This window comes from Megascapheus bottae, chromosome 5 (genome assembly GCF_031878675.1).
Source record: "Megascapheus bottae isolate mThoBot1 chromosome 5, mThoBot2.hap1, whole genome shotgun sequence".
NCBI lineage: Eukaryota > Metazoa > Chordata > Mammalia > Rodentia > Geomyidae > Megascapheus > Megascapheus bottae.
Window position 1 is genome coordinate 7,742,366 of NC_143513.1, and position 521,846 is coordinate 8,264,211.

The following is a 521,846-nucleotide window of genomic DNA, read 5'->3' on the forward strand; positions in this document are numbered from 1 at the left end:
AAAAAGCTGGAAATGGTGCTGTAGCTCAAATGGTAAAGCTCTAGTCTTGACAAAGCCCAAAGACAGTGCTCAGGCTCTGAGTTTGAGCCTCAGACCTTGAAAGATAAAAAAAAAAGACTTTATAGTTTATAAAAGCCTTGTGGATTGTATGGGAAATAGTAAGTTTGCTTGCTTGACCTTGTACATCTTTAATAAATAAGAACTTTGAATGCACTCATTAACTAAAGCTCCCATTAGACCATTCTTTTACAAAGTCTTCTTCATCTCCAGAGAGTATTTTATTTTGCCTATTTTTAATTTTTTTAATTTTTTTCATTTTGCCTGTCCTGGGGCTAGAACTCAGGGACTGGGTACTGTCTCTGAGCCTCTTTGTGCTCAAAGCTTGTGCTCAATTACCTGGGCCACAGAGTCACTTCTGTCTTTTTCTAAGTAGTTTATTGGAGATAAGGGTTGCATGGACTTTTCTGCCTAGGATGGCTTTGAATTGGGACCCTCAGATCTGAGCCTCCTGATTGTCTAGGATTATAGGCATGAGCCAATGTTACCCAGCTTTTATTATGTTTTTAAAGAGTGAGGATAAGGATTTTCTCATGGTACATGGCTCGTGGTCATTAAACTATAGAGAGAATTCCATGAAGAGTTTCTATTAAGAAAGAGGCTTCCGGGCATGGTGGCTCATACCTGTAATCTCAGGAGGCTGAGATCTGAGGATCGTGGTTCAAAGCCATCTTGGACACTAAAGACAGTGAGACTCTTATCTGCAAGTAACCACTAGAAAATGGGAAATGGGGCAGTGGTTCAAGGGGTAGGGCGGTAGCCTTGAACTGAAGAGCTCAGGAACAGTGCCCAGGCCTAGAGTTCAAACCCACAACCAACCAAAAAAAAAAAGAGGTTATAAGATAGTCAAGCATTAGAGCATTAGGGGCTCATACCTGTAATCTTACCTACTCACTCTGAGGACTGAGAATTGTAGCTAACCTAAACAAGAAAGCATACAGGAGTCTTGTCTCTGATCACCAAAAAGTCAGAAGTGTGGCTCAAGTGGTAGAGCACTAGACTTGAGCACAGGGACAGCCCAGGGACAGCACCCAAACTTGAGTTCAAACTCCAGTACTGGCATACAAAAAAACATTAACTTAAACTAAAATGTGGAGGGGGAAGAAAGGACCATAATTGAGGCTTCCCCTGAGCTAGCTGGCATCTTGCACCTAGAAAAGTATTTGGGACTGTGAGTGAAAGCACTAAAAGATGGTTGAAATGAGCAAAGATCAATGAGACTGAAATGGAATGTAGGTACTCGGAGCAGGCCTGGAGAATGTGACAAAGACAACCATCTCATGCCTGCCACAGCTGTCAAGGAACTTTTTCTTCTCACTTCTACCAGTGTACTATTTTCTCAGGTCACAAACAGCACACATGCACTGCCTTTTCCCTGTCTTGGACCAATCAAGTCTAGTGGCAATTTTTACTTTTACATTTATGTGAGAAAGGTATTTCCATCAGACTTGAGTCAAATTATGTTTAGGTATATTATGGCTCTGGAAGTTTTATGATTCAGAATGGATTTTTTTATAATGAGTACCTGTTCTCAAATTATCTTTAAAAACAAAGTGTATCTTCACAAAACTAACCCGGTAGCTAGATAAATTCCTTTGGCATACATAGAAGTGTTCAGTCACAAGTGGTCCTGACTTCAAAGATGAACCAAATGAAACGACAGCCAGGCAAAACATTTCATGGGCAAAATGACATTTTATAATAATGGAATAATAAATGCAGATGGGGAAAAATGAAACAAGACTGAAAAACCACTTCAGATTGCTTGGATACAAAAAAGGGAGTGAATTTCAGCTAGTTGTTTCCTGGTTTTGTTACACTAGAAAAGAAGTCTAGGACTGCAGCAGGCTTCGTATTGGATAGTCCCTGGGTTTGAAAGCCAATTGTCACAAATCTCCAATCACCTGTCTCTGTGGGATGCAAGTGATGCCTTAGCAACACATTGCTATGGATGGAAGCAGGATAAGCATGGTACTTAATCAAGCACTTCAATTGGGAACAGAAAGAAGCAATGTTTAAACACTGCTGCTGACCGCAAGCTGCCCACAACGCATCTACATCTTGGCACTCAGAATACAGATGGGATTCATAAAGAGTCCATAAGTGAATGTGCTGCTGTACCTTCCTCTTTTTCCTCACTCCACTCGGCAACTCCATTTTTTTGTCCACTGTGAGGAAACCAGCAAAAATCTAGCCATCATTTTTCTGTTCCATCATAAAGAGAGTAGGGCATTTCTGCTTAACCCCTGAAAAAAGAAACAGCAAAGACTGTTTTTTGTTTGTTTGTTTGTTTGTTTTTTGCCAGTCTTGGGCTTGAGCTCAGGGCCTGAGCACTGTCCTTGGACTTTCTCAAGGCTAGAGCTCTACCACTTGAGCCTCAGCACCACTTCCGGCTTTTTTTTCTATGTATGTGATACCAAGGAATTGAACCCGGGTCTTCGTGTATGCTAGGCAAGCACTTTAACCACTAGGCCAAACTCCCAGCCCTAAGATTGGGTTTTAATAAAGTCTTGCAGAGAGAATAAAGGAGAGCCAGGTGTGTCAGGAGATTATAGCTGGTAAATGCACCCTTCCTTGTGCCCACGATAGGTGGGTCTTCCTGTAAATCCAGGCAAATGATCTTTGAGCCAAAGAAAAAAAGAAATAACCCAACCCAACAAAGACCTCACAAACATAGAACAAAAAGGATTTAGTTCCTATCTTTATTGTTTGCCTAGGTATGGTGCTGAGTTTAGGGACGATAAGAAGTGACCTAAGTAAACATTTCACCTCTGGATCTTCTGTAATATTTTGTTTTTGTTTTTGTTTTCTAGGGGTTTTAGTGGTGGTGTGAATGTGTGTGCCAATCCTGGGTCCTGAACTCAGGGCCTAGATGCTGTCCTGAGCTTCTTAGGCTCTAGACTACCACATGGGCCTCTCCAGCTCCCTCCCTCCCTCTCTCTCCCTCTCTTTCTCTGTCTCTCTATCTCTGTCTGTCTGTCTGTCTCTCTCCCTCTCTCTTTCTCTCTCCCTCTCTCTCTCTCTCTCCCTCTCTCTCTCTCTGTTGTTGTTTTTAAATTGGAGTTAAGAATCTCATAGACTTTCCTGCCTGGACTAGCTTTGAGCCTCCTGCGTAGCAAAGACTACATGCATGATCCACCAATACCCAGCAAGGCCCCTCAATTTTATTAGTGGTATGGAGACTAGGAAAACATAAGTGTGTTTCAACTCTGAGATAATACATCATAAGTTTGGAGCCCACTGATTTGAAACAGTGATTCTCAATCTCAGACCCGCCTGGTAGGTCAGGCAGGAACATGTGGCTGTGTTCAGAGCTGGAGGGTAAATTAATAATAAGTCAGGTGCTAGTGGCTCACAGCTAGATTCCAGCTACTCAGGAGGCTAAGATCTGAGGATTGTAGTTCAAACCCAGGCAGGAAAGTTTGTGAGACTCTTATCTCCACTAAATAAGTCAGAAAAAGCCAGATGTGTCTTAAGTGGTAGAATGCCAGCCTTGAGCCAGAAAAGCTGAGGGACAGCACCTAGGCCCTGAGTTCAAGTCCCAAGACTGACAAAATTAAATAATTAATTAATTAATTAATTAATCATCATATTCGTAGTCCAGTATCTATAGTATACAGTGGGAAAGACTCACAACTTTGGATCAGAACATGAGGCTGCTATTTGGGATCTCCAAGTCCATAAAGAGCTCAAACTCCCCAAGAATGACCACACCACCTCTCAGAAAACCGTATCACCCTTTGCCCAGTGACTGTCCATCCTAGCTACAATATTAGACTCAGTTCCACCCTTTCTCCCCTTCTCCCGTTTTCTTTTCCATTTAAAATTGTTTTCATTCTCCACAATCCAGTTCCAACCCACATTGGGGCAGGGGCAGGCTTCTCAGCACTTTTATCCACCTTACCTCAGATGCTCAGGCCTCCCTCCTCTGTGTCCTTAATGCCTTTAGGTTCTGTGTCACACAAACTGATACTTAAGTGTTGATCATTTATTATATAACGATTGAATCAGTATCATTGTAGGAGTAAAAAATAATTCGCCAAATACCATTTTCTTCTGTTGAGGTGCAATGGATAATCCAAATTACCTGTTGGGCTGCTGCTGACAAAGGCATCCAAGGAATGAGAAGAAAGCTTCTCTTCGGCACAACCAGAGGAGACTGTTCCAAGCAAAGCTGCCACCGCCTCTGGTAGGCATTAGTATTCTGAAATAATCATCCGCATGCCAGACTCCTTTCCTTCCCACTCAATGACTTTGCTGGGGGGGGGGGGGGGCATGCAAAACCTGCATTTTGAGTGAACCAGACCTCTTTCTATGCAGAGAAAATGCATGTCTGTGTTCAGCATCCCAATGTGATGATTATGCATTATGCTTACTGTGTGGCTAAATCTTACATTCTTCTATGCAAACACAAAGGACCAACTACACAGTGTGCCTCGCCCTTCCTTTCCCGTTTCACTTTTTTTTTCCCCTCTCATCCAGATTGCCTTCATGCTGAAATGTGTTCATAACCAAGAAAATTTGAAATGTTGTCATTTGAAAGGTGGAGAAAGAATGAATTGTAAGCATGTGTGGGGGGGGGGTCCACGTGCCTATGGAGGAAGCAGAATTTATTAAAAAATAAAAAACAAAAGCTGGGTTATGTAAGCAACACTGAATGGGCTTGTATAGCAAGAATGGAAACAAGGTATGAATATTCATAAGTAACATAGAAGAGTTCATTTGCCAGGGTAAAGAAGAAGGCAGAGATGGAATTTTTCCAAATATTGTTTGACCACAATATTATCCAGGAGACATTATGTACTTCATATAAGATGTCATAAAAATACAAAGCTTACTGGATTTATTGTCCAAATTTTTCCATTCTTTGACACATTATGAGCCTGTTAATTAATATTTCTATGTGACATAGTCACAATTAGTTCAGTAAATGATTTGATTCCATCTTTTTTTCCCTTTCTTTTTCTTTTTGCCAATAGTGGGGCTAAGTCAGGGCCTGGGCCCTGTCTTTGAGCTCTTTTGCTAAAGGCTAGTGCTCTACCATTGGAGACAAGAATCTCATGGACTTACTTGCTCAGGCTGGCTTTGAACCATGATTCTCAGCTCTCAGCCTTGTGAGTAGCTAGGATGACAGATGTGAGCCACCAGCACCCAATTTTGAATTTATCTTTTAAAACCTAAAAGTAAAAAGAAAAACAAGCAGCTAATCTTAAAAACTCTATCCAACAATTAACTCCAAGCAATTCAAAAGTCTAAATGTAAGAAAACATGGAGGTAAAACTCCGTGACCTTGAATTTTGCAATGGATTCCTATTAAATAATACTAAACACTCAAACAACAAATGAAACATGTAAGTAAGTTGGACTTTATCAAAATGAAAACTTTTAGGCTCAAAACACATTGTGAAGAGGGTAAAAAACAGCCACAGAATGGGAGAAAAATATTTGCAATAGAGACATCATAGCCAGCATATATAAAGAACCCTTATAACTCAGTAATAGTAAGATACAAATTAAACAACAACAACAACAAAAGCTAAAAAATGACCAAAGGAGAGCTGAGTAGCAGAAGCTCGCTCCTGTAATCCCAGCTACAAAAGAGGCTGAGATCCAAGGATCATGGTTCAAAGCCAGCCTGAGTTGGAAAAATCTATGAGACTCTTATCTCCAATAAATTTACCAAAAATCCAGAAGCAAAGCTGTAGCTCAAGTGTTGGAATGCTAGCATTGAGCAGAAGAAGCTCAGGGACAGCCTCTAGGCCCTGAGTTCAAGTCCCAGGACCATCCCATCAATCCCCAGGGGGGGGGGAAGCAAGGGGAGAGGGGCAAAGGGGAGGCAAATCTAGTCATAAAGGTCAATGTATGTAGGTAAAAATAGATACAGGTGGGTTGGGATGGGTTGGGACAGGAAAAGTAGAAGCGAGCAATAGGAATGACATTCATCAAGATGAATGCACTCATAATTTGATATGTTGAATTGAATAACCATTTAAAGATAAAAATGATTTTTGTGTGTGTGTCAGTCACGGGGCTTGAACTCTGGATGTGGGTGCGTCCCTGAGCTCTTCAGGGACTAGCTCCTGACGAGGGCTCTACCATTTGAGTCCCAGAGCCACTTCTAATAAAAATGACTTTAAATAAATAAATAGGATTTGCATAAACTTAGTGAAGTAGTATCTCAAAAATAAAAGACAGGGCTGGAGGCTGGGAGTTTGGCCTAGTAGTAGAGCTCTAGCCTTGAGAAAAGCCCAAGGACAGTGTTTGGGCCCTGAGTTCAAGCCCCACAACAGGCAAAAAAAAAAAAAAGCAAAAACTGTTATCTTACAATTAATTTGTAGAGCTAAGCACCAGAGACTCACACCTGTAATACTAGCTATTCAAAAGGCTGAGATCTGATCATGGTTCAAAGCAGTTCCAGCCAAGGTTGAAATGTCTATGAAACTCCAGCTCTACTTAACCACAAAAAAGCCAGAAACTGACCGCTTGCTCAAATGGTAGAGCACTATTCTTAAGCAAAATAAGATGAAGGATAAAACCCTGGTCCTGAATTCAAACCCCAATATAAGTACTCATAGAAAAATTTAAATTATAATAAAAGGAATTCTATATGATATAAAAATCAATGTTAATAAATTCTTTAATTAAAAAAATGACAGGAATTCTGAGCTGGGTGTGGTGGCTCACGCCTGTAATCCTAGCTACTTAGGAGGCTGAGATCTGAGGATCACATTTCAAAGCCAGCCTGGGCACTAAAGACTGAGAGACTCTTATCTCCAATTAACCATTAGAATACCAGAAGTGGTTCTGTGGCTCAAGGTGTAGGGCTGTAGCCTTGAGCTCTAGCTCAGGGACAACACCCAGGCCCAGGGGTAGCCTTGAACTGAAGAGCTCAGGGACAGAGCCTAGGCCCAGAGTCCAAGCCCCAGGACTGACCAAAATAAATAAATAAATGAAAGGAATTCTGTTTTGTTTACTAATAATATACTGGCTCCTAGAGTAGTACTTGAACATTCAATTAATATTCATTATTTGGTACATAATTAGTTTTTGAAATCAGTATAACCATAACTACTTGTCTTCTAATCACACATGCGCTTGAATTTTTCAAGAGAATTTAGGGACAGATTTTTTACATAATTATTACATCAATTTCATACAAAATGTTATCATGAACTTCATCAAAAGATTAAAGGAATGAAAGCAAGAGCTGATTGAAAGGGCATCTATTCTATTTAACAGTGAATTAGCCCTTGTTTATTCAGGGTCTCTGGCTCTGTCTCTCTGTCTTACTGCCTAACCCAAGTAAGTGCTACCCATCCAGCCCGCTCATTTGTCAGGCTGATGCAGGGTTTTATTCTTTATGCAAGAAGAAATAATTACTGTTTAAAAGTCTTCCCTTAATTTTACATACCTGGGAAAATTCAATCTGTATGGAAAAAAAAACAAAACAAAAAAACAGAAGGCACTAGTGGTTCATTCCTATAATCCTAGCTAGTCAGGTAGCTGTGATCTGAGGATCATGGTTCTAAGCCAACTCGAGCAAGAAAGTCTGTGAGACTCATTAATTTTCTTTTTTCTTTCTTTCTTTCTTTCTTTCTTTCTTTCTTTCTTTCTTTCTTTCTTTCTTTCTTTCTTTCTTTCTTCTTTTACCAGTCCTGGGCACTGAGTCTGATTATTGTCCCTGAGTTTCTTTTGTTCAAGGCTAGCATTCTACACTTGAGCCACAGAGTCACTTCCAGCTTTTTCTGTGTATGTGGTACTGAGGAATCGAGCCCAAGGCTTCATGCATGCTAAGCAAACACTCTACCACTAAGCCACATTCCCAGCCCATCTCTGGTTAACTAATACAAGACCAGAAGTGGGGCTGTGACTCAAGTTGTAGAGTGCCAGTCTTGAGAGAAATAGTATCTAGTCTCTATGTAAAAGCCTCAAGTACCAGTACAGAGAGAGAGGTAGGAGGAGGAGGAAGAGGAGGAGGAGGAGGAAGAAGAAGAAGAAGAAGAAGAAGAAGAAGAAGAAGAAGAAGAAGAAGAAGAAGAGGAGGAGGAGGAGGAGGAGGAGGAGGAGGAGGAGGAGGAGGAGGAGGAGGAGGAGGAGGAGGAGGAGGAGAAGCAGAAGCAGAAGAAGAAGAAGAAGAGGAGAAGGAGGAGGAGGAAGAAGAGGAGGAGGAAGAGGAGGAGAAAAGAAGAAGAGAGCAGAGTAGGAACAAAAACAGTAAGACTGGATGCCAGGAAAAAGGCTCAGAGATGGAAATGTGGAGAACAGAACACAGTGTACAGAAGAGGGATAGCCAAGAGGAAGGTCAAGCCAGCTGCATCTGAGAAGGGAGTGAACCATCCCCACACCTGTACAGTCTAGATGAAGGATGCTAGTCAAACTCCAGGTATTGATTCCAGAGTAGTGCCTTTCCTGTCTCAGGAAAGGGCATTAAAAGAGTGAGCTTTGGGGGCCAAGAGTTTGGCCTAGTGGTTAAAGTGCTTGCCTAGCATGCATGAAGACCCGGGTTCGATTCCTCGGTACCACATACATAGAAAAAAGCTGGAAGTGGTGCTGAGGCTCAAGTGGTAGAGCTCTAGCCTTGAGAAAGTCCAAGGACAGTGCTCAGGCCCTGAGCTCAAGCCCAGGACTGGCCAAAAAAAAAAAAAAAAGAGTGAGCTTTGTCTCTCTTTCCTCTCTGTACTGATCTGCTAGGATTCCTGGACCTAAGTTGCTTCCTTCTTCCCTTTTCCAGTTCTGAAAGGCAACCATGACATAGAAGACCATGACCATGCACAGGTTTGGCTTCCCACATCACCTCTCTCAGTGCCATGTATCACAGTGTAGAATCTTTGCATAGAACTCCATCATTGGAAGTCCAGGCTACCTGTAAACTCAACACCTGGGAAAGGTTTCCAAACTGAAGGTGTGTCAAGTTCATTTTGCCTAGGGTGGGTGGAGGTGCTTCTCTGAATTTATAAGAATGCTTCTGGGGTAGAATTAAGCATTATGTTCAACTCTTGACATGTCAGAAGTTGGCTTAGGTCTGCTGATGACAGCGGGGGATCTTTATCTATCCGCTGGTGGAAATTCAGCATGGTGGATCACAGATGCTCCTATTGCTTCATGAAAGCATGGAGCCTTAGAGAGATGGGTGTGCAGGAAGTTACTTTTATGGTTGATGTTACTGCTTTGAATCTGAAATCTTTCCTCAAAAGGTTCAAGTATGAAGTAGGTCACTGAGGGGACTTGGTCATGGGGAAGGGTTGTCTTGGGGGAAGAGGGGAGAGAGAGTTGTCTTTGAGGGGGTCTGGTCCTGGGTATTGTTCTCAAGGGGGGGGGAATCCTCAGTCCTTGTCTCCATCTCTTTCTCTACTTCCTGCTCACTGTGAGCAAACCAGTTTTGCTCCTTTCTCCCATGATGCACTGTTGTGGTGGAGGTCCAATAGAGACAGCTAGCTGACCACAGACGACAGCCTCTGAAACCGAGAGTCCAAATCTCTCCTCCTTTAACTTAGATACCTGTCATAGCATTGGTTAGTCCAGTAAACAAAACTACCATCAGGTTTTGGGTTCCCAAAGCAGCAATTCCAAGCTTAGGAAAATTCAATACAGATGAAAATGTGAGAGAAAGAGAGAATGTTTGGCTTCATAAATGCCAAGCTTTGTTATTGTCCTACTGATACTGAAAACTTGGATCTAGATCTTCATCTCTGTGGTTTCAAAGACTGACACATGGACAGAAGTAAAACCAGTGAAGATTTGTTGAATAAAAAGATAAGCAGAGCTCCTGCTGGACAAGAAGTTCTCAAGAGTGGGCACCACCTGGGATGCGTTGTGGTGAGAGTGAATGAGATACAGTTAGGAGAGAGCTATGTGACTCTTGAGGTCATTGGACAGCCTGTGGGCCACTCAGCCCCCAGACCCAATCAGAGGCTCCACACCGCCTACATGAACTCTCTCTGCATCCTTCATCCTTCTGAGTGGGTGCCCGGTCCAGGATACCCCTGAGGTCAGTCAGCTGTTCATGTGTGAGGACAGTGGGCCAAGATGTGATGCCTTGTGGCCTGAATGGGCCACTGCTCAGGGCCACGGTGCTATGCAGCTCAGAGGCCTGCACACAGGACCGCTGGGGGCCATGATCATCCTGGTTGGCCTGGAATCCCCTTTTGCTGCTCTCACTGTGATTGCTTTTACAAAACATCTTCTCTCAACTCTGAAGTTAATGGGATTGGATGGGAAAACACCATTGTATCTCATCCAGAAAATTCTGGTTTGCTGTGAGATGAAAAGAGATTTCTTATTTGCATCCCTTTCTTTCCTAGTTGCCCAAACTCCAAGGTTAGGAGTTATGCACATCTCTCTTTTTTTCTCTCTCCTTTATTTATTTATGTGTTTTTCAATTTTTTTTGCCAGTCCTATGTCTTGAACTCAGGGCCTGAGCATTGTCTTTGAGCTTTTTCTGCTCAAGGCTAGCACTCTACCAATTAATATAATATGATATTGTATAATACAATTATAGTATATAAACACTTATTGACAGATTGACAACTATTAACAGATGTTAGCGATTGGCAACTAGAACAGGACAGAAAAAGTCGAAGGTAAAGCAGGGAATAGAAGAATCTGAGATGCTAAAGGGGAAAGGTGCATTGAGGAAAATAGTCAAGAAAATATAGAACTGTGGTTGTAGAACTCCAAATCATTTATGAGAAAGAAAACTTAACAGTTCAGAAAATCAAATCAGTGCCCCCAGAGGGTAGGAGTAAGAAATGCTCAAGAACACAGACAAGAATAACCAAATGGGAAATGTTAGCAATAGAGAGGAAAGAGAATTGAGAATCCACTGCAGAATTTTCTGTCTACCTGGTGAAGATTTTTTTATTTATTTATGTATTTATTTATTTAATTTTCAATCGTGGGACTTCAACTCTAGGACTGGGCATTGTCCTTGAGTTCTTTAGCTCAAGGCTACAGCCTTACCTTTGGGCCTGGGCTTTGTCCCTGAGCTCTTCAGCTCAAGGCTACCACCCTACCCCTTGAGCCACAGCACCACTTTCCAGTTTTCTGGTGGTTAATTGGAGATAAGAGTCTCACGAACTTAAGGGCCCAGGCTGGTTTTGAATCACAATCCTCGGATCTCAGCCTCCTGAGTCGCTAGGACTGCAGGCACAAGCCAAGGTGCCCGGCTTCTGGTGAAGATTCTTGCAAGAGCAAGAATGTAACAATCACACACAAATGTACAATTCTTTTTTGGAAGGGGGGATGTCATGGGGCTTGAACTCCAGGCCAGGGCTCTATCCCTGAGCTCTTCGGCTTTACTTCACTTCCAGTGTTTTAGTTTAAATTTGAGATGAGTCTCAGGGACTTTCATGTCCAGCAGGCTTTGAATCACAATCCTCAAATCTCAGCCTCCTGAGTAGCTAGGATTATGATTACAAATGTAGAATTCTTTCTCTAACTAAAAGAATAAAAATCACTGGTAAATGAATCACGATAAGTTTTGCCACATTCCTACAGAATTAGATTACATCCTGACAAATAATTAACTTATAAAAATTCCAAAGAGAGGGCTGGGAGTTTGGTCTAGTGGTTAAAGTGCTTGCCTTGCGTGCATGAAGACCTGGGTTCGATTCCTTGGTACCACATACATAGGGGAAAAAAAAGCTGGAAGTGGTGCTCAAGCCCAGGACTGGCAAAAAAAAAAAAGAAGAATAAACATTGAATATATTTTTAAAAAAATTCCAAAGAGATTTTTTTTTCCAGATTTGGGCTTGAGCTCAGGGCCTGAGCACTGTTGTTGGGCTTTCTCAAGGCTAGAGTTCTACTACTTCTGGCTTCCTGCATGCTAGGCATGCACTCTACTGCTAGGCCAAACTCCTGGCCAAGAGATTTTTTTAAAAGCCTGTGAATGGTAAGTGGGTTATGTGGTATAGAAATAAAAAAAAAAATCACACAGGTCTCTGTGACACTAAATGCCAAAGACACATCATTGACAGATGTGGGAGAAAACTGTACTATAATTTTACCATATGCAAGATAATCTTCTGGTGTGAAATCAACAGAAAAATAATCTCTAATTTGCAGTTATTCTAAAAGTATATTAGCCCAGACTCGGCATGTGACCCAGTGATAGGGTGCTTGACTAGCATACATGAAGCCCTGGGTTCAATTCCTCAGTACCACAAAAACAGAAAAAGCCAGAAGTGGTGCTGTGGCTCAAGAGGTAGAGTACTAGCTCAGAGACAGGGTCCAGTTTCTGAGTACAATCACCAGGACTGGCAAATAAAATAGCCATTTAGCCTTATTTTAAAAGATGTATTTGAGGGCTGGGAGTTTAGCCTAGTGGGGGAGTGCTTACCTAGCATGCAGGAAGACCCAGGTTTGATTCCTCAGTACCACATACATAGAAAAAAGCCGGAAGTGGTGCTGAGGCTCAAGTGGTAGAGCTCTAGCCTTGAGAAAGTCCAAGGACAGTGCTCAGGCCCTGAGCTCAAGGCCCAGGACTGGCAAAAAATAAATGTATTTGAGCTATATTGTGGCTCAAGTGGTATGATATCTGCCTAGCAAGTTCAAAGTTCTGTGTTCAAATCTTAGGACAGCCAATTCTTTTTTCTGTTTTCTCTTAAAAATATCATGTATTCCATTTAAATGAAAGAGAAAGTGAAAAGCCAAGAATATATTTATAAACCAGGGACCAGTGGCTTATGCCTTTAATCCTAGCTATTCAGGAGGCTGAGATCTGCAGATCATGGTTCAAAGCCAGCCCTGGCATGAAAGTCCATGAGACTTCATTTAACCACCAGAAATGGGAAGTTGAGGTGTGGCTCAAAGTGGTAGGGCTCTAGTTTTGAGCTGAAGAGGTCCAGGGTTCAAGCCCCACAATCAACCAAAAAACAACAAAAGAAGAATGTGATTATACTCACTGCCTTACATGTAACTGCAGCCCTTCTATATCACACTGACGTCAAATTTTAAAAATAGAATATGTTCCTTTATTCATTTATTTATTTATCTCTTTATTTATGTTGTTCCTAGGGCTTAGATTCTGAGTACTGTCTCTGAGCTTTTTTTACTCAAGGATGGAGTTCTACCACTCAAGTCATAGTTCTACTTCTGGACTTCTGGTGATTAATTGAAGATGAGTCTCATGTACTTTCCTGCCCTGGCTGGCTTTGAACCAGAATCCTGAGATCTCAGCCTCCTGAGTAGCCACAATTATGCATATGAATCACCTGTATCCAGCAAGAATGTAATTTTTTTGTTACAGAGATGGGTTGCAATAGCAGGTACTACTTAATTCGAGCAACTGTTGAAAATTTATTTTAAACATTAAAAGAAAATATTTTTTAATTGACAGGACAATGTATAGAAGGGTTGCAGTGACATTTGCCAGGTAATAGGCGCATTACTTCTCACACATTGATACACCTTCTCATGTTTTGTCCCCATTTTCTTCCCTCCACTCCCTCCCCATCATTGTTTCCCCCCATTACCTTTCCAATTTCAAATAAACATATATACAATATACCAGGTAACAAAGTCAGATACAGTAACAATATGAGATTAGCCATAAGGGAAAAAAAAGAGAAGAGAAATAGCATAGTACATTAAGAACAATCACACAAGATAAAGCTCTTGTTTTCATATCCTAGAGTTCATTTCATTTAGTCTCATCCTATATGACTTTATGTACCTAAATTCTGAGATTTTGTAATCCTCTGCTGGGAGAATCCTAGATGTGTACTAATTATTACAAATGAAGGGAACCATTATTACAGATGAAGGAGACTATGTTCCTTTGGGTCTGGCTTACTTCACTTAATATGAATTTTTTCCACGCCTTTCCATTTCCTTACGAATGGGGTGATGTCATTCTTTCTGATGGCTGCATAGAATTCCACTGTGTATAAGTACCACACCTTCTTGATCCATTCATCTACTGAGGGGTAGGTGGGTTGTGCTAGTGGTTTTAATATGTCCTTGTTTCAGACGTTTGGGTAAATGCCTAGTAGTGGAATTGCTGGGTCATAGGGGAGCTCTATGTTTAGTCTTTTGAGGAATCGCCATACTGCTTTCCAGAGTGGATGAATGAGTTTGCACTCCCACCAACAGTGTAATAGTGGTCCTCTCCTGGCCACATCCCCACCAGCATCTGTTGTTATTAGGTTTCTTGATAATGGTCATTCTAACTGGAGTGAGGTGGAATCTCAAAGTTGTTTTGATTTGTAATTCTTTTATGGCCAGAGATGTCTAGCATTTCTTCATGTGTCTATAGGCCATTCTTATTTCTTCTTCAGAGAAATCTCTAAGTCTTTGGCCCACCTTTTAATGGGATGGTTGTTTCTTTGAAGATTTGTTTTGGAGTGATTCAATTTTTTTAGCTGTAGATATATTTTAGATATGAAGTCCTTATCTGTTGTATGGCTAGTGAAGATCTTCTCCCACTCTGTGGCCTTTCTATTTAACTTGCTAACTATGTCCTTTGCCATACAGACTAAAAGCAAATCTTAATAAAAAAATAAAAGTAATATTTTTTGCTAAGAAGATATATATACTCCAAAAATATTTCGTTATCGAAATCTTAGTCACAAACAGAATTATGTTACAAAAGCCAGGAATTAGAGAGATTATGACAGAAAGGAAAAGTTTATAAATTCCGCCTTTCATGTAAAGATGATTCAAATAGTTGTTTATATTCTGGACTTTCAATTTTTTTATTTATTTATTTTTGGTCAGTCATGGGGCTTAAACTCTGAGCTCTTCAGCTTAAGGCTATCATTCTACCACGTTGAGCCACAGAATCTCTTCTGGTTTTCTGGTGGTTAATTGGAGATAAGAGTCTCACAGACTTTTGTGCCTATGCTGGCTTTGAATTGCCATCCTCAGATCTCAGTGTCCTGTGTAGCTAGGACTACAGGCATGAACCACTGGAACTTGGCTTCATTCTGTCTTGGTAGAAGATGATTCTGTTGTTTTATTTTTAAAACATAAAAATAGCAACTCTGTAACAAGATAAAAACACAGTAAGCAACCCTTAGGTTCATGGTGTCATTCTACTTTTGCTTTTCAAAATGCCTGCTAAAGATATTTATTTATTTATGCATGTATTCATTCTTTTTTTTTCTTTTCTCTTCTCCCTCCTTCCTCCTCCTCCTCCTCCTCCTCCTCCTCCTCCTTCTTCTTCTTTTCCTGGGGCTTGAACTCAGGTCCTAAGCACTATCCTTGGGCTTTCTCAAAGCTAGAGCTCTACCACTTGAGCCACAGCACCACTTCAGGCTTTTTCTTTGTATGTGGTACCAAGGAATCTAATCCAAGGCTTTGTTCAAGCTAGGCAAACACTGTACCACTAAACCACATTCTTGGCCTGATTTTTAGTGTTTTCTAAATTAAGCATATATGTATTCATTTAAAACACAAAATAAAATTTAAATGGATACCTACATAATTTTTTTTTTTAAAGCTCAGCACGGTGGCTCACGCCTGTAAGTCTAGCTATTCAGGAGGCTGAGATCTGAGGATCAAGGTTCAAAGCCAGCCCAGACCATGAGATTCTTATCTCCAATTAATCACTAGAAAACTGAAAGTGGTGCTGGGACTCAAGGGGTAGTGCAATAGCCTTGAACTGAAGAGCTCAGAGTCAGTGCCCAGGCCTAGAGTTCAAAGTCCCACCACTGAAAAAAAAAAAAAGAAATAAAAAAAGAAAGAAGAAAGAAAGAAAGAAAGAAAGAAAGAAAGAAAGAAAGAAAGAAGCCAATGCCTAAGGAGCCACATTACTTTTCCCTGTGAAATTCAGCAACAGAAATCTTTCTTATTACACACAGACTCAAACATGGACCAGAAATGAGTTAAAAGCAAACTTTCAGTTAAAGCTTTAGGGCAGAAGAAAAAGTATCAAATTTTGCCTTGAACAGGTAGTCATGTGTTTGCTAAAATGTAGCGGTCCTTTCTCTTATTTTTTTGTTTTGGCCAGTCATGGGACTTGAACTCAGGGCCTGGGTTTGTCCCTAAGCTCATTTACTCAAGGCTAGTTCTCAGACACTTTCAGCTCTACTTTCAGTTTTCTACTGGTTAATTGGAGATAAGAGTCTTATGGATATTCCTGCCCAGACTAGCCTCCAGAATAGGTAGAAGTTACCAGCACCTAGGCACTCCACGCCCCCCTTTTTTTATTTAAGTCTTAGGATGACAATTTTTCTAAATCCTAAAATGGCTACTGTTTGCATACTTTGTCTTCAGTTAGATGATGGTTTCTTGGAGACCTAAGGCTGTTTCTTTGTTATTCTCACTCCTTAACACAGAGGCAATGTGTATGTTGGTCAAATGGAACTGCTATAAATAAGATTATTTTTCCAAGATGCTTATATGACTGTCTATTGTCACTATTGGCTAAAAAGCATTAAACTCACTGGGTGCTGATGGCTTATACATGTAATATTAGCTTACCCAGGAAGCTGAGATCTGAAGATCTTGCTTAACCACCAAAAAGCTGGAAGAGGAGGTGTGGAACCAGTGCTAAAGAGATATTCTTGATCAATAAAAGCTCAGGGAACATACCCAGGCCCTAGTTCAAGGCTTAGGATAGGAACAACTTAAAATAAAAGCATTGAATTCAGGTTTATTTCATCTTGAGTGGAGCCCTTTCAGAGCATACTTTCCTCCATATATTTAAAGTTGACTCCCACCTGCAAAACCCTGGTTAGTATTTATTTTAAAATTTTCCATAGCTTCAGTAAGCCATAGTTATGAAATTGCATTTTCTGATTAAATTTTAAATTCTCTCCATCAACTGACATTATTTAGGTCTTGATTCTCTGTTCCCTCAAGTTTCATAGATTTTCATTCATTTTATTTTTGTTGGAAAAGGTATTCAAGCTAATAATTGAAACACAGCATGCTTGCTTGCTTGCGTTTTTTCCTTTTTTCTTTCTTTCGTTTCTTTCTTTCTTTTCTTTCTTTCTTTCTTTCTTTCTTTCTTTCTTTCTTTCTTTCTTTCTTTCTTTCTTTCTTTCTTTCTTTCTTTCTTTCGTACACCAGTCCTGGGGCTTGAACTTGGGGCCTGGTAATGCTTTTGAAGCTTAGATCTTGCTCCCCATTCTTTATTTCTCTCTGTGTTGTCTCTCTCTGTATCTCTGTCTATCTCTGTCCCTCTGGCTCTGGCACTCTGTCTCTGTCTGTCTGTTTGTTTGTCTGTCTCTCAGTATCTCTATTTTTCTCTCCCTCCCTCCCTCCCTTCCTCCCTCCCTTTCTCTCTTCCCTCTCTGTCTCTGTCTGTCTCTGTCTGTCTCTGTCTGTCTCTGTCTGTCTCTCTGTCTCTCTCTCTCTGTGTCTCTGTGTCTCTGTTTCTCTCTCTCTCTCTCTCTCTCTCTCTCTCTCTCTCTCTCTCTCTCTCTCTCTCTCTCTCTCTCTCTCTCTCTCTCTCTCTCTCTCTCTCTCTCTCTCCCTTGTCCCCCTCCCTCTGCCAGCTAGGAGTTAAACAGCCTCCTGCCCACATGTGACTAGCCATGATGCTTACATTCACCCCAGACCCAAAGAAATGAAGCTAGCCAACCAGTACAGGCTAAGGCTTTGAGAGAAAAGTATCAGTCTCCCCTCCACCTTCCCTTTAGTTGTTTGTGTTACGTATTTTGACACAATAAGAAGAACTTCATCTGGCCAAGAAGTGATAGCTCTTAAGTAATAAATGAGTCGTAATGGCTCATGGTGGAGTGTGGGAGAGGACGTCTGCTCATTATTTTCTTGTTACCTTCTGGACTATCCTACACAACTGAGCTAAGAATAGCTGACATTTTGTGAGAATTTACCTTTACTATTTAAAAGACACTGTTTCATTCAACATTTAGAGCTATGCTGAGAGATTACTATTCTGAGGATTCTAGTTTATCGGATGATTAGGGATTAGCAGGGAGCCAGTGACTCACACCTGTAATCCTTACTATCAGGAAGCTGGGACCTGAAGATCATAGTTTATACTCAGCCCTGGCAGGAAGGTCTGTAGGACTCTTATGTGTGGCTGTAGCTCAAGTGGTAGAGCACCAGCCTTGGGAGAAAAAGCTAAGCAAGAGTTCAAGGCCCGGGGCCGGGAGTTTGGCCTAGTGGTTAAAGTGCTTGCCTAGCATGCATGAAGACCCGGGTTCGATTCCTTGGTACCACATACATAGAAAAATGCCGGAAGTGGTGCTGAGGCTCAAGTGGTAGAGCTCTAGCCTTGAGAAAGTCCAAGGACAGTGCTCAGGCCCTGAGCTCAAGCCCAGGACTGGCAAAAAAAAAAAAAAAAAGAGTTCAAGGCCCTTGCTGTGTGCATGTCTATAATCCTAGCTACTCAGGAGGCTGAGATCTGAGGATTAAGGTTCAAAGCCAGCCAAGGCACAAAAGTCTGTGAGACTTTTATCTCCAATTACCCACCACAAAACTACAAGTGGCTCTGTGGCTCAAGTGGTAGAGAACTAGCCTTGACCTTAGGGACAGCACCCAGGCTCAGAGTTCAAGCCCCACAAAAATATATATAAGTAAATATTTTTAAAAAAAAAAAGAGTAAAAGGCCCTGAGTATAAGCAAAGCAGCAATTTCCACCTCCATCCCACAAAGAGAAAGATTAGGAATCACAATCTTGAAGAATTAAGATTGCATCAGGATCTGACTACCAGTGGCTCGTGCTTTTGATCCTAGCTACTTGAGGGGATAAGAATGAGAGGATTATGTCTCATAGCCTGTTCTGGCAGGAAAGCTTGGGAGACCCATTAAACCCATGCCTGTTGCCACATGCTATATGAGAGGCTGAGACTGGATATATCTCTGTACCTTACCTGCCTAGGCAAAGCAGATCCCCAAGAATCCCATCTCCATGAAGGGAAGCCAGCTGCAGAGTGGTGCATGCCTGTGATCCAAGATGGGAAACCTATAATAGGTGGGTCATACTCCTCTATTAGAGATGCATCTGGGTGGGAAGCAAGACCCCCATCCTGAGGTGGACGGCCTCTGAGTTCAAGCCAGAGAGACAGAGACAGAGACAGAGACAGAGGCAGAGGCAGAGAGATACAGAGAGAGAGGTAAAGGAGAGAGATTGGACTAAGCACATAGCTAGTCCAATGGCAGAGGGAGGATTAGGATATTAAGTTCTGACTCGAATCCGGAGTCCACATTCTCATTCTTTGTGAAATAAGAACTAAAGAGACCATACAAAATTATAATCGTAATCATGTACATTTAAAGATATATGGTCATTTTCATTTTGCTAATAATTTGGTAACAAAATTAATGTCTGTGCAATTTAGCATTATTTATTTAGAGTTAGCAGTGTTATTTATCAATAATTTAGATTATCTTGCTGATAGCTGAGAACAAATCACTTACATGTGATTTTTTTTAATGCAAGTGGGAAGGGGACTGAAGAAATGTAATCAACAACCTCTACTAAATCTGGAATATTTAAGACTAAATGTTCTAAATAAGGTCTCTGACGCAATGCTCAAGATATTCAAAAAGGAAGTGTCTAAGTGAAAGTCATTTATTCCTGCGTACTGGGTTTATGAAAATGTGCATACCGGAATAGCTTATAGGAATGTTTAAAAAAGAAGACAAAACACACCAAAAAAAGTACAAGTGGGCTCCTTGAACATTTTACTAACCTTTGAGCAATCCATTGCATTAGCACTGGAGGCAAATTCTAAAAGGAAAAGCTGAAATCCATCCTCTGCCTCAGAGATCACTCTATGTGTACTTAACAGGAAAGGAGAAAGAAAGTTGGGAGATGAGGCCTGCCCAGAATGGACGCCTCCTCGAGGCAGACACCATTCAGTTCTGTAGTGTACTGTTCTATTCTGGGAGCAAAGGGAAACAACTCAGTCATGCAGAATGTTTAAGGTAGGTAGGCAGACAGACACGCAACTATCCACGCATAGAGGCTTTTTTTTGTAAGTGATTTTGTATTTTTATGAATCACACAGCATTACAAAAGAAGTTCTCTGGATGAATTTATGGTTTTCACCAGAGAGATGGTTGCAGTGGCACATTTTCCAAGTGCCACTTGGAGGGACCAGCACTCAAACAGGAAGTGAAGAGACAGAGAAGATAGATGACATGGCCAGAAAAGTTCATGGCCAATGTGTTATAGACAATTGGTTCAGTTTTCAAATAAAATATGTGCCCACTGTTTCTGTTATGAAGGAAAAAAGTAAAGCAAACACAATTCATGTGGAAAGATTTGATGCTCTTGAGTATTTTCATTTCACAGGTAATATCCGTGTAGACTTCTGTTCATAACTTTAATATATTCATTATATGGGGGCACTGAGAATGATAATACATGTGTGGAAAACCAATGTAATCAAAACAAGGGATAAATCCATAAGAGGCAGGCTGGCCTAGGTTTGGAGGGCAAAGTATGTTACCCAGTGCTTGGAAGAATTTGTGAAGAGGGGGTATCTTTTAAAGTTTTAGACATTAATAAAATAACTGACAGGAAATATTGGCTTAGAAATATGCAGTGGCAATTGAAAGAGACAAATGTAAATAGGAAGTTTACTTATTAACTCATTGCTCCCAGAGGTCCAGAAGGAAATTTAGCGACATATCCAACACATCCACTTTTTGGTGTTTTTTTTTTTTTTATTGCCAGTCCTGGGGCTTGAACTCAAGGCCTGGGTACTGTCCTTGGGCTTTCTCAAGGCTAGCACTTTAACACTTCTGCCACTGTGCCACTTCCAGCTTTTTCTGTGTATGTGATATGAAGGAATCAAACTCAGGGCATCATGCATGCCACACTCTACACTCTACCACTCTACCACTAAGCCATGCTTCCAGCCCCTGAAAGGTTTTTTGTTGTTGTTGTTGTTGTTGTTATTGCTGTTTTTGCCAGTCCTCGGCCTTGAACTCAGGGCTTGAGCACTGTTCTTGGGCTTTCTCGGGGCTAGAGATCTACCACTTGAGCCATAGCACCATTTCTGGCTTTTTTCTGTGTGTATCGAACCTGGGTCTTCGTGCATGCCGGGCAAGCACCCTACCACTGAGCCAAACTCCTGGCCCTGCTGAAGTTTTTTTTTTAAATAACATTTTGATATTTTGATACTGGGTACTGAATCTGGGGCTTCTCGATTCTACACAAGTTCTCTATCACTGAGCTACAGCCCAGATCAAATATAGAATTATTTTTGCAAAGAAATAATTGAAAAAATTAGAGAATATGTAAATAAAATAATAGAAAAATATTAAGCTATATATGCAAAGATGTCCATTGGAACATTATTGATAATAAAGAAATTTTAAACTAGTTCATGATAAAGTAATTTATGATATAAAATCCTGTTGAGTAGTATATTCAGATGAAATTTTATTAACTCTGAGATGGCATTAAAAGTAGTATGATCAGAGATCTTTAGCCTTTACATCCATCCATATCTAACATCTTTTCCAGCTTCTTTGACTGTGACAGGGTACCTGAGATGAATGAGGGAGAGCAAGTTTATTTTGACTCATGGGTTCAAAGGCATCTGTCCATGGTGCTTGGCTTCCACTGTTTCAGGGATTGTAGAAAGGCATGTGGAGTAGAGGAGCAAATCCATTCACCTTATGGAAGCTGAGGACAAGAAAGGATTGAGAGAGAGAGGCATACACACAGAGAGGACAAGAGATCCCCAGAGCTCATCCCCAATTACCTAACTTCCTTCCATGTGGCCACACCTCCTAGAGGCTCTCAGTAGCGGTACAGACTGATGATGGAACCTTCAGAACACGGGCTTTTGAGGGACACATCACATTCAAACACTTGCCCCATCCCATCCCAGTGATGCTTATAAAACTGTCACCACAGTGTGACAGGTAGCAGGGCACCAGCAGATCATCCTGAAATCTTAGCTACTTAGGAGGCTGAGATCTGAGGATTGTAGTTTGAAGTTAGCCTGAGCAGGGAAGTCCATGAGACTTTTACCTCCAATTGAGCACAAATAAACAACAAACAAAAAACACCCCTAGAAGTGGAGCTCTGACTGAAGTGGTAGAATATTAGTCTTGAGCCCAAAAGTAGAGGCTTTGAGTTCAAGCCTTAGGATTCTCTCTCTCTCCCTCCCTTTCCCTCTCCCCCCCCTCATATAATCTTTCTTTCTCTTTCTCTCTGCCCCTGTGTTTTCTCTCTTGTCCTCTCTCAATCTCGCTTTCTCTGTCCCCCTCTATCATTCCCTCTATATTTCTTTTCAGTCTCTGTCTCTCTGTTTCTGTCTCTCTGCCTCCCCCCCCCCCTCTCTCTCTCTCTCTCTCAAACACACACACACACACACACACACATAAAAGGTAAGGTGACAAGGCTCACTCAGAGGAAGTTTCAGTAAATAAAAACATGCAATTCTCCATATTTCCTTCCTATATAGAATATACTAAAATAGAGCAGGGGTCAGGTGTTGCTGAAGCACGGCCCCTGCTCCTAAATAACACTAAGTATAAGCCTAGTGATATCAAGTTAGGTCATATTTAACATCTACCATCACTTGCCAATTCTTTCATTCCTATGACAGCAAAGACTCTTGCCTCAGGTCCAGTTAGCTATGTGACAGCCTCTGATGGGAAAACCTCTACAGTCCCCAGGAGACCAGAGGTGCTGGGTGGATTTCTGTATGACATCCATGCAACATCATGGTCACTGAGAAATTCCACTTCATTTCCGTTCTGGCACTTGATAATAGCAGGAGTTGGGCAAGCCACTTAACCTTGTTATAAAATGAAGATAATGAAAGATCTTTCTTTGGGTTCCTGTGAAATTGAGTTTCACTTAAAAAAAAAAAAACTTTCTTAACTTCATTTTTGCTTCTTCAGATTTAAATTTTCAGACAAGGAATATTAATGTCTACAGTGGTTCATTATTGTTTATCTTGATTAAAAAGAAACATATGGGGTGGGAGGAGGGAAACGGGGACAAAAACACGAGAGGGGGTATCAATGTATCACCTACTACCTAGCAAATGTAACATTACCCTGCCAATAAAAAAATAAAATAAAAAATAACTTATTTTTTAAAAACAAATAAACAAAAAATAAAAAGCAACATAGCCACTGTCTGGATTGTTGTCTGCCTGGATGCTGAACTCCATTTCCTTTATAATTAGTCTCTTTGGAATGAGCTGCAGAATTATCTTTCCCAGATACCACAAAACTTTCCTATTTTCCATGAATGAATATACAAATGAAAGAGATTCTTACCTCATTGTGAGTATTTAAGGTGATGATAACTATGCTGTTCATTTAACTCACCTTGTACATCTATTCAAATCCATAGTCCATTTTTCTGAAAGAAGGCTTTCCCGTGTGTGTGTGTGTGTGTGTGTGTGTGTGTGTGTGTGTGTACAAAATGCTATTTAAGAATGCTGCTTTCTGTAGCTGGGCGCCGTGGTTACTCAGGAGGCTGAGATCAGAAGATCAAGGTTCAAAGCCAGTCGGGTCACAAAAGGACCTGAGACTCTTATCTCCAATGAACCTCTAGAAAATGGGAAGTTGCCCAGGCCCAAAAGTAGGGCAGTAGCCTTGCGCTGAAGAGCTCATGGACAGCCCCCAGGCCAAGTACAAACCTTATGATTCACAAAATAAACAAACAAAAACTAGGGGCCAGGAGTTTGGCCTAGTGGTAGAGTGCTTGCCTAGCATGCACAAAGACCCAGGTTCGATTCCTCGGTACCACATACATAGAAAAAAGCCAGAAGTGGTGCTGAGGCTCAAGTGGTAGAGCTCTAGCCTTGAGAAAGTCCAAGGACAGTGCTCAGGCCCTGAGCTCAAGCCCAGGACTGGCAAAACAAACAAACAAAAACCATAGTGATTTCTTTTTTCCCTTACTCTTGACTTTCCTCACACATGCCCCAAATTCTAGACTCATTAAAGAACAGATTCCCATGCTTAGAACAAGTAACTACAAGATACAAGTCTTTCGGAAAACATTTCCAGGTGGCTGCAAGTGAAGCAGCTGACGTTTCCTCCCTCTGTCATGACAAAACCAAGGACTAGGAGATTTCTTTGAGGGTCACCAATAAACACGAACAAGGGAATGAATCCATAAATGCCACTGACATTGGGCAGACAGTGAACTCAGCAAGTAGAGGATGCCTTCTGTTGAAGAGATTCAGAAAATAAAGAAAGCTTGGAGTGGAAAATGGCGCCTTAAGTACTTGAGGTCTTTCTTTTTTTTTCATCTTCTTCCAAAATCCCATTGAAGAAAGAGAGGAGACGCTTGAGTTCGGGCAAGCAGTGGTCTCGGTGCTTCTGAGGCTCCTGGAGGTGGAGGGTTCGAGTGTGGTACTTGGCGTGTGATGGCAGAGCTGCCACGGGGTGTTCTACTTCACCAAGAGCAGCGTTCACTATTTACATGGCAGAGGATAAATATGAAAATGAAGATCTGATAAAGTATGGCTGGACAGAAGATATTTGGTTACAGGTGGACCCAAATCTCTTCGGCTCATGTATACCTTCCATGACATAAGGGAGTGAAGACAAAAGACATTCCGAAGGAGGTGCTAATGGACTGTGCCCATCTTGTAAAGGCCAACAGCGTTCAAGGCTGCAAGATGAACAATGTTAATGTGGTATACACTCTATAGTCTAACCTGAGAAAACATCTGACATGGATGTGGGACAGATAGGCTTTCACAGGCAGAAGGATGTAAAAATTGTGAATAGAGAAGAAAATGAATGAGATCCAGAACCAATTAGAAAAGACTAAATCAGAGCGGTTCCCTGACCTGGCAGCAGAGAAAGAAGGCCAAGACAAGACCGTGAAGAGGGGAATGAGAAAAAAAGCCCAGATTCAGGAAATGTAAAGGAGAAAGAGGAGATGAAGAAGAAGAGGGAAATGGACAAATTTAGGAGCTATTCATCCCTTATGAAAGTTGAGAATATGTCTTCAAATCAGGATGGCAATGATTCCCATGAATTCATGTGAAAAGAGGAAAGGACCTTTGAAAGATGTGAATGGAAGGACAGTGGCAGAGCTTTTGATTTCATCTATGTTATAGTGATAAAAAAAAACAGCCAATCAAAAATCTACCTTCATTCTACATTGATATTATCCATTTTGGAATTCAAAAGAAATGGCTCATTTTGCTGAAAGCCAAGGAACAGATATTATATATAATGCAGTTGAACTTGAAGACAGTATACAACTCTAGGGAAATAATGAGTTTTTGGCAGGACACATCTCAGTACTTGGTGGAAGCTGGCTGCCGTGTTTGTGAGGTAGACTTTAGAGCAAACCCACTCTGAAAAGTGGCCTAGCCTGGAAAACAAATGTTTTGAAGTGCTTTTCATATTCATAAAATACCTGCCCCCTCCCATCTTTTTAGGAAAAATTGGTTGGTGGGTAGTAGCAGCCAGTGTTCTCCCATCACTGTTTTTTTTTTTTTTATTAGATAAAAGAATGCTCAGGTGTTGAAGATGTTAAGATTTCAGTATCGACATTTCCTCTCGTCTGAGTCTGATGGCTGGTGACCCTCAGCTCTCGTGCCCTTGCTTTCAGGGAGTGAGGCCTCCATCTTAGCCCTATCATGTTTAAAGAAATAGTTGATATTAATCAGGTTTGGATCTGGGGGCAGTTGCTTCCTGAACATGAAGTAACCCACGCCATGAATATGACAATTTCCCTACTCCAGTCATTTTGGGGGTCCGAGATAAATAGAGGAAGGGGTGTTCTCCGCAATGGGTGAGAGAGATGAGTTACCAGATACAGTATGAAACAAAATCCATGATAAATTGTGATTTTAGAAAAGAAAGTTGAGCATTCCCTGGCCACCCAAGTAACTTGTTTTGTTACCTTGAAATAATAAGTACTTTGAGTTGTAACTCCAGAGTTGAGATTTCTCCTTCATAAACTTCATGCCATATTTCCTCCATTGCTATCCATGGGCACCAATGTGAGCCAGTGTGGTGCTGACTGGAAGACCCAGAAAGCAGCCCCTGTAAGAAGAAGGAAAACAGCAAAAGGAGAACAGAGCCTACAGAACAGCAAGCATGTCGATTCACATGAATACAGCCCATAATCACCTTACAACAGCCAGAGGTGAAAGGTGACTAAACCACCCAGTCCCTAGGTACTCAGGGATGTGGTACCAACGTAGTACCCCATAGAGGTAATTCGAAAGAAATAATTAGATAATTGAAAATTTAAATGATAATCATCAAAATAAAAGTCCATTGAAGTATGTGGCGAGAATGAATGGAGAAAGCTGAAGACTTTCTCAGTGAGCTAAAAGAAGAATTTGTACTCTTGTAAAGGTGGGGAGTCTTTTATTTGGACAATTACAACATCACTAAGGTGACATGCAGACAAACAAGCTTCTGACAGCCTAAGAAAGCCCAGGAGGACCGAATATGTCCATCCTGTCATGTTCTGTGGACCGGATGTTCCTTGTGCCTGAGGAATACTTAAACAAAAACAAAAACCAGTTGGACGCGGTGACTCATGCCTATTCAGGAGGCTGAGATGTGAAGATTGAGGTTCAAAGCCAGCCCAGGCACTAAAGACCCAGAGACTCTTATCTCTAATTGACCACTAGAAAACCGGAAGTAGTGCCCAGTCTCAGGGGGTAGGGCAGTAGCCTTGAGCTGAAGAGCTCAGGGACAACACCCAGGCCTCAGGGTAGGTAGGGTGGTCGCCTTCAGATGAAGAGCCCTGGGACAGCGCCCAGGACCAGCGTTTAAGCCCCTTGACCAACAAAACAAATAAAATAATAATAATAATAATAATAATAATAATAATAATAAAAACCCTACAGGTCAGAGAAATGCTTGTATCCAAAAAATCAGGTAACTGAAAATCCAGCAATAAACATCATTCAAAGATGTGACCAAACAGAATTGAGAAAGATGGAGTAATAGATAAAATTAATAAAAATGAGAATGTATAAACAGAGCCATGACATTCAATCATCAAATGAATTCACAACAGTAATGATTAAGTGCATTGACTACAAGGAACTAGAGCTGAGAATGGGCATGGGATATGTTTTTCCTTCTCTTTTACTATTTTCTACAGTTGAAAAAAATACAATATTATTATTAATATTATTATTATTAAGGTGTTTGTTGTACAGTAGCATGATCATTTCATAAGTCTGATAATGAGTACATTTTCTTTTCTTTTCTTTTTTTTTTTTTTGCCAGTTGGGGCTTGGACTCAGGGCCTGAGCACTGTCCTTGGGCTTTCTCAAGGCTAGAGCTCTACCACTTGAGCCTCAGCACCACTTCTGGCTTTTTTTTTTCTATGTATGTAGTACCGAGGAATCGAACCCGGGTCTTCGTGCATGCTAGGCAAGCACTCTACCACTAGGCCAAACTCCCGGCTCCATTTTCTTTTTTGGACAATGTCACGGTTTCCTTTACTTTCCTCCAGGTTCCTCCTCCTGTCCCTGCCCACAGGTTATTTCTATACTTTTTTCCAAAAGACATATTGAATAAGGAGTACTGAGGTTTGCCCCATTTATCCTACAATATATTAATATCCATTATAAACACATTTTCCCATTGGCTCCATCTGTTGGGCATTTAGTATGTGCTGGGCACCATCTAAGAGAAGCATTCTCCTCCCAACATCCCTCATCTTAGATCTCAGAGGAAAAGACAGAGATCAAAAAGTCCAAGGTCACATGGCTAGAAGTACAGCTGGGATCTCCAACCTGTCCCCTACAATATATTGGCCTTGAAATTTTCTGCATAATTTCTCTGGTATGACTGAATGGTCAGTATATTTGTTGGCATTCACTGTAATGTTGGAAGGAGTCTTATATTTTGTATTTCCTTTTATAATTATGTTATTATACTTTTTAGACTCTAGTGTTACTTTTTGAGAGAGGTCAGTTGTGGGGCTTGAACCCTAGGTGCTGTCACTGAGCTCTTCAACTCAAGACTAGTACTCTACCACTTGAGCCACAGCATCACTTCTGGTTTTCTGGTGATTAATTGCAAATAAGTGTCTCACAGGCTGGCTTTGAACCTTGGTCTTTAGATCTCAGCCTCCTGAGTAGCTAGGATTACAGGCATGAGCCACCAGTGCCTAGCTTCTAGTATTACTTTCAAGTAGTTGCCCAAAAGGATTTGAATTCAACATAGGAGTTTATGAATACAATATATCTTGATCAATGCTACCCTTTCCATCAAATCACTCATGCAATTTTCTTGGTCACTGGCTTTTAAACAGGTGGGTTATGAAATGGGTGTAGGGCTGGGTCAAAGTAGAGTTCAAAAGTGGAGTGGAAGAACAAGAGAAAAGGGGTGAAGCTAGTACACAGAATAAATTGCTATTTGGAAGCCAATGATGGGCTAATGTTGGAGATGAGTTCAGGATAATGGTGCCACAGAGAGAAGCAGGAGTCAAACAAGAATGGTGACATCCTTTTCTTTCTTTCTTTCTTTCTTTTTTTTTTTTTTTTTTTGCCAGTCCTGGGCTTGAGTTCAGGGCCTGAGCACTGTCCTTGGGCTTTGTCAAGGCTAGAGCTCTACCACTTCAGCCTTAGCATCACTTCCGGCTTTTTTCTATGTGTGTGGTACTGAGGAATTGAACCCGGGCCTTTATGCATTCTACCACTAGGCCAAACTCCCGGCCCAATCCTTTTCATTTTCTTTGCAGGTCCCTGACTTGATATTGTAGGGGTAACTATGTTGGCCTCCAGTCTCCAAGAAAACAGACCAAGTTCTGTGTTCCTGTGAGCTAACCCAGAAAGAGAAAAATTTGCTCAACTGTTCATCTCTCCCACCCAAATGGCTTTCTCTAGTTGGCCCAGCCCTTTGTTTAGTTGAGGCAGGACACCTTTTCATTATTTCCAGCCTCACTGTATTACAGTAACTTTCTGTGACTTACGGATTTATGTTGTTTAAGCTACCCAGTCTATGGGCTGTTGCTAGGCAGACCCAGCTGAATAAGGTACTGTTCTTCCCACATGCGATTTTGTCTCCACTTCAATACATTCTGTGTCCAGTAGGAAACAAAACTGACCAGGAGATTCCCTTGCTTAGAACACTGCCTTTATATTAATATGCTTAGATTTTGTGAAATGACTTTCTAGGATTTCTAAATTATGGGATTTTGTGTACTCCTCTTATTTATCTAGTGTTGGTACTCTCATACTTCAGCCCCATTAGCCTGCCTTCCTTCCTTCCTTTCTTCCTTCCTTCCTTCCTTCTTTCTTTTTGTCAGTTGTGAGACTTGAACTCAGGGCCTGGGCACTGTCCCTGAGCTATTTTACTCAAGGCTAGCATGTTAACTTTGCACAACCGCTCCATTTCTGGTTTATTTTTGTTTTTGTTTTTGGCCAGTCCTAGGGCTTGAACATAGGGCCTGGGCACTGTCCTTGGACACTTTTTGCTCAAGGTAGTTTTCTGCCACTTGAGCCACAGCACCACTTTTGGCTTTTTCTGAGTATGTGGTACCAAGGAGTTGAACCCAGGGCTTCATGCATGGTATGCAAACAATCTATCACTAGGCTATGCTCCTGGCACCAAAAGTGAACCTTTCTTTCTTTTTTTCTTTTTTGCCAGTCCTGGGACTTGAACTCAGGGCCTGAGTATTTTCCTTAGGCTTTCTCAAGGCCTACTGGTCTACCACTTGAGCCACAGCACCATTTCTAGCTTTTTCTATGTATGTGGTACAGAGGAATTGAACTTGCGTCTTCATTCATGCTAGGCAAGCAGTCTTACCACTAGGCCAATCTCTTGGCCTTCCATTTGTGGTTTTTAGATGGTAAATTGGAAATAAGAGTTTCATGGGCTTTCCTGCCTGGGCTGGCTTCCAGCAAACTATGATTGTCAGACGTCAGCCTTTTGAATAGTTTAAGATTATAAGCATGAGTCACCAGCACCCTGCCACATTGACTTTCAAGATGCCTATAAGCTGTGATTTCTATGGACTTCCTACAAAGGCATGTTTTTTACTGAGAACCCTCCCTTATCACCAACTCACTTCCTTTCCTAGCCTGAGACTCACATTGCTTCACTCACCCTTCAGGCCTCATCTCAGGTGGAGCAGATGGAGGTCAGGCTGTGTAATGCAATCTCCAATCCTTCCCCAGACAGTCTGATCTTTAGTTATCTTTGTATCCATTTAAATCTATTGTCTTAGAAAGAAGGAATAAGAAGGGGGTACACCATGTTTCCCTTGTCAGCACTGGGTCCTCCTTCCGCCCCGCTGGCAGTCATATTTAAGGCATTTTCTGCATGTTGAAGTAGTGAATTACCAGTGAAGGAAAGCTTGCTTGCAGCAAAACTTTCTGCCTCCCTGCTTGTTCAAGGACTGACCTGGTGGCTCAGGATTGCAAATGTGTGCCTGCTGCCCAAACTTCATCATCTCTGGTGCATCTCTGGTGCAATAGCTTCCTGAAACCAATTTTCTCCCCCAACTCCCCAAGTCATTGACAACTGGGACAGATCTGGAGAAGCCTGATTTCCAACACAGGGGGAAGGAACAGACTCATGATTGAACTTGATTGGGAGATGGGACAGAATTCCGAAGCTATTTACAGCATGTATTATTAAATACACAGGTCTTGTTTGGAGCCTGATAAGTGTTTTTACTTAATGGATTGAGGATGAGTGTGAGTGCTTGATCAATACTGGCCATCATCATTGATTAAAAATATAGTAGGCCAGTCGTATACTTATGGAGTTTTATAGTGACATTCTGTTAAGGCCCCTCTACTCTTATTTTAAATTTCTAAACTCCCAGAAGGATAAAGGAAATACATGATAAATGTGTTTAATTCTGAACACCTCTCCACTCATCAACAATGTACAAATTACAAGACATGTGTGTTTCGGGGGGAGTGTTGATTCTGGGGCTTGAACTCCAGCCCTGGGTGCTGTCCCTGAGCTTTGCTGCTAAGGCTAGCCCTCTACCACTTGAGCCACAGCTCCACTTTGAGCTTCTCTGATGCTAATTGGAGACATGAGTCTCGTGGATATTCCTGTCCAGGCGGCCCTCAAACTGTGATCCTCAGATCTTTCTCTAGTCATCTGTCCATACCCTGCTCCTTTTTCTCCTCCTCTCAACAGGAGGAGCTCCTAGGTAAACTTTCCTACACATTCAGGAGTCTATGAAAATGGGCCATTTGTTCTATTTGTCTGACTAAAGGTACAGATCATCTCTTCTACTTGGCGTCTGTTCCCTCACCAACAGTGCTAATGAATGACCCCATAGCCAAATGTCCCAGGCTCTCCCCAGGACTGAGACAGGATTGCTCCATCTACAGTGGGCAGAGGCTGACACAGTAAGCCCTTCTTACTTGTGGATTTATCATGCAGGGGTTGGACCCAAAGCAATTAAAAGAAAAGGAAAAGTCCAACACCAATGTATACACTCCGAGTGCACATTCTGAAGCTCGATGGAGGCAGACACTCAAGACCATGCTGCCCCGTGGTCGGATAGGTCTAAATTCTTGTATCAGTTGCAGAGTATCTGTTTCCCTGGCCTTCATTTTAATGAAAAATCAAGTGGGGCCCGTAAAAGCAAGGTAACAGTGAATGTGTTTCACTGAACTGATCAAGTGGAAATTTTACATTTGCTGGGAGGCGGCATGTCTTTATAGAAAAACGAATGATGCCTCCAGTCCAAGACTGAATCCTAGGCACCCTGGCATGTGCGGTGATCCTCACTGCCAGGCTCCTTGGAGCCTAGAGACAGCAAGGTGTAGAAGGTGAGCACATGTTGCCCTTTATTGGGATTCTGTTGATGTGACTTGTCTATTAGCCGACTGGTATGGACACTAGTAATAGCTCAGCCCACATTCACCTAGTGCTTTCATGTGTGGCCCTGTTGTAGGACTCTACAGAGTTAAATCATTTACTCTTTGCACAGTGTTTCTAGTTGGGAGTCATTTTTGTCCCATGAGCTCACTGATTTGCATAGAATGACAACCTATGGAAACCCAAGGATTTGTATTCAACAGCCAGGTTGCAAATAGAGCTCTTATCCATGACATGACATTGTCTACTGTACAGTAACATTCTTGGCCACCAGTGAATTCCTTCAGGATAAACAGCAGGTCTAAATGTCTTTGTCAGGATAATGAGGTTTGGCGATTGTACTGTTAAGAGCATTATTAATACCTAAATGAACCAGAGGATTGGAGAATGCTGTTTTTCCCTCTTGGCAGCAGGAACCCCAGAACCCTCTACTGGGATATCACATGGTATCTACCTTTTTGTTTGTTTTAACCTACTCTTTGGTTACAGGGAGACACTGAATGGCTGTATTTTACCCAAAGAGACCGACCTCAGAGAAGGTGAATGAAAGAAAAATGCAACTTAAGCCATCTTGATCGCTTGAGGGCGAGTGTACCTCAAAATAACAGGCACAAGGACTGTCCAGTCTCCTGACTGATCACAGGTGGCTGCATTGAAGATGAGGTCTCTGCAAGCCTTAGCTAGACAGTTGTCAATCAGATTTTTATTTCTTACTTCGTGATTCTCATTGTACCACTAGCAAACTCATCACTGACTTTTTTTTTTTTTTGCCAGTCATGGGCTTGAGCTCAGGGCCTGAGCACTGTCTCCTTGGACTTTCTCAAGGTTAGAGCTCTACCACTTGAGCCTCAGCACCATTTCTGGCTTTTTTTTTTTCTCTATGTATGTGGTACCGAGGAATCGAACCCGGATCTTCATGCATGCTAGGCAAGCACTCTACCACTAGGCCAAACTCCTGGCCACCACTGACTTTTTAAAATGCTCTCTTGTCATTGTTAGCTGCTCTGTTGACAGTTATTGTTACAGCATTACTATTTAGTTTTTTGCCTTTCCTGGAAACGTCCTGCTTGGTGCACAACTACCTGTGGACTCAGGTGTTCTCACTTCTAAAGTTCTAAACCTACCTCCCTATAGTTAGGACCTAGATGGGGCCTGTTGATTAGAACTTTTATGTCAGCTACTAAGGAGAGCCTGATCGGTCACTGACATTTCCTAGTAGTTTATTAGAATGTGTAGAAAGAAACCGAGGAAATTGATTTAAATTCTATATATTTATATCTTAAGCGGATATATTGCCTCATTTGACCTTTTAGTTCCAAATTATAAGCATTTTCAGTTTTAAAATGATAGAGTCAACATAAAAATAATTGAGCCTTTGCATCCCATTTTTTTAAATGCTAAATCTTGGGCTTGTTTTACACCTACAAAACATTTCAGGACTCTCCTCATTCCAGGTATTCAATAGTGGCTAGCAAAGAGGGTTACAATTTAAACTCTGTGTGTGTGTGTGTGTGTGTGTGTGTGTGTGTGAGAGAGAGAGAGAGAGAGAGAGAGAGAGAGAGAGACAGACAGACAGACAGACAGAGACAGAGAGAGAGAGAGAGAAATTGATTAGAAGAGAGTTGCCTTCTACTCTAGATTCTGATACCTCCAAGGCCTTTACTTACTTACCACCTTACTTACCCTTAGAAGAGGATGCCTATCAAGTACCTCTGACTTTTCCAGAGGAGCAGACATCTCGGCATTTGTACAGAACAGGTGTTTCTCCGGAACGTTCCTCTCCTGCCAGCTAGACTGGGAGTCGGTGCTTTGAAAATAGGTTGTATGAATTAAATATTTCATCCTAAATACCAATTTCAGGGGACACATTGCTTTATATGAAATGATGCCAATTTCAGGAATCCCCTGGCTTCATGAAAGGGCATGTTGGTAGTTCCAGTGACTTGAAAACACATAGGCGACAAATAGCATTGTGTTATTTCTGTCCCAACGGCCATCCTCCCTGCCCTCCCCCTCGCTCCCCCTTCCCGGCTTAAGGGAAAAAGCACGGAGTTAACCTACACACTTTTTCCCCTTAAAAGATCCCGAATGCGTGGGGGGAGCGGGCGCCCAGACGCCCTGCCCGCGGGCGTTCCGGAGGTGGCCCTACGGGTGGCGGAGGTAATTGGCGCGGGCCCCCAGCCGTATCCCTGGGTGCGTGGCGGCAGGTCTGGGGCGCGCGGGCTGGGATGCTCCCCTCTTTTTTAAGTAGGGGAAATGGGAAAGTCGTGCCCACCCCGTGCCCCCCGCCCCAGGCTCGGGGGGCGGGCCGCAGGCGGGGGCGCGGGCGCCGGGCGCGCGTCCCGGCGCAGGTGCCGGGGGCGGCGGCGGCCCCGGGGCAGCGTCGCCCGGCGGCGGGCGGGAGTTCGCGGCAGAGCCCGCGATGCCTTTCGCAGATGCAGACGGAGCCTGCGGCCAGCAGGCGGGAGGAAGAGGAAGTGAGAGCAGCGGCGGCCGCCGGACCCGGAGAGTAAGTGCGTGCGCCGGGCGAGCGGAGCGCCGGGGACCGGCGGGGTGCAGTGCCCCGCCGCCCGCACAGCCGGGCCGCAGAGCCGCGGGGACCCGATTCACAGCGTGCGGGGTTTCCGGGGCTCCGGATGCCGGGAATCCCCGCCGCCGCCGCCGCCGCTGTCCGGAGACCCCGGGCAGGTTCGTAAAGTTTCCTGGCCCGCGCCGCGCGGGGTCGCTGACCTCGGGCAGGCGGGCAGGGGAGAAGACTCCCGGGGCCGGCGGGGAGGGGGCCGGGACCGGGGGTCCGCTTGGAGAGGCTCCGGAGAGGGGACCTCCAGGGCCGGCGCGGTGGGGATCGGCGGGGAGGAGACCCCCCGCGGGCCGGCGGAGAGGGAGGGCAGGGGGCTCCAGGGCGGACAGTGAGGGGATCGGAGCCCGGTAGGGACCGGGGGACCGGCGGGGAGGGGACCGGAGCCGGCCTGGACCCTCCCGCCTCCCCGCCGCCTCCCCCTCCGCCGCCCTGGGCCAGCGGTCTCTGACCGGGGCGCGCCCGCCGAGCTCCGGACTTGGGGAAGTCTGGGCGCCGAGAGCCGGAGTGGGGTGCGGCGTCCCGGGACGGGGCTCAGGGCCAGGGACCCCGGGGAGACGTGGACCGGAACCGGCTCGCGGGACGCGGAGGCTGCGCCACGGCGCGGGGGCGTCGGACGGCGGAGTCCGGAGCCCGGGACAGCTGCTCCGGGACGCGGCTGGCGGGGGCCGGGGGGCCGGGCTCGGGGTTGTGTGGAGCCGAGAAGCGCCCCGCGAGCGTGCTCCGGGCCGGCCCCTGGGGACGGGGTCCTGGGGCGCGCTGTGGACAGCTGCGATCCCCGCAAACTCTCGCCTCCTGGGGACGCGCTGCGGGCCCCGCTGGGGTCCGGACGGGCGACGGGAGTCGCGGTGACCCGGGGCGGGGGGGCGTGGATCCGCCAGGCGCGCCCCGCCGGAGGAGGCAGTGGTGCCGGGGAGTCCGGGAGCCGGAGCGGAGAGCCCAGCCCCGGTAGCCCCGCGGCGGCTTCGAGGGGGAGGAAATAACTCCGCGGGTTCGAGGCTGACGGGGAAGTCCGTGCTGAGCCGCGGGCGGGCACGCGCGAGCAGGCGAGTGGGGGAGCGCGCCGCCGTGACGGAGCGCGCGCCCGCGGGGGACTCTGCCGCCAGGGTCTCCCCTCCCGCTGATCCTGCCCGGCCCGGGGTCCTTTGAAGTTGGTCAGCAGGGTCAGGGGCCTTTGGCTTCGGGACCTGCCCTGGCTTAAAGCCGCAGGACCGTCGTCTCGCAGGGCCGGGCCCCGCAGGGCTAGCCCAGGGCCCTGGACAGCTCCCCAAGACACAGCCTGGACCAGGCCCTCCCACCTCTGCCCCGGACTCGTGGATCTGACTGTCAGGGTTAGGATGTCTGGGCTGTGGCCCCAGAGGCAAAGGCGTCTGCCTGTGACTTGAGGATAGGGACAGTGGAAAAATTTGAGATTTAAAAAAAAAATTATTATTAAAACGACTGCTAGAAAACAAGAGTAATTGAGACTCTGCATTTAAATAGCCAATCTCTGAGAGCAGTTTAGGTCCTGGTCCAGTCCTCTGTACTTGGAGATTGCAATGGCTGCCAGCAGCTGCTGTGAGGTCTCTGCTCCAGGTTTGCAGGTCTGCAAGTCCACCCTTCCATCCCCACTTCCAAGGTTATCTCAAGGATTTTTGTCCCCTCATTTGCAGAGCTGGGGAGCCTGCTAAATGAGTAGGTCAGATCTTCAGCAGACGTACTACAGACTCAGCTCTTTACGGTAATATCTCTCCTAGACGTCTATTGATGATTAGGGTTGAAAAGTTCATGTGGCTTGCCATATTTTCTAATGCATGCGTACTCCATTTCTTGTGCCTGTTGTTATTAAATTAGAGGAAGTGGTAATCTGTGAAAGAATGAGGGTGGGGACTCCAGCTGGGGCCAGGGCTGAGATTGTGGGGAAAGGTAGAAACCAGATTGCAGGCCCATGCTGCAGTCTCGGGAAACTGAAGACCTGCAATAGACCACAGGATGGTGGGTTTCAATGCTGGATGACATACATCCTACAATACATATAACTCTTATTCAATACAACCCTGCTGAACACATCCCATTTTTCTTGTTCACTGAGTTCTCAGCCCAGGGCCTTTGCACATTCTGTTTTCATGCATGAGTTGCTTTCTCCAAGGCCAGATGGCTCATCCCCTTATTTCTTTCACTTTAGTCTGCTCAATTGTTAGTGTTCAGGGCCTTCTCTGACTATTCCATCTACACAGATCCCAGAAGCCAGGTGTCTGTGACTCATGCTTGTAACCGTTGCTGATCAGGAGGCTGAGATTGGAGGATCTCAGCTCCAAATTAGCCTGAGAAAGAAGTCCTTGAGACTCTTACCTCCAGTTAACCACCAAATAGCCTGAAGTGGACGTGTGGTTCAAGTGGTAGAACACTAGCTTTAAGCAAAAAAGTGCCCAGGTCCTGAGCTCAAGCTTTTGTAGTGTCACTAAATCATCAGTGGGATAAATAATAAATAAATAAGCTGCTTTGCATAGGTCTCTGCGGTTTTCACTTTTATTCTCTTAGTATTTTCTCCCCTCAGCATGGTAACGTTTACTTGTTTGTTTATTGTCTTTCTCCCATTAGAATGGAAGTTTCTAGAGAAAAATACCTTGGCATGCTGACATACTAGAACCTGGATGAATTCCTAGCCCTGAGTAGGTGCTCCTTAAATGTCTGTTGACTGACTGAAAGATTCTTGTGTAGGGAGGGGCTTATCAGGGAAAAAGACAAAGAAAAGTCTGTAGCATCTGTAACTAGAAAGAAGCTGGCCCTTGTCTGGCTGTGGCCACCTTCTTTCAGAGCCTCTCCTGCCTTCCCCTCTCTTCCCTTAGTGTCTTAGACAAGAAAGGGGGCTTAGGTAATTTCCTTGGAGAGTTAAAAAAAAAAAAGTATAACTGATCATGATCTGTTATTGCATCCTTTATTTTGGGAACAAGACTTCAAAGCCAAAACATGTCATTATTGTTAAGAGCTTTATATCAGGGCCATTCACCCACTGTGTCACGTGGTCTTGGAAATAAAGCCTGGAGGAGGTTGCCAGGAAGGCCTGAGAAGGAGACAGGAGAGGGAGACAGGAGGCCAGGCGCAGTGCAGACAACTCCAGGACAGAAGACAGGAGAGATGCCCCAAGGAGAAGAAAATGAAAAGGAGAATGCAGATAAAGAACTTTGACAAGTGCTGCAAAGTCATAATCTTTATGAAATTACAGGATTGAAGATAAGGCTGAGTTGGAGTGTTTTTACTTAATTGACCCCCTTTGAGTGTGATGGGTGAGTGTGTGGGGTGGGAGGAGCAGGAAGGGAGGGGGAGGGCTTTGAAGCCCCTGCCTAGTGGATGTGGCTGAGGGGAAGGCCGGGAGCTTCCTGGAGCAGACACCACTAACTACTTGTCTTAACACTGAAGTTAAGAGGGGGGCATCCTTATGGAGAGAACTTTCCCCTGCCTCAGCTGAGACAGTTGGTCCATTAAGCTTTGTTACCAAAGCCCGAAGCCTGCAACCACATTTTAGTGCCCCCAGCCATCCAAGCCAATAGCTTGGCATAGCAGACATCCTGTTGGATTTGGAAAAGGTTGGGAATTGTTAAACCTGGCTGCCTTGCAAAGCAGGATATGCTCATGACAGCTGGGCACATTCAGTTTGGCTTCTGTCTAGTCTACCAGGCTAGGGCTTACATGCTTAAGGAGCACGTGATATGATGATACTAAATTTTGTTGGTTCAGACCAGCCATTGAAACATGAAATAGGCTGGGCGTGGGGGCTCATGCCTGTAATTCTGACTATTCAGGCAGCTGAGGTCTTAGGACCAAGGTTTGAGGCCAGCTCAGGCAGAAAAGTCCTGGAGACCCTTACCTCCATTTGACTATCAAAAAGCCTGAAGTAGAGGTGTGGCTCAAGTGGTAGAGCACCGACCTTGAACAGAAAAATTTAAGGATAGGGCCTTAGCCCTGAATTTATGCCCCAGTATTGACACAATAAACAAACTAAGTAAGTAATAAATATTCAGTAGAGGTGAACAGAGGAGAAATTGTTTCACAAAATATACACTGGATTTAAAAAAAGATTGTTTTGTACAGATGATGTACAGAGGGTTAGTTATATAAGTCAGGTAACAAGTACAATCGTTTTTGGACAGTGTCACCCCTTCCTTGCGTTCTCCCTACTTTTTGCTTCCAGTCCCCACCCATAAGTTGTTCATTTTCAAGTAGTATCTAGTGAGTACCACTGCTGTATTTGTTCAAACTCTGTCCCTCCATTTCTGTTTCCCCCCGCCCCCTCCCAAAGATAGATAAATGAATAAGAAAACACAAACAGCAACAAAGAAAACACAAACAGTAACAAAGAAAAAAACAAACCTCTTGTTTCCATTTCCTGCAGTTTTTTTTGATAAATATTATTTTCTACGATCAGATGCACATAGTTGTTGAGCTTTCATGATACTCTTCTAAGGCTATATTCCTGGTCTTACTCTGTGCACTGAAGAATATACTCCTGATCTCACTCTGTGATTTTAATGATCAATATATGGCTTGATATGTTATTTTTTAATCCCATGCTGGGATTTAAACTCAGCTTTGTGGTCTTGCTGGGATTTGTCTGCTTCTGCTGGCTGGACTTAGACTCTCAGATCGTAGACTCCTTAGCACTGGTATTATAGGTGTGACCAACAGTGTCTTGTCTTTTCTTTCTTCCTTTTCTTTCTTTTTTTTTGATGGGTTATGGGGATTGAACTCAGCCTGGGCCGAGTTCAGCTCAAGGCTACTGCCCTACCCTTGAGCCTAGCCCCACTTCCCATTTTTTAGATGTTAATTGGAGATAAGAGTCTCAGGTCATTTTGAGCTTGGATTGGCTTTGAACCTTGATCTTCAGATCTCAGCCTCCTGAGTAGCTAGGATTACAGGCATGAGCGTCTGTGCTCAGCTTCCCTTTTTTTTTAACTCTTAAAAAAATTCTGGGAAGTTCTAGGAGTCTATACTTTTTTTTTTTTTACTAACTTTGCAGTGACTTTGTGAGAATACTGAAATAAGAAGGATGTAGCTGTTTTGCATGGACTGCACGTTCTTGGTTTAATCTGTAAAAGTTGCTATTGTAAATGTTGAAGCAGTATTGGTAAATGTTAATCATTGGCTTAACTTTAAAAAAAATGCTTCTTTTTAAAAAAAGCATTGCTGTACTGGAGTTTGAACTCAGGGCTTTGTGTTGCAAGGCAGGTGCCCTACCATTTGCCCCAGACCCCCAAGGTTCTTTATTTTCTGTATTTTATTTATTTATCTGCCAGTCCTGGGCTGGAACTTGGGGCCTGGGCTCTGTCCCTGAGCTTCTTTTGCTTAAGGCTATCACTGTAGCTTTTGAGCCACAGCTCCACTTCAGGCTTTTTCTGTTTATGTGGTACTGAGGAATCGAACCCAGGGCTTCATGCATGATAGGTAAACACGTTACCACTAGGCCACATTCCCAGCCCCTGTAGTTGTTTTTTGACGTAGGGTCTCAGTTTTCATCCCTGCTGGCCTGCCTGCACTGGGCTGGAGGTGCACACTGCGGCTCCCTGTTTCATTTTCTTTTGAGATGGGATCTCAACATCTTTTTGACCTGGGCCGACTTGAAACCAAAATCCTCCTGATTCCTGTCTGTTTAAGGAATAGGAAAGTGTGCTAGGCTCATACACCACCCTCCTGGAAGTAGCAGAAACCCAATGACATGGTTTCCAGTGTGGTAATATGGAATTACTTAGTTACTGCACGTAGAAGTAAATCTGGACGCTAGTTTAGAACGTTGGAGATCTTTGGAAAGGTACTCTGCCATGCCTTCCTTTTCCTATTTTACGCTGACCAGTTACCATATATATAATTTTAATTAAGACATTTGCAGACACCCTGGCAGATCTCTTTTGCTAGCAGCTGCAGTGCTGTGGTATGCGATTCAATTAGGCATTTCAGTCAGTGGGGACTTGAGAACCCTTTATCTAAAGAAGAAAGCCAAGGTCTCTTAACTTCAGCCGGGTCCAAAACCTAAGTATGTGAAAGGCAGCCTTCTATTCGGAGTTCCAAAGTGTAGTCCCTGAGACATTCCCCCGCCCCCACCTCCTAGCCTTCCAGTATGTCAGCATTGTGTTTGCAGACGAAGCAAAGCCACTGCTGTGCAGCATGCACATAATTCCGAGTGTAAATTAGCTGTGTTAGCCATCACCAGCTACCTGTTCTAACCACAAGTGAAGCCTGCCAGTCCTCACAATGTATGATTAAATTAACGACCTGTGTCTTTGCAGTATATCTTCTGATGGTTCACAAAGTACATGCACGGATAATTTGAGCTGAGTTTTGTCACTGTCCTCAAGGGGCGGAGCGCGGAGGGAGGAGAAGGAGATGGAAGTACATGTGGGCGCAGGAACACTAGCTCACCAAATGGAATTAACCACAGGCACAACCTGGCGTAGTGGTGAGTGGAGAAATTAGTCATATGTATAAATAGAAGGAGATGCTGCTCAAGGTTTCTGAGGCCCCCACTCTCCACCCCCCCACACACTCCACCTAACACTGACTTCCAGAAATGGAGCAAGATTATTATTGGAACCACAATTTTAAGAATTGAGGCTATAGTTTGGGCTATTTTAGGTCCAAGAGTTAATAGTGTAGGAACAAAACTTTTCCTCAGTAGAAAAGCCTGGAAACTTGGTACTTAATCTGCTTCAGGGAGAACTATTTTCTTCTGATCCGTAGTCAGACACATTACCCATTGCGCGACTGGCCCCCGGGAGAACTATTTTCTGCACAAAAAGCAGTACTTGGAGGGACAGCCCATCAGGGAAGCATTAGCATATGGGTTGGAGACCCAGCGTGGATGCAAACTTTTCCCCCTGGGTTCAAACCCAGGGACCTTCCCCATGCAATTTGGAAGCCACACAACGCAATCTCGTTATACTTCTGGTTTGGAGGGGTGAAATGTTACAGGGTTATTTGGAGAGAAATTCTTTCTTTCTTTCTTTTTTTTGGCTTGTCCCGGACCTTGAACTCAGGGCCTGGGCACTGTCCTTGGGTTTTCTCAAGGCTAGAGCTCTACCACTTGAGCCACAGCACCACTTCTGGTGGCGTTGGCTTCTCCTCCTCCTCCTCCTCCTCCTCCTCCTCCTCCTCCTCCTCCTCCTCCTCCTCCTCCTCCTCCTCCTCCTCCTCCTCCTCCTCCTCCTCCTCCTCTTCTTCTTCTTCTTCTTCTTCTTCTTCTTCTTCTTCTTCTTCTTCTTCTTCTTCTTCTTCTTCTTTTAAATGTATGTTCTATGGAGGAATCTAACCCGGGTCTTTGTGCATGCTAAGCAAGCATTCTACCACTCCCTGCCTGGAGAGAAAGTCTTTTGATTCTTTTTCTGCTACTTTCTTTTCCCCATCTCTACATCCTGATGTCTGCACCCACTGGTTGATTACTTCTTCTGTTGGTTTTTTTGGACTTGACAGCCTTTAAGGCTAGGTGTGTGTGTGTGTGTGTGTGTGTGTGTGTGTGTCTGTGTGTTCATTCCTGCATGCCGATAGAAATGCTCGTGGTTTAGCTGGGCACTGTCTGTTGTTAGCACCTACAATCCTGGCTACTCAGGAAGCTGAAGCAGGAGGATCAAGAGGATGACATTGGCCTCGTTCAGCTGACCATGTTACTCAAGTTGCATGCTCCCTTGGCTTCACTCCCCAGCTCCATAGAAAATAAAAACTACCCCAACAAAAGAAATGAATGCTCTTGATTGTAAGGGATGTGCCTGTGGTTGCCATGGAAACCAGGGCTACCTGCTGCCACTGAGGCAGAGCTCTGCAGAGCTGACTGTTCTTTAGATGTGCTGTCATGCACAGCCTTGGCTTCACCTTTCCCCTGGGGACAGTGTGTCCATCATCCAAACTCAGGTTAGAGAAGCAGCCCAGAGTACAATTTAATTCAACAAAAGGAGAACTGTTTGCCAAAAAGAATCAATGTGCATTCTTTTTTAAATTTTCTTTTGTGTCAGTAGTGGGGCTTGAACTCTCTTAGCTTTTTCACTTAAGTCTGATGCTCTACCAGTTGTGTCACACCTTCCCTTCTGGCTTTTTTGGTCGTTAATTGGACATAAGAGTCTTAGGGACTTTCTTGTCTAGGCTGGCTTTGAATAGGGACCCTCAGATTTTACTTAGGCTCCTGCAGCTGAGTCATGGTGAAAGCAGGAGCATGGGCCCAGGGGGAGGGAATTCCCAGTGGATTCCCATGTTTAGTCCCGCCTCTGCTGTTTCCCACCTTAGATAGATGAATGCAGAGTCTGTTAAAGCAGGATGGCTTCCGGTGGGGGATGCTCAGGTTTCTGGTTTTCTCTTTCTCCCCCTCCTGCCTAGCTGAGAACCTCTGCTTTGTTTTCCCTAAGACGTGAGAGCAGTTATATGATATCAGAACATCTAGACTTTCCACAGCAGGTGTAAGCTCTCTTTTCTGTGTACTGATATTCTTTGGAGTCTAGAAGGAGGGTCCCCAGATGGTGGCTTCACCCTTCACTTAATTTTCCTTGGGTTCTTTGCCCATTGTGTTCTTTTATTTTTTTGGGATTCTTCCAATTCCCTCTCCAGTTTCCGTCACTCCCTAAGAGTCATTGTCTTCCTAACACTTCCTAAGTGCTTTTCATATGTCCACCTTCCTGTTTCTTTCTCTTGTCCTACATGTTGGCGGAAGAGAAGTGGTGACGGGCAATTTTGTGTCTTAGTTTCCTAACAAGGTTTAGATTCTGAGTGCTGGTGACTGAGTTGACAGCTGCTTTTAGAGGATAAGAATAAGATGGAGGGGCTGAGAGTTTGGCCTAGTGGTAGTGTGCTTGCCTAGCATGCAGGAAGACCCGGGTTCGATTCCTTGGTACCACATAACAGACATAGAAAAACCAGAAGTGGTGCTGTGACTCAAGTGGTAGAGCTCTAGCCTTGAGGAAAGCCCAAGGACAGTGCTCAATCCTTGAGTTCAGTCCCCAGGCCTGGCAATAAATAAATAAATAAATAAATAAATAAATAAATAAGAAAGATGGAGGAGGGTGGGTAACTGGCCCAGAGTGGCTTGATTAGCAGTTTGAGTCACAAGATACAGACATATATAATAGGTATATATACATTTTATATATATATATATAGTATGTATATATGCACTATGTGTATGTGGCGGGGGAAACAGTGAGTCAAGGGCCAAGTAACTCCTCCTTTGTCTTTCAAATCCCCTTGGCTAGTAATGGATATTGGTACTTGGTTGGTATCCCCAAAATATTACAGCAGAAGGCTAGAGATATTTTTCTACTCTATTAAATTAGTTAATTAATTATTGTGGGTTGTTGCTGGGGCTTGAGCTCCAGGCCTTGAGCTCTCCCTTGGTTTTTTCTTTCAAGCCTGTTGCTCTACCACTTGAGGCATCCCTTTACTTGGGGATTTTTGTTGGTTAATCTGGAGATCAAGAGTCTTAGGGACTTTTCCTGTCGAGGCTGGCTTTGAACTGTGATTCTCAAACCTCAGCTTCCTAAATAGTTAGGATTCTGTGGGTAAGCTGCCAGCACCTGGCATCTGTGTGACATCTTTACCCAGTTGGCCTATGACATTTGTGTCCTAACCCAGCTGCATTTTTTTTTCTTCTGTGAAGACATGCTGGGCCTTTTGTTTACCTTCCCTCCTTTGGCTGTTACTTCTGGTGGCTGAAGCTGCAGCCCTGGGCTGTTGATTAGTTGTGACCTCCCCAACCCCCCTCCAAGTAGCCTTCTCAAAAGTCACAGTTCAGTACCAGCCCTCCACCCTTTCTTCCTTCCTCCTCTGAACCTTTTCATTTTCAGTTTGAAATTGCCAGGGTTTAGGGCTCAGGGGTTCAGTGGCTCTGAAGTCCTGTGTGAGCTATTTTTTTCCAGGCGGCTACACACAATTACCCTTGATTTTGAAGTGTAATGCATTTCTAAATAATATGTGTGTGTGTGTGTGTGTGTGTGTGTGTGTGTGTGTGTGTGTGTGTGTTTGGTCTCTTTAACCTAAATGTATAACCACAGGCGGTTTTGCCATGGTCCCTTCAGCAATCCTGTGGCTTGGAAGGTAGAATCAGTTGAAGGGTTTTGGGCAGATTGCACATTTTTTAGCTGAGGGAAAAGTGAATTCCAATAAGACTTAGTAAGGATGGTTTCTACATGACTCCTTTCCACTCTGATCCAGGCTGCTTCACTGTAGCCTGGACTCTTCTAGTGGTCTTGTGTCCTAGTTCTTTCTATGGCCACTATGGAAGTAACCACTTACTCATTATTAATTTTTTTTTTTTTTTGCCAGTCCTGGGTCTTGAATTCAAGGCCTGGTAACTTTTGTTCAAGGCTAGCCTTCTACCACTTGAGCCACAGAGCCACTTCTGGCTTTTTCTGGGTATGTGATACTGAGGAATGGAACCCAGGACCTAGATGCATGCTGAGCAAGCACTCTACCACTAAGCCACATTCCTGGCCTAAATATTTTTGCGTTGTGGAAATGAGACTCTTCCATATGCTAGGTAATAAATATGTGACGAGTGTATCAAATGCATATATCTATACACATTCAAGCAGCTATACTTACAATGGAAGGTTGTCAGCAGCAGAGAAACAATTCTGTCAGCCACTGAATCCCATTTTCTTCACTGTTATTTCCACAGCGGTTGGTTCAAACCTCAGTGAAGCAAAGCTTTTGCCAAGGGTTATTGTTACCACATCTGGCCTTCACTTATGGCCAGTGACTGACTTGTTAGAAGTGCTTTCTCAGTTCCATTCCTTACCTAACATGTTCTAAAAACTAAAAACCTTCCCTCCATTCTGATGGGAGAAACACAATAATGCTTCATGTCTTAATTGTGTTAATATTTTAATAGGGAGTCTAGGGGTTGGGGGTGTGTGTGATGATGTGCAAGCCCAGCATGCAGAAGGCCTTGCTATTTCAGGTCCTCCAAGATGGGGATAGGGATGAAGGAAAAAGCAAGAAAAAGAGTCGAGATGCACATACTGTATTTTGGCAATAACTGGGCTTGGAGTTCAGTGTTTTTTTTGTTTTTTTTTTGTGGATCATGGGGCTTGAACTCAGCCTGGGCACTATCCCTGAGCTCTTCAACTCAACCCTTGAGCCAAGTCCCACCTCCTATTTTCTAGAGGTTGATTGGAGATAAGAGTCTTTTGTGCCTAGGCTGGCATTGAACCTTGATCCTCAGATCTCAGCCTCCTGAGTAGCTAGGATGACAGGCGTGAGCCACCGAGACCAGCAAGGAGCTCATTGTTAACAGGTTGATGCTCCACAACTTGAGTCATGCTTTTGTCCCAGCTTTTTGCTGGATATTTTAGGAGAAGGCATCTCCGAGATTTTCTGTCCAGGCTTGCTTTGAACTGGATTTTCGAGACTGAGCCTTCTAAGTAGCAGGAATTTAGAAGTGTGAGCTACCTCTGGGTCTGGCCATTTTAGCCACATCTCCACTTTTATCTTTTTGCTAGTTTTATATTTTTAATTGACCTATTGCTCTTTATAATACTCCTTCCATCAACCCATCATCTTCTCTTCATCATCTAGCCATCCATCCATCCATCCATCCATCCAGTCAGTCATGTAACAGTTGCTCTGATTACATTGTATATTCTGGGGTCAGGAATCCTTGTGTGGAGCATGGGATTGAGTGCTGAATTTGGAAGAAGACCTGATAAGACACAACAGTGATTAAATATACTAAATGTATGTTTATAGTGTTTATTTATAGATTATAAAAGAAGGAGTTCACAACTGATCTGAGTAGTAAGGAAGATGACATGCCCATGGAATTCTGCAAGCAGTGTAGGGAGGTTGGGAAGGGCCTGTGCCAGCTCTGCTGGGCGCTGGACACCTGAACTGAGTGGGAAACAAAGCTAATGGATCTTAGGCAAGGGAAAGAGGCAATCAGATTTCCCTGAGAAGTCCTAACTCCCAAAGGGACCTGGCGGATGATAGATTAGATAATACAGCCTGCAGGAAGAGGCCAGGACTGGTGTGAGCTGTGAATTTCTGTCTTCTAGGCCTACCCAAGTAATCACCATGGTCTCTGCCAGATCGATAAATAAATAAATCCAGCAGTGTGCTTGCTGTGTAAATGTGATTTGGAGACAGCTTGGCCCTCCCCCACTTCCCATCTGACACCCCATGTGTTGATGTCGGATGGGTCAGGAAGGGAGGACATGCACTGCTCACGTTCACAGCCAAGCTTTGAGAAAAACCACTAAAGGCTTTAGCCATTGATTGGATTTGGGGAGGTGGGAAAGAAGTCTTTGAAGTCAAAGCTAAATAAGGGTTCAAGCCTCTTTCCGAGTCTACCAGCTGGGTGATTGGGGTAAGTCAGTTATCTCCTTCCACCTTACCTCTCTCAGCAGACAGAGGTGGTCTGACCCCTTTACCTTGTGGCGCTGAGATGGAGAAATGTAATCAAGTGGAGTGCCCAAAATGCATCAGATTTGCCAGTTCATCTGATGTTATTGTTAATCATTCTGTAATTTCTACTCAGGATTTTAATTCAGATTTCTTGCTAAAATCACATAATGATCTACATTGGTTATTTCATAATTTCTCCTAAAATCTTACCTTTTAATATATATATCTATATATATATATATAAATTCTTTAAGAACACCAAAGTACCCTATTGATACATAGACCAGGATAAATTATGGTCAGTTGTAAATGAAAAGAACTGGTGTAATGAATCCTGTTACCAGTTGGTTAGTACTCACCTAAAAGCCTTGGTAAACTGAGACCTTCCTCTACTTCCATTTGAATCAACCTGGGATTTTGCTGTTCTATTTTATTTTATTTTATTTTATTTTTTTACTTTGGAAGGAGAGAATGGATGTTGCTAAGATTCTCTCCCTGTCCATTCCAGCTTTTTGGGCAGTTTATGAAGGATTTAATTCATTCAAACTGGATTTCCTGTGATTTTTGTGTGGTGTGTCCAGGAATATCAGGTGTGTGTGTACGTGTGTACAGGGTTAGTACTGGGGCTTGAACCCAGGACCTCATGTTCTTGCTTAATTTTTCACTCAAGGCTGGTGCCCTGCCATTTTAGCCACATCTCCACTTTTATCTTTTTGCTAGTTTATTGGAGATAAAAGAGTCTTGTAGACTTTTCTACCTGTGCTGACTTGGAACTGTGAGATCTGAGGATCTCAGCCTGCAGAGAAGCTAGGACTACAGGCATAAGCCACCTAGACCCGATGTACAATTGTACTTTGAACCATTTGGAACTTTCTAGTGGGTAGCAGATTATTAAAATTGACTGTGGGCAACAATAAAGTGTTCATCTTTCTTCCTCCATTTTAGCTAGTTAATCAGATTGTCAGCCAGATTAGAGATCATTCTCAGCATAAAAAAAAAATAGAGAAATAAAAAGAGGATGACGGGCTCTAAATATGTAGACCTTGTCTAGCTCGATTGTCCCAGAATAATGAATTATGCAAACTTGTATTTACAAAAGGTCCTGTACTCTAGAGGCTGACCTCTTGACCTTTCTGGTCATTGTTTCTGGTTATTGGTGGTTTGTTGGGGTCCTTTTCCACCTTCCCTTCTTCTCTTATAGGCTCATCAGCTCCTGACACAGCAATTCATGTACCTATGCACTAGTTTCTTAGGATTGGCTTTTATGATGGAGTAGTTGGGGGCAAAAGCTTCATTGTAGACTCTAAGATGCCACAGAGAGAAAGAAATGTGTAAATGGAAGGTTGTTCTCTGGGGTGTATTTGGAGAGTAGAACAGTTGGATTTCCATTTCTTTCCCTCAGTTGTCTTGAAAAGCTAGTTATCTGAGCCCTGGTTGCAAATCTCCATGGAACCAACATTTACACACCATGTCCAGTGCACACATTTCTAGTCCTCCCTTCTATTTTTTTTTTTGGTCAGTACTGGTGCTTGAACTCAGGGTTTTGGCACTGTTCTTGAGTTTTCTCTCAAGGCTAGTGCTCTACCATTTTGAGCCACAGTGGTACTTTTGGCCTTTTCTGTGATTAATGGGAGGTAAGAGTCTCATGGACTTTCCTGCCTGGCTTTGAACCACGATCCTCAGATCTCAGCCTCCTGAGGAGCCAGGATTCCAGGCCCTCCTTCTGCTTATTAATAAAACACCATATCAGGACTGGGGACTTTGGGGAAAAGGACCTGATGAGATAGAGGTCTCTAGAGGGGAGAAATGTGTGCTCAGGATGTCTGGGCAGAGGGCAGATGTGCTTCGTGGGCAGTGACATCCAGATGGATGACTGGCTTCTGAGGGGGAAGGGGGGCAGGCCTTGGCCTTTTCCGGATTGTTGAGGGCCCTGCCAGGAAACTTAATCCCTAAGTTAGCTTGGGCAGGAGGGGCTGATCAGACCCTGGGCTGAGGTCTCTGTCCAGGTCTGGTGATTCTTCCTTGGGGTGATGGTGGGGTTGAAGTGCCAGATCACATCTCCGCTTTGACCAGGTCTTCCATCAATTCAAATTGGTTACAGCATGACTGAAGACTTTCTATTCTGAGAGCCTTAATAATTTTCATTTTAGCCATTCCTGTGTCTTTCAGATTTTAAGTAGCCATTTAAAAGAGGGACATTTAACAGGGGGCAGCCATCACCCAAGAGTGACCCAAGGACCTGGTTCCTGGGTCTCAGATTTCCAACAACTCAGTATCAATGGGACCAAGATTTTAACCAGTCTCTGGGTGGTCCTGGCTTCTACTTTGAGAAGCATCACCCAGAAAGGGGCCCAAGGGGTTGTGACTCTCCAGGGAACACCTTGGCAGGTGGCCTGGACTGGGTACAACCTTGAACCGCCTAGGTTTGAAGCTGGACCTGTGTATTCAATTCTGGGTAGGATTTTCTTCCATTGCACTTGGGATCGATTCTAAATCCTTTTGAGTTTCTTCTAATTTATTTTCTAATCCTTTTCTTCTACGACTTTCCCAACTCCTTGGTTCACTCTGGCTGTGTCTCAGATATTTTACTTCTTCGTTTGCCACCTCTGAGTGAGAACTGGTTCTCTGTGAGTCTGGGGTGAGATTGGCAGGCAGGCAGGCATGAGGAGGAGGGGTCTGATGAGGAGTGGGTAGGAGAGGCCCCGCTCTGTTTCACTGTTTGGAGCAGAAGGCTGAGCTCAGCTTGTAATCACTGCAATAGGGAATTGCTTGCAGAGATCTGAAGGACGCAGGACGTTGCGAGTACATTTCTGGGGGAGGGGAGCCTCATTTTTAACTTCTCTGTTCCCTGTGACTGTCTCCAGATTTGATCTGGACCTGTGGTAAGGCTCAGATTCAGGCTGTTCCCTCGCAAGTCAATATGGGGAGCCCAGAATTTCTACTCGGGTGAAACCAGGGTGAAATGGATATTAATGGAAAAAATACAGCAAGGGCAGAAAAGTCATGCAGTTGGACATGGCAGCTTATGTCTGGAAGCTTAATGCCATGGGAGGCACGGTGGGAATCCTAGTATGGGGGACTGAGCCTATGTGTACACCTGTGAAGGAAGCAAGACCTTATTTTAAAATTAACCAGCACAAAACGGTTTAGAAGCATGGCTCAACAGTAGAGCACCTGTGTAGCAAGCACAGGGCTCTGAGTTCAAACACTCATACTTAGAAAAGTACATGAAGGCAGCAGGTAGTTTAACAGGCTAGTAGAAGATAACCAGTTTCCTTTTTAAGTGAAGGGCCAGGAACCACAGCTCTTCTAGTGTCTGGGGTGCTACTCAGTGGTCTCCTCCTGGAAGCCCTCTGGGATTTCCCAGTGTTGCCCTGTGGCTTATGGCTGATGACCCCCAGTGGCCTGGAGGACAGGCAGGCATGCCAGGTTTAGAAGGAAGCACTGATGCCTGGGTAGGAGGCCCTGTGACTGTTATTCAGAGCCTTTCCATGAGAGCCAGGTGGGGGACCCAGGCACACTCCTCTGCTCTCAGGCAGGCCTGAGAGCATGTGACTGCCCTTCTTCCCCATTTGTTTTTTTTCCTGAAGACCGGCCCTGCCCCAGGTCATGTGACAGGCCAGAACTTCAAGCTGTGTGCTCAGGTCCCATAGGCCCCATCACTGTCTGGTGTCGCCCTGCTATGTCCCAGTGTCATGGACATCAGGAAGCCCCAGAAGAGGAGAGCAGAGGTCTTCCTGACAGCCCTGCCTCCTGTTCACAGAAGCCTGGGACACCAGAGCTTTAGAGGTCAGGGGCCTTTCTGGGTCAAGCCCCATCCCCTGTATCCCCACCCTTGTGGCAGCCCACATTGAACTTGACAAGCCTGCGTCTTTCTCCCTCTCCCGCCCCCACTTCTGTGGGTTATGCATGCGGAGAGAGCACCCCCACTTCTGTGGGTTATGCATGCGGAGAGAGCACCGTGGCTTCGATCATTTCTGTCTCTAGGCTATAATTGCATATTATTTTCCTGGTAGCTATCAAGGGCTTCAGCGAGCTGTGGAAACTTGAGCTGTGGAAACTTGACCGTGTCTTGGCACTTCCAGGCCGCCATGGTTTATCCTGATGCTGGAGTGGCCAAGCTGTGCCCACCTCTTTGAAACCAAGCAGCAGACTCAGCCAACCCCAAAGTCGAGTCTTCTGAGTTCCTGCTGGAAAAGGAGCGGGTCTGGGTCCTTGGGTCCCCTCCTCCACAACTCCCTGCACGGCCCTTTCCCAGGGTCAGGATTCTACTGGTGCCAAGTGTGAATCTGTGTTCATTATCCATACTGTAGCTCAGAGGCCACCGGGGACCACCTCCGTTCTAATGACGTGTCCTCAGTCAAACCCCACCCATCTCCAGGCCCCCTCAAGCCCTTCTTTCTCTGCGGCCACAGTAATGCTTTGAGTCCTCTGGAACTTTCCAGAGGACCCTAGAAAGCCTGACTGGATATCTTTGGATCTCTTAGGAAATCACCAATAGTCTTACCTTGATAATTTTATCTAATTTAAGTGCACTTTTCCTCCAACGACCCCACTTCTAAATACAGTAGTCAAGTTAAGCACCTTTCTCCAGGTGCACAGCTGCTCTGGGAAGAGGCTGTGTGTGTGTGTGTGTGTGTGTGTGTGTGCGCCTCTTAAATGCCTGCTGCAGAAAGGAAATGCTTCAAAGAGTCTCATGGACTTACCTTCCTGAGTTGCAGTCCTCAGATTTCAGCTTCCTGAGTAGCTAGGATTACCGATGGGAGACACCGTGCCTGGCTTAGGCTACATTTTTGGCAGGATAGTAAGGTTTCTTTTGCAAGGGGTCCAACCTCTCCATTTTGTGAGTGTGGATGGGTTCAAGTCTGAGTATTGATTAAGAAGCCATAGCCATAGGTTATTCTTGTGAATCAGATTCAGTTCTTAATCACTTGTCCTGGAACTTTTCCATTTATGGTCTAGTGTGAATTATGATGGTTCAGCATGAGCCTGCTTTTGTGCTACTGTAACAAAATACTTGAAGCTGGACAACTTTATAAAGAAAAGAGATTTATTGGGGCTTAGAGCTCTGGAGTGCAGAGCTGACACCCTGTATGTGGTGAGTGTCCTGCTTGTTGGCCACTCAGATGCCTCCTGCAGAAAGGCCTCCTGGCCTCTTAGAGTGCAGCCTCCTCTAGCAAAATGGTCTATGTGAAAACAGATATGGAACTCAGGTGCTTGTTGACTGCCTGTCTCTCCTGCTGGCTGGTTCTGTGTCATTATGATGAATCACTTAGGGCTGAGTTCCTTTAAAGGAAGTTTGTTTATCTCACAGTATTTGCCACTGATGTGGGTTTGGTGGCGACCCAATATGGATGGCTCTGCAGTGCAGAAAGGAGAGAGTGGGAGAGAGTGGGGGGAGGTTGGGGGAGACTGGAAGCCAAAGCACAGGTGGGTCCCATGGGAACTGTATTAGTCCCATCCTAGTCACTGATCCCATGACTTTACCCCCTCCCACTAGGCCTCACTTCTCTTTGTGTTTTAGGCAGTGCGGGGGTTTGAACTCAGGGTCTCACAGTAGCCATTCAGTTACTCTACCACTTAAGTCTGTAGCCTATTTTGCTTTTAAGTATGTTTCAGGCAGAGTTTTCCATCTCCTCCACCCTTGACCCCCCCCTCTCCCCACAGGGGTTGGCTTCAGACAACAATCCATCAACTTCTACCTCACGTAGGGGATTGTTGATTGAGATGGAGTCTTATTTTTTGCTGGGACTGGCAGCCAACTGTATGTTCTAAATGAATATCTCAGGCCCTGTTTCTTAAAGACCTCAGTCCTTCCTAACATTGCCATGGTAGCAGTAGCAGGGGTCGGGGAGGCGGGGAGGCTTGGGGGACACATTAAAGCCTACTCCAAACTCTAGAAGCAGTTCTAGGAAAGACTTAAAGCATGTCAGCCAGGGCTGTTGAGGTTAGAGCACTTCCCAGGTAGACCTCAAAATAATAAGCTAAAAAAGCATCTCACACGATCCCCTCCCTTGTACTTGGGAATTGCCATCGGGGCGGTTCATCTGGGCCAGTCTCTTTCTCTCTGCTCTGTGGTTGGTACCAAGGTAATGCTTGGAAAGGCAAGTTGGCCAGTGACAGTTTAAAGCCAGGCACTGTGCAAGTCCATCCAATCTGCACTGCCCTCTCTGTGCCTCCTCTCACTGAAAGAGCTCCTGCCTCCATGTGGAGCTCTGATTTCTCTTCCGGAGGGGAAGGAGTGGGGTGTCTGGCTGTGGGCCTGAAACCTGACTTCCTATACCCCCCCCCCCCCGCCCCACCCTCCCATGCTGGTGCAGTGCTGGATGGTACCAAAGCTGTTTGCATCACAGAGCTACTAGGCTTTCCAGGCCCACTCTTCGATTTAAACACTGCCAGGAGGAGACAGAAAGCTGGGGAAAGGAGAGAGGTAGCAGGATGCTGTACATCTTGTGTTTTGCTTCTGCTTTTGGATTAAGGACAGACTTTGTTAATTAAATAGAAAGGAAAAGAAAAAGAAAACGCTCATCTTGCGAGCAGCGATGGACTGGTGAATTGTGCTTCTCTTGTCTGTGGAGTCTTTGAGTTGGTAAACACGTGAAAGCGTGGCAAGTATTTGGTTGGAGGTGTTGGTAATGTGCTTTTCCTTTGCATGTGGTAGGACTGGGAGCATCGTGTGTGGGCAGGGTTCTGGTGGTTGTGCGTGGGACAGGGGAGCCCTGGCTTTGCAGCATGTCCCCGTTTGTTCACTGTGTGTGTTCACTCTCCACGTGGAGTGGGCATCCCCTTCCTTGGGGCTGCTGAGTCGCTGCAAGCCGCATTCATTGACTTGAGTGTGGACAGTTCCTCTGAAGTTTTACTTTCGCCTTCACACAATTTTAGTATCCAGGGACAGGTGCCAAAAATCATCACTCACTTTTGTTTCTCCTTTTATGAGTGTAAATTTTAGCTTTAGAATCTTTTATTTTTTTTATGGACTGTTTCGTGCTTTCGACCTGCTTCTCTCTTCCCCAGGATGTGTCCTCAGAGGAAGAAGCTTATAGGATTAATAATATCCAAGATATTATCTCCTCCCTTCCTAAGGAAACTGTGGACCCTGTTTCCTTAAACATATGTACATGTGTGTGCAGACATGCACACACAAATATGAATATGATGCATGCACACATGTGCATATGCACATGCATCTACTGAGATGCATGGATACACAGGTTCATATACACATGCATGCCTACCCAGGTGTGTGCCCACACACACATGTACACAATGCACACGGACACATGCATACAAAGATGCACGCACACACACTTATAATGCCCACACAAATGCGCACCCCCAAAGATATGTGTGTGTGTGTACATAGATACACATACATGCACCAATGCACACGCACACACAGATGCGTTCACACACATGTGTGTAACACAATCCTTTTTGCTCATGATAGGGCTGAACCTTTAGAGTTCATAAATAGTTGCCAAATTTTGCCTTGGGTCATTTTAATTATGATTGCTTCTCCCTTGTCAGCGATGTCTTTCTGTGTGCTGTGGAGGAAGGAAGGTCTCTGTGGGCGTTAGCTGTGATTCACCTTCCGTGTAGGTCTCTGCTACGCCACGGTATGGTGGCTGCTGCTCTTTCATTCAGATGTGACCAGGATCAGAGCTTTTCCTGGAGGGAGGCCAGACTCCTTGTTCTTGGTCAGGACCATCCTATCTAGACCTTGGGAAAGTCAATACCCAGCCTATATCTTTTTTTTTTTTTTTTTTTTTTTTTTGCCAGTCCTGGGCTTGAGCTCAGGGCCTGAGCACTGTCCTTGGACTTTCTCAAGGCTAGAGCTCTACCACATGAGCCTCAGCACCACTTCTGGCTTTTTTCAATGTATTTGGTACCGAGGAATCGAACCTGGGTCTTCATGCATGCTAGGCAAGCACTTTTAACCACTAGGCCAAACTCCCGGCCCCGCAGCCTATATCTTTACAAAGTGTTCCTCAGCCAGATGTCATGGTTCAAGCCTGTAATCCTAGCTACTCAGGAGGTGCAGGTTGGGGGATCATAGTCTGAGGCCAGCCTGGACGTAAGAGTTCTTGAGACCCATTCAATCACTGGGCATATGGAGGCCCGAGCCTCTCACCCCCAAAGGAAACACCAATAGGAGGAGCAAAGTCTAAGTCTAAGTTGATTGGTGCATAAATCGAGACTTCACCTTGAAAATAACCCCAGCATAAAGGAACAGCTGGAGCGACTCAAGTGGCTGAGCACTTGTTTAAATGCGGGGCCCTGAGTTCAAATTTTTTTTCTTCTTCTTTATCAGTGAATACAACTCATTACAGAGATTTCTTAGTATTGTATCAACTGAACTGCAAAAAAAAAAAAAAAAAAAAAGAAATTGTCCATTGAGGCAAATCATTTCATTCCACTTTGGTACATAAGTTAATGTGCTTGACAGGAAGAGGACTAAGCTATCTTAAGCAGTCTGGATGTCACTGTGACTTAGGAAAGCCATACAGTTGGCTCCATACCTGTGTCAGCTTTTTGTCACTGTGACAAAATAGCCATACCTAAGGAAGAAAGATTTATTTGGATTTCAGATATTTTGGTCATGGTGTCTTGACCCCTGGCCTTTGGGCCTTGTGGCCAAGCAGCTCCTTGTGGCAGAAGCACAGAAAGATGCTCACTCTATGGTGAGTGGGAGGCCAAAAGAGAGGAACAGGATGGGGTGGGGTCTCACCATCCCTCAGCAAGACAAGTCTCTGGTGACCTGACTTCCTTCCACCAATCCCTTCTTGTTAAGGTTCTAGAACCTTCCAGACTGCAATCAGAGCTGCCGCCTAGGCCTAGGGGCGGGGAGCTGTCAAGGTTCACACTATGGCAGCCTTCTTTGTCTCTGTGGTTCTCCTCATCTGTGGTTTGTGTTTCTAAAGAGAACTCCAGGGGGTTGAGAACCTCCTAGCACCATAGGAAGCTCAGGGGAGTGTTTGCAGAGGTTGACCTGTGGGTCTTCCAAAAGAAGACCCACAGGTCTTTTATTAGGAATATCCTGGATGAGGTTGCTGAGTGCACAGTTCCCAGAAGGTGGAGGAAATGAGTTAGACCTTCCTGCTGGCTTTTAAGGAATATTCAAATGATTCCTTATTTGTTTTAATGTGTATTTGATGAAGCATGATGAGCACAGCAGTCCTGGGATGGAGCTGACGTTCTTGCTTCAGAGGAGACTGATCTGCAGTAATTTTAAGAGTCATAGGAAGCATAATCGAGCCAAGAAAAGGCCTGGGCAGCACCGAGGCACTGTGGAGCCTGTGTGATGCCTGAGCTGGCGTGGAGAGGCTAGAGAGAACGTGGCTTGAAGCCTAGTGTTGGTGATGGTGACACTGGCATTTGGAGCGCTCGCTGCTCAATAATGTATTCAGCCCACTTCATTTAATTCTCACTGCAGCCCTTTAACTATTAGTACTCCTATCTATTTTACAGAAGAAAGTGCCCAGTTTAGAGTTGAGACAACTCATGGAAGGTAGTAGAACCCAGCAGAGGCAGGCATAGTTCTCTGGTTTGTGCTTCAAAGAAGAGGTCCTTTGGCTAGGAGATTAGAAAAGCTTTTAGGATAGATGCTAACTGTGGGTCATGCCTGCAATCCTAGCTACTTAGGAGATCTGACAGCCTGGTAAGGAGAGCTCATCAGACTCTTTTCTCCTATTCACAAAGAAAATGCCAAAAATGGATCTGTGGTAGAGTGCCATCCTTCAGTGAAAAAGCTTTAAGGGAGAGTGTAAAATCCTGAGTTCAAGTCCCAGTACTAGCACAAAAGCCAAAACGCAGAATGACACATGAATGACTTCAGATAATAACGGCAATGGATTTTGTTTCTATTTGCACTTTGTGTTTCTCTTTCTTCTTCTTCCTCCTCCTCCTCCTCCTCCTCTTCTCTTCTTCTTCTTTTTTTTTTTTCTTCTTCTTCTTTTCAAATTTATTTTTTTTTCATGCTGGTCCTGGGGCTTGCACTCAGACTCAGAGTGCTGTCTTTGAGGTTCTTATTTTTGTTGTTGTTCCTTGTTTGTTTTTTGTCAAGACTTTCATGGGCTTTCCTACCTGAGCTGGCTTTGAACACAGCACCACTTTTGGATTCTTGGAACCTGGCTGGTCCCCAGGGCTGGCCTTTGGCAGTATGTGCTGTTTCTCTTCTACATTGTCCTTAGGGATTCCCTGCTCCATGGGTCTCTCTTGAGGCTCCTAGATCACTACCCCTCAGTGCTCTTAGAGCATTATCCCCCAAGGCTTCAGGGAAGGCTAGGGGTCTAGTTTGGGCTGCAGGTATGCCCAACATAAGCTGGTGGAGTTTCAGTGAATATGATTGCAGCTGCTCTCTGGTACAGGTGCTTACAACTTTGAGAAGAGAAAGGGAGGCAAAACTGACCCCCCATCTGTCAGCTTCATTTGCCAGATTCTTAGGGGAAATCCCCAAGAGGGCACTCCAGGAAAGAATGATTTCCACTGTACATGGCTTTATAAAGCAAAAGCAGACAATGAAAAAAGCAACAATGAAATACATTGGAAGATTAAGAACAGAGGTTTGAAGACTAAATTGATAGCTATGAGTTTCTTGAGTTTCAGAAGGGAAAGTGAGCCTTTGCAGGTTAGGTGAGACCTAGGTCAGTCCAGATGTGTAGTTTGCTAGAGGTGGTAAGAGGAATGTCTTTTTGTGTGTCTGTGTGCCAGTACTGGGGTTTGAACTCAGGGTCTCCTGCTCTTGCTTAGCTTTTTTGCTCAAGACTAGTGCTCTACCACTTGAACCACAGCTGCATTTCTGGCTTTTTTGGTGGCTAAGTGGAGGTGAGAGTCTCATGAACCTTTTGGCTCAGCCTGGCTTTGAACCATGATTGTCCTATCTCAGGATCCTGAGTGGCTAGGGTCGCCAGTGTGAACTGCTGGTACCTGACTTAGAGGGATGGCAGTGTGTGTTACTGAAGGTCAGTGATCAGGGTTCTCTTCTTAGGTATTCTTAGGAAATGGCCTGACACGGGGGAAGACTATCAGTGTGGGGGAGAGAGCTTAGAGTGTGGAAGAGCCAGAGCTGGATTCTTCCTCAGTGTCAAGTAGGGAATGCTTGTGAATCTCTCCTCTTCTTCCTCTGCAAGTCTATACATACCTGTAGTCTTTGCTTTTCCTAGAAATTAAACTAGAAAAGTCTCCAGTGTCTGCAGCCAGCCCACAAAGGATTTCCGAGGCATCTTTGGATTTGGTGAATCCTTTCAATGGGACACCTTGCTTGTGTAGGTTGTGTAGATTTTTGTTTGTTTATTTCTGGAGAAGTTGGGACACATTAGTACTGGACCACACTACGTGATAATTAGTGAATGTGTTCTAAAACCCTCTTCTGAGGACGATGACCGTCGCCTGCCTCTTTTGCTTATGCACCTGTTCAAATGTTAGAATAGCCACAGAAATGTGGCAAGCCAGTGAAAACCAACTGCTTCCTGACTAAACCAAATTCCCTAAAAGTGTTGTCTGTTCTTGCCAACAGCCAAATCCTCCAGAAGAAGCAGGAAAACCACACAGACTTCCCCATTAATGCCACGCATGTGTTCTGACTTGTATTAGACCCCTGAGGCCCAAAGCAAAGCACATTTTTTGGGGGGAGGGGGTGGAAAATTAAAAAAAAAAACACACAGAAAACAGATAAATTAAGCCAATTGTGTCCAGACTCTTGGATAAATTCCCTGTGGAGATTCAGAAACAAGATTCTTTCAGGGATGAACAAGACTTGGATGAATAAGGAAGCTGTGTTTCATCATTGCATTTGTTTCTGTGAACGTTCAGAGTGTCATCCGTAGTCAATGAATCCTGTCTGCTTGTCAGGTTGGGGCTGAAGATGTGTCTGACATTGGCATCGAGGTGGGCTGGTGTACTCTGGCTGTGCCTGGCTTTCAGCTCGTCGGCCAGATAGTCTAAGCATCGGAGCTTACCAGTCTGATGAGGCCACAAATATCTCAGTTGCACAATGCACTAGGGCTATAAACTGCATATTTTAAAGGTCACCACTTGGATAGAGACAGAGGCACCCCTTGTCTGTATTTCAGGAGGGTAGATTGGCTGATTGGTCTCACTCAGGTCTGATCCACCCACCCATCCTTTCTGTTAGTTAAGCTCTTTGTAGTTAAACCCCACTTGCAAACTCCAAGCTCCAGGCCAGTGAAAGTGATTTAATCCTCTGGCTAGTTCTCTTCTGCTGAAGTTTGTGATGCCTGGCATTTTCCATTACTGCCTGTTGGGAGATTATTCAGAAAGATCCATCACAGTGTCCAGTTTGGAGATAGACTTTCTTTAATTTTATCCTCCTACCTTTGATGCTTCATTCATTGGATGCAGATTCAAATCCCGAGGAAGCCAGGGGGTGAATTGAGGTGTCAGCTTCAAATTAGCCTGGAGTTCAGAAGTCTTGATTCTGTTCGAGTCTCTCCAGGTTCAAATGTTCTCTGCTTTGATATCTGGAGGCAGTCCTCACAGGGAAAGATTAATGGCATCTGGAGGGTGACCCAGATGAACCATGATATTTTGATAAGGTTGTTGGCTGGAGTACAGAGGTTTCTGAAGGGTGCTAGCAACATTGAGCCTTCCTGGCTGATAATCACTAACTGTGTGAGTCCTGGGAGATCACAGAGTAGGTCCTGGGTCAGGCAGAAAGGGAGTCACTTTAGGTAGAGTAAGAAAATAGGGGGTGGGGAGCTCTTTGAGAGAAAACTTGGCAAAGATCTGATATTTTCTGTTTTTCTCTTGCAATGGGCTGATGTGTCGGCAGCAAATTCTGGCTGTTGTCAGAGATCGGAACATCTGTGCTCCTTTACAGAAAACTCAGGATTTTAAACTGTTTGGTGGAAATTGTTCAACTCAGCCTCTCACTGTGCCTCCTCAGTAGACAGCTAAGCCTGGTGCCGAATGCATAGTTAGGCCTAAAGAAGACATAGCTAGGAATTTGGGGTTGTGCTTATACCCTGCTATTAGGAGTTTTCAGCACTGAAATGTTGAGACTGTCACAGCCAAGTGGGCATACTTGGATGGCTTGGTTGGAAACAGGAACAAAAGATGCCAAGTTAGCTAGGTAATTTGGACTCAGACATGCCAAGAGAGCCATAAAGACGCAAAGGACTTGAGTAGTTCATTCTTGGAAGACATTGCTTTCTTTAGTTATCTAGTTAATGCTAAACCCTGTTTCAGACAGTGAAGAGGGGGGGAAAATACCCTCTTAGACTAATTAAATTCAGCAGAGTATACTACAGAGCAATTAAAAACAAAACAAAAGCAAAACAAACAAACAAACCACAACAAAAAATGATTATTAGCCCTGAGACACAAAACAAGTTAGGAGAACTTGGGCCCACCTGATTAGAAGTCAAAATTAGATTTAGACAGGTTCTAATTGGTGATAGCATAATTGTCTAATTAGTTATGTTTTGCATTATTCTAATGAGCTGTCTGTCCTTGTGCAATTAACTGAAGCTGAGCTGCCAGGACTGACCAAGAGTTTCTTCTTGGGTTTATTAGCTTATTTATTAGCATGAGTGAATTCATTACTGGCGTGATCTGTTCCAATCAGTGCCCTCATGAATTTTATCCAATACAAATGACCCCAAAATATTGATGTAGTGTGATAATGGTGTGGGTTTTGATCAGGGCTGCTCAGGGGAATTGCCAGCCTGGGGCCTACATTGTCTTTGTGTTCCTTTAGTTGTTGCAAGCGCAGAGGCACCTGGGAAGTATTTCTCCACAGTGTGGCTGTAGAAAGTACCATTGGCATACTGAACTTAGGGTGATCTTTGCTACAGCCCCCGGTGCTCTTCCTATGTAATGGACCTAGGTTGTAGGGCTTGCTTTTAGAAAATGACCCCCAGACAGTGACAAAAGGAAACCATTTAATTTGCAATGAAAATGGAGAGGGCTCAATCAGCTGGATGGTAAATGCAACCCTATGCCTAAGCGATCAGATATAAAATGTGCTGGTCCCCAGCTCAACACCCAATAAAATGGCTGGCCTGCTGTTGGACAGTCCTGTGGGGGTAAAATTGCTCTTGCTTTTCTGGGAGGTAGTTTATCCATCTTGTGCCTGTGAACTTGGCCTCTGTGGCCGCACCTGTGATCTGAGTAACCGGCGGGGGAATAGGGATATGGGGAGGGGAGTTGATGACAGATCCCAGCCTGGTGGGGACCCCAGCCAATGTGCCAGTCTATATGTTTCACCCTTTCTGAGCTGAGCACTCTCCTTCCTTGTATAAAATGGGCAAAACTAGAGCACATGCCTCAGGGTTGCTGTCAAGATCGCTGGGAACAATGTATAGAAAGTTGTAGGGCATAATGTGGTGCCTAGAACTTGGTAAAAGTTTCAAGGTCTTTATGTTCCACTCTAGACAAGGATTTTTGCTTCAAGAGGTTTACTCTGCATTAGATATGTAGAAGGAAATGAAAACAGCCTGGTTGTTCAGCGAGAGGTAGGTGGAAGCATGGCTGTCTTCCTGCATTTGGGTTTCAAACAATGACCGAAATTTTGTGCAAGGGACGATATGCCTATGTGGAAAATCCACATGGTGTGAAAGACTATGGTCTTGGTTCCATACGAAAATAGTAGCAGAGTCATGTGTGGATGACAGACCGTCTTCTCATCTTTTCTGCATCCAGCCAACAGTGTGCAATTAAGTAAGGAGATGAAGTAATGATGCTGACCCCTATAGTTAAATAGACAAGGAGACCTGACCTTTGCTGAAGTATTTCTCAGTGTTGTCATATAGTATCAGATTTCTTCCTTGCAACAACCAGGAAAGGATAAAAACAGCAACAACCCACTTTACCTTTTAGTAGGAAACAAAACAAAACGAATCCACTCCAACAGTGGGATTAAAGCCCTGGGAATCACCAATACCCTGCATAGCACAGTTACAGCACTCTGATCTTGTGACCTTTCCCTGATTTGGAAGTGCTGCCCACAAGTACTCAGTACTTCTCGCTTTTCCATTAATGTGGTTTTCTTTTCACATTTGGATTTTGTGCCAATATTGGGACGCAGAGCCTGGGTACTGTCCCTTAGCTTTTTTTGTTCATGGCTGTTTCTCTACTCCTGAATCATGCCTCCACTTCCAGCTTTTTGCTGGTTGATTGAAGGTAAGACTCGTGGATTTTCCTGCCTGGACTCCTCAGATCTCAACCTCTTTAATAGCTAGAATTACAGGGGTGAGGCCACTGATGCTTGGTTCTTTTTCTGTTTTTTAAACAGCACCAATACAGGGTGGTTTTGTTGTTGTTGTTGTTGTTATTTTTGCATCTGACTAGAAGTAGGGATCCACTATGACTTGAATCTAGTTTATCCCCCTGAATTCCTGCAGGAGTTTATCATCCCCAAAGTCATATGCTAATTGTATTAAAAGGGCAATGACTCACTTCCACACTGGTGTTCAGAGGTGAGGCCTTTCAGAAGTGATTATATTTGATGAGATCTTTAAGGTACAGTCACCATGACTGTGTTTTGGTGGCTTTATAAGAAGAGGGATAGGGACTATAGAGACAGATAGATACCTTACTGCCCCTGTGTTGGCTATTGTCATGGGTACTGGAGGCTCACAACGAAGAAGAGCAGCAGACTGTGAACCTCCAAAACTGTGACCCAAGGTAACCTCTCTTCTCTATTATCTAGCCTGCCAGTCATTTTCTATGGAAATGAAAAGCCAACTCATACAGAACCCTAGCTTTCTGATATCAGAACTTGCTTTGCAAGTACATAATCACATAAATAAATCTGTCATGGAAGTGGTAACCCTGAGGCCAGTCCTTCTGTAGGGACCAAGGGCCCATCTGTCTGTGTTCTGAGAAATGCACAGTGAGTTAACAGCAAAGTCCCGAACATCTGTCTGCTCTCCACCACACCTTCCTCTGTCCTGGGGATAAGGAATAGAGCTTTTGCTGTTGTTGTTTTTGAGGGGTAGGGGAAGGGTTGCGAGAGATAATGGTTACCAACACCAGGGATATCTCAGTTGCCCTGGGTATTTTTCTCCCTAGATTGATTTTCTGTGACTAGCTTAGTCTTGGTCTAGAATCCCGGTCTCACCCACCCAGAGAGCTGCCCCTTGGTTCGTTCTGGTCCTGCTCCCTACCTTACCAGCCCTTCACTGCAGAAACTGAACTTTGCCTTTCACTTCCGGCCTGGTGAAGGACACAGATACTCCCTTGATTCTGCCTGCCTGTCTGCACCTGAGCTTCAGGAAGCTCCTGGATTTGCCATTCCTCACTTGGCCCATCCGTCCCTTCTTATTCCAAGTCTGCAGATGCTGGTTAGGTCACTTGAGATCACTGACGCATCCCAGGGGTTGCTGTTCACCAGCTAGAGTTGCGCTGGAACAGCATACTGGCTCCCAGCTACTGAAAGCTGTCTCTCCTTGCAAGCCTGGCTCACTCCAGAGGAGGGGACGGATCCAATGCCAGGCCCTGAAATCTCCCTAGGGGCCTTACCTCATTGCTGTGAACTGGGTCAGGCCATCAGATACTGCAGTTTCAAAAGACGATCTGTTCTGTGGTTGTTAACTTGCTTGGAGCACAAATGGAGGGGCAGGGGTGACCAAACTGCTCCAAATGTATATATACATAGGTGTCTATTGGACTTATTTCAACTTTAAGAAGCAAGTACTGCTAATGACGCCTCAGAATAGAGTCTACTTTTTGCCCACTATGTGATGTCCCGGAAAAAAGCAGGAGGCGGAGGCTTCTGTTTCTCCACCTTGGTAGCAGATAGGTCAAGCTTAACAGAGTGGTTTGGAGAGGGAGGGAGTGGCTGAGCCCAGCCTCCCTGGAGCTGCCTTAGGCAAGTTGTGATCACCCCAAGGGCTCACAACAGGGTGAAAAACCTCTCAGGGTTTGGGGAGTGAGAAGTCGAGGTGTGACAAGGACCAGCTCTGGTGGGAACCTCCAGCAGGGCTTTTTCCCACCACTTCCTTCCAGTTCCTGGTGGCCCCTGGTGTTTCTTAGCTCCTGTAACATCCTTCCAGTTTCTGCTCCCATCTTCTTAAGGCCCATTCTCCTGGTGTGTCCTTATGTTTTTATACCGTGCTTTTCTCCTTTTATAAGGACAGTAATTACAATGGGATCAGACCTCACAAGCTCATTCTAACTCTTTTTATATCTGTAAAGACTTTATTTCCAAGTAGGATCCCATTCAGGGATAGTGAGCTCACATTTCAACAGATCTTTTTTGGGGGGATGCAGCTTTTAACTCTGGATGGCTGCCTGTGATCTAGTCTTTCTCCCCTCTCTGCAGTGAGGCAGTCACTAACAAGGCTGCTTGCTGCTCCCCTCTTCCTTGGCCAAACGATAGAGGTGTTTAATGGCACGCTCTCAAATGACCTGTTAGGGAAATTAACTAGATGGGGCTTGGTGCCTTGGCTTGCTTGTGGGAAGTGTTCAGTAGGGCCTTCCTCTTATGGCTGTTCACTCTCCATCCTTCGGTTTCACAAGTGAGTTCACGCAGAAATTGCGGAAGGATGTTAGCCACACATAAAACAGAAAGCTGACATAGATCAGAAAGTTAGTGCATTTGGTGCTAACATTTTTCTCTTATCTGCACCTATCTTTGGCGAAGAAGTTTGTTGTTAGTCTAATTTGGCCCATGTGTTTGCCTGTTTGAACTCTCTTAGACTGTTGGTGGGGAAGTCCCAGAATAATGTAGACATTGAATGGAACTGAGCAAATGTTTCTCTATTGGGTAGAGGTTTGAAGATGCACTACTTAATTTTAGGGTGCATTCAAATTGTGGCCTGGATGTGGGAGCCCTCCTCTGCTGGTAGAAGTGGGCTGTGAGTCTCCTCCAGGCTCAGTGAGCTTGAGGAGTAGCGTTGTCACAATGGGACACTTGAATGATGATGCATATTCACTTTGCTCCATTATTCAGTGAGAATCAAGTTCCAAGGATTCTAACGTACATAACTTTATGGAGTGGATTTAGAATTCAAACCTAGGACCTTTTGGGCACTGGGAGTAACCATCTGTCATCCAAGCTACTCAGAAGGCTGAGATGTGAGGATCATAGAAGCCAGCCTGGGCTGACAAAGCCAAGAGACTCTTATTTCCAATTAATTAGCAGAAAGATGGGAAGTGGGGCTGTGGTTCAAGTAGTAGAGTCCTGAGTGAAAAAAGCAAAGTGAGAGCATGAGGCTCTGAGTTTAAGCCCTATAACCAGCACAAACACCAAACCAAACCATACCTAGGAATTGGCCTCAAGCTAACTTCCTTTCTTCACTTTCATTCATATGGTCAGATTGATTGACAGTTGACAAAATGAGCATGGTTTGCAGCATATCTGATTTAGCAGGGGCCACAGTGAGAGGCCTAAAGTTTCCCTTTAGATTGTAAAGCCCAGTTATGGAATTATCTCTAGCGAATTTACTTATCCCTCAAATCAGTTGCAAATCTTAAAAACACAGTCTTGAATTTACATGTGCTCATTTAGTGGTGCTGATAATCTGAAGTACTGATTGGGGAGTTCACTAGGAAAGATTTAAGGGTTGCAGATTTCAGTATGGTTTCAGTTCATGGTCAGTTCATGCCCCTGTTGTTTTTGCACCTGTGGCAGAGTATCCTGGTGGGGAGTGTGTGGCAAAGCTAAGCTGCTCAGCTCTTGGTCTCTGGGAAGCAAAGTTAGAGAGAAAGAGAAGGGGTCTGGCTTCCAGTGTCCTTTTCAGGAGCTTGCTTCCATGGAGCTAATGTCCTTCTAGATTTTTGCATCACCTCCTCCAGTGCCATAGGCTGGCTGCTGAACCTTTGTTGAATGGGTTTCTTGTGGAACATTTACGATACCAACTATATCAGTTGAGAAGATGAGTCCTTGAGAGAAAGGATTAAGACCCACATTTTAATGCAAGAAGTGTCTTAAGAATGTGGACATACGTTGTAAAGCTAAGGCCTCTTTGAGAAGGAGACATAGGCAAAGCCCAAAGAATGCATCGCCTTTTCAAGTGGTTGTTACTGTTCATGCTTGCTTATATATTTTTAAATTGGTTCTCTATGGTATAAATAGTGTCTTCATCTGCTAACCTAGTTATTTCCAATAAAAATTGGTAATTAATTCAGAGAGTATTTGATATGGTTTGAACATAACCCCACCCCCCCCACCCCTGCTTGTGCTTTGAATGCTTGGCATCCAGCGTGGAAGTTCTGGTTTAGGTAGTGGGATCTAGCTGGAGGAAGTTGGTCACTGAGGGCCAGTCCGACAGTTACCCTTGGCAACTTCCTGTCTGTCTTGCTTCTGCTTCCTGTCTGCTGTGAACTGAAGAATAGCTTTTGTCACAAGCTCTTTTCACAGTGATGCTCTTCTGTCCAGATACTTGGATCCACCTATGTTAAAACTACCAAAATAAAATCTTTCCTTTAGTTGTTTAGGTCAGGTCTTTTGGTCATAGTCACGAAGGACTAAACATACAATATCCCACAGCAGAAGCCTCCCATAGAAGACAGGCAAAGCAAGTAGCAGGAAGTTGCAGAGGTAGAGGGAGGCCTGTGGTCCTGGGAATGGGGCTGTGTGGAAGCATATCCACAGATCTCTGTTTTCCTTCTTGAGGCTTTTCTTTGGGGGAAATCCCTTTGTTCTTTTGAGGATGTGTTATCTGTGTTTTAAATAGTTGACCCTTGAGTTTGAGTGATGGTTAATGGGGTTCCTTAAGAGTGGTTGGTAGTGGAGAACTGTGAAGAGGACATTATTTAGGTCTGAATCTCCTCCTCTCTAGAGCACAAATTATATACATAGTTGTACATCACTTAACCAGCCCATTATTCATCAGTCATCCATCATTCAGCAGGGAATGAAAGCGTCCTTAGGTGTGGACGCCATCTCTGTACTTGTATACACCTAGTTGGTTCAGGCCAGGCATTCCATGTGATCTCTGGGTAGAATAAATAGAGTAAGGTGACACACTGCTGAAACCCCTTAGGTAACAGAGAGCTTGAAGCCAGCCTGAGCTACATTACAAAGTGTTGTTAAAGAAAAAAAAAAATACCCGCAGAAAAATGTAACAGTAAACACAGATATGAGGCTGTGGCCCATATAAAGGGTGTTGTCTCACAGGAAACTGCTTTTGTTTTTAAATAGAAGAAGAACACACTCTAAAGGAAAGTGCCTGGTAGTAAACGCATAAAGGGGCATAGTCACTCAAGGTCACTGTGAGGGGTCCTGTGCTTACAGAATGGAGGGTGCTGGCCTTCTACACCACCTGCAGGTGCCTGGCTTCTCACATGTCACAGACACGGAGGCTTGCTTTGCTCTTTGACACTGCGACATCCCTGGAGGGTGGTAATTTCCCAGCTTTATTACAGTCTTAACATATCCTTTTTTTACCTCTTAACTGAGGTGTTGCCAGGCAGCTGATAGTGATGCCTGGACTAGAATCCTCAGGCAGTGGGTCACAGTGAAGGAAGACCCAAACTTCCCTCTCAGTATTCACATAGCTGCAGCCCTGCAGGCCATGGCCTGGGTCCTCACTTTGTACCATGCTGAGAATCGCACACTGTGCAGGTGCTTGTTGAAATGCCTTTGACAATTACCAGAAAGCACAGCAAATCATTATGGGCCAGACAAGGTAAAAATATACTTTATTCAAGGCTGGCAGAGTGCTACCATTTGAACCACACCTCTACCTCTGGCCTTTTGATGGTTAGTTGGGGAGAAGAGTGCAATGGACTTTTCTGCCCTGGCTGGCTTCAAATCAGATGCCTCAGATCTCAGCCTCCTGAATAGCTAGGATTATACATATGAGTCATCACTAGCATCCAATATTTTGGTAGAATGTATTTATGAAAAGACACCTTTCAACATAATAGAGAAATTAGACATAGAATTCATTACCTCTGTCTAATTTATTTATTCATTTATGTAATACATGTTTTATATATATATATATATATATATATATATATATATATATATATATATATATACACACACTTAGGTATTTGTACAGAGGGATTTCAACTCGGCTTGCCAGTTTATGACCTCTCTCTAAAACCCTAGGGAGGCAAGAGCCAGAAAAATTAATTTTTATTGAATGAACTCTGAGAAGGAAAAGCAGAAAGATAGAAATTTTTCTTCATGATTGCTCCTTGCTTTAGTCACAGTTAAAATTCATTGTGCCCACTCATTTTGGGAAGAGAATGAGTGTGTACCTTCCTGCAGAGATTTGTCTTCAAACCAAGAAAGTATGGTAGATGGGAAAAGCCTGGGAGAAACCAACTTTAGATTGGCATGGTAAATGAAGGCCAGGGGATTTTATTTAATTACAAGAATGTGTGGTGATGTGAAGGAGAATGTACCTTTTTGAATTAATCCATTAACAGTTCAGGATACCTGTGGGATTTCCAATGTAGAAAACTGGTGAAATGAAATTAGTTGCAGCATCTCCATAATTATGTCTTACAACCATTTTTTTCCGAAAGCTAGCAAAATTCTGATCTACTTCTTGTCTCTTCTTCCTGTTTCAGTCTACCTCATCCCGCTCCAATTCATTATGAAAATTTCTAACTAGGAATAAACGCCCAGGCTTCTACTCAGTTGAGATCATGAGATATAGAAGGCCTTGGGGAACAGTGACTCCTTCCTCCTCTTGAATCTTTTGCACTTGACCCCAGTATCCAAGTAGGGAGGGTGTTAGAGCCTGTTAGAGAAGAGGAGAAGGCTTAAAAATGGCAGCTTTATATTCAGCTGCCAGTGTTTCACTCCTGAAATGCTATGAGGATCACAGTTCAAAGCCATCCAGGTCCGGAAAGTTCATGAGACTTTTATCTCCAAATAAGCACTAAAATGGTAGAAGTGGGGATGCGGTTCAAGTAGTAAAGCACCAGTTTTGACTGAAAAAGCTAAGCGACAGTGTCCACATCTTGTGTTCAATCCCCAGTACCAGCACGAAACCACTACTACAACAGCAATTTCATCTTTTCCTTCACTCAGCTAAAAACTCTGCACTACCATCCTTGGTGTGATGCATCTTTATCAGTTTCTTTCCAACATGAGACCCACTGGGTTTAATTTTCCACCCAAATATATCAGATTGCATTCTCTTAGGCTGGCTTGGAGGTCTCACTGAAGGCATTATCTATCTCTTATGTTAGATTTTGTTTGTTTGGATCAAGAAAGTGATGATAAGCCTGAAACACTATCTATGCCACTTAAAGTCACCATTCATGAATGAATGCATGCATTCATTACGTTCTTTATGGGATATAACTTGAGGAACTGTGTGAGGGGATTAAGGGATGAGAAGCTGGAGGAGCTTGGAACCAGGCCTCTAGCCTTTACCCCTGTGCCTTTTACAGAATCACAGTGCAGTAGAGAATCAGACACAGACTGGAAATAAGTAGCTACCTCTCAAATAGGCATTCATTGAACTCCTCTTGTGCCCATAGAACTGGACCAGTCGAAGTGGATACTGAGCTGCTTCAGACTTTAGTTGAGGAGAAAGAACAGGTATTTCATTTAGTAAAATCTCTTACAATGGGCAGTTCGCCTTCATCTTCCTCTTAGTGACACAAAACATACCCTTGCTAGACAAGGAAAGGAGAGACCATCCATGCCAGAATAAGTACAGGAAGAAATTTTAGAAGAAGTAGGAAGCTGGATAGTTGCTGGTAAGGACTCTGCCTTTTGAACTATGTGCCAATAAAGCACTATCTGAATCTCTCTAGGACTCAGTTTCCCCATCTCCCAAATAGAGATGATATGGAGAACTCTGTAGCAGATTGAATTTTCCAAAGATAGCCATACAATCATCTCTGGGCACACATTCCCCACACTGCTCTCTTTTTACTCTTCTCACCCCGTGGTAGGGTTTAATGTCACTTCTCTTCCATCTCCAGGAATATGTTGTGACAGCCTTAACTGACAGATTGTAGTGGAAATGATTACTATATTCCTTGCAAAGCTATGTGATCAAAATGCTAAGCACCTACATGTCACCAGAGAATCCAGCCACCATGCTGTGAGGAAGCCCAAGCAACCTCTCAGAGGCCCACATGGGTGTCATTGAAGCCTGGGGCCCACCGGCCTGGCTGAGCTCCCAGCAGATGCCTGGGACCAGTCCTGACTATGTGAGTGACAGTTTTGCATGTAGACCATCCAGTAAGCCCCAGTTTAGTTGACTTCACTTGAACACAGACCAACCTCAGTTCTCTCATAAGTTGACTAAAACTTCTGCTATTGTGTGAAACCACTGGGGTTTTAGGATTGTTTTCATGCAGCAATAAATAATCGAGATGCTTGTCATATAAAGTCTCTAAGAAGAGTCCATGAAATAATGCCCACAAACCAGCATGAACAGTAGCATTCTGATAATGGTAGCCTAAGGGAAAAAAAAATGACTGTTACTAATTCAGATTTTAAATAGAAATTGGCAGTAGTATCCAGTAGGTGTTAAGGAACTTTCTTTTTGCATTTCTATAACCCTTTCCTGCCCTGGCTGGCTTTGAACCATGATCCTCAGATCTCAGCTTCCTGAGTTGGGAGGATTACAGGAATGAACCACCAGTGCCTGGCATCCGGCTGGGTGCAATATTTTTAATTTAATGATGCTTTACTGCATGTGTAGATTCTTATAATCCCACTTGCAGTTGACACAACTGGTTCCTCTGCCCCATTTCCTGCCCTCCCCTTACTCTCTGGTGACTACTGGCCTAATATTTGTTTTTAAAACACCATCTCTAGAGTTCTGATCCCATTCTGTTTCAGCAGCAGTTGTGTCTGAGAATTATTGATCATTCTTCCTTGAGACCTTTGATCTGTTAGGTCTAGTCTCAGGTTGGCTAGAACAAGCAACCTGCATTTTGTAGAATGAGGACCTTAAAACTTCTTGGAAATTATGAAGGAAGAAATTTTAATTCAAGTGTCTCCACAGTCAACTCCTGTTACTGGAGCACATTGATTAGGGCTGAGGCGATTGTGTGAGAGAAAGCTTTCTACATACAAGGTTTGTTAGCAAATTCCTTTAAGCAATGACCTACTTTAGTTCATTAAAAACATGATTCAATTTTTGTTTTTACCAACACAGAATGTACAAATAATTTGTCAGGAAGATTAGCAATTTGCAGTCACTAACCAGCAAATTAAACTATGCTTCACACCTAGAAGAAGGATGAGGAGAGACAGAGGAGGTTGGAACCGGGAAGGGGCCATAGAGCATGTGAAAATCTTCTTAGACTATTAGATGGCCTAGGGCTATGTTTGATGATGCTGTCCACACATGAGATGATAAGCGTGCCAGGAACATTTTGAACTCTCCGCTCTCAAAGGAGATAGAGGTGTAAGAGGTCATTATGTCATGTTTGTTTTGAGAGCCTCCAAGAAGCCTGGCTTCTTGAGTTTTGAGGATAGCCCACTCATACATCATCCAATGGTTATTCCCATGGTGTGTACCTCCCAGGGGGTAAACTTTGTGTCAGGAGAGAGTTTAGTGAAAATAATTAGAGTGTAAAATTGACTTGATTCTGGAAGTCTCCTATAGAGGGATTTTTTTTTTTTTTTGCATCAGTGCTTTTGATACTTGTGGCCAGATCATTCTTTGTTCGTGAGTGTGTTAGTCAATCTTTGATTTCTGTGACAAATCCACTTGAGGGTGGAAAGATTTATTTTGGCACATAATGAGCTGGCGCCATTGCTCTTAGGCCTGTGACAAGACAGAAGCATTGTGGTAACCAGGGTGTGGCAGATGGCATCCAATACTAACTGGCATCTGTCCTCTCCACTTCTGTTCATCCAAGCATTTACTCTATTGGATGGTGGCATCCAAATCCAGGATGGTTCTTCCCATCTCATTTGTTATCAATATATGCCAGTTATCTCTGGAAATGCCCTCACAGACATACGTAAAAGTCTGTTTCAATTTCCTGCATGAGAGGATCTTCATAATCCAGTCCAGCTGACAATTAAGATGAATTTTATCACATTTTAGGAAAGAAGAGGTGACTATTGTGTATATGCTTGGCCAATAGTCACTGGTCTCCATTAGCACCCTATATCTGAGCTGTGACAGAGAAAAACTGTCTGTATGTGTTATTGAATGTATGCCAGTGGGGAAGAAAAATCACTTCTGTTTGGGAAGTACTTATGTTATAGATGCACAGATGCATTGAATGTATGTATGTATGTTTGTATGTATAATAGCCCATTCACGTACATGTCCAGGAAGACTGTTCTGGTTCTCAGGAATAATCTACCTATTGATCAACAATGTATTTTGTTGGTTCTTCACAAAAATGTAACTGGGAACTACATAAGTGTAACTTACCCTTTAACTGCTGTATATTGGATACTAGAGTTTAGATCTAGAATGTCTTCTAAAGGTCCATGTATGAAAGGTCTAGTCCCAAGTCACAGGCATTAGGAGAGAAGATGGAACATTTAGAAGGTGGGGCCTGATGGAAGGAAGTTGGGTCACTGAGGGATATGTCCTTGAAGTAGTCCTGGAATTCTAGTCCCCCTTCTTGCTCCCTCTTTGGCTGTTATATATATACTCCCACTACGATGGTACCACCTTGTCACAGACTGAAAGCAACAGGGCTCGTGCTTATGCTCCATCACTTGAGCCACACTTCCACTTCTGGCTTTTGACCCGTTAATTAGACATTCAAAGCTCATTAATCTTCCTGCTTAGGCTGGCTGGGTACTGCCACTATCTTCAGCTGAGCTTCCTCAGTAGCTTGGATTAGAGGCATGAGCCACCTGCATCTGGCTTACTCCATATTTTTGTTGATGATATTGTTTAGTTCTTTGCTCATTGCCCAGGTGAAGGGTGAACCTGTCATTTTATTGTATTATGACTTCCATTTTGCTGATGACGAGTAAGTCATAATTTTAACTTGGGAGGACCTTTTGAAACCATCCAGTCAACAGTATCTTTTAGAGATGCGAGCAACTAGACTGAGAATGTTTCCTTATTTCCTTATTACTTTTCTTTTTCTTTCCTAAGGAGGTTACTTTTTTGCTCTATCGTACCAAATTCAGCATCTCATCAAGTAGAAGCATTTGGTACTTGTAGTGAAGGTGGAAAATTACAAGGAGAGAAAGCAGCGACACTTTGACAGCACAGATTTCCTACAGCCATCGGTGTTTTTTTTGCCCAAGAACATGATTGTTTACTATATTTGTAGGCTTGATTGTGCTTGACATGGGATCCAGATCTCAGAGGGGGCTGTCAAATGTCTGCAAAAATGATGGAAAGGACTCTTAATGCAGTATGTGGCAGACGGTCCTCATCGAAGTGTGCAAATACTTCTAAAGCCAAGATGTATCTCATCTCTGCAGCTTGAGCTTCGTTTCCTGTGTCTGCCTGTAGCTGCAGTCGACTGGGAACGACTGATAAGGAACAGGAAGTATTGGCTCTGTCCTTATAAGGATGGGTTCCCTAGCACATTTTGACTGACACTCTGGAGGTCAGCCCTTTTGTGTCCAGCCTCCTGGAGGCCAGCTGTTGAGACCAGCTGGGTCATGATGTTCTAGGATGGAGCAGCATGTGTGCTGTCCCTGGAGGCCTGTGGGACACTTGTTTGTCCTTCATAAAGCTTCTGGTATTGTAAGACATTGTTGGGCTGTGATTCAGCTGGTCTTGAGAATTAACTACTCCAACACCAATAACATAGCTTCCTAACTCCCTAATACTGGTTCAGGAGCATGCCACTGAGTCCCAGAAGGCCTGTCCCATGTGAGTCCAATGTCTCCAACACACAGGCAAGTTTGTTTGCGTGGTGCTTACCAAAGATGTGAAATAAAAGGGTAGCATTGTGTTCCTGTAATTTCTTTTTTATTTTTGTGCCATTCTTGAGGCTTGAACCTAGAGCCTGGGCATTACCTTTGAGCTTCTTTTGCTCAAGGCTAGCTATGCCATTTGAAGTACAGCTCCATTTCTTGCCCTTGTAAACATCTCGTGGATTTTCCTACAGGGACTGGCTTTGAACCTCCAACCTCAGATCTCGGCTTCCTGAGTAGCTGGAATTATGAATATGAGCCACCGTTGCCTGGTTCTATTTTATTGTAGATATTTGTCTAAGTCCAAGCAACCTGTGAGTCTGTTTGTTTTGCGTAAAAGGTCTGTTCTTTAGTGAGTTTCTGTCTTTTGGAATAGTTACTGCAGATAAAGAGGCCTTCCCCACACTTGAACTTGGTGGGAGTGTATAGGATGCCCGTTAAGGTTTTTATCGAGTTGAGAAATGCTTCTGGCTTGGAAAAAGGCTTCTCTCACAGGCATTTGAAAGCAGTGACACACAGAGTCCAGTTGTAGGCTCATTTCTTCTGTGGTTCATCTATTGAGCAGACATCTGTGGATGGCCTCGTCTGTGCCACAGACTGTGACAGAGGGGCCCTGTCCTCCTGAGTCCCTGCAAACAGATACTGCAGTCACCAGGGAGGCGAGAGGTACCAGGCAGTCTGGGGCAGAGAGGAAGAACTGAATAACCAGTCTGGGGGAATTTAGGAGTATTCTCAGAGGATGAACTTGCTGTTCTCGCCTCAATAATACCCGGGGGATGTGACAGCCAGAGACAGGGGTAGGGTGAGGCTGAGGCCCTGGCGGGTAGGAGTGAGACTGGGAGGGAAGGCTGCTCCCTGCAGAGGGAGCAGTATGTGCAAAGCTGGGGTGTCTTATTTATTTCTGTAGCTGTTTTTGGTCTAGAAATATTAAAACCATCTATGCCCTACTCTTGGGAAAGAAAAATTCAGATAAAATCTCATCACTGAGAATTATGCTGTCCCAAATCCATTTCAGTGACCCAGCTGGTGGTTCCATTACCAATGCTTCATTGAGCTAGCGACAGCAAATCCTCTCCAGGGAATGCTTGCTCAGCAGATTTCAGAGCCCATATTGCCAGAGAAGACTCCATCCTGCTTATGTGCTCTTTACATTTTATTCAGAATGTTTATGAAATAAAGAAACAACAATAAAAAAAGGCTGTTGTTTCATAGTCAAACAATAGTTCCATTAAAAGAAAAGAAATTGGTGGTCCTGGGGTTTGAACTCAGGGCCTTGAGATGTCTAGACAGGTGTTCTTACTGTTAAACTATGTCTTTAGCCCTGGCTTTTGCTGATTAGTTTTCATATAAAGTCTACAGATACACCAGGCAGAATGTCCTTGTACCCTTAGCACAACCATCCACAAAATGTAGCTCCAGTGTGTTGAAGGCATGGCTCACGTGGTAGGGCACTTGCCAATGAGCATAAACATCAGAAACAGAGTTCCAGTTCTGGTCTAGAACAGGAAAAGAAGAAATCTAGCTCTGTGCATCAAGGAAGAATCTGCTGGGCGATGGTGACTTTCCCCTCCAACCTGTTTTTTTTTTTTAAACTCTGTCCTGGGACTTGAGCTCTGGGCGTGGGCACTGTCCCTGAGCTCTTCAGCTCAAGGCTACTGCCCTACCACTTGAGCCACAGAGCCATTTTTAATTTTCTGGTGGCTAATTGGAGATAAGAGTCTCACAGACTTTAGTGCCCAAACTGGCTTTGAACCTGGATCCTTAGATCTCAGCCTCCTGAGTAGCTAGGATTACAGGTGTTGAACCACTGTGCCCGGCTCCACTCCAACCTTTTTAAGAACTATTCTGGTGATATGGGTTGGCTCTCCAGATTTCCTTGATGCAGTATTGAATAAGCATATAGAGTGCCAGGCAAGGGGCTTTGGAAATAAGAGAACAATGTAGTGCTATGCTAAACTTGTGTCATATTAGGACTGGAACTTAAAAGCCTCCCAGACCTGCACAGCTGTCACTAAATCTGTACCTTTAGCTCTGTGGATGAGTTGGCATTCGTCATGTAAATGCAAGGGGAAGGAAATAGGCAACTTTGGGAACCTTGTGGGCTCCAAACCTTGCAGGATCCGCAGTGGGAAGGGGAATGGAAAGGGCTACATTATCCCTCCCCCCAAAGCTAAGTGAGGATTAAGGATTATAGAGTGCATACTTCTTCATGCATAATAACTCTCCTCAGCACATGGTGGGGAGGGGATGCAGGTGAGTCCAGATGACAAGGCTTCTGGCCTCCTAGTGTGTTTGTAGAATTCCCACTTGCACAGACTCAATCTGATTCTGTTTCAGCTGACACAATGCCATGTCTTACCCAGGAGGGTGGCAATTCTTTGTCTGCCAGAGAACAGAGAAGAGAGTCCATCTGGCTTCCTTCTCATGCATGTGCAGGGTGCCTGATAGGCATGTGCAAGTGTTCCCTAGTGTCTGGGCATGGGTTCCAGGAGACCTCTTGGGTAGCAGAATCCTCAAGGTGCTCAAGAGTCTCAATGAAATGGGCCAGAAATTTACATATATTTATATATCCCCATGTACATCCTCTGGGATACTCTATAAATGAGATGTAAATGCCATGCAAATACTTGTTGAGCTGTATTATTCAGGGAATAATGGCAAGAAAAATAATGTCTGTACATGTTTAGAATAGGGACATTCTCCCCGCCCCCAACAGGTATTTTGGATTCACAGTTGGTTCTAACCCTAGGAGTAGAACCTGGGAGTCAGGGAGGCTGGGTAGGCCTGGCCTCTTTCTGGGTCTGCACTAGGCATACGTGGAGGGAGATTCTGGGTCAGGACCAGGGTGTCTCTGCACACAGTACCTGACTTGGAGTTTCAGCCTGAGCACAATGCATATGGTTGTTTTTTGTTTTTTTGTTTTTGTTTTTTTTTTTTTTTTTTTTAGCAGAAGTTCACTGGCTGGAATTCTTTACACACTTCTTTGATTGATAGACAAGAAAATTTCTTGCCCCCTCACCTCAATCCTTTGGAGAGAATTGGTCCTACTTTCTCTTTTTCCTCACAAAGCTGGTAGAGGGAGTCGAAGAAGGCATCTGATGCCAGCTCTCCCTGTCAGTCTTGGGCAAGCCTGGGGAAGGGAGGACAGGAAGACAGGCCTGATCACGGAAGTCTCTGAACCTGGAACATCATCTTGGACTTAAGTAGTTCCTGATGGGAAGATAGCAACTTGGCTTCATACTGAGTCAGGACAAGGGACAGGCAGTGCAACCTGCCATGGGGCCAGCACTGGGCCTGCTAGCCCATGAGGAATACTTGGTGGACATGCAAGCTCTGCTCCTTGGACCACTAGATTGTTGAGTCCAGGCCACTGGGTTTGGCCTGCTGGGCTAAGGCGTTTGGAAGAAAGCTTCCCTGTGGTAATGGAGGGCCTCATATGCAAGGTGCAGACCTGTTCATTAGGTTAGGTTAGCAGAGGACCCGATGTGGAGGTGCAGACTGTTACGCCCCTTGTAAGGACAGCCTATGTAGATCATGCAGCTAAAGAGTTCCTATAGATCACGCCATTGAGCATTCCTTAATAATGTGAATCCCGCCTGCCTTGGCATTCATCAATAGCAGTAAACTCTATAGCTGATGTGTGTTGCTCCACAAGGGTTTCACATTTAAGGGATTGGGAATTGCTTGGGTTTTGTTTGCTTGTTTGTTTGATTTCAGGCACTGAGCTTATGGCACAGAGTATCAGGGCTCTGGCAGGCATGTGAACAGGACAGGGCTGTGGTTAGCACAGAATGACATTGATTAAAATTCTGTTTCTGCCTTCCTTAATGTCTCCTGCAATGATAAACATGTTCTAACAGGAATGGGACCTGCCCAAGTAAAATGATAATTGTGCTTAAAATCTTCCTTCCTTCAAGAAAATAACTCCTGGCTGGCTAGGCAGATGCAGATGTCAATATTTGAAAAATACAGTACCCACTTCCTCCTACTTCCCTATCTTGGCTTGAACCTCCATCTTTGGCGTTGGCCCCATTTTCATAGCCATGTTATCAGATGGATAATGACTTGAGACATTTCTTTGTATCTAGGGAAATACTATTGGGGCAAATAAGAGATTGGGGGGCTAGGAGTTTGGATTGGTGGTAGAGTGTTTGCCTAGCATGCATGAAAGCTCAAGTTTGATTCCTTGGTACCACATACATAGAAAAGGCCAGAAGTGGTGCTGTGGCTCAAGTGGTAGAGCTCTAGCCTTGAGAAAGTCCAAGGACAGTGCTCAGGCCCTGACTGAGCCCCAGGACTGGCAAAGAAAGAAAGAAAGAAAGAAAGAAAGAAAGAAAGAAAGAAAGAAAGAAAGAAAGAAGAAAAGAAAGAGTGGGAAATGGTTTTTATGTCTTCAAATTTTATTTATCTTTTTGTGTGTGTTCACATAGTTCTGAAATTTAAACTCAGGATCTCATGCTTGCTAGCTAGCTCTAACTCTTGAGTTCTGCCCTAGCCCATTACACACACACACACACACACACACACACACACACATGTGCGCACATGCATGTACGGATATATACATATACACATACATACATACACACATGCACACACACATGGTCCACATTTATGCATAGGCTGGCCTGGATCCTTCTAGTTCTACTTCCCAAGTAGCTGGTATGAAAAGTACACATGACCATGCTCAGGTTTTGTTGGTGTAAAGGAAGTCTTGTGAAATATTTGCTTGGGCTTACTTCCTTCAGACTGCAATCCTCCAGATCTCACCTCTCAGGTAACTGAGATTTCAGGTTCAACTGTCCAGACATTCTAAAGGATCAACCTCTATTCTCATCACTTCCCCTCTGCACTTAATCTGGGAGTCCTCTGGGCCCTCAGCTTGGTCCCATGGGTCCTGTGTTGTGGAATCTGCCTCTGTTTCCTCCACAGCATTCCTCCCTTCTCTCCTGTCAGCCTCAGGTTTGGTAATCACTGAAGTTGTCTCCTTGTGTATATCCCTGGGTGCCTTGCTTTTTTTCTCTCCTCCCCTTCTCCCCCTCGCAGCATTCTTCTGGTTGTTCCAAATGCCTGCTGATCTGCCCATGTGGCTTTCCAACCCTCAGTGATTCCCGTGGCTTCTATGATAAGACATAGGCAATGCTGGGCGTCCAACCTCCAGCCCCTGTCTCTTCCTCCTCCACGCTTTGCTTACCCTTTGGCCTAGCTTTCTATTTCTCTGTACTTTCTGGTTCCTGCTCGATTGGGTTTAACTCTTTGCTGCTGGAATGCTTCCCTCTCAATCTGGTCCACGCCAGTGTCTCCCTCCCACTGCTGGCCCACAGCAGTTTAGGCACTCAAGTCTGCAGGAGGTCATGTCTGTGATGTGAATGAATGAATGAATCAAAGGGGCTTTTCTTACATGGACAAGTGTCTTGCCTTTGCTTTGTGGATAAAGCATGGTCCCCGAGTTCTTTCCTGCTCACCCTGTATAGCGTCGAGAGGCATTGTACCAAAGAGCCATGTTGACAGATTCATAAAGTGGGAGTGGGAGCCGGCTGGGAAAGCATGACACTGGTCTTTTTGGTAAAATGCAATGGAATTGAGATACAAATGAAACATGCATTCACTGTCCATTCCTCCAATTGCAGGATGAAATAGATGTATTCGAACATATGGTGGGAACTGGGTGTCAGGCTTTTGTCATGGCCTGAAAGAGAGTGCTCCATGTGCTGTAGTTTTCATCTTTCTCTTTTTGTGATTTTTAGATTACTTCCAAATAATTTAAGACAGAAACTGAAAGAAGAAGAGTCAGAGGACCAGCTTGGCCTTTCGGCCTTTCCCCAGGGACCAGTCCTACGCTAGGTAAGTTGTCTCTGCTTCTGGACTGATGTTTGGTAGACCCTGGGGTGCACTGAGGGTGGGGAGAGGTGAAATGAGAGAGTCAGAGCCCGGAGGAGCCCTTCTTTCTGTCTCATGCCCTCCGCAGGTGGTTTCACATGCAGGTAGGCTCAGAGGAGAGTCCCAGGATGGCATAGGTAGCCCTGCCAAGGACAGGGCACTTAGCAGATTTGTTTAGGGATTGGGGACCGAGATGCCAGATTGAAGCTTGATTCCCAGCAGGACGTGCAGTCAGGGCACTGGCTGTCTTTAGTACATTTCCTCCCCATTGACAAGGTTCAAGGGAAGCCGAGCTGGCAAACTTGGAGTCTCAAGAACAGGTGGTAAGTTGAGACATGTCCAGGTGGGGCATACAGAGGCTTTCATCTTGTACCTGAGGCCTTGAACTTGACTGTCCGTGCCAATTAGGGGCAGGTGGCCCTCTTCCTTCCTTGGTGAAGCTGGTGGTGTAGCTGTCTCTAGAGGTCACCTCTCTGCTTCAGATGGAAGTGTTCTTTATGTATGCTAATCATCTCCGCCAGACTGCAGATTCTCGTTTTGCTGACTTTGGAGGCCCAGGGGTCTTGGGTGTCTTTGCAGCCTTGTTATCTTGCATTGAATTTTTCTAGGTTGATTTTGGAGTTACTTCTTAAAGGCAAACAACAAACCACTTCATTTGGCTGCCTGAGAGATCCTTCTTGCCCCCAGTTTACGAGGGGACTTTGGTTAGAGAGAGGTTTGGCTCTTTTCTGTATATATGTAGTTTTACAATCTAAGAGCCATAGAAGCCGGTGGAAAGTTATATATATTTTTAAAATTTACAGTCCTAGAATATTTTGTTTTCTCTAGAGATTTTTAATTTTGTTGTATTACACTTTCTTTTAGAGATTTAGTCAAAATAGAAAAAAAATAAAAATGTGTATTTTCTTTTTGGAGAACCTGTCTCTGTCTTCCTGTTGTGACTAGTAGTTCTGCAGAATCCAGACAGGGTGCTGTGTGTGTGTGTGTGTGTGTGTGTGTGTGTGTGTGTGTGTGTATTACAATACTCTTTTTCCAGTGCTCTGACAGAGAGGTACCTTTTGGCAGCTCACCTCCCCACCACCACCGGAGCGGGAGGGGTTGTAATTCCAGCTTCATTTGCTCAGGTGGCCATATATCCTTCAGGCCCATGGGCTCTGGAACCTGGGTTCCCATGTGGCTTTTGCATAAAGGCCATTTGTTCCCTGAGGCTTGAGGGCTGGTGCCTGTTTTTGAGGAGATCCCTTAAGTTGGAAAGAGGGTGAGAGGAGCCATGTCTGATCACTCTGTGACCGTGACAAAGGACATGGAGCCTCTGGTATAATGACTCTGGATTCTTTTAAAGATTTGCATAAAAATATACATACATGGACTAGCTTGCACGGGTCCAAATACAAAGAGTACTCAACTGAGTATAAGTTTATATTTGGTTTTATTTTCTGTGGTACATGTCAAACCTTTCACAGAAATACTTCTATCAATAATAGTGACTCCTATTCTCGAATGTGCCAGATGGGCATGTCCATACTGTGAACTTTGAGCCAAATGGGAAGGTCACATTCCTCTTCTGGGTATGTAGTTGAGGACAGGGGATAAGGGTTTCTGGGATCACTAAGCTGGTTTGGCCATGTGGGCTAAAGCTAGATGGTGCCCATTAGGTCATTGTCTTCTAAAAAGGGCTCCTTGATGTGGGGCTCATGGTTCTTTGCATGTGAACACAGAAATTGTAGTTTGAGGGTGGGGTGGGCATTAAGAACAGAGATCCGGTTTCCCTTTGCCAAGGAAACAGAACAGTGAGCCCTACGTGCATGGAGGCAACCACTTACTGATGTCTGCTCCATCTCTGAATGATTTGGGAACCCAGATGAGACCCAACTCCAAGGAACAGAGAAAAACAGAAATAGGATCACCTGTAATACACGCTCTTACCTGTAGGTTCTGTAGTCTGAAGGACCTGTAACTTTCATTTTCTTCTGTCCCTGGGCCTCTGTACAGGCTGGGTGATAGAGTGGGCAGGCTTTGACCCTTGAGCATGAAGAACTGGGAATCCTCTCTGAATTCCAAGAGGTGGCAATGGCCCAGGGGAAGTTGGCGGAGGGGGATTTATGAGACATTAGAATTTGGTTGATGACTGCCTAGATGAATTAATCTTTAAGTTGTAATAGTGGATCTCCACGAAGAGGGTGTCACAGACCAGGGAGACAGGACAATAAAAATGTCCTGACAATAAAAATAAGAGATGAACTTATAGCTGGGTGTGGGGAGTCATGCCTGCCATCCTAGCTACTCTGGAGGTAGAGATCAGGAGGATTGAAGTTTGAGTGCATCCAGGACAATGAGTTCATGAGACCCCCATCTCAACTTAGAAAAAACTGATCTTCAGGATATAAGTCTGTTTTCCCAGTTCTGTGGGAAGTGTAAATAGAAGGGTCACAGTTGAAGCAACATGAATTACACACTAGTTGAGAAATAGGGTCAAGCAGTAGAGTGCTTATCTTGCAAGTGAGAGGCCCTGAATTCAAACCCCAGTACTGCCAGGGAAAAGAGATGTGGCTCTTGAGTGTACAATCTGCTTGGTCTTGCTTGCCTTGAGATGGATGGAAAGGCTTCGGTTGCCCTAAGCTCTGCCAGGCGGCTCCTTTTCCAAGGGCATGCAGACTTGCTGGGCCATGGATAGCTTTGCTCGCAGGTGGCACAAAGCTGACAGCTGTTGTGAGCAAACACTGTGTGTGGCAGGATGCCATCCCAGCTCGGTGACCAGGGCTCCGTGACAGCTGTGAAGTGTAGCTTTGTGGTGGAGGCACCAGCTCTGAGCTCCTCTTACCTTTTGCATTTTTCAAAAGCCAACATTTCAATGTCTGAGGCATTGATACAGCTTGCTGTGGAGATAGCCTGTTCACTGCACAGTCATCTTCTGGTGACAAGAGTACAGGCAAATACTACGCTGAAAGAGAGCCTGGGTGACAGAGACAGAAGACTTTGATCCTTGAGAGCATGAAGAAGAGTCTGGACTGTGCTCTGAATGCTAAGAGATGTGAATGCCCCAAAGGAGGGCTGGGAGATGTTGGAAGTTGGTCGTTTTCTGCTCAGACTGATTAATTTTAAGTGGCACATGCCGGAAAGTTAGTCATTGTGGGGTCACACCCTCAAAGACACAAGTGAGAGTATTTGGTTCTAGATATCCATAGCCGTGTGTGTGTGTGTGTGTGTGTGTGTGTGTGTGTGTGTGTGTGTGTGTGTGTGTGTGGTGATGGAGGGACTGGACTGAGACGGAATTTAGGGCGTGGCTGCTTTCCCTTAGCCTCTCCCTCAACACCCTCCCCCCCACTCACCATCCCCTTGCCCCCCCCTCCAAGACTCAGTTTCTACCACTTCTGGCTTGGTATTGGTTAATTGGACATAAGATTCTCATAGACTTTTCTGCCCCATTTGGTTTTGAATTGTGATCCTTAGATCCTCTGGTGGCTCCCATCCCACCAGCCTATTACAGATGTAGGCTAGTCCATTCCTATTACAAAACTGGATACTGGGATAAGGAGAGCACCACTCTTGTTCACGAGGCTGGAGCTCCAGGTGTCACCCATGATCTAAATGACAGCAAGAAGGGCAGTTTGAATTCCAATTTGACAATTCATGTTTTAGAGACTCTGGAATAGCTGAAGTCCCTTAGCAGGTTATAGAGTGTGTAGATTTCAAGCAACTTAACCTTAGTGATCTGTTAAAAGAAATATAAACACAAATATCAATGACAGGAGAGAAGAAATCTCAACATTAACAGGACTATGTGATGTTCAAAAAAAAAGTTAAAAAAAAAAAAAGAAGTCTTCTCTTTGAACTTTCAAAGTCTTTTTCTCCATCCATAAATGAAAGGTTTGATGTGGCTGTTTTGCTTAATGTGGGCTTGTTTTATTTTGGATTCTTTGAAACCCAGTGTGACAGCTAAAATGCTGCAATGCAGAGATGTAAAAAAAAAAATAATAACAAAACGAATGGAATTGTGGAGTTTGGGTTGTCCAAATTAAAAGAGACAAGGTGCGGATAACAGGGCACAGTTGTGCCCACAAAATTAGTTCTCTTTAATTTGCTGCTGTGGAAAAACGGAACTTTGAGGAGGCGGCATTGTAATTTCTTTCCTTGAATTAAAGTTTAAAAAAGGAAAAGTGGACTTTGCTTAAAAAATAAAAGAAAAGGAAAAGAAAAAAAAGAAAGAAAAAGAAAACACCAGAACATAAGCCATGTGTCACTGAAATTGCCCAGGGTTTCCTGACCAGGATGCTGTTTGAGGCAGCCCTGCTGGAACGAAATGTTAATTACATGGTATTACTTTAAAAACTGCACTTCTAAGATGTATTGGGCTATTTTTCTGTGCTCAAGAGTCCTTCTCCAAAGCTTGTGTTGGAATTCAGGGCAGGCAGGTGTTGGCAGTATGGCTTGGGGTCCTTGGTGAACATGGCATTTCCTGGCATATTCTGCCAATAGGTGAGAGGTAGAGATGCCAAAGGTGCCTTTTCTGGTTGGTGTTTCATTGTAAGCAATAGTTTGATACTACTGAGGAGCTGGGTTTTCATTTGGTTTCTCTACCCACAAGAAGCCCTGCCCAGTGTATGGTCTTTTCTGTCTCATATTCTCAAATGGCAGCATGTTGTTTGTTGGGATGTAGTGGTCTATGAGGTGTGTGATATTAAAAAATAAATCAGCTACTTAAACGATGTATCAAAAGTTAGGATCTAGGGGACGGGAGTTTGGCCTAGTGGTAGAATGCTTGCGTAGCATGCACGAAGACCAAGGTTCAATTCCTTGGTACCATATACATAGAAAAAAAATCTTGAAAGAGATGTAATGGCTCAAGTGGTAAAGCTGGAGCCTTGAGAAAGCCCAAGGACAGTGCTCAGGCCCTAAATTCAAGCCCTGGACTGGCAAAAAAAAAATGTAGGATTTATCCAGGCACTAATAGCTCAGGCCTAGTATTCAGGAGGATCTGTGGATCGCATTCAAAGCCAGTCCTAGGAGGAAAGCCCATAAGGCTAAGACTACAGTTAACTACAAAAAAACCCAGAAATGGAGTAGTGGCCCAAAGTGGCAGAGCATTAGCCTTGAGCACAAAGGTTCAGGGACAGCACCCAGTGCCTGAGTTCAAGCCCCAGGACTTGCACAAAAAAAAAAGAAAGGAAAGAAAAAAGAAAGAGGGGGGGAGGGAAGGGAAGGGATAGAGGGAGGGTCAGGAGCTGGGCTGGGAGCGTAGCTCAATGGTAGCATCATGTGTAGCATGCACTGGACAAACCCACAATAGCAACAGCACTGAAGAGTAGTCATTTTGTGGTCATGAGCTTCTGTTTTCGTGAGCAAGGAGTGTGTTTCAGGAGAGGCACACTGCTTGTCGGAGAGCCCAGAAGAGGAAAAATGAGGCCTTGTCTGTCATTATGCCAGGGAAACAGGTGCAGTGAAGGACTGTATCAGTCAAACTGGGTCCTGTGTCACCCAGTCATCAAGGTGAGAGGGACTCAAGCACTTCCTCGCAGTGCCATTCAGCAAGGAGGGACAGGTTGGGAGTTTGGTCTAGTGGTAGAGTGCTTGCCTAGCATGCATGAAGACCCAGCTTCGATTCCTTGGTACCACATATATAGAAAAAGGTGGAAGTGTTGCTGTGTCTCAAGTGGTAGAACTGTAGCATTGAGAAAGCTCAAGGACAGTGCTCAAGCCCCAGGACTGGCAAAAAACAAAGCAAAAGAAAACAAAGTAACAAGAAAAAAAAAATTCAGGGACAGAGCTCAGTCCTTGAGTTCAAGTCCTAGGACTGACAACAACAACAAAAGTGCATAGGCCTGCTTGGTTTCCAAGGAGAGGAGATATTAGAGGAGTTAGAGAAGTGAGAAGAATACCCCGCAGTTAGGTGATATTTTTTTAAATTGTTTTTATGTAGCCATTGATAAATAATTCTTCGCCTGTGATATATTAATCTTTCATGAGAACTTCTAGAAATTTATTAATTAATGGGAAAGGGGGGTAGACACAAATGATGACATACTTCTTTCTTTTCTGGGGCTGCTTAGGCACCCTGTGAGCTGGAACTCAGCCAGAACTGGCTGCCATACCATCTGGGTACTGGCCAGCATCCATTCGGATCGAATGTTGTACACCCCATGCCATGCTCCAAATTTTCAGTATGATCTCAGGGTGTAAGAAACCAGAGCTCTTGGAAAAAGCAGACTGAATTTGAACTGCGTGGCTGGATTAGTTCTTTGGGACTGTCATACGCTGTGTCCACAACTCATGCATAATTAAAAATGGAAAACACTCAGTGAACGAGTATTCACACAGTGTATATTTTCCCACTATGATGATTTCAGTATGTTTTTAGAGCTATGAAAGAATCAGTTATGTTTAATTTGCTCGCTGATTGGACACTTTGGCTGTTCTGTGTCTTATCCACGAGCTCATCCTCACTGCAAAGGCAGTGAGGAAAATGAGAGAACTGGAAATTATGACTTTGTTCTATTTACACTTGGCGCTTCCGTTGGTTCTTCTGCTGGCTTACAGTGAATAAAAATGGTTTGCACAGCCATTAAGTATTTATGATAATGTGTGGAGCTTCTTAAAAAGAAAGCTCTGCGGAAATCAAAATAGCACCATGAACAAATAAGCCTTGTGCTTCTTTTAATGGGGAAGAGCTGGGGGTGAGGGGAAGCACAAAATATTCAACAGAGGGATTTGCCACACATGTCTAAATTTGTTACACAATCACTTTTGCCTGTTGGATTAGGGAAATGGTTTGCTCTTGGCTTTAGGGTAAGTAAATGGTTTCCCTAGAAAAGATTTCACTAGTGCCTTTTTGAGGGTATAGTTTGATTTAATCAGGGGGAACCATCTGAAGGTTATGCCTGGTTCAGTCAGATGAGGTGGGATTTCTGGGGGAACCATTTACCTTCTCTGGGTGGTGTTTCCCTCAGGCAGGTGCTTTATTCATGTGGCACTGCCTCTCCATTCTAGGACTCTGGATCTTCCCTTTATAAGCCTCTGGACATAAGACTGGTTCTAGCTTCATGTGCCATAATTAAGAGCCCATCTGAGTGGAAAAGATGTTGTGCCATGATAATCATTCCTGTCTGCTCAGTGCCAGGTTGGAAAGAAAAATAATTATGAAGAAAGAGCTCTACAGAGAAATGCCAATTGCCAGATCCCCTAATGAGTGCGGGGATTTACAGTGTATCTAGGAACACAATGGAAAATTCCATTATTTATTAAGCCAGACCAAAGGGATCAACAGACAAAAGAGTGACAGTTTCCTATTGGATGACTGTGATTTTATTGCTTAGAAATACACTTGCATATGTTTCTCCTGACTTGGGGAGGGGAAATGTGAGAAGGAGGTAGAAGTTTAGGAGCACAATTCAAACATCAGAAAGGCTAATTATCAAATTGCTATCCCTTTTAAGATGAAGCCAGGCCCTAGGGCACACACTTGCAATCTTAGTTACTCAGGAGGCTGAGGTCAGGAGCATCATGGCAGAAAGTAGGCCCAGGCAAAAAAATTTCAAGACCAGTAATTGGTGTAGTGATATACCTGTCATCCAGCTTTGTGAGACACTGAGATTAGGAGGATCAAAGTTCTAAGGCAGCCAGAACACAACAGACAGAATGAACAACTTGATGAGACTTACTGGGTGCTCATCTCACCTATACCAGAAAGCCTAAAATTGGAGAATCAATTAAAGTCCAGGTGTGTGCCTACTCTGTTTAAAAATAACCAGTGCAAAGGGGGAAGGAGACATGGCTCTGTGATACAGAACAGCAAAGCACTGAGTTCGAGTCCTCGTACCATTTTTCAAGAAAGAATGTGTCGAGGAATGAATAAAAAAGATACATTCATGAACAATTTTACTTTGGACCTGCTTGGTTTGGTGGCCTTTGAAAATAATAGTTATTGATCAATCATACTGATTATTTGCTATGTACAGAAGACTCACTTCAGTCTCTTAAGCCATCACAACACACCGATAATCATCGCAGCACAAATTTACACAACTGAGAATCCAGAGAGGTTAAAGGTTATTAACGTCATGGTTTCAGCCACAGAGCAACCTTCCATCTGAGGCCCTCTTCCCTAGAGGTTATATAGACTTAACTCTTCTGGTTAGATTCTGTATTTTTTACCTGTGGGGTTGAGGACAGATTCCTTATAATAAATCAGAGAGTTTTGGGACTGGCACATTGCTTCCCCACCCCCTCTCCTCCCTCCACTGAAACTGAGCCAAGCCAGTGTTCATCACCTATTCTTTGCAAAAGGTCATTCGAATGACTAAATGGTAATTACCACTAATATTTGTAGCAATTGAAGTCATGTCAGGATTTCATCTCTTGACAGCTGTTTTTATTAGTTTAGGTAATAGGACTCGAGAAGAGGCATTACTGGGCCTGCATTTTTGTTTTGTTGTTTGCTCTCTGAAAAAACTTTCTTCCCCAACTCTGTCACAGAAGTCAGGGGAAGTGCCTGCTCCCAGTCACTCCTGGGGGCAGAATGATTGCATGTAGAAGGTAAGGAAGAGGAGGAGTTGAAGCAGCCCGTGGGACCACAACCACTTGAGGTACTGGAGAGAGAATGCTGTCCTCTCAGGCTCTTCCATCTGGACAGTGCCAATCTCAATCCAGACAGAAAATGAGCACCTTCCTGCAGTCAGAGAAAAGATTCACTCCCGGCACACCTTAGAGTTCCATAACACATAGCTAGATAAATACGCACTGAACAGTCTGGAGGATTTCTGTATTTATCAGTGTAAGAACCCTTAAGCTTAAGGTGCTATTTAAGTATTTATTGATTATACACTATAGGCAAATGAGAATCTTAGCTATTAGACATATTACTTACTGAAGAATAATAAAATGAATATCCATTACTGATCACCTGGCCTAAGAAATAACATTCTCAGTAACTCTGAAGCCTGGAGTTCATTCCCTTTCTCCCTTTAGGAAAGCTTGCTTGGAATACTATTGGCATCTTCTTTGACATACATTCAACTAATACAAATTGCAGATTTATAACAATGTGATTATACTTTATACATTATGTTTCTGAGATTTACCCGCATTGAAGCACAGAGCATTCCACTTCTGTAAATGCAGCCCACTTCTTTTCTCCTGGGCTAGACACTGAGATATTTCCAGTGTCTTCTGTTAGGAAGATGAAAACTGTTGTGTCTATCTTCTAGAGCTGATGAGCAAGATACTTCAGGCTTGTATAGCCAGGAGAGGAGGTGCTGGGTGTCAGCCTATGTGGAAAAGGCATGCCTTCCACTTGACCTAGAAACCCTGGTTTGTTTCCAAGATCCTTAAGCCGATTTTAAGTTCTCACCAGAACTCTGAAAATACCCATCACTCCACAGACTTGCCAACCCTGGGCACTGGCAGATTGTGTATGTCTTCAAGTTTTCTGGGCTTTGAATTGCCTGATTACCAGTGAGTTCATCCATCTTTTCATAAGTTTATTGACCTTCATGTTTCCTTTGATCTTCGCGGATGCTTTTTTCTATGAAATGCCTTGTTGTACCCTCTGGGTAGATAGTTCTTTTCAAATTGGCTCATTAGAATTCTTTATGCATTCATGTAATAAATTTTACAAATATTCAAAGTATCTTTTCTTGATGAGTGCTGGTGGCTCACGCCTGTAATCCTAGCTACGCAGGGAGGCTGAGATCTGAGGATAGCGATTTGAAGTCAGCCTATGCAAAAAATGTCTGTGAGATTCTTATCACCAATAAATTACTCAGGAAAAAGCAAACAAAACAAACACAAACAACAACAAAAAACAGATGGGGTGCTGTGGCTCAAATGGTAGAAAGCTAGCTTTGAACACAGAAAGGCTCAGGGACAGCTCCCAGGCTCTGAGTTGAAGCCCCAGGATCAGAAAAAAAAATCTTTTCTCTTAATACATACTATATTATTCTTACATATTTATCATCTTTATATGTTTTCCTTATTCTTTTTCTTTTTCTTTGCTTTTTTTCTTTTTCTTTTTCTTTTTTTTTTTTTTTTCTTTTTTTGGCTCATCCTGCAGCTTGAATTCTGGGCCTGGGCACTATCCCTGGGCTTTTTTTTGCATAAGACAAGTGCTCTATCACTTGTGCTACAAACCCACTTCTGGCTTTTAAAATAGTTCATTGGAGATAAGAATCTCAGGGACTTTCCTGTTTGGACTGCCTTCTAGCTGTGATCCTCAGATTTCAGCCTCCTGAGTAGTTAGATTACAGGTGTGAGCCACTGGCACCTGACCTTCTTAATCTTTTCATAAACAGAAGTTTCTAATTATAGGTAAAATATTTACCCTCGTTCTTTACATTTCAGACTATTTCTTTTTTGCTTAAGAAATATTTCTTGCCGGGTAGGGTGGCTCACGCCTGTAATCCTAGCTACTCAGAAGGCTGAGATCTGAGGATCAAGGTTCAAAGCCAGCCTGGGCACAAAAGGACCTGAGACCCTTATCTCCAGTTAATCTCTAGAAAACAGGAAGTGGGGCTTGGCTCAAGACTAGGGCTGTAGGGCCGGGAGTTTGGCCTAGTGGTTAAAGTGCTTGCCTAGCATGCACGAAGACCTGGGTTCGATTCCTTGGTACCACATACATAGAAAAAAGCTGGAAGTGGTGCTGAGGCTCAGGTGGTAGAGCTCTAGCCTTGAGAAAGTCCAAGGACAGTGCTCAGGCCCTGAGCTCAGGCCCAGGACTGGCAAAAAAAAAAAAAAAAAAAAGAGTAGGGCTGTAGCCTTGAGCTGAAGAGCTCAGGGACAGTGTCCAGGCCAAGTTCAAGCCCCATGACCCACCAAAAAAAAAAAAAAGAAAAGAAAAAAAAAAGAAATAAGCCTTGCTGTATGGAGATTAAAATTTTCTTGTATCCTAAGATTTCTTAGACTAAGGTTTCTCTTTCTTTTTGTCACACAGATATTCTGCCTTAGAAATTGTTAAACTACATTTTGAAGTAGCAGTCGAATCTTAGTTTTCTTCTGTAAGGTCTACATTTGGTAAGCAGACCTTATCCTAACCCCAATCCAAAGTCTCATCTTCAAATGGATAGGGCTTCTTATGGGAAGATTTCCTTCTCCAGGTACCAATTTTCTTGTAGCACCTCTGTGACCTTACAGTCCCGGGTCTTCTCATTCATAAACATGATGCATCTTTTTCTGGTGTTCTGTACCAGTTTTGAATACATTTTAGGGTTTTTCTGTTTTATACACAAAGACTATCACATTTTGTCTCACATACAATCATTCCTCAGTGTCTCTGGGCATTGCTTCCAAGACCCGTAGCAAAATTGGTCTCCGATCATGTCTCTTTTACATTTACATACACCTGTGACCTTCCAAATACACATCTCCAACCTTGGCATTCTCTTTCATGACAGGGGTTCTTTAGTATGAGGGTTGGAGATAGTTTGACTTCCTCACTTCGAGGACAAAAGTAAAAACATCATCACCAATGAATTACCATTTCAGCCAGGTCTTGGCTGCTATGCCTCAGTGCTCTATTTGTAAAATGAATTTTTAGGGCAATAGCTACTTCACAGAGAGACTCCACAAGAGATGAGACATTGCAAACACTGAAAAGAATAACAGGGGGAAGGAGTCTGGTCAAAGCAAATTTTATACATGTATGGAAATGTCACAAATGAGAACCCCTTGTATAGTTAGGCTCTAAGAAAAGTAAGTAGTTTGTCTGAGAAATTTTGGAAAGGGTTGTGGCTTTTCCTCTTCCTCATAAGAATCGTCATGGCTAAGCACATCCATAACAAAAGACATGTTAAACCAGAAGAGAACATGAATTTATTTAATCAAAGTTTGCCTGACAGCAGAACCATCTGAAGACACGGAGAGTATGCTGAGATTTGATGAAGAATGGAAGGCCATGAAGAAATGTGATTGGACGAAAAGGGCTGGACTTAATGATAATTGATGGACAGGGGAGCTCAGCAAAGCCTGTCAGTCTACCTTCTTCTAGACCTTCCCAAGTGACACTCCTTCCTCTCAGGCAGAGGGCAAGACAACTTGACCAATAGGATGAGGAGTTCCTAATCTGACACCAAAGGTCAAAGGTTTCTTCATGACCAACTCCTGCACAGAAAGGCAGGATGAGGTTTTTTAGTATTTTTTGGAGAAAAAAAATTCTAGTTTCTGTGATTTGTTCTGTGACTTAGCTTGGGGACTAGAGGACAGGAAAGGAAAGGCAGGAGAAGGTTAGAATTATCTAGCTTTAAAAACCTTTTCATTTAGATAGGATGGTGGCATTGGTGCCTAGGTACCATACTGGCGGGTTTCTGATATCTCCATATAGATTCTTTATTATTTTTTTTAATCAATGAAATATAGTTAAAAGGTAAGGTCTAATCTGAAGTAGTTTTGACTAATAGTATTTGTCACTTTAGGAAAGTGCTTCTTCTGAAGCAGTTATTCAATAGCTCAAATGTGATTTTCTGCTGAGAATTTGGAAATAACTTCTTTTGGGTCATTGTCTGTACCTTGGCAGTCTCCTTGATTGAGAGGTAAAGGAAGAGGCATCTTAGCTTGGTGATGCATCTACCAGGAGGCTTGATGACTTTAGTGGTTATGATCTTTAGTAGGTTCTACAAGGAATAGTAGCCCTTTAATGTTTTTACCCATTCTTGGTATGGTTGTGACCATGGAGAAGGGAGAATTGTACTTCTGGTGGCAGTTGATTATGCCTCTGTCCCAAGAGAGGGCAAAGATGAGTTCCCCAGTAACTAAGCAACAGAGGCTGCCCTTGAGGATGGGAGGGACTTTGAGAGCATCTGGGGTGATAGATACCTTGGTGTATGCTTGAGCTCTCTACTTCATCTCAAAAGCCACATTTCCCCCCCTTGGGTTTTCACCCGTGTTTGAACTTTTATGATGGCTGAGATCAGAGTTTAGGCCATCAGAAAGGATGACTGAGATGCGAAGTTTGTGGCGCTCTGGCAGTTCCAAGTTGGAAGTGAGCCTTTCTTCCTCTCTGACTGAGACAGAGCCGCCTGTCGAGCTAGTGGCTGGCTGCCCCTTTCCTTCCTGACTGCTTTGATATTGCCTAATATTCACTGGGATGCTGGTCATGCCTGGCAAGCTCCAAAGCTTTGCTCTGGTCCCTGCCACACAGCAGCACCTTTGGCCATTGGTCAGTGCTCACGTAAACAATTTTATATTTCAGGTGTCCTTTGAAAGACTCACTATTCTGTGAAGTTTCCCAGGTCCCTGTCATAAAATTTGCAATACAGTGTAGCCTGCTGTGAGAAGTTACTCAGCCAAAAGGGTGTTTTTCCCTCATGGGAACAGATAGGAAAATCTGTAATCATTCCCCAATTCAATCCTAGACTTGGAGGTAAGCAGGAGGACTAAGAGCTTTCTCTTTGGTAAAAACCTGCCCAGCATTTGTCACCTTCAAGTGATGGTTGTCATTCACAGCTTTCAAGGATCAAGATATTTGGGTAACACCAGGAGATAATCTTTAACAAGTTCCAGATGCCTTCACCCAGAGTTTACAGAAGCATCCAGCCCTTTGATAAGATGCTTTATCGTCCACTGGCCACCTTTAATATGCCACCTTCAAGAATTGAATAGGATTCACTTCTTGTGTTATTTTTCTATCAGTGTGAGAGAAAAGCAAATATCCTGAGCTGTCTGGCACCTGAAAAACAGGATGGAAACACAAAAGGGCCCTGGCGTGCTCTTCTTCCTCCAGCAAAACTTGGCCAAATCTTGAGATGAGTGAAATGACAAGAAGAAATTTGCTTTGACTTGGATTTTTTTCCATATATTTTTATTGTAATTAATAGAAGGGTTACATTATATTCACCAGATAGAAGGTGCATTACTTCACAAACATGGATATTCTTTCTCATGTCATGGTCCCCATTTCCCTCCCCCCTTGGATTTGTTTTTCTCATGATCACCAAACCTAGTTATTCTGGGAACAAAAAGAAAGTATGAGGGCAGCATTAAAGCATTGCCTTGCAGAACCTCCTGGGTTATTTTCTGTAAACAGTTTAAGGCTTCAAAAAGAAACAACAGAAGGCTCTTGGCTTAATTGGATCACCATTGAGGAGAAGGCAAATGGTCCTGTGTGAAGAAAATCAATCATAAGATCCCTGACTTCTCGGGCTGGGAGTTTGGCCTAGTGGTTAAAGTGCTTGCCTAGCATGCATGAAGACCCGGGTTCGATTCCTTGGTACCACATACATAGAAAAAAAGTCGGAAGTGGTGCTGAGGCTCAAGTGGTAGAGCTCTAGCCTTGAGAAAGTCCAAGGACAGTGCTCAGGCCCTGAGCTCAAGCCCAGGACTGGCAAAAAAAAAAAAAAAAAAAAAGATCCCTGACTTCTGAGTCCAAATGCTTCCACACTGCAGCTATGTATCTGAACTAAAACCCCTTTTCATCATATATTTGATATTTATCAGAATAAACACTAGATGCAATCATATGAGGATTCCTTGAATATCAATGAGATTTTGCCTTTTATTACAATAGGCAAAGATGATTGGATTTAAGGCCATAAAAGGGGACCCTCATCCCTTTGTCATGCTGCAAAGGGCACTGGCTCTTGTCATTTTAATAGCCCAGACATGGGTTTGTGTGGGGTGTTCTATAGCCTGCGGTGGAGTGGGCTTTGCTTCTTGTCTGAGTGCCAGGACCAAGTCTAGGTATTGAACTTACTGAAAGATTCCAGTGGGATTTGCATGAGCCTGGGCAGAAGTATTGGATAGTGAGGATGTCCCAGGGGCCAGAGCCCTTCCTGAGTGTGCTGTTCCATAGACACTTTCCCTGGTTTCTTTGGGTTTCCCAGCACTTTTGTTTCTGATTCCTAGACCCTGGGGCTCTCTTCCTTCTCCTTCCATTCTCCCAACTGGTTAGATTATATGGTACTATATAAACCATCTTAGATTTTTAAAGTTTGTGACTTAACCTCTTGTGTTCTGAGTCAAAGCCAGTGGTCTGATCTTAGACATTTACCTCTTCTCCTAAAAGGAAGGGAAGGTCAGGTGAGTTTTAGAGTGTGTCTATGCATTTGGGGTAGAAAAAAAAAATGAGAGGAGAGTGGTCACTGCTAATAGGCTTTCTGTCAATATGTTTTTTTCCTATTTAGGACGTTTTAGAAATGAAATTATATAGTTAATCGTATTTTAAAATTCGGCCTTTCTTATTCCGCATAGAAAAAAACAAGTTTTCCCCCTCCCCCAAGTCAGGTGGCAGATGCACAGTTTGCAGGCCCTGTGGTCTTTGTTAGAACTATTCAACTGCTGTTTGTAGAATTAAGAGAAAAGTTGGGCAGAAAGTACTTAGGAGCAGGAGATCTAAGGATTATGATTCAAAGACAGCCTGGGCAGGAAAGTCCAGGAGACTCATATCTCATTAAGCACCAAAAATGCAGGAAGAGGCTCAAGTGGTAGATCACTAGCCTTGGACAAAAAGCTCAGTGCCCATTCTCTGAGTTCAAGCCCTAGGAGTAGAGCGTGCGCGCGCGCGCGCGCGCACACACACACACACACACACACACACACACACACACACACACACACAGAGTCTTGCTCAGTGCTGTGGGTCACAAAGATATGGTGACTTTTCCTTATTTATCATAAGACTCAGAGCCCAAATTCTTATCAAATGAAAGAACTGCTAACCAGAGGAAAGCATTACAAATTCATTTAATCAGAGATTCATGTGGCACCGGTGCCTACCGAAATGAAGATGGGAAACCCAAGGGAGAGCTATCTGTTCCTATGCTTAGGTTTGCTGAAGCAGGAATGCGATTGAACCTCAGGTCTGTGATGTTAGGTGGAACTCAGAGATCCAGCAGGGCCAGTTTGTTCAGATTCTTTGTGACCTATCTGTGCTGTATTCCTTCCTCTGGGGGTGTGGGACAGGACCCTCTACCAAGAGGGTCTTCCTAAGGGCGGGGGGAAAGCAGAGTGGCCTTCATAGATTTTATCACTGACTTTGGGGAAGAGAAGTTCATGTTTCTAACCCAGCGCTGGGGAAAAACAATTCTGGTTTCTGTTACTTGCTTCAGGGAAATAGAAGAGGCAGAGACAGGAAGGTGGGAAGAGATCAGAGAGACTTTGCCTCTGAGTCTGCTTCAAGGCCTTCCAGTCTCCAGTGGTTCATATTACTCAGCATGCTAAGTGCCTCTCTTTGGGGTGTGAGCTTCAGAGGCTACAGTACATGAATGAGTATTGCTCTGTTCCAGTGAAATTCTGATTACCAAAGTAAACAGAAATATCACTCCTAGTCCCAGTATATCAGCACTTGACTTAGTATAACTGACTTATTTGCAATTTTTGGCTGTACTGGGGTTTGGACTCAGGGCTTCATATTTTCTAGGAAGGTGCTATATTGCTTGAGCCATCCTCCAGCCCCTTTTGCTCTAGTTATTGTATCTATTTATTTTGTGCTGGTCCTAGGGCTTGAACTCAAGGCTTGGGTGCTGGCCCTGAGGTTTTTTGTTTTTTGTTTTTTTTTTTTTTTGCTCAAGGCTAGTGCTCTATTACTTGAGCCACAGCTCCCCTTTTAGTTCCTTTCTCCTTTTCTTTTAGTAGTTTATTGGACAAATGAGTCTCACAGACTTTCTTGCTCAGTTTGGCTTCCAACAGAGATCTTCAAATCTTAGTAGCTAGGATCCTCAAATCTGAGTAGCTAGGATTACAGGCATGAGTCACCAGCACTGGGCTGTTGTAGTTAATTTTGAGCTGGGTTCATGCTTTATTGCCTAGGCAGATCCAGGACTGTGATTTTTCTGTGTATGCTTCCTTCTTAGTAGGGATGCCAATCTTGTGCCACTACACTCAGCTTCTTTAGAAATGAGTCTCATGAGGTGTTTTTTTTCTCCCCAGTGCTTGATCCATGATGCCTCTGACCACTGACTCTTTGGTAGCTGTTGCAGAAGTGATTTCTAATGGTATCATTTTTTAAAATTGCTGACTAGCCTTCCATTGTACAGACATTCCATCATTTGTATAGTCTTTACTACTTGAGGGAAAGTAATAGTGTTTGGCTTTTAAAAATGAAATTATTAAAATCATTCCCATACAACTCCCACAGTTCAATACCCAGCAACAGAATTGCTGGTTCACAGGGCAAAATATATTCATATTATTAGAAACTGATCATTCTTTCCTTAAAAGAATTCTACATTCTTAAAGTAATACATGACAATTCTGGAGCTCTTCACACTGAAGTATGCATTCATTGAATATTTACTCATACTGATACTTAAATATTAACAAGCATAAATGATCAGTAGACATATGCTGTGATTCTGTCATGTCACTGATTTTTTTCTGATGTTATTTTATTTTCTAATGTTATTTATTTTACTGTATGATTTTTACCATAAATTACTCAGCAAGTTTCCTGTTCTTGAACCTTAAGGTTATTTATAAAATGTTCCTATTGAAGATAGAAATAAATTTTGTTTATAAATCTTTGTAGATGGCAGTGAATTAATCATTATACTTAAGGGTTCAGTATGCAATTACTTCTAACTCTTTGTAGCTACTTAAAACCACGTAAGCTGTATTAGTGAGTTCAATGAAGGGTTGAGTTTGAATTCTTTTGAAATTTTCATGGCCAAATTTGAATAGAAGACTTATCCTAATATCTTTCTAAGTGGGGCCAGTAAATACCTACGTGCATGCTTTTTTTTTTTTTTCCTTAAAAAGCCATTTGCAGTTGGATGCTAGTGGCTCATAATCCTAGCTACTCAGAAGGCTGAGTTGTGAGTATCATGGTTCAAAGCCAGCAGGAGAGTCTAGGAGATATGTATCTCCAGTGAATTACCCAAAAGCAGGACGTGGAGCTGTGGCTAGCCTTGAGCAAAAGTCCTAAGGACAGTGCCAAGGTTCAATCCCCAAGGTGCATGCATGCATACACACAAGCATGCATGCACACATGCACACATATTACTTGAGTCTACGAGTCTCTCAGTTTTGTGCTATGTGTGTGTGTGTGTGTGTGTGTGTGTGTGTGTGTGTTTGAATTAATTTTTGCTTGGAAAAATTTAAAGTAGATATTTGAAAAGTCAGCCATGTCTGCCTGATTATTATTTTTTTTTCCAATTTCAGTCAGGTTTCCTAAACTTTCACTTTAAGCTGTGTAACTTCCCAATGAACTCTCTTATACCTGAGCGAATTGATTTGCTATTTAGGTTCTTTGTCATAATAAGCTCATTAAATGCTGGGACCTGCTCCCAAAAAATGTGATTATGGCAGTTTTGATTCCTTGTTCTAAGGCTGTGCTCTGAGGAGCTAGATGTCAATTAAGATTATTCTTTGTTAGTGGAAATAAAGTCATGTTATCTGCTTCTGAAAGAATCTCTCTGTTCCTTCCCTGGGGTGAGGGGGGGAAATCAACTCACATAAAAGGTCAGCTATTCATTAAGTAGCAAGGTGTAAAGATGGGTCATGGAAAGATTCCTGTTGGGCCACACCAGACATTTTGATCTGAGTGCTGGCTACTTTTCCTGTAGAGTTAGCTCTGTGGTAGTATTAGATTCCACCATAGCATCAAGAATGGAGTCTTTTATTCCGCATGAAAATCCCTCATCAGGACTGATTTTTGTCAACATCAAAAGCAAGATCAAGAATTACAGTAGATCTGGTGTTAAGTAAGGAGTGGGAAGTGCAGCCAGGGTGGCAGAGGACACCTGTGTCACATCCTGAGCAATTCCTTCTTCTCTGACAACCATATTGACTGTCAGGACTCGGTGCTCCCGTCTGAGCTAGAGGTGGCTTCTCTCTTACTCTCTCTGGCTCCGTGTGCCAAAGTGAGAAGAAGTTCAGTGTCAGTGTTCAGCATGTAGATGTGGAATGGAGCTTGATACCTCAGGCAGGTCATGGTGGGTTTGCACTTCCTCCTTTTTTTTTTCTTTTTATAGAAAAATTTCATTAAATTTAGAGAAAGTTGCATTTCCTCCTTTTTAAGAGGAAAAGGAAGACAGAAAACCTGGGTTGAGGCTATGGGGACGCCCGAATCAATTCACATGTGTGCATTGAAGGGCTTCACAGTTTCGCTTATTGTCTTCTTCACCCATGAAATATAGGTGCTGTGATTTTTCTCTGTTTTGTAGGGGTGACAGTAGAACTCAGGTTAGAAAACAGATCATCTGAATCCAGTCTGTGACTGAGGCTGCATTACTGCTTGTTAAGAAGGAAATGGCTTCGGATTTTGAAAAAAAATATTTTTAATTAAAAAAAAATGTTTGCCAGTCCTGGGGCTTGACCTCAGGGCCTGAGCACTGTCCTTGGGTTTTCTCAAGGCTAGAGTTCTACCACTTGAGCCACAGCACCACTTCTGGCTTTTTCTTTGTGTGTGGTACTGAGAAATAGAACTGGGTTTTGGTGAATGCTGGGTGAGCACTCTTACCACTAGGCCAAACTCCTGGCCCTGTCATGTGGATATTTCTGTCATCTGGATCTTGGTCAAAGGATAGGCCTATGTCACTGTTGATCACTTGTATCCAAAAGGGTTTGTCTTAAGACAAATTGCACCAGACTTTTGAGAGGATTCAGATTAAAAAAAAACAAGAAGGACCAGATTTATGTTACAGAGTTAGGGGGTGGGGCTTTATTGACCCAGTCTCAGGAGAGAAAAGAGATACGCCTAGGGTGTTTTTGCTTGATCGCTGGTAGGTATATGGTTGTACACAGACACTAGAGGAACAAAACACTGTTGTCCTGACAGGTCCTTGAAGGATTGGTCACCCAGATCTGCAGAGGATGACACCCTCATGTAACGGGGCGTTCTAGTTGCTTATAACCCAGGCATATCCTCTAGATCACTTGCAATACTTAATGCCATGCAGCTTTTATGTAATTAGCTGATATATGTAAATTTGTAGGTTAAAATAATTTGTGTGTGTGTGTATGTGTGTCTGTTTGTGTGTGTGTGATGAGTGATGGGACTTGAACTCTGGGCGTGGGCATTGTCTCTAAACTCTTCAGTTCAAGGCTACTGTTCTACCACTTTGAGCCACAGTGACACTTTCTGGTGGTCAACTGGAGATAAGAGTCCCTGGGACTTTTGTGCCTGGGGCTGACTTTGAACTGTGATCCTCAGATCTCAGCCTCCTGGGTAGCTAGGATTACAGGGTGAGCCCCTGGGCCTGGCCATTTTTTTTTTTTATTTGTTGTCCACAGTTAGTTGAACTAATAGATATGGAGGTATTACCAGCAATTTAGGGCAGGTAGGTTGACCTTCAGTGCTTCTCTCTGGCGAGACTGAAATTGTAAAAAACTTAGGAAGTTTATTACAGAAGAAATATGGCTTAGAAAGAGCACATGACACAGATGTGGTACAGGAAGACAGAACTTGAGTATGTCCCAGACATCTTGTGCCATCCTCAGGGTTACAGAGCTAGGCCTCCAGTTAAATAAGGAGAATTGGGGTCTTTGAAGAAGGCTTTCTAGTTGATGTATCTCTCTCTGTCACAGTGCCAAAGATTTATTTCTTTATTCTTTTGTCCTTCCTCATTCTCTGGTAGTCCCCACCCTCATTTCAAGATTGGGTTATCAGCTTATCTTACCGCATGCAGGTGGGCCACAATTGTCTGACTGCCTTTTCTGTTTTTAATTGGTCTTGGGCTTGAACTCTGGGCCTGGGCTCTGTCCTTAAGCTCTTTTTGCTCAAGGCTAATGCTCTACTATTTGGAGCCACAGCTCCATTTCCTGTTTTCTGGAGTCTAATTGGAGATAAGAGTCTCACAGCCTTTCCTGCATGGGCTGACTTTTGAACTTCAGTCCTCAGATCTCATCCTCCTGAGTAGCAGGGATTACAGGTGTGAGCCACCAGCACTGGGTCTAACTGCCCTGGGCTTCTGGTAGGGTACATCTAGAGTCAGCCCTGACGTTTGTTTGTTTCAGGTTATCATTAGACCACCCTAAGAGTTAGATGCCTGAAACCCTCAGGCTACTGGTCTGCCTGAGCTGGACAGCCTGGAGGCTGAGGGAGGTGGGTGGGGACAGTAAGGCCTCCCTTGAGTCTGCTGGGAGGAGCTCAGATAAGAGAGGCCAGGTGTTTCAGTGTCTGACTGGAAGCTCACCAGAGGATGCTCAGCAACACAGGTAGGAGTTCTGATGCTAGACATACCCCATCTCCTTGAGGAGGAAGAATCTAGAACAGAGTCCAGGTTAACTCCTTGTAGCAGTTGCTACAGGACCTCCCTCCCTGAGCATGCAGGATCCAAGTTAGAAAGACATTGAATCTCTAAAATTCCTAGCCCACCCTCCCAGGATCTTATACCTTACCTTCACCCCATTTTTGCCAGCACCACATCTCCAGAACTTTTTACACAACCCTTACATCTCAGACAAAAATCAGTGCTGTGGTGCTGTTGTGTCCCACTAATCTGGTATGATCCTTAAGGTAGTATGGATTCCTGGGTAGGTAAGACATAGAACTATTTTTCTTTGCTTTTGTTCTTCCAGGTTTCCTTTTTTTTTTTTTCTTTTGTCAGTCATGGAGGCTCGAACTCTGGACCTGGGCACTGTCCCTGAGCTCTTCAGCTCAAGGCTACCACCCTACCCCTGGAACCACAGCACCACTTCCAGGTTCCTAGTGATTAATTGGAGAAGAGTCTCCTGGACTTTAGTGCCCTGGCTGGTTCTGAACCGGTATCCTCAGATCTCAGCCTCCTGAGTAGCTAGGATTACAGGTGTGTGCCACAGAGCCCAGGCTCTGCTCTAATTACATCTTAACAGTTTCATTTTCATTACGGTCCCATGAGAATATTCTATAAGGGTGGTAGGTTTGTGGGATACTTTGTCCTACCCATTATGTAATTCACAACAGGCACTCCTGTTAAAGACAAAAGAAATGCTTGCAACACAAAAGACTAATTTACATAGTCCATTTTCTTTTTCTACTATCAGGATTTGGCACTGAAGGCCTCACACTTGCTAGGCAGGGGTTCTACCCCTGAAGCCACTCTGCCAGCCTCTTCTAGTTTTGGAGGGAGGGTCTTCCTCTATGCCTGGCTCTATCTGGCCTGTGATCCTCTTGTTTATGTTTTCTGTGTTACTGGAATGACAGGTGCTACCACTGTAACTAATTATTGATTGAGATGGAATCTTGGAAAAAATATAAACATACATACATATATGAAATACATAAACACACACATATATATGTATGTATATATATATATATTTGGCCTAGATTGTCTCAAATTGCTATGTCAAGCTCTCTGCTTCTGTTTAAATTTTATTGTATTTATATAATAATATACTGAGGGGTGCAGTTGCATGAATCATGTACAGTCAGGACAGTTCTTGAGCCAGGTCTCCTTTCCCTGCTCTCTCCCAATCTTTCCCTCCAATCCTCACCCATAAGCTATCTAGTTCATTTTCCACAGTGTCTAGTGAGTTGTATTTGTTCATCTGTGTTTCACCTTTGATGTTCCCTCACTTACTCTCCCAAGTACAAACCAATTAAAAAGCAAGTCAAAAGAGAAAGAAGACAAAATCAGTAACAATGGCAACCAAAGAATGTCTCTTAGGGCCAGGAATATGGCCTAGTGGCAGAGTGCTTGCCTACTGTACATGAAGCCCTGCATTTGATTCCTTGGTACCACACACATAGAAGAAGCCAAAAGCTGTGCTGTGCCTCAAGTGGTAGAGTGTTAGCCTTGAGAAAGCTCCAGGACAGTGCCCAGGACCTGAGTTCAAACCCCAGGATTGAAAAAAAAAAAAAAAGGTGAGGAGGGGGATTGTCTCTTGTTTTCTTTTCTTGGAGTTTATTTTGTAGAATATAATTCTGTGTGGTCATCTATCCGTGGCTATTAAGTAGCTAAGATGACAGGTTTGAGCTACTGTGTTCTTCTGGAATGAACGTTTTTAAGGAAGCAAGAAGGCAAAGAATGACCTTTCTAGAATTTCCTAGGTTTTATAACAAGCTTCAGAGGACAGGAATTCCGATGTTAGCAGAGAGAAGGACTCTCATGTCTGCAGCTGGCCTCCAAGGAGAGAGACATAAGGGAGAGCGGCAGGGGAAGGTGAAAGAGACTTGGCTTCTGAGCCAGTTTCTGAGGCCTTTATGGTGACCTTCAGTTCAGAGGTCTCAGCAGGGCCAAGCGCTGCGCCCACAGGACTGCCTTTGCTCCACTTCTGCAGGTGAGGACAGAGGTCAGATGCGTTATGCAACTTGTTGATGGTCTCAGAGCTCTGGCTCTAGATGTGGCAGGACCAACCTCTGCCTCTGAGAAAAGCCTGGGACCAGTCAATCATCTAGGGAATGAGGCCCCAGGGACCTAAAGGAGGGAACAGATGGCTGAGGTCAATGCCATGGTGGGCCACGTGGTGTAGTTGACTGTTGCCATCTGCTAGGGAGACTCTGTGTGCCTGGCCTGTCAGGTGGAAGCTGCTGATCCTCACACCTGCACTCTTCCTGGTAATCTGATGCAATCAAATTTTCTAGGGCAGCCATTAGAGCGCTGGGTCTGCAGAAGGAGAAGGGAGGAAGAAAGGTTCACATACTGTTTTTTGATCAGCAGGTTTGGAAACTTTGAGAGTGCTTGGCTGTGAGGAGGTGGAAAGACTCTCCGGGGTTTCCTGTGGCTGTGTGTCTGGGTTTTGAGATAGGGAGTTGGGCCCCAGCACTGCCTCTGTGCAGTGGTGATGTGTGCACATAAACCCCAGGGCACTGGTCCTGCTGGCAGGAGGGGACAAGTCACCCACCACTTCAGCAGTCAAAGGGAAATTTGAAAAGCAAATCTCCAAAAAGCAGAATGAAGGAGGAAGTCTGTGCATTAGTTTTCAAAAATAATGAATTTTGCAGTTGCAATGCTGATTCCTGGCTTAGAGAAGGCTCCAACGAAGGGAGGGGCCCAGCCCCTGAGCTTGGCCTGGCTGCTGTGGGCAGAATTTCTCCAGGAGGCAAAGGAATCTGGACTAGGCCCCATTTTACCTCTGATCCACCGCACCCTGTTTCTATTTCTGTCCAGTGAGCTAACTCCATTGCTTGCAGAAAGGCCTAAAGGTTTCCTGGGCAAAGAATCCTGATTTTTTTATTTTTTAAATGTATCACTGGCTTGAATATTCCTTCACCTTAATTAAAAAAATATTTTGTGCCAATATAGGGACTTGAACTTAGGGCTAGGGTGTGGTCCCTTAGCTTTTTTGCTCAATGCTGGTGCTCTTGGGCCATAGCTCCACTTTTGGCTTTTTGCTAGTTAATCAGAGATGAATCTGTGAAGAGTTTTCTATACCAGCTGGCTTCAAACCACGATCCTCAGCTCTCAGCTTCCTGAGACACTAGGATTATAGGCCTGAGCCACCAGCATCCTTTGGTTGAAGGAGTAATTGATTGATTCATTCATTTATTCACCCCCTCTTTGATTCATTCATTTATTCTCACCCCTGTCTGAAAAATACTGATCTGTTCTCCATACCATCTGTGTAAATGAATGAGATAGGGTTTCTTGCCTCAGGAAACTCATAGAAACCAGTAGGCCAGAGATGGAAAAGAGCTTTGGTGGGCCAGGATCAGGACTCAGGAAGATGGCCTAGATCAGCTGTTTCTAGTTTCAGAGGTGAGAGGTCAGAAGTCCCTTCGGTTTGTAGACTAGCATCTACCACTGGAGCCACAGCTTCACTTTCAGCTCTTTGGTGGTTAGAGATAAGAGTTTCACAGACTTTGCTGCTTGGACTGGTTTTGAACCAGGCTCCTCAGATCTCAGCCTCCTGAGAAGCTCAGGCATGGCAACTTGTGCTCAGCATAGATGGTACTTTCTGAAACAGAGCCAGAGGAGAGGAGAGGGCCTGTGGGGTTATGAGCCAGGGCTTGCTCAGGAAGTGATAACTTTTGAGAAAGAGATAGCCAGTATTGGTCACAAATTCTTAGTGGTGTTTCAGCCCCAGCTGTCCTGGGAGACAGTCCTGTTTACCTGGAAGTCAGGGGGCGGGGTTTGGCAGGGGCATGGCTCTAGCTGCCATGACCAACAGCAGTATAAATGGAATGTTGGTGATCTTGAGAACTCCTCCACTATTTGTGACTCTGGCTCAGAGCTGGCTCAGAGCTGGTTCAGTGTGCTGTGAAGATGGCTAGCGGCTGGTTTCTTTGAGACCAGCTACAGACTTCTGTGAATCCCAGGTCATTATCTATGCATTTAAGGCAGCAAGTCTCCGATTCCAATGACCCCAAATGTGAATATACTGTTTTTTTTTTTTTCTTTCATCATTTCTTTTTCTGTTCATCTGCTCAGTAGAAGCTGTAGATCATTGAGTTTTTACTGTCTTCTCAGATGTGGAAAGTTACTCAGAAGTCTTGGGCTGATTTCCTGGAAATGCAGGTGATGAGAATTCCATGCAGGACTGAGGAAAATTTCTTCTCTGCCATGTTCCAGAGCCAAGACTCCTTTATAGCTGTCTTTTTGAGATGTGAGGAAACCAATAGTCACTTCCTAAAGTATATCCTGCAAGAAACCAGTGCCCTAGAGGTTCTCAGAGAGAAAGGAGAACACATTCATTTTTGTACACATCATTACTTTATAGACCCCAAGAACCTTCCCTTCCCCATCTCCCTGCTCCCCTCACCCCTTTCTGGTGCTGGCCCTGGGGCCTGAACTGAGAGCCTACGTGCTGTCCTTGAGCCAGAGCACCGCTTTTGACCTTCTCTGAGTTGTTTATTGGTGATGAGTCATATGGACTTTCCTGCTCGGTCTGGCTTTGAACCATGATCCTCAGATCTCAGCTTCCTGAGTAACTGGGATTATAGATGTGAGCCATCAGCACCTAGCTCCCCATCTCTTTTTTGTGCTGGTACTGGTACTTGACCTCAGGGTCAGGGTGTTCTTCTCTTAGATTTTCCACTCAAGGCTGGCACTTTACCACTTGAACCATACCTCCACTTATGGCTTGAACTCAGCCTGGGTGCTGTCCCTGAGCTCTTCAACTCAAGGCTGCCACCCTACCCCTGGGTCAGGGCATTGTCCCCGAGCTCTTCAGCTCAAGGCTGCCACCCTACCCCTGGATCAGGGCATTGTCCCTGAGCTCTTAAGCTCAAGGCTACCATCATACCCTTGAGCCAAGCCCCACTTCCCATTTTCTAGAGGTTAATTAGAGATAAGAGTCTCAGGTTTTTTTGTGCCTAGGCTGGCTTTGAACCATGATCCTCAGATCTCAGCCTCCTGAGTAGCTAGGATTACAGGCGTGAACCACCACGCCCAGCTTTTTTTTTTTTTATGATCAATTGGAGATGAAGAGTCTCATGGACTTTCCTGCTTGGCCTGGCTTTGAACTACAATCCTCAGATAATCAGTCTCCCGAGTAGCAAGGATTAGAAGCACGAGCCACCAGTGCAAGCATCTCTCATTGCGGCCCCTCCTCTCTGAAGGTGTAGAGCGCTCTCCTGGGTCTTCCTCTGTTCTCACAATGGCCACCCAGTACCTGATAGAGACAGAGTCAGAGCCCAGCCCCATGTTGATCTCTCCAACTCGCTCAGTTACTTTAGAAACCAACTGTTCTGTGAGAAGATTCTACTATACTTCATTTACTCAACTCTAAACAAATAACTTAATATGTAAAGTAAATTTATACACTGTGTTTGTGTGTGCACACGTGTGTGTGTGTGTGTGTGTGTGTGTGTGTGTGTGTGTTGAACACTAAGCCTCATGCTTTCTAGGCAGGCGCCATTCCCCAACTTTTTTTTTTCCTCTATTTTATTTTTTTTTTTTGCCAGTCCTGGGCTTGAGCTCAGGGCCTGAGCACTGTCCTTGGACTTTCTCAAGGCTAGAACTCTACCACTCGAGCCTCAGCACTACTTCCAGCTTTTTCTATATATGTGGTACCAAGGAATGGAACCCGGGTCTTCGTGCATGCTAGGCAAGCACTTTAACCACTAGGCCAAGTTCCTGGCCCCTTCCTCTATTATTTTTGAGATAGGGTCCTGCTTATTGTCTGGCTTAGCCTGGAGCCACGATCTTCCTAACGTACTTCCCACTTAGAAGGGGTAGTGGTTGCAGTGTCTAGCTGATTGAGAATAGCCTTTTCCCCTCCATCTTTAGCAACACTTGCTCTTTCATTTGTATAAGAACTGAAAAGCCAGCGTGCTGCCCACTTAGATCCCTGTAGCTTATGTTCACTAGGCAACTGAAGTCAGCCAGGGCCATTGAAATGGACTTGGTTTCCCCTGTGACAGTGATTCTTGGGAGACGTCAGTCATGAAGCAGATGCATGCCTGGCTCTGGATACTCAACAGTGGACAGATTCTGGAAGTTTCTTTAGATGGTCCCAGGACAAGAGTCAAGTGCCACCTGACATGGCTTGGCAGGGGAAAGCTAAGGACGCCTGGAGACGGACACTCTGGCTACAGATTTCCAAGGACACGTCCATTGCTTACAGCAACTGACCAAGAACCGGGCCAGTGCTGGTGTTTATTGCCGGGCCTTTTGAGACCATTGGCCTGATGGCAGTTCCAAGGAGGGAGGTCCTGACCCTTGTGCTGTGTCTTGTGGGGATGGGGTGTGGGACCCTTTGCTACCAGGGATCATTTTGATATTTAAAACATTTTTCAGGGGCCACACAAAATGATGACTGCAGATAGAGGGCCCTGAGGCAGTCTGAAAAGTGTAGGAAAAGCTTATGTGTCTGTCATGTTGTATACCAAATGATTTCTTTGGGGGCCTCCAACAGAGGCCCTGCTGTCTCCCAGCCTAGCATCTGGGATGACGGATGACGGTGCCTTTGGAGACCACTGGGAAGCAGTCAAAATGGGTGGCAGTGATGAGGGAGTGATGCCCATTCTTCCTTGCATGGACTGTGATTCTGCCAGCCCTTGCAGGGCGTGTGCCCTCCTTTTCCTCCTGAATTACATTCCCAGCTTCCCATTGTGCCAAAGGTGATGTGTAGCAGCAACGACTTAGGACTGGACCAAGAGTGAAATGGAGCTTCCTGTGTGTGATTTGTGTGTGATTTGTGCCTACGCCTTACCCCTGGCAGTGCCAGCCTTGCCTTTGTGATTGTTCTGCTGGCAGAGCTCTGTGCTCTGCCCTAAGGAGGTGTGGCTAAAGAAATCCCAAGGGGGTAGGGCTGGCTTCCTGATTCTCTCAATGGTGGCTTTGTGCATTCCTAGCCTCTTAATCTCCTTGGAGACCCAGACACCAGCACCACACCGGTTCAGCAAGTTTCCTTACCTGTCTAGGTGAAATGAATACCAGTTAAGAGTAGAGGAACAGTTGTGGGCTTTGATTCCTGGAAAGTTAGATGACCTATTTTGGTGTAATTTTAATCTTTTCTGCCCATGTGGGGGAGGATGATCCAAGTATATTTTGTCTTCTGTTATCTCTTGTCCACTCTCAGGATCACGTGGCGTGGCCTTCACACAGTTTGTGTCCACATTACATCCCATTTCTTGGCGTAGGGGCTGTAAGTGAATTAGAATCAGTGGTCCAGACCTGGGCGTAGTGGCTCATGCCTGTAATCCTAGCTACTCAGGAGACTGAGATCTGAGGACCAAGGTTCAAAGCCAGCCCAAGCACAAAAGTACCCCAGACTCTTATGTCCGAGAATTAACCTCTAGAAAATAGGAAACGGGGCTTGGCTCAAGCGTAGGGTGGTAGCCTTGAGCTGAAGAGCTCAGGGACAATGCCCAGGCCATGTTCAAGCCCCCCCCCCCCCCCAAAAAAAAAAGAATCAGTGGTCCAACTAAAATCCATTTTAGAATCCATTTTTCTTTTTTCCTGAAAGTGCTCAGGCTTTTAAGCAGCATGCTGACTCTGCAGTGGCAGCCTGATTGTTTGCTTGTGAGATTCAGGGAAGATAAAATAGTTCCTATTTTGCTGGATACTCAGGTGTGGGGGATTATGAACAAAGCAGCAGTTAGTGTTGCCATGACAAATCATTATTTCCTGAGAATACTATCCTGGAAAATAAAAGTTACTAAACAGAATGCAAACCTAGAAATCATTCGGTACAGTTTGTCAGGCAAATGTGAATAGCTGTGTGCAGGCATGAGCTTCCTTTTGCAGAGGTCACTAGAAGTCACCAGTGTATGGTGGTATTCTAGGGGTTCAGGAATCTGTGGCCCAGCTGCTCCCTGAATGTATTATTGTATTATTCTTGTCCTGCCTTACTTGGACTCTGCATATACCTGTTTCAGAGACGTGCCAGGTATGTTCCTGCCTGAGGGCCTTTGCATATGCTCTTCCATTGTCCAGAGACATGATTTTTCCAGATCTCCACAGGCCCCACTTCCTTGCCTTATCTAGGTCTTTACTCAAACATTGCCTTCTCTGTGGAACTGTCCCCAAGTTTTCTGTTCACAACTGCATTCTTCTTGTCTGCTGCCTCCCCACATCTTCTCTGCCAATCCAGCCACTGATACAGGGCTAGTCTTTAGTCTTCTTCCACACTATGTTCTCCATACCCCTTCTTGCCATGAAATACTTTGATCTCTTGCTCTGTTGTCCACACAGAGAACAGACCTGGCACCTAGGGGAAGCAAGCTCCGTAATTATTTGTGGAATGAGTGATGACTGCTGCTCTCTGGACCAGCCCTTACTGGTTGGTGATCATGGATTGGGCAAAGCAACTTTGTTTTGGTTCTTTTCCTTGTCAGCTCAGCTGAGGTTGATTATTTATACCTCTGTGTTCAAGCCCCAGGACTGGCCAAAAAAAAAAAAAAAAAAAAAAAGAGAGAGAGAGAGATCAGTTTCCAAAAAGTAGCTTTAAGATCCCCATACAAAAAGCAAAAGATAGCCCGGGGGGTGTAATCCTAGCTACTCAGAAGACTGAGATCTGGGGATCAAGGTTCAAAGCCAGCCTGGGCACAAAAGAATCTGAGACTCTTAACTCCAATTAACCCATAGAAAATGGGAAGTGAGACTTGCCTATAGGGTAGAGCGGTAGCCTTGAGCTGAAGAGCTCAGGGACGGCGCTCAGGCCAAGTTCAAGCCCCATGACTCACTAAAAAAAAAAAAAAAGGCAAAAGATGGGGCCAGAAGTTTGGCCTAGTGGTAGAGTGTTTGCCTAGCATGCATGAAGACCCAGGTTCAATACCTTGGTACCATGTACATAGAAAAAAGCCAGAAGTGGATCTGTGGCTCAAGTGGTAGATCTCTAGCCTTGAGAAAGCCCAAGGACAGTGCTCAGACCCTGAGTACAAGTCCCAAGACTGGTTAAAAAAAAAAAAGAAATAGAAAAGTGAAAATATTTGGAGAGTTTATATGGAAGAATACTTGAGGCTATTCTCCACATGTTCAGTCTCTCACACAGTAAGAAAAACTTGAGGTGAAAGAACAAGAGATTACATGATCTTCAGCCTGACATCTGCTGGTTGGTGAGGTTGTAGGCAGCAACCCTATTCATTGTTGGAAGGAGTATAAACTACTAGAAACATGCTTAGAGGGACATTGGGAAATGATGACCAGAAGTTAGAAATGGTTAAGTGTGGTAGTTCACACTGTAACCCTAGCTATGTAGGAGTTTGAGATCAGGAGAATTGAGGTTCTGTACCAGCCTAGGAAGATTAAAAAAAAAAAAATCACAGGACCCATTTAAAGGGAAGAAGTTGGGTGTAGTAGTATGGGCCTGTCATCCCAACTACAATGGGAAGCCTAAAATGGGAGGATTGCTGAAAAACACAACAGCAAAACTACCAGTGCAAAACAAAACATGAGGAAGGACTGGAAGGACTAGTGGTAGAGTAGATTGCTAACATTTGCAGTCCCTGAGTTCAAACACTAGTTCTATTTAAAAATACTACTACTACTAACAATAATAATCATAATCATAAAAGTTATCCATATTTTCGGGGGGTGGTGAGGGGCAGGGTGGTCATGGGGCTGCAACTTGGCCTGGGTGCTGTCCCTGAGCTCTCCAGCTCAGGGCTACCGACCTACCCCTAGGCCTGGGTGTTGCCACTGTGCTGTCCAGCTCAAGGCTACTTGCCCTACCCTTGAGCCAAGCCCCACTTCCTGTTTTCTTGGGGCTAGTTGGAGATAAGAGTCTCAGGTCCTTTTGTGTCTGGGCTGGCTTTGAACCTTGATCCTCCGATCTCAGCCTTCTGAGTAGGTAGGATTACAGGTGTGAGCCACCACGCCCAGCAAATTATACATATTCTTTCCACTCAGTGGTTTTACTTCCGGGACTACATTACATGGATATGCTTTTGCATGTGCCAAATTACATATGCACGAATTTGTATACTGCTGTCTTGTTTAAAATGTCCATAGGAAAGAAGAGGAGGGAAGCTCAGAACCACCCCCAGGAAAGCCAACCTCCATGCTTGAACTCCCTGTGGTGGTGAAGGGAGCCAAGATTTTCCCTCTGAAGTGGTGCGCAAATATGTAGACTCTGTACTGAAAATACCAAGTAGAGAGTAAAGGAAGGGGAAATGTACTAATGTTTTTCGGGCCTTTCTAGAAGGCTGCAGAAAGAATGAGCCTCTTTGAATAGCTGCAGAGCAAGAGGCTGGGGAATGAAGTGGCTGGTGGCTAGGAATGTCACACAGAGGGAAAAGGCACTCTGCTCTGCATCAGCACACTCATGGTCATATGATGTTCAGCAGTTTAAAAACTCCAGAAGTTGGTGAGGCAAATGGAGGATGAGGCCAGCTAATTTGTGCAAGCAATGCTACATAGTGAAAATCCAAGGTCTCTGCTGAATGCTGTTCCAGCCACATGTGTGCTTTCCCCCTCCCTAGAAGCTGCCATTGTGCGACAATCCATTGGAGCCTCTGTGTGTGTGTGTGTGTGTGTGTGTGTGTGTGTGAACTCCTGGGTATTTTTCCTTTTCCTTCCTCCTGACATCCTGGTTGCTATAGTTTAAAGATCTATGTGTAATACACAGAAAATGCTTTAAATAACAGTGGCTTCCTGGCCATGATTTCCGGGGCAGTCTGTCAGTCTGGAGAGCATGGGGTAGGGATTCTTGTATATGGACAGACAAAGCAGGCTGTGCACATCTGGACAGAGTAGGGGGCTCAAAGCCAGGACCCACTCCTAAGAGGTCACTTGGTATACAACAAGCCGGATCCTCCGAGCAGCATGTCCGGGAGACCTAGACTCCAGACAGTACCCCACCCCTGGCTTCGGGTGGTGCTATGGGTTGTGCCCCTGTAGGCGGAAAGAGGAGCCGTTTCTCTCATGCCAAAACCAGGGGTGAAAACAGGAAGTGACGAAGCAGAACCCGCTCTGCCTTTACACCCAGCAACTTCTCTTTCTCTTTGTCATCCTCATTAGGTGTGGACACGTGGGGCCCTGGCCGGAGGATCTCCTGCACTGTGGGCTGTGGATATTTTAGGGTCTGACCATGCCGCCACCGGCAGACATCGTCAAGGTGGCCATAGAGTGGCCCAACGCCTACCCCAAACTCATGGAAATCGATCAGGTTAGTGATCCAGGCACAGTTGGGGCGTCAGCTTCCTTCCTGTGAGGAAATGTTTCCCCTTTCTCTTTCGGGCTATGCTGACAGGGCTGTGTGATAGGTAACAGCTACAGTGTGGCGTCCCTTCTAGGTGCCGTTTGCAGTGGGCCGTGGATGGGCTCATCTATTCTTCACACTTCTTCTGGGTGGTGGCTCTGTTAGGGCTGTGTCTGCCGCTGTGAGCTGGCACAGGGATTCGTGGATGCGGCCCCCAAGCTACTGACTGTGAAGCTCCACTTGCTGTGATTCGGGAAGATGTGCATTATTTTAACTATCAACAATGTAAACATTCATCGTCTGAATCTTTAGAAAGATTTTGTTTTATGTGTCCCAGTAGTGTGACTTGAACTCAGGGCCTTGCATTTTGAATCAGTCCCTCCCAACTCTACCATTTGAGTCATACTCCTAGCTTTTTGCAGGTTGACTGGAGCTACAAGTCTCATGGACTTTCCTATCTGGGCTGGCTTTGAACCATAATTGTCCGATCTCAGCCTCCTGAGTAGCTAGAATTTATAGGCGTGAACCACTAGTCCAGTCCAGGTTCATCATTCTTCACTTGTTGGAGAAGTAGTTGAATGAGTGCATTGCTACTTGTTTATATTAACAGCTTTCAAATGACATTAACATTGAGGGACTCCAGTCTTGGATCCTAGCCAGCTGTAATTTTATTACTAGTGTAAGATTTACTATGTATTTGTCTAGCGGGTTGTTCTGTGTGTACAAGATACTCAGGAAATATTTACTGAATGAAAAATATCCTAAAGGTTTGTGAGAGAGGGTTGTGTTGTGAGAGATCCTTTGGCTTGAATGGTGTGGGAGGGTCACGTGATCTGGTTCTGCTGGGTAACAGATGGTCTCTGAAGCTTAGTTTTGCCTTCCCTGTCTGTGTACATGATGGAAGGAAAGAGAGGTTGAGACTTAATATCCACTTACAGGTTTGAAAAAGCCTCTAATGTAGGATTCTGGGTGGTTTCCTCCATTTTTTTCAATTTGAATACCATGGCAACTCTAGTTTTTATGGTCACAATGCTGCTTCAAAATTACATGATATTTGTTCCTGGGTATATTAACTCGTTGAAGGTCACTGAATGCAGGAGTGATAAAGCAATGTGAAAATTCAAAGGAATCATTAAACACTATAGGGCAATTTCTGAAGCTTACGCTTGAATGTAAAGAGAGGTGTAACTGGGATTTGTTGGCAAAGAGATGTTATCAGCAGACCAACATCATTTATTTTTTAAATTAAATTAAATCTAATTTTTTGTTGTTGTTGTTTGTGGGGCTGGGACTCGGGGTTTGGGCGCCACTTCTCGTTTTCTGGTGTTTAATTGGAGATGAGAGTATCACAGACTTTTGTGCCTGGGCTGGCTTTGAACCTCGATTCTCACATGTCAACCTCCTGAGATGCTAGGATTACAGGCATGAGCCACTGACACTGAGCCTCCCCAGGAGTTTCTTACCAATAAAATTTGTGGTGCACTGTCAAAGTCTGTCCAAGGTACTGTGCCAGACATATCTGATAGCTCCTTCTTGGCCTCTGCCTTGGCTTTTATTGCCTTTTGTTGGATTTCCACCTCAAGGGGCCATGTGAAGCTAAATTGGGTGCTTTTCTGGGTACACAGAAGCTACAAACCTCAAATGCCCTTGTATTTCTCAGTCAAGGCCCCAGAACTCCATGCAGGGAGGCAACCATGACTAAAAGGCTGTTAGGACTCAACAGCATAGTATGTGCTACAGCGATGTTGGTGAATCTATGTCTTTCTTCTTCTGGTTCGTATAACAAAGTGCTTTAGGCTCGATAATTGGAAGCAACAAGCATCCAGGCTTCCCTGTGCCTATTTAGTAAGACTCTACTTTGTAACACGCCCGCCTTCTAAATATAGGAACCCAAAGGTCCATTCCATGGCTATGGAGGTTAGTTTCCACCCATCTCCTTCTGTGACATCTTCCTAGATTTTTCTCTCTCCCTCTCCTTATCTGTCCAGTCAGGTGTTACCCGATCCCATCAATGAGGTCTCGCTTTATGATACCTATTGATGTTCTAATTGGCCCAGGTGGAGGAACACAGAAAGAACTTACAAAATTAAGATAAAGCTTCCTCAAGGGGAGAACTTTGAAGGACAGGGAATCATACCGAGAGAAGTGGGAGATGGTCACCAGGTGTGATGGCTCACGCCTGTAACCCTAGTTACTCAGGAGAATGAGATCTGAGGCTCTCGGTTCAAAGCCAGCCCAGGCACTAAAGTCCATGAGACTCTTATCCCCAATTAACCACTAAAAGAAAACCAGAAGTGATGCTGTGGTTCAGGGGGTAGGGCAGTAGCCTTGAGCTGAAGAGTTCAGGGACAGCATCCAGGCTCAGGGTTCAAGCCCCATGACTAACCACCCCCCTCCAAAAAAAATCCACCAGAAAACAAACAAACAATAAAAACAAACAAAGTGGGAGATGATGAACACAAACTACTCCAGTGTAAACAGCGAATGTTTGAACCTGAAAAGAGCCAATTAGAAATCTCAAAGAGAAAACCTCCGCGGGAGAAGTAAAATGTAATGAAAATAATAAAAATTGTTTAAAATCAATAAGGCCAGCCTGGAGTATGGCTTAGAGGTAGAATGCTTGCCTAGCATGCACAAAGCCCTGGGTTCTATTCCTCAGTACTAAAAGTGGTGCTGTGGCTCAAGTGGTAAAGAACTGGCCTTGAAAAATTACGAGGACATTGCCCAGTCTCTTAGTTCAAACCCCAGGACTGGCAAAAAGAAAAAAATAATCAGTAAGGCACTTCATCATGAAATGGATTAGGCCAAAGAGAAAACTGGCATTTTGGAGAATATGAGTAAGAAACTGATCCAGAATATAACTGAAGAAATAAAGGAATAAAACATGTGAATCCCCAGATTGGGTTGAAAAGGAGCAATTGAGAAATCAGAGTCAACCCACTTTCCATTGGAAGTTCTGCTAAGTTAAGAATTGAATCCATGAAAGAAAGTCAGTATTTAGTCAATATTTAAATGTTTAAATGGCATGGGGTGGTGGGGAGAATTTCGAGATTTCTGTATGATCAGCCATGTTGATAGTGGCAATATCCACCAAAATAGGGCAATCTCACTCCTGGTGGGAATGAGGATAGTCGATTGGCTTGTTTGTTTATACAGTCAGAGCTCCTTTCAAAATCTTGTAACAATTTGGCCCTCCTGCCAGTCTGTCCTGGTAAATGGACAGTCAGCTACCAATGAAGTCACCAATCCTTTGAGAAAACACATCCAGCTTCCTTGTCACTCTTTCCCATCAAAAAGTCTGCAATGATTTGGAGGCATAGCTCAGCAGTAGAGTATCTGATCAGCAAACAACCGAGACCGCAGGTTCAGATCTCAGTCCCAATAGATTAATGAATGGATGAAGTACCAGTTTGCTTTTTTAGCCACTCATTTCTATGACATTGTTAGCTCCTCTGTATCCCAAGTGACCATCAATTCAGTTAGGCCTTTGTGTGTGATGCTTAAGAATATTCCACGCAGTCCAATTATCATCTGCTTTCCTCCTTAGCCACAGGCAGAATAAGGAGGAAAGTTCAGAGCAGGGCCTCAGATTGAAGCAACAGGACTGGAAATGAATAAAACAGGAAGGATGAGGAAGATGTAATGTTCATTCCAAGTTGAAGTTCTGGCAGAGTAGACAATGAGCACAAGTTGAGAAGTCAGAGAGATTGGGGTGAGATTTGAGATGGCATTTAGGTTCGAATATGCACTTACCTTGAAGTGGCCTTGGGCCCAAAGGAACCACAGAGAAGTGGCATGGGTGGGGATATTGGCATTAGAAGTAAGACAGGAAGAAGTAAGAGAGGAAGGAAGATGTTCCCTTTCACGAGTAGATGATGTGGAAAGTTTCAGTGTTCACTTAGGATTTCAGCATGATCTATGTAAATCATGGGTGTGGAAAGGTCATCTACTGTTTACTGTAGTCATGCACATTGAACTTTGGATAGTGTTTGTCAGGAGATTTCAAGGCCTGGACCAGTGGCTACCCCTGGAATCTCAGCTACGCTGGAATTTCTAGCTACTCAGGTGTAGAGAGGATTACAGTTGAGTCTGGACTTCAGTTAATGAGGCCCCATCTCAGTAAACAGCCCAGGATTCTTGTTGTGCACTTGTGATCTTAGCAACATGCATACATGGTAGGGTTGTGATCAGAGGTCATCCCCAGGCAAAAATGGGAGATCTGAAAAATAATTAAAATGTAAAACAGAGGCCTGGGGGTGTGGTTTAAATGGTAGAGAGCCTGCCAAGAAAGCACAAAGGCCTGAGTTAAAACTTTTGTGCTGCAAAAACAAACCAGTGTACTTTGTGCTGGAGACTAGAACAGCAGCGTTCTTCCTCTCGAGTGTGACCTCTGGGCACCTGGGCTTTGTGCCCTCAGTTGCAATAACTAAATTTGGCTGGAGTTCAAGAACCAGGATTGTAGAAACACACGAGTCTTGGTTCAAATTCTCTGCTATCTAGGCAGTGAATCATCGACCACATCATGAAATGCTCAGGAACCTACTACAATCTTCTCAGTAGCACTTAATAGTACTCAGCACTCACAGTGTTCTAGGGATATGGTGTAGTATTCTCGAGAATAGTAGCTACCAGACCTGGGAGTGTGGCCTAGTGGCAGAGTGCTTGTGTAGCATACATAAAGCCCTGGGTTCAATTCCTTGGTGCTACATGTGCGGAAAAAGCCAGAAGGGCACTGTGGCTCAAATATTAGAACACTAGCCTTGAGCAAAAGAAGGTCAGGGACAGTGCCCAGGCCCTGACTTCAAGCCCCAGGACTGGCAAAGAGAAAAAGGAAAAAAAAAAAAAAAAGAATTGTGTTGGTATTTTCTTTAGGAGAGTCAGCTGAGTGGTAGTAGGCCATGCAAATGAAACTGAACTGGAAGTGGTACTGTGGCTCAAGTGGTAAAATGCTGGCCTTGAGCAAAATGAAACTTAAAAACAGTGCCTGTGTCCTGAGTTCAAGGCCCAGGAATGATGTGCTTGCCTCACCTCCCTTCCTCTCTCTCTCTCTCTCTCTCTCTCTCTCTCTCTCTCTCTCTCTCTCTCTCTCTCTTCTGTTTCTCTGTTTCTCTCTCTGTCTCTGTCTCTCCCTGTCTCTCCTTGTCTCTCTCTGTCTCTGTCTCTCTATCTCTGTCTTTCTGTATCTCTCTCTCTATCTCTGTCTCTCTCTTTGTCTGTCTCTGTCTCTCTGTCTGTGTCTGTCTCTGTCTCTCTGTCTCTCTGTCTCTCTGTCTCTCTCTCTCTCTCTCTCTCTCTCTCTCTCTCTCTCTCTCTCTCTCTCTCATAAACACCCATGTGTGATTGAAGCTAGGTGAGCTTTGGGGGGAAGGGTGAGGTTGTGCCATTGTTAGAATAGATCCTTCCTATAAACCTCCCTGGTTTTATTCTTTAGGGCTGGGGCTCTGGTTCAGCTTGACATGCTACTCTCTCCTTAAAGGGGCATTTGTTTGAGGCCTCTGTTCCTTCCCACCCTGTCAATGAGCTGAATTTAGTGCCTCCATTTATAAACCTTGTCTGCTAGGTAGTAAAAAAGAGATGAGCGTAATGGGGGAAAGTTGACTGAGAAATGAACACTCACTTATTTTCCAAATATTATTATTGTTGTTTTTTGTTGTTATTGCTGTAGTGGAGTTTGAAATGAAAGCTCTCTAGCACTTGAGTCATGCCTCTAACCCCCTTTTTGCTATGGTTAATTTTGAGGTAAGATCTTGTTTGTTCTTTAGCTGGACTCTGGACTGTGATCCTCCTATTTATACTTTCTTCCGTAGCTTAGATGAGAGGTATGCATCACTATACTTAGCTTTTTCTTTTCTGTGGAGTTGGAATCTTTGGGGCTTTTTACATAGGCTGCTCTGGAAATGCAGTGTCTAGATCCTTCCAACATCCTGGATTATAGAGATACAGCACTGTTTCCAGCTTGAATTCACTTCTTAATTTGCTCTATTCACCTGTTCATCTCAGTATTTTTTTCACTACTGTCTTCTTTCCAGCGTCAGCTTCTTGGTAGTTGACAAGACTTTCTAACCCTGTATGGAAGTTTAACTTGGACCCCACTCTGCCTTGAAAACTTAATTGAATTCCTCATATCTACTCAGCTGGATGGCCTGTTAGAGTGGACAGTCATTTCTGTGAACCCTGCTTTGTCTCATATGGCATTTATAAACAAAGCCAAGCTTCCTTGTAGGACCTTGATGAAGATAATTAGGTTGCTTGGTGTGGATGAAGGCAAGCCGACCAAGACCAGGACTGACTCCATGTGAACCCTGGATTACCCAGGGCATGGAGTAAGACAGTAAGACCTATCTGCAAGTACTTTCTAGAGAAGACTGAGATTCAAAGATTCAGAAAGAGGAAGACAGAAATTAGGAAACTGGTGCAATTTTAGGGAAAACAATGATTCCTGTAGCAATATTGCGGTGGGATAAATAGGAATGAGGCAGGGGCACATTGAAAATCATCATTGATGCAGATAGTGCTTCAGTTTTGTATTGTTCATCTCTCTATGTCTGTCTTTGACAGCTGGAGTTTCTCTTCCAAATGAAGAGAAATATAGTTTCTATAAAAGAGTGTGTGTGGGGTTCATGTTTATAATCCTAGCTATTCAGGAGGGTGAGATTTGGAACATCATGGTTCAAAGTCAGCATGGGCAGAAAAGTCTCTAAGACTCTTTACTCCAAAATAGCCAGCGAAACATTGGGCTGCAAGCATGGCTCAATGGGTAGGTAGAATGCCAGCTGAGTAAGCAAGCTGAGCAAGTACAAGGCCTTGAATTCAGACCCTAGTACTGTCAAAAGTAAAAAGAAAGGAAAAGGCCTATCTGCTGATTATCTTTAGCATACTCATTTAGTGATGTCTCATAACTCATAATCAGTTATACCTCTGTCCCTCTTCACAGTCCAGTAGTTTTGTGACACAAAGATTGAATTTATCTTGTTGCAAATCTCCTGTGTAATTAGTTTCATGAAGCTTGAAACAAGTCTTTTTTTCATAAATCATTTTTTAAATAAATCAGCATTCTTCAAGGGGAAAAAAAGTGGCCTGTCCTGTCATCTTTCAGTTTTCAAAGTTAATCTGATAACATGGTCTTCCTGCCTTGGGGAGGTAGCTATGAGCCCTTCCTGTCATTTCTGATGATTACTGGAGTCTTCAGTTTGTGATTCACATCACAGCTGGTGTCAAAATGCTCGATTTCTAAACAACCAGCTACCATTGCCTCAGGAAAGCGTGGTTTTTCCATCATCGTTCATATTAGTGAAGTTGCTATTAAGACACTCCACCCAACTCAGCAGACCTCTCCAGACCAGTGTGATGTGGCTCAGAGCGTGGTCACCAGCTCATTCATTGGAAGAGAATAAGTCAGGACTGAGTAAGAACTGGATGGGTTCTCAAGACCTATACTGTATTTTAAAGTTTCTGTAAGCAGCCGTCAGTCTAAGCATCCTTTCTCAGTGTTTTGGTAATTGTGTTTTTTTTCTTCCTGGGCCAACAATACTCATAACTGCTGTGCAAAATATGTTTCACAAATTTCCATCTATGAAAGTAAAGGAAAACCCAAGTGCTTTGCTGTGCCCTATTGCCTCAACGTGACAGAATAAAGCATCTGTCAAATTCTTTTAAAGCACGAGAGAAAAGCTTTTTGTTAACAGTCTAGGACCCAAACCTTTCAAACTTGTGTTTAAAAGAGTTTTGCAATTAAAAGGGCGGAGGAGGATGTGAATGGGGGTGAGATTTTGCAGCTTCCACCTCCAGCAGCCTGTCTGAGCCTCAGGAAAGAGGTCAGAAAGAGATTAGGGGAAAAAAGGGGGAAAGTAGCTAAAAATCTGATAACAGATATGTTCCTAACCTATGTGTATTAGCTACACCCAGGAGAAGTGAGTGTATCTTAGCGAGCACTCCTTCTTCCAAGTAGGTAGAATCTAGTTATCGAAACACAAGAAAATGTCATTAAGAATAAAAGCAGGATGAGTGAAGGACAAAAGGTAGTTTTTAAAGGCCAGTCACATTAAGGAAGAAGGTGGAAATAGATACTCAATTTTTTTTTTTCTTTTCTTCTTTTGGCAGTATTGAGGTTTGAACTCAGGGCTTCCTGCTTGCTAGGAAGGTGCTGCTCTCTTGCTAAGTCCCTCCTCTAATCAATGCTTGCACTGGCTGTTAGTTTGACATGTCCATAACACACAGTACACCTGATCATACTCACTCTCTCCACCACTGGCCTTCATCCTCTCTCCTCCTTCCCAAATCAGTCTCAACATGCTTCATTGCTCATATTCACACATGCATTATAAAACATTTTGACTCCATTCACCCTCTCCATTTTCCCCACCCCTCACACTGGTTCCTACACCAAACACAGGACGTGTTTAACCTTCCTGATGTTTATTTTGGTTCAAGTTCATGGTACTTGTTGAGGAGCTTCACCACGGTGCTTCACACATGCAGCAGTGGTATTACTTTAATAGGGTAGGGTCTCACTTCCTGACTGTGATCTGCCTGATTTCAGCTTCTAGTTGTTGATAACACAGGTGTACCAGTTTACCCAATTCTCATTGTGAAGGTAACTTGAAAACGTCCTGCCCAGACTGTTCCTGAACTGTTATCTGCCCAATGTCTGCCTCCTAAGTAGCTAGGGTTATGGGTATGAGCAACCTTGGTTGGTCATTTTTTTTTTTTTTGGATGTGGGACTTGAACTCTGGGCCTGGGTGTTGTCCCTGAGCTCTTCAGCTCAAGGCTATTGCCCTACCGATGGAGCCACGGCGCCACTTCCAAGTTTCTGGTGGTTAATTGGAGATAAGAGTCTCACAAAATTTAGTGCCTGGACTAGCTTTGAATGGCAGCCCTCAGATCTCAGCCTCCTGAGTAGCTAGGATTACACGTGTGAGCCACCGTGCCCAGCTAACCAATCATTTTTTAAGGGGCCCGTGAGGTGTCCAGACAGATCATGTAAGAAGTCAGTGGATGTCTTTGGAGGTACCATTATATAATACCTTAGTACATATCAGGTCTAAGGAGCAGAACTCATTTGTGACCCTCATTTGTTTGTGCCATTGTGTTTACTTCTAGGGATAGAAGAGAAAACAGGAGTGTTGAGAAGGCAAGTTAAAGGTCTAATGTTACAAAGGCAGAGACTGAAGAAGCTGGGATTCAATCTCAAGAGACTTAAATATTTTTTTTTAATTTTAGCAGGATTTTATTTTAGGATTTCATGCTTGCTAGGCAGGTGCTTAATCTACATCTTGAGCCCTTTTTGGTTTGTTGTTATTTATTATTATCATAATACTGTAATAGAATAATGTAAAATATTTACAAGATAACACTATTATGTTATGAATAAATATTACAATATTATAATATAAAATAATATAAAATACTGGGTCTTAAACTCAGACCCTAGAACTTTCCCTTGACTTTTCACTCAAAGTTGTTGCATGACCACATGAACTACAGCTCTACTTCTGGCTTTTTGCTAGTTAACTGGAGATAGTGTCTTTTGGATTTGTCTGCTTGGGCTAGCTCTGAACCATGATCCTTAGATCTCAGCCTTCTGAGTAACTTGGAGTATAGGCATGAGCCACCAATGCTTTGCTATACTTTTTTGAATAAGGTCTCACCTTCATGCTTAGACTGGATGGGATCAAAAGCTTTTATTCTAAAGTCACTCAAAAGAAAGGGAAGCATCTCAAATGGCTCTTTGGTACCTGTTTGCTTTCTAGCGTCGCTGGAGCATTTCATCTGCTAATTTAGACACATTGGCAAGGCCTAACCCAGACTTTTTTCCTGGTGTGGCACATTGGGTATTGGTGGTTATCAATGCAGAGAACTGAACCAGCACTGTGCAGACTAACAGGCATATGGCCTATCAGCAGGGTGCCACCAGCTTTAGCACACAGGTATAAAGGGAGAGATATGGGCAGCTACAGCCTGCAAAGCCCTGAGGTGTACCTGGGGGCTGAGTGAAGTCCTGGGGGCACTGTCAAGGTGGACTGGCCGGAGCAGGTGGTTCAGTGGCCAGGAGCTGCCTTCATGGTGAGATGAGATTGGGGGGTAGGTGTGTGTGGGGGGGTGGGGATTGATGCTGATGAAGGACAGTAGAGCAAGTCTCCTGGGAAGGAGCCTCCTGCTAGGCTGGCCTGATCACCTCCTAAATTAACAGCCAGGGGATCACCAGGAGACTCTGTGCCTGAGTGGGGAGTGGTCATGATGGCTAAGACACAGAAGGGAAGTGAAAGGAGAATGTGGCTTATAGCAAGGAAGAAACACAGAGGTTGAAAGGGGCTTAGCTAGGTGGGCACTAGTGGCTCACGCCTGTAATCCTAGCTACTCAGGAGGCTGAGATCTGAGGATCAAGGTTCAAAGACAGCTTGGCCAGGAAAGTCCATGAGATTCCTATCTCCAGTTAACCCCCAGAAAATGGGAAGTTGAACTGTGGCTCTAAGTGGTAGAGTGCTAGCTCTGAGCAAAACAGAGTTCAGAGATAGCTCCCAGGCCCTGAGTTCAAGCCTCACAACAGACAGAAAAAAAGAAAAGAAAAACGACAACAAAAACAAGAAAGAGAAAAGACAAAGGGCTGGGTGTGACTATGATCAGAATGGGAGATGTCTGGAATTTATGACAGAAAATTTTATTAAAGGTGAAAGAGAAGGAAAGAGGGAGAGAAAAAAAGCAGGAGGATGAAGAAGAGAAAAAGAAAAGAGGAGGAAGAGGAGGAGGAGACTCACTCTTTTATAAGGAAGAGAGTTATGCCAGCAAATGGCATGTAAACTAAACATGTGATTTAGAAACAAACTGCAAAAAAAAAACCAAAAACCAAAAAACCACACACACCCCCACCCCCAAAACCCAAATGTGGCCATTCTCAGCAATCTCTTTGTTTTATGAAAAGCTTTTGCTTAGGAAATTTGGTGTCTTGACTTACTGTCTTCTGTTAGTTAAATCAAGAACTCTTGGGGAATAGAGCTAAGATAGAAACAAAGGCCCTTTTAACAAAAGCTAAATTCTTGAAAACGATGATCATTACATTGCCAATCAGATTCACATAGAAATGCAGGCTTTAACAAATAAATGGTTTTGCAGACATGAATTTTTTTTTTTCCAGTCAGGTACTAGTATTTCATGCCTGTACTCTTAACTATTGATGAGGCGGAGTGGTGAAGGTTTGTTTGAAGCCAGCCTGAATAGAAAAGTCCATGAGACTGTCTCCAATTAATTAACCAAAAGCTGGAAGTAAAGGTGTGGCTCAAGTGGCAGAATGTCAAGCATGACTGAAAAAGCTTAAGTGAGATTTCAAGGCCCAGTAGTGGTACACACACACACACAGAAAGAGAGAGACAGAGACAGAAAGATTCCCAAAATAATATAAAATGAAGAATAAAGACTTGCTATAAGGTGGTCTTCTGTGATAACAGGAAAGCCAATTGTGATTTGGGAACGACTACTTAGTAGCATGGCCACTTGCAAACTAGTTCTGCAAAACAAGCTCTTTTGAAGCCGAAAAGGTGGCTTTGTAAAAAGTAGGCTTACGGATTAGCTATAGATTACATGCGTTATGGAAACTTAAATACTTTTGCTCCAATATGCTAAATCAAGATACTTTCCAGTAGAGTCAAGGAATTCATTTTTTCGTTCCCTTGCAGGTTTGTGGAATACATGCAAGAAGGACCAGTGTGCTCAAGTTTTTTTTTTTTTTTTCCTTTTAGGCCTTCCCCACCCCGCCCCCAGGGAAAAGGCAGATTTCTCAGTAAGGCTACAGAAAACTATCCATGTATAATGCAGGGTGTGCCAGGCCTTGAAGAATTGGCAAGATAGCAGTTTTTTTGTGTGTAAGCTTCTAGGCATATGTTCATAAATACAACCACTGGGAAATACCTTGACTTGGAATTTATTGATCAAATAATGAGTTCCTGTCATACTGAGGGGTTGATGCAGGCAGAGACAAAGCAGTGGAACTAGACTAGTATGGTCTCCGAGGGAGCATTGCTCAGTGTTGGCTCCTGGAGAGAGTCCACGACAGCTCACCTATTTGGCACAATTGTCATGATCATGGCTGTGGTATTGATCTGTTTTATCATTCGCTGGCTATACAGTGTTCTTCCAAGTCGAGCCTCCTGTGATTCCCAAGAGACTGATTCTTCAAGGAGTGGAGTGACAGTTTTCCTGTGTCTGCCAGCTTGTGGCTGGGAGCTGCTTAGGACCTGCCTAGCCGTGTCACATGTGGTAGGAAACAGGGAACATACTGATGGATTCAAGCTCTCCTTAAAAATAGTTTGCTTTCTGTGGAGTGCTGGTGGCTCACACCTGTAATCCTAGTTGCTCAGGAAGCTGACATCAAGGATCATGGTTCAAAGCCAGCAAGGGCTGTACAGTCCCTGACACTCTTCTCTCCAATTAACCACCAGAAAACTGGAAGTGGTAGATTGCTAACCTGGAGTAACAAAAGCTCAGGGACAGTGCCTACGTCCCGAGTTCCAGCCCTAGGACCAGCATACACATACAATTATCAATAGACAAATAGCCTTAGAAAAACATATAAGAAGCACATGTACAATAAAAAAATATATGAAAAGGAAAAAAAAAAAGAAGCACATGTAACCCTCTTATTAGGAACCATGGTTTCTCTGCCTGGACAACCAGCACACCTCTGAAATTTACCTTATGCCACTACATAAACGCAAAGACATAGATAGGCACCAGTGGCCTCCACCTGTAATCCTAGGTATTCTGGAGCCTGAAATCTGACAGTGGCTATTCAGAGTCAGCCCAAGAAGAAAGTCCTTCAGATTCTTACCTCCACTTAAACCAAAACGCTAGAAGTAGAATTGTAGCTCAAATGATAGAGTGCTAGCCTTGAGTAATAAAAGCTCAAGGAGCCAGGCGCGGTGGCTCATACCTGTAATCCTCACTACTAAGGAGGCTGAAATCTGAGGATCTCGCTTCAAAGCCAGCCCGGGCACTAAAGAATGGAGTCTTTTTTTTTTTTTTGGCCTGTCCTGGGCCTTGAACTTAGGGCCTGGGCACTGTCCTTGGACACTTTTTGTTCAAGGCTAGCACTCTGCTACTTGAGCCACAGCACCACATCTGGCTTTTTCTAGATATGTGGTTGCAGGGAATCGAACCCAGAGCTTCATGCAGGCTAGGTGAGCTCACAACCACTAGGCCACACTTCTGGCCCTGAACAGAGACTCATCTCCAATTAACCACTAGAAAATGGGGAGTGTGGCTGAGGCTCAGTAGCCTTGAGCTGAAGAGCTCAGGAACAGCACCCAGGCCCAGAGTTCAAGCCCTATGACCCACAATAAAATAAAATAAGCTCAAGGATAACACCCAGGCCCTAAGTTTAGGACCCAGAACATCCCTCCCCCCCCCCCCCGCGTGCCCCACACATGAGCAAATCTGGGCATTTTTCATTTAGCTTCTACATCATGTGGTAGTCAGGACCAAAGGGTAGAGGATTAGGGAGTTATGGAGATGCATCAAGATACTCTGTTCTAAGGGACAAAAAGAAAAGAGAGAGAGAGGCATAAAGCCCACAGTGGTGAGTCAGTTTCTGTGCTAAGTACAGTTGGGACAATTCCATCTCTCTGGGGAAGGCTGGGAGGAGGAAGCTCTGCCATGGACAATATTTCACTGGTATAAGGTGGGCAGAAAGAAGGACAGAGACATTTCAACCAAGCACATGGCAGAGATGGAATTTTTATCTGATTTTTCTTTTTCCTATGCAGAAGTATGGTGAATTTGTATAGAACAGTATTTTCTGATACCAGATGATGGAAGGCCCTGGATGTCATACTTAGAGATTTCAGCTTTCTGATCATCATTGAGAATCTATGGAGGATGTTACAACAAAGAGGCATGAACAAAACTGGGGAGGCGGAGGGAGCAATTTTGTCCAATTATAGTTGGCATGGCGATGGGAGAGAATGAGCAATGAGTTAAGGGTTGTTTTCAGGAATCTGCTGATGGTATTCTGAGAACAAAGGTGGTAGGAAGAGTCTGGAAATGAACATGGAAGACAAGGCTATGGAAGGAGTCATAAGGAGACTTGGTGTCTTGTAAATGTCTGTGTCACAAGAAAAGAAAAACAAAATTAGATGACAAGTTTTCTGGAAATGTGCCTGGAAGAACCGTCATTCGTAGGCAAGTAGAGTTGAGAAACCCATGGAAGCTTGTGTTGATTTAACAACAAGTTATGGAAGTCAGTACTGGAGAAGGGCTGGTACTCTGGAAGGCCTTGTAGAATTAAAAGCTCCAGGATGTATTTGTGTGTGTGTGTGTGTGTGTGTGTGTGTGTGTGTGTGTGTGTGTGTGTGTTATAACTACCATCCCATTTGAGATGAGACAGTCAAGAGATCAGGTGAGAGGGGATGAGAAGTTATAGCAAGGATGACATACAGGAAGCCTAAATAACCTGGAAACAACCAGATTGAAGATGAAAGTCAAAGTCCATACGTTTCCTGGGCTGCAGTGTAGTCACAGTGAGAGCCAGGGAAGATATTGGGGTGGGGTGAGGTGGGGTGGGGAGGTAGGAGGGCCTCCTATACTGGTGGGGTACATGGAAGCCCAGGGAACGATGATGACTTAGGCTTGTATATTTCATCAGTTAATCAAGGAGAGTTAAAATGCTTCGACAATGAAATATTTAAGAGTGTTTGGAACCAGAACCATGGACTTAGAATAGTTAAGTCAATGAGGGCCATGAACTCATTGCCCTCATTGATGAAAGAAGACAATGGAAATCCAGGGTCAGATCTGCAAACACTATTAGCATGAGGGTCTGGGTGATTGAGGTGCTCACATTTGATTGGAGCCAAAGAACCAGAAAATGGATCCTAAGGCCAGCCCTGTCTCTACATTCATTTTAATTGGCTAAGCTGCATGGTCCTTAGGTAATAGTCATTTTAATTGGCTAGACTGCATGGTTCTTATGTAACGATCATTTTAATTGGCTTAGCTCCATTGTGGGTATTCAGGTAGTTGCCATTCCTTAGGGCTTTCCTTTTTTTTTTTTTTTTTTTTTTTGCCAGTCCTGGGCTTGAGCTCAGGGCCTGAGCACTGTCCTTGGACTTTCTCAAGGCTAGAGCTCTACCACTTGAGCCTCAGCATCACATCTGGCTTTTTTCTATGTATGTGGTACCAAGGAATCGAACCCGGTCTTCGTGCATGCTATGCAAAGCACTCTACCACTAGGCCAAACTCCCGGCCCTCCCTTTTTTTTTTTTTTAATCTTTCTGCATTGAGTCTCTAAGCTTTGTACTTCAGTGGTTTTTATTCATGCCATGTATCCAAGTTCAGAATATTCTAGATACAATAGAATCCCAGAGACATCTGTCTTTTCAAACTTGATTCTATATCTATGAATCAGACTTTAAACTCACAGTACACCCTGGGAAGCCTTACCTAAGAAGCTGAATTAGAGGGAACAATAGTGTTCAAAGTCTTGTCCTACCTCAGCAACAATCCCCTTCTCTTCTGCTTCCATGTAATCTAAGATCAAATCCCAGCCTGGTTATTGATGCTTTATTTTTCAGGGTACAAGAAGTCAGATTTGACAATGGGAGAGTCTCTGATAGACCTTACTTACCTTATGTACTGACATTTTGGAGGGATCTATGGCAACTAGGTACAAAGTTGTTGTTTCCTGAGAAAGGTTTTGTTCCTAAAGCTCCTCTGCCATTTGGATGTGAGCACATGTCTGCCAGTTTGCTCACAGTGAGAGTGGTAACCCGCTGACAGCTCCTCCCTAAGAACCAATATTGTGTACACCCCTGTAGGCCTCTGGCACCACTTCCATTCTTGTGCTAATGGAAACCAAATCAGGATGTCAAGGAACCCCTCCTTGCCCCCACTCCTGAATCTTCTCACTTAAAATTATTAGCTTTTTACTTACCTGTGAAAGCTAAAAGGCTAGTCTTTAAGTGCTAGCACTTAAAGCTAAGTGTGGGAGGGGAGTGAAGGGAAGATGGTTATTGGGTCCAAGAGTACAGCTTGAAAGAGGAGGTAACTTTTTTTGGTGCTGGATTTTGAACACAGGACCTCATGCATACTGAGTATATCTTGTATCACTGAACAATACCCCCAATTTAGAAGGAATAAATAAATGTTAAGCCATTGTGGTCAAAGGTGATTGGTTGTGGGGCAGGGATGTAAATAGGGACAGTAGAGTAATGTGTAAGATAAAGAATAGATAGATAGATGTAGACAGATACATACATACCTTTACATATGTAGGTATAGATACATTCTGCATACACACACACACACACACATATACACTATATATGAAGATAGCATAGTGAAACTCACTCAACACTGTTTTGAGCAGAAGGTTAAGGGAATGTGATAATAAAACAGAGGGGTGACCTTGTTCAAAGTATACTTTGTCCATCTATGAAATATAATAATGAATTCCCCTATATTATATAAATGTCCTAATAAGAAGTAGCAAAAAATGAATAAGTAAATTTTCTCAAACAGCTAGCAGAGAAGACTTTAGCATAAACAGACTAGTGGACAGGCCAGTTTCCTGAGTGGCTCATTGAACTTTACCTACGCATGTACCTCTGGTCTGTACCATGTCCATATCTTACCCCATGAAGGAACAAAGCCTAGGCGACCATTAAAAACAAACACAGACTAAAATACTTAAATAAACTAAAAATGTGAAAACACAGATGTTCTTGGTTTCTCTTCTGTCAGGAGCTATGTTTAGCCTTCTGGGCTGAGGCAGACACTGTCTTGAATGCATGGAGGTGGTGAAGCGTGGGTTGTCTGCTGCACAATGAGTTGAGGTGTTGCCCAGGGGCTGTCGTGGCTCTTGGGAAAGATTCTATGGGCAATGCTCAGAATTCCCCAGTAGAGTAGTAATGACATTGTGCCCAACACAATTATATTCTGGAGGAGTAAAATCTCTTTCAGTAACAGGAGAGGGAAAAGGAGGCCTCTCCTCTTCTGAAGTCTTTCACCTTTTAAATTAATTTCTATTTAATTTACAGTGATTTACATTGCTAAGAGCCCTGGGAGAGTCAGAACTTTGGTCTGCATGGTGGAGACTTCCAGTGGGGCAAACTAAGGAAGCGGAAGATGACGATGCAGACAAGTTGACAGAACTAGGAAGTGAATTAACCCGACCATGTCAGAGAGGCAGGCATAGACCTTGCTTCTATGTTGATATACACATAAATACACAGACACACACATATATGTATACGTCGGTGCATATATATGTATGTGTGTGTGTGTGTGTGTGTGTATGTATGTATATGTAATTTTTTATTGGGTGTATCTGAAAATCCAGAGCCACGCATTGCATTTCTCAGTTTTTTTCTGCCTGTCCTGGCCATCCGTTTCTCATCTGTGATTCGATCTCTACGTGGACACAGTCCCTGTGATGGGGACTTGGAGACAGTGTCAGTTCATGTCCAACACAGAAAGAGTTTCAACATTTCTGGGCAAATGGACATACCCTCGCTGCATTCCTTCACTCCCGGGGACAGGCAGAGCACAAGTGTGGCTGTGAGGATGGAAGCACAGCTGTGAGCAGCTCCAGTTGACACGGTGGCACATGGAATTGTGCTCACATTACTCCAGTGTGTTAGCCTGGGTGATTGGCATTTACTGGGACCACGCTGGGGGAAGGATTCTGTGCACTCTGCAGGAACTATTTTGCAATGCCTCATGTCCTATTTGCCACACTCTTCATAAAACTTGCATGAATCCAAATTTATCATCATAGAACCAGTTGGCTGCCTGCTTGATTCTGGTTATACCATGAACTTGGAGATTTCTGCTCACCTAGGAGGTGTATTTTTGTCTCTGTTTTAACAAGGCAGAATTAAATACGTTACATACTTTGCTAATAATAATGCTAAGTAATAATGCTAAGTAGAGGAAAGGAAAGGGCCACAAGGGTAATAAATCATTAATTAGGTAGTGACTTGCTGGCAGATTGTTAACCCTGAGAATGTAAGAGTTCACTCATAACTAAGAATAGTCTATGTAAATTCTCCTTGCCAAGAGTTTTTTTTTTTTAAGTGGCTTATTTTATTTAAAATGCTGAAATGAAACTTAACAGTATTTCCTTTTTTTGTTGTTATTTTGCAGAAAAAACCACTGTCTGCAATAATCAAGGAAGTGTGTGATGGGTAAGTATTCTGAGGATTCTTCTGAAGAACCCAGTCCATATGTTGGCAGCAATATAGAATATTTCCACTGGAGGGGTAAAATACTATCGATAAGCCGATCAATCAGTGATAAGCATATATCTTATTCATAACTCTGTCACATGACCTGCCTAGTCACAAAGAATTACCTTGCAAGAGTCACCCATCCTTTTCCAACAAAACCTTTCCTATATTCCTCAAAGAATAGAAGGCATCAAATGCCTTGGTCCATATGCACAGTGGGGTTGGTATTGTTTCTTTTGAACAATTGCGTTCCTTTTGTCCCTCAAAGCAGGGAACAGTCTAAAAGTTCCTGAGGTTTTAAATATACACACCCTCTGACATAGACTGAAAGCATCCCACAGGCCCCTGTAGAAGATGAAAGAATTAGCAGACAGGTCTTTGGGTAGTTGTGTGCTTTGTGAAATTTTCCCACTGATGGACATGACTTTCTGCCTTCTTCTGAGCTGTTCTAATAATCCTGGGAAAGGATTTTTTGACTTGTAAAGCAGAGCTATAAATAGAATATTATCGGGGGCTGGGAGCTTGGCCTAGTGATAGAGTGCTTGCCTTTCATGCACAAAGACCTGGGTTCAATTCCTCAGTACCACATATTTAATAGAAGAAAGCCAGAAGTGGTACTATGGCTCAAGTGGTAGAGCTCTAACCTTGAGAAAACCCAAGGCCAGTGCTTAGACCCTGAGCCCAAGCCCAGGTCGGACAAAAAAAAAAATATATATATTATGGGGAAGTTAGAGGAAACTTACCATGCCATACTTAATTGGTGTGTTCCAATCTGTGTGGACCGGACTGATTGTGAGAGAATTCAGTGACAGTTGGCAATGTGCCAATTATCAAATGTTTAAATGCTGCCATTTCCCTTGGCTATCATCTCTTTGCCTCAGTCCTTCAAGACAAAGAATTCTTCACTCACAATTTAAGTCTTCCCACCCAATGTTTAAAGGTGAGCAGTAGTCTTGGTCTAGGAACTTTAGAGAGGAAAGGGTTGTTGGTCTCAGGGTAATAGGTGAGGTAAAGCCATTTTGTTTAAGGACTCCATTGTGCCCATTTGACACTGGCTCTGTTCAGATCAGCCCCCTAAAATTAATAAAAATGAAGATGACCACTTTTGTTTTGCTGATCATTTATGCTGTGTTTTATAGGTGGTCTCTTGCCAACCATGAATGCTTTGCACTGCAACATGCTGATAGTTCAAACTTCTATATCACGGAAAAGGTAGGTCAGCCACATTGTTTAATTTGGGTCACTTATACTGAAGGATGGTACACAGAGACTGAGATTTCTTCTGTGCAAGGCCTAGCAAAAAAAAAAAAAAAAAAAAACAGAAACAGCCAAGAAAAAAAACAAACTATTTCTTACTTCTTACTTTACTTTTCAAAAGTAAAGACTTAAATATGTTTTTGAATCCTGCTAGTAAATTGCATTTTTCTTTTAAACAATTAAATATTGCTGGGTTAGAGAATTTGCTTGATGTTGGACTACTTTGTTCAGTTCTCTTGTCTCAGATTTTTATCTTCTTCTACATTCTCCCCCTCCCAACCCCCGCCCCGTCCTGTCCCAGGTGCTATCTTTGAGCTTCTTTTACTCAAGGCTAGTGCTCTACCACTTGAGACATAGCTCGCCTTCTGGCTTTTTGATAGTTTATTGGAGGTAAGAATCTCACTGACTTCTCTGCTCACTTGGCTTTGAAATGTGATCCTCAGATCTCAGCTTCCTGAGTAACTAGGATTACAGATGTGAGCTACCAGCATTCAGTTTCTTCTATTTTATTATTATTATTATTATTATTTTATGTGTTAGAACAATAATAGGAAGTCTTTTTTCCACATGTGGCTTATGCAGTCATTTGTCCTTTGACTTGAAAACCAACTTTCCTGGTGATCTTCACACTCTTTAGAAAGCTTGAGTGAGGCATGATTTGTGAGGACTATAAATGGACCTAGAAGCAAGGAAATTTCTGATCTCTGATAGGAGAAGGGGAATCTAGCATTTACAGAGCACCTATTGGCTCTGAGCCAAGCAAATTACATCTATTTGTTGATTTTTTTTTCCTCTCACGAGTAATATATATAGTATACAAATGCTGGCTTTGTTTAATGGATGTGAGGATGGATCATTGAGATCACACAGCCACAGTTACTTCACACAGTGTCACACAGTGATTGGTGTCACTTACTTGACTCCCCAGACAAGAAGTGAGATTTCGATTTTTGTGCTTCAAGGATTTTATGGGAATATCTGGAATGGATTAGCATTCAGCTCACATTTGGGGCAAACTCACTGAAATGCAAAGGAGCCAGGACTCTATTTGTAAGTGACAACTGTGGAGAGAAGGAGTGGTCGTCTCTACAGTGTGGTAGCCTTCACTGGGATGGAAATGAGTGCAAAGCCCTCTGGGTAGAGGACGAATCAGGTGACCCCAGGCTTGAAAACAGCAGGAAAAGATGTGACTCCTATTTGCCTTTTAGTGTCCTTACCCTGTGAAGAGAGTGGGGGACATTTGGTTTGCTGGCGGAAGGCTGGCCAGAGGCCTGGAAACGTTTCATAGCCATCACTTTTTTCTTTCCTGATAAACATCGGAAATGTTATAATTGATCCTGTTTTTCTCTTTACCCTGATGGCTGGAAATCTGAGAGTTACTGACAGGACCAGAATTTCCTGGTTGCAGTTAGGTTTGCTGTAGATTCATTCCATCAGCATTTAGTTTCCTGGCTTTAGTTTTCGTTTACACTGCTTTCTTACTGGTTTTCAGTACTTTTATACTACATCCATATCATTTGCATGCTGTTATTTGTGTGAGAGAGACTATAAATAAATAGGAAATGTTTGCAATTAAATCTCTACTTTGAGATGAATTCACTTGGTGACAGAAATTTTTTTAAAAATAGGATTAGAATAATAGAATAAATAGTTCAGAGAATGTATCACCTGTGTTTGTGAAATACTTATTTCACACACACACACACACACATACACACACACACACACACACACACACACACACACACACACACACACACACACACACACACTGCGTAGCTTGTCCTAGGTTTTACCTTGAGTTATGGTCAGAGCAATTTTACTTTTGACCAATGTATCCTGTCTTATCCTTCCTTCCTGCTTCCTCCTCCTCTCCCCCCACCCTATATCTTCTGTTGTAGGGAACTTAGTCTTTTCTTGATTGCTAATTATGGGGTCCCCAGACATAAGAACATAAGCATCACAATCTAGGTTTTCAAATTTTAGCCCCAGAGATTCTGAGTGGGCAGGAGACCTTGGCTGTGCTCTAGGATTTGGGGTAGACATTGGCTCTGTCCTAGGATTTTTTTTTTGGGGGGGGGGGGGGCTTGTACTCTGGCCTTAGACACTGTCCCTGAGCTCTTCAGCTCAAGGCTACCACCCTACTCTACTCTATGGCTCAGCCCCACTTTCTGTTTTTTAGTGATTAATTGGAGATAAGAGTCTCTCATTTTTTAGTACCTGGAGTGGCTTTGAACAGGGATCCTCAGATCTCAGCCTCCCGAGCAGCTAGGATTATAGGCGTAAGATACTGCGCCCAGCATGTCCTAGGATATTTATATTAGGGAATCTTCCAGGGAATTCTGTTGAAGGCTATCCAAACACTACTCAAAAATAGTGCCTTGCTCTGCAGTCTTTTCTATGCACAACAGGGCCCCTGGGTTCAAGGGATGGTGTACATTCATCAGAAGTTACCACACAGTTTAATTCTGGAACATACATGGTATTCCCATTTCATGATATCATTAAAGATTATTCAGTCTTTAATATTGCTATCCTGAATAAAATTCATACCTTTTTAGAAAATCCAAATTACTGAGAACAGGAGAAAACATCCTTTTAAGGGATATCATAGTAGTTTTTTTGTGGAATCTTTTTTTGTTTGTTTGTCTTGCTTTGTTTTTTGGGGGATCAGGAGACTTGAACTCGACCTGGGCACTGTCCCTGAACTCTTCAGCTCAAAGCTACCTACTGCCCTACCGCCCTACCTTTGAGCCAGGCCCACTTCCCATTTTCTGGAGGTTAATTGGAGATAAGAGTCTGAGGTACTTTTGTGCCTGAGCTGGCTTTGAACCTTGATCCTCAGATCTCAGCCTCCTGAGTAGCTAGGATTATAGGTGTGAACCACCGCCCAGCTGTGGAATTTCCTCCTCCTCCTCCTCTCCTCCCACCTCCCACCCCCGAGAAATTATCTCAAGGCATTACTGGGATTTGAACCTAGAGCTTGACATCCTCTTAGGAAGGTGCTATACCACTTGAGCCATGTGCTCTGATCCATGCCTCAACAATTCTTCCTGTTGAGTTTCAAAGGGACAGTCCATCTAAATCTCCCATCAGGTCTTTAGTGAAAATAACAGAGATTGTTCTTTTATTAAGAGTTAAGTGAGTGAAGATTTTCGTGTTCCTAATTGTAACCCTGTGTTTATAAATAAAATGTCATCACTTCCTTTGCAGCTGTTCCTGGTCCCAGCTCTCTCTCTGTGTGTGTGTGTGTGTGTGTGTGTGTGTGTGTGTGTGTGTTGTGTGTGTACACATACGTGTGTGCATGTGAGGTAGAACTAGGCAGGAGAGGCTGGTAAATCCTGCCTCTGTGCAGTGGAACCTGGGATATCCTTGGAGTATTGTGTAGATTCATATAGGGTCTTGCAAATATTCATGAAAAGAGAGACCTTGTTCTGGTTTCTTAGTTACTTACTGACCAGTGAGTTGTTAGGCAATATTTGCATCACCATGGAAACCAGTGACTCATGTTTGAAACTTGTGTGTGCCATGAGTTACTGATTTTTGATGCATGCATGAGATAGTTTCCCTTCTGGCTGGAGAAAAAAATGTTCTAGAACTTCAGAGAGGTGATATTCTCCCATCTCATAGTTAACACACAGTTAATGGCTCAGGGATGCTTCAGTTCTCTTCTAAGATGTCCAGGAAGGCACTTCTCCTTTTGTTTTTTTCTTTCTTGCCAGTCCTGGGCTTGAGCTCAGGGCCTGAGCACTGTCCTTGGACCTTTCCCTCAAAACTGGAGCACTACCACTTGAGCCTCAGCACAGCTTCCAGCTTTTTTCTATGTATGTGGTACCAAGGAATCGAACCCCAGTCTTCCTGTATACTAGGCAAGCACTCTAACACTAGGCCAAACTCCTGGCCCCATCCTTTTTTTTTTGTCAGGTTTGGGGCTTGAACTTAGGGCCTGAGCACTGTCTTTGGACTCTTTCCTCAAGGCCACAGCTCTGCCACCTGAGCCTTAGTCCCACTTTCAGCTTTTATTTTCCTTTATATGTGGTACCAAGGAATGGAACCCAGGCCTTTGTGCATGTTAGGCAAGCACTCTACCACTAGGCCAAACTCCTGGCCCATCCTTTTTCTCACATTATCCAAGATTCCTTTTCAAAAGTCTTTGTTCACTGGGCCATGAACTGGTGCTTTCAGTCCAATGAGGAAAATGGCATGTGCATAACAGTCTGCATAAGTATAGATTGCAATTAAGAGCTTCAGAGACCAGAAGCTAGTTGCTCATGTCTGTAATCCTACTCTGAAGGGTGGGATCTGGGGATTGCAATTCAAAGCCCACCCAGACAGGAAACTCCATGAGACTCTTTTTTTTTTTTTTTTTTTTTTTGCCAGTCCTGGGCTTGAGCTCAGGGCCTGAGCACTGTCCTTGGACTTTCTCAAGGCTAGAGCTCTACCACTTGAGCCTCAGTACCACTTCCAGCTTTTTTCTATGTATGTGGTACCGGGGAATCGAACCTGGGTCTTCATGCATGCTAGCCAAGCACTTTAACCACTAGGCCAAACTCCCAGCCTCCATGAGACTCTTATCTCCAATTAACCATCAAAAAAGTCGGAAGTGGAACTGTCACTCAAGTGGTAGAGCAAGATTTGAGCATAGAAGCTCAGGGACACTTCCCAAGTTTAAGCTTCAGTACTGGTGAGTATGCCTGTGCTCTCGTGTGTGCATGCGCACATACACACACACACACACACACACACACACACACACACAATTCACTTATATGGAAATTCAAGTTCTGTCTCTAAAAGTTACATATTTGGGAGGGAGAGGGAGAAAGGGAGAAAAGGGGAGGGGGAGTGCGAGGGAGGAAGAGTAAGGGTGGAGGAGAAAAGTGACACGTTTTGGTAAAATTTGCCTTTTGAGTAGGAATCATAAGGCATGTAGGCTTGCTACCGTGTGTTATGGCAGGGCGACGAGATGATGAGGTTACAGGGTATGCAGGTCAGAAGTGGGTGTGCCCTGCTGGTCTCTCCTGGAGATACTCTGTACCACCATCTGGGCTCCATTTGTTTCCATGGACTCTGCTTCAAGATAGCAATTGTCTCAGGAGATTAAATACAGAATTTAGAGGCAGAGAGCCCTGGTTACTAGTTTCAGGGTATGACTTCCTTATGTGGAGGCATTGTGTGCGTGTGGAGGTCCACACTCAACAGGGATTCACAGAGCCTTTCACTTCCCTTTGCCATACTTTATCTGTCTGGCTGTGTGTGTGTGTGTGTGTGTGTGTGTGTGTGTGTGTGTGTGAGTGTGTGTGTGAGTGTGTGTGCGCGCGCGCACGAGTGCATACGTGTACTCGCATGCATGCCAATGCCATTTTTTTCAAGCACATAAGAAACTGCCTTGTTCTCTTCACCCTATATGTGCAGAGTCCTGGGCTCCCAACACTCAGGTTCAGGTCTCAGTGCAGGAAGCACCCGGAGGTTGTGTATTTACCTATAAAGGAGGCTTTGTGAATGGCTGCAGAACGGTCCTTGCCTCCTCCCTTCTGAGATGCCCAAAGCACTCTTCATCTTACTGCTGCATCCCTTCTTTTGTCATGGTAGACATCCGCTGAGGCTCATTGGGTGCTCTGGGGAACACTGACCTAGGAGCCTGTGGGAAGAAATGGGGTCCTTTAGGGCACACCCTTGTGTCATTCCTGACTCCTTTGATCCTCAGGCAGCCCTGGACCTTCCCAGAATCTTGGGGAGGGCATGACTGGGTGATCCCTAGGGATGTGTGTACACTCCGCCTCTCCCTCCCCAGGCATCACGGGAATTGGGTGGGGCTTAGTTCAGTGCTTTGGTAGATTAAGCCTTAAATTAGCAGAGTAAAACCAACCTCCAGAAAGGACTGAGGTTTATAGATGAGGAAGGCAGAAGACTGATGCAGGAATTGGGAAACTTCCTGTCTCTGTGCCTCCCTGGGAGAGGAGCTCTGTGATTTTGTCAGTTCTGTCTCTTGACTAAAATTACTGTGTAGAGGTCTTTAATCACAGAGCCGTTCCTAGGATGGGCATTTTTTGTTTTTTGTCAGTCCTGTGGCTTGAACTCAGGGCCTGGACATGGTCTTGGAGCTTCTTTTGCTTAAGGCTAGCATTCTACCACTGAGCCACCTTCCCAGCCCTAGGACAGGCATTTTAGTTTGAGCAAGCTAACCGAAGTCCAGGAAGTTCATAGATTTTCCCAGCTCTGAAGTAGTTACTCTTTTTGCTGCCACTTGTAATATTCTGGATCCTCTGGAAAAGAAGTCACTGTTGCTTCTTCTGGGAGCCAAACACCTCAGCCAGGTGTGACCATGTAGAGTCGGACCTGCAGACTGGGCCAACCCCTTCAGGCCTGTCTGCAAACAGGAGTGGAGTCAATGCACTGCAATCCTGGTCCTTCAGCTCTTCTGGGATTCCTGACTCTTAAGAATTTCTATCATTCTTTCCCTTTGGTCCTCCATCCCCTTCTGACACTTCTGTGACTGTGTTCTCTGAAACACTTGCCTTTCTGCTGAATCTATTCTCTCATACTAGACTAAGGCTGTCTTCTATTACTAATGCTTTAAGGTCTTCCTGTTGCTTGCTTGTGCCAGCCTTTGTCAAATGTGGGACTGTCTTAGTCAGCCTGCTTATCTCAAACTTGGTGAGCTCCAGATGCAAAGCTGCTAGAAGGAAACGGCCAGGCTGGGAAGAAAACCCATGCACAAACACATTCAGTTGATGGTGTGTGCCAGGCTCTGGGCTGAGCATGGGGAAGAGTTCCAACTTTGCAATTCTCAGAGACATTTGCCCTGTATTGCTGTATTATAGTGACAGTAAGTGGCACAAAAGGACACATGTGAGTATCCGCACTTAACTACATCTGGAGGCTTAGTTGAGAATTGGGGAGGGAGGATAAATAGAGGCCTTTAAAGTCATCACTTGATCAAGGCTGGCACTGCCACTTGAGTAATATCTCTACTTCTGGCATTTCGTTAATTGGAGATAAAAGTCTCGAGCTTGGAACCTGAGTCCTTACACCTTAGGCTCTTGATTTGTTAGGATTATAGACACGTGTTACCAGAGTTCCACTAGGTAGTAGTTTTGATTCCAAGGAAAAATGGGCCAAAGTGGGGCCAGGAGTTTGGCTTAGTGGTAGAGTGCTTGCCTAGGATGTACCAAGACCTGGGTTTGATTTCATGGTCCAACATGCATAGAAAAAGCAGGAAGTAGTACTATAGCTCAAGTAGTAGAGCTCTAGCCTTGAGAAAGCCCAAGTGCAGTGCTCAGGCCCTGAACTCAAGCCAGGGACTGGCAAAAAAAAAAAAAAAAAAAAAAGAGGTGGGCACAAAGTGAGAGTACTGAACTGTCTGCCTTCAAAAAGCCTTTGCCTTAGTTCCTTGACAGCTTGGTGTAGGGCTCTGGTAATATATTACAGTGAGGAAAAGTGTTTATTTTTTCCCACAGAGATACCTTCTTGACGAAGTATTTTGCCCAAATGGATAAAATATGAATATATAGTTATCTAACATATCTAGTTATAGCTTCCTCTTTACTTCTAGCTTAGGATATAGTTATCCCTGATTTTAAATGCAAAATATTTCTGATTTATTCATGGGAAAATAAGTTGAAAATGTCTGTCATGCTTTCCTATAGATTGGGACAGGGTAGTAAAGGAGGAACAAATTATTTGTCTAGATTTGACAAGTTCATATGTGCTGGGATGCGAAAGAGAATTAGGAAACAATTCTCATCACCTAGTGTTTTGAGTCTGGGGTTGAATCATTGGTTCTATTGATGACTGAAGGCATCAGAACTGAAGAGCTTATTGGAAGTATAATTTGACTGGTCTGATTCTACATGCATTGAAAACTCTTTTGAATAGGCTCTGAACTCTCTTAAAGCATGGTTGTTGAGATATAATTCAACCATCTTTTAATCTAGCTGTGTAAAGTGAGTGTACACTGGTCATTATTTATACTTTTTCATTTTTTTGTCAGTCCTGGACCCTGAATTCAGGGCCTGGACCCTGTCCTTGGGCTTTCCTCAAGACTAGAGCTCTACCACTTAAGCCTGTCACCACTTTTGGCTTTTTCCTATGTATGTGGTACTGAGGAATTGAACCCGGGTCTTTGTGCATGCTAGGCAAGCACTCTACCACTAGTCCATACTCTCAGCCTCTAATTTTTCATATTTTAAAATCTCTTTTGGAATCTGAATGCAATGTGGTGTTTTCCTACCTGAGTCATACTCCCAGCCCTTTTTCCTTTATTATTTTTCTGAGTGGAATCTCGTGCTTTGGCAAGAGTTTGCCTCGATTATGTATCCTATGTAGCTGGGATAATGGGCACATACTAACCACCCAGAACAGCTTTTTATTGGTGGACATGGGAGTAGGTTTTACAAACCCTTTGCCCAGTGTGGCCTTGAACTTTGATTCTCCCAGTTAGCCTTCCAAGTAGAGTAGCTAGAATTACAGATGACAAATGTTACCTGTGGTTCTTAGTTTATTTTCAGTTTCTACAGTACTTTATTAAATGGAGAATATAATGGTATTTTTTACCCGGTAAATTTATTTATTTTCCAAACACTAGCTCTTAGATTGAAAAGTAGAACAAGACCCCATTCAGGTGTCTAAGCCCCCAGTGATCAAATGTTTTATGTACAAGGGCCTGGTGTTTGAAGCCTTCTGGCAAGTGTTGTGACCAGCATGTGGTTCTTTCCAGTTCCCACAAGAGGTGAGCAATCAAATTGTGCTTCCTTATTGGATTCCAGGCACACATCCTGAGCTGAGGGGCTCATTCTGTTGTTGAGAAACTAGAGTCCATCCCTCTTATTTAAGGTGGACTGTGAAGTCCAACCCCAGTCTAACTCCAGTCACCCTCTTCAGTGTTATTCTTTGGTTACCTCAGCTTTTGCCAACCACATTAGTATACCCACTTTTATCTCCCTGGTGTAGGTTTCCTAACTTGGAATTCAGTTCCACCTCCTTTCCTCCTTTCTCTTCTGTTCCATTTCATACTGGTTTGTGATGATAGAGACAACAGATAGGAAAATAATCACATTTTAGGACAGTCATCTTCCTCTCCTGTCCTAGTCTGTTTTCTCTTGTTTAAAGCAGGAGACTACAACTTGGAGGTCAGGGGACTAGGAGGTTCAGGTTCAAGGGACCACATATTTTGAGGGTTTTCTCCTTGCCGCAGTCTGGAATCAGATGGCCTTGCAGGAAAGCACATGCAAGAAAAGGCAACCAAAGGGTGAACCGACTTTCACTTTGCAGGAAGCCCATTCACCCAGTCCCTATTTGTAAACCCACTCCTGTTGTACCAATTTTCAGCACCCCACAGATCAGGCTTCTGCACCTTATCACCCCATTTTGGATCCAACCTCCCTGCCCCAGACTGATGTGTGAAGATTACACGTAGAAACACATAGTTCCCAGATAGGAGCTTCAGGGAACGCATTCAAACCACAGCGGCTCCCTTCTGATCATAGCTTCGCTAGATTACCAGAAACCTTGCCTTTTGGTCTTGAATTATCTTTGCTCCAATTGTGGCAATTGGTTTTCAAATTCAGCATCTGCTAGGTCTGTACCACTTTTCTCTACTTCTGTGGGAATCATTGTCTTTTTTAGTCTTTCATCTCTGGGTTCCCTGGTTAACTCAGCAGGACTCACACATCTTCTTTGTTGTGCTGAATTCCTGTGTAACTGTGTGATTTATATTTTGTCCTCAATAAGAGTCTGCCTGATGAGTAAAAATTAAAACAAAGTAAGAAGTAAAGATATGACTTCAGTGGTAGAGTGGTAGCCTTGAGCAAAAAAAGTTCAGAGAGAGTGCCTGGGGCCTGGGCTCTTATTTCAAGCCTAGGACCAACACACACACACACACACACACACACACACACACACACACACACACACACACACACAGCACAATAACAATAATAACAACAAAATAAAACAATAACCTCAACAAAAAAGAACCTTATGTGTTCTTCCCTAAAATCTTGCTTGAGTCCTTGGACATGCTATGTAGGTATCTAAAGATTATTGATTGTATGCCTTGCCATTTCTTTGTAAGATAAAAGGCACAATTAATTGTTTCATTAATTTTGTGTGATGGTTAATTCAGTTATCATTCTCATTTGCATAGTGGAGGGGTTGGGGAGCAAGCAAATCCATCTTATTCATCCTCTTACATCCTAACAGCGTTGGGGAGTTTAGTTTGCCTTTTAGTTCTCACAACTGACAAGGAAAACAAAATTAACAAAAAAGAAATATGTTAGGACTCAGGAACATATCAAATCTGTGCTGTGCTGCTGTTGACCACTTGTTTTTCAAGGGACTAAATGAGCTATCATAACATGATAAGCAAATCTTTTCACATGGATAAAAATCTTTTATTTGGAGTAAATGACATATTTCAGGAAATGTGGTCACTTCTGGGAACTTATCTCCTATGCCAATAATGGTCAGGAGGGAAAGAAATAGAGTTTACCTGGTGCCTTAGAGTGTACATCTAACCCATCACCAAACAAAACAAGCAAGAACAACAGTTTCCCAAGGTCAAATTGAGTGAAGAATATCTAATAATGCCTACTTTTAATATATGGTTTCTTAGTTTTCATTGTTCATTAATCAGGGCTAACCTTTATCGACCATGTCTGGGTCTTCTGTGAATGCCAGGGGACAAACTCACATAGTCTGTGCTTGCAGAATTCTGTGAAAGTGAATTTTTCTTCCTTTTCACCCTAGGCTAGGATCCATTAGTATTCGTGTGGCTCACCCACCTTTAGTTCTTGATTTCACACAGTGGGCTCTGCGAATCAGCAGGCACAGAAAAGCAGAGAGATTTGTGAGCTTACAAACGTACTTCAGACTTTCCGTCAACGAAAACACAGGCGCTGGCTCAGAAACTTTGATTGTATTCCCCTCACCCCTTAACACAGTTTGAAAAGTCACACCTTTGTACATCACAAATTTTTTTTAATTGTTTAAAAGATAGTTATTCGCCTGACACATTTGCCAGCAACTAAGAAACAACTGGACTTGGCCATGGGCTTAAAAGGGTACAAATTAGCAGCCATTTTACAAACAGAAAGGACACTTTGAGATAAGTCACTACAACCTATATTGGCATTTTTCTTATCAAGAAATTCAAAAGATTTTAGTAGGATGTAATATTTAAGAGCATATTGGATTTTCTGTAGTTGAGGATAAAAAGACCTCAGGGGTTCAGCTGAGGGCAGGATAATGAGTAGTTGGCTTTGGTTCTCAGGGCATGCTTAGGATAGAATGGTAGATATTTCTCTTAGGTTCCCTTTACTCAGCCTTAAATCCATCAACCACACTCTGAAAATTGAACACATGCAGGCACAAGCGCATGTGCATGCGTGCGTGCGCGCGCGCACACACACACACACACACACACACACACACACACACACACACACACACACACGACAGACCCTTCATTTGTCCTGACTTCCCCAGGTGCTCTGCAGCCCTCACACTGGCCTTTAGCCAGCTATTCCTTATTCCATCAACGCCACCCCATCATTATCCTGCTGAAGCCGCTTGAAGTGATTCAAATTAAACTAGCAGTGGACTTTCTGAAGTCGCTGAAAACATTTCCAGAATTTCCTAATTAGAGCTTGAGGAAGGGATGGAGGCTATCATTTTCCTTGGGTGTTTTTCCTTCCGGGAGGAGTTGGAAGCCTCTGTGCTTATTTCAGAACGAAGCTAAAAGACAGAGCAGGGGAGTGACTGCCACCAGCCTTACTCAGATGTCGGTGGGTTTTATGACATGTTATTTAATGTTGACCACTGACTGTTGGGTACAAGCTATAACAGGATGATTACACAGGCAAGCTGACTTTTTTTGGTTGGGCTCCTTTGCTAGTGTTTGGTAAGATAGGGCTGCTTCTAGAATTGCAGGCAAAGATAAATGCCAGAGGTCATGATAATTCCATGTTCTCCAGTTCAGCTATTAAACCAATGAATACATTGACTCAACTACTAAAACATTTAACTGTATGAGGCACAGGGTGCATAAAGACTGACATACAGGCTGCTCTCAAAGACAGGCCCTAATTTCCCTAAAATGACCCCAGCAACTAACAGTGGAGGGGGGTGGGAAACCAACTCAGAAAGTCACTATCAGTACACAAGGCTAGTTCCAAGCCTGGTTCTGCTACTCCTCACAAATGTTTAGAAACTTATTTGCAAATCTTCAAAGTACAATACTAGCTACTTTTATGCTTTTAAAATTTTTAAATTATTTTAGTAGCTATTAGACTCTGCATCTCAAGGTTTTGGGCTGTTGACACAATGTTTGCACTGTGAGTGTGTGCTTATGTACCCAAGCATATGCAGGTGTGTGATAAATTAAAGATTGATGAAACAATAGACATTGAACATTAAGAATGGCCTCTTGTGTTATGTTAACGATATGTGCTAGAATCTACCATGGTTTGATGAAGGGTGCAGGATAGTCTTCCTAATTTGAAAAGCATTTCAATCTACTCTTCTCTCCTCAAGGTCAAAAACAAATGTAGATCTTCTCTCCGTTGTCCTTTAGTTGTTCTACAAAGAGTCATTTAATGACCTTGTATCATACCCCTGGATCAGACACACAAGAGATATGAGAAAGAAAACAAAAAACAAAAGGAAGAGAAAGGCTGAAAGAAAGATAGACAGTGAGTGAGACAGCCGGAGTAAGGAGAGCCCAGGAAGGAGATCTTGCTCCACCTTGAAAAGAGATACTCTATGTCAGTGACTGTGGAAGCAGTTACTCTACTGCTTGAGTCATGCTTCTCACTCCTTTTGCTCTGGTTATTTCTTGGATAAGGTCTCTCTTTTGGCTTGGACCAGCCTGGACCATGATCCTCCCATTTATGCTTCCCATAATAGCTGGGGTGACAAGCATGCACCAACATACTAGATTTTTCTGTTGAGATAGAATCTTGGTAACACATTTTTCCCAGGCTATGGGAAATGCTGTCCTTAGGCCTGGAGTGTGGCCTATTGGTACAGTGATTGACTAGCATGCACGAAGTCCTGGGTTTGATTTGCCGGTACCACATACACAAAACAGCTGGAAGTGGTGCTGTGGCTTAAATGGTAGAGTGCTAACCTTGAGAAAGCTCAAGGACAAAGCCCAGGCCCTGAGTTCAAGCCCCAGACTGGCACACACAAAAAAAGAAAGAGAACAAAAATGCTATCCACTGATTTATGTTTCCATTTCCAGAGTAGCTAGGATTATATGAGTGAGATGCCAGTACCCGGCTTGATGTTGTGATTCTCATGAATGTTTGGCACGTACATACCTACATATAATTGATACATACCTACATATACCTACATATAGTTGATAATGGATGATATGTAGAATTATTTTGTGCTTTCAAATTTACATCATTGGCTTTGCGCTGGTGCTGTAATCCTAACTACTCAAGAGGCTGAGATCTGAGGCTCCTACATTGAAAGGAGACAGGATAGGAAAGTCTGTGCAACTCATCTCTAGTTAACAACCATAAAACCAGAAGTAGAGAGCTATGGTTCAAAAGTGATAGAGTAGTGGCTTTGAGCACAAATGTTCAGAAGCAGTGCCTAAGCTCTGAGTTCAAGCCCCACAACAGACTGAAAAAAATTTACATAATCATTATCCTAATGTAGGAAACTTTTTGTTAGGTGATTTTTCTCCTCTGAGAACTATTTTGGAGACGGACTTTGTATGGTTTCCCCGTGGTATGATTTATTCATTTTCTTACAGATAATCCCTTGTTTTCTTAACTTTGTGATTACAATAATGCTGTGCTGTGTATGTGCCTGTGTTTATTGTAGAATGTGATCTAGAATGCACATGGAAAACTACGCACATCGCCTTCTTCAGTGGGTACTGCCCCTCCCTGCCAGCTTCAGAGCAGCCCACAGCGGGGAGGTTGTCCTAGGACCTGCCCAACACCCAGTACATGTTGTGTGGGTCTGGCTGTGGCTCCCATGGGGCTTCTCCTAGCTTCAGTCTATCATTTTGCAGACACAGAGGTAGAGCATCTTTTCTTGTGCTTGCTTCTTCAGCTTTTCTTTCTGTAACTGGTTGCCTGTGCAGTCTCAGTCTAGCAGAGGCCTCCTCTGTGCTCCTGTATTTACAGGACAATTCATGGCAAGTGAACATAGATATGTTGTTGTATGTATTGCTCACAGGCCATAGCTGTTTCATTAAAAAGTATTTTTCTATGGTGTCTTTTATAGAGGCATTTTAATATGATCAGGCTTATCCTAATTGAACTAGCTAATTTCTTTCTCCCCTTCCCTTCCCTTCCCTCCCCTCTCCTCCTATTCTCTCCTCTCCTGAATTCTTACTTCTTGTGTCTAGATTACTCTTTCTCTGGATCCTTACCAGAATTTATTGTTGTTGTTTTTGGTGGTGACTGGTGAGATATTATTTCATCATGATCTTGATTTGTACATGACTTCTGACTTCTCAATCTTCTCACTACCTTTTTTTTTTTTTTTTTCCCTGTGAGTCATGGGGCTTGAATTCGGCCTGGGCACTGTCTCTGAGCCCTTGAGCTCAAGGCTGCCACCCTACCCTTGAGCCAAGCCCCACTTCCCGTTTTCTGGAGGTTAATTGGCGATAAGAGTCTCAGCCTCTGAATAGCCAGGACTGTAGGCATGTGAGCCACTGTGCCCAACTTAATACCTTTTTTTTTTTTTTGGCTAGTCTTGGGGCTTGAATTCAGGCCCCTGGGCACTGTCCCTGAGCTTCTTTTGCTCAAGGCTAGCTCTCTAGCACTTGAATCACAGTGTTACTTCAGGCCTTTTCTGTTTATGTGGTACTGAGGAAACGAACCCAGGGCTTCATGCATGCTAAGCAAGCACTGAGCCACATTCCCAGCCCTTCTCAATATTTTTGGAAGTATTGATTGTTTATCTCTCTTCTCACACATAGTATGCTACTTACTTATTTAGGAAAATCTCCTTAGATTGTGTTTTCTCTTCTGGCAAAAGAAAGGAAAAGAGAAAAGGTTAGAAGAGTGGGATTTAAGTGGCATTTACTGCCATGTACTGTTGAGTTGGTTTCCATTCTGGTAGAGAGAGTCCAGAACTTGTTTTCTCAAAGCCCCTGTCCAGCCTCTCATATAGGGACCATGAAGGCTGAATTTCTGAGAGTAGTTCTGGTCTCTGAGCCTCAGATGTCAGGAACTGTCTCCACAGGATGCAGACGATGGCTTATTACACTTGAGATTCATTTCACTCACATGGCCTGATGGTGGAACTTGAGCAATATTCTCACTTCTCTTTCTTAAAAGATGTGTAATGACATATGTATCTTGGAATAGTCATGAAGTAGACAGGGAGGGAAAGGGAAGATAGTTTGAGTTTTGTTTGCAAATGGGAACAGAGGAACAATTATTTTTGCTCTTTTTAAAAAATATTTTTATTTTAGAATGCAAAAAATGGAGGGTAACAGTTACATAAGTCAGGCAAAGAGTACATTTCTTTTTGGACAATGTTAGCCTTTTTCTTGCTGTCTCTGCTTTTCCCTCCCACCCCCCCCCCAGTTATATAGTTCATTTTCCACATAGTGTCTAGTGAGTATCTTTGCTTCATTTGTTCACCCTTTGTCCCACCATTTCTGTGCTTTCTCTTATACTCCCAGAGATATATACAGCAACTAACAGAACAAAAAGGAAAAAAAAAAAGCACAGCAAGAAACCCCAAACTTCTTGTTTCCATATCCTGAAGTTAATCGATAAATATTATTTTATATGATAAAATGCACATAGACATTTTGTCTTTCTGTTCCTCCTAAGAGTCTTCTTTTGTCTCACTGTGTGTGAATACCTAGAGACCTATATAATTTATTATGTCCCAATGTATTTTAGATCTAGCTTCTGAATGTGAGAGAAAACATGCACTGTTTGTCTCTGAGTTTGGCTTACTTCACTTAACATGATTTGCTGTAGGTTCATCCACTTCTCTGCAAATGACATAATACTGTAGGTGTCTATGGTATCCTGGCTTATGATGTTCAGGGTAGATACTCAGGAGTGGTATGGCTGGGTTGTAGGGAAGATTTGTATTTAGTTTTTTGATTACTGTCCAGAGTGAGTACATTCCCACCAACAATGGAATAGGGTTTCATTATCCCCACATCTCCTCTAATATTTGCTGTTGTTTGAATTCACAATGTTGGCCAATCTAACTGGAGTGAGATGAAATTTCAGAGTTGTTTGATTTGCATTTCTTTCATGGCTAGTGGTGTTGAGCATTTCCTTATGTGTTTCTTTGTCATTCTTAGCTCTTCTTCTCAGAAGTCTCTCCTTTGCTCCTTTGCCCATTTAGTGCCTGGTTTACTAGCTTTGGGAGGGGTCAGTTTCTTGAGCTCCTTGTATATATTGGATATTAGGCCTTCGTCTGATGTATTGCTGGTAAAGCTCTTCTTCTAGTCCATTGGCTGTCCTTCTAGTTTAGTAAGGATGTCCTTTGCTGTGCAGAAACTTAGCTGTTTGTCGAGTCTCTCTCCTATATACTTTGACCTTGGGACTCTTTCAAAAAAATTGTTTCTGCCTGTCTGAGTTCCAGTGTTTCTCCTTCTCCCTCATGCAGTAATTTCAAAGTTTAAATTGATCCACTTTGAGTTGATATTTGTATGTGATGACAAACAGGGACTCACTTTTAATTTTCTGCATATGGATTCCTAATTTTTCCCAACACCAATTATTGAAGTCTATCATTTTTCACTGTACATCTTTGGCTCCCTTATCAAATATCAGATAACTAAGTATATGGTTTTATTTCTAGTTCTTTTCTTGAAGATGTAAATAGCCTCTTAGCTTCAATATGTAACATATTTTGATTCTTTTTCCAGGACCTACTAGGATTAAAACACCTATTATATTCATTCAAAAGCATTCGTTGATTTCAGCTTATATGCCTGGCACTACTTTAGGTACTGGCACAGAAGATGATGTTGCTACTGTGTGTGTGTGTGTGTCTGTGTGTCTGTCCGTCCGTCCGTCTGTCTGTCTGTCTGTCTGTCTGTTTGTCTGTTTGTGCATACCGGCATTTGAACTCAGGGCCTCACACTCTCATTTGATTTTTCCCACAAAGCTGGCACTTTACCACTTGAGCCACACCTTCACTTTTGGCATTTTGCTATTTAGTTGGAGATAAGATTTGTATTTGTCTGCCCTAGTTGGCTTTGAAACTCAGTCCTCAGATCTCAGCCTCTTGAGTAACAAGGATTAGGGCATGAGAAACTCTTGCTTGGCTAATGTCCACTCTTCTTGGGTGCATGTTCTTGTGAGTGTGGAAAGAGATGCGACATTTTTAGAAAATGAACAAGGTATTTATTTATTTACTGGGCACTAGTGCTTGTCCTGAGACTTGAACTCAGGCCTGGTCACTGCCCCTGAGCTTTTTTGCTCAGGGCTAGTACTCTCCTACTTGAGCCCCAAGGGCTCCACTTCAGTTTTTGGTGGTTGATTGAAGAGAAGAATCTCTTTTCTCCCTGGATTGGTTTTGAGCCAAGGTTCTCAGATCTTAGCTTCTTGAGTAGCTAGGATTATAGGCATGAGCCACAGGCACCTGGCAAGGTATTAATTAATTAATTAATTAATTTATTTATTTATTTATTTACTTGGCCAGTTGAACTCAGGGACTGAGTGCTGTCCTTGGGCTTTCCCAAGGCTAGAGCTCTGCTACTTGAGCCACAATACCACTTCTGGCTTTTTTTTTTTTTTTTTTTTTTTTTTTTTTTGCCAGTCGTGGGCTTGAGCTCAGGGCCTGAGCACTGTCCTTGGACTTTCTCAAGGCTAGAGCTCTACCACTTGAGCCTCAGCACCACTTCCGGCTTTTTTTCTATGTATGTGGTACCGAGGAATCGAACCCGGGTCTTCATGCATGGTAGGCAAGCACTCTACCACTAGGCCAAACTCCCAGCCCCGACCACTTCTGGCTTTTTCTATGTATGTGGTACTAGGGAATTGAACTCGGGTCTTTATGCATGCTAGGCAAGCACTCCACCACTAGACCAAACTCCTAGCCCCAAGGTATTTATATATTTATTTATTTATTTACTTACAGCAAGTAGCATGATAAACCTATAGAATCTTATTTTATTCTGAAAGGTTGGTCCTGGAATATAGATTTAAGAATGGACTCGAAATATGACTTGGCTGGGGTCAGACTTATAATCTGCCAGATAGAAACAAAGCCATTGGCAGAGGGATCTGGCTGCCAGAACAAGAGAAGCAAGGGGCTTAGTCTTCCATCCATCGGAATCCCCACAAACTTCTACCCAACTAGGCAGTGTTAAGGGCAAGGTTGTGCATCCATCCACACTTTGTCTTCTCTTTTCTCTTTGGGACTATCTGCATTTCCATGCAAGGCCCTGGCTATCCATCCTGGCCATGGTAGTTACTGTAAGTAAGTCTCTGTAAAATTGGCCTGCAGCCAGATCCTAACATTGTCCAGAAAGGGACAGCCTGTGCCATCCCTGAAGCATGACAAAGCACCCTGTGTGATTAGAACAAAGGACAGGACAGGCAGCAGAGTGGGGTGAGACTCCAGAGAGATCTTGGCCAGAGCCACACCAGTCTTGGTCTTCTAAATGAGGAGAGGAATTTGGATTTTCTTGTAACTATGATGAAAGGCCATTGTTTTAACCTCTTGTCCTTGAACTTGTAAGAGAATAAAGTTGCAATTGTATGAAAATGTCAATCTTGCCTTACCATGGCAGGAAGCCACAAACAATGTAAGTAGAATGTATGCCTCTCTGTCACTGAGAGAGATGGGAGATATTTGCTGCTTTCATTGCAGTTATCTTAAAATGTTACTTGTTTCTTGAAAGTATCTTTCCGTAGTCTACAGAACTTTCTAGTTAGCATGACAGCTTATGAGTATAATCCATCTTGATCAGATGAACCCCTTCTATTGGTTTCCGCTTTCTCCCATCTTCCCTACTCTTGCTCATCCCTTCAAGGTACCTGGTTCTATTTTCACATCTGCAAATGTCATTTATGACATTACATGTGATGAAGAATCACGATAGTTACTGGAATTCCTAATAAACCATGCTATTTAATCTTATTTATTAATAAGGAAGTCAGGAACAACACTGGAGAGGTGCCACCTGTTTCTGCACATCAAGCACCCGGGAATGCAGCCATATCATTCATCCACATGTCACTGTCCCAGTACACTTAAAAATACTGTCTGGCTTACACAGAAGATGTTGGCTCAGTCCTGCATTGATTATTCTGATTATCTATCCCTATGAAACTGATTGAAATATTTGGATGGCTGTTTAGTTTCTTAGCAAGTTTCCACATTTATTTATTTTATACACTTACAAACATTTTGAGACAAGAACCAGAGATTTCAACAGATTCCCTAATGACCCAAGACCAGAAAGGGAAAGGCAAAGACAACCCTAAAAGCCCAGTGTCTCAGGCCTGGGCATCGTTAGGTATGCCTCCCTGGGCCTTCTTTCTTGGTCTGAGATTCTCTTCCTCATCCTGGGGCAGATTTTCCTCAGGTCTGGTGGCAGAATCTGCTTCTTCTTATGAGTGATAATTGGGCCTTTGCATATTTTATGAGCGTGCTAAGCTGAGGTCTTATGTGCACTGTCTAGTTTAATCCCCACAGTGACACAGTGCGGGAACTGTCTTCAGGTAGTGGTGAGGGAAGGGAGGCCCTGACACACCGTGGGCAGGGGCAGTCGCAGTTGCCCTTAGGCATCTGTGGTCTCTGCTTAGATGAATGCAGTTCAACCCACCATGGGTGGAAAATGATAAAATAGCCTCCATATTTAGTATGCACAGATTTAATAACATTTTTCTCCTTGTTATTACCCACAATCCGGTCTAACAACATAGCCTTGACACTGTGTTAATTAGGGATTGTAAGGAATGTAGAGATAAGTTGAAGGACATGAGGAGATCACACGGTTCTGTTCAAGCACTACACTGTTTTTGAACAATGGACTTGAACATCTGTGGGCTTTGGCACAGAGGGACAATTATATTCATTTACTATATGCAAGGTACTCAGATTAGGAGTTGTCTGTTATGTCTCAGGAATGCCAGATGCCCACCCAACCAAGTGTCATTGAAACTTTGGGGTTTGCCCCAGGCCCACCTGCCTCTTACTGTTGCTAGGTTACTTATGTTCTGCAGGCCATGTGGCCTCATCCTGGCCACATCCCTGGGTGCTTTACACATTTCATCCTGTAGCTCTCAGCTGGAAGCTCTCTCTCTGTCGGTACTATTGTTGTGTTGCTGTTTTGGTGTTACCTGAGACTGGCCATGGAGGTGACATTTTCCTAGCTGAAGTAAATATCCTTGGCAATCCCTGCCAATGGCCCTTTACAACTTTTTAATTAATTTATTTTTTCAAGCACAGACTTCTTTCCTGTCAGTGCAGCTTTCTTGCTTTCTTCCTTTCTTTTTCTTTTTGTTTTGTCCTAGGACTTGTACTCTGGGTCTGGGCGTTGTCCCTGAGCTCTTCAGCTAAAGGCTACCACCCTACCTGTGGAGCCACAATGCCACTTCTGATTTACTGGTGATTAATTGGTGGTGATTAATTGGAGATAACAGTCTCATGGACTTTTTAGTGCCTGGGATGGCTTTGAATTGCTATCCTCACATCTTAGCCTCCTGAATAGCTAGGATTACAGGTGTGAGCCACTGCACCCAGCAACTTTTGTCTCCAGAGAGACTTGGTGGCTGTCTTAGACTATAGGCATTACCTTATCTATCGCAACCTAAAGTTAACTATTTGCACATCACCCTTTGATTGGTGACTAGATTAAAGCTGACCATAGTAGGAGGGGATGGTAAGCAGGGCTCCATCCCAAAGAATAAAAGGAAGCAACTCAGTGAGATTCACTTCGCTTGGGCAGGTTCTGTCCAGAACCGGAGAAGTTACTTTCTGTGTTAATCTTGTAGGTCATCTTTTGGGTTTGGGTAGTACCTGGAATATCAGGCATTTTTCCTGCCTCCCTGCCTCCCTGCCTCCCTCCCTTATAACAAATCATGAGCATTATACAGGGATACCTGGGGTGCTGCTATCTCCCAGAGTACACACTCACTGTATTCTGGACTCTTCCTTCCTTGTAGTTTTGTAACCTGCCTCTGTGACTTTGCAATGTGATGACCTATGTTTCCATAATACAAAGCATTCTTTCATAGCAGTATTTTAATAGCTCTAGTATGTATCAGTAGCCTGCTTTAGGACAATTGCTTTACGTTTTCCTCGGTAGTAGGGATCATTTATAAGACTCAATATGCCAGGCAGGGTCCAATCAGAAACTATATCTACACCTGTTTAAACAGGATGTTCAGCTTAGAGCTGGCCTCTAGTCGAAGCTGGTTAACAGAGTGGAGGGGCTAAGGTGGCTCTAGTGGGTCTAGATGGAACAAGTGCATGAAAGAGCCTGTGTGGGCTTGTCTGGGGACAGGCATCATTGATCTTAAAATCCCTGACAATCTTACCTCCAGTTAACCATCAAAAAGCAGAAGTAGAGCTAGCTTAGACAAAGAAGCTCAATCACTGAGTTCAACACCTAGGACCAAAACAACAACGACAACAACAACAACAACAACTACAACAACAACAAAAACTGGGCGGAGTAGACCCACAGGGGTCCTCCCACCTCTCTGTGATGCCAGAGCTGGTCTGAGGACATACACTTGGCCAGATGACCTGTGCTGGTGAGTTGGGCAGGCAGTCACAACCTCAGAAGTGACTCCTAGAAAGGGGGGCAGGGTCTCATGGAGCAGGTTTCTGTGGGGATTCTAGTAGGGTGGAAGCTTTCTTCTTGTCCCTTATTCTCAGTGCACATTCCTGTCCAGCTGGAAAGTGGGATGAGCCTCAGATCCAGCTTCTGTGGGATCAAAGAGAGCTGGGTTTTGGGTTGAGAGGCAGCAAGCGCATAAGTTGAATCCCCCCCTTCAGATGTGAACACTGCTGCACATCTTTTATAAAGTGTACATGCAATTACAGTGTTTTCACAAGATGAAAAAGTTCAAATGTTCATCCTAATCCTGTTAAGATACTCATAGTAGTTATAACCTGACTTAGGGTTTATAACTCACTTCTTTATACAAGTACTTAATAATAAAATTTTATAAGATGTGCAGAATTACAAAAATTGTGAAGGCAGTTTGAATTTAGACTTTGTTTTTTTAAAAGACCTATCTTGATTATACAAGACAAAATCATTAGCCACAGTGAGTCTCTGTACTTAGCCTATGCTTCTGCATGGGAGGAAAGGTGGGCTTCTTGTGTCTGGCTTTCCTTTCTGGATTGTTTAATTTGAGACTGGATGGTGCCCAGAGCCAATACTTGCAAGGTCAGAACCCGTACAGCTGCTCCAAGCCTCTCTCCCCTGGCTCAGTTTCCTCAAGTTATTTTTTATGACAGATTTATTTCCCTAACACGCTTTTATTCTATCAGCAATACTGCTCGAGAGCCTCAAATGTTTCCTCTTTCCTTATTGTACTGAAAATGCAATAAAATAGAAAAGAATTGACCTTTAGCCAGGGCTTCTCTAGCCTCCATTCTGTTGATAAGAAAACTGAAGTTCATGGACATACATGTTTAAGATCATACGAGAAGGCAGTTGGCTCAGGCCCAGCCTGCAGCTTCCTTCCTCCTACTCTGGCAGTCTTTCCAGGACACCCTGGGCCCAACATCCTTACCCCGTCAACCGAATCCAGCATAGCACTTGGTTGGAAATCTAGTTACACTTGACCTCCTCCTCTGTTGTGTACGAATGCCCAGTAGCCACTGGCTGGATCCAAGGCCAAGACTCAGATTGAAATAATTACCTCATATCACTTTTAAAAAATGGAGTCAATAGCATCTTTTCTCAGGGTGTTAGTGGGATTTGGCTATCAGTCAGGTTGTCTTGGCCTTTAGATCTTGGACCTGAGCACCAAGCACAAGGGGAGATAGCTCTTGTGTCCAGTCCTGTATTGTTGACTAAGGAAGTAAGCCACTTCTGTGCCTTTTAATTACCAGGTAGTTCTGTCTTTTAGCCATAAAAGTCAGGGAATAGTACATGCTCCCTTAAGGGAAACTGGTTTGTCTCCAGAAAAACATATTTATCTCTGCCTTAAGGTATGTGTGATTAAAACCATGAAGGAGACAGTCTCCTTATGGTCTTTGGACCAGCCTTCTGAAGTGCCGGTACATTCATGGATTCCTGGTAGCTGCTTTACCCCTTCTCCCCCTCATTCTAAACTTGATCTTGTTACAGACTGAAAGAGTTCAGCCATCTATTGGGGAGTAAGCATATTCATATACTAGGTTTACAGACCATAGTGGGTAGTTAACAGATAAGTCTTTTTTTTTTTTTTTTTTGCCAGTCCTGGGCTTGGGCTTGGGCTCAGGGCTTGAGCACTGTCCTTGGACTTTCTCAAGGCTAGCACTCTACCACTTGAGCCTCAGCACCACTTTCGGCTTTTTGCTATATATGTGGGGTACCGAGGAATTGAACCCGGGTCTTCATGCATGCTAGGCAAGCACTCTACCACTAGGCCAAACTCCTGGCCCCCGGATAACTCTTAATACCTGTCTTGTTCTTTTCCTTCTTTTTTTAATCTTCAGTTTTGAGTATTGAGCACAGGATTTTTGAGGGCTCTATATAGTAAAATGACTAAATGAGATGGACAACTAAGAACAGAAACTAGTGGGGAGGGCAAAAGAAAAATTAGGAAAGAAGTCAAACCACACTTCCACTGATGGATAGACCCTGATGTGAAGATCTTGCCCCAGAAAAAGTTCAGCGTTAGTTACAGAAAAAGGATTGACCTCATTTCTTTCTTCTTTCTTCCACACTCACCTCTCTGCCTTTCCCCCCTTCCTGGTTCTCTGGGGGAATCAGATTTTATTTTAGGGTATTTTTTAACATTCCTCCTTAAATGTCAGCCCTATGGTCCTCTGTCTTGAGGCTTTGCTCTGTATCCTAGCAACTGGTAATCCTACAAGGCCCTCAACTGCTTCATTAGCCTGAAGGGTGAAGATCAAGCAAATGGGAAGCCAAAGGGGCGAACAGGAGTCGATTCACATGCAAACCAGTCTCGGATGATTAAGTAATGTGGCTGAAGAAGAGTTACTTGGTAGCAGTGCCTCTAAACTAAGAGGATCCTCTCAGCCCAGAGACAGAGAGAGGCCAGGATGGTAGGAGGTGGGCAGGGGAGGAGAAGTAGGAAGTTGTACCCTTCAAATCATACACATTTTTCTTTACCTGGGAAATTTCTGCTGTGTTTGGCAAATCACAGTAAAGGGAATAGAAATTGAATTTTGGACCAGGTCACCATTCTTAATGTGTCTGATGATGTAGGAAGTTGGCATGTAAAAAGAACACACTTCAATTTTGATTAAGTTCTAAAGACTAAGTCCCAGAGAATGTAATTAGAGATTCCCTCCTTGAACAATTGTTTGTTAAACTTGTCATTTAAAATATGATGTAAACATAAGCCATAGAATTAATGATTGTTGTTCTTAAGGTACTATGCTATCTCTCATCACTTCTACTGTCCCTTGGTTATCTCATATTGTTACACTGTCTCACTTTGCTACCTGATATATCGGATATAATTGTATTTGGTTATCTGAAATTGGATAGGGAACGGGGGAAAAACAAGATGAGGGGTGGGGAAGGGGGGAAGGGAAATAGGGACCATGACATGTGAAAGGGTATCAATGTGTGGGAATTAAGGCACCATTTATCTGGCAAATATCATGTAACCCTTCTATTAATTACAATAAAAATATATTTAAAAAAAAGAACACACTTCAAAGGGGGAGAAATTGGACAGAGATGACTTTTTTTTCTACAGGACCTTGTCATATACTGTCTACATGGAGGCTGAGTGGATGGGCTGCCTCTGTACAGAAACGCAGAGCCATTACAGGGAGGCACCTGTGGATGGGGGGGTAGGCTGGGATATGGCGGGTAGGCCGGGGTACAGCAGGTAGGCCTGGCAGTGTGAGGCAAAAGACAGCAGGCCCTAGGTGCCTTTCCCTGGTTTATCATCCTTCTGCATTGTGTGCAGGGGGACAGTTCTCTGCAGAACAGCTTCTTTCTGCTGCTTCTCTTCTTTGTTTTTGAAGAGCTAAAATTAGTTTTGTTCATTGCAGACATTATCACCTCGACATTTAGAATAGTCTATGTATGGTGGGAAAATCTTAGGACAGTTTTTTTTTTCTTTTTTCTTTTTGTGGATTATGGGACTTGAACTCTAGGCCAGGATGTTGTCACTGAGCTCTTCAGCTCAAGACTACCTCCCTATCCCTTGAGCCGCAGTGCTGCTTCTGGTTTTCTGGTGGTTAATTGGAGATAAGAGTCACAGACTTTAGTGCCTGGGTTGGCTTTGAACTGTGATCCTCAGATCTCAAACTCCTGAGTGATAGGATTACAGGTGTGAGCCACCATGCCTGGCCTTTGAGCCACCATGCCTGGCCTTTTTTTTTTTTTTTGTGTGCCAGTCCTGGGCTTGAACTCAGAGCCTGCGCACTGTCCTTGGACACTTTTTGCTTAAGGCTAGCGCTCTAATATTTGAACCATAGCACCGCTTCTGACTTCTTCTATGTGTGTGATAACAAAGAATTGAAACTAGGACTTCGTGCATGCTAGGCAAGCACTCTACTATAGGCTATGTTCCCGGCCCCAAGGCGTAGCCCAGGCTAGTCTGGAACTCTTGATCTTCCTGCCCCATCGTCCTTGTTCAGTGAACATAATGACGTCCAATTCTATCAATGTTGTACCACATGCAGGGTTTCTTTCTTTGGCTGTATAGTATCCCCCTGATGCATAATGATGACTTTGACTTTGGCCTTTCCTGTGATTCCTTCTCTCTTTGGGAAGTGTTGTATATGGCATGCACTAAAAGCATTTGTTCTTTGGTTTTTTTCTCCTACAGGTATCCTCCTTTCACACCTAGGCTGGTGTATTTCGATCGCCCTCTCGTTTATTCTGAATGCCTTTATGGCACAGATACAATGATTACCCTACAGTCTTTCTTACCTTATTGAATGTCCAGAAGATAAAGATTAGTCCTGTCAGTCTATAGCCTGATATGGAGACTTTGCCATTTATCCACTGATGCTTTTACTTCATGCTGACTGGGTCATACAAGTTCACCACTCCCTGTAAATACAACTAGTAGAGCAGGAGTAGGCTATTAGATCACAGAGGGTGACATTCCGAGGGTGGCGGGGATGGGGGCAAGATGGCCAAAAGCAAAATAAATAAATGAAATCATATATACACAGGTGCACATGTGGGGATATGAGTGCAAGTGTGTGCATGTACACACACAGAACACAGTGCTTGGAGGACTAAGTCAGCTAGTGCACCTCTAGAAAAGACACACAGGACAGGGTAGAATTCATAGGGAATGACAGGCTCTGATGTGAAGCAGCAGAATGTGGTCCTAGCCATACTGTTCTGCATACAGAAGAGGGGTGTGTGTGTGTGTGTGTGTGTGTGTGTGTGTGTGTGTGTGTGTAGGTGTGCATGTGTGTGGCGCTTTGTAGGGTAGCATAGGTGATATCCTCTTATTTACCACATGCAGGGTACAGCGATGAGCTTTTCTAATGGATATTAGTTTGTGCTTAGTAATAAAGTTACTTTCATTTGCAGTGTGCCAGGTGCTGTTGTGAACTTGTCTCCTCACATGGAGTTGGGGAAGCCCCAGCTGTCCCCACTGCCTGTAGGAGAGGGCTGGGCCAGAGGCCACTCCCTGTGCAGGTCACAGCAGTGTTTCCCTGCTAGGATATGACCTGTGCTTTGTCCCCCAGCATCTCTGCCATAGAATTTACAAAAACAGAGCTGCCACTCCTTTTCCTTTCCTTTTTCTTTTTACCAGTGCTAGGCTTGGAACTCAAGGCCTTGTGCTTACTAGGCAGCATGATACTTTGGATATGCTCCAGCCCAGTTTTCACTGGTTAATTTTAGGCGAGGGTCTCGCTATTCTAAACAGTCCAAGTTGTAAAACAAGACCCTGTTTTGGAAATAAGCAGTGCAGAAAGGGTCTGACAGCATAGCTTACATGATAAAGCATCTGCTTAGCAATCATGAGGCCCTGGGCACCTCCGATAAAGACATAAAAATTATAGCTTTATTGAGATATGTCTCACAGGCCTCCAGAATACATTTTTTAAATGTTTTTTTTTTTTTTTGGTAGGAAAAGTTATTTATGGACTTGAGCAAGCATCAACACAATTAATTTCAGAACATTCTCATCACCCCATAAAAAATAACAACTTTGTACCCATTAGCAATGACTCTTCATCCCCCGCAGCCTCCCCTGCCAATCATGAATCTGCTTCCTGTTGTTATGTATTTATTTGGTCATTCTGGACATTTCCTGTATGTAGGTCCACACAATATGTGCTCTTTCATGTCTGGCTTTTTCACTGAGTGTTGCCCATTCAGAGGATATCTGTGCTATAGCACACACCAATGCTTTGTGCTTTGCAGGACCAAGACATTTTCTAGTGAATGGATGGACGGACCTCATTTTGTGTAGCCCCTTATCCCTAGATGGGCATGGTCCATTTGTTAATTGTTAAGGAACAATGTTTCTGTGGAAATTAATGTATACCTTCTTTATATGGGCATATGTTTTCAGTTCTGTGGGCATATGTTTTCAGTTCTGTAGGCTGTAAACATAGAAATGGAACTTCTGGGTCCCATTCCCTGAGTTTAATGTTTAAATTGACTTAATTTTGCTTTGCAAGTGAAAATAAATTCACTTCCTTGGTGCTGAGTGTTGTCAACAGCTTATTGTAATGCGAACACATCTGGGGCCCAGGTTAAGACTCTGTGAGTGACTCAAGTAATCATAAGCACACTTATTGTGTAGAAATGATGCTTGACTATATTTGTTTTTAGTCTCTTCTTTTCCTAGCTGCTTCTTTCTTGAATATTCACCCAGACTTTTTTTTTCTTTTCCAGAATCGCAATGAAATAAAAAATGGCACTATCCTTCGATTAACCACATCTCCAGTAAGTTGATCTTGGTTGATTATTTCTTTGTAAGCTGTTGGCCCTCTGGTTCTGCTGTGGTGCTTATGAAATGTTGTTTTTTGAGAGTGACTTTCGTACAAAACCAGAAGTCCCAGGGATGTCCTCATATACACAGTCTAACTTAGTAGGAAAGCCTCTCTTCCAGTTTATTTTCTGTAGCAGAAGAGGAAGGAGACTGTTGCATTATGAAAGGCAGGAGAATGGATTGGGAATCATGGAACTATAGAGTTTGGCCATCTCAACAGCTCTTACATTACAGATAGAATAACTTAGTTTTACATATTTTTTTAAAAATCAACTTGCTGGGGCCGGGAGTTTAGCCTAGTGGTAGAGTGCTTGCCTAGCATGCATGAAGACCAGGGTTCGATTCCTTGGAACCACATGCATAGAAAAAAGCTGGAAGTGGTGCTGAGGCTCAAGTGGTAGAGCTCTAGCCTTGAGAAAGTCCAAGGACAGAGTTCAGTCCCTGAGCTAAAATCCCAGGACTTGCCCCCCCCCCCAAAAAAAAAAAATCAACTTGCCTGAGCAAATTCAGAGAAACAAAGCAAGCCAAACAAAAGATAAGCTGTTTTACTTCCTTTAAAATCTCTGTGTGTGAGAGAGAGAAAGGGAGAGAGAAAGAGACAAAGAGAAAGAGAAATGAAATTTAAATATTTCCTAGTGTCAATCAGTGATGGTGAAAATTAATTTAAGAAAATTAAAGTGAATAAGCGTTGGGCCACTAAAGCTGTTTCACGAATGACTGATCTTAGAACAAATGCAGATCTCTGTGAGTGAAAGCTGCTGAGCAAAGTGCCTGTGGCACTTGCAGTGAATGGGTGGCATCCTGGTCTTTCTTGTTTCTTGGTCAGGTCTGTGGGTAGTAGTATTAGCATATTTGAGTTGTATTCTTCCACACTACATTTCTTTGCTTTCCTAAAAAATATAAGCGGCACAAAATACACAAAGTGTTACTATTTCCACCCGCACAGTTGAGGAAAACTGAGTCTATCTATCATTTCCAGTTGTCACTGAAGCCATGTGGTAGGCTAAAAATAAATTTCAAAATTGGAGAAGAAAGCATCTGGCTAGAATTAAACTGTGGGCAGTGTAACTACCACAGATCCATCTTGTTGAAAATTACATTAAAGAGGTTTAAAAACTGCTAAGTATTTTGTTTTCATTTAAATTGGTCTGTTTTTTTTAAATTTTTTTTTAACTTTTATTTTTATTGTAAGGTGATGTACAAAGGGGTTAGCGTTCCATGAGTCAGATATTGAGGACATTCCTATTTAAACAGCATCACCCCCTTCCCTCATTTTTTTTCCCCTCCCGACCTCCTCCCCCCAAGTTGTATAGTTCATTTCCAACCTTCGTGTGTAGTGAGTATCACTGCTGAATTAGTTCATTCTTTTTCCTACAGTGTCTGTGCTTCCCCTTCCCCTCCCCAAATCACATAAACTTACATAGAAGACCTAAGTATTTTATCCTAAAATCAGTGGACAGAATGGCCGAGTCTTTGTAGCCATTGCCCTGTGCCAACTTTACTGCCTCACGCAAATGGTAGTTTGCTGTCCTTTCTCAATGACCATGCAGTGGGTTGAGCCATTTTTGTCTGACTTCCTGGAATCAATGTGAATTAATGCGAACTTGACCCCTGGAAGTGAGCATTTGATTTGTGCTTTGCATTCCTATTTATCATGTTCAAACTCTCCCATCTGCTTGCCAGGCTGGAAGTGTACACCGTGTCTTTGTTTCCTCTTAGAAAGGCTCAGCTTTTTCTCTTGGCCATCTCCAAACCAAAGAAAGAGGTGGTTCCCCTCCCTGGGGATTCATGGACAAAATATCCACAAGCTCAGTCCCTCTCAGAAAGGAGGTTGGGGATTGGTGAAGAGAGGGTGGTGTTTGCCAGTATTCCCAGATAACATATTTATTTGTTTGTTTGTTTATTACATTTGTTGCCTTTTTTCAATACAGTTTTCCACCTTGTTCCCATTTCCAGTCTAGTTATATTGCAGTTATTCTGCTTAGTAGGAAAAAGTTCCGGAATAAATACATCAAAGAAGGAAAACAAAGCTGTGAAACTAAGTTGCATGCAGCAATTCCCAGAGCAACATTTTAACTCTGTGGACACCTGTCATCTCAGAGGAGGGGTTTTGGAAAATATCCTCCACATTTCCAGCTCTGTTAATGGAAACAGTAGCAAACAGGATGCTACTACAAGATGAGACTGGCTGATATTTACAAACTTGGGTCAGTTGTGCACTTTAACCCGCAGGTATGCAGGCTTTGGTTTATAGTGTCTGGAGACAGCACACTCCTAGACTCCGCTCTGTAGATGGACACAGGAACTGGGAATCATGTCACTGCAAAATATTTGGGATCTGAAAATGGAATTAATTGCTAGGTTACTTTCTGCAATTTTGTTTAACTGAAAAATATGGGTCACACATGGTAACTCATGTGTGTGTGTGTGTGTGTGAGAGAGAGAGAGAGAGAGAGAGAGAGAGAGAGAGAGAGAGAGAGAGAGAGAGAGAGAGAGAGAGAGAGAGAGAGAGAGAGAGAGAGAGAGAGAGAGAGAGAGAGAGAGAGAGAGAGAGAGAGAGAGAGAGAGAGAGAGAGAGAGAGATATTCTGGGGCTTGAATTCAGGGCCTGGGACTCTGTCCCTTATCTTGTTCACTCAATGCGAGTGCTCTATCACTTGAGCCATATCTCAACTTCCAGCTGGGTAATTGGAGGTAAGAGTGTCATGGACTTTCCTGCCCAGGCTGGCTTTAAACTGAGATTCTCCAATCCCAGCCTCCTGAATAGTTAGGATAAGAGGCATACACAGCTGATGCCTGGCTCCCTCCCTCCCTCCTTCCCTCTTTTCTCCTCCTTTACCTCCTCCTCCTCCTTTTTTGTGCTGACTTCAGGGCCTGGGTACTATCCCTAAACCTTCTATTTTTGCTTAAGACTAGTGCTCTACCATTTGAGCCAGAGCTCCACTGTTGGATATGTCTCATGAATTTTTCTGTCCAAGCTGGCTTAGAACTGTAATCTACAGATTGCAGTCTTTTGTTGTTGTTGGTGGTGGTGATGGGACTTGAACTCTGGGCCTGGGCACTATCCTTGAGCTCTTCAGCTCAGGGCTATTGCCCTACCCCTTGAGTCACAGTGCCACTTCCAATTTTCTGGTGATTAACTGGAGATAAGAGTCTCATGGACTTTTTAGTGCCTAGGCTGGCTTTGAACCATGATCCTCAGATCTCAGCCTCCTGAATAGCTAGGATTACAGGCATGAGCCACCATGCCTGGCTCCTTCAATCTTTTCATAGGCAATAAAAATGGATCTAAAAGTGAATTTATTATAGATGTGAGCCAGCAGTGCTCAGCTATGCTAGCATTTAAAGTTCCTTCATCTAATGAGTTGAGTACCTCTCTGCTGGGAGATAAAACACTAACATGCACATACAGCTCCACACACACACACACACACACACACACACACACACACACACACACACAGACACGCACATGCACAGTCTTAGGTAACATGTAGCCATGTTGAGTTGTGCCTCTACTCTGTAAAGATATTTCCATCTAAGTGTTTTTTCCCCTTTATAAAGTATGTGTTTCCTTTCAAGTAAGCATTTCTGCTGATTTATCTCCAGCTGAAGTAGAATGAATTAGGTATAAATTCTGTCTACCCAGCTTCCTCTTCGTTCATTGACATTTTTCTTAGCAAAAGTTCTTCTGGAAAAGTGCACATATAGAAAGGCCAATAGAATGTCCTTTGGGCACAGTAGAACTGACAGGGCTCATTGTACCCCAGCCAGGAAGTCTAGGGGTGATTAGGGGACAGAACTGGAATTCTTCCCACCTTCCCTGGGAGAGGCTATATTCAGAGTGATTTAGAAGCTGGGTGCTGGTGGGTTACACCTGTAATCCTAGCTACTCAGGAGGCTGAGATCTGAGGATCACAGTTTGAAGCCAGCCCTGCATGAGAGTCCATGAAATTTCCTCCCCCCGCCCCCCTCCCCCAAGGCTAGTGTTCTACCACTTTGAGCCACAGCTCTACTTCTAGTTTTTTGGTGGTTAATTGGAGATATGACTCAAGGACTTTCCTGCCTGGAATGGCTTTGAACCACTGTCCTCAGATTTCAGTCTTTGGAGAAGTTAGGATTACAGGTGTGAGCCACTAGCTCCTAGCCTCCAGAAATGGAGCTATGACTCAAGTGGTAGAGAGCTAGCCTTGAGCCAAAGCATCTCAGGGACAGCACTCAAGCTCTGGGTTCATGCCCCAGGACTGGCACCAAAACAAAGGAACAAAACAAAACCAAAAAACCAAAACGATTTAGAGCCCTGAGCCTCTGCATATAATTAGGGGGCGAGCTTCAGGGGCATGTTTTCTGGGTCCCCACCCAGGCTTTGGACACAAGAAACCCTTGACATGGCTTGGGCTTATGTTTTAAAGAACCACATAGGATTATGGTGCGTGCCTTTGTGTGTGTGTGTGTGTGTGTGTGTGTGTGTGTGTGTGTGTGTGTGTGTGTGCATGTGCAGCCATTGAGATCACAGTGAGTTATATAATAAAATAATTTTGAGTATTTGTTGTCTTACTCAGAGTAAATATGTATTTCAAGCTTGGAAAAAATGGGAGTGAAGCTTTCAGACGTAATGTGTAAGCTGTTATTACTCAAGGGTATTGACTGAAGAGACGGGTGTGAGGGCTGCACTTAGGCCATTGTTTAATGAAGCAAGTATCTTTTAGTTACTTCTAGATAGATGATTATGCTTCAGAAGTAGACATCTGCCCCACCCTTGTTTCTATTCCCTCCCTCGCCTCAGCCCTGCTCAGTTTCTGGGACTCCAGTGTCCTCCTGACCTCACTTTGCTTTTCTTTGAAATGGAAGGTGTGTGCTACACAGACCCTGTACTTTAGCACCTGCCCTTGAGAGGCCCGGCTTTCAGTCAGGTATCTGCTGCAGGTCTTTATTTCTCAGGGACACTGTCATTTCTGTGACATCATAATTTTCTTTTTGAACTCTTTCATCTCCCTTCCCCTCTCCCCTCAAGGCTCAGAATGCCCAGCATCTCCATGAGCGCATCCAGTCGTCAAGTATGGACGCCAAGCTAGAGGCCCTGAAGGACTTGGCCAGCCTGTCCCGGGACATCACGTTTGCCCAGGAATTCATCAACCTGGATGGCATCTCCCTCCTCACCCAGATGGTGGAGAGTGGCACTGAGTAAGTAGCTGGCGTCCATACTGGCATTCACACTGGCATCTACAATGACATGTGCACTCATGTCCACACTGGCATTTACACTGACATCCACGATGGTGTACACATTGTCATGCACAACTGGCTTTTACACTGGTACCCATAACTCCTACCTTTTCTTTCTATCCCAGATCTAGCCGTTTCTTACATTCTTTATCCCTTCATTCCCCAGTTTTCAAGAACAGAGTCTTGGCTAGATCAAAAACCTGGAATAATTTTTGGAAAAAGAAAACGGGCCAGGCCCCAGTGGCTCATGCATATAGCCATAGCCTAGCTAATTAGGAGCCTGAGATTTGAGATGTAACATTGTACCAGTCTCAGGAAAGTCCTTCAGACTCCTAACTTCAATTAACCACCAAAACCCAAAAAAAGTGGAGCTGTAAAAGTGATAGAACACTAGCCTTGAGCAAAAAGTCCAGGAGCAGCACTCAGACCCTTAGTTCAAGTCCCAGGAAGAGCACACACACATAAATAAGGCAATAAACACTTTAAGGATCAAAATATATAGTATGGTTTATAATTACAGTAAGCATTTATAGAGTACCAACTTTATATAAGGAGTAGGAAAGTGGAAAAATTGTCAAAGAAGAGTGTTTTGCCTTGCAAATGGGGTGGAGACTGTTTTATGGGCAGAACCCAGTTGGCTAGAGTCTCTGTTGAGGAAAGTGGAGGCAAATGACTGGGATACTTGGTCCTCACTAGTACTTAGAGCCTGTGACAATGGCTGGGGAGGGAGCTAGTTCCATCAAGGAAGGGACTGACATTTGTGGTGGAGTAAGGAGCCAGGTGGGCTGGAGGATGCAGCTCTGGCTTGGGTAGGGGTCAATGCCCTGTCCATAGAAGGCTGGGGTGGTGTGGAGAGCACTTGGCTACACATTCTGAGACCAGACTAGCAGGTAAGCAGGTGCTGAATCAGCTAACTTTCCAACAATGAAGTAATAATATAAAGGTTCTCCGTAGATATGTATTGGAAAGGGGTGAATCTCATTGGGAATTGTGGGTTCGGTGTGGGTCCTTTATGAGTAACTTACACAATACATTTCTCTCATGTCCCTTCCTCCCCATCCTACCACTGGCCAGATTTAAACTGCAGTTCTCTTTTGATCATTCAAAGCCAGTACATTTTACAATAGGATTCTTACCCATCTGAGAATTTTTGTGGAATTTGGAATCCAAGGTCTTACTTTACAGACAAGTAGAGAAAAATCTCTAAAATGAGATCCAAGACCAGTGACAGGCTGGGGCTATCTGGAGAAGGCCAGTGGTAAACACTACCATTGCAATTTGTGTGTGTCAGTCCTGAGACTTGAACTCAGAGCCTGGATGTTTTGCTCAAGGTTCACACTCGACTATTTGAGCCACAACTCTACTTCTGGTTTTTTTAGGGTTAATTGGAGATAAGAGTCTTGGGGATCTTTGTGGCTGGGCTGACTTTAAATCCCCATCTTCAGATCTCAGCCTCTTGGGTAGCTAGGATTACAGGATGTGCCACTGGCATCATCTGGAGTTCTAATGAATGATGACTAAAACTCTAATTGTAGCAGTTTACCGGTACATTATCTGAGGATGGGACAGAGCAACTCAATGTTTGGATGTTACTAGGAGTGAGAACAGCCAGAAGTAAGTCTAAGAATGAATTTAGAGAAAGGAGAGAATGTTTCCTGCCTGAGACAGACGTGGGGTCACTCACTGAGCATCATCACACCCTGTGGTGTGCTACCTAAGGGACAGGGAGATGTGGGGCTTGCCACCTCAGTGACACTATTAGTGAAAACATGCAGTGGGAGTGTACATTCACCTGAGTGCCGACTGTCCACTCACCCAGGGCTGTGCAGTGCCAGCTGCTGATTGGAGGGTTTGTGCCATGAACACTCCCTGCCCAGGACCACCCACAGTGATCTTGTGTAGGTACTTTTCTTATTTTAAACTTTTGGCAGGACTGGGGTTAGAACTCAGAGCCCCATGCTTGCTAGGCAGGTGCTCTGCCACTTAAGCCATACTCGCAGCTTTTTTTTTTTTTCTTTAATGTTATTTTTCAGAGAGGTACTTGTGCTTTTGGGCCTATGGCTGGCCTTGGACTTTGGTACCTATGTTTTCCACATAGCCAGGATAACAGATATGTACCAGGCCTGGCTTATTTGTTGAGTTGGAATCTTGCTCATGTCTTTTTTTTTCCCCCCAGGATGCCCTACTAAGCTCCACCTTCCCCTTAGCTAAGATTACAGCCATGGTACTACTGAACCAGGCTATCGTGAAAATACTCTGGATTTATCAGGCTGACTATAGGAACTGCTGTGATAATGTGAAGATGCAGAAAGCAGGATGTCTGTTTGTGATAGGATGCAAGGCTGTGGCTGAGCCTGGCAGGTGTCATGAGGAAGACAATGTGCTGAGACCTTTTCTTTTTCTTCATTTCCCCATTCCCTTAGTCTGTTAGGGCTGTCCTAACACTTTACTATTTGAAGGTGGGAAGATCAAGTTCAAGGTCGAAGGCTCATCAGGCTTGGTCTCTTCCAAGGCCTCTCTTCATGGCCTTGGAAGATGGCCACTTTCTCACATGTTTTCTCCTGTGTGCTCTCCTGAGTAGTGGGAGGGGGGGAGGGGCAGAGGGAGAGAAGTGGGCAATTCAATCCATTACCATCATTAAAGGGACACTTCTACTTTTGTTTTAAGAGCAAAAACAATTATGGATATGTGCATGGATGGGCCTTTGGGGTCTGCATGCTGCCTTCAAGTGCAGTGTTAACATCCAACACTCTAGCTATGGAATACCTTTTCTTCTGACAAAGGTATAGCAGGCATTAACATTTTAACTATTCATCCTAATTAGTGAGCATTGCAAGTGGCTGCATGCAGCCTTGGTTTGCAGACACAGGCAGACAGACACAAGGCCAGATCTTAGAAGCGTTCTGTTCCACAGTGTTCTCTTAGATTTTTCCATCACACCAGGTTCCTGGTTCCTGGTTCCTTCAGTTCTTCTTTCACTGTTTTACATAAGTTTAAAGCCAAGCTGCTTTGGAGATGGGGGCAGGAGGAGCTGAGCCTCAGGTTCCCTTCCTGTCTTTTGCAGTCCTCAGAGATGGCTCATTTGATCCAAAGCAATTTGTCAGAACCGTTGCTCAGATCTAAAGAAAATAAAAGAGAGAGACCAAATGGAAGATTTTTTTTTTTCTTACAAGGCAACCTGGCTTCTCAGTTAAATTAAATAGCAAGACTTTAATTAATTGCCAGGAAACCTTTGGAACAGAAACTACACAGACTAAATCTCTCTTGCCATTGGAAATGTCTTCAGTGAGGACTCCTGGCCCTGGGCAGGCAGCTTTCCAGCCGGGAAGGAAGAGAATCTCTCTGGTGCTGGATCTGTGGAAAGTTTTTGGAACCAAAGAGAAAACAGAGCTGGGATTTCCTTCCTTAACTTTAGTAATAACAAGGCAGAGAGATTGCTTGCCTGCTTGCCTGTCTTCAGTGTAGGTATGCTTCAGGATCTTTCTTCAGCTACCCAGAGAGGCCACAAGGCGTAAAGCAATTACGGAGGAACTTGGAAATGTTCATCCCTGTGACATTGGCAAGTTTAATTCCTAAGCTTTAATTTTTTTTTCCCTTTTGATATTAAGGCTTGAACCCATGGCCTGGACTCTGTCCTTGAGCTTTTTTTGCCCAAGGCTAGTTCTCTACCACTCGAGCCGCAGCTCCACTACACCAACTTTACTGTTGTTAATTGGAGATGAGAGTCACAGAGACTTTCCTGTCCAGGCTGGCTTTGAACCGTGATCCTCAGATCTCAGTCTCCTGCTTAGCTACCTAGGTTACAGGAGCCTAGTCATTCCTAGTTTGTGATTGGTACTGAGGTTTGTAAAACAAAGAGAGTTTGGGGGAAGGCCATTGCTCCAACCTTAGCACAGTTAGGGATGCTGAGAGGGGAGCGAAGATAATCATATAAAGATGATTAACAAGTGACTGATTTGATCTGATTTGATTTGAATGGCAAAAAAAAAAAAGGGCCCTGCAACTCCATATGTTCTTGTGTGGATTTTAGCCCACCCTGTGCTTGGTTTCCATGTTCCCACACACAGACAATGACGACTGAGCTGCTTCCTCTGAATCCTCCTGCTGTTGAATTTCCGGGGGTAGGGGGCAGGGGACAAGGGATGACCAAGAGCAGGGAGGTCCCCTAAAACAAAAGACAGGCACTTAGTTCCCTTTCCAGTTGGCTCTGTGTCAGGAAAATGACACCACTGGAAAATGAGTCAGCCCTGTAGCCAAACTGGCAAAAGCGAAGTCCTTGTTTCCAAAGAGCTCGAAATCCTTTGAAATCAACCATCATTCCTTCAGGAAAATAGACAGGAATCATCAAGCATAGGAATTCATTGTCAGCTATGCTGACCACAGCCACCTGTAAGGTCTTGGGGGTGTGTGTGTGTGTGTGTGTGTGTGTGTGTGTGTGTGTATTTGCTATTTTATTTTTACTTTTTGTACTAGTAATGGAGCTTAAACTTAGGGCCTAAGCTCTTGTTTGCTTGTTATTTATTTATTTATTTTTCTAATGCTAACATTTTCTAGTTAGTTAAGTCATACCGCCACTTGGAACTGAGATAATCAGATATCAACCTCCTGGCTAGCTAGGATTATTATAGACATGAGAACCCGATTTTATGCTATTTTAAATATACACACAAGATTTATAAACATACAGTTATAATATTCATTCTCCTTATAACTTGCTTTTTTGTACCTATTAAAAGTTCATGTCATTAAATATTCCTCATTGTTTTTTTATTAACTGTGCATGATTTCATCTTTACAGCTTTTCTGACATACAAGTGAGTCACAATATAATATAATATAATAATTTGAGGGATGTAGACACTGTAATTAATCCATACCTTATTATAGGAAATTTTACATTGTTATTTTTTGAAATGTTTTCTAATCTGCTTTAACTAAAAAGCTAGAGACTATTAGAATTGTTTTGTAAAAATCAAATTCCTACTCAGAAGGCTATACATTTTAAAACTTAAAAAAAGATGGAGCTGGGAGTTTGGCCTAGTGGTAGAGTGCTTGCCTAGCATACCCAAAGACCTGGGTTCAATTCCTTGGAACCATATACATAGAAAAAACCAGAAGTGGTGCTGTAGCTCAAGTGGTAGAGCTCTAGCCTTGAGAAAATCCAAGGACAGTGTTCAGGCCTTGAGTTCAAGCCCCAGGACTGGCAAAAACAGAAACACCAGTAAAGTAGCCAGGTGCTAGTGGCACAGGGCACATGACTATAATCCTAGTAGCTCAGGAAGCTGAAATCTGAGGATCCTGGTTCATAGTAGCTAGCTGGGACAGGAAAGTCCCTGAAACTCTTATCTCCAATTTACCATCAAAAAAGCTGGAAGTGGAGCTGTGCCTCCAAGTACAAAAGGTCAGGGATGGTACCCAAGCCCTGAATTCACTTCAAAGGACTCTCTCTTTCTCCCTCTCCCTCTCCCTCCCCCCCCCCTCTCTCTCACACACACACAGACACACACACACACACACACACACGCGCGCGGGCGCGCTCGCACGCACACTTACTCACGCATGCACAATGAAGAATACAAGACAGTATATATTACTGCTTATTGCTATTGCTACTGATTTTCTTAAAAAGAGTCTCAGATTAAACTTTCATTATTCCAGTTGTCTTTTTCCTACCTGAACCAGGCAGGTGTAAAATAACCTTCATTCCCATGCATTGAACTTTGGTGTGCCTTGAAATGTCTTGGCCCTCACCTTTGAGAAAGGGGTGGGAGGCTGTTTTTAGACAAAGTGTATGCTCTTTGAGTACCAAACTTGATCCCTAACCCTGACCTAGGCCTGACATGGGAGAAAACTCCTAGATGTGACAGTAGGCATTTTTTTGCAAGCCATTGTCAACTTTCATGGAAATTGCTGTTTCTCAGGGGACACATCTGTTCTGGGCGGTTCAGGATGAGCTAAGTGGCTCTGTCTAGGACTTAGCAGCAAAGCCTGGCTCACCAAGCAGGTTTTTCATTTTGTTTTTAGAGAGGCCATGACCAGAAGTAGCAGTAAACCCCAGCCTGAGCCAGACAGATGGTTCCTTGGTCCTGTGTACGGCCCCAGCTGTGTCATTACAGCATCTTCCTAATTCCCTCTGCTGGGTGCTAGTATGCTGGTGGGGGCAGAGCTTGGGGAAGCCCAGACTTCCAGAGCTGCCCCTCCATTCCCCTCTGGGGCCCAGCCAGGAATTTCCAACACAAAGGCCCAAGAGGCCAGCGTAGGCAGGCTTTGTCCAAGTCCCCAGAAAATCCCTTTACAGGCCCACCCCCCTCTCCCTTGCGAACCTTTGCTGTTTAAAGAGGAACACTGCCATTCATTCCTGGGGCTGAGAGAGACACGTTTGACCTCTAGGAAACTCGAGCCTTTCTATCAGTCACAACGTTCTCCTCTGCTCATATTTCTTTCTTTTCTTCAAAACATGAACTGTACTTGGAAAGAGGGAGAGGGCAAGGGAATAGAAAGGGTTTTATTTAAGGGAACACATACCACAACAGAAGCTTTTCTGAAGCCACAGAGAGAACACAGAGGTTGGGATGTGGGAAAACATGTTATTGGGGGAGGGGGAGAGGAGAAGATCCCAGAAAAGATTCTTGTTGTCTCCAACAAAGAAGCAAAAGATACCTGTGTGTGGGCACAAGTAAAAGTTTCAGAAGAAGGAAGAATGTAACGCAGAGAGAAAATTCAGCATTGAGGGAAATAGCAGGCTTGTATTCCGTGCTCCTTTAAGAACAAACATGTGCTTAGCTTTCCAGGGTTTGGAGTATGTCTGGGAGTTCTTGGTAAGGGCAGTGGACTCATCTTAGGGAAATGAGCAACAGTGAATAGCCGTACTTGCTGATGAGATCTGCTCACGTGCACAGCTGTCAGCCATGGTTTTAAGCATATGTATAAGATGCAGTGTGTGCAGGAAGCTCTGAGTGGGAGTTTGTTGGGCAGAGGTCAGGTTAAGGATGCACAAGGATCCACTGTGCGGGTGCCTTCCACTGAGTTGTAACTGGCCTAGGAATTCCATACCACTAGGAAGAATCCCAGCTATCAACTGAACATTAATTGCTCTCAAGTTGAAAGGCCATGGTAGGTACTAAAGAAGGTAGGAGTGGGGCATGCCTAGAAGAGAGGGTTGGTTTCAGCGTTTTTTTTTTTTCCCTAGGATCCCTGTCCCCAATCAGGCAGGTTTCTCTCTACACTGGTCCCTAGAGGACATGAACATATGGAACCCCAGAAGCCAGCAAATAACTTTGCAATCCTGGCATGATATTTATTATGTGTGGAAGAGTGAATGTGCACAAAGCTTTGTATACACTCATTTTAATAAGGAAGTTTCAAACTGGGGGGAAAATTCACAGGGAACAGAATGAGGAACTTCAAGATATACCCACAGACCCCATTCAAATTTTCACTCACAAAGTGGTGTTCTACCACTTGAGATATACCTCTAGTTCCCACTCAAGTTTTATAAGTTGTTCTAGTCATATCTTTGGGTCTAACTCCATCCTAATAGTTCAGTCTTCCAGTCTAGAACTCTTTCATAATTGCTTCATTCTTACATGACTTTGGACATTTTTTTATTTTATTTTATTTTTTTTTGCCAGTCCTGGGCTTGAGCTTAGGGCCTGAGCACTGTCCTTGGACTTTCTCAAGGCTAGAGCTCTACCATTTGAGCCTCAGCACCACTTCCGGCTTTTTTCTATGTATGTGGTACTGAGGAATCGAACCCGGGTCTTCATGCATGCTAGGCAAGCACTTCAACCACTAGGCCAAACTCCCGGCCCCTAACTTTGGACATTTTCTTAAGGCCCCAAATTAGTAATTTAGTGCAAGATATCTGTCTGTCTGTCTATCTATCTATATGCTTGTACTCAGTGCCAGTTGTGGGGTTTGAACTCAGGCCTGGGGCGCTATCCTTAAGATTTATTTATTTATGTTCAAGGATAGCTCTCTTCCACTTTAGTCACAGCTTCATTTCTGGCTTTTTTATTTTTTGAAAGTGGAAGATGTTAATTGAAGATAAGAGTCTTATGGATTTTTCTGCTCAGGGTAACTTTGGCCTATATTCTTCATATCTCAGCTTCTTGAGTAGCTAGGATTATAGGCATAAGCATTGGTGCCTGGCAAGTAGAATAACTGGTTTATTAAAAGGTAGGCGAAAAGTATTATGACTCTAATACAGATACACATGTGAACATGTCTTGAAAGAATTTATTTATTTGAAATAAGAAAACTAGGCAAATGCTATAGTCATTTCAAAGAAAAAGTCAGAAGACTACAATTTATATATGTAGAAAAGAAAGATGGAGATGAATGCCATAGGAGGCCTAACTGGTTTTCTACCATCAAGCAGAAGCAATTAAATCACTTATGGAGGGGGTGAATAAAGCCAGGGATTACTTTATTTCCTTTCTTTCTTTCCTTCTTCCTTTCCTCCCTCCCCCCTCCCTCCCTGTAAACTATCTCTGTCCATCCATTCCCTCTTTCTCTTCCCCCCTTCCTCCTACCTCCTCTCTCCTGTCTACTACCTATCTATACATTGTGAGACAACTCAGACAGTGGGACTCCAGGTTTGTATAGTTTTCTCATAACTAGACCCATATTATGTGTTTGGCTAGATTTTCACCAATACCTGTGGGTCCAAACTCTTTTTCTCCCACTACGTCCTGTTTGTGGTGCATGAGTATAACTGGTGTTTTAGCAAACTGCAAGGCCTTCTCTTATAGGACCAAGACATGGTACAGGAGGAAGCTACTCAGTCATTGCTTTAAGTCCTGTTCCTTTTGACTTCTTTCTCCTGTGGGGGTTTTTCCTTATCAACCATGAACCCATTTTTGTTCAGATGGAACTACCTGTTAGTAAATGTGATGACTGGTGTAAGTAGTCTGATCTTTTTTTGCTTCCTCCCATTATTAAAGCCATTTGTCCCCTGAGTGGTGTTGAAATGCACTGAGTAGGTGCACTGAGTGTTAGGCTGTTTGAACCCTTAGACGGAGGAGCAGTGTACCCTACCTGGTTCGATTACTGAATTTTCTTCCAGATATGTTGTTTTTGTGAATTGCCTGTCTCTGCTTTCAAACATGTTCCTTCCTCATGGTTGTCTTTAAATTTTACAGACGATACCAGAAATTGCAGAAGATTATGAAGCCTTGGTAAGACTCTATGATCAAATTATGTTATACTTTAATACTTTTTTTCTGTCTGCCTAACTTAAACCTATCCTCTGGTTTATTTTATAACTATGCATCTACATATTCTAAATACATTTATTTTTTCCCTTTCTTTTATATGTTCTTATAAACACTTTAAAAAATGAATCTACTTCCTTCCCCCCCCCCCCACGTTGTGGCCAAAAAGTATTTATTACTCGTTACCACTACATGATTGCACAAGCTTTTTCCTCCCTCCCCCTTCCCTTATAGTAACTCTGAAGGGAGTTTTGTGTATGACTTTAAGCAGAATGTTCTTTTGTGGCTTATGTGATGTTCAGAGATTAAAGGCTTTGATTTTCCTCAGTGACTCAGAAAGAAGGAAAAGCACTGCATCTAAAAAGTATTTGGGACTGATATAGATTGAAAACCATTTGTTCTGGGCCTGCTGAATTGTTCATGGAGATCTGGACTATCTCAGAATGTGCTTCCTCCTCTTCCATCTACTCTTCTTCCTTCTTTTGTGCTGTTACTGGAGTTTGAACTTAGGACCTTATGCTGTTGATTAGCTTCCTTGCTCATAGCTGGTGCTTTACCAGGAGATATACTTTCACTTCTAGCCTTTTGCCATTTAACTGGGGATAAGAGTCTCACATATGTGTCTTCCCCGGGCTGGCTTTGAACAATGATTCTCATATATCAGTCTAGTGCTTAGCTACAGGAGTGAGCCTGTATGGATAACTTTAAAAGTCGCCTTTCCTTTTCTTTGGTCTGTCATGGGGCTTGAACTCTGGGCCTGGGTGTTTCCCCTGAGCTCTTCAAGGCTAGCACTTGAGCCACCGCACCACTTCCATCACTTTTCCTTTTTTTTCTCTAGTCTGTAGTGGATATGTCATTCCATGGAAGCATTGGGATGCACTTCCCAATGGGAGCATAAATTTAGATGCTTGCTTTGAGATTGACTGGATTTTTCTGGAAGGAAGATGATCCCTTATAAGTTGAGAAACATTTCTTTGAGTTATTCTAGCACACAGGGTGTACAGCTGGGTGTGACAGTGGCTGTGGTCCAGTATGTAAAGTTTGCAGACGCTTCCCTTTGTAGCAGTTACTACTGAAAAGTCTTTAGCCTGGCACATAATAAAAACAAATAAATCCAGTAAATAGAAATGTTCCAGAATGTGCCATGCACTTGCTTTTCTTTTACAGTGCTTTCCAGGCATGGTGTCCTGTACAGATGTCCTGTACAGAGTCGGGAGGTTAGAACCTGACTTCTGCCTTTTCTCCTGAGGGTCTGAATCTCTCCTCTCCAGAAGTGGAGATAAACACCCATGTGGGGGTTACAGGACAGCTCCTCCAGCCACCTTGTTTGAAAGAGAGCCTTTCATTTGAAGTGTTAGCAGTATTCCAACACGACATCCTTCTCTTGTTGCTGAAGGTTGGAAGTTGAAGTATGAAAAAGTTCTTCCTTGGGAAAAACTTAGAACTTATTCCAGGGAAATATTTGTTATCTAGAGACTGTAAACAGTCTATTATATTATGTTCTATCACACACACACACACACACACACACACACACACACACAAAATATGTTTTATTATGTAGTATACATTATCTCAGTATTAACATTTTACCTATGTTTGTATTAAGTGTATCTTGTATATGTTATATGCATATGTATGTATTATATAATAGATTATATAATTTTATTTATCATTTCATTTGTGTATACCTATCTTCTATGTATTTATAATTATCCTGTATCATCTATAGATCTATTTTCCATCTTTCTTTCTTTCTTTTTTTCTTTGTTTGTTTGTTTGTTTGTCTGGGTCTGGGCACTGTCCCTGAGCTCCTCAGCTCAAGGCTACTGCCCTACCCCTGGAGCCACAGCCCCATTTCCATTTTCTAGTGATTAATTGGAGATAAGAGTCTCACGGGCATGCTGCCCGGGCTGGCTTTGAACCTTGCTCCTCAGATCTCAGCCTCCGGAGTAGCTAGGATTATAGGCGTGAGCCACAGCAGCCAGCTACAGATCCATTTTCTGTCATCTCTTTCTTGTATCATTTCTCTCTCTCTTTGTCTTCTGTCATCTGTCTGTCTCTGTCTCTCATATTTCTAAGTGGACCCGGAGAACCATACTTCATGTGACTACCTCAGTGGGTGAGTGACATGAAATGCTCTTTCTCCCACTTGTCAGTCACTCAACAGTAATGCACCACTGTAAGGATGGAGAGCTTTGTCTGCCATTTTCGAAATGGTATTTCGTTTCCTTGATCCGCGTAGAGAGGGAAATAGTGATCCTCAATACTATTTGGAGATCTGGAAACCATCTGACATTCTTCCTCCTGACCATATTTTTCCCTTATTAAGGTCCTTGAAACCTGCTTGAAAAGTCTGTAGACAAACTGGATTTCTTTAGGGCAGATTGATTGTCCTCAAGCCATTTAGAGTTACATTCATCAGGTAGGTAGGAAGTAGAGATATTTGTTTCCAGGTAACTAGAGGGAAAACACAGGATTTATCTTTTACTATTCAAGCAGCTACTTAAGACTAATATCAGGCCAGGTGGCTAACTGGGAATGTCAAGAAGAATTTGAGCCAGGCACAGTAGCTCATGCCTGTAATCTGAGCTACTCAAGAGTATGAAATTGGGAGGAGGCTACTCTGGTCAAAAGTTCTCTCTATTCCCTCTCAGCCAATGAGCAGCTGGGTATGGTGATATGCATATGTCATCCCAGCTATGATGGGAAACATGAACAGAAAGTTTATCATCCAAGCCAGCCTGGGCATAACTATAAGACCCTGTTTGAAAAATGACTACAGCATGAAGGACTAGGGGTATGGTTCAGATGGCAAAGCACCTGCTGAACAAGTGAAAGGCCCTGAGCTCAAACTCCAGTACTGCCATGAAGCAGAACAGAAGACCAGCTTGAGCCCAGTTGTGGGCTCATCTCTTTTCTGTATATTCTCTACTGGTTATCTTAACTGCTGCAACCAGGGCAAAGATGTTTGCCTGAGTGGAGGCTTTGGTAGGTATGTGAAGATCCTGTTCTAATCCTTTATTATGTCAGATAGGAACAAATGGAAACCATTTGTTATTATGTACTTGTTTTTGTCTTCCTGCATAAGTACACAAAATAGCTACTATTTCTTGCTACTAATGTTATTATGTAATAATCTTCCTATAGTGCTATAATGCTGAAGCCTTTTCCTAAGGCAATTTGTTATTTTTTTCATTCCGATACTTAGATTCTCTTATAACTCATCCTCTGTAGAGTGGATTATCCAGGAACTTGCATTTAACCTTTTTTGCTACTGTTTTGAGCCATCATTCACCTAGCTTTCTAGTTATTTATTCCCTGGGTCATTTCAGTTTCCTGCTGGGAGCTTGTCTTTGAGGCCTGGACCTCTGGTGCCATCTAGGGCCCCCTGTGGGATGGGGACTGCCTGTGTGTGCAGGAAGCCAGAGACAGAGGCTGTTTTTCCATTTGGGTTTTCCTTCACTTTTCTCCCTTGGTTCTGAGAACAGAGAATTCTTTGCACATTGAAGGCAAAATGTTTTAAAACCACAAGCTTCCTGCATCCACAAGGTCTCAGGTAACAGGCACCCAGCTGCTTACTTAGCACTTACTTAGCCACACACTGTTCCTGATCAAAGGACTAGGTTAGCTTGTTTTCTTCTGTAGTACTCTCAGAATGAGGGTCACCTTTGTCCTCTCCGCCTCACCATCATCCTCATGAATGGGAGACTGTAGTGTCGGAGAATTCCCTTAGAGTCTGACATAGGGGTCTCTGTACGTGGCTCTAGAGATCCCCACTTGGCTGTGTCTGTTCAGTGTGTATCCTCCCCTCTGGGCTCTGAATCACTGTTCTCCATTGAGAGTCTCCTCCTCTTGCATGGGCTCGTGCTAGCATCACAATATTTGAAATATAGCAGAATTTCAAATATCATTTTATTTGGAGACTGGGCTGAGCAGAAGAGTAGCAGGAAGAGATACCACGAATTTATTTTTAAAAGAATGTAAACCTAAATCCAGATCTGAATCTGTCAGCAGACTTTGCAAATTTGCACAAATGGGATGCTTGATCCTCTAATTATAAATGGAATGACCAACTTCACTAAAAACTATAACTGAGTATAGGAATTGGTATTATTGTTTAATGAGGCATAGACATCCTATAATTCTATCTGTCTGTCTGTCTATCTATCTATCTATCTATTTATCTATCTATCATAATTCTATCTGCCTGTAGAGAGATTCTTAATGGCTTGGAGTTATTATATGATGATGATGATGGTTATGATAATGATGGAGAAGAAAATTTATGGTAGAAGGTTGAGCATATCCAATTTTCTGAAATGTGTGAATGCCTAAGATTGCTTTTGAAAGCATAAGAACCTAGAATATTATCTGATGAAACTCTTCTAAAGATGGTTCTTTAACCTCCCACCCCACTCTAGTCATAGACAACTTTCCATCACTATGACCAATACCTTACCTTTAGAGGTGGTTCATATTTTAGAGGTGTTAATCTATAATGGGCTGGCCCTATTGCTTTAGGGGAGGCAGCTCATTATGATGGAGCAAAAGCCATTACTGCATGGCCAGAAAGACTTCCCGCTAGGCTCTGTCTCCTTACAGTTTCCACTGCCTCTCAGCTGCACTGGGGAATCACACCTTTAACATGTGGGCCTTTGTGATTCATTTACACAAACCATTGCAACCGTAATCTCTTAGAATCTCTAGACTACATATCAGACCCCCCTAATGCATGGGGTCAGCAAACTCAGTACTTAGTGTCATAAGTCATTGTCGAGAGTCCCTGAAATTCATTAACTCAAGACAGGATAGTCCCTGAAACTATCATAGATAGTCCCTGAAACCCGGTGTAACATCAAGATAAATATGCTTATTTACATGCTTATGCTATTTTTGTTAAGGGGACTTTGAATCCTTACCTAAGGGCTACTATGCTAATTGAATAATTTTGGATTATCTCCCTTAATTTTTCTGGCTTATAAAGGTAGCACTTAGTAACTTTCACTGGCTCAGATGCTCCTTTGTAAACTTACCATTTACTGAATACTGGTATGCTACCAACTTTATTCAGTGTGTGACCATGACACCATGACTTAAATAGCCATTATTTACTTCCTAGCTGAGAATACGGAGGCTCACAGAGGCCAAGCGAATCACTCCATGTTGCTCAACTCCCTGGCTGGCTACAGGCACCCATCCTTTCCTGACTTGTTTGTTGCCAACCTGGCGCTTGAGCAGCTCACTCTGCCAGCTGCTTATCCAGCGGTCTTGTTCTGCTTCCTAAAGCCAGCTCACTTGTGCACCTTCCCTACTGCCCACCATTGACTCTGTGTCCCTCCCATGTTTTACAGCTTCGGGGACATGCTGTCCTTCACGCTGACCGCCTTTGTAGAACTCATGGATCATGGCATCGTGTCTTGGGACACATTTTCAGTGGCATTCATTAAGAAGGTAAATGCAAACTGTGCCTTCCTAGGCCTGCATCACTCCCTCCTTTCACGGGTACCTTTCTCTTTCCTTGGGTTATATTAAAAAGTAGGTGTGGTGTGTGTGTGTGTGTGTGTGTGTGTGTGTGTGTGTGTGTGTGTGTGTGTGTGACTCTGGACATTTGGGGTGAAAATGACCTTTTGTCCTTGCAGAGATCCTAAGATGTTGTATGACAATAGCCCAGAGTTAAGGGAAATTGTGTCATTGCTAAGGACCCCGTGTCTGCGAGTGCTCTACAGCACTCAAGAACCAGGCCGAGCTGCCCTCTTCACTCAGCATCCCCAGCCAGGTGATCAGTGATAGGGAAAGAGGCAAAGGGAGCTGAATTCCCACACTCATAGGTTTGTTGAGGAAGTGAGGAGGCGAAGGGTCTGGTTCCAGGTGTCTTAGGTAGGGTCCTCCCTGCTGACTCGTGGTCTTGGTGTAAGAAAGGTCTCAAGTGTTCACCACATTGACTGGTTCCTCCTTCTGAAGGAATGGAAATGCATCAAGCCAAACACCTCGCTTGAGAGCTACATTTCTTTAAATGGTGAAAGAGCATGACAGTTATTCTGTTTCCTAATGAAAATGGTTTGCCTTTACTGAAGTGAAATTTAAAAAAAAAACCCACATTAAATCTCAGGAAGCAAACTCCGTGGCAAATTAAATTGAAAAACTGATTTTCCCCCCCCCCCTTTTTTTTAAAAGGCAACCTGTTCCCATTTCCTCATTTCTTTTGCTTGTCCACTTAAAAAAAAAAAAAGGCCCTTATATGATTTTGAAAATGAGTCACTAGAAAATGGCTTAAGGTTTTTGGGAAAGGTTTCCTTTTTATTCATTAGCTGGACCATATTCAGCATCCGGACAACCCCGGATTTGTGCTGGCCCTGCCTTTTAAATGGAGCTTTATCTTGACAAAAATAATTAGGAGAAGCACTGACAAAAGATGCTTCTCTCTGTGATCTCGAATTGGCTTCTGATGGATGCCAAGTTCAGAGCATTTTGGAGAAATAATGTTCTCCCTGCCAGTCCATGTCTATTCTCTTCATTATGTGTGTATTTAGGTTCGATTTTACAAATGGTAGCTACAAGAAATAACATTTATTTCCCAAATGCCATGGAACATGGAAGCCCTTGATGCCAATACATTGTAGCGTTTCTGTTGTTGTTTTCTACACTGGTCCTTGGGCCTAAAAGGATCTGGGTACTGTCCCTGAGCTTCTTTTGCTCAAGGCCACCATTCTGTCACTTGTGCTACAGCACCACTTCTGGCCTTTTCTGTTTATATGGTACTGAGGAATTAAAAGTAGGGCCTCATGCATGCTAGATAAGCACTCTACCACTAAGCCACATTCTCAGCCCATGCACTTTTTCCTCGAGGCTAGCACTCTGCCATTTGAGCCACAGCTCCAGGTGTAGCCTTTTTTGGGTAGTTCAGGGTCTCATGGACTATTCCTGCCAGGGCTGGCTCTAAACAGTGATCCCCAGATCTCAGCCTCCTGAGTAGTTAGGATTACAGATGTGAGCAATGGAGTTGCTTTTTAATGACTTGGTTACTTAGAAGAAGGATAGGAAGGCATGGAGAGAAAAGCAGGAGAGCATCCTGTGGTCTGAGTTGAGTTTCCTCTAGCCAGGCATGGCTCTAGTACCTTCTCTTGGAAGGGAATTTTCCTACGTGTTCCCCAGAGGCCTTGGCTCTGGGAGGTTCTGGCTTGCTGGACAGATCAGATGATTTCATTGCCTAGATAAGCATACAGCCACTGGGCTTCAGAGAGCCAGTCATTTTGGCTTCTAAAACTTGGAGAGATTTATGAACCCCTTTAAAATCAGCTGTACAGCTCCATGGTTCTTTTTCTGCCTGATATATTAGAATTTTGAGATCTACTTCCTTAACTTCTGAAAAATGACCTAAGTAATACTCTGTTTAATTCAGGGATCACTTAGTTTTGCTTGTGGTTGGTGGTGCTGGTTTTGAACTCAGGGTCAGTCTTGCATTTGCTAGGTAGGTGCATTACCACTGGAACCATGCCCTCAGCATCCTTCCATGTTCACTGTGTTGTAGACAGGGTCTGGCACCTTCCAGGCTGGTCATTCTACCAGTTAGCTACTCTACTAGCCAATGTCTTCCATTTTTGCCTAGGGCTCACCTTGGCTCACAATGCTTTTGAGACCCTGCTACCTTTGCAGTCTTTGTAGCTGGGATCACAGAGGTACATCACCCTACACTGCTCTTTTTGGTGAGATGAAAACTTGAGCAGAGAAGAAACTGAAAATGGTATCTTAGGAATCCAAGGATGAGATGGACCAGAGGGCCTGTGTCATGTGCATCCACCATTAGAAACGTCTCAGGATATCAGGGTGCCACACAGGAATCAGGATGCCAGGTCAAAGGGAATTCAGAAAGTTTTTTTTCTTCCACAGAAAATCATCAGGCCGACAGGAAGCAAAGTAAGCAAGTGGCCAAAAATCCACGCAGGTGTTTTATCCTTGCTCTTATTCCATTTGGTCCGCTTAGGTTCACAATCATACATGATTGGTTAGTTTGAAAAGGGTTAAAAGTTTATTTGAGCCCATCCACTGAGATCAGGATTCCTGGCATAAGCCAGGAAAACAAGGGAAGTGGCATAGCTACAATAGCTTCTTGGGAGATGGTGGAGGCTCCTCTTAAAATGATGGTCCAGCAATCACACTGAATTTGTGTCCTAAAGAGAAATAGCTCAAATGGGCAGGGAGGTCTTTGAGACTCTTCATCTCAATTAACCATTAAAAGCTGAAATGGGCTGTAACTCAAGTGGTAGAGCACCAGCCATGAGAGAAAAAGTGAAGGATAGCATCCAGACCTTGAGTTCAAGCCCCAGTATGAGCACAAAAATGTATTTTAAAAATACAAAAGAATATGTTTCTATGACATACAAACCCTTAGCCTAATTTTGATTAATTTCTAAATACTAAGTCCCAGTGATTGTAGAGATTCCCTCCTTGAACACTTGTTTGTTAAACTTGTCATTTAAAATATGATGTAAAAATCAACATTAATAAATTCTTTAAAAAATTACAAAAGAATTACATTGAGGGCTGGAAGTTTGGCCTAGTGGTAGAGTGCCTGCCGAGCATGCACTAAGACCTGGGTTCGATTCCTTAGTACCACATACATAGAAAAAGCCAGAAGTGGTGTGATGGCTCAGGGTAGAACACTAGCCTTGAGGAAAGCCCACGACTGACAAAAAAAAAAAAAAAGAATTGCATTGGAACAATGAAAATGAATGAAGGGAGAGGGGGACCCAGGAATTTATACTCTACTTAGAAAGGCATACGTTCTCTCCCACCCCTCCCCCCGAAGTGGCCTTCCCTGGGTAGGCCCTATAAAGAAGCTTGTGAAATCACAGCAGGTGTGAAGAACAGAGCTGACACCTGTAGGGGACAATAAACACGTTCTTAGGAACAGAGCCTAAACAGTCTTTTAAGGATTGTTAACACCCCTATGCTTTTCCTGTAGTTCTGCCTGTAAAATAATTGCCTTTCGGAATGTGAGACCAGGTACATCCCTGTGCATCTTCACCTCGGGCGGGTGGAGTGTGGAGATGTGAGGTAGGCTAGTGTTGGGATCTGTTCCCCCTCTGGCTCCCATGTGGAGGCTGTGAACTGGGGGCAGGGGGAGGATAACTAGAAATGGAGTGTGGACACTTCCTGTTAGGAAGGGAGGGAGTCTGGGGGGAGAGGCGGAGCAGACCACAGAAGGGGATGATTTTGTGTTGACCAAGGGACTGGAGGCATGGTTATTTTTCACACAATGGTTATTTTAGCTCTTGAGAAAGCAATCATGTTGATACAATAATGGCCTTTGAGTGTGGGCTGTCAACAGATAGCAGCAAATCTTAAGGAGGTGTTTAAAATGAAACGTAACCATGTGTCTGGATTGCCTTGATCCATTATTGTAACCCTTCCTTTATTTTCCTTCCCTCTTGTATTGTGTTTGATGGTAGTTAGGGATTTTGGGATTGATTTCTCCTTAGGGAATGCACTTGAGAACTTGAAATTATTTTATATATATATATATCTTAGCACTGCTAATCTAAAGGGTTTTTTTCGTTACTTGTGTGAGAGATGATAATTATTTATTTATTGCCAGTCCTGGGCTTGAGCTCAGGGCCTGAGCACTACCTGTGGGCTTTTCAAGTTTAGAGCTCTATCACTTGAGCCTTAGCACCACTTCCGGCTTTTTTCTATGTGTGTGGTACCAAGGAATTGAACCTGGGTCTTTGTGCATGCTAGGCAAGCACTCTACCACTAGGCCAAACTCTAGGCCTGAGATGATAATTTTTTAACCCTAAAAATTAGAACAGGGGAGAGGTTTTCTTCCCTCTTTCTTTTTTCCTCCTCCTCCTCTTCCTGCTCCTCCTCCTCCTCCTCCTCCTTTCCCTCCCTCCCTCCCTCCCTCCCTCCCTTTTGCAATTTGGAAGAGTCAGCTGCTGAAAACTTGCCATTTGAATTGCGTTGATAAGTGCGATTTGTTATGTGAGGAGTATATCAGAACGTAAGAGTTGTGGGTGGAATGAATGAGTGAATGGAGGAGAAGCTTGGGGAGGGGAGAGGAGTGGCTGTGATTCATACTGAACTGTCACCGCGCCTCAGAGAAATGCATCAGTCCGTGTAATGTACATGGTATCTTTGGACAGCTGAACTCAGCAATAGTCCTGGGGAAGCCAGGCAGAATAATTCTTTGAAGACACTCAGTAAAGAGATGTCGAGTGTTCAGTGATTATAAGAGGATTCTTTGTCAAGATTTCACCAGCATCAATGCTGACTGGGTGTATTTCTTGCTACATGGAATTATGTCCCATCCTTAGGATTGGATATCCTTGCTGGGTGGATGATTTGCTTAGTCCTCCCCCACCCCCTTCCCTGTTGACTCTGAGCCATCTGTGATGCACTGCTTGGGTTTTCAGATAGCAAGTTTTGTGAACAAGTCGGCCATCGACATCTCAATCCTGCAGCGATCCTTGGCCATTTTGGAGTCCATGGTGCTCAACAGCCATGACCTCTACCAGAAGGTGGCGCAAGAGATTACCATTGGCCAACTCATTCCCCATCTTCAAGGGTGAGCGTGCTATTCTCCCTGGGGAGGGGACTGCTCTACCTAGGGAGGGGTTGTTCTCTTTGGGGAGGGGCTTCCACAAGATGCCTACAGATTGTTTTGCACTATTGTACTCAGTGTACAAACAAATATTCTCCACCCTGCAGCCCTCCTCCTTCTCCCATTGTACTTACTATACCACTTGAGCCATACCCCCAGCCCTCTGGTACTTTAGCTTTCTTTTTTTTCCTTTTTTCTGTATAGAGTTTTGCATTTTTGCTCAGGCTGATCTTGGACAGTGATCCTCTTTCCTGAGGGCCTCTTTAGCTGGAGTTTTAGGTATGATCCACTGTACCTATTGAGATATTAGTAGTTTGCCAACTTTCTGTCTGTGTTGGCCACAGACTCCCCCTGATCTCTACCTCCAGGTGTGCCACCACACCTGGCAGCCCCGGGAATCTTGGTGTGGCTGGTGGTGAGTCATGTGGCCCTCTGTTCCCTCACCCTGGCATAGTTAGCTGACTTCTTCTCCAGGATTGCTTTGTCCATCCTTGGCATTGCTCTGTGCCCAGTCCCTTGTCCTGGGAAAACCCTCAGCTTCTCATACATCTTGACGGCTGTCCATAGAGATTTTCTTTTTCTTTTTTTGAAGGCATAGAAAATTTGTTCCCCTAAGTTCTTAACGGAGGGTGACCCAAACTAGATCATACTTTCTATAATATCATAAACACCTGCAGAATGCATTAGAAATGTTATGCTACCTATTTTCAAGCAGCATTTCCTCCTCTCTTAATAGAACTGGGATTTGAACACAAGGCCTCATGCTTGTTTGCTAAATAGGCTCTCTACCACTGAGCTATACTGTAGCTCTTCACGAGCAATCTTTCACTGTAGTCGTAGGAAGGAGTTTCAACATTCCAATTTATGAGTGCATGCCATCTTGATTCATGTCACCCCTCTGCCTCTCACTCATTCCTTCATGTTTTCTGGTTCCATCTTCCCAAGTGTACACTGAATATTGTGCCTATATTTACTTACTTACCCTCCCCATTTCCACTTGGCTTCCTTGTATTCTTGAAATGAAAATGTCTGTTAATTGCTCAAAAGAGTCACACCGCTGCATATACACTGTGCTCAGGACTGAGTGGCCACTCGTAACAGTTGTGCATCCCTTGTTCCCAGCTCGGGGGTGCTCAGCCTCTGCTCTCAGTGCTCACTACAGGTCTGTGAAGGGTTCTCCCTTTTCCTCTCACCTGTGGGAAGACCCGTGTTCCTGTGTGACGTCGAGATTTATCATGGCACTGACCTGACTCACTTCTCCTGACTTCCTGTCCCCCTTTATCTTTGCAGGACCGATCAGGAAATTCAAACCTACACCATCGCTGTCATCAACGCGCTCTTCCTGAAAGCTCCCGATGAGCGCAGGCAGGTGAGCTGTAGAGCTTCTGTCCTTGTGTCCAGGATTGGAGAGGACATCTCTGTGGGTTTTGGAGGGCTGTTCTGTGGCTCTAGATCCTGCCATTCCACTAGGGACTGTGTGGTAGAGGGAGGAGGTGGAGATGGGAAGCCCTTGATGGAAATGTGTTCAGCCGTAAGAACCCTTCCCTGGAATCTCAGAGCACACAAAGATGGGAGCCTAGCTGATGTGATGTCCTCTGAGGTAGAAGGTCCCTGGGGTCTTCTGCTATCCAGTCATTCACCAAGGCCAGGGAGGTGTTGTGCCCATTTTTCAGAGATGTTCTGTCTGCTCAGAAGATGAGGAGATGGGAAGGCGAGAGGATGGGCGCAGGTACCTGAATATGATGCTTATATATGAAAGGTGCTTGTTGCTATGTCCTAGGTCTCCTGACCCTTGCGGCTATTACTAGGGGAGCCCCTTAAAGGCTCAGAGGAAACTCACTCTCTGGGCCATGCTGGTCTGTAAATTCTTAGGCTCTCAAGTAGGGAGAAGGAACAGAATCAAGAGGGATGAGAAAGCAGAGTTTGGGAATGTTTTGGAATTTAGCTTCATCCTCAAAGACCATTAACTTTTTAAAGAAAATTCTATTTGTATAACATAGAATGTGTTACCCTGGCCACAGTTCCTGCCATAGGAGAGTCCCCTGGGGAGATCATGGCGGCTTCCAGAGAATTTTTCACAAGAAAGTAGAAAGCTAACCTGCTGCTCAATGCGGTGTATAGAATCTGATTTGATTTATCCTGTTTATCTTATCTTTATGCTTCCAAGGATTTTGTCAGTTATTAAATGTGAGGGATTCTGATTTGTTTTCCATTCGGTATTGTTGGCACATTCCTAGGAATGATACTTCCATGGTTTTATTATTGTTTTGTTTTTATTCCCCCCCTTCCCTTCCACCCCCCTGCCCCCCGGGGCCTGTCTAAACTCTACCACTTGAGCCACACCTCTACTGCTAGCATTTTGCCATTCAATAACAATGAGAGTCTCTGCTATTTTTCTGCTCAGCCTGGCTTTATACTGTGATTCTCAGATCTCAGCCTCCTGAGAAGCTTGGATTATAGGCATGAGCTACCAGCATCTGGTTGTATTTGTGGTTCCTAAAATAAACATTATTTAATTACATCTTTTTTTGTTTTGTTTGGTCCAAGGCCAAGACTTGAACTTGGTATATAATGTTTCTGCTCATTGGTGTTAGCTTCCCACCAACCCCAGAGTTTTGTTTATATTTTTACCAAAGCTGGGCGTACTACATACACTGTCCTTATAGAAAAACTCTGTTACGACTAAAACTGTGTTATAGACACCATTCGATATTGGTGTATCTATCTATATATTTATACATTGATAGAAATGCTATGAAATTCTCCCCAATGACTTATATATTTACTCAAACTATTTCCTAAGAAAAGACAGACCTCTCTCATGTACACAGTGCTATTTCTGTTTTCTCTTGGCTCTGGCTTCTGCTTCTTAAGAAGATCCTATCCAATATTTAGTTGTTCCTTAAACATTTATTGTCATCTTCTCCTTGCTGAGTAGTGTTCCTGGATCTTAGGCTACAAAAAGCACAGGGTATCTGATATGCCTCCAGGAACCTATGGTGTAATGCAGCATATTTTACTTTTATATAAGCAGATAATCAGTGATTAGTAAATGTTGGGCAGGAAGTATCCTTCTAACTAATGGCAACTATTTTTTTATTTTTTTGCATTTTTTTATTGTAATTAGTAAAAGGGTTACATGATATTTGCCAGATAGAAGGTGCATTAATTCACGTACATTGATACCCTTTCACATGTCTTGGTACCCATTTCCCTCCCCCCCCACACCCCACACCCGTCTTTGTTTTCCCCCCTTCCCTATCAAATTTCAAATAACCAAATACAAATAAATTCAATATATCAGATAACAAAGTGAGATACTATAACAATATGAGATGACCAAGTGACAGCAAAGGAGATGAGAGACAACATAGTACATTAAGGACAACAATCATTCTAATGGCAACTATTTTATGTCTATCTTTCCATGTTGGTCTATGTATATCTATAGTTATATCTACATTTCTATCCTTTCAATATTATAAAAATCATATTAATCCATAAATGAAAACAGAAGCACAAAACATATTTTCTTTTTTTCCCTTTATTGGTAACTTCTGGGTTGCACTTTTTTTTGGAAAAGGAATATGATATTTATAAAAAGCAATATTGGAGATGTATGTATAGGGGTCCTTTGGGTCTTTCATTTGTTTATCTGCTCCAAAACTAATCAAACCCAGCCCAACCCAGATCAAACTCTATCCAAGAGCCATTGGCCAGGGCGTCTCTGTATTTAGTTGGGAAAGAATATCTAGTTGTATTTAGTTGGATAGTGTTTTCTGGGCTTGTGTTCAGCTTGCATCTGAAGATGCAGTTACCTTTACCTTCTTGTTTTTGAGGGTAGAGAAGAAGATCTGATCATGGGTTTCCATTTCCATGTCTTCTGTCCACATATAACCCTAGAAGGAGTTCACAGCCCTCCAGCAGGTTATCAGGGCCTCGCATCAAAGCTTCCAATGACTCTGAACTTCCACCTCTTCTCTCTTGCTTGCTCTCCTTTCTCTGGTGGTATTGGTGCCGCTAGGTTGATGTAGACAACAGTGTTGACATCCTTGAGTGTCCTCTGACTGTAAGTCACCCATTTTCCCCTCTGTGGACCCTGCTGGCCTTGTCTGCCCCTGTCCACCCTGCCTGTACCACCTGTGCCCTCCACTTCCTCTCCCCATGGTCTTGGCTCCCCCAGCTTTCTGCAAATTTATTTGCATCTCAGTAGATTTTCTGTTGTAGCTTAGTTTCTTCTCTGTCCAGTGCAACTTGTAACATTCTGGTGTATTCCTGTATATGAGCAGTATTTTGATTTTTTCTTAGAGTACCCCAAGACTGTGGCTTGACTATGAAATTTGCTCTCTGTTCCTTTCAGGGAGAGCCTAGGAATCATTTCATTTCATAAAAACATCCTCAAGTCCTTGACAGAGGTCAGGAGAGGCCAGAGCACAACTTAAGTCATGCAGAAGCCAAGGGAGAATTCCACAGAATTGCATCTGGCCAGATATTTGTCCATCTGGAAGCCCATGTGGCTCATTTGCATAGCTTGCTGATCCAGTTCTGGGGTGTATGTTACTCACCCCTGGTTCTGTACAGATGTGGATGAATTTGCTTTCAGGTGACTTAGGGGCTTTAGAGTGATGGTTTGCCAACATCCAGGTGTCCTTGCTGTAGGTGTGTGTTGTCTGGTCATCTGTACACAATCTAGGAAAAGCAAATGTAGGGTCTTCTCCCTTCTCCACCTACCCCCAGTTCAAAGTTAGCTCTCTACCACTTGAGCCATGCCTTTGATTCTGCTTTTTGCTGGTTAATTGGAGATAATCCCAGTCTCCTGGGACTGACTTTGAGCTGTGATCATAGGATCTCAGACTTCAGGTTGGCTAGGATTACAAGTATGAGCCACTGGTGCCCAGCCTCTGATGCACTTTTTGAATGGAAAACCATTCGTTTCTTGAGAGTGATTTTTCTAGAAGGAAAAAATCCTATTAAAAATCATATACATATATACATATATATGTATATGATTTTTTTTCCTTTTGGATTTGGCCTTAATAATCCAAATGGAACATCCAACCTGTCATGAAATACTAATGCCTTTCAAGGCCACAGTTTGCTAAGAAATACTGCTGATATCCAGGCCTGAAGAATGGCATTTGGCTGTGTGGAAAAGCATGCGTGTCTTTCTAACTGAAGCCTTTGTGTGGGGGTGTTTTTCTTCCCCAGGAAATGGCGAATATTTTGGCCCAGAAGCAGCTACGTTCCATCATTCTGACAGTGAGTACCTAAGTGGGGAGGAAGGGCCTGGTGCAACTTCGGGTCCTTTCAGTGGCTGATTTGCACTTTGTTCTGGGACCTCCACCATTTGGTGAGAGGTAGGGCTAGGAAGGAGGGAATTGGGGGGACTCTTGGAATCAGAATCCTGTCCCACAGAAAGTGTCCTTCATGCTGGACCTGTGGTAGGAATACAGGTGACATGATCAGGCCCCTGGGCTGGAGCCCACTGCCCTGTGGTCCTGTGGTGGTTTTGTCCACCTGTGGTTTAGCCTTGCAAGGAAAGAAATCAGAGCTCTACAACTTCTAATACCTAGCACCAGGTGCTGTCCCAGTTTCTCTGGGGGAAAGCTAGGTTACTTTCCACTGAGCTGGACATTCAAGCCCTGAGATAGAGGTTTCATGATGGGAGGTGGCTTCTTGGCAGTGTTCCTGCAGTGAGTTGGCTTCTGTGGAACGGGAACCATGTTGCTTTACTGCTTGGAAGCTGATGGTGGTTAGACCGTTTGTCTCACCATGACATGGGGGAGCCAGGGCAGTACCAAAGTTGCATCCGGACCCACTTGTGCCAGGCACACCTTTCCTTTAAGAGCCTTCCCACCCTCTGCTTTTTCTTCTGCACACAGTAGGTCTTTTCCTGCCCCTGAGTTGTCAGGAAGAGCTCTGAGCTCACACCTGTGTTAACTGTCCTTCTGAAGAGTGATCCACCAGGCTTCATTCCTTGTCACATCCAAATGCAGACTGCCAAGCCTCCACTGTTGATGAGGGTTAGTTTGTGGTCTGGCCTTGCTTTCTTAGAAAGTATTTTAACGTTGGCATCTGTGAACTATCCCTGTAGCATGTCATCCGTGCCCAGCGGGCCATCAACAATGAGATGGCCCATCAACTGTATGTTCTCCAAGTACTCACCTTCAACCTCCTGGAAGACAGGATGATGACCAAGATGGACCCCCAGGACCAGGTGGGTGTGCACATGACAGCAGTGACACATGACAGAAAGCGCAGTGCCACCAGCCATCTTCCCACCAGCTACCCTGAAACCTGGAGCTTGCAAGGATCCTCTTAAGTGTTCTATTACTTTCTCAGGATTTGGAGGAATGGCTTCAAAGTACAATTGTAATACCTATATGGAGAGAGTGGTTCATGCCTGTCATCTTAGCTACTCATGAGGCTGAGATCTGAGGCTGCTGGTTAAAAGCCAAGCAGGCAGGAAAGTCTGTGAGACTCACCTTCAGTTAACCAGCAGAAACCTGGAAGTGGAATAACTCAAGGATGGAATGGAAGACTTGAGTGAAAAGGCCAAGCAAGAGCATGAGAACTTGAGTTTTAGCCCTAGTACTGGCACAAAAGAGAGGGAAGGGGGTGAAAAAGGGAGTGAGGGAGGGAGGAAGACAGGCAGGCAGGCAGGCAGGCAGGCAGGCAGGCTTCCAGTCTTCCATTAGGTTCTGAACATACTCTTGTTCTTCCTTTGGTCAATGAGGGACTGACTGAATCATTTTAAAGTGGAAGTTCACGAGCACTAAATATATTTGCATTGTTATGAAAATATCATTAGGATTCATCAGGCAAAATTGATTTCTGGGCCCTAAAAACAGTTAACTCCCATTTGTGCCATCCCGCAGCTCCTGGCCAGCTCGCTCCATTCTACTTTCTATTGCTATGGAGTGGCTCCACAGAAGTGGACTAGGCCACGTTTGTCACCTGTTATCTGCTTTATTTCACTTGGCCTAGTGCCTTTAAGGTTTGTCCATGTAATAACACAACTCACATTTTTGTCAATCCTGGGGCTTGAACTAAGAACTTGGCCACTGTCCCTGATGTTTTGAACGTAAGGCTAGCATTCTACCACTTGAGCCTCAGCTCCACTTCTGGCTTTTTGGTGGTTTACTGGAGATAAGAGTCTCATGGACTTTCCTTTCTGGTCTGGCTTTGAACTACAATCCTCAGATTTCAGCCTCTTGAGTAGCTAGAATTTTACAGGCATGAGCCACAGGCACCGTGCACCAGTCAGAATTCTGTTCCTGCTGTATGTGAATTCCATGTGCTCATCCATCCACTATGGATGTTCAAGGAAGGGCATTGGGGTTGATTCTGCTTTGGGTCTTCCTTTTATTTTGGTTTCCTGTTAGTTTGCTGATGTGTCTTTGCTTTGTGGAGGAAAGGATCCATTGCTACTGTCAAACCACTCACCAACCTTGCAAGCCTCTCTCTTTGTGGGTGGCATTGAGTCTTCCCACCTTTCCACTTCAGCTTCCACCCCTCCCAGCCTCCCTTCACGTTTACCACCTCATGTAGGTCAGGCCACTGGCAACTGGTTAGCAGTACTCCTGCTAGGCAGGAGCTGAGCAGCCGGGAGAGGGGCAAGGGGCAAAGTGGGTACAGCTCTCACTTAGAACATGGCTTGGCTTTTATCTGGTTTTCTTTGAGTCCAAAGCATGATTCATTCAGACCCTGGGGGGAGGAAAAAGAGTTGATGTCACTTTGTACAATAACAGCAGATTTCTCTCCCTCCCTCATTCCAGGCTCAAAGAGACATCATATTTGAACTTCGAAGAATTGCTTTTGATGCGGAGACTGAACCTAATAATAGCAGTGGCAGTGTGGAGAAGCGCAAGTCCATGTACACCCGGGATTATAAGAAACTTGGCTTCATTGTAAGTGAGTCCTCTCCTTTCACTCCCCGGGTGACCTCAGCCGCTGCCTCGAGCGTGTGGTCCTCGTGTGCTCTGTAAAATCGCTTCCACATTTCCAGATGTTCAGCAACATCACGTGGCAGTCTCTTCTGGCTGCAGGGGATGGAATAAGTTGCACAAGTGTGAGTGAGTGCTGCATTTGTTTACTTGGTGGTGATTAAGTGTAGCCAAGAAGAAATCAGTCTGGAATGCATGTGGCCTTCCTCAGACCTGTGTCTTCAGATGGGGCTGAGGAATGGAGACAGTTCTTGATGCTTCTTATGATTTGGTGTGGGTCTGAATAAAGTACACACATCCATTCCACAACGGACTCCAACGCAGAGTTTCTTGGAATGGATGTAACACATCGTGAGATTTGTGCAAGAGCTTTATCTTGCTGAAGACACCAATACTGTTGTTATCCTTTGGGTGTTTCTGTTGTTGTTGATTGTTTTCTTCCTCTTCCTCCTCCTCCTCCTCCTCCTTCTCGTCCTCCTCCTCCTCCTCCTCCTCTTCCTCTTCCTCCTCCTCCTCCCCCTCTTCCTTTTCCTCCTCCTCCTCCTCCTCTTCCTTTTCTTCCTCCTCCTCCCCCTCTTCCTTTTCCTCCTCCTCCTCCTCTTCTTCCTCCTCCCTCTCTTCCTTTTCCTCCTCCTCCTCCTCCTCTTCTTCTTCTTCTTCTTCTTCTTCTTCTTCTTCTTCTTCTTCTTCTTCATTCATGATATAAAAACTGTACTTCTTGACTTCTATATGAGATAAATTGTCAGACTTTTTACTTTATGTGTATATGTATAATATAAATCTCTTCTGTATACATACATAAACTATATATACATAGACATGTATGGCTACATATATAAACTTAAATTTTATATATAAAGTAAAAATTCTGCCCTGTCTTTCTTTTTTTCTTTAATTTTTTTTCTTTTTTATTATTATTTTTTATTTTAGGGATAACGTATACAGGGGTTTCAGTTACATTCGTCGGGTACTAGGTGCATTACTTCTCGATGTCTTTGTCTTTAAACCATTGTCTTTAAAAAGACTTAAATACTTCAGAAAAAATCCCATGCATTTACACACATATTTGGCAGTTCTGAGGAAATCCTCCTTTATATCTATCTGTCCTGATTTTCCCTAATATTTCTTATAGTGTGAGATATTCTGAGAGTGTCTGTACCTTTTTCTTGAAAGTTATTATCTAATCTTGAAAGTTACTTTCTCTGCACACAGGATTCTAGTTTGAAATCCTTCCCCACCTAACCCCCACAACATCCCTCTCCCCCTGGCCAGATGTTGCTCTATTCTCTTCTCACTTGCATTGTTTCTGATGAGAAATCTGTGGTACTTTTCCTGTTGCTATTTTCTGCTGCCCATAAAATCCCTGAGGAGCTTGATTGTAATAACTTTTGGTGTCTTTCCTTTGCCTCCAACCTGACTCTGGGTCTGTAGATTTATAGTTTTCATCAAATTTGGAAATTTTAGCTTTATTTCTTCATTTTTTTGCCTTTCTTCTTCAAAACTTTAACTTTCTTTTTTTTTTTGAGGGGGGGGTATCATAATAATCCCAAGGCTTGAACCTAGAGCCTGTGTGCTATCCTTAAGCTTTTTTTTTTTTCCTCAAGTGTAGCACTCTACCACTTAAACCAGAGCTCCACTATTAGCTTTTAGGTAGTTAATTGGAAATGAGTCTCACAGATTTCTCTGCCTAGGCTGGCTTTGAACCTTGATCCTTATGCCTCCTGAGTAGTTAGTTTTATAGTCATAAGTCCCCATGCCTGGCTCTAGAATCCTTATCTGCTGTTTATACGTGTTTTCTATTCTTACCTTTATTATGAAGGTATAAAATTGGATTTTCATCTTAACCTCAAACCAAAGTGACATGAATGAGATTTAGATTTCAGTAATTAGAAGTCACTAGTCATTTTTCATTTTCAAATACTCTTCCTTAGAAAAGTGCAAACATGTATCTAGTTACCTATCATCCATAAATATAGACTATATTAATATGTATGCTTTTGTGTATATATATACACTCTCATACACACACACGTATTTATAAATGTTAAGTGGCATGGTGCTTTATGTGGTGATTGCAAACTCTAGTCCTTTATGGGAATTTTGTTTGGGATTTTCTCATGAAATTGTGTCTGCCTAACTTAAAATATCCAGAATTGTAATCCCCTCATGCTGTTGGTTTGTGCTTGTGTGGATGGACTACAGTAGAACCATGTCCTGTTACTGACTCAGTGTTTTCAAACTAACCTACATGTCTGCAGTTACACTACTGCACCTATTATTTGTACACACATAACTCGATCTTATTATTAGGATGACTGTAGGAAACTGTCGTTTCTGTGATAAATATTTTCAAAGCTGCTCAGTTGTTTCCAGTAAACATCTAGTAATTCCATAGTCACACTCTCTTAAAATCCTCTCCTTAGTGCCTCTTCAGTTAGAGTTGTTGAGCTGATAGTGTTAGTCTCAATGTCCATCCTAGAAAGAAGATTTGTTTTGACGATCTCAGCTTTTCGGTTTGGCCTGCAAGGATAATCTGACATCATTTTTATTCTGTCAGATCCCATATTTTGACCTGGAAGTTCCATTTGATCATTTTGTTGCACTGAAGTTAGAAAATGCTGGTGAGCAAGATCCTGACTGACAGGGCAGGTGTGAATTTGCTCTACCTGCTGTGTGACAACACCAAGGCCCTATTTTCGCTCATCTGCCTGGTGATAGACCTTTTTCCCAGAAATTCAGCCTGGTGAAGAAGGGTCTTCACTCCCCTGGCCTTCTAAGTTTACTTTTGTGTACTGAACAAGGCATGTCTAAATCCCTTGGAAGCTTTGCACAATCTATCATCTAGCTTCAAGTCATGTTGAAATTTCCAGAGAGAGAGTTCAAGGGTTGTGCATTTCAACATCACTCCAAAGTGCTCTTGCTGCTCCCTTCTGGTACAGGGGTGGCCTTTGGGTGTGGATCGTGTGTTGGAGTGTGGCTCTGGCTGTGGGGGCATGGCTGGGGGGAGGGGTGTTGGTCTGAGTGGTAACACGCCTCCTAGTAAGCAAGCTGCTCTGAAGTTAAACTCAGTACTTCCATGGGGTAGGGATGGGAGGGGGGGAATTTGTGGGACTAATTCCCTGCCCCCCTCAGTCCCCCACGAAGACTTGTAAAGTTGTGCTAGAGAAAAAAAGTAGAACTCAAACAGACAATAACAAACAGGAGACATCTTTTTTATTTTTTTCAAATTCTTATTACTATTTTCATTATATATATGTATATATACATATATATATGTATATATTAGTTTTCAGTTTTAGAACCTCCCCAAGGCTATAGTCTTGCATCAGAGAGTTGAGAAGCTGGAAAGAGTAATGATTTCTGGAGCAGCAAGCCAACAGCTTTGGAAAGCTGTTTTCACTGTTACACACCCAGCCAGGCAAGCATTCCTAAGTACTCATGGGCTCACTCTGCCACCTACAGGCCATGTGTCAGAAACACTGTGAGCTGGCTCAGGGCAGGCCATGGTGCTTTGGAAGCAGGGTGCTGCCTGATTCTCTGTTCCTCAAAGAAGATAATGCCTGTTTCAGCTCCTCACTAGACTGGTTGGGAGAGGACTCCAGCAGATCTAGATTGTAATTTCGGTTTTCCTCCTTCTGATTCATGGACCAGTGGTCTGTCCTCAACCAGTGTGTCCTTCGCTTTCCTCAGCTGTGAAACTGCTGACAACTTCCTAGTTTAGGATCACTAGAAACCTTGTAAGATCGTAGACTAGACTCCAGCATAGGGCCTGGACCCAGGGAGCATCTAAGTGATGAGCCTCACTCCAGGAAGACCTAGCTGGTGGTCTCCTCACTCCAGGGAGTACTTAGCTAAATGTCCTTTTCACCTCGGACAGTACATAGCCTCGGTCCTCCTCTCTCAGGAGCACGTTGCTCATGCTCCTTTCCACCCCCGCTCTGGGAGCACACATTAGAAAACTCATAGGTTGGCCGGGAATTTGGCCTGGTGGTAGAGTGCTTGCCTAGCATGCACAGACACCTGGGTTTGATTCCTCGGTACCACATACATAGGAAAAAGCCAGAAGTGGTGCTGAGGAGAGAAGGGAGGGAGGGAAGGAAGAAAGAAAGAAGCAAACTCATGGGTAGCTTTTGGATTGTTCAAAGTAGAACTGGGGCATCTCTCCCCAAGGCAGGGGCAGTTGATCAAAGGAGATACACAAGTAGACTTGGTTATGGGAGTGAGGGAAAGAGAATTTTAAATTCAGAAGGGTTTGAAATAAATTCCCGTACTTGCAAATGCCTCTGTCTCAAAAAAATGTTAGGAATCCCCCAGTTACTTTACCTACTTAGATTTCTTGAGGACCTGGAGTGGTCTATAGGAAATCTGCATGTAACCATCAAGTGTAACAGTTAAAGTCAGTTCATTAAGCCCAAGACTCCGTTTGGGGCCAGGGAAGAGGGTTTTAGAGGCGCAAAAGTCGCTGTGTGATTCACACTGGGGAGCTTCCATTACATGCCATGTGGGCGCATACATGTCATGACCCTCTGCCCCCTCAGTGCACCACCATCTGATCACAGATCCCGTCATCTGAAATGCTGCAGTCGTAGTACTGATGGCCACCAGGTGGCGCAAGAGGACAGCCATTGGCTTTCCTACCTTTGCCTCTGTGCTGGCTGGGGTGCCTGTAGGCCTGCTTGGGAGCCATTCAAGGGTCTCAGAGCGGTCTCCATCATTGTCTGCTTGGAATTAGAAGCAGTCTAAGAGGCCAGGTTGAGGGAGGGGAGAGTAGGGGGGGCGCCCTGTTTGATGGAGTGCACCTACTCCTCCCTCTCCTGAATCTCATGCCCAGTGGCTTCCTTGGGTTGTTGAAAGTCTCATACGTGTGGTATAGCCCAGCCAGTACACTTTTTAGGAAAGAATGAACTAGAAGAATGAAAATCAACATGAATATTAAGTATTGAAAATAATAAAAACAGTAACCCAGTTGAGGATTTAAAAGTTTGCACGGCTGAGTGCATGGACTTCCACCTGTTAGTCCCAGCTACTAGGGAGGTAGAGATGAGAGGATTGCAGGTCAAGACCAGGTTAGAGGAAAAAAAAATAGTGAGACCCTATTTCAACCCTAAAAGTTAGGCATAGTGACAAGGGCCTTTCATCCCCGCTGCATGAGAGGCATGAGTGTGAAGCCGGGTAGTAAAGGCAAGACCTTGCCTGAAATGTAAATAAAATAAGAGCTGGAGACATAGCTCAGCTACTAAGAGGTCTGCCTGGAAAGTGTGAGACCTGAATGTAAACCCTAACATGGCCCAACATAAGCAAGTAATAAAGTTAAAATGTGTACTGCTGATAGCTTAGAGAGGCAGGCTGGTACACAGAGGCACAGTGAACCAGCATTGCTGACAGGGAATGCTTTGTGTGAATTTTGGTGGTTGTTCCTTGCATAAGCAGAATTGTTTATGGAAATGTAATTCAACTTTGTGTAGGAAAGTAGTAACTTGTTGAGCTCTGTGTGTGCGCATATTATGTCTTTCTTAGGTGTTTTTGGTGTCATTGTGCAGGTCATGGCATTCTGTGTCTGTTTGGTTTCACATGTGTTGGCTCCAGGTGTCTGAACTTGGAGCCATGAGAAGTTGTATGAAGTAGGAAAGGAGCTTTGGAACAAAACCAAGAGGAACTGATGTCCAGCTTCCTGTAATTGGGCCAATGACCCACTGAACAGGCTCTGGCCCAGGGTACTCACAAAGCCAGGGCAGTGTCACCATATTTCTTGTTTGTTTAGTTTTTTTGTGCCAGTCCTGGGCTTGAGCTCAGGACCTGAGCACTTTCTCAAGGCTAGAGCTCTACCACCTGAGCCTCAGCACCACTTCTGGCTTTTTTCTATGTATGTGGTACCAAGGAATCAAACCTGGGTCTTTGTGCATGCAAGGCAAGCACTCTACCACTAGGCCAAACTCCCAGCCCCTTGACATATTTCTTAATGATTCCAATGGAGAAATTGAAAGTGCCACAGCTCAGGTCGGGCATAGTGGTACATATCTGTAATCCTAGCTACCTGAAAGGCAGAGATAGGAGAGTCACCAGGCAAAAAAGTTGGTGAGAGTCTGTCTCAGAATGGGGATTCACATCTATAATGCCCAGAGGCACAGGTAAGTGGATCATGGTCTGAGGTTGTCGTGGACAAAAGGCCTAAAAAAATCACTAAAGCAAAAAAGCTGGAGGAATGGTAGAGTATCTGCCTAGCAATCATAGCCCTGAATTCAAACCCCAATGATGCACACATATACATGCACACACATGTACACAATGCACATGTGATCATACATGTATATGCATATACACATGTACATACATATACACATGAGTACACGAGTTCTAGTTAGGACCTTTAAAGGTTTCTTTTGTAATATGAGTTGTGTGCCTTTAAATTTAAATTTAAATTTTATTGTAAAGGTGATGTACAGAGGGGTTAGTTACATAGGTAAGGTAATGACTTCCTTCCTTTCCTTTCCTTTCCTTTCCTTTCCTTTCCTTTCCTTTCCTTTCCTTTCCTTTCCTTTCCTTTCCTTTCCTTCCCTTCCCTTCCCTTCCCTTCCCTTCCCTTCCCCTTCCTTCCCTCCTTCCTTCCCTCCTTCCTTCCCTCCTTCCTTCCCTTCCTTCCTTCCTTCCTTCCTTCCTTCCTTCCTTCCTTCCTTCCTTCCTTCCTTCCTTCCTTCCTTCCTTTCTTTCTTTCTTTCTTTCTTTCTTTCTTTCTTTCTTTCTTTCTTTCTTTCTTTCTTTCTTTCTTTCTTTCTTTCTTTCTCTTGCCAGTCCTGGGGCTTGACCTCAGGGCCTGAGCACTGTCCTTGAGCTTTCTCAAGGCTAGTGCTCTACTACAACACTATTTCCAGCCTTTTCTATGTATGAGGTGCTGAGGAATCAAACCCAGGTCTTCATGTATGCTAGGGAAGTACTCTGCCATTAGGCCAATATCTCAGCCCTACATTTTTTTCCATAAAAAAGCCTTTTATTAACAGTTAATTAATACCAAAAACAAAAAAAGATGTGAAAATACTTTGTCTTCTTTTTTTTGTTGGTCATGAGCCACAGCGCCACTTCCAGTTTTCTGGTGGTTAATTGGAGATGAGTCAAATGGACTTTTATGCCCAGGCTGGCTTTGAACCATGATCCATAGATCTTGGCCTCCTAAGTAGCTAGGATTACAGGAATGAACCACCAGCACCTGGCAAAATATTTTTCTTAAGTCACTGTCAGAACTCACCTGGCCAGCAAGGCAACTGGCCAGACCTGGGAGAGAGCCATGCCCAGGGGAATAGCTGGCCCTGGTTGGGGGGGCGGGTGGAGGAGGAAGAGGGGATTGTCAGCTCAGGCCTAGAGTAGGGACTGTGCAAATGCTGAAAGCTTGCAGGGAGGGACAGGGTGGGGGGTGTAAGCCCCGAGCACCAGGTTCCCTGCATGGGCAGAGCGGGAGAGGGGCTGACACAGCTTACATACAGAATGTAGAACGAGGGGGACCTCGCTCCATGCTGTAGGAATGGGGGGGAGGGCTCATTCCGTAGCTTGAGAAAATAGTTCAGAGAAGTCTCTGGAAACCCAGTGGTAGGAAGAGCTGCGCCTGCTCTGATCTCTAGGAACCTTCTGATACCAGGCCCTCCAGCCTTTGCTGAAGGACTTCAATGACGCTTATGCCGTCTGTCCTCAGGCACCAGGCCAGGGCGTGGTCATAGTTGAAGGTGCTGATGTAGTAGGTGGAGATGTTAGCAGCAGCCAGGGGTCCCACAGTCGGAGTCACAGTCCCACATTCATCGAAGCCCAGAGGATGTCCACCAATTCACAGCATCCTCCATAGCTCTCCCGCGGAGCTAGTCAACAAGAGGTCACTGGGGGACCTTCTTCTCGGCACCCATCACGATGGAGATGTAGCCCTCCATGAGGGAGAAGGCACAGAATGAGATGGAGCTGGACTGGAGATAGTCAGAGGCTGTCTCCCTGGGGACATTGTGAGAATAGAAAAGCACGTCGATGAGGAGGGTAGCAATGGATGGCAGTGTCTCAGGGTCGGTGGTGAGGACACAGAGCGGTTCTGTGGGCTCTGAATGGGGTGCATGGTAGGGCTGGGCCTATGCTAGGTGGGGGGAAAGCCATTGCTGGAATCTTCCCTGATCACTGGCACAGGCTCCCCTCCCACTTCACAGTAGATATCAAACTCTTGGGCCAGGGTGTGAATTACCACCGACAAGTCCTGCTCATGAACCAGGATGAAGTCTGTTTGATATGTAGACAGGGTCAGCACAGCCACATGGTATTTGGCTAGGGGCGTGATGGAGCTGGCGACCCCCGCAGCCTGCACTGCAGTACCACTGTGAGATGACGCATTCATCACCAGCCATGTGGCCTTGGCTACTTGCCGGAACTCAGATGGGGGCAGTTCTGCAAAGCCCTCTTCGTCCACCATGAGTGTGTAATCCTCTGGGGTCTCTGTCAGACTGAAGAATTTGCACTGGCTGCGGCAGGGTTGAAAGAAGAGCTTGATGAGCTGGTGGGTGTAGAGCCAGAGACCCTGCCGGCCGGGTGATATTCACACCCGCACCCGGTGCTCCAGCCTGTGCAGCTCCATCGAGGCTCCCTGCATGTCTTTTTGAATAACGTTCCTCCTCCCTCCTTTTGCTGAGGGGTTATGGTTACATAGGTAGGGTAATAAGTACATTTCTTTTGTATTTTCTTTTCGAATGGTGATACCCCTCCCTCATTTCTCTGACTTCATCTCCTCCTTTCCCTCAAGTTGTAAAGTTCATTTCCAACTTGTGTTCTGTGCATATCACTGCTGAATTGGCTCACCCTTTAATCCCTTCCCTTCCCCAAATAGGATAAACTTATATACAAGACAAAGGTTACAGAAGTCAAAGAGTGACAACAGGAAACAAACCAAAGTAGGAAAGAGAAAGAAAAAGAAAGAACTGCAAACAATACATTAAAAAACCTTTTTGTTTCCATTTCTTATAGTTCATTTCAACAAGTACAATTTTATGTGGTCATATACACAGAGCTATTGAGCCATTGTGATCCTCTCCTAAGAATATCCTCCTTGGTTCTCACCATTGTTTAATCATGTGCAAGTGTAATTATTTGTCTTTTACTATCCATTAACTGTACTTGTAGATTTATAGGCACATTCTAATTATTACGAATGGAGGAAGCCATGTAGCCTGTGTTTCTTTGGGTCTGGCTTACATTGTTTAATGTAATTTTTTCCCAAGTCTTTCCATTTCCTTGCAAATGAGACAATGTAATTCTTTCTTATGGGGGCATAGAACTCCATTGTGTGTAAGTACCACATCTTCTGGATCCATTCATCCACTGGGGAGCATCTGGGTTGATTCCATATCTTAGCTATGGTGAACCATGCTACAAAGAACATGGCTGTGCTGATGGCTTTAGTGTGGCCTGGTTTTGGTCATTTGGGTATATGTCCAGGAGTTGGATCGCTGGGCCATAGGGAAGCTATTTGTTTAGTCTTTTGAAAAGCTTCTATACTACTTTCTGGAGTGGTTGAACAATTTCACATTCCAACCGACAGTGTAGTATCATTCCCTTTTGGCTGCATCCCTGCCAGCATCTGTTACTACTAGTTTTCTGTTGGTTTGAGTTGCATTTCTTTTATGGCCAGAGATGTGGAACATTTCTTCATGTGTCTTTTGGCCATTCTTACTTCTTTGGAGAAGTCCTTTGGAGGTAAACAACAACAACAACAACAAAAACAAAACCCATCTCATCTTTGTTGTCTTTGCTATCCAGCTGCCCTGGGAATGAATGTTCTACATTAGGCATTAGCTGCAGTGCCCTGGGTCACAATGTGAGGCCCTCTGGGTGCAGCACGCCTGGCCTTCGGTGTCCATTGGTCTGGTTTGCCTCTGTGTTGTGTTGATTCTCCTCTTACCCTGCAGGGATGGGGTACAAAGGACACAGGAGAACCAGGAGAGGGGAAATGTTCCATCCCCAAAACTCCCACATCCTGTGTGTCCTGCAGAGGGAACACATGGATCACTAGTTTTGAACCCCTGGATGGTTTTGAGGGAGATTCGTGCTAGGACTTCTGAAAACTACAGTTCCTCACTGGGATAATACTTGAGATTCATTCTCCTGGTGTTTGTTTTGTTTTTACTGTGATTAATTTCAACTCTAGATAGAATTTTCTGAGCTGTTATTGAAAATGAGATGCATAGATTTACAGGTTTCTTCCACTGGTGTTTTTTCCTCCCATATTGCCCTTTGCAGTTTACCCATATTGGATCCTAGGACCTAGAATTTTCTCCTGGCACAGGTGAAGCTGCTCTGTGTCCACAAGGGGGCGCGCATAGCTAAAGTATGGGAGCCTACAGGATGCTCTTACCCAGAGCAGCTCTGGTATGCTTCTTGCAGCTGGAGAGCTTAACCTTCTACGTGTGGGTAGGAATTTCCCCCAGATAAACCCTTCCTACTTCCATTTTTAGGTTAAGAGGCATAGGAACTCTGTCCCCTTTAAAATAAGGCTGTGGTAGGAGGTAACTTTGCTAACAGGCCCAGGTATCCACTTGCTGTATGATTTTGGCCATCTACACCCACCCTCCCCCCTTTGAGACAGGGTCTTGCTATATAGCATAATCTAGCATTGAACCTATGACCCTCCCCTCAACTTCCTGAGGGCTGATTGGGATTACAGGTGTGCAAACACCATATCCAACTTCTGTGACACTCTCAAAAGGGTATGGACCAGCATGTCTGATGAGCACCTGGACTTGGATGAGCTGCCCTGGGTCTCTGGTCCTTCATAGGTGCCCAGCATCTGTCTGTGGGAACTTGGTTGCCCTGGGAAGATGCCCTGGGCATCTTTGAGAGCAGTGCTGATATTTGAACCTGAGCCTACTTGAGAACAATGTTGGTATTCCAGGGTAGCTGAGACCAGAGAATGAAGACAAGGTCCGTGTGTGTGTGTGTGTGTGTGTGTGCGTGAGAGAGAGAGAGAGAGAGAGAGAGAGAGAGAGAGAGAGAGAGAGGCTTGAACTCGTGCCTCTTACATTTGTTCTTTGTCCTGAGACCTTGTGCAATCACAGTAGTTTTTATTCAGTTTCCATCTTTCCAAGCATGCAGCATGTGTCAGACGTCCTTCAGAGCTCTGAATTCCACGCGAGGTAACCTTGGGAGGGGTGTGTGTTCACATGCCTTGCCACATGCACACGTGGGTGTGTGTGCTTGTAGTTTGCGGGGCTGCCGTGTATAGTTGATGAGCCACCCCCCCAGCGTGGGATTCTAATTGTGGACGTGGCATTTGGTCTCTGTAGGAAGATGGATTGCTGAAACCTTCCAATGGGAAGGGATAGAACCCATCAGAGAATCACACGGTCACAAAAGGATTGTCTCAGGCAGACATCCCACCACACTTCTTGTTCTTATTCATTTGGGGGTAGGGGAGTGGGGGAGGAAGAGACAGAGAGGGGAGGGGATAATATTGAAAAGTCATGGCTATTTTGAAAGGTATATCTTTTCTATGGTCTCAAGATAAGGGACACAGTTCACTCAGAGTCTCTGAGAAAACCAATACTTCGTTGTTTAAATTGCCCTGGGTTTGTCTTGCTGGACACGATATGACCTTTCATGTGGGCCAAGCTCCCCTCCACCCCCAGCCTTGTTTCTCATGAGGACAGGTATAAACATTCTCCATGTGAAGTAGGAGCAGGACCCTGGGATTGGAAGTAGAATGGTGCCGGCCGCTCACTGAGAAATGCTTTTCTCATTTTCCCAGAGTTCTGGGAACCTTCCCAAGTGTGCATGGCTAGTGTGTGGCATGGCCAGTGTGTGGCCGGCTTCACTCCTGGCTGCACCATTTCCAGGTTCCTGTCTGCAAGGCCTCCATCTCTCTGCAGAGGCTGTTTTAATGTGTGCTCTTAGGCCAGACAAAATGAGGAGGAAAGATCGTAGTTTGATGATCAAGGGTCTGAATGGCCATCTTTTCAATTCTGAGGAAACCCAGAAATGAACCTTCCTCCTATTTTCCATGGAGCCTAAAGCAAGAAATTGTGATTTAGCCTCTCTTAACTTCCCTGATGTCTATATTTATAGATGACATCCACTACGGTATTGTCTTCTTAGCTCCCCTGAAGGAGTTGCTTGCATCCCTCTTATAGCTGCTCGCTCACTCCTGAGCACTGGGGGAAAGGAGTAGGGTGGGAATGGGCCACTGGAAAGAAGGAGAGGCCAGCTGACCTGAGGGGACCCAGCACAGGGGCTGAGGTTGAGAGCAGATGTCGTAGAAGAGCCAGGTGAGTGGGCACAACTGGGCATAAATTGGTGTCCCCAGACACAGAGGATAAATCTGGATTCCAGAGATCTGGCTTTAGTGGAAAAATGAAAAGATGGCTTGCCATTGGTCATTTGTAGGACATGTTGAGAAAGATGGCCTCCCGTTGGTCATATAGATCATATTGATGGTGGTTCACAAAGTGGAATAGAGCCAGTCTAAAAACAAGAGACTAATGAATTGATTCATTCCTGACTGGTAGTTACAGGCAGATGTGTTACTTAGGGTGTGGCAGCAGTGACCCTGAAGTCACAAGGATGAATTAGGAAGAAGCCAAGACCTTCATGAGTCTTACTGTTGGTGAACTTTCTGTCACTTTGGACTTCCATGCATATGCCTCTGCCTTCCAACTCTCTCCTCTACAGTTCACAGCTAGTTCCATTGTTATTTCTTATAGTTGACTCAGCTGGGAGCTATCCTAGCTCCAGGTCTTTCCAGAGGCAGCATAGCACTGGCATGGTTCTCACTTACTGACCTGAAGTGCCCCCACTGTGACCTGATAATGCCTGCATGCTTGTTATCCCAGCCACATTCCTTGCTTCGGGTAGACTGGAATTACCTTGGGTGAATGACTCAATTAATGCTCCCACCATTCAAAAACATAGGTGTGTGTGTGTGTGTGTGTGTGTGTGTGTGTGTGTGTAATTATAGGTAGCACTTGATACATATTACAAGAAAAATATAGACTATGAAACCCCCAAGGGCATATGAAAAATTTGTTCATTGAATCCATGAGATTTTCTTAATGGAAGAGATGATGGAGATGAGTCCTTTTGGTAGGATATGGGATTATTCCTGCTTGGCTTCCACCCCTGCCCTCCCTTGCCCCCTCCCCAAATACTATGTTGAAACCTAATCCTTAATGTGGTAATGTTAAGAAGTGAGACTTCACTGGTTGCTGATGGCTCATGTCTGCAATCCTAGCTACTCAGGAGGCTGAGATTGGGAGGACTGTGGTTTGAAGCCAGCCTTCACAAGTTTGCAAGACTCCATGCCAACCAGTAGCTGGGCACAGTGGCACAAACTTGCTATTCCAGCTACGTTGGGAGGTTGAGATCAGTGGGATCATAGTTCTAGACAAGTCTGGGCAAGTAAGTTTGTAAGGCTGTACTTCAGTAAACAAAAGCTTTTCTGGGTGTGGGTGGTTCACGCCTGTAATCCTAGCTTCTCAGGAGGCTGAGCCCCTAGTATTGGGGTTCAAAGCCAGCCCGGGCACATGAAAGTCTGTGAGACTGGGATCACCAATTAAAAATAACCAAAATAACCAGAGTGAAAGGTGGCTAGAGATATGGCTCAGGTGGTTGGGTGTCTGTATAGCAAGTGAGAAGCCCCGAGTTCAATTCTGGGAACCAGGAAAAAAAGAAACAAGGCAAAAGGAAAAGCAGTGAGATCTTGGGGAGGTGACTGGTGCTTCTACGAAAGAGGCCCAGGGCCCATGCAGTGCACCCAGCCCTTCATGGGGAGGGGTTGTTGACAATGCTGTTTTGAAGCAGGGCAGTGTCTCCAGGCACTGAATTGGCTGTGGCCTCTGTCTTAGACTTCCCGGCCTCCTGAAAGGTGAGTCGTGAATTTTTATCACCACAGAGGCCCAAGTAGCAGGAGCCATCTGAATTCCACACGGGACTGTTAGCTGGAGGTGTTTTGAAGTCCATTCAAAATAAAAAGTACTTAGTACTCGACATCACTAGGCACATGCTAGTGATAACTAAGAAAATTCAACGAAGAAACTAAGATGAAAAGAGAGGAAGAGGTATACTGATATGGAATGCCTCAAATGCCTCCTGTCTTTACCCATCAAGTCCTTGACCTGGTTTGAGAACTTCCCAGGGGACCCCAGGCTCCAGAGAATTCTGGGTAAGGAGTTCCAGTGATATGGTTGCACCAAAGAAAGACTGCTGTGACAGCACAAGTGTGGAGAAGAAAGGGAGGTCATTCGGGTGGGAGGGGAGGGGAAGCAGGTCAGGAGTGTTGCAGTGGTGGTAGGCCAGCTGGGGTAGAGGGGTAGGTGGAGAGGGACTGGGGGGTGGTGGGGGTGCTGTCCCAGAATTGACTCAGGATGAGCAGAACTGAATGCATCCAGGAGATACTAGAGAAGGGTGGAAGGATGTCTGGAACACAGGGAGCACACTGGCAGGCCAGAAGTCAATCGGTTAAAAGTCGGGAGGACTTCTGGATGCATACATGCACAAGGGTGTGTGATTGAATATAGGTGTGCATTCATGTGTGTATGCACGAGGGATGTTTACATGTATGTGCATGCATGAGGGTGCATGCTTGTGTGCACGAGAAGTGTGTGTTTGCACATGGATGCATGCACAGGGGTGTGTGCATGTGTACATGAACAAGGGTGTGTGTGCATGAAGGTGCTTGTATGCCTGTGTGTGTGTGTGTGTGTGTGTGTGTTTGTGTCTGAGAGTGTATACACGTATATGTGCCCCTGTTCCAGCAGGAGGGAAAGTTGGCGGTGGGATAGCCTGTGCTGCAGGGACCCTGACTATTGTAAGAGCTGGGAAGCAGAATTGACTGTGTTCCTATAAAAAGCGTTTGGCACAGTCTTATTTTTAGGGTTTCCTGGTGACTCAGCACTGTGTACACACAGGCCTTATTTTTAGCGTGGATTCTGAGCAAGTGCCTCAGGCTGCAGCTCTCAGTGAAGCCACCTACTCCTGATCTCCCACCCTGCCAGGGAGCTCCGGTCAGTCCCCCACAGAGCCTTCCCTGCCTGCCTCCTTGCTGCTTATGTAATAGCTTCCTTCCCTACTCACTTCCTATGTGAGAAACATTACCCCCTTCTTCCAAGAGAGATCTGTCAAACTACCAGCCAGTCAGGGGCCTAGGCCCGGTAAGCATGTGTGGGGTTGGCAGCAGAGCCCCTGGCTGGTGCAAGGGTTTGGAACTGGCTTAGCCTCCCTGCCTGCCTCCTGAGGGAACCAGAGAGGATCGAATCCACACACTCAGGTCAGGTTTTAAGGGAAGGGAGGTAGGGAGGAACGAAGCTATCGTTGAGTTCTCTAAGTCCCTCACCAAACTTCCCGCTTCCAGGCCAGCCCACTTCTGCAGTGTTTTCTTTTGTTTACCATACACTCCTTTCTACTTTTATTTTTTTGCTGGTAGAGGATTGGAGCTCAGGGCGTTGTGATTGTTTGGCTCTACCATTGAACCACATTGCCAGTTCAATCATTACAGGCAGGCATTTAACGATGATAAGAAAAGCATTGGGGCTTCGCTCTCACCTTTGTCTTGGGGCTGGTAAACGATGATACTGGATTATGTAATTCCTGTCTGAACTGAGAATCCACAGCCACCTGAAGAGCAAGCAAAAGCATTGTCTTGGAGGGCAGTAGGTTTTTTTTATGATTCCTAGTCTGTCATTAGCATAATACTTAGTTTATTTACTTATCCACTTTTGTTATAACCTGATTTGTGGTTTACAAGCAGTAACCTATTCATTTTTTCTGCCTTTTTATCTGCCATAAAGATTTCTGATGAATATCATCATCCTTTTCTTACATAAGCAATAAACAATAAACTTAATCTCTAGAAATCTAATGATTTCCTTGTAAAAGTATTCATAATCCAAGATTGTTTTAACTTCCTAAAATCCTCAGGCTGCTATAGAACGTTACAGACCAACTTGTTCATAAAATCTACACTGATAACATGATCCTTTAAAATGAAAATGTAGGTTTGTATGGTTGCCTAGAATCCCAGCTACTCTGGGTAGAGGTCAAGAGGATCCTAGCTTGAGGCCAACTTGGGAGGAAAGTTAGTGAAATCTCATCTCACAGAACAAGCCAGGTTTGGTGGTGCACATCTTATAGTCCAAACTATAAGGTAAATATAGATGGGGGGGGTCCCAGTTCCAGACTGGCCTTGGGCAAATATGTGAGATCCTATTTGAAAAATAAATATTGCAAAAAAGGACCTGAGGATATGGCGAGTGATAAAGCATCTGCCTTTATATATATAATATATACATAATATATAATATACATAGTATAAGTTCTATACTGTGTCAGTGTTTGAAAGTGTCTGTGACAGGAGACAGAGCAGCAGAGGAGAGACCCCTTCTCCATGGCAACTGCAATGGGGAAAGAGTGGCTATGCTTGATTGTGTCCATGTAACACAGCTAGTGCCTTTTGGAGGGTATTCAGTGTACTTTCTTCACTTACCACTCAAAAGAGGTGTTTGCTCCATGTCTTATCCCTGAAATATGGAGGTCCAGTACCTGCTCAGAGTCTCATGTGATCATTTTATTTCATACTGTTACATTTCTCTTGTGTTTCCCCCCCCACAACTACACTGCCTCTTTCTGAATATTATTACATGAAACGAACACAAAGAAACCCACCAGAAACTGTTTCAAAACAAGGGGGAGAGGAGTGAGAGATTGCATGTTGTAAATATCACAATGAAAATCCCCTTTGCACAGTTAATATATGCTGAGGCATGCTGTAAACAGCATGGCAAAGAGCCCCTCTGTGCGATTAATTTGTGCTAATAAATAATAGAGAAGAGAACTCCAGGATGGGTGGGCAGAGAGCCTGCAGAGAAGGAACAGTGGGTTTGTGTGAATGCCTCTCCATCCCGGGAATGCACTGAAGGATATACTTTAAAGGTACTTCCTCTCTGACTGTTCTGCTGTCTCAAGAGCACATAGGTTGAACCAGTACAGGGTTGCTATAGTGGTTGGTTTGAATCTCTCCATAGCATCTGAACCTGTGTGAGTCTGCGTGTTGCTTGTATTGCTTCTTGAGGCCACCAGAAGGCAGCAGTTCTGCAGTTTTATGCATACTCAAGGGCTTGAAAACAGCCCAGTGTTGCCTCAGGCTTGCAAAGAGCCCCACACCAGACCCCAATTTGCAGCTATTTCTCTTCACATACAAATAAATGCAAGGCCGTCTCTACTTCGTTGGCATTGGGTTTTTGTGGTCTTGTTTTGTTTTGCTTTGCTTTTATAAGAATGGGGAAATGGGAGCTATGTGTCAGTGGCTCATTCCTATCATTCTAGCTACTCAGGAGGCTAGTATCTAGAGGATTGAAGTTCAGAGCTGTAGCCCAGGCAAGAAAGTATGTGAGACTCCATCTCCAACTAACCAGAGAAAAACCCAGACTGGAGGCGATATGGCTCAAGTGGTAGGGTGCCATCCCAGAAACAAATTGCATATGCTCAAGTTCCTACTTAAAAAAAAAAAGACCAAAGAGAAGAGTAAATATAATTTATACATTTCATGTATGTTTTGGTACAAAACAGAAGGAGAGAGAGAGGGGAAGGGAGAGAGAGAGAGAGAGAGAGAGAGAGAGAGAGAGAGAGAGAGAGAGAGAGAGAGAGAGAGAGAGAGAGAGAGAGAGAGAGAGTCTGTGTCTGTGTGTTCTGACACTGCTGAGAATAAGTTTCTAATCCCCAACTATGCTGTTCAAGAGCACTTGTCTCCCAGACTAGGCAAACTTTATTTTCTTAATGAAATGTGGCAATAACCAGGTGCTGGTAATTCTAGCTACTCAGAATGCTGAGATCTGAGGATTGTGATTCAAAGACAACCCTGGACAAGAAAGTCTGTGAGATCTGTGAGATGATGATGATGATGAGGATGATGATGATGATTCCTACTTAGCCAGCAGAAAACTGTGGAAGTAGAGCTGTGGCTCAAAGTGGGAGAGCCCTAGTCTTGATCAAAAGAGCTCAAGGACAGTGTCTTAACACCAAGTTCAAGCTCTATTACCACCACCACCAACCGAAAAAAGACAAAAGAAAACTAGCAGTATTTGGAGGCCCATGGTGCAGTACTGACGTGGCTTCAAAGTCCCTGTTCAAGGTACTGGCTTTAGAATTATCTGACTGGTATTCAGAGTCCAGTTTAAATCACTCTGTGATCCTGGGTAAATCACTTGACCTGTCGGCAGGTGACACACTCATCTCCAGTACATTGCAGTTTATCTCATCCAATCAATGTTTATGGAGAATTTTTCTTACATGTAGAATGGACTATCACACACTAGCTATAATGCTCTTTGTATATACCTCTATTCATTCGCTCCCTTGAATATAAATTGGCCTCTTGTTTATATAACTAGATTTGTCTTACCGTCAGAAGTCCTGACTGATATTGGAGCTGTAAAGGTAATCAAATCTGAGAACTCAGGGCAGAGCTGTCTGTGGTTAGGGCCAAGGTAAGCTGAGAAAAAGGGGAAGACCTCTGGACTGCAGCCATGGAAAATGTGGGAGTGGTGAGGCCGTACCCTCCCTTTTGCATATGCATCTCAGGACCTGGACATAAGCCCTGCCTCAGGAAGACTGCCTGAGGGCAATGGCAGTGACCGCCTGCCACAGAAGGCTTGTCAGTTTCTTGTCTGCCCACTGGAGTCTGGGCTACTGTGGTCCCAGGATTAGGGGTCCTGAGCCTCTCATTACTTGTACTTTTATTGAGATGAACAGCGTTTAATACAAAAAATAAGGTTTTGCGTGGACAATTCATTTGACATATGGGTAGCTTGGTCCATACACCCTATTCCAGTGAAATTATGAACTAAAATTGAGAACATTTTAAATTAGAGAAAAGTTCCAAGACTTATACAGAGGTCCCCACATAATGTCAGCCTTCGATTGTTGATATTTACATTGCCCGTTCACTTGATGGCTTGGTTCCTATTGATATGTCTGTCTGACAATTGTCCATCATCTGTCTCTGCCATCTACCAATCAATCTGCCATTTGTCTCTGCCACTTATCCATCCCTCACCAAGGCATCCATCCATCCATCATCCGTCTGTCTGTCTGTCTACCTGCCTACCTAATCTATCTACCTGTTTATGTCTATTTATCTACCTGCCTGTCTAACTCTCATCTTTGTTTGTCAATCCGTCACCTATCTCATCTCTCTGCCTGTCTGTCTGTCTGTCTGTCTGTCTGCTAGTTTATCTATCTATCTGTCTGTCTATCCATCTATCTATCTATCATCTAAGTACACTCATATTATTTTTCCCAAAGCATTTGCAAGCTGGTGGAGACCTTCTATTTCCTAAGGGTTTATAATAAAATCCTGAAGACTCAACATTAATACAATACTGTAGTATAATCTACAGTGACTGCTCAGATTAAATCAAAGGTCTTTTGTAATTTTTTTAACCTAACCAGGATCCAGTCCACAATCACACATTGCTTGTCCCCCTCTACACCCTCCTTTAACCCACAATAGTCCATCCGTTGCCTCCTGTCTTTCTCCATGTTGACTTTCCTGGAAGTGAGCAGGCCAGAGGGCTGGGCCTTATTCTTCTCAGATGAATCTGTGTAATGTTCGATCATGATTGTATTCTAGCTCTTGCAGTCTTTTAGATCATTTTCTCCCCATGGAAATAGGAATCCTGATTTCCAAATGATAATCTCATGAATATTTACTCTCCTGTCCCTTGAGAGGCTGGCATTTATTATGGGTGAAGATGTCCTTATCCTGGGAGCCACAGTGCTTTGCACTTTGTTTCCAGGTACCACTGGAGATGGTGAAATCATTTCCTGGGAGGTTTATAGCTCTTACACCTCCAGGCAGGGATAGGCAAGTAAGTTGTGCAGCCCACTTTGTCAAAATCATTATCTTGGTATTGTGAAGCCAGGGAGTTTGCTGTGTGTTTGTTCCCTTGTCAGATGTGTAATTCGAATGTGACAATCTGCAATGTAAATTATTACCATAATGAACTGAGCCTGGAAATCAGCCTCCCTCCCCTCTCTGGACCCAGGGGACCATTTCATTTTCTGTGCATGGGGTTTCCCTGCACCACGCAGACCACGGAAGCTACCCTGAAATAACTGGACCACCAGTGCTGATGTATGGCCAGCATCCTATCACTCTTACCATCCCTTTTCAGTGAATGTGAGAGGCAGCTCAGAAAACAACGGAGTGGCACATTTTGTGTTTTTCTCCATTTGCTTTTCCCAGCCTCTCCCAAATCTTTGCTTCCAAATCTGCCCCCAACCAGATGCATTTCATAAGTTAGCTTTCTTTAAGAATTTTGGCTGTGTGTGTGTGTGTGTGTGTGTGTGTGTGTGTGTGTGTGTGTATGCACGTGCATGTGTGCAGGTACTGTGATTTAAAATCAGGGCCTTATGATTTTGCTCAGCTCTATTTGCTCATAGTTGGTGCCCTAGCATTTAAACTATACCTCCACTTCCAGCTTTTGACTGATTAATTCTCTTAGGGTTATCTGCCTGGACTGGCCTTATACAAGCTACTGGTATAGCCTGGGCCAGTACTAGCCTTTGCTGTAAAAGTTGAAATGTAAAGACTTATGCAAAAGTGTGGAGAGTAAACATGGCTTACTTTATTTATTTATTTTTGTCAGTCCTGGGGCTTGAACTCAGGGCCTGGGCACTGTCCTTGGGTTTTTCCTCGAGGCTAGAGCTCTACCACTTGAACCACAGCACCACTTCTGTTCTGTGTCATTTCTGTTCTGTGTATGTGGTGCTGAGGAATCAGACATGGGGCTTCATACATGCTAGGAAAGCACTCTACCACTAGGCCACTCTACCACTTTACCATTCATCAACTGTGTCTGAACACAGTCCTTGGCCTTTTTCTTAAGGCTAGAGTTCTACCACTTGAGCCACAGCACCACTTCTAGCTTTTCCTATGTATGTGGTACCGAGGAATCAAATCGGTCTTTGTGCATACTAGGCAAACACTTTACCACTAGGCCAAACTCCCGGCCCCCTAAGGAACATTTCTACACTGCCTTTACTTTTAAAACTTCCTTTCACCAGGGTGGGCAGTGTTGGGATTTGAACTCAGAGCCTGGGTGTTCTCCCTTAGCTTTATTTCTCAAGGTTTGAGCTCTATCACTTGAACCATAGGTCCATTTTAGGATTTGAGGTAATTAATTAGAGGTAAGAGTCTCCTAGACTTCCCTGCCAGAGCTGGCGTCAACCATGACCTTGAGAATCTCAGCTTCTTGAGTAGCTAGAATTACAGCCTGTTTTAAAATAGACAATATAAGTAGCAATGTGAATTGTGGAGGTTATTTCATTTTCCCTTACTTATGAATTCTCCAGGAGATACTGAATATTAAGTAGTGAGTAAAAATAAAGGCTACAGTAAGCCATAAAGTATTATACTCAGTCTATGAGCACCCATACTGACTCTGGACAGTGTACCTAGTCTATAAGCACCTGTACTGACCCTTATTAGTAACACGACTTAGAAATCCTTGTCAAAACAGACTGAAAAGAGTGAAATACAGCAGAGAACAAAGGAAATCAGATGCATAGATTGTATTTAAGTGAAAATACATCTTTCCAAGATCACTGTTGTTCACTTCCTAAATTTTAATTGTATATATAATCCTTGGGACATATTCTAAGTTATTGGGCTACATCTTGGTTATTGTAAATTATCCAAGCTTCCAACTGGGAAAAGCAAGAGACAATTTAACTGTGAAGTTTGAAGTATTGAAATCAGAAGTATAGCTAGGCGCTGTGGCTCATGCTTCTAATCCGCAGGAGGCTGAGATCTGAGGATCTTGGTTTAGTGCCCCAGTCCGGGCACTAAAGTCTATGAGACTTTATCTCCATAGCCACCAGAAAGCCAGAAGTAGCACTGTGGTTCAAGCGGTAGGGCGGTAGCCTTGAGCTGAAGAGCTCAGGGACAGCGCCCAGGCCCAGAGTACAAGCTCCACGACCAAAAAGAAAAATCAGAAGTATTCTCATACTATGGCTCTGTACTTTTTTTTTTTTTTAAACTTGGGATGATTTTAATTGTTGGTATTTCTTGGCTGATGTGTGAATGAGTGTGACACTGCTTGCCACAGTCCGGAGTATCAAAAGCTTTCCTAAGCCACCTATCTGCCGAAGGTTTCCTGACAGGGCAGAGAAAGGAAAATCTCTGCTTTGCTACAGCCTGCCATCTCCTGCTAAAGCCTGCTACGTTTAGAGCTCTGATGATAGCTGTGTCAGTTTGGAAAGGAGTCCTGGGGGTCACGGAAGCCCTTCATTGCAGTTTCACTGAAAGCTGTCCTATCCACAACCGGGCCTTGGTCTAGACTTCCCAGAGACCTCCATTCCTGTGTGAGGTCACCTTCCTCTCTGCTGGGCTCCCTCCACAGTCCTTCCTAAGATTTATGTTCGTGCTAGCATCTCTGTAGTTTCTCATAGATTTGTACCATCCTGTTAGAATGGCCTGGCATGGAATGTGTTTAGTTCTAAAAGCTCTAAATGTTTCCTTATTTTCTTCAAATATTTTCTTCTAATTTTTGGTTACTGTATAAAAGTAATAAGGAAATATAAGAAGAATTGGTTCCTGGTTCCTTTTGCAGTGGACCACCTATTATTCTGGGGATCTTTCTAGAGTTTGGTCACAATGATTAAATAATTGCACTGGATTTTCCTTGGTGTGTGATGACATGAGAATTTCTTCATATTGTTACACCATAATCACATTTAGGTTTGCCTATCTCATTGGGCACTGTTACAGAGTGTGATATTTTTAACTGTTGGGCATGCTACTGTCCCAACATTTTTCTATTTCGAAGTGACAGTGTATTAAATAGGCCTCTCTGTTCATTGAGCTTTCTCTATGCGTTGGAATAGCTTAAAGTGTTTGAGGATTTTCATGGTTCTCACACTGACAGTTGCCTTCTGTTTTCTTTATGTTTGTTGTGACCAGTGTCACCAATAAGGAAGGGCCTTTGTCACCCACAAGGGAAAGGTGAGGAGGAAACCTGTTAGGAACAGCCCTCTTGTGTGAAGTTGTTATTGCGGTTCTCAGGAAGTTCTTCTGAGGAATAATGGAGAATATGATACTGAAAACCTGTCACACATGGATCCAGTCCTTCATCTTTCTGGAATGAGCCCATAGGAGAAGGAAAACGGCAAAGATTTATTGAAGAAAGAGATAAGCAGTGTTGGGACTAGACAGGAGAAGTCTGAGTGGGGGCACTGCCCGGGGTACATTGTGCAGGAGTTAAAATGATGTCAACAGGAGAGACCTATGCCAATGTTGAGATCATCGGAGAGCTGTGGGACACGTCTGGCCCCAGACCCAATCAGAGGCTCTGTGCAGCCTGCAGGAGCTTCTGTGAGACCTTTAGCCCCTTTGATGGGGTGCCCCTCCCAGTGTACATCCCTGGTGTCCAGTCAGTTCACTGCTCACATGCAAGTCTTCCAAAGCCCCTCCTTCTAATGGACCATGCTGTGATGCTCAGGGCCCAGCAGGCGTGACTGCTCAGGGCCTTGGTAATGTGAGTCTAAGCCTTCACGTAGGTCTGCTCAAGGCTACTGTGAGGGATGCAGAACCTTGATGGAGACAGAAGACCTTTGCCCTGATTGCTCAGCCATGCTCTTTTTCTGCGCCCAGCCACTGAATCTCTGAGGGAGCTTGGCAAATTGTTAGGTTGTTACAAGGCCATCTTAAAATTGTTTTCTGTCATCTACTGACGTTCCCATAAGCAGTACTTTGTCCTGTCTCAACCATATCCAATGACTATTAAAACTAGCCTTCATCTCCATCTCACTCCAGTATCACATGGAAGTTTTTCTTTCATGTCCAGTCTGAAACTGCTGCCATGGTTTGTCAAATGGAGACACTATGTGACAGGGCTGGGGTGCATTTGTTGGGGTCTGAGTTGGACATGGAGATAAGAATGTATGAGATTTGTCTGCCTGGGCTGGCTTTGAGACTTGATCCTCTGATCTCAGTCTCCCAAGAAGTTAGGATTACAATTGTGAGGCATGGTCTCTGGACTTCAAATGCTTTTTGCTTTTCCTTTTATCACCTCCCATTTATTTTTCAACATAATTTCTGGGCTTTCCTCAAGGCTAGCACTCTGCCACTTGAGCCACAGCACCACTTCTGGCTTTTTTCCCCCTATGTATGTGGTACTGAGGAATGGAACCTGGATCTTCGTGCATGCTAGGCAAGCACTCTACCACTAGGCCAAACTCCCAGCCCCTAGTTTTTGTTTTTGTTCTTGTTTTCCTTCTTTACTCCACCTTTCCCATTGGGAATGAAGTTTTAAATGTGGAATATGCTAAGAAAATGTCATTTTTATGGGGAACAACTGCAGGACTCTGGGCCTGCATTCATGCCATATTGATAGAAATGAGGTCTAGAGGCTGGTGCCTGAAGTGATTTAGAGGTGACAGTGCAGTGTCTCAGATGGGTTTGATTAGGATGGGGACAGCCAATTCCATTTTCACCAGATTTTGACCTCTTCATGCCATGTAATTAACAATGTGCCAGCCACAGGCCATAAAGTCAGAGCATTGTAATGAACAAACTAGCCTGTAGTTTTCCCTACCCAAGGGACCCTACAGGCGCAGGGCATATCTGGAAATCGAGCCAGGAGTGGTATTTCCATCCAGCCTGATGCTAGATTAAGTGAACTCTGCTGTGTGTCCCCAGACAGCTGCTCCATGCAGATGGCTGATGACTTTAAGGATCTGCAAGCTGATGTATCCAGAAGCCCAGGGGCCAGCGGACCCTTTGCTTTTTGAGATAGATTGCTCGTGTTGGCTGTTTAGAACAATCAGAAAGCATTTCACTTTTATTGTTCAGCTGAAGCTTAGCAGGCTTGAGTTTGGGTGATGAAACTACATTTTTGAAAAGATTTCCCCAAGTCTTAGCCTGGACAGAGCCTTATACATAAAAATAGCTTCCCTGTGTCCTGATGAGGGTCTTACAGTAGTTAATTTGTTGCTGATGTGCAAGCAGTAAGTGGGTGTCAAATGGGAAGGGTACAGGACTCTTTAAGGATTAACTACCTCAATTATGATTTCCATTTTCTAAAAGAATCAGGGATGGGACAGATCCAGGGTGCAGAGCAGGGGGCGTGTCACAGTCTCTCAGCAGTCACTAAGGCATTGTTCAGAGCATGAGCCCCAGGACTTCAGTATCCCCAGACAGGGTCAGGTTGGCCGTGGTGAATTGGGAAAGCCACCATCATGGCGATCAGTCTTTGTCCAGCATCACAAAAGCCACCTGAGCTGGTGCTGCAGTGTGGTGGTGGTGCTGAGTGGAACCCGTGGGACAGAGATGACTCTTGAAAGGAATTGAGTCCTTTTCTCTCTTCTCTGTGGGTTTTCCTTGTAACAAATTGAGAGCAAAGCAGACTTCCTATAGGCTTGTGCTTTGAGCCTACCTGAGTCTGGTGGCTGCCACTGGTCTGGTGGAGTTCTCAGAGGACAGGAGTCCCTGTCTGGCTCCCATTTTCCTTCAGATTCATTCTTTTAATTACTTGCTCAAAAGCAAACACATGACTGCGCATGGCACAGTGGTTCCCTCTTATGTTCCCGACACTTGGGAGGCAGGAGATTGTGAATTCTTACTTAGTCTAGGTTAGTCCAGACCCAGCTTCCAAAATAACAAAGAAATGAAAACAGTCACCAGGGCCAAAGCATTAGTACAGATTTCCCAAGGCAGCTTGGCTTCCTGACAGAAAACACCTTCCCCAGTAAGTGGCCCAGTGTGGGAGCAAAGGCAGATTTGAAATGATAGGAGGAAAAGGTGCATGAAAAGGAGTTTCTGCACTCCCATCCTCAGTACGTGGTCAATGAAGTCCTGTGGCCCCGGCTGTTCTCTGGGGAATTTCAGATGGTGATTTAGGGCCAATGGATGGGAGCAGCATGACGCTACAAGAAGCCTGTAGTCCCAGGCACCTATACTGGTCAGGTCAGTCAAAGAGGGTAGGGTAGTGTCTTAGTTTCTTACATTAGGAAGAGAGTTTGTCTCTACTGAGTTAAAAGACTTTCCTTTAAATTCAGTGCTGTAGCCAGTGATGTAATTCTTAGAGACATTTTATTAGGTGAATTGAATTACCATACAGGAAATGGTATTTCACATTTCACTGCAGAGGAGAGTCAAGTCTTGTGATGGGTCTTTACTGGAACGTAATTTTCTTATCATCTCAGGCTCCAAAGTTCTTTGCTTCCAGAGTTCTGTTCCTCTTGTAGTGGAGTGTTAGCCTGCCCTGAGGGACTTGAGGTCAGGTAGAGCCTGGGCCAGTAGGCAGAGAATCTAATGAAGACTGTCAATGGCAGCACCTGTTCTCCCCCCCCCTCTCTCCCTCCCTCCCTCCCTCCCTCCCTCCCTGTCTCCCTTTCCCTCTCCCTCTCCTTCTTCTCCCTCTGTGCTGTGCCATCCTTGAGTTTGTATGCTTAAGGCTAGCACTCTGCCTCTTGAGCCACAGCTTCATTTCTGGTTTCTGTGGTGCTTAATTGGAGCGAAGACTCTCATGGGCGCTTCTGCCCAGCCTGTCTTATAACCTGATCCTCAGATCTCAGATTCCTACATAGCAGTGATTACAGGCGTGAGCCACCTGTCCTCAGCAGTTCCTGTTTTTTGTTTCTGTTTTATTGTGGGTGGGGTGGGGGTGTGGGGATGGAAGCTAAGGATCTAACTCAGGGCCTTGTGCATGTTAAGCAAGCATTCTAATAGTAGGCTCTATGGAGGACTCTGTCTTATCAGTGTGAGGTAATTATATGCACACTTGGAACCTGTTTCTTTAGCTTTGATGTCAAAGTGAAGATAACCACTTTCCTTCTCAGTGTATCTTAATGCCTGGGCAATAAGTAGTTGACTTGAGTTCTATATGGTCAGTCTTGTTTCCACAATCCATTTACTACAAGCCAGCCTTTTCTCTAGTTCCCATCAAAGGTAATATTAGCTCACAGCACAGCTCCTCCTTTTATGTCAGTCTTATGTGTGATGCTACCTCTCTTTCAGTTCATTGATAAGGTTTATGCAAGGATGAAGAGAACAGCAGCTGTTTTTGATAGTTTAGTGGGTTTTTTTTTTTTGTCAGTCCTGAGGCTTGAACTCAGGGCCTGAGCACTGTTCTTGAGTTTTCTCAAGACTAGCACGCTGTCACTTGAGCCACAGTACCACTTCCATGTTTTTTTCTGTGTATGTGGTATTGAGGAATTGAACCCAGGACTTCGTGCAAGCACTGTACCACTAGGCTATACTCTGCCCTGGTGTAGTGTTTTGTGTAGAGGTTGAGGGAGGAAAATGAATTGTGAGATTTTTTTTTTGAATATTTCTTTTCCTCCCCGCCCTTCCCTCCCCTCCCCTCCCCTACTCTCCTCTCTTCTCCTGTCCTGTCCTCTCCTTTCCCCACTCCTCCCCTCCCCTGCCCTCCCCTGCCATTCTCTCCTCTCCCCACCCCTCTTCCTCTTCTCTCCACTCCTCCCCTTCTTTTCCTACTCCTCCCCTCCCGCCTCCCCTCCCCCATTCCCTCCCCTTTCCCCTCCCCTCCCCTTCCCCTCCCTTCCCCCATTCCCCCATTCCCTCCCCTCTACCCTCCCCTCCCCTTCCCTTCCCCTCTGTGCTTCTTTTTTTTCATATATTTTTTATTGTAATTAATAGAAGGATTACATTATAGTCGCCAGATAGAAGGTGCATTAATTCACATACATTGATACCCTTTCTCATGTCTTGGTCCTCATTTCCCTCCCCCCCATCCCCACCCCTCATCTTGTTTTCCCCCCTTTCCTATCTAATTTCAAATAACCAACTACGCATATATCCAATATATCAAATAACAAAGTGAAATACTGTAACAGTATGAGATAACCAAGGGACAGCAAAAGAGATGAGAGATAACATAGTACATTAAGGACACCAGTCACTCATTATATGGCTTTTGTTTCCTTATCCTGGAGTTCCTTACATTTAATGTCATACTATTTGGCCCAATGTCTCTAGATTTTGTTCTATTGTAAATCTCTGCTAGGAGAGCCCAAGGTTTCTACTGATTATGACAAATGAGGGAGACCATTGAGCCTATGTTCCTTTGAGACTGGCTTAATATGATTTTTTCTAAGTCTTTCCATTTCCTTACAAATGGGAAGATGTCGTTTTTTTCTGACAGCAGCATAGAATTCCATTGTGTACAAATACCACATCTTGTTGATCCACTCATCAACTGAGGGACATCTGGGTTAGTTCCATATCTTTGCTATGGTAAATAGTGCTGCAATGAACATCGTTGTACTAGTGGATTTAGTATGTCCTTGTTTCTGGACAATTGGGTAAATGCCTAGTAGTGGAATTGCTGGGTCATAGGGGAGCTCTATGTTTAGTCTTTTGAGGAACTGCCATGCTGCTTTCCATAGTGGTTCAATGAGTTTGCACTCCCACCAACAGTGTAGTAGTGCTTCCTCTCTGTGCTGCTTTTTTTTTTGTGTGTCAGTCCTGGGACTTGAACTCAGACCCTGGATACTATCCCTGAGATTTTTTCACTCAAGTCTAGTGTTCTACCACTTGTGCCAGAGCTCCACTTCTGAATTTTGGTGGTTAACTGGAGATAAGAGCCTCAGGCCCTTTCCTACCCTGGCTGGCTTTGGAAGGAAATCCTCAGATCTAAGCATTCTGAATAGCTAAGATTACAGATGTCAGCCTCCAGCACTAAGATTCCCCTTCATCTTTCTTAAGTTAAAAGAATGAGCAAGAACACATTTCCTATGTATTCCTAGTAAGTTTCTGTTCTGAAATATCTTAAGTGGTTCAGAAGAGGACTTTGGTTTGGAGTGAGTTTATTTTTCAAATCAAAGCACAGCCATCAACCATTATAGACTTTCCTGGAATGGTGAGTTTCAAAGGAGGGTGGGAACAGAGAGGAAGCAGACACAGTAAGCCAAGTCAATTAAAACCTTCCCTAGGGAATTGCCTTTTCTGGGGATAATGCCTGCCATCTGAGTGCTAGGAACTTGGCCAGGTAAGAATTTTCTTGCAGAATGGACATTGAAGGCTAGATTGACATAATTGTCCTATGATTGGTATCATCTCCATGGTGAATATGTGTCCATCTACCAGACAGGCGTTTACTCTCCAGGTGTGTTTCCTGGCTTACACACTAAACAGATAGTAGTGTAATGTTCCCAAGGAATGAAACAATGAAAAGACTGAACACAGTACCTCGTGCCTCTAATCCTAACTACTCAGGAGACAGAGATTGGAGATCATGGTTTGAGGCCAGCCAAGGCAAAAAAGTTGGTTGATTTTTAGTCCTTAATTTGAGTCTACTAGCATTCAAAAAGAGACAGAACATGAGTATTCTCATCAAATGCTAAGTGTAAAATACATTAAAACGTAAAGTAAGGCTTGGTTATAGGAAGAAACAAATAAAAAATTGTTTTGATAGCTGGTAAGTTCACCCAGAAATTTTCTCAGGGAAATATTCTTGCTGCTGCATCTACATTGATATAGCCATACTTTATTGTTCAAGGCTACTGGTTGGCATATGTATATCTTATGTATATCAATGAAGGGAAGGGGAAGAGGGAGGGAAGAAGGAAAGAAGGAGGGAGGGGAAGAAGTGAAAGAGTAGGAAAGAAGGGAACCCAACTAGTTAAGCAATTACCAAATGCCTCCATGTTTAGTTATCTAACAATAGATTTTTTAGGCTGGGTGCTGGTGGCTCATGCTTATAATCTTAGCTACTCAAAGCTAGCCTAGGCAAGAAAGTCCATGAGACTCTTTATATCCAATTAAAAAAAAAAAAAACCAGAAAAAGCTGGATGTGGTGTTGTGCCTCCAGTGGTAGAGCACTAGCCTTGAACAAAAAAATCTCAGGGACAGTGTGCAGGCCCTGAATTCAAGTGTTTCTGAGGCTGGCAAAAAAAAAATAAAATTAAAAAAGATTCATTGAAAGACTTCTACTGGACTTAATGAAACATACACAAGGTATTTATATAGATATGGATATAAATACATATAAATGCACACACATACACACAGATACACAAAAAAATGCAAGGGAAATGCACACACAGGGGTCGTTCCTGAACCATCAGTCTATGGAGCAGTCAGGCTTTCCTAAAAAACTTTTGACTTGGCCACATCCTTTGTCACTTGGGCTGCCAAGAGGGTTGGTGACCTAGGTAAAACAAAGAAGCCAAGAAAGAGGGAAAACTGCTTAGCTTCCCACCATGTACTGTGGTATTGTTGTGGCGTTGGTGGCTGCTGGCTGATATGGAGAGGCACGCCCTGTGGTTTCTAGTTCTCCTGACCCGCACAACCCTGGACAGCACGGGGTTAAAACATGCTCTCATGGCTCCTAAGGTTTTCTCCTGAGCTTGCAACCTATTCTTCTCATTGAATGCTGTTGACATTAATAGTCACACATTCCTGTGCTGTGAGAGTTACTCTATGACAGCCATTGAAAGATGCCATTTGTTGAAATTCTTCACACAGAACCACTAAAATTTGGAGCAAATAAAGAAACTAAAACTTCTTCCTAGAACCAATTAAAGATGCCAGTGTTAATTCTGATACTTATTAAGTAAAAATAGAATTTATAGCTGGGAGTGTGGTCTAGTGGTAGAGTGCTTGCCTAGCATGCACGAAGACCCGGGCTGGATTCCTTGGTACCACATACATAGGAAAAAAAGCAGAAGTGGTGCTGTGCCTACCACTTGAGCCACAGCACCACTTCTGCCCTGAGAACGTCCAAGGACAGTGCTCAGGTCCTAGGCCTAAGGCACAGGACTGGCAAAAAAAATAAAAATAAATAAAATTTTTGGAACTGTTAGAACTTTTCTTCATTTTTGTTTTGTTTTGTTTGTTTGTTTACCAGTCCTGGGGCTTGAACTCAGGGCCTGAGTATTGTCCTTAGGCTTTCTCAAGGCTAGTGCTCTAACACTTGAGCCAGAGCACCATTTTTGGCATTTTCTGTATATGTGGTATGGAGGAATAGAACACAGAGTTTCATGCATGTTAAGTAAGTCCTCTGCTACTAGGCCATCCTTCCGGCCCCAATTTATAGAAATTTTCCCCAGAAATCATCCTAGTGCTTGACTTCGTTGTAAATTATTCACTGAAGTCAGATAGTCTGGCATTAAATGCTAACATGAAGACTTTTGACTGGTTGAATGGTCTGACCAGGAGAGCTAAGTCAATGTTCAAACATTCCACACATCGTTCTGGCTTTCTAGTTAACCTTTTTTTTTTTTTTGTAAATCCTACCAAATACTTCCCCTTCCAATATTCTTTGAGCAAGCTTTTTACTTTCCTGGAAGTGCTTTATTCAGATGTTATATAAATCTTGACTCGTGTTGGTCTGCCCTGACCTCCTACTCCCTCCCCTCCCGTCCCCTCCTCTGCTAATTGTCTTATATTTCATTTCTCTTCTTGCACTAATCCCATTTGCTCTTCCTTCTTTTCTGCCACTCACACACACCCCCTATCTTGGCATGCTGGGTATTTAACTGACGCAGTTATTTGATTGTCTGGAGGTTTACCATAATGCCTTTATGAAATTCTTTATAGTAAGTATTGAACTAGGACTATAGAAACCAGTGAAAAGACCTTCCTCTGCCTTCTTTTGCCATTTTCTTAAGGTGCTGTGGGCTGTGCATCCCTTACCTGGAAATTTCCAGTAATAGAAATTTTCAGAGGTCAGATTTTTTTAGATTTGGAGAATAGTTGCATAGAGTTCATTGTTGAACATTCTTTGGTCTAAAACCCCAACTGCTCTAAAAGAGCTCCATTCTACATGGTGGACCATTTCTGAATTAGGCTTTTCAAGTTGGTAACATTCAACGTGTAACTCTGCATAGGGCAGGGCTGTGTGGTCCCTGACTTTGAACGGGCAGAGTACACAAGGCACAGTGCTGTCGTCATACCTTACATAATGCCGCACCTGGACATCAGGTACCTGCTGCAGAATGTCTGAGTGCCTCAAAAAGCCAGAAATGCTACCGAATCTCTTTGCCAGAAATACTTATAAATAGAGCAAGTGATGCTCCTGGTAGCACATGGAAATTTCCATGCTTGAATGCAGGGAAGTAAAGGTTGGATGTCCCCTCTCTCTTTGGAAACTTCATTCTTTAGTTTTGCCTGGTCCTTTGGGGACCCATTCTTTGCCAGGCATGGGGGCCTGGTGTCAACATTGGGAAGGAGCCCTAGAGCTCAGTGTAGGTAAGGTGGTCTTGGAGTATTCTGTGAAATCTGAACCCTAGGTCAGGAAGGAAGGCAGACTTCCAGCTGTCATTTATCCGGGTCCATCTGGTACTGGGTATCAGGCCAGTAAGAGCAGTAATGTCTCCACAGTGGGGTAGGAGGAGCAGGGCCTGCAAAGGTACGATTGCTTTGCCAAGAGCAAAGTGTGGAAGGTGGGGTTGGAGTGGGTTGGGCTGCCTTCTGCACTGCTCCTGTGTTCCTTGATTGATTCCTTCCCACCCTCCACATTGGGCTGCCCAGAGAGGGAGCATCTGTACCAGCTGCCTTTATGCACGGCCCTGACAGAAGCTTCCCCAGGGAGGGTGTGGCATGGTGTGGCATGGGTGGTGGCAGGTGATCCTTGATTGGAAAATGAGGGAGGCGGAGAAGAGGAAAGCTAGCTCTTTGCAGACAAGAGGGGATTTTTATATGAATGTGTTCAGAATGGTTTTACAAGGACTCGACATGTCTGCCAGTCTGCTCAGGAAAGAGTCGTGTGTGGAGGATTATGATGTACCTGTTAATATCCCTTATCTGAGAGGAACAGAGGCATCTGCCGGATGCCATGAAATGCAATATAAAAACTGATCGCTAAGGGTCTTGCTTGTTGTGCTTCTCCTGCTTTTGAGGATGGATTTCCTCTGTCCCTCACTTAGTGGAGGGACCCCTGCAGAGTCAGCAGGAGAGGTATCAAATGGAAACCCCACATTCCCAGTCTACCAAGACCTCAAATTATCTTATGTCCAATAATAATCTTATTTGTATGATTCAATAATACTTAGATTGTGAAGTCATGAGGTAATTAAATTACTTGTACTTATTAAGTAAAAAAAAACCCATAGATTTTCTAAATTAAAGTTTTCTTTATAAGAAGCATTTTTTTTCCAGTGGGATAAACAATGAAATTGGCAATCAAGTCTATACCATCACTCAGATTTTGTTTTTCCCCTCCTTCCTTCCCTCCCTCCCTCCCTCTTTCTCTCTTTCTTTCTTCCTCTCTTCCTCTTTCTCTGTCTTTCTCTCTTTTTTTCCCCCACCAATAATGGGGCTTGAATTCAGTGCCTGACACTCTCCTTTAGCCTTTTCACTCAAGGCTAGTGCTTTTTCACTTGAGCTATACCTCCATTCCAGCTTTTTGCTGGTTAATTAGAGATAGGAGTCTCATAAGCTTTTCTGCCCTGGGTAGTTTTAAACCATTTTCTTCAGGTCTCAGCCTCCTGATTAGCTAGGATTTCAGGTGTGTGCCACTAGTGTGCAGCCCACCTCTCAAATTTAAGACAGACAACCAGTGTGCTATAGCTTCTTCAGATGTGACTGTTTCGTGACTGTTAAAGAAAATGGACCAGGCAGATATGGGCAACATCTTCTCCCCCTCCTGGTTTTTCTTCCTTTTTAAACTTATATTTTTATTATCTCTAAGTAGTTAGACAAATGGGCTACCATGCAACATGTCAGTTTATAAGTACGATGCATCGTGATCTTGTCCCTCCCCAAACCCACCCCTTCTTTCAAATTTCCTCGTTTCACAGGCACTCCCTGTGTTCATGCCCTTCCTTCCTTGCTCCTATTAGTAAGCTAGAAAGCTGATTTGTATTATTCTCCTGCATTCTACCTATCTATCTATCTACCTATTTATTTATTTTTACTTTGGAAAGTGATTGAGGAAATAGTAAGCTTATACTAGCTGGCTATTACAGTTGAGGTTTAAAATAACATTTAAGAATGGTGAGAGAGAGAAGGGGGAAGGGGAGACAGAGAGGAGGTGAGAGCCTGACTGGGCATGCAACAGTAATCCTGACAGGGCCAACTCATCTCTGCACAAAGCCTCCACCCCTGCCCCTCAGCTTCCACTAAAGATGTCTCCTGCCCAGCCATCGGGTGGGTCCACAGGAGCTCAGGGAGGAGCATTTGTGGTTTTTCAGAACTTCTTTATCTCCTCTTCTGGCTTGAAGGAGCATGCCCACTGGGTTCTACACTATCTGACATTACCTTAGATTCTTCCTAAAGAAGGACTCCTGGGTGCCACTATAGTTCAGCTGATGGGTCACACCCTAGTTTCCCTGAAGGAGAATGCCACCAGGTACCTCTCCACTATGACCACACTGGGGACTGTGTTCATCGGTGTGGTTCACCAGGACGGACGGACAGACAGCCAGCCAGCCAGCCAGACAGACAGACAGACAGACAGACACACACACGACCAGCCCAGTTGGAAGCTGAACTTCAAGGAAGATCTCAGTAAACACTCCAGCAGGATCCAGGATTAGAGTCCAGACTGTTTCTCACGTTCTCCTATAAAATGATTTTTTTCCTTGTTACATAGCTGTGACACACCCCTTATCAAATGTAAATAAAAGAAAATATTAGTGTGTCTTCATTAAGAAAACAGCTACCAACAGAAAAATAACGACTTATCTTTTTACCTCTGCAGATTATTATTATTAATCCTCTGGTGAGTTTCTTCACAGTTTTAATGCATCTTTGAAGTACATAATGATGATGAGTCTCTCTTCTGATTTATGTAATGAAGAGAATATTTTGTGAAATTATACAGACTAGAACATACACTAATAAAAAAATTGTGCACAGTATATAGTTAACATAAATTTTATATTTTTTTTTACTTTAGATAACTTCTCTGTGTTCATAATTTTAAGATAGTAAGTTATTTCGTTGACTATATTTTCTAACAGGTCTTTATTTTTTGTTAAAAGAGGTAGTTTAGAGCATTGATTCTGGACTGTTGAGCTTGGTTATAGGAAGAAACTAATGGATGATTTTTACCTAGAAACCACCCAGGTAAACCTTGCCATAATATGGCGATACTTCATTATCCAAGGACACTGGATGGTACCAATTGGTGGATACTTCTTTTTATGCCAGTTCTGGGGCTTGAACTTAGGGCCTGTGCACTGTCCCTGAGCTTTTTTGCTCAAGGCTAGCATTGGGTCACATAGTCCATAGCTTCACTTATGGCTATTGAGTAGTTATTTGGAGCTAGGAGTCTCACAGATTTTTGCCACTTGGCTGGCTTTGGATCAGCCTCCTGTGTAGCTACCTATAGGATTATAGATTTGAGCCACTGGTGTTGGCATGATTGGTACATTGGAAGTACAACCAATGAAAGAAGGGAAAGGAGGAGGACGGGAGGAACAGAATAAGGGAGGAGGAAAGGAGGGAAAGAAGAATGGAGGAGGGGAAGAGAGGGGAAGAAGGAAGGAATGAAGAAAAGAAGGCAGGCCAACTAGTTAAGCAATTACCAAATGCCTCCATTTTTAGGTATTTAAAATATATTTATTGAAGGGGTCTTCTGGACTTAATGAAACCTAGATATTTATATGTATATAATAGTAATGTGACTATCTTTCTACACTTCATTAATATTTAAGTGCACCAAGAATGGCACTTATCTCGTTTTAGGAAAGACAGTCTTTGCCATTGTCTTTATGAGGTCTTTATGACAGGTGACAATATCCATTGGAGAAGGGCCCTAGGATCTTGCTGTGATCAGTGAAAACGATGGGAGTTGGACTAGTTAACTGTCTGGGAAACTATGAGAGTCTTACAATTATCTACTGACTAAAATAAGACACCCACTATTTACAAAGCGGTCAGGTCCTGGTGATATCCAGGAAGCAAAATATTAGGATATTTTTGCTAGTTCAAATTGTTGGCATTTGATTACCAAGGACTTATGTTCTTAACCACTTGTATGGTCTCTGTGAAGACCAAATATTTAGAACAAGGGCCAGATAGGAACTGTTTTAGATTGGGGGAGCCTCTTCCATGTCTGTGTCTCTCACGGCTCCCTGATTCTTCCTCACAGTGTGAAAGCAACTACAGACAATATGTAAATTGATGAACATGATTGACACCAATAAAACTTTCATTATAGATATGGAAATTTGAATACTGCATAATCTGGGTACCAATAGATTTTTCTTCCCTTGATTAAAAATACAACTTAAAAATTCAAAAGGAAAGGAATTAAATTCACAGCTGAATGAAAACCACTAGTGGACTCAGTTTGTCTCCTGATCAGTTAGTTTGTTGACTCTTGATTTGCAGCAGTGACTGGCATCCTGTCCTCACTATTTATGCCTTTCTGCTGTTATAAGTAAAGCTCCATCCTGGTGTGGTGGCACACACTTGTAACCCCAGCTACTTGAGAGGTGAAAGTAGGAAGATCATGATCTGAAGAGATTATCATTAAAAGTGTTTTCCAGACAAACTGATAGCCAAAGGGTTGGGGGCAGGGCTCGAATGATAGAGCACTTACCTTTAAACCCAGTACCTCCCCCCAATAAAATACAACGTAAAACAAAATATAAAATAAGATAAGCTGGATGAGGTCACTCATGCCTGTAATCCTAGCTACTCAGGAGGCTGAGATCAGAGGATCAAGGTTCAAAGCCAGTCTAGGCACAAAAGGATCTGAGACTCTTATCTACAATTAACCTCTAGGAAACAGGAAGTGGGGCTTGGTTCCAGGGTAGGGCAGTAGCCTTGCGCTGAAGAGTTCAGGGATAGGGCCCAGGCCGAGTTCAAGTCTCATGACCCACAAAAATAAGTATATAAATAAATAAATAGATAAAAATAAGATAAAAGCAGTAAGGCCTAGAAGAACACCTTTGTACAGAAAATTGTATGTGTATGCACACATGCTAATAATACTGGGTCATGAACTCAGTCAGCTTCATACTCCTGCCCACCTTTGTTTTTGCTCAAGACACTTGAGCCATATTTCCACTTTTTGCTGGGTCATGGGAAGTGAGCATCTTATAGACACATTCACCACAACATAGCTTGAAGCTGTCATCCTCAGATCTCAGCCTCCTGTGCAGTTAGGATAACAGTGAAAATTATTTTTCCCTTTCTACATGTGTAACTTTACTGCATCCTTAACTGTAGCTGTCTATCAGAGCTATATAGCACCAACAGGTCCTGTACGAAGTTGTAGCACAAATCTTGGCATCTTCTGGCCTCTGTTAGCTCTGTCTAGCAGCTGAGGCTTGATAGGCCTCTGGCTGAACCATTGCTCTGAGGTTTTGTCTCTCAGGTCAGTGGTCCCTCTGGAGAGGCTGCTCAGAGCTGCTGAAGATGAGGGCAGGGGTTTGGCAGGCTGTGGAAAAGCAAGAGCACGTGGAGCGATGGGCACGCAGGAGCAGCATCCTTTGCTGGACATTTTGGCCTGTGTCCTCCCTAGGGATAGATGGAAACTGGGGGAGGTAGGGTTGGAACAGCCTTCAGAAATATGATTGCTGCTATTTCACTTCTTGTTTGGAAGTGATAAGAGGTAGGAAGAAAGGAGTGCTGAAAGGGCAGAGCAAGTAGGCTGCGAAGGAAGGAGAGAGCAAGGGTGGTGCGGTGAGCATCTCTCCATCTTTGCACTGTTGAGAATCACGCAGGTGCTGGGCTGAGGAGAAAAATCACAGAAACCTTTATAGATGCCAAGAGCAACATTTCATTATTCATGAAGACTTGTTCAAAACCATAACTAATTTTTGTTCGAAAGGAAATGTATCCCCAAGACATTTTTTTTGTTAATTGAGTTTTTATGTTAATTCTATGTATTGACGATTGAACCAAACAAATGGCTCCATTTATCCTTTTGTTCAGCCATTTTTAACTCTAGTTTTTCCACATAATGAAGTTAGAGTCAACTTAGATTTCCAGAAATACTGTGTATGATAGGGCACCAGCTCTCCTGACGTTTTAAAAATCTCAAATACTTTTTACCTAAGAAAATATTACTTTAAATCTGAAATTTAGGGTGTGGGATCTTTTGTTTTGTGGTCTTGTGAAATTACTGGAGTGTGCGTGCATGTGTCTGTGCATCTGTGTCTGTGTGTGTGCATGTGTCTGCGACCATGAACATTCCAAAGCTGAACTGTTAAGGTTTTCCTAACTCCCTTTTGATACTTGAAGGCAAGTGGTGTATGTTCTTTAGTATCTGGCTCAAAATCTTCAAATTTACAGAGCAAGAGGAATGAAATGCACTGGGACCCTAAACATCCTAAGCTAGACCTGCATCCCCTCCTTCCCGACTTCTCCACTGAGCCTGTTAGCTGCAGGATCACAGAATCACAGCAGCGTTCCTTCCTAAGTCTTGACCACTTCACATCGTTCCTCTGTCCAGCTTTCCTAATCAGCTTCTCTGTTCAGACTTTTCTATGTCCTGGCTGTGACTTCCCTCCTGTGTCCTTTATAATGCTGTCTTGTGTTCTCAGAGGGATTGGCCGGGCCAGGCACTGTGGTTATTGGGCATCAGCTTGACACATTGATTCCTCCTCTGTCCTCACTGCTGCATTCCTGTTCATGTAGCCCCCATGTCAAGCCTTCTGGCTGCCACATGATGATGCCTTCTCTGGGCCTTAGTGCTTCCTGGACCTCTTAGCTCTGGATGGCTCCAGAGTCTGCTCAGCAGCTGTGGCCTGTTTCCAGGGAGAGGCCCCCTCTGTGATGAGTGGAGCTGGAGCTTCACTCAGCAGGAGCTCTTGTCTGATAGCACAGGCCTGACATGACCGCGCTGGGAGACTCAGGGCCAGGCTGCCAGGCTGTGGAGAGGGACTAAGAGAGCATAGGGGAGATGTGGGGGTGGGCCAGGCAGGGAGCAGAGCCAATGCAGCCCCGAGGAAGGCAAGGCCATCAATCCAGCGTTCTGGAATCTATCAGCTGGCGTGTTTCTTTCATGAGACTCCTTTGTGCTTTTCACCTGAAAGAATCAAATTTTAATGATGAGCTGTTGGCTTCTCATGAATTATTTGTAAGCCAGATTTCCCTTAGTCTCTAGAGGTGGTCTTTGATTTCTAAAAAGCTTCGTGTGTGTGTGTGTGTGTGTGTGTGTGTGTGTGTGTGTGTGTGTGTGTATGTGTGTGTGTGTATGTACACTAATGAGACTCTAAAAACTTTTTGGACCTAAGGGGGGAAAAAAAAAGCTTTGCCTGTATAGAGGCACCTCCATACTGGAGCTGTGACCTTGTTAGAGCTGGCTGTCACCTGGCAGAGAAGAGTGGCGCTCACCCCATGGCGGAATCTGGCACTTGGCATTTCTGGTACCATGGATCCACTGTCAAGGCCTGGTCCCAGCTAGGCCTCTGCTCCCTAATACTTCCACTTCCCCATCTTAGGTTGGATTTGATTGTCCATCTTGTTTGTTTTCATCCCAATTAGCGATTTTGAGTTGACTAGAGGGACCAGGGCTGGAACTCGAAGATACTTTGAGGTTACTTGGTGATGTCTTTGGGATCCGGGTCTGTGTGGGGGAAAAGTCAGATGTATCCAAAGCCTCATGATACAAATGTGAGAAGTAGCCATTCTGTAACACCCGGCCCCCAGCCCATGTTTTCTGTGGAATAACTTTCTAATCTCGCTCGCCCTGGGCTGCTGTGGGTTCAAAGCCATGGCTCCCCTCATGCAACACAAGATTTCCTATACTGAACTCCAAATGTTACAGAAAAAAATCGCTCTCTGATACTTGTTCAAGATTGAGCACCACCAGTGTAGGAAAATACGGCTGAACGTAGACAATCCTCTCTTGGCAGATTACTCAGAATTTGAAGTTGCTTAGCTCCCAGCTGCAGAGTTTTGCAATCCAGTCTGCACTTGTGGATTTGAAAGAGCTCACCTGAGAGTGTTCAGTAAAAATGTGTGTTCAAGCACCAGCAGGCTCCTGTGTGTGTGTGTGTGTGTGTGTGTGTGTGTGTGTGTGTGTGTGTGTGTGTGTGTTTGCGCGTTGTGTGTTGGAACTCATATGTCCTCCTGCCCCTTGGAGATGGTGGCTTCAAACTGCCAGACTCCAGAGATAAAAGCCTTTTCCTAGTCTAAATGTATATTCACTCAGTGATTTGTGTTAAAGATTGCTTTAATGCCCTGTTTGTTGAGCGAAACGTAGGCACTCACGTAGCACAAATATGAACTCCTAAATCCTCGAAGGCTTTCCCGCCATATGCCATCTGGCAGGCATTATCGTAATCATCTCTTCGTTACCCACATGAACGAAGGACTAGCGTGGCATTGGTAATTGAACACCAGACCCTTTAAACATCCCGTGAACTACTGCCAGCTCTGCTTCCCCCACCAAGAAACCCTCAAAAACACAAAGTACCAGCGGATTACAGTTTCCTAGGAGGTGCTACTGTGAATTACTGTAGTTAGAAATGCTAACCCTGGAGCCAGGGAGAGGATGTTGAATTGTATTTCCCAATTCTAATTGAACAAGTTGATTTCATCAGTGAGAGGGCTGAACACAGAGAAGATGAAGGCCAAGCGGATTCAATATTGAACCAGAGAGTCAAAACTTGTTGTAGCATATACTGTATGGGATTCAGGAAGTGGTGGATCCAGGTTCTAGAGGATCATCTATCATGACCTGTGTTAATGGACACGAGTTGGGCATTCTTCTCTCCTATGAGTCTCAATGTATGGCCCCATCAATTACTCGTCCTGGAAAATTGTTAGATGTTCAGATTGTCTTTGCTTTTCTCTTCCCTTCTTTTTCTTTTCTTTTCTTTCTTTTCCTTTCTTTTTTTCCCTCTCTCACTCCCTCCCTCCCTTCCTTGGCAATACTTAGTTTGAATTCAGGGGCTTAAACTTGCCCTTAAACCCTACCATTTGAACCATTTTTTGCTTTAATCATGTTTCAAGTAAGTTTTTGTCTGGACCTTCTACACCATTCATGTAGCTGTGATGACAAGTGCATACCACCATGCCTGACTTGTTACTTGAGATAGTTTTCTGACGTTTTGCCCTGGCTTTGAACTATGCACGACCCTCTCATCTCTGTGTCCAGAGTGGCTGGGGTTACAGACGGGTACCACCACTCTCATCCAGAGCAGTTTAGATGGCAGGTACCACTCATGGCCTTTAGAGATAAAAAAAATTCTTGATTCCACCTTAGGCTAAAATAAACCCGAGCTTCTGAAAGCAGTTCCCACAATTGCTGCTTTAGCAAGTTCCCCAGGAGATCAGATGTGTGCTCAAATTTGAGCCTTACTATTTTCCATCAGAGGCCTGTCCTTATCTATAAAACAAAGGGCTGGCCTAGATTCTATTTATGGTCTACCTCCATCTTCCAATGGCTGTGGAGTTTGGGCCCAGAATAGGTTCAGAGATTTTTCTATCTTAGAACTTATGCATTTCCCTTGGATGGATGGGTAGAATAAGTCAGTCTTGGGTAGATGATTGGAATTAGTCAGAAAGCTGGCATGTGGGTGATGGGAGAGACCCCGATGTACAGGACCCACACATCAGACTGGAACATAACACATGGTCTCTCCAGTGTCTGGTCCCAAGCTCTGCTCCCACAGCCTCCAGTGTCGTGGAATAGAGCACGGCCATTCCCCTTTCCTGGGGAGCTGTCCACTGTGATTCACAGCCTGGCATCCATGGGACTCAAGAATGGTGTCTTGGATGTACACAGACTTTGCAGGGAGAACTTTCAAGCCATTTATCAAAGCTCTTGCAGCTTCTGTTCCAAGACAGGTAGAAAAAAATAGTGTGGAAGCAGAAAGAAAAATAAATCTGTACCAGAGAAGCTCATAAATAAGGAAGGAGTGGCAGAGCCTTGGCTGGTTCCCAGAGTATTTTTGTCACAGTGAGGAACCTTCCAGATATTTCAGCCCATAATCCTTTTCCTTAACCATAATTGTAAAAAATAAATAAATAAGAAAGAAAGAGAACAAGAAAAGTAGCCCCACAAACTGCAACAACAACCAAGAAAAGTAACCAAAATACTCATTTTAAGGAGAGAGGGACTAGGAAAATGAGAACCAGAGTCAGAAAGAAACAGAATGTAGCTCATTCCCAACTATAAAAGTCCAGGTTGGTTTATGCAAAAATGTGGTGATGTTCTGTAATTGACAGGAAATCACTGGACATCGAAAGCAATTTTCTAATTGGCTTTTGTGTGGCAAGAGCCTGTTTGCTGGAGACAAGTCATGGTTCATTGCAAGTGCAAAGGACTTTGGTCTGGTATCTGGTAGAGGGTGGGGAGGGATGGGGAAATTACAGCTTTGATTAAAAAGGAAGATCCCAGGCTCACTCTGTGTGATACGTGCTGTTGACTGAGCAGCAGCAAAGAGCTAGAACCTGAACCTGAGTCTGATGTCTGTATGAAATTGGCTGGCAATTCCAACTGGTCAGTCTATTGCTACAGAGTTCTGCTTCAAAACCCGGATTCTGAGTTTACCCTCCAGTTTGATACGTGCCGATTTTATACATATTTACCAGTTGTGCAATTTTAGATGAGCTACAGAAACTCTGATGGCTTAGTTTTCTTGTTGAAAGGAAGAGAAAGTCCATGGGGACACTGGGAGCATTTGATGAGGCCTAAGAGTTTGATACTTTATAATATGGAGTGTATGTAATACATAGACATATGTTATATGTCTACGCCACATCATAGACATGAGAACCCTGCACATCCATGAAAGGTGGCCTTATGAATCTGTGGGATCCCCACCCGTAGATTAAACCAGCTAGGGAATGAAACGTATTTGAAAGGATTTCCTGGGTTGAAATTGTACAGGTCCTTTCCTTGCCATTATCATTCCTCCAGTGTACAGCTACTTACACAGTACTCATGTTGTAGTGGTTATCCACTGAGAATCCAACAAAGATGTAGAGAACATGGTGGAATTGAAACTCTTCGTACAACTTCTTAAAGATAATTAAAAATAATGACTAAAGTATGTGGAGGTGCACTGTTGTAGAGAAAGCACTTGAAAATCCTGAGATTTTGCTATGCATGGACGATAGTGGATCCATTTCTCCATGGGTCCTACAGCACTACACTATACTTTTCTTTTTCCACCTTCAAAAATTGATATTAGAGGGCCGGGAGTTTGGCCTAGTGGTTAAAGTGCTTGCCTAGCATGCATGAAGACCCAGGTTCGATTCCTCGGTACCACATACATAGAAAAAAGCCAGAAATGGTGCTGAGGCTTAAGTGGTAGAGCTCTAACCTTGAAAAAATCCAAGAACAGTGCTCAGGCCCTGAGCTCGAGGCCACGACTAGCAGAAAAAAAATTGATATTATAAAGATGATGGACAGAGGGGTTACAGTTACCTAGGTCAGGTCATAAGTACATTTCTTTCCGGACAATGTTACTCTGTTCCTCGCTCTCTCCCAGTTTTTCCCTTCCATGCCCACCCATAGTTTGTAAAGTTGTTTTTCAACATAGGGTCTAGTGAGTACCACTGCTGCATTTGTTTATCCTTTGTTGCTCCATTTCTCTGCTCCCTTTTACCTTCCTCAAAACAGATAAATGAAGAAACAAAACAAAAGGAAAAGAACACAAACAAGCAAACAAAAATGAAGAAAATACCTCTTGTTTCCAGTTCCTGGAGTTCAGATTGATAAATATTACTTTTATATGGTCAGATGCACATAAGCATTGTGCTTTTGTATTCCTCTTTCCTAAAAATACCTTCCTTGCTGTGTGTGAATGTCTAAAGTTCTGTATGTTGGTGTTTTTTTTTTTTTTTTTTGCCAGTCCTGGGCTTGAGTTCAGGATCTGAGCCCTATCCTCGAGCTTTCTCAAAGCTAGAGCTCTACCACATGAGCCACAGCACCACTTCTGGCTTTTTCTATGTATGTGGTACTGAGGAATTGAACCCTGGTCTTGGTGCATGCTAGGTAAGCACCCTACTACTAGGCCACGCTCCTGGCCTGTATGTTGTTTTTTAAAGGCAAGATCCTTGGAGAACAACTGTGACTTGCTTGATCACTCACAGTAGGTACCCAGGGGTGAGTGTGATGGATGCAAGGTGTCTTCACTGGGGATTATAGATGCAGAATTCAAACCAGTTTGATGATGGTCATTTTCATCTACCTAGTGTTTTAAGAGTTTTTTAAATTAGATTCAGAGCAAGTAATTTTTCTCTCTTCATTTTTGTGTGTATTTGTTTTGGGATTACACTGACCAATCGATGCTAGCAGTTGGTCTGAAATCAATGTCATGATTTTCTCTTTTATGTCTGATGCTCTTTCCTTTACTGGCGGGCCCGTGTTGTTTGGGGATGGTTGGTATCGATTAGCTGATGTCAGATAAACTTTCGTTGGTCTATGAAAAGCCAGTGTTAGCAGTGCCAAAAGAAGTGCGTCTGGCTTGTCATACTGGTCAGAAGCGAAAATTGAAATGCATTGTCCATGCAAGGCATGTGAACTTGTTTACAGACAAATTGAGAGGGCTCGCAGCTTCTGAACTCGGTTTCCTCATCAGTCACATGGACACAGGAAGGCAAGGTGGCTGTGATGCTGTGAGACTTCACACGTGTCAAGTCCTCCACATTGAGAAAGGAAACTTGTGTGTGTCGCTTACGTTCATGAAAATTTCATGAAATGGGGAAGTTCTGCTAAACTCTGCTAAGTCACTCCACCTAGGAGATCACTTAAGTGCAAATGGCTCTTGTGGCAAAGTCTCTGGTTGTCCATTTCCAATAATGGATGCTACCATTGCATATGAGTTGGCCCCTCACCACAGTGAGTCACACTGTGTGATTTGTTAGTGTTCTTTGATCTCTCCCTCTCTCTCTCATTGGTCATAGTATTTGAGTATTCTAAAGCCTTTTTTATGTTTTAATAAATTAACCATTAATAAATGTTAAAATGTTACATTTGACTCAGCACATGGTACTAGATGGAAGTGGTGAACTTGCATGGTTTTGAAGCAGGAGCTGTGGCCTGGAACTGGTTACTTGTTTTTTTAGGTCATTTATCAGCTCATAAGCAAGTCTTCAAATCAGCTTTGGGAAGATAGTTTAGGTGTATACTTAAATAATGTAGCAAAGTGTGGGTGGTTTGGAACTTATATAAGAAGGCCTTCCTGTACCCAAATAAGAGAAAAAAATGTTATTAGACTAGAGGTTATCTCAGTTTGAAAAGGGAGAGGGGAGGGATGGAGGCAGGGAGAAAAGCACTCAAACTGGTTATTAAAAATTAACCAAGGGTCAAAATGAAAATATGCAACTTCTCTAGATTGTGATATAAAAGCAGTTCTCATTAATAATCCTCAAACAGTCTTAAAAATATTTTTACACTGACAGATATCATGTGTGGTTTTCTCATGTATAGCATATTTGAAATTTTAAATCTACTTACTTAATGAATGCTTGATCTTAAATGACTATTATTTTTGTGAAATTTGATGCCTGATTTTTTTTTGTCAGCTCCTAATCAGCATAGAGCTAGAATTACTGGTCAGAGCAGTTAGACAAGAGAAAGAAATGACAGTCATATATATGGGAAAGGAGGAAGTCAAGTTTTTTTGTGGAAGATGCACTTTTATGTATAGAAAAATCCTAATGATGTCACAAAATAAATGGTTAGAACTGCTAAATAAATTCAGCAAGCTTAGATACAAAACCAGTATATAAAGATCAGTATCATTTCTACCCACTGTGTTCAATAGCAAATTGTCTTTGACTCTATGCAGCAGAGAATTGAACCCAGGGCCTGGGGCACATCAGGCAAGCTCTCTACCACTGAACTGCATCCTCAGACCTTGTTCTGCTGGCAGAGGTTCTCATCATATGGAGCTGTCCACCCTTTTGCCTCAGTCTCAAATGCTGGGATTATAGGAGTGTACCACAGTGACCCAGTTTGACATTCTTCTCATGTGTTCACAGGAAAAAAGAAAATCTCCTCTTAATCATTCATGCGTTAGATAATACATTTTCAGACCAGTGCTTAGTGTGACTGTGTTTGGTATGTCAGGGCAGAGCATTGTTTGTTGCCCGAAGAGCTGTCATGGTCTTCAATGATTAATTAATATCATGTACATAGAAAAATTATCTGAACCTGGCCTGCTCTCTGGCTAGGTACATTGGTAAACCATTCAGTCCCTGGGCTATGTGTGGAGAGTGTCATGCCAGACCCAATCCCCAGGAACCTGCTAATGCCAGCACCCTGTGCAGATCAGATGTGAGCCCAGCACCTGTGTGTAGAGGCCTGGGGACTGTGTCTCCAGAACAGTTCACAAAGCTGACTGATAGACATGGTCAGACAAAGCATGTGGTATAAGCACATGTCAGGGTCAGGTCGGGGAATAATGGCTCCCTGTAGTCAGCTCCCGAGATTGATGCGGTCTCTCCAGTCCGGGTCTTTCTCTCCCAGGTGCCACTGACTTAACTTCTCTGCAACTGCCAGAAATTCAACTTTTGTGTTATTTTCTTTTCCTTGAAACATGACATGACTAAAAATGATCCTGGATTTCCATCTTCACCTGGGTTTCAAGTCCTGGGTATAGAAAGTGATTCAGCTGAACTTAGGTTTACATAGTTGGTCACAGAGAGCTTGCCTTCTGTCTTGAGATGGGTGGGGGCACCTCCATTGCCCCTGGTGATTGGCAGTGTCTGCTGAAGAATTAACCTCATAGAGCTCTTGGTTTTCATTACAGAACCATGTCAACCCTGCCATGGACTTCACCCAGACCCCTCCCGGGATGCTGGCTCTTGACAACATGCTCTACTTCGCTAAACACCATCAGGATGCCTACATTCGGGTAAGCAAGCTGCACTCTCTGCTGAGTTCTGATCTTACACCTCCAGGTACAGAGGGAGCCACTTTCCATATACAACCCTATAGGTTTGCCCCATCAGTTGATTTAAAAAAAAATAGTAAAATTGAACATAATTGATCTGGTATTATGCAATAGGGATTTTTTTTAACTTTTGGTTTTCTCCTTTTGATGATGTTTAGAAAATGCAATTGATATTAGAAAAACTTTTAAGATATACTTCTATTGAGTTATGGGGGTGAGGGGGGGAAACATTTTAAATAACCAGGAAAAGAATGATGTGTTTACCAAAAAAAATTTACATTCTTGGATTTCGTGGAGATCTCTTTAGACTTATTAAAGTTAGAAAGAGATCTGCAGTTCTTTCTAACACATTGTATTCTGTTCTGTCTTGTACTAGAAATGCAATCAAGTAAATAAAAACCAAGAGGAAAATGGGAGAGGGGGGGAGAGAGAAACCTTCCCATATTTCCTAGCAGAGTAGTGCTGCTCCACTGACCAAGGTGTCTTACCAGTGTGGGATGAGAGGGAGGGGAGCTCATTGCTTCTCCTGTGAAATAGCAGACTTCCTGAGGACTGGGTGGCACCCTGTGTGGAGGGCAAGGCATGAGTGAGTAGAGCCTCAGGTACCAGTGACATAGAAAGCTTGTCTAGCAGCTTGCACAGCTGGGAGCCTGAGATTCTTGATGCTGCCTCTTCTCAGTCCTCTGGGAGAAGAGCCAGAATGTAGCATGCATCTAAGTGAAATCAGGGCAGATGGAACCAGGGAACTGCCCTATTGATGAGCTACCGGCATAATCCCGTAGAAACTTCAGGAGGCATTTGATGAAGAAGGTGCGCCCCAACTAGAATCTGAGCTGCAAATCTGATTCCATCATTCCGGCATGAACTCTGACATTGTCTCCTGTTGGGTTCTCAGTGGTACTGGCTTCTTAGAGATCAAAGGTCAAGACTTAACCGGTCCCTATGTAGGGATCTCAACATGGCTAATAGGAGACTTGAAGGCTCCCCAGAGGCATTTTTGGAAACTTGGTGGGAATTCTTTTTTTGGGGAGGGAGGGGAGGAGTTGTTACCAAACCTGGTGGGGAATTAATGGTTAAAACCTGTAATATGGGGGCCCAGCTCCACAGTGTCCCCTGGAATAAAGGAAGACCAGGACTTAAGGCCTTGTCTTGAGAGTTGGATATTTCAAGTTTATATGATTTCCTATACTGAGAAGTTTTGACCTATTCTGAGTTATTTTCTGTAATCTGAGTAGATTGGAGGATTATAGTCATTTCTCTGAAAGATCTAGGGTCATTTGTGTGGTCAGAAATGCAGTTCTTCAGAAAATGGTTTTATTCATAATGCTTTGATTTGTCGTGTGTGTGTGTGTGTGTGTGTGTGTGTGTGTGTGTGTGTGTGTGTGTATGTGTATTACCTAGACATTTTCTAGAAATATAATCTGCTTTCCTGATAAGCCAGTTAGTATTTTGGTGACACCATGTGTTCCATTGCCTTGGAGACTTGAGCATGAACAATGGAAGCCAAGCACAAATTGAGTTTTCAGTCAACTGATTAATGGGTGTGAATGAATGTCTCTAAAATTAGAACTTATTGATGCTGGCTGTATTGTTAATGGCATAAAAAGCATATTTCTCCTGGAAAGTCATTTCACATCTTGAGCCTACTTTGAATGCTGTCCTTGAAACTGTTCTAAGTCACATGAGTAGCATGGCAACGTAAAGCAACATTGCATGTGACAGAGCCTTAAAGACACACCTGTGTGTGAAGGAAAGGCCAGGTTGCTCACCCTTGTGCAGGGGGCTTTAGTGGTGGTGATTTGCGTACAAAGATGGAAGGCTTTCATTTCTCTTGTGTCCTCCATGTGTCTAAGGTAGCATATTCCAAAGTCCCATGTAATTGGGAATTAACCAGGAGGTGGGAAGTTAAAGCTACTAGGTAAACGGAGGTCACTCATGGATTAAGGCTCAGGGTTCTCTGCCAGTCAGGTTTCTGGTGGTGACTCTGAAGAGAGACATCTCAGTGATGGAGTGCCAGTAGCACAGAGTAAAGATTTAGTCCTGGATAGCTTGTTACCGTGTGATCTATGAGCTCACTGTCTTCTTTTGAAACATAAAATGCGGTTTATTGGGTAAGTTTTACATTGTGAGATGGTAAATCTCCTCTGTAGATGCAGCTACTTGTTTATTTATGTCTTTCATTTGATAAATGCTTATTTTGGTAGCCGAATGTCGGCTCACTATCCACTTTCTCTGCCAGCCAAATTTATGGTTGAGGTTTTTCAAAGAGAAATTCTAACACACACACACACACACACACACACACACACACACACACACACACACACACACACACCACTTATGACCCACTCACAAAGATGCACACAGGTGCATGCACATCTGCATATGCACATACAGACACTGCACACGTGCACACATAAGGCACATGCATGTGTGTACAAGCACACATCAGTCTGTCTGTCTTGCTTCTCAGCTGGACTGTTACTTGCTCTCTAGTGGCTTTCTCTTCTCAGTCCCTCAGATGTACCCTGACCCCAGGATTCTAGCTGTGTGCATGCTCAGGCTGTGCGTGTTACCCAACTATGGTAATTAGAGTTGCCAGCAGTCAGCTGAGAGATGGGGGTGCCTCGAGGACCAGGATGGTCCTGGCTCCTGTCTAGAGATGGTCGGGCTCAGGTAGGGTGGGGGGGGGTGAGATGGCAAATGTTTGCCAGTATCCTTGGCATTGGGCGGGCTGGGGATGGAGGTGATGGACACAGATGTGGGGTCACAATAGGAAAGTTTTCAGGAGGAAGTGGAGCCCTGCTGATTACTGCTGGGTAGTTCTCATTAAAAGGAGGACCCTCAGAAGCTCTGATTGGTGGAAGCTGTGTGGGCTTTGTTCAGAGCCAGTCTGTATGCCACAGCTAAGACTGAGTGGCTGATAGAACCTTGGCTTGAGGAGCCATTGTGGGACAGTTTATTAAGGACATTTGAAGCCTGTTAAGGTGCTTGGGGCTACAACGTATTTCTGAATTTTTCCTCTCTCTCCTTTTCTTTTCCTTCCTTCCTTCCTTCCTTCCTTCCTTCCTTCCTTCCTTCCTTCCTTCCTTCCTTCTTTCTTTCTTTCTTTCTTTCTTTCTTTCTTTCTTTCTTTCTTTCTTTCGTAGTGATATTGGTGCTTGAACTCCTTCTCCCCCACCCCTTGCTTCTGGTGTTTTGCTAGTTAATTAGAGAAAAGAGTCTCACAGAATTTCCTGCCTGGGTTGGCTTTGACTCTTAATGCTCAGATCTCTACCTCTGAGTAGCTAGGATTACAGCCAAGAGCTATTGGTACCCAGCTTCTGAAGTGTTTAAGTAAAGATGACAAGAAGCAATTTTATAAAAAAAAAAAATCACTGTCTTAGAAAATTGACATGAGAAATCAAGATCAGAGGCAAAAATAAAAATTTAGGATAGAGAAAATGGGACATAGATGTGGCAAGAGAGTCAGGTTGATTAGAACTGTCCTCAAGGAAGCAGATTTCAGGCTTTGGGGAATGGCTGGATAGTGGAATCATTAATGCATTAGGGTGTATCAACATCATGGTGTCATTTGGAGGGCCCGTGTGTGTGTGTGTGTGTGTGTGTGTGTGTGTGTGTGTGTGTGTGTGTGTGTGTGTGTGTGTGTGCATATGCACATGTACTTGTGCAGGCATGCATGCATGTGATTATTGTCTTAGACAGTTTTGTGCAGAGGAGAGTAAGAACAGCAGAGATCCAAGCTAGAGGCATGCTGCCTTCTCTGTGTCCCACATCCTTAAACCATCTCCTCTCCTCCAATTTGTCAACTGTAGGGTTGTATTTTATGTTAATGGCTTCCCTGTGGAGGTCTGGTAGATTCACATCACCTTCCAAGACAGCTGCTAATGGGATCTTTCCAAACATGGTTCACAAAGCTTTATCTCCACTGGAAGTGAGTGCAATCACTATGGAAGTCAGGGTGGAGATTCCTTAAAAGACTTAAGCAGAGAACTCCCCTTTGCACCAGCTGTACCCCTCTGTCCACGTTCAGTGCTGCACCACACAGATGCCCTTCAGTGGATGAATGGATCAAGAAGATTTATATTTACACTCCTATATGTATATATGTACATATATAAACACAATGGAATTTTACTCATCAGGAAATATAATACTATGCAAATGAATGGGCTTTCAAAAGATTATGTTAAGTGAAATAAGTTAGGCTTTGAGAGACAAAAGGCACATGTGTTCTCTAATATGTAGAAGTTAGATCTAAATTATAAGCATACATAAGAACCACCATGGGGGTATATGCATATCTACAGAAAGAAAGAAACTAAAGGCTGGTATACATCCATGGAAGACTTCCATGGTGTGACTCCTTTGAACAACAAACATACAGTTCAACAAAATGAATACTGGGAAGGTGAAGTGTGTTGCTAGAGGGGGAGAGTCAAGGAGGCCAAGCAAATAAAGAGCAGAATAAATTCAGTCATAATATTCAGTGAATCAATGTGAACCTATGAAGTCAGGTAACTGGAGGGAATGGGTGCGACTGAGAAAGAGAGGGAAGAAATATGGAAGGAGTGACAGTGATTAAGATGTATTACATTTATTTGTTAAATTGAGTATTTGTTAAATTGAAATTCCTTTGTTCAACTACTTGACAATAGTAATGGTAATAATAATAAAATACCCTAGAATGCTTCAGTGGCCATCCTTGGATCTCCACCCATTTCTGTGACTATCTCTTGGGGTTTCCCCCACTGTCCTCCTTATTGGCATCATATCTGCTGTTTGCAGAATGGAGGCCATCCACACACAACCAGATGGGTCCAGACCTCTCCTGGTTTATGTCACTCCCCTTGCCCCAGTGCTCTTTCTCAACCTTATGCTTGCCGAGCAACCTCAGGGCCAATCTCTCCTCTCTGCAGAGACTTCTACTGCGTGACTTTATCAACTGTCTTTGGACCCAGGACACACTTCGACTTTAATTTCTGTAACCATTTATAACTTTAAATGTATTTACCTCTGCCTTCTCTAACAGATTAAATGCTGCCTGAGCTAGCCCTTAAATTCATCGCTATTCCTTAACCCATAGCTCAGCGCCTACCACATGGGGACTTATAATCATTTCTTGCTAATTAAGCAAGGAAAGGATTTCTTTAGCTTTATCTAAATTATCTCTTGGAGGGTTTTTGTTTGTGATCACTCCAAAAATCTGTTCCGTTTAATCATTATAAAATAATATGTGTGTGTGCGTGTGCGTGTGTGTGTGTGTTTGTGTGTGTGCACGCACATGCATTTCTTGACCCATGGCTTGTTTCCTCACGTCATACCAGAATACACGTTTGGAGCTGCGTATGGCAGGGAAGCTGTGGGGGGAATTAAATCAGCTCACACCTGGACGGGCACAGATCAGGAGGAGGAACTGCAAGTCCGCACACCCAACTGTGTGTGGAGTAAAATCTGGAAGCATCACATGATTTCCGACTTCTGAGTGTTACTTACTCTGAGCATAACTGCTCGAAAGATTGTTGAGATGTTCCACTCCACATCCCTCCCCAACAAGGGAGCAGTAGTGGGTAGAGGAGAGACACAAGGCAGAGATCTCTGCAGGAAGACAGGCATGGGGCAGGCGTGCCACTCACTTCCTTTATCTTGCTTTCTGTAGTTCAGAGACAGGCTGGAAGATGAATTAAGCTTTCTGTGGATGCTGGTTTTGTTTTTCTTCATCACCGCTATCTTGAAATCTCAATTTTCAGTGCCTTGAAAGAAAGAATTTAGTAACTCCATTGGAAACAAAATTTTAGGACTTAAACTTTTGGTCTAAGTTATCAGCTAGATATTGTTATTGTTAAGAAACTCAGGTGATGTGGATTTTTGCTCTTGTGGGAGTCAAGATTCAGTCACAAAACAGAAATAAATGGCAAGGAAACATAAGACTCCTGTGTGCCTGGATGCTGTGGCTGGGGTAGAACAGGAAGAATAGAAAACGCCTAAGAAAACAGATGCACCCCACAGAAAGGGTGGGGCTGGGTGAAGCAGTTCTGAACACTGATCTTTATCTTCTCATTTGCACAGAGGAAATGAACCTAGTGGACACTCAGTTCTCCAGACATCTCTAGGAGATGAGAGTTACCCCTAACTCATTAATGGGTAGACTTAGGAGCTCAAATGGGGTCAACAGCCAGCATAGGAATGGAATAGGAGTTCCCACTTTCGGCTGTAATCTCACGTTATTCTAAATTTTGTGGCCTCTTGTCCCTGGACTTTGAATATGGTAGGCACACTACTACTGACCCTCTGGACACTGAGGGAGAGGGGACAGGGCTAGGAGAATAAATAGAACACCAGCAAGTGGTTGAATTAAGGTTATGACTTTCCCAAATTCAGTCCAGTCAGGAAACAATTTCTAGAAAGGAGAGAGATAATCCTGTTCTTTCTCTTTTATTACTTCCTATTCCTTTTCTGATACAGCATCTACTTGTCTTTATTAGATTAGAAATCCTCCAACAACGGAGGCTGTCACCTCCCTGCGTGTCACCATATCACCACATATTTGATTGACAGCCAAACAGTTTAAGGAATCAATGAGCCCAGTGCAGAGCTTTCCGGATTTCACGCGACATCTTTATTTTGAGGCTAGAGACCTGAAAAGTGACACGCAGAAAGAATTTAGACATTCAGAGCCCTTTGTCAGTTCCCTCCTTGACATCGCAGCCAGATAGAAGCATACTGTGTATATTCATCTCAGACCCTAAAAAAAAAAACAAAAAACAATCAAATAAACTTGTAATGTGCCACAGTAAAAGTCAAATGCATATAGATGAGATGTTTCTATTATTGCTTTGTCAGAAGAGAAAAAAGTCAGCAAACAAAAATAGTCCATCTTCTTTGGTGCTTAAAAAGAAAAAAAAGCTTTTATCTAAAGGAAGAAAAGTCCTTGAGGCATGCACAATCATTCACTCTTTGACTCATTCAGAAAATATTATCCAGCTCTTACCAAGGGCTGATGCCTGGTGAATCAGGAAACACAGACTGTGGTTATTAAGTATCAGAAATAGAAAAAGTAAGGAGGAAAAACACATTTAAAAAATTGTGACAAGTCCTTTTTTTCCCCTTTAAAGCTGTATTTTTATCTTTATTTATTTATTTAACGTCAGGACCTACGACTGATGCTCTCCCATTTGAACTATACCGTCCCTTCTGGCTTTTTCTTATTTGGCAAGAAGAGGCTCACAGACTTTCCTTCCCCACATGGCTTTGTACTTGGATCCTCAGATCTCAGCCGACGGAGTAGCTAGGATTACTATTGTGAGCCACTTTCACCTGGCAAACCCCACTCTCTCCCCCACTTTTGTTTTTTTTTTTTTTTGAACTTTTAGATTTGATCTATAACCACTCATAAAAACTGTGTTCCATACTTGTTTGCATTTTTTCACATGTTTCACAGATATTTCACTCTTGTACAAGTTGTGCTTTAATCAGAGTCACCAGGGACTTGTTTCCTTCCCAGCCAGGCAAAGGAAATCCTGGAAAAACTTCTTCTTTATACCTAGTGATTCTTCCTTTATTTAGGTGTAATTGGTATACAGAAACAATTGGCCTAATTAATGTGCTCAATTTGGTGATATACTCTGCAGTTCTTACTTCATTCTCTTATAATTTATGGCCAACATTTCATCCACGTGGAACATTTGGGTGACAGTAATGGAAGAGAATCAATTTCTTGAGAGACGCGGCCTAGGAAAATGCCTTTAAAAGGAAGATTAATTACAGTGGCTTTGTGCAGTTGGTAGCCAGGAATATATGTGTTTCCAACAATATAATAATCTGGAACACAAATATTTATACTATGTCAAGTCAATAGGGTTTCATTAAGGCTCTTTCATTTGAGCTAACATTTCTCTACAGATGAAAATTTAAAATATGCCTGTACTCTTTCCAAACCACAAAGTGGGATTTCCCCCCCTTCTCAGAGTCTGTATGCTAGCAACTATTTTTAAAATTTGGTAGGGAGACATGCTTGTTGGCCATGAACTGTAGACTGAGATAGGTCAGTCTTGGCTCTTGAAGTGGCCCTGAGCAGAAATGTGCTGACGTGACCAGTTAGGAGACTGGCTACATACTTGAGGCCCTTCTTGTCCTTTGGTGGATCATAGACATCGTTTGTGATCTTCCCTTCAAGGCATCCAGATGTGGGCAGATGAGGCAACCTCTGTGCTTACTCCTCTGGGACACACTTTCCTCTGTCCTGTTAGTTGAGATTCACCTCTCTATAGCCCTTACCTCCTCCTTACGTGCAATCCAAGAGTGAGTGTGACCTGGGAGGAAAGAGCTTTGATGGATGCCTCAATTCACAGCTCACCAAACTCCACTGTGGTTGGCACCATGGATACTTCCATTTTACAGAAGAGGAAACAGTAGTTCCTGATACACAGAGTAAGAAAATATTGAGCTGAATTTTACGTCCAGGTGGTCTCTTGTTCTGAGCCAGTTTAGCACCTTGTAGACACATGAGGTAGGCATAGAAACTGATCAGATGGATTCTACAGAGGGTTTTTGCTCTACTTACTCCTTTTAAAAAATGACAGTAGATGCACTGCTGGTGGGATTGTAAACTAGTTCAGCCACTCTGGAAAGCAGTGTGGAGGTTTCTTAAAGAACTGAAAATTGACTTTCCCTATGATCCCGCCATAGCATTTCTGGGCATCTATCCTGAACATCATAACCTAAGATATGATAAGGACACTTGCTCAGCTATGTTCATCTCTGTACTATTCACAATAGCCAGGCAATGGAAACAATCTAGATGCCCTACTGCAGATGAATGGATACAGAAAATATGGCATACACACACACACACACACACACACACACACACACACACACACACACAAATGGAATTCTACATAGCCAACAGACAAAATAAAATAATGGCCTTTGCAGGGAAGTGGATGAATCTAGAGTGAATCATGTTGAGTGAGACAAGTCAAGACCAAAGGAACAAAAGGCGCATGGTATCCTTAATATGTGGATGTTAGATCCAAACAGTATAAGAGCGAGGACTCAAAAGTTGCATACCCAATGGTACTGGGTACCCAATGGATATGGTATTGGAAATATAAACACAACTACATAGACATAAAAACTTATAACTCTATAGACATAATGTTTTATTACATCGATTAATATGTATCTATGACATACAAACCCTCAGTCTAATTTTGATTATGTTCTAAAATCTAAGTGTCAGTGATTGTATATAGAGAGTCCCTTCATGAATACTCGTTTGTTAAACATGTCATATTAATAAATTCTTTAATAAAAAAGACAGTAGAATCTGAGTTGCCAGAAGGCAGGTGTATTCTCCCCCTTCACTGTGTGTATTGTCTGTGCTTCATGCTTTTTGGTAATCAACCTGATATTCAAGGGTAGTATCAAAGCAGAGGCCATCAGTGCCCATGGCCTTACAAATGATTATTTGTAAGTGTGAGCAGGTTTCCAGCTCCTAGAATCCCAGTGTTCTCACAGACAGTCCACAATGTGCTAGTGGAGAGATGACCCTTGTCAGCTCTTCAGAGTGTATTTCCTTGCTAAGAACAAAAGACTTTAATTCTAGATCGGGAGTTTGGCCTAGTGGTAGAGTGCTTGCCTAGCATGCATGAAGACCCAGGTTCGATTCCTCGGTACCACATACATAGCAAAAAGCCAGAAGTGGTGCTGAGGCTCAAGTGGTAGAGTGCTAGCCTTGAGAAAAATCCAAGGACAGTGCTCAAGCCCTGAGCCAAAGCCCAGGACTGGCAAAAAAAAAAAAAAAGACTTTTAATTCTAGTCTCCTGAGACCAAAGAAAATTGTAAAATTTTAAGTTAAGGGGGCGGGAGTGTAGCCTAGCATGCATGAAGCCGTGGGTTAGATTCCTTGGTACTACATATACAGGAAAAAGCTGGAAGTGGTGCTGTGGCTCAAGTGGTATAATGCTAGCCTTGAGAAAGCTCAATGACAGTGCCCAGGCCCTGGATTCAAGACCCAGGACTGGCAAAAATGATGTAAAATTAAAGAAACAAATGTCCACCAAAATTTTGCAGTTCTAGAGCAGACCAGACAAGTATTTGCCAGACTCTATCTCAGTGGAAAAGCTGGGTATGGTAACACATATCCATCATTCCAGCTACAAAAGGAAGCATAGAATAGGATAGCAGTCCAGGTGTAGGCTCTGACAAAAAAGGAGACTATCTCAAAAATAACCAGTGCACAAAACGGCTGGTGGTGGCTCGGTGATTCAGGGCCTGTCTAACAAGTATAAAGTCCTGAATTTGAATCCCATTACTACTCAACAGATTCCTCTGGTCTTACTATAAATTTGCTGCACCTGTGTTCTGGAACTTGGAGCATACCCAGCCCCTCCCACACCTCCTGTGAGACCAGCAAGCAGATTCCTGATGGTCTACCAGCCAGTGCTTACGGAAGACAGGAACTAGGGAGCCTGGGTGCAATGAGAGGGTGATGGTGGAGGCGATGCAGAGTCTTCAAAGTAAATTAGGGAACTTTTCACATTTCAAGGGAGAAATTGGCAGTTTCCCAAGCGGCGTAATTACAGGACAGCGTGTAATGTGTAATTAAACTTAACTATGAAGCAAGTGATTGGAATAAAGTGTAGTGGCATGTCATTTTTTTTTTTTTTTGTTCTCTGTTGCTGACAGATCTCCCCTCCCCTTGTCCCTGGAGCAGCCTCAGCAGCAAGTGCTCTGAATATTTTCTTTTTCAAAAATTAAAATTATATGTTGCCAGTTAAACACACAGCTTCGTGTAAAGGAAGCTTTTTTATTTGACTGACATTTTCCTTCTGGGTGATGAGAGCAAAGATTTATCTTAGAATAACAAGTACCCTGAGACTTAAAAAAAGATTCTTTGTCTCATAATTCATCTAAGTAGTTCATTCCTAGGCTTTTATTTTTATGCATTCTTTGACCAAGGTCCACAGCTTGGAGGCTTGTTTTTATGTACAGTGAGGGTTTTTTTTTCATGTTTTAAAAATAGCAGCATTAATTTCGTTGATTGTGAATAACCAAGCTGTTACTGCCAAACAATTGCGACCCCTTGAGAGTATGAATATATGTGATTAGATTTACTAATTGAGCTGGAAGGCACAGTTTCTGACTTGCAAAGCCAAGGCTTTGAATGGAATGCTTCAGCCCTAGGATGACATCACTGTCAGATTTGGGGTTGGTTTTATTTCAGAGGACTCGTCTTCTCCTGAGGCAGAGGGAGGGGAGGAGGCAGAGTCCAGGCACACAAACACATGGTGTGGAGTGTCAGCAAATCACCTGACACCTTCCTGCCCCTACCAGTTTTCCTGTGGCTCTGGGCTGGGTTATCTGAAATCTAATGCTGGTCAAAAAATCCCTCACATCAGTTGTTCCCTGATGAGATCCAATCTTTCTTGGTACTGGTCACAATTTTCCATTTAGTTCTGTCTAGAGTCCTGGGTTTATTTAAATTTTAAAACACATTGGGAAGGATTTGGGTTATTATTTAGTAGAGCATGTGTTTAGCATCTGCAAGACCCTGAGTTTGATTCCCACTGGTATACTTTAAATTAGCAATGAAATGATTGAGCACAAAATCAAACCTGGCTATATCATGAATTATATGCATTGGTGGGTGCATTATCAGTCCAGGTTCCTCAAGGGGACTTACAGTCATTCTGCTTGGTTCTCTTCATTTAATATACCTTGTCTGTTTTTGTATCTATTGGGCATGCTAGCTAAGTAACTGTTGATTGAGTCCTGCTTTATGACAGTCCCCCTCTTTTTTGCTGTCATTGAGCAGGCATTGACCTCCGTATCGTATCTCCATTTCCTGCCTGCACTGCAGAGGGCAGAGCTACCTTGTGGAGTTTTCTGTTGCTTCTCCCTAGTCTGCTTTGACTCTGCCTGGCATTGCAGGGCAATGGAGAGGGTAATAGCCTGCCTCTGCCCTGAGGGGAGGGCTTCTGATTCGGCCCTATTTTCTCCTTGTTTACAATTAGAGGGGTCATTGGCTTTCATGCCTTTCTGATTTTTTTTTTCAGTGCTAGTGTTTTAGTACAGTTTTGGTTTTTCTTCTTTTTTACTATTCTGCTTTTAACCTGGTCACCCTTACCACTCTTCAAGCTCAGTCAATACATGAGTAGAGTGTGTATCTTCCATGCCACCACTGTAGTTCTGCATTCAGGGCAGTGGCAAGCACATAAGGCCCTCACCATTATTTATGTGATGGATGCTTGGAGCCAAAGAGTGGCAGGTCCCTGTTAGAAAACCCTGGTGCTCTGCCCCGTCAGGGCTCACCCCAAAAAGGAAGCCACAGAAATAGGTGCCCATCTAGAGAAGGCTCTCACCTCCCTGTCTGTAGCTGACCACTTGGCCTCAGTCCACCCCAGAGAACCGGGTTATCAGCAGCTCCAGTGATGTGCTCCACGCGGCCTGCCCCAGTTACTGTAGCACACCCCAGTTGACTTTGCGTCTTAAGTTGGAATCTGTGACCAGAGGCCAGCCCGGATTAGCAGCCTCCCTCCCAAATCAGGAGGCATTTCGGGATGGAATTATAAAATGTAGGCGGCAGTGTTCCCAATTGTCCTATTGTATTCCTTAAAAATAGCTTCCCGCTTCAGAACTGGATGATACACCTGCTACAGCCAGGAGGGTTTGACATTGTCTGCTAATTTTATTTTTACGTTGACCTTAAACTTTATTAACTTTTTTCCCCCTGCAATGGTAAAACCTAAGATTTCAGAATTTACTCTACATCACACATAATAGAGAATATTTTTCCTTTGTTTTGGGTATCTTAGTAATAGGTCACCAGAGCAATAACAACTAACTTCTCTTTGATTAATTTATTTACTGCGGTTCTGTAGCGAGGGTTGTGAAGCATGGAGATGTGTAGAATCTAATAGTATAATTTTCTAGAAAGACTTGAGTCAAAGCCTAATAAAACAAATGCTAGGAAATGGGTACTTACAAGGTGAGGGGGTGGGGAGGAAAGAGGAGAAGGAGGAGAGTGGAGGGAGGGATCAAGAGGAGAGTTAGAAGCATGAACAGGGAAATGAGTAGTATGCAGGCAAGAATGCATTTTATATGCTATGGAACTGGGAAAAATAAGGGAAGGGGCGGGCCGAAGGTGGGGGGGTTGAAGATGTTGAATGGATGACACAAATCTAGATGCACTATCTGTATAAATTGCTTTGTTTAAAGGAAAAAATTCAATTCATAATCTAAAAATTAAGAAATATGATGGAAGAGGTGGAGAAGGAGGAATGGTGATCAAGAGACAGTGTATTCCTGAACTGCTCTGTTGAATGGCAACACCTTTGTATAACTAACCTAAAGAAAATAAAAATTTATTTTCAAAAATACAAAACTGTATATCTGGTAAGCCTGCAGAAGCCCAACTGGGAACGGGGAGATGGACCCAGAAATGTTTAGCAATATGCATGAAGGGGGCAGGGCTTCTCATCCTGGCAAGGAAGTGCTCATCAATATTAATGAGGGGCGGGGCTTCTCATCCTGGCAAGGAAGTGCTCATCAGTATTCATGAGGGGGCAGGGCTTTCCCCATCCTGGTCACAAGCAGGTAGAGGCTCTGTGCTCCCTGGCTGATCCTTTGCTCATTGTGACTCCCTCCTCCTTACCCCCAGTGCTGACCACTCTCCCTCTCTTCTCCCCCCTCCCCCCCACACACACTTGGTTTCCTGGGGCCTTCATTGAGGGGCAGGGATAGTAACTGGAATGCTTGTTTGACATGTGGTATAGAGACAATCTTTGGTTATGGAACTTGTGGGCTTGTCAGCACATATCTTTTCCTGTAGGTTCCCACTGTGAGTGCTTATAGGAAGTGTTTATAGCAAGTCTTTGCCAAGTGTTTTTCATAAACATACAACTAAGGACACATTTCACACTTTCCAACACTCGGTGAAGGTTCTTTCTTTGCTTCACAGTCCATAGTGAGAGACATTGCTGTTTCCTTAACAGGCCTTTATAATGTGGGCTTTGACCTGGTGAGAACTCACTTGGGAGTTTGTCCTGCATAGCCATCTTGTCCTGGCAGCACACCTGGTACCAAGGACAGTGGTTGCTGACCGTTTCCATGCTGTGTTCCTGCACCATTTCCATTCTCTTTGAGGATGGTTCCTAGTCTGGCTGGGCTCCAGCAGCCTTGGAGTGGAGTATAGTGAGAACAGAGTGTGGGAGTCTGACCTATGTCCCCCTTTGTTACAGTCCAGGGGTGATATAGATGCAAGACTATAGCTGGCAGAGGATATGAAGATTGCAAGGTCTTTTGGTGCCTGACATGTGTCTGGACAGAAATGATGACAGAAACCCAACAAGATGCCAACAGGGTACCAGTGCTCACATCTGCAATCCTAGCTACTTGGGAGGCTAGGATCTAGAGGATCATGGTTCGAGGCTGACTGGTGCAGAAAAGTCTGTGAGGGTCCTTCTCCACGGAGGGAGGCTGGACACAGTGATGGGGCCTGCCTAAAGCAGGCAGACAGTGGCTCAGGTACATTCCAGCAGGAATCACAAGTGGAAAAGCAGAGCTGGTGTCATGGTTCTGCAGTATCTCACCAGCTTAGCAAGTGTGAGCTTCTGCATTCCAATTTTAGTGCTTCCAAAGAGAAATAAGTATGGAGATGCTAATGCCAGGGTGTCACCAATGCACCTTAACAGACAGAGCTGAGTTCCCTGCTTCCCATTCACTGGCTCATGGATGATTTTATGCATGAGTGCCTGTGTGTGCTCTTCTGCATCCCTGTGAGATTTGCAGACTAGAAATGGGTGTGTTTTGTCACAGTTTGAGACAGAAAGTAGGAGCTGCTGGCATAGGACAAGGGAAGAGACTCAGGGCCCCAGAGGTTGCCAGGTGTTATGGATGGTCTTAGAGAAATAGTCACATTCAAGTTGGGTCTAAAGAATGAAAATTGGGACAGGGCCAGAGTGGAAGAGGCAGAGGAGAACTATATCTTGGCTGGACTTCACCCTGCCTTTATTTTCTGGTTTTGTTTGTGTGTTTGTTTTTTGGCTGGTCCTGGGACTTGAACTCCTGTTTCCAGCTTGCTCTGCTTGCTTGCTGGTGTCCTATCACATGAGCCATACCTTCAGCCTAGCTTTTTTTTTTTTTTTTTGCTGTTATTTTAGAGATGGAATCTTGAAGACTTTTCTGTGTGGCTGGTTTTGAATCTGGATCCTCTTCTGTATCTCAGCCTCTTGACATGCTAGAGTGAAAATTACAGGCATGAGCTGTCGATGCCTTTCCCGATTTTCTTAGCTGGATTTTAGTAACTATAGGACAATTTCTCCTTTCTACTTGATCCTATTTCTGACATGGTTGATTTATTGTTCGTCCAGACAAGGAAGAAGTGAAATGGTTCTCTCTCTCCCTACATTTACATGCCCTTGATCCCATTGTCCCAAGTCAGAGTGAACTTCTAAATCCATAAGTGTAGCTAGTAGACAGTGAGCCGACTTAGAAGAATTCATTTCATGCCTTGCTTTCCTGGAAGGTGTTTGTTTTATGAAGCAAGTTTTATCTGGATGTCTTTCTGAAAGTGGATATGGAGGGTAACTTTGCTTTCAGTTGTTGGCTCTTAACACCATGGTGATGAGTTCTCAGCATTGACCTCAGCTTGAGAAACATCAAGCTTTATTTTCCCTCCAACAGTGATTGTCAGACAGAAGCAAGCTCATCTTGTTTTTGCATTCTGGCAAAGGAGTCTGGAGGCATTTGTATTCAGCAATGTAACATTGAATGAGGCCAAATCCTGCCCTATGATCTTCAGACTCATTACAGACGTGGTGTGAGTTACACAGAGGCTCCTTTGCCTGCATTGTGCACCCCTTTTCTACTTGCAATTAATCTTGATTGCATTCCATTATGCATTTGGTTTGGAATTTTAATAAAGATGCTGTGGGAGAAAGGCTGGTGACCTTGACTTCTCCTTCAAGCCTGAACACCAGCTTCCCCCACCACTCCTCCAGGAGGTTAGTTTCTTCCCTGTCCCCATACTGGACCAGCCCAAGGGTATCTCCTGGGCACTTTTACTCCAAAAAGTTCTCTTGTAAACCATGCAACACTATGCAAACACTATCTCAAAGAAGTGGGTAGGAACTGAGTCTGCCTCTCTTTCAAAGCCATCTCCCGCAGCTTCTAAATGCACTGTCAAGCCTCTCACTGTGTCTCTTGGAATTGGGCCCCAGTGACTCACATCTATAACCTAGCTATTCAGGAAGACTGAGAAAACCTAGTTGATCATAAATTGGAATCAGCCTAGGAAGAAACTTTTTGTTCTGCAATAATAAGCACTTAAAGATATTCCTGAAAGGAGTGAATCTGTCACTGACACTTTGTGGGAGTGTGAGGGTAGGGAGAGCTCAGCTGATGGACTGGAATGGTCACTTCTTCTGGATAAGGGTCCAATATGGAATGCCTTCAAGTCAGTGGACCCCAAAGTATGGTCTTTAGCTAGCAGCATCTACATTACCTGGGAACTTGATAGAATTTCAGACAGTAACTTGAAGCATAATTTTGTGAATAATGCCTGGAAGTCTGTGGGATTTTGTGGGGTTTTGTTGATTGTTGTTGTTTGTTTTTTTTTGTTTTCCTGTTTTGGTGCCTGTTTTGGGGCTTGAATTCAGGGCTCTGTCCCTGAGTGGTTTTTGTCTCAAGACTGAGGCTCTGCCACTTGAGCCATCCTCCCTTTCTGGCCTTTTTTTGGGGGGGGGAGATGTTAATTGATGAGCCTCAAACTCAAAATATGCCCTAATGGGTGCCCTCCATGCTGTAGCCCAAACCATCTCCTGTGAAGTAAGCCTAGCTATTATTCTTGTATCAGTAAAGAGTCTCAGAGACATTACTGCCTGGGCTGGCTTTGAACTGAGATCCTCAGATGTCAACCTCCTGAGTATGACTAGGATTGCAGGTATGAGCCACTGGTGCCCAGAAGTTGTGTTTCTAGTATCCTTGCAGAGGATTTCAATGCACGCTTGGGCTAAAGGATCACTGCCTTAAATAAACAAAACAAACCAATAGTGCTGTCTGCAGATGACTGTCATATCCTTGGTCTGGATGACTGATGCCGGGGCCTGCTATTTTGATAACAAAATCTGCTGGGCAGTGACCCCTGCTACCCTCTGACCTTCAGATCATAACCGAGCTGGTTCCTGGCACCTCTCAGGAGTCTGGTGCCACTGTGCAAAGCATGAACCCCAAACAGTGCCCGCTGTCATCGATCGCCTTCTTTCCCAATAGGATGTGGGTGGGGGCAGGGGGTGGGTTGTGGTTCTCTCAGCAGAGCAAGGCTGTGGTAGCTGGCTATGTTGCCCATATCTGGCTTCTGTTGCATTCTGTCAAAGCGCAGCCAGCATTTCTTTTGTGCTGATTAATGTTCAATTCAAGGTCGATCACGAACCTCCAGGCTTTAATTACTACACCATTACCCAGTCACTTCTGTGTCATTTTATATTTATGGCCTTTATTATGTCTTGGTATGTACAATTGCCTAATTTTTCTTCTAGCTTCTTTTTACCTCATTAGTTGGGATTTCTTTCATTCTTCTCATTTGTCCAGATGTTGGGTGCATTTTTATTTATTTTAAAATTTTATGTGCTGTACATTGTCTGCTTTTGTTCTTTCACCAATGGGACCTTATGTATTTCTTCTCCTTTACCTGCCACGCATGCTCTTTAGTCCATGAAAATAGCTTCTGAAGTTTGTGCAAACTCCGAATAGTTTTTGGAATTTTGCTGATTGTGGGGTTTGACCTCAGGGTCTGGGCACTGTCATTAAGCTTTTCTGTGTGGTCAAAGCTAGCACTCTACCACTTTGAGCCACAGTGCCACTTCAGGTTTTCTGGTAGCTAATTAGAGATAAGACTCTTATGTACTTTCCTGCTTTGAACCTCGATCCTCAGATCTCCTGAGTGGCAAGGATTACAGGCGTGAGCCACCGGCCCCTGGCCAACTCAAGGCCTTTTAGTTTCCGGCTGGCTTGTCTAACCTTCAGACAATTGCCCTGGCCTCGCCATGTAGGCACTGACCAAAGCTCTCCAGGTTTGGACATGCCATGGATAGCTACCATGAAGGCTCAGGGAAGGTGAAGGATTTGCTTGAGATTTGATTTTGTTTTCTGAAATTTAAAAGATTGTAGAAGGGGGTGACAATTGAATGTATCCATTTAAGTATCCAGCACTTCTTAATCAGAGTCACCCCTTCCTTCCATGATTCTCCCCTCCCTTGCCTGTTCCTGCCCTCCAGACTCATTTCCCACTTTATCATATGGACATTGAGTATTCTGTCAGCATGTGTTCTTTTTTTCTATTCATTTGCCCCCTTCCCCTCTCCTTCTCCTTCCCTTCAATCTCATTTCTGCTTCTAGTATTTATTTTGTTAAACTGTAATTATTTGAAATGTTTATTCTATGGAGTATCGCTTTTACATATACTATACTTCAGCCAAGTAAATCCTGTACATAAGCATGTGCCTCTATGTGTGTTTATATGGAAGATTGTTTGTGTTTTGTGTCTAAGGTAAAAGAGAGAAAACTTTGTGTCCATAAAGGAGAGAAAATCATTTATTTATTTATTTTTATAACTTTCTGGGCCTGGCTTACTTTCCTCAGTGTATTTTCAAAATCCAATCATTTCCCTGCAAATAATTTCATTCTTCCTGATGACTGTGTATGTATATATAATGGCCCTATGATTATTTTAACACATTCATTTAATTTATCTTTCTAATACTGTCTTCTTCAGTCTTCTGGGACTGAAAAATATGACTTGTGGTTCATAAAGTTGCTTATTTTCTTTGGTTCTACTGTAGACTTACTAAATCAAACCTGAAAGAAACTGCCCAGTAGTCTTTCTGTTTTGTTTTGCTTGAGGGGAGCACTGGAGTGGGGTTTGGCCCCAGGAATTAGTGCTTGTTAAGGAGGTGTTCTTCTATTTGAATCACATCTCTAGACAACTTTTATGTTCCAATTCTGGGGTTTTAACTCAGGGCTTTCCACTGCTAGACAGGTGTTCTACCACTTGTTCTACACCTCCAGACCTATTTACTGTAGTTACTTTTGAGATAGTTTTGGGTTTATTTGGGCTTTTGGTTTAGTTATTTTGTTTTGATTGGTTGTTTGATTGGTTGGTTTAAATCAACCAGTCCTGTGATCCTCCTATGACAATAGTACATACTTTCACTTTTGCTGTTGAGATGGGATCTCCAAGACGTTTAGCTCATGCTGATTTCCAACCACATCCCCCCAATATCAGTTTTCTGACAGCGCCAGGGTGTAACTCAATAGTCTGTGTTCATTAATAGTATCTGGTGATTCTGATGCATACTAAATGATGAGAACTGCTGATCTAAAGAGATGCTCAGAGAATTCTAAGACCTATCCAAGCAAGAGATATTTATTTCATGGGAATCCTTAGTTTGCCAAAGAGCAAGTAGTAAGCTGAATAATAGTTACATTGTGCTTCTGTTGTTTTTCTAACAGCTTTGTTCTAGAGCTAAGAATATCTCAGAAATGTAAATGCTGCTACTTAGAAGAGTTTGTGTACTTAATATAGATGTATTATAGTATCACTTGTCTCCCTCCATCATCCAGTGGAGGTGGTGTTTGGGAAGGTCTCAACCCTCAATAGGTTTTCATGGAAACTTATATTCTTTGTGGGAGACATTCCCACCCTCATTTGTACAGAGATAACTGGAGAAGAACGTGTGTAAAGTCACCAAGCACTACACATTGTTAGAGGTCAATCCAGGAAGTGTGCTTCTGTCCAGAACCATAATGCAGCCCATATCTCTGTTACCATTTAGGGCCGTCCCTGGGAAAGACTTCATGACTGTTTCAACCCTTAGCTTTTCCAGTAGGATTCATTTACCCAACCTGTGTTGGGTCTTCTTACTTCTAGGCTGAGGTGATGGACAGATGACAGGACATATCTCTACCTGTCTCCCCTCCTATAAGATGGATTAATTATTCAGTATTTTTTCTCCACTATCCCTCTAGGCCTGCTCTAGAAGATTCACACTGAGTACACATGCGCACGCATACACACACACACACACACACACACACACACACACACACACACACACTAGCATCCTATATTTCCATTATTCAAGGATTTGGGAAATTACCTGCCTGTAATTCCCTTATATTAGGATTGAGTAGAGTAGCAACCTGTGAGTCTGTTACATGCGGATCTAGTGGATTATCTTCCTCCAGATTCCCTTATGTGGAGATCTAATAGGCAATCAGCCCATGATTCTCTTACTTGGAGATCTAGTAGATTAGCAGCCTGTGATCCTTTACAGGGGATCAAATAGGTCATCAGTCTTTAAACTGATAACCTGGAGATGTAGTGGAATAGCAGCCTATGATTCCCTTTTCTGGTGAGAGCAGCTTGTGAGTTCATATGTAGGGATCTAGTAGGTTAGCAGCCTAATATCCCCTTGCAATAGTGGATTACAGGCCTTTAAGTCCTTACCTGGGGATTTGGTAGAGTAATGGATTAGCAGCCTTTGAATCACTTACTTGGACATTGGTTCCCCAGCAGCCTAGGATTCCCTTATACGTGGGTCCAGCAGCCCATGACCCTTGATGGTTCTGTTTTGTTTCCTTGCTTGGCATATTTTATATATCTTTAATGTTCTTTCTTTTGTCACTTAAACTCATTTTATTAGCACCTTGACATATTTGTTTAACTCTATGGACTTACTTACGATTCATGATCACAATTAACATGGCACAGCGTCCCAGGAGGCAGCTCTGGCTCTTTCTGATGCTTTTCTCTGGCTTTCTAGGGACTCATGCTCATTAGCATTTATAACCAAAAGAGAGTGGAGGAGAAGTGACTTTCCAGGGCTTCTGGGTCTCTGTAAGGGGAGGCAGATTGCTTTTCTTTGTGAATATGGAGAAGGTTTAGCTGAAGAATGTCATCCAAACTCAATCTGCCCTTTTCTGATTCTGAAGCTTAAGTTCTCCTGATTCTGTACCTCACTAGTACATGGAAGGCTTTTAGTTTATTTCTTTTTTTTTTCTTTTTTGAAATTGTTTATTGTTATTATAAAGATGCTGTACAGAAGGTTACCATTATATAAGTCTGGTAATGAGTACATTTCTTTTTGGAGAGTGTTACCTCTTCCTTCACAATCCAAACCAGTTTTCTATCCAGGATTTGGAAGCGGTACTCTCACACCAGTCACATAACAGAGCAGTTCTGCAAGGGCTCAAGGATTTCTGCCTCTGGCTGTCTCTAGCTGCACAGTATATAAAATGTCCTCATCTGTAAAGCTTGCGCCGGGAATCATTGTGGTAGCAGATAGTGTCTCCAAACAGGGAATCTCTTCTCCAGTTAGGGTTGAGTTGGGGTGGGGAACCTGAGGTTGCATTTCTCCCTGGAAGCCACTTGGTGCCTGTGTGGAACTATGGCCAGCCGCTGACTGGGAAGCTTCTTCAGGAAGAATCACATGAGGAGTTGCACATGTGGTCAGAAGTAACAAGTCCAAGGAAAAAGTGTGTTTCCCATCAGAAGAGAGAAAGCAAGCCACGAGTTCTGCCTACTCGGGGCCAGCCCCTGAGGACTTTCACCCAGTCTTGGAGAGTCCTAGGGCCCTGAGAATGCCCACTTGCAGTGCAGGTTCTCCTTCCCTAGATGGCCTTCTTGCTTCCTGTCATCTGGAAGCAGCCCAGTTCCCTGCCCCCCCCCCCCACTTCCACCCCTGTCCCAAGTGGTCTGTGAGACTACAGTTTTGGTCCATTGTAGTTTCTCACAAATGGGAGCCTGAACCAAATCTGGTTTAAGGCACTTGAGTGGATGCTCTGTTTATGTGGAGATTGGACTACATGAGTAACTCTAGAACTTCTAGGGGTCCATTGCAAATCCCAGAGGCCACAGACTTCTGCAGTTCTATCAGGTGGGCATAGCCTAAGGCTGTATTCTTGTCTTTCCATTGTGGCACTCTACTGTGAGTTAAATGTGTGAAGGTTGGAGTGAGTTATTGACGAGTGGGCAGGATGTGGATTGGAAGAGGCTTCTAATAGAGCAGCCAAGGAGAGATGCTCACACCTGCCAACATCAAACTAGTGGGAATCCATGCCAGCAATGGAAGGCAAGCGACCCCCAGGCTTCTCTGATGAGAAAGTCTTGTGCTTCTACTAGCCCATTGATTCTGTATCCTAAAGGGTGAGAGCTTGGCTCAAGTAGTAAAGCACTTGCGTAACAAGCATAATATTTCTTGGTTTAATACGAGATCAGATGGGCATTTCCTGTGATGGGTCAGGAGATAAGTCTCATAAGCTTGCCAGGCTGACGAGGGATCCCATGGTAGCTGGACCTGCTTCGTCTTCAGACTTTATTCACAGAAGCTTTGTGCTGTGAGGTGGCCTTTTCTGTTCATCCCATTCACCCCACCCTGTGCTCCTGTGGAGATTTCTGCTTGAACACAGGTGGGTGTAACTTCCTTGCCCATTTCCCAGGGGAGTAGATGAGGACTCTGCTTTACCTCTTGCTGCAAAAAAAGAAAGTCTTTCACTTACATTCTTGTGTCTCTAGAGGCCTGTCACCAGAGAGCCAGCCTGGGGCCAGTCATGACTTTGGCTTAGTTGTCAGTAAAAGTGCCTCAGGAAACACCGGCCAAAGCTACATGGGTAGGAGTCGGGGGATGGGGTGACGCAGTTCAGTAGATAATACGCATAGGTCTGTGAAGTCGCTTTCAGACCCTTCACCTGCCCTGGCCTTGATGGGCACTATAGCCCTGGTGAAGTGGATTTTAGGTGGCCTGGCTTAGAATATATCACATGGTCTCAATGCTTTGGGCAAGCAGATATCCACATTGACTATGTTCTGTGTCAGAACTGGGCAATGCTTCTCTCTGGAGAAGACCCATGTGACTACACCCTGCATTCTGATCTATGAGGACAAACTTATGCTTCTTCTGAGCCAGGTGTAGAGCTGAATCATTATGAGGGAGGAAAAGAAGAAAAGAAGCTTCCACATACCACAAGGCCAAAAGGCCACAGGGTGGCTTCGAGGTTGGCCGCAGAAAATATAGGACAGATTGGCATAGCCCCCAGCTTCAACCCAAAACGAGAGAAAAATGTGTCAGGTCCACCTACTGAGTCCACCAAAGCAATGTAATTTTGGACAAATGCAGAGAAGGCCCGATTAGTCCTTGCCAGAGAAGGAGTAGATCTAGAGGGAGGGTAGATTGGGCGCTTGATGTCCAGGCCCCAGCCAAATAAACCCATGATCTTTGTGACTAGCTTGGGACAAGAAGTGTGTAGGGTCCTGCATAGTCTGAGGCAAGCCCAGAGCTCATGGAAATGAAGTCTAGGAACACTCTGTGTCAGCTTTGACCGTTCACCTGGAGGAACTGGGTGCCGATCTTTAGGGAATGAATGAACTGAGAGAGCGCAGGTCTAGAATGAACTGATACTTTTAGAGGCTGTTAAGTAAGATAAGGAAATTGAAGAGACCATTAACCAGCATCTTTCAGCTAAATCCATTACAATATGTATATAAAGCCAGTGTATATACACAAAAAGACAAAAGAAAAGTTTTGGCAATGAGAGGCCTCAAAGGAATTTCTTTTGGAATAAGGCTTTCCTTTTAGCCCAAGCTAGTCTTGGTCCTGTGATCTTCCTTCCTCAGACTCCTGAGAGCTGGGATTACAGATATACCTCACCTCACCTGGCTATGACTAAAAATTGAACTCTAGACTTGGCATAGATTGGCTATTTCTTCTTTTGGTTCCACATTCTTGAGAGGACAATGATGATAATAATGCATGTCTTATCAGTGCTATAGTCATGTTTTGAGCAGTTTGACAGAACTATGTAAATATCCTGTGTAAACTCTGATGCATTTCATGTAATGTATGTCACACAACATAGGTATCCGATGTGTCCTTATTTTATAAAACATTCCAAGGGTTACAACTTGTTATTGTCTGTAATGCATTTGAAGATGAGTGATAATAGCAGGGTTTAGTGTTTCATTGCTTGTGGCTTCAGTCTTAGCACTTGTTAAAATTGAAGACTAAGGGGAAAATGAAGATTAAGCGAATGTATGATAGTTCCAAATGAAGCTTTTCAAAGTGTTTCAGGTGAGCATAGCTAACACCAGAATATTGACTTGGAACAGAGTTATAGCAGTATGTTTAAAATATAGTACCTTAAGAAAGATCATTCACTAGGTTAATATCTAATTAGCAATATTCACAGCCATAGTCCTTTCTAAAGCATTCCTATATGAATATTGACTTTACAACTTTAATAAGTATTTTGAGATATTTGTGTGTGCCTTAACTATACAACTCAGCCAGGATGGAGGGTTTATTTTTCTTTGGGTAGGTAAATCTGTGAAGATGGATGGTACATTAAAAAATAAAGAGAAGGACTTCTCCAAGCAGATTTACATATTGATGACTTAAATTACTGCTTAATTTAGTGCCTGCTAATAAACCGTGCCTTGGAAATGTTTCTCAAGCATTTATTGGCTGCGGTAATTCTACCTCGACTGTATGTGGATGGCATACTCATTAAATATTGATGGGCTCATGAAATGTTAATAGAATGTTAATGTGAATTACAATGGAATGTGCTCGCTGGGAGCCTGGAGCTGGAACAGGGGCTGGAACTGGAGCTGGAGCTGGCTAAAAGCTTCCTGTGTCCTGCCTCTGTTTTATGTCCTGTCTTCTTGTATCACTAGTCACTTTGCTTCCCCATCCTGGGGAGATTCAGATTTGTGTCCTGACCTATCTGCTCAGATACCACTTTTTTTTTTTTAAAGCGAATTCCTGACTAGAGTCCAAAGAAGAGGGGGATTTGGGCCCCATTACTAATATGGTGCTTCATGGTAGACCCTGGCTTTCAATGCCCATCATTGCTCAGCAGGTCAAAGGATTTAGTTGAGATTTCCAGGGGGCTTCCTCAGAAAGGAGCCAACCACCCATGCATTTCTAGAGATCATCAGGAAGAGTTTTGCTTCTAAATCTCCAGGACAGCAAAGCTGTGGTCATGAGGCTGTTCGATGCATAACTATTTTTTATGGTGCTGTTTTGAATTGCCTTCTTACATCCTCTTAAAGGTGAGAGAGAGTTGTAGGTTTGGATAACCTGAGACATTTAGTAGATTCTATATGCACTCTGAATGTAATATTTTGTCCTGAGCAGTAGAGTGCTAACTTGAGGAATAGGAATGGCTGTCCTCCTTGGTCTATAAGTTCAGTTCACAGCCTCATTCCTATGACTTGTCTCCTTTTCCTCTGCAGATCGTTCTAGAGAACAGCAGCCGGGAAGATAAGCATGAATGTCCCTTTGGTCGCAGTAGTATAGAGCTGACCAAGATGTTATGTGAGATCCTGAAAGTGGGTGAACTGCGTAAGTATGCTTATCTCCTCCTTCTCCCCTGTCAAAGCAGTGTTCCCCTCCAGAAAGAATTCCCAAGATGCAATGGCTTCTCGGTGTCAGTTATTCACTGGCTCCACTTATCATTGTACTGATTCCGCATGCTTACTCTGGATAGAATTGCTCTGAAAGCTTGTAGGATGAGAGAAATCTGCAGATACTATGTCTGAGTTTCAAATATTATGAAATCAAATATGCATCAGAACAGCTTGACTACTGGTGAGGTAAAAAAAAAATCTGTAGATTTCTTTCTTTTTTTTTAAACTTCAAGTTTATAACCTATGTGGAGATCATTTTCTATTCTTGCTTTCAAAACGATTTTTCTCTGTAAAGAAAAATTGACTACTTTAATGAAATTCTCTTGCTCCCAGTGATTCTGCTGTTTTGAATCTTTGCTTTAAGAAAAAAAAGAAGAGGAAGAAGAAAATGAGTAGCTGGGAATGAAAAATTGGCTTGAGATAGAATTTTGGCTCTTTTTTCCTACTTGCATTATAAAATTTACGAGATGACATCCCAGGAAAAGGGGAGACGATAATTTTCTGCCTTATGCACTTTGCCATAATTTAGTTTGAACCTGTGAAGGTGGATGTGATTTAATCTGCCCCTGTTCTCTTTGTCCATATCTCCCCTGAGTAAGCTGACTTCCATTCCCTCCAGCATATAGGGAGGCGGAGCCCAGGTCAGCTTTTCCTCTTAGGCATCAGAAGATGAGTGCCAGAGAGGGATGCTTGTATTAAGAAAATACTGGCTCATTGGCCATTATTGTGAGAAACATAAATGTGTTGTTACCTGCTTGAGAACAGAAATTGTGGTCTAGGATGATTAATGAGAAGAAACCCACTGATTGAATGGGAGAGAGGCTTATGTTTATTTACATTGGTAGAGCTGACTACGGGTGTTGCTGAGAAAAAAAATAAATGTAGTAAACAACAGCGATTGTATTTGAGTCATTTTTGACCAACCAAGAGGCCACATCTACCTGCAATGAGGATGGATTGGGAAGAAGCTGCCCCAGGCCAGAGTGTGGCCTACTAGTTGAGTGTTTATCTAGCATGCAAGAAGCCCTGGGTTCAATTCCTCAGCAACAGGAAAAGGCAGGCAGTAGAGCTGTGGCTCAAGTGGTAGGGTGTAAGCTTTGAGAAAGCTCAAGGATAGTGCCCAGGTCCTGAGTTCAAGTCCAGGGATTGGCAAAAAAGAAAATAATAATAATTTTTTTTTTTTGCCAGTTCTGGGCTTGAGCTCAGGGCCTGAGCACTGTCCTTGGATTTTTCTCAAGACTAGAGCTCTACCACTTGAGCCTTAGCACCACTTCCGGCATTTTTCTATGTATGTGGTACCAAGGAAGCGAACTCGGGTCTTTGTGCATGCTAGGCAAGCACTTTAACCACTAGGCCAAACTCCCAGCCCCAATAATAATAATTTTTTTAATAATAATTTTTTTTAAAAAGAAGCTGCCCCTTATAGAGCTTCAGCTTCAGTTCAAGGTCATGACCTCTGACTACCCCACCCCGCCCCCGGGCGGGGGTCATTTTTCAGTAAAACAGTAGCCACCTGGCAGGTGATTCCAGTGTTAACCTACCTGCTCAGCAAATGGTGAGATTTCAGTTTGTGCAGTCTCCCCCACTCCCTAATGATTTCAGTCTGCAGTATAGCTTACTATTTATTCAGCTGCAGCTTGTAAGTTCTGAATCAAACACATCCTGCAAAATCTCTCCATCGGATAACTGTGATGATTTCAGGTTTATCTCAGTTTCATGGGGGAAAATTGTTTGAAGTCACCACTAAAAGAGAATTTTAAGGCCATTTGAACAACCTCCTTCCTTTCTCCCCCGCAACCCCAAGCCTGGAACAGAGATAGTCAGCTAGACTGTGTTCTGCTTGTGTTTGGCAATTCTGGGATTTCTGTGTCCAGGTTAACATCCTTTGCTGTCCTGACCTTCACTTTCTCTATTTCCATGCTCCATGACAGCACACTGGGGCTTATTGTTCTCATACAGAGGGAACTTGGACGTGTAATACCCAGCTCTCTGCCCTCTGTCCTTTGCCCATGGTGGTATATTACCATCATGCTACACATGAATCCCAAAGAGGGAGAGTATGGCAATAAAGGGAGATGAGTGATACCTCTGCCAGGTAGGACATCGCTCACCAAGTCCACTGTGTTCTTGCAACTTCATATTCTCCCAGGGTCAGTCACCCAGAAAAAGATTGGTAGCATTGTGGGTGACCAATTGACTAGTTGTCTTCATTTTGTGGCTGGAATTGTAGGACTGCACTGAGAATAGCCCACTGGAATGAGATCATACTCAACCTGTAAGGACAGACTTGGAAAACCTGGTGATATGCCAGAGTAAGCCTAGGCAGGGTTAATGTAGACTTGATTTGGGCAGGGGCCAAGTCTGTTGGGTAGAGGGAGCTGAGGACTCAGAAGCCTCTCTCTGCCCAGTCCTCCTGCCCTGAGTGTCTTCTGGGATTAGGGGTACAGAATCGTGCAGAGCTTGAGCTCTGGCGACATATACAGCCCTCTAAAGACTTGGTACTCAATCTTAGGAGCCAGAGTGGAAGCCCGTTTAGTGTGTTGAAGGAGGATGGGGTACAGATGAAGGCAAACACTTCAGGTGTTCTTTGTGTTTGCTTTTGTCTTCTGTGACTCTCATCTTCTGGTGAACACAGCCCCAATTTTCTGATGCAGGACATTTAGCATCTGTTCAAGTTGACCCTGCAGTGTAACTGGGCTTGGATACCAGGGCCTGGCCTGGCCAGGTTAGTTTCCCTGTATCAAATATAACAAACACAACGATCTGTTAGTTCAGGAAACATCTCTGGAATAATTGCTGCATGCCAATGCCTATAATGGACCCTGTAGGTCTAATTTAGCCAGATAGAGCCTCTGCTCTCGTCTTCCCTTGTCCCTCTGAACTTTTAAGCTTCTTAGACTTCTTCCCTGTGAGATGAAGTAGATTACAATTTTTAAATAAATGTAGATTTTTCTGTTCTAAAGTATACTTTCCCTCAATGTTTTGATGGTTTTACCTTTCCAGTTTGCTCTCCTGCTGACCATCTGAAAGTTACAAAAGAAAAAGTTCACATTTTGAAAATCTACAGGCTCAAATGAGTTTGTTTTCTGCTTGTAAAATGTGAAAGGATTGCTGCATTCTGATGGAATGCTTGGCACCAAATGATAAAACACCCCATGGAAAGTGGGAAATTACTTTTTTAACAGATTGCCTTTTGCCTCGTGCCATATTAAATAAGTTACTAATCTAAAAAACAAATTTGAATTCACCCTTATGCTGAAGGAGATATCTATTTTTCTTTGAAGGCAAATTAGTTTTACATAGAAATCCCTCTTTTTTTGGTTTGTATACATGTTTTCCTCATTCCTAAGCTCCTGGCTCTGAGCACTACTGAGGTTTGTGTTAGCAACTGACTTTGAAGATCATGGTCAGTCTAGCTTCATAAGCAGATACTGAGAACAGAAAAATACCCAATTAAAAATCTAACTGGTTGGGGGGAAAAAAGCATGTTTATAAAAGGAGAAATATTCAATTTTCTAGAAATAGTTTCTCTTTTTATTTTAATTTTAGGTCTCTTGAGGATCCCATTTCTGAAATACCAATTATATTTTGATATCTCAAACAAACATATTAATGTGCAATTGAATTGCTGATACCAAATATTAAGTTTTTTTTTAAAGTTGTGTTAAAAAACATCACAGTTCTTTGGCTTCCCAATTATTGACGTAGCAAGAAGCAAATGTTATCTCTAAAAGTACTTTCTAAAATAACTTCTATTTATATTCTCGGGCCACTTTATCAAGGTTATTTAATTGAAGTCTGGAGCACCCCCAGGAGTTCAGGCTCAATACCTTCCATGTTTATTAATGAAGGGAAGACTTGTGCTGATTGCATATTGTGTAGCTTTACTGCACTCAGAGTGGTGTTTGGGAGACTTGCATAGAAAAATATAGAAAAATACAGTGGTGACTTTTAAGTTAGAATGATCCATCTTTAAATCACTTCCCAGGTACTTTTTCTATGCCTCAGGCATGCTTCTTTTCGTTCTTAGCCTTTAGCCCTCTATCCATTCAACCATACCTGCTTTTCACTGTTGGTAAATACTTCTATGAAGTCATCAATCTTACCTTAGTTGGAACAAAGTTTAGGAGTTTTGTTTGTGTTTTTGCACGATAGGATCTCAAATTTCTAGGAACAATCTACGATTAAGTGAGGGGAATGTATTGTACTCTCTGGATGCCAGCTGAAATCAGGACCTAGGACAGCGTCCCCACTTTCTTCACTACATATTGGCTAAATTTAATACACTTGGCAAGCCTAACTCAGGTTATGTATGGAGCTACAGATTTAACCAGCCGTGGACTGGAAATGTTTGGGAAATAATTTTCATCTATACTGAATATGTACAAACATTTTTCTTGTCATTCTTCAAGCAATACATAACTATTTACATAGCATTTCCATTGCATTAGGTATTATAAGAACTGTCGAAATGACTTAGTATATGGGAGATTATAGGCAAATACTACATGATTTCATATAAAGGGGTTGACTGTGCTTGGATTTGAGACCTTTGGGGATTCTGAAATCTGTCCCCCATGCATGCCAAGGGACAACTGTGTTCTCTTTGTTCTGCATTCTTTGTAAGGCACTATGAGAATATCTGGTATGCAGAAGAATTTGGACTATTTATACCTGGCAGGCATTGGAAAACCACAGCAGGGCATCTTCACAGTGAGAAGAAATGTCTCTGGCATGCACGTAAGGCTCTAAATTTTGGTTGGATTTTCTGAATGTGATGAGAACTTGTAAGCACAAGAATATGTTGGTCAGAACGGGGACAAGCTGATCTCAAATAAATCCCAGGCTTGAGAGATGAGCAGCTAGGATGATCACAGCTGCAAGTAGAAACCTCATTGCTGAAGTCCACAGCAGAGTGGGTCCCAGGGCTGGTTAATTGGGCTATCTAGGGATGTCATCAAAGTCTTCCCCATCCTGTACTATGCTGAAAATGGCCAGCTACCATCTATGGTCCAGAGGAACCAGTGGCCAACTCTGCCTATGGGACTCTTTCGGACGTTTCCAGAAGCCACTGTACTAAATTTCTGTTGTATGTTCTTGGCTCGGAACATGACCCATGCCTATGCCTGAGCCTGTGCCTATGACTAACCCACATGTGGATTTGGGAGGACACTGTGTGGAGTTCATCGGTACTCATTACATGGACTGATGTGAAGTTACCCTGCCCCACTCCACCCCTATGACTACTGTACGATCCCTGGAGCTAAGGAAAATTTCAGTTCTGTTAGGATGGGGGACATAACTCCTTGGAAACTTAAACTCTGTATCTATACTTAAAAACAATTATTTTGCCTGATACAAAATACTATAGCCAATTGATCTGAGATTGCAGCCATCTGTCATTTTATCTTATCTGGGAATGAGGGAAACATGCTAGTATCTTTTTTTTTTAATGAAGCAATATCAAAGGTAACAGAAAAAATGGAAATTGAGGTTTGATTACAATTTACTTCTTTGCTTACTGCTAAGGTGCCAGAGCTCTGCTTTATTTTGCTCCTTTTTAGCAAATAGACATTTCTCCAATGTGGTCATGCTTTTATTTTTTAAAATTTTTTCATATACTTTTTATTGCAATTAATAGAAGGGTTACATTATATTCGCCAGATAGAAGGTGCATTAATTCACATACATTGATACCCTTTCTCATGTCTTGGTCCCCATTTCCCTCCACCCTACCCCCACCCATCATCTTGTTTTCCCCCCTTCCCTATCCAATTTCAAATAACCAAATACGCATATATCCAATATATCAGATAACAAAGTGAAATACTGTAACAATATGAGATAACCAAGGGACAGCAAAAGAGATGAGAGATAACATAGCACATTAAGGACAACAATCACTCATTATATGGGTAAATGCCAAGTAGTGGAATTGCTGGGTCTTAGGGGAGCTCTGTGTTTAGTCTTTTGAGGAACTGCCATACTGCTTTCCATAGTGGTTGAATGAGTTTGCACTCCCACCAACAGTGTAGTAATGATCCCTCCTGGCCACATCCCCTCCAGCATCTGTTGTTATTAGTTTTCTTGATCCTGGCCATTCTAACTGGAGTGAGGTGGAATCTTAGAGTTGTTTGGATTTGCATTTCTTTTATGACCATGTGTCTATAGGCCATTTTTGTTTCTTCTTCAGAGAAGACTCTCTTTAAGTCTTTGGCCCATCTTTTAATGGGATGGTTGTTTTTTTGGAGATTAGTTTTGGAGTGATTCAATTTTTTGAGTTGTTGATATATTTTAGATATGAGGTCTTTGTCCATTGTATGGTTGGTGAAGATCTTCTCCCACTCTGTAGGATTCCTAATTAATTTACTAGCTATGTCCTTTGCCATACAAAAGCTCTGCAGTTTAATGCAGTCCCACTTATCCAGCCTTTCTCTGATTTGTTGTGATTCTTGGTCCTTATTAAGAAAGTTTCGACCTGTGCCAAGGAGGCCTAGTGTGTCTCCTATTCCTTCTTGTAAAGTTTTCAGTGTGTTGGCTTTTACTTCGAGGTCTGTGATCCATTTGGAGTTAATTCTAGTGCAGGGTGACAAAGAAGGATCCAACTTTAGTTTTCTGCAGGTGCTTAACCAGTTCTGCCAGCACCACTTGTTGAAGAGGCTGTCTTTCTTCCATTCTATTTTTTTGGCTCCCTTGTCAAAGATTAGGTGGCCATAGGTCTGTGGTTTAATATCTGGGTCCTCAGTTCTATTCCATTGATCTTCAGGCCTGTTCTTGTGCCAGTACCAAGCTGTTTTGATAATTATAGCTCTGTAATAGAGTCTAAAGTTTGGTATTGAAATTCCTCCAGCGCTGTTCTTTCTACTAGGAAGTGTTTTTGCTATACGGGATCTTTTATTATTCCATGTGAAATTTTGGATTGCCACTTCTATTTCTTTAAAGAATGACATTGGGATGTTGATGGGTATTGCATTGAATTTGTAGATAGCTCTTGGCAAGATTGTCATTTTCACAATGTTGATTCTTCCAATCCAGGAGCATGGGAGGTTTTTCCATTTCTTTAGTTCTGCTTTCATTTCCTTTTTCAGGGTTTTAAAGTTTTCATCGAAAAGGTCCTTTACATTCTTAGTTAAGACAGTTCCTAGGTACTTTATTTTCTTTGAGGCTATTGCACAAGGAGTTGCTTTCCTGATTGTTGACTCATTCCTCTCACTGTTGGCGTAGAGGAAGGCAGGTGTTTTTTGAGGGTTAATTTTATAGCCTGCTACCCTTCCAAAGTTTTGAATCAGCTCAAGGAGCTTGGGAGTGGAGTCTATAGGGTTCTTTAAATACAGAATCATGTCATCGGCAAAGAGGGAAAGTTTTACTTCCTCTTTCCCTATTTGGATCCCCTTTATGCTTGCTTCTTGCCTTATTGCACTGGCTAGGAATTCTAATACTATGTTAAAGAGGAGTGGAGAGAGTGGGCATCCTTGTCTCGTTTCTGATTTTAGAGGGAATGGCTTTAGCTTTTCGCCATTAAGTATAATACTAGCTGTGGTTTGTCTTACACAGCCTTTATTATACTGAGGAATGTTCCGTGGATTCCTAGTTTCTCCAGGGCTTTTAACATAAAGGGATGTTGGATCTTGTCAAATGCCTTTTCTGCATCTATTGAGACAATCATGTGATTTTTGTCCTTGCTCCTGTTGATGTGTTGAATTATATTAATTGATTTGCATATGTTGAACCAGCTTTGCCTCTCTGTGATGAATCCTGTTTGATCATAGTGTATAATTTTTTTGATGAGTTGTTCTAGACAGTTGGCCAGTATTTTGTTGAGAAGTTTTGCATCGATGTTCATCAAAGAAATGTTCATCTATAGTTCTCTTTCTTTGATGAATCTCTATCTGGTTTAGAGATGAGGGTTATACCGGCTTCATAGAATGAGTTTGGTAAAGAGCCTTCATTTTCAATTTCATTAAAGAGCTTGAGGAGTATTGGTATAAGCTCTGCTTTGAAGACCTTATAGAATTCAGCTGTGAATCCATCTGGCCCTGGGCTTTCCTTAGGTAGAAGGTCTCTTATTGCCATTTTTATTTCAGTGCTTGAAATAGGCCTGTTTAGTTGGGTTAGTTCTTCTTGGTTCAGTGTGGGTATGTTAATATTGGCTAGGAATTCATCCATTTCTTCTAAATTCTCAAATTTGTTGGCGTAAAGGTTTGAGAAGTATTCCCTCATGGTACTCTGGATCTTGGTAATTTCTGTTGTGATATTACCATTTTCGTCTGTGATTTTGTTTATTTTGGTATGCTCTCTTCTTTTTTTGGTAAGATTTCCTAAGGGTCTTTCAATTTTGTTAATTTTTTCAAAGAACCAACTCCTTGTTCTGTTGATTCTTTCTGTAATTTTTTTGGACTCCAATTCATTTAATTCTGCTTTGATTTTAATAATTTGCTTCCTTCTACTGTGATTAGGGTTGGTTTGTTGCTCTTTTTCCAGGAGCTTAAGGTGACACATTAAATTGTTGGTTTGAGATTTTTCCAATTTGTTATTGTAGGCACTCAGCGCTATAAATTTTCCTCTGAGTACTGCCTTTGCTGTGTCCCAAAGTAGTTGGTATTTTGTGTGCTCCTTTTTGTTAAATTTCATAAACTGTTGGATTTCTGTTCTGATCTGTTTAATGACCCATTGGTGATTCCAATGTGTTGTTCATTCTCTCAGTTACAGGGTTTTTGTTGGTGGAGATGGGTGTTCAGTTCCAATTTGATGCCCTTGTGTTCTGAGAGAGTGCAGGGAATAATTTCAGTGTTTCTGAATCTGCTGGGTTTTTTTTTATGCCCTAAAATGTGGTCTATTTTGGAAAATGTTCCATGTGCTGCCGAAAAAAATGTATATTGTATTGTTGTTGGGTGGAATAATCTGCAGATGTTTGTTAGATCTAATTGGTCTATACAGTTGTTCAATTCTAAGGTTTCTCTGTTGAGTTTTTGCCTGGTTGATCTGTCCATAGGTGAGAGTGGTGTGTTAAAGTCACCAACAATCACTGTGTTTCGATCTATGTATGGTTTCAGTGAAAGTAAAGTTTACTTGATGAAGTTCGGAGCTCCATGATTAGGTGTGCAGATATTTAGGATGGTTATGTCCTCCTGGAGGAAAGATCCCTCTAGTAGTATGTAGTAACCTTCTTTGTCTTTTCTCACTAATTTTAGTTTGAAGTCTATTTTATCTGATATGAGCCTGACAACTCCAGCCTGTTTATGGGGGCCGTTAGGTTGATAAAGTTTATTCCAACCTCTCACTTTCAAAAAATGTTTTTTTCGGTAAGATGTATCTCTTGAAGACAGCAGAAGGATGGATCTTGCTTTTTGATCCAACTAGTCTATGTTGTTTAATTGGAGAAGCGCTGTCTGCTCCACGGTTGGTGGGGCTCCATGCTGTCTTCTCTCGCTGATATTCTGCCTTTTCCCTCTCTGAGATCTCTGTGGCGTTGAAACTTACTTAGGATCAATTTTTGCTAAAGAACTGTCCCCTTTGCTGCCAGAATTTGAATCTTGGCGGGAGCTCAGTATGTCTCACACTGACCCGCCGCCATCTTCCGCCGATCTCTTTGTGGTCATGCTTTTATATGTGGCTTATTCCATGGTTCCCCTCCCCACCCCCTGCGTATTTTGAAGGACAGAATGGATACACATTTGTGATTGATGCCTTCAGAGTTTCTAGAAACTGTCTTGCCATCTTTACCTTTGACCATTTTAAATTAGGGCATGATTTAATAACTACTTCCCTCTTTAAAAATAAAAATGAGAAAGAAGCCTGTAGCACACCACCATTAAATGTTCTCCATTTCCTTTCTTTGTCTCTTTTGGTGGTAATATTTATTATAACACACCAGTGTTGCAGAGTGGAGTACCTTGTTCAATTTATCACCCCGACACCTTCGCTTTAGCAAGTAAAAATAACAGGATGCGCTGGCTGAAGGATGCTTTGGAGTGTTGCAGCCATTAGAATAAGCACTTAACTCTGGGACATTGGTGTTTTCGTACTTTGAGAAATACCATTCATCACCCTCATTCGTAGGCAGAACATTCCGGCTAAAGAAAGCTCAAGAAAATTAGCTTTTAGCAATTAAACCTCTTAAAAACCTTATTCTCCTAAGACAAGACAAAAACTCTTGTTCCTTGGGATGCTAAAGCCTCTCCAATCTTGATTCTGCCTGGGATTTTAATATAACACTTCTGCGTCATATTCTGTTTTGACTTTGGAAGTACCAAACAAAACCCATATAAATGTGTTAAGGCCTGCATTTGGCTTTAGAAAGTAAGTGCTGTGGACATCTGGCCCAAATTAAAATTGTCGCAGGAGAGTGTCTAAGGTATGTATTTTTGCACAATAATTATAAAACTAATTGCTGGAGACATAATAACATTACAAAGCAGAAAACCTTTGTGTAAGGGTCATGTACATAGAATTAGGAGCCCTGGAGAGTAGATACAGTGATTGGTAAAGTCTGTAGCTTTCTTCACCTAAACCCAAGCTATTTTCCACTGAGATCATATTTCCATTGCCAGTACTAGAAGGTAGTTAGCTATTGTTTCACTCTTTAGCTTGTGACGTGGGGACATTAACACCATTACCATTGCCACTTCCACTACCACAACCATCATCGTCCTTGTCGTCGTCGTCGTCATCATCATCATCATCATCATCATCATCATCATCCTGAAATCTGAGTGCCGATCTCATTGTTAAGTATAAACTGTAGGTATAAACTCAACCTGAATATGCAGACTAAAAACACTGAACCAAACCCCAGAGCAAAGCTAACCATTTCTGTCTTATGAATTTGAAGTTCTGTGGCAGTTGATTGTGAGTGAGAAGGCATGATTGTAGAGATTTCTGAAATGGCAATAAAATGTTTATCATCAGAGGAGGTGATTACTGAGAAAAGCTGAAAAGTTTAAAAGAAGGTGAAGCTAGGCATATTTCAATTACAAATGGATGAAAGTGATTGATATTTATCCTAGACTTTTATAGAACTTATTGGAACCAATCAAGTCCCATTCTGGCTGGGTGTTAGAGTTACAGATTGGAGGTCCGCTGGTAGGCTTGCCTAGGAAGATACAAACAGACTGAGAGCACAGGCCCTCATCATCTCCTGAGCCATTGGGTGATTATGTTTATGTTTATATTTTAGATCTATTTATGTTGTATGTTTATAATTTAAACTTAACATCCACATATAAGGGAAAACCTGTGACCTGTTGTCCTTCTGAATCTGGGTTATTGTTCCTAATATGAAGATTTCCAGGTCTACCTATTGCCTCACATGGAAATTCTTCGTATTTCACTCTTCATTATGGCAAAACAGTATTAGTCAATTAGACACACACACACACACACACACACACACACACACACACACACTAGAATGCATGTATATTGTATACTCTGGATCCCTTCTTCAGTTGAGAGCCATCTGTTTTCAGCTTGTGAAAATCAAGAGAAATTTTAAAAAATGAATAGAGAAGGAAAAAGTGAAATCATCAGTATTTCCAGATGGGTGCTATCCTATATAAGTTACTGTTCTGTGCACCGACAATACACAGGATAAGGGAGAAAGTAGGGGACGATTTACATTCACAATGTCTTCAAAAATACCGGAAAATAAATCTAATCAAGGATATGCAGGACCTCTATAATGGAAACTGCCAAATTTTGAGGTACGACCTTGAAGACTCCAGACTCATTTGGTGTAATGGGGGTTAAATTTAGGGCCTAGCATTTGCTGGGCAGGTGGTCTACCAACTGACCCCACCCGTAACCCTGCCTTTTTACCCCTGCTTTTCCTTAGTCTATTAAGTTTGACCACCATACATATTCTTCCTGGTTGGCACAGGACCTCAGGGAAGGCACAGAGAGGCCAGTGAATAGTACTTCTCCAGCTAAGGATGATGAGCAGAAGAAGGAGAAGATGGATAAGGAAGAGGATGAGGATGATAATGCTGGGCAACTGACTCAACTCTGGACAGGTGCACTTCTCCCCTAGAACTAGAAGAAGGGAACTATGTTCCCTGGGATTGTACCCTACCCAGGAGGTCAAACGTTCCTATGTAGCCACTTACAGCTCAGCCCAGCCCAGCCATCCATCTATCCCTTTGGAGTATGCTTGCACCCTGCTTCCCTGACAACCTTGTCTGACCTGCTTGGAATTGTAGAACAGAGTCCTCAAGCTTCCTGGAGCCCTGTTGCACATTCAAGCCCAAGGTGGCTTCCTTTTTTTTTGGCTTTCCAAGGATTTTGGCCATATGACAAGATTGCAACTATGGCTCTAGCATTCTGAGAAGTATAAATCATATTCCCCTCCTTCCCTAAGGAGCCAAGTTCAGTTAATTGTATCTTCCCATGCTGTATTTTTCATAGAGTAAGGAGAATGATTCGCATAGATGGATGGATGGATGGATGGGTGGGTAGATAGATAGATAGATAGATAGATAGATAGATAGATAGATAGATAGATTTTTTTTTGATGGAAGACTACTGATTCCTTTGCTCTTCTTAGTCTAGTGATTCTTGTCCCTAGCTAAATTTTACATTTGCTTTGTGGAGCAGATTCCCACAAGGAATCCAGAATCAATGTATTCAGTAAACTCACCACGTGGTTCTAGGTGATTTTGTGGCTTCTCCTCTGTTAGGATCTGCCTTCCTATGGAAATTGGATTATGGTCACATGGATGTCTCTGTGAGGGAGTAAGAGCTCTAATCTGGGCAATGGGGAAATCTGAATTTTATTTTTGGCCAGTTTGTGATAGGCTTCAGTATGATCCTCATGGTCTTCCAGGCCAAACCCTGTGATTGTCAGGCTCAAAGGAAGCTACAGAATGGAGCATCTTTCTTAAGTGACCCATGCAATGTCACTAACCAGTAAATTGTGTATGCTAGAACTTTGCTATTATCTTGTGTGTGGGGGAGCGGTTATGGGGCTTGAACTCTGGGCCTGAGCGCTGTCTCTGAACTCTTCAACTCAAGGCTACCCTTCCCTTGAGCCACAGCCCCACTTCCCATTTTCTAGAGGTTAATTGGAGATAAGACTCTTATGGCTTTGTAGTTCCTGGGCTGGCTTTAACCTGAGATCCTCAGATCTCAGCCTCTTGAGTAGCTAGAATTACAGGTTTGAGCCATGACTCCTGGCTTTTTGTTATTATCTTTTATGGAGAGTTTTTTTGTCTTTTTTGTTGTTGTTGTTGTTCCTGTGAATGGAGCCAAGGGTCTTACACCTAATATATGTAAGCACTCAACTGCTGAGCTGCACTAATGGTGCTAGTGTCTGTGGTTGTGTGCTGTGTGTATTTCCTAGAGACTGATGGTCTGTACAGGAGAATTAAGGAAATGCCTGTGAGTCTTGTGAAAAGGGATTCTAGGGCTAAAGGACCTTGAGCTGGGACTGACAGCCTGCTCCTGCTCACTTCATGTAGGTCTGATTGCTTTTACATTTGTACAGACACACAGACACAAACACAAAAAATCCAGTGTAATATATTTTCTCATCCCAAAGTTTTTCCTTCTTTGAAACATAGACTGAGTTTCCCTATCTGAAATGTTTGGGACCAGATGTATATTCATTTGAAATTTTTTGCATATAGTAATGAAATACCTTAGAGATGGAGCCCAAGCTGAAATATGAAATTTATGTTTATGTGCACCTTATACATATATAAATAGCCTGAAGTTTCTTTCACAAAATGGGTTTTCATCAATTTCAAGCATGGAAGATTTATAGTGTGGAATTTTCCACTTGTAGCACATAGTCAAATATTGTAGTTTTTAGAGCATTTGAGATTTCAGATTATTTGAATTAGAGGAGTTCAGTGTGTATTGCCTGTACACCCAACCAAAAGTCCTTTGAAATTTTACCAGAACAGAAAGAAGAAAAAAAAAACACTTCTTCCTTAAAATAATTATTTTAGTGCTGGAGATTAAATCTAGGTACTCCTGTATATGCTGAGTGTGTGTTCTACCATAAAACTATATCCTTCAACCTCCATAAGTTTATACAATTGTTGTTGTTGTTGTTATTATTATTATTATTATTATTATTAGTTTCCTGGTCTGAGAATCGAACCTGGGACTTCATAAATGCTTAGTCTATGTCTGCTGCTGAGTGAAACCCAGGCTGTGCCTTTGATTCTCAGCCGATTTCTTCTCTGGATTTTCCTGGAGGAGAAACGTTCTGTGGCCAGGACTTGGGGCTCTTGCTCACTGGGCTTTTGGGTACAGAAACAGCAGCATTTCAGTAAGTCCATACCTGAGTAGAAGCAGCACTGCTGATCCATTTGAGAACTTGCTTTCTGCTAGAGTCCACAGAGTTCTACCCAAACAGATAGACTCGCTTTCCCATGTGGATTACTGCGGTAGCATCTTTGTTCGCTTTATGTGAGGTTTGGAGCCCAGCTTCTTTGCTTTTCTAGTCCTGAGGAAAAGTGAAGTCAGCCAATGGCATTTCTTGAGCTATTTTGGCTGAGGGCAAGTTTTTCAGGCAATAAGGAAGACGATTTTAAAACCATAAAAAAATAAACAAATGTAGTTGTGTAATTGGCCTTGCAACACTGCTCAGGGCGGCTGTGAAACGGTACCTGGTAGGTCTTCCTTGGAATTTTCCGATTTCACCAGATTGCGCATGAGTGGTTGTCTGAATTTAGAATTAATGTAATAGCATAATTTCTATCCTTTTTGACTTATTCCTCTTGAGTCACAACCTCGCATCCTTTGATTTCTGAATCGTTCATGAGATGGGCTTGTAAACATTTTCTCTTAAGAAAGAGGAGGCAAGAAAGAAAATATCTGTGAAGAGGCAGTCAAATAGATTGCTCTCTTGAAGTAATTGCGAATAGTGACTCAGCAGGGGGTAATGGAATGACTTTAGTGAATTTTGAGTAGTATTTTAGAAAATGAAATAAAATAAATTTTGGAGTGCTTCGTGAGTGGCAATGGAGAAGTGTTTTGTGAGATCTGTTTTGCATTCATCTATGTATGTGCTGAAAGGTTAAGACAGAATATATTTCATGCTCTAGGTCACAGATGAAATGTTGATAGGTTTCTCCCCACCCCCATAATAGGGTGATTCACCTTGAAATTACCCACTCTGTGTTCCCATCAGTGCACCATTGTACATTTCTGAATTCAAACCTGTTGTTTTGCAGCAGAGTTTTTAATCTGTGAGATGAGTTGCCTGCCACACAACCATACAACAAATCTGGTCTTTCTGTGCAGCCATTAGCATGATTCTGCTTAGTGCCTTTCCATACAGCAAAAGCTTGATGTTCCCCCCCCCCCGCCCCCGGGCTTTTTCTCTTAAAGAGTTTCTTTCTGTATGAAAAAATAAGAATGGTGCAGGCAACATTTCCTGTCGAGATGAGTCTTTCATGAGAAGGTCATGTCTATCCTTAGCTGTCACACAAGCCTTTAGACTCATTCTCATTCAGATACCTTCTGTGTTTCTTATTTGTTTTAGTGTTTTATTTGAAAGATCAAACCTAGATTCTGTTTCAAAGATTTCTAAATGAAAAGCTATCAATTGCCATTTATGTAAAAAGCCCGCATCTCAAACTCAGCAAACGTGGCAAGTTAAATGCCAAATGGCCTCCTTCCTCCTGCGTGCTCTGCACAGTCAGGGGAGGGGGCTAAGTGGGCATGAGAAAGCCCACTACTAGGGAAATCATTGAACAGACATTCACCTCCACTCCAGCCAGGGCTTAGAACGCTCCTCCTACAACATGGAGTTTCTTTCGAAAAGCCAATCTCTGCTTTTCTAATGGACCGTTTTTAATACGACTGAAAACAGCTAAACCAGTGACCCAAACCAGCTTGCATTTGGACTAGTTATAGCCATTTGTAACTCTCTGAGCAAATCATACTACCTCATTTCTGCTTTAATGCTTTCTCCACCATGCTGTGTCTGGTCTAATATTAACCTAACCTTCACTGCTCAGATTGGTGCCCTCTCCTGCTACCAAACTTCCAGGGTCATTCCACACCAGTTCTATGTCAGTGCATTTCCTCCTCCTCTCCCTTCACCTCCCCTCCTCCTCCTCCTCCTCCTCCCCGCCCCCTCCTCCTCCTTCTCCTCCTCCTCCCGCTCCTGCTCCTCCATGTACTCAGTATGGAACCCTGAATCTAGTGCTTGCAAACAAGATTCTGTAGCACATACCTCTAGTCTTGCATTGTACTGACTAATAAAAGATGAATTCTTGCAGACTTTTCTATCCAGATTGGCTTTGAACAATGATCTTACAGTTTTTAACTTACTGGATAGCTAGGATTATAGGAGTGAACTGCTGGCACCTGGCTTGCATTGCATGCTTTTTTTTTTTTTTCTGGTCCTGGGGTTTGAACTCTGGGCCTGAGTGCTATTCCTGAACTTCTTTTTTGTCCTCAAGTCTAGCCCTCTGACATTTGAACTATCGCACCATTTTCAGCTTTTTTGGTTAATAGGTGATAAGAATCTCATGGACTTTCTTGCCCTGGGCTGGCTTTGAATCTCAGTCCTCATATCTCAGCCTCCTGATTAGCTAAGGAATACAAGCATGAAACACTGTACCCAGCTCACATTGCATACTTTTAAGGAAGGGTCTTGCTTTATACCTGGGCCAGCCTGGACTGTGATCCCCCTACTTGTGCTTCTCTGCATTGCAGGATATGATAGGTACTCCCTACAACACCCAGACATCTTGTGTGTGTTTCCCCCATACATTGGATAATAAGAGCCTGTCCCTGAGCCTAGCCATTAGTTGAGATGGAACTGTGTGGAGTTTTTATGCCTGGAGAGACTCTAGGCTATGATCCCCAATCTCAGCCTCTTGAATAACCAAGATTGCAGGCTTGAGTCATTGTGGACACCTTGTCAGTGCACTTCAGTGGAGCATCTGCCATCCTGCATCCTCACGAGTGTTGATTCCTGCCTGTCACCTCTCTCTCAGCCAAGAATCTGCATTACAGAATCACTAGGCAAATGTCATCTATTACATATTGACTTGTCCCATGCGTCATTTTAGGTACTATATTTGATTGAACTGAGGAAGAGAAGCCAGAATTGAGTTGTGTAACTACTGTTATGCTCCTTATTGGCTTATGGAGCCACCAGTGTCACCAGAGGGCCCAGACTTCATGATCTCATCTAGTCTACCTCCCCAGAGCCTTACCCTAGCATGCCACCAGGCTATGCCAGTCAGAACTGAATTTTCATCACGTGGATTTTGGAAAGCACCATCAGAGTAGTGTAACAGGAAAATCTTTAGTACTTGATCTTCTCTTTGTTGACTTACCGAAAGCCTATATACTTTAGTTAGTAGTTAACTTTTAGAAATCTTAGACTCATTTTTTTTTATTTAAATGGAAAGAGTTCAACTGAATGTAAGGCCCCAAGTTCAAGTCCGAGTACTGGTGCTTGAAAAAGAAAAGGAAGAATCAGAAATGAGGAGAGAGAGAGAGAGAGAGAGAGAGAGAGAGAGAGAGAGAGAGAGAGAGAGAGAGAGAGAGAGAGAGAGAGAGAGAGTCCAATTTATTTGCTAATCGTCATTTCTAACTTACAATTGTTGCCCTCAGTTGATACTTAAACACATGCTCTAAATATAATCCACACACACTCTGTTTACACCTTCTGAAAGAATTCAAAGAGTCTGTGATCTTCTATATGAACTGATCAAGTTGATGAGTTCATACTTCGTAAAGGTCTTAGACCTCCAGTAAGGATGAAAAGGAAACATGGAAGGCAGGAGGCTGTGATTTCATGTGAGATTTTCTCAGTACCATATCAGCATTTATTTATCATACTTGTAAGGTGTGGAGGGATCTTGCAGTGCTGCAAAAGAAAGAGAAAACTGCAGAAGTCTTCTTTCCTCCAAGGGGGCTGTACTATGGGAAGTGAAAGATGGGGTCCCCCTCTCTCCTTCTGTACATCTACAACCACTGTCTCCTAGGGAGGGATACATTTGCTGTCTGATAGGATAAAGTAGGAGAAAAAGAATGTTTTTATTTTAAGCTTGAAGATTACCCAGATGAACCTGTTTTATATTTTATTGGAGTGTATCTGATTTTTCTCTCCCTTTGCCATCCCATGGCCAGTTGCTTCTGACAACTGCTGAATTTCACATTTTCAAGCACATCTAGGATTTAGATATAAATATACATGGAACGTGCACAAATGAACTCATGTTCTCAGGCAAAATGGGTAAAATTGGCCAGGTACTGGAGTCTCATGCCTGTAATCCTAGCTACTCAGGAGACTGAGATCTGAGAATCATGTTTGGAAGCCAGCTCAGGCAGGAAAGTCCATTAGAGTCCAGTTAACCAATAGAAAACCGGAAGTGGAGGTGTAACTCAAATAGTAAGAGCACTAGCTTTGAGCAGAAAAGCTTTGGGACAGGCCCTGGGTTCAAGCTCCACAACTGACCAAAACCAAAAAAGGTAAAATTGGGGTAATTCCACATGAGAAATTTCAACTTACATTAGCAAGAGTGTATATTCTATGCTAGAGTAGAGTATAACACATAATTATAACCCTAACTCTCCCTATCCATAGGTTTTTAACACAGTCAGTAGGAATATTCTTGCCAAGCAGATTACTAAATCTGAGATCCATTTTCTCATTTACTGGTAGTATAAAATTGGAGCATGCTCCATTTTAAATAATTCTCTCACGCTTTCAACTAAAAAGATAAATTTAAGTTTGGGGAAAATGTTATGAGATGTGAGACATTAGAAATTATAGCTCCTGTGAACGGTTAATTTTGGGCACAAGTTGAAAATTACTCTTGTAAGGAATCTCTTCATGTTTGTAGCTATTAGGAAAAGCCTCCAGGTCCTCTGTGGAAATTTTCTTCTTTGCCCGTGAGTGAAGAAGCTGTCAAGTGATGGAATATAATCTCGATTTACTCTTTCTGTCTGAAGACTAGCTTTCCATTTCCACTAGCTTGAATCTAGAAATGGGTCCTTTCCCTTCTTAGTTGCTCCATTGTAAACCCAGCTTTTATTTGTATTCCTTCCCTACCCAGGTAGACCCAGTTGGGATAAGGGAGGGGCTTTTGGCATCCAGGAAATAGACTTGACAGATTCCTGTATATTTAGGTGGTGACACCTGAGCAGATATTTTATGTCTGGGATAGACAGCATATGTGAAGTGTCCTCTGTGGCCAAGAAGAGTGGGTTTCCCTCATTTGGGTCTATTCCAGAGTAGGTGGCAGGTGGCTTACTTACTGGTGGCCTAGTCTATGTGGTTGATCAAACTTCTGAGTTCCTCCATGATGCTGAAACCGGAATTGTTATGAAAGACCTTGAGTGAGCATAGAGTTCATATTTCAATTCATCGTTCCTTCTGAGACTGGAGAATGAATTCAGTCCAAGGAGAGTCTACAAAAACACATTTATCAGCTGCATAACCTTCAATTCCAGAATTTTTTTTCTCGTTTGCAGTGCTAATAACAAGGAAAAATCTGCTTTAAAAATTGCATTCTCAAGATGTTCTAGACTACCAGTTTCTATTTCTGGTTTGTTAATTTTCTGATTATAAAGTTAATTGAGATAACATCGAAGCAAAAATGGCTCAGTGTTTTCATAGTCAAAAGCTGTTCTGAAATTATCTTCCTTTTGACATTTTTTTCTTTCCCTGCATATAGTTCTGCTTTTATTCTTTCTGGTAATGAATTAGATACTCTAAACAGTAGAATAATTAGAAAGCAAAGTATGAAAGATAAATCAGTAGCATCCTAAGAGCCGTCATTAATACTTAGTGTTTCTGTCCATCTTTAAGTCACATATGCTCAGTTACTATGCTCATCATCTTATCCTAGTATTTGGCAAACCTTCTGTTTGGTTGGTTGGTTGTTGGTCTTGTTTGTTTTTTTCTGCTTTTGTATTTGTTTTTTTCATATATTTTTATTGTAATTAGTAGAAGGGTTTCATTATATTTACCAGATAGAAGGTGCATTACTTCACAAACATTGATACCCTTTCTCATGTCCCCATTTCCCTCTCTCCCACCCCCACCACTCATCTTGTTTTCCCGCCTTCCCTATCCTATTTCAAATAACCAAATAAGCATATATACAATATATCAGATAACAAGGTGAAATACTGTAACAATATGAGATAACAAAGGGACAGCAAAAGAGATGAGAGATAACAGTATATTAAGGACAACAATCATTAATTATATGGCTTTTGTTTCTATATCCTGGAGGTCCTTTCATTTAGCATCATACTATATGACCTTATGTATCTAGGTTTTGTTCTGTTGTAAATCTCTGCTAGCAGAGCCCAAGGTTTCTACTGATTATGACAAATTAGGGAAACCATTGAGCCTATGTTCCTTTGTGTCTGGCTTACTTCACTTAATGTGATTTTTTCTAAGTCTTTCCATTTCCTTACAAATGGGGCAATGTCATTCTTTTTGACAGCAGCACAGAATTCCATTGTGGATAAATACTACATCTTGTTGATCCACTTATCAACTGAGGGGCATCTGGGTTGGTTCCATATCTTTGCTATGGTAAATAGTGCTGCAATGAACATTGTTGTGCTAGTGGATTTAGTATGTCCTTGTTTCTGGAGGATTGGGTAAATGCCAAGTAGTGGAATTGCTGGGTCATAGGGGAGCTCTATGTTTAGTCTTTTGAGGAACTGCCATAGAGTGGAAGAAAAACAGCCTCTTCAACATGTGGTGCTGGCAGAACTGGTTAAGCACCTGTAGAAAACTAAAGTTGGATCCTTCTTTGTCACCCTGCACCAGAATTAACACCAAATGGATCAAAGACCTCGAGGTAAAAGCAGATACACTGAAAACTTTACAAGAAGGAATAGGAGATACACTAGGTCTCCTTGGCATAGGTCGAAACTTTCTTAATAAGGACCCAGAAACACAACGAATCAGAGAAGGTCTGGATAAGTGGGACTGAATTCAACTGCAGAGCTTCTGTATGGCAAAGGATTTAGCTAACAAATTAACTAGAAAGCCTACAGAGTGGGAGAATATCTTCATTAACCATACAATAGACAAAGGCCTCATATCTAAAATATATCAGCAGCTCAAAAAATTGAATCACTCCAAAACTAATTTCCAAAGAAACAACCATCCCATTAAAAGATGGGCCAAAGACTTAAAGAGAGTCTTATCTGAAGGAGAAATAAGAGTGGCCTATAGACTCATGAAGAAATGCTTGACATCTCTGGCCATAAAAGAAATGCAAATTAAAACAACTCTTAAGATTCCACCTCACTCCAGTTAGACTGGCCATAATCAAGAAATCTACTAACAGCAGATGCTGGCTGGGATGTGGCCAGGAGGGATCACTACTACACTGTTGGTGGGAGTGCAAACTTTTTTCTTTTATGCCAGGACTGGGCCTTGAACTCATCCCTGTAGTATTTGGGCTCAAGGCTAGTAATCTACCACTTGACCCACATCTCTACTTCTGGCTTTTGGGTGGTTAATTGAAGGTAAGAGTCTCATGGACTTTCCTACCTAGGCTAGCTTTGAATTGTGATCTTCAGATCTCAGCTTCTGGAGTATCCAGGATTATGAGCATGAGCCACCAGACCTGACAGAGACCTGACAGGCCTCAGGAGAAGAGGAGTAAGATGCTCAGGGCAGAAGTGCATCCTGGGTGACTTTTCATGTTGATGATTCACTGTCTACCTTCCAAAGCATCTTAGAATGTTTGTTTTATCACCATGGGTGTCCAAGGACCCATGGGACATTCTTCACCACCCATCAATGAGGTTCTGAGATGTACCCAAATCTTGAGTTTTTTGAGATGAACTTTAATCCTGATAAAGTTTGCTTTACAAAATTGATTTTATCCTTAAAATTGCTCTATTAAAATACATTCTTCTTTTTTTTTTAAACAATATGCTGTGGGCTTGGGACATAGCTCAAGTGGTAGAATGTCTGCCTACCATGTGCCAAGCCCTAAAGTAAATCCTCAGTAATTACTTGTCATTTACCTTTTTAAAATATTGTTGATGGGAGGGGGCCTGTCGGGGTTTTTAGCACTCTTTGCCTCCTGACCAGCAGGAAGGGCCAAGAGAACAGGCCCCGACTAACACAAGACCGAGAAAGGATAGGGCAGGCTGGCCGCCTTCACCCAGCCCTCCCTTCTCCAGAGGGAAGACACAGATGCGCCAGGGAGAATGTCACAGCAGACTCGTTTAATGGGAAGATACCAGGGGCTAAAGTAAGAAGCAGGAATCCATTAACATAAAAGTAGGCAGGACAGGGGGAGGTAGGTGCGGTCAGAGAGGGCGTTGGGGACAATCCATGGGTTCCTGGTAGCCTTATTTTACATCACAAACCATAGCCAAACCTCCCAACCAGGAGACAGGCAGGTTGGATCTCCAAAACCAGGAAGTGAGCACTGGGCCACGAGGTAGGCCTTTTATCCTTGATGTGACGTGCCCCACAGGGCCCCTTTTGCTTTTTTACTGAACTTATTTGCCAAATTTGTTAGAGAAGAAAAATCTATAGTAGTCTGTTTTCTTTTTCTTTTGTTTTTTATTTTTTGTCATGGGGCTTGAACTCTGGGCCTGAGATCTTGTCAGTCCCTGAGCTCTTCAGCTCCAGACTACCACCCTACTCTTTGAGCCACATCCTCACTTTCGGTTTTCTAGTGGTTAATTGGAGAAAAGAGTCTCATGGTCTTTAGTGCCCTGACTGTTTTTGACCTGCAATCCTCAAATCTCAGCCTCCTGAGTAGCTAGGATAACAGGTGTGAGCTACCTCACCCAACTACATCTATAGTGTTTTAATGCTATGTTTGGGATCTTTAATCAGAAATACTATTTTTTTCTTTTTCTCTTTCTTTCATCCTTTCTTTCTTTCTTTTTTTTTCTTTTTCTTTTTTTTTTTTTTTGGTGGGTCATGGGGCTTGATCTTGGCCTGGGAACTGTCCCTGAACTCTTCAGCTCAAGGCTACCACCCTACCCTGGAGCCAAGCCCCACTTCCCATTTTCTAGAGGTTCATTGTAGATAAAGAGTCTCAGGTCCTTTTGTGCCAGGGCTGGCTTTGAACCTTGATCCTCAGATCTCAGCCTCCTGAGTAGCTAGGATGACAGGTGCGAGCCACCTCAACCACCCGACTTCAAAAGTACTTTTGAAGATTTACATTCCTTGTTGAATCGGTGAATGAGTCCTGGCATAATAAATATATCTCAATTGGGATAATATTTATCAAAGTTTAGTCATTGAGGAAATGCTAGGTATTGATTTGCAATGAAGTCTGCAGCCCTCCTTGATTAATGCAGTCAGACTCTCCAAGTTTGAACTGATCAATCTGAATGGCAGTTAGTTAAAATGAAGCTTTGACATTTATGTTGCTTGTGGAACTCTGCCCCTTTTCTCTCTTTGTCCTTCATTGAAACCAAAGAGACCTGGAACACATAAGTTTTGTGGCTCTGTTATTACTAGGTGGGTGAAATGGTGAGTAGAGGAACTGCATCTATTATTCCCCTCCGGTCCCTCTGGACTGTCAGGGCTATTTCTCACTAGACTGATACTGGGTCAGATGGTAGTAGTGGAAGAACTTTTTCTTCCTGAGTACTAGCCAGCAATGTGCTGGTAATGTAAATGTGATTTTCCTGGCCCTCATCTCTAAGAGGCTTTGCTACTTAGTCAATACAAAGCTCTACCTCACTAGATTTTCTTGCTTCAGGACCTTGTTTCTTTATGCTCTATGTGGAGTTTGTTTTCATAACTCAATTTACAAGCTTGTCCAGGAGGCAAACTAAATCTGCTGTGGGAACACTTACTGAATTTGCTGACATGTATGCAATTATATATATCTACAATGACGCCCTAGTGACCTACGTATTTCTATCTTTTCCCTACCCCCCCCCCAGCAAAGGGAAAGAGGGTGTAATGTTGCAGGATATTTTTTATTTGTATAATAGTAGTCTTCACCTGGTGAATTATTTTCATGCTAATTACATATTCAAAGAACATGTGGGTCTAAATGACCATCTTCAGCTGTACTGATCATAGATCTTCAAACATCAGAGACCCAAGCAGAAAGTGCGAGAGGAAAATATCCATCTTTATACTGCCTATTGAGCTTCACAGGGCTTTGTGCGTAGTGGTAAGTGAACTGCAAATTTAAAAATGTTGTGCTTGGTCATGTTTCTTTTTCATTTCTCTGAGTGACTTCTTTTCTAAATTTGAAAGAAAGGCCATTCAGGTGAGGTAACTCCATATATACGCACAGAGTGTGATTGGCAGAGAAGCACTTGGCCACATCTTCTGTAGTGTACCATCTGCATATTAATGGTAATTGTCAAACATTATGTAAATTACACGTGGCACTGCATATATTATCAAATCAAATGGCCTTTCGAGGTAATTACAGGATGTTGCTCTGTCAGCTAGGGTGCTTCGTGTCAGATAATGTGCACTTCCCATAAAGTGAAAGAGAACCTGACCAGGCATTGTTTCCATCCAGTGTCACGGGTTGCCCTCGGCACGAGTCTCCATCTTGTTCCGCGCACATTTGGGGTTGTATCAAGTTACAGATGACCTGGGATTGAAAGTGTTGTGAACAAATTTTAGATGCGTAATTCATCTAAATGTTTCCATCACAGAGAAAGTCCCTTGACTATTGCTAATTTTCAGTATGTCCATTTGACCCTAATTTACTATGTCCTTTTATTAGTTAAAAATAAGCCATTATCACAGTGCAAAGCAGCAAATCATACAGCTCCCTCCTTCCCTTTTCTGCTTCTGGAGCACAATACCTGAAATAGGGTGGTTATAAAGGGCAGAGATATATTTGGCTCCTACTTTGGCAAGTCCAAGAGCATGACACAACATCAGAAAAGGTCCTCCAAATACCTTCCATCCACAGTACAAGATGGAAATGCGGGGAAGGCAGGAGGAGCGAGACAGAGGATGAGGTTAGAGTTGTCTGTTCACCAGAATTCACAACAACCCACCCACTCTCATGATAAGTAATCTACTTTGAGATGATGGCATTAATCACTTACTTACCACTTAAAACTCCCATCTTTCAATGCATTCATAATTAATGTTCCTCCACATTAGATTTGTTTTATTTGGGGAGAGAGGGTTACATTCAAACTATTGCATTCTGTCAACTTATGACATCATCATTTCACTGACTTTCATTACTCTTTGAAGGTTTATTACTCTATTCTCTAACCAGAATCTGTGTTTTCATGGTGGCCGTGAAAACATTGGGGAAGGAAAGGAGGGAGGGAGGAAAGAAAAGAGAAAGGAAAGGAGGGAGGGAGGGAAGAAGGAAGGAAAGGAGGGAGGGAGGGAGGGAGGGAGGGAGGGAGGGGAAGGGAATGAAGGAAGGAAGGAAGGGAAAGGAGAGTGGAAGGGAAAGAGGGAGAAGCCATGAGGGGAAAAGGCTGAGCAAGAGTCCAAGACCCTGAGCTTAAGTCTCATTATCTTATACACACACAGAGATTTGTGTGCTCTCTTAGCACCAAGTTTAAGTGGTTAACTACCCATTTCTTGATGTTCTTTCAGTATTTCACAGACTACTTGATTTAAGCTCTCTTCATCCTTTATCTGTACAGATAACAATTCTAACCTCACAGGTCAGTTTTGAAGGTCAAAGCATCCATAGATTGGCACAACACTAAGGCACAGGTTGAAGCCATAGTCATTTCTCAATGCTGCCTTTCCTTACAGGTGTCTTTCCTTGTTTCCATCCTCTCCTTGCCAGGCTATCAGAGCAAGGTCTAAAATGGATGACTGTCTTAACTAAAATGTCAACAGGTGGCCGATTGGTTTTTGCCCTTGAGCAAGTCATTTATTTATCCTTGCTTCCCCTCGCTCCATTCCCAGCCCAGATGGGTAATTCAGAGCCACTGGGAACTAATGAGGAAATGAAAGGCATGGTCCCATTATTGCTCTGTGCCATGGGCTCTCTGGTGGAAACATTTGAAGGAGGAAAAGACTAATAAAGAAGAAAAGAGACCTGCCTAGAGCTGAGCTGTGCTGTCTAAGGCCTCCTGCATGTGATTGCAAATCCACATTTCCCTAAGTGGGAGTTGCAGCCTTCATCTCCTTGCCAGTTTGAAATAATTCCTAATGATTAACATAATAGTGAATCATTTTCTTTGGCTCTGAAAGATACTTTTGGTGGCAGTTCCTACTGAAAAACTGAAACCCAGAAATGGTTTCTACCATATAATGAAAGAGGAAAACTAGAATAGCTCATTAAGAAGAAATAAAATACTATATACTAGAAGTTGGGAGCACATATTACTAATTCTTTTTTGCAAGAAGCTCACTGACTTTTGGAATATAATATTGTCAAGCTGATTCATTAGCTCTAATTTGGGAGTCTTGGTTTGAAATCATTGTAGCCACCATGACAAGGAGGGTTGTAACTTCTTGGCACCCACTGTGGTACCTAATGGCACATGAGTAGCAATGCCATTCATTTCTTCATTAGTACCCAGTGGCTCTGAATTACCCACCTGGGAAAGAAGAAAGAGGAAGAAATGATTGATTAAGAAACCGCTCCAGGGCAGGTTCAGAACCAGGATTGGACACCTGTGGTGTTTTAGTCCTGACAGCCACCAATGTTAAGAATGACCTGTAGTGCCATTGTCGTGTGTGGATGGGAACAAGGATGGATGCCCTGCAAGTACAGACAAGTACCAAGCCCTTGCCTGGGTGAGGATTGGATCCTTCCTGTGGGTGCTCAGAACATATGTCTGTGAAAGTCCCCATTGTTGAGGTAGCACCACTAGCTGGGTGAGAATTGCCCTCTTGGGGGCAATGAGATTTAAGAGGTGGAGTGAAGGGAAGGGAGGTGTCTTGAGGGGGTCACAGGGCATTGGATCAGACTGACATGCCTGGCTCTCCCTGAAGACTATAATCGTGGGGGACCTCCTAGCACCTCTGCTGACCCTGATGGGAAATTCTGTGTACCTTGGGATGCCTCTTGAATTAACAAGCTGTGAGGGAAGGGGTATAGCCCTCTGCTACCATTTGGCTCAATCCTTTTTTTAGATCTCTTCTAAGAAATGAAGGAACATGGTGCCAACATTGATTCCATTAATCTCAGACATCCTTACTGGATATGGGTGACATCATCTACTAACTCTAGACTTCCTTAAATAGTTCCTAGACCTCAAGGTCATTCTGAGTCTGGGGTTGTCCCCCCTGGGGGTCCTTGAATGAAGATGCTGTGGAGAGGTCAAAGCCTGCTCTACACAGATCCCTCAGAAGTGATCACCCTTGTGGGGTGCACACAGTGATATCCCATCTGGTCCTCTGGTTGTCTCACAGAGCTTGAAGGATTCCTTCCTCTCCCTTACTTCCTTCCCTGCTGCCTTCTGGTGCCACACTTCCACACTACCATAAGATAGTATATGTAGGTGCACCCTGGAGGAGAGAGGAATGGAGAGAGAGAGGGAAGGGCTGAGGGAGGGAAAGAGGGAGGAGCGGTGGATGGATGGATGACATACAGACAGCAGTTGCCACTTGGCACCTCCCTACCTAAGAACTTAAAAACAACTTTCTCGCAAAAGCCAGAATCTTAAACACATTAAAAAAATAGCTCTGTTGCTTTGACTTGAGGGATATATCTTGGAGAAGAAAACAACGCTTATATGAAAGCAGGCCCAGAGAGTCAAAGCAAGGGGGCAGAATTAAAGCAAGGCGTCAGGGAAGACTAGATCTTAGTTTTGAGGAAGTCTGTGGGAGCCAGATTGAAGACCTGCTAGAAGACCAGCAGGTTTGGACAGAATTGTCCCTAGTTCATGGCACAGTTGTGAGGTGGTAAGACTTTTTGATTGGTGGGATTTAATGGAAGGAAGTTATCTCATTGGGATGTGTGGCCTTGTGGGTGACACTTGAACTCAGTATCTCTGTGTCTCACTGTGTCCCCATCTCTCTTTCTCCCCTTCTCTTTCTCTCTCTTCCTTATCTTTCCCCATGCTCCCAAATCTTCTTCCTCCTCCTCTTTACAAACTGTCCTTTAAACCAGCTCAGATTATCATAGGAATATTCTTTTTTGGTATCACGTATGAATACTCCCTGAAATGGACTATGATTTGGTTCAAGTTGTGTAGTTTCCATTGCCAAATGAGGAACGAATGGAGGCCCCGAGAAGGAAGGTGGTGCACCCAAATCACAAGCTACTTTGTTGTAGAGATGGAACACGCCCAAATTAGCAAAGCTTGTGCTCTTTATAGTTCACACTGCTGCTTTTAGTCTGGATTTCTGTTTTTCTGCAGACATTTCACCCTTCTCTTTCTGGCCATCACTGGACACAGAAGGCACTTTCTCATTCATTTTAATGTTCAGTGTTTATGTTGTGGACTTGAGTGGTGTCTACATTTTGACATAGCTGACAGGAAGACACAGCATCCTGGGAAAGCTGAGTGATAAGCTTCTTGGCAATAGGTTTCCTGGGTGACAGAATATGCTCAGCTCTATTGTTTGTTAGCAGTAGTATTTGTGCTAGGACAAGAAATGTAATACATATGCTAATATGTACCTGAATGGTTGGAAGATGTTTGAATCAGAGAAGCTGGCCTGTTTCACACTTACCAGCCAATGGAAATTAAAATTGTTTCAAGCAGGTTTGCAAGGGAGGTAGGCGAGATGCCAGAAAGTGGGAATTGCAATGCAGCGATATCTTCTTTGGAACTACTGATAGGTGTGCATGTTCTTTATAAAGGGGGTAATAAAATGATTGTCAATTTCCCACCAGAGCCCCTGGTTATAAATTACGCTCCTGGGTCTCAGTGCTAATCTGTATTAAGAAAAAATGAAATATATATAATATATGATATATATCCTTATCTGCATAAATATATATGTATATAGATATGTGTGTGTGTGTGTGTGTGTGTGTGTGTGTGTGTGTGTGTGTGTGTGTGTGCATAGTTTGGGCCAAAACTGAAGATAGAGAAATTTTACTCTTATTGAATCCTTGCAAATGTTGCAAATCATTTTAACAAAATGGTAGAAAAGCCAATCAGTGTACATAGGTAATTGTTCTCTCCTGGTACATGGAGTCTTTCTTTGGGCCCAGAGATGTTGGGTGATACATTTTCATTGCCAGCGTGGTCATTTCATGCAGGAATCATAGCACCTAGGGTCCCATTACAAACATTGAAATCCTAGGATTCTAAGATAAACCATGGTATAGATTAGGCCAAGCCCTCAGCTGCATTGAATATACACATTGAATAAACACAGGTTCTTAAATCTCCCTTGAGTTAGAATTACTCAGAATGCTGAAGTTTTTTAGATTTATTTTAACATTGTCTACTAAGATCTCTGATTAGGTTATTTAATAAAATATTTGGTATTGGTGTTACCAATACCAAAGCAAAACTTTCCTTAAAAATTTGTATGTGAGACAGCCTAGTAGTAGAGTTCTTGCTTAGCATGAGCAAAGACCCAGGTTCGATTCCTTGGTACCACATACATAGAAAAGGCTGGAAGGGGTGCTGTGGCTCAAGTGGTAGAGCTCCAGCCTTGAGAAAGCCAAAGGACAGTGCTCAGCCCTGAGTTCAAGGCTCAGGACTGGCGAAAAAAAAAATTGGGATGTTAGAGCTGGGAGTCTGCCTAGTAGTAGAGTGCTTGCCTAGTATGCATGAAGCCCTGGATTGGATAGTTTAGTCCCACATACAAAGAAAAAGCCAGAAATGTTGCTGTGGCTCAAATGGTAGAGCTCTAGCCTTGAGAAAACTCAAGGACAGTGCCCAAAGTTCAAGCCCCAGCAATAGCTGGCATGCATATATATATATATATATATATATATATATATATATATATATATATATATGCAAAACAAATCAGACAGATGCTTGAATATTTTCTACCTAGAATCTAACAGGATCATAATTCTGAGAAGTTCTTGGATCCATTACTCAGGCAGGAGCTTGGGTCTCTTGTTGGCTGTCTGTTTTGAAGATTTGAATCCATAATCCAAATAGAGTCACACAAACATCATTGATCAGACTTTTCAGAATGCATCAATAAGAGGAGCATTTCAGAATTTTTTTTGACAGTGCTGAGGTTTAAACTCTGGACTTGCTCATGCTAGGAAAGTACTCTATCGCATGATCCCTGCCTCCAGCCCTTTTTTTGCCTTGAATTATTTTTAGACAGACCTCACATTTCTGCTTCGAACCAGACGCCATTCCTCTTACTTCTAACTTCCCTGGTAGCCGGGTGACAGGCATGTGCCACCATGCCCATCTTCTATTGGTTGAGATGAAATTTTATACTATCCCCTTTAGACTGGCCTTAAACCATGACCATCCCAGTATGTGCTTGGATACAACCAGCACATGCAGCTCCTAGTTATACATTCATAATGGATGAAACCATAAGTCCAAGTTCACAATCAGCTTGACTTGGATGGAACTCTGTGCTTAGATTTTTTTCTTTTATATTTAATTTTGTTGTTAGGGTGATGCACAGATTTTTAAGTCATTTGCACAAGTATAGAAGTGAAGAGTCCCAGCTGAAAAGACCTGGACACTTTTCATAGGCAGTATTCTCAATCATGCTTGTGGTAAATGCCTGTTAAGTGAAACTTGTGTGGCATATATTCACAGAAAGTGTTCTCAGATCCACAGAGAAAGTGAGAAATACCCTGACAAACATACTGATGTTGTACCTTCCTGGACATGGAAACACTCTTTAATACACCAACACACCTCCAGAAGAGGGTAGTGAGGTACACAACATCCATTAATAGAATGATATGTAATTGGTCTTGAGTAGAGGTAGCTACAAGGAGACACAATAACTGTCTAGATTAACAGAATCTCCAGGACATGAAAACACTGGAAATAATGTATATTTCTCTAGAGTGTAAACTAGAAAGGTTTTAGAAAAACTCTAAAACAGTTTTTCTTCTGAAAAGTTTTGAGCCACTGTCATTTGGTTTAACTATAACTGCATGGTGGATTTAGTCAATAGTGTTAACACATTATCATCTCCTTTTACTTGTGCATACTTGCTCACTTCTCAAAAACTAAACAACCAAATTGGTTTTAAAAACTAAACAACCAAAGAGGTCTGGAAATGCATATTCTTAGAGTTACTGGTTTTGTTTTGTTTGTTTTTGTCAATCCTAGGCCTTGAACTTGGGGCCTGGGCCCTGTCCTTCAGCTTTCTTAAAGCTAGAGTTCTACCACTTGAGGTACAGCACCACTTCCGGCTTTTTCTACGTATGTGTGATATAAAGCAATGGAACCCAGGGCTTCATGCATGCTAGCCAAGCACTCTATTACTAGGCTACATTTGCAGCCCTAGAGTTATGTCTTGATCAAATTACCTCCAGCAACAGAAGAGCAGAATGTGGATTCTTTGTCAGCAGATTTGTTGAGCACTCTGTAACTATGCTTACAATCAGCTTTCTGGATAACGAGATAGTGGGCTAGGTGCTCTCCTTGGTGCTGAATGCAGTCATCACTTTTTCAGGCTTCTGGCAGATTGAAGTTCACTTTTTCCTCATTGCTTCCCTGCACCAACTCGGGTTTCTCTCCAGTCTTGTTCAATTGTCCCCATACTATAGTTTCTGGCTATATATATATTGCATCCTTTCATCAAACCTTCCCACAAGTCTGATAGCAGGACTATCCCTTTGATGGGTGACTGAAGAGGTTTGAGAGGGCTCTGCAGTAGGTAAAATATCACATTCACACCTTTGGTTGCTATCTTCAACAGTTACAGTTCTTAGCACTTCCAGATCTAATGGTATCTACTCAGAGTCTGTAAACTTGGACTTGACCTGCTGGATGTGGTGGGATCTGTTTGAGGTTGATGGTTTGAAGAATTTAATGAGGCCACAAACACAGTAGATAGAAAACTTGAATTTTTCCCCTTATGTTTTTGATGTAATCTCATAAATATGAAACACAGTTCTTGATGGCTTAAGACATCGATTCTTTAAACCAGCATGGCCTTGCATGAAATGAAAAGCTTTGGGTAAAGACTGTCAAATGACAACAAGAGGGAATTACATTGACAGAATTTCTTGGAAACAAAGAGAAGCTGAACTTTGGCAAGGCAGAGAAGTCAGAAGAGATGAAAACACTTGTCATGTAAGATCATGATCTTTAAAGTAGAGCAGCCCTGGTGACTGAGCCAGGGAAACTCCTCACAGAGCAATGGGAATTTTTGTATTGACAAAAATCTTTTAATTTTGGTGTATTAATCACACGAGGAATAATATGACTCATCTGCAGCTTGCTGCAGTTGCTCCATTGAATATTTGTTCTCATTGTGCCTCTCAAGTGGGCTGAAATGGGCCCAAGCTATCGCTGGGGCTAATCGATTGTTCTTGTCAGCTCAGTTCTCTTGGTTGGAGGTTTTAAGGCTCACACAGAGTAGCAAACATCAGGTAGCCGGAGAGAGAGGGCCGCATTAAGAAGTTCACATTGAATAATGAGTAGTTCTGTACTTAACAAGCTATTTTGTTAAATTGGCTTAGAAAGTGAAATGGAAGGTCACTTGTGTCCCACAGACATTGACTGCAGATGAAGTGCTAGAGGCTGGAGACAGATGTCCACACCACAGCCCCATCCCTAGAGAGGTTTATTTAGATGACTCAGTTCATCCTCTCTGTCCTTTGCAAGTTAAATTAGTATCAGTAGCAATTGCCCAAGATGAAGTCTTAGTTTTTTCTTAAAGCCCAATGTTTGATTGATCCTCAGTCATCACGGCCTGATTAGGGAGGGGAGAGGGTTTATGTTTGTAGGGTCTCTTTCTGTGACAGGAGGAAGGGGACTGTGTGTGAACAGAAGGAAATTTTGGTCTCATCAGTGAAAACATCCCAAGTTGTTCTGGGCATCTAACATAAGCTTTAAAAAGAGCTTGAAATTTTTCTCTCTGTGGTTTGTACTAGAATTGCTTCGCCTGCTTATGTTACCTTATAATAACTCAGAAACTCCCTTGATCTTTCAGAGAGCCCCTGCTTGATATAACGAAGGCCGTGGGGCCGCCGCCATGGGTTTCAGATCATTAGGGTTAACAACAGACATTGCCTTCTCCCTTTGATTGTCTCATCCTTTGATTTCGCTTTTGTTTTGGTTTGTTTTCATCATTTCCATTCACTTATTTGATCCATTAAGGAATAGGAAGCAGCAAAACATCAAGCTTAAAAGTTTGATCTAATGAGCACAATCCTAGTGGGGTTCTTTCTTTGTCCAACCCCAAATCATAGGGCAGCTCCAGGGGGTGCAGTCCATACTGTAATAATGCTCGGAAGGGGGCCGCCAGTGGGTGGAGGAAGGAGGAACAGGCCCTTTCTTGTCCTTTCATATGTTAACACATACTAATCATATCTTGACATTGCTTATGGAAAAATATGAGAGATTCTTGATGTGCCTGGTACACTCATCTTCTGTGTTCTCACAAATCTGATTTTATATTTGTGGAAACTTCCCCTCTTTCAGTGGGTGAGCCTGAGCTAGTCTGCTGAAGTTGGGTACTGGGCAGTTTAAAGGATTCTCTAAGATGTTCAGGGAGATAGGGAAAATATGTGTTGTAGTGGATAGGGATAGCAGATGCTCAGCACATTGGCATTCCGTACACAGGTGGAGCTGGAAGTGGGTGACTGACTGTGTGAGCCTGGGATTGGTGTGGGTTCAGGAAGATTCCTCTGTGAGCACTGTACTCTCAAGGCTGCCTCTGTGAGGCTTCAGTGAACTCTGCCTCTCAGGACAGAGAACAGGACACCAGAGCCACAAGGAAGAGTCTGTCCCACACAAGGAGAAGGGGTGGCATTCCTTCTGTGTGCATGATTATTGGTATCATGGACTATTTTATAGTCCGGCACTGTTTTAGGAATCTGGGATAAAATACTATCTGTAGCTGCATTCCTTTTTTCTTGCTCCTTTGTGGTGTGAGGCAATACATAAACCCCAAAATACATAAATCATCTTCCTCTTACACTGGGAGTTTGGCCTAGTAGTAGAGTGCTTGCTTAGCAAGCATTCCTCTTCAGTTCAAATAAGTGGTTTTTTAAAAAAAATTATTATTGCAGCTCTACTCAAATTTAATAGAGAAGAAAGGAAAGGCGAAATATATGTTTAAGGCTTTTCTTTTTTCTTTTCTTTTTTTTTTTTTGGCCAGTTCTGGGGCTTGGACTCAGGGCATGAGCACTGTCCTTGGGCTTTATCAAAGCTAGCACTCTACCACTTGAGCCACAGCACCACTTCTGGCTGTTTGTATGTATGTGTTACCGAGGAATCAAACCCCGGGCTTCATGCATGCTAGGCAAGCACTCTACCTCAAGGCCACGTTCTTTTCCCTGTTTAAGGCTTTTCAACTGTGGTGATTTGAATAAAAAACGTTTTATTCTGTAATCACAATATGCTATAAGTTTGGGACACGAAATAAATAATGCAAATACAATCTGCTGGTACCACCACCAAACTTTGTGTGTGTGTGTGTGTGTGTGTGTGTGTGTGTGTGTGTGTGTGTGTGTGTCCATACTAGGGCTTGAACTCTGGGCTTCTTGTTCTTGCTTGGCTTTTGTGCTCAAGGCTGGAATATCTCCACTTCAGGTTTTATGCTGGTTCATTGGAGATCAGCATCCTTTTCATTTGTCTTCTGTAGCTGTCTTTGAGCATCCACATATCTCAGTCTAAATAGCTAATATTTCAGGTGTGAGCCATGGGTGCCTAGCAGAGGTTTCTTTTTGTTTGTTTATTTGTTTTATTTTCTAGGCCTGGAATTTAAATTCAGGAGGTGATACTTTCCACTGAAAGGCTGGTGCTCTACCACCTGAGCCACCACTTCAGCCCCAGTGAACTATAGCTTAACTCAGAGAAAAATGCAATGACATTTAGAGATATCTTAAATACCCTACATCTCATGATCCCCCAATTATTAGTTTCTTAAATTACCATGTTTCATCTAGTACTATTATTGATAATAATTTTGACTCATGTCCAAACTCTATGCAGAGTTAGTTTTTCCTTTGTGTTCTTCATGTATTCTATAATCTTTCTCCTGTTAACTATGTTTTAATCCATGTATTCACTGATACACACTGGAGTCTTGAGCTGACTCTGAGTGTGTGTGGCTCCTCATGTGTCTGTGTGGCAGACTGGCAATTCTTGGTCATGAGACAAAAGTATGCAGAACCTCATACAGAGATGAGAATACTACCCTTGCTTATCCCAGTGCTCAGCTGTATAAGCACATTAGACAAAACATGGGCCCTACTGAGCACAGAAATAGCCTAAAGCAGCCAATCATAGCATTCATACCATCACTTCAAATTTCACCTCTCTGACTCCTACTAGTTTTTATTTACACAGATTTGTAGCCATTTTGTCACTAGACTATTTGGAAGGCTCAACTATCAGCATGACTCCCATAATCACAATCTGGAGTTTTTAACAAAACAAGATATGGCTCTGAATAAGCCTTTGGAGAATAATGTACAGTCAATTATGAAATTCAGAGTTCCAGTGAACGGGTAAATCTCTTGAACAAAATAGAGCTGCCAGGTTTTCAAGAAGAACAATGACACATGTTGTGGACTCTATTTCCCAAAATGCCAATATTTACCTGCTTTCCATTTTCATAGAAAATACGATCAAGAAAGCTCAAAGACACTGAAGTCACTCCATGGGTAACTGCTGGTCTGCAGCATCTTCCCGTTCCCTGGGGTGTTCTGAGAGCTGGACTCCCGGCCACCCCCCAAGCTGGCTTGCTGTAGCTGCTGTTTAGGGGTATAATTTCATTAGGTACTTGATTTGGACTCCTGTCACAAACGGGCCCCTTGTAGCCCTTACTCATACTTTTCCATGTCTCTTCCCTGCTCTGTGATTCCTCACTCTGCCTTCTAATGTCCAGTGGGCCCAAGTCAAGCACTCAAATAGAGTTCGTGGCGAGTGGACATGGGAGCTGAGTGATGAGCAATCATCCAAAGAAAATAATAGGATGAACTTGGGAAATACTAATCAAGGAATTGAAGCCACGTGACCCAATAGGCTCAGGTGTTGGAAATGGGCCTCAGAGACCTGTCCTTGCCCGGGCTCCCCTCCTGCCTCACACACAGCAAATCCCCTCTCTGGCTGTCATGGTGCAGGAGCCTCTGCTAGAGCAGCCAGGTAGGCAAACATAGTCTCTCTCCTATTTGAAGCAGACCTTGGTATTTCAAGGCTGTCTGCAGGGACCAAGGCCTTTGTCCTGTTCAAGCTCATGGCTATGAAATGCAATGGCTACATTAATCTTTATGTGGTTTTGTTCCCCTCTGGATATTGTAAAAATAACCAAGGTCGGGAAACAAGGTGATCTAAGGGGTTTTTTTTTTTCCTCCCCCTTTTCTGTACAGATTGTTGATATAACCTGCTCCCCATGTTACCAAAACAATTAAATAAAATAACCCTAATCCCAATCTTCCTAGTTGAAAATAGCACTAGAGGTATAGAATCCTCGAGACACAAGTATAAGGAGAGGCATTTTCTTGCTACCACCTGGATGGTTGCTGAGCTACTTAAAACTGTCTTCCTTGAAGACAGATAAGCACAGGAATAGGCAAAAAAGTAGCCTGGGTGCTAGATGTGCCTGGGTGCTTTTGTTCCACAATGAACAACTTTGTGTCTTGGGTGGGAGCAGGGGCTCTCTGTAAGGTGATTTCGGCATATTGCCCAGGCAGTTAGCCTCGGTAGATAGATATCCACCCCCCCCCCCACCAGGGATCTGCTGTGCGTCTGTGTATGATTTTTGTTATGATGATGCTAAACCCTCTCTTCAATGCTCAGCTGCAGGCCAAGCATGCAAGTACTGTCTCTGTGTACCTTTCCATTCGTGTCTGCTTCTCTTCTGTAGTACTCTAGTCCGATGTCTTTCCTGAGGAAAATGGAGTGGTCAATCCTGGCAAGAGACGGGCTTAGCATTCAGGTTGATTATTGCTTTTCACATCTTTATTTCAGAATACAACTGTGTATTCAAAGCACATGATGTGGTCAACAGCGTGGCCTAGCAGTAGAGTGCTCACCTAACATGCACAAAGCCCTGGGTTCAATTCCTCAATACGACATACATAGAAAAAGCTGGAAGTGGTGCTGTGGCTCAAGTGGTAGAGTTCTAGCCTTGAGAAAACCCAAGGTCAGTGCTCAGACACTTAAGTCCAAGCCCCAGGACTGGTAAAAAAATTTTTAAAAAAAGAGTTAAAGGAGCTCATCTCAGCACTTGGGAGTTTTACTTCTGGCCCAAAGCCATGTCTGGACAGCGATCCTCCTGTTTGGCTTCAGTCATAGCTGAGATGACAGGCATGGGCTATTATACCTGGCTTCTTCCACTGAGATGGAGTCTCTCCAAAACTTTTTTGCCTTAATGTCATGGAATTGTGATCCACTTGTTCTCAGCCTACCATACAGCTTAGGATGACAGGCACGTGTCATCATCACACCTACCTATGGGTTGAGGGTGGGGGTGGCATCTCAAAAACCCTTTTTCCCAGAGAAGCTTTGAACTCTGAGCCTCCTATTCTCAATCTCCTAAGTATGTAGGAATACAGGTGTGAGCCACAGTGCCTGGCCTTTGCTTCTGTTTTCAGGAGAAAATTACACAGCCAAAATGTACTACTCTTGTTTGATGAACTTCTACCTGGTTTTCTATCATGTGTTACCCCCAAGTTAATCATAACAGTCCTGAGATTCGTATACTGTCATCAGTCTGGAAAGTTTGTTTTTATTTATATGTGTAACAGTTTGCTGTTGTTTTGAGGATGCTGGCTTCTGGGAGTGAGGCTCCTGTGTTGCTTTTCCACACACGTGTTCTCTGTATACACCTGGCCTCATTTTCCTGGAGCGTGCCTGATAGCAAAGCTTTGTTTTTATAACACACTTTGCTCTGGAAAATTTCAAAGTGCTATGCACACGAGCCCTCCTTGCAGCCTGCGTGCCTCTGAGCTTAAGTAGGTGGTGAGTATTTTTATCCTTTTATTAAAGCGCAGACAGGATTCTCTGCCCAGGATTCCAGAGAAAGCAGAGCAGTTTGGACTGAGCCTGTCGCTGCTCAGCTTTGTTTATCAGACACCGTAAAGGCCTTCCTAACAAACCCCTGCACATGGGTTCATACAGTGCAGACGCTCAAACATATGCATTGCAAAGGCTTTCAAGTGACTATAAAACTTTGAGTCTGAATGTAAATGAAATCTGAGATGAGTTGGAGAGGGAAATTGTTCTGAAAGAAAAACACATTCAGAACTGTGAGTTAGATCTTACCCATGCTTTGGGAAAAGTTATATACCAGTGCTTCTAAAGAGATAAACCTGCCTTCCCGGAATCTAAATTCTCTGCCTGTCCTTTCTTTGTGGTATATCTGTCCGTTCTTCATCCATTCTTCTACTTTCTGCAGTTTCAATGTCCTGTGATCAACCAAGACCCAATGGCATTATATAGAAAATTACAATAATAATCCATAGGTTTTAAATGACAATGCATTCAGAGAAGCAGTGTGATGGCATTGTGTGGCTTCCCACTTCATCTGTCCCTGTGTCGAGAGTGTCCATGCTGTGTGTGCTACCCACTCATTACTCACTGGTGAGCAGCCTTGATTATCACCATAACTGTTGGGATAGCATGGTGCTTGTGTTAAGTTATCCTTAATTTTTGTAATTGCCCCCAAAGAACAAAAGTAATAACACTGGCACTTTGAGTGAAAAGAGAAACAGTCTTCAACTTTCTCATTCGTCTGTGTCTAACCAGCTCATTACAATCCAGGCTTCAAGGCATCACTGAGCATCTTGAAAACCTTGCAGATAATTAGCGGCTGGACTGTATAACTCACTGTACTTTATCTTATGGCTCTTGTAGGCATGGGAGGTCACCTTAGTTTGATAGGGCTCTCATCTAGCTTCTGATCACGACTATCTGATTGCCTGGGAGAATGTCTCTATGCTTGCCTAAGAATTTGGGCATGGTAAGTAAGAGAACATGATCCAGCCAGTCCCTCTGAGAGACCAATGGCAAGTGTCAACCTGCACAGAAACCCTTCCATTCCCCCACTCATTGACAATAGCAATGGCCAGTTACTGATGTCCCCAGAGAAATGACAGCAGGGAGGTGTCAGGCCTCCACTGTGTTTCTGTGTTTCTCGGATAAAAGATGCTTTACAGTAGAACTCCTTGTTAAAATTAGGAATGCCTGTCCTCAAACTGCCCCCTGCCTTTGTCCTGTTGTTTTCTTGCTCCCTTAGATGTTCAAGAAGCCAACAGAGCCTGCAAAACACAGATAATAGGAAGGATGGCAGAGCAGCTTTTTTGTTTGTGTGAGGAGCCTGAGTTAGCTGCAAGTCATCTTTCCTGCCTCTCACTGAACACACAAAGGAAGCCAGTCAGTGGGGTTCACTCTAATGGGCTGTTCCTCCTGTGACTCATGCGGGCCTGCAACCAGGTGCCAGAACCCAGCCGAACAAGGTTATTGTGAAGTATGGGAGGGCATGTTTCCTTGGTATGATGGGCTCAATCCCACACACTTGCTGAGCTTATTTTAGCCCAGCTCTGAAATGTGTGGGCTCTGTCTCCACAGAGCCTGCTTCTTGTGGTCATGCTTTGTGTGGCTGATGTTTAGTGATTGACTAGTACTAGCAAGAATACAATGTTGCAATGCAGTATTTTATTTTATTGCCAGTCCTGGGCTTGAACTCAGGTCCTGAGTGCTCTCCCTTGAGCTTTCTCAAGACTAGTACTCGATCACTTGAACCACAACACCACTTCCGGTGTTTTCTTTGTATGTTGTGCCAAGGAATTGAACCGAGGGCATCATGCATTCTAGGAAAGGACTCTAACACTAGGACACACTCCCAGCCCAGTACAGTATTTTAATGTAAGAAAATGAAGGCTTCATCTAATGTAGTGACATCAGTAACTTTGCTACATTAGATGACTATTTCAAGTATAACCATTCCTTAAATATTTTTTAATATTTAATATACAAAGACAGCCGGCATAGTCCCAAACCTTGAGGTTCATATTGTTGAATACTTGGTTAAGGCTGAGATGGAGACACATAAGACCCAGGCTGAGGGTGACAGGAGTCGAAAGATACTTAGAGGAGAAACAGCTGCCCTGGACCATGGCAGATCTGTAGGAGCCATTGCTGAGAAAAAGCTGACACTGACAGATACTTGAGGAAGAGGAGAAGCCTATGTTAAAGTCTAGGAGTTATGCAAGCACTTTATATCTTTAGTCATTCTATATGTTCTCAATATATTAACATTCTCTCTCTTCTTGACAACTACATTCTGGATATTTCACCCTTGAGATGTTAATGGCTCAAACATATAATCGTAGCTACTCAGGAGACTGAGATTTGAGGGTCTCAATTTAAAAGTCAACCTGGGCAGAGAAGCCTGAGGGACTCATGGCCAGTTAACCAGCATAAAAATGGAAATGGCTCAGTTAGACATGGCTCATGTGGTAGAGCATCAGCTCTGAATGAAAAAACTGAGCTAGCATGGGAGGCACTAAATTCAAGCCCCATGAAAGGACAACAAAACTGACCCTTTATCAAGGGGAGAAGGGTAGATGGATGAAGTGGGGAGGAAGGGGAGGATGCACCGAAGCATTCGTTGTATATATCACAAAGTTAAGAAAAGTAAGGGCAAAGATGGATGGAAAGAAGATGGGAATATTGAAAATGTAACACAGATCAGGTGCATTGTATTCATAAACTGCTTTGTTATATGATACCTCCTTTGTACAACTCCCTAAGGATAATAAAAAGTGTGGGTTCATCTAGCGATAGACAGAGCCCATGTTGTAAAGGGATATTAAGAAGTTAGGAGTTCAGAGTTTGAAGCCAAAGACAGGTGTGGCTGTCATTAGGTTTTCACAGTGGCCCCTCACTGTTGCCTATGTGACAAGTGCAGCCGTCTGGGGGAGTCTGCGAGAGCCCAGTCTCTTAACCCAGAGAGCCTTTCCCAGCAACTGAACAAAGCCAGGGGCAGCAGGACAGGAGAGAGCTGCACACATCTGAGATAAAGCAGCTGGGTGGGGTCTGGAACTTCGAGAGGGATTTAGTTATCTTGTGCTAGCCATGGGTGTCAATTTTGAGTTCATCCTGACTCAGGACCGTTGACATGAATACGTCTGGGCAGGAGTTGGCTGTCTAGAGATAGGAAATAGCAGGACTCAAAGATTTGGCTGCAGTGAGAATGGGAATTGTACACAAGTTCCATGAGTCATTGTGAACATGCATGAAGCATGAGAAAATAAACATAGTGAGAATAGAACCATGGACCAAAAAAAAAAAAAGAAAGAAAGAAAAGAGAACAATAACAATGAAAATAAATATACAAAGACACCCATGTAATGAGATTAGGGGAACTGTTTCCCCCCAAATTTCTTTTCCTTTGTGAGAGGGCTGGTTCTGTGACCCCCCGACCCTTCTGTCTTAATGGCCACCAAATAATTTTGAAGATGTTCATAAGTAATCCATATGAATCTTCTTTCTTTTGTGGTTTCTTTATTGAGAGAAGGCTCCATTTAAGCCAACGCACAAATAAAAGGTCCTTGAAATGAAGATTTCACAAAGTTGTTTGTTTGATTGTTTTTTCAGTCATTAAGGCACTAACAATTCTTCAGAGACAAGATGGAAAATATAGATTTTTTTTATTTTTATTACTTTTAAGTAGTTGTACCAAGGGTTCTCAATTAAGTCTTAACAGTTTCTGAGTATAAGGCATCAAGACTACTATCTCCCCTTCCTTCATTCTCCCCCATCTCGCCCAGCCCCACCCATCCCCTCACATTGCTGGCTCCATTTTCACATATGTACATTGAATATTGTACCTGTATGCACCCACCCTCCCTCTCCCCCTTTGACAAAACGTATTTCAGCTCCTTGATACTCTTTTTGTAAGTTAGTTGTTTGGAGGAGTTACACCACTGGAATCCTCCCCTGAACCATAGTTTAGCCAGTTTGTATATGTATATGGCCTTGCCTATATTTTTTTGTTTTTTGCTTTAATTTTTTAAATATATTTTTATCATAATTAATAGAAGGGTTACATTATATTCACCAGATAGAAGGTGCATTACTTAGCAATCAATGCTTCGCCTTCTCATGTTTTTGTCCCTATTTCCCTCCCCCACCCCCTCCCCTCATCTTCTTTTCCCCCCTTCCCCATCCTATTTCAAATAAACAAATAAACATATATGCAATATATCAGATAACAAGGTAAGATACTGTAACAGTATGAGATAACCAAGAGACAACAAAAGAGATGAGAGATAACATAGTACATTAAGAACAACAGTCACACCTTATATGGCTCTTGTTTCTACATCTTGGAGGTCCTTTTATTTAGTCTCATCCTATATGGCCTTATGTATCTAGGTTTTGCCATGTCGTAAACCTCTGCTGGGAGAGTCCTAGGTTTCTACTGATTATGACAAATGAGGGAAACCATTGAGCCTATGTTCCTTTGAGTCTGGCTTACTTCACTTAATATGATTTTTTTCTAAGTCTTTCCATTTCCTTACAAATGGGGCGATGTCGTCCTTTCTGACAGCAGCATAGAATTCCATTGTGTATAAATACCACATCTTGTTGATCCACACATCAACTGAGGGACATCTGGGTTGGTTCCATGTCTTTTCTGTGGTAAATAGTGCTGCAATGAACATCGTTGTGCTAGTGGCTTTAGTATGTCCTTGTTTCTGGACAATTGGGTAGATGCTAAGTAGTGGAATTGCTGGGTCATGGGGGAGCTCTATGTTTAGTCTTTTGAGGAACTGCCATACTGCTTTCCATAGTGGTTGAACAAGTTTGCACTCCCACCAACAGTGTAGTAGTTGATCCTGCCTATATTTTTATATGTGTTTATAACTTACACATAAGAAAGAAAACATAAGCCCTCAGTCTTTTATAGTTTTACACCAAAAACAACTATAAAAATTACACATTCAAGAAATTACTTTGGCAAGATCAAGACTTTGTGAAAATAGAGAAGATGCAGAATTAGTATTATTTTTAGTCAGCGAATTATAGAAAATCAGAACTCTTCCTTCAAAGAAAACGTCTTCCTCATGAGTAGCATGGTTCCAGGGACTCTGAAGCCCTGGCTCTTTCTCCTACTTCACTCCTCTCTGCCTCAGTTTCTTAACCTGTGCCATGGGATGGATCAAGCTCCCTTGGACTCATGGAATTGTGATGGAAATTAACAAAAGCTCTCCGAAGACAGTTGCTCATTTTATGTGGTCATTGCAGTGCTCTGAAATGTACAACTCACCTGCTTCCTCACAGCAGGTTCTGCAGGTGCCATGTTATTTAGATTCTGTCCTTTTCAGGTTCTCCAGCCAACTGTTACCAGCTTGATATTTAACACCTTATCCTTTCGTTTGCCTTTTTTCCTCTCCCTTCATGGTAAATCTCAGTTAAGTGCTTATGTGAAGCTTGACCTTTTCCTAAAATAATACCAGGGTACTTGAAGATGTGTTTTTTAGGGTGCTCAGTGTGCTTCCTGTATGCAGACAGGGCTTCTGCGCCCCCTTGCTGCTCTCCCAGGTGACCTCCAATAGCAGTTAGTGTGGTAAGCTTTCTAAAGCAAGGCACAGGACAGAACGTTTTGAGGCAATAATGGTAGAGGTCTCTCTAGCTCTTTTTCTGTATGATAATATCAGTCTCTGTCTTCTCAAGAGCAAAAGCCTGATTGTCATCCCTAATTTCCTGTGTCTTCCTCTATTCCCACCTCCCAGGTTATCATCTCCTGGGCTCTCTCAAGCAAACCTGGAAGCCATGTGCATTTTGGCAGGGTCTGGGGAGTATGCAGGCTGGGCTGGGGGCTCAGGGCTGCTGAGCAGAGCAGTACCTGTTGAAGAGAGAGTGAATGCGTGATCCTGGGGTCTAGGGATGACCATTGACCCACACCAGAATCACTGCATTATGGGATGCAGATTCATCTCTGTTGGATTCACGACATAATTGTACTTCCTCTCCAATATTGTTCTCTTTTAAGAGTATACAATATTATGGAAATTTGGGGACTGGATCATTATGAAAGAAGCTAGTTGGGTTACTGTGGAGAAACAAGGTCAGTTTTATAAATATATATATATCATAAGCAACTCATGTACATTGATGAATACACAAATATTTGTGAGGTTTCTTATGAAAAATTGTATCACACAGCTCTTGGAGGTGGGGAGCCCCAGAGATCTGCCAACTGCAGGCTAGAAACCCAGGAAGCTAAAATGTCTCACAATTCATATCTAGAGGCCCGTGAGCCAGCTAGTCATTTATATCTAGTCCTGGGTCAGGAGAAGGAAGAAATGGTCTCTTCTACTTGAAGCAGTTTTATGGAAGGAACAGAATTCTCCCTACTTGTTCTTGCAGATCGTAGATGGATTAGCTGTCTAGATGGTGTGCACTTATATTGTAGAGGCCATGAGACTGAATGTGTGTATTCCAATGCGACTCTTGTCTTGAGCACCTGTTTAGGCCATCAGTTCAACCCACAGGATCAACTAGTTCAACGCTACTGTCTCCTAAAGTCAGATAGCCTGTGTTGAACAAAGAAGTGTGTGGCAGGCTGTGAGCTGGAGACTTATGCTTGTCATCAGAGATACTCAGGAGGCTAATGAGGAAGGCCACACTTAGAGGTCAGCCCAGTGAAAAAGTTCTCGAGACCCCCATCTCCTAGAAAAGTGGTTTAATCAGTTCCCCTCTGGTAGGAAGCTCAAAAAGAAGAATCATAGTCCAGGCTAGTGAAGGGAAAAAAGCCAAGACTTTATCTCAAAAATAACCAGAGCCAAAAGGAATGGGCCAAGTGGTACAGCTCCTGCCTAACCAAGGCAAAACACTAATGAAGAAAAATATAACCCACACTCAGTCCTGCATTGCCAACAGATGCCAGCAAGTGGAACCTTGTTTCTAAGAAATTCTTGTATTTTCCTGCTTTTATTTTCTATTTGAATCAAGAAAGAGCCATTACTTAGAGTATATTTTCTTCCACCAGAGAGGGTATCAAGGGTCAAGATTTTAGCTCCTCGTCTCGTAGTTATTTCAGTGAGAGCCCATAGGATCGGAGCAAATATAAATTAGCAAGATTGTGTATAAGCCAATGCTAGGAGGCTCCTCTATCAGAAATCTTCATTTACTGGAAATTCAAACTGTTTTGTCCTTGGCTTAAAGGATGACTCTGACAAGATGACCCTGGCAGAGCATTCCATCTTTCAGGAAGTGACATCCCTCATACTTCCTGGAAACATTCCTAACCAGAAGCTAAGTAAATAAACTTTCTCTAAAGCTAAACCTTAACCCAAAAGGAATAGATTAGAGGAAAATAATAATACCTATACATCTTCTTTATATTCAGCTCAACATTTAAGGAATGCTTCGTGCATACCTCTTACTGTGTTAAGTGTTTTATGTAAATCCTCTTACTATGGATATTTCCATTCAATTCTTCTAGATAGAAGTTATTTTTATTCTCATCATGGCAGGAGAGGCTCAGAGACGTGAATGGGCCTTTCAGGCAATCATACTTAGGTTTCAGGGGGAAAATTGCTAGCCCCAGTCCTTCTGTGCTCCTAACTGCTTTGTGTTAACAGTTTACCTGGTTTGCCACTCAACCTGGATGCACTAAAATATCAACTAATTAGATCACACATTAGCCAACATCTTCCAATTACTGAAACCTAATCCTATTAAGAAGAGGCAAAGCAAAAGGCTGAGTATTGTGGTACAGACTTGTAATCTCACCTACTTAGAGGGCAGAGATTGGGGGAGGGGGTTAAGGCAAACAATGCCACACCAAATGAAAGCAAAAAGGGCTGGGGGCAGTTGGTAGAGTTCTTGTCTAACAAGTACCAGGGCCTGAGTTCAAACCTCAGTACTAAAAAATCATAGAGCATTATTTATTTCCATTACCATGGAAAAATTGTTCTTTTATTATGTAATAGTTTTATTGGCCTGGAACCTTACCAACAATGCTTATCTTCTGTCTTTATTGAAGCCATTCTGGTGGATGTCTGACAGTGATCTTGTTTGGAGGTACTGTGATTCTTAATGAGGTCATTGAAGTCTAGATTAATTACAAGTTAGTCATGGACACAGCAGTCATATTGTTTTTGGAGTAAGAGTGTCAGAATTTGTACCCAGGCCAACCAGGATGCAAACCCTCTGGGCTCCTGGGATAGGACACAGTCACTTTGCTGAATTGGCAGACTCACAGTGCTTTGGGAGTAAATTTTTGTCCTAACACTAGCAAATACTCCCTTCCCAGTGTCCAAAAAAAAAGCCCTTAGGGAAGGTGAACAAAGCATTGGACTAACTGCTGTGTTTTTCAGTGTGGAATTCACACTATTTTTAGACTTGGTAAAAAAGACTATCCAAGTCGTATTAAATCACACTTAAGGGCTGAGAAGGTTTTAACACCTCCAATCCCAGCCTGAAATCTCAGAGGCGGCTACTTCTATGTTGGCTGAACTTGGGCTGTGAGGGAGTCTCCGGTTCATCACTCTCATTTTCCTCTGCTTATCTGTTCTACCTACAAAGGCTTCTGAACTTTTATCACCTTCCTACTCTATTTCACCTTCTAGAGTCAAACATTTGAGAAATACCAGGGCTAAAGATAGAAAAGTCAAGGTTTTCTAGGGGACAGGAAGATGATTCTTCTGCAAAAGTAGAAATATGTACTTGCATCTAAGATTTCATGAATATCTAATCCAGACCCACCCTAGACCTTCAGCTGGTTCTATTTTTGAGTTTCTGTGCAGGAGACTTTATCCTTGCTCAGGCATTTTCCATGGGGTATGGATGGATGATTGAAGCCCCTGTTCAGCAATTCATGATTATTAGGCTTATTTATCTCTCCTTCAAAGGGCACCATTTTCCCAAGATCATTGTTAGCAAACCAGTTTGTAATGCCATAGTAACAGTATTCTGTTTTGTACCAAGCCTTCCAACTCCATATTCTTTTAGTCTTTGGAAGTAACTTGAAGTCACTAGCGTAATAAGGGTCCTGCAAAAAGCTTTTCAGCATTTCAAAAATTACATGTCTCTTAGAAAGTCCCCTTGAGAAAAAGAGATCATCCTGCATACGCCTGCCTGTGTCATCCGTCATTCTGTTTGTAGCCAAGTACTCTTCCTACAGAATAGTCTACATTCAGTGGGGTGAAGAGGTTAAAAAATGGAAAAACAACTAACAATTTTCTTATGAAGAGTAAATACCAGCTCATCAAACGTTTGCTAGCAAATGTCATGGAGATGCCTTAACACCCAAAATGAAGTGTTTAACCATGCTTAGATTAAAAGAACTCTCAGGAGCTAAAGTTCACTAGAGATACAGCCTCCAATTTTTTTTTTGTAATTGTGTATATGTGTGTATGTGCACATGAGTGTGTGCCAATCCTGAGGCTTGAACTCAATGCCTGGCTCTGTCCCTGAGCTTTCATACTCAAGGCTAGTACATTTGGCATGAACCTTACAGATCAACCAGTACATGTTATTTACAGATAAGAAACCTGGACCCAAATGCTGAGTTGACCTTCTCAAGGTCATAGGGCAGCTCTAGAGCTCATTCTTCTTTCTTGTTCCTTAATAATTGTTTGCTACTTTGCATCTCCTTTCTTTCCCATGTCTCCTGTGTTGATACAGAACTCACCTCCCATTATTAGTCCATGGAAAAGAGCAAATCTACTTTGACCAGTACTCTGTGTGGCTGTACTACACTCCCCAAGATTCATGCTGGGGTCTTGATGGCCAATATAACACTGCTGAGAAATGGTATAGCTCATAACTGTAATTCCAGCTACCCAGCTATGTGGAAGGCACACATAAGAACAACAGTAGGCAAAGCCAACAGTAGGCAAAACACTAGACCTTATCAGAAAACTAACTAGAGCAATCAAGGACTGGGTTGTGGCTCAAATGATAGAGTTCTTCCTTAGCAAGGGTGTGACTGAATTGGAGCTCTAGTACCCCTCCCTTCCCAAAAAAGTGGGGAGAGAGTTGGAACCTACTTCATTGCATGGGTATGAGCTCTGGGGAAGAAGTAATGCTGGTGTCTTGAGGTGAAGTTTTTCATGAGATACATGGTTATGAAGAGGAAACCTGGCCTCTTGTCTTTCTCTGGCTTCCTTTAAGCCACGTGGTCTCCTGATCATACTCATCAATGATTCCATCCACCCTGTAGGATGGAGTCTAGAAGTCTTCTGTAAAGCCTGCAGAAGTTAATGGCCATGTTCCTCAAATTTCCACGCAGCATACTAAGTACCCATTCTCAGGCATTATGTTACAGCAATGACTAATGGACCCAGTCCACAGGCAACAAGCTACAAAAGGCCTTTCTTCTTTTTATTTTAAAAGCCTAAGTGTGTAGGTTATGGTTGCTTTCAAACATAGCATGCCTACAAAAGAATTAGACAGCAAATTAATAGAATCTGTCCTACCCTCAACCCTGAAAATAACTTTATATTTCAGACTTAAGAGACCAGTGAGTTGATTCTTTTTATATAAAAAGCAAGATCTCATTGTGTTAAAAATAGCGTGCTTAAAGACAATTTAAAATTGTGTGCTTAAAAACAATTTGGGTTTTTTTTTAAACGTCTTACTATTTTTACCTCATTGAAAGCATCTCTCCAAATTTCATTTATAAAATCATTGCCTGTTAATTCAGTTCTTTTTTTTTCCTCAACAAGCATTGTTGTGTTCTTTTAAAAGCTGCAAAATAAAAATCTCATCCTCCTTGTTTTTATTTGCTTGTTTTAAAGCCTCTAAAATAAGAATGTTATTTTGAAGACTTAGTACATTAGAACAATGAAGCGTAAGCTTACATTTCTAGACACATAGCTGGTATGGGTCCACTGCATAACTGATGATGGTTGCCATCCTCTGAGCCTGAGCTTGTACTAAGCCATTCTCCTAGACCCGCTTTCTATTTCCTAAGAGACTTGATAAGCTTTGCTCTGTTGTTGCTCCCAGTTTTCAGATGACTCAGCTTGTAGATGGCAATGCCTAGATTTGGACTTCAGAAATCTAGTTCCTGGGTTCCTAGCCTTCTACCAACTTGTAGGTAAACAAGTTGCCTTTTTTTTTTGCCAGTCCTGGGCTTAAGCTCAGGGCCTGAGCACTGTCCTTGGATTTTTCTCAAGGCTAGAGCTCTACCACTTGAGCCTCAGCACCACGTCTGGCTTTCTCTAAGTATGTGGTACCGAGGAATCGAACCCAGGTCTTTGTGCATGCTAGGCAAGCACTCTATCACTAGGCCAAACTCCCGGCCCCACAAGTTGCCTTTTTGACAGCTCTTCCCTTCCAAAGGGTCAGATGACCTGGTGTCCTTTCTGGTGGGGAACCTTCAGTCTTAGACATTTGCATTGGGAAGCTTTAGAGGAAAAGCATTTGAATTTCATACTTTATCTTCAACCATGGGAACATCCTTCAAAGAAGGAATCATGTGTCTCACAGCCATAGAAGTCTTTTTATCCTTTCCTGTGATGATTGTTCTTAATTCTTCATTTACCATTCTTTGCTGGAAAGACTCCTGAAGAGTGTAAGATAGTACAGCCTGTAGTCTCAGCTCTGGGAGGCTGAGGCAGGAGGATAGACACTTTGAGGCTACCTTGGTCTGTACTGTGAATTCAAAGTCGACCAGGACACATTGAGAACCTCTCTTGAAAGAGAAGACAAAATAAGGAGTATAGGATAGTGGCATGCCAGATCCTGCTGGAGAGGATAAAGATGTGGAGATGTGACACGGGCTTGGGCTCCGGGCCGCGCACTTGCCCTTTTCTGTTTTGTTATTTGTAAAATGTAGATAAAAACCTTCCCATTGTGGTTATTGGAGTTCAAAGACTTCAGATTGGAGAGGTTCTCAGAAGTGTACCCAGCACAGTTATGTTCCCTGTGCCATTGAAGCTTTGTGATGTGAATTCACTCCTAGATTTTGATACAGTTAATGAAAATGATTGATGGACTAGGTCCCCCAAGGCTCTTTTCCAATCTCCTTCCTTTCTCATCTCCTCATCAGGCTTTGTGAGAAGAGATTTAGTCTGCCACTATCACCAATAAAAATATGAAATAATAGCTACTTTGTATTAGGCCATACTATGTGCTAGTCAGTTTAATTGAACTGGGGCCCTGGAGTTTCACCTAGTGATAGAGTGCTTGCCTAACATTCACAATGACCCGGGTTCTTCAGTACCACATACATAGAAAAAGCTGGAAGTGCTGTTGTGGTTCAGTGGTAGAGCACTAGCCTTGAGAAAGCCCAAAGACAGTGTTCAGGCCCTGAGTTCAAGCCCCAGGACTGGCAAACAAACAAACAAAAATAATTGAACTGGATGCTTATGCTTATAAACATCATATACTTATGTATTTTTGCAGGTGATGAAACAGGTTAGTGGAATTATCTAAGCGCCTGCTAGATGTAGAGCATCCCATTTGCTATTTGAACAAAAGTATGTCCAGCTGTGACCCTGTCTCTTCATTCCCACTTCTTTCTGTAGTGAAGGGAGCGTGGTGGGGGAAGGGAAGGAGAAGAGAGTTGGGGGTGTGTGGAAGAGAGTTGGAGAGGAGAAGGGAGGAGAGGAAGCCATAGAAAAGGAAAGCACCCTCCCGGTGTACTTGGTGTAATAAGTGGCTGTGATTCACCTAAGCCAGTGCAGGCCTGGCAGGTGCCTAGTGGTGACGGGATGGATGACAGTGGGGCTTCAGTCGTGTGGTCAGATGCTCTCAGCCCATGAGTTCTGCACTGGCTAGGACCCCATGGGCTGCAAGTCGCCATTGGGGTTGCTGTTGAAGTCAAAGTAAGGCCAACCTTGGCGAGCGAGTCGAGGAATTTAGTTTTCAAAACAGGAGTCGTGGGGAAATACCCTCAGCTCCTTCAGCAATGAAGGCTGGATGCCTGCTGCTGGCTCAGCTAAACTGGGGGCTTCAAATGGCCACCTAATGATGAGAGGCATCATTTCTGCAAGCTTGACCCTCCTTATAAATAAAAGGAAGCCTTGATGCCCAGCACCCACCCACCAGATGTGGCTTTCTTCCGTCTTCCTATGCCAGTGTGATGAGGCCTCCCTGGGACTCGGTAGCTGCCTCAGCTCCAGTAAATCCCATGAAAAAAACATCAAATAGGCCCAAAGCCATGCTTCTGTAGTCTTGTCAGTTTCATTGGCTCTAAGTAAGACTGACAGCTGACAGTCCCAATGGCCCCCAGTGCCATCCACCGTTGAAAGAGTTCCCACCTCCCTAAATAGTCTTGTGACTTGGGTCAAACTTTACCTTTGCCTCTGTCTCTGCCAGTTGCATCTCGTTGCAGATCTGTGCATGGCATGGATGAGAGTTCAGGGGAAAGTGACACTGCAGCCCATCTTTCTAGAAACACTGCACTTGGGAAAAGTCTCTGTCTCATCATCATAACCACCTTTGCCCAAGTCCGGGTTAACTCTCCTTTCCTATGAGGAATGTCATCAGATCATCTCTGAAGCCGATAGGCATGGCAGAGGAGATTTTGTGTTACTTATCTATGTACTTACTTATTGTGCTGGTCTTGGAACTTGAACTCAGGGCCTGGGCACTGTCCTGGAGCTTTTCTGCTCAAAGCTAGCTCTCAACCATTTGAGTCACACCTCTGCTTCCAGCTTTTTTGGTGGTTAATTGGAGATAAGAGCCTCAAAGCCTTTATTTGTCTGGACAGGATTTGTACCTGAGTCCTCAGATCTGAGGCTCCTGAGTAGCTAGAGCCACAGTACCTGGCTCCTTCTCCTTCCTTTCCTCCCTCGTTCCCTCCCTCCCTCCCTCCCTCCCTCTCTTCCTCTCTCCCTCCCTCCCTTCCTTCCTTCTCTCCTTGCTTGCTTGCTTGCTTGCTTGCTTGCTTGCTTTCTGTTAGTAAAATCAGGCTCAGAAAGACAAAGATAACATCCCTCATTGGCCTTGGTCTGGTCTTGTGCCCTGAGACTCTCTGCACACATACGTTTTGCAGCCAACCTGTATCTTGTGTGGGTGAACACAGCATTTCCCTAACTTTAGATCCGGCTGTGCCTTTCTGAAAGTGTGATTCACACATATACTTGTTACTGATGTTGATAATTCAGAAAGGTTGATGTGGTAGAGCTTGGTATAAGTTAATGATGGCCTTGCAAGACAAGGGCGCCTAATTCCTTTGGGTTTGACCAGGATTCCACCACCCCACTCCGAGGGAACAGTGGAGTGGACTTGCATCCACATGACAAGCAACTGACCTCTGCTCCAAGCTCCACCCCCACTGTTTGCTCCTCCTGGACTTCCAGGGACTGAAATTCCATCATCCTGGATCTTGAAGGCCAATCATCTTTACAGAGATCCCATTAAAATAGAAGTTCTTCCGGCGTTCATAACAATCCATGAGTATTTGTATAGTGAAGAGATTACCTAAATAATAGATGCAAAAAGATGATAAAAGTGCAGATAGGTAGGGTGCAGGGAGGGGCTGCCAGGGTGGTCCATTCGAGGAGAGAGTTGTCTGGAGTGCCTCCAATCCTGGGAAGCACAGGATGGGTGGTCTCTTAGGCAGCACAAGCTGGTTTTCTGGATTTGGGTGAGGCCATCAGAGCCGTTTGGGTTGCTTTGGCCTCCAGCCATCTGAGCCTGGGAATGTAAAGCAAATGGTTAATAATCTCAGTGTCCCCTGCTTACTGCTGCAAGAGAAGAAAGGGGTTCCTGGGGAAATAATCATGGATGCTATGTCCAGAGTTGGAATGAATCATGTCTTCAGGAAAGTCTGGCTTCTGCCAAGTTATTCTTGGAAAAAGCGGGGTGGGGGGAATAGGAGTGACAGAGGAGCTGTGTATAAGGATTCAGGTGAATAGCCTATAAGGTCAAGAGCGCAAGCATGGGGCTCACCCCAGCACTAGCACAGTGGTCCCCAAAGGCTGCCATGAGTTCAGAACCATGATATATGCCAAGATACATGCCAATAAAGGCTGACCCACAGCTGCTAAGTTATATGGAGGCATCCTTTGGACTCCATCTCAAAATACCTGTTCTTGCCATGAGGTGACTCCTGCCTGCATCCCAGCCACTCAGGAGGCTGAGATCTGAGGATCACAGTTCAGAGCCAGCCCAGGCAGGAAAGTCTGTGAGTCTCTTATCTTTAATTAACCATCAAAAAGCCTAAGGGAGAGCTGTGGCTCAAATGGTAGAGCATCTGCCTACTGCTCAAGCATCGAGTTTAAGTCCCCAGACCGGCACAAAACAATAAAAATATGCTTTCTCCATGGTCTCTTTAGCAAAGGTGACCATCTGTGTGCAGGACCTGCTCAGGACATGTCATCTCATGTCACCATTTTCAAGGGGCTTCTCTTCTTTCTCTTCCCATCCCTCCAGCCAGCGAGACCTGCAATGACTTCCACCCGATGTTCTTCACCCACGACAGAGCCTTCGAGGAATTTTTCTGCATCTGTATCCAGCTCCTGAACAAAACCTGGAAGGAGATGCGTGCCACTTCTGAAGACTTCAACAAGGTAATGGAGTTGGGGAAGAGGCAGGAGTCTGGTGCCTTCAGAATGGCATTCTCTGGGGCTCTGGCACCCCAGGGCAGTCAGCACATGGAAAAGGGGACTGGCAGGGTGAGAGCACCAGGAAGATGGCATCTGCATTGCTTCCAGCATGGTAGTAATTGCTAGGGGGATGTGTGCTAGAACAGACACTGCGCAGAGGTAGCGTGGAGAGGGTGAACGTTTTCCATCGTGGCATGTGGAGGAGCGTGCTGGCCGCGCAGGCACAGGGGAGGAACCCTGTCTCCATTTGTGCAGGAGACAGCACAGAACCCTCCCCCCCACACACACATGACTGCTCTGCCTCATCTATTGGCTTCTCTTCAGATTGTGGATGTGTTGAAACCTGCAGCTCTTTAATCAAAAAGAAGTTTTATTCAAATGCACGATCGCTTTCGGGGAATTGAGTAAGTTTATCCATAGCGCTTCTGGGTTTAAAGTAACCCCTTAGATCCTCGCGCTGAAATATCCTTTGGTTTTCTGCCTTATAATGTGACTGGAACATTTCTCACATTGTCTGGAGAGACAAGGGGTGAGCAACTGGAATGCAGGAGAAGCTCAGCCCATGCTTCTACAAAGGAACTGTTTACATTTTGAGTGAATAACAGTAATTTCATGGCTAACGTTAACCTTGGGGGTAACCATAAGGTAGCCTTTAATTTTGGTTTGTTTGTTTTCTTGCTTTTACTAATGGTACTGGGGCCTCCCACTATTTCAACTTGCTTACCTAGCTCTGGTGCACCACCAGGTGAACCAGGCCTCCAGCTTGGATTTTTTGCCGTTTACTTGAAATGTGAGTTTAATGAATTTTTCTGCTCTGTCTAGCTTTGAACCATGGTCCTCCATTTTTCAGCCTTCTCAGTAGCTAGAGTTACAGGCATTGGTATGAGCCACCATACTCTGCTTAGCTCTTAATACTTTCGTCTTTTCTCTCGCTCCCTCCTTTCCTTCCTTCCTTTCTTCTTATTTAATTTTTTTCCTATTCTTTGGAGAAAAGTATTTCAAGGGCTTTTTTGCCTAGGCTGACTTCAAACTGTGATGTTATCAGCCTCCTGAGTAGCTAGGATTACAGCAGTGGGCCATGGTACCTGGCTCTCTCAGTTCTTTTAATGTGCACCTGGTCAGGGGTGTGGATGTGCCTGGCTCCATCTCCTGGGCTCGCTCACTGGATACTAAGGGTCAAACCTGTGTGCAAAGTTCACAGAAGCGGACCTAGATGAGGCGCCACATGGAGAACACTGCCAGAGCAGCAGCCAGGGCTACTGTCAGGGAATCCGAGCAGCTGCACCAAGATAGGCATGATTCAGGGACAGTGGAGAAAACGAGCACATTACCGTTTGTGATACAACCACAGCCTTTTCTCGCTACTTCACTTGATGAGAGCCTTTGCAATTCAGGCACAAATCAGACCCAGGCGAGAGGCAGCTTTTGTACAATCAAGCCAAAAAAAAAAAAAGGAGAGTTAAATCAATCGTCTTTGAAAGTGACTAAGGCCACTTTGCCCTGGACCAGCCTGACTCCTTGTCCTGCTGTGTGACTGCAACCTGGTCCTGGGCTTTCTGTGCTGCCCTGGCAGAAGGTGGCTCTGACCATCATGACTGTGGGTGGCTTTGGTCAAAGTAGATACCAGAGAAAGGTGGGATGTGTGGGTTTTGTTTTATTTTGTTTCCCTAGGATTACTTTATGAACTAGAAAAGTGTTATCTGTTCTATATATTTTATCACATAGGCATTGATTTGCTGTTGCTGTTGTAATAACTCACTGAAAACAGCAGCAGCTTAAACCTCACAGATTTAATCCCTTGAATTCCTTTCATTCAGAAACCAGCACTGTGTCTCACTGGGCTCCAGCTGTGCTTTTCTCTTGATAGTTGGGTTTTGTTGTTGTTGTTGTTGTTGTTGTTTGTTTGTCATTATTGGGACTTGAACTCGGGACCTTGTGCTCTTCTCTTGCTTGCTCATAATTGGTTCTCTACCACTTGAGCCGCCCACACCCAGCCTGGCTTCTTTGCTGGTTAATTGGAGACAGGATATCTTGGTTCTTGGTCCTTTCTACCCTGATTGGTTTCAAACTGAGATTCTCTGATCTTGATCCAGTAGCTAGGAGTACAAACATGAGCCATGGTGCCCAGCTTCCGTGATGGAGTCTTAGCTGTGCACGTCAGCTTTGTTAAAACGGACAGATGAGCATTCTTTGTTTTTGGCTTTTGTTTTGTTTTTAAACCCAGCTAGAGTTCTGCTATACTATTTCAAATACATACATATATATATATATAATATATATATATGGTTTCTGCTAGCCTTTATTTTAGAAATTTTATAGAAAAAAATCTCCAATTCAACACTTAAAAGTAAATCTGTGTAAATTGCAGGTCTATATCCATTAAACAAACAGAAAAATGGTTTTGACAGGGGTTCAAGACAATGTATAACAAATTCTACTGAAACTGCATTATTTTCACTTAAATTATACAAATCATTTTGAGTATTATGCTAAAAAATGAAGGAAAACATAATATCCTTTTTTTAATGCTGATATGTTTATCTGCAAGCCTGGTGTCAAAGGCAAATACTCTTACTTTCTAGATGAAGTCAGTGTTGGTATCAATTAATACCCGTAACCCCCACTTTTTTTCCCCAAAAGTACAAATGTTCAAGTAGGTAATTTTTTTGGCATGAGTAAAAGAAAATGAAAGAATTTCAGTTCCACAAAGTTTAAATTTAGAGTTTTACTTTGGAATAAAAATATCAATAAGCCGGGCGTGGTGGCTCTCAGGAGGTTGTGATCTGAGGATCAAGGTTCAAAGCCAGCCCGGACAGTACAAAGCTGTGAGACTCTTATCTCCAATTAACCTCTAGAAAACCAATAGTGAGACTGTGGCTCAAGGGTATGGTGGTAGCCTTGAGCTGAAGAGCTCAGGGACAGCACCGAGGCCAGAGTTCAAGCCCCATCACCCTCCCCCCAAATATATCAATAAAAGAAAATATTCTCTTCTCTCCTACCCTAGACATCAAAGCAGAACTAAGAAAGTAGCTTCCATTGCTTCTTAAAGGGGGAAAGGCACAGTTCAGAAATATGGAGGAATCTCTTACTATGCAAATCGTGCAGGTTAAGATTTCACATTAAAGTCTAAAGATAACCCACAAATTTGTATGATCTTTTCCCCACTTGACTCATTCCTCTATCATTTATTAAATGTAACATCAAATACAGATATATTGACTCTTCTTTTCTTTCCTGGCCTTGTTTGGCCTCATCTGGCCTTTTATATAAAGAAGGCCTCTTTTTGAGAGCCACACACCATCTTTCCTGGGTTTCCTGCCTCATGTTTACCAGCCTGTTTTGCTTTATGCAGAATGAAAGAAGAAACAACTACTGAAATTGAAATCAGTTTACTTTTTCTTCTTGTTATTAACTTGGTAGCACAGGAGATTGTATTTAGAAACAAACATGATAGATGTAATATTTTGTTTTTCTGTTCCCTAAGACTGTCCAAATTCAAACTCTGAATTATCTTAGAAGGGCCCCATGGCAAACACCATTTCTTTTTCTTTTCTTTTTTTTTTTTTAACTTTCTCAGATACCATCTCTAGTATGTCTCCATATTTCACCAAGCATGAAAGGTGAGATTAATTACTAACACCGAGACCCCAGGAACCAGCTATCTATTCTCCTAGGCACATTGCTGAGGTAGCAGTACCCTTTGATTCAAAAGTTTACGGGCGAGGAGTTTGGCCTCATGGAAGAGTGCTTGCCCAGCATGCACAAAGACCTGGGCTCGATTCCTCAGTACCACATACATAGAAAAAGTCCAGAAGTGGTGCTGTGGCTCAAATGGTAGATCGCTAGCCTTGAGGAAAAAGCCCAAGGACAGTGCTCAGGCCCTGAGTTCAAGGCCCAGGACTGGCAAAAAAAAACTGTTTAACTTACTAGCTTATCCAGCACAGCATGTCAGACTCTAAGGAAGACTGACTAGCTCCTGTCTAGCTTGGTCTGTAGTCATTAGTGCCTGCACGTGAGTGTGAGCTATATCTGCATAGAATAGCTTGGAAGAGCACCTGCTTTCTGCATTATCAGGTCTGAGAAACAGAAAATTAGAAGGTATTTTATGTCGAGTTGGAGAGTCCTTCAAATATTGATGCCTCAGAACGTTGTTCTAGCTTTTCAGAATCAGTCTGCAGGTTAATCCATGGGTTCGAGCCACTGAGTTTGTAGTCCATGGTTTTGCCTTTTATTAGCAATATTTGACAGCATGCATTGTTCATTGCTATGGACAGTACAGCAGAACTAACCAGGAGCTGGTCCTCTCATAGAAGCCTTGGGAGAACCTCCCATAGGGATAGAGGAAGCAAGTGGACTGGATGATCAGATAGATAATCTTATTTAAAGAGAGAGAAAAGCTATGAACTCCTGCACCCCCATTATGTTCTGAAATGAATTAATAATCCATTTAGCAGTAGCAAAATAAGCTGTAAGCTGGAAATTTTGTGGATTCCACTGGTCTTCTAACAACTCTGTTGAACCTTAGCTGCTTCCCATAAGGGAGATCATGAGTAACAGATTAACATTCAGCGGATCCCACCATTCCTGTGTGCTTAGTGACTGGAGGAATGAATAGTTAGTTTTACAGAAAAAAAAAACGCAACCATTAACAAAAAAAGCTTGTCCAACTTTTCCAGTGATGGCTGGGCCTTTTTAAAGACCTTCAAAATACTCATTTACTCAATATTTGGACACAGTGGCATATATCTCCTATCCCAGCTACATCAGAGGTGGAGAACTGGGGTCCTTGGTTCTAATCTAGCCTGGGGACAGATAAAGCTCATGAGACCCCTTCTAAGAGGAAAAAAACTAGGTGTAATGGTATGTATGTGTCATCTCAGGTATAGCAGAAGCCTGAATAGGGAATCGTGGTCCAGGCTAGCCCCCTCAAAGATTGAAACCGTCCCTCAAAATTATCTCACTGATGAGAAAAGATTGGCAGTGTGGCTCAACCAGTAGCTTGCCTGTCTAGAAGTGCAAAGTCATGAGTTATAAGCTTGGTGATGAAGGGGAAAAAAAGAAAGAAATCTGTACAGCTCATTAGGTTCCACTTTAGACTGTCAAAATCAATGTTATACGCCCAGATGACATGACTTTTGTCAGGTTTTTCAATTCACCAAATGGGAAGAAAGCAATGATTTGAAAGAGGTGAGACCTCTTCCACGGGGTGAATGTACGACTTGATCAAGTAGCACAGATGATAGAGGTTAGAATCTCAGACTCATGGCTGAGAAACCTCTGTTGAAAATACCAGAGGCTGTGCAAGCCCAGAACCCGGGCCCAACAAAGCCACAGCTGCCCATGGCCAGCTTGCAAGTTAGTGGGAGGCCAGGAGGAGCCATTAGAAATCTTCTGAAAGCATCTCCACTTCCAACAACCACCAAAGCAGTCATATCTTGTGGACTTCAGTGTGATCTGGAAATGGGAAATGGCCGTGTTTACCACATTAGAGGCAGTGAATGATGACTGAAAAAGGGAAGCAGATTTCCTCTCAAACTGTTTTCAGCTCACAGACTTTCTGTGCGTGCGTTTTTAGAGGACAATGACGTATTCAGGAGTCCCCATCTTAGGCCAGCTCAACTTTCATACTGGTGCAGACAGTGCTCTGTCGGTTAGCACTGGGAATGAAAGGTGGTCTGTAACTCTCCTCATGAATAAACATGGACCTCATTTGCATGAGGCAGGTGACTGTAAAATATTTTGGAGCCAGTCATGAAAGGAAGCTTTGTGTATCCAGGCCCAGGGGAAAGCTGGGAGGACTTAGTGTTGTTTATCTTCATTAGAATTCTGTCTGGTGCTGCTGTTATTGATCTGAACCAGGCCTGGTGTGGCTAATAAAGTAGGTGTACATTTTAATTGAAACATGAATATTTAAGTAGAAATGTCCTTACTGAGGCCTGATATGGTACAGTGGGGTTATGCGTTTTTCACCTATCTGGACCATTAGCAATATTTATTGCATAGGCTGTTCTCCTCTGAGTCTTTGGGTCTTGGAGTCATGGATTGGACTTGTAGACATTTGGATGTCTTCTAGAAGCAAATGCATTATTGGATAGATTTGAGTTTTCCTTTGATGTTACCTATTGAATAGGTACAAATGGTTTCCTGTGTGCTTTTCAGCTATTCACATAAGGTACTATTAATCTTGTTCGTGAATACTTTCTATTAGACTGTAATCACGATATGCCTGCATTGTCCTCATCAGAAACAATTTTTATATTGTCTAGAGAACGTCAGGAAGACCCAAAATGACTTTTTTCCATAACCTATCATTTTAAGCAAGTATTTACTTAAATAGACTTTGTGTGTGGTGTGTGTGTGTGTGTGTGTGTGTGTGTGTGTGTGTGTGTGTGTATGCGTGCACACGTGCTTTGTAAAAAGACATGCAAGGCCGGGAGTTTGGCCTAATGGTAAGAGTGTTTGCTTAGCATGTACAAAGACCCAGGTTCAATTCCTTGGTACCACATACATAGAAAAAGCAACAAGTGGTGCTGTGGCTCAAGTGGTAGAGCTCTAACCTTGAGAAAGCCCAAGGACAATACTCAGGCCCTGAGTTCAAGCACCAGAACTGGCAAAAAAAAAAAAAAGTCATGTATTACTAGCAGGTACCTCAGCCTGTCCAAATCCACTGGGGGTAGACAGCTATGGTTTTCAGTCTCCTTTGAGGTCCTTCCTCCAGAAGAGCCTTTTGTGCTCCAGCACTGAAGCTTGAACCCAGGTTCCTGTACATGCTGGCAGGTGCTTCTCTACTTAAACCATATTCTCTCGGTCCTTTCATTTACATTTTGTTTCTAAGAGAATGTCCCTTGAACTTTGTCCAGGTTAGTCCCAAACATGTGATCTTCCTCCCAAGTAGCTGAGACTACAGGTTTGTGACACCGTGTTAATTTGGAAGAACTTTTTAGGAATTTTTTTTTTCTGTAGTCACCTTCCTCCTGAAACTAATTACTGGTAGATTGTATAACTTATGTTGTATATGTACAACTGTGCTGTAGAGTGAAAAGAGTGAGTCTTACTATTCCTCAAGTATCTATTCTTGTTCTCCAAGATGAGGTCTCTCATCTTTAGCTACATTAAGCAGCTGAAGACAAGCTAGCAAGAGGACCTGGTAAGCGTGTGGCTGCATGACCTTGAACTTGACTGTGCCTTTTAGCTGCCGAATGCCTTCTCATCTTGCACACGAGTGGCAATAAGAGCAATGGTAGTGTTTCTTTGTAGGTTTTGAGGCACGTCTCTCTAGCACATCCCAAACAGATGTACTAGGATGTGACTCAGGGCTGGCCACGGAGCCCTGTCCTCCCTTTCACCCAAATGGCCTTGGGTAAAAGACTTGACCCTGTGAACTTCAGCTTCATATTTCTGTGAGAAGGAGCTAGAATGCTGGCCAAGGCTGGGGTAGCTGTACCCCCTCACGTGTCAGATGATCAGGTCTTCCATTCTGGCAGAGAGACGGCTCCAGTCAAGTGTATTGTGGAGAGGACCAGTTGGCTAATAGGGAAAGGATTCCATTGGGTACACATTAAGTAAGGTGGCCGAGCTTTCCCCTTGGATTGAGTGACTAATGTCCTAAAATTCTCAGTTCCCTGGTTTCAGCTGCACTTGGTCTGTCCAGCAACTGTGAAGAACACAGACATGATGCTGAAATGGCCCGTGGCCCTGTGCCTACTCCATTCATGTTTATAAAAGAAGGTTCAGTTCTTTAAAATACCTCCAAACTGCCTTCCAGAGTGGCGGAACCAGCTTACATTTTTACCAGCAGTGCAGTTCCTCTTTCTCCACAACCCCGCCAGCATTTGTCGTTGTCTGAGTTCAGAATGTTGGCCATTCTAATTGGGGTAAGGTGGTATTTTAAAGTTGTTTTTATTTGCATTTCCTTTATGATCATGGATAATGAGCAGTTTCTCATATGATTTTTTTTCCATTTTAACCTCTTCTTTTGATAAGTCTCTCCCCTTTAGTGATTGGTTTGTTGGGTTTGTGGGGAATTAGTAAAAAGGTGCATGGCATCCTTAATATGTGGATATTAGATCCAAACAGTACAAGAGTGATGACTCAATATTTGGGTACCCAAAGTTATAGACATGGTCTTGGAGATATAAACATAACTACATAGACATAAAAATCTATGATGGCCTATATACTATATAGATATAGTGTTTTATTACATATTTTAATATGTATCTATGAGATATAAACCATCAGCTTAATTTTAATTATGTTCTAAAATCTATGTGCCATGATTGCATATAGATTCTCTTCTTGAATATTTGTTTGTTAAACATGACATTTGAAATATGATGTAAAAAATCAATGTTAATAAATTCTTTAATAAAAAAAAATCCCCCCCCCCCAAAAAAAATTCAGGAGGCTGGGTCCTTCTGAGAGAATTAGGTAATGTTGACCCTGATTGTGTACTTTCTACTTTTTTAAAAAGGTTAAAGTGTTTAAAATTGATTTATAGATTAGCCATGGCTTTTACTTGACTGGAGTCATTAGCATGTGTTACTTTCTGGCTACTCTCTATAATTGGAGAATTAATTGTTTTTTTTTTAAATACTGCATTTATTGTCAATGAGTGTTGCAAAGAATTTTAGCCTGATAATACTCCATGTGTTTGGGGCGGGGGGGGGGTGTTTCATTGTGCTCAAGGTCTGTTCTGGCACAGAATTCTGACTTATGATGTCTTCCTGGAGCTCTGTGTGGAAACTGCATGCTCCTTTACCCGTGCTAAACCTGGACTTGCCATTGATGAGAAAGAACTGATGATCACTCTCCTAGTGGAAGCAATTCAGTACCTCCATCCCTTGATTCAATTATAGACCGTCCTGGAGTGTAAGAATAATCATGCTATCCAGGCTGACTGCTTTATGGAACTCTATACAGCCACACTTCTTCCCTCTTATTAAGTATACTTTGGAGCTCTGTGTGAGTTGCTAACAAGTTCCTATGACCTGATTTCCAGATTCCATTGTGGTTTGTGTGAGAGCTTTTGATAATGGCCCTAACGCCATTTTATTGGTATATGTCCAATTAACAGGATATTACCTACATTTTAAGTAAGGTATAATGAGATTTTAGGCATTTAAATTAAAGGGCAGAGAGGAAGCAGGGTTGCTTAGCTAAGAAGGGTACCATTAAGAGATCTCTCATTGATTTAAAAGAAAATATTTATCCTGTAATTGCAGAGTAAGTTGAGTTCAATGGGAGTTTGAGAATGGACCTCTAGATAGGTTGGCATCCAAGGATGAACAGAAATAAAGTCTTGTGAGCATCATCACAGTGTTGCTTATCATGATACCAGGCCCTTGGTAAAAGGATATAAAGAATGAAGATGGAAGAGTTAAGAGTCAATATTCCAAAGCTAGAGCTGAGCTGAGTTATGGAATCCCAAGTGATATTTCTAGATTTCATCTGTAATAGGGATAATCTCCCAAGCTACCAGGTTAAAATATGTTTAACTATTTAAATATGCATAGCCAAATACTAATCTGCCTTGTTTACTACATGCCTATATAGGTTTTCTCAATTATGGTGCTTTTATATCTCACCAACAGTGAATTATGGATGAAGCCTATTTACCTTCACTTTGTGAACTTATACACCAGACTTCATTCCAACCCCAGAGCTAAGCCATCAAGTCCCAACAGGTCAGAAACAACAATAAAGACTCAAAAGGCAGCCACAAGGTGCCAGTGTCAGGCTCAACTTGACAATAATGTCTTTCCTGCTCAGTTCTGGGGCTTGAACTCAGAGCCTGGGCACTTTCCTTGAGCTTTCTCACAGTGAGCACTCTACCACTTGAGTCATAGCACCTTTTCCCAGCTTTTTCTCTGTATGTGGTACTGAGGAATCAAACAACAGGGCTGCATGCATGCTAGGCAAATATTCCACCACTAGGCCATGCTCCCAGCCCCAAGGAATTCTCCGTTTCCTTTAGGGTTTTGCACAATCACCATTGTGAGATTGGTTATTCTCTCCTGTCCATTCACTTGGTACTTCTGAGTTCACACACCAGAATTTAACTTTTTTAAATATCTTCTAGCTCGATAGTGGGTTGTTTATTTATAAATCTATCCAGATGAAGTCCATTGATCATTGGAAGCAGGATTCTGAGGTCTCAGACTCCTCTAGGTGCTTTTTAGGTAGTTTCTGCTTAAGCACTTTGGGTTGAATGTTGAGTGATTCAGTGGACAAAACTGTCTTATTTGCCATTTAAATCAGTCTACAAGGCAAATGATTCAGATTAACTTGCACCATTTTTCCCCCAGTTCTGGGGCTTGAACTCAGGACCTGGGCATTGTCCTTGAACACTTTTGCCCAAGGCAAGTGCTCTGCCACTTGAGTCACAGTGCCACTTCGGCTTTTTTGAGTATGTGGTACTTAGGAATGGAACCTAGGGCTTCATGCATGCTAGGTGAGCACTCTACCACTAGCACGCTACCCTGTTTTAATGTGAGAGAGTCAATGCGATTCCAGTCTCAGGGACCAGAGACACTAAGTATTTTTGTACTTCTATGGAATAAAGTTCTGCACTCCCGCCTTCAGATTCATGCCTCCAGATTTCTTCAGATGTTTGTACTTTGGGGATGAGGTAAAATGAATTTACCATTTATTTCTTAAATAAGTGACAGTAGTAATCATTTTCCTACTCATGTCACTTTGGAAAGCCTCAAAGAGGTTGAAACATTGCATAAGAAACTGAATCTCACTTTTTCAAGAAGCCACTTAGAACCCTTAGTTTGCTTGTCTTTTTTTTTTCCCCAGTCCTGCGGCTTGAATTCAGCACCTGAGCACTGTCCTTGGGCGTTTTTGTTGTTGTTGTTGTTGTTTTGTTTTGTTTTTGTTTTTGTTTTTGTTTTCACAGCCACAGCACCACTTCCAGCTTTTTTCTATGTATTTGTTATCTTGGTCTTCCTGCATTCTAGGCAGGCATTTTACCACTAGGATAAACTCCTGGCCCCGGTTTATTTGTTTGTAAATTCTCTCTGTTTCATTTTTCAGCTTCATTCCTTTATCATATCACTCTTAAGTCTGCTTAACTCAAACACCCTGGGACTTCAGGGAGTATTCTATTTCCTGCTTGGCTTATTTCCAGGCCAGTGAGGAAAATAGTGTCATTGATGACACTCACCCTTTCCCAGGAGAACTTCCAGGACAGAGGACAAACAGCTCTGGCTGTTCACCTTGTTTTGGAGACTTTTCTACCCAAGCCAGCCCAGGAAACTGCCTGTACAGTGGGTTGTCAAGTTCCACACTGTGCTATTCAAATATTAGGATTCTTAGTTTACCTGTACCTCCCCAAATTCTCTTAAGTCTGGAAAAAATTATATTGTCCCAAGAGTGTCAGACAAGTAGAAAGCGGCAGTCAAGTACGGTGTCTCACTCTTGTCAGTTTAGCTGTGTGGTGGGAGGAGGCTGAGAATAGGAGGATAATGGTTCTAAGACTAGCACCAGGCCAAGAAATGGAGGAAAAAATGAAAGAAAAAAATTGGCAAGATTCTATCTCATTGGAAAGAGGCTGGGCATGGTGGTATATGCCTGTCAGCCTAGCTGTAGAGGAACATCCTTCAATGGACAAATGGATCAATGAAATTCTCTCTCTCTCTCTCTCTCTCTCTCTCTCTCTCTCTCTCTCTCTCTCTCTCTCTCTCTCACACACACACACACACACACACACACACACACACACACACACGAAGGAATTTTACTCATCCATTAAGAAGAATGATATTATATCAGTTTTGGAGAAATGGGTGAACCTGGAAAAATTATGTTAAGTAAAATAAGTTAGGCTCAGAAGGACAAGGGATGCATGTTTTTCTCACATGGAATTTACACCTAATTTGTAAGTACATTGTAGCACATATGGAGACTTACATATCTATGCATAGACAGCTCAATGAATGTTCTGTATATGCAGCCAGAATTCCATTGGAATAACCCCATTGAACTTAGAATCAAATGTAATAAACATCAGGAAGAGTGAACTTGAGTTGTCAGGAAGGTGAGGTCAAAAGGGAGAAGGGTAGATGAGTAGAGAGAGCCAAGAGCAAGAATGCAGTTATGATATTCAACACACACACACACACACACACACACACACACACACACACACACACACACGTGTCATAATGGAACTAGGAAAATTGAGGAGGTGGGTGAAGTTGGGAAAGAGAAGAGAGAATGAGGGAAGGAGTGAAAATGCTCAAGAGCATTGATAGTCATAAACTGACATGTTGAGTTAAAATTGCTTTGTGAAACTATTTAAAATAATTAAAAAAATAAATAAATAGTATAGAGTAAATCATAATCCAGCTATAAAAGGAAAAAGAAAATTTAGGTTCTGGCTGGCATGTATCCAGACAAAAATGTGCAAAATCTTCAGTGCACAAAAGGCTTAGAAGTACAGAAATTTCTTAGCAAGCTTAAGTGCTGAGTTCAAACCCCAGTTACACCAAAAACAAATCCAAAGAGCAGTAGGATAGTGCCTGCTCCGGTATTTGTGTGTTCACATAGCTGCAGCTCCTCTGACCCTGCTCTGGTCCTTAATATTTTCCCCCATTTCTCTCTCACATATCCATTTGCGTGCTTTGGCTAGATTCAAAGTGGATGGCATATGGCTTTTTGCCGCTTGAGCTGCCATGGAAGTAAATGTCGTTGGCATAGAATGCTAGATTTCCATTTCATGAATCACAGAGCATGGAATTCTGTCCGAAAGCTCCCTGGATGCTGGGTTCTTAAAGCAGAAGTAGACAGGGTAAGCATCATGCTTTTCACAGAGATGCTCTTTCCCATTAGACTTTCTAACCATGGCCAAGTGGACAAGCTGATGCCCTCTGCTGGGCCAGGCAAGTCTTGCTTGGCTTCTTTCTTTGTGGTCAAGGTTCTGAGCCAGTGCAGTATTCTTCTCATCTCAGTGCAGCAGGTGCTTGTCAGGAATGAGGTTGATTTGGTTTTGCTTTTTTGTTTCCCAGATAGGTAAAAATTCACTTCTGCATGTACCAGAAACAAAAATAAGCCCGTGAGTAAAAGATATCAATGTTTATTGGGTGCATTTTACCAGAATTTTCTATTTGTTGAATTTCTAAGTTTCAAAACACTTAAAAAAGAACGTGTTGAGAATGGAATTCTGGAATGGTCCCAGATTTGCCCTCAGTCTTTTTTTCCCTTCTCTCAGCCATCGAGGAACCCAGAGAGGGATCTACAGGCTCACCTAAGAGGGATTAGACAGAACCTGGTGAACGTGTCCATGCTTGACTATTTCTGCCTGACAAATGTGGCCATTTCACAGGGTCCCACCTGAGTTGGATATCATATAAAAGCAGAAGGAGGTAAATTCAGGCACTGACCATGGATTTCTGATGCAGTCATCGTCTTCATTATCCACATTCCTTAACTCCCCTTTGTTTACCCTTGTACTGTGATCATTTAATTTACCAAATGAGCTGCCCTCAGCTGTTAATCAGACATTGATCTCAAAACTGTGCACTGAGGTGCAATCCTAGCTCCTCCATTTCCTTGCTCGGGTCATTGCCCTGTCTTGTACCTTAATCTTTACATCTGTGAAAACATTGATTTTTTTTTTTTTGGAAGTTGGGGATTGAACTGGGGACATGGCACTTGCTAAAAAAGGGCTTTTTACCACTTGAGCCATACTCCCAACCGATTTCATTTTTGCATTCATTTTTCACTCACAGCTAACTTTTCCTGGGCTCACTTCAGATCATGTTCCTCCTACCTTCTCCTCCCAAGTATTGGGGATATGGATAGGTGCCACACCGTCATTCGCTACACTGAATGCTTGCTCCTCAGGCTGACCTTGCACTTGCTGGTCTGTGTCTGTGGCTTTCAGTAGGAAGACCCTTCGCAGAGTCTATTGAAAACTTTCTGGTCTTTTGAGTCCCTGTCATGACCCCTCCCTCTTGAGTACACTCTCTGCTTTCCTACTGTTTAGCAGTGGATACATTCATCTGTAGGTAGATTGAGCTTTTATTCTCAGCCAATTATGTTCACTCCCACAGAGGTCTCTGGAGGCTTTCTTCCCTTCATGGCTGCCTGGAAGCAATGCTAAAGAAGTCTAGAAGGCATCCAGAACTCTACTCCTAATTATGTGTCCTTACCTGCTTTCTCCTTCTGCAGCTATACTGGACCTGATTCTCACTTCTACTCCAGCATGCCTACAAAACATACATACATATATATATATAATATATATATAATATAATATATATAATATATAGAGAGAGAAGTGCTTATAATATTTGCAAAGGAAAAAGCAGTTCTAAAACAGTCTGTGCACATCAGAATTGGTAAATGAGAACCATTGTTGAGTCTAAAATCGTTCATAGTTGCAATTTCTTTTAAGAGTAAGGGAGAAAAATCAAGATATTTCCAGGTGAAAGGAAAAGACTGCTGTGGGTTTTGTTTTTCTTGTTTTAAAAACACTCAGACTTCGTTTTGGCGGGGTTAATTGTCTGACAGGAGCCAGTTAATTTTCACCCTGGCTCTCATCCCTGCAGAGACCCTGGGGCCCAGATGCGTGTGTGCACATGCACACACCCATGTCTCACACCATTCTGCTGTGGACAGTATGAGGGATGGCCTCCCGTGTGACAGGTTCATAATTCACCCCTGCATCAGGCAGAAAACCCGCAGCTCCTCCTGTGAAAAGGATAGAAAGGACTGGTATCCATGGTGTCACGAATGGGCCAGGATCCCTTGCTGGCTTTGCTGGTCAGACCATTGTCATTTCATAAGGAACCTGATGGGACAAAGCTGCCACTGAGAAACCCAACAGCAGTTGATGGTCCTTGGTCCCAAGACCATGCAGTGAATTACAACTAGCTAGAATCCTGGTTCAAGGAAGAAGCACATAGGTATGCACAGTGATGCTCATTGCAGTTATTTCTTTATTGTATTGTTATTTATTCTTCACTTGTTCTTATTTCAAGAGAAATATTGAAACTGACACTATTCTTCAGCAAAGGGTACATGATAAATTTAAATATGGATATATTTATTTATGTGTTAGAGTTCTTTCCATAATTCAAAATACTTGTGCCTGGTATCTAAATATCAGAAGATAATATATTGTGTTAAATGTATATAAAGCAGGAAGCAGGCTTATATGTCAACTAATGGAAAATGTCAGAGGCTTGATTGATTTTTAGCAGTAGTTTATTTTGCATTGTTTGCTTATTGATAACTTTTTGAAGATTGCATATTTTGATCGACTGATCATATTTATAATTATATTTTAAACAAATTTCTCTGGGTATAGAACTGTCCCAGGCTGCAAGTATGGTCTAAGCAGAGAATTCCTTGAAATTCAGTGTGAAATGCAGGCTGAGTTCAATGATTATTCCTTGAAATAAAAGCCTGGGTTGTGCCAGCTGTGCTGGCTCAGCGTGATGGGTGCCTGGCATCTACATTGATTGCTACAGAGATAAAAACTCATCTGAGGCAGGACTTGAGGTAGACTCATTAACTGGAAGGAAGCTCTGAACAGATGTGACATCCTTGGAAGAAGAAGACAGATTGCAGAGTGAGCTGGGCCCAACACCTGTGCTGCTTCCGCCATGGACTTCTGATGTGGGGGAGGTGTAGGATGCTCTCCCAAGCATCCTCTTCCCTCTCAGGCTGGACTGGGAGAATGGAAGGAGGAATAGGCTACCACAAGCCATGAGTCACCGAGGTGTTGTCAGAGATAACTCACCTCGAACTTACCTCCTGATGTGGGAGAGAGAAGCTGTCAAGAAGTCAGGAAACTTCCACCGTGTGCCTGGTTTGGTGTAAGATTTTTGTCTTCTCAAGTAAGGTAGCTGAAACATTTAGCAGAGGTCTAAAAAGAGACAACTTTCAATAATATGCCAGGTGCCATAGCAAAAGTATATTTCATGGGAAGAAAGAATGCAAAGGAAGAATGACAGCCTTGAAGGGCTTTATTTATGAAAGCTTTGATATACAGTTAGGATCTCACCACATGAGCAGATCTGAACCTATTTGGAAAGACAAAATATAATGACTTACGTCAAATGACTTATATAAATAATGACATAAAAACTTACGTAGAACTTAATGACATTTGCATGGCTCAAAAGAAGTAATATGTGGAAGCACAATATTCCTAAATATTAGTTGATATAGTAGAGTACTTATTTCCAAACTGGGGTTTTGTGGATGGAATTTATTTTTTCCATGCATATTTATCACAGCTAAGATGTTTGCTGTACAACAGATTCTTCAAATACTCAAGCAAAAACACTTAGCTATGGTTAGATAAAGGTGCTTATTTGAACTGCTTCACAATTCAAGGTCTTATCACTGGCTTGGAAGCCATGTTTTGTCGTGATCTTACGTAGCCTACTATTATGCCTTGTCTATTTAGTGGGAGAATAATTGACTCTGCACGTCAAATGAACTGCTTTCTGAAATTAGGCGCTTAAAGATGCAAGCAAGTATTAAGCAATACAATAAGATTATGGTTGTATCCAAATCTAAATTCTTCACTGATGAGACTGTAGAGTTTGTTCTCTGTGCCATTTGGGGGCAACCTGTCACTGTTAACTTGCCTAAGGGTTTCCGAGCTTCCTTTACATGGGTGTCCATTGAGAAGAGCCTGGAGCAATCTTCTTTGAAATGTTTCTGGACAGGCTGGTTCCAGGTGACCAGGATTATTTTTCCTATTTTTTTTTCTAGTAAGGTGAGAGTGATAGCTCATCTTTGCTAAAACTCTGGATGTGTTAGAGAGATGTGACAGACTCACAATAAAGCTAATATCTTCAACAAGTGGTAACGTAAAAATAATTTCCCGTACATTTCTATAGGTGGTCTTTTGGCCCTAAGAGGCCCCAGCTGTGTACGTCTCCATCTAACCACATACAGACCTGAATCCTTCAAGTCGTCGGCTTCGTCTTCTCCCTTCCACCTCTTAGAGTGTGACTGTTGAAATCTCTGCTATTTTCCTCTTGCTTGCCTGAAAAAAAAAAAAAAAAAAAAAAACTGAGCCTTCCTATCTCCTTGGTCTGTTTGGGTTCTTTCTGGCTCAGCAAACTCTTTACTCATTTCCTTCATCCATGGCTTATTCTGCACTGTGACACTATAATTCTTATTTTTCCAGGCAAACAAGTCATGGGTCTATCTGTGGGCCTTCTGTCTTCCATTGTGTCTGTGAATGGGAAACAAGAAAAGCAAAGGAAGTAGCATGTTTAACCATTTGGCAAACATACCAACCCATGAAATTAGTTTTAGGATGGAGAATATCAAACAATATTTTTCCCTTCAGAAAGTGGAATTATTTCAATTTGAAGTTGATGCGCTCGATCTGAAAACCAAAAAGAATGTGAGAAGGCCAGAATCTTCCCTTTCCTTGTGGCGAATTGATTTCACATGTGGGACAATTGGAACCACATCCAGGAATTCTTGTCTTCACATTGCCATTGGACATGCTTGGAAAGTCTGAGCTGAGAATTTTGGAATTTTCACTTTTCCTTCTTGGCATAACTTAAAAAAAAAAGTCAGCCTGAAATTGTGAAATGCATTTCCCTGGTATATTTGGAAAAATGGAATTGGCAGAATGACAAACTTTCTGAATTTTGCCAAGAATCCTTTCAAAAATATTGAGAATTATTAGAGAGGCATTGTATTCAGTTTCATCTTCCAGATTCCACGGGGCTCATTTCCATTTTTTTAAGTCTACCATGCCCCAAAGAGTCCAGGACTGACCTCTCCAACCCTAGGAACACCAGCTATGGTCACCCATGCTGGTGCTCTGGAGGAGTGAGGAAGAAATGTGGCTTAGATGTTTGTTTCCTGGAATTTGGATACATCGAGACCTCTCTAAGCAAACATTAAAATATCAAACAAGATCTATTCCTCCCTGTTTTTGAGATTCAAGCAGTAACTCTGTTAGCTTATATAGATTTTTGTTCATCGCTAGAATGGGCAACTCACCAACAAGGTCAAATTAACCAAATCGAGCACCCCGTCTACAACCTCAGTAACAAAACTGTGGCACAAGATTCCACAGAAACAGTCCTTCAGACATCCCTTCCAAGACACAGCAGTTATTTTGCAGGAAGTGTTGACTGTAGAAATAGCAATGAAACTGATTCTTTTTCATAACAAAAGCCACGATTAGCTAACTGGGTGAGCCAAAGAATTACTAGCTATTGACTAGACAAGGGGATGTGGATCAGATAAACTGTGTGTGTGTGTGTGTGTGTGTTAGCTGTCTGCTTTGTAATTTTGCTTTAAAAATGAGTTTTCTCAGATACTAAAGGCTTTGCGAAGCAAATTTATCATTTTTCACATTGTGTCCATGATAATAAATCATACCAACTTTATTACTGGCGGGTCTTAAAACAGCTTGAACTCCTTTAAATCGTCTAGGGACTTGTGTGTTTCTTTATAAACCTCTCAGATAGCTTCTGAGTACCCCTACACCCTTGCCAAGATAGATACCCATGCTCTACTGTAACTTTGGGATAGGTGATAAAATAGGAAATTGCATCTACCGAAGGTTGCTTTCTTCTGATGTGGGTGTTCTTTTAGAATGATGGCAACTATTAAGGACTCCCCACCAATTCTAAAAAACAGACTAGCTAGATGCTGTTCTTCCAAAGTAATAAAATTACCTTTCTCCATTTTATACATTGAAGATTAATTTAGGGATAATTTTCTCCTTTATGCAAATATATCTTACTAGTGATTCTCAAAGTGAGAATATTCTAGTGTGTTACACTGGACGAGCTCCTTGAGATTCTGGCTTCAAAGACTCTGTGTTTGAGAAAGAACTAGAAACAATTCTTACATGGTTGGTCTGTGACTCACCCTGGATAATCTGAACTTTGGTCAGGTTATTTAATCTCATACCTTAGTTTCCTTATCTGTGTCATAGGGATAATATATCACATGATTGCAATGAAGATTAAATTGGTGACTCCAAACACATGCTTAGAATGTGAAGTGGATTATGAATGGTTTAATCTATGTCTGTCCAACTAAACTAGCAATTGTGGATGTCTTCCATGCAATCTGATTACTAGTCTGTATCATTCAGGTCAACTGAGGGTGATGTTAGGGTGATATTTTGTGGAGTACAGAGGCATGTCATGGAATCCTGCAATAGTTTGCCTTTGCTTGTAGAACATAAACTGCCCTCTGTCCCCCATCGTTGGGGCTCGCAGATTCCCTTCTCTTCTCTTCTTCTTTCAAGTTGTCTAGGAGGCCATGCTTCTTCCTAGCACAAACACGTGCATGACTCACTCCTTATGCCCGAGGTTCTCTTCCACTCCCAACTCATTAAATTTTAGCCTTGCTTTTATTTATTCCTATTGTTTGTGCCAGTACTGGGACTTAAACTCAAGGTTTCATCTTCTTCTTAGTTTTTTTCATTCAAGACTGACACTGTGCCACTTGAGGAGCCATTATACCACTTCTGTCTGTATGGCTGGTTAACTGAAGATAATAGACTCATGGATTTGTCAGTCTATACTGGCTTCAAACCAGTCCTCAGATCTCAGCCTCCTAAGTAGCTAGAATTACAGGCATGTGCCAGCAGAGCCCAGCTATTCTTTCTTTTAGATTTAGATGTAATTATCTTCACTGCCAAGATGCTCTTCCTGATCTCACTAAGTTATATCTAATTTTTCTGTTTGGAGGAGCGTGTTCACTCCGAAAGGTGGTAGGGAATTCACTGCAATGGTTACTTGAATGCAAGAAGCTGTCTCAGTTCCAGCTCTCTGGGAAGCCTGCTCTGCCTCAGCAATATGCTAAGGTTGCCCAGCTTATCCATAACCTTGTTAAACAGATTATCCTTCAAGCTGCAAAGATTGATGACAGAAGCAAATAATTCCCTACTCTGCAACGTTAAATGAGATCTGAGTTCTCTTTCACACCTACTATATTTTCCTAGATTCCTACAGAACCTAGGGCTTCCTAGTGTGGGAGCTTGCTATCTTAGATCCCTCTTCCTTCTCAGCCAGGCCTGGTCATTCAAACATTCATTGCTCAGTGGCGGCCCCTGCTGCTAAGAAGAGAAACATGACAGCGCAGGCAAAGTCTGTGACAGTCATTTTGATCATGTTTCTTGGAGCAAGAGAAGGAAGGAGGGACTGAAAATGGGCTAAGAAAATCCAGGGAGATCCCCATTTTGGGAAGACCTTGGTGAGGTGTTAATTCGAAAACGATTTTGTGCTTAGAGTCTTTGTGCCTCATGACTCCGTGCTTACAACATCTCCCACAAATCTCCTGGATTAAAATCTCATCGTTACAAAGGTTTGCTAGGCACCACCGCAAAACATCACTGCAAACTTTTCCTATAAAATCATGGTTGTAGAAGAGCTTCAGGGCTATCAGACAGCAAATGTTGTTAAAGATATCCTATCCCTGAAGTCAGACATGAGTGTAAGTTGTAATGAGGGGCGGAGGCTGTTTGTTTACATCTTAAAGTAGGAACAGTGAGCTGGGGTGCATACTCCTCTCCTGCTTGCCCTCCCAGGCTTGAGACCACCCGTGGTGTGCAAGCAATCTTTGTATAAAATGAGGGCCTGTTACATGACATTTCTGGACAAAAACTATGTGTGAAGAGGAGGTGAAAGGAAGCAAACTCACAATGAAATAAAAGTAGAGAGAGGGGAAGAGATGAGTTGCCGTTGATTATGGGTCTGGCAGCAGATGTTCAAACAAATCCAACTCTCTGCAGCTAGTCTGTTTCCATGGTAACAGAATCAGTAATTATTGAGCCCAGGCACTCCCCCTCCTCCCCCCCACCCTCTTTCTCTCTCTCTCTCTCCCCCCCAACAAAATAGAAACTGATACATATAAACTATCTCCCGCTCATCACCAGCTCTTTCTCTTCCTTTTTCCTCATGTCCTTTTTGTTTTTATTTGTTAGTTTTTCTTAACTGGAAAAATTAAGGCATTGAGAAGTACCAGGAAAAGAGTGACATGATTCTTAGACAAAGACCCATAGGACATTCAAATATAAGAGATTATTTCTTGTTCTTGTGATACTCTGTGTGAGAAGCTTTTTCCCAGAAAAACCGATGATCTGTGAAGATGCTAAATAAATGATCAGGAGTTTCCCTGAAATGGAGGTTCCCTTTGATTGGCTGGTCTTCCCACGAATTCTGCCAATCAGAGCACCCCTGGGCTGCAGCTCCATAAACATAAGCAAAGCTCCATGCTTATTCTCTTGACTTGGAGTGTGTACCATTGGAAGGTGTTCGGCCGGACTCCTCTCATGGCTCAATTGGAAACCTGCTTCCTGAGCGAGCTTACTGCAGAGCCATCTGGTCTTCCAGCTCATTGTTCTTCGGGGGAACAGCGCTAAGTCGTTTCTTGGTTGTAGCAGCTCAGAAACAGTATTTGTAGTTGGAGAAGATGGAGTTACGGGAGCTTGGTGAGTAAACCTCAGTTTTACACATCTGTCCACTGGTTTTAGAAGCCTGAGCTAGAAGGCAGCTTTGTTCTATTGTCTGCTGAGAAAATTGAATAAGAACCAGGAATTCAGGGTCCCTGTGATGTGGAAGACTGTTTTGAACAACTGGTATGCTTTGCTTGGGTTTGATTAGATTTGTAGTTGGTTGTGCATTCTATTTGGACAGACTGTTGGAAGACTAGCTAGGATTCGTATGAGGTGCTGAGTTATGCTTCCTGTCACTGGGGTATGGATTCATTTCATTGGAAAAATGTTTGTAAAACTAAATTAATAGGAGTCAAGTCTGTGTGCTGCTGGGAAGGGAGAGGATAGGAAAGGGGCAGGTGCAGAGATGAGCTGCTAGATCGTGTTTGCATTGTGAAAAGGGATGTTAATACAATGCTCTGTCAAACATTTCTGCAGACCCCCTAGCCATAGAAAACGGTATCCCTTCCCGGTATGCCTTTATTCACTGTGCCTGAGCTCGGTCCTGTCATGTCCTTTCTTCGTGGAACCAGTCCACAAATTGAAACGTGTGTTCTGTAACATTAATTTGCAAAGATGAGTTGCAGTGCAGTCAGAAAGATTTTTAGCAATCTGAATGCTTGCTTTGAACCGATTCTGTTGTGCATTTGTGCCAAACCTCTCAAAACTGGAGAGGTTGTGCAAAGTTATCAGCAAGGATTGGCTCTGAGCTATTGCTCTGCTTCTGGGGCTTTAATTTTTTTACACCAGTGATGAAATTTTCTATTTTGTAGAGTAGAAATGGGAAGAAAAACTATAAACATGCATTGGAGGGGGTAGGGGGAAGCATGAGAAAGGGGAAATTCTTTGCCTTTAGAGAATCTCCTAGCTATAAACTTAAAAATATGCAAGAGGGAACCCAATACATTGCACAATTCCAAAGGAGCTGATCTTTCTAGACAGGAGAGGAAGCTACTTGCCTTAGGCTTGGCTGCAGAGAGTAGAAGCTGAACTTGTGTTTCTTTCTCTTCCTTCGATCAGTTCTCTCATCTCTACCATTGGCAGCTTCATCAGATTTAGCTTTTTATGATGAGAGTATCACAGTCCTCTTGAGGTCTTCTATTTATAGTCCACTTGGGTCCAGACAAGGAAGAGAGGACACACGGCAAGGCATTATCATCAGGTTGAGAAAGAAATGTATATGAGATGGCTGTGCATGGGAACTTTGATTTAGCTCCTTGACGGAGGACAGTGTCGTGGATCTTCAGATGGCTCTACGGTAGAATTTGCTCTATCCTACATGAGGAGCTGCAATGAACAGATAAAGAGACAAAAGAGCTGAGAAGGTTTTGCTTGTCCCAGGCTTAAGGCAGACAAGGGCAATTGGGTGTCTGAGAGAGTAAACCTGCGTATCCAGGAAAGAAGCAGGGCTGATATTTGGGTGGGACTGTACAGTGGTGCACTGCAGAGGGGGATGGGGGGCTACCTGTGCTCACTGACCAGCTGGGTCAGTGACCTCTTTGTTGGCTGATGACTCCTCTAGAGATGCAAGCTATCCTCTGGCCCCCCCAGGAGGCTGTGGGGTTGCATAGAGGGGTCTACCCACCTGAAGGTGCCTGTATCATTCTCTTCATGTCCCCATGGCATCACACTCGCTCTTCCCTCCCTCTCTCCCCTCCCTCCCCCTCTCTCTGCCCTCTTGCCCCCCACACATGCCTCATTTTGTGGAAGTCTGCTTTCTAGCAGATGTGTTTTAAATGACAGTCATCTCATTAGAGTGACTTCTCCATCCTTTTCTGGCCCCTGCTCACCCTGGTAGTATCACTTCACACAAGGGAATTGCTGGCACCTGTTGGCAACAAGGAGACAAGAAGCCAGCCTTTTATGGAAGCAGTAAAAATGTGTTTTTTTTTCAAAATCTCAAACTAATTCATAACCTATTTTTGGATCATGAAACTCTATAAAAATGTAAGAGCTATGAAGCTCCTCCCTGCCCCCAAGAAAATACATTTTTGCATAATCCTCAATCCCTTTGATGACAAGCCATTTGAGGAAAAAGAAGGATTCCTGTCCTGAGGGAACAGTCCGGAATTTATTATACCCTGAGGTTCAACAACTTTTTTTTTTTTCCAAAATGGGTCAGCTGAATACAACTACAGCTCCTTGTCAGTCAGATGCTGACCATAGCAGTGACATTGAGATGAGGGTCTCATTAGACCCCGGGCATCTGTTACTTTTGGAATGAGATACTGTTGGGCTGGTGTATGCTGCTTCAGAGATAGATCACTCATGTGGCAGGCACATGCCTTGGGTTCCATTTCCAGGGAGGTTTTCTAACTCCTCTAGTTGTGAGGTTGCTTGGTGGAAATTGTGGGGCTTGAACTGAAAATGCTCTTGAGTGCGAGAATGGGAACTGTGCCCTTCTCAATATTCTATTCATTCCTGAGAGACAAGACTTCTTCTGGGTGTCTCCTCCTGGCATGGCTAAGATTCTCTATACTGGAATGACATATGTAAAGATAAAATAAAATGAATCCCATTAGGCTTTCAAGAGCACATCACTTACTCATACAAGCCAAAGAGAATATAGATTGAAGCGAGGCCAATCCCTGAAATGAAGTATTGAGAGTTTGCCTGAAAGAATCCTTTAGTTCTCCCAGTGACTGGAATCAAATCAATCACAACAGCACAGGTTTTCTATGTGCCCCGCCCAGTTCAGAATACTTTTCTATAGAAGTAATTGCTCATTGAATCTTCAAGGTGCAGACCTCACAAGATTATTTTTATGTCCATTTTATGGGTAAAGAAATGGAGTGAGCACTGGCCCACTGAAAATGGACCTGTGTTTATCCATAAGTTCCTGCTGTTTTGTGGAGTGTTGCTTTTACTCCTTATCATTTTCCTAAATGGGTGGAGAGTAGGTGGAGAGAATGCCTTGACCACCTGTCAGATTGTCAGGTCTGTCTCGTAGAGCCAGGACAAATGTAGTTGAATTAAAATAATCGTCACAGTGCTGATTAACTAGAAAAGGTATTCTGGGATTGTTAGGTGAAAAATTAACCAGACCACCAATTTCAGCTTGGTAATAACTGTCACCAAAATGCTGCACTGATTACCTCTGTGTTATTATATGACACACAAGTATGTTTGCAGCATGTGTTTGACTGGGGTGAACTGGATCTGAACTGGACCTGGTCTCCTGTTTTCCACATCTGCTCTTGGGCAGACCTGTGAAATATTACGAATGATAGGGTGCTGGTCCAGGACAGGGACCCATCATGCTGCAGGAATCACCAGAGCTGTCATGTTTTCTGAAGATCTGTCAAGCAAATGTGATTGGCCCACTACAGAAATCAATCTCACACACACACACACACACACACACACACACACACACACACACACACACACACACACACACACACTGATGAACCTGCCAAAGACTTATAGAAGATCTGTCTCGGAAATCATCCGATCGAGTGGCTTTCAAACCAACCATATCCACCAGAGTTGTAGACCAGACTGATAGCTGCTAGTACAGAGCTGAGTGGCTATGTAAGCCCTTCAGCTCCTTCTTCAACCAGAGCATCTCCACTTCCATCTCTTTTATAAAGTCACATACCCAGTGGAGATGTATTAGTAAGAACTGAGAAGGAATGGGGGTTACCCTGCTAGGAAGGAAAAGAAAAATAGGCAGATTTCTCAGCAGTGCTTCCTATTCAACATAGGAAAGAAATAGATGACCAGAACATGTGAGCAGGACTTCATGGATGAGTAGAAAAAGAATCTGAAGAATCAGGGTTTTCTGCCATGAGGATTTGCTACAAATGACAATGTTACATGTATCCTGTGTTGAACTGAGTATATATGTGGGCAGAAACACATTTAATAGCCACACAGAAGTATATTGGCAGATTTCACTCTAAATTGATATTGCCTAATGGAAATAGAGTGCAAATTCTGTACAGTCTTTTTAATTTGAATAGTCACTTTAAGAAAGCATAATAAAAACACAGTTTAATATATATGTATACAATATGTATTTTTATATTGGATTTTTCATGCTAAGGCTTTGAAATCTGATGTATATTTCAAACTTCAACCCAATTTGGATACTGGATTTTCACAGGAAATCTGTATTTAGTCTTCATAAAATTTTATAGTCCAAAAAGTAGACTCACATATGCAAGTTTTCCACACATACTGACAAGATTTGCAATTGCCAAATTGAGTATCCATTTTTGAACTTAAATTAGCCCAAATTAAATGAAATTAGAAATGCCCTTGCACAGTAGGTCGCATTGGGCCATGATTGAGGGCTTCCATCAACCCATGCTTAGGGCAGTGAAACTCGAGGGGCTCTGCATCCTGACCCATATGCCTCCTGAAGCATCCTTCAGTTCTTCTGTTTGAGATACTGACCTCACAGAAGTCACCTGCCTGGAAGACTGCTTTGAGAACAGAGAGATTAACTGGCCTTACCATCGCTTGATGCAAACTCGACATTAGCCAAGTCTTGATTTTTCTTTTACGTGGACACTGACAATTAAAAGGAATGCCTTTCGTGTAGCAAAAAGCCAATCCCCATCCTTCAGTGGTATTTTTCCCATTCCTGAATAGCTTGGTCATTTATGATGCTCTGAAGTTACCACCTTCAAACTACTTCCTTTTGTCTTTGTTTTGTTTTCATAACTGTGGCAGAATATCCAAGAGTGACTTACTGATGAAGAACAAAAGTCCATTTTTCACAATCTGGAGAAAGTCTAGTGTCGACGTGCTGGAATTTTGTGAGAGCCTTGTAGCTCTCTCTTAACAAGGAGAGGGACAACACATGTGACTCAGTTCTCCCTTTATCTTCTTATTCAGCCATTTCTTTCATCATACAATTTCACCTTCATGGTAGAGGTAATGCTAATTACCTTCCAAAGTGACATCCCCCACTCAAATGAAATCAACATATAGGCAAGCACTGGTGGATCACATCTGTGATCCTAAATACTCTGGACTCTGAGATTCTCAAATATTAGTTCAAAACCAGCCCCGGCAGAAGTGCATGAGACTCTTATCTCCAATAAACCTCTCAGAAAAAGCCAGAAGTTGCCCAAGAAGTAGTACTGTTGCTCAAGTGGTAGAATACAAGCCTTAAGCAAAAGAAGCTCAGGGACAGCACCCAGGCCTTAACTTCAAACCCTAAGACTGGCAATAAAATCAAATAAAATGAACATATAAATTTGGAGATTGAGTTAACAATGCATAGAACACATTCAGTGCATAGCATCTCTCAACTTAGTATGGAAACTGATTAAATTTTGATAATAAACCAGTCTTTGTGAAGACAAAAGTTAAGGCCAAGAAGGAGAGATCACTCTGATACTGTTGGTGGGAGTGTAAACTTTCAACCTTTCTGGAAAGCAGGATGTTGATTTCTCAAAAGTCTAAACACAGAACTCCCCTGTGACCCAGCAATCCCACTCCTTGGCATTTACCCAGAAACAAGGACATACTACAGGTAATAGCACAACTATGGTCATTGCAGCACTATTTACCATAGTGAAGATATGAAACCAACCCAGATGCCCCTTAGTAGATGAATGGATAAATAAATACTTAAACACATGGAATTCTATGCTACCATCAGAATGACATCATCCCGTTCGTAAGGAAATGGAAAGACTTGGGAAAAAAAATCATATTAAGTGAAGTAAGCCAAACCCAAAGGAGCATAAGCTCCATGGCTCCCTCATTTGTAATATTTAGTATACATCTAGAACTCTCCTAGCAGAGGATTACAATACCTCAAAACCTATGTGCATATGGTCATACAGGATGAGACTAATCGAAATGAACTCTAGGTTTATGAAACAAGAGGCTTATCTTTATGATTGTTGTTCTTAATATAGTATGTGAAGTTACTTCTTTTCTCTTTTTGTTCCACTTATGGTTAATCTCATGAAGTTACTTTATCTGAATTTGTAGACCGGTATATTGTGTATATTTATTTGAATTAGGAAAGAGAAGGGGGAAAAAAGATGACGGGGGGAGGGTAAAGGGGACAAAAACATGAGGAGTATCAAGGTTCGAGAAATACCCACTACCTGATGATTGTAACTGTAACTCCTCTCTGTTAACCTAACAATAAAATACAATAACAAAAAGTTAAGGCCAAGGAACAATTTAATTGCTATCTCTTATTCTGCATATTTTGTTTACCTGAATAATTTTGATTAAGCTATTCTTTCAGTTGATTTGGTCCTAAAATTCTAACCTTCTGCAGGACATAAAATCCTTTGTAACTGGCTCCCCCAAAGACTTTTTTTTCCATGTAAAACCAACCTTTGAAATGAAATCAGTCTTTTGATGCTATAATGCCTTTGTAGATGCATCTAGTCTCAGCCCTCTAAACATCCAAAAATTGGGCAAAATGAAGGATATCTAAAGCTCCTGCTAAGCTTAGTTCTCATGAACCCTCCTTTAATGTAGAGCTCTATTAGAAATTACACAAAGCGCTGAGGAAGATTTTTTTTAAATCCCATTTATTCGAGAGCTGCCAATAACATCAAGGAGGGGTGACTTCTGGGCCTATAGTCTCCATGTCTGCATGTTGGACAGAGCTTCCCCTAGAACAGTGCAAGCATTTTGTGGGTCAATTGTGTGAGTGCTTTGCAACTTCTTCATTTTCACAAGCATGACTTAGCTTCCTTTCCCTGACGCCTGGGGAGATAGAGCACACCTTGAGTTGGGTTGAGTCTAAGTCCTGAAATCTATTGCTTTTCATATTTACTGACATTTACCCAACCTGAGACTGATAGCTTTAACCATGAATAGAAAGAAGTGGCTTTGGATTTCACTGAATGCAGAGACACTAAGTGATAGGTGTGCCTTACAGAAATAAAGCATTATTGTAAGTACTGTAAGGCCTGGGTCTATAACAATGGTAGAGCTATTAGTCTAGCATATACAAGGCCCTTGGGGTGATAGACAGACATATCATAGACAGATAGATACATGCGCATATAGATACATTGATACACAGATCATTAGTAAGTCTTTGAATTACTATAGGATTATGAAGAATGCCGATTTCCTAGTTTATTTCAACCAATTTGGCACATGCTATAAAAATCATCCATCTAAATGACAGCATAGTAATTATAATGTAAACCTTCGGGCTACTTTTTCTAGCTAAGCAATAAATGGTTCCAAGTTACTTCCATGTTCTTGGGCCTGTCCACATGGTGAAAAAGGAGTTTATAAATTGCAATGGAGAAGTGTATAGACTTGGAGACTTCCTGTATCATACACATGGCAAACATCTCAACAGTGTATTGTATGTAACAATCACCCCTGTACCCAGATAGAAACTTAGCATTCTTCTTACCACAGAACTAAGTCAGCTGAGATACTGCGACTTAGCTTAGAGCTGATACTGACCTTTCTTCTCTCCCCCGTATTCTTTCCTTCGCTCTGTGCTTTTTGCAGGACTTTGAAAAGGAACCCAGGAAGTGATCATCCCTGCACAAGGCTTGAGCTAGAAAACAGGGCCAGCTCTCTCCTCTGCTGCTCAGTGGAGGAGGAGCTATCTGACAGGGAAGGCTGCCGCCTGGCACTCTGGGAACTCACTTTTCTTTCCCTTTGAGCTGAAAGTGAGGAGAGAGCTGTCAAGGAGAGTTGCTCACTGGCATTCTTCCCAGACGGAAAAGCATAATGAAATAAAGTTTCATTCTGACTCAGTTGGAATTCTTGCAGCTGAATGTTTAAGATCACATTTGGAGCAATTCTCATCCCCAGGTCCAGGCTCCTTGGAGGCAACTAGAGTCAGCCAGGCTAGGGTCTTGGCATCAACGAGCCAATTATTTGAACTCTGCCTTCTAGGATTTTGATCACACATAGACAAATAGCAAAATCAGAACAGGTGAGAAGGCCAGACACCCTGATCCATCTCCCAGACCAGAACTGTTGAGTGCTAAGGGCTCCTTTACAGGATGCTTCTAGAATTCATGACTGTAATTCCCAGGCCATACCCTGAAGGCACAGAAGCCCAGATGTGATTACATGAGTGTGACTCTAATGTCGCAGACATCAGAGAAGCTCTGCAAAGAACGCATTCTGTGCTAACCTGCCCCTTCAAAACTTGCCCAAGAACTAACAAGAATCAATGAATCTCTGAACCTCAGTTTCTTCCCCTGGCAAAAGACAAAGTATAGTCTCATCAGGAGACTGATGAAGAGTGGAAATTAAAATGGTATCCAAGTGAGTGATAAATACGATAGTGTGCTATGTAAGGAGAAAACCATCCCAATTGTGGGCAGACACCATTTATTTTTCATTTCTCTCTGCTCTCAGATCGGGCATTGCATCTTTAGAAATGACTCCAAACTGAGAGAGCACTGACACTAAACTCAGACAAGAGCCACCTGGTGAGCTTTAGGTTTCTCCATGTTGTCTCTCTTATTTTTAGTACATTTTTTCCCTCATGGATAAAATATTGATGGCTATATCTGGCATATAAAAATGTTTAGAAAACACACATAAGAACTTCTCCACCCCCCATCACCATATTGGAATGCAAACCATACTATTATCATTCCAAATTGAGTATTGTCTTCTAACCCAGCCATATGCATTGTGGAGGAATTATTGGGAACCTGGGTCTGTCTTTGGGGAACCAGAGTGGTGTTATATCCTTTCCTGATTTTGGAAGCCAATAAAGATCAAATGAGATGGAGCTTCTTGGGAGATGCCTTGAAGCACTCCAGAAAGCCTGTGAACCTTCATAAATAATTGGTGGCTGTTACATTTGTAAGTCAAGTTGTTCTTGGTCTCTGCAGAGGGCCTGTAAATCTTTCTCAATAGCCAAACCTTAGCCATCTCATCCCCGAGCTCTATCTTTCTTCTTGCAGATTAATAGTGATTTGCAGTTTTAATTGCATATGAAGTTTCCAAGTTCTTTCTTGGTGGTTTTCTTCCCTTCTCTCAACCAGCCATATTCATCCTATCCTTGAGTTATATCTTCTGCCAGAGAAGGGTGATTCCTCCCTTGGCAACGCTGGTCACATCTCTATTGTAAAACCTGTAGCCTCCTGGATGCGACAGAAGGCTGAGCCTGGGGGTGGCAGGTTGGCAGATTCAGTCTAGTGATGACGTAGGTATCTTGGTGAGGATTGCCTAAAGTCCCGTTTTTGGTCTCCATGGGGCCTGGACAGGAAGAGGAAGGGTAAAAATGCCTCCATTTCCTTCTCATGAATATAAGGCTCAGATAAATTCGTTGCAAACATTCCACCCTTACCGAGAGACAGAGTCTACCTTTCCATGATCTCCTACTTTGTCCTACAATCCATATTTTCTGAATGCCTAGCATCTGTGGGCTTTGGAATTACACATTGTGAACATTTCCAAGTTAACTTGCCTGGAGGTTTTGTTTTTTCAAGCCAACCTTAGACTCTACCATGGAAGTTTCTATAAAATAGAGGCGAATGATAAGAAAAAAGTCTCAATAAACCCCACCGCTTTCTGTATGGACTACATTATTTATGTGTTTATTGGTATATTTGTTTCCAGTGTCATTCAAATAAAGAAGAACCCACTTTTGAAATTAGGACCCTTGTAAGAACTGTTTGAAAAAAACTTGAAATCCACTGATGAAGAGAAGTTGGGGCCCAAACTTCCCTTGGCTTTCTACCTTCCTTCCCACTGGAAGACACAAGACAGTGGAGCCCTAACAGGTGATAAGGAGTGGTATGATATCCTCATTTTGCAGAGGTAACTATGATATGAAACCTGGATAAACCAGAGTTTTCCCATTTTATCAAAGCTTTTTGGCCTGACTTTACCAAACTTTCTGAGGACAATGATGTAGAATGGTTAGGACTTCCATCTCCTGGGGGGAGAAACAAGTAGAAATATATTAAAAGTCTCTTCTTGGCCCAGAATTTAAGCACTGCAGCTAAACTGTGACTCATCTAGTCAATCACTGAGCAATCTTTGTTACAGCAGCAAATTAATGCAGTGCATTCATAAGCCCTTTGTTCTTGAACGGCCTTCAGCCTAAAACCACCCCAAGACTATGTATGAATGACGCACCTTGGCAAGCCCACGTGCTCTCTCTTGGGATTTTAGACGTTTGATTTTCAAAATAGCACGTGCATCTTTTAGAGGTTTTAAAAATTGAATTGTCCTTTCACTTATTCTTCTCCTATGTTAGTCTTGGAAAGGCTGATATTTGAGAATAGCTGGAATCCTGTATTAATACAGAGAAACATGCACACATACATGCATGCACAAACCCGCACACAAGATCTGGTCAAGCACAAGTTAGGCAGTTAGATTTCACTAGAGATAATGGATTAGCTCACTCATCTTGTTACCCTTAGAGCTAATGAGCCTTTTGACAAATACAGCTAGTCAGAGAGGCCAAGCAAAGCTGACCAAATACACTTCAAAGAATAAATTGGGCAAGTAAACAATGTGAGACTTCAGTATCTTGACAAAATTGCTTTCCTGAATCATTGGAATCCCCACAAGAGATGGAAGAGTGTTGTTAGCAGCTCCTCAAACAACAACAAGCCAGGAAAAGCATAGCTGATTCCCAATTCCTTTCCTAATTCCCCTGTTTGAAATCATCTCCTGTCCTATGTTTATCCTCAAATAACTGGCTCAGCTTAATGGTTGACGTACCTCCTCTGGGTCTTGTGTTTAATGGACTTCTTGAAGAGAGGCTTCCATGGGTCTCAGTTGAAATATCATTTTGCTCAAGTTAATTTAATTACTACTACCTGCCAAGACTTTCTCACACCTCCCCCTAGCTCCTTAAACAATTCATTCCTCACCTTGGTGTCAAAGGCCGATAAGCACTTGTAGATAATTGTCATATCCTCTGGTGAAACCTCATATTTTTAGACAGAAAACTCCTTGCTAGAGGAGCCCCTCCACCCCCAATCAACTTGCAGCAATTCATAGACAGGGCATCAGCAGTGAATCACTAGAGATGGCAACCCAGGAATGATGTCCAACTCTACTCATCACAGAGGCAGGGCCTCTGTGCCCTGTGACACTCTGTGTCCCCACATGACTAGCCTTAGGAAGAGCACTCAGTTTCTTCTAAATGGTCATTACTTCTGTTTGATTCTCCAGAGCAGATTTCCAGATGGATTGGCCAGCTCAGTAGTGGTAGGGTCATGAAGAACTGCCATCTCTATTCATTCAGCAAAACCCATCTCATGTGAACCCTGAATGCCTGGCACTGCTCAAGACAGAGCCAGCTTTCACTGCCAGGAATCAAAGGAAATAGGGAAAGCTAACAGGATCACCCAGCCATGCCACAGACTTGAGCCTCAGGTGAACTGTATCCAAGCATGTTTTGGACAATGGCTGCATTTGGAAACACCATACTGTGTGGTTACATGGGATCCTAAAATATGTGATCTTGTCTGTGAGAAGAGGGCAGGGCTGTCTAAGGAAGCTGTGTTGATAAGCATTTATTATGCAGAATGAAGTGTATCTGTATGTATTGGGGATGGAAAGATTGCCAAGAACTATATCATTTAAAAAACAAGATACTCTGACTGGACATAGGAATCTCATGTATATTTTAAGTGTGTGAATGGATTTTTTGTGTGTGTTTGCTTATAAGTATGAAAAGCCTGGAAAATGAATCTGATACAATTAAGACTGAGTAACACTGGAGAGTGTGCCTAGGGATTCAGAGAAGACTTGTGGTTTTTAGCAGTGATATTTGGGAGAGTCATTTTCTACCACTTGTAACAGATGCTCAAGATAATCAACATCGAGGAAGCTTTCCTTTCAGTTCATAGTTTTAGAGATTTGGATCCATGTTTATTCAGTTGGCTAGAATTAACAGGCTGTTAAAAATAGCTAGTGAATGAAGAATTCAATTGAAAGCACTACTAAAGATTCTTTGGGAAATAATGGCAGTAGAAACCCAGTATCCCAAACTTAGAGGACATAGTGAAAGCTGTCACCAAAGGGTAAATGGGTAGCCTTAAAGTTGTCATTGTTAAATCATCCTTAGAAAGAATGAAAATAAATAGACCCAAAATGTAACAGCAAGAGTACCCAAGCAGTACAAGAGGAAAGATCACTGGGAAAAAAAATAGTAGAGTAGAAAATTAAGAACTAATAGAATCAGTAAGTGATCCTAACTCAGGAGGCTGAGATCTGAGGATCACATTTAAAGCCAGCTGAGCACAAGACTCTTATCTCCAGTTGACCACTAGAAAACCTGAAGTGGTGCTATGGCTCAAGGGGTAGGATGATAACCTTGAGCTGAAGAGGTCAGAGACAACAGTCAGGCCTAGAGTTCAAGTCCCACAACCGACAAAAATAAATAAATAAAAATAAGAAGTAAGCTAATATAGGGAATCTATTGACAGGGTTTGTCAAATGTAGAAAACAAACACGAGTTGACACACTTAGAGTTGAAAAAATTACATGAAAACAAGCATAAAGATTATTAAGACATTACTAGTAAACACAAGAGTGCTGCTGTTAATATACAGAATCACATCCATGCATAAAATAATGATAGGCCATTGTGCATATGTCATACATATTTGGGACAAAACATGTAGACTGCTAATATAGTCAGCTCTCATACTCTGTTGTTGAAGTATAGTCCAGTACAACCTTCTTCAAAAGCTTAATAAGAATAAAGAGCTTTAAAATCTTAAAATCTCGACCCTTGATTTTTAAATCAAGAAATTTATCTTAAGAAATCAGAAAGTTCTTCACATTTTAAGAGATAAAGATTTAGGAAAATGAATGGTATACTGTTAATTATATCCATGTTTGTGGGAAGTATAACACATAGACTGGTTTTTACCCAGCAAAAAGTCATATAATTATACATGTTTAAATAATTCTGGAAGGTTCTATAACACAATGTTGACACTTAGTATTTGAATGTTAGGACCTCAAGTTGGCTGTTAACTTCTTTCACATATTTTTGCATATATCCCAGATATTATTCAATTTGATTAAAATACTTTTCTGCACAGACAATAACTAATCCCAAAGAGTAAAATAAATGTAAAAATAATAAGAGGTTTGAAGAACAGAAACGTCACACACAACAAAAGTATGGTACATATCATAACAGCTCAAGATGCCACAAAATCCAGTTTTTTGTGTGTGTGATTTGTGTTGTCTCTGCTTTCCTAGAAGGAATATAGCTGAGAGATGGAGCGAAAATGTACTAGTAAGAACAAACGTTCTTTCTAAAACCTAAGGTGTTTAAGACTTTATTTTCATTATGTTAATCTCTGCAAAGGCAGTTCTCTCTTCTTCAGCAACTATCTTGAGTTTCTACCAGAATCACTTGTGCATATCCTCAACTGAGGACAAAGACTTCTGTTTCTCTTTCCTTTTTAAAAACAATTTTTAATTTTAAGTGGTTGCACAGAGGAGTTACCATTCAACAATGTTGATTGATGCCATCAACCTTGATTAATGCCATCCCTTCCATCATTCTCCCTATCCCTTCCCTCCATTCTCTTAATTTTGTTGTAGATGCATTGAATTTTATGACTCCATTTCTCACTCTGCCTTGCTCCACCTTCCTCTTTTCCTTTTGTCTTCTTGTCCTATTTGTGAGTCTAAGCCACAGCCTTTATTTCCCCAAAGCACAAATGTGGCCAACACTCCCCCTAGTGGCCATTTAAGAAGAAACTTGCAAGAGGGGCCTACCCCAAAGCTAGGGCTGAGAACTGGGTTAATTGAAGGAATTAGTGGGGGGGGGGGGGGAGGAGGAGGGAAAGGGGCAACTCAGGACTATGGCCTGGAAATATATGGGTATTTTTAGCAAAGATCATGGGTGATTAAAAATATTCCAATTGGGGCCAGGAGTGTGGCCTAGTGGTAGCCTGCTTGCCTCGCATGCACGAAGCCTTGGGTTTGATTCTCTGGAACCATATACATAGAAAAAGCTGGAAGTGGCTCTGTGGCTCAAGTGACACTAGCCTTGAGCAAAAAATGTCCAAGGGTAGTGCCCAGTCCCTGAGTTCAAGCCTCAGAGCTGGCAAAAAGAAAAAGAAAAAGAAAAAAATACATATATTTCAATTGTCATCTATTAACGTAGATTGCATATTCCTCTATGTTTTAGACAATGGGATAAGAAAGACGCTTTGGGGAATCCAGAAGCTTAAATATTAAGTTGCTTCATGAAGGATTGGTGAAGCAGCTAGATTATGCATTCCACTACTAAAAGTGTCCCAAATTGTAATCTACAAATAACAATGAACTACCAGTTAGACAGACCTGGAAGTATCATTGCTTCCTTAGTCTCCAGACACATTCCTAAACATCCCCTCCACCTTAGATTCATTCTCCAGGTGCCAGCCAGCCAGTCCATGAGAAACAGCCGGCTGATTCAATCACCACACTGCTCATCCTATTGCCAGATTGTTAATGACTCTCGTAAATAAAACCAGCTTGAACTCTATTTCTGGTCCCTTTTGTTGAGTACTTTGTTCGATGGCCAAAGTTTCTCTTTCGTTATTACTATGAAGTATTGGGTACTCTCAGTTTACCACATCTTGATGCAGAACTGTCAAATGGCATATTCATTTAATTCATTGATGTGAATGATATATTCAGGGGAGAAGAGACAGCTCATGTTAGTATAAACACATTGCCTTTGTCATTTATCCTTTCCTTGTACAGTTTGAATACCTGATTTTTTTTTCCACATAATTGATTGGGAGAGGAGAGCTTCATTTTGCTGCATGATCACAACGCATGGTTCCTTCCCACGGCTCACTCTGCCTTCAGAAAGACTGCCTTTCTTATATAAAATACCACTGTTTGAGATCAGTATGTATAGACCAGTTATAAGGGCTTAAAAAAAACAGCAATGACAACCACAATCTTAATGGTTGATGCTGCACAAAAGCTTCCTGATAGAAGTAACTTTCAAGCTGGCCCATGGAGTCATGTCTGATACCCATCCCACAGGCAGCCAAGATGCCAGCACAGGGCGACTTGGGCAGAAATGCATGATGGAGTGAAGGAAGGTAATGTGAGCTGTCAATGGGGCTGTGGGGTTACATGGTGAGAGGAAGGCAGCCAGAGGTCCTGGAGAATTCATGGAGGAGCTATAGGAAAAATATGGCTCTATTACACTCATGCTTTCCTCCTCTTCTTCTTCTTCTGTTGCCTGACTGAGATGATTTGTCTGAACTTAAAAAAAAAAGGAAGTGCATTCATTTTTCCTTCAGAATTTTACTTTGAAGGCACTCTGGAAGGAAACAAAGAAATGGAATACTAATGCAGACAGAAGGTAAGCACGTAAGCACTGTATCCACAGTGCTTACAAGATACACACAGATACAAGCCTTGTGTGCGTGCATGTGTATGTGTGTGTGTGTGTGTGTGTGGCGGGGGGAATAAGTGTCTCCAGTTAGGGCTGTATCAGGCAAATGTGCCTATTTTCCCAAGCATTGCCAACAATCTGTAAGGTGACAGAATGATGCCATGATGCCTCATTGGAGCTTTGTATGTCACCTTTATGGATGATAACATAGAGTAAATGGATTCAATTTTTAGAAGAAATTTAATTGCAGTGGTCAATCCTGGCTAGAGACGGGCATAGCATTCAGGTTGATTATTGCTTTTCACATCTTTATTTCAGAATACAACTGTGTATTCAAAGCACATGATGTGGTCAGCAGTGTGGCCTAGCAATAGAGTGCTCACCTAACATGCACAAAGCCCTGGGTTTGATTCCTCAATACCACATACATAGAAAAAACCAAAAGTGGTGCTGTGGCTCAAGTGGTAGAACACTAGCCTTGAGAAAGCCCCAGGACTTCACATTTTAATCTCTGAGTCCATGATAAAAACTTGTGATTTCTCTTCTTATTGTCTTTTTCTCTTGTTAGTTGTTCGACTAATTAGTTGTAACTAAACTTACATTTCTGTGTTACAAAAATGTCCCAGATGGGTTTGAGGTAATTCATGTGTGTAGTACTACTTGTACTGATTTTTCTTTCGATAAAAACTCAACATCGTAGATAGAGAAAAGGAAATAAATGGGTATTTAAACCTGAGACTTTAAATATCCATTTAAATGTGAGGCATTATTAATTGTGAAGCTAGATATTTAGGTTGCAGTTCTGTATTTCCTTACAACCAAAGTAAAAAGACAAGAAACAGGAAATTTTTAAAAATGGCTTACATAGTTCTCACTGGTTAAAAAAGGAAGGTTCTGCTGGGCGAGGTGGCTTACGCCTGTAATCTTAACTACTTAGGAGGCTGAGATCTGAGGACCACGGTTCAAAGCAAGCCCGGGAAATAAAGTCCATGAGACTGTGGTTCTTCATCCTTATGGGAAGAAACATCTAGTTCTAAATTCTAAATACAATATATTCCAGTAGATCTGATACAACAAATATTATTTTTATGACCCTTCAATTTCTAATAAGTACAAACTATTGGTACTATGGGGAATATAAGTTCTAATCAGGCATACATTTTGCCTCCCAGGACCTTACAGTTTTACAAAGTTTAATAGTATATAACAAATAGCTACAGTACAAGGCAAGACTATGAATAAACAGAAAAGGTTTATTCTGAAATTCATCTGTAGATGGGCTTTCTTAGAGCTTTCTGTCAATCACTGAGGTAGCATGGAAGCATGACTCTGGACATGTTAGAGAGGAATTTTTAACCAAGTTTGTTGGTTTGCTGCAATTATGGACTAGACACCCAGTACCCAGGGGCAGGCCCCTCAGGCCACTTCCCATGATATTGCTTGACTCTGATGCAGAGGCCGATCTTGATCTAAGTCACAGTTGACGCTTGTCAGGAATCTGAGGCTTTCTGTTTGGCATTGCTAGTGAAAAAATGGTTCTTTGGCATATCAGTGACACATCTACATTGTAAAAACTGAACCGTGTTTTAAGATCATGTTAAAATATTTTATGTAGAAATGATGCAAGCTTGTAAGTGAAACGCAAAGAATGCAAGCATCATCTAATGTCTAGAATCCATCGTCTCAAAGGGAAGCACTGCTAGTACTTTTTGTCTTATATGCTGTTGAACATTTTCCTATGCATGTGAAGGTAGTGTCATCCCCTCAGTGGTTTGTGGTCCTCTTTTCTCAACAATTTTATGTTAAGACATATAAGTGAAAGGTGCCACTATTTATTGTGTCATAGCACTTTTGTCTGCGCCTATGTGTGACAAAGCTTCTAGAACCAAAACATTTGTTACTCACACAGTTCAATGGGTTTTCACTTTTATATGTAATGCTGGTATGAATATTATTTCAAATGCATCTCTTTTGGCTTTCCCAGTTTTCTGTAATGCTCTTGCAGTAGAACACTGATTTTTGATCCCATTTGGTAAGGCTCATATACATACATGCACACACATACAGACATCATGCACACATACTTGCATACACACATACACACAACTGCTATTTCAGACCCCCCTACTCACTGACTCCTAACTGTAGATGATACTAAGCTCTCTCTTTTTCTTTGTAGAAGGAAAGGATCTCTAAAGCATCTAATGAGTCCATGAATTTTCCATTTTCCTTTGTTTTCCTTTTCTTCCCACCAGACCCCTCAGTAATTTTCTCAGATCAATTGTCCAAGCTGGAACATATAAGGTATTTCAGTTCCTCTGTTTACTCAACACCTACTATATCTAGTTCCTTGCCACATTCTTAACTTCTCTGTGCTCCCTGAAATATGTCCTGACCCTTAATTTGGATGCTGGGTCACAACAGAGTTGCCTGGATCCTCTCGTCCTTTAGGGCTGGGCTTCTATTCTAACTCCTATTCTACACTTCATTTTAGTCTCCATCTGGTAATTCAGTGCCCTTGATCAAATGTTTGAATAGCTCTACATTGCTTTCTAGATAAACTTGAAACTTCTTGGCTTGACCGACAGGTCCTTGTTTTTGGCTCACGTCATGGGCGTGAGGATTGAGCATCTGTACTTTTTTAAACCTCCTCTGCAATTTGAATCCAAGCAACTTGGCTTCTTGGGATGGGCACTGAGGACATCCTAGCCTGCTTGGAACCCTCTCAGAGGCAGGAGGCCAACCTCCACTGGGGCGTCCCTCTGCTAGAGGCTTACAATTTTCCAGCTCAGTATGGATATTTTAGGAAAAGTTTCAGATGCATTCTGCCAAAGCACAGCCTGTTTGTAAGATGGCATTGAAGATCATTTCCTTTTAGGAAGCCTAATTGAATTAACTGATAGGATTTTTGAGATACGTAAGCTTTCCCTGCGGAATCAGGATATTTTCCTCTCTGCTAACACAAAGTGGGTAGTAGAAATTTCACCCTCACTCCTAGACAATACTATGAACTGGTTTGGTTGCAGGAAGCTTGGGCCACCAAGACTTGCTTGGGGGGTGAGGGGGGGGAAGGGTAGACTTTTGCTTAAATTGTATTAACTATTTTTAATATGTTTCTATAAAGACATTTATACTTTATGTTGTCTAAAATGACACTTCCCCCCTTTTTTGTTCCGGTTGTGGAACTTGAACTCAAGGCCCAGAGTTATTTTGCACAAGGCTAGTGCTGTACCATTTGAGCCACACATCCACTTCTGGTTCCTTGGGGTGGTTAAATGGAGATCATGAGCTGGTTTAAACTGTGATCCTCAGATCTCAGCCTCCCGAGTAGCTAGGATGGCAGGTGTGAGCCACCAATTCTAAGCTCAATTTTTCTTTTTACTTGTTCATTGAAGCAAAAAGGTCCATAGATATTACAAAGTTGTTAAGAAAAGAAAAGTCATCCAGTTGTGCTGAGAGTTTGGCCTGGTGGTAGAGTGCTTGCCTAGCATGCACCAAGACCCGGGTTCAATTCCTCGGTACCAAATACATAGAAAAAGAAAATCATCCAGTTGTATAATCCCTTAGAATTGATGTTGTTTTCTCACCTTGCACTCACCTTGAATCAATGCAATGAGTTGTGATTCTCTCATTTTTATATCGAATTTTTAATACGAATGTGCTCTATGGCGACTCATAACATTAGCTTCCCTCCTAAAAACGCACAGATGGCATTTTTAAATCATTTTAGTTACCTTGCTCTTGCTTCCGCTGCAATATCTAATTTCACAGAGACAGAGAGTTCTCAGTCTTTCGCACACTATGTCCTCTATGCCTGACTCAACGTTGGTCAGCCCCTGAAAGGCCTGCTGCCTGGATGCGGGCAGAACTGGGAAGGAAGTCAGGGTGACAACCTTCTACTCTCAAAGGAAGCAGAAATCTGGTTCATGACCTGCAGGAAGCTTGACATAGCAGAAAATATGTTTGTCTCTGAACTCACCTACTTTATCAAATTATTTCTATGCTGTGCCTATTAGAAATTGGAATTTGGGGTTTGTTTGTTTTAGAAAACCTAGTCTATTTACCTATTTTATCTTCTTAAGTATTTGTTTTTCTTCATATTTCTAAATAAATCCACTATCAATGCATGCACTACAAATACAGTGTGTGTGTGACAAATACAGTGTGTGTGTGTGTGTGTGTGTGTGTGTGTGTGTGTGTGTGTGTGTGTGATCTGGAAAGTGTATTTTCTTTCCTGTCTCCAGGTAGATGAAGAAATTAAAAACTAGTGTTTAGAACCCTGAAGACTGCAGGAAAGAAAGAGGTGATGAGCTTGATCAATATTAGTTAAAATGCTGACCTGGGAGCTCATCAGATCTGAGTATGTACAAATACTGAACATATAGTATGTGCACACTATTGGTGATATAAGGGAATACAAACCCTAGACACCAAAGTCCTGCCTTCCAGGAGTTTGCAGTTTAATGGAGTCTGTAATAAGTAGTTAGCTCTTTATAACTGATCCACAGCTTCCCAATAAGTCATCTATAGAAGTTCAATACTGAGCTCAGTCTCTGTCCTTTGCCTGGAAAGACATTATCAGTGAAAGAAGCCATGAATTGACTTGTAATCACACGCAGGCTCTTTGTTCACATTGCACACCAATCTCCAAGCATCCATGAATTAGCACTGATCTGGGACCAGACACTAAATAGCACTGGTCTTCATCCAAGTCTCAACAACTACCAAGAATATTCCAGATGACTTTTTTAATGTGTCACTTTCAGTTTCCAATGGCTGTTTCTTATTACTTAAGATGTAAATATATTGTTAGGTGAGGGAGTAACAGTGACTAGAGATGAAATGAAGAAGGTTAAGGGAGTTGAGCTGCTTTTTGTGTCCAAGACTCCTAGATACTCTGTCTGAGGAGCTGTCACTTGAATGGTGAGATGTAGAAGTAGAGCTGAGGAACAGCATCCTGGGAAGAAAGAAGAACAAGCTTTCAGGTGCTTCTGGTAGGAGAAAGTTTGCCATATTTTTAAAACATCAAGGCAAAAGTATGACTGTAATGAATAAAATGTTTCTATGAGCAAGAGAGCATGAGTGTATCGGGGATAAGACCTGGCCAGCTGGCAGGTTTTGCAGGGCCCTGTGAAGTGTAGTAAGGAGTTGGCTTAAGTTTTGATTGACATGGAACCATCCAGGGTTCAAAGAAAGAAGATGCATGGCCTGACACATTTTGAAGATTTGCTGTGACTTCAGGGGAGTAGAATAAAATGAGACAGGTGAGCAGGCTATGGCCACAGGTCAGGAAAGGAGCTTAGATGATAGCTTAGATAGAAGACGCGTGGTGAAAGGGCATCCCCTGGGAAACTTTCAAGAGGCAGAGCTAATAGAATACATTAGCTGGGTATCCTAGATGACATTGGGTGGGAGGGATGTATTAAGTCAGGTGACAGTTTAGGTTTTGCCGGCACCATTAATAGAGATGAGGAACACTTGGGAGGGCAGAGATTTAAGACAGGTGAGAAGAGGAAGAAGTTGACTTTGGAAGTATTGGATGTGAGAAACCTAGCAGATACCTGTGTGCAGATGTGAAAAAAATTAAAGAAATCAATTCGTCTAAGTTCAAGGAAGAAGTTAAGAATAGATTGATGATTTAGGAGATGTCTAACTGATGGTCCTAGATCAGATTACCTAGCGAGTGAGTGAAGACCCAAGAACAAAATCCAGGCTTCTTCAACAGGTGGAGATCAGGAAGCTGAGGAAAAAAAGATAACAAAGAGACAGAGGAAGCGGTGCTGGGGGGAGGAAGCATGGAAACAGTCAAGAACTCAGACCGTAAGGACGCCAAGAGAAGACTCTTGTAAGAAGAACCAGCTGTGCATGCCATTATAACATGAATCAGATTTGTGCTGATGGAGGTCACTGGTGCCCATGATCCCAAGAGTCTTGTTCAGGCCTGATTTACTGGAGAGGATCTCCTGTCATCAGTGTCTTAGTTTCTTCATGAAATGAAAGTCAGCATTATCTGGTGGGAAAATGAGGAAGAAAGATGGGGTCCTGGAAGTTTGTGACTAGAAATGACATCGTCATCTGAAGAATCGACTGGGAACATACAATAAGACTTTTAAAGTAAGACTTCTCGTTCACTTAGTAGATAGAGTCATAACTTTAGAATGAAAACAATTGAAATTCTGTTGTACCACTACTTAAATGTAATTTAAGAAATTAAACATTAAGGACCTCCAGGATATGGAAACAAGAGCCATATAATGTGTGATTGTTGTTCTTAATGTACTGTGTTATTTCTCATCTCTTTTATTGTCCCTTGGTCATTCTCATATTGTTACAGTATCTCACCTTGTTAACTGGAATATTGTATATATGTTTATTTGTTTTTTTGAAATTGGATAGGGAAGGGGGAAAGATGGGGGTGGGGGGGACATGGGGACAACAACATAAGAAGGGGTATCAATGTTTGTGAAGTAATGTACCTTCTATCTGGCGAGTATAATGTAACCCTTCTATTAATTACAATAAAATAAAAAATTGAAAATATAAAAAAGAAATTCAACATTAAATAGAACAACATAAAATAATAAAATAAAGACCAGGCATTCCCATTATATACTTTTCCTCAGGTACATCCAGCTCTTCAGGTAATAGGAGGCAGAGAACAGAGTTTAAGCCAGTGAGTGTTTTGATAGGCAAATACAACAGTGGGTAGAGTAGAGATTACGGGGGTGGGGGGATTTCAGGTGGCTATAATTACAATGGAATAGAAGTTAGGTAGAAAAAGAAAGCAGGTGGAAATAGATTCACTGGTAAGAAACAGATGTTCACATGAATGTTTGTAGAATCAAAGAACTGTTGAAAACTGGCACTGATGGCACATGCCTGTAATCTTAGCTACTCTGAAAATTGAGATTTGAGGATTGCCAGGGCCTACCGGCAGTGGTTCAAAACCAGCTCAGACAGGTAAGGCCAAGAGACTCCAGTTAATCACCCCAAAACCAGAAGTGGAGCTGTGGGTGCAAAGTTGTAGTGCTAGCCTTACTTACAAAAGAGCTTAGACACAATACCCAAGCCTTGAGTGGCAAGAAAAAAAAAACCTTAAAAAAATGCTAAAAAGACGAAGATAGATGGATACTGAGGTGACTGTTAAGAGTTTAATACTGTCATTATATGAGTAAGGACAGGGTTTAAGGTGCAACTCTGGCAAAGGAGATTGTAAAGGCAAGATCATTAGATGAAAAAAGTCATGGAACTGGGAATGTAGAAATTGGAGGAGACAAGATGATCCTCAATGAACTGTGGTATGACTTAGAGGAGACCAAAATCTTCATGAAGGATGGAGTAGTGCAGCCTTTGTTAGGACTTTCAAGAAACTAGACAGGGGCTGTGGAGTACAAAAGACTGTGGTGGTCTGGATGCAGTCGTGAGGAGCAAGATCAGCTACCAGTCTTCAAGGTCAGTGGTACCCATGGTATGAAGAGGCTCTGAAAGAACAGTATATTGTTCTAAAGAGTTCACCAGGCTTCTGTCAGGACTATAAAGGCAATTAGATGTTTGGGAAAGATGCAGGAGAAGTTATTGATGACACATCCTTGAGTTCAGAGAATACTCTCCAGAGAAGCAAAGCAGGGAAGAAGAGCTTAGCTGAGGAAGTAAACAGGTCATCATATGGGAGTACAAATCTGTAAGCATCTGGATCACACAGAGGGCAAACAAGGATTGGGACATGGCCTCCCATCCCTGACTGACATATGCAGAAATGAGATGGCCTGGATACAGGAATGAGATGGGAGGAACTGGATGTAGAAATGGGATGGATAAGCTGGATGCACGAATGAGATAAATGAGATGGATGCAGTTATAGGATGTGGTGAGCTGGTTCTTTTAGGTTCTCAGAATGGGATACATGGTAAAAGTGGTACTTGGGATTGTTTTCTTTTGTGATTCTTTGCTCTCTTGTAATTCTGTTGATGAGGGGGGAAGGATTAGAGAAATAAGCATTGGCCAGAACACAGTGAGTACTCTAAGGCCAGGAACAGGGAGCTGGCAGGGGCTACTGAAATCTAAGGGTTTTGCCTCAGCACTCTCAAGGACAACCTTAAGATTTCCAGAAACCATACTCCTTCAAGTGCACAGTTAACTTCTCTAGATTGGAAAATTGCTGAATAGGAATGGTGTTTTTGCTCAGTTGAATTTGTGAACTGTTAGGATGGTTGAGTACCTCAACAAACACTTTACAGGCAGTCCTTCACATTTACATTGGAAAAGATTTGGTGCCATACTCTCTATAGAAAGAGCTGATGGCTCTTCAGTGGCTTTGGCTCTCTCCTGGGGAGACAACATAATGTGGAAATGGTGCTTTTCTTCCTCACTTGGATAGCCCTTGCTGCCAGAGGAGAGGCATTGTGTTAGGGCAATCCTTGCTTCTTTGGAAGCAATCAATACATGCCCACACCAGAGAGTGACCACCTGCCATATTTTTCTTACTTACAACGAAAACCACAGACCACTCATTACTAACTTATTTATGATAAGCTAAGCTTTCATTTTCTTTTCTTTTTCTTTCTTTTTCTCAATTTTCCCATTTCAACGTAGAAAAATTCCTCAACTGATGGCTGTGTGCATGAAAGACATTATTTTTGATGGCAGTCTTTCAACACGAGATGGTTTGTGACATGAGACAGCCACACTGTGTTTTCCTAAAGTCTGATTCATTTTCTTGTCCATTTGGATATCTTTTTGAGCTATAAAACAAAACTTATGAAATGAAATGACCTTCTTTACTGTTTGCAATCTAGACTGTGTCAGAATTTTCCTATATATACATAGAATACATCGATTGATCTGATGGCATTTGGGTCTAAAATTACTTCTGGAGTATAGAAGAACAAGACCTTCTTTTGAAAGATTGCGCATTAATGATTTTATTTCCAAAAAAAGAAGAAAGGAAATTTAGAATTTAGAGAGAAGTATAGATTTTTTTTTGTCTCGACCCTGTTCCTGAATAGAAATGTTTATAGCCTTCAGGACACCCGCCCTAGATTTTAGAGAGAGAAAAGATACTGAGATAAATAGACTTGAATTGTGTACCTGTTGTGCATTAGTGACTGTGGTAAGAGATAGATGGATATAGAAGAAAAGAGATCCTTCTCTAAAGCATAAGAGAGAGAGGTACATTATCCACAGTTTGTTGAGTGGACGAGAGGATAAAGGAGCTTCTTTTTTTACTTTGGAGAGGGAGTTGGAGCCTGTGCACTGGGAACCTACAGAAACAGGAATCTCAGCATTGGACTCGCCTTTGTGATTTATTTAGCAGCTAAAAAAGAGGGTGAAGAAAGCTTGCTGCTCTGATTTTTTTTTTCATCTTTTTTCAAACCTGGTCCTGTTTTAATTCCTGAGCTTAACCATTTGGGAAGGGAGGTGGGTAGGGAGTTCTGGGAACTCAGGGCTTTATATTTGTTCTACTCCTTGAACCGCACCTCCATTCCCTTTGCTTTCATTCTTTTTCAGAAAGGGTCTCGTGCATTGGACATTGGGCATCCTACCTGTGCAAAAATTATAAGTATGAGCCACTATACCCATCTTTTTTGGTAAAGATGGAGTTCTTGCTGACTTCATTTTGTTTTTGTTTTTGTTTTGGGGCTGGTTCCAAACCCCAGCTCTAATCTCCACTTGCCCAGTAGCCAGAATGACAGGCATGAGCCACTGCAGTCAATCAGAGCCTGATCTCTTTAATATTTTGTATTGTCTTAAATTCCTCTGTCACTCCATCTATCTAAAGCAACAGATGAGAAAAGAATGGAAGGTGTGGATGTGTAAAATAGCCTCTAGGAGCTGCAGGATTCAGGGAATGGGTCCTTAACAAATGGAAAGAATTCTAAGATTCTTAGAATGCACCTCTGACCAATTCAGGGAGACTAAAAGAAACATGTCTGTGTTTCCAAGATGTTCTAGAGAACACTTGTTTTTATTTGTTATTTATGTACTCCGAGACATTCAAAAATCAGACTACTGTAATGGAGTTACACGGAATTGGACCATTTTTCTATGATGAGCGTAAGTAACACACCTGCTGGGTGTTTGCATAAAAGAAGCCTTGGCACCTGTTCAGTCTGCTCTTCCAAGTGCACTGAACTTTGGAATTTGCTCTTGAAATTTGGTTGTGCAACTTTTGGTGACTGAAGACTGACTGAAGGATGTAGAGGTGAGGGAGAGAAAGCCAGAGAAAAATAGAGAAAAGGCAGTAGAGGGCAAGAAGACAGGAAGAATTTATTTCTCAGTGTGACCTTTAGGAGTTCTGTGGTCTTTGAGTAAAGTCTTTACCTTCTGGAGAATCGTTCCATTCTCCCTGCATGGGGGAATAATGATTTACTCTAAGGCTCTGGGAACACCACAAGTGAGGTGGGAGAAGGCACTTCCCATACCATAAAGCACTGTACAAAGGAGAGAGAAGGTGCTTGACTTTGGTGAGATTCCTGGACTCTGTCTTATCATTGCCTCAGTTTCCCAGGTTGTATGAATGTATTTAAGAAGGCTTGTCAAGTTTGGCCTCCAGAAGGCATCTCTTACCTGTGATGTTTAGGAAAATATTCAGGGAACCATGTTCAGGATTTCAGATTCAGATGTAATGGCATAGGTCTCTGCATATTTTTTTTTTTGCCAAAAATCTCAAGAGATTTCAACAGGTACAATATATTTTTTAATGACCTAAAACATACTATCAGGATCTGGCCAGATCCTGACTCATTGTACAAAAAAAATAAGTAGATGATAGATAGATAGGTGGATACATACATACATACATACATGTGCACATACTCATGCACACATATCATATACATCCAGGAATCATTCGGCCAGCTCATATACTCTAGAATGTTGTTTTTTTCTGCAATAGCACATACTCTCCTTGTTCAACCCCTGAGGGTCATCTTTGACTGTCACTATAGCTGAAGTTGCCCGTGTTATCTTACACCCAATAAAGAAGGTGTGTGTATTTTGACTCTCCTGGTCATGTTCAGGTGAAGGCTCAAAGTTGTTGTTGCCCACTGGCTTACAATTGCAGCCCCGACTTGGACCCTGGGCTCCCTGCTGCTGCTTCCTCCAGATGACCTTCATTTGGTAACCCTCCACCTCCTCCCTTTTCTTCCTCCCCACTCCTGCCTCTAGGAATGTCTATGAAACAGCAAAATATGCCTGAACCCTAATCCTGATACTTAGTGGTTCTGTGGCCTCAGGCACCTGCCTTGCTGTCCCAGTCTTTCCTCAACGATAAGTAAGAATGACATTTTAGCTGGCAGCATCATTGTGAAGATGAGGTGAGGTGACAGAGCACTGCCTCCCCCCACTTCCCCTGCCAAGTGAGATGGGGCCTGCTGTCTAGACCAGAAGAGCCATGAGCTACATAGTATCTTTGGGAAGGCTGCTTAGGAGCTGAGTAAGGGTACCTTGTGTGAGCCCAGGAGTTGAGGGAAGAAAGCAGGGTTAGATTTCCACTAAGACATTAGGTACCCACCACTCTCACTTCAGTGGCTGCTGGAAACCACGCATAATCCTGAATCCTAGAGACACAGGTGAGATTTCTTCCCATTATATATAAATATAAATAAAACTTAATTTATAACTGAGATATAATGAGATGAAAAACAAGAACTAAGAATAAAATAGAACAACTCTGAAGAATACTATAAGGAACACTATTTAAAACTCATGGTAGTTTATTTCTGGAGTTTTCCATATTTTCAGACCCTGGTTGAGTTGAGGTAATTTAAACTGTGAAAGGCAAAGCCCAAGGAAAAGGGGAACTAAGTATTAACTTGCATAGAGTATAATTTAGTGTTGTAATTTTTGTTTTTGTCATACTGGGATTGAACTCAGTATGTCATGTTTGTTAGCAGGCCTTACCACTTGAGCTATGCCTCTGGTGCTTTTCTGAACACAGAACTTATATGTGATCATATATATTTTTTGTATTTTTAAATTATTTAAGCTCTTATGTTTAAGAAGCTAAAGATGAAATAAAAAGTAAAAACTTAAAATTAACTTGTATTGTATTACACTAAAATGATGCTTAGAGAAACTCTTAGATATGCATCAAAACTTTTCCCAGTGGTTTTCTATAAAATAGTAGGATTAGAGAATTTAAAAAAAAAATTGTACCTATTCAACCCAATTTAATAGCATCCAATTTAACATACTTGGGTAAGAAACATGTATAACAGATTGCAATGTTCGACTCTTTGGAACATTAGCTGCATGGCTAGGAGTGGAGTAGTAATAGTGTGTGGTACACTGCTGGATAGGGAGAGTTGTTTTATCCATCCCTGGGTCATTATATCAAAATGATATAATTGTGTCACTTCATTATGTTGAGATGATATCGCTACATCAGATTCAAGATATGGAAGTATCCTTAGAAGTTTCCACTTCTTGTGGGTCCCCTAAGAAATGCCCACAAAGGGTGGTGCCTTCTCCAAGACCAGAAAACACTCCAGTCTTCCTGTGTCCTCTGTCCCCAGTGTTTGACACAAAGCAGAATTCCTCTTACAGAGGTTTTAGGTGATGAAGAAGAATGTAATGAGTTTCTTTTAAGCATTGTTACAATTCCCAACTTTCCCTCATTCATTTCCATAACCCAGTCAGAGTGATTTTTGTTCCTTTGAGCCTTGCCCACAAGGGCCCCCAGTTTCTTTGGCAAGAGCCCTTTTGCCTGGCTGTCTCAGAAGGTTACAGTGGTGACATGGAGGTGCTGGCTTATTAATCAGGTATTTGCTTTGTGATGGGCATTAATCATATAAACCTACACAGCTGGGGAAGATTCATTAGTATCATCTGTCACTGCTCTGCTCCCATCCCTGTCTGCTCCTCCTGGCACTCATTAAAATGCCACCATTGCTGCCTTCATGGGCTCGCTCTTGCTCACTTGCTCTCACACACCCCCACCCCCGTGCCATAGCCAGGTACTCTGTTTGCCCTCCAGGGTACAGGGGAGTTTGCTAAGAGGTCAGTCAGCAGAACATTTAATTAAAGAACCTCTGATGGCCTCTTTGATGGATTTTGTTTCAAATCCTTGGACCCTCTGCTATCCTCTTCATAGGAGTTCTGTTCCACACTGAGCCAAATGGCAGCCCCCAGGAGAGAAGACAGCTGTGTGACTTTGGTCTGCCAGTTGGATGGCCTTGCTTATCAGTCACCACACCCCAAACAGCTGAGGATATCGTGCTGGTGACAGACCTGGTCCCCAGCCAGCTCTTTCTTGAATGCATTTCTGGATTCCCATATAGAGATCTTTGAGCTCCATTCAGTTCCATTCTCTGGCCTTTAAACCTTCATTTAGTCATTCATCAATGCAGATTTACTAAATAGCTATTATGTACCAGGCTTTGTTATCAATCAGTAGGGACATAATGTTGAGCCAGATACATGGTCTTTCCCCTCATGGAATTTATGTTCTAGCAGAGAAGACATGGAAAAGAAGAATGGAGTAAATGTTTTCATGGCTAAGAAGTTCTAGAATCAATAAAAATGGGGGGCACACACAGAATCTACTAGGGATGGGCAGACCCCATCTAGATAGTAGAGTCAGAGAAGTCTTTGATCCCCAGACCAGCATCCTCTGTGTTCTTATGCACTCTCAGACCCTATCCAGACTGCATCAGGATCCAACTCATCCGAGACTGTCTGGGGACCCAACATTCTACTTAATGAACTCTCTGGGAGATGGCTGGTGCCTATGCCTGTAGTTTGAGAACCACTGTGTAGGCTGAGGTACTATGATAGAAGGAAGTGCTATGAGAGTGCATTATAAGCAGAAATTCAGAAGGAGGAAGACAGGAAGGAGCTGCCTTCAAGACCATATTGGATAGAGCAGAGTGGGGTGAGGGAATATGGTAAGAGAGGTGATAGATGATGTGGTCACTAATCATGCAGTGTGCTAATCAGCTTGGCACTACTACAACCTAGTACCTGAGGCTCACAACTTTATATAAAGAGAAAATGTACACTTAGCATATCATTTCAAAGTCTAAGATTGGTGATCCCATTATTTGGGATCTGTTGAAGGCAAGTAGTCATGGGACACTGTGGTTTAATGGATGGAAGAGAGGGAAGAAGGATGGAGGGGTCCATATGACACTTGGGGGATAGACTCCTTTAATGACCCAAGGACTTTCATAATGCCCCAACTCTGCTGGTTGCTTCATTTGGGTGGTAATGGAGTTTGAACTCAATGTGTCATGCATGCTAAACAACTCTATTATTTGTGTCACCCTTCACATCCCTTTCTGTGTAGGTTACTTTTGAGGCAGGGTCTCACTTTATGCCTAGGAAGGGCTGAACCATGATCCTCTTATTTGTGACTGCTTTTGTCACGGAGTTCTGGGGCATTCACTCATACCCAGCCATTGTGCTTCCTGCCACCCACCATAAGTTGGAATGGCAGGTATGTAACGTCGTGCCTGGCTACTGGGTAAGATTTAGTCTCAGTGATCTTTATGGTTGCTCTCAAACTGTGATCTCCCAGTCTCAGCCTCCCAAGTAGGTAGGATCAGTCTTGAATCACTGTGCTCAGTTGGTACCATTTCTTAAAAGCCCATGGTATTTTCCAACACTGTTACCCTAGGGACCAAACTTACAAACAGACATTATGGAGGACTTTCAACCTCTAAACATTCTTACAGAGAGCAGATCGGACTCAGTTAAGATGCTTAAAGCCTTGCTCTGTGCTGATCTGAATTCTTTTTTTTAAGTGACTTCCATTGCTGATTGTAAAATAGACTGTAGTGGAGAAAGTGTAGAAGAAGGGACCAGCTTGGAGATGGATGAATTTGTCCAAGCAGTAGATAGACGGTGGTGGTCTGGACCACTTAGTTGTACTGAAGATAGATAGAAGATAGTAATCCTGAGGCATGTGTCAGAAAGACTCACTGATGGATTGAGTATGGTAGGATGGTGTTGGAGACCGCAAATCGTGATTGAGAAGCTGGTTGGATTGAAGTATTACTTACTCTGAGGAATAGTCATGTAAGCATCCCCTCTTGTCATTTCTCTTAACTCTCCCATGAGAAACAACCACATGGAAGTTATCAAACTTGATTTTACCCAGGTGCTGGTAGCTCATACCTATAATCCTCATGGCTCAGGAGGATGAGATCTAAGGATCCCATTTTGAAGCCAATCCCAGCAGGAAAGTCCTTGAGACTCTTATCTCTAATTAACCATCAGAAAACCAGAAGTAGTACTGTGTGGTACAAAGTGGTAGAAAACTAGCCTAGAGCAAAAAGTGCCCAGGGAAAGTGCCTGGGCCTTGAGTTCAAGCCCCATGGCTGACAAAAAAAAGAAAGAAAGAAAGAAAAAAAATATTAATTCTTGCCCAGTCCCCTGAGTGGTAATCCACTGGATCCCATAAAGGCTGTGCCCCAATGCATGGTGTCTTGTGTACAGTGAACATTTGAGAAATACCTAAAGTGAGGATGTCTGCAAGGAGACCAGTGTTCCTATTAAAAAGTCCATCCTTAACCTGGCTTGGGTATAGACTTGTTATCTGTACCTTTGGAATGAGAAAAGTAGAGAAGAAAGATAAATTGCCTGGAGCCATAAAGCACAAACCTGTTCAAGAACCCCATAGGGCTCAACCTAGACAACAGAAGCAGAGCTAGGAGTGGCCCGAGGCAAAGGGGGAAAGGAGAGGAATCCACGGCTCTGCAGTAAATGACCCTTTGACCACTCACCCATTGTGAAGAGTGAACGGCAGGAAGGAATGGGGAGGAAAATCAGCTTTTAAATTCTTCTCAGCTTCTGTAGAGAAGATGGGATGGTTACAGAAAATGCTGCTTGTGGGCTGCAGGGTTTCTTAGGGATTCCGTCTCTCCAACCATTCAGAAATGAGCATGCCAGTCAGAAATTGGCATCTCCCTTGTCTACACTGCCTTACTGATGGTACATCTTGCATGGCCCTCTGTCCCTTCTTTGTGGTGAGACTAGGTGAGTTGAGGGGAATAAATGAGGCATGAAGGAGCATGGGGGAAGACAGAGCATGAGAACTCTGACCAAAGGCACCACGATCTGAATTTGAGAAATAGATCCAGCTTAGTGGGGGAGATTTTGGACCATCTGCTTTAGAAAAAAGTTTACTATCTACGTGATTGATGTGTAGCTAGCCCAGTAGGTCTTAAATGAGGGGAGGGCTTTCCCAGGGTGAGGAATTTTTTAGTATCTGCTGATATTTTTGTGTATCACGATTGGTGATGAGAGGACTGTGCTGGTATGTCATAGATAGAGGGCAGGAATGCTGATAAACCTCCTTCACTGCCCAGGTCAGCCCCACAGGAGAGAAGTGTCAGGCCCAACTGGAGGAGCTCAGGTTGGGCCCTGTGAACACAGGCCAAGAAAATATAGCCCACCATGACTGCTACCAAGAGCTGTTACCAATGGAAGCAGATGAGGAAGGAAGGCGAGCTCCCTCCTGTAGGTCCAGCTCTGTGTCAGTCTCCTTGGAAACTAGCAAGGGTTTGCCACCCTCCAAGTGTGTGCAAGGCACCAGGCAAATCAATGCCTGGCAGACCCAGGTGAGGTCTGCACACTCCATAATGGATCTCTAGCCAGACAGATAGATTGAAGTAAAGAAACACAAAATACCATGAGAGTTTTTTTTTTAAGTAAGTAAATTTATCCTCTCAGACATTTCTGGAAACCTGGAAAAGCATTCTATTCCTGTCAACATGGCCAGTGAGATTCTAGAGAATCCTTCCATCATTGCATTGTATGCAATGATTTGAGGAAGATCTGGACACATACATGGGTAATTGTTTCTTAAGGTATTATACCTTTTTTTTAAGGTCTTCTGACATTTACTTAGTTCTTTCTTTTAACTAGAATCACCTTCTTTCTCTTTATTTATTTATTTATTATTTTATTTTTTTGTAGAATGAACAATACATGTTCCCTATAAGAATGAGGAACATGTCCTAGATCTCCTCAGCATGGTGACAATATGTTTGCATCTGGAAATAAACATTTCTGTCTCAATGTGATAGTGTGAACTTGGGTGTCACAAGAACTGAGTCTACATTTCCTTTCTCATGGGAAAGATAGAACTACATTGAGGGAAAATGAGATCACTGAAACTGGTTCCAGCAATTCCCACAACACTGTGCTCAGCAAATGATCAGGATTTTCTTATGGTGGAAGTTATGTTCTTAGAGGTGAACTGTGCAGATATGCACAGTTGGGTCCCCCCCTTTCTTTGAGCCTTGGTAAAGGGAGATAAAATGATTTACCTTGTAGAATTTTTGCAAGAATACACTGGTAATATATCAATTGGTACATGATTGAGATACTAATCAGACACCAAAGTTTTCTCCTTGAACAGAATGTAGCTGTTGGAGTTGCTGCTAGAATCTGGTTTCTTCTGTTCATAGTATTGTGAATTTGGGTCTTGCCAAACCCTAAGATCCCGTACCTTCCACTTTGGGTCCAGGAGGCCATCCTCCTTCCACAATTAATGGACCAAGTGTGTCTTCTAAAGAGTTTATACACTGTTCTGAGTGTTTCATAAAAAACCAAGTACCTGTTGATTCTAATTATCACATATCTGCTGCATGCTAGAACCTGTGGTAGTACTGGGGACAAGTCACAGAATTTAGTGCTTCGCTTCATTGTAGTTTGTTGAATGAAGTGCTTGCTCCTCCTCTGTACTTTGACCTTGATTATGATTACTTATTTGACCTTCACCCTATAATATTGTTGTTGAGGGGTGCAAGGACTGGTGCCATCCAGAATGCCTAAGAGTTCCCCCGCCCCATTGTGGAACGTCAACAATGGTACAGCCCTGCCACCTTGACCTCCCCACCCCCCCCCAATGAGGAGGGATATGTGGTACAGCCCAGCCACCTTTGCCCTTCTAGGGAGGGGCAACCTTGACCTTCTCCCCACCCCCATGAGGAGGGATATCCGCTTGGGTGGGGAGGGGCCCGGTTTTGTGTGGAGACCTTTCCAATTTGCGCGCCAATTCCAACTAAGGTGATAGGTAAATTCAAACACTGGACTGTGACCCTATTGGCTACCTGCGTGTGGCCGGAGTAGGCAATAGTCCCTCTGTGTATGTAACTATCCCATTGGCCACCTGTGTGGCCAGGTTCGACCGCATGGGTTTTGCCCTTAAAAACCCTGCGTGAGAGCCGATCAGGGTCACAGCGTCAGCTCCCGAGTCTGCACTGTGTCCCTGGCCGGTCAGTTCACCATCTATTTCCCCTGGCTGGTCAGTTCACCATCTACTTCCCCAATAAATTCACCTTTTTATATGAGACTGTCTCTGTGTGGTGGACTCTGGTGGGACGTGGAATCCCCACCTGGAAGGATGTGGAATCCCCTCCTCTTGACCCCATAACATTGTTAGTTGTTGAAGGTAGAGTAGGCCATTGAGGAGAGTCCTCCAGGGAAGGAGAGAGGTTTGGGACATTCCAGGCAGATAGAGCACAGCGTCCTCGCTTGTGAAATCTAGAGGAGAGGCAAACACTTCTAATTCACCTGTCCAAGTACAAGGGAAGCACAGGGACAAGCTGGATCAGCTCGGGAAAGGCCTTGCAGAAAGTGCTACAGAATTCAGGTTTTGACTCAAGGTCACTGGGGACTATGAAATATTTTAAGCCTAGGAGAAATATAATCAGATTTATAGAAAGACAGTTCTTGAGACGGAATGGATTAAAGTCACTGAAGAGAGACCAGTTTAGGAGACTGTTTTCTGATGCAAACAGAAAATGATAAGGACCTGAATCAAGGTCATGGCCAACACTAAAAATGGGCTCAACAAGTGTGTGGAATGGGGACTCAACAGTTTCAGGCAATTATTTAAATGTACTTGAGACTGCACTGGAGCCTTAAAAAATGAGAATGTTCCTTTGGTGGATTTTGGTTATATTTAACCTAAAGTTATCACATTGAAATGTTCCAATATTAAAAAAATGGATTGATAGCATAATGGCTCACACAAAAGAATTCCACATCTGACTTCATGTGGGAAGCCACAGCCAGAATGCAGATGTGCTAAAATATTATATAAAATCACCTCCCACCTATGTGTAAAAGTTGTATATAGCCAGGCGCCAGTAGTTCACACCTGTAATCCTAGCTACTCAGGTCTGAGGATCTGGTACAAAGCCAGCCCAGGCAGAAAAGTGATACTCAGAAAAGTGATACTTGAGCTGTGGCTCAAGTAGTAGAAGACTAGCCTTGAGCACAAGAAGGCTCAGGGACAGTGCCCAGTCCCCTGAGTTCAAACCCAGGACCAGCAAAAAAAAAGAGTTGCATATAAAATGTAAATGAATTTTATGTTTATACTAAGGCAGGCCCTGTTTTCATATCTCATTATGTATATGCAATTATTTTGTATTCCAAGTAATTCAGACATTGTAGACAAAACTGTACCTACAAAGGAGAATAAGAATAGAGGAGAAGAGCAAAACAGAGTGGGGAGAGAAGAGGAGTCCAGTTTATGAATGGGCTTTGGATATATCTAGATGCAGGAATTATCTTGGGCAATGCTACACAGGCTAGACAGGAAAGCTGAATGAGATGTGCTGGGAGATAGAAAATAGGAGTAATAAATATTAGATCAAATTGAAAGTCATTTGAAGAGATGACATTTGTGAGTCAGAAGATAAAGAGAGGAAGATAAAGAGTCTAGGACTGCACACCTATGTTGAAGGGGCATGTAGAAGAAAATCACTCATGATAACCACCAGAGAGGTAAACCAGATGACTTTTACAGTGAGAACTAGAGAATCTTTCTGGTTTTAGAGTGCTTGCTTGCTACCATACATACAGTTTTCAGGGAAACCCAAACAGATGTTGTAGAAAATGCCATTCTGGTTTTAGCAAGTTGGTTTCAAAGATTCAGCCACAAAGAATTGATTGAAAGAATTATCTTTCTGCATCCTGACAATCTTCTATCTTCACAGCATAATAGGAGGCCCTGTGGCCACTTGCTTGCCAGATACAATTAGCCTGTGGCCGTTCTTCCAATCTATCCTCTCACCTGTGGGAGGAGAGCAGAGTCCTCCTAGCTGCCCTGGACCTTCCTTCCAGGCTATGGAAATTTCCATTATTGACAGAGAAACAGCAGGCTAATGGCACCGATGAATTGTAAATTTTGACAACCCCGACAGGTAAATATTGGCTCTGCACAAACAAGTTTCTATTAATAACCTGTCTGCTGTAGAAATGCCACAGATGGCAGCAGGACTGCCCAAGTGTTGATTTTTCCCAGGGTGTTTGGTGCAGAGAAGCACTGCTGTCAAGTTTACTGCTTGGGTTCCCAGATCTGGACACCTCTGCTGCTCTGCAGCCGTCTCTGCCACTCTGCAGACTGTCTGTGTCCCATCGTCCTCTGGCAGAAGGAGGGGGAGGCGAGCACAGGTGGAGATTAATCATTTCAATAACCTGCCTCCAGGCCTCCTTCCCAGGATTCCAAAGAAATTTCTGAAAAAAAAAAAAGAAAAAGGCACTTCTCTGGGTTTTGGAGTCAAAGAAGGAAAGGGAATTCGTCTTTTCTGAGGATTTACTGGCATCTTTTAATTGAAATTTGGCCTGGCCAAATGAAAATCAGGTGGAAGGAGACGTCATCATATGGGACTATTGTGGCCAGATGGCTGGATTGCTAAAAATAAAGCCCTCAGGAGCTCTGGGGAAAATGTCAGACACAACCTGGCGTGAATGTGGGCACTCTGTGGAGTCTAACCCACAGGATAGGTGAGGGACTTGCTACGCAACAGCAAATCAGCTCCATGTGAAGTCACAAGCAGCTGTCTCAGGTCCAGGGAACTAAAGTGAGGGTACAGATGCATTCTTATTTTTCATATTTTGGGTGAAAAGCTTATACATACCTGGCCTAGAACCAGAACTCATGCCTGTCATCCCAGCCACTCAAGATGCTGACATCTCTGAAGGATTGAAGTTCAAAGCTTGTCTAGGCAGAAAAGTCTTGGCAAAGTCAAACTAACCAGAAAAAGGTGAGAGTGGAGGCATGGCTCAAGTGGTAAAGCACCACCTAGCTGAACAAACCAAGCAAGTGCAAGACCCTGAGTTCAAACCCTAGTACTTCCCCCCCACACCATTAATTAATTAATTAATTAATTAATAAGGCAGAATGACGGCACTTAAAACGATCACCTATAAAACTGGGTGCTTAAGTGTTCTATAATTGTAGCCATCCTCTGGCTCTGATTATGCCAGCACCTACTCTCCTTAATGTTTCTTTCCTGCATCTATTGTTTAGGTTCTTGATTTGCTGTGTCTTATTGTAAGCCCCCTTCAAACTCTTTTGGAAGCAGACAAGGTCTGATCACTTAAAGATGAGAAGAAAAAATGACTTACTCTCCTTTTACAGAGGCTTTAAGACAACATGCGGTAATCATGCTGTGCAGTCAGACAGTTATAATTAGGAGGAAGCTTGAGAGAACTAGAGTTGGAATTGCTAGTATTAGATTGGGTAGTGAGGTATTGATGATAGTAGAGTGTTCTTGCCATTTCCTTTGACTTTACCCTGGGAGAGGTGAGGAGAAGAGAGTAGCTGAGGTTATAAGGTGGAGGGCAGGGAGAAGCTATGAGTCTTCAGGCATTGTAAGGTTTAACAACCATGTTTATCAGAGCTCTGTGCTCAGAGTGGACTCATACCTCCCAGCCCCCTTTCTGAGCATCTGGTCAGTGTTAGCACAGGCTTCTGCTTTTCTGATGAGGTATTGCCTGCTCATAATATGATTACTACAAACTAAGGTTTGGAGATGCAGGTTCCTCTTCTTGCCCACGTCTTGTCTCCATGTATGAAGTGTACATGTTCAGTCAGGCCTATGGACACTTCACAGCCAGGGCTATCGCTGGTCCTTGTACTCTTTAAGGACTTAATACAGTATCTGATACCAAGCTTCTTTCTGAAGCTCAAGAGGTGTCATGTGGAGATGATTTCAATGAGCCCTGCCCATCAGAGAAGAATGTAATTTTCATATTAGAGAAGAGACTAGAGAGATACTTCATGGAGAAAAATTACAGTTTGAAATTTGGTAGTAAGGCTGCACAAGATGCTTAGAATAGAAAAATAATGACTCATCTTCCATCAAATCTGGAAGAAAGACAGAAGTCATTATAAAGAGGCCCTCAGTATATTGTAAAATACACGTGGGCTTGGCAATCAAGCAACCTCATTTTGAATTGTGTACGCCTCTGTGTACTGGAGTTGACTTTCATCAGTCCTGACCCTGGATCTCAGCATCTTCATTTTTACCATGTAGGTCATACTAATTAAACTCTCAAGATTATCAGATCCACACAGTAATATTATGTTTACAGTGGAACAAAAGGTCTCTGGAGCTCCATTGCCAGGTTCAAGTCCTTGTTCTACCTCTCTAGTTGAGTGATCTGAAGCTAGTTACTTAACCTTCCTGTGCCTGGGTCACCTCATACCAACATGAAGCTAGGGGTGTGAGCCAGCAGGAGACCAGTTCAATCCCCATCACTAAGAAAGAAGTCAATAAAACCAGGGGAGAAATGCTGTGGTATCTCATGCTTAAAACCATGACAAGTGGCACAGAAAGGAGATGGCCTGCCATGCATACTTTCCTTCTGTCTCCATCATTTCTATCCTAAATAGTTGCTGCATCACTTTGTTAATTATGGAGCCACCCACTTTGTCATCATTTTCATAGGGGATCCCATACAATAATCCTTGGTGCCATTGCTTCCATCAGAACGGGCATTGTGCTGGCTCTGCTGGTTAAGGTTTCTTTCATTTTTAGGTGTCGGTAATAATCCGTTCTTCAATTACAAAAATGTCTGCAAAGTTTTATACAAACTAAAGTTATATGCATGTTTCCTGAGTAAAGGGTGTCAGAACTATTCAGAGGTATATAAAAATCTTTAGTTATCCAAGATGCTAGATATACACTCCAGTTTTTTATTCATTTCATTATTGTCACATAGTGATTGCACGTTTGATCCCATGCAAGGAGCTGGGTGCAGGAATGGCAGTGGCACCATCCTTCTTCTTCCAGATTAATCAAGTTTGTAAAGTTCATTAGTGAAAACTGGTGATATAAACAACTAAACAGGCCTAGTGGTAGCCTAGCATGCACAAAGACCTAGGTTTGATTCCTTGGAACCACATGCATAGAAAAAAACTGGAAGTGGTGTTGTGGCTCAGTTGCTAGATCTCTAGCCTTGAGAAAGTTTAAGGACAGTGCTCAGGCCTTCAGTTCAAGCCCCAGTACTAGCAAAAAAAAGAAAAAAAAGAGGGACCAGGAGTTTGGCCTAGTGATAGAGTGCTTGCCTAGCATGCATGAAGACCCGGGTTCGATTCCTCGGTACCGCATACATAGAAAAAAGCCAAAAATGGTGCTGAGGTTCAAGTGGTAGAGTGTTAGCCTTGAGAAAGTCCAAGGACAGTGCTCAGGCCCTGAGCCCAAGCCCAGGACTGGCAAAAAAAAAAAAAAAGAACTAAACAAAGGTTTGTTTACAAATAAAGTCCCAAAAAATAATAGCAGGGAGAACACAGACAGAAGGAAGCACTTTGACTTGTGCTATGACGTGTAGTCTTTTAACTTAGTACTTACAAAAATAGGATAGCAAAGTCTAAGTTTATATAAACATTAATATTACATTAAATGCTTAAAACCCTTTTAACTATAAGAGAAGTATTATTGCTAATTCCCAAACCGCATAGCCAAAATAAATAATAAGGAAAATATGTACAATCAAAGGTCTGTCTTAATTAGTTCCTTGCTCCTCTAAAAAAAAAATGTCATAGCCTAGTCAGTTTCCAAACAATAGAGCTTCATTTCTCACAGTTCTCAAGACTTAGAATTCTAAGGTCAAACACTATCAAATTTGGTGTATGGTCAAGACTCACTCTGTTTTCTGCATCCTTGTATGGCAGGAGAGGGAAACATTTATTAAAGGGACTAAGGTATATCCACTTTTACATAACTTCCAGAATTTGCAATTTGAGGACCGAACAAAAGACCCAGAAAAACATGAATATTATCCATTAAGTATTAGACAGAGGTGGGGGGCACATACACTCCAATCATAGTGATAACCTTTAGTGAATTTGTTTCATTGCACAAGCAATGAAAATGCCATGATACAGATACTCGAGACACTGAGTGCATAGCAGCCCTAAGGAAAACCCCTGAGAGAGGCGCTCATATTCCACAGGGAGTTGTCATCTTTGTCATAGTGTGCTATCCCCAGGCCATCACCTAATCATAGTCAGTCATGAAGACTTATTGTTGTATACTTTTGTTTTTTGTATTGAGTTGCTACTAGACTCCAGGACCAGTGCTGAGTGAGCTAATATCTTCTTGTTATGACGGCTACATGTCAAGGGTGTGCTGTAAGAATTGACTGCCTTTTTCTACCTTGATCTTTTGATGTCTTCTCTCTTCCTCCTTAGCAACATCTTATCACTTATTCTAATAATTCTTGGCCCTTCTCTACTGTCTTTTCTTTTTCTCAGAAAGTGTAGATTATGAATAGTCCCAGATCCTAATTCTCACAGGGGCTTTAAAACACGCTGTGTGTGTGTGTGTGTGTGTGTGTGTGTGTGCTGAAACTTGAACTCAGGGCTTCATAATCTCACTTAATCTTTTTCTACCCAAGGTTGATGTTCTTCCAGTTGAGTCATAGCTTTTTGCTAGTGAATTAGAGAATGTTATGCACTTTTCTGCCTAAGCTAGCTGTGAACATGGATCCACCCATCTCAGCTTCCAAAGTAGTTACGATTACAGATGTAATCTACCAGGCTCACACTTTCAAAGCCATGTACAATCTCAAAATTCCTATGATCTAAAACATAGCAAACCTGTTACCCAAGGAAGCACTTCCTTTTAGAAGTAAGGTATCATCTTGCCATTTGTCCAGCATCCACTCTTACTGGTGAAAATCTGTGTTTTACTTGCAACTAAGATTATCTATCATTCGCATCAAAGAAAATGTGCTGTGTGTCTCTTGCCTGAAATCCCTCTCCTGTGTATAAACTTCCTCAGGGCCAGCAGCCCCAAATTGTCTCCTGAGACAAAGAAAACACTGCTTTTGAGCCTCTCCAAAATTCAAGGCATGTCACTTGTAATTACTTCATATTTCTATTTTAAGGTGTGTTGACATGCTCCGGTAAAAATCATTTTGTCTCTTCCACATATAGCTGAGGGATCTTACAAGTAACAGACGGGTGTGAGGGATTTTCTAGATGATGCCGATGGAAAGGTCTCTTTAGTGGGTCAAAGTTGGGTCCAACTCAGTGATTCTTCCCTCCCCACTCCCACACCCCCCAGTTCTCTGATCCGTGTCTCTCATGGAAAGTGTCATGAGCAGGCAAAATAATTCACCAATAGGCAGGTAATATGGTGCAACATAGTTTATTGATTTAACATAGCTTAGCAGAGTTAGCACTATATTCTAGTTATTATCTTCTAGTCCTAACTTGCCTAATCCTAATGGGCCTACCCAGCACACCCACTGGACTCACCTCTCCGACATCTCCGAACAGTGCCTGCTTCGTCAGATGCTAAATGCAGCTCCCAGTCCTGCCGCAGTGTGAGCTCCAGGGCCACACGAGTCTTGATCCTCTTTGGTCTTCTCAGGCAAGGAGCAGCTCCGCATGGCCAAAGATCCTCAAACCACAGTCTCGATTAAGGCCAGCAGAAGTGCCGTCCTTCACTCTGGGTCCTTAGTTTATGTTGGTCCTTGGCTTGCTTCTCTCTGGCCCAAACTCTTTCGTGCTTGATTTGGATTGGTTATGCCTTGGTCCTTGCTTGGTGTGGATTGGTTATGCCCTTGATCAGTGGTGCCTGAGATGTGCTGGTTGTTTTACTCTAGCTTTTGCTCTATCTATTCTGCCCAGGTATGTGGGCTCCTATGATACTAGGATCTAGTAAGCCAGGCTCCTGACCGTTTCTATGGTTACAGTCATATGTGTTCTTACATCATAGTTTATCTCCGATGTCCATAAGCCTTTAGGTACAAGTTTATATTGGCAATATATTTCTTAGCTTCATTTCATTACTGTATTTCATTTAATTACTCTACTCTTCTCATATTATTATATCACTTTTTATATCATATTCATTTAGCATTTCACAATATATTCATCATATACCATTTTCATATTATATTTATTATATCCATCATGCTAATATTTTCACCCTATTGAATGTTCACAACAGAAAGTCAGTAGAAATCTGGCCAATGAAGTGACCGAGGTGGCCCCCTCTGTGTAGCTGTTGTGCGATGAGGCCTGTACAGGCTGTTGGTTTTGATATGAGTTGCTGTTTATTTCTATCCCTGAATTCGTTCCCTGGACTTGCTCAGCTAGCACTGAACTACTGTGTCTTCTAATACAATTATGATACAAGGTAGCTGGGACAGAGTAACTGGGAAGGTTTAGGAAACAGAATTTGGGTCCTGCCACTTTCTCTTGCCAGATGTGTAATCTAAGGGAAGCTGGTTCCCTTAGATTTAGTTTATGAATCTATGAAAAGAGGAGCAGGAAGATCTTATGATAAGACACTTGTGGTTGCTTTGGTAGAGTGGAGAGCATCTCTCAAATGGAGATGATGAATTTGCCCACAAGCTTCCTCCACTGTTTACCCCCAACACAGAGGCCAGGCCCTTTCCCTTCTGGGTTTCCAGATGTCTAGGAAGACGTTAGGTTTTCTACATAGATCGTTCAAGACAACAACTTCCAAAGTGAGCTAGAAAGTTAATGAGTTGAACATCTATTCACAAAGGAGGAGGGACCCATGTCCCAGGGTAAACATGTTTATGATGTGCCAGGTTTTACAAGTTGAGTAGATTTAACCTTCATAAGTTAGTAGGTATAAGTGAAGCAATAGAAAAAATGAAATTCTCAAAACTTTCCCTTATACAATTCTCTCTTTCCTCACACCATATCCGGCATGGTGTGGAATTGGTACAGCCAGACTTTACTGGGAGAGTACAGGAAGGAATTCCATAGTTACTATTCTTAGCTCATGCCACCTGGATGAGAACACAACTCAGTCCTACATGCTTAAGACTCAACATTATTTAAAGTGCCAAAACGTAATACAAGAACTTTTGAAGTAAACTAGACAGTTGAGTTTAACAACACATAACTTATGCATGAATATACCACACAGTATGTGAGCTGACAGGCTGACTGGAACACTAAGCCTTGTTTTACTATGTTTTCTTTGCTTGGCTGAAATTTCAGTGAGTAACTTATTTCATGTAGAACTAACAGCAATTCTAAGTAATGGAATAGATCCAAGGAATGCACTATATGATAGAATATTATAGAGATATGATATATATACATATTTATATAAGGAAGATATAATATACATATATGTATACTTATACTATATATGTGCACATGTATGTATATAGATTATTATATAAAGGATGTGTGTATATACATGTATACATATAGATATACAGATATATATTTATGTATTTATGCATGTATCTATATCATAGATATTATTATAGATACATATACAAATATACACAAGAGTACTCAGTTATGCCACCTCTTTCCTGGCCCTTCCTGGCTGTGCTTCATTCCCCAACTAGAAGATATATTTCCTTTTTCCTGCCCACTTACACATGCCTCCCTTGTCCATTCTCCTCATCATGTAGTTATTAATTGTGTCCATGGCTTTATCTCCCTGCTGTTGACGAAACTCCCGATGTCCCTCAACACTGCAGAGTCAACCCACACTCCCTCAACACTCAGGTAGCGGAACTGCCAAGAGGTTATCTATTTCCTGTTATCCTTGTTATTATCATTTCCTTTATGTTTATTGGACATCTGTATGCTGGACATTTTTACTTATTTACTTATGTTTGAGTCTTCACCACAAAACTCTAGGTAGGTAGGTAGTCTTTTCTGCTCATCTTCCAAATAAAGAAATGGGAGCATTAAGAGGTTATAAATATCTTCCCTGATTTTGTAACCAGTACTCAGAACTAGAGCTGTACCTCACTGAGCTTGTGTTTAGATCCCTGAATTGCCCTCTTATGGGCTAAACAATGCACAAATACCCACTACCCAAAAGAGTAACTCAAGAAAGCTTTGTGGCTCTTCCTCCTTCTAAGTTCCCCTAGAGAAGCAATCACTCTCAGAAACCAAGTCGTCTGGGTCTCTAATGGATGGCTGTGTCTTTTACCATCTGAGTATGGAAGGGTCTCCTTGGCCTATTCTGTCAGAAGTTGCTTTCCTCAGTGCCCTTCTGTGACTGAACCCTCGTTAAGCTTGGGTTAATTGCCAGTTTAGGCAGCGCTCTCATTTAGCACGTCCCTCGGGGAGAATGGGCTCAGAATTGGGAGATGGTTTTCTGTTTGGTCTCCACTCGCCCAGATGCTGTTGGGGTTAAGAGGATGCCAGCAACATATGCCACTCCAGATTTTTCAAATTTACAAAGTCTCAGTGATTTCCACACCCCTAGTTCTGTCTCTGGCCACCTGTGGAGTCAAGATATCAAACCAACCAGTATTACTTGGCATAAACAACCTTTAAAGAGAGGATGGCCATTGGAATGCTTCGATTCACTCGTCTTCCTAGCTTGCTTTGGCTAATAGCATACATAATGGTGAAGTCTCAGAACAGGAGACCCAAGATCTCACGGTGGGTCAGTTTCCACTGAGTGCTCCAGCCACCCTTCAGCCCTTCTGGGGGCTTCCCAGTTCCATAACAGTGAAAGCAAGAGAACACGTGAAGGCATTTCCTGCTCTGTCCTTCCTAACTGGCTTTCCAAGAGAGAAAGGGTCTTTGTGCACCCAGTGTACACAGAACACACAGTGTTGCTATCATGTACTCCCAGCCTGATGTCTGAAGGCCCAGAAAATGCAGCTGTTGTTATGTGCATAAAATCAAAGGAAACATAGGGTGGCGTGAGTCAACTTTCTCTAGATCATCTGCAGAAGGTGAACTATATGGAGCCAGCATAAAAGGCAGGTACCAAGAGTAGTTAAGCCTCAGGCTTAGCTAGATTAGTCCTTGAGCAAGTATGATTTTTCTCTTTATCTGAGTCCTTGGTCAAGATGAAGAAGTCCTTTCAGCGATTAGTAGAGATGCATAATGAATCCCAAATTTTGGGACAACTTCCTTCTCCTCCTCCTCCTCCTCCTCCTCCTCCTCCTCCTCCTCCTCCTCCTCCTTCTTTTTCTTCTTGTGCCAATTCTGGGGCTTGAACTCAGGGCTTGGGTGCCACATCAAGCTTCTTTTTGCTGTAAAGCTTAGTTCTGTACCATTTGATCCACAGCTCCCCTTCCAGCTTTTCTGCTGGTTAATTGGAGATGAATCTTATGGACTCTCTGCCCAGGCTGGCTTTGAACCATGATCCCACAGCCTCCAGAATAGCTAGGAATACAGGCATGAGCCACTGGTGCCCAGCATCTTTTATTTTTAACAGTTTTAAAAATTATCCAGAGAAATGCATGTTTGTTTTTCTTTTAAATCATATCTGTGTTTTGAATTACATTTAAAAAAAATAAACATCAACCTCATCCAACAAAACAGGCCAACATCCTCTTCCCTTATGGAACTTGAATTCTGACTGCCGTGGGTGACAAACTAAAGAGTTAGCATTTTCCCAATTGAAATACAGCATCTAAAAGGAGCCAATGCAGGAGCAGCCCTCATGCCCACAACCCACCCATACCTGGTTCTACCACAGATTTTGTTTGCTTCAGCAACTTGTTTATTTAGTGTGGGTACTTTGTCTTATTCTTTCTTTCATATTTGTATTGTTCTTCTACCCAACTCCTAATCCATACATTTGTCATTCCACAGGCTTTATGGAAAGACCTTGTTTTATTCTCTTTAAGTACAAGGAAATATATTTGTGCATTAAATAGAAGTTTGACATTGGGTGGACTTCAAACTAGCAGGATCCAGGGGTAGCAGCTCAGTTACTCTGATTCTTTAGCTGTTCCCCGTCTGATCACTCTGTCATTTCTAGGTAGCTGTGGTAATGTGGAAAGGTTGCATTCCACTCCAACCTATGGAAAAGCTGAGCAAGGACAGCTGTGAAGGGGCCAGAATGTTCATAGGACTATCTGTTACCCTTTTGTCTCCTGGAATGGGTTTGTGTACTCTACCATTTCTGAAATAAACCCTGACAGTGACAGAGAAGTTACACTCAGAAAAGTCATGGATGTGGGGATGATCAGGGTTTACTGAGGCACTAGGACTGCTGGGGAGGGGAATCTTGGGAAGGAGGCGGGAGCAAGCAACCACCACCACCTACACAGCCCGCACACAGACAAAAGAACAGACTTAGGGACTTCATTTCTTTGCAAAAATGAAAGGACTTGTAAGGTGTGGCTCAAGCTCGGAGATCACATGGCTTTGAGCTTTTCTCGGGAGCATGATCCCAGCTCTTGTGGTACTAGAGTGTAACTACCATTTTCCTTCATCTAGGGAGTAGTTATATAGTCTCAGCTTATTACAGAATGTGTTCTTTACCAGGTGTTGGTGGCTCACACCTGTAATCCAAGCTAACTCAGGAGGCTGAGTTCTGAGAATTGTGGTTTGAAGCCAAGAGACTGAACAGAGACTCTTGTCTCCAAGTAACATAGAGCTGTGGCTCAAGTGGTAGAGTGCTAGCAAAAGAAGCCAAGGGACAGCCTCATGGTATGATGGCCTAGGAAAGTAGAAAATGATGTTGAAGGGTCAGAGGTTGTTAAGAGATAATTATGGGTTTGCTATGGCAGGAGGATGGCCTAGAATAGACATCCTCAACCAGATAAGCTTGGTCACCTGATGAGGATGTCAACCAATAAGAAGAAAAAAAGTTACTCTTCCAACTTTGTAATTTAGGCCCAATGGGTTCTTTTCTTTTTAGAGAAGAAAAGGCAGTCCCTGAACTTCCCTCAGAAAGAACTTAATAGTGGAAGTGCGTACAGAGGGACTTATAGAATCACTTAGAAGTACTGGGGAACCTCTGAGCCAGAAGGAAATTTTGTTGTATGCCTGTCAGCCTAGTGCAGGTAATACAAAGACAAGAACAAGTTTCCCTCAGTGCAGGCCCCTTTGGGACTGCCTAGAATTCAGCTTTAACCTGAGTTGAACCCCTTCTAGGCATTGCCTTTTAGAATTGCTCTGGCCATTGGCTATTTGAAGCTTTTTCTAGAGGAGGATTGCAAAACACCAAACTTTTTCAAGGACAGTTCCTTTTATGACTTTTTTATTTTTTTGGTCAAGGAAGGAGGAAAAAATCCCTATATTTTGCCAGTTATTAACCTTCAAGCTAATTGTTTCTTCTTTCATCTCCTAATCATCAAATGCACATGGTTTTCATTTCCATTTCAATCATAGCAATTATTTTGCATCCAAAGTAGAACAATCCCAGTGTTGCTAGCTCTTCTAATGCCCCAAAGTAAACAGCTTGCAGCCTTAGGAAATGCATCTCCCCCTCCAAACTCCAAAGTGCCTCAGAAGTTACTTCCGATAGATATGGTATCAGATACGTTTGCAGGAGATGAGTCAAGTCAAGGGTGGCTTCTCCAGGCTTGGTGCCCTCCCCAGTGTGCTGAGCCTCTAATGTAAAAGTAGGGGAAGACGGTTGTATATCCTGGCCTCATTGTCCCATAACTGCACACCTTCCTGTCACACACGGTCATCTCTGAGCCTCTTGGGATGGCCCTCCCAGCCCCCCTCTCACTACCTTAGTTATGAACAGGGCTAAGCTGAGTGTACCCGGAGTGGGACCTGGTTCTTTGTGTACCCCGAGGTTTTCACAGTTTGGTCCTCTCCATCTTGTCCTGTCTTTTCAAGACTTCCTACCTATCCACTCCATGATTTTTTTTCTCAAGACAGAGACTTGCCTTCACCTTCCTTTCCAAAGTGCTGTCTCCAGATCTTTCTTCCAGAAACAAAACAGCTGAAAAGAAACACAGCGATAAGAGATCGAAGCAGAGAGAGAGAGAGAGAAAGAGAGAGAGAGAGAGAGAGAGCGCAAATGTCTGTTGGATGGGAATTTGGTCCTCTGAGATGAGCTCTGTGAAAACAAACTGAAAGACCTGAGAGCACCAGATGCTGTTTATCTCTTCGGGCTCCCATTTGCCCATGTGCTCTGCCCTGTGGATCCCTATGCTCTGTTGACAATATCAAGCCTTCCCATTTTGCCACATATCTGGAAGAATGGCCGTCAATGGATTGCTATTTCTCTAACAGAGATGGAGCCCATTGTTCCAAGATTTCTGTCCTTTCACAGTGTGCATAGGTCACAAATCTCTTCTCGTTGCACCCCAAGTGGAGGGAAACCTTCACACAGGAACTCTGAAGGGCTTCTTGTGCAGTTGAGTTTCTGCTGCTCATTTCTCACCTTGAGTTTTGTCATCCTTTCATACCCCGGTACCCAGAGAACAGTACAGATTTAGGCAGCTGGCAGGTCTTCAACTAGACAATGACTTGGATTTTTCTTGTAGAAAGAGATCCATCATTCCAATCAGGAGTAGTTTAGATTCAATTCACTAATGTCTTTATAAATGCCAGTGTCATATTCCATAGGAAGACAATGGCACACATAAGCAAGCTTGGAATTCAGTCATTCTAAGCCCACAGACAGGAGTGTCCAAGTCTTTTCACACTGGAGTGTAACAGGTATTTTGCAGCATCACGTGCTCTGAGTTGCTTTAAGGCACAGGTTCAGTGTAGTAAAAGGACAATTCATCATCTCTCACTGTGGTGCTGTAACCAGTTCCACTGGTTCTTCCCATTCATTTAGGACCAATCCAGATGGAACTATTGGGCTGTGGCTGGAGCAGTAGCCTAGGGAAGGTTTTTATCCACACACTGACTCTGTTGCTCTGGGTGTTTCCTATGTAGGGAAAACAGTCATTTCTCGTTCATCTATTGTATTAACAAACAGCCCTTTCTGTGCTCTTGAGGACAAATGGAGCAGAGGGTGCAGACAGCCTGATTGCAAGCCTTCTTCTTAGAAATATCCAGGACAGGGACCAGGAGGGTGGCCTAGTGATAGAGTGGTCGCCTAGCATGCACAAGGCCCTGGGTTTGATTTCTTGGAACTATATACACAGAAGGAGCTAAGGAGCCAGAAGCAGTGCTGTGGCCCAAGGGGTAGAGCTCTATCCTTGAGAAAGTCCAAGGACAGTGCCCAGGCCCTGAGCTCAGGTCCCAGGACTGGCAAAAAAAAAAAAAAATGTAGAAATATCCAGGGCACTATTGGGTATAAGTGATGCAGAGACAAGAATGAACTCAACTCTTGACATGGCCATTTGTGTCTGAATGGTTTCAGCCTGCCTTTGTTTTTTGTTTTTTACAAGATAACAGCAAACAGTACACTTTGTTTCACTTGGTAATGGCTCTGTACCTATCTACTACTAGAGTAAGCAGTAGTCAATCCTTTCTTTTTTTATTGTAATTAATAGAAGGATTACATGATATTTGCCAGATAGATGGTGCATTAATTCCCATACATGGATACCCTTTCACATGTCTTGGTCCCCATTTCCCTCCCCCCACCCTTGAATTACAAAGACTTGGAACTAGTGTACTAAGTCTGCATTCGTGACATTGTTTTTTTAATGCTGGTGTTTCAAGATACCCAACTAGAAAGAGTTTCATTCCTCAGTTCTAACAGTCATTTACCTATCAGACTAGAAATGACAAAAAAAAAAGTCATAACACACTGCTCACTTTTGCCAAACCTGAATTAATTTCCATTAATCAAGGGACAACTTAAGGAAGGATAAAAAAAAATGCTTATTATTAAAGGTACTGAATGAGACTGTCTCCTGTGGGTCAGCAAAAGCCATATATTATTTAAGTATCCAGGCGTACCTTTTAACACACCTGCAAAATGTTTTCTGAGTAAATGGATGAGGATTAGCCTCTGAGGAGCGGTCTGCATTATATCTCAGTGCCACAGTTATCTCCCGTTCTTAGGTAAACTCTTGCTACCTTGTATCAGGCAACACTTTATGATTTTCATGGACATCTTTAAAGGGACACATAAAATTTGCTAAGTCTCTGTTGAATACATACAGGCAATCATCAAGAGAATTTTCTATGATGCCCCCTGGTTTTCAAGGAGGTGTGTGTGTGTGTGTGTGTGTGTGTGTGTGTGTGTGTGTGGTCCTACTGCTCCATTCAGGGATTTACATCAGGGTCACATGGATTGAGAGCCAACCGTGTGTTGGACACCCCACTGGGAACTGTGTATATGTTCATAATTTAATCCTTAACAGCTTCATTCGATCTTGTGCATGTTGTGGTTGGGGATTATGGAGTTGAGTTCTTAAGGTTTTATTTACAGTTACAAGCCTCTTTTCTAATAGAGTTCTCTACAACTTAAGCAGCTGGTACTAGTCATAGAAGATTTTGATCCTCTGGGATAGATTTACCTAATTACCTAATATATGTGTGTGTGTGTGTGTGTGTGTGTGTGTGTGTGTGTGTGTGTGTATACGCGCGCGTGCATGCGCGCGTGCATGCGCGCGCGCATGCGCACACGTGCACATGCATGCATGTACATGCATGCACACGCACACATGTGCATACCAAGCCTTTGTGCTCTTCCTTAGTTTTTTTCCTAGATGTTGGAGCTCTTCTGCTCCAGGCATATCTTCATTTCCAGCTTTCTGCTGGATCATTGCAGATAAAAATTTCTCAGACTTGTCAGCTCAGGATTAGCTTTAAATCTCAAATCTGAGATCCTTAGATCTCAGCCTCTTGAATAGCTAGGCATGAGCCACTGAAAACATGTTTTAAGGGAAGCACTTTTCTTTCCATATTTACTTCTGTCCTTTTCACTGTTCCATGGAGATCAATGGTGTGACCGTGGCTAAAGTTCTTATTTTATAAAACCCTGCATTATTTAAAGACTGAATTCCTCAACTGTCAAGTTGACACTAATGGATCAAGTGCAAAGAGAAAGTCAATAATTCACCCACTTTCCTGCCTCTCAAAGACTGATGGAGACAGAAAGAGACTGGCAGTGCCAATACTCTCACTACTGAATTGATGAGTCTTCACAGAACCCCTGAATTTGCCTCTGCCTGCAAGCCTTCATCATACACAAAGGAAAAGAGGAATCACTTTTCTACTTAGGAGAATGTATTGTGATCATTTCTTCATACTTTACCATCCTGGCAACATCAGAATAATAAATTTGCTTAGTGAGCAAGAAAATCAAGATTTTTTTAAAAGGAAACCCTCAGTGAGGTGTTTCTCAAAACATAGTGTTAAAAAATGATATTATTGATACATGTTCTATGTACAATGGTTTTAGCTTTTACTTAGAGGAGTGACAGGAGTGAGTAATGGAGCCCAACGTGTGACTTGAGCATTCCCACTAAAGTCAGTTCAGCAAATTAAAGGCATAAGTAATTTTGATGACAGCCTAAAAGAAACCAATCTTAAAGGTTAGGAAATTTTAGTTTTAACTTGAGGAAATTACAGGAAGCTAGGCTTTCTCCTCTTTTCATCCTAAAAACTCAAATCCTAAAATATTATAATGTAGGCATGGGAAGAAACAGCCTCTGAATCTAAAATTAGGAAGCAAAATAAAGCTTTTCAATTAGTCTACTATTACTATTGTTAACACAACTGCTCTGGGCCCCAAAAGCCACCTTAGGAGTTGTAGATTTAACCAGAGGATATAGCCGTTCCTTAGTTAGGAACAGCTGGCTTTGGGGCCAGGAGAACCTAACCTGCAAGCTAGTCAGTACAATTACATTGAGAAAAGCCAGGACTGCTCAGTGACCAGCTTTGGGTTGACCAGCAGGGTGCTACCAAATGAAGAACATCATTTCTAACCATAATTTAAGCCCTTGTGGAGATGCATGATTTCATTAGGCCACTTGGATCTCATGAGATGGCAGACTGTTCATTTTCTCAGTTGCTCTCCAAGGGGTTTACAGAACGATGAACCTCCTGTCTTTCCTTTGGGGAAAAATTCTGACCAGAGGAATTCTGGCCCACATCCATGGTTTTCACTGTGGAATAGTATGATTCAAGTGCATCTAAAAGTGAGCACAAGACATCTGAGCATCACAGATTTTTAATATTTTCTACTTCATTACATGTTGTTAGTTACTTTTGTATTGCTCTCTTGCAGTGACTTAAGATTTTTTTAAATGTTGTCACTTGATTGAGCCATTTATTGTTCATGCATTCAAAAAGTATTTTCTAAGAGCTTCCTGTTCTGAATTGGACCACACTGAACACAAAGCTGGAGAGCTGCGTTTTTAGGAGGAGTTGGAGGAGGGCACTGGGAGTTGTTTACTCATTCAAAAGTCCTAAAGCTGATTGCTAGCAGCTCATGCCTGTAATCATAGCTACTTCGGAGTCTGGGAGGGATCACAGTTGGAGACCAGTCCAGGCTCTTTCTCTAGACTATTAGTAATCCATAGCTGGGTACAGTGGAATGGACCTGTTGCCCCAAAATTATGTGGAAGGCTGATACCCACCCTCACTGAGAAGGTCTTAATGCCAGGCTGACCTGATCAGAAAATTCCATGAGACAACTCCATGGACAGAAGCTGGGCAGGTAGCACAGACCTGACAATAACAGTAACCCTGAAGTATTCAGATCTTAATAATAACAAGAAAAACACAAGGCTGGAAATCTGGCTTGGTGGTACTGTTCAGCCTATCAAACATAAGACCCTGAGTTCAAATACCCAGTATAAACGCCTAAAAAGGTAGGTTGTTTGGGTGTGTGTGTGTGTGTGTGTGTGTGTGTGTGTGTGTGTATGTACATACGTACGTATGTACGTACACGTGGGCATATAGTGGTCCTGAGTCTTGAACTCAGAACCTGGGTAATTTCCCTGAGCTTTTGTGCCTTACAGCTTTAAGCCACAGTTGCCACTTCTGGCTTATTTTGGCAGTTAGTTGGAGATAAAAGTCTCACATACACTTTCCTGCCCAGGCTGGCTTGGAACTATAATGTATGATCATTTTAACTCCAACTTTAGGTGAGCAACTTTCTACACTGAGTCTTCATTTACCTTCAAGCAGAAAATGCAGACTTGAGAGGGGAGGGACCCCAGGAAACTACAGGAAGGGGTAGCCCCAACTCTTTGATCTGCATAGGAGGGGGTACAGAAGCTTAGCCTCAGCTTTGTGTGATAGTACAGGACCATCAGTGTGGCCAGACACTAGATATCATGAAATGAAGTCGTAGGGCTCTATGCCCCCATTCATAGCTGCCCAGGCTGAGCTCATCTAACCATAGGCTGAAGTAGAGAATGTGGGCTTTGATCTCCTGTATCTTGTGATTGACTCCTGTCTGCTATTCGATTAAGTAAAACCCTTAAACTCTCTCAACCACCCTCACAGTAAAATCCATTACTAAGGCAGATGCTGTACTTAGCTCAATAGGTGGCTACAGAAAACATCCTATAGATGAGGGTGGATAATGCGGGCACAGTTATGCTGCTCCAGATCACTTCTCTCTCCCTGGTTCCTCATCAGCCTCTATCTGTATATACACACAGATGCATGAAACTATGTGTGTGCCATATGTCATACTCTAGAACATTCCTGGGGTTCAGGAAAGCTCTTTCACACTCAGCCTGTTGGTGAAAAGCCCTTCTTTTCTCAGCAGGGGTATCTAACTCCCCAGGGCCTCTGGGACAGCTAAATGCCTTTGCTGCCATACTGGGAGGGGGGCTGGGGACTATATTGCCTGGTTGGCTCCTTATAATAACAGTGTAAGTCACCAGGCAGTGGAATGAACAGGACCTGAAATACTTGTCAACTTCTATGTCAGGACTTTGCTTGCTTACCTCTGGCTTTTCTTGTAAAGACTTCTTGGGAAGGGAGTAAAAATTTTAAAAAAGGAAAAGAATGATGGTATATTTGCCTTGCTTCTCGGAGACTCAGCTTTTCAGACATCGAATGCCATTTATGGGCCTCTGATGCTGTTGTAATTGCTTTCTGCACCCATTGGCTCCTTTTAACTGGTTCCTCTCAGTCTTATTGATCAAATGGGGAAGGGTAAACATTGGTGTCAAAGCCCCAGTCTTCAGGAAAGGAGGTGGGAGGAGATTCAAAATGTCTAGGGCACAGATGGCAGGTAGCCAGCTTTCTGTTCTGTGGGGTGGAAAGAAATGCAGGAGCACCAGAGTTCATCTCCTAGTTAACAAGGGCCTTCTTTTTCACTCCAAGACAAAAAAAATTTAAACTATGTTTCTCCTCATCATCCTTTAAAAAATTTTACAGACTTTCCATTTCCCAAGGTGAGTGATAGGTACAAAGAGATAAAGTATGGGTTTCTGACTAATCAGGGTTTAACTGGCATAGGTGATTAAGATTAAATATTAAATCTATCTTCACCGGATGGGGAAGATACAAGTCACCTATTTTATGCTATTTGACCCCCAGAAATCTTTTCCACCTGAATTTACCATAGTGATTAAAATGACAGTCCTCAGAAGTAACTGATGTCTTTATATAATATATGTGTATTATATAAATATAATGTGAACCAGTTCCTTTCAGCTTGATTCTTAGGGTTACATAAATGTATAGAAAGAAGGAAAACCTCATTAAGTTGGGACTATCTCCCCAGATACAGGGATGGACTTGGTCATATTCTGGGAAATTTGCAGTCCTGCCTTTGTGTACTATAAACTTTCAAGTCCATTTCTTTTTCTCAAGGGAAAGTTATCACAGTTCATTTCTTAATGCTAGTGTGAGCCTCAGCCTAGAAAGACTCTCCTGGTAATTTAAGTAAGGATACCTCTGTGTGGGCCATAGAGCAGCAAATTCTAAATTATTGAGAATGGAATATGTGTTCAAAATATTATTAACTGGCTTAACAAGTGACTTGTGGTTCACCACATTTGAAATACACTAAAAAGAAGTCCTTAAAACAATCCTTTGCACTAATTAAGAGCTGAAGTCATGGCTCTAGTGCAAGAACACCTATCTGGCAGACACAAGGTTCTGAGTTCAAACCTCAGTAAGACCAAATATGTATGTTAGTTGTTTGTAGATCTCCAGTTGTGCACCCTTCCTTGTCCATCAAATTTATTGACAAAGGAGCCTGTCTAAAGACAGCATAGCAGGGCGAGGAAAGACTGTGGTAGCCAGACAGTCCAAGTCTCAATCCTGTTCCGCCCTCTTGCTGTTCAATCCAAGGCAGGATACCTCAGTTTCCCCATCTGAAAAGTGGGAATATTTTTGATGATTGTCTTAATTACACCCATAAAGACATTTAGAAAGGTGGATAGTGCTAGGTAAATCCTCAGCAAGTGTTGATGATCAGGTTGTTAAATTAATGAAACTGAAAGACTGGGCTTCTCTTTAAATAGTTGTAAGCACCTATACACAACTCCCTTCAGAAACAATCTTTTCAGAGTGAATTCCTTATTTTGAAATTAAGGATGGATATTTTCTGTTTTTCTATATAGCACATATGGAATTAAGACAAAATTAATTCAAGAAGCAGGAAGCATAGTAGATTTGAGGATTCCATTGCATTATAAATTACTCATACTAATTTGCATTACAGATATAAAAATATATACAATGAGTCTGGCATTTGGACATAATATTTGAGGAAACACTAAAAGACAGGAAGGACAGGTCTCTGAACTTTAACAACCAGAGACAGACTGTAAGTTTATAGCAGGCTGCTGTACATTCTTGTTTGTAGCTGATACTGAGCTCTCAGAAGGGCTTAGTACCTTAGAGTAAGTATTAGTCAGTGTGTAGGTGTTTCCTCCCTATCCTTTATTTAAGGCTTAAGTACAATTCTGATCAGATTATAGAGCTATGAAAGGCAAAACCTGGAACTCTAAACTCGACTTGAGTGTGTTCTCTTCTCCATGGCATCCCATGAAGAACTAATTAACCCTAACTCTGCTATGTTCCATAGAGTGAAGGCTGTTAGAAAGCTCCAGCTCTAACCTTGTCTCTATTCATGTGACATTGAGGAGGTCCAAACCTTGTTCTTCATTAGTGAAACAAAATAAAAAGACAGCTTGCCTTGGTCTTGACCTCAGTGAACGAGACTGGGGCTTAGAAAGCAGGGCAGAGATGTTTGGCCTCTGTGTCTCCTCTTGGAGTTCTTCCCGCCCTTAGCTTCTTTGCCTTGGGCATTGGGGATGTTCTTTATGTAATGTGTTTGGGCAAAGGAGGGGAGGATGATAAAAATATTATCCCACAGTTGGAGCTGTGTCTGGGGATGGGAAACTGAAGATGAAGGAGCAGAGGGAAGTGGAGAGGAGCTGGGCATGGATAAAATAGAAATGGATTCCTGGGGCCTGGACATTCTTCTGTATTTAGTCCCTTGTGTAGAGTTGAGGCTGCAGTCAGAGGAGGCCTCAGGGTACGGCTGGAGGGGAACTGCATCTATCGCCACTGTTCCCCGGGCATTTAATTTTCCAAAGACTGTCATTAAGCAAATTCTGGCTGCCGCCTGTCAGTCCTCACCAACATTTGTTGGAAGAAAATTACAAGTAGGTGATTTTTCTGAGGAAATCACCAGGCTGGATTTTAGATTCTTAATGGCTTTTGGACCTTTTGCCTTCTTAAAAAATTGATTGTTGGGAATTTCATTTTCAAAGCCTGTCTTTGCAATCTGTATTGGCTGGATGGCAGGGCAGGGCAAAATTGAAAGATAAAAGAACACTGGGCTTCGAAGCTCGGACTATTGAAATGAGGTGAGGGGGGCAAACTGGGGAGAGTCTGGTTGCGAAGAAAGGGAACTTTTTGGAAGTTTCTGGCTGTTTCCTGCTGAGAACAGCATCCTTTTATAAATTCGGGTTTTAGCTTTTCTGTAGCAGCTAGCCGGGGTTGGTGGGCACAGGCCTCATGGGGTGGCTGGAGCTGGGAGCTATGTATAGATTTTGGAGCTTCAGTTCCCAAACTCAGGAAACCTGAGAGCCCTCGAAGAATCACAAAGACACAATTGCCCTGTCCCTTGAAGTACAAAAAGGGTTTTATTTTTAAACATTAAGCTGGTTTTGTTTTCTTTCTGATCTATGACAGTAAACTTCAGAGGCAGTAATCTTCCACAGCCAACAGATAAGTACAGTCTGAGGTGGCAGCCACGCTCAGGAATATCATATTGTCAGAAGGATCTCATCTCCAGCACCTCTGATATTTGGATAATTCTGGGTTATAGAAAGCTGTCCAGTGGTGTGGAGCAAGGCTTCTTGGCCTCTGCCCACCAGAGGCCAGTAGTAGCCCTACATGCATACTGTGTATATTCCTTAGAGATTAAGACTGTCCCAAGTTAAAGTCACCATAGGAACCTCAGGGTCATTGATTTCCTTGAAGGCAAAAAATGCAGTCTTTCCTACATTGCAGGTGTCAGCTGGGTTCCAGGTTCCTGGTCTTCTCCTGTCCTCTCTCCTTATGGCATCTACTTCCTCTTCTGTCCTCTGCTCCCCTCCATCAGCTGCAATACATTGTACATTTGCCCTACCCTGCAACAGTGGGCATGAGTAATAATCACAGTTCTTGTCAGGAAATGTTACTTTTATATTTACCAAATATAGTATTTTTAGCAAAGTTTGCCAAATGCGCTGCTTCAGCAAGAGAAGACACATGTCTGCTCAGCGTTTCCCTTTGGCTTTGAAGATGTGTGTTTTTCACAGGCAATGGCAGATGGACACAATCCACCTGAGGTCTCTGTGGTTCTGTTACTTCTATGCTGTGAAGTTTTCTTTATATCATCCCAGTATTTAGGGAGCTAGGTGGGGCTTAGGGTTTCCTGTTTTGCTAGTCAAAGATCTTTGTGTTAAAGTTCTTATGTACCAAAGACAGAGGGGTGATGATACGGAGTTGGCATCAAAGCCAGGATTGTAGAGCAACAGTCTAAGACTTAAAGTTTAATCAGAATGTAGAGGTGGGATACAACTGGAACCAGTCATCTTTCAAAGATCAATTGTTCTAGTACTCAACTCAGATGGCTACATAGCTCCTTGTGGAGAGCCTCTTCACAGATTCTAGCCTAAGACATGATGAGTCCAACCTTAGCCTTGAATGCAGGAACTTTGTCATCTGTCACACACATGTCCTCACCAACCTGCCCTTGGTCTTTGACACAGGCAGGAGACCTACCTCCAGTATTCTAGGCATGCTGGCTGTTTCAGACCTTTGCCTGAATGTCCTAGTCTTGTCTTCTACCTGAGAAATTCCTACTTATTCTTAGCCTAGTTTGAAAATGTCTTTGTAACTACCGCTCTTCCTGATACTGAGAAGGTACTGAGCCATAGTACTTCACCTGATACTGGGGACATACTGGGTCATAGTACTTTACCTGAGTACTTTACCTGAGAGAACCTGGGGTTCTCTGTTGACATTGCTTTCTGAATTTCCAATACTCATACATAATGAAGAGGATTAAGGCTTGATCCTCATCCCACAGAGGTAATTTAGGATTTGCCATTCTGGAAAAAAAGGGCTTTAAAAAATTCTAAAAGGTACCTAGAAAATTCCAAATTGTCCACCTAACCTCTCTCCCTGAGTAAAACTGAGCCAATGCTAGTCTATGTTTGGGCCACTCTGCTGTTTCAGTGCCAGTCAGCACAAGGCTTTCTACCATTGCTCCCTTCATCGACTCTCCCTAAAGAGTAGTTGAGTCCCTGCTTTCCTTGGCCTTGTATCTGAGAATGTCCTGCTAACATGCATGGCATTCCTGCAAATTGGAAACTCAGTTTCAGAAGAAATTTTGCCAGTGGCTAAGTTAATAAAATCATAAATCCTATCTAGTTGTATCCTATCCTGTGAACTTGGCTGTCTTCACATCAACAAATAAATCTCTCATTCATCAATGAGTTGGCATCTGAGGAGAATAGAAAATACAAAAATACAGTTCCACCCCTTGAGGAGCTCACAGTTCAAGGAGATGACTGACTTCATCAAACAGCCCCAAACATCTCAGCATAGGGCTGTGCTGGGACCTGGATGAGCCTCTGGGAAATCCACACACAAACCACACAGAGGAGCAGGAGGGATGTGGACACCCCAGGATCCCTGGACGCCACACCTACCTGTCTTCATTTAAACCCCTTGTCTTCCATCCTTCCTGAATTCTCTACTGGCTACCCATTATCATCTGTCAGACAAAAGGAACAGTGAGAGGCTCCATGAGTTGTCTATAGGAAGTAGGTCAATAGATGGGCATTTTAGGCTTAACAGAGAGCTTGAAAACAACAGAACTTTACTAACTACCATTCTGAGACTTAAGTCCATGATCAAGGAGCTGGCAGAATCAGGGCCTGGTGAGGGCTCACTAAAAGGGTTTGCCAAGCTCTTTGGGGCCTGTTTTGATATCAATCCTAATCACCTCCAAAGACTCTACCTTGTAAAGTTGTTCTTGCATGGGGGATGAAGTTTTAACATGCAATTGGGAAGTCACCAACATTCAGGCTGTAGTAAACAGTAACACTGGTGATCTAAATGTGCAAGTCATAAAGATGAATAAAATGATGTCATCCATAGGAAAATGAATGGAGCTGGAGATGATCACATTACAGACCAGACTCAGAAAGACAAACAGAATCTTTCCTCTCCTATGCAGTATCAGATTAAAAAATAAAAAGAGAGGATGTCAGGAGTATAAAATTGGGCATGTGGGGGGAGGGAACTAATCAAAAGGGAAAGGGAAAAGAAGAAAGTGATCACATAATTTATGTGCATCAAGGAAAATTGAATAATGAAACTTGCATGGAACTATGATAGTATTGCAATGAAACCCTTTTCATAATTAATATATTAATATACACATCTATATCAGTACCTATGTATGTTTATCTATTCATACGCATAGAAGGGTTTGAATTGTATAAGGAATAGAGTGACTAGTGAAAGAGTCAAAAAGGACCTTCCCAAATAGTGTGACATTCCAGGAGGGAGTGAGGTACATTTAATAACAGACAATTTAGTCAACAACAGGCTGATAAACATGAAAAATTCTCCTCTTGCCACTTTGGAAAATGGTTTAATACAGATAGGATTTTTATGCATGAAGCCATGCAGTAGTGTTCCACTAGGATTCATTAAAAATGTGTGCACATATATATGTATGAGTTTTATTATGTAGCTATGTAAATGAGTGTGTGGGGTAAGGGATTATGCTTTGGAATAAAAAGCAGAGACCATGTTATGATTACATTTTTAAAGAATCACAAAATTTTGGACATTGTGGCAGATGCTTTTCATATTCATAAATTAGCAGAATGAGAAAGCAAACCTTCAGAGCTTGCTGAGGCCAGCCGCTCTCTCCAGAGGCAGTACCAGGTGTTGGTTGCTGCACTGGGCTGTGATCCAACTGCTCAATCAATCCAGATCACATTTGGAGATGAAGAGCGACACCTGTCAACACTGCCATACATTTTCATTGACTTTGTTATTCAACCAATAATTTTTGAGTAGGCCCCAAGCCCTATCAGTTGACCATAGGGTGGCTTGGCTATGGAGCCTATTATGAGTACAGAGGGGCAGAAGCTGGATTCTGCAGGCCAGCTGGAGAGTGGATGTCTAAGGCTGGCCTCTAGTGAAGAAGGCTATTAGATATCAGGCTCCAGTAGATTCACAAAAGGAAGAACCAATAAGCCCCTGAGCCAGGCCACTGTTGATGTCAGAATACCTTTTAACACTCCATGGGAGTTCTTAGTTGCAATGTATTATGCTTCTGAATGATCCACAGAATTTGAGTCATTAATTGCAGACACTAGTTGGAGGTGTACTGCTGGCAAGGACAAGAAGTTCAGAAATGGAGCTGGAAATGATTGGACAGGTTACTCTGGTTGCATTCCACATTGGCAATGAGGTCCAGAAAAGACCTTCATTCTGATGAGAGCTTTGGATCGCATAAGCATGGTGCCTGTCAGTGATGTGGAGGTCTGAACTGGAGCAACATGAGCACTCACCACCAGAACGTCTCCTGGGAGTCTGGGCTGACAGCAACACACCTGTATCAGCAGTTTTATATCTGTAGTTTCCAGGATATCTCTGTTCTATGCACTTTCATACACTGATTTTCACAACCACTCAGCAAGGCCAAGGGCCATTATGTCATTTTACAGATGAAGAGACTGAGACTTCAACATGTATGGCAGAGCCAGGCTTCAAAGCCAGGATGACTGACCTCAAAGTGTACCATTTTCCTGTTTGACCATACTGCTATTCTTGAGCCAATCCAAGCTTTATCCATTGGCCATAGGGACTGGTTCAGGAATTCATCAGTGCTGGCCTTAAGTCTCCAGGATTTCTGAGTGCCTCCGCAGCACCAGCAAAGGAAGAGACTGGAGGGGTACTGGGTGCTGTGAGATTTGCATTTGTCCTGTGCTAGGTTTTGTTGCGTGGAGCACAAAGTGACAAAGTTACCTTCACCTTATAGGATCTTCCAACTGAAGGTGTACATTTACTTGTTTGAAGGAAATTTTGCTAAATTTGTACACATTTCTTCATGAATGCTAAAGTTCCATAAGTTAGCTGGACCAATCTCAGAAGAAGTTCTTGAGGTTGGCCCAGATGCCTCTCACTGGATGAATGGAGACACGCTTGCCTGCTCTTGTAGATTGGTTTTCCTCACTACAGAAAAAGGGCGGGGGGGGAATGTATTTTCCCTTACCCCTCAAAGTAAATCTACTTTGTTTTGTGGGAGGTTGCAATTTATAGACCTATCTACAACATTATTTTTCTAAAACTCAAGCATTTTGAAAGAGCAGATGGAACAGCATACATACAGCACCAACTAGTCATAGATTTTTGAAAGGTATTTTCTTTTTGAACAATCCAGTGCTGCTTTATTTAGCAAACGCTACCAAAAGTTTTTAAAGCAGCCAAATAAAGAGCATGAGTGGCTGGGGTCCCCCCATCACAACTCACCCCGCTCCCAAGTCCCCCACCCTCACAGACTAACTTTCATAAGGGGAGGGAATGAAGGAATGGACCCTGTTTATCTATATTTTGGGTGTGGGGGGAGTAAATTCTCATTATTTTCCTGATAGGCATCCATGCTCGAGAACAAGTGATCTACATGTATAGGTAATTATTCCTTACTGTTCTACTTTCTTGAATCTTATAACCTACAAAATAAATGGAAAAGCTGATAAAAACAAATTCCATTATTTTTGCATTTTTAAAGATGTGGTATGGAACTGTAGGTGTTGAGCAACTCCTATAATTCTGGGAGATTTGACTTATATGTCTTATTCAGTTTTCACAAGAAACCAAACAATGTTTGGAGAATTAACAAGCTCTCACACTAGAAATTCAATTATACATACTCCTCAGTTCAGAGCCTGAGTCCATGCAATATATCCAAAAGAAAGCAAGCCCAGATTCTTTGCATACCCGTGTTCGTTCAGTGCTACTTACCATAGCCATGCTGTGGGAACAGCTCAGACACCCCACAGCTACTGAATGGATCAGAAAGAGAGACAGCAAGATACACAATGGAATATTACCTAGCCACAAATAATGAAATCATGACATTAGCAGGGACATTGTAGAACATCATGTTAAGTGGAGTAAGTCAGATGTGAAAACTAGACCTGAAAAATAGATACAAAAACACATGCAGGATCTAGAAAGCAGAAAAAAAGAAAAGCCATGTAGTTGTGGGACATTCTGAAAGGGATTGAGAGAGAGATTGAGGGAGAAATCATGTTCCAGGTTGAACAATGCCAAAATGCATTATGAATGAGGAGGGAGAAAGTAAGTCATTGCCAGACCCTCCTCTTTATTATTGTTCTTCATTTATTCTCTTCCCTCCATAGGGAACCATCTGTGCATACTGGAAGTGAAATGAGCATGTCTTTATAAAATATGCATTATTTGTGGACATATTACTTTATATAAATGATCCCTATCTTGTATATTAAAAACATAGGCAAGTTTCTCACTCTGCATTGTTTTAAGATGCATTCAGATTGCAGTACATTTTCATCATCTCCCTAGGTTTCCTTGTCTGCATTCTGTCCATTTTATTTAGGGTTCTGCCCATGTTGCCTCCAGCTCCCCACAGCCAGAGAATCCTGATTCACATCTTCATTCCTAACCTTGGGGGCCTGGCAAAATAATTTCTGAGATGTGCACCCATGAGTTGGTTCTGGGGGTCCCTTGATCCCTTCATATTTAATTAATGGACACGGAGTGCCTCTCCACCAGTGTTTAGTAGGAAGTGCCTCTTCAGTTTTGGTCATTCTGATGCCTGATAGTAGCAATTCATGGTTTTAGCTTTTATACTGTTTTATACTTTTACGTTATATTCTTTTTTTTAAAGATTTTATTATCATTGATTTTTACATCCTGTTTCAGATGTCATGTTTAGCAAACAAGTATTCAAGAAGGGACTCTATATACAATCACTGGCACATAGATTTTAGAACATAATTAAAGTTAAGCTGAGGGTTTGTATGTCATAGATACATATCAACATATAGACATATATGTCTATATACATTGTATTCTTAATCGTGTGGATTTTCCTTTCTGCCTTTTCAGGTCTTTTATATAAATATACCGTGTGTGTGTGTGTGTGTGTGTGTGTGTGTGTGTGTGTGTGTGTGTGTACATATACGTATATACATGGAATTAACTGCTTATTAGGTTTGGGTAGTACAATTAACTTCCAGTTTGTAACTTGATAATTTAGCAATAATGTCATTTTTTTAAAACAGTATCCATGCTATTTCAAGCTGATAAAGCTGGCAAAATGTAGTACTTTTTTCATCTTAGAGTTGGTCATGCCAGGATCATTTTCTTGAAGAACTTTGATTTCTGTTTTCGTTGAATAAGCAATTCTTTTATTTAGCATTGTTGCCTAAGAACAGACATGATTTGAAACTTAACAATTCATCGGTAAAAATTAAGACATAGTATTTACATGATTTTTAAAGCAATCAAATATTATTTGCACTGCACTCAGTAAGTTTTACTCTGAAGTTTCTCAAAAGAAAAAAAATCCTGTAGCTTTTCTCAGCCAAATTTCACTGAATTTTTCTTTGAGCAAAGTCTCAAATTTTGTTACAACCAGGCTAGCCGAAATTATAGCCTTGGCTTTCATTAAGCTAATTACTACTTTCCCCAAATGGAGCCATTTTCCTCAACAACACTTGAACCAGTCAGTAAACCTTCTGTAGGGAAGTCAGGACTGCTGTCAGAACCCTGCCTCTCCTTGGACAATAGACAACAAGCTGTATTTTTCTCAGTTTCCCATAGACTCCTGGACAGGGTCAAGAATACATCCAGAAAGAGACCGAAGAGCAAAGAGTAAGCTGGCCTCAAGTCTCCTCCTCTCATCTAACTCACAGACATGTTGCCTCTTACTGTATTTGTGTACTAGGTAATGGGTAAGGTCTGGATGAAGAAGGATTGTCCTGCTGAGGGTGAGAAGGGCTGAGAAGTAGTACTATCCAGAAGGACAAGATGACTTAGAACTAGATGGATGCCTACATTCTCGTGATTTTGCTTAGATTACTTTGTGTAGTTCTTTACATTTGGACACACACAATGATGTTACTTAAATTTACAAAATCCAGTAAGATGGGCATATTTTATTAGCCATAGTAAACTTTTGCTCAGCAATGAAAGCTTTGTGTCACAGAACCCATCTAGCAGGCACCTGATGCACTGGGCATCAGGTACATGGGTGTCACCTGCTGGGATGGAGGTAGAAAATGATCAGGAAAAGGAAAGTATCATGAGTTGGGACTGTGATTCAAGTGGTAAAGTGCCTACCTGTGTAGCAAGAATGAGGTCCTTTCCAGAAGTTTGAACTCCAGTACAGGAGGAGAGGGGAAGGGAGGGGATGAGAGAGAGGAAGAAAGGAAGGAAGGAAGGAAGGAAGGAAGGAAGGAAGGAAGGAAGGAAGGAAGGAAGGAAGGAAGGAAGGAAGGAAGGGAGGGAAGGAGGGAGGGAGGGCAAGAGAGGGAGGGGGAGGGAGAGAGAAAGAGGAAAGGAGGGAGGGCTAGAGAGGGAGGGAGGGAGTGCGAGAGAGGGAGGGAGAGGGAGAGAGAAAGTAGAGGGGGATTAGCTTCCCATAGAATTGATAGCAGTGCAGTAGTGGGGGAGGGGAGAAGAGAAAAGAGGAGAAGGAAGAGAAGGGAGGAGGAGAGGGGAGGGAGAAGGGATGGAAGAAGAGAAAGAGAAAGGGAGAGAAGGAGACTAGTTTCCCATAAAATTGATAGAAGCTAATTTTGTCACTAGTTCTGGCATCACACTGATGCTTCTGTCCCTTCCAGCCTTCTGGTCCCCTCCTACTTGGGGCTTAAGCCACATGGCCCCACCTGTCATTCAGAGCTGCATTCATCCTCCTCCCAGAGGTCACTTGCCTTGCCATGACTCAGTCAGAAGCCTCATTCCTGCTCTGACGTCTCAGGTCACCAACACAGACCCATGCTATTTTTAGTGTGTCTCAGATAGAAAGATGGGAAGTCAGCCATGCAGCCTTCTGTTATTACTGCGCTGTTTCTGCTTGGCTCTCTCTCCATTCATGAGTTCTTTTTTTGTAGTTCAAGATGAAGAGGCTTTCCAGACTAAAGCCTCTTCCCTCCTTCTTCCCCACCAGGGTACCTTTTCTGAGATCCAAATGGGGGCTCAGCATGTATGGTCTCAGCTGTAGTTATCTTCAGTTTCAGTCTGAGAACTAGAATCCCTCAAGGTCTGAAAGCAGTCCTTTTCTTAGCAAGCAAACATTTCATTAGATGGCTGGGGAGTTTTTGTTTCTATGTCTATGTCCTAAGCAAAACAGAAGCCACCAAACATAGCAACACTTAAGGGCAGACTTTCCTTAGGAAGTCGAATGGTTTTAAAAACTGCCTTAAATTGAAGCCTCCATTCATCCATAGCACCACTGAGGGAATGTCATATTTTCTACCAGAAGGCAGTTCATCCAAACATCTCTGATGAATCTGATGTTCTCCTGGCATCTGGTAAGTTGCAAAGTGCTTTCATATGTATTGTGGATCACTTTAAGGACCCTGTGGTGTAGATTTTATCTTCTCTTTTTCACCTAAGTTAAATAAAGGGCAAGAAGCCTTCAACTTTCTAATAGAGCATTCATTTGGAGAAAACAAATACACTCCTAGGGAGATTAAGCAGAGTTATCCAGGCCTAATATATGCTGGCAATCTGTTGCCTCTGTAAGAAACAGTGCTCCATATGACGAAGTGCTGGCCTCGGGCCACGATCCTCACACCTGTAATCCTAGCCACCACTCAGGAGGCTGAGATTTGAGGATCAAAGCTCTATAAGTCTATAAGACTTATCTCCAGTTAACCAGACAAAAGTTGGTATGGCTTAAGTGGTAGAGTACCAGCCTTAAGGGAAGAAGCCAAGGGAGAACAAGGTTCCTTGAGTTCAAGCCCCAGTATCATCACCCCTTGTCCCCAACACACATACACAAACTGAGGGCATGTATTTATTTGGGAACAGCACATCTATCTGAAAACTAGAGCATAAGATTGACTGACTTACCCACCTGACTCAGATGGGTGTGAGAGGAGCAGGATTCATGAAATTAAGCAGGACTGTTGTCTCAGTGAAGTCAAACCCTTCTCTGTGGACTGTTTTGCTGGATCCTCTCCTTTCAAGGTATTTTCCTATGACACCTATGGTTGGTCCCTTTCAGTCTAAACCAGGAAAATCCTTGAGGGCGGGGAAAGTACTCATACATACACTTTGTAAGTGTGACACAGTTTCAGGCTCTTTGCAGAACTCTGAGATAAAAATCCTTGCCTTAAAGGGAGCACACAGAGTTTTGAAATAATACTAAATAAGTCTTTGAGCTTCCAGATCTCATGCTGAGTGACAGTCACCAAGGATCCTACTCTATATATGGCTGTATGATTGTGGAGTCAAGTTGTAGTTCTATTACTCTTTCTTTCTTTCCTTCCTTCTTCCTTTCTTTTTCTTGGTGTTCTTATTATCTGGAAATTCCAAAAATAAGACCCTTTAGATGTGGCTTGTTAGTTGTCTCCTCTCTCCTAGGACTTGCACAGTCTCTTAGGTCAAAGATAAGAAGTGTTGTCTTTGTAGAATGATTTTTCCATCTTCCCACCATTTTCTTTTCTGAAACACAAGCATTTCACCATCTCTTATATTTCAGGGCCCCTCCTGTGCTTTAACAAAACTGATGACACTCCCAGACTATTGGCTTCCTTTCCTGTGGAAGATTATTACAATTCCAGTATGTTATTTAGTAGAATTACAGTTGCTGGATGTTCTCGTTACATGGTCCAAATATCAACTCTCTCAGAATTTAACACTCTAAGCTTCCACACATTGGAAAGTCACTGTCGAGAACAACTTGGGTATCAATATTTGTCCTACAGCTTCCTTCAATGGAACATCTCAAGCAATGCCCATTTAGCTGATTCGCACTTTTACCCAGCAGTCATCACTCATGTGTGTTCTGATGAGCCAAGCTGCTGGATCCTCAGCTGGGCCTGGAGCCTGCTTAGTTTGGCATTGATTAATGATGTGTGGTGAATGAGCAATTTACACAGCCACCTTAGAAACCCACTTAGCTTAAGACAGATAGCTGAGTCAGCTGAGAGCAGGGAGGGAGTGGGCTCTTGAGAAAGAGGAGGCATTTACAAGAAATAATGTGCCCACTACCTGATGAATGTAACTAACCCCTCTATATATCACCCCCCAAATAATAAATAAATAAATAAATAAATAAATAAATAAATAAATAAAAATAAGAAAAGAAAGTGTCTTTCCCTGAAGCTTGACTTACCAATTAGTAGTATTGGATGGCAAACAATAAGACCCACTCAGTTGCCTTACATTTTCTCTGCAGCATGGGTGACTCTTTTTTCAACACCTGAGGATCATATTTAGACAGTGAAGACTCCATCCTTTTCTCAGTCTTTCATTTCACTCCTATGAATATTAAATATCACTGTATCAGAGGCAAATGGAAGCTTTCAGAAACTTCTGAAATAATGCTATGTATCAAGCACATTCACATGCAGTTCTGCAAGATGTTACATTAAAATTGTCATTTTGTTTCAAGAATTAAAACAAGAGAGAAGGCATTTAGAGACATCAGTATGACTTTTGGATCTCCTAAGAGGCAGAAGGGACAGGTTCTATAGTAAGTGATGTTTTCAGAGCTGGACCAGGCCTGAGATACCATATTTATAATGAACAAGACTTATAAGTTTACCTCCCAGTAAATCTATGGTAGTTGAGAGTATCAGAAAAACAATACATTTAGTTAGGCACATTTATAGTCCTGGCTACTCAGGAAGATGAGATAGGAAGATCAGGTGAACGCAGGAATTTTGGGGAAACCTAGCAAGACTAAAACATTAATGAATGGCTATGATGCCTAAATTTAACCCATGTGAAGACTAGCTCTGTCCCTTATCACTTCTGTCTTCTTGTTGCCAGCTGCAGCTTAATGCAGAACAACAGATCCCCTGCTGTTAACCCCAGGAAAAGATCAAAACTCAAGCACAGTTTCTCCTGACTACAAAACCACTTTGGCTTTCATTTTCATTTTAGAAGAGAGTTTATCTTAAGTCATAATATCATAAACCAGTCCATCATAGTCTAAAGATGATCCACATTAATAAAATGGTATCCCATTTCTGTACTTCAGGGCTTGCCCTGTATAGACTTTTTTTTGGAGTCTTTCTGGAGTCATCTTGCCTTGAGACAGAATGCACTTGGACCTATAAAGTATCTCAACACTTTTACTTTGGAAGATTTGGGCCAAAACTGTAAGCGTTTGTAGTCTTGCTTTCTCTTACACATTGAAAAATGTTTTCATGTTGTTCAGTTTTGGAATTATTTTCCCATAGCATTTTCTGTCTCATTCTCTTGCCATTTCAATCATCTCTTGTACCACACCAGTTTGACATTTATTTTTTTTCTCTTTTTCTTTTTTCCTTTTTATTAAATTGCTGGTACTAACTTGAACTCAGGACCTAGTATGCTCACTCAACATTGCTTTGCTCATGGCTGGTACCTTTGTAAGGGTTAGAGAAAGAGGAGAGACATAAGGGTAAGTAGAGGCAAAGGAAAGTTTATTAGAGTAGGCTTCCCGCTGAACCCCCTGGTCGGAACTAGAGAGGTTACACTGGAACCTAAGCAAGTTGGGGATTTTATAGACAGAAGAAAAATATTTTGAGCTTGTGGGACTGTGATTCAGTCAACATCATGCAGGTACAACTGAGCAGGCACAATCAGCATTGTGCAGGGGTTTCGGACGAGGGAGGGGTTTCTGCTGCTACTTCAGTTGACCTGACAACCCCCAGCGGCCCAGTAGCCTTGCCACTTGAGCCACACCTCAAATCTACATTATTTTGCTAATAAGAGATAGTCTATAACCTTTTTTCCTAGGCTATCTTTAATGCATTATCCTCAAATCTCAGCCCCCTGAGTAGTTATTTAGGTGGGAACATGGGAAAGAGATACGTTGATCATGACACTACATAGAGATTGTTTCAGCTCTACTTGGGTGTGAAAACAAAGCACAAAACACTTGCTTTACATTTCCTTTTGCACTAGCACCCTATGGATGTTTGTTCTTTCAAGTTCCATTGGTAACCCCTGGCCAGAGACTTGAGGAACATAAGCCCTTTGCTTTTGAGGGGATTTTTCTCAGGAACCCAACCACAGTACTCGAAAGTGACACAGATTCCCAAGCCTATGTATGGAGAGAAACACAGAAATGTGTTTAAAGATGTGCATACCAAACATCACTCAAGATGCATCCCAAGCAGAAAGGTACAGAGCCAGGGAGGCACCCGATACAGTGGCTTGACCCACTGCTCTTTGAATTTTATCATTTCATTCTTTAGCTCAGAGATCTTTTATTCTCACCACTTTTGGAATGCTGTGGCCAGCCTCTCCTAGACAGCAGTCACTAGTTGTTCTCCGATTCATTTCAATCTATATTCTCCCTTAATGAAAAATAAGAAGCACTAATTACCATTTAGGGTCTGTCCTATCAAAGCCCCTTGAAAGCTTTATCTCCTTCCGTCTGTTTCCTGCTCTGCAAGATCTGTATGGACCAGAGATTGAGATGAGTCTCTGCCCCCTACATGATGCATAAATGGTAAATGTGGAGCCAGTTCATGTGACTCCAGTACTTTCCTTCAGACTGTTCTTCAGGACATACCTTATTACAGATCAGGAAGGCCTCTGGCCCTTACTCTTTCCTTTAAACTCAAATCACACCCAGACTCCAGGACCCACCCAGCACCTGTTTTTCTTACACTTGGCATTCCAGCCACTCCAGCTGGAAGATCTCCCAGCTCCCTGGTCCTCCCTGGTCATCCCTGGTCCCTCGTTTGACACTAGAACATGCAAGGCAGACACCCGGGAGCAGGTGAGAGGTCTGAACTTTAGCTTCCCGTTCCTGTCCTGCTATTTCTTCTTGGGTGATTTCCAGAAAGTTACTTAATTCCATCCTGGTGAGTGCTGCAGCTCAACCTCTGACTTCTCCCCTAGACTCAAACTCCAGGATTCTACTATCTTTATATGATGTTAATTGATTCTGAGTTGAGCCCCAGAGCAGTTTCTGCCCACCTTGGATTTGGTTTGTAATGACCACTTTTCTCATTTGATTATACTTGAGCGCCTACTGCTCACAAGGAGACGTGCATTACTCACCCATCCTCTCACCTACTTAGGGCAATAGCATTTAACTATAGGCTACAACGAAGCAGTTTCCATTCAAATCTGATATTCTGAAATCAACCGCAGCTTGATTTTTCCCTTGTAGTACATTAAAGCACAGACTTTCTAATTGCATAATTGGGATTCATGTTCCTCTCCTGTCATTTAGCTGTGTAAATCCCTCTAAGCCTTTGTTTCTAGGATTAAAACAAATGGATACTGATACTGTCTACTTGGTAGGACTATGGGAAAGAAAGAGATAATTTAAAGATACTGTGCTGGTGCCTGGTGAATAATAGCAGCCATGATTCTGTGGCTTCCCATATTCTTGACCCTTGTGATTGGCAGTTGATGGGAAGTGGCAGAGGGTGGGTAATGAATAAGGTAGCAGTTTACAAATATATTTTCTTTTTTGTGGATCATGGGTCTTGAATTCTGGGCCTGGACGCTGTCCCTGAGCTCTTCAGCACAAGGCTACCGCCCTACCCCTGGGCCTGGGCATTCTGAGCTATTCAGCTCAAGGCTACCACCCTATCTCTTGAGCCACAGCACCGCTTCCAGTTTTCTAGTGGTTAATCGGAGTTAAGAATCTCATGATCTTTCTTTAGTGCCTGAGATGGCTTTAAACCTTGATCCTCCGATCTCAGCCTCCTGAGTAGCTAGGATTACAGGCATGCATGAGCCACCATGCCTGGCTAAGTATATTTTCTAATTCAAGAGTAAGATGCATGGGGGAATCCAATGTAGTCTGTATGCTTTTCTTAAATAGGAAATTGAGAAGCATAACTTGAAATATATTTTTGAAGCTTGCTTTAGTTAGTGATCATATGTGTGTATGTATATACATATATATATGTATACATATACATATTTATGTGCATATATATTTAAGTATCCAAACTTAATCTGACATCATGTTACTTAACAAAATGAGCATCTGAGAAATATGTGCTGAGATGTCCTCATTTTGTGGACATTGTACAGTGAACTTACACAAACTACAGTGTTAATAAATGATGTAGTTTTAGGAGACCACTGTCACATATGCAGTCCATTTTTAAGTGGCACCTGATGGTACAACTGAATTCTATTACAAATTATATCCTTTTGAAGCTGGACACCAGTGGCTCATGCCTGTAATCCTAGCTACTCAGCAGGCTGAGATCTCAGGATTGAGGTTCAAAGCCAGCCTGGGCAGGAAAGTCTGTGAGACTCATGTCCAGTTAGCCACCAGAAAACTGAAAGTGGTATAGTACTAACCTTGAGCTGAAGAGCTCAGGGACAGCGCTCAGGCAGAGTTCAAGCCCTATGACCAACCAAAACAAATTATATCCTTTTGAGAAGGTTAGTTGTTTTTAATAAACAAATGGTAAGAGCATTTTTTATAACTTAGAAAATCCTCAGTTAATTTCACTCAAGTCGTTCTTTTTCAGGATGGGGGAACAGTTTGAGGGTTTGAATTCTGTTCCTGAGCTTTTCTGCTCAGGGCTAGCTCTACCACTTGAACCACAGCTCAACTTCCAGCTTTGTGTCAGTTAATTGGAGATAAGAATTTCATGGATTTTCCTCCCTAGGCCGACTTTAAAATACAGTCCTTAGATCTCAGCCTCCTACATATCTAGCATTACAGGTGTGAGCCACTGACATCTACCTCACCCAAGTAATTCTAAGGCAATGCCTTAGATTGAGTGTATTCAGTGATGTTGTCTAGAGTTTTCCAATAATTGAAATTTGAAGGAAGTGAAAAGGTGGTCATGCAAAGTAAGCATCAGAATGTCTATAACTTGACCCTTCCCCCTTTTATGCAGCAAAGCTTCTAGGCTCTACTTGCCTTCTTATAAATCAGGACTGTGCATTTATGTAGGCTTCCAAGAAAAAGATGATAACTGATGCTAATATTATACTAGCCATTGTTAGATCCAACTATAGCCATGATACACAAAATGGAATACAAAATCCTAGAAAAAAAGCTTGGGTTATTCCTTCAAGGAAATTGATTAGTAGACATTAGGACTTTTAAGACAATTTATTCCCAAGTTATTTTCTAGTCCCATGTACTAAATAAGAGGTAACTTCTGCTCTCAGACATCAGAAATGGAGGTTGAATACCATGATAAATGTCAAATTCAACTGACTGATCATAAGTCTTGGTAGGCAGAGTCCTGCTTCAGCAAGCAAGAAAAAAAAGGTGTAATTGATTATTGATGTCTGCCATTGGCATGCGAGAAAGGGATGGTGAGAGTGTGTCATACATTGCCACCAATGCTATTTCCTGAGTGGGCACACCAGTAGAGAAAAGAGCCACATTAAGATGCCAATGTGGCTGACCCAGTTGATTTCTGGAAGCTGGGGGACAGGACAGCTGGCTTCACAAGCATGGGTGCATCCGATGAGCAGAAAAGAGAAGGTCCTAGAGGCCCTGAGCAGACCAACACCAGCACCATTTCACGTCTCCTCTGGTCTCGTTGGCTACAAACTCTGCAGTGACTGTCAGGGTTTACAGTCAGAGCACTTTGTCCTGTTTAATTGAACTTCGTGGCTGTGCCAGTTGACAAGTTCTCCTGTAAAGATAATGAATGACTCACAATTACTTTACTTCAGAAAGTGCTCTTCTGCCCTGGGACACTGTAATAACTAGCCATTGAAAGAGAAAAGACCTGGCGATTTATGAGATGTTCCAATTTGCAACCATCTGGGAGAAATACAGCAGGACATTGATACCATAGCATGTTCACTAGAGTTAATCTATCATTGTGCCTTCCGAAACTCTCTCTTTCCTCTACTTAAGACTATCACAGAGCTTTGTCGCTAGCCTTCATAAAGACTTGCCACAAATCATTTTTTTAAACCTTATGACTCTAAAAATGTAATCTAGTTGACCTTCAGTTTACTGGACTGCAGGGGACATTGCCTAAGTAGAAGGGATTTAAAAAAATCCACTGGTGATAAAAAGACAAATGAGATATGGTTTCTTCCCTTTATAAGGCCCAAGGTCCTCCTCCTGGGGAGATGGGTAGTAAATTAATAATTTCAGTCCACTCTGAGAAATGTAACTGCTAAAACAGCAGGGTAAGGATTCAAATATATTCGTGAGAAAAAAAAACAATCGCTGTGGGATTACAAATCATTGTTTTTCTGCTCCTGAGTTGTGGTGGTTTTTATATCCCATATCCATGCCAGCAGTAACTGGAGTTTATTCATACTGTTTATACCCCAACTCCTCAGGACTACCTTGGGGTGGCTGTCCGTGGGCAGAAGCCCTGGTTCTTCCATTTTCAACATCTCACCCAGTGTTGAACACACTTTAGGTGCTTGAAAAACACAAGCTGAATAAAGTCAGGATTGATTGTACTTCTTTTTTTTCCATATATTTTTATTGTAATTAATAGAAGGTTTACATTATATTCACCAGATAGAAGGTGCATTAATTCACATACATTGATACCCTTTCTCATGTCTTGGTCCCCATTTCCCTCCCTCCCACCCCTACCCATCATCTTCTTTTCCCCCTTCCTTATCCAATTTCAAATAACCAAATACAAATATATCCAATATATCAGATAACAAAGTGAGATACTGTAACAATATGAGATAACCAAGGGACAGCAAAAGAGATGTGAAATAACATAGTACATTAAGGACAACAATCACTCGTTATATGGCTTTTATTTCTATATCCTAAAGGTCCTTTCATTTAGTGTCATACTATATGGCCTTATGTATCTAGATTTTGCTCTATTGCAAATCTCTGCTATGAGAGCCCAAGGTTTCTATCTAATAACAACAGATGCTGGAGGGGATGTGGCCAGGAAGGATCACTACTACACGGTTGGTGGGAGTGCAAACTCATTCAACCACTATGGAAAGCAGTTCCTCAAAAGACTAAACATAGAGCTCCCCTATGACCCAGCAATTCCACTACTAGGCATTTACCCAATTGTCCAGAAAGAAGGACATACTAAATCCACTAGCACAACGATGTTCATTGCAGCACTATTTACCATAGTAAAGATATGGAACCAACCCATATGTCCCTCAGTTGATGAGTGGATCAACAAGATCTGGTATTTGTACACAATGGAATTCTATGCTGCTGGCAGAAAGAATGACATCACCCCATTTGTTAGGAAATGGAAAGACTTAGAAAAAATCATATTAAGTGAAGTAAGCCAGACTTAAAGGAACATAGGCTCAATGGTTTCCTTCATTTGATTGTACTTCTTTAAAAAAAAAAAGTTTGTTATTATCTCTAAATAGTTGTACAAAAGGGTTTCAATCCAACAAGTCACTTTAAGCAGGCCTCAGTTTAGATGAGAACAATGCATCTTGACCAGTGTTGTCCCTTCTGTCATTCACTCCCCATCTATCTCAACACCACCCATTCCCTCAAGTTCCCTGATTATACTTCTAAAACTTCTAACAGGATACCAGGAAACAGCACCTATTAGAATAAATTAAGAAAATCAAAACATGTATTGCCAAGATATTCTGTTGATAATTGAATCTGGACTTAACCAGCAATGAAAACATTCCAGGGTGTTCTCAACAGACCCACATTCTTGAAAAGAATATGAAGAAAGCAATTGTCTTGGACGGCTGTCCCTTCATATCCATGGGTTTGGCATCCACAGATTCAACCAACCACGAACCAAGAATACTCTGAAAAAAAAAAAACACCTCTATGCAGAAAATGTGCAAGCTTTTATTCTTGTCAGTGGCCCCTAAACAATACCTGGTGGCAACTATTTACATCCATTTTATAGGTGATTATATAGAGATCCTGTGCTGTTTTATAAGACTTGAGAATCCCTGAGTTTCAGTATCATCTGGGGCAGGATGGCTGGTACCATCTCATGGATACCAGAGATGAGCGGGTGTATCACTGACTTTAGCCCATGTAGGCTCTAAATTTGGACCGCATGCCTACCTCCACTGTGAGTCTGCTGACAAGTATCCATCAGTAGCTATATTGGCTACTCTTGGTGTGGAGTGACTTACAGAAGCAGCCACACAGATTCCCTCTGGGCTCAGCAGCCTTGCCTAACGGCAGAACTTGTTTCAGGAATCCAGACTGCTTTTCCTACTCCATTTCCCCTGTGGTCTTGCCTGAGCAATCTGCTTAAGAAAAGTTTATTAAATCTCCCTTCCATAGGGAGAAATTGTCCTGTTTCATTTGTCACTATTTAAGCATGATGACCTATCAGACTGGGAGATCTAAATGTGCAGGGCTTCGGGTTTTACCTGGAAAAATGAAACCAGAGGTTTCTCATCGATTGCTTAATAGTGAATAATCTTAGGCTGGTCTGAGGCTGATTTATCTGTGTCATAGATAAGCTCTTTCCTCTTCATTTTGCTTTTAATGTTTTCACTCATTCACTTCACAGATGTTCATAAAACTGCTATGAGGCTCTGTGCATGAACAGAGGAGTCGGGGCAAGTCTCCCTCTTCGAGGAAGTAGAGACTGCTGGAGGGCAGGGGCGGGGGCCACATGCTCCTTCCTCTAGGCCTCCTGGATGGATAGAGTGGCAAAAGGGTAATGTCCAGATACCAGATGTGCTGCCATATATCCCAGATATTTTCAGTGTCCCTTGAATACCATCAATTTATTAATAAAAGACCATAGGGACTTGCTCATTTCTATCACCTTCTATTTTGGCACAATAACTCTGTCGCTTAGGAAAGTTACTTCAATTAAATTTATTTAACTTGAGGGCATTCCTTCCTAGTTAATTCACTCTACACACACACACACACACACACACACACACACACACACACACATCTTCTATCATAAGAGAGCTTTGGCTTCAGAGAAAGCCTACCCTTCTAGCAATTCCTACTTCAGTGTTTATATTCTTTGTAACTTTAGAAATACTGCAAAAAAAGTTCTGCCTTCAGCTTCCATCTTGGCAAAATACATATGAATAATTCTTAGAATTTATTCTAAGTAATGTGCCTACTACCTGGCGAATGTAACTGTAACTTCTATACATTATCCCCTACAATAAAAAAATAAATAAATAAAAGAAAACTGAAAAGTACCACCTTTCTTAAAACTATGTAGCTCTTTGCCCTCTCATCCTGGGAAAAAAACAAAAACGAAAAGTAAGAAAATCATTCTTGTTTCTCTTCCTTTTTCTTTCTTCTCTGCCTCTCTCCTCATTGCATGCACACACACACACACACACACACACACACACACACACACACACGTCACATTTTAACAGGCTTGTTTGACATGTTGTTTATTTAAAGCTGTGGATTAAATGCCACCCAGTAATGTAATTTGCTTGGACATCGCTCTGCCTTAGGCCAACTCTATCAGACACTGGTGAAAATAGCTTCCTGTCATCCAACCAGAGCCTTCAATTAGCTTACCAGCAAATTTCCTCTGATTGCCATATTAGTCTGGCTCTGTGGTTCAGTGGGGAGAAGCAGCAGTTTGTCCCATAGCTGCTTGCCTCCTGATCTCTCTGCCCCTAGTGCAGGCGGCAAAGGGAAAGCAACAATCTGAGACCCTCCCTCTTGTGTCTGCTCTTCTGAAGCAGCTTTCTGAAAACAATGGAGGAGGAGAAGGCAGGAAGAACATGTCTTCCTTTTCCATTGTTCCTTGGCAAGCCGGACCTAATTGATTTCTAGGTGAATCACTGGCTGATTTATTTAGATGGACCATAAAAATGCCTGAAACCTTCTGTGAGATAGCTATGAGAGGAAATCTGCTGCTGTTGCTGCTACTGCTGCTACACAGGTTGTAGTGCCTGTCATAGGCCTGGGCTGAGTTTCTGGTTCAGTGAAATGATGCATTATTTGAGAGAGGGAGGAAAGGGTAACACTGACACCCTCAGATGGAGTTTTGGATATGGTGAGATGCCTAGGATACTCTAAGCTGCCTGAGCTTTGCTTTCCGCCACCCTGCACTTTGGTTCCCAGCTCAAATCCAAAGCAGGTTGGTGGCAGAGTGAAGGAGCAAATCCTCTCCCATTGGTTTGTTCTGGGGGCACAAAAGATCACCCTTTCATAATAGCTTCCCTGGGCTCCCTGGGCACTGCCGGCTGCAAGTTTTCTCACTCTGGGAAGGCACACAAGACACTTCCCTACTCTGCTGGAATCAAGGGTTTGGGGACATTGATTGTGATGGCTGTGCAGAAAGCTGGGGGCTACTTGAGAAGATGTCAGCAGCTTCTACTGATCTGAGCAGAGGCCTTCCACACAGTAACTATGAATGCATAGGGGTTGTCGTCTAGTCCTCAGTGGAGGGCAGCATCTGACTGACACTCCCCAGGATACTGGGAACAGGTGCTGTCCCCTGACTCCATCTGTCTGTCCATGCTTTAGTGAAGAGGAGCACCCATGAGCTAAGGACTTGGCTCCTTGTCTGGCAACTGTGTCACAATGGGCAGTACTGGGGACAAAAACAAACCCTTCTCCTATTCTCTGGAACAGAAGTTCTTCCTTCCTCATCTCCCCCCATGCCTCTCATGAACATCATCTTTCCTCAGCCCCAGCTTGTATAAGGTCTCCTAGTCCAGAATCAGAAGCTCCAGGGATGAGCTGAGCAAGACAGGTCAAAAACGCTCATCTACTATGAGCTGTGAGTTGTTAATCTGAGAAGTCATATCCTTCCTCCCTCCCCAATTCTGGGGGCCTTGAACTCAGGGCCTTTGTTCTCCTCTTCAGTTTCTTTTCTACAAGGCTAGTGCTCTACTACTTGGACTGAACTTCCTGTTTTTCAGCATTTTATTGGAGATTAGAGTCTATTGGACTTTGTTGCCTAGGCTGGTTTTGAACTGTGATCTTCAGATCTCAGCCTCCTGAGTAGCTAGGATTACAGGAGTGAGCCAGCCACACCTGGCTTGATGTGATTTGATAAGCTGCTCCATCACAAAGAGATTCACCCAGCGACTACTACAGGACTGGAGATGAAATAGTAAACAAGGAGGACATAGATTTCTCCACAGAGGTAGAACTGATGCCCTTATAGGATAATTGGGCATGAAGCTGGTTTTGCAGGAGGATACAGATAAGGAAGGATTACCAGGCTTCTAACCCTAGGATTGACCAACAGGTGGATGTTTGAAGGAAGGGGTTAATCACAGGTGGGATGAAGAGCAGAAATGAGGGCACAGGGTGGAGGGTAAAGCACTGAAAGTTCTCTATGGGTGTGGAGGGGCACATTATGGGAGAAAAGATGGACTCAGCCAGTTTTTCCCGAAAGCTAGAGGAAGCACATTGGAGCATCTGGAGTATACCCCCAAAGGCTGTGTTGGGTCCTAAGCCGTTGAGTGAGAGTCTGGAGCTTTTGTCCCACAGCCTTAGCAGAAAGATTGCATGTCAGTGCATCTATAGGCACTGGTCATCTTTCCCCAGATAACCCTGGTTTCGTTTGATTTTAAGAAGGGCTGTGCGCTTCCTTTGGTTCCAGACGTCCCACTTGTAGCCAATCAGAGTAGTCTTATCACCTTCCAGACAATATTGGTACATTAGGACTTCTGTTCCCAGCAGCTCTCCACTGGCCCTAAGATGGCAGAAAGAGAAAGAGCCTGGCTTTGTCTTTTGCATTGAAGTGGCTGCTGTGAGAAGGGCCTGGGAGGAGCAGAGTCCTAGCTAGAAGTTTGCAGGGCAAACCAGAAAGGTGCTGGGGGGTAGGAAGTCTCGAGGTCTATGTGAATGATTCAGGAAGTTGACAGAAGGAACAGATTCTCAGGAGGTCGAGTCTACATCGCACCATCCCACACCTGAAAACCGGGTCTCAGAGCAAGGTCCCCAGTGTTCACACTCCCACTGGTCCTGTGGTCTGTCTGAAACTATTCATTTTCTCATCTCATGGTACTTGACAGTACTTACTGAGAGAAATGTCACCTTACAGAATACCACTCCATCCCCCAGTCCATGTCAAGCACAGACTGGGCTTTTGGCTCTGCAGTATACCTTATTGCTCCTTCAGACAAATGCCCATAGGAGCTGGGTACTCAGAAGCCCGTGCAGGACACACTGGGGAGAGATGCATGGAGAAGCCCTCAGTGTGATTATGGGATGCCAAGAGGAGCCCTTGTCATTTGTGGACCGCAGAGGAGCATTGCTTACATTATTAATGCATGGGATGTTTCAAGTTCATCTGATATCATTGAGGACACACGGTGACATTGAGAGGGCTCGGAGGTTGCACACCAGCTAAGCTGGCCCTCTGTGGTTTGAGAGCATTTTTTTCTTTGTTGACCTTAAATCTGACCCTTGAGTCCCTTAGCAAGCTGAACCCTCACTGGGGGACTGCCATGGTCACACTGGTGCAGAAGGGAGCAAGGATAGACCAAAGTATCCACCAAGGCCCTGAATCCATTCAAGGTGAGGGCTGAGGATACAGTTTAAATCAAGAAAGTAAGTCTTGGTCATGCATCAGAATCAGTTGTGTCCAATGCAAGCTAGGTGTTCATCACATGCCAGAAATGCTGAGAGACAACAGGGAGGTTATAGAAGTTGTTTGCAAGCTACCAGGGAGATTATTTTCTGTGGATGTCTTTGACTCATAACTATGACACCCAAGGCTCTTCATCCTTAAACCTAACTACACTTGACCATCTCATCTGCATATATGAAGAAGCCTAGTTCAGATCCCTGAAATATTGGTTCACTTCTAAGTGTAAGAGCCACACCTCTCTATGAACACTGCCTGCCTCTAAAGCTGTGTGTTGCTTCTCCACTTCATAGGTTAGAAGATGGCTTCAGGCCAAATCCAGCCCACCACCTGTATTTTGTAAATAAAGTTTTATTGGGACAGAACCATGCTTATCCCTTTACATGTTGCTTGTGACCTTCCCTTTTCAGTAGACACTATATGGCCAGCAAAGCTTACAGTATTTACTGCCTTCCCCTTACTAGAAATCTGCAAATCTGCTCTCTACATCCTTGTCCCCAAATAATTTTTTTTCTGCTAGTCCTGGGCTTGAGCTCAGGGCCTGAACACTGTCTTTGGATTTTCTCAAGGCTTAGAGCTCTACCACTTGAGTCTCAGCACCACTTTCAGCTTTTTTCTATGTATGTGGTATTGAGGAATCGAACCTGGGCCTTTGTGCATGCTAGGCAAGCACTCTACCACTAGGCCAAACTCCCTACCCCTCAAATAATTTTTTGAAATGCAAGTGCTTTTATTTTTTTCAGCTCATCGAAATCTTTATTTATATCTATCTCATTTAATACAATTCATGTCTAGTCTGAACTAAATGATACAGCTTAAAAATGAAACTACCTTGGTTTTCTAGAAGCTGCCTTACTTTTTAAGATTTCCTTAACACGAGGCTGTGACAGCAAGGAAAGCTGAGTTCCATGCCTCAGTTGTCCTTGACATCAGTCTAGAGTAGGCCTGACAAGTTGCAATCTTAGGACACTTCCAGATGGTACCAATATAACCGAGGCAAATTCTGTTGAAGGTACTTTAGAGACCAATAGACGTAACTCCTCTGGGCAGGGCAAAGAATGGATGCTTGTTGAATACTTAATGTGCTTATTTTAAATTCTCTATTATTACTACCATAATGTAGTTAGGGAGGGAAGTGGATGTGTACTTGTTACTTGCAATGAAACATAAGGATTGTCAGGCACTACCTAATTTACAACCTCATAAAGTCTATATTTTTAATGTTCTGAATTTGCTAATGTTTGGGAAAATGATGAGCCTTGGAGAAATTGAGTAGGATGTTGATCTGGAAAACACAGCCTGGACTCAAAATTGAGTGTACTGAATGATAACTGCTGAGAGGCCTTTCAGAATCCTGTACCATCTACATCCGGAAAGCTATTCGAGTAGACTACTGAAACATATTTTCTTTAATGCCAGACACGCACTCTCTCCCACGGCCTTTATTCTCTCCACATCCTCCTCTTAACCTAAAGAGCTTTTCACATCTATCCTCTGAGTCCAGCACAAGTTTCATTGCAGCCGTACAGACTTACTGAGCATCCACTTCCTTCCTCAACTAGGGTAGAAATAATAATGGCTTTGTAGGTGTCCAACATACATTCAGTTAATGAATACCATGGGGCAAATACCTTATGCTGATTTGCCCAACACCAGGTCTGTAACATTCATTTTACTAGACTGCCTGGTGTCTTGGAATTCAACTAGACATGTATGATCTGGGACAAGTCATCCATCTTTCTTCAGCCCTTTCAGCTTTAAATTAGTGCTCTACATGCCTACTCTACTGTATTAAAGGGAAGATTGAAAGAAGTACTCCTGGCACAGGATTCAACACATAGGAGAGGAATCCAGAGCCTCCCACAAGGCTAGGGAGGAGGTTACTCTTAAATATTTCCCAAATGATCCCACATGGTAGTCTGAGTGGAATACTTATAATACATACCAACCAATGGGATGTTACTGGATTTATGTTTTGAATCCTCCATTTTTTATACATACAATGGAAATGATATTGTAATATCTATAAAATTTAACTACAATGTATATATGTATAGTGTGTATGTGTGTGTGTGTGTGTGTGTGTTCTGGGCATGTAATTGGCACCTAATCAAAGGTAAAACTTGTTCTCATCTGTTGTGGAGTATGAAAACAGCACCAGCAAGATCACAAGTCCTGAGCTGAGAATAGTGGGGCACTCCTGAAATCTCAATTGTTGAAGTGATAGAGGATGGAGGATCATGAGTTTGAAGCCTGCCTGGGTGAAAAGTATTAATACTGTGTCTCAAAAACAGCGTGGCTGGGAACATAGTTCAACTACTTAAGAGCTTACTTAACATATGCAAGGACCTGGGTTTCTAGAAGGCACTTGTGTGTTCTTGTTTTCTGCTTTCTGTATTTGAGTATAGAATACCCCATATTGAGATTTTGGTAGCTAGAGTATTGTATATACATTTATTTGAATAGGGAAGTGGAGAGGAACAACAAAATGGTGAGACAAAGGGCAAAGCGTGAACCAATGCAACAGCGATACCACAAGACAATGTATTAGAAATGAACTTTACAACATGGTGGGGGGATGGTGGGGGAAGGAAAGCAGGAGAAAAACATGAGAGAGGGTAGCAATGTTTGAGAAGAAATGTGCTCACTACCTTATCTATGTAACTGCAGTCTCTCTGTACATCACTCTGACAATCCACTCTAACAAAGAAAAAGAATCCATATTGATAGATAGTGACTTACTGCCTCCTTCTTAGTAACACCTGTTCTGAAGAACAAAATCATATTCTTTTTTTTTATATTCCTAACAGGATACATCCGTTCTCATTTAATAAACCTCTTTGTTTAATGCCTGACTGAAAGCAGCTAGAGCACACGAGCATTTCCAAACACATAATTTGTGTGAGCACTCAGGCCCCAGCATCATGCAGAAAGAACTCCGGGGGTAGGGGCATCTGTACTCCTGCAGAGCCAAACTTTCACCATTAATTGTGTCTCAGCGATTTCTCTCCTGGAAGAAATAATTCATGTGCAGGCTTCTAGCTGTTGTTTGGCCTTTGTTCATTTCTGACTCTTGAGATTGCATTGATTACAGTGTTGTTTCAGCAGCAGGCATATAATATACAGAGCAAATGAAGTACTCACCCCACCCCCACTCCTCACTCCCAGTCACACCATTTCCTTCTGTGTGGTTGAAACAATACAAGAACGAATGGAAGTGATCATAAGGGAAGTTCACCTTGACAAAAGCACACTGTAAAAGCCCGGGGCTGAAAGTGCATGCATTTAGACCAGGCAAGCAGGGAGCTGAGAACTTGAGAGGCCTAAAGGCCTATACTAAATTCAGCTCCCAGGAAAATGATGCTTAATTTTTTTTTTAATCCACAGGTAATGCAGGTGGTGAAGGAGCAGGTTATGAGAGCTCTTACAACCAAGCCTAGCTCCCTGGACCAGTTCAAGAGCAAACTACAGAACCTGAGCTACACGGAGATCCTGAAGATCCGCCAGTCTGAGAGGATGAACCAGGAAGATTTCCAGTCTCGCCCGATTTTGTAAGTTCCCTGCTTTCAGTCATTGTGTTCCCAAAGGCTCTGATTCACCATGTCTAGCAAGAGGCCTGGGAGGTGTGAGCATCATTTCCCTGCCAGCCATCTGATGTCAGCTGTGGGCCCCTTAGAGAAGGCCAAGAGGAGACCTGCAAGCTCACCATTTAGGTAGCAAGTCTCAGCAACCCCCCAAGGGAGAACTAGATGTGGTGGGAGGTGCTGGCCAGGGGCTGGCCAGAATCTAAATGAGAAATCAGCCCACTTTTAGGTCATCCTCCAGGAGTACATAGCTAAAATGTCCTGCACATGGAACAAAATTTTTACAAGGGAATCTTTATTTGGGGTTGAAGCTTTTTGAGAACTAAAAAGCTCTGATCAATCAGAGAGAAACCAATCATTAAAGCAATGCAAACTTCAAAATAGCATGCTTGGGAATGAATGGTATAAGAGCTTAAGAGGGAAAGAAAGGTTTCTTGTGGGTTTTGGTAGTGGCTGATTTTGGCCCACCTTGGCTTTGGAGCATCTTGAATTGCTCTGTGGCCTATAACCCTGTCAGGTCCCAGTGTGAAGATAGCAGGCCCCTTAATACAGGTCATTATCACTTGCAGTTGGCACAAGATGTCATATATTTCCACGTTTAAAGTATTCTGCACCTAGAAGCTGAGAAGGATTTTCTGTGGCTCATCTCTTAGAACTGGTCTTTTTTTTCCAAGAGTGCATTTGTTTTGCTGCTTTTCTCTTTTACAGAGGAAGAAGTGGGGGAAGGATGGGAAGTAGGAAAGGGAGCTGACATTTATTCTTATTCTGGCCTCTTTAGACAACATGACTTCTTCTGAACACATGTATGACAGTAACATGAACCCAGGTGTGATCTGGAACTCTTCAGCATCCCTTCACCCTCTCTCTCCTTGGTTTTCTCTTTCCTGCTTAACCCATGTTTTATGCTTTTAATGTGTGGCAATTAGCAAGGCACCTTCCAGTCTATTTATTCCATGAACTCATATCTCCTGTGAATGAGAACGTCTTATTCCCATTCAAGGAAAGAGAGGACTTTGTTAACAAAGGATCTTGGTCTTTAATTCAAGTTTGCTGATTCTTCAGTTCCTGCCTCCTCCTTCTCCTTGGCATATGCAAGACCGAAATTAAATTTAAAAAGCACAGGTCTGAGAAGACAGTAGTGGAGCAGTAGCACAGACTGTTCACTGGTTTTCAAATCTTAAGAAGCACTAGTGGGAATTGTGGAGTGGAAACTGTGGACGCAGGCTTTATCAGCAGAGCACAGTACAGTTCATAAGACGCCTTGTATTTTGTCATTTTATAGCTAAGTCACCCCCACAGAGAGACAGACAGAACACAAACCTTACCAGAGATACGGTTCAGTGTTTACCTTGGTTCTCTTAGGAGTATCTAAGAGTTAGAAATCGCAGCAGAAAGCACTCTGGATAAATGAATAGTCTTGGGAGACACAGCCTCTCACTGCAAGGAGACTGGTGTCATGGTCACTGAGGGCCTACGTCCCGCCAGAGACATCTCTTGCATCTGATGTGCACATACAAGGGCATTTCGTTATATCTCGACAACTATTCTTAAACCCTAAAGGGAGACATCCAGAATCACTTCAGTGAAGGCCAAGTGATTCTAAATTAATATCACTTCGGTTCAAGCCAAGTGATTCTAAATTAATATCACTTCAGTTCAAGCCAAGTGATTCTAAATTAATGTCTGACCGTGAATTCTTCCAAGAAAGTCAGCTACATTACCAGTATGAACACTTGGCTCCTTCTCTACCTTTCTGTCTTCACTTTCCAGGCTCTGCCTGCCTCATTTGGAAGTTTTCTGGTAAAGATAAGAAGTTCTGTCTTTATATTTAGTCAGGAGAGGCTCAAAGACCACTTGGAAAGAATCCCTGTGTGGATGCAGCTCCTGTGCATCTCCACAGCATGAAGCTGAAAAGCACAGTGGCCCCCAGGATTTCTTGAGATCAGACTAATCATAAAGAGGTTTTAGAAGTTTTAACATTGAAGTGGGAAGGCCGCAGGATAGCTTAATTGCTATCACAGCCCAAAAATGAGTGGAAGGAAGCCAAGGGGATGTTTTATTAGCATAGTTCATTATCTAGTGATTTAGGTCATCTCATATGGCTTATGGTGGGGTTGGATGAAGTCTACCAACATGGCTCATACAATAATTACGAGTCACCTAAGAGAAAAGAGAAGGATTGTGTATGCCTGTTCTCATTCATTCATTCATTCATTCACTCAGTAAACAAGAGTGGATGGGGCAACTTCTCCATGCCAGGCTCTGTCCAAAGTCCTGAAAATAGGCAGAACTGTGTGGTCCTGCATTCCCCACTATGCAGACTTTTAAAAGTTGGGAGGGGAGGATTTACTAGAGAAGGCTCAGAGCTGGGTAACAAGAAGCACAGGTGTAGCACCCAGGAAGGGCAAACCTCCCGAGCATTGTAGTGAAGACATTGGAATTGAGATCTGAAAGATACCTTTAAGGCCATCGGGGCCACACCTTTCACTTTGCAGAAGGGGATAGCACGTTGCTTAACGTTAGTGTGGAACTCCCCAGATGATCAGCCCAGCCCTGTACCTTCTCCATCCTCATAGGCTGTGCCAGTGACCTCCACATGGCTTCCTGTGCCCCGCACATGGCCTGTAGCAAAGCCAGACTCTACCAAATACATACCTGATCATGATAAAAATGGTGGCGCACCCTCAGAAGAAAAATGTCAACACTATGCAAAGAGATATTTGGAGAGCTTCTGTAGTCATTCAATGTACAGGTTTTCAGTGGGTTGAAAAGTTATTCTATTTTGTAGTTCTTAATTAGTGATGGCAAAAGGGAAGTATTTTTTATTTCCTACTTAATGTGACTTAACAGAGAAGATAACTCCATTCACATAAGTAATCCAAGTTAATGGATATAAAAATCTTCAATAGTCTGAAAATGGGCCATTTAAAATTAAGTTGTCGAGAGATAAAAATACATTGAAATCTGAAACAGAGTGGCTAACAGACCCAGGTCAATTTTCACTGCTACCATTTATAAGTTCTGTAACCCCTACTAAGGCTTTTCTCTTCTTGGTAAATGTGAAGATAGTGAGAGTTTCTGCTGAGATGTTTCTCCTGAAACATCATGAGGAGGCAGAAAAATAGTGTGCAAAAGCATTTAGCACAGAACTTACTAAGGCATGATACTGCCCATACATAAAATATAAAACTAACCCCGTGAATATGCTTGAGTTTGCCTCAAGTCATCTCAGAAAGTACAGAGAAATACATGAAGAGAAAGGGTAAGAAAATGAAGTCAGAAATACAGCCAGTAGCTATGCTGTCTGTCTGTGCCCTTTTCACAAATGTGCTTCTCTCAAAGTTGTTTGGTATGGTACCAAGTATGGTGCCTGCTCAGATATACAGCATTCAGTGTTCAAACATACAAACCCAGCAGTGAGGAGAAAGCCACAACCCCCATTCCTGTGTGGAGAAACAGTGCACACAATTAACATGATGCCAATGTGTTAAGCAGGATTCATGCCATAGGATCCAAGGCAGGGTAAGGGGAATTAGGAGGCCCATTTTAAACAATATGTCGCATCAATGTCTGATTACTGTTGAGCAGAGTCACACACAAGAGACAGTATTTGGAGAAAGAGCACAACAGGTAGAGAACCACCATTGCAAACGCCCTGGGGCCACAGTATATCTAAACAAAGCATCATGTGCATGCAGGAAAGGTCCCTAGGAACCTGATTACATAAGGCCTTATTGGGTGCCATCAAAAGTTTCGAACATAGGACCAACATGGTGTAAACAAGCAACCAAGGAAGAGCAGTTACAAAGTGAGTTCAATAATCTTAAACAAGAGGTAATGAGATCAATCTCTCCCATGGAACAGAAACGCTTTGAAGATCAGAGACAATGGCATCCCTAGCTGGTTAGGTGTAAAAGAGAGAAGAGCCAAGGCTCAAGGCTTGAGGTCTGAGCAGTGGAGAATGAAGTGAGTACAGCAGCCTTGGATAAGATAATCAGGAATTCAGCTCGGGATGTGTCAAGCAGTGGGACCTCCAAGCAGGCAGCGAGGCAGTTTGGAGTTCAGCAGAGAGGACTGAAAGGGAATTTGAAATTTGAGCATTGTCCACATTACCAAGCTGGTATTTCAAGCTTTGAGTCTGCTCAGTATGGAACAGAACAAGTTTGGGGTTAACCCTGAGTCCCTGTAGTATTGAGACAGTGGCAGATTGATTTCTGTGAAACTGACATTGTCACTTAGCACAAAGTCTCCCCAGAGCCCTTCCAAATCAGAGGTCTATAACATGTGGCCAAACTTTTGCACTACTGGTTGTTGTAAATAAACTTTTGTTAGAATACAGACATGCCTATGTATCTACTCACTCTATAGCCCACAAAGCCTAAAGGATTTACTGTTGGATGCCTACGCCTATTTCCCTATCTATCTCTGTGCAAAATGATCAAGTAGGGAAGACCTGCACCTGAGGAAGGAGTCTTATGAGTCTAATGGTGCCATCTTCTGAGTCTTGAGACTGGCCTAGCTAAGCCTGGACACTTTTTGAGAAATAGCTTTGGATTTTGCTTTTACTTTCCATATATTCTCTTACCCTGCTTCTTTTTCCCTCCCTCTTCGGTGAAATTAGAATGGATCTGTCAAAAAGCCAGTCCACCGAACCGATGACCTCAACATTGTTGAACACAAGCCAAGAATTTCAAATTCCTTTGACAGCCCATAGTGTTATTTCCTGAATTACCCATGGGGTCAGATCTCAGCCACAGGAAATGTTGTAGAGATTACTTAGATTTGTGCTAGTCTGTCACATTTATAACCACTGAGTTCATTTGCAAGAAGCTGAAAGAAGTCAGATAGAAAGGGAAAAACTAATCAGTTAGGTTTTAGATTCTTTAGGGTTCATGACAAAAAAAATAGAATTCTTACTGCAACCGTCAGCTCAGTGGCTTTGCTTTGAAAGATAGCTCTCTAATTCAACAAAGAACTCATAAACAACAAAAAAGGAAGGTTACAGTGTATGTGGAGTCATTTCCAGAAATGGGCCCATGCAGACTGGAACTTTAGCCTTCTGACGTCTAGACCCAGTCTCACTAATTCCTCCAACATGGCCCTGAGGATTGAGCTCTGGTCTTTCTGTACCACTTCAACCAGAACAACCTAAATTCAAAGGCCAGAATATCTAACCCCAAATTCCTATCTTCCAAATCACTTTAAAAAACAGGAGTCAACATGAGAAAGTATATCAGTGTTTGTAAAGTAATGCACCTTCTATCTGGTAAATATAATGTAACCCTTCTATTAATTACAATAAGAAATATATGAAAAAAACAGGACTCAGGGACCATTGTACCCTATCATAATATTTTTGTAGTAGAGCACCGTCTAGAATTAAATTACAACCTATTAGCCTGAGACAAGATGCAAGTAATTTTTAATTTACCCCATCATTATCTCAATCTCTATGGGCTAGAATCTAGGACAGTGTTGTAGTTTCCATTTGTGAAAGATGGAATAGAAAGCAAAAAATGGGCCTGTAGTTGACCCAAGATGCAGCATGCTATGAAATATTATTTATGTGGCTGCTTAGTATTCCTGTTTGGTCAGACTGCAGATGTGGCATAGATGAAAACTTGGGTGGGAGCATTTAAGAGCTTTATTTTTTTTTAACCTTTGTGTAAGTGATGTCTGTACCTTTATATATTAAGAGAAGAAATTCTCCAAATACTTGGTTCTCGATAAACGTCACTGAAGTCGCTGGTACTTTTTTGGAAATTCTGTAAATGTCAGAGACCATCCTGTGGCTGGGCCATGTAACTCTAGCCATGGACACTGAGCAAATGATTTGTAAATCACCAACTTGGGAACTCCTGGGCTGTTCCTGGAAGAATGTGGTTCATCTGTGTCCATCTGTCCACTGTGCTGCCAACTAAGCTGAGCTTCTCATGGTACACCATTAACTGTATGTTTATCTTCCACCAGGGAACTAAAGGAGAAGATCCAGCCAGAAATCCTAGAGCTCATCAAGCAGCAGCGCCTAAATCGTCTGGTGGAAGGAACCTGCTTTAGGAAGCTCAACGCCCGGCGGAGGCAAGGTATTTTGTGGGGACACTCCATACTGGGGCCTGTTCTCAGAGAGTAATGAGGGCCTGGTGTTGGTTAAGGGGAGCCACATGATTATGTTTGTAGGACAAGAAGAGTAGTCTAGGTAGGTATTTGTTGCCATGCATACCTAGGGAGACCCATAATTGCCAAGAGTACAAACATTCCAGACCTGTGGAACAGGAACACCATTCTCCCCCCATCAAGTGACATTTAGTGACAGTTTCCCACTGAGTGACAGGTGTGTCAACAACAGCTAAGGATGAATCAATCTGATGAATCAATCTTATACGTATCAAGCTTTTCTCTACACATAATGTTTATGTGGGCCTGTACCCTGTAACATATACCATGTGGTCCCATGAGATGATGCCAACCAGTGACATTGTAGCCATCTCAGTTTGTGTGTCCATCTACTTCATGATGGTCACACAATAGTGAGATCACATAAAGACAGATTTCTTCAGCTGCCTACAGAGACTCACACCTGTAAGCCTAGTTAACGGGGATGGAGGCTTGTAGTCAAGGCTAGGTCAGGCAGGTATTTCTTTTTAAGTTTAACAGTATTGACTAGGGCAAAATAATGTTTTGGAATAGAGCAGCAAATTAGATAAAGATGTTCTGCGTACCTTCGCCCTATTGCATGTATAGTTTTTAAAGTATATACATATATATATATATATATGTACATTTCTTTTTTTGTTTTTGCCAGTCCTGGGCTTGAGTTCAGGGTGTGAGCGCTGTCCTTGGACAGCTTTTTTTTTTCTATGTATGTGGTACTGAGGAATTGAACCCGGGTCTTTGTGCATGCTAGGCAAGCACTCTACCACTAGGCCAAACTCCCGGCCCGAGTACATTTCTTTTTGAACCATGTTGCCCCTCCCCTCAGTGTCAGTTTTTCTCTCCCATTCTCACCCACAAGATATATAGTGCATTTTCCACATAGTGTTCAAATATTTCTTTAGACACTATCTCAAGCCAATAAAATGATGGGTACCGTATTATGTGCCTGTGATCAACTATGCAGTAAATGTAAACAGGAAGATCACTGTCTAAGACTTAAACATGAGACCCTATTTGAAAAATTAATTAGAGGAATAGGAGCTTGAAGTATGGCTCAAGTGGTAGAACTCCTGCCTAACAAGTTCAAGTCCCAGTACTTCCAAGAAATACTTTCCACAAGAAAGGAAAGAAAAAAAAATGGTGCCCAGTGGACTAGATCCAATAGGTGGAAAGTATTTCTTGTTTCCTTGCCTTGTTTGTTGTCATGTTCTCTTGACATGTTGGTTGTACAGTCAAAATAATCATGTCATAATCCACTAGAAGCAAACAGCTAGAAAACAAAACTAAAAAGTAAAGTCTGGGGAAGGTGAAAAGATTAAAGATACAGAAGTAAACATAGGCATTAAATACCATACCAAGAGGGGGCTGGGAGTTTAGCCTAGTTGTAGAGTGCTTGCCTAGCATGCATGAAGACCTAGGTTCGATTCCTTGGTACCACATACATAGAAAAAAAAAAGCCAGAAGTGGTTCTGAGTCTCAAGTGGTAGAGCTCTAGCCTTGAGAATGTCCAAGGACAGGGCTCAGGCTCTGAGCTCAAGCCCAGGACTGGCAAAAAAAAAAAAATACCAAGAAAAAAATAATACTAAAGCCTCAGTTATTGCCTAGGTGAACCTCTGGCAGGCAGTTTGAAACCCAGTGAATGGCTGGCTCAGACACAAAGCTCCTCACTAATGACAGTCTCATTGAGCAGCCCTGTGCCTGGTGGGCCATTCCTGAAATATTTCAGTGTAACCATTAGCACTCGAATTGAAGAATATGCAGGACCAGAACTTCCTGAAGGAATAAAAGTGCAGTTTATTCACAGGAGGGAAGTCCTGACAGCTTCTCACTGGCCTCAGGAGAGGGTCGGGAATAGAATAACAAAGGACTGAGTTACAGCTAGGGGCAAGAAAAGCCAACATTAAGGAAAAACTCATCTTCCTCACTTATCCCTGGAAGGGAGAGTTAACACCCTCTTTTCTCATTGTGTTCCAGCACTGGTTATTTCATACTAAGCGGAACTCAGAGGTGACCAGGTGCTACTATGGGGGCCTGTCTCCTAAGGCTATTGCAAGGAAGAAAAGCCATGCTGAATGTAGCTCTAAGAAATCAATGCAGAAAGTAGCTACAGTTATTCTGGTAGATTTTATAGGACTTGCTACATTCTTTCTTTACCCAAGGGAGAGTCCTGGAAACAAGACACATGGCTTCTCCAGGCCACAGGTTCCCCCTCTTAAGTGGGAGGGGAACACTAGAGGGTCTGACAGCTCAGCTGTCAGTGTGTGCCATTCACTGTCCTTGGGCTCATGATTCAGGATATTCAGCCCCTGTGCAGGTGGCAAAACCACATGTTTATCTACTACTATCAGGTAAAAGATACCGACATCTTCAGGTGGAGTTGACAAATAGACATGAACCAGCAACGGCTTCTACTCGTGCTCAACTAAAATCCTTCATCTTGTGACTGGACATGATAACCTTAGCCACTCAGGAGATGAAAATCAAGACTGAGGATTGTGGCTCAAGGCTAGCTCAAGCAGAAAGCAAAACCATCTCAACCAGGTATCCAGGTCTCATGGTACGCCACAGATAGGAGGACTGTGTTCTGAAGTCAGCCCTAGGCAAAAACTGAGATCCCATCTGGAACAACAAAAAAAACAACAAAAACAAAAAACAGTTGACGTTTGTTACAAGAACATCTGCCTAGGAAGTTCCAGACTCTGAGTTCAAAACCCCAAGACTAGGGGCCGGGAGTTTGGCCTAGTGGTAGAGTGCTTGTCTAGCATGCATGAAGACCTAGGTTCGATTCCTTGGTACCACATACATAGAAAAATAAAGCCAGAAGTGGTGCTGAGGCTCAAGTGGTAGAGCTCTAGCCTTGAGAAAGTCCAAGGACAGTGCTCAGGCCCTGAGCTAAAGCCCAGGACTGGCAAAAAAAAAAAAAAAAACAAGACTGCCAAAACAATGCTTAATTCTTAAAACTAAATTTAACCTTCCAGTCTACTTCATTACTTCCTTTCTAGGCTGAAATGAGTAGACTAGATCAGAAAAAGACCAGAATAATGCATGTTTCTAGGTATCATAGTTAGACTTTCTTGTTTAAAGTGTATTCATCCCTTACTGTTGATGTGCTCAACTTTCTAAAACTGAACCACGTGAACACATGAATTCACGTCTTGATGATACATTTAACTAGTTGTGCATCCTAGAGAGTGTAGCCAACTGGATTTCATGCAAGTGTATCCTTCCATCTGCAGAGGGGAAGGCTTTAGGGTATTCGCTAAGTGGATTTGAAATCTGGTCACCAGCCTTGTGCTTTTAAAAAAAGAAACTCAGAGCAGACGGTGCTGAAATTGATTTCCTATCACCCCAACAAAACATTCCATTTAGATTTGCACAGATTAAAGAGGATGTGACGAGCAATCAGTTTTAATCCTTTTAAGAAAGATCGAGTTTCAGAGGCAGACGCACGTTGGGAGGGCACCTGTCTACTGGATGCAGTCACCACTGGAGAGCCACAGCCATGGTCTCTTTTAATGGTCCCAATGCAGGGTGGGGGTGGGGAGTACGACAGGTCATAGAAGACCTGCATCTAAGTAATTAATTTTATGGGGGCAGGGATATGAGATCTCTCAGGTCCACTGAAATAGAAAGCAGAGCAAACATAGGGTCCTTAGCTGTTCCACACTTGTTTAGAAGGTCTCCTGCCTTTTACTTATCACTCAGCTCATCTTGGTTTAAGCTCGATAAACCCAGGTAAAGTCTAGACTTCAGTGAAATGTAGCTACTTTAGTACTTGGAGGCAAAAAAATCACAGTAAGACCATTTAACTGGGCTCAAGATCCTTCCTCCCCATTCTGAGCAGTGACCTTATCCACCTAGAGTTCTCTATCAAAGGGAGTGTGGTCACTTTTGGCATCAGAGTTTCCAGGGTTAAATAATTGCGCCTCTTTAGCATGTCTTATGGTGTTTGGCGTGTTTCTATACATTACCTTCCTCCATTCTGTCTTCATTACACTGTGGTTCCCAGACTTCAGGACAGAGGGAAGCTGAGACCATGGAGATTATCTTTTTAAAAAAAAAAACTATGTTTTCTAGCTTTATTTGCTTCATTATTCGTTTCTGGAATCTTCACAATGGACCTCTATTCTGTGTATTTGAGAAATTAGATCTTTAGAATTGCCACCATTGAATGGTCTTGACAGGAGCCCTGAGCTGAACACTGGAGGGTTTTGTGAAAAGGTTCAAGAAGCTTGCTTCCTGCAGAGTATTGTGTCTGTTTCAGCCAGTACCTCAGAAATGCTCCAGTGCTTCACGTTCACTAGTGGCAGCTATTACTCAGCATGCCAGGCTCCTTACAGTAACAGTGGCAGCTCCCTGTGGCCAAGCTAATTCAAATGACAGAAAACTTTGAATTATGTTTCCTTTTATTGACACAGCACATACAGAGTATTTATATTATGGCAGTAAGGTCTATGGCACAGCACTGCAAGAATTCCAGTTGTCAGTGGCTTTCAGCACCGTGAGAATCCATGTGACACGGGGAATGACTTTCCTCAGCACTCATACCAGGCTTGAGAGCTTAGAAACCAGCTTTTCCCTCTGATCTTTTAGACAGAGACAGAGACAGAAGCAGAGAGATAAAGACAGAGACACAGAGACAGACAGTGATAGAGACAGAGAGTGAAACAGAGAGACAAAGAGCCATTGAAAGAAGACAGACCAAGACAGAGAAAGACAGAAGCAGAGACACAAAGGGGGGGGGGGGAGGAGACAGACAGACAGACAGACAGACACAGAAATACACACGCAGAAGCACAAATTTGTTTCCATATTTTTTAGTTTGGTGTTGAAGAGGTACCATCAACAAACTTTTCTTTGTAATTGATTAGAAGACTTCTATATTAACTTCATTTCTTCCTTAAATGCTACTAAACAATGATAATGTCCTCATTGCTTCTTGCTCATTGCATTTAGTGATGAAATCCACTCTTCATTGCCCAGAGGGACTGAGACAACATCCTGCTGGGTTTTGAAAGGAAAACACACATTTTTCTTATTCTCCAAAAATACTGCAAATGAAGCTGCTGCTGGTGGCAGACATGGAAATGATTTCTGCCACTTTCTCAGTGACCTGGGCTTCTAGGAGCTGACAGCACAGCTCTCCCCCATGGCAGTCCCTCCTTAGACATAGAAATACACCAGTTACGGGGGGAGTGTGGCCCAATGGTAGAGTGCTTGCCTTGCATGCACAAAGCCCTGAATTTGATTCCTTGATATCACATGCATAGAAAAAGCTGGAAGTGGTACTGTGGCTCAAGTGGTAGAGGACTAGGCTTGAGAAAGCCCACGGACAGTGCCTACGTTCAAGACCCAGGACTAGCAAGAGGAAGGGAGGGACGGAGGGAGGGAGGGAGGGAAGGAGAAAGGAAGGAAGGAAGGAAGGAAGGAAGGAAGGAAGGAAGGAAGGAAGGAAGGAAGGAAATACACAAGTTATAAGAACACCAGTCCATCCAAAGCTAAGGACTTCAGCGTCTACACTATTTAATTACAAATCAGTACAATTTGTCTGGCCTTGTAGTGCACGGACTGGCTTTGAACCACAATACACAGATCTTAATCTCCTGAGTAGATAGGATTACACACATGAGCAACCAATGCCTGGCTAAGGAATGACAGTAGGAGCATACTTTTACATTGAATGCAGTTTTAGATAGAAAACCACATTTCTTAAAATCTAATGGTTTTAGTTTGCTAGTCAGATTGCTTTCCAAATGATTTAAGACTGCAGATCCAGGAATGAAGTGACTTGACCAATCCGACAGTGAACCTGCAGCATAAAGATAGAGAGGGGATGGCAGATAGTGGGTCCTCTGTGCCTCAGGAATTTTACCCATCCCTCTTGGGTCTTCCTGTATCAGTTTCATATTAACCAAGACCCCTGAGACTTCCTTCATAAAATTAGCCAACTTCATCTGCGTAACTCCTGTGCCAAGGGTTTGGGACATTACAGTTATGAAGAGGGGTGCTGTCCATACAGAAACCCCCATACCTTTACACTGTCACAGGATGGGTTCCCTGAAGTCTCTCTGCTCATCAGTAATTTTTCACAGTACATCTACTCGGACAAATTGCCTCCCCCTAGGGTCTGTGGTAGATAAAAGGGAATACTAACATCACTAACTCCTGGGCCCCAAATAAAGCCAGTGCAAACTTTAAGGGCACAAAGGAGATGCTGGAACTTGTGAGGGGATGAGAAGGGACCTTCTACAGCCATCAGAAAACTTCCTGGATTATCTGGAGGAGGCAGAGTCTAAGCCAATCCTTGACAGGTTCACCAGTGTCATTGTCAAGGTCAAATTCTTTAGCTATCAAGCTGTAGAATTGTAAGAAATATTCTTTGCATCCTTCTTCCTCACAGGCTTATTTCAAACCCCATCACACATGGGCCAAGAGGGTAAAGTCCAGACTGCTATGGATCAGAATCAACCAAAGGCACTTTTATGCTCATTCAGAGAACTAGAGTCATTAGAGAATTGGCTGGGCATAGCTTAGTTGTTTTTTTTTTTAACCAACTTTCTGAGTTAGTCAGGTGTGTTCTCTATGAATCCCACCCCATTTATATGCCCTAGTGTCCTGTTGGCTCATTCATTGTGTGTACTGGCTTTAAGGGTTGGGAGGGAGGAGTCAGTTAATATGTGTCCTGTGCACAGCCATCTCAAGAAGCTAATAGAGAAGTAAAGATGGGCAAAATTTAAGAAAGACATTTCTTCCTCCCAAAGAGCAGAGAACTATTCTTTCTCTTTCCTCATGTCACAGGCCTGGGAGATAAGGAATATCCTCCTTAGTAGTTTAAAAATAGTGCTAGAATGCCCTCTGGGGGGGGGGGAAGCTTTTACCATTGAATTTGAACAATTGAATGACTTCCTTGATTCTTACCGAACATAACTGAGCAGGCTACATAGAACCTAAATATCAAAATTAGAACAAGGCTTGGGCTGGGAGTTTAGCCTAGTGGTAGAGTGCTTGCCTAGCATGCACGAAGACATGGGTTCATTTCCTCGGTACCACATACATAGCAAAAAGCCAGAAATGGTGCTCAAGTGGTAGAGCTCTAGCCTTGAGAAAGTCCAAGGACAGTGCCCAGGCCCTGAGTTCAAGGCCCAGTACTGGCAAAAAAAAAAATTAGAACAAGGCTTATTGCCCAGGACCCTAGAATTCACTCTTTCTTAAGGCTTCAAATTAAATGAATTTTTATACCTTGAAGCAATAATATTAGGAAAACCTTTAATGGTATTTTTGGAAACAAAAATCTCTTACGTTGTAAATTTGATTTTTTTTCTTTTCTCCTCAGATAAGTTTTGGTATTGTCGGCTTTCACCAAACCACAAGGTCCTGCATTTTGGAGACTTGGAAGAAAGCCCCCAAGGAGAGGTGCCCCATGATTCCTTACAGGACAAATGTAAGTGGTCCCCTTGGGAAGTATGCCTGGGGTTTGATCTGTTGTGTGATTTTCAGGCACATGGTATTATATAGCAAAGCTAGTGAATACATTGATCCTGACTCACCTTGCTAAAGGTCATAGCCTGAACACTGAGTACAAGGCCTTGATGAATTTGACTTTGAGACTGAACAAGTAGAAACGTCTCAAGGAGATACTCAGTTCTCTTTCTTGAAAGATATAAACTTGGGTCCCGATGTCTACTTTAAAATACTATTTATCTACTTTAAATTCTACTTTAAGGAAGTAAAATAATATGAACCCAATTTGGTCAATTGTGTTTTTAACAACCCAGAACAATTTCACATAATGTAACTGACCTCCAGCGTATTTATTCATTTCAGTTTAATGTATCCTGTAAAAATATTGCAACCTTAATGAAAGATCAAAGATGATGAATTTACATCTAAGAAGTAACTCAGACACTAAAATTTTATATTGGTATTCTGTTGTTTGCCAAGTATTCCCTGAGATGAGTATTCTTTGTATTTATTTGCTTTTTCTGGATGTTGCCTGTGGTAGCATGCATGCTTTGCAGAAGCTGTGGTATGGGAATTCTCCTAGCCCAACAGCCTTCTGGAGGGCAAGTGCCAGGTTCAATGTAAAGTGTCCAAACATCACAAAGTATTGTAGAAACACTGAGACAAGCAAGGCACAGGGAGGAAGTGAATTCATTTGGAGAGAAATGAGATGAAGAGAACGAATTGTGCTCTGCAGGAATAAAGAATGGGGAAAAAGGAAGGCCAGAACTTTTATATCACCTCTCAAAGTCACATTGAATGTGCAATGCTGAGATAAGAGCCTTCCAGGAGTGTCCTCCCCACCACTGAGCCTAGTAGAACTTTCTCTCCTATCTCCCAAAGGCTCCTGGAAGTTGGATTTTTGACTTACCTCCCTTCCAGTTAACAGTCATCAGAGGCAAAAATAAACCACAAATCAAAAACTTAATGACACTTCTAGATTCTATGCTGACATCTTAGGCAGACAGCCTGGAACAGTCTCTCTTTTTCCTCCAGTCTAAAAATGGGACAGTGTGATCACTGAAGTGGCATGTAGTTCATTTGCTCCTGTGGGGAAACTATTCCCTGCAGGCGTGGCCCCAGCAGTGGAGAGAAGAACAATATCCAGGTCTGCACTGGGCAGCGGGGCCAGCACCTTTTTACCATGGAGGGTCCTGGCTGGGTCTCCCGCTCAGAGTCCAGGACATAGTAGAGTTCTCTGTCACCAGGAAACTGCCTAGAAATCCAAATCCTCGGGTCACCACCCCTGCACCTGCTGTGTGTGTGTGTGTATGTGTGTGTGTGTGTGTGTGTGTGTGCGTGTGTGTGTGTGTGTGTGTGTGTGTGTGTGTGTGTGTGTGTGTGATTGTTCCTGTTCCTACCTGTGTGCCAAAGAAAAGAATAGATTTGTTAATCGGGTAAATGAAGCTATTAGAAGCTATTAGCCTGAGAAGGCCCTGGCCTAGGAGTCTGAAGTTTGGTGCTTCAATCAGACCACCTGGTTTCCATTTCTCACAATTCTACATTATTCCTGGCACAAAATAGCCACCTTCTTGGTGCCTTTAAAAAATAAGAAGCTATGCTGCTAGCAAACTGGAGCATTGCCTTTATGTGAAGAGCCATTGCTCTTGCCACATATAGTTGCCTTCTCTTGAGACTCAGGAGAAAATTGTGTTCCGCCCCTTGAATTAATCAGGGACGAATAGTGAGATATTGATGAATCAAAGAGTGTAATTGGATCCTCTTCATACAACCTGAGTAGTGAAGACTTGAGAGCCTGTCCTTAGCTGTCTGCCTCCCTAAAGGTTCAGGAAATCTCTTTTTATACACGTCTCATTTGCCAGGAAATATGACCCTGGAAAAATCTGCATCTCTACCTATTTCCACTCCTCCGACTTTCCTCTCCTGGGAAGTGTACAAGCTGCCATTTCCCTCACTAAACAAGGCCCCATCACATTCGAGCCATGTCCTAGGGTGCTCAAGGCTTCCCTTTGAAAAAATCCAGGCCATTGCTCCTTGGTCCCACATCAAAGGAAGAGGGCAAAAAGTACAGGCCAACACACACACCCCTCCTGGAAACAGATTAAGCCTATTACAGCAAAAGAGAACAGCAACCGACACATTTAGGCAAAATGGAAGATTTGGGTCATGGACATGCAGTGAAGGATTCAGGTCCCTCCATCTGCAAAGGGAATTATCTTTGATTATTGATAATGTAAATAATTGCTAGTGATATTTGTTGAGTGCATAGACTATGCCAGGCACTGTGCTAAGAGCCTGGCATTAATTATCTTCTGTAGCACATGAAGAGGAATTACCATCTGAAATTTACAGATATAAAACTATGAGTAGAGGAAAGATAACTTGGATTCATTTATTCAAGATCACAAGGTTAGGAAATAGTAAAGCAAAGATCACACCATCCAACACCATGACCTGTCTACACTGCCTATGGTGAGCTTAGCTCTGGTGTAGGAGCCCATTCTCAGAACTCCCTGATGGGACAGTTATGGCTGCAGCTTTGCCTCACGGATTGGGAGTTCTGATAACTTAAGCCCAGTGTGGCACAACAGTATATTGAATTTGAACTCAAATCCTGGGTTTCCCAGGGCAAAGGCACAGCTTGTCCAGGCAGGCCTGTTAAGTGAGAGAGATCAGACCCTGAATTCAGCTGTCCTGGGATCGGCCTGTTGGTCTCTCTCCCTACAGGGTCTTCTGCTACGGAATGCTGTTCATAACATGTGATCAAGATGCCCACCTTCTTCCTGGGGTTGATGCTGCCTTGATGTAACTCCCAATAGTGAAAAATAGTATCAGTTTGCATCCTGGTGGCCTCATTTTTCTAGTGATAGTTGCATTTGAAATCACAACTAAAAGCCAGGTACTAGTGGCTGGTGTCTATATTTCTAGCTACTCAGGAGGCTGGGATCTGAAGATTGTGATTTGAAGCCAGCGTAGGCAGGAAAATCTCTGAGAGTCTTTATCTCCAATTAACCAATCAAAAAAAACAGAAGTGGAACTGGAGCTTAAGTAGTAGAGTGCCAGTACTAAGTGAAAAAGCTAAGGGCTAACTCCCAGGCCCTGAGTTCAACTCCCAATATTGTCACACACACACACACACAAAAAAACTAAAAAATATCACAATACTTGGGTACCCAATGTTATGGACATGGCCTTGGAGATATAAACATGACTACATAGACATAAAAATCTATGATGGGATATATACTCCATAGACATAATGTTTTATTACATATTTTAACATGTATCTACGACATACAAACCCTCGGCTTAATTTTATTTTCTAAAATCTACGTGCCAGGGATTGTATATAGAGATTCCCTTCTTGAATACTTGTTTGTTAAACATGCCATTTAAAATATGATGTAAAAAAAATCAATGTTAATAAATTCTTTAATAAAAAAAAAAGTAAAAAAGGGCCAGGAGTTTGGCCTAGTGGTAAAGTCTTGCCTAGCATGCACGAGGACCTGGGTTCGATTCCTTGGTACCATATACATAGAAAAAAAAGCCAGAAATCATGCTGTGGTGCAAGTGGTAGAGCTCTAGCCTTGAGAAAGTCCAAGGATAGAGCCCAGGCCCTGAGTTCAAGGCCCAAGACTGGCAAAAATAAAGTAAAAAAAAAACGCAATTAAAGATTGATCAGTAGACATTAGTATGGATTTTGCTGAACATGTCTGAGATGGTACTCAGCATGTTTTAGGGTGCTGGCAGTTCCCCAAAACAGAAATCATTTGGGATCATGGACCACTAACCCTAACTCTATCCCCACTATCTGTGTGGCAATGTATAATCGTCTCTCTTAAAGACTCAGTCTTTCTATCTGTAAAATGGCAGTGTTGAATAAAGATTGTGTTAACCCAGCTCTAGAATGAATGATGATAAGAAATAAGACCATGGCTGGGGAGTCGGGGGGGCAGCAGAGTCGGTGTTTCTTTCACTAGTGACTGCCCTAGTCACTATCTGTGCCCTAATTTCTCTTCCTCCCACATAAAGAGTTCTGATCAAAACACTAGCTGGGCTTTGAAGTCCACAGAATCGCTGTTGCCTCATAGCGCATCAACTCAAGAAGCATGAGTCTGACCTCTTAGGACTAGAGAGAGCAATGGTTTTAGAAAACCCTGCTCAGGCCTACAATTCTAGTGCATCTAGCGACAAACTATGTAAAAAGCCTTCGAATTTTGAGTGACAGAGCAGCTAATCTCTCTGAAGAGGGACAATGTTTATTTAAAAAAATGTACTGTTAAAAACCCTCAATAAAAAAAATATTTTTGAAATCTTCCCATTGGAGTGTCAGACAACTGACATCATGTCAGGACTTCGGTTTTTTAACTGCTCTGCCCTTTTCCTATGGTGGCTTTTCAAAGTCAAGCAGTAACTTGCTATTTGTACATTGCAGAACTTTTTGAGGAGGCTTTTTTTGATCTGGCATGGAATTATATTTAAAAAAAAAAAACTCACTTCAGGGTCTGGGAGTTTGGTCTAGTGGTAGAGTGCTTGCCTACCAACACGAAGACCCGGGTTCAATTCCTCGGTACCACATACATAGAAAAAAGCCAGAAATGGTGCTGAGACTCAAGTAGTAGAGCTGTAGCCTTGAGAAAGTCCAAGGACAGTGCTCAAGCTTGGCAAAAGAAAAAAAAAACCCACCTCACTTCACTTCAATGACTCCACTGAACTTTTTTTTTGGTCAGCCCTGGGGCTTGAACTCAGGGCTTAGACACTGTCCTTGATTTTTCTCAAGGCTAGCGCTTTAACAGTTAGGCCACAGCACCACTTCTGGCTTTTTCTGTGTATGTGGTACATTCTGAGGAATTGAACCCAAGGCTTCATAGATGCTAGGCAGGCACTCTACCACTAGGCCATGCTCCCAGCCCTCCACTGAACTTTTCTTATGAACAGACTTTATTCAGGAGGTGAGGGTAGGAAAAGGCAATTCCAGGAAGTGTTCAGGCATTCCTGGAATAGAGTTTTCTCTATTTTTTAAAGCCATATAATGAGTGATTGTTGTCCTTAATGTACTATGTTATCTCTCATCTCTTTTGCTGTCCCTTGGCTATCTCATATTGTTACAGTATTTCACCTAGTTATCTGATGATGAGGGACGAGGGTGGGGGGAGGGAAATGGGGACCAAGACATGAGAAAGGGTATCAGTGTATGTGAAATAATGTACCTTCTATCTGGTGAATATAATGTAACCCTTCTATTAATTACAATAAAAATATATGAAAAAAAGAAATATAGTATCTACGAGCCAAAAAAAAACCTTTACAGAACTGTTTTTTGTTTGGTTTATATGTTTTAAAAATTTTCAACATTTTTGGGTATCTTTTCGTACCATGTTCCAACTGGTAGGTAAAGCATGAGATAACATCATAAGGCTCCCTCCTTTTAATTGGGTTTCATTTCATTATAAAATAAGTATCCTGATCAAACCCACCCTACAGAATTATGAGAAGAGGGAGACACTGGGGATTTAGAGCTCACAACTGTCCAGAGTTGGATAGCACTGTGAGACAGGACTGCTTTTCCTAATTATTCCAAACTCTTCCACTGTATCAGTGTGGAAGCAGGGCACACCAACATGTGAAATGTACATGTCATTGTCCCTGGCACACGGAAGCCAGGGGGCAGGACAGCCTTTGTGCCACTGTCACTATCACAACCACTATTGTTCCACAGTTCTATGGCTTTGCATTTTGGTTTTATTGGAAAAAATGCCCCTTGTGGAACTAGTTCTTCTCCCAGTGACAATTTGGACCAGAATGTAAGGATACAGTTACATTCCGTCTCCAGTTCTGGAACTTTGCCTCAGTTCTCTTCTTCTTTTCACCTGTGTCATTTCCCCCCCTCCTTTTTTTTTACTTATTATTATTGACAACAAAACTTTCAATGGTGTTGTGACTTTTTTCATCTTTTATTCTTTGCAGTGCCAGTGGCCGATATCAAAGCTGTGGTGACGGGAAAGGATTGCCCGCATATGAAGGAGAAAGGTGCCCTTAAACAAAACAAGGTATGACTCCCAAATGACCACAAAAAGTCTATCTGCACAGTTCAGTCAACAGCTGTGATAGACTTAGCCCTCCTTTAGTGTGTGTGTGTGTGTGTGTGTGTGTGTGTGTGTGTGTGTGTGTGTGTGTGTGTGTGTGTGTGTGTGTTATAGGGAGTTGCATGGAGGTGTGCACTTAGACCTCCTTTCTTTTCTAATTCATTTAGTGTCTCTTTTCCCTATTTCTTTTATAATGGACATGCTTCTAATTTCCATGATCTCTTCCGTTCATTCACTTCCTTTCCATCTCCACCCCCTGGAATTGCCACCACTTTTCTGAGTGTCCTCAGCTCTCCCTTCCCTAAATCACCACACAGTAGCCTTACTGGAATCTCACTGAAGCCTGGGACAGGGTAGAAACTAGCTGACTCAGAGAAAATATGAAGGGCTTGAATTCCTTCAACGGGGTAGAAAAGTAGGCAGTGAACGATCTCAAACACACCTGAAAAAAAAAACTATCAAATAGTCCCATCCTTTCCTAATTATCAACTAGCTGTCACCAGGATAATCTCCATTACAGAGGGTAAAGAGAACTTGTTCCCTTTCTTCCAGCTTGAAGGCATTTGCCCTTAGAGGGTCCATCAGGGAAGTCAGTTCTATGCTTGCATCTTTTGGCTTCTTATGAAATATACCATCCATGAACAAATGCGCCCAGATATAGCCAGGCATTATGGTGCATACCTTTAATCCCAGGAGACCAAGAAATAAGATTGGGAGTTCAAGGGCCACCTTGGATACCTAGTAAATTTGAAGATAGCCAGGATTACAGAGGAAGACCGTGTCTCCAAAAAGGAACAAATAAAAGGTATTTACATTTACATGGTTTCTCCAGACACCTCAATGCCAAAAATGTCTAATGGATCAATAAATTTCTTGTTTATGTCCTGCATCAATATTTAAGGGGAGCACAAAAATTATGAACATTCTACTTACTAATCAGGATGGAAATTAATAGTCGCTGTTCTGCAATTCCAAATGTTGTAAAATAAGGGCTGGGGGAGAAGGGGAGGGCAGTCAAGGTCTTTGCAGCATGACGCTATCTACACTTGAGGGGAAACAGAATACTGTAAAAGCCATTGCTGGGTGTGATGGGAGGGATGCTGCCATGAAAGCCATCTGCAGGTGTTTGCTTTGTAAGTCACGGAAGTATAATTGATCCCAAGTCCATCTGCATTCCTGCCTCGTTAGTTAAGTCCATCAGCACACTGATATGCTTCAGTGGCAAGCCTAATGAGGCTGGAACGTGTTCAAGAGGCTAGGGCTGTGCGGTTTTTGTTGTTCAGCACCTGTCAGGGTTTCCATGTCTCTTCTCCACCACGTGGGGAGATATTTGGGTGTCCAGGAGTATCCTTCATGGTTTGCTTTCATGGTTTGCCTTGTTTAGGGCTGGCTGTCCTTAGTGTCAGGTGTTCCTGTGCTATCAGCTCTAGCCGAGATCTCCCGGCTGTGTAGCACTCAGCTGAGCAGGAAACGACATGTGGAAATTGATAGCCATAGGAATGTCAAGAGGGAAAGCCAGGCCAGCAGACTGCCAGGACTTTGGCGTGTTGAGCAGGGACTGACAATTATGTAAATCAGTTCAGGCTTTAAGCCCTGCCTGGAAAGGGCTTGAGCGTTGTCATCCCCATCCTTAGGGTGGGAAGAAGTGAAGTGAGAGCCAACATCTGTCCTTAGACCCAACAGAGAACTAAGGGTGCAGGAGGACTAACCCTCACCTGGGATGGGGACAGCAGGGTCATCAAGAGACTTACCAGGTGCCAGTGGCTCACACCTTTAATCCTAGCTACTCAGGAGGCTGAGAATGAGGATCACAGTGCAAAGCCAGCCCAGTCAGGAAGGTCTGTGAGGCTCTTATCTCCAATTAACCACCCAGAGAGCTGCAATAGAGCTATGTTTTAAGTGGTAGAATGTCAGCCTTGAGCCGATAAAGTTCAGCTACAATGCCCAGGCCCTGAGTTCAAACCCTCAAACCAGCACTGAGGGGGATGGGAAGAGCCATAACCTAGGGCAGAGAACACCAGGGCCCTAAATAGCATAAACACCTATGGTATGTTTATGAATTCCCATCACTATGCCAGAACCTTCTTCAGAACAACAAAATCCTGTTCACCAGCCTTTATCCCAACTTATGAGAAAGGAGTTTCTGAGTGCAGTGTCTTAGATGAAAGGGTATTGGTGAGGGAGTTGTGGTGAGCAGTGGTCTGGGACTCATGGAAACCCTTTAGACATTCTGCAACCAAAGAAAAGAGAAGGGGGTGGGAGGAATAAACCCACACTACTAGAGAAACTCTTGGAAAGGGCCAAAGAACAGGACTCCTTAAAAGATAGAGGCTTAACTGGAAGATTATCCAGTCCACACCTTCCTCCTTTGTTCTCTGCCACCAATGTCCAGAACAGAGGAGAGCTGGAAGGAAATTGAGACGCACTCTGGAGTACTATGGAAAGCCAAAGGTAGTGAGACAAAGGATACTATAGGAATTTTCTAGCTCTGACAGCTACAGCAACCATGAAAAATAGCTGCATTCCTTGGGCCAGATTATCATAAATTATCATTCTGAAGCTCTGCATATATCACTTTCTAGCACCTGAAATAATGTGCCCAGAGTGCAACAAAAAATTAAAGGTACACAAAAAAAAGAAAGAAAAGATGAAAACAAAATAACCAAAACAATGACCAGGTGTCAGTTGGCTGAATCTAAGGATCAAGGTTCAAAGCCAGACCAAACAGACAAGTCTGTGAGACTCTTTCTCTAGTTATCCACCAAAAAGCCAAGAGTGGAATTGGGGCTCCAGGAGTAGAGCTCCAGCCTAAGGGACAGCGCTCAGGCTCTGACTTCAAGCCCTAATACCAGCATTAAAAAAAACAAAGCAATCATAGAACTAGGTTCCCACACAATTAAAGATATAGAATTTAAAATAGCTACAATTAAAAATGTTATGGGCTCTCATGGAAAAAATGCAACATGCAAGAATTGGTTCACTATAGGAAAAAATGATATAGACCAAAACTTGGATCTACATGAAGAAAGGAAGAAAATCAGATAAACCATAAAGAAAGAAAGTATCCATTGCGGGCCTGGAGTTTAGCCTAGTGATAGAGTGCTTGCCTAGCATGCACGAGAACCCGGGTTCAATTCCTTGGTACCACATACATAGAAAAAAGCCAGAAGTGGTGCTGAGGCTCAAGTGGTAGAGCTCTAGCATTGAGAAAGTCCAAGGACAGTGCTCAGGCCCTGAGTTCATGGCCCAGAACTGGCAAAAAAAAAAGTATCAATTGCTTAATCCTGCCAAAAGGTAACTGCTTATTGTTGAAGGTCACATCAGGGTATTGAATATTTAAAGCATATGGAAAAGTGAAGTGGATGATTGCAAAGTGACAAGGGATAGAAAGACGCAATTGTGCAAAGTTATAAGGGGTAAGAAGAGACAATTGTATACAAAATTATTTTTTAAAATCTGAAAAGCGGGGGAACCCCACAAGATAACAAGGACAAAACAGAAAAAAGGTACCAAGATAGTCATACTAATCTAACTCTATCGATAATTACTTTAAATACAAATGGCTTGAAATACTGAAGATACAAACTAATTTTAAGAAAAACAAGACCTATCTTAACATTAAAAAGTAGGTATATTTAACTATAATCAGCTCATAATAGAGCCAGTGAGTGAAGAGAATATTAATCATGCTGATTATTGAACTGGTATGAAAGCTGATCCAAGGAAAGTAGTGTCACTGTGTCTTGTAAGAATTCGAACCAAGAGGTTCCATAACCATCTGGCATTAGCTTGATGTTGTATCTGTGATTAGAACTATACATGATAGGAGCTCCAGGGATCTACTGGATTCTTGTAACACTTGTGCTGAGTTAACTTTTTGAACTAAGCAGTCACTTGCATAGGTCCCTTTGTGTGTACCTGGTAATCATTCAAATCATGAATCTGTGGCAATTCTCAGAGCCATTCAATACTTCTGCCTCCATTTCTCAGTTTCAGTGATTTCATAATCAGTTATACAAGGGATTCGCTTGGCATAGAGACAGTCCATCATTCACTGTACCAAGTCTAGTTTGGCTTTAATGGAAAAGTTGATAAAGTTGATATCAACCAGGATGTGGTATGGGCCCAGCTGTGTATTATATTGGAAAAAAATCAGCAGGAAGGGAATTGGGAGACTTCTCTTTCCTTCAGTACACTGGGATCCTTCTTTTCTTTAAGTCTCTCATCTCTGAGAGTAAGCATTCTTTTCATGGTTACATACTTATTTGTTTTCCTTTGCTTTCCCATGTTCTCGCCACACTCCTAAATATAAGAAGCCCGCCTTGTATATAAGAAACCCACCTTAAATACAAGACCTTAAATATAAGTTAAAAAAATTCTAGGGTAAAGAAAGGTTAAGACAAATCATACTTTAACACAAAGAAAATTATCAGTAAGTTGGAGAAGCTATAATAACCTTGCCCTTCTTTCAAGTTAACAAGACATCAAAATACGTGTGTCTTGAAGCTGATAGAACTGAAAAGAGAAATAAGACAAATCCATTATTATATCGGAGACACTGACATTTCTCTCTCAGTAATCAATGTATCAGGCAGGCAGAAAATCAACGAGAATATGGATGATTTGAACAGCATCATCAATCCTCTTGATCTAATTGACACTAATAGAATAATCCACCCAACACACAGCTGAATACACATTCTTCTCAAACTCACAGGAAATGTTGCTGCTATTTTAAGGCAAAAGCTAGCTCTTGGATCCCCAGGAGACCAGCCTCAGTCACTCAAACCAATACACCAGATTGACAAACACTGTTTAAGGACAAAGAAGAGATTTCATCATTTTCACCTTGGGAAGACCGCATGGGGGGCGGGTTCAGTGACCCAAGTCCATCTCCGAGGGACAAAAGGGAGGACTTCAGAGATTTTAGCAGGAGAAGCAAATGAAGAGTTTGAGCTGTACGCAGTGGACAGAGGTGATATCTCGGCCAGGCCACAGATGGATCAGTGTTCTGGAAATTCTGATAGTGTGAGGGGTTATGGAGAAGTTGCTGCCCCTGTCATCCTTGAAGGGGAGCAGTCTGATTCTTGGGAGATGATTATCCTGCTCTCCTGTAGTCTTGGTATCACGGATAATTGCCCTCTTGTCTGGGTATTGATTTGTCCTGAAAGGCGTGCTATCACTCTGATGGCAGTCCCTTTTTCTAAAAGTGTGTATGAATAGGTTCTGTCATTACTGGAAATTCAGAATAACTACAGAAAAGATTATCTCTGGAAGAAAAAGTCAGGATGGTAGAAATAAAGCCAGAGAGAACAAAATGGGCTCAGGTACACCAGTGCCCTTTGCTCTAAGTATCACCAAGACAGACCACATAGTAGGCCATAAAATATAGTTTAAATCAATAATAATAATAATAATAATAATCCTACTAAGCATTCCTCAGATCCATAGAAAGTTAACATCAAGGGCCAGAGTTTGGCCAAGTAGTAGAATGCTTGGCTAGCATGCATGAACACCCGAGTTTGATTCTTTGGTACCACATACATAGAAAAAAGCCAGACGTGGTGCTGTGGCTCAAGTGGTATAGCTCTGGACTTGAGTAAGCTCAGGGACAGTGCTCAGGCCCTGAGTTCAAGCCCCGGGACTGGGAAAAAAAAAAAGAAAGTTAACATCACTAGCTGAAAAAGAACAAAGTATCTCACAAAATAGTTGGAAATCAAACAACAAAGCTACAAACTTCCAAGCTGTAGAGAGAATGGTGAGCATGGCTTATGTGGCCTCATTCCTGGACCTCAGAATTGGACCTAATTTACAGGGGTTGGATAACAGGAAATGTCTGCAGAGACCAGAAAGTTCTGAGTTCTTCACACAAAAGAAACTTCCCACAGGCACTTGAAAAGAATGGTGCTGGTGGCAGGGGGGGGTGGCAATTCAACGGAAAGATTTCTGCTTTTAGGTGCAAAGGATTCTCAATTTAATTCTGAAATGTATGAAATCAGATAAAAATACTTCAGCAACTATGTTTTAAGTTGGGCATTCTTGGTTCTCATCTCCCTGGATCTGAGATTACAGTTAGATAGTCGTTGTATAATCAGTACAGGGATTTGAACTCATTCAGATAGGAGTATATTTGGTGTGAGAGAAGCTAGCACCTTCCCATGAACCAGAACTAGGCTTTGGTTTCTCCAGTGTGATTCTTGAGCCTGAAATAGAAGCAGATTCTACTAAAAGTTTGTTATCTTGACATCAGCTTCAAACTGCTGATCTTATCCAAAAGCCCTTTTATTCAGATTAATCTCACACTCGCCACTCATCATTAATTTATTCAGAAACTGTATTGAAATCAAAAGATAAGCTCAGCCTAGCCCTGGCCCTGGAGGTCAAACACATGAAACTTGCAAGTAAATGTGCAATTATAAATTCATCATCTCAGCCAGAACACATAAACAACGAGGTAGCAGGGAGAGGTGAGAGCAGCAGCTCAAGGAGGAAATGAGACACGTGACCTGGTTTTGAAAGGCATTGATTGGCCAGGTGGAGAAGCAAGGGAAAGACTTTTAGGTGGCGAGAACTGTGAAGAGACCTTTCCACACTGGGAAGAATGCTGTCTGATTGGGAAACATATGTTAGACAGGGACAGGTTGGAGTACTGTTAGCTGACATTACTGTTAAGATAGATTGAAACCAGAACAATATAGCTGCCGATAAAGGCAGTCTCGTCTATTTCATGCTACATGAATGAGTGAGGTTTCTCAGGGTTTGCCTTTAAAATAGAAACTCATTTTAAAGGGAGAATGTCAGTCCTCACTTGAGTTAGTTTCTAATTTAAAATAGGAATCTGGCATGGTAGTTTATGTCTGGTAATCCCAGAGCCACTTTGTGAAGCAGTTCCAGGCCAGCCAGGACAAAAGAAGCTAGTGAGACCCCACCTCAAATAACAAGCCAGATGTGATGACACATGGTCTATTCCCAGCTATGTGGGAAAGTTTGAGGAGGAGGACTGTCGTCTAGGCTGGCCCAGGCCAAAGGAACAAAATCAAAATCAGGACGCTATCCAAAAAATAACTAAACGCAAACAGACTGCAAGTGTGACTCAAGTGCTTAGTGATCACGTCCCTAGTTCAAATCCCTAGTACCATCAAAATAATAACAATAATAATAATGAATAGAAACTCAAATTCACAGGTATGTAGATAAACAACAGTGAGCTATAGCTATGAGGTCTGCTGCACTTACATGGCGTATTTAGTACCTACATGCATGGCACACCACAGCCTGTATCTTCCATCAAAATGCTTGTCCCTGAAGATGTCTGGCTAGATGAGAAACCCTTCTCCCATTGTTATCTACTGAGTGCTGGGCAGAATAGCTAAATATGGTTAAATTATTCTAAACATGGGGCAGATACAGCCACCCCCATGTCCTAAAAATAGATTGTGTAAAGTCTCCTTGTAATGTTAGTCCATCTTTTGTCCCGTGGGAGAATCCACACCCAGACACCTCCCGGGCTATGTGCCATGTCTCTGATCCAGTGCCTTCTCCTTGCTCTCAGAGCCAGAAGCTTGAGTATGGACCCAGAGACCCCAGGAGATGGAAGGAAGTTCAGTCTCTCTAGCCTCTTCCATCCCTAGAACCCCACTGATCCAGAATGTCCCTTCACAGGGCAGGAAAGCAGGGGTGCATTAGCAGAACAGGATGGAGATAAGAAACCCCTGGGTGAATTTTTCACTGGATGAAATCCAGAGGGAATGGAAGGCCAATACCGAGCAGCAAGGCCCCATGGCATGAACTGGTCTCATTAGCAGGCAGCTCTCAGGGTGGACACTGTCCCAGATCCATGATACCCTGCTCGGCCACCACCTGGCGCCTCTCTTCCTTCTGGGCAGCTTGGACAGTGACACCTTCTGGAGCGTTGGCCTGAGTGGTGCCATTGCTCTAGGCTCTGCAGCAGAGTTGACCTCCACCAATGATTCAATGCCAGCCAGCCAGGGACATCAATAAAAACACATTAGAAGTGATAGCATGCTCTCACACGGATACATTCCTCCCCTCCCTCTCCCAGGCGACCTTGCTGTAATTAAAGTGGGGATTGACATTCTCACTTATTCCCTGTTCCCTGGCTGTGTTTATCAAGAACCTCGGGCTGGACAGTTTGGGTCATTCCCACCCTGAACAGTCTATGCCACACAATAGCAGATCGCAAAACCAGAGAATTCCTTCTTCTTCCTCCTCCTCCTCTCCCTTCCTTCTCTGGCCCTCTGCAGAAGAGAATGTCACAGGCCTACATGCTGGCACTTTGGTACCTAGAGACTTCGACACCCAATCCAGTGAAGTCCAGTCCAGGTTATGGTAGCATTTATCCCAGCTGCTGCTATGTCATTTCCCTAGGGCCAGGCAGTGAGGCCTTGATGAATTCCACCTTGTGCTGTTTTTGGAGAAAAAGCCTGACCTATTGCTGCAGTATCCTAACCTGTGGGTCCACAGCAGAGCCTCCTCTCTCCCTCTCCCTTCTCTCCCTTCTCTCCCTTCTCTCCCTTCTCAAATATGACTGTGACTTTCCATAGCGAGCAAGTCTCAGACCAGTAAAGAAAACCTCCATCATGCATTTCAAACCAGAGCACAGTGCCCACTAACATAGGAGATCAGAACACAGTGCTTGAGTGAAAAACAATGTTTTGAGATGAACTAAGGAGCTTTGAGCCCAGCACCTTGTCTTAATTTTCATTTCACGTGCCTGCTTCTAGCTTATCTTCGGCAGCCATAGGGCATACCGTTGCTCAGTGGTCATCTAACCTTCTTTCCCTTCACAGCTGAGCTTCCTAATTGTCTTACTGAATGACTGGCCACATATATTCCTCACAGCTACTCATTTATAATTTCCTTTATACTGAAAGGACAGAGATAGTCACTCATCATTTTCTTATGAATAATAATATATTACTTTTGCATTGTTTTAAGATTTCTTTTTAGGAATAATGGCAGGAGTACAATCTTTAGTTCTTGTTAGACATTGTTATATGTTACCTTTTTAAAATTGATCTTTTAAAAAATTATATCTGTGTATAGCATTGTAAGTAAGATCATAACTATTTAATTATAAATTAAAAGACTCAAAGGATAGGGTTGTGGAAGCAAATACCAGACTGATAGGGAAGTGTGAAGTCTGTGTGTCTGTGTGTGTATGTCTGTGTGTTTGTGTGTCTGTGTGTGTGTGTGTGTGTGTGTGTCTGTGTCTTCCTTTATCTGTATTCTGTATTCTCTTCACTGGGCAGGCCAAAGTTGAAGCCCAAGGAAGAACATAAATAAGAAATAGAAATGAGTGGCCAGGAGTTTAGCCTAGTGGTAGAGTGCTTGCCTAGCATGCACAAAGACCCGGGTTCGATTCCTCGGTACAACATACATAGAAAAAAGCTGGAAGTGGTGCTGAGGCTCAAGTGGTAGAGCTCTAGCCTTGAGAGAGAAAGTTCAAGGACAGTGCTCAGGCTCTGAGCTCAAGCCCCGACTGGCAGGAAAAAAAGGAAAAAAAAAAAGAAAGAAATAGAAATGAGGAGAGGAATCTTTTTGCAGAAGCACCCCCATTTGCAACTCCTTAGGCTCTCCTTTGCGGGTGTCTGCTTCTGGTAGAATGGGTACTGGTGCAAATATGCTTGGCCCTTATCAGGGAACACTGGAGTGCTGAGCTCTGCTTCTCACGCTAATCTCTCAGAGGCTCACCTCAGCTGTCTACTCCAGCCGACACTGCAGGCCCTATATGTGTACAGTGCACATAATGTGAGAAATATTTTAACACACAGACGAGAGATGACCCTGAGTGCCTCAGCCAGTCATTTACCTGGGCTGAATGTGATGTTTTCTCTAATCTCTCCTAGGAGGTGCTTGAACTTGCTTTCTCTGTCTTGTATGACTCCAACTGCCAACTGAACTTCATTGCTCCTGACAAGCACGAGGTAAGGGTCTCAGAAGGGATACCTTATGGAAGAATATTACTTTTAGAAAAATAACAGGCAAAAGGAAAAATATCACTAAAGAAGAAATTCTCTGTATCTTTTGTAAATCCTGAAGAACTCATGAAGCAAGGGGCATCTTGTGGACATGTTGGGAACATGTTGGGAACTTTGGAAAACCAGTAGATCCTTTAGTCCAGCTTCTGGCTAGCTTGCTAGTTCATGTGTGGTAGTCATCTTTCAACTATGACAAAATTAACACACAAGGCAAATGGTTTAGAAGAAGGACAGGTTTGTTTTGGCTGACACTTGCAGTTATTTCCATGTATAATATAGGTATTTGGTCCCATGTGCCTTTGGATCTGTAGTGAGACAGTCCTGGTGGGAGCACGTAAAAGAGGAAGCTAGCCACTTCATGCAGGAAGCAGAGGAGAAGGAGTCAGGGAGAAAGAAGGGATCATTATTCTAATCCTAATGTCCTCTTCAAGGCCATGCTTCCAGTGCCCTAACTTCCTTTCACAAGGCTCCACCCCCTAAAGATTTTCCACCCCTCAATAGCACGGCAGATTGGCTAGCACCTATCTTGCTCTGGAGGAGGGGATATTCAAAGTGCAAACCAAGAAAATAGATGTCAGATGCCTCCAGTTCTGCAAAGACATAACTGTATACCAAGAGCAAGAGGTCACCCAGCCTCTTTGGTTTCCTCTGGATAGTTAGTCTTTGTTCTAAATTTTTCCATGATAAGTTAGATTCTGCTCTTTAAAATACTGATGAAGTAGGTTTGCTGCTAAGTTTCTTTAAGCTATTTTCAGAGTTTCAGAGCTATCTCTGCTGTTGGAATTTTATTTCTAAGATGCTTTTATTCCTTTTTGACATCTTGTTATATGTATAATTTGTTTCTCTTCTTGAAACATGCTGTCAGCTATATTTAAAATGTTTAGCATAAATCTTGGAAAATGCATTTGTAAGATAATAGAGCAGTTATGGCTGATTTAACTTTTTCTCTTGTAAACTAAAACCCTACATCGTGCTGGAAACTTTTATTTTTAGATGATACCATTCAAATTTTTGTTTTGCATGTAACCGCATAAACAGCTTTTAGAAAGGAAGGGAGAATTTTAATAGAATCTGACTTTTGTTCTCCATTTCCCTGAGGAGATTCAGCTCATTTAGAAGGTATTTAGTATCTTGTTTCCACTGGTTTGAAGCTTTTGAATTAAATTGCACATCCCAAAGAAGGATAAAAGATTAGACACAAATCTTGCATTTAGAATGGTGCTTAAATATAATTCTGTGTAACTTGACATTTAGTTTGCAGAAGGGTAAGACTTTGTCTTCATCTTTCTGAAAATAGATTCTGTATCCTACTATTTCTGTGTTTAAATAAAATTTTGATCATACAGAGGCCAACAAATTCAAGATACATAGAAGAGTATAGAAAGCTGAATGGCACAGTAGAACTTAGGCTGTTATTTAATCGGTGCCAGGCTGTTTTCTACTGTGTGAACATTAATCCCACGTAGGGACAAATGCTCTGCAAGTGGCAGGTCTCTCTCTATTCATTTCTACCACTTCTTATAGATGTGCTGAGAAGAAAAATGTCATGAATGTATAGATACTTTTAATTCCTCCAAAACACTTGTGCATCCATCACTTCCATTTATTTTTGTCACCATTTCATAAAACAGATAATTCTGTTACAGATAATTGTTGCTTATCAAAGGAAAAAGAGAAGCCAAACTGAATATTTCAACAATAGGAAAGATAATACTAAATATAATTTCCCTGATCCACTCTGTGCCAGGCCAGACAGGTAACTAAGTAAGTAGGTAGATAGGTGGAGAAAGAATGAAGGAGAGTGGTAGATAGGTAGATTTAGCCTCATTCAATCCTTCTAGTACTCTAAAATAAACAAACCAGTATGATCTTCATTTTATTTATTTATTTATTTTTATTTTTGCCCGTCCTCGGGCTGAAGCTCAGGGCCTGGGCACTCTCCTTGAGCTTTTTTAAGGCTAGCGCTCTACCACTTGAGCCACAGCACCACTTCCAGCTTTTTCTCAGGATGTGGTACTGAGGAATTGAAACCAGGGCTTCGGGTATGCTAGACAAGCACTCTACCACTAGGCCACACTCCTGGCCCTGATTCCCATTTTGTAAAGAAGGAAAATGAGGCCCAGGAATGTCTGGAAACTTCCCAACACCACTCAAGGAGTAGCTTAGATTTGAACTCTGGCAGTCTGACTTAGAAAACTCCTTCTGGTGAGACACTATCCAATGTGAGACTTCATGCCAGTTCAACTTGGTGAGTTCAACACTGATTAGCTCTGAATCTGTCTGCACCTTCATCCACTCTCTCCCTCCCATCCCTCAGCTAACTTTAAAGCAAGTTCAGATGCATGTCTCAAGTAGATGCCATTTTAAAACTTAATACAATGCTATTGTCGTGCCTAAATTAAGCACATGATGGTTTAAACACCATCCAACGTAGTCAATTTTCACATTTCTCCAGTTGTCTAATTTGTGTCTTTTTTTCTTGTCCACTTTTTTTCAAAATAATATGTGTAGGCATGTTGTATTTAGTTGGCGTGCTCTTCATGTTTCTCTAAGTTCCTCTCTTTCTCAACTATTTTTTGTGTCCCTCGTCTGTCATTTTTTGAAGGAATCAGGTCATTACTTCTATAGCATTGTGGATAGCCCAGACTGTGCTGTTGTCAATTCTGTCTTTACTGCTGTTATTGAAGCAACCTACCACAATACAAATTCATCATTTTAGAACTCCAGAGGTCAAAAGTCTGACATTGGTCTCCCTGAGCAAATACCAAGATGGCAGCAGGCTATGCTTATTTCTTGAGGTGTCAGGGAAGCTGTGTCCTTGCCTCGTGTGCCTCCAGGGTCTGCAAGAATTCTTCCTTGCCCTTAGCCTCCATCAGTCTCAGTGATGGAAGATTGAGCCTTCCCATCCATCACTCTGACCTCCTCCTCTGGGGTCTGAGCTCCCCCTGTCATGCACTTCATTGTTTCCTCTCTTGTTTGCACTTCCAAGGATCCTTGGGATTACATTGGACCCAAGTGTGAAATACAGAATAGATGGTTTGTTTGTGGTTTGAGCCATACTGGAGATCCAAATCAGGGTCTTATGCTCCATCTCTCTCCCCCGGCAGACAGATACCCTATCACTTGAGACACTGCTTGCAGGCCATTCTGGACTGCAGTCTATAGGGACCACGGGCACGTGACACATAGTAGATCTTCTCAGAACCCAGGGAGTAGGGTGTGCACATCTTTGGAAAGCAGATATTTTTCTGTCCACCCCAACTGGCAACACTATTTTCTATCTCCATCTGTTCCCAGTATTTCCTGTAGACAAGTCGTCAGAAAACTGACCAGACACAGGCTCACTTTTTAAGTAACAGAAATAGCATTTTCTACTTTGTCTTCTTGCCCCTCTTTTTTGGGTGTTGGGAGCCTAGTGTGAAAATGGCCTCCATCCTTGGCTCCATTAGAGCAGTAGGTGGGAAAAACAAGCTTGGGGGCCATGTAAAGCCCTGGAAATCATTTGGTATGCGATAGAACAGGCACATATCCTTCACCTGGGTTGCCTGAAGCCCTCTGCCTGTGCCAACAAATGATGTAAATATCCAAATGGGCCTTAGCAGAAAGAAATTTTCCATTCCATGAGGCTACAAAAGGTTGACATCTCAATTCCATCTTTCCACCCTCATGTATTAGTAAGTAGGTCTTATTCACTATTTGATTGTGTGTATATATAATGGGCAGAAAAAGTCTTTGGTTCCCATTTCCAGTTTTTTAAATAATAACTATGTCTAAAAAAGACTGGAGAGGTGTGCATTTGACTTTTGTGTGCCATTCTGAAGTAGTGGATTTAAACACATTTGTGTTTCAGTAGGCCATAGCTATTGCCATGGGTTCATGTCCAGGTTGATCCTATCTGGGATACCAGTTCCCTCTCCAGATGATGTATGAGCCCTAATGACATCATCTCTAGGTCTTGGATAACTTCCCATCACTCTGCTGTGACAAGATATTTCACATTCATCTTGAATGTTCTCTGCTTTTTCTCTATGGGACCTGGTTACTTTTAATAATAAATACATGATGGTGATTAGTAAGTAGAATCTGAGAGCATCTTACATTTTACTACTGGGCCAATGTTTGAGGCTTTGAGGAGAGGAGGTAGTCAGACTTTTTTTTTTTTTTTGAGGATAAAATACGTCATGAGGTAGAACTGATAATTCCATTCCAATTCACTACTACAGGGGTTTTTGTTGTTGTTGTTGTTTTGTTTTTTGCCAGTCCTGGGCTTAAGCTCAGGGCCTGACTGTCCTTGGATTTTTTTTTTCTCAAGGCTAGAACTCTACCACTTGAGCCTTAGCACCACTTCTTGCTTTTTCTAAGTATGTGGTACCGAGGAATCGAACCTGGGTCTTCGTGCATGCTAGGCAAGCACTCTACCACTAGGCCAAACTCCCGGCCCACTACAGGGTTTTTATTTGGAGATACAATTTTTAATGAAATGTTCTGTGCCTGCTGCTTCTCAAAAAAGAAAATGTTCCTGTGGATTAATTAATCTGTACTAGGAAACTGGCCAGGACTCAGAAGGCTGTGTACCCACGGCAGTAGCCCTGGGATTCAGGGACTGCCATACAGTAGTGATAGAGCTGGGAGGGACCCACCAGAGCTCATCTATGGGTGTTCATAAGAATAATCTGAGAAGCTTTTTATAAGCAAAGCTCCCTTATTCCACATTGACAGAATAAGAATCTCCAGTATAAGAACTAGGTATCTATTTCTAACAAGGTTATTTGTGAGAAAACAGATGGTTAGACATGATCAGAATCTGGCTCTGATATTCATGAGGACACTGATCTTGGAGAAATTCCTTAGCACCAAACCTATGTTTAGATGGGTTGGGTACTTTGGCTGAGATCCCTTTGCCATTGTAGAACCAAGGCCATCAAGTTCCACACTGCCCTCCTGCAGACATGAGCCTTCAGATATCCCATGGTACACCTCTTTAAGTAAGAGCAATGGTATTGACATGCCTCATGGAAGCTTTCCCTCATGAGTGACTTATCAGTTACATAAGTCCATAATTCTTCCATAATTTTTCATAATTTATGAGATTTCAGTGAGTGTGAAAATGACATCTGCTGTCATGTTCTGGGATAGGGCCCAGGTAGCTACAATGCAATGATAAATAAGGTCTGGAATTGCACCTCCAGAGAATATAAGAAGGAAGACCAAGCCAACAGGGAGCAGGATGGTCATAGAGTCCTTCAAAGTACCTGGGACAATAACCTTGTGAGAGAACAAGCAAGGACAGCACCTGGAATACAGACAGTTTCCTGAGATGCCAGCATCAAAGGGCTGGCTCTGTCACCAGGTGTCATGGTTCTCTTTCCAGTCAAAGCAAGATCCTAGCCTGTAGGAGGGGAGCTGACACAAACAAGGCAGGCCCTTGGATAGTAAGGCACAGTTCCTTGTCCTCAGAAGCTTATGGTCTACCAGAGAAGCAAAAGGCTGTGGTCAGTCTCAGGAGGAAAGAACTAAACCTTTCATTTGTGGACTCTAGAGGATTTTCCAAAATGGCCAGACACCAGAAAATGGAGAAAGAAAAGGGCACCAGAGACCACCCCCAGTAGAACAAGATCCCAGGGAAAGAGCCAGCCCTCCCTTTGTTAAGGTCAACCAATAGTGTTAGCCATTAGTTTCCAGATGTTGAGTAAGTGAAGGTTTTCCATATAAACCACAACAGTAACGACAGAGCTTGTCTGCTGTCTCAATGCATGCTAGAAAGCAAATCGGGCAGGCACATATCAACTAGAAAACAGTGGACTGTTATTGTCATCAGAAAGAGGCAGGGTTGGTTTGCCTCTGAGTCCAGGACTACTGAGATTTGAATATCAAAAGCCAGGGGTTCACATGAGGCTGTAGCAGTATTCCAAGGCAGAGTCACAAAGAACCCAAATCCTCCAGAATTAGGTTGACTGAGCTCAAATCTCACTGTGCTCACTAACACGTTACTTCATTTCTACAGGCCTTGGCGCTATATAGTTTATCAAACAGAGCTGGTAAGAGAAGTGCCAAAGTTACAGAGAATCTGTGCATGTCAATGATAATGTAGGCAAAGTCACGGTAAACACTCACTCATTGTGCAACTAGCCATGTCACGGTCATGAGTAACGGTCTCTGTTGCCCTCTTTTCTGCCCAGTATTGCATCTGGACAGATGGGCTGAATGCATTGCTGGGGAAAGACATGATGAGCGAGCTCACACGGAATGACCTGGACACGCTGCTCAGCATGGAGATCAAGCTCCGCCTGCTTGACCTGGAGAACATCCAGATCCCTGACGCGCCTCCGCCCATCCCCAAGGAGCCCAGCAACTATGACTTCGTCTACGACTGTAACTGAGATGGCCGGGCCCCACACATGCCTCCAGACCAGAAGTCTGGAAGTCTAACAGGAGAGAAGGAGGCACGCCCGTCCCTTGGCATCATGTTTCAGTAGAGAGAAGCTGCAGATCCACTCTTCCTTTGGCCTCAATTCTAGCTCAAGCTTTTCCAACCTTTCTTGGCACCTCGTCCACTCTTAGAATCTGTCTTCAGACTCACTGCTTTAGGTTCTGGTTCACTACAGTTCCCTGGTGGGACAGAGTAAAAGCCACCACTCATGAGAAAGCCAAAGGGCCTTTCCATCCTCACCTGTGGCGGGTATGACCCTCCTTGCCGAGTAAGAGAACATTGAGTGAAAGCTGCCCCAGAATTTGCCCACCAAACCAAGGCCTGTGTCTAGAAGAAATATCCCTGCTACCAGATCAGAAGACCAAATGCCACATCTTCCTTCCCCTTCTCTGTAGGGTCGGTGCAGTACCACCAGTTCTATTTAAGTTGACATCCGCTTTCAGATCTCCTCCTGCCCTTCCTCTCCCCTGCTTGGGGCCTGCCCCCCATCCTCTCTGGTCTCAAGAATAGGGATGATAACCTCATCATAGTCTTGGCAAGCATGGAGCCTCTCAAGCAGGAGCCCATGCCTGTACCACGTCTGCACTGTGACCTCACCCTACCCCCTCCACGCTAGCTAGTCTTGGGCTTCCTCTCCCTGCCCCAGCCCAGGCCTGCCTTCATCTCCACACACGCTACCAGCCTCTTAGCACAAAGCACAAATGAAATCAGTAGTCGCGCTTCATCTCTAATAGACTAAACCTAAATGCCTCAGTGACAGGCAGTTTGCTACCCAAGGGTTTGGTGTCATCTTGCTCCTGTTGTAACCCAGGTTCCATAGGATGGTCAAGCCGTCAGACATCTAAGTTTACATCATTGTAATTATTCTAGGTATTTACAATTTGCAAGGGGTTTGGGGTTGTTTTTTCTTTTGCTTTTTTTTTTGTACAAAAGAGTCTAACATTTTTTTGCCAAACAGATATATATTTAATGAAAAGAAGAGATACATAAATGTGTGTACTTTCCAGGGTCTTTTTTTTTAATTATTTTAATCCCAAACATCTTTCTGAAAGTAACATTCCCTTAAACATGCCGTGGAATAAAGTTAACTGTGATGAGTTGGTGTTTTGATTTGGTAACTTAGGTTTTGCCTGCTTGGTCTTTAGCATCACTTGGGAACTTGTTCAAAAATGTCAAATCTAAGAACCCTCTCTACCCCACCCCTTCTGAGCTATGAAGTTCATGTGCATGTAGGTTTGGGGTATAATGTGCTAGAAACCTCTCAACCTTTGAGAGATCATGTCAGCAATGAGTCTTGGGATAAAAATATGATCTATTTCACAGTTCAAAGCCAGCCTAGGCACTAAAGACTGTGAGACCCTTATCCCCAATTGACCACCAGAAAACCAGAAGTGGTTCTGTCGCTCAAAGGGTAGGGCAGTAGCCTTGAGCTGAAGAGCTCAGGGACAACATCCAGGCCCAGAGTTCAAGCCCCATGACTAACCACAAAAAAAATAATAATTTATTTATTTCACTTGCTGTCCCTGGACTATAACTTTCATGGTTGTATCTTTCTTCCTACCATACAGAAGTGGTCCAGTTAGATACATCTCAACTTGGGGAAAATGTGATCCCATGGTCCTGAAACTAATGAAGCCAGAGATAAATCAATCCAACTGTGATTTAATATAGCAAAGGTCAGAGCCCAGCAAAGGCTTTTTCTTGGGAGGCATCATCTGAATCATAAACTCTAAGAGCTAGAGAGGAGGATATAAGGCACCAAATACACAGAGCTCTGTGTTCACCCAACAAGCACTGTGAACTCACAGCCCAGCTTATGGATGCATGTTAATGTCTGCTCTTTCCTGCTAGGACAATGTGAAATTGCAGATTGATCTGGGTTGAGATGGCATGGTCCAGGGTATCCCATCACATTGCAGGAGAAAGTGCTTTAATAACTTATAGTCATTCTGAAAGGATCATTCTTCCCATCTGAGCCCTCATACCTGAGTGTTAAACTGACAGTTCCTTCATCATTAAGCTTAGATGTTATTAAGATGGGCCCTCTAGAACATCTGTCATTCTACCTGAATCACAAGATAAAAAAAATCAGGAAAAGAAAGTGCACAGACTCTACCTTATATACCTAGAGTTTATGAGAGCCCATCTTTGAAGAGAGGACTCCCCTGGACCAGATACCTGGCTCTGGTTTTAAGGAATTCATCTGTACTGGTATTTTGGCCAAGAATAGCTAGCCTGTCTCTTCTATCCTTCCTACTTCAGCCTATTAAAATAGGAAGAGGGCACTTTCAGGACTTTTTAACTCTCCTTTTCTTTTTAAGCCAACACATGATCATGCATGTATTGGGTAGTGATAAAGTCACCAGGAGGGTGGAAGAACACAAGTTCCACACCCCTTCAGCCTGTGTAGCAAGACCCTGTATCAAAAAGAAACACAAAAATGTGGGGAAAGGAGGATAGAAAATCCAGTGAGGTCTTAAAGGGAGAGATGTTCCCCCCCTAAGACACAAACTTTCCAGGTAAACAAATGAATGCAAACATCCAGAGGCGTAAAAAGGTACATCCACCAGGGAATCGGAACCAATTGATAGCTTGTGCAACGGACACACTTGGGCAATGGAACTGTAGAGAGAACTGCCAAGCATGAAAGACCTGGGTAGAGTTGGCAAGGGACTCGTATTTGAAGATGAGTCACATGAGAAGTGATGCCAAATTTGCCATTCAGAAATATCACTACACAGCTACATGGGAGGAAAGGTTGGAGTGGGAGAAAATTGGAAGCCTATATATTGGCAGAGAAACTATTAAAACAATCTCAAGCCAAAAAAGAAAAAAAAAAAAAACATCTGGGTCCAGACTTTGCTATCAAGCATTTGGAGTAGGGTGTGAAATTTTTATATCCTAGCCAGTTGTATCACATCAGTCTCTAAAACATTTCAGATGTTGGAATTCAGTCTTTTTTTTTAAAGGTTGTTTCAGCCTGTCTACAGGATGTTTGAAAGCAAATGAAATTGTAAGTTATAAGAAAACCAAAGTAAGAAGGGTATATTTTCAAAATCTAACACAAAGACCCAAAAATACACTTAACTCGAAAATACATACAAATTGTCAAACTATGTCAGACTGGCTGTAAAAGCAAAATCTGGACAGTGATGATTGCAAATGATTTGTGCCTAGAGCAAATGACACAGTAATTAAAAGCACAGGTGTAAGCAACACATGCCAGCAAACAAAGTCCAAATGAAGTGGGTTGGGAAGGGGCTGCAGTGAAGAAAATAAGGAGTAGGAAAAGCAAAACTGAAAAAACAAAAGGCAACATTTCATTAAATATATATATATATATGTATATGAAGATAAGTATCATCAAAGGGAAATTGGAGATGGAAATTGGGTTCTTTGATAATTCTTATTTACATGGATATAATTTCCCATGGTGATTGGAAACTCTCACTGATGAGAATAGCTACACAGAAAATGAAATTGTCCTGCAATAATATAAGCCATGTACAAGATAATTGTTGAGTGTGTTTCCTTATGCACAAACCTTCACTAATCATTTCTAAATTTTAACAAAATGATTAAATAGATTCAATAGATGTTGCAATGTATTCGGTCTCTGAAGAATATGAATTCTTCATTTATCTTTGGAATATGTTCAGAGTTAATCATATATAATTAGCCACAAAGAAAATCTGTATATCCCATTAAAAAAATAAAGTTTGAAAACTTTTGGTTCCATTAAAATACTCTAAACATCCTCTCATGGTACCTCTGGAGAAAATTTTTGCAACATATTTCAAAGTTTTAAAAATATGACTGCCTCATGCAATTCTACTCATCAAACAGAGCTACTTAATTTTTTTAAATCATTTACATGCTGAGTCCCCAGTGCACAAAAGGATTCTCTGGTTGAAACAAAAAGCTAAAACCTCAGGCTAAGATAAACAATGGAATATCCATTTATATTCTGGCATAAGTGACCGACATTCAAAAGTATATGAAATTGTTCCCTAAAAGGAAAAATATACATTTGCAAATAGCATGAGGTATCTATGTGCTTTGTATTACCTTTAAGTTGATATACAAAGGGGTTACAACTGTCAAATGTGCGTACAGTTCATCTGGATCATTATCACCCTTTTAAAAAAATAATTCCTCATCTGTGTATTTTTACAAATGCACATTGAGGTGTAAACATACATTGAGCTATTTTAATAGTTTTTTATAATTGGTAGAATTGTGAGAATTTTTTTGATCATTAAAAATCTTTACATCAGGCTTTTGCAATAAGCATATCTCCCAATTGCAGAAGATTATCTCAAGGCAGCCTCTGCTAGAAAGCTGTACTGCTCAAAATCCATCTTATCCCCTACATGCCTCCTTCCACCCACGAATAATCTGAAGACACACAAGAATATGGAAACAGGGCCAGTCCTGGTGGCTCACACCTTCAATCCTAGCTACCCAGGAAGCTGAGATCTGAGGATCAAGGTTCAAAACCAACCCGGGCACAAAAGGACCTGAGACTCTTATCTCCAATTAACCTCTAGAAAATGGGAAGTTGGGCTTGGCTCAAGGGTAGGGGGGTAGCCTTGAGCTGAAGAGCTCAGAGACAATGCCCAGATTATGTTCAAGTCCCATGACCCATAAAAAAAGAAAACATTCATTAGATTTAGTAATTTTACTTAAAACAATCTTATGGATGCCCATTAAGCCATTCAAAAATATATTCAATCTGTCTTGTTTATGATAACTGTTGAACATGGCTATAATATCACTGTTGAGTCTTCTCTTTTCCTCTTTCTTCCAACCCTTCCTATGTGACATGGCTCACAGTTCACCTTCAATAAGTAAATTCTAGTTTGATGATAATCTTCAAATAGCATTGATTCCAAAACCATTTTCTCAGTATGTTTTGACACTTCCGCAAACAAAAGGCCTTACTTGAGTAGTTTTGCATGATTAAACTTCTGCTTGTCACATCTGTTTTACTATCCCATTTGGCAAAGTATGTAGCACTCTGAAGCATAACTTGGAAGAGGCTTGACTAATGATATCACATATAATTTTAACAGAAAACAAAGTAGCTGCTTGTCAGAGGCTCATGCCTATAATCCCAGCCACTCAGGAGGCTGAGATCCAAGGATCATGGTTCTAAGAAATCCTAAGCAGGAAAGTCCATGAGACTCTTATCTCCACTTAACCAGTATAAAGGTGGAAGTGAAATCTGTGGCTCAAGTAGTACAGTACCAGCTTTGAGTAAAAAAGCTCAGGGATGGCACCTAGGCCTTGAGTTCAAGCTCCAGTAACCAGCACAAAATGGGAAATTAAAGAAAATGATCCATGAGTATTTTTAACCCAATGGTGATGGCACATATACAAGAGAGAGCAAGACAAGGTATACATGCATATTCATTTAAGACCAGTTTCCTGACATTAAAGAGATGTCATGATCCCACAGTTATTAAAGACATAGTTTCAAAGTCTTGTGTCAGATTGTAGTTCCAGTGCTTTCTTTTTAAAATTTTATTGTCGGGATAATGTATAGAGGGATTATAGTTACATTGGTCAGGTAGTAGGTGTATTGCTTCTCACACATTGATAACCTCATGTTTTTGTCCCCATTTCCCTCCCCACACCCTCTCCTCCCAATCTTCTTATTTTCCCTCTTCCCTTTCCTATTTCCAATAAATACATATACAATATACAAGGTAACAAAATCAGATACAGTAACAACATGAGATTAGCATAAGGACAAAAAAGAGAAGAGAAATAATAACATTAAAAACAACAATCACACAAGAATGAAAGTTCCAGTGCTTTCTGTCTGTGGAAATGCAGGTTAGATATTTCCTGGTATGCAAACATTTGTAGAATCCTTTGCAGACAACTATAGAACTATATTAAATCATTTTTGTGTGCTTCAAGGCAGTGTCTAGCACTTAGTAAATATTCATAGACATTTCTGATTCCACAATCATGACTACTTTGAGATCCATTGAAGTCTACCCTCATCCCTCCTTATAGGCCGGCTTCTGCTTATGTGGGTTTTATGCTAAAATCTTGATTATGCCACAAGAACTGATCAGCAAGTCTTATTTGATTCATTTGATGAATCAAGTCTTTCTATCCAAAACTTACCACCACCTTCCTGTGGTGTTCGTACATTTAGAAGGGACAAAGGAAATAAATGTGCAGGAGACAGGTAGAATCAGCAATGCATGTCAGGGGTTGGAGCAAAAGGGAGTTCTGTTGGGTGCCAAAAATAATGGCGGAATCTCTGCAACTTTTTCTGAGACTCAAGGTGTGTGATGCCTGTGTGCCACGTGCCCATTCACACTGATGGCTACAATTACCAACCACTCAATGCAAGAAGACATTGCATTCAGTGTTTTTCTGGTATTGCAGTCATTCCCAGCACCTGCAATCTGAACATAGTACATGGACAATTCTAGGAATAAAGAATACATATGTTTCCAATTACACGCCATTCTGAGGCGCATGATGAAATCTCAAATCAACCTTCACCACTCATGTGAATGAAGTATCACTTCATTCTGGATACCATGCTGTATACAACTGCCTACCTACAGTCACTATTTAGGCCTCTTAGGTATGCTGTACTGTATATACCATCAATCTGTAAGTTAATTGGGTAGGCACCTCAACAGTAACCAAGTGTTTATAGTCAAGCAACACTTGATTTTCAAAGCTTTTCTTTCTTTCTTTCTTTCTTTCTTTCTTTCTTTCTTTCTTTCTTTCTTTCCTTTTTCTTTCTTCCTTCCTTCCTTTCTTTCATTCTTTCTTCTTCCTTCCTTTCTTCTTTCTTTCTTTCATTCTTTCATCTTTCTTTTTGTCAGTTATGGGAATTGTACTCAGGGTCTGCGTGTCCCTAAGATTCTCTGTGCCCTAAGGCTAGTGCACTATCACTTGAGCCACGGTGCCACTTCTGATTTTTGAATGCTTAATTGGAGATAAGAGTCTCACAAGGACTTTTCTATTTGGGCTGGCTTCGAATCCTGATCCTCAGATTTCAGCGCCTTTGAGTAGCTAAGATTACAGGCATGGGCCACCCACTCCAGAAGCTTTTCTTTCTTATGAACTGTGTACATTTTGTCACAGTGATAGAAAGATAGTTAACATACCTGGAGACCTCTTCAGTTAAGTTGGGGTGATCCCCTCAGTTCCATGGTCCTTCAGCTGTGTGTGTGTGTGTGTGTGTGTGTGTGTGTGTGTGTGTGTGTGTGTGTGTGTGTGTGTGTGTGTGTGTGTGTTGATAGCCATGAATTGGCAGCTCCCCAGGAGCTCAAGGCTGCATGTACCCCTGAGAGAGGGGGGAGACGGAGGGAGGGAGAGAGACAGAGACAGAGACAGACAGAGGGCAATGCCATATCATTCCTTCTGCCTGACCTCCGGCTGTTCTTCTCTGACACCTACTGTGAGCGAAGAGAGGAGAGAGGAATGTTCACACATGCAATTTGATTTGGCCTGAATCATTTCTGCATCTCTAAAGCAAGAATTCATCTATCGCCAAATGAAGTCATTATCAAAGCAGCTGTTACTCAGAGGAGGCACACAGCTGGAGAGGTGAGAGAAAGATTTATCTCTGAGCAACAGCTTGCCAACATCTAACTTGCGACTTTCAGAGGAGGAGAAAGCCTGAGAACAGAAGCTCCAAACGGACACAAAAACTGCTCTCAGATTCTTTGTAAAATAATATCCAGTATTTTTACATGTAAAATACTCAGGTAATTTGAGAATGTATAATACTTGTATACAGGGGAAAAATAACTGCCAATCAAGAAGATAAATATATTAATATTTTAGTATATTCTTCTTGGCATAGGAAGTTGAGAACACACTGTATCATTGAGAGCATCTGTATTCCTAGCTGAATGGCCTCCACTGGTGGGCCAGGAGGATAAAGTGGATGCTGTCAGTTTAGCCAGGTTTCCTTAGAGTCTCAGCCAGTGATATCCGCTGTTCCCCCAGGAACCATGACCTTCAGGAAATCCCCTTGGGAGCTCTAGCTGTCCTTGCCACCCCACAATGATCTCTGTGTCTCCCAAGGTTCAGAATGAATGCATAGAAAGGCTAGCAAATTTAAATAAATACGTGGAGCAAGCTGAAGGAAGACTTCAAGGCTAAAGGGAATCGGATGACACAAGATTCTAGACAAGAGTTAACAGGCCACTGTTTGAAGAAGAATGAAGAAAGACTGGATATAGTCTCTGAATCCAGATGAGAAATTCCCCATATGTTTGCTCACCTACAGGGACAGAGAGAATACTATGATCCCATTCATGAATTTTTGCCCACTAATTTTTATAAACCTCCTTACAAGAAAGGAAGGTAATCTAAGTATGGCTTCTATCTTCTTCCTAGATACTGAGGAGACAGAGATGGGAGGAATGTAGTTTGAATCCACCTGGCCAAAAAGTTAGCAAGACCCCATCTCAACCCAGAAGCCAAGTGTGGTGGCAAGTTTCTGTGATCCTAGCAATGCAGGAAGCACAAGTATGAGGATAATAGTCCAAGGCTAGCTTGGGGATAAATGCAGAACTCTATCTGAAAAATATAACTAAAATGAAAAGGAGTTGGGGACCTGTCTCATGTGGTAGAACACCAGCTGAAGCAAATGCCAAGTCCTATGTTCAAATCCTGGTACTACTAGAAAATAGAAAAGAAAGGAAAGTGCACGGTTCCCGTGCAACTTCAAAGACATTTTAATAATAGAGTGTATCATCTTCTAGGGCCAAGTGGCTCAGTTTCAACATAATGGATGTTGAAGATCATTCTTTGTTGGAAAGATTCTCTTATATGTTGTAAAGCTCTTTAGCAGCATCCTTGGCCTGTGTCTATGTGAGGCCTATAGCACCTGCCCCTTTCCCACTAGTTTTGAAAACCAAAATCTCCCCAAGTTCAGAACTGTGAAATTATATATGCAAATTAAGCTATTTCTATACCACCAAAATTCCAATGGTCACAGGTATAGAGACATTTGAGCTGGAGGCACCAGAGTGGGGTGGACTGGGAAGGAGAAAGGTAATAAAATTAGACCACAGATCATCCATGCTAATCTTCCTCACAACATTTTAAGGTAGGTTTTATTTCAATCCATTTATAGTTGGGGAAACTGAGGCTCAGAGGATGTATCCAACAGCAGCCAAACATCAGGACACTTTGGTTTGTAATGGGGTCCCTAGCCAAAGAAAAAGTAGTAATCCCTAGAATTTGTAGAAAGCAAGCCTTAAAATTCTAATTATAAATTATAAAAAAGATAATCAGAGCCAAGTGCTGGTGGCTCACACCTATGTTGCTAGCCACTTAGAAGGCTCAGATCTGTACAGAAAAGTCCATGAGACTTATCTCTAATTAAGTACCAGGAAACAAGAAGTGGAGCTATGGCCCAATGTGGTAAAAGAGCTCATGGACAGTATCAAGGCCCAGAATTCAAGCCTCATACCTGACAAAAACGAAAGAAGGAAAGGAAGGAAGGAAAGAAGGAAGGAAGGAAAGGGCTGGGAGTTTATTTAGCCTAGTGGAGGAGTGCTTGCCTAGCATGCACAAAGACCTGGGTTGGATTCCTCAGTACCACATACATAGACAAAAATGCTGGAAGTGGTACTGTGTCTCAAGTGATAGAACTCTACCCTTGAGAAAGCCCAAGGACAGTGCTCAGGCCCTGAGTTCAAGCCCCAGGACTAGGGAAAAATGAAGGAAGGAAGGAAGGAAGGAAGGAAGGAAGGAAGGAAGGAAGGAAGGAAGGAAGGAATGAATCAGGGGCAGGAAGAGCTTGAATGGAGACAAACTTATGGGACACCCAAAACACCTCTCAGAGACACTTAAGCACTTTGAAATCCTCCAGTTTGTTTAGAAGTACTTTGTCAGCAAAATTGTCATTGAGTGGTTTGTATACTGATTGGACCCCACAATTAAGCATCACTAATGAAGGCGCCTCAGGGCTAATTTTAAATCTGATTACCATCAGCACGACACCCACTTGAAGCTGCCTCTCAGACAAGCAGCAGTGATTTCCCGGGGATCAGCGTCAGAGCCACTGCCAGACATATCTGCTGCCACAGCATTCTCTCCCACCATGGCAGCCCCTCTCCAGATACTGTGGGTTTACAGTGTATTCAGCTCAGAGCATCTCCATGTGAGGAAAGTCCCAGGGCATCTCTCAAGAGTCCCCAAACACATGATATCTAAGTGCTAGCCAGAATCAATAATCAGTGAGAGAAAGGGCCTTGGGGTTATAACTTGAGGCCTCTGGGTTCCTGAATCCTCCTGTATTAGTAAAGGTGATTCGTGACTTGTGCAGCCTCTGGGCCATTGTGGAGGGAGGAAAGCAGAACGAGAAGGGCACACAGTTCTTCAAAAGTCTTTTGGTCCCAAAGCCTTTCACTGCCTCTTACCTCTCTCCCAACTCTTCCTTTGAGCAAAACATGTTAAACAAGACAGGAATGAGGAAGGTGGGGCTGTACAGATCCCAATCAGCTATGGAAAAGCTGGCCCTCCATCTCTCTTACCATGATTTTGCTCAGCTGTGTGCCAGCTCAGGTCACCTGGGACAGCACAAAACAAGCACAGAGCAGGCCAGTGTCATGGAATTCATTCCGAGTCTATACACCTACCTGGATCTGGTCATAATTATCATTTCCTAATCCTTGGTTTCCTAAGCAACTGTCTATATGTTGCCCTGAGCTATTATATAATGCTGAAAATTGTGGTCTTTGGTAAAAATTCCTGATACCCTGTGATTAAAAATAATCAAAAATAAAAAAACAAAGACTTTTATGTTAGGAGGTATGGGTCTCTTTTCAGGTTCATGAGTTTGGTTCCAGTAAGTACCTTTATTGCATTCTGCCTTGCAAGCATTTAGATAAATGTCCAACAATAATACTGCTGATTCAAAGGATAGATCTATTTCTAGATTTTTGAGGAATTTCCATACTGACTTGCCTAAGTAGTTGCACTAAGATACATTCCTACCAATAGTGCATTAGATCTCCTTTCTCATGCATCCTTACCAGCAAGTATTTGTTCTTATTCCTACTCTTGATGATAGCCATTCTGACTAGTGAGATGGAATCTCAATGTTGTTTCAATTCGCATTTCCTTTATGTACATGGATGCTGAGTATTTCTTTATGTGTGAGGGAAGTTTTGCTATTGATAACTCTTTCTGGAAAGTATCTGTTTAGTTCCTTTGCACATTATAAATTGTGTTATTGATTGGGGAAGGGTTGGTTTTTGAGTTTCTTGAATATTCTGGTTATTAGACCCCTGTCAGATGTATAAGTAGCAAAAGTCTACTCCCATTCTGTAGGCTGTCTTTTATGTCAGGTGACCAAATCCTTCACTGTACAGAAACATTCTCCCTTGAATCAGTATCATTGTATCACCAATTTGCTAAAACCCTGAAATTCCCTTTAGAAAGTTTCTATCTATACAAATAGGTTCTAGTGTTTCCCCTATTCCTTCTTGTAGTGGTTTCAAAGTTTTAAGTCTTTCATTGAGGTCTCTGATCCATTTTGAATTGGTACTAGTACAAGGTAAGAGTTGAAGATCAAGCTTCTGTCTTCTGCATATGGATCTCTACTCTTCTCAACACTATTTGTTGATGAGGCTGTCTTTTTTCCATCAGAATTGTTAGCTGTCTCCTTAAGATTGCATAATCTAAGAAAACTGTTAAGGATGATTGCTTTATTGTACTTAACATGTCTAACTTTATGCTTTTATACACACTCAGAAGCATTGAAGTTATTCTGAATAATTGTTTTGGGAAGTGAAATTGGAGGTTAGGAACAAACATTACTTTTTTTTTTCCAGTCCTGGGCTTGAGCTCAGGGCCTGAGCACTGTCCTTGGACTTTCTCAAGGCTAGAGCTCTACCACTTGAGCCTCAGCACCACTTCTGGCTTTTTTCTATGTATGTGGTACCGAGGAATCGAACCCGGGTCTTCATGCATGCTAGGCAAGCACTTTAACCACTAGGCCAAACTCCCGGCCCCACAACTATTACTTTTTGAATAATAAGCACATGCTACCTTAATAATGAGAGTTTAATTGATTTTCAACATTACTGTGCAATGCTTGTGGATGTCTTTTGGTAATGTCTGGATCTCTTTGGACTTTGAGATAGAAAGTAAAACAAGTTTTAAGAACCTAGGCTGTAAAGACCAATGTTGTCTCCTGCTGCGTTAGGACAGAATTTAGAATTCCATGGAGTACCACTAAAGGAAAAGTGCCTGCTCTGGTCCTACCATGTTCCTCTTCAAAGCATTGGAAGCTAATCAAGGAGCCCTAGTTTCCCTTCTCCCTGTCTCCTTTCACTGAGCTTGCACATGTCTACAGGATAGAGATCCATGATGTTGGCAGAGAGCTCATTGATACAGGTGAATGAGGATGTCCTCGTTTTAACACCTCAACTATTTTCATTATCCTGCTTCCAACATTTATTTACACAGCCCCAGGCCACTTCTAGAGTTGTTTTCAGATCCAAGTTCCCCAGTTCTTCTGTTAACTGGTCGAGACCCCAAACTGATCAGTGTTCTCTTCTGGGATTTTAGCCAGAGTAAAGCTTTGGGAATCTAGGGTACAGAGGCAAGGTTTGAGGGGTGCTGAAAGGTGAGATAAATGGGAGGAGACAGAGGACATTTGGGGGATGCCCCTGAATTAGAGCTTGGGTCGTATCTGCCTTTTATGGCCCTTTCTTGAGTCTTCTCTAATCTCCAGAAAGTGAGTGAGGGGCAGAGAAGGACAGAGAGGGGCAGGGAGGGGCAGACGTTGCCTCCCTCCTACCTGTGTCCCACTAGCACATTGGTGATCCATGGGGGTACTGGGTGACAAACACCCCTTTCAGCTCCTCTAGATGAGCACTGTTAGTTATTCCACCAGGATGCATCCCTAGAAAGAGAATCACCAGTCTAGGAACAAGAACAACTTTGAGAACCTTGAAGAACCAGAAGTAGATTACAGATGTGAGCCACCATGCCTGGTTCCCCTATGGTTAATCTCATGGTTATTGTATCTGACTTTGGTACCAGGTATATTGTATATATGTTTATTCATTTGTTCGAAATAGGGAAGAGAAGGGGAAAAACAAGATGATTGGGAGGAGAGGGGAGAGAGAAAGTGGTAGAAAAATGAGAGAAAGGGTATCAATGTTCAAGAAGTAATGTACCCACTATCTGATGAATGTAACTATAATCCCTGTAAACCTTAACCTGACAGTAAAATACAATTTTTTTTAAATAAAAAATCCTTATCCTGGTAGCTCTTGGAAGGCAGGCATTACAGAGAACTTCTTAGCATACAATGTGCATATCCATTGAAAGTATACAACTCCGTGGATTTTATCCACAGTGTTGTCTCACCAACACCACTAATTCCACAGTGTTTATATCTTGACATACCTTACCAGTCAGTCTTCAGCTCTCAGTTCTCCATTCCTCCAATTCTGGCAATTTTTAATTACCCAGCAAAAACCCAGTTCACACAGAAAAGCACCAGCTATGAGCAAGAACACAAGGCCTGTGCTTAAGCTGGAACTTTTGGCCTAGGTGAGGTACCTGAGCTCTTCAGCTCAAGGGTAGCACTCTATCACCTGAGCCACAGCACCAGTAACAGTTTTCTGGTGGTTAAGAGAGAAGAGTATTAAGAGTCTCATGGACTTTCATGCCCAGGCTGGCTTTGAACTGCAATCCTCAGATCTCAACCTTATAAAATAGCTAGGATAACAGGCATGAGCCACCAGGGCCTGGCACAAAATAATTTTTAAAAAAGTAAATTCAAAGCTGGGTGCTATGGCTCGTGCCTGTCATCCTAGTTACACAGGAGGCTAAGATCTGAGGGTCACTGTTCAAAGTCAGCCTGGGCACTAAAACATCAGTGAGACTCTCATTTCTCCAGTTAATCACTAGAAAACTAGAAGTGATGCTATGGTTCAAGGGGTAGGATGGTAGCCTTGAGCTGAAGAGCTCAGGGACAACACTCAGGCTCAGAGTTCAAGTCTCACTACTGACAAAAAAAGAAGGAGGAAGAGGAGAAGAAGGAGGGAGAGGAGGAGGAAGAGGAGGAGGAAGAAGAGAAGATTCAAAAGGAATACAAAGCAAAGAACTAATCATTTCCATTGCTTAATATTTCATCTAAGCAATACCTATTTATCCTAAAGAACTACTAAAGTAGATTTTGAAGCTTCATGTCTATTTATGGTTTGATTAATGAATTCTATTACTTTAGGTTGTCTCCTATATTTTTCTATAAATATCACATTACTCTCTTACTCCTTAGTAGCCATCCATATTCATGGGTGTGACAGTATGTCATTTCAGCAAGTGTGAATGAAGCACACACACACACACACACACACACACACACACACAACCACATATTTGTGTGATTACATCAACGTTTATACAGAACAATACATGATCATATTCAGAATGTATCTTAAGTAACTCAAGTTTCAGAGCCCGAAAGGCTGGGAATTGTCCTAAATACGCTAATCCCTCAGTTTCTCCTTGACTGCCCTCTGGTAGGGTGAGGGGCGTGGACAGCCTGCTGGCCTTGCTCTGGAGCCAGCCCTTTTGGCACCAGTACCAATTTCTGTACTAGAACCTGTTTATGTGCCAAGCCTCGGCAGCTTGAAGCTAAGTAAAAGAGCATTCCTGAGCTCAAGAACTCACAGACTCACCAAAGTAATGGCATGTAACATACTAATAGCAAAAGAGGTCAAATCAGCAATGGCAAAAGATAAGATAAACAATTGCCAAACAGGAGCTTTCTGCCAGCCCCTCTCCTGAAAGCTGTTCAAATCTTTTGGCTTTGAGCAGAGTGGATAGCCATTGCCAGATTTCTCTGCTTCAGATGATGGAATTTAAAAGATATTTACTCTGGAAGCAGGAAGATCTAGCTCTGAATCCTGCCTCTCCTGTTTCATTGCTGCATGATGAAAGTTTACCAGTGCCTCTCAGCTGTCCTTTTTGCTCCTATAGAACCAAGGCAATCCACTTCCCTTGTCAGGCTTTGATAAAGACTGGAGAAAGGTATAGAAGAGCCTGGAAATAAGAAGAGAAAAGAAGAGGTGTTAGTAGTCTTTCTGATTCTTGGTTAGATCATTTGCTACAAGCCAGATGTCACAGCCTTGAGGCTGAGAAGGTTAATCACATGTTCAAGTTGAAACTGGCATGACTCACCCAGCCTCAACAAACCTTGCTCTCCTGCCACATAAGTTTTAAACCCCACTGGGTTGCTATGTTAGGGAATGTGAACACATTGTAGAGTTTTAGTCTTGTACTCAGACACAAACTCAAGATCTCCTTATCTCGGCCATTAGTTTCCAGTTTGACAAAGAAGTTCAGGGGAAAGCTGAGGGTTAAAAGACCCTCAGTTAATCTCCCTTTTCTTTTCTATAAGACCAAACACTCCTTTGTGTGTGTATGATGGTTCTGAGACTTGAACTCAGGGTTTGAGTGCCTCTCCTGAGCTTTTGTGCTCAAAGCTATCACTCTACTACTTGAGCCACAGCTTTGCTTTGCTTCACTTCCAGCCTTTTGGTAGTGAATTGGAGGTTTTCTGCCTAGGATAGCTTTAAACTGCAATCTCAAGCTTCCTGAGTAGCTAGCATTATAGATATGAGCTACTGGCACCCAGCTCAAACACTCAATAAGTTTAGCTAAGTCTAGGTTTTGCCTCTGGTGAGTTACAATTGTCACTCCTTCCTTGATGGAAGTCATTTGGAAAGACAATGGAGTTTGGGGTTGTTTTTTTTTTTTGTTTTTTTTTTTTTGCCTGTCCTTGGGCTTTCTCAAGCTTAAGCCACAGCACAACTTCTGGCATTTTCTATGTATGTGGTACCAAGGAATAGAATCTGTGCATGTTAGGCAAGCACTTTACAACTAGGCCAGACTCTGCCCCAACAATGAAGTTTATCAATTCATTTCATATCTGTTATTTCTTTTCCATCACAACAATCCTCTCTGAGATTGTCCTGCCCATAGATTGTGTGTCAGAGAGAGAAGCAGGTGTATGGCAGATGTGTGCAGAGGCAGAAACAGGTCTCGCCTCTGAAGAACTTGCTAAGTCACACCCCTTCACTCCCAGTGGCCATTTGAGCTGAGCATTGGTGTCTTGTGTCTACTGATCAACCAGTAGCCTGTGATCCTCCACAGTTTGGTAGGGGCCATTCTCCCCTCAATGTCTCCAGTCAGCAGATATCCTTGAGCAAAACATCCTTTCTGATCTATCCTACACTGAGCTGACAGTGGAAGCCATGAGCTTTGCTTTCCCGGAAGGGAGCTGGAGAGAAAAGATCCCCTGCTAAGCTGGAAGAGGGCAGAGGGTGAGTCCATCTGCTCTGGCCATCTCTGATTAGTCACCTCAGCTGACAACTTGTGAATTCTGGGCCATAAACAGAAAGCAGATGCCACTGCCAGGCTGCCAGAATCAAGAAAATAGCAGACATGGCTTTGAGCTATATAGCAAGGTCAAGGTAAAGGCTTGAAGAAATGATGCATAGTTTTGTAACAAGTGGGAAGTGGATACAGCCACAACATTTCATTCTTTTTTGTGAAAAGCTACTTAAAACAGAGTATAATTAACTTCTCCAACCTCTTTGTCCAGGAAATGAACAAAAACATTTGGGATTTTAAAGTTCTGGCTGGCTTGTTCTATTATAAACTGGACTTGCAAGCATTATACTTACAAAAGGCACTGATTTAGAGCAAAACCTTGATACATAAAGCCATATAGTATGACGCTAAATGAAAGGATCTCTAGGATATAGAAACATAAGCCATATAATGAATGATTGTTGTCCTTAAGGTACTATGTTGTCTCTCATCTCTTTTGCTGTCCCTTGGTTATCTCATATTGTTACAGTATCTCACTTTGTTACCTGATATACCGGATACATTTGTATTTGGTTATTTGAAATTGGATAGGGAACGGGGGGGAAAAACAAGATGAGGGGTGGGGTGGAGGTGGGGGGAAGGGAAATGGGGACCAAGACAGATGGAAGGGTAGCAATGTATGTGAATTAATGCACCTTCTGTCTGGCAAATATCATGTAACCCTTCTATTAATTACATTAAAAATATACGAAAAAAAACAAAAGGCATTGCTTTTGTGGGTTTTGTTGGGGTTTGTTTTGTGTTTTTGGTGCTGATATTGGAATTTAAATTCAGGTCTTCTTTGTTCATCAGTACTGGTATTTGAACACAGGGCCTTGTACTTACTAGGTAGATGTTTTACCACTTGAGCCATAACTCCCCATTTCTACTTTTGGTTGTATTTCATAGTACAATCTCACATTTTGCCTAGGACTGCCCAGATTTATCTCTCTTGCATAGCTCAGCTTCACCAGGCCCAGCTTTTTAATGGTTGGAAGGGGTTGGGGGCCAGGAGTGTGGTGTAGAGTGCTTGCCTAGTATGCATGAAGCCCTGAGTTGGTTCTTCAGTACCACATACACAGAAAAAGTCAGAAGTGGTGCTGTGGCTCACGTGGTAGAATGATAGCCTTGAGAAGTTCCATGATAGTGCCCAGGCCATGAGTTCAAGCCCCAGAACTGGCAGAAAAGAAAGAAAAAGAGAGAGGGGGGAGTTGGGAATTTGGGGCTAAAATTGGCCTTTACCTTCAATCTTCCCCATCTCAACCTCCGAGTAGCTCTGAGTACAAATGCAAGCCACTGTACCTGGTTCAAAGATCATTTTTGTCCTCTCAAAAGAGTTCAGTCATACCTTCAGAGGGTTACATCTGTGCCAGGTGGGTAACAGCTATGACCTCGTTGATAATCACAAAACCTCTCTAGAGACCTGGCTCTTACTTTGTTATTGTTTCCTCTAATTGCTATCTTTTAAGTGGTAAGAGAAGGCTCTGGGTTCTGTCCTTGGCCAGGGAAGGCAACAGGTTGGGGGCAGTTCTCACTGATGAAGTTGCATGGTCTGGCAGTTTGACCCACTGGCCCCAGGTCCATTGTCTGTTTTCACTGTCACTCTCTTATCTTTTTAATAACAGCAGAGGAACGTGAGGCATAAAGAGTAGAAATGATGCACCTGATACACTGTAGTCAGTCAGGGCCCAGCAGGAAGGTGGGGATGAAGGACAGAACAGATGAAGGTCACTGGCCAGATCTTACGTGAACTCTAACCTTCCACCTCTGCAACAAGCAATGGGAGCTGCCAGCACCCAGGACAGTTAAGACATGTGCATTGACAGCCAATGGCTGGAACCAAGCAGAGGAGCCCCAAAAGAACTCCCAACAAACCACCTCAGAGCTCTCCTGAAGCCTTTCCATCTGAAGTACTCCCCTTCCTGGCCTGACTTTTGCTAACAGGAGAAAGGAAGATGAGTGCTTTGTCAGGGTCACAGAAGGATAGGTCTCCGTGTGCCTTCCTCAGGATGGCAGCAGTAAAAATACCAACCTAATTAGTCTGCCCCAGCATTAGGGTGGCATACAAAGTCCTCAGGAAAGACTTTGACACCGATCACAAACTCATGAAGGGAGTTGTTCTTTTAAATCAATTTAACAAGTTGGGCACTAATGGCTCATGTAATCCTAGCTACTCAGGAGGCTGAGATGTGAGTATCATAGTTCAAAGCCAGCCAAGCCAGACAAACCTCAAAGACTTTTATCTCCAATTAAACACTGAAAAGCCAGAAGTGGAGCTGTGGCCCAAGTAGTAGAATATTAACCTTGAGCAAAAAAGCTTAGGGAGAGTGCTCAGACCCAAGTTCAAGCCTTAGGACCAGCAAAAATAAAATAAATCAATCTAACATTAGAAATGATTACTCCAACAAAGGATTATGAATACATAGCTGAGGCTTTTCTTTTGCTTAGCCTGAAAAATATTGCTATTTTTATCCTATAGATGATCAATTTGAGCCTCAGCAAAGCTGAAACTTGACAATGAAGACTGCTATCCAAGTCTATTTAATTTCTTGCAAATGGTATGATTTTGAACAAATTGTCCTTGTGGTTTTTTCTACCCCAGGATTTATGCATTCCTGGCCTCTCTGTGGCCCCAGAGTAAATGGAACAAACACATATCTACCCAACATTCCCCAAAGGTTCTCTGCTGATGTCTCAAAACTGTCCATGGCGGGAGGTGGGGAAGGGGGGTCGGGGCTGCAAACAAGGTCCTGGGCCACCTCAGGGAAGTTTAGTATGGAACAAGTATTTTATCACAGCTTTCTTCCATGAGAACCAACTCTAAAAGTACTGCATTAATCCCCTCTCCCCTCTCCCCTCTGATCCCCTGTGACCAAACTAACTCCACCAACACCAGCAATATATTAATCCCTTCCCAGCACAGAACACTACCCCCTCCCCTGCTCCTTCTTTCCTAGCTGTCCACCCTCTCCCCATCCTCTTTTCTTCCACTAGATTTGTCTGCTGGATGATTTCTCCACCTCAATAGTGCCATCCAGGAGACCAGGCTTCTAACACATGAACCCTGGGAGAAGAAACCACATCCAAAGTTAGGATCGCATTTAACCTAACTATGCAAAATATAGTCACAAAAAATCAGTTTCTTAGGCTACAAAGCAAATACCAAAAGAGAAACTAGAGTAAGCAAATTGTTTTAGCCACAATACAAAAGCCCTGCAAATTAATAACACATTAAAAATTTGAGCTGGAAGCCAAATTAAAACTGCAATCAAGGATGTTAGAAAATAATGACAATGTCTAGTATGAATCTTATGTCATGAGGAATAGACAAAGTTTTATATCAAAGACATTTCACAGTAATTAAAAGTTCATGACCCATGCTTTTACTCATTTTGATATGAGAAAAGAAATACTAGATATAGAAGATGAAATTCATGAACTGGAAACTGAACAATTGATATACAAAAGAAAGAAATAATTTTGACAGAGCTAATGAATAAGACAAAGGAGACAGAAAATAAATATATAACAGCAATCTAGAAAAGGGATATATCCCTAAAGAAATGACAAAATCAAATTACTAGACATGATAGGAATGAATCAAAGTATATAGATTATATTCTCTAATAGTATAGCAAAGGTCCTCAGATGATATATTTTTTCACTACAGGAGACATTCCCTAGCAAATAACCAGAAATATTTGAATGACAGAGACAGAAATCTACTAAGTGCAAACAAATATATAAAAAGTTAAGAGTAGCAATCTAATCAGACAAGATAGAAACCCAGGCAAAGGCATTCAATAAAACATAAAAAGCTCACTTTAATAGATCAGAGTATATTTTACAAAGGAAATACAAGTTTGCACTTTTGCTTGTGAAATAATGGAGCTCAGAAATAGACAAGCAAAATCAGAAAGACAATAAAAATGTGATATGCTACAGAACAACAATGGAAAACCTCTTTCTATAAGCTGGAGCTTTGTGTGTGTGTGTGTGTGTGTGTGTGAGTGTGTGTGTGTGTGTGAGTGTGTGTGTTTGTGTGTGTGTTATACACATACATGCACACATACACACATGCACACAGGTCCTGGGGTTTTAACTCAGAGCCTGAGCACTGTCCGTGAGCTTTTCACTCCAGGTTTGTGCTCTATCACTTGACCCACACTTCCACTCTCTGGCTTTTGGGTGGTTTAGTTGGAGCTGAGTCTCACAAACTTTCCTCTACAGACTGGCTTCAAACCCTGATCCTCAGATCTCAGCCTCTTGAATAGCTAGGCTGACAGGTGTGAGCAAGCTGTACCCAGCCAAGCTGGAGCTTTTCAGCATTTGCATGTGAAAAGCCATTATTCTCTTGGAAAGCAAATGGAATTAATAAATGATGGCAATATTTTCTAAACCATGTTCCTTCCCAGAGAGACCATGAAATGTTTGCAAAATTCCTTCGAGCACTCTGTCTGGAAATGATGCTTGCTGGCTGTTTAGTGTTTCTGTTAGAGAGAAAGGAAACAAACAAACAAAGAGGTCCCTTAGCATCCTGAATCTAATAGCATTGCAGTTTGATGGCATATTTAGCTACTCTAGTTCATCTTCTCACCCCTAGAAAAATGATCAAAGTAGGGATGTGAGACCACGCTTTGGAACTAAGTACTTGCTAGAGTCCAGCAACCTCAATCCTGTATCAAAGCAACCTCCTGCTTGTTGTATTCAAAGTGACTTAACCACTATGTCATTGTAGGACCCCCTGAGAATAAAGAAGAGAACAATATTATAACTTTTCCTTAGCAAAGAGAGGAAAGCCATTTGAGTGGGGCCTGCATGTTGATTAGCTCTGTCCTGTCTTTTTGAGGCCATCTCAACTATATCTCACTGCTTTTAGAAGATTCCAAGCAAAATGCAGCCCAGAGAGACCATTTCTAATTTTGTCAGCCTTTAAAAACATGATGGAAGATCTTCAAACATTTTTTTAAATAAACCAAGCAGTGGAATAGACAACAGTGTAAAAGATTAGAGATTGTGAAACATATAGTTAGGTTGCTCTAGTAGAGTTGGAGCTGTTTCTCCTACACACAGAAAAAGACTTTGAAATTATCTCTGACGCATTCATAAAAGTTCGCCAGAATTTGTTACAAACACAGCCTCAGCAAATTGAAGAATTGGAATTCTACATGCTTCCTTTTGACTAATTCATTCATTCACTCATTCAATATTTAATGAGAAAGATCAGTTACCAAACAATGTACTATATGCTAATGCTGGAGACAGAGAAAAATTGAAATTTAGGGGATTTTTAAAAAATTTTTTATAATTTATTTATTGTAATTAATAAAAGGGTTACATGATATTTGCCAGATAAAAGGTGCATTAATTCACATACATTGATACCCTTTCACATGTCTTGGTACCCATTTCCCTCCCCCCCACCCACCACCCACCCCCGGTCTCGGTTTTCCCCCCTTCCCTATCAAATTTCAAATAACCAAATACAAATAAATTCAATAAATCAGATAACAAAGTGAGATACTGTAACAATATGAGATAACCAAGGGACAGCAAAAGAGATGAGAGATAACATTAAGGTCAACAATCATTCATTATATGGCTTTTGTTTCAGTATCCTGGAGGTCCTTTCAATTAGCTTCATACTATATGGCCTTATGTATCAAGGTTTTGCTCTATTGCAGATCTCTGCTAGTAGAGCCCAAGGTTTCTACTGGTTATGACAAATGAGGGAAACCATTGAGCCTAAGTTCCTTTGAGTCTGGCTTACTTCACTTAATATGATTTTTTCTAAGTCTTTCCATTTCCTAACAAATGGGGCGATGTCATTCTTTCTGACAGCAGCATAGAATTCCATTGTTTACAAACACCACAACTTGTTGATCCACTCATCAACTGAGGGACATCTAGGTTGGTTCCATATCTTTGCTATAGTGAATAATGCTGCAATGAACATTGTTGTGCTAGTGGATTTAGTATGCCCTAGATTTTGGATGGTTGGGTAAATGCCAAGTAGTGGAATTGCTGGGTCATAGGGGAGCTCTATGTTTAGCCTTTTGAGGCACTGCCACACTGCTTTCCATAGTGGTTGAACGAGTTTGCACTCCCACCAACAGTGTAGTAGTGATCCCTCCTGGCCACATCCCCTCCAGCATCTGTTATTATTCGTTTTCCTGATCCTGGCCATTCTAACTGGAGTGAGGTGGAATCTTAGAGTTGTTTTGATTTGCATTTCTTTTATGACCAGAGATGTTGAGCATTTCTTCATGTGTCTATAGGCCATTTTTGTTTCTTCTTCAGAGAAGACTCTCCTTAAGTCTTTGGCCCATTTTTTAATGGGATGGTGGTTACTTTTAGTTTTGGAGTGATTCAATTTTTTGAGTTGTTGATATATTTTAGATATGAGGCCTTTGTCTGTTGTTTGGTTGGTGAAGATCTTCTCCCACTCTGTAGGCTTCCTATTTAATTTATTAGCTACAATTGTATGGCTACAAAAGCTCTGCAGTTTAATGCAGTCCCACTTATCCAGCCTTTCTCTGATTTGTTGTGATTCTTGGTCCTTATTAAGAAAGTTTCTACCTGTGCCAAGGAGGCCTAGTGTATCTCCTATTCCTTCCTGTAAAGTTTTCAGTGTGTCAGCTTTTAACTCCAGGTCTTTGATCCATTTGGAGTTAATTCTAGTGCAGGGTGACAGAGAAGGATCCAACTTTAGTTTTCTGCAGGTGCTTAACCAGTTCTGCCAGCACCACTTGTTGAAGAGGCTGTCTTTCTTCCATTCTATTTTTTTGGCTCCCTTGTCAAAGATTAGGTGGCCATAGGTCTGTGGTTTAATATCTGGGTTCTCAGTTCTATTCCATTGGTCTTCAGGCCTGTTCCTGTGCCAGTACCAAGCTGTTTTGATAATTATAGCCCTGTAATAGAGTCTAAAGTTTGGAATTGAAATTCCTCCAGCGCTGTTCTTTCTGCTAAGAAGTGATTTTGCTATACGAGGTCTTTTATTATTCCATATGAAATTTTGAATTGGGTCTTCTATTTCTTTAAAGAATGCCACTGGGATATTGATGGGTATTGCGTTGAATTTGTAGATAGCCCTTGGTAAGATTGTCATTTTCACAATGTTGATTCTTCCAATCCAGGAGCATGGGAGGTTTTTCCATTTCCTTAGTTCTGCTTTAATTTCCTTTTTTAGGGTTTTAAAGTTTTCATCAAAAAGGTCCTTTACTTTCTTAGTTAAGCTAATTCCTAAGTACTTTATTTTCTTTGAGGCTATTGTGAAAGGAGTTTCTTTCCTGATTATTGCCTCGTTCCTCTCACTGTTGGCGTAAAGGAAGGCAGTTGATTTTTGAGGGTTGATTTTATAGCCTGCTACTCTTCCAAAGTTTTGAATCAGCTCAAGGAGCTTGGGGTTAGAGTCTGTAGGATTCTTTAAATACAGAATCATGTCATCTGCAAAGAGGGATAGTTTTACTTCCTCTTTCCCTACTTGGACCCCCTTTATACTTGCTTCTTGCCTTATTGCACTGGCTAGGAATTCTATTACTATGTTAAAGAGTAATGGAGAGAGTGGGCATCCTTGTCTCGTTCCTGATTTTAGAGGGAATGGTTTTAGATTTTCACCATTAAGTGTAATACTAGCAGTGGGTTTGTCATACACAGCCTTTATTACATTGAGGAATGTTCCATGGATTCCTAGTTTCTCCAGAGCTTTTAACATAAAGGGGTGTTGGATCTTGTCAAATGCCTTTTCCGCATCTATTGAGACAATCATGTGATTTTTGTCCTTGCTCCTGTTGATGTGTTGAATTATATTAATTGATTTGCATATGTTGAACCAGCTTTGCCTCCCTGTGATGAATCCAGTTTGATCATAGTATATAATTTTTTTGATGAGTTGTTGTAGACCGTTGGCCAGTATTTTGTTCAGAAGTTTTGCATCGATGTTCATCAAAGAAATAGGTCTATTGTTCTCTTTCTTTGATGAATCTTTGTCTGGTTTGGGGATGAGGGTTATACTGGCTTCATAGAATGAGTTTGGTAAAGAACCTTCATTTTCAATTTCGTTGAAGAGCTTGAGGAGTATTGGTGTGAGCTCTGCTTTGAAGACCTTATAGAATTCAGCTGTGAATCCATCTGGCCCTGAGCTTTTCTTAGGTGGAAGTTCTCTAATTGCCATTTCTATTTCAGAGCTTGAAATAGGCCTGTTGAGTTGGGTTAGTTCTTCTTGGTTCAGTGTGGGTATGTTAATATTGGCTAGGAATTCATCCATTTCTTCTAGATTCTCAAATTTGTTGGTGTAAAGTTTTGAGAAGTATTCCCTCATGATATTCTGGATCTTGGTAATTTCTGTCGTGATATTACCATTTTCATCTGCGATTTTGTTTATTTCGATATGCTCTCTTCTTTTTTTGGTAAGATTTGCTAAGGGTTTGTCAATTTTGTTAATTCTTTCAAAGAACCAACTCCTTGTTTTGTTGATTCTTTCTATAGTTTTTTTGGATTCCAAATCATTTAATTCTGCTTTGATTTTAATAATTTGCTTTCTTCTACTGGGATTAGGGTTGGTTTGTTGCTCTTTTTCCAGGAGCTTAAGGTGAGATATTAACTTGTTGGTTTGCAATTTTTCCAACTTGTTGTTGTAGGCACTCAGCACTATAAATTTTCCTCTGAGTACTGCCTTTGCTGTGTCCCAAAGGAGTTGGTATTTTGTGTGCTCCTTACTGTTAAATTTCATAAACTGTTGGATTTCTGTTCTGATCTCTTCGATGACCCATTGGTGATTCAACAATGTGTTGTTTAGTCTCCATGAGTTACAAGGTTTTCGTTGGTGGAGATGTGTGTTCAGTTCCAATTTGATGCCTTTGTGGTCTGAGAGTGTGCATGGAATAATTTCAGTGTTTCTGAATCTGACCAGGTTTGTTTTATGGCCTAAGATGTGATCTATTTTGGAAAATGTTCCATGTGCTGTTGAGAAAAACGTATATTGTGTTGTTGCTGGGTGGAATATTCTGCAGAGGTCTGTTAGATCTAGTTGGTCTATATAGTTGTTCAGTTCTAAGGTTTCTCTGTTGAGTTTTTGCCTTGTTGATCTGTCCATAGGTGAAAGTGGGGTGTTAAAGTCACCGACAATCACTGTATTTCGATCTATGTATGGTTTCAGTGTAAATAAAGTTTGCTTGATGAAGTTCAGAGCTCCGGGATTGGGTGTGTAAATATTTAGGATCGTTATGTCTTCCTGGAGGAAAGATCCCTTTAGTAGTATGTAGTAACCTTCTTTGTCTTTTCTTACTAATTTTAGTTTGAAGTCTATTTTATCTGATATGAGGATGGCAACTCCAGCCTGTTTATGGGGGCCGTTAGCTTGATAGAGTTTATTCCAACCTCTCACTTTCAAAAGATGATTTTTTTGGGGGTAAGATGTGTCTCTTGAAGACAGCAGAACGATGGCTCTTGCTTTTTGATCCAACTAGACAGCCTATGCCGTTTAATTGGAGAGTTAAATCCATTGATATTGAGAGTTAGGATTGAGAGATATTTATTAGTTCCTACCATTTTTAAAAGCTTTTATTAGGGCCTGTGTCTTGACGGTTCTTGTGGTCCTTAGATGGTATGCTGTTTAGGTGTCATTTCTTTCCCTATGTTGCATTTATTTTGGTCTTCTATGTATAGAACATCTTTGAGAATTCTCTGTAGTGTTGGTTTTGTTGCGACATATTGTTGCAGCTTTTCCCTGGAATGGAATGTTTTTATTGTTCCCTCAGTTATGAATGAGAGCTTAGCTGGGTACAGTATTCTTGGTTGGTAGTTATTTGACTTAAGGGCATGACATATATGCTTCCAATCACTTCTTGCTTGCATGGTCACTGCTGAGAAATCTGGGGTTATTCTGATTGGTTTTCCTTTATAGGTTACTGATCCCTTTTCCCTGGCTGCCTTTAGGATCCTTTCTTTGGTTTCTATTGATCCAGTTCGGATTACGATGTGGCGGTGGGATGTTCTTTTCTGGTCAGGTCTATTTGGGGTTCTAAAAGCTTCTTGTATCTGGATGGGTCTGCCCTTCTGGATATTTGGGAAATTCTCTGAGATGATTGCCTGAAGTATATTTCCAATACCATTGACCTCTTTCTCCACGCCCTCCTCAATACCAATTAGCCTTAAATTAGGCTTCCTAATTGTATCTTGGACCTCCTGAAGCGCTCTCTCATTTTTCCTAGATTTGGATTGACTCATTTTCTGTTCTTTCTCTATAATAACTAAATTATCTTCAGCCCCGGAAATTCTCTCCTCTGCATTGTCTAACCTGCTATCAAAGCTATCTACTTTATTTTTCATCTCCCTTGCTTCTAATTGCTCATTTTTGATGCCTTGCATCTCTTCTTTTAGATCATGTATGGATTTCTTTAGCTCCTTGATTTCCATTTGAGTGGTTAGCTCAGTAGCTTTATTTTCTTTGAACATTTGCTGGAGTTCGGTCACCTTTTTATTTGTGGATTCTATGAATTCATCCATCTTTCTTTGAAAAACCTTTATTATGGCCTCCTTTATGGCTTCTTCTTTTTCACTTATCACCTTGTTTATGGTTTCCTCTTGTTCAGCTATGGCTTCCTCCCTTATCTCTTTCTTTATATTTTCACATTTTTCATTCATGATGTTTATCAATTGCATTTGTATAGCACTTGGAAGACTCTCCTCTAGGTTTGCCAGTGACTGTTCCATTGTCTGTTTACATTGGGTGGGGGATGTTTCTTGATTTGACATTTTTCTTGAGTTTCTTGTTCTGCCCATTTGAAAATGGGAGCAAGATTAATACTAAACACGATTATAGTTTTTCAGATATAACCAACCTAGACCTCTGTAGCTGGCAGACACTAGATGTTCAAAAGTTTTGATTGGTGTTATCCCTCTTTCTTTTTGTGCACTTACAGACCAGTCTAATATATCCCCTGATAAGCGATTTATACCGAAAACAATAAGCCTCTCAATCCAGTCTCTATTGTCTTTAAGTCCCTCTGAGCCTAGAGAATAATTAAACACCTAGATATACAGTATTGCTCAACAGCCATCAAGTGTAGATCAGTGTAGTATTAAGGGTTGAAAGACGAACAGAGGTCCAGAGATAGAAAAATAGAATGACAGAGATCAGGGGAGGTACAAGAGGATTAACGTAGGAGTGTAAGAATATTGTAGTACTGAAGAAAAGGTATAGCATAAGGATAAGTGACCTAAGTTGGTAAGTAGGTAGTGTATTTGAGTACAAAGTTTGGAAAGTATTAGAATAAAACTTATGTGTTGCTGCGCGACTAGCTCTTAGCCCACTGTGGCCTCACAGTGGACCATGGGATGGATCTGCGAGCTTTAGTCTTAGCACGCTGGGCAGACATTTTCCTTTGCTGCTTCCAGGGGTAGCCCCAAGCCAAGGGACTGGGGATTGAGAGTTTCCAGGGGCTCTCAGCAGGACCAGCAGGAGACCCCTCTGTTCCCAGGGGCAGGGCCCAGCTGAGGTCAGGGGCTCCAAGGGCGGAGCCTTGCCTTTCTGATTCTCAGAAGGCGAGCTTGGCTGCTGGTCGGCCCTTCAGATCCCTGCTGTGTTTCCACTGCTTTGTCAGAGAGTCTGTGACTGTGGGGGGCCCCTCGGTGCCGTCTTGCTCAGGATTCCCAGCTGGAGGATGCCCCACTCAAGAATTGAGGGGGGACAGGTGCCTGCTCCTATTTTCCCGCACACCCTACCCGCTGTTGTAAGGCCGGGTCCCAGCACCCTCCACTCTCCAGATCCAGTGGCCTGGGAGAGGAGTCTTAGGGTCTGCCCGCCTGTCAGTCTCCACTCAGAGGGCTGGGAGTTGAGCCCGTTGGGCGGGTGGGAGTTGGGACACCTCCGCCTCCCTTGGTGGGGTGCTGGGTCTTAGGTAGCCCACCTGTCAATCTCCAGTCAATGGCCTGAGGGAGGGGGCTGTTGAGGGAAGGGACAGGATTCTCAATTTCTTGCCCCCCTGCTCCGGCCAGTCTTTCTTGGGCGGGGTGTTGGGGTCTGAGTTAGGTTCTATTGCTTTGGCACCCGCTCTGCTTTCCCGATGGGTTTTGGGACGCGTTGTATTACTCACGCCTCTGCGTTCCATCTGCGGGTGATCCACGGTGTTGGGGAGTCTTCTACTCCCCTCGGGTCTCTGCCACCGCCTGTGTTCCGCGTCTGGGTTCTGCTGCTTGCTGTTCTGGTTCCGCGTCTGGGTTCCATTGCTTCCGCCGCTTGCTGGCCAGTTCTATGCTGGTTTCTGCAGCGGTCGGGCTGCCCTCCACCAGCTGCCGCTTTTTGCTGCTTGGAGCCGGCGGAGAGAGGTGGGGGAGGGGTCCTCGCGCTCCGAATTCTTTGAGAAAGTTGGATGTGAGCTTTATCTGGATTTCTTTTCCGGTTTGAGTCCTTCTCTGTTGCTTTTTAAGTTTGTTGTTGTGGATTTCTTAAGATAATTGGCTCGTGGGACTCCCTGGTTCTCTCTTTTTGTGAGAGAGAGCTAGGCAGCGTCCCTATTGTCTCGGCACCATCTTCTGTCTCCCCTAGGGGATTTTTTTTAATCCTTGCTTTTGAATTTTAAGAAACTCAAAGAAATCTCCAAAATAACTTGGGAATCAAAGAATAAATCAAAGTGCAATTATAAGCTACTTTAAAAATATTCATGATAATTATGATATTCTAGCAAAAAACAATATTCAAGGGGAAGTTTGTAGCATTTAATGGTCTTATTTTTTTTTTGCCAGTCCTGAGCCTTGAGCTCAGGGCCTAAGCACTGTTCTTGGTTTTTCTCAAGGCTAGAACTCTGCCACTTGAGCCACAGCACCACTTCTGGCTTTTTTTTTTCTATGTATGTGGCACTGAGGAATCAAACCCGGATCTTCATGCATGTTAGGCAAGCATTCTACCACTAGGCCAAACTCCCAGCCCCAATGGTCTTATTTTTAAGGAAGCAAGATTTAAAATAAGTAAATACAGGAGTTCTTCTAGGTTCCTTTAATTGCAAAACAATAAAAGAAATCACCAATGAAAGTAAAACAGAGATACAAAAAGATCCTGTGTATTCAAAATGTGTATATTCCATGATGGATATCCAAATGAGGTCTCTGTTTTTCATGAGCTGTCCATTGAAAGCTTCAAGTTTTCCCACTAGAAGATAATAGATCACAGAACCAAAGAAAGAGAAGGACATCAGAGCTCAGCTTTGGTTTAGTGGACTTTTTCTTCAAGATACCCAAACCTAGGACTCAGTTATTAGCACCATCTTTACATGGATGCCACCATTCCAGATTTAGCTTCCCAAGAAACAAGGTCTAACTCAGAGGAACTATCCCTTTGGGCATCCAGTAGAATCGTAGATGGTGGGAAAAGGAACCAGGCATATGAGAGAGACTGAGACAGATTAGAGCGATTATAGTAACCAAAGAACCATTCCATTTATAGGCTAGTAAACACACACACACACACACACACACACACACACACACACACGAAAAGAAGTCACAAGTAAGACAACATAAAGACCTAGCCAAGGAAGGAGTCTATCAAGTAGAGTATCTCTTCCTACCACAATCAGGAATTTTAACTAAAAATTTCAAATAAATCTAGAGAACATTCAAACCAACACATACCTTATTTGAGCCTAAAATCTGCACATACATACTAGCATTCCCCAATCTTGCATGGCAGGCACTCTCATTTCAGAGAACTCTGGTTGGAGGATTCCATCTTCTGACTGACATCAGTAGTTCCCACAATGCATCTTCCCTAATGGTTACTTTCCATTTCTCTAAAGTAGGAAGAGAACTCGTACTCCACTTGAGTCGTAATATGAGAGCTTAATGATAGAGCTTAGGTCCCTTCCAGGTTGTCTCTCCACACACAAATGCAGGTAGACTTGATTCCATCTCCCCTGCTGCACTCACTGCCCCTCCCTACAACTGGCCACTGTACTCTGAATGTCTGTAAAGCTGTTCTCAGCAAGAAACTTCATGGATTTTTCATATTAACAGGCTAAAGATGCTGAAAGAAACATAATGAGTTTCTTAGATGCCAAAAGGCATTTGGTAAAAGAATTCTGTACACACACACACACACACACACACACACACACACACACACACGCACACACGCACACAGGCACACTGGTAGAACGGTTTGAGTAGTCCGAGTAGCAGTCCTGTTAGTAATTTATCTATTCATTAAAAACTTCAATCTATTTTTCAGGTTTTCAGGACTAAGCTCTAATTTGCTTATGAAAGAATATCTAAACATGAGGAAGAAAATAGAATTATTGACCTATTCCAAAACTGAATTAACTCAGGATATTCTAGGTAAAGAACCAGCACACTTACCTTTGTTTAAAGTCCTTCTGAAGTCATGTCACATAGAATTTGCTGATTTGCTCACAATGCCTGAATTCAGTTTTGTTCTGTAACTTCTCTTTTAATGAGCCCATCTTATTAGTGGGATAATAGGAGTTGTAACAGATACATTTCTGTGTTGAGATGGGATTGCTGCTTTAGCAGTGTCTTTCTTCTACACCCTGAACAAGACTCTCTGACAACTTGTCCTAAAAAGTTGCATGCTTCTGTGGTGAGAAAAATATCCCACTCTAGTACAAGTGTGTGTTGAGGGAAGAAAAGCAGTCAAGAACATCTCATTATCTCCCCGTATTAGCTAGTCTTTATTCCAGTAGGCATACACATGTTTGAAAGAATGTCTAGACATGTTTAGAATGTTTACAAAGAAGCCAGCAGAAAGGAAAATGGTGTTTCCCTGACCACAGACGTCATCCCTTACATGATGAACAGTGATCCTCTAAACAATCTACCTGGCTCTCCTCTCATGTCATTTTAGATTCAATATATGTCCCAGTGAATTATTACCAAACTTTAGGCCAGAAAAAAATACCTAGGTTTATCTGAGCATCTCTCTTAATGACCACATAAAATGCCCCAGTGAAGTACTTGTTTCTAGGGATGCCAAGATCAGGCCTTCTGTGCCAGAAATGGTGTCAGTGAATCCAACCAAACACATCAAAATATTAGAAAAAAATTGTATAATGCTGGACATCGATGGCTCACGCCACTGGAAGAGCATCAGTTTATTCTTTAGGGCTGAAAGGCGGTGAGAGATGGGCTTGAAAATCTGAAGGATAACGAATTCAATACACAGCACAGAGAATGAATCAAAATGGCTCTGCTCTGGAAGTGGCTGAGTATTTGTGGGACAAAATTCTGACAGCAAATGGCCTCATCTAGAAGCTTCTCAGAAGAAGAGAGAGTAGGCAGGATTGGCGTTAAGAAGCAGAGATGAGGTCTGCATCCCCATGAGAGATTGTGAGAGTAAAGGTTGCTGCAGTGGCATAGAGAACAAGAGCAAAGCCATGGCCAAACGTTTTTGTAGTCACTTCCATCCCCAGACATTAGTGTGAATGTACAGTGGTGTGAGGGGCAGGGAAGAAAATAGTCCATGGACAAACTAGAAACAGAGATCGAGTGTCATGCAAACCCACTCCACACTCATTGCCATGGATGAGAGCAAACTCAGCAACATGAGATGTCCAGGGACAGAAGCTCCCTCCCAGGAGTCTCAGTCACTTTACAAAACAACACAAGGGAGCTAGGCATCCGTGGTTCATGTCTGAAATGCTATCTACTCAGGAAGCTGAAATCTGAGAATTATGGTCCAAAGCCAGCCCAGAAAGTAGTCTGTAAGACATTTAATCTCCAGTTAACCACCAACAAGCCAGAAGTGGAGCTGTGGCTCAAATGGTTAGAGCTGACATTTCAATGGCCACTGGGGTAGTGGCAGAGAAAATTGAATTTGGGGTTCATGTCTCTGTGTGTATATGGGTTAGTTGAGCTTAGGTGTTTCTGTATGGCTTTGTGTATGTGTTAGGATTCTCAGATTTCCATGCAAAACCCAGCAAATAATTCCTTTTGTAGAAATATATCCTATGTGTATTTATCCTGGTGGTGTTTAGGACTTATTTATATTCAAACAAATGGCTCACGGCTTATCTGAAATTCAAATGTACAACATATCTGCCCATGTGCATGTGTATATCTGTGGTTATATTTTTATGTCTGGTGCTTTCATTTGTGTGTATTGGAATGTGTTTGTGCATATGTATAATTTTTGTGCGTTTGTGGGTTTATGTTGATGTGGGTTGTAGGACATCCAGTAAAACATAAGCCTTAGGCATCCAGACTCTAGAAAAAAATAAACTTCTCCACGCTTAAGAAAAAGAGCAGACAGATTCTATTAATTAATTTTGACTTTGAATGACTCATTGCACGCTGAAGAGGTTGAGCTACACTCATTCATTTACAAGTTTATTGGTCATCCTGGAAGCAGAAAGTACAGAGACAAGCAATCCACGGAGAGCTCCCAGTCCAGAGAAAAGACGAGGTAACAGAGTAGTAAATGCCACAATTAGCATGCAGGCATGTCTCCCACAATGGTGGTGGTGCTTTCTTGTCCTCTGTGTCTGAGAAAGAAGGCCAGAAGATATTTTAGTGCGATGCTTTTATAGCTTGGAATCTTTAAATTATGATTATGAATGGAAGCATGCACACAGCTCTGTCAAACATTGACGACCAGCCAGGCATGGACTGTGGGAAGTATTGCTCTATATGTCAAGTTTGTTGGCTTTTAATACTAGCCATCCTCATAGGCGCCAAGAAATGTCACTAGTTCTGGAAGCATTTCTCCCCACCAGCCCGTCTGTCCTCCTGGGCATGACACCATGCTGTCTTATAGGCTGGCTGTTTCTGCCACAAGTCTGTAATCCACACTCCAGGACTTCTCACGCTTGTACGTGAGTTTATTCACCTACCACCTTCATGCTCCATCTTTTAATATCAAATAGCTGGCTGAGTGTGTGATCTTGGACATTCTGGCTTGAAATCTGTCTCCAGAGCACTTTCACATTCCTACAATACTATACCTTCATGGCTTATTTGAGGAACTGTATAAGTTTCTTAAGCAGAGTTGCTGTTAGAGTTTGGAGTGGATCTCAGTAGCTACCACAGGACAGAAATTCACTTATAACTTTCCTAGTAATCTTTGCCCAGATTGCCCCAGCTGACACTGTTCCGAAGGACGAAGGGCCCAGTTTCCCTGGCTTTATGCTCTGCTGCCAGCCTATGGTTTATCACCTAGGTGATATCATGCTCTAGTGTGGAACTCACTGCAGCACAGAGCCATTTCCTAAAGAGGTATGATCTGGAATTGTCAGGAGAGGCTTCCAATATATTGGATCACTTATTTCCTGGCATGGTTTTATTTATAGATCATCAAGACTAGAAAGAATGTGGAAACAGAAGCTCAGCATTGTTAAGGTGATCCAAAGTCTCCTTTGCAGCCACAGTTGTAGAGGTTTTGAATCTGATAAATGTAGGCTTTGTTTAATATTGAGAATAAGATTTGCGTCTCTCTGGAGAAATCAAAAAGTTCTTGGAGAATCTGATGAGATAGACAAATATAGAGAAGCGCAGAGATAATGGAGGTGACAGTTTCTACAGAGTCTCATGAAGTCAGGGAATGCCCCCCAAGCCTGCTCTGCGGCCTGTTGTTCTTCATCTACTACTTCCACTTCACAGATGAGGAAACCGAGGCCCCAAAACATTAAATGACCTGCTGAAACTACACACCGTGGCAGACTGAATCAGCAAGGTGATCTCCCAATTTATGAGGCTTACACATTCATCTAGAAACATCAATCAATATAAAAGTGAGTAAAGAACCATCTCCTGTGTATTGAAAGATACACTGTGAGATAGGAGAAACACACGAAGTGTAATGGGGAAATTAAAATTAATAAATATAGCTGGGTGCTATTGGCTCAGGACTACAATTCTGGTTACTCAGGAGGCTAAGATGGAAGGATCCCAGTTCAAAGTCCACCTTGGCAGGAAAGTCCATGAGACTCTTATCTCCAATAAGCCCTCAGAAAAAGCTGAAAGTGGAGCTCAAGTGGTAGAACACTAACCGTGAGCAAAAGCAGCTCAGAGAGTGTACCTCTGGTTGTCTAAGCCTTGAATTTGAGCCCCAAGTCTGGCAATAATAATAATAATAATAATAATAATAATAAACATGAAAAGGGCCCAACCCAGAAATAATTAGAACCGGAAAATAAAAGCTGAAAAACTAGGGCAATAAGCTCCCCTATCGTCATCTACTTCTAGATAGTAAGTTACAAGAAGATGAGGAAAACACAGGCAGATGGAACATGAGAAAAGAACATATCCAATGATCCCTTCAACAGATCTAAGCAGAGGCAGGCACCATTCCTCTTGGGGCACAGTGAGCAGTGACCCAACCCAATGCCATAAAAGCTGAGATTTTCCTAAAGAGATATAAATGAGAAATCCCATGAGCACTACAAAGCATACTGATTCCTGGGTTCCTGATCCTTCTCTTCCTTAGGGAATTGATTCTTTTTTTTTTCCAGACCTGGGCCTTGAACTCAGAGCCTGAGCACTGTCCTTGGGTTTTCTCAAGGCTAGAGCTCTACCACTTGAGCCACAGCACCACTTCTGGCTTTTTCTATGTATGTGGTACTGAAAAATTAAACCTGGGTCCTTGTGCATGCTAGACAAGCACTTTAACACTAGGCCAAACTCCCAGCCTGATTTTCTTTCTCTGCCTTGGCCCTCATCTCCTTCTCTTTGTCTAGGAAGCAGGCAGACCAGACCTCCCATGGCATAAGGTAGTCTTCCCCAGACAGGGTCCTGGGGCTTTCCTCAAGTTCCCTGTGCTTTACTCTTACTTGCAAACATGCTTTGCCTCTGCTTGCACTTGTTTTGCCTCATCATTCTTTATTTGGGGAGGAAAAAGAACCCAAGACCCCTACAGGAAGATACACAGGTACTAATCTGTATCTACTTTCCCTTGTGAGATGAGAAGCTGCCCAGATCCTTGAAGGGGTAGAGAGGTGGAAAATACAGATGTACTCTACCAAAGGGAAGTCCTGAATTCATCCACTGTCTCCGTGTCTTCGGTGGGCTTAGATCGCATCTTCATGTTTTAAATTAATAATCAGCATCCATCTTTCTCAATCAAAGCTACTGTGTACGTAAAGAGGTTGCTAGCCTACACAACCACATGTATTTTCCTATGACTGGAAGTTTCCCTGCAAAATCACTACAGCTTGAGATGTACCATGAAAGAAATTTCTACATGTTTCACAACAGGTGCTGTCTCACATGGTGGATGTTTTAGCAAGGATTTATTTCAAAATAACAGGGTACAATAGAGCGAAATGGAAACCAAGGAGAAATATTTCTTTCTCTCTTCCTGTAGGAGATGGGAGTGAAAGATTCACAATGTGGCATTCTGTCTGTAGCTATTGTTCTTTCCATGCTGGGCAAATGCATCTGGTGAAATCCTGTTTCCACTCTTAATCCTTACTGTGGTTCTCTGTGGTAAGCTAGCAAGGCCTAACCAAACTGCAAGTAACCTTCAGAACTTCCTTGTGCCAGACAAAGCTTGCTTTCTTTCTGACCCATTGCAAAGAGTTTACAGCCTTTTAAACATCTTCAAGGAGAAGGTACATTTAGACAGCCCGGTTATGTCTCCCATTCTTTTCTTTCACTTATGATCTATAAGAAAGTAGTGTAAGAGGGAAAGCCAACTGTTTGATGTTTTTTTCTTTCTGTTTTTACCTTCTGCTTCAAAAGTCTGAGCCTGACCCTTTGGTATTTGTTAGAAATACTATAATTTCTCTGTCTCTTTATCCAACCTGTCTCACTCTCAACTAAGCCCAAAAACCATAGAACCACCATCTTGATTCTTTACTTGCATTTCCTGGGTGGAAACCAGAAATGTTTATTTTTTCCTCTTCTCCTCCATTTTCCCCTACTTTATCATGTTACACTAAAATAAATCCCTGCTAACACTTCCACTGTGAGACATCTTTTCATGTCCCTGTGATTGTGTGGAATCCCCTTATTCCTCAAACTGGGAACACTAGAACAATTCGAGGGCATAAGACAGCATTCAGGAAAGAAATAGCCTTCAAAACTGCCAGAGGACAGAAGAAGGAAATCAATATGAACCCACCAGCACATCTACAGAACAACTGAGATATAAAGCTGGGAGTTAAGAAGCCTTATCTGCGGTTTCTGACCTAGACTTTCAGTAGGATGTGTCTTTGACCATCTATTTCTTTCTGCATACAACAGGGTCCTGGTAATAACAGGAGCTGCTGACATCACAGCTCCCAACTTTTTAAGATTTCAGGAAGCAGAGGCATAGTCCATGACTTTGCCTTTGAATAGCTCATTAAGCTATTTGCTTTTGTTCCTGCCTCTTGTCTCCTCTCCAGTGTTCTGCGCCGTTGTTTTTTTTTTTTTATAGACAACAAAAAAACCCAGAAAGCTCTCTTATGTAAAATCCTAAAATTCAACCGTTTTTACCCCTGAGCTTAATTATAAAAAGCCATGCCTATTGTATGCTGGTGGCTTTTTCAAAATGTGCCATTATGTAGAACAGTAAACCTCATTGGCAGTCTAATCTGCACAGAGCCGTCCCTATTGAAATGCTGTAAATAGAAATAATATTCACCCCAAAAAAGAAATTGCCTCCAGGGCTGTGCCCAGAAGATCTTACAAATGCCAAAGATTGTGGAGTCAAGTGCATCTCCTCTGGTGTCTGAGAGGCATCAGTCACTTAGGAAATATTCATGAGCAAGTAGACAGATTCTTTCCTTCCTCCCCCCCCCCCTTTCTGGTTCACTCTTTACTGTCTGTTCTCCTCTGCTGAAGGAAATGCATTAATAGGATGGTTTGTTGGTGGCTTTCTCCACCCCTCCACCCTAAGGAAGCTGGAGGGTTGGCAGACAGGCCCAATATGTGTTTCCTCCATTTCCCTGCATTTCTACACTTTGTTCTGGCTTGTTTGAGCCCTCCACAGACTCAGCAACTATGCACCATCTCCTCTCCTAGATTCCATGAATTGAATTTGCTCTCCTGTCCCCTTCAGGTCTAGGCATAGTAATGGTTTCCTGCATTGTAAGTTCCTGGGTGTTGTCTTATCCTCTGACACCTCAGAAAGCCATCCTTCATTCATTATTTTACAGGGTCCTAATTGGCACAGTGGATCAATGAAATAGCTGCCTCAGTGAACAGATTTAGAAAACCAACTTTAAGACAATTAGAATGTATTCCTTTTAACATTGAAGAATAAAGATGCAAACACAGGGGTCGGGAGTTTGGCCTAGTGCTAGAGTGCCTGCCTAGCATGCACGAAGACCCAGGTTCGATTCCTCGGTACCACATACATAGGAAAAAGCCAGAAGTGGTGCTGAGGCTCAAGTGTTAGAGCTCTAGCCTTGAGAAATCCCAAGGACAGAGCTCAGTCCCTGAGCTCAAGCCCAGGACTGGCCAAAAAAAAAAAAAGATGCAAACACAAAAAATAACAGATTCTCAACACCTATAACCCTAGCTACTCAAGAGGCTGAGATCTGAGGATCGTGGTTTGAAGCCAGCCTAGGTAGGAAAGTTTGTGAGATTCTTTTTTTTTTGGAATGGGCAGAGGCCAATTTATTAAAAGAAATAGAATATAACACCCTTTGTTACAAGAGTTGAATCTCCTTTTTGTAGCATCAATGACTAAAATTTCTCTTTTTTTCATATATTTCATTGTAATTAATAGAAGGGTTACATTATATTCACCAGATAGTGTTGGGGCCTGACCTTCATCTCTGAGGCTTGTTCATATCATTCTGGCTCAGCGGCCATTAAAGGACTTTGGCCAGGCATTCCTCGTGCTCCTTGCATACCTCTCTTAAGGCATCTCTGTGTATGAGACTCTGACTCCACTGAGCCCCCCCCCCACCCCGCAGCAGCCCGGGTCTTGCAGCAGCGCAGGTTTCGAGGGCTTTCCTGCGCTTGTCCCGCCCAGTACCTAAAAGTTTGCTCCAGACCCTTAGTGATAGCACGGTGGCCCTCTTCCTATTGGCTAGCTTCCCAGTTCCCACCTTCTCTTTCCCCAACAATATATAACTAGTTGCCTGACGCAATAAAGTGAGATCTGTTGCGCTTTCATGGCTGACACAGCTCCTGGCTCAGTGTTTTTTCTTCCCTGGTAATTGGGGGAGGGCTGGGTCATCGATACTTACCATCTCGCTCGGTTCTGGGGGACTTCAAGCTAGCCCAGGGTGTCCTTCCCCATACCTGTGTTGCTCCACAGTAGCAACAAGATAGAAGGTGTATTATTACTTCACAAACATTGATACCCTTTCTCCTGTCTTGGTCCCCATTTCCCTCCCCCAACCCCCTCCCCTCATCTTGTTTTCCCCCCTTCCCTATCCACTTTCAAATAACCAAATAAGCATACATACAATATATCAGATAACAAGGTAAACTACTGTAACAATATGAGATAGCCAAGGGACAGCAAAAAAGATGGGAGATAACATAGTACATTATGGATAGCAATCACTCATTGTATGGCATTTGTTTCTATATCCTGGAGGTCCTTTCATTTAGTGTCATATTATATGGCCTTATGTATCTAGGTTTTGCACTATTGTAACTCTCTGCTAGGAGAGCCCAAGGTTTCTACTGGTTATGACAAATGAGGGAAACCATTGAGCCTAAGTTCCTTTGAGTCTGGATTACTTCACTAAATATGATTTTTTCTAAGTCTTTCCATTTCCTTACAAATGGGGTGATGTCATTCTTTATGACAGCAGCATAGAATTCCATCGTGTATAAGTATGACATCTTGTTGATCCACTCATCAACTGAGGGGCATCGGGTTGGTTCCATATCTTTACTATGGTAAATAGTGCTGCAATGAACATTGTTGTACTTGTGGATTTAGTATGTCCTTATTTCTGGACGATTGGATAAATGCCAAGCAGTGGAATTGCTGGGTCATAGGGGAGCTCTATGTTTAGCTTTTTGACGAACTGCCATACTGCTTTCCATGGTGGTTGAACGAGTTTGCACTCCCACCAACAGTGTAGTAGTGATCCCTCCTGGCCACATCCCCTCCAGCATCTGTTGTTATTAGATTTCTTAATCGTGGCCATTCTAACTGGAGTGAGGTGGAATCTTAGAGTTGTTTTGATTTGCATTTCTTTTATGACCAGAGATATTGATCATTTCTTCATGTGTCTATAGGCCATTCTTATTTCTTCTTCAGAGAAGACTCTCTTTAAGTCTTTGGTCCATCTTTTAATGGGATGGTTGTTTCTTTGGAGATTAGTTTTGAAGTGATTCAAATTTTTGAGCCATATAATGAGTGATTGTTGCCCTTAATGTACTATGTTATCTCTCATCTCTTTTGCTGTCCCTTGGTTATCTCATATTGGTACAGTATTTTACCTTGTGGGGCAGTCTCCTCCATTCTGTTTGCAAGCACATCACCTACTCCTGGCCTTAGATTCCAAGGTGACTGTAAGGTGAATGGCTGGGACAAAGACAGGTGCAAAATGGAGGCAGAGATGCCTAGCTTTGTTCCTGCTTTTAGTTAATTCATAGCACTAAGGACAGGATCGATGCTCTTCAGAACAAAAACAGCTTTCAAGCACTTGTTACAATTTGAGCAATCTAAAGTTAGCTGACAGTAATCAAAAGGATCTGTTAAGAGATGAGAGTGGAATTACTTTCCCTCAGGGGGTGGGCTGTGAGCCAGAATCATCATCACCATCCAGGTGGGTGGCTGAAGTGATGCTGGTTCCCCTCTGGATGACAGAATGTGTTATCTCCTCTTCCTCACAGGCACTCTCCTAGCAGGCCAACAGTTGCCTTCTCTCTGCCCTCCCACCACGGTTCATTATAATGTATCATATTTTCCTTACTTTAGAAGCCAGAAACATCCAACAGAGAAAAAACATACCATAGGAAGACAGATAAGTAAAAAGAAAATAAAGCCTGAAAGACCCATAATCTTTCCATACTGAGATAGCCAGCTTTTGCAGTTTTCTATATATCCTTCAATTGGTGGCTGATTGATTGACAGCCAGGAGAAGAGAAGAGGTGTTTGGGTTTTTTTTTTCTCTCTCTCCAAAGAAAGCCTAGTGAAATGTGCTTATTTTATATCTTGCTTTTTTCCACTTAACAATGTTTTAATATCTTTCCAAATGATTGCCTTTTCCTCTACAGCTTCATTTTTATAATTGAAAAAAATATTTGATTGCAAGAATTTGTCCTTGGTTTATCTACCCAATTCTTAATCATGACAGATTTAGGTTCTTTCTCTTATCCTCCATTTTTAAATGATACATTAAAAGGTATCGTTATACCTTTATAGCTTTACTTGCTAGTACAATAGCAGATTTGTTGTTATAATTGGATTTTTTATTTCCAGTGGAATGGTGAATAGCTTTGCCTACCCTCCCTGCCTCTGAACACCTGGCCATGATTATAGCACATCAACAGGAGCCCAGTCTCTACAGGATGGGAAGGAAGAGAGCCTGCATATCAGGTCCAGTGCCATGCTGGAGCCTGGAGACATTTCGCAACACACTTCAGTATGAGCCAGGAACGTTCTTAGTTAACAGTTTACTGAATACCACTGTTTCCTGATTAATACTAGCAGGATGATGAAGAGAGACATGCATTCTTTTCCTAATTCTTTTGCAGCCCCTCAGTTATGTACTATGCACTTCATGCCTATGAAGGCTGATCATACATGTGGCTGGAGTCCATACTGGGTAGCTCATAGCACTACACATGTTCCTATCCAAGGAATGCAAAGGTACCATATGCTTTACACTTTTCCCCCATTCCAGTCATAACCAAGTCCATCAGGTTTCTGCAGACAGTGCAAAATCCTAACCTACGGCTCGTCTGAAGTTCCCAGAGTGGCAGAAAGGAAGTCTAGTCTGGGTCCTGACTTTTGTGTGACTATCAGATTAATTAGGGCTTTTTTTTTTCATGGATTTCAATGAAAACCATGCAAGGACACACACATCTCAAAATCAATATTGAGTGACCCTAAATATGTACCTAACACTGGGGGTTGGGGAAAGAAGTACCCAGACGAGAGTGCTAAACAAGAATAAAAGGTCATCAGGGCTGGGAGTTTGGCCCAGGGTAGAGTGATTGCCTAGCATACACAAAGACTCTGGCTCGATTCCTCAGTACCACATACATTGAAAAAACTGGAATTGGTGCTTTGGCTCAAGTGGTAGAGCTCTAACTTTGAGAAAGCCCAAGGACAGACTCAGGCCCTGAGCTCATGCCCAGGACTGGCAAAAAAAAAAAAAAAAGAACTCACAGAATGAGTTAAAGGGACTCATTGAAAGAGTTAACTGACATCAAACACTTGGAACCAAGGAGGCATTCGGTAAATGGTATCTAGAAAATCTGTACTATTTCTAGTATTTGCACAATAAAGCAGAAGAGCTGTGTTGCCTAGAGATACAAAGATCTATGGACATGTAGACAGAAGCAAGAGTGAACAGAGACATATTTATTAATCAACTTTTTATTACTATAACAATATACCTGAGGCCATGCATTAAACTTACACTGAGAACAAGTTTGCCTTGACTCAGAGAGCTGATGATTTTGGCCCAGGATTGATGGAACTCTTTGCTTTGAGTTATGGCAGGAACACATGTTAGAGCAAATCTCTTGTACCATGAGCTGAGAAGGAAAGAGAGAGAGAAGAGATAAAGGGTCTACAGTCTCCACAACGGGATTTCCTCCAATAACGTAAGGACCTCCTAGCAGATGCCTTCTCCAACCCTTTAACACATGGGCCTTGAGACACTGTCCAGGTTAGCACCAGAGCAGTAGGAAGACAAGTAAAGATAAGGGACCTTGAAGCATGAGGGTCTGAAGGATGATCCACCTCTTTCTGAAGTGCAGCTCCCTAACAGTTCCTCTGCTCACTCAGGCTTTCTTGGAGATCCATTCTCAGATTTTACTCAGATTTGGTTTTATTATTGTTTTGGCCTGAGGTTTGGAGGTGGCCCTTTGGTCTGAACTTGAAGTCTTGTGCTTGCTAGCAGTCTCTCTGCCACTTAACCCATGCTTCAAACCCTCTTTTGTTTATTTTTCAGATAGGGTCTCCTTTTTTGTAGTCTGGCTTCTGACAATGATTGCCCTGCCGCCACTTCCTGGCATCACAGGTGTTATCGTTGCAAGTCTTCCCATATTCTATCCTAGTCTTAAGCCCTAACTAGCAAATGTGTTCTCTCTTAAAATCATTGAACTCTATTCCATCCATACCAAGACAGCTGCACCCCCACACTCACCTTCTGTGTTCATGAAATGTTGTTCCTCATCACTAGAGTCATTCACCTTTTCTTCTTCATGCCTGAAGACTCCACTAAAGCTTTGAATTTTGTTTGTAAACCCCGCTCTGGGCTTCCCTAGAGGAAGGTGTGTGTGTGTGTGTGTGTGTGTGTGTGTGTGTGTGTGTGTGTGTACATCTGTGTGTTTGATACTCACAATCTTAAGTGAAGTACTAGAAGCTTGAAGAGTCATAGGCTAAGAGGGTAGCCAGCATCTTTAGACTGTGCTGAGGTAAGGAATGGGGATTCAGGTCAGAAGGAAGGAAGAAGCCAAAGAAGCATTGTTGTAGTACGTAGAATAAAGTTCCTGTATGTCTACATCCTGAGTCCAGAATGTATGAATTTGTTAGGCTGTATAGCAAAGGGCCATCAATGGAGTGGATAGAATTAAGGTTACTAATCAGCTGACTTTCAGATAAAAGAGATTATCTTGAGACTATCTATCCCTGCAGGCCAGGGAAATCACAGGGATTCCCTAAAGTAGAAATAGAGGCCAATGGGGACCTAGAGAGATGGCAGAGTGATGACTCAGCCTATGCTACTGCTTTGATGATGGAAGGAGGTCTGGAGCTAAGGAATGTGGGCATCCAATCTAGAAGCCAGCAAAGGCATGGAACAGGTCACCCCCACCCCACCCCCACCCCCACCCCGGAGCCTCCAGTGGAGAAAGTAGCCCTGCCACAACCTTGATTTTAGCATAGTGCAACCCACCTTGAACCTCTGACCTCCATAACAGTGAGGCAAAGAATGTTCCTTTTTTAAAGCCATCAACTCATTGGTCATGGGTTGCTGCAGCAATAGAAAACTAACAGAAAGCTGGGAATGTGGCTTAGTGGTCGACTGCTTGCCTCACATGCATGAAGCCCTGGGTCCTCAGTATCACACACATAGAAAAAAAAATGGAAGTGTCACTGTTGGCTCAATTGATCCTTGAGCAAGTGGTGCCTTGAGTAAAAGAAGCTCAGGAACAGAGTTCAAACCTGAGGACTGGATAAATGAAAACTAAGAAAGATTATCAAATGAATAAAGTTGGACACAATGTCCAATATCCCTCAATCTCAGACTCCTCCTACAATAGACAGGTAATAAGCAATATGTGATTTTGAATGAGATACTATATAGAAATCTTGGCAGTGTTTGGCATATAATGCATTCTATATCCGTGATCATTTTTCTCAGTAATGATGTCATTAACATCACCGTTGTTCACTCACTGTTTACCAATTTACCTGGCATAGCTAGGAGAGGGAAGGAGCAGAGGAAAAGAGAGAAATATCTCTCTCTCTCTCTCTCTCTCTCTCTATATATATATATATATATATATATATAGAGAGAGAGAGAGAGAGAGAGAGAGAGAGAGGAGAGAGGCTACAAACATCTGGTTTGAATGTTTTTAAAGATAGTTTTAATTCTCTTAGAATGTGTCGACTTAGAGAATATACTCATTCCATGCTGCTTTATCCTTCCTGCTTTAGGTATTAAGATCTGTTTTAAAAGTAGACATTTCAAAGTCTCCTTGACATGGCATCAGTGCTGTAGCACTAAATGTATATTCATCAGGGCTCCAGCAGGCAGAGGCCCCTGCCAGGAAATGGATCTCAGAGGTTAGCAGGTGGAGAGACAATAGACACCCAGCTGCCCAGACACTCTGCTGTCCTTTGTTATTCCAAGGACCACATTTTCTGAGTTCTAAATCAGGACTTGTCATCTGGAAAGTGTTCTGCCTCTCATTTTATTTTATTTTTTATGAAAAGGCTCACAGAGATTAAATCATATGAATTTTAGTAAATAAACTCTCAAATATAAAGAATAAAATCTCATGTGAAAATTCAGGAAATATGTGTGTGTGTGTGTGTGAGACTATATGTACATGATTGTATGTGTGTGTGTGTACATGATTGTATGTCTGCCATTTGTTTTATCTGTGGGTTGGCACATCAGTGGGTTTTTGTTTCTCTCTCTCTCTTGCCCCTTCTCTACCCTGTCCTCTAAGGTCTGCATCCTTCATTCTAATCAGTGGTTCTGGGAGGCTCTCAGGCATGGAGGGAGACCCCATTGGTTGAAGGAAGAGATCTACAGAGCTTATGGCTATTAACTAGTCCATAAGTGGCCATCTAACCCCAAAGAAGCTGCTTTCCACAACAGAAAAGGAGCATAACCTCTTCTCTACCTGTGCAGCAGCAAGTGGTGTGTGACCCATATGGCTGCTGTTTACCTCCTACCTGCCACACTTCCCACCACAAAAAGGACACCTATCTGATGGAAGGGAAGGAGGCCAAAATCCAGAGTGAGGCAGGGCTGAGAAATGAAGCAGAAGAATCTGCTAATGACACATCTAAGCCCTTTGTCCCAGCTGTGCCCAGAACCACTTACCAACCCTCTTTTCCATTTTCATAAGCCAGTGGATCTTCCTTGAGTGGGTTTCTGACAGGATTTCTGTGCTTTGACGTAGAAAGAACCTAAACTAAAACATAGGGTCATCACAGCCAGGAGTTTGGCCTAGTGGTAGAGTACTTGTCTAGCATGCACAAAGACCTGGGTTCCATTCCTTGATACCACATACATAGAAAAGACTGGAAATGGTGCCATGGCTCAAGTAGTAGAGCTCTAGACTGGGGAAACCCCACAGATAGTGCTCACACTCTGAATTCAAGCCCCATGACTGGCAAAAAATAATGAAAAGTTAGTTATTACTAACATAGGGTCATCACAAAGACATCCTCGGGAAGAGATCTTGGGGAAACAAGCTCACAGATGAAGGTAACAAGGAACAGGCAGAGAGAAGAGAGGGCAGAGAAGGCAGGAAGTCCAAGAACCCAATATCCATGTCCACAACTGATATAGCAGTTGTGTTATTCATCTAGTCACGGTGACAGATGTCTGAAGAAAACAAGGTCTAAGGGAGAAAGGTTTACTTTGGCTCAAGTTTCCAAAGCTTGCAAGTCACATGGTGGTGCACTATGTTATGGCAGAAGCAGGCGTTGAAGAGGCATCTCATCTCATTGCAGCAAAAGATGTGGGCAAGGGGTTTAAGTTCAATATCCCTTTAAGCCCCCCTCTCCTCCTCCTGTCCAATTCCTTGACCCTCTTTCACTATGTTCCACCTCCTATAGGTTATTCCACCTCCCAGCAGTGCCAAAAATTAGTATTAACTACAAACATAGCCTGTGAATCCTTGGGGGAACATTTCACATCCCAACCATGGCAATAGTAGTTCAGATAAGAGATCTGCAGAGGAAAGGACTAGCTAGTACATTGCTCCACATGTGTTACAATGTGCCATGGAAGGCTCCCCTACCATAAAATGTTAAGTGCTTGCAAAGGGCACAATGAAAGCATCAAAATCTTAAAGGCTACAGAATCAGACTAGAAAGCATAAGAAGTAAGATGAAAGTAGCTAAAATTTTTGAGAGGATGTTGTGGCTACCCGTTAATGGTTGGATATTTTTAAAGCATCAAAAAGGAGCGCTTTCTTCTGAATGTCACTGGTTGGAATAAAATTATACAACACACATGCAAATGATAGGAGACAATTCTAAGGTCGTGTGTGAGGAGTAACAAGAGAGAGAAGAGGGGATATATCATTTGTGTGGTATATGCTATCTTTTGGATCTGCGTATCACACTCAGTATCTTACCTCATCGGATAAACAGCACAACAAGAGTCAAATACTACTTACTATCTTTATTTTATACTTAAGGAAAATACAGCCAAGAGCTCATATGCAAGCTGAAGTCTTTTGATTCTACAGTGACCAGAGAATGCATTTAAAATTCCAGTTGAGGTATTTGTTAGATGGAGATCTGCTTACTTTTCTTCCAAGATTATGATAACAAATTAATATTTGAAAGAAGGCCAAGTTTATGTAAACAAAAATAATTTTATCATGAGTAGTTTCTGCTAGATTTAAAGCCTCATACTTCCAAGAATTACCAAAAACATGTTTCTTTTCTTTACCTAAATGACAAGTATTATGAAGGGTATGGGGATTTTACCTTATTTTTGTAAGAGAATAATCTAGCATGTTATTTTGTGAATGTTAATGGAAGTCATAAGACTTTCAGAGCAATACAGAAGGCTTTGTTCCTCATAGAAAATGAACAGACATACCCTCCTGCTGGCTTGTGTCCATTGGTTCCTACCCATATCCTACATGTCTTGTGAGAATGACAGAGTCCATGGCATGTCTCCACAAATGTTAAGGGCCTCATTATAAGGAAGGGTGCTGAAATGGATGGTGGGGGAGGGAGTTTACTGTATTTGTAAAAAGTAAAACCTATCTTGTTCTTTTTCTTCAAGAGTGCCCTCTGGAAACACAAATCTGTGACCTGCCCCAAATAAAGAGGGCACAGCAACTTACAAGTTTTGACAGACATGACAGGAATATGTAGAGAGGCCCAGAGCCCTTGACCGATTGCTTCTCCCAGCACAAAGTCCTTTCTCTGGCAATACTGAGGTCTTAGTGTCTACTTGACCTTTCTGACTACACCAGACTTCCTTCACTCTCCACTGGAACCAGTGGAAGGATATTTTCTCATGAGAGTTAGAGGACAGAGGGATGAAGTGGCCATTACCCACATTCTCTCTGTTATTCGGGCAAATAGGGATCGCGCAGGTATGAAGTGTCGCCTCTGTTGATTTGTTTCATCAAAAGGGAGATGAGCCTAAGATGACCCAATTCCATCAGCTGGAAGATTGTATAGGCCATTCCTGCACTAGAGATTGCCAGTGGCCGCCAGCTCTCATTCCTCTTGGATCTTCCACCCCTACTCTTCATCTTTATTCATGGAAATCTGGTCTGTCTTCAGGTCTGTCTGTCCCATGGTCTCCAGGCCTAAGACATTCTCTACAATTACATACGTCAGTTACTTATTTTTAAAAGTTGAACCATGGCTGATACATGCCACCACTTCATGGAAACTGATCTGATGAAATTGAGATTCCTTTGTACAAAGTTCTGAGACATTCCCAGTCTTCACTATATAACTTCTCTACACATATTCTCTCTGAGACATTTCCCCCCTTCAACTTGGAAATCTGTTTCAGGCTATTTTCCCATCTTTTTTATTTCTCTTCTTTTCTAGTTCCTCCTAGTCCTCTAATTTTGGTAATGTTCCTAAAAGTATTTTGGCTAGATATAGTGGTTCTCTCTCTTTTCATACTGTACTCTCTAATACTTTGGTATTGACTATATTCAATACCAATGACTCAAATATATCCTTCTTGTTACTCTTAAGTGTCCTAGTGTAGCCTAGTTAATGAAAAATAACATCAATTAATGGAGAGAAATCCCAAGAGAATGTGAACCTTTTCTCTCATGGGATCCTGGAGAAACTGCCTCCACCATCATAACCATCACCAACACCACAGTTCCCACCACGGACCCTGCAATAGACACTGCTTCAGGGACCTTACAAACATACTTTTGTTTACTCCTTATGACATCCTTATCAAGTAGCTATGATTCTCACTTTAATAAAAATGAGAACACTAGAAGTTTGGGGATGATTATACAGCTGGCTTTACGTCCCATAGCTAGTAGATGCCAGCGTTAGGAATTACATTCTTTATGTAAGCTCTAACCAGTTGGAAATACTGTCAGACAGTATAGACAATGAAGGCATTCAATTAGCAAATTTGATGCAAAGCCCCAGGATTCAGATATTCATAACAAAAATGAATAGGCAGAATTACCTTCAAAGTTAACAGAAGCTGTCTGGCCACTGCAGATAGAGGTCTGTTCTAGAGGGCACAGCCACAGATTTCCTTCGTCATTGGTGTCTAATGCTACTTTGCAGCTTTTGTGGATGCCATTCTGTGCCTTCTGACACAGGCGCCAAGCCTCTCTGCCTCCAGTGACAGACTTAAACTGCACTTGACTAACATTTGCTGTTAGTCCTTCAACACCCCATGACCAATCGTACCATGCTTGGAACTCACCAGAGGCCATGGGAATTTGGTGAGCATTTCTCTCCATGCTAAGTCAGTATTATTGTGGGGTTTAGAATTGTTCCGAAACAAGGATTCATATAAAAGTATTGCAAGTAGAAGGAAAACAAGTTGCCTTCTTCCCCTACTAAAGATCTTGGCAACTGTTTTAAGTCTTGGCGAAAGCTTGTATGCGCTTTGGCACAGTGTGTACTTTATGGGCCAATCATCAACCCCTGATGTGGCTATGAATAAAGATTATGTAGAATAGGAAAAAACAAATTATAGGATGGCTAAGAAAGCCTGGCAAATTCCAAGGTACCAGAATGGGAAAGCATCTGGGCTGATAGTGTCCTTGGAAGAGATGGAATGGAATAATTACCTACAAACAACTCCCAGCACTTGTGTCTTTCATGTTCTGATGAAGAAATTCCCTTAGAACAATGTTTACCTGTACCCACTTTGTTTGTGCAACATCACACACTGATGTCAGTTTGTCTAAAAAACATTTACTTCTCTTGGTTTTAGACATAATTGCAGTGTTTTTGGAAGCTGAGTCGACAAGTTCACTCCCATTGCCCATCCTATCCAGTGACTACCACTTTCTTCTTTTGTTGGCCCATCAGGATGAATAGCTCCAAAATGGCCTAGGAAAAAGCTCAACTCCTCTAAATGCTGTCTCTGATTTCTGGGCAGGCACTGATACCAAAGTGGAATAACATCAAACATTCATGCAGCCTCTCCTACTTCCTTTGGTTTCTAGAACCCTGAATTTTTGTTACATGAAAGAGGTACCAGATCATAAATAATGGCTTAAAATACACTCAGAAGGACTCCATCTGGACGTTACAATGGCACATCCATCTATCTGCTCCTGGGCTGCTAGAGAGAATAATGAATGCTAAAGGCAAAGCCCATGATGCACCTCTTTCATCTCCACCTAGGAGGCTTTGATGCTCACCATTTTTTGAGAGTCTGTACTGAAGAAGGCATCTATAGGTTCACAAGTGGGAACACCTGCAGAAAGTTTTTGAGAAAGCCCAATGGCTATTTAGATCTCCATCTACACTTGATGTTCATCGCACAGAACGGCATTTCATTAGGTACTTGGTTGGCCCCTGGCATTGAAGCACTGGGCAAGTCAAGATTACCAAGCCAGCCTTGAGGGTGAGAGGCCCATGTCAAACCTCCAGTTTGGGCTCTCATTTTTTGGGGGGGGGAGTGGAGTGGGGTGGGGAGGTCATTGTGAATGTGAGCTCATTGAATGAACGCCTAAGTGGGCAAGGAAGGAGAGTGCATGACCATGAATTTTCCCACCTGTTTATTGAGGACTTTCACAAATCATAGCTGAAAACTAGGTAGTGCATAATAATTTGCTGCATTGCAGATATCACATCCATGGTAGTACTAAGCCTTCTGTGTCTCTAGGGTGTCATATTGCTTCAGGATTATTGGTAGAGGGTGGAGGTGTGGCTAGGGAAAGCTTCCATTTGGTTTTAACTATCAAAAGAATCCTTGTTTCCCTGGGTAGGGAATTAATATGGAAATTCTGACAGTTGTATTTATCCATTGTCAGTCTCAATGTATTTGGGGAAGGGGAAAAGTAAAGCATGAAAACTAAGAAAGGAGATATACTTAGGTATCTCATAGATTGCAATGTATTCCTCTCCCCCTCTCCCCCTCTCCCTCTTCCTCCCTCTCTCCCTCCCTCCCTCCCTCCCTCCCTCCCTCCCTCTCTGTGTCTTCTCTTTTCTTTCCCCTAAGGAAGTTATCTCTTAAATCCTCAAATATAAGCAATGGAGTATCTATCTGGGGCCACTCTTCCCAGAACAAATTACTATGTAAGTCAAGATTCCAGCAGATAAACAAAACATTCAGATGGTAATTGGAGAGAAAACTGAAGGGGAATTATACAGAAATGTGGGTGGGCTTGCTGGCAGCCAGTAATGGCTATGTAGAGAAGTGCAGTGGAATCAGCAATAGCAGAAAGTACTTACTGGAATCAGAGTCTGAGGACACAGTTACAGGTGTCCAAAAAGAGCTAACACCCTCATGAGAATGGTGCCCCTTGCCAATCTAAAGGGTAGCAAAAGAGAAGCTCGATGGCAGAGGCTACTTTGTGCCATACCTAGTGCCATCCATTGGACCAAGGCACAGCCCACATAGAGCACAGTTTAGGAAAAGGTAAGGAATGGATGTGGAGAGAGCTGACCTGATCCATCGTCCTCATCAGACCTACCTACCCCGAGCACTGCTACATAGCCACGTGTCCCTGGGACTTGCCATCCTCTCTACCTTCCTCTGGTGACTCTTAAGACACTCATTCTGATCTCCCATAGTGAACACACCTCTGTGATGTAATGACATATGGTCTTCCAATCTCTAAGCTAGAAAGTGAACTCTCCCAGCACAGGCTTCTACCTCTGTTTTGTTCACCATCACCTCTGAATGCTCTAGAACAGAGCTCAACACATGCGCTCAACAAATATACATTGATGAATGGGAATCATAAACTGTGGATAAAGAGAAAGATGTAGAGAATAATGCAGACCTAATTGCTGGTATGCTCCTGATAAATCTCTCTTCCTTCAGTTGTCTTGAGAGTTGGGGGCAGGGAGCCAAGGAATAGAGAGGGGAGAAAATGGAAGTCACCATGAGAGAGTTGTTCTATAAAAAGAGTGAGTGACAAATTTGGTTGTTGTTTCTAACTGATCTTGAATCAGTATATTAGGGTATTATTAACTTGAGAATTATCGAAAGAAAATGGACTGACACTTTAAAAAGACCACGGGGCTCATTGAAATGATTTCCCCCCACCAAGTGTCCTTGCTCCTCACTTTGTCCCATGTCTCTTCCTCTTTGGCTCACAGTACTTGGGAAGCAGAGCCGAGAGGAATAAATAGAATTGAAGTCAATTAGGGAAGAACCTTCATTCTTTAGCTTCCTAAATCTTCTTCACTTCCCCAGTCTGAATATATTTATGTCATTAAAAAGAAAACTAGCCAGGAGTAATGACTCATATTGTAATCCCAGATGAGCAGGTAGCAGATGAAGGCGGGTCAAGAGTTAGAGATTAGCCCAAGCAAAATTAGGGAGACTATCTTAAAAATGATACACTGAACAAAATGGCTGGTTTTGTGGCTCAAGAGGTAGAGCAAGTTGCTTATAAAGTGAAAAGTCCTGTGTTTAATTCTCGGTGCTGTGAAAATAAGAATGAAACAACAACAAAAAGCTGATAGGCCCAATGGGCCTGGACTGTGATCCGCCTATGCTTTCCACATAGCTGCGGTAACAGGCTTGTGCCACTATCCAGCTTTTATTGGTTGAGTTGAACTCTCCTAGACTTTCTTGCCTAGAAGGACCTTAGACCATGATCCAGCCCAACGGGACATTGTAACATGGAGAATAAACAGGGGAGAAGCATGCTTCTGTCTGTGAGTCCACTCTGTACTGACTTAGGGCTAGCTTTAGAGAAGGCAGCCTGAGGATGGTGTCTTGGTGCGTTGACATGCATGAGAGTTCTGCAGGACTTAACATGAGTGCAGAAAATGTGTTCCATCTGCACCTTAGGGAGGAAGAAAGAGTGTAGGATATGCATGACCTGAATGACCCCAGAAGACTGGCATAGCCTTTCTTTATCTTGTCATTTTCCTGCAATGGCTGACCACAATTTTTAAAAAATGATGAACTAGGAAAACCTGGTTGGAGTGAAGATGGCTCTGAGACAATAGGGACGCTGCCCAGCTCTCTCCCACAGAAAGAGAGAACCAGGGAGTCCCATGAGCCAACCACCTTAAGAAATCTACAACAACAAACTCAAGAAGTAACAGAGAAGGGCTCAAACTGGAAAAGAAATCCAGATAAAGCTCACATCCAACTTTCTCAAAGAATTCGGAACGTGAGTACCCCTCCCTCACCCTATGCAGAAACCAGCATAGGACCGGGCCAGTGAGCTGCAGAAGCAGACGCAGGAACCAGCGCAGACCAGAACAGCCCAGATGTGGAGCAGAGGCGGTGGCGGAGATCCAAGGGGAGTGAACGATTTTCCAACACCGTGCAGCACCCACAGCCAAACGCAGAGGCATGAGTAGCCCAGCGGGTCCCCAAACCCATTGGGAAAGCGGAGCTGGTATCAAGCTATAGAACTTAACTCAGACCCCTCCACCCCGCCTGAGAAAGACTGGCAGGAGCAGGGGGACAAGGAATTTAGAATCCTGTCCCTTCCCTCAACAGCCCCCTCCGCCAGACGATTGACTGGAGACTGACAGGCGGGCAGACGCTAAGAACCAGCACCCCACCCAGGCAGGCAGAGCTGTCCCTGCTCCCACCTTGCCCAACAGGTTCCTCTCCCAGGCCACTGGATCTGGGGAGTGGGGGGCACTGAGACCCTGCCTTACAACAGCAGGTGAGGTGTGCGGGAGTCTGGAAACCAGCATCTGTCTACTCAAATCTTGAGCTGGGCACCCTCCAGCTGGGAATCCCCAGCAAGACAGCACCAAAGGGCCCCCCATAGTCACAGACTCTGGCCAAAGTGGTGGAAACAAAGCAGGGAATTGAAGGACAAACCAGTAGCTGAGCTTGCCTTCTGAGAACCAGAAAGGCCCGGCTTCGCCCTTTGAGCCCATGTCCTTGGCTGGGCCCCGCCCCTTGGAACAGAGAGGACAGCAGCTGGCCTATCTGAGAGTCCCTGGAAACTCCCAAACTCCAGACCCTTGGCCGGGGCCCACCCCTGGAAGCAGCGCAGGAAAACCAACCATCTGCCCAGCCTGCTGAGACTGAAGAGTGCAGATGCAACCTGTGAGGGCATTGGTTGGGCTGGGAGCTAGTCCTGCAGCAGCACACAGCCTCTGGGAACAGGCTGAACACCTGCAAAAGCTGCAAACTCTGACTTAGTCAGCAGAGGAATCAATTTGGCCGAGAACCACAGGGATACACAGATTCCTAGAACCACTGGTCCCAATCCAAGTAAAGACCGCCACCTACCGACCACAGAGTGAACTACAACAACAGTTCTTGATGCCTAGGAGAGCACAAAGATGAATTATGACATACATAAATAATCAAAGTCCCACGCAAAGCCCATAAGGAAACAAGAGCTAAGGGATGAGAGAGATGTCACCATCCCAAGAAATGACACCTGAAGAGACATGAAATATGACTCAAATCAAGGAGATGATTTTGGAAATGACTAACGAAATTAAGGCTGAATTCTAAAAACATAAGCAAGAAATTTCCAAGAAACTCTTCGAATTCAAAAGAGAAGTGGAAGAAAAGTTCAATACCCTCTCAGCAGACATGATCAGCTCAGTGTCCACACGTCAAGCAAATATAGAGGCATTAAGCAGCAGATTGACTGAGATGGAGAATAGAACATCAAGAATGGAAGATAAAACACAAGAACTGGAACAGAGAATCGCCACCTTGGAAAAATCAGTCAGAATCCACCAGAGAGAGCTCCAGGACCTGGCAGATGCAGCCAAGAAGTCTAATCTTCGTATGATAGAGATTGATGAGGGCGCAGAATTTCAGGACAAAGGAATGCAACCCTTATTCACCAAAATCATAGCAGAGAAATTCCCCAACCTCAAAAGGAAAAATACTCACATAGTAAAGACCCTAGACCCTAATACCAAGGAATTGATCTTAAATGCTGCAAAAACAAAGAAAGAGCTATACTACAATGGGAAGAAAATTCGAATTACAGCAGATCTCTCCACGCAAACCCTAAATGCAAGAAAAGCTTGGAAAAACATCATTGATGTCCTGAAGACCAAGAACTGCCAACCCAGACTGATGTATCCAGCAAAACTAGCATTGACATTTGAGGGAGAAACAAGAATATTTCACTCCAAAGAGAAGCTTTATGAATACATGCACACTAAACCAGTGTTACAAAAAATACTAATTAATCGAGAACAAATTGTAGAACATCAAGAACCCCCATCAAGAAGCAAATATCTATAATTCACTAAACACAAAAGGGGGAAAAAAGAGAGAGAAAGAAACTTAGAAGTAAAAATAAATAACGACAATGGACACTGACCACTTCTCCATAATTTTCCTAAACATGAACAGGCTGAACAATCCAATCAAAAGACACAGAGCAGCAGACTCAATTAAGAAACACCACCCATCTATATGCTGCCTCCAAGAGACACATCTCACTGCCAAAGACAGAAACAAATTCCAAGTGAAAGGATGGAAACGAATTTTCCACTCCAATGCACCATGCAAAAAAGCAGGAGTAGCCATCTTAATCTCTGACAAAATTAACTTCTCAGTAAAATCAGTACATAAAGATAGAGATGGCCATTACATATTAGTAAAGGGTACAATCCATGCCTATAATATTACAGTTATAAACATTTAGTCCCCCAACACGGGAGCACTCAAATTCGTCAAACAAACTCTCTTAGAATTACAGAACAAGATAGACTCAAACACAATCATAGTAGAAAACCTCAATACACCACTCTCAACAAATGACAGGTCAACTCAACAAAAATTAAACTACACCATAGCCCAGCTGGGCTTAACAGATATACACAGAGTCTTCCACCCAATGGCGAAACTTTTTACATTCTTCTCAGCAGCACATGGAACACACTCCAAAATAGATCATATAATAGTTCATACAGAAAACTTAAGCAGATAAAAGAGGACTGATGTAGTCCCATGAACTCTATCAGACCACAGTGGAGTCAGACTAATTCTGAACAATGCAGTCAAAGTAAAAAAACATTCAATCACTTGGAAACTGAACAACACACTTCTGAATAACTCCTGGGTTACAGATCAGATCAGAAATGAAATAAAAAATTTCCTTGAATGTAATGACAATCAAGAAACACCACAAATGAACTTATGGGACCCAGAAAAGGCAGTTCTAAGAGGCAAATTTATTGCACTAGGAGAGTATATTAAAAAGACAGAAGAAGAGCATGTAAATAACCTAAAAAAAACTGAAACACCTAGAAGAGCAAGAAAAAGTTAATTCTAAAGCAACTAGAAGGACAGAAATAACAAAAATAAAATCAGAAATATCAGAGATTGAAATAAGATCTACTATACACAAAATTGATAAATCAATAAGTTGGTTCTTTGAAAGAGTCAACAAAATAAACAGACCCCTGGCAAGATTAATCAAAAAAAGGAAAGAGGAGACTCAAATAAACAAGATTAGAGACCGCACAGGAACAATCACAACTGATTCCCAAGAAATTCAGTCCATAATGAATAGGAACTACCAGGGCATATAGTCAAAGAAACAAGAAAATCTATTAGAAATAGATAGTTTCTTAAATAAATATAGGCTACCCACACTGAACAACGATGAGGTAAACAAATTGAACAAACCAATCTCTTACAATGAAATTGTGGAAGCATTCAGGGAAATGCCAACCAAAAAGAGCCCAGGTCCAGATAGTTTCACTGCAGAATTCTACAAGACGTTTAAAGATGAAATAACACCTATACTCTTGAAACTCTTCTGAGAAATAGAAACAGAAGGGGCAATACCAAACTCATTTTATGAAGCTAATATTACTCTCATCCCCAAACCAGGGAAAGACCCAACAAAAAAAGAAAAGTATAGACCTATTTCTCTAATGAACACAGACACAAAACTCCTCAATAAAATATTAGCCAACAGAATCCAGAAACAAATTTAAAAAAATCATGCACTATGATCAAGTAGGCTTCATCCCACAGATGCAAGGCTGGTTTAACATTGCAAATCAATCAATGTAATACATCACATCAATAGAGCTAAGGATAAGAATCATATGATAATTTCTCTGGATGCGGAGAAAGCATTTGACAAAATACAACATCCATTCATGTTGAAAGCACTAGAAAAAATAGGAATAAGAGGTACATTCCTCAAAATAGTGAAAGCCATATATGAAAACCTACAGCCAGTTTTATACTAAATGGTGAAAGACTGGAACCATTCACCTTAAAACTAGACGGGGATGCCCACTCTCTCCACTTCTCTTCAATATAGAGCAAGAAGGCAAGAAAAGGACATCAAAGGGATCCACATAGGGAAAGAAGAAATTAAACTATCCCTATTCGCAGATGATATGATCCTCTACTTGAGTGACCCAACAAACTCCACTCCCAAACTTCTAGAATTAATAAACTACTTTAGCAAAGTGGCAGGATACAAAATTAACCTTCAGAAGTCACTAGCCTTCTTGTACACGAACAATACACAAACAGAAGGCCAAATCAAGAAAATGATCCCATTCGCAATAGCCCCCAAAAGAATAAAATACTTAGGAATTAACTTAACCAAAGGTGTAAAGGAATTCTTCAATGAAAACTATAAAAGCCTAATGAAAGAAATTAAAGAGGACACTAGGAAATGGAAAGACATCCCATGCTCATGGTTAGGGAGAACCAACATAATGAAAATGGCTATACTGCCAAAATTGATATACAAATTCAATGCAATCCCCATCAAAATGCCAAAGACATTCTTTATGGATATAGAAGATATAATCCAAAGATTCATATGGAACAAGAAAAGACCTAGAATAGCCAAAACAATTCTAGGCAAAAAGAGCAATGCTGGTGGTATTACAATACCAGACTTCAAACTCTACTATAGAGCCATAATAACAAAAACTGCTTGGTATTGGCACAAAAACAGACCAGAAGTTCAGTGGAACAGAATAGAAGACCCAGAAATAGAACCACATACCTATAGTCAACTTGTATTTGACAAAGGAGCCAAAGATATACAGTGGAACAAATACAGTCTATTCAATTATTGGTGCTGGCAAAACTGGGCAGCCCCATGCAGAAAACTGAAAATTGACCCTAGCCTTTTGCCATGCACAAGCATTAACTCAAAGTGGATCAAACACCTCAACATCAGACTGGAAACCGTGAAACTGCTACATGATAAAGTAGGAGAGACACTGGAACTCATAGGCACAGGCAAAAGATTCCTGAACAAAATCCCAGGGTCACAACAGATTGGAGAGAGACTCGATAAATGGGACTACCTAAAAATAAAAAGTTTCTGTACAGATAAAAACATAGTCACCAAAGTAGAGAGACAGCCAACTGGGAAAAGATATTCACCAACAATACATCTGACAAATGCTTAATATCCAGTATCTACAGGGAACTCAAGAAACGAATCCCCCCCAAACCCAATAAACTATTCACTAAATGGGCAAGGGAACTAAAGAGAGACTTATCAGAAGAAGAGATTAAAATGGCAAAAAAGCATATGAGAAAATGTTCATCATCCATGGTCATAAAGGAAATGCAAATAAAAACAACCCTAAGATACCACCTTACCCCAACAAGAATGGCCAAGATTTTGAACTCAGACAATGACAGTTGCTGGCCGGGTTGTGGAGAAAAAGGAACCCTACTACACTGCTGGTGAGAATGTAGACTAGTTCAGCCACTCTGGAAAGCAGTGTGGAGGTTTCTTAAAGAACTGAAAATAGACCTTCCCTACGATCCCGCCATACCACTTCTGGGCATCTATCCTAAACATCACAACCCAAGATATTATAAGGACACCTGTCAGCTATGTTCATCTGTGCACTATTCACAATAGCCAGGCGATGGAAACCACCCAGATGCCCTACTGCAGATGAATGGATATAGAAAATGTGGTATATATATACAATGGAATTCTACATAGCCAACAGACAAGATAAAATAATGGCATTCACAGGGAAGTGGATGATTCTAGAGAGAATCATGTTGAGTGAGACAAGTCAAGACCTAAGGAACAAAAGGTGCATGGTATCTTTAATATGTGGCTATTAAATCCAAAGAGTACAAGAGCGAGGACTCAATAACTGCATACCCAAAGCTATGGACATGGTAATGGAAATATAAACATAACTATATAGACATAAAAACCTATGACTCATTTGATAGGGAAGGGGGGAAAACCAAGACGGGTGGGGGATGTTGGGGGGGAGGGAAATGGGTACCAAGACATGTGAAAGGGTATCAATGTATCTGAATTAATGCACCTTCTATCTGGCAAATATCATGTAACCCTTTTACTAATTACAATAAAAAAATAGAAAAAAAAACCTATGACTCTATAGACATGTTTTATTTCATAAATTAATGTTTCTATGACATACAAACCCTTAGCCTAATTTTGATCAATTTCTAAATACTAAGTCCCAGTGATTGTAAATAGAGATTCCCTCCTCGAGCACTTGTTTGTGAATCTTGTCATTTAAAATATGATGTAAAAATCAACATTAATAAATTCTTTTAAAAAATGATGGATTAGAAGATAAGGTAGAAAATAAGACAACCATAATTCTATTTCTTTTCCAAACTTCTGTCCTCATCAGGACACTAAACGTTGAGCATTTAGAGAAGTAGATTGTGTACATTTCTAGAAATGTTATAAGAACACAGAGTTGTCTTGTTTGTGTTTTGAAGCAGTATTTCCACTCTTTGGAAAAAATTGAAGATACAGAAGCAGAGAGAGAGAGAGAGAGAGAGAGAGAGAGAGAGAGAGAGAGAGAGAGAGAGAGAGAGAGAGAGAGAGAGAGAGAGAGGGAGATTAACTTTGAATTGTATGACTTGGGCAATTTCACAGTTAAATACTTCCATATTTGCATTTAAATCTTATCATAACATGTAAAAATATGTCACACACTGAGGTAACATGGCACTACAAGTCATACATATGTCATACGTGTGTGTGTGTGCGCGAGCGTGCTCATGCACCACCATCTGGTGTACAACTAGGGCCAGATGTAATAGTTTATAGAATATACTTAACTTTACTTGATAAAGTGAAGAGATTACCAAAGCAGTTGCACCAGTGGGTATCAGGTCTTTCCAGTTGGTATATCCACCAATTATTAGGTCTCTTCTGAAAAATACAATTCCTTCCTTTACTTAAGTAGATATATAAAATAAAAATAAATAAAATTACCTTAAACTTCAAAAAAAAACCCAAAACATGTCACACAACCCAAGTGTAAATGACGAGTCGAGATAATACTTGAATAGTTGCATTTTCCCCTTTATTTCAAATAATATCTAAAAGTATTTAGAAATTATATATGTGTGTGTGTGTGTGTGTGTGTGTGTGTGTGTGTGTGTGTGTGTGTGTTATATATGCCATGACAAGGAGAAGCTGTAGAAGAAAGGAAAGAGGTCTTTCTTTAGTCCAGTGGATGATACCTTTTCCATCCTTTTTGAACAGAGGGACCCACACTTTCCTGTGATGTGGGAGTCCTGGCCTGTAAACAGAGCATCCATTCAGGTGGTTTGGGGATATTTTGTTTGGACAAATGAAGGCTCAGAACTCACATGACCATAGCTAAGGGGGAAACCGGCAGAGATGAAGGAACTTGGAAGAAAGGTGGTGGCATTAGCTAGTGTCCTTCTGCAGCATACTACACACAGGCTACCAAGGGTGACAGGACAGCAGCACTCAGGGAGGCTCAGGGCAAAGAGGCAGCCTCCTTCCTACCTGCATCTGCTGCCAAGAGCAATTAAGTGCTGAGAAGCCATGCTAGGGAAAGGCTGTTTTCGCTTATTATCGCTGATAACCTTCACTTACTGGCGTTCAATACTAGGATATATTGGTGCAGGAAAGCGGAGAGCTCTTTCTCTCAGCAAACTCAGGAACACCTTAATAGATCAATTGATTTGTCAAGCCCAGGCAGACAGCAACAATTGCCTTGGCTAGACATAGTACAGGCAGATGGCTGATTCCTTCACCCTTTAATCCACTCCCACTAAGGATGATGATCCCCCACGAAAGACTGAATCCACAGAAGGCTCTGACCTTTTTATTTTTTCATCTTCTTCGGGTATTTTTGAAACAGCACAATAACAACCATTCTCAGGGAAAGTAGTTTATTAACAGGCTTGCTAGGAGTCAAGCTAAACCAGGAGCTCGCGTGCCTGTGTGCACGAGTAACCCCATTCATCTCACCATTAGTTTTTTATACCTGGAGTGTCCATGCCAGAGCCAAGCGGATGCCAGGAAGAGCTCTGTAGCCTCACTGCAGTTGGATTAATCTACCCAGATCTCATCTTCCCTGATCCTGAGGCTCAGCTTGCTGTGAGAGTTCTTCCACTTTCTCCCCTGCAGTCATTTCTACAAAACCAGTCGTGTGTCCCTTGGTGATGGATCTGCATTCTGACAAGTGTCACTTGATTTCATCACTGAGGAAACATCCTAGCATGTATTTACATGAACTGCAGTCCTCTAGATCAGTTATTCACTGTGACCTCTTGATGCCATCAGGAAACACAAAGTACTTTAGTAAACACTAGCTACATGGCCATGGATGATAAATTATATAAATACATACAAACAATATGTTTGTTGTTGTGTTGCCTGTACTGGGGTTTGAACTTAGGACCTGGAACTTGCTTGGCTTGCTTTGCTTTCTTGCTTGGTTATTGCTCAACCGCTTGCTCAATGCCTCAAGTCCAGTTTTTTTTTTCTGACTACTTTTTGGAGGATGGAATCTGAAGGTATTTTCTCACTGGGTCTGGCTTCAAACTATGACCCTCTGGATCTCAGCTTCCTGTGTAGCTAGGATTATAGGTATAAACCATTGGTGCACTGCTTAATAAGATGCTGCTATTTTTTTTTTTTAGTAAGCAAGATTACATTCTAAAAGAATGGCATAACATCTAGCACAATAAATGCATAAGGCATTAACAGTCACATATGATTATCAAGTATTACCTACTGTACAATATTATAGGCCTTTATATCCACAAGCATACGTCTCCAAGAAGACTCTCCCACTGTGGAGAATCCATGCAGACTCAGGATGTGTAATGCATGGAGTACTGTGAATGTTGATAAATCTTTCCTGTAACACTGACCAACCTCCACTAAACACATCCCACCTTTTCAACCAGTCTTGCCTTTTCCATTTTATTGCTTTCATTAAGCACATTCATAGTCCCATATAGGAGAGGAAGCTGAGCACTGCCTTTTCATTTTCAGCCTCTCCTTTCTCCTAGCATTCTGACAGCCTCTGGTAGCTTGTACCCGCTACGTACAATGCACCATTATTTCCACTGTGGTTTTTTTTCTATGCTTCCCCTTCTATTAGAAGGCCCTCTCTAATTCTTCCATAGCCAGTGCCCACCAAATCCATCTCTTCTTCTTCCAGGCCACATAGGAAAGACTACATTTCCCAGTCTCCCTTGCAACTGGTGCACCATGTGACTGAGCAGTTAGTCTATTGAGTGTCAACCATTATGTGCTGTGTGCCACTCTTTGGCTTGACTCCTCAAAAAAAAATCCTTTACTACAAGATCCTGTAGGTACTTCTAGACTTGTGCAGAGGCCCACAGAGCCATGGCACAAAGGTGATGGGACTGTGGGAAAGAATAATTCTAGATTCTCCCATCACCACTTGGAGAGGAGCCATCTGCTGCTCTCAGGATACCCAGCGTGGCCTACTCCAGTGATGGGTAAACTTCCATTAAATTCAAGGTTTATCTGTTTCAGCAGTTAGGAGTACCGTAAGGAATTTGGCCTCTGGTGATACTCTTCTTTCTAAGGACGATGATACGACTCTAAGGCAGGTGCCATCTGCTCCCATGTCTTCTCCCTGTTCTGCAGTATTTAATTTTAAAGGCTACATTCCTTCATACTAAGGGAACCTTTCAGAAGTCACCTCCCACCTCCTACTAACATCTGGTTTCTACAAAGGTGTGTATTGCTCTGCTCTCCGGCCAGGCTAGGAGGGGGTCCTTGGTCACCATTGTATGTCTTTGTGTTGGAAGTGAATGCTGGTGAGAATAGGAAGTGTGCTGCCTTACATGTGTCTGTGTCTTGCTTAACCTGCCTTTTTCCTGTCACTGTGAGTCTGGATAAATGCCCTCAGAGCCCCTCACTGAGCGTTCTGTACTCCCAGTGTATTGCAATGCTCCTTGGGAGGGGACGGGCAAGGGAAAAGAGCTGATATACCTCCTGTGCACCTTACCTCTGCTCACACATGCTCCCTGCCATCCTGTTCACTCACAGAGCAGGACTCAGAGAGGGTGTTACTGATCATTTTAACAGTGCAAGAGCAGTCAAATTCTCATGCTAGAGTTTTTTGAGCTGGGGGCCTTACCTGACTCTACAGATCTCAGCCAGTGTTGAGAAAGACAGCGTTGTCCCCAGCGGGCAGAGCATGTGAGGAACTAATGAAGTCTGAGAGGAATGAATGAAGACTGTGCATGATGGAAAGCCTTCTCACTGATCCTTCTGGCTGACACAGGGGTTGATGTTTGTGAGGCAGCGTTGCCTTTGGGAAACGTACTCAGTCCTGAGTCATGCATCAGGCCCGGTATGGGATAAAACTAGAGGGAGAAGCTGGAGACTTGGCAGACAGGGGCTGTGGCTCTAACATTAAGAAACTTCTTGTTTAATCATTGGTCTCCACTCTTTAACATCCTTTGCCTATTCTCCCACTGGGGTGCAGTGGGGCCTGGTAATATTGCTCAGGGGGCAGCCCCACACCTAGCATGCACAGAGCCTGGGCGCCTACTCCCAGCACCTCACGAACACCATTCTGCCACCGGACACATTTTCAGGAATTGACTCTCCAGATTCCTGGCCTGGCTTAGCTCTCATTACTGGTCTCTTCTCACATCTCTCACTGATTAAGCCTCTCCCTTCTCTCCCTAGTTTCTTCCTCCTGGGTCACTTTTGAACCTGCAAAAATATTTTCTTCAGCAGAACTATTTCCTCCTTTAATCACTTTCCTATTTTATTTTATTGGTAGTGCTGAATTTTGAACTCAAGTACACTACTGCTTGAGTGTGCATCCAGCCCTTTTGCTGTAGTTACATTTGAGATAAAGATGCACTTTTCTCCTCAGGTTATCCTGGGTCATAGTCTTCCTAAATATGC

The 521,846-nt window shown here is 42.7% G+C and overlaps 1 protein-coding gene and 3 pseudogenes across 2 annotated transcripts; 2 read left to right on the plus strand and 2 right to left on the minus strand.

Annotated features, from left to right (window-relative positions):
• The first annotated feature begins 24,524 nt into the window (after nucleotides 1-24,524).
• LOC150062796 (coiled-coil domain-containing protein 25 pseudogene) lies at nucleotides 24,525-24,952 on the plus strand (annotated as a pseudogene).
• Nucleotides 24,953-34,153: 9,201 nt separating this feature from the next.
• Elmo1 (engulfment and cell motility 1) lies at nucleotides 34,154-459,475 on the plus strand. 2 transcript variants are annotated; one of them, XM_090332628.1, is made up of 24 exons: nucleotides 34,154-34,240; nucleotides 79,151-79,247; nucleotides 111,470-111,617; nucleotides 129,784-129,824; nucleotides 131,006-131,078; nucleotides 159,097-159,147; nucleotides 164,207-164,376; nucleotides 173,562-173,597; nucleotides 178,988-179,087; nucleotides 184,049-184,200; nucleotides 185,527-185,605; nucleotides 188,261-188,305; nucleotides 189,445-189,495; nucleotides 190,331-190,453; nucleotides 192,015-192,146; nucleotides 238,818-238,922; nucleotides 264,259-264,367; nucleotides 317,731-317,867; nucleotides 422,051-422,214; nucleotides 428,218-428,330; nucleotides 435,734-435,841; nucleotides 441,829-441,911; nucleotides 451,817-451,894; nucleotides 458,128-459,475. In XM_090332628.1, exons 3-24 carry the CDS (start codon nucleotides 111,540-111,542, stop codon nucleotides 458,326-458,328), a joined length of 2,229 nt encoding a protein of 742 aa, XP_090188754.1. In that variant the 5' UTR covers nucleotides 34,154-34,240; nucleotides 79,151-79,247; nucleotides 111,470-111,539; the 3' UTR covers nucleotides 458,329-459,475. The 2 variants fall into 2 exon arrangements, with proteins under 2 accessions (XP_090188754.1, XP_090188752.1); XM_090332626.1 differs by lacking the exons at nucleotides 34,154-34,240; nucleotides 79,151-79,247; nucleotides 111,470-111,617; ... (13 more) ...; nucleotides 264,259-264,367; nucleotides 317,731-317,867 and adding an exon at nucleotides 339,147-339,345.
• LOC150062798 (cytosolic arginine sensor for mTORC1 subunit 1 pseudogene) lies at nucleotides 199,789-200,778 on the minus strand (annotated as a pseudogene).
• Nucleotides 445,628-446,234, minus strand: LOC150062799 (rRNA-processing protein FCF1 homolog pseudogene; annotated as a pseudogene).
• Nucleotides 459,476-521,846: the final 62,371 nt, after the last annotated feature.

Bases quoted from the DNA above. Each gene is read 5' to 3' on its own strand.
- Elmo1 (XM_090332628.1), top strand. From the start codon at position 111,540: ATGCCGCCACCGGCAGACATCGTCAAGGTGGCCATAGAGTGGCCCAAC. The intron at 164,377-173,561 runs GTAAGTAGCTGG...TAAATTTTACAG, and splicing joins ATGGTGGAGAGTGGCACTGA to ACGATACCAGAAATTGCAGA. The intron at 264,368-317,730 runs GTAAGTATGCTT...CCATCCCTCCAG, and splicing joins CCTGAAAGTGGGTGAACTGC to CCAGCGAGACCTGCAATGAC.